Source organism: Chelonia mydas, chromosome 11 (genome assembly GCF_015237465.2).
Source record: "Chelonia mydas isolate rCheMyd1 chromosome 11, rCheMyd1.pri.v2, whole genome shotgun sequence".
Classification (NCBI taxonomy): Eukaryota; Metazoa; Chordata; order Testudines; family Cheloniidae; genus Chelonia; species Chelonia mydas.
In genome coordinates, this window is record NC_051251.2 from 72,567,035 (window position 1) to 73,122,183 (window position 555,149).

The 555,149-nt window shown below is 42.6% G+C and overlaps 1 protein-coding gene and 1 pseudogene across 12 annotated transcripts; both read left to right on the forward strand.

The window, feature by feature from the left end:
* Positions 1-7,566: 7,566 nt before the first annotated feature.
* On the forward strand, positions 7,567-467,555 carry HDAC4 (histone deacetylase 4). Of its 12 annotated transcripts, none has more exons than XM_043525826.1 (29): positions 7,568-7,695; positions 39,151-39,196; positions 61,397-61,647; positions 63,342-63,538; positions 169,362-169,433; positions 243,903-244,147; positions 284,545-284,695; positions 299,794-299,914; positions 314,373-314,494; positions 349,126-349,257; positions 359,348-359,460; positions 365,385-365,501; positions 365,588-365,786; positions 372,629-372,867; positions 378,161-378,418; positions 385,783-385,969; positions 392,246-392,379; positions 397,607-397,727; positions 409,489-409,535; positions 425,131-425,238; positions 425,787-425,842; positions 427,009-427,096; positions 428,588-428,707; positions 431,540-431,637; positions 443,489-443,607; positions 447,438-447,571; positions 458,371-458,455; positions 462,458-462,599; positions 463,259-467,555. In XM_043525826.1, the coding sequence occupies exons 5-29, from the start codon at positions 169,421-169,423 to the stop codon at positions 463,296-463,298; spliced, it is 3,189 nt and encodes a 1,062-aa protein (XP_043381761.1). In that variant the 5' UTR covers positions 7,568-7,695; positions 39,151-39,196; positions 61,397-61,647; positions 63,342-63,538; positions 169,362-169,420; the 3' UTR covers positions 463,299-467,555. The 12 variants fall into 12 exon arrangements, with proteins under 12 accessions (XP_027679020.1, XP_043381761.1, XP_043381760.1 ...); XM_043525825.1 differs by lacking the exon at positions 63,342-63,538 and adding an exon at positions 98,421-98,614; XM_037912732.2 differs by lacking the exon at positions 63,342-63,538.
* Positions 467,083-468,541, forward strand: LOC102947155 (annotated as a pseudogene).
* The last annotated feature ends 86,608 nt before the right edge of the window (positions 468,542-555,149 follow it).

Here is a 555,149-nt window from a genome sequence, read left to right on the forward strand (position 1 = left end):
AAAGGACCTAGGGGTGACAGTGGACGAGAAGCTGGATATGAGTCAGCAGTGTGCCCTTGTTGCCAAGAAGGCCAATGGCATTTTGGGATGTATAAGTAGGGGCATAGCGAGCAGATCAAGGGACGTGATCGTTCCCCTCTATTCGACATTGGTGAGGCCTCATCTGGAGTACTGTGTCCAGTTTTGGGCCCCACACTACAAGAAGGATGTGGATAAATTGGAGAGAGTCCAGCGAAGGGCAACAAAAATGATTAGGGGTCTAGAGCACATGACTTATGAGGAGAGGCTGAGGGAGCTGGGATTGTTTAGTCTGCAGAAGAGAAGAATGAGGGGGGATTTGATAGCTGCTTTCAACTACCTGAAAGGGGGTTCCAAAGAGGATGGCTCTAGACTGTTCTCAATGGTAGCAGATGACAGAACGAGGAGTAATGGTCTCAAGTTGCAATGGGGGAGGTTTAGATTGGATATTAGGAAAAACTTTTTCACTAAGAGGGTGGTGAAACACTGGAATGCGTTACCTAGGGAGGTGGTAGAATCTCCTTCCTTAGAGGTTTTTAAGGTCAGGCTTGACAAAGCCCTGGCTGGGATGATTTAACTGGGAATTGGTCCTGCTTCGAGCAGGGGGTTGGACTAGATGACCTTCTGGGGTCCCTTCCAACCCTGATATTCTATGATTCTATGAATACCTCCTCCCACCCCACTCTCCTGCTGGTAATAGCTTATCTAAAGTGATCATCAAGATGGGCCATTTCCAGCACAAATCCAGGTTTTCTCAACCTCCACCCCCCCACAGACAAACTCACTCTCTTGCTGGTAATAGCCCATCCAAAGTGACCACTCACTCAGGAGAGTGAGTTTGTGTGTGTGGTTTTTGGAGGGGGGTGAGGGGGTGAGAGAACCTGGATTTCTGCAGGAAATGGCCCACCTTGATTATCATACACATTGTGAAAAGAGTGGTCACTTTGGATGGGCTATTACCAGCAAGAGAGTGAGTTTGTCTGTGGGGGGGTGGAGGGTGAGAAAACCTGGATTTGTGCTGGAAATGGCCCATCTTGATGATCACTTTAGATAAGCTATTACCAGCAGGAGAGTGGGGTGGGAGGAGGTATTGTTTCATGGTGTCTGTGTATATAATAATGATATTCTGCAATTTCCACAGTATGCATCCGATGAAGTGAGCTGTAGCTCACGAAAGCTCATGCTCAAATAAATTGGTTAGTCTCTAAGGTGCCACAAGTACTCCTTTTCTTTCTACATACCTTTGAGGATCTGGGCCTTATACCCATGTCTCTTAGCACTTAAAAAAATTGAAAGCATATATGTATACATACATACACACAAACACACAAATGAGCATACAACTTGCCCCAAAAAGTAGATAGCAGAACAACCTCAGAAGCAAACCCCAAACCTCACCAACTAAAGAATAATAGGCAAACAAGGCCCCAAACCAATATAAACTAAAAAGGAGACAAAAAAGGGCTTCAGCCTTATGCAGAAGGATGCCAATGATGTACTTAGGAATATATTAAAGTTTCAAGTCTTCTTCTACAAAGAAGGTTCTGTTTCCTATTTTCTTATAAAAAGAAAAGGAGTACTTGTGGCACCTTAGAGACTAACCAATTTATTTGAGCATAAGCTTTCGTGAACTACAGCTCACTTTGCATCCGATGAAGTGAGCTGTAGCTCACAAAAGCTTATGCTCAAATAAATTGGTTAGTCTCTAAGGTGCCACAAGTACTCCTTTTCTTTTTGCGAATACAGACTAACACGGCTGTTACTCTGAAACCTATTTTCTTATGCTTAGGATGACCAGAAGTCCCATGTTCGGTGATCTTAAGTGTGCGTTTGTGTGGGGTGTAAGGTCAGATAAACTGGATAAACTGACCTTACTGAAGAAATATTTGAATAATAAAAGTAAGACTAGAAACCTGATCCAGAATCCTTTGAACTCAGTGGGAGTCTTTCCATTGACTTCAAAGGAAGCAGAATTAAGCCCTCGCTGAATATGGAAGACACAGCAGTTCCCAGAGCACAGGCATCACTGAAATTTTCAGATTAAGGCTCTTGAGTAGTTGAATTGCCACATTCTGCAATAGTTCCAATCTGCAAGTGGTGTCCACGAGTAACCCCAAGTAAAATTACAGGGATCTATCCTAAAGAAGTGGAGTGCTAGGGAGAAGCCTGAGCCTCGGGGAAAAATGTTACATCTAGATGCTTTGGAGATGAAAAAAAACAATTCTTACAATTGCCAGAATGTGAGATTACATTGTTTGGAGCTTGGTAAAAAAACCACCAAGGGTGACAAGCCAATTCTGCAAGTATTTTATACTGGAAGCTCTTCCTGGCAGCTAAGGAGCTACCCACCACCACAAAAGAGAGATTGAACATAACCAGTATGGAAAACTGTCTCATATCATACATACATAATCATGATTTTTAAAAAATAAAAATACAGTTGCTATTAGTTTCCTTCAGGTCCCAGTTTTTACTTAACCCCAGACAAGTGAATTGTGGGAACTATAAGGCAACAGAATTATTTTTCTTTGGGAAGATCTGGAAGCTTAAAAAAGATTTAACAAAAGGTAATTGATCAGTCCAAACAACCATCACAAGCACTATGCTGGGATGATCACACATAAATAGGAAATTGTGAATCTATTTTATATTGTGTAGATGAGAAAGGCAGGAGGTCATGCTCATGAAGGCTAAGTGACTTGTTGCCTGGGGATGTTGTGAAAGCCAAAAGTATAACTGGATGGAGGATAGGTCCATCAATGGCTATAGCCAAGATGGTCAGTGATTCAACCAAAGCCCTGGTTGTCCCTAAACCTCTGACTGCTAGAAGTTAGGCCTGGATGACAGGGGATGGATCACTTGATAAATTGCCTTGTTGTTCATTCCCTCTGAAGCACATGGCTCGGCTGCTATAGGAAGATGGGATATTGGTCTACATGGACCATTGGTCTAACCCAGTATGGATGTTCTTATGAATATTGCAGGATAAAATGTTTGAAGCATGTTTTATTAGTTTCAGGCATGGTGCTGAATGACTCCAAGCATAATGAGAGTGCTGCCAACCAAATCCTCAGGCCAAGCAAAAAACTACAGATGGTGAAGATCCTACAATATATTAGAATAACTGTTTAAAGTACAAAATCCAATTAAACATTAAATGATTGCCAAGAAAGTATGGAGGTAAACAAAAGGGGCACAGAGGACTACTGATTGCTACTTATGGCAATTCACATAAGGGTCTCTTTTATACCCTCTAGTGGATGTTTGATACCATGAGGTGTGCATGACAGCCCTTTTACAGACTATACTAGCTGCAAAACAGAAGGGTGAGTGCATCTCAAGAGCAGGATCCTATATAGACAATTCCTCAGAAAGGATTAACAGTCTGATTGTCTGCTAATAATTGAACAGGTAGTATATGTCCAAATATTTTGCATTTTCTTTCCCCCATTATTCCAACAATCAAAAATCAGTAATTTCAGATTTGCTGAAATTTACAGTACCTGCACTGGCTAAATATATATGTGTCATATATAGTATGACAATCTTCTATAGCTTGTCTTATTCCTAATTTTTGTTAAAATTGGAATAGAAACAAGAAGTTTTATTTTTTTAAAGAAATTCACTGTGTAAAACACTGTAAAAATTAGCTATAGTAGTCTATCCATTGGTGCTTGGTTCTTTTTTTGGGCTTGTATTTTAATATCCAAATTTGATCCAAATTTAACTTTTCCACACCTTATTTCCACTTCCTTGGGGGAAAAGGGCTGGAGGTGGTGCTTTGATGTTTGTATCAGAACAGAACCTGCAATGTTCCATGTCATCTCCCCAAAGGCAGGTTTGTCTGGGAGGATATGAAAGAAACTTTCCCACAAAAACTCAGGAGTTTGAAGCAGATGGAAACATTGGGAGAAAGTGCAGGTAGTAGAGGGCATGGTGCACCTGTGAAGCAGCCCTGATGAGAGCTGCAGGGTACCAGGCAGCTTCTACTAAAAGCACTACTAGAGAACATGGACAATGTTTTGCCCTGGAGTCTTCTCTTCTCCTTGCTTCTGCAGCTCCTCTCCTTGGCTTCTCGTTCTTATTGTCATCTAGTGAGAGCAGTTTCAGTCAGTGGGGAAAAGGGGAAGTGAATAGGCACAAGCTCCTGGTGCTGAGAAAAGATGCAACATGTGGCAATGGGTCAGAAGACATTCAAAGGGAAAGCACAATCACCATTCCCACACTCAGTCAGAATCAGCATGTGAATGTGTGGAGGGGAGGAGAGACTGCTCCCTGTGCTTTCCAAGCTAAGGGCTAGTCTATACTGGCAATGCTTGGCAGTGCTTTAACACGGCTTGTGTAGTCACGGCAGAGTGCTGGGAGACAGCTCTACCAGCATTCTAAAAAAAACTACCTCCATGAGAGGCGTAGCTCCCAGCACTGGGAGTGCGGCTCCCAGTGCTGGGGCACAATTTACACTGGCGTTTTACAGCGCTGAAACTTGCTGCGCTCAGGGGTGTGTTTTTTCACACCCCTAAGCGAGAAAGTTGCTGCGCTATAAAACGCCAGTGTAGACAAGCCCTAAGGGTCTTCTGGCTCCAGTGCACCAACTTCAACCCCCTTTACTGTCATTTATACCCCCACTTCACACCCACTCACATTCCACATGCGCCTACTCAGCATCATGCCCCAGTCTCCCCTCATCCTTGTCCCCTCTGCAACCTATGTGAAGTCATCCAAAGCCCTTGCTATGTTTATTCCACACACATGCATTTCCTCCCATCCACCAGTGAATGGAAGTACATTGGGAGGTGGAGGAGGGAAAGAGGGAAAGGAGGCCGAAAGACCTCCTGTGTAAGCTTAGGGGAAAAGGAGCTCAGCCCCTGCTTTGAATAGATAGAACAGGAGTGGCCAAACTTACTGACCCTTCGACCTGCATACAATAATTTAAAAACAAAACAAAACGAGGAGTACTTGCGCCACCTTAGAGACTAACAAATTTATTTGGGCATAAGCTTTCGTGGGCTAAAACCCACTTCATCGGATGCATGGAGTGGAAAATACAGTAGGAAGATATATATACAGAGTACATGAAAAGATGGGGTTTGCTTTATCAATTCTAACGAGACAATTCAATTAAAGTGGGCTATTATCAGAAGGAGGAAAAATCACTTTTGTGTGGTAATCAGGGTGGCCCATTTCAAACACTTGACAAGAAGATGTGAGTAACAGTAGGGGAAAAAATTAGCAAGGGGAAATAGTTTTTAGTTTGTGTAACGACCCATCCACTCCCAGTCTTTATTCAGGCCTAATTTGATGGTATCCAGTTTGCAAATTAATTCCAGTTCCGCAGTTTCTTGCTGGAGTCTGTTTTTGAAGATTTGTGGTGAAGAACTGCCACTTTTAGGTGTGTAATTGAGTGTCCAGGGAGGTTGAAGTGTTCTCTGACTGGTTTTTGAATGTTTGAATTTTCAGAAGCTCAAGAGCCACAAGACATGCACAACCTGCCCCACTGGGTAGCGCCTTCCGGGCCTTGGGGTTAAAGCCCTTAGATCTCCCCCCTCACTGCAGGGCAGAATCCCCTAGTCCCACCACTCCACTGTAGGTCAGAAGCCCCAAGCTCCCCCAACCTGCCCAGTCTGGTAGATGGAGAATGGTGGGGAGACGGGGCTGGGGGTGGGCTCCATGAACTGTAAAAGAGCTGTAAGCAGCTCATGAGCCACAGATTGAGATTGAACATGGGGAAGCTCTATTCCAGATAGACTGTCTTTTCATTCCTATGGGGGGACACAATCCTTAGTGGACAGGATTTCCCTGTGCTTCAGGGGGAAGCCCTAATAGCATTAGGTGGGGTTTCCCTTGCCTAGAGAAAACCCCACTCCTAGTGGACAAAGTTTCTTTGGCCCAGATTAATAATTGTATTTAGGTTTCTAACTTTCATTGACTTCCTCCTAAATACATTTGTGGATCTGGCTCTTTGTGCTTAGTGGAAGCCAAACCAAATTAGGCAGGTCTTCCTTTGCACAGGGGAAATCCCACCCAAGTGGGTGGAGTTTATCTGTTTTTAGGGATTCCCTGCTTTTATGAGGAGAATCCTGCCAAAAAATCCTTCCAAGCTCTGCCCGAGCTCCAGCGGGTGGGACAAAAGCAATGACTTTTCCACAGCATTGCCGATTCTTGCAATGATATCAAGAGTCATGATATTTGGTGTTTTTCTTAAAGCCTCAGCTCCTGGAGTCATGTGATGTATGTGACAATCTCAGCTTTCATTTAAAGAAAGAGTATATTTCAAACCCTTGTGGTTGTTGAGACAAGCTTGAAAGTGTAAACTCTGAAGACATGAAATCAGAAGGTACATAAAATGACTAAACATTTTTTTTTTAAAATGTTGATTTTGGGGGGCTTGGCTCATGATCTGTGAACCCTTAGAGTCAGCAATACTCATACACATTCCTTGAAGGACTGAGGAGCTGTGTCCACCTCTGAAAGCCTCCTGCAGGGGGGAGAGGTTGTCCAGCTAGTCACATCCAGGAGACGTGTGAGGGAAAGGGCCACTCTCCCTGACTCCTAAGATAATTTGGGCTGTGATGGTCTGGAACACCCTGTGTGGGGTTTGGGTCAGCCACTAGTTAAAGGGGCCATGGGTTTGAGAAAGGGCTGTGGGGCCTATAGCAAACAGTACTTCAGCTGGGGCCACTGGGTTTGGGGTCAGGGGTGCAGTGCAGAGAATGGGGGTTAGTCAGTTTAGTGCCCCCCATTGCCACCCACACGACTCCATCACCCCTCCAGCACACCGTGGCTCCCTGCTTCCCCTTACCCCACATCTGCATTGCCCCTCACAGCTCCCTACCCCTGCTTGCACTCTACCCTTTGCATCACCCCCCCCAGCTCCCTGCTTCCCCTCACCCCGTCCCTCCACATCGACCCCCACGGCTCCCTGCTCCTGCACCCCCCCCAGCTCCCTGCTCCCACCGCCCCACCTCTCCTGCACCCCCCCCCACACCTCCCATCTCCGGCTGCCACATATCTCTTGCACCCCCCACTCCCCAGGGCTCCCTGCGCCCGCTGCCCCATCCATCCCACACCCCACTATTACCGCCCCTTCCCTCCCACAGCTCCCTGCCCTACATTGCGCCCCATCCCTCCCACAACCCCCTCAGGTCCCTGCTCCACGTTGCACCCCATCGCTCCTGCACCCCCTCCCCACGGCTCCCGCCGCCCTATCCCACTGCTCTCCACCAGGGCTCGCAGGCAGGGCCGGCTCCAGGTTTTTTGCTGCCCCAAGCTCCGAGAGCGCAAGGGCCCAAGCCAAAGGAAAAAGACAGGCGGGCTGGAACGCCGCCCGGGAATTGTGCCGCCCCAAGCATATGCTTTGCTGGTGCCTAGAGCCGGCCCTGCTCGCAGGCCCCCCACCGCCTCACTCCCGCCCCCCCAGCCAGCTCCCTACCCCCGCCCACGGTTCCCCCCCATCGCACCTCGTCCATGGAGGGGGGAATTGTGCTAAAAATAGCTGCCGCTTGCTGATTGGCGGAGGGAAAAAATGGTCGCACCACGTGACTTTCCATCTAAAATTCCAAAATGGCGGATCCCATCACAGGCTGATTCCGTTGGTAGCGCGCGCGCCGCTGTGTTCCCCCAGCGCCTGGCCCTCCCCGTGCCTTGCCGCCGCCCCGAGCGCCTGCTGCCGCCGCACAGGTCAGTACCCAGGCTCCCCCGATCCGCGCAACGCGTGCCCGCATCTATACGGAGGCAGGCGCTGTGCGGTCCCTTTAAGGCTGCGGGTATTTTTGTCCTCCGGCTTTTAATTCTGCTGAGGCCGCTCCCGACCGCTGGGTCTTTAAAGGGATGGGTCGCGCACGGCTATTTTTCTCTGGTCTGAGCGGGGAACGCGGAGGGTTCCGGGCAAGAGGTTGATGGGCAGGTCGAAGCACCAATGGGGGGCGTCTCCGCTGTAGTGGCGGGTGCGTTTGAGCCGCTTGAAGGCTCACGCTGCACTGTGATTAGGCAGCAGCGATGAGAGGGCGGGGCTCCGTCTTTTCACCAATAGGGGAGGACGAAGAGGAGTTGGGGGCGGGTCGTGAGGTGACTGACCTCTGACGGGACCATTCAGCGCGGGGCCTGCGGGCTCCGCTCTCCGGCGGTTCGGCGTGCCTTGGGTTTTTGTGAATGAGCCGGGTGGGGCCGGGGCTGTGATACGTCCCGCCCCCTCCGGGTCTCTGCGGCTCCACCCTCTCCTCCCCCTGCCCTCCCCCCCCCTCAGTGAGCAGCGCTGCTGCCGCCTCGCTGCTGAGCGGGGCTCGGCCGGGAGCGATGCGGCCGGGGTGAGTGGAGCGGCGCCGCCGCCTCTGGTTGCCGAGGCGCCGGGGGCCGTGGCCCGAGAGCCGCCCGCAGGGCAGGGGGCGGGGCGGGGCTGGGTCTCTCTGGCCGGCAGCCTCCTGCCGTTTGTGTATCCGTCCGTGGCCGGCTCCGGCCGTGTGTCTGCGTGTGTCTGGCAGTCACTGGGTGTGGGGGCGTGTGGGACACGGGGCCGGGAAGGGGTTGTGTCTGTCTGGCAGTCACTGGGTGTGGGGCCGTGGGGGCGTGTGGGACACGGCGCCGGGAAGGGGTTGTGTCTGTCTGGCAGTCACTGGGTGTGTGAGAGGGGAGCTGTGTCTGCCTGTCTGTGTCCAGCAGCCCCAATGCGTGTGTGTCTGTCTGTCTGGCGGTCGCTGTGTATGTTGCCCAACAGCTGCGCTGTGTGTGTAGGGTCGCTGGGTGTCTGGCTGTCCGTCCAGCGCTGTGTGTGCGTTGGGGGCTGACAGGCTGTCACAGGCACTGGGGTGCGTGCGGGAATCTGTCCCTGCAGCAGGGTGACCCTTGCAGATGGAGGCAGTGAGGATTTGGGTGTACTCACATCCCCCATCCCTCCTACTGCCCAAATATCTCCCTCCCTTCCCTGTGCAGAGGCGTGTCTGTCTCACCAAGTTAATAGTGAAGACATGTTCTGTGAAGGGGCAGGGGTATGGGTGGGGGGTTCTGGAATTAGAAGGGTTGAGCTCACTTGCAAATTGATTAAGCTGTTTACAATTCTGCTTTTTAAACCAATTTAACCCCCCACCCCCAAATTTGCCCTTTAAATTATGAGTGACAATTCATTAAAAAAATTAGATAAAATGGGAATTTTCATAGCTGAATTATTCCTAGCCCTGAAATAAAACATAAAGGAGACTGCTGGGATAAAGAGGTGCAGATGGCTCTTTAAACTGTAAGTGATTACTGTTTTGAATGCTTAGTTATAATTCCAGTATTTGGGAGATGGCACAAAACAAAGCTTTGCAGTGAGTGGCCTGTGTTCTTGTAAAAGTTTTTTAAAATATGATTATTGTCCCCTATTGCCCTTTCTGCACATGTGTCTGTGTTAATATGATGATAGTCCAGGCTATACATACATGCATGTATTATTCAAAAGTGACTTTATCTGATGCTGATCCATTCAAAGTAGCTGTTTTGATCTTTTTAGTAAATGTATCTTATGTAAAGTGTCTGTGGACTTATGTGGGAGTCTTGTGCATTTCATGCTTATGATAGTTTTTATAACTTGTATTTTATTACCTTGGTTGAGATAGTAGTAAATCAGCATGACAAAATTTTGCTTGTCCACTTACATGAGCCAAATAGATACTTATTGATTGGCAAACAAAAAATAATTCTGTCTTCTTATGGTACGAGTGGATAGTAGATTGTTTTGTGTAACAAATTTTCATGATTACTTTTAGGCTGTTAATATGTAACATACAATGACAGTATCAAATGAAACTCATGGGTAACATTCTGGCCTACCCCCCGCACTGTGCCTTGTTCCCTTTTCCCCCTGACTTGCTGTGTGTTTAAAAGGGAGTTTTACTGTATGAAATGTTGGTTTGTGCAACAATGTTCCTGTCATAGTTTAAAAAAATTAATTATAATGTATTGGGAGCAATGGGAAGAGAGGTGTTACTGAATTGTTTTGTGTGGGTTTATGCTGCAGAAATTTATCAGGAAAAATGCTGTGTGCAATACTTGAGTTTCTTTAATTGTTTGATTTTTGTGTGTGTGTATGGCATTGTAAGTGCAGCATGACCTCTTAAGCAAACTCACTTTTATTACATGATGATTATTTAACATTATACCAAGACACCTCATACCATTTGGAGGGGAGGTAAAACTGATCCATTCGTTTCTTCGAAATACATGTAACGCTATTAAGTGGCTTATGTACGTATTTGCATGACACTGAAGGTTTTTTCAGTTTGTCATTAGATTTGCTGTGACAACTTTCGTATAAAGCTTTGCATACATTAGAGTTGTCACTTTTAAAATGTTGACATTCATTTACTATAGATTTGCCTAATATTTTAGGGGGGAATTTATGGAAGTTTTATTTCACAAGTAACTGAGCTGTCTGTGAGAGAAGCGTGGGTGGACTGGGCAGGTGAAAGTCATCCATCAACCTGGAATCAGGGCACCCAGAACGCAGTAGTTGTGTGTTGGGGTCACTCATCACAGTATGGATCCTCTGGTTTTCACCTCATCCACATCTGTCTATTTGGGCTAGTGTAGAGATGCCTGTATTTTACTTTCTGCATAGCCCCAATGCGAGATTTAAGTCACGTAGAGAGTCTTGTATTTGCACTCTGTACCTAAGGTGAGTTTCACCTTTCTTGAAGGAAGGTGTCAGAGTACATCTGGATTTACTGCTGTTACATAGCATCAATAAAAGTGACTTGTATGGTGTTCACTACTGTTAGTGCTTTCTGTTGCGGCCAAAAGTTACCTGAAGTTATCTATCTTAATAAGATTTCTTAAAAAGGGCAATATTTTTAAAAAGCTAAGGAACACAAAAATTTAAGTAGCCTGATTCTTGGCAGGATTTCTTTTTTGTAATGTGACCGGTCATTGCTTTGAATTCTAATAGTGGCTGAAGGATCAGAAATTGTTTGAGTTTTCACATTAAAAGATGCTGTTGTAGCTCCAGAGTCTGCCTGAAAGATTTGAGGGGGCATTGAATTAAGAAAGCTCAGCTGCTTGTATACAAATATCCAGCAATTACAAGGCACCAAAATTATTGCACAATTCCATTGTTACTATGGCAACATGTTCACTCAATTACAGTTGGAAAAGGAAAATGCCACCCAGTTAGAAGAGACCACATTTTTTTTATAAACCAAAGTATGTAAGAGAGAAACTTCATGGATGTTGTGCTGTTTTTATATTTGCATGTGTATCTTATCAGATATTCTTCATTATTATTATCAGTTGTGTTCACTTTTTTTTGGACCTTTTAGAATGCCATCTTTGAACTTCAGTATTTAATTTTGCTTCAGGGTTTTGATTTAGAAAGGTAAAGTGGATTAAACCAACACACAAATATTCTGGAAATAAAATGAGAATAGAGGGGAAACTTGTCAATTATTTAATAGAGGTAACATAAAAACAAATTTGAGTAAAAGCCATTGTCTCATCTGGTGGAACACACTTGAAGAATTTAGTGGTCATGGGCCAAGATTTTCAACATACTGGTAAGTACAACAAATGTAATCAGACAAGTCTGAACAGAAGATAACTTTAGGGGTCAGTGGTAAGAAAGCAGTGAAAGTAGAATCCCAGGATGCCTTGTTATAAGGAGTAGCTAGGAACCAGAAATTAGGAAACAGCAGGATCTGTGCATAAAGTTTCTGATACGGGATTGACAACATAAATTAGATCTTTGTCTACTGAAGTTAATCAGCAATTTAAAAAAAACTTTTAAACAAGGTCGTGATGGATATTACAAATTTTCAGTAATCTAGTGTATAGATTGTTTAAATTTATAAGAACACAATACAAAATTGTACAGTCAACATGCAAATTTCAGCTTGATTGTGAAGCTTTAAAGTTTCAAGAATGACTTCAGATTCAAATACTTTGATAGAGGATGGTACAAAAGGAAAAATGGAGGTCTCTTCCATACCAATTTCTGAACTATTGGTATCTCAAAATTAATAGACACACTTGAAAAAACAGGTGACTGTGAGCCAGAGGTAGATATGAAAGATGAGGGTGGGGACTTTACAAGTGATGTCCAGGAGCAATGAATTGTCACACACAGCTTTTGAGAGGTTGCTGTCCCTGAGCCACTCTCTCACAGCAGCTTCTGATAAAAGGTGGGTGAAACTTACTGCTCAGCTCCCCTCTAGCTGCTGGGAAGAAGAAACAGTCTCTTCCCTTTCACTTTTCCTTAGAGCTTCTTCAGTGTATGCGGGGGAGGGTTTCTAGTACTTTATCCATCTCTTGGAACCTACTTTCTACTGTGTGGATTTGGGTTGGGAGCAAGTCCTCCATGCAATCTGCAAAATTCTTCGCTACCATGAATTACTCTTTTATGTATGCAATTGCAGGTAGCTTTCTGAAGCAGCAGCAGCTTGAATTGACCTGATTTGAGTTTTATTTCTGCTCACATGTTACACATTAAAACTTCCAGTTTCTTCTTGATATACTGTGATGCTACTATGAACATCAGCAGAGGTTCAGGAGTTGCCTGTCCGCAAGCTTATGAAAACATGGAATCAGTTCTCATTCTTTTAGCATCTGGGCTATCTTTGCAATCATATGCAAAATAAGTGTGAAATAAGAACTTATTAAACAAAAACTTAGTCTTTACAGAAATTGATGACTTTAAGCTCACTATCCCTGGCTAGACAGCTAGAGACAGCTTTCCACTTACCTCTGTGGGGTAGATTTTTAAAGCTGTGTCCAATTGTGTCCTTGCTTTGAAGATGTAGAATGTATGAAATCTCCGCGTTCGGGCCCTGATTGTACCACCTATGCACTATAAATTGCACATCACTCTACCTGGGCTCAGCAGTCTGCCTGCAGGCTTGGGGCCTAGGTTTGTAGTTTAAGGAAGTTACAAGCAGTTATTTTGTTTGAAAATGCATAAAACATATCAAAGAAACTAGTGGGTACATATGTTGGACTTGATAGGTGTAACTCTTCTTCCTTAAGCATTTAGTCATATTGCTAGTGTCCTTCAGAATTTTGAGAAGTGGGGAGTAGTCAAGGATTTTTTTTTTTTTTAAGGTAACTTCAAAGGTAGTCTGTATCTCAAACCTTGTTGCCTGAGAGAGGCATTTTTCCTAATTTTTTTCTTTAAGTTGAATATTTTCTTTATTGTAAGATATGTTCATATTATTGTTTACCCTTCCCTCAAAGACCACTGGCTGATTTGATGTTATATGCACTTAAATCCTGGGTGTATTGAATGCTTGGTTACATGCAACCTAAGGCCAAAGATGAAAACTTGCCTTTCTTAGATTCCTTGAAAATGCTACTGAAATTGCAGTTAGAGCTCATACTACCCTTTTGGAAGGTCTCGACTGTAACTAGACCCCTGCACTCTTTCTGAAGTACAGTATGGTGTCCTATTGGCCAAGTGGAGGAAATAATTATCAAGGTAGTGGTCTATGTAGAAGAAAAGTCAGGGCTTCAAAAATTTGATACTTATAGCCCGAGGCCTAAACTAATATGCCTGGGTGAAAATATTTGCTACTATGCCCCCTGCAATTTAAAGAAAGAAAATCGCTCCAGGCCACTTGATAGTATGTTTCAAATACTGTTAAATATGGTATTTAACAACTTTCAGTGTAATAGATATTTTTAAATGTGACTTATTACTACGGCTGAATGAATAGTAGAAGAAATATTCATTGACTATATTTGATAATACCCCCAGAAGTAGTGTATGTGCAGAATAGTATTTGCCTAGCTACTTTGCTGGTTGAAAACCACAAAAAAGTATTAATGGAGTACAGTATTTGATGAACATTGATACCATTAATTATTTGCCAAGTATTCTTCAATCAATACTACTTACTACATCCTCTGGTATTTTATTTTCCTTCCTGTCTTCACTCAACATTTCGTTTTTCCTGAGCTACCTTTGGTTAATTCTCTCTTACCTCTTTTATTCCTTTCCTTGCCTTATGTTCTCTGCCGTCTCCTATATAATGTCTCCTTTCTGCTTCTCCCCAACCCATAAAGCCACATATTGGAGTTAAAATTTTAACTAGACTCCTTGTGGCTGAAGCACTAAATCGATCATCTGAAGGCTTGTCTACACTAACTGCTGGATCAGCAGGCAGCGATTGATCCAGCGGGGGTCAATTTATCGTGTCTAGTATAGACACAATAAATTGACTGAGCACGCTCTCGTCGACTCTTGTATTCCACCAGAATGAGAAGCGCAAGCGGAGTCGACGGGAGAGCATCCGCTGTCGACTTACCGCAGAGAAGACACCGTGGTAAGTAGATTTAAGTATGTTGACTTCAGCTATGCTATTCATGTAGCTGAGGTTGCGGATCTTAAAGTGACCCCATGTATTAGTGTAGACAAGCTCTCAGACTGATACGAAATAGGTGGCAGGCACTGAACAGGGGTAGCTTTCCTGAATTCATCCCTCTGCTTTGTTGCTGCTGAGAGTCAGTTTCTAATACTTGACCCTTCTCCTAGTTGTCATTTTTTTTTAGCCCATTTCCCCAAATAATAGCTTTGGTGTCTGACTTTGCTGTTGCTCTCAACTTTCTCAAGTGTTGGCACAATGAAATTGACCTGATTCTTTTCAGTTTCATTGCTGCCTAGAGGTCTGAAAAAAGCAGTGAAAACTGGTGAGACTTTGGGTCAGTTTTCACTCTGCTACAGATTGTGGGTGCTGAGAAGCAGCACGGGTATTGGAGCTGTCTGTAGAACCAGGAACGCAGCAGTACATCATCACTTTATTCAGTTCACATTTTGCAGGCCGCCTCAACCATAAGAGCTAGATAATTTTTTTAAAAATGAAAACTTACCTTCTGCAAACTTCCTGCTTGCCATGCTCTGTTCAAGTTCTTGTATGCTTCCTGCTACTGTAGTATCTGAGTGTCTTGGATAAGCAATTTTTCTTGCTATTTGATGGTGTTAACTAGGAAACTGAAGTGGAGGGATGCTTTATCCTACAATGGGCCACGTTGATCAGGCGATGTGTGATATATGTATGGAGTGATTCTTGTCCTCACCAGTGCTGTCTAACCAGTAAGCAGGATATTTGGGTAATGCCTCTTTACCTGGAAAGGATTTGCACGGTTAAACTCAGAAAAGAAAACAAATACTGCCTTGTGTTTCCTTGATGGGATTCTTGTGTTGTCATGACAGTCCTAGAAAAAGTTAGAGAAGGGGAGAAAAATATGAGGGGGAAAATGATGGGGGACACACAAGATTATAGAAAGGCAGTAAAAGAAGAAACAAGAACAGACTATAAAATCCCTTGGAAAGCTTCTATAGTTCTTCCTCTGCAAGGAATTTATGCTTGGCCTGTCTTTTATGTAAATTTAAAAATTCAGCCTCAGTTGTGGTATTTACTGTTGTGCACATCTTGATCCAGTTCATTTTTTTTTTCCCCTCTTGTTTTCCTGGTGGATACATCTGAGAGTAGTTTTGGTGACAAACTGTTTCAGATGGCATTGTAGTAGTACTGAGGAATGTATATGGGGATTTGTGGTCACAGACCTATGACAATCATGTCCCCTATTCTGATAATCGAACCATAGTTTCAAATACAAAAGTATTTTCAAATAACATCATCAGAGAGGAACCTCTCACTTGTCTGACAAACTTTTTGTTTGGCCTTGACTACTACACATACAATTTTTGTTCCCTAGTGTGATAGAGGGGCGTAGAGCTGGAAACCAGTTTGGATGGTCTGAAGACTTCAGGTGCACATTTGCAGTCTCCTCATTTCAACTAGTGAAGCATAGCGCAGGTCCCCGGTGGTGGCAGCTTCACCCTCCTTCCCCCCCAGTCGAAAAGCCCATCTTAGTAGGATTCCATCATGTGTTAACTCAAGATGGTACTGAATATGTTGACCCTATTTTAAGGAATTGGTAATTACTATACTCCTTTAACAATATGTCTCCAGAAGAGAGACAGAAAGGAGGTAATGCCGTGGGGGGGCAGGGAGCCATAGGGGTGTGTCTGTGATGCAGGCAGGTGATCAGATGGGGAATATGTATAGCTGGGTACTTTTCCTCTTCTCTCTGTGTAGTTGAAACTGAATACCCAAGACAATGCCTCAGGTGCAATCCGGTTGTCATGTCTGTGGTTGCTGGTGTGTTGAACCTCTCATTTTGTAAAGTCTGACCTCCTACAGACCTGTCCTATATATATCTGCATAAGGAGGGCTAGGATTTTATAACAAACCTGTAAATTATTGAGCTGAGACAGTAATGAAGCACAATACTTCTTTAAAAATAAATTCCAGGATTGGAGCATCAGTAATTTGGGGATCTGTACAGTGAACAGAACAATAGCAGCACTATATGGTGTTTGAGGTGACCTCTTAAAGATTCGTTTTCATTCTGAGGAAAGCACTAGCATCTGATTAAATTTGTATACATTTACCTTTTGCATATACAGTAGAACCTTGATAATTCATACTCCTTACTTTTTGGAAAGATTTAATAGTGCTGTAGTGAGGTCTCCTATTAAGATTTAATTACTTTTACAAAGTGTGTTAACATTTATTAGTATACGTTGATTTATTATAAATAAAACTAAATTACTCTTGTCAAATGAGCAAAATAGCTTTGGTTTCCTTATTCAGTGTGCATTAACTGAATCCTGAGAAACAGCAAGTAATTCATTATAGGCCAATCATTAGCACAAGTTAGATTCCCCTGTATTCATTCATTTTCCTAACTTGCAAAGGTCTCAGAGGGGTAGCCGTGTTAGTCTGGATCTGTAAAAGCAGCAAAGAAACACTGAACAGCGCACTGATACACAGATACCCTCCCACCAACAGCACAAGAAGAACTCCACATGGACTCCTCCTGAGGGTCGAAACAACAGTCTGGACTTATACATAGAATGCTTCCACCGACGTGCACAGGCAGAAATTGTGAAAAAACAACATCGCTTGCCTCATAACCTAAGTAGTGCAGAACGCAATGCCATCCACAGCCTCAGAAACAACCCTGACATTATAATCAAAGAGACTGATAAAGGAGGTGCTGTTGTCATCATGAACAGGTCTGACTACCAAAAGGAGGCTTCCAGACAACTCTCCAGTTCCAAATTCTACAGGCCTCTTTCCTCAGATCCCACTGAGGAATACACTAAGAAACTGCACCATCTACTCAGGACACTCCCTACACTAATGCAGGAACAAATCAACATACTCTTAGAGCCCCGACTGGGGTTGTTCTATCTACTACCCAAGATCCACAAACCCAGAAATCCTGGACGCCCCATCATCTCAGGCATTGGCACTCACTGAAGGACTGTCCGGATGTGTGGACTCTCTACTCGGGCCCTATGCCGCCAGCACTCCCAGCTATCTCCATGACACCACTGATTTCCTGAGAAAACTACAATGCATTGATGATCTTCCAGAAAACACCATCCGAGCCACCATGGATGTAGAGGCTCTCTACACAAACATCCCACACACAGATGGAATACAAGCTGTCAGGAACAGTATCCGTGATGATGCCACAGCACAACTGGTTGCTGAGCTCTGTGACTTTATCCTCACGTACAACTATTTCAAATTTGGTGACAATATACACCTCCAGACCAGTGGCACCGCTATGGGCACCTGATTGGCCCCACAATATGCCAACATTTTTATGGCTGACATGGAACAACGCTTCCTCAGCTCTCGTCCACTCACGCCCCTTCTCCACCTACGCTACATTGATGTCATCGTCATGATGATGATGATGATGATGACCCATGGGAAGGAAACCCTGAAAGAATTCCACTATGATTTCAACAGCTTCTATCCCACCATCAGCCTCAGCCTGGACCAATCTACATGGAAGGGCCACTTCCTAGGCAACACAGTGCAAATAGGTGACGGTCATGTTAACACCACCCTATACTGAAAACCCACCTACTGCTGTGCCTACCTTCACGCCTCCAGCTTCCATCCTGGACACACCACACGATCCATTGTCTACAGCCGAGTGCTGAGATACAACCGCATTTGCTCCAACCCCTCAGGCAGAGATCAACACCTACAAGATCTTCACCAAGCATTCTCAAAACTATGATACCCACACGAGGAAATAAGGAAACGGATTGACAGAGCCAGACGTGTACCCAGGAGCCTCCTGCTGCGAGACAAACCCAAGAAAGAAACCCCCAGAATTCCACTGGCCATCACATACAGTCCTCAGCTAAAACCTCTCCAGCACATCATCAGTGATCTACAACCCATCCTGGACAATGATCCCTCACTTTCACAGGCCTTGGGAGGCAGACCAGTCCTCGCCCACAGACAACCCGCCAACCTGAAGCATATTCTCACCAGCAACTAGACACTGCACCATAGTAACTCTAACTCAGGAACCAATCCATGCAACAAACCTCGATGCCAACTCTGCCCACATATCTACACCAGCGACACCATCACAGGACCTAACCAGATCAGCCACACCATCACCGGTTCATTCATCTGCATGTCCACCAATGTAATATATGCCATCATGTGCCAGCAGTGCCCCTCTGCTATGTACATCGGCCAAACTGGCCAGTCCCTACGTAAAAAGGATAAACGGACACATCGGATATTAGGAATGGCAATATACAAAAACCTGTCAGAGAACACTTCAGTCTCCCTGGACACACAATAGCAGATTTAAAGGTAGCCATCCTGCAGCAAAAAAACTTCAGGACCAGACTTCAAAGAGAAACTGCTGAGCTTCAGTTCATTTGCAAATTTGACACCATCAGCTCAGGATTAAACACAGACTGTGACTGGCTCGCCAACTACAAAAGCAGTTTCTCCTCCCTTGGTGTTCACACCAACTGCTAGAAGAGGGCCTCATCCTCCCTGATTGAACTAACCTCCTTATCCCTAGCCTGATTCTTGCTTGCATATTTATACCTGCCTCTGGAAATTTCCACTACAGTCATGCGACGAAGTGGGTATTCACCCACGGAAGCTTATGCTCCAGTACGTCTGTTAGTCTATAAGGTGCCCCAGGACTCTTTGCTGCTTTTGCAAAGCTCTGTATTCCATCTTCTCTGCAGTCCTGCAGGGAAAAATGCAGAATTTGTAGCACTGGGGTTACATCCCTACTAATAACTTCCAATATCAAACTACCTGAAGTAAGAGAATCTAGTATACTAGAGAGAGCCCTTTTTAAACCATGAGCCTCTAATGGCAAAAGGGAAAAACAGGAACGCTAGCCAAGGAAACTTTTTCTAATGTTCTGTTTTTTCTGTTTTCTTCAGGGGGATAGTCATCTTGAATGATATTTTACTTCATTTTAACACAGGGTTAATCTTGTAGCTTTTACAAAACTCTGTACTCTGTTAACATAGTTTCAGTGTTAATTACACTGATATGGTTTATAGAAACACTTTAAGTCTGCTCTGTATAAAAATGTGCATGTTAGGGGTTTCTGGTTTAGCGTTGTTTATAAAGCAGTTAGTTTTATGCAGTTCAGATGCTTTTGTTGGATTGATGCTTAAGCCTGAAACAATAAGTTCGTTCTATTGTATGACAGCCTGAACCAGCATTCAAAGTGGAAGTGTTGTTCAAACCATTATGGAATTACTTTTTCCCTAGGGAATTGCGCAGTCATCTGGTTGTGTGTTGGTATTTGTTCTAGATTGTGTTGAACTTCAGAATATAGGTTCTTCTTATCAGTCAAACTGGACTGACTCTTTTGGCATAGTTTCCTATAAAATATGTAATTGCCAGTCTAGTATTATGTCTAAATAGTACAGCATAGCCAAGTAAAAAGCAGATGTTAATTATTTAGTATTGGCTTATTTAACAGTATACATTTTTATTTAAACATTATTCAACCTGTATAATTTTAAAAACCAGAATGAACTGTAAGATTGAGACAATTTAACTTAGGAGGGAAGGTGTGCGCAAAGGAGCGATAGGGAGGGATTAATGCTGAAATTAAGGCTGGTTCTGTTCTGCTTTTAGTGACTATTTAATAATTTGAAAGAGGAAGGGTTAGACATACTCCATCTTTCACTCACACCAGTATCAGCCTTAACTTTGAGCTTCCTTACTGGGGTTTTCAGTTTCACAGTCTAAAGGTTATCTAACTCCCAAGAATGAGGGAGAAGGGTACACCTCACAGTTCAGATTCAGACATGGAAGGTCCCAGTAATCTTCTTGATTATAAATTCTCTAACTTTCCCATATTGTGTATTATGTTTAACTCTTTGAGGTTTATTAAAAAATATTCTCATCTGTTATGTAATGAACTAAGTAGCTTTTATCCACAAGACTGCAGGGAACTCTGTCTTCTTTATCTGTCAGATGCAGTGTAATTGTAGCTGTGTTGGTCCCAGGATATTAGAGAGACAGACAGAGGATGGGTGAGGAAATATCTTTTATTGAGCCAGTTGTCAAACAGAAGAACAGATTTGTGTGGCTCTAAAGTTTCTCTCCTATTCTGTTGCTCTGCTTACCTAGGCAGAGCATGTAATTTCTAAGAATGAATTCAGTTGCTCAGTGTTCTGTGGAACAGTGAAACTGACCATTTCTTCTTTGAGGGGTACTGAATGCACCTTGGTACCGAGATCCATGTGATCACAGGAACTACATCTTTCCCTGGAATTACTAGATTCTCCCTGTTCTCTGGTGGTACTCCCCCACTAGATGATGAGGACATTTCTTCAGTCCCTCAAATCTCAGTGCCGGGCTCTCCTACCTTACTTACCATTACAGGAACCCTCTTACTGACACCTACAGGGAGAGGGGTGATTCTTGGAGGATACACTTTGAAGCTCCTCCTCATTGGTATGAATAGTACCATCCTCTGTTCTGTATGGTCTCCTTCAGTGGTCATATTAGGACCCTTGGGCAGCCTACTGTCAGAAATTTTCTAGTGCCTCTAGCCTTGCTTGCTGGGATTATCTGGACAGACAGTCTCCTCCTCCATCTATTTCACTAGGAGGGTGGTGAAGCACTGGAATGGGTTACCCAGGGTGGTGATGGAATCTCCATCCTTAGCGGTTTTTAAGGCCTGGCTTGACAAAGCCTTGGCAGGGATGATTTAGTTGGTGTCGGTCCTGCTTTGAGCAGGGGATTGGCCGAGATGACCTCCTGAGGTCTCTTCCTACCCTAAGTCTATGATTCTATTCTATGATTCTGCTCGGCTATCTGAGCAGCAGGAGGAAGAGGTTACGGTGGAAAAGGATGCCACCTCACAGCTAATCTCTTCCAGATGAGGCCATGATGTCTCCCCCACTCTCCCTGGCTGATGACTTCAGACGGTTTCAGGGCCTTATGAAAGAAGGTGGCAGATTCTTTGCAAGCATTCCTTGAAGTCATAGTACAAACTGTTGGACATTTTACAAACAGCATCGTCTGCTTGACTGGCCTTGCCCATTTATGAGGCACTTCTGGATCCTGGCAACAGTACCTCCTACTTGCAAGTGTACTGATTAAGTATTCTGCCCAGCCAAGGGTTCTCAATTTTTATTTACCACCCTTCTCCTAATTCCTTGATCACTGAAGCTATAAGGTGTGGTGTGGAAGACAGCACCACACTCAATTGATGCCATACGACAAGATTCAAATATCTTTATTTTTTTTGAACATAAAAGCTATTAATTTGCAACCCTGCAGTTTAGGATTGCCTATACCAAGCTTTTATGGCAAAGCATAATCACGCCAACTATTGCAAGCTTCACTCCTTTATTGAACACCTTCCAGGAGAGCATTGAGAGCAGGTCCAAGCCATCATAGCTGCAGGTTGACTGCTTGCCAACACTTTTACAGGCCTTCCTGGATGTTGCTGACACTGCTACTTGTTCCATCTCCACAACAATTGTTACATGTCGGGCATCTTGGCTCTATCTCTCTGGATTCCATAGGAAGGTCCAAAATACAGTTGAGGATCTTCCTTTTGATGGTTTGAAACTTTTTACTAAGAACACTGAGTCATTTCTATGTGTTGACAGGCTCGAGAGCCACCTTGAGATCTCTTGGAATCTACACACCTGCAAGTAAATGGAGATCCCGGGTAGCTCAGAGATCCCACCCCATCCAGTTGTCTGGATTCCAACCCGAGCCTCTGAGGAGGAAACCAAGGTTTCAGAAGAATAGACAATCCACTAAACCTGGTTGAACTACAGAACCCTTTTCATTATTAAAACATCAATTTTGACAGACAGGTTGAGGATCTGAATCATCCCTGTTTTTTTGCTTCTCCAGTTGCAACAGTTTGCCCACCTCCCTCCCTTCAGGGACACACTCTCCCATTTTCAACTGTCATGAGAATAGATTACATCTGACAAATGGATCTTGGAAGTCCTAACATTGAGATGCTCCATCCATTTTTACCTCCCTTCCCCGACCCTCTTCTGGGACCCCTCTCTTGAGCATTTATTGAGGCAGGAAATCAACTTTAACATGGCCAAGAGAGGCATGACCTTACCTGGATGTCTGCCAAACAATCAGCCTTCTGGCTACTCCTCATCTACTTTCTTAAGGTGCTGGTTGGGTTCTTCAGTTTAGGAGTAAGTTACCTTCAAGGCGTGACTCCTCAGTGGTTCCTGGAAATAGAGACTGCTTGCTCTGTGGAAGTACAACAGGTATTGTTGAACAGCAGGACATAATCCACCCAAAATACTTCCCTTCTGAAGTGGAGATGATTCAACAATTGGTATGAACAGCAACATCTTCCACCTACTTATTCTTCCCTCTCCGCTGTTCAAGGCTTCCTTCTGAAATCAAAAGACAGGATTATCTTTTTCTTTCAGAATCCACTTGTGGCTATAACAGCCTTTCATTCCTCAGTTGAGGGATTCTCAGTGTGGCTAGCCCACTTTGAGATTTATCAAAGGATTGGGGAACCTTTTTTCCCTTAAGTGAAAGAATCACTCCTGTTTGGGATCTGAACTTCATAATCAGGTGTCTTTCATGAGACCTCCCTTTGGATTGATGACTATCTGTTCCCTTCTTAACCTATCCACAAAGATGGTTGAAAAGTTGAGGAAATAGGAGCACTAATGGCAGACCCATTCTTTATAGTATTTTTCAAGAACGTTTTATGTCTGTGATCTAAATTCCTACCTAAGGTATTGTCCAAGTTTCAGATTAACCAGGTCATCCATGTGTGTTTCCCCCCTAAAACCATACCAGATGAGGAAGGATGCTGTTTTATATAAACTGGATGTCAGGAGGGCATTACCTTTCTATCTGGACGTAACCAAGTCCTGTAGGAAGTCTCCTGGACTGTTCATGTCAATTGCTGACATCTAAAGGGTCCACAGTCTCCACACAGAGGCTCTCTAAGTGGATTTCTGGATGTCATTTCCTGTTCTGAATCTATTGTTATACAGCCTCCTTCTAGGGCATTGGCCCAATCCACAAGGGCGCACTCTACGGCACTGTCACTGATCAAGAACGTTTCTGTCGCTGAAGTCTGCAAGCCTGCAGCTTAGACTTCAATACACACCTTTCCCAAATGTGTGGTGATCTATTTTTTCCAGATTGGATACTGCCCTTGGGAATGCAGTCTTGTCTATAGTCCTGGATTCTGATCTGAAACTCCCCCTCCACCTGGGGGTATTGCTTGGTAGTCACCTGAGGTACCAGTAGGGACACTTCAAAGAAGAAAAAGTTACTCACCCTTTGCAGTAACTGGAATTCTTTGAGATGTGTGCCGCATGAGTGCTCCACTACCGGTCCTCCTTCCCCCTCTGCTTTGGAGTTTTCTCTATGAGACTGTGCAGTGGGGAAGGTTTGCCCACATACCCTGTCTAGCCTCTGCGTGGGGTATGAGGATGCATAGGGCACATGCATGAGCCAACGAGCTACTGAAGATCTCCAATCAAAGGTGCATAGTGTGTGTGCACACCTGAAGTGGAGCAGCCATAGGGATGCACATCTTGGAGAACTCCAGTTACTGCACAGGGTGAGTAACCTCTCCATTCTTGTTAATTTCACAGTTCAGCTTCTGAAGATTGTGGCTGTGGTAAGAGAACGCAGGTCTTCCCTTCCCTGCATATGCAGTCGGAGGAGCAAATGGTTTGAGTTCCTGTCTTGGCTGCTTATATTTCCTGAACAGCAACAGTGACTGGATTCTTGTGAACTTCGATTTCACTGATGCTGTCAGCCTGTAATCAGCAGCAGTAGAATGGACCTGAAATCTTGCAAACTTCAATTTTGTTGCTCCTGACACTGACCAGCAAGCCTCAGCCACTCGGGAATTGGCTTAGGACCTGCAGAAATGCATCCTGCAGAGTAGGCTTAATACTAAATCTTTTATTTAACTGTCTTTTAGTGCTTTGATCAGTGGTCTGTGGTGACTGTGAAAAGGGAAAGATTGTGTCTCTGCTTTTCAACTATAGTCAAGTGTTTGGAAGTCCTTTCTCCAGTGTAGGATCTAGAACTCTGCTAGAAAAAAAACCTATGAGTTAGACTTCTTTCTAAATCCAGTGGATTAAAAGCAGAGTTTTTTGGTAGTGAAAGCTCTTCCTCCTGGTTGTTTACTGAATAGACATTTGTCTCAGTGCCTCTGCCTCTTTTGTTTGGAATAAGAGCTTTTTACAGTGGATTCCTTCCTCTAGGAATTTAGTTTCTGTTTTCCTCACCCGCCTTCCCCCAGAGTCTTGTATTTGAAATGAAAAGCAAGGATTGGGGCAGATTCCTTTGTCACCAAAAGATTTTCTCCAACTCTTACCCATAGTCAGAGGTTCTCAGCAGCTCCTTATCTCTTCAGGATCGCTTAGAGACAATGACAGAGCAGTTCTGAACTAATACTACATCTCACCAGAGCCTGCGTAATGTCTCACAGCCTGCAAGCAAGTTCAGGAGAAGGGAGAAAAGTTTTCGATGCTGAAAATGGACAGTATAAACTCAGATGGGCTGATGGCCTTGTTGGAGAAATTGCACGGCAGATTCAGTGGTAGAGATGTGATTTGTATCATTATGTGTACTACCAAGAAGATGTGGGTGAACTCATCAACATTACTGAGAATTGGGCTGGCCTGTTCCAGGAGGAGCAAGACCCAGTTCAGTGCTTCACCGATCAATAAACTGATATTAAACCCCATCTTGATCCCATCATTGAGATACATTGCAGGACTGAACAAATGGCGACACTGGTTAAGAAAACCACAGCACTTTGGTGGTCCCCATCAAATCTTTCTGGCAGCGGAACCTTTGGGCCAAGTTCTGAAGGTACCATGGCTGGCTATACTTCTGTACCAGATGACTGGAGGATAGCTAATGTGAGGCCAGTTTTTTTAAAAAAGGCCCCAGAGGTGATCCTAGCCATTACAGGCTGGTAAGCCTAACTTCACTACCAGGCATATTTGTTGAAACTATAGTAAAGAACAGAATTATCAGACATCTAGATGAACATGATTTGTTGGGGGAAGAGTTAATACGGCTTTTGCAAAGGGAAATCATGCCTCACCAATCTCTTCGAATTCTTTGAGAGGGTCAACAAATGTGGGCAAGGGTGACCCAGTGGATACAGTGTACTCGGACTTCCAGAAGCCTTTGACAAGGTCCCTCACCAAAGGCTTTTAAGCAAAGTAAGCATTCATAGGGTAAGTAGTGGAGCGAGTCTGAGACATAAGTCCTTGTATCAGAGGCCTGGTGTGAGGCCTGAACTAAAGTAATGGTCAAGCCTTGCTAATATAAAGCAAAGTTAGCAAGAGAGGCTGTGAGCAGGCTCACCGAATCTGACAAGAATAGGTCTGGTATTACAAAAAACCACACATTTCTGAGAAGTGCTAGGTACAGGACACAAGCATAAACATATTCCAGAAAGGTGGTACCAGAACACCCTGATACCAAGTGGGTACAAACACATTCCCAAGAGATAACAGGAACACGTTGACCTCTCTTAAAGATAAGGTCAGGACGACAGTGTGATGGATAGAAATGTTTTGATCGAACCAACATGTACAAGGTAGATGGTGGTAGCTAACCATGTCAGCAGGGCAATACAGTAACTTGTTTGAATTGGTGCATAAAATGGAGTCTCAAAGAGTGTCTTTGGCTAGCCTATGACTGAGCTGGTCTATTGTGATAGGCATACATGTGTTAGTGGTCCTGTAGAGTCTATGGGATACTAGGACCATGCTTCATTAACAATAAACCTGACCGAGTTCCTTTGCTATTAATGAGCTTGTGGTTATTGGGCAGTTCCATCAAGGTCTGCTGTGCTAACTCTCTGCACAGAGCTGGGACAGCACACAGAGAGAACACACACACAGCCAACATCTGACAACAGGAGGGAAGGTCCCCTCATGGATTAGTAATTGGTTAAAGACCAGAAACAAAGAGTAGGACTAAATAATCATTTTTCACAATGGAGAGAGGTAAATAGTAGTGTCCCCCAGGGATCTGTACTGGGACCTGTGCTGTTCAACATATTCATAAATGATCTGGAAAAGAGGTAAAAAGTGAGGTGTCAAAGTTTGCAGGTGATACAAAATTACTCAAGATAGTTTAAGTCCAAAGCAGACTGAAGAGTTGCAAAGGGATCTCCCAAAACTGGGTGACTGGGTAACAAAATGTCATATAAACTGCATTGTTGATCAATGCAAAGTAATGCACATTGGAAAACACAATCCCAACTATACATGCAAAATGATGGGGTCTAAATGGGCTGTTACCACTCAAGAAAGATTTGGAATCATTGTGGATTGTTCTCTGAAAATGTGCTCAATGTGACGCAGCAGTCAAAAAAGTGAACAAATGTTAGGAACCATTAGGAAAGGGATAGATAAGAGAAAATGTCAGAATGCCATTATATAAATATATAAATTTATAATTTATATAAAATTATATAAATCTGTGGTACGCCCATGCCTTGAATGCTGCATGCAGTTCTGGTCACTGTATTTCAAAGATACATTAGGATTGGAAAAAGTACAGAGAAGAGCAATAAAAATGATTAAGGGTCTAGAACAGCTTCCATCTGAGGAGAGATTAAAAAGACTGGGATTTTTCATTTTAGAAAAGAGATTAAAGGGGGATATGGTAGAGATCTTTAACATTGTGAATGGTGTGGAAAAAGTGAATAAGGAAGTGTTGTTTACTCCTTCACGTAGCACAAAAACCAGGGGTCACCCAGTGAAATTAATAGGCAGCAGGTTTAAAACAAACAAAAGAAAGTGCGTTCTGTGAAGTAGTCAACCTGTGGAACTCATTGCCAGGGGATGTTGTGAACACCAAAAGTGTAACTGGCTTAAAAAAAGAATTAGATAACTGCATGGAATCTAGGTCCATCGATGACTATTAGCATAAGATGATCATGGATGCAACCCCACGCTCTGCGTGTCCCTAGTCTCTGATTGCCTGAAGCTTGGAGTGGACAACTGGGGATGGATCGCTCAGTAAATTGCTTTGTTCTGTTCATTCCCTCTGAAGCACCTGGTATTGGCCACTGTGAGAAGACAGGATACTGGGCTACATAGATCTTTGGGCTGATCCAGTATGACCATTCCTATACTCTTATGGTTACAGTGGCTGACAGGATCTGAGAGTGGAGGGAAGCATTATCCAGATTCAACTGAGCAGCTTGACTCCAAAGGCTCTGGATCAACTCTGTCATCAGTGATGGTCATTCCAGGGGTCTCCATCTCAGTTGCTGGAGCCAGCGACATAAGTAGGCAGTCTGCTCAAGTAGTCAGAAAGTGAGAAGTGGATGGTCAGGCCTAATAGTTGAAGCAGCAGTGGTCAGGCTGGGGACTGGAGCCAGGGATCAGAGCAGGAATAGGGGCAGGCACACTGGCTGGGGCTGGAGCAGGAGCAGTCTTTCAGAACCACTAAGCAGTAGGAGATACTTCTGGCGAAATTGCAACATTGAACAACCTAGAATGGCTGTTCTCATGGGGATCCTATATCCCTGGCCTTGTGGTCATCTGGTTAAATCTTCACCTGTAGATTGGCCTGGTTGATTATCTGAGGGCTCCAAGTCAGTCAGGCTCAGGTATGGCTCAGTAGCACTTATCAGGCTCAGTGATGATGACTCATTACGTGTGGCCTGGTGGTTGAAAGCTTTCTTTAACATGCATGTGCAGTGTTGCTTGAGATGGGCCAAGGTTTTTCTTTTTACGTATCATTTTAGGGCAACACTAATGGTAGGGACATTTTCCTCCTCACTTAATACCTGTGTAAAGTCATTTATCAGTTTGTGTGTTTACCATAATAACAATTCTCTTTTTATCATCAAACTGTGTAGAGTCACAACCTTTAAATATGTAAATGGTGGTTTGCTGTAGCTGGTGAATCTGATGTTCAGTGGCAGATTCAAGTATATGGATTTTGGTTTGTGCCACAAAACTTGAGCAAAACAAGTCATATGTTTGTGAAACAAAACAAAGTCCAACACTTGATGCAAATGTGAGGGAATGTCCCAAGTAGAGATGTTTCCAGCCACATCAGGCTATTCTCTATGGGCTTGAAGGTGGACTGGGGGAAAAAAAAATCAGGGACGATAACGGTGAATATTCGAGAGCAGGCAGTAATAGTAGAGCACTAGGTAGGTGCTTTTCTGCATGACTGGATCTAGACTTCATCCTACATGGCCATTGTCCAGAATATTGTTGTAGTATTAAAAATGTTATTTAATTTGAAATTACTATGTAGTCTCATTTCTGACTGAATCTCAGACTGGTGGTGGCAGTGGCATATTAGTTTATAATAGGGACTGAACTAAACACATAAGATCAGGTACATTGAAAACAAAGTGGAAAAATCCTGGCACAATAGACCAAAATGGAAGACTTAGAAGTTGCCTAAGAAATCATTATAGTTGAATCTCAGTAATAGTGGTCATAGTGTAATTGAATTCCTAGGGAGGAAAAGTGCAAAAAATATGCAAGAGGATTATGTTTTAGGAGAAAATAAGTCAAAAGTAAGGAAACTAAAGTCCTTACATTAATGATGGAGACTTTTTTTTTTAGGGATGCCATAAAACTCACATGGCATACATACTGCTACATGAACAAGGAAGCAGGAAGGCAAGAAATGGAGCTGGTGGCCGTCAGATACAGAATACAAGACTCCTGACACCAAATCCCCTGGTACAACCACTAGATCAGTAGTTCTCAATCAGGAGTACCTGTGCCCCTGGGGGTACACAGTGGTCTTCCAGGGGGTACATCACGTCATCTAGATATTTGCCTAGTTTTACAACAGGCTGTGTAAAAAGCAATAGTGAAGTCAGTACAAACTAAAATTTCATACAGACAATGACTTGTTTATAGGGCTCTATATAGTATACACTGAAATGTAAGTACGATATTTCTATTCCAATTTTATTATATGATAAAGAGAAAATAAGCAATTTTTCAGTAATAGTGTGCTGTGACACTTTCGTATTTGTCTGATTTTTGTAAGCAAGTAGTTTTTAAGTGAGGTGAAACTTGGGGTTACTCAAGGCAAATCAGACTCCTGAAAGGGCTACAATAGTCTGGAAAGGTTGAGAGCCACTGCACAAGATCATGCTCACTCCATGTGTTCAGTATTTGAAATAAAGTTCCAATCCACTCCATACATAGGTAAGCACAAAGACAATGCTATGCATACATTAAAGATGCATTTAACTAATTATAAAATGGTGGTAGAAGCAAAATTATTTGAGAGATTTATCTGATGTATGTGCCATAGAATCATAGTTTCCTAGGCCAGAAGGGAACAACATTAATCATCTAGTCTGACTTTCTGTATACCATAGGCCATTGAATGTTTTTCTGGAAGGTTCTATCTCGATTTTAAAATTCAGAGATGGAGAATCCACCATGACCCTTGGTAAATTGTTTCAATGATTAATTATTCTCACCATTAAAAATGTACACCTTATTTCCCATCTGAATTTGTCTAGCTTCTACTTCCTGGCATTGGATCAAGGATACTTTTTTGCTGCTAGATTGGAGAGCCTATTATTAAATGTTTGTTCCCCATGTAGGTACTAGTAGACTGGGATCAAGGCACCCCTTAACAAAGAAAGGTTAAGCTAGATAGATTGAGCTCCTTGAGTCTATCACTATAAAACAAGTTCTATAATCCTTTAATCATTCTTGTGGCTCTTTTCTGAACTGTCTCCAATTTATTCAACATCCTTGAATTCTGGACCCAGGATTCCAGGAGCGGTCACACCAATGCCAAATACAGAGTTAAAATAACCTCTGATCCTACTCAAGATTCCCCTGTTAATGCAACCAAAGATCACACTAACACTTTTGGCCACAGCGTTGCACTGAGAGCTCATGTACAGCTGATTGTCCACAATGACCCCCAAATCTTTTTCAGAGTCTCTGCTCCCCAGGTTAGCCTCCCATCCTGCGAGTATGGCTTTGTTCCTAGATGTATACGTTTATATTTAGCCGTATGAAAATGCATATTGTTTGCTTATGCTTAGCTTACCAGTGGATCCAGATTGCTCTGTATCAGTGACCTGTCCTTGTCATTATTTACCACTCCAATTTTTGTCCTCCGCAAACTTTCAGTGACTTTGTTTTCTTCCAGGTAACTGATAAAAATGTTAAATAGCGTAGGACCAGGAAGCGATCCTTGCCCCAAGACCCCCCCCTAGAAACACACCCTCTGGATGATGATTCCAATTGGTTACATTTTGAGACCTATTAGTTAGCAAGCTTTTAATCCATTTAATGTGTGCCATCTTAATTTTATATGTTTCTAGTTTTTTAATCAAAATGTCGTTGGGTACCAAGTCAAATGTCTTACAGAAGGCTAAATATATTACATCAGTACTATTACCTTTTTCAACCAACCTTGTAATTTCATCAAAAGAAGATATCAAGTTTGACAGGATCTGTTTTCCATAAACCTATCTGTGTTGATTTATTGAAGAATTTAAGGAGGGTAATATAGGTTATGAATGCAGAAAAGGAAGAAATGTTAAAATTTGTAGCATTTCCATCTAGTAATGGATCAGTACCATTAGTAGGATTCTTTTTGTTCCTAATATATTTCTTATTGTCCTTAACTCTGCTGGCCCTATGTCCCTCTGCTTCCCATAATTTTCTACAGTTCCTAGCTTTTAGTTTATATTCACTACTATCAACTTTCCTTTTCTATAAAATAGGTTTTTTTTTTTTACAGCTGCCTTCACTTTCCATCTAAAGCCGGATGTTTTTAACTAATATGACCACCTTCCTCAACTGTGGGATTGTGGCTTTTGGGGCATTTAGTATAGTATTCTTGTATATCTCCCAACTATCATTGACATTTTTCTGATTTAAATTCTTCCTCCCAGCTGATTTGGCTCATAATTGTTTTCAGCTTTGTGAAATTGGCCCTTTTATTCCACTAAGTAATATATATCACTGGTCTAGACTTCATTCTGTTTGCATGTAAATGTGATCAAGTCAGTCACTTGTACCTAAGCTAGCATTAACTTTTTAGTTCTGGGATCAGTTCTTCTTTATCTGTCAAGACAAGATCTAATTCCCCCGTGTTGGATGCAGTACTTTCTGAGCGCTTTTGTGTAAGAGTTTGACTGCATGGGGACTGTCATACCATATTAATGAGATAGTGTAGTAGTACAGCTAGACACTACTTTCAATTCTGGGGTCATGTCTAATGCTCTCCACATCCCTTTCTTCATTCTAGGGAAATGAACTGGCTTAGAAAGGCTGCTAAAAGGAACCCCAGGGAGCAGTGGGTCTGAGGAACCATACACTGAATTGCCAAAAAGGATGCACAATCAGATGTGTTTGAAAGGGGTATTGGATTTGGGTGCACTGACCCTGGTCAGGAAGGACACCCTCAAAAGGGCTAATTCAGCATAGCTCTGGAACAGAAAAATCTAGTGCCTGCACTCTTCAGCAAGTTCGCAGATGACACTAAGCTGGGGGGAGAGGTAGATATACTGGAGGGTAGGGATAGGTTCAGAGTGACCTAGACAAATCGGAGGATTGGGCCAAAAGAAATCTGATGAAGTTCAACAAGGACAAGTGCAGAGTCCTGCACTTAGGACGGAAGAATCCCATGCACCGCTACAGGCTGGGGACCAACTGGCTAAGTAGCAGTTCTGGGGGGACCTGGGGATTACAGTGGACGAGAAGCTGGATATGAGTTGCATATTGGGCTGTATTAGTAGGAGCATTGCCAGCAGATTGAGGGAAGTGATTATTCCCCTCTGTTCGGCACTGGTAAGGCCAAACCTGGAGTATTGCGTCCAGTTTTGGTTCCCCCCACTACAGAACGGATGTGGACATATTGGAGAGAGTCCAGCGGAGGGCAACGAAAATAATTAGGGGGCTGGGGCACATGACTTAGGAGAAGAAGCTGAGAGAACTGGGCTTCTTTAGTCTGCAGAAGAGAAGAGTGAGGGGGGATTGGATAGCAGCCTTCAACTACCTGAAGGGGGGTTCCAAAAAGGATGGAGCTAGGCTGTTCTCAGTGGTGGCAGATGACAGAACAAGAAACACTGGTCTCAAGTTGCAGTGGGGGAGGTCTAAGTTGGATATTAGGAAGCACTGTTTCACTAGGAGGGTGGTGAAGCACTGGAATGCGTTACCTAGGGAGGTGGTGGAATCCACATCCTTAGCGGTTTTTAAGCCCAGCTTGACAAAGCTTTGGCTGGGATGATTTAGTTGGTGTTGGTACTGCTTTGAGCAGAGGATTGGATTAGATGACCTCCTGAGGACTCTTCCAATCCCTAATAGTCTACGATTCAGAGCAGTGAATGATTTTAAAATTAAGGGGGAGGTCTAAAGAGGATTGAGTTGAAGCTATAAACAGATAAGACTAACCATTAGAGAGGGGTGTGTGTATATGTATAACATCACTTGAGTGATGAGGTCCCCCCTCATGAAGATCAGTTCTAAGTTTTTAGTGCATATTAGACAAACTCCCTGCATAGTTGTACTGTTTTTTTTCTTTTCTTTTTGGTACTATAAGTACCAAAGTTGCGAGTAATGGGTAATGTATGCATTTCCAAGTACTCTCACTCTTTTTAAAGAGCCTGGGATTTTAAAGTATATTAAAGACTGATGGGGCTTGCATTGCTAGTATTGCAACATAAGGTGTTGTTTCTCTGTTCCAGACTGTAAATATTTATCTCTGCTCAAAGTAGAGCAACCGCTACTGAGAACTGATCTGGCATACTTAGAGGTTTTCCTTAAGGAATTTGTTTCCTTTTATTTAGTGTTATCATATATTTAAATTCCAGTGCCCTCATGTAGAGCACTGAGGCTTGTTCTTAATACTGGCAAAGAAAACTCAGATTCCGAAACAGTCTGTAAATACAGATAACTGTAATTTTCTGAGCATATGCTGTCCTGGAATTTCACACCCACACACTGGTCAAATTGAGGAAATGATACCAATGTTTTAATGTGGATGCAAGAGAACCATTGATGGAGAAGCAGTGATTGCAGGCCATGTCAGTTGGGGAGCTCTCCAGCAGTTATTGCAGGGCAAACCCGGAATGGGGGAGATTGTAAGAGATCATACAGGAACAACTTAAATCCTCCTGAGTCAAGTATCACATACTTTTTTGCCTGAGGTCTCTCCTTTTTGCAGGGTGTGGGGCAGCATTTCAGGATAGCCCACTGTTAAAGCAACTATCTTTTCAGATTTCAGAGTAGCAGCCGTGTTAGTCGGTATTTGCAAAAAGAAAAGGAGTACTTATGGCACCTTAGAGACTAACAAATTTATTTGAGCATAAGCTTTCGTGAGCTACAGCTCACTTCATCGGATGCATTCAGTGGAAAATACAGTGGGGAGATTTATATACATAGAGAATATGAAACAATGGGTGTTACCATTCACACTGTAACCAGAGTGATCACTTAAGGTGAGCTATTACCAGCAGGAGAGCGGGGGGGAGGAGGGGAGAAAACCTTTTGTAGTGATGATCAAGTTGGGCCATTTCCAGCAGTTGACAAGAACGTCTGAGGAACAGTGGTGGCAGGGCAGGGGGGAATAAACATGGGGAAATAGTTTTACTTTGTGTAATGACCCATCCACTCCCAGTCTCTATTCAAGCCTAAGTTAATTGTATCCAGTTTGCAAATTTAATTCCAGTTCAGCAGTCTCTCATTGGAGTATGTTTTTGAAGTCGTAGAGCTTGGCTGTAGACAATGGATCCCACCATCAACCTCAGCCTGGACCAGTCCACACAAGAGATTCACTTCCTGGACACTATGGAGATAATAAGCGATGGTAACATAAACACCACCCTATACGGGAAACCTACTGACCGCTATTCCTACCTACATGCCTCCCAGCTTTCATCCAGACCACACCACATGATCCATTGACTACAACCAGGCTCTACGATACAACCGCATCTGCTCCAACCCCTCAGACAGAGACAAACACCTACAAGATTTCTATCAAGCATTCTTACAACTACAGTACCCACCTGTTGAAGTGAAGAAACAAATTGACAGAGCCAGAAGAGTACCCAGAAGTCACCTACTACAGGACAGGCCCAACGAAGAAAATAACAGAGAGCCAGTAGCCATCACCTTCAGCCCGCAGCTAAAACCTCTCCAGCGCATCATCAAGGATCTACAACCTATCCTGAAGGACGACCATCACTCTCACAGATCGTGGGAGACAGGCCAGTCCTTGCCTACAGACACACCCCCAACCTGAAGCAAATACTCACCAGCAACCATAAACCACACAACAGAACCACTAACCCAGGAACCTATCCTTGCAACAAAGCCCGTTGCCAACTGTGTCCACATATCTATTCAGGGGACACCCTCATAGGGCCTAATCACATCAGCCACACTATCAGAGGCTCATTCACCTGCACATCCACCAATGTGATATATGCCGTCATGTGCCAGCAATGCCCCTCTGCGATGTACATTGGTCAAACCGGACAGTCTCTACGTAAAAGAATAAATGGACACAAATCAGATGTCAAGAATTATAACATTCAAAAACCAGTCGGAGAACACTTCAATCTCTCTGGTCACTCGATTACAGACCTAAAAGTGGCAATACTTCAACAAAAAACCTTCAAAAACAGACTCCAACGAGAGACTGCTGAATTGGAATTAATTTGCAAACTGGATACAATTAACTTAGGCTTGAATAGAGACTGGGAGTGGATGGGTCATTACACAAAGTAAAACTATTTCCCCATGTTTATCCTCCCCCCACCCCCCCACTGTTCCTCAGATGTTCTTTTCAGCTGCTGGAAATGGCCCACCTTGATTATCACTACAAAAGGTTCCCCCCCCCACCACCACACTCTCCTGCTGGCAATAGCTCATCTTAAGTGATCACTCTCCTTACAGTGTGTATGATAACACCCATTGTTTCATGTTCTGTGTGTATATAAATCTCCCCACTGTATCTTCCACTGAATGCATCCGATGAAGTGAGCTGTAGTTCACGAAAGCTTATGCTCAAATATCTTTTCAGAGCTTATCAGTGCTGTTTAACTGAACCAGTAATTGACCAATTATTAAAATGAGTTTTTTGTCATGTTAGTTGAGTCTCTGTGGAGAGGTCTGGAAACATATTTTTCTCTACACAGCACTTTTGGAATCCTCATTCCATGTAAGGCTTATTTCTAAAGAAATACAAATCGCCTTAAATCTTTGTAGCAGTTTACCTTTTGCAGTAACATGAAGGGCATTTTTTTAAAAAAAATCTTGTCTGGGAAATGGGAGACTTCAACCTGGCTACAGTTCTTTTGTCTTTACAATTTTTATATGAATGGTATTGTTTATGAAGCATGCCAGACTGAAGTCCCGTAGATGCAAAACAAGTGCAGAATAGTCAGCTGTGCTGCAAGTTTTGACACTTTCCACTGCTGTAGGGCCTTAGCTACAGTAGCTCACGAAAGCTCAAGCTCAAATAAATTGGTTAGTCTCTAAGGTGCCACAAGTCCTCCTTTTCTTTTTGCGAATACAGACTAACACGGCTATTACTCTGAATTCAATCTTTGGCCTCTCTGCCCATCAAGTGTGCCAGTTGTGCTGGTAGTTTTAGTGATGTGCATGCATGCTCGTCCACTAGGAAATGGACTAATCCAGTTAGTTTAGTGAATAGAAATCAGGTAGCAAGTACGTCAGGTCATATCTGATCAAGTTTCCATTCAAGCCACTGTGTTCAGAGCCATCCTGTATGTGCCAGCACAAGGGGACTCAAATATTGTATCCAAAAGGAATTCTAGATTTTGTCCTTTGGTTCAAAGGTGCTATATAAGTAAAATGAAGTACCATAGCCTCTTTCCTTGGATCTTTAGTATCCTTGTGTACTATTTCTGTATTCTTCATTAGGTGTTTACCCCCTCCGCCCCCCCCCCCCCAAAAAAAAAAAAAAAAAAAACCAAACAAAGAAAAACCAAAGGACAGAAATCCTTTTGGAGGTGGCACACGTTTTGTGTATATGTTGCCTTCTCTGAAAGACTAACTTAAAGTAAATATTAAAATGAGCCATTTAAATTGTAATTCTAATCTTACAAACTTCTTCCATTTGTGGGACACAGAATTTGTTGCCATGGTGTCAGTGTTCTTTAGCAAAAAAGCATTTTCCTCAGTCATTGTGGAAACACTTTTTTTTTTTAAACATTGTATGGTTCATCCTTTGGCACTGTCACTGATGTCTTCAAGTTTGTATAGATCGCTTTATAATTTTAACATCTGCAGAGCAATTAAATTAAGTTATTGCTCTTGCTATTCCTCTATTTTGAAACCAAATCTCTGGGGAAAAACCTCTGTCTGACCTCATCACTTCTTAGTGGCTGAATAGTTGTCAAGGAAGAATAAGACATTACCAGTACTGAACTTTCATTGGTCGCCACTCCTCTGCTGTATTTATACATGACTTCAAGGAATTATTCAGGAGACTTTTTTCTGATCAACATTTCTTGGGAGCATTTTTGTGCTGGTGAGCACAGCATAGTGCAGTCCCCTTCAACTACAGAAAGGAAGGAAAAGTCTGACAGCTTTTAAATAAAAAAAAAAAAAAAAAAAAAAAAAAAGCTTCAAACTCAGGGAATTTTCCTCCCCCCGCCCCCCAGTGGAATTTCCATTTGTTATGGTGGGAGTCACCAGATGGTGCTGTTACATATAATTTTACAAGTTCTCTCTCAATGTGCAAGCGGTGGACAGACTTGGGGGAAAAAGTGTCATGCTGTTAGTTTTGTGATATAGGTTATTTGGGGGAAGCTGTTTGCCATAACTTCTCTAACCAGGCATTGGTGTTTTGGACTGAGATTTTTGCCGTGTGCCCTCGCACCTCATTTATTCAGGGACTGGTGTACATAGTGAAAATAAAGTTTCACTAATAAAATACCCAGACTCCAGGTTGCTGACTTCTCATCCAGTGGGGAACCAACCTATAAGGCCCAAACATCTGCTACTGCTTTGCAGAGGGGGTGATACTACTTCTCTGTATATGGGTCTAGTGATACAGTAATTTAAGCTCTTACTTGGACTTCTGGATTACTATGAAGTATTGCCATATTAAAAATATGTAACTGCTAATGTTATGGGAACTGCACTAATAAGATGGTGAAAAATGGAGAGGGTGCTAATATCTTCCAGTTCTTCCTCTGTAGTGTCCTAATAGTTCTGTTTTGGACGTTGCTTACATCAAAATTGAAAATGTGTGCACGCACATTTCCTGTGCAGGTGAAAGTGATAGTTTCATTTTAATGTTGAAAGCCTAGTATTTAAGGGGATATAATCTTAATTACCTGGGTGCACATTGTACCTTCTTGTGAACTCTCATACTGTTTATGCACTTGAGCACAACAACCAATATTGAGATAGTTTAGCTCATGAGATATAAGAACTGAACACTGAATAGTGCTTCAGTTCTGGCAGGTGTATTTTCATACTATCACATTGTGCTCTTATAATATTTGAATACAGATGGTTTTGTTATACTGTGCTCATCTGTTTTACTGATGTGGAATATTATGTAGCACTAGTAAATGGTAAATTGGAGCAATAAAAACTTCATACCATTTCAAAGTGTGATTCATAAATACTTGACTGTACTTTGAATTGCGGCAATCTTTTGAGAGTAGAGAACTATTTGCTCAAGAGTGAGAAGTAAATATGATGCTTCACTTTGACCAAGATGGATTTAGTTCCACACTGCAGTTTGATAACTTGCTTACGTGCCATAATTTTCAAACCACTAAAATATACTAGCTTCTTGTAGGGTTGAGCGAGATGACCTATGTTTTCACTCGCTGTTATGCATGCAAATACTGCCTCTGCCTCTGCCTCTTTTCTGTCCCTCATCTCCATTTCATAACAGAAGAGTCTTCATTTTTCTAGAATCTACATCTTTTTAGCCTGAGCATGCTTTGAATGCAGATGTGTTTAGAGCTAAAGAAGCATATTTGTGTTGTGGTTACTGCATAATAAGGATATTGCTAAAATGTAAATTTCATTTTAAGAAAATACTGAAATGAAGTCCCAAGGAGTCATTTGTCTTCTGTACTGTAGCATAACTAGCTATACGTTTTCATTGTGGCATTAGAGAAAGGTGTCATAGTGTAAGCAATGGTTGTTAATCTCAATTTCTAGGCTATGTTGCCTTCATCATAATGTTACATATTAATAATAGTGTGTTCATGGTGACAGCAATAAGACTCCAGATTATCATAAAAAAACAAGATTTTGAAAGTACATTGTATCCCTATGCACCCCCTTTTTTCAGAGTAAAACAGAAATTGGTTCATAAAGCAAAGGGTTTTCTGTTTTTCAGCTTCCTGGAAACTCTAATATTAGATTTAGTAACTAATAGCTGTGGAACATGAAATCTAAGCTGTTCTTTCTGTCTTATCACCCGAAAAGATTACCTCCTTTGGGTCTTCATGCTAATCTGGAACATACAAAGGTGTCTGCAAATAATGCAGCAAAAGAATAAACAAACAGAACACGAATGTATGACTTTACTGATATTTTGGTATACTGCAACAGGCAGAAGTGAAAAGGAACAACACAAAGCTTAAACTGCTGTGACGCTCTACTTCTAGTCTCCAGGAAGGAAAGTTGAATTTAAGACGCGTGCGTGTCTGTATGTACACAGTTAACTAGTATGAAAAGCTATAAATGTAGCTGTGTACAACTTAATGTACAACCCCTTAATGGGGGCAGGGTGGATCATGGAAATTTATTTAACTCACATGTCTAAGCTAGAGCTTTAATCCTCCTTGTAGGTGGTGATTGAAGTCTGTCAGATGTTGGGTGATAAGTGAATTAAAGGTAAGCGATGTCTTAAAATCTAGTCAATTAAGAAAAGGTAAAAATACCATCAGATAATCTTTCCTTGAATTTCGCTCCCAGTTTTTATGGTTTTACAATCCAATTTTCTATTTGTTTTTTTAATTTCCTATCCCAGTTCCTGTGTGAAAGACCCACACAAACAGGGGAAACTGATGATATCAAGTGCAGTCAAAAGCACAAAGTAAACAGAAATTATTTTTCTATACTTCGAGTTAAATAGTAATCTTGGTGTTACTTGTAATATCTCCTATGTAAAACTGTCAAGTGTTTGATGGTATCACTTTTAAAAGTGACTTGCAAAGGCCTCTTCAAAAAACAAAAAAAAACTTGTGCACTTTTTTGTTTGATAGGTAAGCAGGCAGGACCTAGTGTTTTGAGGTATGCTCTTTGTTTGTTTGCTTACCATTAGAAGTAACAGCAGTGTGAATGCTGCTCTTCCCAGACTTTTGCTGGGCTATTTGGTGTGTATTGTGAGCTCTTGCACCTTAACTGAAGGAGTGGCAGTGCTGAATCTTTTAACAGCTACTCCTGTCCCAAAATGTTAATTAGGCATTGAAGTAAAATAGGTGGTGGTAACAGTTTAATATTCAGATAAAAATTCCTGGCCTTCCTATTGCTTGGCTTTAGCTCTCTCTATTGTCATGAATAGGGCCCTACCAAATTCACTGTCCATTTTGGTCAATTTCATGGTCATAGGATTTAAAAAAAAGTAAATTTCATGATTTTAGAGATTTACAGTGTTGTAACTCTAAGGGTCCTGATCGAAAAAGGGATGGCGGGGAGGGGGCAAAGTTATTGTAGGGGGGGTTGCGGTATTGCCACCCTTGCTTCTGCACTGCTTTCAGAGCTGGGTGGCTGGAGAGCAGCAGCTGCTGGCCAGGCGACCAGCTCTGAAGGCAGCGCCGCCACCAGCAGCAGTGCAGAAGTAAGAATGACATGGTATGGTATTGCCACCCTCACTTCTGCGCTGCTGCTGGCGGGGTGCTGCCATCAGAGCTGGACGCTTGGCCAGCACCTGCTGCTCTCCAGCTACCCAGCTCTGAAGGCAGCGCAGAAGTAAGGGTGGCAATACCGCAACCCCCTCTAAAATAACCTTGCAACCCTCCATTTCCCCCTTTTGGGTGGGGGCTCCCAATTTGAAAAACGCTGGTCTCCCTCGTGAAATCTTTATAATATAGGGTTAAAGTACACAAAAGACCAGATTTCACGGTCCGTGATGCATTTTTCATGGCCGTGAATTTGGTAGTCAAAAATTCACTAATTCTTAGCCTGGAAGACTCTCTCATAGCTAGGTAGAATTTGAATTTTTTAAGTTGTTTTATATTAGAAATTCAAGCTGTCCCTCTTAAGGAAGCAAAGGACACAAGCCAACTTTGCAGGTCACCTTTTAGTATGCTTGGTTCAGTTTCTAGTGGACACATGGCTTTGTCCACTTGTCTACTTAATTTTTTTCTGTGATGATGGGTATGGTATATTACAATTAGCAGCCTAAGCAGGTAGGCCAGGAATTGAATTGAATTGTATAGACACAAAACTATCCTTCATCCCTGGAGTTGGTCTCTATAGATCCTGCTTGAGGCACATTAGTACTTTGGTATGGGAAGCTTACGTTGTCTTGGTTCAGGTTCAGTAAAGCCATGGATTTGCGAAGATGATGCTCCAGATAATCCCCATGAAAAATCTGCTAGAAAGGGAATAAGTTTATGTAAGAATAAAGCTGAAATAACACTATACATATTGTAGAAAATGCCACTAACCACTATTGAAACTTCAGGCTTAATCAGTGTGAACTGGCTTTTTAAATTCCCATTTCATTGGCTTTAAGTTTACCCATGTGACTTACATACTCAGGGCTGGATTAAGACCTTTAGAGGCCTTAAGTACTGAAAAGATTATGGTGTCCCCATATGTAATTCAAAGTAAAAACAATACTATACCATAAAATAAAATTTTTATTTTTCAAAATGACACAAAACTTACATGTATGCTGAAATTAAAATAGCTTCTCTCTAGATTTTCTGATTGCAAAATTCTGGATAAGTTCATGGAAGCTGACTCGATGAAGCATGTCCGCTTCCATACACAATAGGGAAAGTGAATCAAGTCTGTCCTGATACATTGTTCTCTGAGGGTTTTGTATTCTTTTCAGCTGAGAAAAAGAGCGTTCTGTTAGAAAAATACGTAGTGCGATCTCTACATTTGGAAATACATATTGTATTCCGTCTTTCAATATTGTGTCATGAAGTTCAATGTGACTGAATTTCATTTTTCCTGTTTCATTAAACTTTGAGCACATATAACAGTGGAACTGCCGTACTTCTCCACAGAGATTCATGTTCAAGTCAACAGGGTATGAGTCAACTAGCTTTTGGGAACCTCGTGAATATTGTTTGTCAGATAAGTCCATATCGTTTAGAAAAGAAAATCTACTTGATACTTCTTTGTACACTTCAGTTCTCCTCTTCATATGAGCTTCAAGTGTATCAATTATAGCGTGGTAAGTAGATACACAAAATTTGTCTCTAGGATTCAATGCTGTTTGTTGCACTGCTATCATTTGCTTGTTTTTTCCTGATTCGCTTGCGGGACTGGGCTTCTTTGTAGTTAGTATAAGGCAGATATCTTTCGATATGTCTTCGAATCTTTCGAAATCATTTCTCAAAGTGTGTAAGTGGTCTGCTAATGATTGACAGAGGTCTGCACATGTTTTCAAATCCAGTTCTTTTTCTTGGAGAGCTTGACTTGTGTGGTAAAAGTGTTGTAAAATTTCATTCCACATGGTCAACATGAATACAAACTCTAGTTCTTGCATCTTGTTTGCAGTGTTTTCTGCCTCTCATATAGTTTCTCCCTTTTTGTTGTTGGTCTTCAGTTATACTTTCTAATGCATCCACAATCTTTGAGTAGGACTCCAGAATTGCATTTGTTGCCATGGCATGAGCCTCCCAGCGAGTATTAGAAAGAGATTTCAATACAAGATCATTGCCCAAATATGTTTTAAGAACTACCCATCAATGTGTTGAGGCAGAGAAGAATGTATAAAGTAACTGGATGGTTGAGAAAAAACTTACTGCCACCGGACAACAATCAACAGCACTGCGGCCAACAAGATTGAGAGTGTGTGCAGCACATGGTATGAATATGACCTATTCTGTTCTAAAAGCTTCTTCTGCATTCCTTGATAACGCCCTGACATGTTGGCAGCATTGTCATAAGATTGACCTCTGCACTTTGAGAACTCTGTTTTGCAAACTTGGCACAGATAATGCAGTACTTGATTTGCCATTTCTTCACCCAGTGTGGCTTTTCAAATTGAGGAATGTTATAAATCGTTCAACTGGTCTTCCATCTGTAGGAGACACACATCTTAGTACAATGCTCAATTGCTCAATACGTGAAAGATCAGGTGTAGAGTCGACAGATAAACGAAGTACCCAGCAGTACTTACTTCATCCACAATAGCTGAACGAACTTTGTCACTCATTAGACCAATGAGTTCATTACATATTGTCTTGGATAGGTATGATGGGTTACCTTTGCCAGCATTCCCATATTTTGAGATATGGCCTACTAAAAATGGGTCAGACTGAGGCACAAGCTCCAACAATCCCAAGAAATTTCCATTCTGCAATGATCCAAATGTGTCATTTGATCCCCGGAAAGAAAGACCACATTCAGCTAATGTTTGAATAACAGCTATAACATGCTGCAAAACATGTTGCCAGTATTCACGCTCCCCTTTGATTTGTTTTCCAATTTTTGTGTCAATCCAAAGCCCTGTCTTCGATTTAGATATGTCAACATTGAATCTCCTGTGAGTAGAGCTATTTTCATGTTGTTCAATTAAAACAATATTCCGCCAGTCACTAAATCCATCTGTAGCAAACCGGGATGTTGAAGGTTTATACGCAAAATGTTTGCAAACAAAACAGTACACATCACCTGTTGATGGTGAATACAGTAGCCATTCTTGAGTGTATTTCTCACCATTCTCTTTCATGCCAAAAAATTTTTTTGTGGACAATATCTTGTTTGTTTGCCATTGGTAAAAGTCTGATGTGATTTCTCAAATGGCCCAGTGTGGTGTTTACAATCATTTGGTCCACGATCTATCCAGTAAGCTACACCATCGGTACTGAAATCAACCCACATACCAGGATCTTTTCTCCTATTTACAGCATGAGCAGGTGGGGATAAGTAATAAAAAGAGAACAGAAAAACGGGGAAAGAGTGTGGAGTGTAAGGAAATCTAACAAAGTTCTGATTTTTCCCATGATGACTACTTCGATGCTTTTTTTGAAATATCAAATTTAAAAAAAATAAATCTTTTTTGGTGCCCCTGCTTTGCTGGTGCCCTAAGCACGTGCTTAGTCTGCCTATTGGGTAATCCAGCCCTGTACCTACTGTAGCTTTCCCATTTTGATGTTGACATGCAACTGTGTCAGACATTTTTCATGCACTGGTGTTGAGAGGAGTTGTAGTACTATATTGATTTTTGCTGTGAAAGGAAAGCTGTAGTTTTGTTCAGTGCTGCATTCTGTAAATTGATGTCATGCCTCCTATTGACAATTTAAACAGACTTTAATCAGATTTTTTTTTTTTTTGAGTTTTGTTAGTGGCTCCCTTATTGTAAAACCTGTCTTTACAAAAGGAAGTCCAAACTTACCATAATTATAATGATGGTATCTGCATTTCTCTGTTCTAGAGGCTGTCAGAGAAAATAAAAACAAAATAATCAAAATGGGGATAACTGTTATGGTAATACACAAAAGCTACAATCCTAATTGGAACTCCATTGCGTTAGGCCCTATGTAGACACTGTCCCTATCCCAAAGAGCCTTGTCTAATTATCATTTATCATTGGTGTGTGTTGTTAGCAAAGGTAAGAGGCAGTGCGAGAGTTACAAATGATAGCTAGGAGGGAGGATTAGTGTCCCATTAAGAAGATTATATGGGGAAGTGTGTCCAACTTAATGTTTGCAATAGTTCAGACTTTTTTAAAATTGGAAAGATTCTCTACCAAACCAGTATCCATTTATGCACCTTTAATATTTACCCTCTGCCCCTGCAGAGGGTGATCATGGGCATGCTACCTGCTCTTAGGTAGATATAGGTTTTCCACTTTCTGTATAGATTGTTAATTACTCTTCTATTTAGCATTAAATTATATTTTGTAAAAATACACATTAGCTCCCAGCTCCTTCAAGACAGTGGTGCCGCCCCCTGCGGGATGCCTGCACATTGAGTGATTAGGCCACAGGGTACCAAGTGTGCTCTACCCCCAGTAGGTGTGGGTGCCTGGAGATGCAAGAGGGCCAAAAAAGGAATCAATCTATGGAGCATATGCTTTGTTGTTACACTGGTAAAGTGCTCTGAAGGTGTCAAAAGCCTTTCCCACACCCAAGTCAATTTTCCAATCCATGGAACAACTTGGAGTCCAGAACTGTTGACAAGAGGGTATCTGGGGCTGTCATGGGTCTGCTCTTGGCTGCTGGAAGAATGGGAGGTTCTTAAGGCTGTGTCCCAAAGTCCAGGCTCCTCCAAGAAGTTGAGGCATGGCTAGTCCCAGACCTTGATGTTGCAGGCAGCCATTACTGCTGCCGAGACACTCATTTTCAGGGAAAGTTCATGCTGGGGTCTTCTTAAAGGTCCCTTCTACTGCCTCAGAATTTTTTTGTGGGAGACTGTAGTCTATGTAGTGCTCGGAGCTCTACTTGTAAGGAGATAAAAAAAAACAAACTGGCTAATATAAGTGTAGGTGTTTTCTAATTCTTCCCAGATATTGTAAAATGTATTTGCAGTGCCTCCTGATTTGTTGCTTGGTGAAATCTATGGTGTTGCTAAGCTTGAGGCCTGATGCCGAGCTACCTTTGGTCTGGTCTACACTAGGAATTTATTATATAGCTACGTCTTTCAAGGGTGTGAAAAATCCAACCCTTTGAGAGATGCAGTTATACCACCAACCTAACCCTTGGTGTAGACCAGCTCTAGATTGATGGAAGAATTCTTCTGTTGACCTAGATACCTTCTTGGGGATTCTTGGGAATTCCACTTAGCGAATGAAGAAATGAAAGAAGACTTCCTGGAATCAATGGAAATTAGGATACCTGATGTTAGTAATTGATTCCTCTAGTTAAAATGCTGAATGAAGGATATCATGCACATACAAAGGCCTTTATTAGGCTTAAGCATGCATTAATGTCCCCGCCCCCCCTTTCACAAATAAATATGAGGATCCAAATTCCTGGAAACTTTTTTCTCTTTAGAAACTGTTTTTCAAGCCCAAATCTCTCCCGTTAAGAGACAGAGGAACCGTTAATATTTTGCCATTAGGCATAATTTAAACCTTTCCCATGTTGTATTTACTAGTCTTTTTTGTCTACCCAAGACTTTCAGTATTATCCACTATAGCGACCACTGGTACAGCTCTGCTCATGGTGGGAGTTCTAGCTGCAGACAAGATGCAAGCTAGTGCTGGTGGTTTAGCCACTGTTGTCCAGACCTGCTAAGACCATTAAAATGCTGTCAGCTTGTTTCCACTACTGTTTTTTTTGTTTTTGTTTTTTTTTTGCCTGCCCAATAGCTGCTACTGCTGGTGGAGCTGCATTGGTGAAAGTTTTTCCCCAGCGCCGTTGAGGAGGAGTCTAGGATGTGGAAAAGCCGTGAGTGCTTGTACTTCAATTGAAATGGTGTCTTGAAAGTTTAGAAACCTTCCATGAAAGGTTAAATTGCTTAGTCAGGACTTGAATAACTTACCCAAAGCCTGTTAACCAGGAACTAAGCCTAACATACGTAGGTGCTCCAGATCATGCCCTTTTCTGCCTGGTCTTCTGCTGGTTGTGTCCTTTGCTGCTTGGTCATGAAGACCATGGCTGAACTTTGACCCCCTAGTTAATGTTGCCCCAGCACTAAACACATGGAATCAATGAATGCTGTCTGCTTCCCAAATATAAAAAATGATGTATCGGGTGGATTCCCTGTCCCCTAGCTCAGTGCACACAGGGGTTTACAGGAATCATCCCGCCTTTTATGGGAAAGGAGAAGAGAGGGCAATGTGTTGGAGGGTATTTCTCCTCAGATAGGAGGAGCCTTGTCTGAGTTGAGGGGGAAATCTTGCACTATACCTAACAAATGTTGCCTGGTTTTAGCCACTGCTGTTAGTCTGTCACTTTTAGGAATAATAATTGCCTAAAACTGTAGTCTAAAACCTCAGAAAATGTGCTCCCATGGTGCCTGTGTGACAGATGTCATTTCTCAGCACTATTTGACCACCAGCAGGTGGTTGAAATAGGCATTTAATTAAAATGGGCCACTTCTAAATGATTCCATAAAGCAAATGCAGCTGCTTTTGAGCCCCATAGTTTCTCTCTCAAGGTGAATGACAGAGGCCAAGAATGTAAAAGAACATAAGAACAGCCATACTGGGTCAGACCAAAGGTCCATCTAGCCCAGTGTCCTGTTTTCCAACGGTAGCCAATGCCAGGTGCCCCAGAGGGAAAGAACAGGTAATCATCCCTGCTCATCCTGCCTAATAGCCATTATCCTATCCTCCAGGAATTTTATCTAGTTCTTTTTTGAACCCTGTTATAGTCTTGGCCTTCACAACATCCTCTGGCAAAGAGTTCCACAGGTTGACTGTACATTGTGTGACGAAATACTTCCTTTTGTTTGTTTTAAACCTGCTGTTTATTAATTTAATTTGATGCCCCCTAGTTCTTGTGGTATGAGTAGGAGTAAATAACACTTCCTTTATTTACTTTCACCACAAAAAAGTACGTGGGTTGGAATAGATGTGCAACGAAAATTGTTATATGCATGGAGTGCTTAGCAATATGCATATTGATGTTCCTGTGCTGCCTGAAGCCAGCAGTGCAACATAGTGACCTTAAAAAGAAAACTAGATCCTGCCGGACACCAAGATTATATGTACAGTAGAACCTCAAAGATATCAACACCAGAGCTAGGGACTTACCGGTCAACCAGACACCATGTGGAACAGGAAGTAAGCAATCAGGTAGCAGGGAGACAACACACAAGTAGTGTATTGTCTCAGGAATTTGCCTGGGGCTAAGGGCTTCAGCCAAGTGGGGGAAGCTGGGGTTGCAGCTGCAGGATGGGGGTGGGTCGGGGCTCTGGGGTTGGGTGTGTATGGCTTGGGGTTTCTGACCCACTGGAGCATTGGGACGCAGGCCTTTAGCCTGGGGGGAGCGCTGGGGCTCCTGGCTTTGTTCCCAGCTTCAGCCCCACAGGGGGTGCTGGGACTCGGAGTTTTAGCCCCATAGCTCTGTTCCTGACTTTAGCCCCCCTGGGGGGCGCCAGGGCTTTCTCTACAAGGAGAGCGCTGGTTTCAGCCCTGGCATAACTCCCTCCCCTGGCTGAAACCAGGAGCAGAGCTGTGGGGAGTCCCGGCGCCAGCTGTGGGGCAGAAACCAGGAACGGAGCTGCGGGGCCGAAGACCCGAGCCCAGCAACACAGCAAGGCTGAAACTGAGAGCAGAGCCATAGGGCTGACACCCAGAACCCCAGCGGCCCTGCAGGGCCAAAGTCCTAGCCCCCTGCCGAAGCCCTGGCACCCTGAGGGTCAGAAGTTCAGATTTCACCCCCACCCTCACCTGGAGCCCTAATCCCCCTCACCCTACGGCTGCAGCCGCCAACCCTCCCCCTCCTCACCAAGGCTGGAGTCCGTAATGTCTTGTTCAGAGTTACAGAACTTTTCAGTTACAAGCAACCTCCATTCATAAGGTGTGTCTAACTCTGTTCTGCTGTAGTTACATGCAGATTTTTAGCATAGGGAATAACATGCGTTCGGTATTATAGATACAAAAGAAATGGATTGTGCATTTTAAAAAACTTCTTGGGAGAGTGCTAACCTAAAGTAGTAGTGTGTTCTTAGAAATCAGTACCCTGTGTTGAAGTTGCTGAGGTAGGTAGCAATGATTGATGACACATATATAGTGTACTCAGCTACTTTGTTTTTATGTCAGTGGACCAGGTGGGCCAGGAACAGCTAGTGACCAATAATGTTTGAACAGTTCAACATAAAGAACAAAAAGTTCAGAGGTGTGCTGTAAAAGCTGAAGTGTATAAATAGGAAAGGTAGCTGCTGTGTTCTTGGTGCACACAAGTAATATCTTCTCTCTTATTGCCTTTCTCTGTGTGGCTTTTTTTCCACTTGTAGGCTGCAATATGAATAACGGTTGTGTAAAAAGCATAGCTAGTTTTGGGAAAGCATCAAGGAATATCCATTTCCATTAATTCAGTCTAGAGTATAATCATTAATTGGTGCCTAGGTAGCACAGTACAGTAGTTGAAAGTAAAAAGTTGCTTGGAGACTTGAGTTCTAATGTGACTCATTTCTGGAAAGCATATGAAATGTGTCTCGACATAGTACCTAGTGAATATTCTCCATGCTATGGGCATGAGCAGCTGAGTAATTCTTTATGCAGGTTGGAGGGTATGTGCACATGTGCAAAAAACCCTTTTATGCTCCTGTGATCATGGGCCTTCTGGGTTCTGAACCAGGCCTATGGGGTGCACCAAATTATGCTGTCTTCCAAGGTCTGTTTTGCAGCTGATAATTGTTGTGGTGCTAGTATGGTTCAGCTACATCAAGCTTCTCCAGTTGCCTCTCCTGTGCTGGGAGAGGTGTAGGGAAAATGCTTCTTTAGCTGACTTAGTGTGCTTTAGAGCTCTGAGTATGGCAGAGTAGATTGAAGTCACCCCAGTGCGGCTGAGAACTGGGGCTGCAACACTTAGTACCATGGTATAAGTGCGTGTGCAGTGCTGAATAATCATCCACTGTGTGAATACTGAAGCTTCAGTGACTTGAATGTAACCTGTTTTGGTATGGGTTATTGATGCTCAAAAACTAAGTGGTTCAGGCACTCATACACTATGTAATACTTACACTTTTGAGGTTTGATGCTAATACTCTTGATGGAATTGTCGTAATAGTTTTTATCCTATTGGAATATTCCATCATTCTTACCCACCAATCAACTTTTTTTTTTCTAGCACTGAGAGCATTGCAAACCAAACTTTTAGAAAAATAAAAGGATATCCAAACTTTTTGGAATATATAACCAGGAGTAACAGGACATAAGATGCTCAAATTAAGAGAGAAGTCAGTGGAGTTGGTTACGATGCTATCTTTCCCTCAAATGCTTAGTTTTCACCCCAGCTGACAGTCTTGTCAAATAGAGACCTATCTCCTCAGCAGATGCAGTTAACTTTCAGCCCAGCACGCACTTTTGTTGCCTAGTCTTAACTGACTGACTCTTGAGGTTCCTATTTTTCTTCCCTGCAACACAGCCCTTGCAGCTTCCCCGTAGAGTGGATTGAGTACAGGTCTCTTCCTCCTGTCTGTTCCTCTGTGCTTGCAGGAGTTTTGCTGTAGTTTCCCCTCTCTCTGCTTTGAGACTAATCTGTAAGTAGTACCGTTGCTGCTCAGCAGTCATCTTGCAGGGCTTGCTACCTTCAGCTCTTCAGGCCTGTGTCTGTTCTTTTTCCCCAAGTTGTAAGGGAGTCTTTGCCAACCATTCTCCTCTTGTCGAACTTGGAGTACAACCCTGCCCCTCCCCCCCCCCCCCTTTTTTTTTTTTTTGGTTCAATAGAGATGTCTATTACTTTCTCCTCAGATTTGAGTTTTCCCTGTTTTTGATTGCCTCATTTTTCACGCCACATAGCAGAGAGAACTGTGCCCTCTGACTTGCCTGCACAGCACACTATACTGGTAGTTTCTCACTTCTGACAGCACTGTGGATTCCATGGAGACCTATCAAGGCTCCTTAACTTCTGGTGCCCTTTCAGTAGCTCTGAGGCTGCAGTAGCAGGAAAGCAGGCTGCCCAGTCAGACTTGCATGCTTGCTCCCTCCCACATAGTTTTTTCTGAGAGACTGCTTGTTCCTGCTCTTCTTGGTTCTGAATTTAATCAAACTTTTAAGCTCCCCACTTCTTCAGTCCCCCTGCCTGGGTCTTGCTTGTAGGAGAATTCTTTGGTCCCGCAGAAAGAGCATTGCAGGTAGAGTGTGTAAATTTTCCTAAACTGGAGTTTGTCAGTGAGTCACATATATGGAATACCTGACTTCTCAAATCTCTGGCTGCTGGCCACCCTCAGTTTGAAGGTGATGAATCTGTAGTCTGAGTCCAAGGTGGGTATTTCTGAGAGAGACCTTAAATGCAGCAATGTGGCCTTTAGAATCTTGGGTTATGTATTGTAGGAATGACGGGTGATTGTCAGACGCTTTTCCAAAGCCCTTACCTGTGGCCTGTACATGTTTGAGACTTCTAACATTGTGGTCCATACTGATTCTATGGCCACACCTGTTGCTGTTACTAGGAAAGTGAACGTTCCCTCATTTTGGGTTTTTGACCTCTCGTGGTCCTCTTTTTGGTGTTTGTTATAGGGCTTTACCATTGAGGATTCCCCCCTGGATTCTGTGCTTGTAGAACTAAGATCTGTCTACTGTTTACCGCCACTGTTAAGTATGTGTAAAAGAGCCACTAAACTTTACATGCAACACATTCTGCCCTTCAGAAGGTATAAGACTGCTTCTAAGCCTCAGAGAAAGGGTCTTCAGTTTTCAAAGCCGGTATAGTCACTTGGTTTAAAGGCATGTGCTAATCTAACTTGCAAACAGGTAAGCAAGTCTTCACCTTGCTGTGTGCCCACTGACTGGAACTTGTGGCCTTCTCTTCTGCTTTGATCATCTAACACCAGATGGGTGTCCGTTTCTCTGAAGCGGCTGACTTTGGTTAGCTTTCAAAGCTATTCTTGGTAAGCCCACCCCTTGTATTTTAAGGGTAGTGCTGCCACAGCCACTAGGCCCTTTGTATTCTATTTCAGGATGTTACAGGAAGAGGAGCTGTAAGATTACTTACTGGTACTTGATTTTTTTCTTAAGAGATGTTGGGATTTATTTGAAATAAATCAATATGTACTGTTTGTGATTACAAGGTCACGTGTCAGGAATAATATAGGTCTGAATCATAATCCTAACTTAGCAAACTATTAGTTCATAATCTTTAATTGCTCTTGGCACTTAGCGCAATTGTTTAGGTTTCTTCAGTCAAACTTCAGATGGTGGCTTCAGTACATGTATAATATTGGTATTCGTATTCTGGTTTTATTTGACTAAGCACATTATTTCGTGATACGCAAACTACAGCAAAAGCACTTACTGGATATGTTTTTTTCAGTTATAATTATCTCTGGGGCAATTGCAGTAATATACAGTAAATAAATATAAAGTAGATGTTGTTTTTATCCTTAAGGTGCACACAGCCTTGTTAAGATTGACAGACACCTACAGTTTTAACAGTTGAGACACCTTTGATATTGTATAAAAGGTTTCAGGGGAAAAATTCAAAGTTAACGTCATTGTGAGTGGGCAAATAGGAGCAGAACTCTTCACAGCATATGTTTTGAAACAAAGGATGGTTTAAGGATGGTGAGAAAATAGCACGTTTGCCCTTCTCTAGTCTGACATGAGGATAGTTCTATAATGATTGGCATTAGTTAGTAAAGTGTAGAAATTGCCTTGTTAGAGAAGATAGTATTCATATGGTGTGATATCTTAACCATTGTGTCCTCAAACAAGTCTTAAGATGTTACTGATAACATTTGTCATGACATAGAACATGTCATATTGTATTATGCTGTTGCAAATAGTATCTGCTTTGATATTACTGGTCTTTCACTATCACACTAAAATTATTTAATAGATCCAGCTGTACCGTACTGATATTTTGAAAACTCTCCAATTGCTATTGCTCTGCTGCATTCTTTATGTAGATATTTAAGTTATATGATAAATTTCCTTTGTCTTATCTGACTAGTACATCTGTAATTGCTGTTAGTGGGTGCTGCAATGTAACGCTGAAGATTCTAATTACAAAGGAGAAAAGTCTAATTTGAATAATTTCAATACAGAAGATACAATCATAGAATATCAGGGTTGGAAGGGACCTCAGGAGATCATCTTGTCCAACCCCCTGCTCAAAGCAGGACTAATCCTCAATTTTTGCCCCAGATCGCTAAATGGCCCCCTCAAGGATTGAGCTCACAACCCTGGGTTTAGCAGGCCAGTGCTCAAACCACTGAGCTATTCCTCCACCCACAAGCTAAGAAGCTACCATGTTAGTCTTCAGTGGTAGCCGCGTTAGTCTGTATCAGCAAAAAAAAAAACGAGGAGTCCTAAATAAATTTGTTAGTCTCTAAGGTGCCACAAGGACTCAATTTTTTTTCCCCCATGTTATAGTCTGAGGCAGAGTATGACTGACCATGTGAAATGTGTTTGTGTAGGAAAGCATTGTGTATGGAAAGGGTTGTGTAGGATTAAAACTTTTATCTCAACTGTTCCAGAGGGATTGCCTCTGGGAATGAAGTTTTTTCTTGTTTCCTTAGGGCCTTTTCCAAGGACTAGAGAAATCAAAACAACCATTGGCTTCTGTGGTCTTTGGATCAAGCCCTTAATCCTTTGCACCTTTACTAAAAATTGAGAAAATCTGTTGCTTATGATGACTTCTGTCATGGGGACACCTCTATATTTAGAATTGGAGTAAAACAGTGGTGCCCAAACTTTTACTTTCCCACCCCTCCTTACCAGTAATGGAATCTGTTTGTGGCACCCCCCCCGCCCCCATTACTGCACAGCCAAGGCTTCCTCAGCAGAGGAGGATGGACTGAAGGTGGAACTGGGGATGGAGGTGGAGCTGGCCTGGGGGCAGAAAGGGAATGAGGGCAGAGCGGGGCTGGCACTGTGGCTATGGGCGGGGGAGGGGCCAGAGCTGTGGCCAGGTGGTGCTCCCTCTCCGCCTGTTGTGGGGACTGGTCCGAGCCTCTCCGCGCACCCAACAATGTTCCTCCCGACAGGTGCACACCCCACAGTTTGGGGACCACTTGAGTAAAAGTGTTATGCCTTTTCACAAAGGCCACTGTACAGTGTCAGATGGCAATAACTTAGCCAAAAGTGGCCTAGCAGTGAAAGGTTCCATATCCTGTTATCAGTTGCTGGAGATGTCTAGTCTTTCTTCCTTCTTTAGCAACTGTCTTCCACAAAGCTTGGTGGTTATACAAGGCTGTGACACAAGTTGTCTTTAACTCTTGTATGGTTTAAGGCCTTACGTTGGGCACAGAAGTAAATTTGAAACCGTTGCAGTCTGTAGCAGACAGGTGTAATATGCACCATACATGCTACACTGAATAGTCAGATGGCTGCGTTCTGTACTAATTGAAGTTTGTAAAATGATATTGTTTAACCCTGAGCGTAGAGCATGTTGTAATCATCCCATCTTTTAGCATCAAAGGCATGGACATCAGACAAGGTCCCAATCTGAAATGAGGTCACTACTGCTATATGGGCATCCTGAAGCAACCCAGTTTTCTTTGTTTTAAGTCTGTCTTGGTGCTTTACCCATAAATTAAGTTTTTGTCTGTAGCTATTTAAACTCTCTCTTTAAAAAAAATAGAGGTTTGTAAAGAGAAGTGCTGTCATAATCTTAACTACTGGTTAGTTCAAATGTGTAGCTATAACTAATGCAGTGACACAGCTGTAGTGTGGGTAGAGGGAAGGAAGAGATACGCAGATTGTCAAAACATACTCACATGTTAAAACAGCATAGGATTCTTGGATACTAATTAACTCAGTTCAGTATAGAAAACTTTGTCTGCTTTCCTGGCCACAAAATGTGTACAAGCATATCTGGAAAACTGTCTTACTGCGTACAACCTTCTCCTGTCAATATATGAACCTATACCCATTGTTGGCTAGTTGGCTGACCAGGGAGAAAAGTGGTCTGGGGAAAGTGGGGGGGGGGGGGGGGGGGGGGGGGGGAGGAAATACTCTAGAACTGTAAAAAGTGCGCTGAAAATCTAGTTATAGAAGGAGAACAGTGATGAGGAAAAATACTAGGCTTCTGAAATGAAATTTAGTTATTGGAGAACATCTGATAACAGTCCTATCATAATGCTCCTGGAAACAAGCACTTATTTCCTTTTTCCCTTAGGGACCATAGGTCAGCTGGTGATAGTCTGAGTGCAGTGAACTCGTGCCAGTCTCTCTCCCTGCCTTTGGTACACCTCCTGAACCAGGGGCTAGGGAGGCAGAGTAGATCATCTCTGTGCATTTCAGGGGCTCCCCATGTTGGAGGTATCCACTTGTGGATTGCTTTCTGCTCTTTGTGGCACACAGTGGTTGAAAAGATCAGATACTGCTGCCTTAGAATCTTTGGATACTACAACTTACTTTTTGACTAAAGAAGCCTTTCTTGTGGCAGTCACTTTTTTTCAGACCAATCAGAGATCTGAATACTCTAAATCAATCAAAAAACCTTCTTAAAATTCCATCCTGACAAATTGGCACTATGGACAACTCTAGAGTTTCTTTTCAAAGGTGTTTCTCCTTACTATTGGAATCAGGATATGATTCATAGGATCATTCTCTCCTCATCCTCTGGAAATAAGATTGCATCACTTAGGGCTCGTCTATAAGGCAAACTATTGCATGGCAAGCCAAAGTATGATTTTACAGCACTCTAGCTTGCCATGCACTAACTTACCCTGTGGACCCTACTACAGTGCACTAAAAATTCCCTAGTGCACTTTGACATATTGCTCTTTGAAATGGTAGTATGCCATGGTGCACTAGGGAATTTTTAGTGCACGGTAGCAGGGTCCACACAGTGAGTTATGCACGGCAAACTTGATTGTTGTAGGTTTGCACCCTGGCTTGCTGTGAGTTAACTCAACATGTAGGCAAGTGCTTATATGTCTGTGGAACTATCAAATCCTACCTATACATTACTGTTTTCTTCAAGAAGTCAGATGTCTTGTTCGTGTCTTACGTTGTCAGGAGCAAAGGTTTAGAGACTTTAGATGCAACAATTGGTGGATTCTGTTATTGAGTCCTATGGGAAGGCTGAGGATATTCTCCTCCCGAGTTTGAGAGCACATTGCATAAGATTCCTTTTTAGTGCTTGGACAAAAAGGAATATTGTTCTACTATCCGGACTGCTTTTTAATGCTTAAATTGCCTATTCTAGGCTAATGGATTGACTATGAATGAGAGTAGATAATACTTCCTTACCTATATATGTCTTCTCATGGCAGGAAATCCATTGTTCCTTGCCCTTGTAAATATGTTAGAAAAATTCCAACATTTAGTTTTTATAAGGCGGTCTGTTGGATCTTTGATGCATTTACCAGGCTTTAGATAGGGGGAGCTGTTTGGTGCCGAGACTTCCCATCAGTGAGCTGCCTCAGTGTAGATGACCATGGTCTACCCAACTGTTCATACCAACCTAAAGGATTTCCTATTGTATGAGAGAGTGTTGCATGCTGTGCTATTATAAGGGCCTGCTTTCTAACCCACAGATGCTTCTCATAGACAACCCCCTATTAACAACACACTTTCTAATTTAGGGCAAATAATGTTTCTGTACTTTAGTGGCTTGCTTTTTGGCTTCATATTGTGTTTTGAGAAAGCTGTGGTTCTTAAAGCAAATTGATCCTTTTTAAAAGGCAAATGATACCAAAGAGTGAAGTAATTCAGTAAGAATCTTTTTCATGAACAAAATACCACTTGATAGGTCTGCCATCCCCAGCTAAGGCAAAGCACAACCCCAAGTTCCTGCTGTCTAAAAGGTGAAACTGGAAGAGTTGTAGCACAGTCTACCTCCTAATCTACACAGACACAGGAGAACTCATCTACACTTCAGCTCTGTTTGCTCTGTTACTGAAACAAGTGTTTGCTGTGCTTCCTATTGCTATAACAATGTTGCAGAACAAGAAACTGACATCATTGGGAAGGAATGTTTGTTTCCTTTTAAAACAAATTTAATATTTAATAAGAATCTTAATTTAAACTTCTAGTGCCCTCCAATAAAACCCTACATTGTGTGTGTGTGTATACAACCTTGAGGAGAGAGAGAAAATATATATAAACTACTTCGTCAAATCTGGAAATAACATAGCTAAATTCAAGTTAGAACAGATTGTTAACTACTTACGCTAAACAATCTGTTCCACCTTGTATTTTGCTGTGACACTCTGCGTACATTTCCCAGACCTGAAGAAGAGCTCTATGTAAACTCAAAAGCTTCTCTTACCAATAGAGGTTTGTCAAATAAGAGATACTACCTCACCCACTTTCTCTCTCTAATATCCTGAGACTAACATGGCTACCGGAATACCGCTTACTGGAAGTAGCATGGCCTGTGCCTACCATCACCCTGCTCACTCTGGTTGTAGTTCGTACTACTGTCTAGACTCAACCTACATGTTAGCTCCTGGGGGGGAAGGGAGCTAAGTATAGATGTTTGTATCGGGTATAGCACAATGGAATTCTGATTGGGATCTTGGGTCACTATCACACTTCCAATAAATAGATAGTTATACCAGACTGGCTGTCTGAGCTATCCAAATCACCCAAAACAACTATGTAGTATCTGGTTGGGAAAAATGAAAAAAGTAATGTTGTATGAACAGCCTGTGTGTGACTGGTTCTCCACTCACCAATAAGATGGTGCTTCCTTGTGGCCGTTCTGGGGAATAACTCTCCAGGTCAATGCCTTTTCCCACAATTGCATGCTCTCTCTCTACCTCCTCTTGCTCCATGAGCTGCTACTGCCTCTCCATGACTGGGCCCTTCAGCCAGGTCAACAAATGGTTTCCCCTTCGGGGGTTGGAAAGTCTCTTCCCATAAACAGACTCAGGCAGTCTGCCTAATTACTGACTCGCAGTGCCACTCTCTCAGTGGTCTGCCCTCTACTCTGCGTTCTGGCTCAGGGACCCTCTAGCTAGCAGTCAAGGTCAGTTCCCTTCTACACTGCAGATGAAACTAAACTGGGAGGAGTGGTAGATACGCTGGAGGGTAGGGATAGGATACAGAGGGACCTAGACAAATTAGAGGACTGGGCCAAAAGAAATCTGATGAGGTTCAACAAGGACAAATGCAGAGTCCTGCACTTAGGACGGAAGAATCCCCTATGCACCGCTACAGACTAGGGACCGAATGGCTCGGCAGCAGTTCTGCAGAAAAGGACCGAGGGGTTACAGTGGACAAGAAGCTGGATATGAGTCAACAGTGTGCTCTTGTTGCCAAGAAGGCCAATGGCATTTTGGGATGTAGAAGTAGGAGCATTGCCAGCAGATCGAGGGACGTGATCGTTCCCCTCTATTCAACACTGGTGAGGCCTCATCTGGAGTACTGTGTCCCGTTTTGGACCCCACACTACAAGAAGGATGTGAAAAAATTGGAAAGCGTCCAGGGGAGGGCAACAAAAATGATTAGGGGACTGGAACACATGACTTATGAGGAGAGGCTGAGAGAACTGGGATTGTTTAGTCTGCGGAAGAGAAGAATGAGGGGGGATTTGATAGCTGCTTTCAACTACCTGAAAGGTGGATCCAAAGAGGATGGATCTAGACTGTTCTCAATGGTAGCAGATGACAGAAGGAGTAATGGTCTCAAGTTGCAGTGGGGGAGGTTTAGGTTGGATATTAGGAAAAAACTTTTTCACTAGGAGGGTGGTGAAGCAGTGGAATGCGTTACCTAGGGAGGTGGTGGAATCTCCTTCCTTTGAGGTTTTTAAGGTCAGGCTTGACAAAGCCCTGGCTGGGATGATTTAGTTGGGATTGGTCCTGCTTTGAGCAGGGGTTGGACTAGCTGACCTCCTGAGGTCCCTTCTAACCTGATATGCTGTGATTTTATGATATACCTTACTGTCTTTCCCTAAGCCCTGTCCTATCTCCCTGGCTCTCCCAGTCCAAATGCACCTCCCTTCTCCCTGGGAGTGACTGCAGACTTTCCCAGCAGTCCCCCTTCTGCCCCCAATTTCCTGCCTCTGTAGCCCTAATCCAGCTTGTTCCTTCTCGGCTGGGCCCCTTCACTTAGTCAGGGGCTTACCTGACCACCTGATTTCCCTCAGCTGTGACCTATTGGGTTAATTAGCCCCATCTCAGTCTGCATTGACCCTTTCAGAGTAAGTGTGGGGTGAATATCCCATGACAGTGTCCCAAGAGAAGTTTTTTTTAATCCGTAAAACTTCTGTTGGATGTGAAGATTTCCACAAGAATGTGTAACTGGGTAGGGGCACTCATGAAGAAAACAAAACTATAATGGACCCAAAACAAGATAAAGCTGGTCTTCACCTGAGGTGAAAAAGTAACATCTCAAGATCACAACTAGAGTTCATAAGGAGATGGTCACAATAATGATGCAAAACAATTGTGACTGGGATGGTAATGTTCTATAATTGTGTGGAAAACTGGGTGACTGTATTTTGGTACATGTAGCTAACAATGTCAATGACTGCATGAGTTATTGATAATTTTCTTTGTATAGAGCTCGTAACCTCGATCAACTGACTTCTCCATTTGGAAGCCTGAAGTGACCGTGTCACAGAAAAAATAAATATAATTTAACTAGATTAAAAAATGAATGAATTGATGAATATATCTTAAAGGTCAAATCTTATTTTTCCTACACTCAGTTCCCCATAATTAATGCACTAAACTTCAAGGTTCTAATTAGCAGGATCATGGAAATTGTCACCAGCATTTCTTGTGTTAAATGGATCCCATTCAGCTAATATCTTCAAAATAAAAGATACAAAGACTAGATTGGCAGGTAAAGATGTAATTTATCAAGTAACAAGGCCGTTTGTTAGTGTGACCTGCTGTAGAATTGTGTTGGACGTATCCTCTTAGAAATAGCCTGAAGCAGGTGTTCATCTAGTCCTCTAATATCTTCCTGTTTCAAAGATGTTTGAAAACAAGGGAGGTACCAGAGGAATTGGGGGCAGAATGGGGGTGTGTTCTGACTCAAAGGAGTGTGATCCTAGCAATTGTGGGTCCAGTAAATCAGACTGGGGGCGGGAGTGGGTATTCTGTTAGCACTTGAGTATGCAGCTTGTACATGCACTTAGAATATAGGAAAGGAGTATTTTAGAAATCGAAGTAACTTCTCTTCCTAGGTAAACATAGAATAACTATTTAGACTCTCTAAACATGTAGAGGATGATTAAATTGTGAACAAAACAAGCTGCACTTCTTTACAAAGAAACTTTGTTGGAAAAACTTGATTGCATTTTGATGTGTACAGTATTAGACAGTGAAAGGAACATGGTATATGCAATATCTTCTAAGAAAGCATTTGATATGTTTTGTGAGACACTTGCAAAACATGGACTGGCATATGAGGACTGCTATAGAGGTGCCTTTAACAAATGGGGTGGGTGGAGTAGGAATGTGTTGAAAACTGGATAAAATAATGTTAAACAGTGGCAAATTGAGGGGTGGGATTACTGGGAAGTGTCTACTGGTGTGCTGCAAAAATCTGTTTTGGTGTAGTCTTTTCTATGTCTTTATTACTCTGGAAGAGTGAGTGAACATCATTTTAAAAGGTTTGAGTGGTAGCTGTGTTAGTCTGTATCAGCAAAAACAACAAGGAGTACTTGTGGCACCTTATAGACTAACAAATTTATTTGGGCATAAGCTTTCGTGGGCTAAAACCCAATTCATCAGATGCATGGAGTGAAAATACAGTAGGAAGATTTTATATAAAATCAGTACATGAAGAGATAGGAGTTGCCTTACCCAGTGGGGGGTCGAGACAAATCAATTAAAGTGGGCTATTATCAACCAGATGAAAAATCATTTTTATATTGGTAATCAGTATGGCTCATTTCAAATAGTTAACAAGAAGGTGTGAGTAACAGTAGGGGCAAATTAGCATGGGGAAATTAGGGTTTTTGTGTGGTTTATTTTTTTTTAGTTATTGTAGTGACTCATCCACTCCCAGTCTTTATTCAGGCCTAATTTGATGGTCTCTAGTTTGCAAATTAATTCCAGTTCTGCAGTTTCTCATTGGAGTCTGTTTTTTGAAGTTTTTTTGTTGAAGAATTCCCACTTTTAAGTCTGTTATTGAGTGTCCAGGGAGGTAGAAGTGTTCTCCGACTGGTTTTTGAATGTTCTAAGTCAGCCATGTGAGTAAAAATTAAAACAATGAAGGTTTAGGTTGACCTAAGGGTTTGTCTAAACATAATCTAAACCACTTTAACAGTACAGGTATAGGTAAAATGATAAAACCTCCTTAATGTAGATAGTTATACCTATATAACTGTGTTTATATCTGGACATCTTATTCCTGCGTGGGAAGACGAATAAGCTATACCAGTATAAGGCATCTTTATACTAGTATAACTGCATCAGTATTGAGTCTTGTACTCGTACAAAATAGGCCTGCTCTTTACACAGGTATCACTATCTGATGACAGCTATCTAAAAATGCTTGAAGGGTGTAATACAAAAGAATGTCTTTGAGTGATATAATGGATTATAACTAGGATAAATAGATACATAGGATAGATAGAAATAAAATGTGAAAAGGCAAAACTCAGGCTAAATATCAGGACTAAATTCCGCGCAGCAAGATCTCCCTGTGGAAATCTTTCAAGCTGTGTGATAGAAGCACCGTCTGTGGAGCATTTTAAGATTATACTGGACGTACTTGCTAGACCACATATTTCAGGGGATAAAGTTGCATTTTGAGAGGGTATACCAGATAAGATAGGTAGTCTTCAACTGTATGACCCAGCATAAGATTGAAAACAGCTGATTATTTTTTAGCCAATTTTACTTTTCCCTTTATAGAAAACATGAGCTGTTGTTGCGTTATTCCTATTTTTCACGCCTGATGATTTTCCCCCATAACTTGGCATAGGGGAATATGGTGACCCGCCATTTAGAAATCTTTCTTTAGATTTCTGTTGAGGCAAATGAGAACAGATGGATGAAGAGCAGTTTCTCCTCATACATATGGCTGAATGTGGCTGTTGAAATATGGAAACTATTGGAAATGAAGTGGTTTCCTGCAGTACTGTTGAAATATCAGATTAATTTAAAAATAAACAAATTTTTGTTTAAAATATGTGTATTGAGAGGCTATCTTACTATGGTTCATATTTATTTGCATTTTTCCTGTACAGTACAAAACTTCTAAGTAAAGGCCACATCTACGCATTTTGAAGTCTCTCTTTTTGGGAACATATGTATGTTTACCTTTAAATGATACCTTAATTTAAAAAATTGTCCCAAAGAAACAATGTGGTGTTTATTGTATAACTTCTGCAGTTGTAAGAAACATATTTTTCTAATATAGTCTTTTTTTTATAATTACAGGTTCACATTCTGAAAACCATTTGAAGATATTCTGCCATCCTATTGGATTACTGTGTTTACAGCACAGAAATGTTATTCTGTCCTGGATTTAATATGGTGTTTATGATTTAATTCCCCTTCTCTGTATGTCTATGTATTGGTGAAGCATTGGAGCTCTGCAGGGCTGCTGTTACTTGTGTGGAAACGGATCCATTTTGAATTCCTTCCAAAGGACTAGACATTGCTAGCAATGAGCTCCCAAAGCCATCCAGGTAAGGGGAAATTTTCCTTCAATATAGGAACAAAATAATCAGAAGAGCTGGCAAAAGAAAAACAATGAGCTATATTTTCCTAATTGCAAGTGGATTTTTTTATTGTTGTATTGAAAGTACTTTCACTTTGTGCTGAATGAACAATTTTTGGGGTTACAGTAAGTTTTTATTTTCTAACTTCTCTGCATGAACATATTTTATCTGAAGATGAAACTTACAATAAAACTGGAGATTTTGATTGTATCCATATTAAATCTCACTCAAGAATGCAGAGAATTATTTTTCCCTTTTCCGTTTCTATCTGTTAAATTATGTATCATTAAACCTTTTAGCCGTTTCGCCTAGGAACTCCCTTTTGCTCACATATTTAATTCCTTTTAGAATTAAATACATTATACTGTACTCTCTGTATGTTAATGGGTTTGTAGTCTCCACATGATTGGGGGATTGTGGTTCTGTTGGTGCTTCTCTTATCAATTATTTAACAAGTAAACTAGGTGACTTAACACCCTCTTTCCCCTTTAATGGGCAAAAATACTTCTGTTAGAAGTTGACTGCCAAAATATCTTTGAACTTTGTAACACTGGTGTATTTTTGTCAAGCGCACCATAGTTACATAGTTTTATATGAAAAATATTATTTATTACCATTTTCTGCAGGAAAAAATTGTAGTTATCCTGAGCCTACCCAACAATTTATAGCTTAAATTTTACTGTTGACTTTCTGTATTCAACAAATCCCAGTTAACTCTTGTGTTAGAGAGACAGGTGTTTTTAATAGTTTAAACTGGCTAGTGGCTCTGAAACTTTGTCCTCGGATAGACATAGATGAAACAGACCTACACTTTTGCAACTTCATGCGTAGTCTGTAATAGGTTTAAAATAAATTGGGGAATCTTGACATTCTATTCTGAAGGGATATGGTTCAGCTAACGAAAAAGGATGACTCTTTGCAGTTTATTCAGTTTGGGTAGGGAAACTAGTCTGGTCGGTTCTGCTTTCAGGTTGTCCTGCACTAACACAATGTTTTGTTAATGTTCCATTCTTAAAAAAATGGAAAGAACCCCCAAAATAAGGCATTTCAATTAAAGTTGGATTTTATAATTTTTTTTTTTTTTTTTTGCAAAACCTTTATTCTAGGCCTAAATTACTTGGCATAGTATTCTTTTAAATGTTTCTGATGCTGGGCGTAGAGCCAAGGAAGTCAGTGGGAGATACTAGGTGGGGTAATACTGAGAATCACCTCTACTGATTTAGGAGCCTAAATCAGGATGGAAGGGCCTAAAATTAGGTTCCTGTTTTTGAAAATCTTGGCCCAGAACTGAATAAGAGGTTAGCAGGTGACTAGAAGAAGCAGTTTCTTTATTTTAGCTCTTGAAGTTTGCACTTGGCATTATGCAGCGTGGAGACTAGATATACATCTTGCTTTTTTAAAAACAAAATTTGTGTTGAAATATTTGCATGGCAAAACTGAAATTGCACAAATGACTCCAGTTTGAGTAGTTGCTGTGTGATGAACTGAATTCCAAACTAATGGATAGTTATATTGTCTGTCTCTCTGTCTCTCACTTGAAGCAGGAATAAGAGTTCTGTGGCTGTTGGGCTTTCCCACATCAGTGGGATGCTGTGGAACATTTCTCAGAGAACTTCTGTAAAAAGAACATCTTCTTAGTAAATGCCTTTCTTATTCCCCAGGAGCAACTTACCGGTGATGTTACGGGAGGGGATGAATCTCCTTCAGTCACGCAGCTACCAGAAGTCTTGGTGAGGGTGGGATAGCAACACAGGTGCTTCTTGCTTCTCACTTTTCCATCCCTTGCCACAGCTCATCTGGATTCTGCTGCTGTTAGAGATATTAGCATCCAGAGCCTTGTCTCCATCGGTTTTTATAGGTAATTGCTACTCCTGGCTCCACCCCTTACTGATGACACAGCAAAGAATCCCCTCCTAGGAGGAGGGGCATTTGGAAACTCTAAAAATGAAGTAGTTAAGACCAGGTTTGATTTTGTATTTGCTTGATTATGACCTTCACTCTTTCACAGTCACCAAACAAATAATTCTAGCACAGTTGATCCTGAAATGCTTTTCTTATATACTTAAATGAGTCCCACTCATGCTCCCACTCACCTGCTTGTATGTTACTTTAAACTGTTTTGGCACTTGCCATCTGTACTCTTTAGAGATAAAAGATCTGGTAAAGGTTTTTTAAATCAGCACTTGAAAATTCTATGAATGTTTGGAGTAATGACCAAACTTGGTCATTCCAAACATGGAATATGTATTGCAAATTAAGTATTTGGTACATAAGTGGAGTTGTATGTAGAGTGTAATTACTGATGTGAATGAGAGTGCCTTAGGAAACATGAAACACTCTGATACAATTGAAGCCCTCATCTCTGCTGGCATGATTCTAGTTTCATTCTAGGCTCCTTTTTTCTTTCAGTGTAGGGTATTTAGGGAAATCTGGGGTGAGAGGGAGAAATGACCTTGCCTGTGTGTGGAGTGATGATCAGTACATGCTTTATACAGCTCTTAGAAGGGACCATTTAATCTTGAACATCCTATCATGTTACCTTAATACCTGTGAAGTATGAAATTTTGACTTCAGTCGTGTTAGTTTGCTTCACTTTTAATCCTGACCTTTTATTTTGACGAGAGAGGCAATTATCTTGCCAAGTGTTGAGCTAGACTTTTCTGTGGTGAATCATGACTTATTTTCCACTGGTTTACCCTGGGATATTCTTATTGCCTATTTCTTTTAAAATATGCTCTGTAATGTTAGGTAGAAATTTTATTCTTCTGGGATAATTCTTCTGAACCTTGCCAAAGCCAGCTTCTAGATAGTTGATGGTAGTTTCTGATAGCTGTTTTGGTTATATTGCTCCAAATAATTATTACTAATGATGTACACAGCCTAAAGGAAGGCTCTGGCTCAACTTGAATGGATGCTGAAAACTTGCTTTTTGGTAAACATGAAGTGACAGAAGGCTTTCTCTTCTTCCTCCCTCCCCAAACTTACCACAACTGGGATGTGTAGAAACAGGGCTATAATAAGATTGTGGTATAGATGAATCAAAAACTTCGCTTGAAAAGGCAGTATATATTGGAGAGTGGGAATACGTTGAAAAGCGTTAATCAAACATGCACGGTCTACTAAGGACTGTAGCACCATCCAGAGTGACCACGGTGGATGGCGCCACACCAGGCATTGTGTAGAGAAGTACCCAAATCTGGCTCAGTCCTGCAAATCCATGAATCTCTGGGGCAGCCCTGTGGGTGGTACCAGGTAGGGCCAGGGCTTGCACCTCTTCACGTGTTGGAGAGTTTGGGAGCACAGTGTGCTGTGATGTTTGTCCATCCTGGAGACATGACTGAAGAGCACACAATGCTGCTTTTCAATATAATGAGCAACTAAAGGAATGCCAGATCTGAGATTGATATTCGTACAACGTCTAACCAATACATTCTCAGGATTTGGCACTGACCGCACATATGGAATGCCTCTTGCCAATCCAAGTAAGAGGGTCCAGGTTTCTGACCCATAAAGCAGTACAGGTAATACAGTAGTTTGATATATCCTGAACTTTGTCTCAAACTTTGTCTCATATGGATGCAAAGATGTTTTTGCATCCATATGCAAGACTTGGACTTCATGCAGGAGGTTGCAAGGCCTCTTTATGAAAAAATGTCTGGTTTGTGACCATTTGAACTCTACAGCCTAGGTAGAAGAACTGCTCAATGTTCTCCACAGTACTTGGTTCCACCTGCACTTGGGGTTCTAGTGACATAGCCCTCAGGTTCTAGATCTTGGTCTTCTACCATGAGATATTCAACCCCATAGTGTGGGTGGTGTCTTGGAGACCTTGGAAAGCAGGGCTGAAATTCTGACTTCTCTACAAGCAAGGCAGTGTCATCGGCATAGTCTTGGCCATAAACTTGCCTTGACCAACCTTGATTCCGATATTTGGAGTGGCAAGTCCTGATATCCAGACAATAGCTGGACAGAGTAGTGCCAGGGCAAGACTGCATCCCTGATATATGCCTGAGGTTGTGTAAAAATGTAGTGAAAACCGTGAACCAACTTGCGGTCTCATGCCGGTACTGATGTGAAGATAGAGCATCAGATTTAGCGCATTGGCTGGATGCAAAATAATTGGAATAACTACTCCTTCAATTGCTGGATTATACAACTTCCTTGTTAGAATACAGTAATTAGCTTATGTTTTTTGAGGACTCATAGATATTGTGACCAATTCCTACACTATTCAGTTTTGTTGGAGAAAAATATAGTGCTGCTTTTTCTCACCTTCTGGGAAAGAAAAAGTTGGAGTAGGAAGAATTATTTAATACTGGAATAGATCATATTGAGATTATTGCAAAATGTAACTAAGAAAATTAGGGTAATCAAGATAATATTTAGGGTCATAAAGCTTAAGGTGAGCAAAGGCATATCTAATTTCACATCTAGTGACGTGACATGCCCCGTAGTTTTAAGCTTGTCTTCATGTAATAAACAGCTTCTTTTGGAAACCAACATATTTAGTGATTATTTTGTAACATGTTGCTATGTTAGTGGAAAAGACTATATTTAAATCTTTCTTTCCTTCCTTCCTGTGGGTATTTGACCAGCTGTTTAAGCAAACATGTTAGACTGGACCTCATCATGTATTTACCCCTCAGTGTTACTTCTAGCATTATAAATTGGCATGTAGCACTATTGTCAATATGCTACCCAAGACACTGAAACATAATTTCTGAGCAATGGCTAGTGAGTCTGACTTCCACTCTTGTAGCAAACTGGGCTTTATAACCTATGCTTTCTTAACTTTTTTTTTTTTTAAAGGTTCTACTCATTTTTTTTCATAATGGAAGTGGAATAGTGAGTATTTAGTCATCTTGTATCAAATAAAAAGTCTTAGGTGCTTTGACTTGATCCTTCCTTGGGGCGTCTTAGTTCCAGTAAGACTGGTTGTAGCACGTTGAGAATAGGTTTCAACAGGTTTGGTTGCAAATACTTTGTCACAAGAGAATGTGTTGCTGGTGACCACTTTAGTGAACTTTGTTCCTGTGACAAAAAGGGGCGTGTGGGGGTGTGTGTGTAGATATATAAAGAGAAAGGTTTAGATCCATATTAGTTGCTCATTATTTGCAAACTTAAATTAGAAATGAAAGGATATTTGGAAATCGCACTTTCTTTATTTGCCCTCCAGCAAATCCTTTTATTTGGGATGGTGACATTTCTTCAACACTTTTAGATAGCCATGAAATGCACAATCTTCAAGTCTGGACTTGGAAAGAAAAGAAAGTGGAAGAAACTGTCGTTCAGATATTTTACTTGAAAATAATACATCTATAATTCTACATATCTATCCTGCTAACAATCTATTGACTATTTCTTTTACTAAAGGCTGTTAGCTGGCATTATAAGAGTGGTTGATTGGAACTCTACTTTTTAGGTAAACAAGAATATATAATGTAAGACTTCTCAGATAGCTTTTTTTCCTTATGTGGGGGCTATTTATCTTACTGTCCTCTGTAGTTTTCATCACTGTAGTGCAGCAGTTCTCAAGCTTCATTGCACCGCGACCCCCTTCTTCCAACAAAATTAGTACATGACCCCTGGGAGCGGGGGCAGAGCCTGATCCCAAGCCTGGCTGGCCTGGGTAGGGTAGAGGGGGCCAGAGCCTGAGTCCTGCCGCTCTGTGTGGGGGTGGAGCTTGGTCTTCAGCCCTGGGTCCCAGCAAATCTAATGCTGGCCCTGGTGACCCTGTTAAAATGGGGTCATGACCTACACAGTTAGACACTACAGCAGCAGTTCTCAAAGTCAGGGGTGGGCAAACTTTTTGGCCCAGGGGCCACATCTGGGTTGCAAAACTGTATGGCGGGCCGGGTGGGGAAGGCTGTGCCTCCCCAAACAGCCTGGCCCTTGCCCCCTATCCGCCCCCTATCCGCCCCCTCTCACTTCCTTCCTTCCCTCTGACTGCCCCCCTCAGAACCCCTGACCCATTTAACCCCCCCTGCTCCTTGTCCCCTGATTGCCCCCTCCCAAGACCCCCTGCCCCTAACCACCCCCCCCCCGGGACCCCACCCCCTATCCAAGCCCCCCGCTCTCTGTCCCCTGACTGCCCTGACCCCTATCCACACCCCCATCCCCGACAGGCCCCCTGGGACTCCCACGCCTATCCAACTGCCCCCTACTCCCTGTCTCCTGACTGCCCCCCGGGACCCCCAGCTCCTTATCTTCCCCCCCCCCCCCCCCAGCCCCCCCTGCCTGGCTGGAGCCAGCCACACTGCCGGTGGCGCAGTGAGCTGAGGCTGTGGGGAAGGAGGACAATGGGGGCGGGGCCGGGGGCTAGCCTCCCTGGCCGGGAGCTCCAGGGCCAGGCTGGATGGTCCCGCGGGCCGTAGTTTGCCCACATCTGGTCTAAGTGCTACCTAGATAAATTAAATCTGCATGGCAGTATTCTCAGTGGATTTCAAGGAAGACATACCCATAAAACAAGTAGTCTCCGTATCATTCCTTAATCCCACTTCTGAAACATGTTTTAAAATACACATGTTTAGTATATCAGAGCCCATTGTTTAACTGTCTGGCCCTCCAGATGATTTATCCCCCTCCCCCGCTCCCAAGAAAAAATCCTGGAACCTTAATTTTTAATGTTTGGTACCTTAATCAGCATAGATTGTTTTAGGGGACATATTGTCCATAAAGAGTGTTTTTAAAAGAAACACTTCAAGTTAATCACTCAACTGATTTGTATGTGTCTTAAATTCACTTTATTGTAAAAAATGAATATTTTCATGTTCAATGAAGCGTTTTGTTTATGAAATGTTCTCTTGCTAATTTTTATAACATTTGCATTCATGTTGCTTCTTAAAAGCTACTTTTGCAGAGATGCAAATTTTAAGTTCTGAAATACTCAATGCTTGATTAAGAATATTGAATTTTAAGAATGAGTTCTTAAGAATATACAAAAGTTCTGCAGAAAGATCTTTTTAAAAAAAAATGAGCAGTTTCATATGCAGAGCAGAAAGCTTCATAATTGCAGGGCACTGGCAAAACAAGTTAGTCATATGTTGTGATCCGCTAGATTAATAAAGTACTTTCTTATGACATGTTATCTGACCAGGTGTAAGAAGCCACCCTACTTTTATTCCATAGTTCAATGAGACATGGAAAACCGTTTCATGCAGTTTACATACAAACCTCTTTCTTGTTTAAACAGTTATTTTCTCTGAAGCATTTTGTGCCATAAATTAAATATTTTACATGCTGTTGTTTTTTTTAAAGGCTAAGAAGTTTGTTTAAGATGCATCTCAAAATAAGTTTTAAATGAGTGACCTATTTTCTGGCAATAAAGAACCTTTTGAAAAAGTTGTATTGGGGCGGCAAAAATGTTCTTTCAATAAACAGGAAAAAAAATAGTCTTAAACTCTAAGCACAGTAATAGCTCATCTTAAGTGATCACTCTCCTTACAGTGTGTATGATAACACCCACTGTTTCATGTTCTGTGTGTATATAAATCTCCTCACTGTATGTTCCACTGAATGCATCCGATGAAGTGAGCTGTAGCTCACGAAAGCTTATGCTCAAATAAATTGGTTAGTCTCTAAGGTGCCACTAGTACTCCTTTTCTTTTTGTGAATACAGACTAACACGGCTGCTACTCTGAAACCTGTCTAAGCACAGTGTGTCCAAGTATCGTCATCCTTTTTGAACTGTACTTCAGAAGAGCATGTTTCTTCTCTTCTTATTTTCCTTCCTGGGCACCTGACATTCCATGATCCATTACAACTGGTTTATTCTTCCTCCTCTTCCAACTATGGAAGCTCCTCTGTTTTTAAGTTTGCTCTAGGTTTACAATGTAGTGCTAGCAAGTGGAGCTGTTCAGAGAATTTACTGCCTCTAACTCAGGGCTTGTCTTCACTACCAGGGTAAATTGACCTAAATTACGCTACTGCAGCTACGGGAATAACATAGCTGGAGTTGACATAGGTTAGGTTAACTTGTTGGAGAGGTAGAGGACTGGGGTTGACAAGAGCGCTCTGCCATCGATTTTAGCGGGTCTTTACTAGATCCGCTAAAACAGCCCCTGCTGATTGCAGCAGCATCTATCTCCCCGTAGTGAAGACCAGCCCTCAATGTCTCACCTTCATGGGAAGAAAAAAGAGGTTCCTCTAGGCAAGAGTTTTTGGACTAGATGACCTCCTGAGGTCCTTTCCAACCCTGATATTCTATGAATCCTTGGGTCCGGACCCAAAATTGGTTGCCAGGATGTTTCAGTGGGTCATATGACCGCTCCTTTCCCAAAGGGCTGGCTGGTTTGCCTCCCTGCTCCAGGCACTGCAACCTTTGGGAGCCCATCACCACTTAGTTTTGGCCCAGCTGTCATGATGATGAGAGTCCAGGTAGGCCAAATGTGAGTGAATGGGACTACAATGTCATGAGCCAGATCACAACTCCACTCTCACAAATTTGGCCCATTCAGGGGGGTGAGGAGAAACCTGAGCAGCACTGCAACCCTGGAGGTTGCAGTGCCTGGAGCAGAGAGCTAAGCCCAGCCAGCCTCACAGCACAGGAGCTGCAGGAGCCGCCACTGTGGGGTGAGTGCCAGGCAGGACCCAACCCACGACGGGGCAGGATCCAATCAAAACCACCTCAGGGCTTCCACCCCTAGACAAATTACTGTCACTACAGGCCATAAACATTTACAAATGGGTCCTGAGCCTGATGGGACAGTGTCTTCTGCCTTTCCCAGGACACCTAATAGCCCTGGAAACTGGGGGGAACCACTGTGGGTTCCAAAAGGGCCACTGTGACCTCCTGAGCATGAACTTGATGGTACTCCTGTGCCTGGGTCCATGGACGGTAGAAATGCCTGGAGGAGTAGCAAGAATGACTCCTCGGACGGGAGGAGTAAGAACCAACCTCCAACTCAGAAGATGACAAGTCTGTCCTTGTTGCATGAAGCACAGGGCTTGAAGCCGGCCAAAAGAGGCATGCCTTGGCACCAGCGAACAGACAAAAAAACCTCCACTACAACCCAAAATTATAGATCTCTCATGCTGGTCGGGAGTGTGTGGATCCATCAGGGCTATGAGATCCCTGACTGCCTTGAAGGTCTCTAGGATGGAGGGAAGGTCTAAATTCTCCACTTGACCCTGCTCCACTGGTGCCGGACTCAACAGACTTCTCTGTGGGCCTGGACTCGACTGTGCCGGCTGTGGTACAGGCGAGGAGGAGTGTCCCGGCACAAGTCACACTCCTTTGGCAAACTCACGCTCAAGTGCGGCAGCACCCCATCAGTCTTCCTGTGTTTCTTTTGGCGTGGGACCGGTGACTGAGAGCGGTGCTGAGACTCTGCCCACGAGGCAGTTTTCGGTGCCGGGGAGTGTCAATGCCGAGGGTCTCTGACCCCGGAGTAATAGAAGACAGTGCAGCAAACCAATGCTGAGGAGCCCGGTGCTAGGTCCATGGGGCTTGACTCAGACTGTGGCCGCAGGGCTGCCTCCATCAGCAGCAGCTTCAGCCTGTGGTCCCTCTCCTCCTTGAGGCAGGGGCAGAATCCTCTACAGATTTTATATCTGTCCATCTGGTGGGATTCCCCCAGGCACTTCAGGCAGGATGTGTGCAGATCCGCCCCTTGGCATCTGGCAGACCCCACATGGTTTAAACCTCTGGGATTGAGGCATGTCCCGGCCCTGGGAGAGGAAAGGGAATAGGGGAGAAACCCGTTAGTTTGAATCCTGGTTAACACTTATAACTAGCTTATTTTAACTATTTGCAGGTATTAAAGAAAACTACTAGGGGATCACTCGAAACGATAAAGAAAAAGCACTCCAATGACAGTCACTGCCAGTTAGAAGGAACTGAAGAGGCGGCAGGTTGGCAGGGCACTATATTTAGTGCCATGAAGGCGCGACTCCAAGGGGGCACCTGGGCCTACCTGACGGGTACTGCTAGGGGAAAAATCTTGCAAGGACTGTGCATGTGGCGCACACACACCTAATTGGAATCAACATGAGTAAGCACTTGAAGAAGAACTGGAAAGTACCCAGTGGTAAAGCCAATCTTTACAAACTGGAAGGAAACAAGAAAACTGAACCAAGAGAAAACATAGCTAGAATTTTTTTCCTTCTTCCTTTACCCACTATATGGAGGGTTTTAGTGAAGGAAAGCCAAGAGAGAGACTATGAATCTTTTTGTCCAAAAGCTTCATCCGATAAAGACAAACACATCTATTTTAAAGTGATGGTTAAGAGAACGCATTGAAGACTAGGTTGTCATACAACAAAATTATTTTTTGGGGTTGGGAGGGGAAACACATTGTGCTGTTCTGCACAGGAAACAGCTACAGGCCTGAGGGAGCAAGCCTTGAAAGAAAGGTGATCTTTTATGGACAGATTGTAGGCTTGACAAACTACTGAGTTTATCCATCTGAAAATGGTAGATATGGATGCCTTGCAGCCCTTCTTAGGTCACCAATACAATCCTGAAATTACACCCAGTTTACTTCAAGGATTTGTTTTGCATAAACTGAATATGAATGACTTGACCATATCTAAGGAGTACAACTCCTTCTCCTAGTTGTGGAAGAACTTGGCACAGAAGGAACCTATTTTTCTTCAAAACACTTGTTGGGGATGAAATGTTGATAGCAGGCCTGAGAATCATCTCACCTGGGGGAAAAACTGCACATAAGGATTCCAGATAAATAAGATCCCCAAACTTACTTACTCTCCAGGCCAATGCAACGGCTAACAGGAAAAACATTTAATAGAAAGTTTTGGGAAGGCTTTGCCACATTTTCTAAAGAAAAGGTTCAGGAATTACCTTTATTTCTTCAAAAAGAAAAGTACTTGTGGCGCCTTAGACTAACCAATTTATTTGAGCATAAGCTTTCGTGAGCTACAGCTCACTTCATCGGATCAAGCGATGAAGTGAGCTGTAGCTCACGAAAGCTTATGCTCAAATACATTTTTTAGTCTCTAAGGTGCCACAAGTACTCCTTTTCTTTTTGTGGATACAGACTAACACGGCTGCTACTCTTAAACCTTTATTTCTTCCTATCAGATAAAAATCTGAGGCTGTTCCATGACAACTGCAGCAACCTTCAGAGCAGAAAGAAAAGGAGGACTTGTGGCACCTTAGAGACTAACCAATTTATTTGAGCATGAGCTTTCGTGAGCTACAGCTCACTTCATCGGATGCATGTCTCCTGCTGGCAATAGCTCATAGCCAGCAGGAGACATGCATCCGATGAAGTGAGCTGTAGCTCACGAAAGCTCATGCTCAAATAAATTGGTTAGTCTCTAAGGTGCCACAAGTCCTCCTTTTCTTTTTGCGAATACAGACTAACACGGCTGTTACTCTGAAACCCTTCAGAGCAGAGTGCATCACTTACTTTTTGGCCATGTACTTTGTTGCATTGTTTTTGATTCCAGGTGATACCTTCACTTCAAATGAACTACTTTGTGAAGACTTTGATGCCACTTCCAACTCTTTCATCAATAATGCAGGATAAATGCAACTGCTTTTTCTACACACAGTTGTTTTGGAGAATAAGCTAGTAAGAGGGTGGGTTTTAATTAGAAGAGCGCAAAGTTTTCCTGTTTCTTTTTATGGAAGACCAGAGGGGTAATTCTTACCCCCTGTAACCCTGGTTTCAGCACTTTTGATCCACTCTGGTGAGTCTCCCTAATCAAGTGATCTATCTTCATATAAAACATTTTTTTAGAACTTGCTAGTTTTCAGATATGGCTTTGCTAAGGAGGTGTTAAAAATGAGACTTGCAAAGGATATTTTATAAATTTGCCTACTTTTTTGTTTGTTGCTGATTTATGTTGTATAAAAGATATTGCATTTCATTTCTAGTTACGAAGGAATTGGATTTTGTTTAAACATTGTAAACTTTTAAATAAAACAGGTTGGGTATTAAGAAACAGGAGTTATTTCTTTTGAATCTTTTCAAATCCCAATTTAAGATTTCTGTTAGGGCTATAAGTGTTTATGCAGCTCTTTTGTTGAAAGCAAATGTACACAATTCATTAAAGATTGAAGAGTTCAAAAACTTATTTGACAATCCATCAAATGTTAGATCACTGCCACCTGTTACTCCCAAGATGACATGTCAATCTCCGTGTTGCTGTAGTATCCTAAAACGAGCGAACACATTCTTATCCCCTCTCAGATAAAGGGATATTATCTTCCAGCTGGAAACAAGACCCTAGACATCATTCCCTCTCTGAAGAGAGACAAGCTGGTTGGCATTCAGTTTTTATTCTCTCCAGCAGATGGAAGGTCTGTTTGATGATTCGTAGCTTCTTGGCACGTTTTATTGTGGTGGCTCAACAGCAGGTAGTGTTGGTGCAGTACAGTCAGCGGTATATGGCTTAAAGTTGCCTTCTCTCCTACCAATCAGAAGGAAAGGATTGTTCTAGATAGTTTCCTCAAGTGGGTATTCATTCACCTTGTTCCTCAGTTGTTTCTGCCTCTTTTTGCATTGGATGGTGCAGCTGTTACAAGCTATGGCTGAAAATCCTCATACAAAAAGAGGCAAAAAGTGACCAACTGTTGCAGGCTGCTCTTGAAAGCCGCAATTGCAGGCCCAGTTTGTATTTCCACGCTTCTTATTTTGTCACTTATAACGTGAGACAGGGTGACCAGAACTGAACACCGTATTCGTGATGGGACATAGCACTGATTTATATTGACAGTACAATACTGAGTATTTTCTAATAATTGTTAATACAGCATAGCATTTTATTTCCTTTATGAGAAAATATATACCTAATAGTCAGTCGTAACATTATCATTTCCAGCTGCTCATTGGATATAACTTACCAATGAAATCAGAGCCACTTTCTACTGGCCTCCTTCTTGACTCAACATTACTGTTCATCTGTATGCTTTGTACTTGCTTTTATTGTTAGTTCTCTGTTCCTTCTTCCACATGGCTTTCATCATATAAAAACTCAGCTTATGTTCTCTAGCACTTAAACAATTCAAGAGCCTCCAAGTGGCTGCCTGAAGAGAATTCTTCCTCCTCTGATTAATATCTGGCATGTAGCATGAAATAGCTTGCGTCAATAAATGGTCATAAACCTTTGCTTATTGGTATCAAACATAAACAGCAAAGCCAGACTCCACCATGCCTGAAAGTAGGCCAGAGGTTGCTAGCTCTACAGCTGCAGAATAGCTAAAAGTGAACGAATACTGCTCTGTGTGGTGTGGTTTTAAAGCTGTCATTTTTTAGGTTACAAGTTACTTCTCAGTGGTAATTAAGTTTTGGAATTTGTGGATTAGTTTTTTTATACAGGATACTGTTGCGAATATTTCCAAAATGAGTGGGCATTTTTAAATAGAAATTTGTCTTATTTAATAGGGTAAATTATGTAAATTTTTAGAATTTATCACCATACCAAATGCCTTTAGTAACCATACTTCATTCTATTTGAATTAAGTTGTATGGGTTTTTTGGCTATGAAAGATATATTGAGTGTAATCACCTTCTGGCTGGCTCTCTAGGTTTTGCTTATTTCTCTACAGAGCAGTTTTCACTGCTCTTTAAGTCTTATGCACTGGAATAGCAAGAGTTCAGAAGATATGAGTAGCTCCATGTGTTAATGACTAAGGGGGATTTTATGGTGCAGAAGTACATTAGTGATTGACAAAATCGTTTCACTTGTGAGTCAGCAGAGATCTGATCTCCAGTCTGAAATGGTGCTTCCTTACTGCAGTTCATGTTTTACACTTTTCTGCATCTTTGGTTAGAGCACTGGACTAGCCTCTGGAGACCTGAATTCATTTCCTAGCTCAGAAACAAACCTTCCTGTGTGACTCTGGGCAAGTCACTTTGATATACGCTGTGCCTCAGGTTTACCATCTTTAACATGGGAATAATACTTCTTTGTCATGGATCCTGTGCTGTAAAATCCCATTAATTCCTGTGAGATGTTCAGATGGTCTTGTGCTGTGGGCTATACAAATACCTAGATACATTCTTTATAATATGTCTTCATAACAACCATCTAAAATGAGTGAAATTATCTACTTGACCATTTCCTATAACAATCATAATCATATACTCTAGACACTGCATGTTGCAGGAAATGGAAGGCAGGAAATTTGTCAGGTAGCTTAAACTAGTTACAGCTTTCAAAGATATAATTGAGTTTTATCCCCGCATGGAAAACAGTATCCATATCTACCACAGAAATCAATTAAGAAAACTCTTAACTTGAAAAATGTAAGAAAAAAGGACGGCAGTTTGGATTTGTTGGCAGGATAACAGCACCCTGAGTTCATACCATTGCATTAATACATGGACATCTATTGAAAGACTCAGTTGCAAGTCTAAGTTCAGTCAAACAATAAAAATACAGCATTAATTCTAATTTCAGCTGTGAATAGTCACTGAGGCCTATTTAGAGTGTGAGCACCTGCTATAACTGGGCAGTAAAGTGAAAATATAAGCCACACACAAACTTGAGCTTTAAACTTGTATTCAGGGTTGTTTTTGGAAAGTTGGTGTGTTTAAGTTGTCCAAAGACTTCTGAAGAGGCACTATGTAGTATGTTGATCTTGGTCACTCCCATGTGTATATATGCTACTATATATAATTCAGAAGTCATTTTCAAGGCAGGGTAAAATAGTCACAGTACATAGTATGTGAAGTACAGTGGGGTCCTCCAGGGTGTTTAAATATACATACATTTTTGTTGTTAAACAGTTGTACTTTGTCCAAGGGGCATGCTTGTTAAAGTCACCATATGTGCCTTTAGTGGTAGTTTCATAGAATGACTTGAGAGACTTACAGTAGCTTTAATACAGTTTTGTTCATTTTAATTTGCAGCAGAGGAGAAAAGGTCCCACACAAGTCCAGAAAGTTAGTCAGGCTCTTACTGATTTATAGCATTGATCATTGCAGACATAGCAGTACAGTGAAATGTCCGTAGTGGTTCAATAGGACATACAAGCAGCAGTGAATTTTTGTTTACAGCCTGTGGCCTGTCCATGACTTTTACTAAAAATACCTGTGACTAAAACGTAGCCTTACTTATTAGCAACACTCTCTCCTTTGGAGTGATAGTTAACAGGTTGTGTGATCCTCAACTGCCTCAGTTCCTCTTACTCAATGCCCCAGGCCTTAAGAACTGAACTCTGAAGAAGGGAAAGTGGATAGGTAGTGTAACTACATAAATGGGCAGCCAGACTGGCTGCTAGGGATCAGCATCCCTGGCAAGACTTGCCAGCAATGCTCACAGGAGTAGGCTGGGTTGACTGTTAGGGGTTTTGTTCTTACCTGAGATTCTAATGAGTAGTTCTGAGGAACTGCTTTTCTATCCAGTGGGTGCTCTATGGTGAGCTTCTATAGGATTCTTTTTTGTCTCTTTTCCCCTTCCGTATTTGCTTCCCCAGTTCATGTACACTAGGCAGCTCGGAAGGTTAGTGAGGAAGCCTGGGCTACACTGATAACCCCTTCTATTTGTCTCCCTACTTCCAAGCAATGCTGTCAAATGACTTAAGTAGCTAGCATTTGGTAGAGATTGGGGCATGGGTAAAGGCTAGCTGGTCAAAGCTCAATCTGGATAAGACTGCAATGATAGTAAGCTGGATAAACAACTGAAAGATAAAGATTACAAGATAAAAGGCTGTCTTTTTTTTCTTCCTGGTATTGAATGTTGGTGCACATGTTTTTTAGGGAAAAAAGTAATCATCTTAAACTGAAATCATAATCACCAACAGTCAGGGTGGATCTGAGTTAAATCAAATTGATTTAAATCACTAGTCAGGAAGACTCAATTTAATCATGGATTTCTACATAAAAGTGCATTCTTGTTGGTTGTTATAACCTTAATACATATACTTCACAACCCAGAGATAGATGTAGGTTTCATTTTTAGAAGGTACACACTGTTCATTTTTAAAGTGATTTATTTTGAAAACTTTTCAGATTTGTTTTACAGCTATATCAGAAAATGAATGATTGGTTATTTCAATTACCAAGGGTAATTGAAGCAGATATTTATGAAGTCACTGGGAGGTGAACTGTCTCCAATTCAACAGGCTAATCATTAATATTTGGAGGATTTTCTTGCCATGCTGTATTAAGAGGAGAACATCACCAGACAGACATTAAAATTGTTTTATTTAACTAAAACAAAGTTATGTAGTCTGGATTTTTTTCTTCAACAGCACACGGTATTTTAACAAAACAAGCATGAGTTTTTGAATGTAAACATTCAAGTTTTTTAAAATCAGGTTTGTTTTGTTTGTTTAACTAAAATAGTTAAATGAAATTTTTAAAAACAAAAAACCCCACAAATTAAATAGACTGTCAGCCAGGTCAACATGAGAAACTTAAAATATTGGCTTCTGCAGCTAACTCAGTCGTCTTCACCTTCATTTTCCTGTTCGTTCATAATCTAGAAAAGAAAAACAAGCTTTCCTTCTTTTTCAGGTCCCAAATGATTTTTCAGTTTGGAATGAATTAGTCGAAAGGAAGAAAATATTCTTTCTACACAAGCAGAAGAAGATGCTGCTGTTAAGAGAGATTATCACTTCAATGGTCTCTGAATCCAAGTGCTTAAGTGACTTCCACCAGTTCACTGGTGTGACTTTTTTTTCTTTAAAACAGCATCAGCAAACATATACACCGGACCCTCGCTCAAACGTGCGTCTATATCGCATGAATTTGCATATAACACGGTTGCGGCCATGGATCCCAAATTTAATTACTTTAATTACAGTTCATTTTAACACGGTCCCCGCTATAATGCAGTACTGTGCATGGATCCCAAATCCCACGTTCTAGTGAGGGTCCAGTGTATTTCTTGAATGGTTCACCCTTAGCTCTGAAGTTTATTATAGTTGGCATTATGGAGCGATGATTGCTGGATGTCCATGTCATAGCCAGCTCCTCTTCTTCAGCAGTTAAGGTTTGACCCTGATACCGCGTATTGAGAATATTTGCAAGAAAACGAGCTGGAGATAGTGCTTGTCCCAATTGTGGTTTTTTTTTTAATGCTTGTAATTTAACTCTGTCATTACGTATTTATCTTTTTAAGCTCTCACTCAGTTCCTTCCAAATTTCAACAGCGTCAGAAATAAAACAGCTATTCCCCTGCATTTTGTTCAAGGCTACAGAAGTAGGCTTCAAGGTACTCAGCATGTGTTCAACATTTGTCTTAAGCCTGTTGAGAACTTTGGCTGTGACAGTGCCATCTATTTTTTCACGATTTTGTTCACAAACTGTCATCAGATTAGGCCAGTTCTTGATATAGTACTGAAAACAGTCCACTACTGAGTTCCATCGCACGTCTTGTGGGAGAGTTAGCTTGGTTCCTCCCACTTTTTCCAGAGCAGCTGCTGCAAAGTGGTTGTTACGGAACTATTTTGCAATTTCAACAACATTAGCCTTTATTTCTGGAACACTGAAGTCTTTGGCTAGGGGTTGCATCAAGTGAGCACTGCAACCCTATGTTATTAGCTTAGGACTCTCTTCTAAATAAGTTCTTCTCATCTTGGATACATTTACAGCATTGTCTGTGACCATAGACATTTGAATTTTTTTTCACAGTTTTATAGCTTTTGCTGCTGCTTGTAAGTATTCTGCTATGTGAGCATTTCCTGATGTATCAGTTGTTTCTGTAAAGAAGACATTCCCTTCTTCTGTTGTCACACAAGCACATACAACAGGATCATTGTGGACATTGCTCTACCCATCAAGACTCAGGTTAACAATTTTACCCTCTAGACCTTTTGCACACTGCTCAATTTCTCTTTCATACACTTTATCTAGCAATTTGCCTGCGACATCTGCTCTGTTGGGTGGACTGTATCCTGATGTTAATGACTGAACCATGTTAATCAAGTGTGGGTTCTCAATCATACGGAAAGGAGAGTTTGTTGCATAAACAAACTGGGCAGTTTTTTCATCAATTACCTCTTTTTGTAATCTGCTGGTTCTTATCACAAACTTATCTATGGTTGTTTCTGGACGATGGGGAGTTTTTTTTTTTCTTTTTGCTGCTGATATACTGTGGCTATGTGACATACATGTGACTAAAAACACTATCATTGGCAGATAACTCTGAAACTATAGAAAATGATGGTGATCTTAAAGGTGGATAGTCTTCAGAATCCTGTATGTTGAGGATGGATTCTCCTAAACAAAATAAGTCAATGCAGTTATTTATTTACCATACTGCTCATTTAGTACTGACACTCACTACTACTTTAAAGGTGAAATTGTAAAAGGAAGATTTGCCTATTTCAGCTGTTTGTTTTTTATCACAACTATATCTAAAATGATAGTACCATAGAGTAAAAACTATATTTTTTGCTCAAACATGAGAATTCAAGAATAGTCCAGAAGGAAGACAGGCAGTCCTTAAGAAAGAAGTATGAAATAAAGTTTACCAACCTGAAGATCCTGCATGTTCAGATGTGTTCCTTTCATCATCTTCAGCACAGCTTCCTCCTGAGAAGGGACACTTCTCATGATGTTTCATTCGGGCAACCAGGCTTTGCATTTTTATTTTTTTTCCCCCACTTTTTGCATTTTGCATTCATGCCCGTCTTACTCACAGATAGAAGACCTTCATTAAAATATTCCCAAACTGGGTCTCTTTTGCGGCCTGCTGCCATTATAGGTTTTCCCTTCTAATGAGAGAATGGTATGGTAGATCTCAAATCAATGAAGTCTACACTCAAAGACCTCAAGGCTTCTGGAATATTCTGGTCAAACAGTTTCACTTTTGTTTTTACTGCCTGTCCCTCCCTTCTCACATTTTATCTCCAGACTTCTTCTCCTTGTCCAGATCTATTCCGCCCCCAACAATGTTCTATTTATTGAACTTTTGGGAACTTTGCACTTTCAGAGAGGTAAGGGATTGACTCTATGTACACAAATTTGCAGAAGGACAATAGGGTCGAGGTCTGTTGTTTCTCACCTCTATATACTTATTTAAAAACATTTTTGCTGTTAACAAGCATGTTATTTCTGGAGACACAAATCCACAGTTTGAGAACTGCAAAACTAAGCATGTCTGTTGGTATCTTATAGACTGAGCACTGTGTCCCATTGGGCAGATAGAAAGATTAACCTAAATAACCCCTGGAACCCCATTGATTAGAGACCCAGTCTTATGAACTACTGGAACTCATTGACAAAACTTTTCTTAAACATTACATGAATATATTGTCTCATACTATAGAATTAGAATTTATAATCTCTATTCCATGATGAGATATCCTTGAGCTATAATGTATCTTAATTAAAACTATCTTTAGAGAGGTTTTTTCCTCAAAGAATTTTATCAAAAAAATCCGATTTAAATAAAAATCAGTATTTTATTTTTTTAAAAAAAAAATCGATTTTTATCCACCCTACAGTGTAGTTGGATGAACACTAAGTATTCAGAAAATATTGACCACTTGGACAGGATATCAGTTTTGTTTTGAAATAGAGATATAGGATGTGAAGGTTTCTAACTTTTGTTGCACATTCATTAGCTTCTTAATGTTTTTCTGTTTTACATGTGACTAAAATTATACTTACTGTCATGACTTTTTTTTAACCACATCAGTGAATAGTTTATAAATGACTTGAATATTTCCTTATATTCAGTGTTAAACCAATGGCTAAATTTCAGGTCAGGAAATCTGTTATGAATTCTTCTTCTTTTCCTTGTGCTTTCACTTCTCTTCCCCTCCCCTGTTTCCCTCAGGTTTCAGAGTAGCAGCCGTGTTCGTCTGTATCCGCAAAAAGAACAGGAGTACTTGTGGCACCTTAGAGACTAACAAATTTATTAGAGTATAAGATTTTGTGGGCTACAGTCAATATGTGTAAAGACCCAGCCACTCCAAGTCTCTATTCAAACCCAAGTTAATGGTATCTAGTTTGCATATTAATTCAAGCTCAGCAGTTTCTCGTTGGAGTCTGTTTTTGAAGCTTTTCTGTTGCAAAATTGCCACCCTTAAATCTTTTACTAAGTGGCCAGAGAGGTTGAAGTGTTCTCCTACCAGTTTTTGAATGTTATGATTCCTGATGTCAGATTTGTGTCCATTTATTCTTTTGCGTAGAGACTGTCCGGTTTGGCCAATGTACTTGGCAGAGGGGCATTGCTGGCACATGATGGCATATATCACATTGGTAGATGTGCAGGTGAATGAGCCCCGATGGCATGGCTAATGTGATTAGGTCCTATGATGGTGTCACTTGAATAAATATGTGGACAGAGTTGACACTGGGCTTTGTTGCAAGGATAGGTTCCTGGGTTAGTGTTTTTGTTGTGTGGTGTGTGGTTGCTGGTGAGTGTTTGCTTCAGTTTGGGGGGCTGTCTGTAAGCGATTACTGGCCTGTCTCCCAAGATCTGTGAGAGTGAGGGATATTTTCCAGGATAGGTTGTAAATCTTTGATGCGCAGGAGAGGTTTTAGTTGGGGGCTGAAGGTGACAGCTAGTGGCGTTCTTTTGTTTTCTTTGTTAGGCCTGTCCTGTAGTAGGTGACTTCTGGGTACTTCTCTGACTCTGTCAATCTGTTTTTTCACTTCAGCAGGTGGGTATTGTAGTTTTAAGACTGCTTGATAGAGATCTTGTAGGTGTTTGTCTCTGTCTGAGGGGTTGGAGCAAATGCGGTTGTATCTTAGAGCTTGGCTGTAGACAATGGATCGTGTGGTGTGTCCTGCATGGAAGCTGGAGGCATGTAGATAAGTATAGCGATCAATAGGTTTCCGGTATAGGGTGGTGGTTGTGACCATCGCTTATTAGCACAGTAGTGTCCAGGAAACGGACCGCTTGTGTGGATTGGTCTAGGCTGAGGTTGATGGTGGGATGGAAATTGTTGAAATCATGGTGCAATTCCTCAAGGGCTTCTTTTCCATAGGTCCAGATGATGAAGATGTCATCAATATAGCGCAAGTAGAGTAGGGGCGTTAGGGGACGAGAGCTGAAGAAGCGTTGTTCTAGGTCAGCCATAAAAATATTGGCATACTGTGGGGCCATGCGGGTACCCATAGCAGTGCTGCTGACTTGAAGGTATATATTGTCCCCAAATGTGAAAAAGTTATGGGTGAGGACAAAGTCACAAAGGTCAGCCACCAGGTTTGCTGTGACATTATCGGGGATACTTTTGTGTCCAGGTGCGCCTGTTAACGTGTAGCAAAAGAGGCAGAAAATGTAGTATTTCCTACCAAGAAGGAAAGTAGGATAGAGCTACAGTACAATGTGTGGGCAAGCCGAAGGAATCAAATGGTGATATATATGTAAAAGACAGGCGGTCTGGAATGTAGTCCATCTTTGTGTGGAATGTTGGTGTAGAGGGCTTCTACATCCATAGTGGCCCGGAGGGTGTAACCCTCGAAAGCCCTGTAGCCCACGAAAGCTTATGCTCTAATAAATTTGTTAGTCTCTAAGGTGCCACAAGTACTCCTGTTCCTGTTTTCCTCAGTTATATTGGTTAACCTTTGTGGAGGGAGTATTGCCTTTTTTCTGGAGTATTGGAAGGGTGGGATGATCCGCTATGATGTTTCCCTGCCATTAAAATGAGATGGAGAGGGGAAGGGGCACTGCGGGTCATCTTTCTCATTTTCTATCTTTCGTCTAGATTAAAATGGTGTTGATAGAATCTGGATCTCCAGAAATTCTACAGAGACTAGTACACTTGTTAGATGTTTTCTTGGAGGTGTGTAGGATTAAAAAAGCAATAATGTTGCAGTTTGAGGTGCACTGGCAGAACAGGTAGTACAGCACAAGCTCGGGCAATGTGTACTGCTGTCAGTCCCTCCCTTTTAAGTATCATATTAGACCAATATTTTTTTAGAAGTGAGGAAAATAAATTCTGCTTATTGTATTTGCTTGGGCTCATGAAATACCATGGTGGTGCGCTTTCCAGGATAACAAATACTAAAATAATGAGGGATCAGATTTTCATTCCAGGGTTCACGTATTAATAGGGTATTCTGATATGTTGCACAGATTTTTCAAACCACTGACCTTTCCAGAATGCTCTCAGCAGTGCCAGTAGAGAGAGCATATTGGCAGCTTAAAGATGTTTTGTCTGGCATTCAAGCAGAAGTGAAAAATTATTGCCGGTGGAAATAGACAGTAGGGCTGGGGGGATTCTGTGGCTGTGGCTGTCCAGCATAGTTTGACAGTGAATAATTGTGGCAGTTTATTCTTTTGTGTTTAAAGGTGACATTAATGTTGAAAGTTCTGTGTATCAAACACAAACTGGATACCCATTTCAGCAGCTGTGCAGTCAGCCATGGTTTTTAGCCCACATGTAGCCCTTTATTGGTTGAAATGTGGTCCTGACGCTACACATTTCATAAATACCATTTGAAAAATTGCTAGACCACAGCATAGCAGCCAAACTTGATGACTTGCTACCATGTGCGCCTGTTAATGTGTAGCAAAAGAGGCAGAAAATGTAGTATTTCCTACCAAGAAGGAAAGTAGGATAGAGCTACAGTACAATGTGTGGGCAAGCCGAAGGAATCAAATGGTGATGTATATGTAAAAGACAGGAGGTCTGGAATGCCTGTGGCTCAGAGGCAAAAAAAGATGGGCGATTTTAAAATATTCAGATGAACAGTAGCTTCACTTAAACGTTCTCTGACCATCAATCCATAACTCATGGGGATGTAGTTCTCTTGAAAATAACAAGCACAGGTGACTAAGAGCTCTTGGAATTTTGGAGCTTAGGAAACTGCTTTTTCAAAGTTTGGCTTCGTTTAGAAAGCCAGAGCAATGCAGTTCCTTTTCCCTCACACTGTTCCTAAACTGGGTTTCTTCAGATAAAGGCAACAGAAGCATGAAATAAAAAGAATACCTCTGCACTCTTCTTGTACACTGCTGTTCTGTTCTTCCTTATGGTACTTGCTGCACCATGAATTAATATGACTGTTCAGTCTCTTCTTCCAAGTGGACTAGTCTGCCATCTCCCAGTTTATGGGTCACATGCCAGTAGAGGGAGCTGTTCAAAGAAGTGCTTAACCTAAGGATGCATACCATCTTGGATGCATAAACAGGGGAATCTCAAGTAGGAGTAGAGGTTATTTCATTTCTTTATTTGGTACTGGTGCAACTGTTGCTGAATATTTTCTCCAGTTCTAATGTTTTCAATTCCAGAAGGATAAATTGGAGAGGGTTCAATGAAGAGCCATAACAATGAATAGAGAATTAGAAAGCCTGTCTCATTGTAATAGACTCAAGGACTGATGTTTAGCTTAACAAGGAAGGTTAAGGGGTGCGTGCCAAGTATAGGCTCTCTTTGGCTTGCTTATATGGATATGAACTACTGGAAAATAACTTCTTTCAAGGCCTTCAGATACTGAAGGCTTTTTTGGTAAAGAAGGTGACTTCTGTACTTGCAAATAAAATGGTCAGTCGAAAATAAGTTCCTTTTCCTCAGTTTTGTTGATCTAATACTTGATTTGGTTGGTGTTTTGTTCCATTAGCTAGATTAAAAATCAGTCAAATGAAAGGGTGATTTCAGATGCATATGAATTTGATCACTGTGGGTAAGAAATGCTTAAAGGAGTCTGTCATCTCACCATGATCTCCTTGAACTCTTTATTAGACATACAAGAGAACAAAGTTGTCAACAACTTAGTTTTTTTCAATCCATAAAGCTTCATAAATATCAAAAGAACATTCCATACTTCAAAGTTTGCTATGAGTGGTTATTTAAAAAATATCCTGAAGTGATGTCTGCTTGGTGTATGTTTGGTTGTGCATCATATTCATTATGTATACAGGGCATGCTTTTATTATGTCTTGCCACTCACACTACAGGAAACAAGCTTAGCCATATATATGTAGTTGAATTATAGTAATTGTAACTGTTCTGTAATTAAGTTTTCATAGCAGTTTCCAGTCTTATCTCTGTTAGCAGTCACTCATAACTACAAAATCTTCACCTGCATGGTTGAAATTTCAAAAATCTGTCCAAAGGAGACTTTTGGAGCAAAATATTCAGCTGTTTTTAAGTAGTGGAAAACTTTTCCCCACCGCAAAATACTGCATGTTTGGTCTTGTTTTGTTTTTTAAAATTCTAACACTAAAATAATTAAGGGTAGAAAGCTGAATTTTTTGTATGGAAGTAGGCTTCAGTGAGAAGTGCATTTGAGTTATCCAGTGAAAATTAGTTTCCAATTGACTAAGTTATGAGTCCGATGATTACACTTTGTGCATACGTAACACATTTTGCACAGCTTCTTTTCTCTACATGTGTAAAATGTTCAGCTAAAGTAGCACATGCTATTAACTTAGATATGTAATGAAAAATTGAGCGGTGTGTCTTATGAGGCCATTCAGTGCACCCATTTCTGTGAAGAATCTTCTGTGGGCATAGTTTTCCCCAAAGCAGAGGAAGCATTTGTGTGCAAGGTGCCAAAACTCCTCCACACAAACTTCTGCTCATTCAATAAAGCGCACAGAGCCATAAATCCATAAGAACTCTTGGAAGGTAAATAACTTTTCCATCTCCTGAGGAACTTAGGAGGGAAGGCAAGCTGATTTGTGGACTTCCTGAAGGGTTGGTGTGTCTGTCTGTCTCAGGAGTGGTTGGAGGGAGATATGATATTCCAGTGGTGTTTAGGAAATCCCATTTAAATTAATTAATTATGATGTGCAGTTAAGCACACAAGTGAGAATTCCAGAATTAAGGTTGCACATGTAACCTTAACTCTGCCCCTTGTAAGTATGGATTATGCTAGTCATTAATTTAATGATTCTATGCTATTTCGGACATACAACATAATATATGTTTTTCTACATTTTCCAGTATTGAGAGAGAGTGTGTGTGCGCGCGCGCAAGTTCACTCTGAAAAATACACCGTAATCTGTTCTTACACGACATTTACAGATTAAACATAGAAAAGTAATCATGAAAACTTGTGTGTGTGTGTGTGTGTACACATACATACACATATACACAGACCACCAACTTTTTCACCTGAGCTAGCTTTAAATTTAAGTGCCTCATACTCTGAATTGCAGCAAAAGAAAGCTGTACTGTTAAGTCAAAAGAAAATGTATATAGATGTGGTTAGGGATGACACCATTAAAATAGTTGCCTTTGAGAAAAGAGGATTTATATTAGTCTGTTGCTAAAGACATACTGGGCAATTATTACCATAAAATTGGTGTACGTGTGCCCTAATGAGAACAGTATTACAAAGAGGCTAAGCCATTGGAAGAAATGTTGTGGGAGAGCCCACAGAGTTTTTGCCTTTCAGGCTTTTGGGAACAGTAAATACATCATCTGAAGAGGATCTTGGTACGTAACAAGGAAGAAAATATGGTTAATGAGGGATCAGTTGTTGTGACCTGCACAGGGCGTGCCATGTTTGTCTTTCTCCTGGAGGATAGAAGCGAGTTCATCTGAGTGAAGTGGAAGCTGGTCTCCATACTGGAAGAAAAAGTTAAAGGACTGGAGACCCAAGTATTGACCCTGCGTTGCATCACAGAAAAAAAGACTTCCTGGATAGAAGTCAGGATTAGGTACTGCAGGCACAGCACACCAAAGACTCGGAAAGGGCAGTGTAGGGGGGAGTGAAGAACGGGGGAAAAAAATTGGCAGCGTGTGACCTCCAGAAGACGGAGGAGAACCAATATATCCTCAATGCAGATGGAGATAAGCAACGCCCTCCAGGTAATTGGCATAGGTAGTACTACTGAGAATGCCTTGGAAGAGTCTCCTGAGGGAAGGGATCAGGAGGAGACCCCCATTGACTGGAAGGCATGGAATGCATTGTCCTAGGGATGTGGGTTCCATGACCACTGCTCCTAAGAGGAGAAGGGTGGTGGTGGTTGGGGATTCCCTCCTAAGGGGGACAGTCATCCATCTGCTGTCCAGACGAGGAATCCTGAGAAGTGTGCTGCTTGGCTAGAGCTATAATTCAGGATGTAATGGAGAGTCTGCGGAGACTCAGGTCCTCAGCCCACTACCCCTTCCTATTTATCCACATGGGCACAAACAGTACTGCCAAAAATGACCTTGAGTGTATCACTGCAGACCACGTGGGAAGAAGGATAAAAGAGTTTGGGGTGTAAGTTAGGTTCTTGTCCATCTTCCTTGTTGAAGGAAAAGGCTTGGGCAGGGACTGGCAAACTGTGGAACTAAATGTGTGGCTATGCAGGTGGTGTCGGTGAGAGGACTTTGGCTTGTTCAACAACAAGCTGATGTTCCAAGAAAGAGAGGATTTCTGTGCTGGCGGGGACTCCATCTGTCAAGTACTGGGAAGAGCATCTTTGCACATTGTGATGGGTTGGATCACAGAAACCCCCTTGGGGCTGCCAACTGATGTGCCAAGACTACTTCTGCCCCTGCTTTCCCTGCCAGCTGGAACTCCAGCACCCTGTCTTGTTGAGCCAGACATGCCAGTCTGCTCCAGCGCAGACCCAGGGTCTGAACCACATGCCCCAAAGCTGCAGATTTAACTGAAAGCAACTTAAGAAATGTTCCTGTCTTTAACACTCAGATGCCCAACTCCCAGTGGAGTCCAAACCCCAAATAGATCCGTTTTACCTTTGTATAAAGCTTATACAGGGTAAACTCGTACATTGTTCGCCCTCTATAACACTGATAGAGATGCACAGCTGTTTCTTCTCCTCCCCTCCCCTGGTATTTATTAATACATACTCTGGGTTAATTAATAAGTAAAAAGTAATTTTTATTAAATACAGAAAGTAGGATTTAAGTGGTTCCAAGTAGTAACCGACAGAACAAAGTGAATTACCAAGCAAAATAAAATAGAACACGCAAGTCTATGTGTAAGAAAACTGAATACAGATAAAAATCTCACCCTTAGAGGAATTCCAGTAAGCTTCCTTTTACAAATTAGTCTCCTTCTAGTCTGGGTCCAGCATTGCTCACACCCCCTGTAGTTACTGTCCTTTGTTCCAGTTTCTTTCAGGTATCCTTCGGGGTGGAGAGGCTATCTCTTTAGTCAGCTGAAGACAACAAATGGAGGGGTCTCCTAGGGGTTTAAATAGACTTTCTCCTGTGGGTGGACATACCTACCTCCCCCTGTGTAGAATTCAGCTACAAAATGGAGTTTTGGAGTCACATGGGTGGGCCAGTCACATATTCATGCATGACTCAGAACTTACAGGTAGCCGCCATGGTTCACATGCTTCCTTGAACATCCTCAAGTAGACTACTTATGTGGATTGGAACATTCCAAGATCCATTGTTCGTTAAGTGCTTCTTGATTGGGCACTTAATTTGCACATTCCTTTCTTAAGAAGCTGACCAAATGCTTTACAAAGGCTACTTAAAAATCAAGCCAGTACATAGCCAATATTCCTAACTTTGAATACAAAAATGATACATGCATACAAATAGGGTTAATAAATTCAGTAGATCATAACCTTTAGAGAGATATTTTACATGGCATATGTAGCATAAAACATATTCTAGTTATGTCATATATACATTCATAAGCATATTTCCATAAAGCCTTATGGGAGGCACTGTCACACACATCATCTGGCTAACCTGATGAGAGCTTTAATCCAGGTCCTATGGGGTATGGTGACAAAAATCCAGCCAATGCACATCTAGGCTTAAGTAATGAAGACAAGGGGAAGGGGCTAAATTCTGGAGAAGGGACTAGGAACCACAACTGCATTAAAGAGGCAAGAAGAAAAGCAAGCAAGCAGGCAGTCTACTAAATACCTTTGATGCCAGTATACCAATGCAAGGAGTATGAGGAACAAGCAGGATGAATGGGAAGTCATTGTATATGAAGAAAATTATGACTTAATTGGCATTACAGAGACTTGGTGGGACAGCTCCCATGCCTGGAGTACCAGCATGGGGGGATATAGCTTGTTCCAGAAGGACAGGAATGGAGGGGTGGGGGAAAGGAGGAGGCATTGCGTTGTACATCAAGAATGTATACACTTGCTCCGAGGTCCAAGAGGAAGTGAGCGGCGGACCTACTGAGAGTCTCTGGGTGAGTATAAAAAAGGGAAAAGAATAGTAGCGATGTTACGGCGAGGGTCTATTATAGATGAGGCTAAGATTTTTGTCATGGATATTTTTAGTAAAAGTCACGGACAGGGCATGGGCAATAAAGAAAAAGTCACAGAACCACGTGACCTGTTCCTTCCTTTTACTAAAAATAGCCATGATAAAATGGGAAGGGACTGGGGCAGCTATGGGTGGCTGGGAGCTCTGAGGCCCCCACCACCCATGGGGGCTCAGAGCTCCAGGGTCCCCCCTGCTCCCTCCCCCTGCAGAGCTGTGGAAATCACCCTGCTGCCTCCACGGTGGAGCTGCGGGGTACTGCGTCTGGGAGCTTGGGGGCCCGCTGCCTCAGGCCACCACTCGCTGCTGCTGCGGGAGGCAGCAGTACCCTGCTTCTCCCAGCTGCAGGGGCTGAAGTCACAGATTCCGTGACTTCCACAACCTCTGTGACCGAATCGTAGCCTTAATTATAGACTGCCAAATTAAGAAGAGGAAGTGTATGAGGCATTCTACAAGCAGGTAACAAGATTAGCTAACACATGTGAGGTAATATTAATGGGGGATTTTAACTTTCCTGATTATCTGTTTGAAGACTATTACAGCAAAATGTATGCCCTGCAAATTCTTTGCATGTGTAGGGGACAGCTTTCTGATTCGGAAAGTTGAGGAATCAACTAGGGGGATCATCCATTTTGGATCTGGTCTTGACAAATAGGGATGAATTAGTTGCGAATGTGAAGGTGTTCAGGAACTTGGGCTAAAGTGATCCTGATCTGATAGAATTCAAGATCCTAAGGAAAGGAGGACATGAGAACAGGAAAACAAGGACAATGGACTTCAGAAAGGTGGATTTCAACCAACTCAGAGACATAGTAGGCAAGGTCACATGAAAGACTAATTAGGAAGAAAAAGAGTGGAAGGGGGCTAGCAGTTCCTAAAAGATATAATACTAGAGGCTCAGCATCAGGCTATTCCTATGCAGCGAAAAGATGAGAAGAGCCACAGGAGGCCAATTTGGCTGCAGAGAGAGCTTTTTAGCTTTCTAAAACCCAAAAGGGATACTTACAGGAAATGGAAGAAAGGGCATGTCTCCAAGGAAGTATACATGGGAATAGCGCAAGTGTGTAGGTACAAAATCAGGAAAGACAAGGAATGAGTTACAGCTGGCAAGAAATGTTAGAGGCAATAAGAGATTCTTGAAATATGACAGACAAAAAAGGAAGATCAGGGATGGTATGGATCTGCTGCTCCGTGGAGAAGGTGAGCTGTAACGGAAGATGATAGGATGTCAGAGCTGCACAATGCCTACTTTGCTTCAGTCTTCTCACAAAAAATAACATGACCAGATGACTAGCAAAGTTACCATAGACAATAAAGGGGAGGGGATGCAGATCAGGATTGGTAAAGAGCACGCCAGAGATCTTCTGACTAATTTGAACAAATTCAAGTCAGTGGGGCCTGATGCTGTTCACTCCAGGGTGCTGAAGGAATCATCTGAAGAAATCTGAGTCACTGGAAATATTTACAAGCTCATGGATGACAGGAGAGGTCTCAGAAGACTGGTGAAGGGGTAACATAGTGCCCATCTTTTAAAAAAAAACAAAACAAAACTATGGACCAGTCAACCTGACCTTGATACCTGGGAAGCTACTGGAACAAGTACCTAGAGGATGAAGGGGTAATCACTAGCAGCCAGCATGGATTTAATAAGAACAAATCATGTCAAACCAGCTTGGTTTTCCTTCCTTTACAGGGTAACTGGTTTGGTGGATAGGGGGAATGCAGTGGACATCATATACCTGGACTTCAGCCAGGCTTTTGACGCAGTCTCACATGACATTCTGATGAGTAAGCTGGAGAAATGTGGGCTTGGCAGAACTACCATTAAGTAGATACATAATTGGTTAAACAACCACAAAGAATAACTATGCATGGAATGTCAGATTGGTGGGAGGTCTCAAGTGGGATTCCACAGGGATCTGTTCTGGGTCCAGTGTTTAACTTCTTTACTATTGACCTGGATGTAGGAATAGAGAGCACACTGATCAAATCTGTAGATGAGACAAAGCTGGGAGGGGGTTGCAAGCACTTTGGACGATAGAGCTAAAATTCAGAGGGATCCTAATAAATTGTAGAACTGGGCTATATACCACAAAATGATTAATTCAACAAAGGCAAATATAAGGTGTTACAGTTAGGGAAGAGAAAACAAATGCACAAATTCAGAATGGGGGATAGCTGAGGATCTGGGAGCTGTGGTGTATCACAACCTCAACGTGAATCAACAATGTGATGCTGTTGCAAAAAAAAAAATTAATGCAATTTTAGGTTGCATTAACAGAGGCATAGTATGCAAACCACTCTATTTGGTGCTGGTTAGGCCTTAGCGGGAGTACTGTGTCCAAGTTTCGCCACTGATGTATAGAAAGGATGTCAAGAAATTGGAAAGAATATAGAGGCAAGTGAAAGAGATGGATGGAATGCAAGCTATATGAGCAAAGGTTGAAGGAACTGGATATGTTTAGTTTGGAAAAGAGGAGATTAAGGGGGTACATAACCGTGTTCAAATACTTGAAAGGCTGCCATAAAAAAGATGGAGAAAAGTTCTCTCTTTCCACAAAGGGCAGGCCAGGAGGCAATGGGTTCAAAACTACAGCATAGCAGATTTAGATTAGATCTCAGGAAAAACTTCCTAACTGTGAGAACAGTAGGACAATGTAACAGACTGTGTAGGTAGGTTGTAGAAGCTCCTTCACTGGAGATTTTCAAAAGGAGGCTGGATAGCCACCTATCTTGGATGGTTTAGACACAACAAATTGTGCATCTTGGGAGGGGATTAGACTAGATGACCCTTCCGGTTCCTTCTAACCCGATGGTTCTATGATTCTATAATTAATAACAGTTCATACGTATGAGGGAGTAGATAAGTTTATGCATGCATTATTTTGTCACTTCCTGACAAGTGCTTAACTGTCCAAATTTAAGATTCCACATTGATGGAAGAGATTTATATACATTTATGTGTAGGCAGAAATAATAACATGCATACATTCGGGGTACATACACACTTCCTAGGAGAGCGAGGGATAAGGAAATACCTAGCTAATACAGAAGTGAGGAGGATTAAAAAAAGTAGTTTACAAATACATGTAAAATGATGTTTATCTTTTTCTCTGATGGACTTGGTCATTTGGTCTCAATGCTTTTGTCGGATTGAAACATGTCTGTATGTAGAGCATAGCTTGAGTTTTTTATGAGCAAGAATGTAAACATTAGAGCTGCACAAGACTTGCAGAGAAACTTTGTTGATCCTGCGCATTGTCTACTTCTTACGTAATCTGATATAATAGAAGTGAAATAGAAACCAGATGTCAGGGTGGAGCAATTATAATTCTTCATCCAGGAGTATTAGAGTAAATGGGCTTTTTTCGTCTTCTCTTGTAAGAAGTTTTGTTTGTTTTTTGGGTTGGAAATGTACAGAAGGGCTTTCTGGGCTCTAAACTTAATTCTTTTCTGAAGATGATGTTGTCTTATATTTAAAAGAATGTTCTCTTGATCTTCCAAATCTTCCTTTGTCTTAGCCTTTCTTTTTCATGTAATGAAGCTCTGTATGTTGTTCCAATTAGTCAATTTAACTGCAGTTTAAGATTAATTAGCTAGAATGGTTGTTAATTTGGATAGTGTTACCTGCTCACTGTATTAACTACACAGTCAGGATTTCAGGCTTTCAAGGAATTTACCCATCTGAAGTGAAGCTTTCTTGATTTTTCCATTTTGATTTGGCAAGACGTTGTAAGAAAATCTTGTGGAGAGAAGTTTGAGATGAAATCCTACACCAAGTTCTTCTGCTACAGAGATTTTTAGGATCTACAACTGGCTTGTTTGCTCTTGAATACAGGATTTGGGATTTAAAAGGAAAATGGGCCACCAGTGACTCTCACCCTGATGGGGAAATGGATTTCTCCTTTGATGAACCTCTTCACTAGCTAGTTCTATTTTCTTCTGCTAGATTAGTCTCTCACTGAAGTTTTTGTAGAATTGAAGGTATAGTAACCTTAGTACAGTATTTGATGCCATCTAATAAAGCTTTTGTTTCCTTATTTCAGATTTAAGGTATTTAATTGTGAATGCTTCATAGCAATTCTATAGTTTAAAGCTGTGTTGAGATTCACACTTAAATCTAGGATTAAACCTCTATAAATGAATATATAGTTGTGCCATATACTTGTACAGGTGACCAGGGAGGAACTTGTGTGAGCTCACAAAGTATCAGAGAGCATAAAATTATGGGACACAGATTGAATTTTACCATTCTTTCCCTTCCCCGTTTGTATCTCCTCCTTTCTTAACCTCCTTCATATTTCCCTTTCTGCAGCAAATTCAAACTTCCCCCATTCAATGCCATTCTTTCTAGTTGCCGGCTCAGAAGACACAACTCTGCACTATTTACATTCAGTTCACGTTTGGAAGGGTTTTTTTCTCCACAACCATGAGGTCTAGAAACTTTTATGTTTTTTAATGAAAGCTAAAATTCTGTGGAATCGGATTGTTTCATGGGCCACATAAGTATGTTAAGGAATCCAGATGCATTCTGTAGGCTGGGTGTTTGACAGAACTGATTTCCAGTTCCTCTTGTGCTCTGTTTCATTGACAGCTGTGGAGTATGTCATGGAGGAAGCTTGCAGAATCTACTGAATAAAAAACTTTTTATTTTGCACTGACAGCTTGTTTTTGTGGGGCTGCTGCTGCTTAGGTTTGCTCAGCTGCTAAATAGGTCTTGATTTCATACATTTCTCTTGAGGAGTGATGAGACAGCAGCTTTATGAAAGAACCCTATCTTTATTTTGATAAACATATTGATATTTTTAAGAAAAGACTTCTTTAAAGCATTTAGTTGTGGAACCTATTTACAGCACTTGGCTTAGGCATTTGAATGAAGGGTCTTGCCTGGTTTTAGTGTTGCCTTCCTAGTTCCCATATGCCCTTTGTTCCTTTAAAAACACGTACAAGGATTAGAACAATTAATCAGCTTCCTGAGATTCCATCAGCCCCCACAAATAAAATCCAATCTTCTTCATGTACTCAGGGAAAACCTGGAAATAGACCTTGCGTTATGCACTGAAGATCACATATATGGGCTTTGCTGGTCTACTGTTTGAATAAAATACTTGAAAAGAAAGTTCAGAATTTGTTAGTGGTCAAACTTTTGCTGTATAGTTGTCTTAAAAGCCAGCAGGATGTTTTAAACTCTCCCTTGACAGTTTGCATGTAATGGGATTTTAGTGTTCATGAAATGTGCCAGGCTAACAAAACAGGACACTGAAATCTTACATTTCTGCACAGACCCAGATACGGTATGGTCAGTGCAAGTTTCCTCATATAGCCTTGCCACAGTGTTTCAACATAAGGTAGAAAAGATGTCTCTGAGGATAGTTCAGTTCTTGGCCTCATTTCTGATGGTGCTACAATAAAGTTATCAGTCGTGGTGATGGTTTTGATGTGAACACTTCACTAGGAATGGTACTGAACTTGTTGCAGGCAGCCCATTGAGCTACCTTTTTATGTAATAACTACTTTCAATAACAAATATTACTCCTGAGGGAATTATGCACCAAAAAATTTAAAATTATGCGCACAATATTTTAAAATTCTGCAACATTTGTCAATAAATGTGGCTGGTTGGGGCTCAATGGGGTTGGGGTCTGGGTGTGGGGGGCTTGTCAGAGGGGTCCAAGTGTAGGGGGGTAAGGCTTGTCAGTGTGAGGGTTTGATGGGCCCTCCTTAATGGGGAAGCCCCAGTTGCTTCCAAGGGGATGCCAGATGCCGGGATCCCGCTTTCCCCCGTGATTCCCCTATCCCCTTGTTCGTCTCCATCCCCCTCCCGTCACTCCCACATTCCCTTCCCCCTGCCCTATTCCACCCCCCTTCCCTCATTTCCCCCACCCCTGCTTACCCAATCCCACTCACTGTTCCACAGATAATAGGAAGGCTCCAAGAACACAGAAGGGGAGCACAACTGGCACTGAGACACAGGAGGTTGCATTCAGCTGCAGAGTCAGTAGAGCCCGAGCGGAGAGGCCGCCTCTGAGCTGGGCAGCTCTGTTTGCAGAAATGAGGAGGGAGGGGAGCAGTGGCACGTAATCCCATGTGCCCCCCATGCCTCACCTCTCTTTGGGGGCAATCCGCCCCCCAAAACTGCACACGAGACTTCCCTGCCGTTTTCTGCAGAGGAAAAGCAGGAAGTGTGTGGGGCGTTGGTTTCTATGGGCACGCAGTCCCACAGAATTCCCCCAGGACCAGGAGTACTGGCACGCACATACACTCAGCCCTGTCCCCCCGGTGGTGATCACGCATGCCCAGCCCCCCTCCCCGATCTCTGAGGCTGCTCCTGGCACGCTGGAACAGACGCACTGCCAGGGAAGAGGCACTTGTCTCCTGGTAGATTTTTTTTTGTTTGCATTTTTCTGCACGGGAAGCACAGAAAAATGCAGGCCATATGAATTCTGCACTCCCGCGTCGGCGCTGAATCCCCCCAGGAGTAATATATTTTGGAGTACTTCACTATGAGTTCATAATGAAAATATTTTAATTTGTGGTGGTGTGAAAATCAAGGGGAGAGATGGAATCGAGCTTTGACCCCCATGTGTTCTTGTTAGCCGATCAATCAAAAGGGAGTGGGAAGAAATCAATTCTTAGGCTAGCTCCTTTTCTCCCATGACTCCAATCTGTCCTGAATATTAAGGTGCTGTCTTAGAATACTAATTTGTCAGGTGTGCAGTAGACTATACTTTTCCAACTCTAGCTAGATGAATGCAGTGTACACTAGTAGCTTTTCTTTTCTATCCTCTTTTGGCCCATTGTCTGCTGCCATTGGCTGAAATAGGGAACCACCACTGTGACCTGAAATAGAGGCTTCAACATGGAATAAATTTGCAGTACTTTCGGGGCAAACTCACCTGTATTTGAAAACTAAACCTTCTAACTCACTTACTGGATGTAGAGTCACACCACTGCAGAGGGCCAACAGGAAGCCTGATGCATCACTTTTAAGTTCTGAAGATAGCAATTAAGTGGGACTGAAGTGTTGCATTAGATCTCATTCTGGCCCTCTGTATCTGTGTGAATTTCAGCTGAAGGCCTGGTCTACACCTAAAACTTAGGTCAACTGAACTGCATCACTCAGCGTGTGAAAGATTCACACCTGAGAGATGCAGTTAAGCTGTCCTAAGTCCCAGTGTGGACGTCGGTGGGTTGACAATAAAAATCCTTCTGTCCACCTACTTATCGCTTCTTGGGGGTGAATTTACTACGGTGAAGGAAAAACCTCTTTCTTCACTATAGCGCATATCTACGCTAGAGTGCTACAGCAGTGTAGCTGCAGCTGTGCCAGTGTAGCACTTGTAGTGTAGACTACAAGCATTAGTAGCAGCATTAGGACCTTCTTTTTATTCCTGTTGTTTTAAATCTTGTTAATTACCCTGTAGGAAACAAATTGGAGGCAGAGGGAGTAAATGAAGGATAGTTAATTTTAATTTAACTCTGTGGCTTTGCCTATAGTAGTCTTTAAAAATATATATAATAAGGTGTCGCAGTGTTGCCTAATTCTGCTTTATGCATATCTCATTGATGTCATGGCAAAAACAGCTGCTGCTTCTGGCACCTTGTGTACATTAGCACTCAATCTCTTCTTTCCTTGCCCCCATTATTACAACCACTGGAGTTGAACCTATGGTAACAAGAGTGGGGAACTTGGGAACCTGGGGAAAACCAGTGTGATCAATGCCAAAGGCAACAGGGGCAGAGGGAGAAAGCAACAAAACTGGTTGATGCAATTTAAAAAAAACCAAAAAAAAAAAAACCAATTAAATGATGGTCTGTGTGGGACAATGTTTTAAAAACAGGTTGAGTAGATATTTTACTTAATTCATGTCTTCCTGCTGGAATACTGCTGTTGGTTATTAAAAGATTCGGTGACCTTAAATGTCAGCCAAGGGAAGGTAATAGTTTAGCATGATTTTTAAGGTGTGTATGCGGGTGCCAGTGCTTGCCCACTCTCAATTCAGGCGTAGACTGGAGGCTTCTACTATTTAAAAATTAGTCCTGTGGAAAGTGACCTTCAGTATGGCGGTGAGCATTCTTGGTCTTGTTTTTAACGGATCTCTGTAATTTTCCAGTATAAATGTCAGTGCCAGTCTATTGTGTACAGTGTAAGGTTTCCTCCATCCTTACCTTTTGCTTTCTATTGGGCATGACACATCAGCTGAAAGTGCATGTTTCAAGACTCACTAGTGTACAATGTGGCTTAATTTTTCTCTCTATTGTGTACAAATAAATGGCTTGGTTTAATTTAGTATTCTTGTTTAAGGAACTACTGCAAACATTTGTTTTTCTGTTCGTGAATTTAAAAACACAATAAAATAATAAAAAAAAGAGAAAACCAACTGAGCTGAATACTTATACTCTAACCAGGTTTAAAAATAGATGAAGGCTGGAAAACCTGTACTTTGATTAATTTGCTGTGACATTGGCATCAGCATGTGACATTATCTATGTGCAGATTTGTCACGCTGTTGACTAAGGCTGTATTTACACAATAGGAAGATATTTATGCCCATTGGGAAAGGGGTGAAGAACCTCTTACATGCTAATCCAGCTCCTTGCTTTTGTGTTCTTGGAGAATGTTTGTTTGAAATGCTTTTTGGTCCTGGTGCTCGCTAACATTCTGCTTAGTATTAGGCTGTATGGCAGAAATATTGGTTTTAAAGTAAGGACATCTTTTTTATATTAGGTTTTGACGTCATTATCATGAAGGTCATGGAACTGGAACGTTTCTGCGGTGAGGCATGGTGCTAGTACTGTGATATATTCTGGAGGCAGATGAGTTTCCTGTCACTGGAATCTTTTTTTAACAGAGAAGTTTAACATAACTTATTGTCTAATATCAAGATCACTGTACAGTTTCCAGCACCAGTTAAATAACAGGTAATCTTCCACTGAAAGCTTGACATGAAATGTAAATAAACTAGCAATTGTAGGTTAGCATAACTAATTACATTCCCTGTACTTTCCATATGTACTATATCTACTCATTAATCCTTTTGATTGTAATTCATAACATTTGTTTGTCCAGAATTAGAGCTAATTTTGATGGAGGTGTGACTTGCTCTGAATACTATAAAGTCCAGTCTACAGCAATTGATTTTGTAAATGTGCCATTTCCAGATGTTCAGTGGCTGAAACTTTTCAGATCATCATCTTTTTCAGGACAGAGCAACATTACTGATTTCCCCCATCCCACTTGGTCTTCTTGTGCTATATTACTAGCTGAAATAATATGCACATTCCATAACCACTGTATCCACAACCTGGTTCTTGTAGTATTCAATTTCCAATAGAATTCAGATTTGGGTGCTCTTATTTTTGGGTTGGTTGACTTGGAGAAAAGTAGAAGAATAAGGGGAAAGCATCAGAACAATTGCTCTGGAATTTGTGCTGTTACAACAGACTGATGCCCTTGTAACTTTCATTGTCAGTTAAAGTATGTTTAGAATCCTGCTTCTTCTTTTCTGTACTGCTTCTTAGCTGTACTGTGTAAAGCAACAGAAAAGCTTAATATAGTTGCTCAAATTCAGGTTTTCAGTGGAAAATCTGACCAGCTGTAATACTTTGGTTTTGGTAAAGATTGTGTTGGAAAAGTGGTGCAGTAATATACTAATCTTCTGTATGTAGAAGTTAAACTCAAACGAATAACGCATAGTATTTTCTATATACCAATCTAGCAGGTAGAGACAAAGTTAAATGCATAGGTTATCATTATACAACTGTTCTGCATACTTTTTCCTATTTTTTCCCCTTACTTCCTTAATTCTTTCCCTCTTAGGAGGGTGGTTCTGTACTTTTGTGATCTTTTTGATATATTCAGTTTTTGAAATGAGCGTGGGGGCGGGGGGGGGCGGAGAAGTGCAGAGTCATCTGGAAAGGAGGGAAACGTAAACTCAGATGTACACTTTGACAAAGGAATACCTATCAGAACTCTCATTGTTAACTCACTAAATTGTTCACATTTTAGGTAGCCACAAAACACTTCTAATGACACCATACATAGTTCTTTCCCCTTGATGTACCAAGACTTACTTGAACAGAGATTTATAAACATTAGTAGGGTACATTGTGTGAAACAGAAAATGACGTCTCCATTGAGGAAAAAAACATGTTTTAAGTGCTCTTAAAATGACCGTGCAAAATCTTACGCAAATAATTGAATTTAAACTGCCATGCAAGCTTTTAAAGTGACTATATGGGAATTTTTCAAATAGTCTGATCTAAGCCCATCAAAACAGGAGAAAATTGACTGTTCAAAATAGATCTTCATTTATTCTATTACTCTGTGTGCATGTACATACCCACTTGAGTAAGAGGTGGTTCAGTGAAAGGAAGTATTGAGACTACACAATCCCACTGTGATGGCAGATGCCACTCTTAGGTTTTGACAAATATTCAGGACTCCATCCTACCCCCTAAAACCTTATTAGAAGTTGAGTTACAGTACTCTGCAAAATTTTACCAAACAGTATTCAAAGCAGTGTGAATTATTTACTTGAGTAGCAAAATACCAAAGCAGGAACACATGAGTGTGTTCCCCAGATATGATCTGAAAGAGGCTCAAAATGTTACAATTACAAGAAAGCCATAAAAGGGAAGAATAAGGCAGCTGGTTTAAAAAGTCCACAATGCGACTTGAACATTTAATGTGACTGGTACAGGGAGCTTGCAACCCTGGAAAGACATAACTCAAATCTGAAGAAAAGCAAACATAGTATCAGCATGAGTTAAAATAGTACACCAGAGCAGGGGTTCTTGCAACAAATTTCTTGGTGGCCTCCAAGTGCAGCCCACCAGCTCTTGGTGATGGCTGCTCTCACAAATCCATTTGTCTGTCCCTGCCTCCCCCAGCCCTTCATTGAGATCCTGCCCTGGGGAAGGTGGGTTGGGAACTCTCCGGTTGCCTGTGAAGTTCCAGGCTCCCTGTGCTCTTGGCAGGTGGGAGCGGGTGAGCTGCCCAGGGGAGCGTTGCAGTGACTGAATGCTGCGGCTGACTCCACTGACAAGAGCTGCCTCTAGCGCCATGCACACCAGCCCCACATGTTTCCAGAGGTGCTGCCCAGAGTCCCCCGAGGAGGCTGCGTGGTGCAAAGCGCTGATCCCTGCTGGCAGTGCTAGTGCAAACACTAAGGCAGCACATCTCACTGCTCTTGGTAACAACAATTCAGGACCAACAGTTGGGTGCTGCAGGGAGGGGCTTCCTCCCCCCAAATCTTCGCCCATCCTTTGGAGGCTGTCATGGCCACACGCAAAAATCTGCTGGCGGCCACATTTAAGAAACACTGCACTAGACAGCTCAGTCCAAAGAGATGTTGATCTGCTGGAAGTGCACAAAACCCATATGGAGACTAAGCAATACAGCAGTGTCTCATCCTTTGGCAAAGAGCCATTGTGAGATGAATAACTTCCTTGACCATCAGCTCTTATTTTTGAAACCAGCTGATGTTTCTATCTGGACACACAGTACAAATCTGTTTATATACTTCTAAGTCTTATATTCTTGGATTTTAAGTGAGTGCTAACATGATTCATATCTGGAGCTAACAATCAAAAACACTAACATTCAAGTGGTTGTGAATATCATATTGCTTGTATGCCCCTGGCAACTTCAATTAAAGTTGCAGTATGTTGACTTAGGAATTGCCGATGCTACTGGTATTGGAACACCTGATATCTGTAAAAATACAGCTAAAACCAAAGAATTAAATTGCCAGAATGAAATCAGTTCTGCTTCAATGCAATCATAAACTAACTAATAAGCAGGAAATTTAAACTGGGGGAGATTTTCAAAGACACAGATGGCTGTTAAGTGCCTAACTCCCTGAAAGTCTATTGTAGTTAAGTGGCTCACTGCCATTTGCTTTTGAAAATCTCCCCTTGTTGTTCTTGCAGTTTAGAACATGTGACAGCCAATGGAGGCATGTACCAAATTCTAATTTGTTCAAAAAATTTAGTGTAAGGGGCAGATGGCAGAATGAGTGACTTTCCATTTCCTGTCTTTTTATGCTTAACCAGCCTCTAGGTCTTATGAGCATATAAAATGTAAAATCTACATAAAGATGTATACTGTACAGAGACGAAGTGACACATACAAGCTGAAAGAAACTCAGCTGCAGTATTTGAAGCAGATGAACAAATATTAAAAAGGAAAGGTTTAAAATTGAGAACTTTTCCAGTTAATGGTCATTGTTTTGCCTTGAAATGGTGACAAACATCAAAGGACGAGAAACTGATGTGGAAATCTGCTCAAGCAGTGAGAATTTAGCTCTGTGAAGAAGGGAGATGTGCTTCTGCATCCCTTCAGTCAGGAATAAAAAGTAGTGGGGAAAATGTCTTTCGTGGGGAATACCGAGTAGCTCTGAGTAAGAAAATATCCTTTTTACATAGTCAGTTTTGAGTAGAACTGCACTTAGTTTGAGCTACAGGGGAACTTTTTTGATGGCTTCTGCCAAGCTAGCCACAAAGGAGAGCTCTAATTTATAGGACGCTCTTGGTCTGGTGAGGGCTGTTGTCTTCCTGTGGATAACATCAGAAGGAAGCCCTTGGTGAATGGACAGTTAAAAGTAATTGAGTGTATAGGTAAGAGAGAATCTCCCTGTGTGCATAATTTAAAGGTTATGAAATTTTTTTTTTCTGCTTGTTCAACAACTTTGCATCCTTTTTTGGAATATTTATAAGCTTACTTCTGAAACATACCGATTTTTGTTTTGCAGTTGTAATGAATGTCAGAACATTTCTTCTTGCTTGTCATGATGCATTTTTGTTTGCAGCCAATTTTGATTTGTCCTTGACTTTGAAACTGTAATAAACCTAAAAGCACTAGGAACTGTCTTAGTTAAAGATTGATACAAGTGAAATTGGCTTGTAGACTTTGACAGTTTATCATAATACTGTTAAGGTGCCACTGTAGTCTGTTTCTACTGAAATGTGGGTTTAACTCTGAGCCTTTTAAACTCAGTAGGAAAGGATGCCGCTGATATCTATTTGTTGTAGAAAAAAATGAAATCTTGCTATTTTATGAAGGTGTAATATTAACATAATGTACTAAATATCTCATAATTTGAAGTGCTGACTTACTAGTGGATTTCAAAGAGATTCCACATAGTCTCTGCCATGGGGGCTTTTTCTTTGTCCTTTTGTAAAAGAGATACTAAACAGTGTCTTATCTGATAGTCTTCTATCAATGCACTAAAGGTTTTATTGGCACTAGTTTGAGATTACATGTAACATGCTTGTGAGTAACTCCCTCAAGCTTTATACCAGACTAAGTGTGCTGAACTGATTTGCAAAATACCATGTAGCAGCTCACCCACAAAGCCATGCATATATTTCCCATGGTGGGTGGGTCACACACTCACTCACTCACTCGCTCCCCATCCAGTCAATTGCCACCAGTAAAGATCGTAGTTCCTCTATGCAAACTTTGACGCATGCAACCAGTCAAAAGGCTCTATTTTCACATCTCTCATCCAGGTAGCTATGCCAGCTTCTCTAGTTCCTCCTGACTTTTTGTGGAGAGGCAGATCAAACAAGCTTCCATTCTGAGATCATTTTTGCCTCATATTTTTACCACTTTCCCAGTGTATCTTACTCTAGTAATTTGGGCAGTATGCTTGGAAAAGAGGGACAGAGAAGGATAGGTTAATGGTGCACCATTTTTGGTATCACTAGGCAGACCACCATAGCAGGATAACTTTGTTCTAATTACAAAGGCTTCTAGGCTCACTTAAATGACAGGTGGCTTCCAGTGATAGTTTGAAGAGGTAGAATGGCATGGCTTCAGAGCACGTGTGCATCTTTCACACAGGGATCTCACTGCTCTGTGAATAGTGAGCCTCACAACGTTGCACATGTAGGGTATTGCGGATACAAAGTGGGTTTCAGCCTATGTTTGTTTTGTGCACTTGTGTATGGGCTCCACCTGGTATATATTGATCTGTGGCTTGTGCTTTGGTGGATCATTCATTTGACAGATATTAAGGAAGTGAATGGGGAACAGTTTGGTCTACAACTTATAATGGGGTAGTAGATGGGGATATTCTTGTGTGTCGCTTTTGGAAGAGAACAGGTGTATTGATCTCTGATAAGCCCTGGAAGGGTAGGGGAGGTTTGGGTTTCTGGTGTTAGCTAATATGTAATGTCTTTCCTGAGAGGGGAGAGACTGCTTGTGCGCCCAATCTTTGTATTTATAAATGTATTACTCTGAGCATTCATAGAGTGCAGATGTCCAAAAAAAGATATCCAGGGCTTTGAAAAACTACGAGTCACTGGTGAATGGGATGTTGTCACAGATAAGCTTAAGAACCAGGCTAGTCTGCTTCTGAATAAATTAAGCTTTCATCACTTTAAAAAAAATCAGTCTAGCTTCTATGGATGTGAAGAGAACTTCCCAAACATGAACATAGTATATACTAATGCAGCACCATCTTCTCTGCTCTGCAGACAGAGCTCTAGTGCCTCTGCAACTGCTCATAGCTTTGTCGAGATGTAGGAGAATGAGAATTAAATAGATGTTTGCTAGTTTTCTCATCCATTGGCGGAGATCTAGCTCCAGTTGCATATTCTCTGCTCCCTCAACTGATGAATGCAGAGAATCAGGGTGTTTTTATTGGAAGGGATCTTCTTGATTGAGTTCAGGGAATTGGGTACTAAGAAGAGAGGGCACAGCATCCACCAGCAATGCAGTGATTCCTCTAGGTCTGAGTACTGCTCCTTATATAGATAACAGGTATATTTTGGATGTGACAGTCAACATGTCTGATAGGATTTTCATAATAACCAGGGACGACAAAATCAGCCCTATCCCAGAGAGAGATTCTCCTGTCCTGCATGGAACAAAGATTCCTACCTCTTTGTGCACTGCCAACCAAGGGGAGATAAACACCAAGACTTAATGTGATAGAAGTTGGATTAGCAGAGTGGATCCTATACCCAGAACTATTTTACTCCATTGTAAGACAACTTGTTGGGCTGGTGATGGAACTCTTTGCATCTTGAAACAATAAATAAAGTGCCCTGTGCCCTCTGTGTCAGGACCCAGGATGGATGTTAAGTGGCGAATGACCTCTTCTGAAGCTGGGCAAGGTCCCCACAATGTCTGTCTTGTTGTCCTGGGAGCAGGTGGGAAGGATAGGAACAAGAGAGCAGCAGTGATGATGTTTGTTCTTTTCTGTCTGAAGAGGCTATGGCTCTCAGGCTTGATTAACCTAGTATTGGATCCTTGGATGTGTCTGTCTCAGAGAATGTCTGCAAGGTGAGTCCTCCATCCAGGACCATACCAATTTAAAACCCATACTTGGGTGAAGTCATTGTTTCTCTCATGTGCCTCAGACAACAATTTGCAATACCCAGCAGAACAAGTTCTAAGTTCATAGTTTTAATTACCACGTTAAACCAGTGAAACACAGCATTGCGTTTCTCCAAGGAGGGCTTTATTATGGGGGTATAAGTGTGCTAGCAAAAAGAACCAGTCTCTGTATTATGATGTTCTCGGCATGTTCTAAAAAAGGGAGTTTTATATCAATGCAAATGTTAAATCCTTCCTTGGGGCAGCAACCTTATCCCAAGCCTGGAAGGTTATAGAGCATGATCTTTGGAACCTCATTCTGCTCTTTACAGCACTGCCCAGATTGAACCTCTGCAGGAGGCCTCATTATATTTCCGATCCATTATAGTACGTCTCCCAGTGGCTGCTGTCTCCATCAGACAACTTTTTTTATGTGACGTTATGGTTGTCTTAGAGAAAGCACCGGTTATTTGTATTTTTAATTTAGACAGATAGTCTTACCGTTGTCATAACATTAATTCGCATAGTAAATACTTCTTCAAATAAGTATTATGGCCCAGTCCTTGGGATCATTGACAATCTCAGGACAGAGTAGATGTGTCTCCTGTATTGAGATCTTCTGGACAGCCATTATTTCACCAAATTCTGCGTGTTGGTCGTTCAGTTTTAGCCAGTGCCATTTCTTTTCTTGTGGGAGAAGATGGAAGAGATTTCGATATATAATCTAGCTCCTTTTGAATGTCCATACTGGATGGAACTTCAGGAGGTGGGTCATTCCCCTGCTGTCAGTGACAGGCAGGTCTGGTTCTGCCCCTGAGCTGCAAGCAGGTTGAAGTACCCATTGAAACAGATGGGTAACAGAGCTGTGGATCTTATTGCTTGATGAAAGGCAACTTTCAGGTAAGCAGGGATAGATTTTCCTATTCACACAGCAGGATGAAATCAAGATATATTATGCAAAGCACGGATTGAAAATTATGATTTTCACCAGCTCATAACTGCAAATCTGAAAGGCATTTTATGCCCCTGGACTCCAGCACTTATCCGTCTGCCAAACTTCAGAATCCTGCTGCAAACTGCAGAGGAGTTCCCTTCAAAGAAATTAATGCAAGAATTTTTATGATGCAAAGTGTTAAGCAACCTGTTGCTTCTCTCCTTATACAGTAGGGATACAGTTGAACTCTTGAGTCCTGATCCAGCAAAGCACTTAAAAACGTGGTTAACTTTAAAATACATGGAGTCCCATTGAGGGACAACTCACGTGCTTTAAACTCATGTTTTAATTGCTTTGCTGGATTGAGGGTTTGATTCTGTTTTGTCTTTATATATAAACCCCTACAATAACAAATCTCTCTCCAGTGCATGCATATGTATATAGATCACATTTAGTGCTGACCACCGTACAGTCAGTTGCATTTATCATGTATCTTTGACCACCTCCACATGCTGCTGTCTGCCCAGTAATCCATCTATTTATTATTCCAAATCTCTGTGTAGCAACAGCCACCTCTTAAAAAATACGACAAAAACAATCCTGTCCCCCAAATCCTTACATCTTCTTATCCCAAATGTGAATTTTCCCCACAAAAAATACTCCTGAGATCCAGGATTTGATCTTACACTAGTGATTGGTTTAAGGTTTGATAGTTTGCAATCCTGCAAAGCTATCAATTGGCATCTTACAACATGGAAAAGAGGGAGATTTTTCAGATTGGGAAACATGGCACTTGCTTCCAGAGGTCAGTCTAGTGATATCTTCCATGCTGAAATACAGAAAGAGACATTTTGGAAAGTAAATGAGATTTAAATTCATAACTTTTTAATAATCTAAATTAAGAGCAGAAGTAAAATGCTTCTGTAATATGATTTTTAATGTGACAACGTAACTTTTTAAATGCAAGCTGAACAGCAGGTTTACCCTAAACGTATTCAAAAAAGACTTATAACAGTAATTTTAAATCCCGACTCTAGTCCAGTCAATAAAGCCAGTCCTCCTCATTTCTACAAAAGAAATGCATGGAAACTGATTAGATACTATATTCTTCTTGTGTGGTGCACATCCATATGCAAAACCTTCGAACAGCTGTATTTGCTGAACATCTTTACAAAATTTACCTACAGTTTCAAGTTAAAGGCTTTGCAGCTGCTAGCATTTTTCCTGTTCAATAGCAGCTGTTGTATTGGCAAGCCCATTTTTATCATGGGAGATGCTAGCAGAGTGAGAATGAATCCGAAACAACTGTTTGTAATCCATGCTGTATAGATCAATTACCATGAAAACAAGTCACTCCAAGGTGCATGCCTGCTGCAAACAGTTAACTGTTTCACTCTATAAATAGCACTAACGTTATACAACATTATGTCTTCCAAGAAGTGTAAGCTAAATGTCTTGTACCATGAGAGCATAAGAAGGAAAATATTAAACCATTCCGTGAAGTTGAACCACTTTCCCTAGTATTCTGGGAGTAAATGGCATGAAAGGATAGCCACACGAATTTATCTGCTTATGAGAACACTCTCGGAGTACCGTTCCCAGACCTGAAGAGCTCTGTGTAGCTCAGAAGCTTCTCTTTCACCAGCAGAAGTTGGTCCAATAAAAGATTACTTTCACCCACTTTGTCTCACTTATAAGAACAGTGTTTATCTTGCACAGTAATATACCACTAATAGTAATGTCCTGTATAAAAACATGATGAGTACCTGCTGCTCTTGAGCAGTTTAAGTAAGCTTCCATCCAAAACGCCTGTGACAGTCCTTTCCAACATTTTATTGAAGAGCCCAGATACTTCAATCGATTGATTTGTTTAAACGTTCAGCATCAGGGACTTTTTGGTCCCATTGCTAACTCACTTAAAATAACACTTGAGGATTCACTCTAAACAATTAGAGAATTTCCAATCTGTTACTGTATTCCAGTTAATTTATTTGCTATTAGTTTATTAGAGAGAAAAAAATTTAGTTACCTTATCAGCTATACAAGGTATAGTAGAGTTGAGACACTACAGACAGCTGTATGTGTACATGCTGTTATCAGTTATATGCACTATAAGGTGGGTAGAAAGTTGGCTAGATTGTCGGGCTCAACGGGTAGTGATCAATGGCTCCATGTCTAGCTGGCAGCCGGTGTCAAGTGGAGTGCCCCAGGGGTCGGTCCTGGGGCCGGTTTTGTTCAATATCTTCATAAATGATCTGGAGGATGGTGTGGATTGCACTCTCAGCAAATTTGCGGATGATACTAAACTGGGAGGAGTGGTAGATACGCTGGAGGGGAGGGATAGGATACAGAAGGACCTAGACAAATTGGAGGATTGGGCCAAAAGAAATCTGATGAGGTTCAATAAGGATAAGTGCAGGGTCCTGCACTTAGGACGGAAGAATCCAATGCACCGCTACAGACTAGGGACCGAATGGCTAAGCAGCAGTTCTGCGGAAAAGGACCTAGGGGTGACAGTGGACGACAAGCTGGATATGAGTCAGCAGTGTGCCCTTGTTGCCAAAAAGGCCAATGGCATTTTGGGATGTATAAGTAGGGGCATAGCGAGCAGATGGAGGGACGTGATCGTTCCCCTCTATTCGACATTGGTGAGGCCTCATCTGGAGTACTGTGTCCAGTTTTGGGCCCCACGCTACAAGAAGGATGTGGATAAATTGGAGAGAGTCCAGCGAAGGGCAACAAAAATGATTAGGGGTCTAGAACACATGACTTATGAGGAGAGGCTGAAGGAGCTGGGATTGTTTAGTCTGTGGAAGAGAAGAATGAGGGGGGATTTGATAGCTGCTTTCAACTACCTGAAAGGGGGTTCCAAAGAGGATGGCTCTAGACTGTTCTCAGTGGTAGCAGATGACAGAACGAGGAGTAATGGTCTCAAGTTGCAGTGGGGGAGGTTTAGGTTGGATATTAGGAAAAACTTTTTCACTAAGAGGGTGGTGAAACACTGGAATGCGTTACCTAGGGAGGTGGTAGAATCTCCTTCCTTAGAGGTTTTTAAGGTCAGGCTTGACAAAGCCCTGGCTGGGATGATTTAACTGGGACTTGGTCCTGCTTCGAGCAGGGGGTTGGACTAGATGACCTTCTGGGGTCCCTTCCAACCCTGATATTCTATGATTCTATGATTCAGTTTCTTTTTAATCACGTCATCCCATCTTTCTTCAAATAGTTTAGTTACAGATAGTAAGTCTTTCCATTTCTCAAATCTCTTATTCTTGTGACAGGTTTCAGAGTAGGAGCCATGTTAGTCTGTATCCGCAAAAAGAAAAGGAGTACTTGTGGCACCTTAGAGACTAACAAATTTATTTGAGCATAAGCTTTCGTGAGCTACAGCTCACTTCATCGGATACATGCAGTGGAAAATACAGTGGGGATGTGTGTATTTTCCACTGCATGCATCCGATGAAGTGAGCTGTAGCTCACGAAAGCTTATGCTCAAATAAATTTGTTAGTCTCTAAGGTGCCACAAGTACTCCTTTTATTCTTGTGAATCACACTTTCTTTAGAGTGACTTTTTTGGAACCAGAGTAATGAAATGTAATGTAATGAAATATACATATTGGAGACTGTTGCAAGGACTCTGAGGGGGTACATTTTTCCTGATTTATTGAAAATAAGCACATTTCCTTAACGCTATATGAGGAGTTTCTTAACACTGCTCCACACCTGGAACCTCAATCCCTATTACAAAGTCCCAGAAAAGATCAGATAAATCCAGTCTGAATCTCACCTACTTGCTATATTGCAAGATGTTTCTGATTGATTAAAGCTTTTCCACCATAACCAGAATGATGCTTATAACTGTCCATCCCTTTCTCAACACCCCCCCCCCCCAAAAAAAAAAAAAAAAAAAAACCCCAAATGAAAAAACAAACCTTAGCCCAGGCAGATCTTCCTATCACCAGACAGAAGAGGAGCTGAAGCCCTTATAAAGTTTATTAGGGACTTTGCTTTGCCAGTCTTCTGAGAAAGATGCCCAGGTGTCATGTAATGGGCACTAGTACAAAACCCTAGGACGAATATGTAGTTGCAATAGCTTTAGCCTCAGTTTTCTAACATCAGCCCAAAAAGCTTTTAATTTGGAACATCCCCATAAAATAAGAAGATGGTTCCCTATACCATGTAATTCATCCACCATTTTGTTTGTTGTTGTATATTGTGATGTGCAACAAATTGGACAGAAACCTTCACAATTTAACAAGGTCCCACCAAGTCTTATCATTGAAGGGTAAAAAGCCATCAGTGCTTGACTGCTACACTCATGTTTGTGTTTGATAGACCTGATTATGTGATAAAAATGTTTTATTGACTTTACTTTTAAATGTCTCCATTGAAACACAAGAGTTATCCAGGTAATTCCAAATGAGTGCCAATAAAACCTTCTAGTCACAATGTTTGCTCTGTATATGCCATACTTTTCTGAAAAACAATTTAAAAAATATTTCAGAGTTGAAAAAAAATTCCTGTCAATTTTTCTTACATCTTGGCACCTGTAGTCAGATGCCTTGGTTACCACTGTGGAGGACTCAAAGGACAGTCAATTAAAGATGTAAAACCTTCCTAGAAAAGCTTTTCTGGTTCACATTTAGTGGGACAATGCAGATTCTTTACATTTAAAAAAAATATAAATTAAAAACTTAAACATTTTAATAGATTTCTCTTAGGGTTTGTAAAACACTTTTTTTGTTTATAAATACCCTAATATTGGTACTGAACTACTTGACAATCTCGAAATAAGCTTAAAAATTGAAATACTCTGAAAACTTTCAGATATCACTATGCACGGTGAAGCTTTTATAGTGAATATCTTTTCACACACAATTCACAGTATGTCCATCTAGAATGCAGAAACTTTGCTGGGTAAACTAGGTAGAGTGGCTCAAATTTGCTGTATTTATGGAGAGGACTGTATTAAGTGTTCCTGAATCATGTTAAAGGCTTTCTCAGATTAAGAAAGGAAACCCAATCTCTGATATCCTGGAAAGAGCGAGACTCTGAAAATAATGACTGCATGAACATCGCCAGATTGTGGTTTATGAAAGAAAAGTATACCACTAAGATGTTCTAAAGGCAAAGAAATGTGAGAAATGGGAAAAAAACCCAAAAACTGTTTGAATCCCAGTCCCAAGGTAAGTTTGAAGAATACTGGACTTTAGCTAAACATGTTCTAGCATGCAAGAAACCAGAACTAATAGCTACAATGCTTATCCAGAATGGATTAGAATTGTCTATGCACCTATCTGCTAAAATTATTTTCCAACATTTGCTTACATACTTCTGTAGCACAATATACTGAACACCAGGACCTGTATTTACATATAGCTATGCCAGACCAAAAATATGCCTTCCCACCTGGATTATAGTAGGACAGTAGCAGTGCTGTGGTTAAGCATGAGACTAGGATACTGCTTATCCATTCTTGTCAAAGTCCTCACGTGCTTGCTGGGTTTTTCTTGAAAACTTGTGCTTCATGATGTCCAGAGTAGGATTAGTGGTCCAAATGTTGAGGCTGTTTGAACAAAATCTTTCTGATAGTCTCTTCCTCCCTCAAATAAAATAAAATAAACATTTTATATCGTGTGACATCAAAATCTTACCGTTCTTGTAACAGATTTTTGTGTATGCCTGGGGCTTACTGTGGCTCTGATTCTCTTCAAACTAATGTCACTGGTTTGGGATTGATTTCTGCTAGTGTCCAGCACCCATGGCCCTTTGGGAAGCAATATTTAAAAAGTTAGTCTGGGTAAATCCTGGGGTCCGCAGTTTGGCGTCAGCAGAGATGATGAGCCAGAGTGTTTGCAGGCAGCCTGCCATCAGAGTAGGTGGGTGGCTCAAAGTGACATGTTGTGGCCATTGAACCCAAGGAAAACCCATTTACTGGAGGTTTGATTCCTTTTGTTTGCATATTTGAGAGTGTATGTTGTGCACCTTAGTTGCTCTCTAACTGCATTCTTCTGCAGGGCCTCTCCTTAGAAATGTGCCCTGATAGCAAAGTTTCTGGTTTTCAGAGTGCCTTAAAATCCACATGCATACTCGGATTTTTACTTTGTGAGTATTGTCAAGGGGAAAAAATAATTTATATAAATACAGGGAAGATGAAATACTGTTAAGTAGCAGCATTAGGGTAAGCCCTCATGCTCCTCCCTCATCTTCTGAACAATGAGACTGGTTGTGATTGGGGGAAAAAAGCAAGTATCTGTGACTCTCTTCAGTGTCAGCATGTTCAGAAAGATTGCATAGCACTAGGAATCCCACCTGTAATAGAGGGCCCTATTCTAAGGGTTGGTGTGATGCTGACATTTAATAATGTGGTGCCATGATCCTATTATGTTTATCATGAAAAATGTGCATAGAGAACAAATGTCAGCTTCCTACAGTAATCCATCCAATCTACACAAACCAAGGGCTCACATCTATCAGTTTCATCCTTCAGTACTGTAGTTATTGGAAAAAGGGGTTTGAAGGAAATGTTAGACACTTGGAAAAATGCTAGTCACATGGTCTCTTAAAAACAGTTGTTAAATCTCAAATGATCTCATCCACAAACTGGTATTAAAAAATCAAGCAGTGAACAAACAATTTTTTTAAATGATGTAACCCAAAGGACAATTGCTGTAGCCCCTTTTCACCCCTGTGAAAGTGGAAATCCTGGTGCAGTCTTACTTGTGGTTGTGCTACTGCCAAAAAAAATTGCTATTCCAGGTAAAGTGACTGCTGCAGATGGAATCATTCAGTCAAGGGGTTCCTCAGATACAGACTTCTTCCCTTTTCTCCGTATCAGTAAGGAGCTGATTTGAATCAAAGTGCTTTAAAATCCATATCCATTGGGGGAATGTCTGGAAAATTGGTATTCCACAACATGGATTGGGACAGACTTTGGGAGATGGCGGCCGAGACCAACCGATTCGGATGAATGGGTTAGTTCACACCTCTGAGTGATTGTGCATTTTGGTTGTATTCATCTCCAAGAGATGTTCTCATTCATCTGACCCCATCCCATTGAGGTGCATGAGCCACTTCACAAGGCCTTCTAGAAAGGAACATAGACAGGGTGCCAGAATTCGGTCTCCTGCTTAGCTAACTACCATTTAATATGGGATAGGTGTATTGCCATACTACGGGCTTGTCTACACTGGCAAATTTCTGCGCAGTAAAGCAGATCTTTGCGCTCAAACTGCAGACATGTACACATTGCCAAGCCACTTTGTGCACAGAAACTCCTCAGTTGCAGTGCTGCAAAAAAACCACGTCAATGAGAGTCATAAGGCTATTTGCACAGAGGCTCCAGCGCTCTATTGCCCGTGTAGACACTTGATTGCTTTCTGTGCTGTAATTGGCCTCTGGAGCTGTTCTGTAATGCCTCAAGTGACCACTCTGCTCATTGTTTTGAACTCAGCTGCCCTGGAGACATGGACCCCTTCCCTTTCAAAGCACCCTTTCTGACAGCCCTTGCGTGCTGTGCTGACCTGCTCTGGGACACAAAGCAAACCATTAATGTGGAATGCTTGTGCTGTTGAACAGAGGGAGGGGTGGGAGTGTGTGTGTGTGTGTGTGTGAGAGAGAGAGCGCTGAGGGAGTGAGGTGGGGGCTGATGTCGGGGTTTCCCCCTCCCCCTGCCTCAGGACTGGTTGCTTCCTGCCACTGTCTGAACTTACAAGACAGCATGCTGATGCACTGTCTCTCTTCCCACCCCTCCATATACACACTCCTGTCACACGATCTCCCTCCCCCGCACTTCAGTTGAAAAGCAGCTGGCAATGTAGTCGGATGCCCATGGAATAATGGGATTGGGAAACCTGCATCAGGTGACACTGTGCCTGCCCCATGAGGCATTGCAAACCCTTCCCAAAGCAGCCTGTGGCCAGTTGCACAGTGGGATAGCTACCACAATGCACTGCTCTCTTTGCCGTTGCAAGAGCTGCTAATGTGGATGCGCTCCAGCATCACAAGCAGCAGAGTGTGGACATGCAACAGTGATTTAATTCCAGCTTTTTAATAAAAGTGGTATAACTTGTGGTGCAGAAACTTGCCAGTGTAGACATACCTTATGTAAACCTTTTAAAGCTGTCTCTTCTGTTAAAGGAGAACTTTAATATAGTATCTTACTTTGAGGTAACTCTGCCTGTATTATTATATTTTCTTGATATCTAATTCTCCCGGGGAGGTGTTAGAGATACTTGCAAATAGGCTATAATTTGTATGCTGTGCTTTTAAACTCCTTCCAGTAATATCCAAAATACTTAAAATGAAAATAAGCCTACTTTATTTTCTGCAGTTCACTCAGCCCGGTCAATGACATTCATTTTGATTCTGTGTTTCTTATTCACAGACCTAGTGTTTAAGTTGCAAATGCTGGTGAACATTGAAAGAGAGTCTAACGTTTCTATTACTTTTTAACTGTATCAGTGGTGCATTGTTTCTTTTAAGGCCGCAATTTGAGAGCTAAAGAAATTTACTATATTGACACAATTTTTGATACTTATTTTCTCTTGGAAATCATCTCGTCCATGAACTTCAAATGCTAGCACTCTATTTCCCGCCCCCTTTTAATTTAAGAACATGTTGAGGCTTCCAGCTGTTGAAACGCGCAGACAGTTGCCTGTGGTGTCCTATCTGAAAATCCCTTCCTGTCGTCTCATGGCCAATAAAGAAGAAGTGATCTGTTGTTTGGAGAGCACAGCTGAAGTTTCATCTTGCCAGATTTTTGGGCAGCAGTGTAAATGTTAAGAATGCATGCTCTCTCCCCCCCTACATCCCCCGCCATACTAGATGGAACACTTCTCAACTTGCACAAGCAAACCAGTAACTCAAAGCTACTCACACAATATAGCTAAAGATTTAAACTTAAAAACAAAATATGGAACTTCTTAAATCTAGGACATCCCACAGAACTCTTCCATTTCTGGTTATTGGAAAAACCTTTTGTTTCTATCTTTCACCAACAGAATTTGATCCAATAAAAGATATTGCCTCGCCCACCTTGTGTGTAAATGTTCTGGGGCCAACATGGCTGCAACACTGCAAGCAACTTTAGTTTCTGGGACTGTTTTGTAAAGGACCTTGTTCTAATGTTCCAGTTCCCTTGTAGGCCCTAGCCTTGCTTTCGTTTGTAGTTGCTCTCCCGATGTATGGACTGTAGAAAGAAGGCCTTTATGGACTTTGTGGATACTTTAATGGCTTGAAAAGGTTAAACTGTTTTTTGTACAGCCTGGTATTGTTTAGGTTGTTTGACTATTTCTTGCCATTTCTCAACATGAACATGTAATCAGTCTGATTATTGGCTTCTTGGTCTCCTTTCCAGTTCATAGAATCACAGAATCATAGAATATCAGGGTTGGAAGGGACCTCAGGAGTCCAACCCCCTGCTCAAAGCAGGACCAATCCCCAACTAAATCATCCCAGCCAGGGCTTTGTCAAGCCTGACCTTAAAAATATCTAAGGAAGGAGATTCCACCACCTCCCAAGGTAACGCATTCCAGTGTTTCACCACCCTCCTAGTGAAAAAGTTTTTCCTAATATCCAACCTAAACCTCCCCCACTGCAACTTGAGACCATTACTCCTTGTTCTGTCATCAGCTACCACTGAGAACAGTCTAGATCCATCCTCTTTGGAACCCCCTTTCAGGTAGTTGAAAGCAGCTATCAAATCTCCCCTCATTCTTCTCTTCTGAAGACTAAACATCCCCAGTTCCCTCAGCCTCTCCTCATAAATCATGTGTTCCAGTCCCCTAATCATTTTTGTTGCCCTCCGCTGGACGTTTTCCAATTTTTCCACATCCTTCTTGTAGTGTGGGGCCCAAAACTGGACACAGTACTCCAGATGAGGCCTCACCGATAGAGGGGAACAATCACGTCCCTCGATCTGCTGGCAGTGCCCCTACCTTTACATCCCAAAATGCCATTGGCCTTCTTGGCAACAAGGGCACACTATTGACTCATATCCAGCTTCTCGTCCACTGTAACCCCTAGGTCCTTTTCTGCAGAACTGTTGCCTAGCCATTCGGTCCCTAGTCTGTAGCGGTGCATTGGATTCTTCCGTCCTAAGTGCAGGACTCTGCACTTGTCCTTGTTGAACCTCATCAGATTTCTTTTGGCCCAATCCTCCAATTTGTCTAGGGCCCTCTGTATCCTATCCCTACCCTCCAGTGTATCTACCTCTCCTCCCAGTTTAGTGTCATCTGCAAACTTGCTGAGGGTGCAATCCACACCATCCTCCAGATCATTAATGAAGATATTGAACAAAACCGGCCCGAGGACTGACCCTTGGGGCACTCCACTTGATACCGGCTGGCAACTAGACATGGAGCCATTGATCACTACCCGTTGAGCCCGACAATTTAGCCAACTTTCTATCTACCTTATAGTCCATTCATCCAGCCCATACTTCTTCACAGTTCACAGGCCTCATCAGTTAATTTATACAATTGTGTCCTGTATCTGAATGATGTTTTAAGGTGACTAACCAAGAAAGGGAGGAGATGTGACTGCTCCAATTATGTAATTTAAGATTTGTTTTAATTGTTTTTTTTAATGCCCCTCTAACATATCTATCTGTCTCTTCATTGTCTAGGGGCTGGTGTGCACTCGGCGATTACATCAGCATAGCTTTTTCTCTTGGGAGTGTAAAAAAACTATGCCTCTAAGGGCATGCATATGCTGTTCTGCCTCCCAGTGTAGACAGAAGAATTCTTCTGTCAACCTAGCTACTGTCTCTTGAGAAGGTGGATTACCTGTGCCAATGGGGAAATCCCTCCTGTTGGCATAGGGCAGTGGTAATCAATTATTTTTTGTCAGGGTCCAAATTTCTTGGTCAAGGTATACTGAAGGTCCAGACTCCCGAGAAAATAATACAAAAATAACACTCATGATGATAATAAGTAAATAAAAAGATTTTATGGTCCATTCAAAAGCGTCTGGCAGTCCAGATTTAGCCCGCAATCTGCCTGTTGTCTACCTCTGGCGTAGGTAATGTCTACACTGAAGTGTTACGGTGGTGCAGATAAGGCCATGTCTATACTACTGCTTTTGTCAGCAAAACTTATGTCCCCAAGGGATGTGAAAAAAACACATTCCGGAGCAACGCAGGTTTCGCCGGCGTAAGTGGTAGTATGCACAGTGCTATGTTGGCTGGAGAGTTGTCAGCATGGAGCAGTTACATGAGCGATCTTGGAGCAGTGCAACTGCAGTGGTACATCTGTGCTGCTGGAAGCTCGCTAGTGTAGACATGGCCTTAGTGTAGCCATACCCTAATAGTTGAGTAATATAATCTCATCCTACTGCCCTAAGGGTTTGTCTGAAACCTCTCCACTGGTTGAGGTTTGTCACTTCCTTATACTGGCACAGGTATCTTGAAACTATTAATATCTTTATGCAGTTTTGATGACGTACGAGGAAGGTTTGAACTGCTTCTTTTAAAATGTATTGCTTTAATAACAAATCTGTCAATACCACACTGAATGAGCTGTTAACCAGAAGAATTTACTCCATTGGTTTAAAAAGTAATTTAGAGGTGTCCTAGATCAGTGGTTCTCAAACTTTTGTACTCGTGACCCCTTTCCCATATCAAGCCTTTGAGTGTGACCCCCTGCTTATAAATTAAAAACACTTTTTATATATTTAACACCATTATAAATGCTGGAGGCAAAGTGGGGTTTAGGATGGAGGCTGACAGCTCGCGACCCCCCATGTAATAACCTTGCGACCCCCTGAGGGGTCCCAACCCCCAGTCTGAGAATCCATGTCCTAGATGAAGATGCTCTAAAATGTATCTTAGTAAGTTTGTGATTGCTAAACCAGCTAAAGGGATTTAAAACATCGTAGCTATGTATTGTCTTGATAAGCTTTTCATTGTCGGTTCCTAATTTGAAATTATTTATTAGCTGAACAACATTGATATGCTGCCTCTTTATAGTGCAAGTTTTCATTATACCCTTGTCAGCAATTTGTAATGTAAAAAAGTGACAGTATGAAAGGCACTGTAGCTTGGTTAATATGTGAGACTTTTCATAATGACTCTATCCTTTGAAGAGAGATTGCACTCCTGTGTAGGGTATAATTTAAACAATGATGTCATTATCAGGATGTAACATATCTTATGACCTGTTGTGGTCTTGTTTTCTCAACATGACCTAGAGATGGTTTTTGCTTTTGGAACTGCAGACCAGCAGTGTCTGAGGATTTTTTTATTGTTATTTTTTAATGACTTCTGATACCTAAATTCACAAAAAATTTTGGAGAGACCCTTTCCTAAACAGTTGGGAGGGCCAATCTGGGTAAATTGGAACCCCATTAATAATTATATTGTGGCTGAGCATTGTTGGAATCTGCCTCTGTCTATATAATGAAAACCATGTGCTGAGAGAGATTGGATGTTGAAATGGTTTTGCAGTTCCCTTCTTCCCTTAGTAGAGTTGGATTAGTGCAATATTGCATCTACCTCCTGGTATGAAATATCCAACAATGAAACAAATGGGGTACGATGTATTAGCCTTCACTGTATTGTCCTAGCTTAGAACCTGTGTTTCTAAAATATAATTCAAAGGGATACTGTCACCTCTAAGGTCACATTTGTCTGAACTGTTTTACCTACTGTTGCCAATTATGTCTTAGAATGGATTGTTAAAATGGAGAGAGATCACTGAAAATACTGTTTTCTGTCTAAATTGTGTTTATTTGGCAGCACTTTATGTATAGTCTGTTCCACTTCTAGTCTCTTTCCTAGCATAATGGCTTCACTCTCGTACGCTGCTTTGGATGGAGTTCATATATACGCTCTTCCTTGTGCATAGCAAGAGAGTAATTAACAGTAATATGGCACATTGTTGCTCCTTTTGAGATTGGGTCCTGGGAGGATGCCAGCTGTAAAAGCTGGGAGGGGAGCTGGGATGTGGTCAGGAGGTTGTTCTCTCCCATGCTTTCTAGATGCTTGAAGGGGAGAAATTTGGGGAGTGGGGCTCCTCATAACTCCTTTCATGGAGCCTAGGAAGGAAACAGTTGGGGAGATTCCACCTCCCCTCCCCCTTCCCCCACCATCTCACTTATACGTAGAGGGAGGGGAGGAGCAGCAAGATCAAACTGGCTCTCTTCTCTCCCTAGTCTCCCAACACCGTAGGAGTAAGGATTCTATAGGAGGCAAGTGATGTGCAAGAGGACCAATCTGTTTCATCTTCCTTGCTGTGCCCTATGTGGAGCCATGATAGAGGAGCACTAAAGAGGGACAGGAAGAATATCTCCTCCTTGGAGCTGGTTAGGAGTGTAGGAGATCCACTCATCTAGGCATCTGTAGAGCCAGACAGGAGTAGCTGCACCTTGGAGTTAGGTCTAATGGTTACTTCCAGTTTCTTTTCTGAGCCTCGTCCATGGCATGGGGCTCATTGTTCCTGGGTACACTAGTTGACATGCCCAAGATGCTCTTGGTCCCCTGAAGTTTGTGGGAGAGTGTTTAGAAGTGAAGGGAAAAGGAAGGGTGGTGGTGATTGTTTGTTTTTTAGAGGAGTCAGTGTTGGAGGGAATGAGTTTAAATGGGTTGGGGTCAGAATTGGTAGCCATCAGGTATACTGTCAGATTTTGATAAAATTTGTAGAAATGAAATGGGCAGTGACACTTAACACCATTGGACACACTAATCTGGCCTGCCAAGTGGTAAAGAAATACTTATACCAAAATTTTATTCTGCATGTTTCTGTTGTAACAATCCTTCAGGTTGTGTGGTTCAATCTGACATGTTGTTGGTAGGAAAATCAGAACTCCCTTCTTACAGAGAATGAAAGGAGCCTCATCCTAAAGAGATTGTTTTATAGGTGAGTGTTCAAATCTAATACCTATCCTGGTACATACTAAGTAGTGGAATGAATCAGCAAGTTTGGCCTCATGATGTTTTATACAAGTGTTATGGTCCAACAACTGTGAATCATTTGCTCAGCTCTTGATTTGCATCAGACCACATGTAAGAGAGGCTTTGCTCATAGTCTGGAATGCAGGACCCAGGGAAATATGCTAATGAAAGTTTCAAACAGATTCTCTTGGAACTGGCTTCAGCGCTCTGACAGATACTCTAGAGAAATGCACGAGGTTAAATTATAAACATTTTTAGTTTCTTCTTGTGTATTGGCTGAAATTATAATTACAGTTACGTTACTGATCACTGGACTTTCCCTTTGCAGAAGAATTAATAATTTCCTTTTAGTGTAATCCTCTTGGTAAACAGAATATTTACTAAGGTGGCCTTTTCAGTTAGGGGCAAATAAGTAAGCCTTTTTATCTGCTACAGAAATCTAGGTGCTAGTTAAATATAGGAAACATTTTTCATGTAATCAGAATTGGTTTTGTCAAATTAACTTCCCTGTCATAGTCTTAATTTGGGAGTCCCTACATCCAGTGTTATCTGGACCTAGAATGATTTAAAGTGGCTTTAGCTCTAAGAGGGAGCTTCATGGCATTGCACATACACAGCTTTGTTTGGACACTTTCTTCATAAAAGGTGTTGCCTGCCCTTCTCCTGGAGCTCTTGCTGTTTGCCTGTCCGTTATCTTGGAATTGCTGGTAACTGGCCAGATGTCATTTTTTTCTTCTTTGAAGAAAATTCAAAAACTAGACATTGGACCTCTTCTAGGAAATAAAGGGCAAAATCCTACATTTTCCCTTTGAGAGTACAGATTTAGTTAGCAGTAGGACAGGTAGCATGCTCTGCAGTATAACAGTTGTCAGCACAATACATAAGATCCAGTGACTTTCCTCTTCCCCCTAGTATGCCACTCCCCACTTGTGTTGACAGAGCCTTTCTGCCCTCTCTTGTCCCCCAACTCTTCTTCCCGCCTCTGTCTCCTAACTTACTTGGCCCCTCCTCTCACTTTTAACAGGTTCCATTGCCTAATTTCTTTTCTCTTTTCATCTTCATACTCTTCAGATGCATTGTCTACAACTGCTGGCTTGAGTTAGTTTCTTCCAGATTTGATCTTATCCCTCTCCAATCTGGCTTTTGCCCTCTGCACTACATTGAAACTTATTTCACCGAAGTCTTTTTATGACTTTTTTGATTGGGTGTACCTGGCCCTTTGAGCCCCTGCTGGAGGCCTGGTGGTCCTTCCACACGTTGTCCCAGAAAAAGGAGCAGTGAATATGGGTCCTCCAGACCTGCCTAGAAAGGCTGCAGGGAAGCAGCCAATCAGAATGCAGCAGGCTCACCTAAAAGGAGCTGAGAAGTTCAGTTGCTGGCTAGGACTAGAAGGGTGAGGAACACTGGAAGGCTGTGAAACACTCCAGGCAAGGAGGCCTGGTCTGGGAGAGACCCTGCTCAAGCAGGGAACAGAGAACTTCAGCCCTGAGGTACAGGTGAAGAGGAATGGGCTTACATGGGAAGTAGCCCAGGAAACAGCAACAGAGTTAAAGGAAGCAGCATGTGACTGCTATTCATAGGGTCCCTGGGTTGGGACCCAGATTAGTGGGTGGGCCTGGGTCTCCCCCTGGGCATCTGGGAAAGTGGCGTAAGCCCCAAGAAGGGGATAACAGTTAGTACTAAAAGCCCAAGACAGGGACTAGAATTTAAATGGGCCTAGAGACGGGACTGAAGACCCTGGAGATCACCAACCATTTACTGCTGCTGTAGCTGAAGTACTTCCAGAAGTATGTCCTGCTGTTTTTTTTTTTTCCTTTTCCTTCCCCTTTTCGGGGGGGGTTGGAGGAGAGCTGTGCCTCTTGTTGCCCTTTTGCTAGTACTCGCTGAGTTTCAGCTGAGCTGTGCTGCTGCTAGACTAGAGCTCTTTCCAGCAGCTCCATTGTCCCCTTGTTTTCAGGGGTTGGTCTGAAAATCATAGGATTGTAGGACAGGAAGGGACCTCGAGAGGTCATCTATTCCAGTCCCCTGCACTCATGACAGGACTGAGTATTACCTAGACCAATGGTTCTCAACCCGCAGACCATTTGCGGCCCAATCAGCACACAGCTGCAGCCCATATGATATCCTCAGGGCCATACAGGTGGTATATTTATTGTGTGGATGTGACCCACATGACACAGAGAGAGCTGCATATGCAGCCCACAGTGGTAAATAGGTTAAGAACTGCTGACCTAGACCCATCCCTGAGAAGGTGTTTGTCTAACCTGCTTTAAAAATCTCCAGTGATGGAGATTCCACAGTCTCCCTTGATAATTTATTCCAGTGCTTAGCCACCCTGACAGTGAAGAAGTGTCTCCTAATGTCCAACCTAAATTGTCCTTTTCTGCAATTTTAAACACAGTGCTTCTTGCCCTATCCTCAGAGGTTAAGGAGTACAATTTTTCTTCCTCTTTTTAACAACTTTTTATGTACTTGAAAACAGTTATGTCCCTGCTCAGTCTTCTCTTCTCCAAACTAAACAAACCCATTTTTTTCAATCTTCGCTCATAGGTCATGGTTTTCTAGACCTTTAGTCATTTTTGTTGCTCTTCTCTGGACTTTCTCCAGTTTGTCCACATCCTTCCTGAAATGTGGTGCCCTGAACTGGCCACAATTCTCCATTTGAGGCCTAATCAGCACGGAGTAGAGCGGAAGAATTACTTGTTGTATCTTGCTTACAACACTCCTGCTAATACATCCCAGAATGGTTTTGCTTTTTTTGCAACACTGATTATAGTTACACTACTGACTCATATTTAGCTTGTGATCCAGTATGATCCCCAGATCCCTTTCCAGAGTACTTCTTCCTAGGCAGTCCTTTCCCATTTTGTATGTGTGCAACTCATTGTGCCTTCGTAAGTGGAATACTTTGCATTTGTCCTTATTGAATTTCATTCTATTTACTTCAGACCATTTCTACAGTTTGTCCAGATCATTTTGAATTTTAATCCTACCCTCTAAAGCACTTTCAACCCCTCCCAGTTTGACGATATTGAACAGAACTGGACCCAGAACTGATCCGTGCGGGACCCAACTTGATATGCCCTTCCAGCTTGACTGTGAACCACTGATAACTACTCTTTTGGAATGGTTTTCTAACCAGTTATGCATCCATGTAGTAGCTCCCTCTAGGTTGTATTTCCCTACTTTGTTTATAATACCCCACTTCTGGTATCAAAGTTGTGACAGGAACTCTCACCTCTCATGTGTACCTCCTGGTGGTTGAGTGTGAATCTGCGATCTCTCTCTCTCTCTGGGCCCACCTGTCGGTTGTTAACCTTGTCAGGTGGGTCTTCAGAGGCCTAGCCCTCTGGCCAAGTCACACAGTATAAACACTTGAAGGAATCCCTTCTGAGGTAAAGTCCAACAAATGGTTGGCCCTCTCCCATCCCTTCACTGCCTCTTTTCCTCGGGTGGGGTGTGGCAGGACCACAAGACCTCCAGCAGTGGGCCTCAAAGGGCCTGGTACACCAAATCTAAGGCCTCTATTCCATCCATCTCCTTCTCATCCCCTCGTTCTTCTCTTCTGCAGACATGATAGGAAGGTGGGATTCTGTTGTCTGAGTCCTTGGGGATAGTTTTGTACAAGGTTGATGGGTTGGAAATTCCCCTTCTCCCTGCAACATGTGAAGAACTTAGACAGGAACTTGTTTTGTTTGGTTTTGTTTGAGTGTTGCATCTGAGGGAAACTGGTCCTTAGTAGCGAGTGGTGTTGGGTGTTCAAGACTGTTCAGTGCACTTTGGAAGGCACCTGGCAAGTCCGGCTGCAATTGAGGAGGCCGGGGGGGCCAGGGAGGGAAGGGAGTCAGCTGATATCAGGTCAGACTATACAGCAGAGAGCTCTTCTGAATGCCATGGGATGTCTGGAAATCACCTGTTGCTTTATGAAGTCCATCTGTGGTTTATTAGAATTTTTTTTCTCTTAAACATCTGTTTTTTGCAACATCCGTGTCTTTAATTTATTAAACCAAGACAGAACTTTCTAACTACTTTGGCACCAGCTTTGGAGAGCTGTCTCATAGTAGATCATCTTTAATTGAACATTCAAATCACCCGCTGCTGATTAATATCCAGAAATATAGATGTGTGTAGGCAGTGTAGTCTGAACTCTAGTTACTGCTATGCAACCTAGCTTTTATATACTAACAATTTTGGATCTAATTCCCATGAAGGGTATTCTGTAGTACGGCTAGACTGCTGCATTAGTGCCTTGTGCCGTCATCTGAAGGGTAATCATATACTAAGAAGCTAATATGATTTTAAATGTATAGAGACCAACAATTACTGGCTACTATGTGTAAATTGTTTTCAGATACCATTTGAATGTTGACCTAAAACAGCTGATTTTCAAATGTAGCAAATGGCTAAAATTTAGACTAATGAGCAAGTAACACTTCTATTTTACTGAAGATTTTAAAGCAAATGAGAATGACCTTTACTTTAGAAAAAGAGACTTGCAGTACGGCTTCCTTCTGTTTTTCCTTCTTATTTGTGAGTACGTACATCATAGTTTACTGTATCACATCTCTTTAAAAAGGAAAAAGCAATTTCACATAGGCTTTAGTTTGATAGACTGCATCCTGAGAAAATACAGTTGTACTCTGAAAAGTGATTGGAGAAAAAAGTGATATCATGGGGTTTGGTGATTCGTTATCAAATGCGCTTAGCATGCAGTGTTGAGACAAATTGTCAAAGATGCAGACTCAGCCTTGGATGTGATTCAGGATGAGAATTTTCCCTCTTGCGCATGATCACCCGTAATTAAGGTTCTCCACGCCAAATTAGGTCCTCAGTGACATCTCTGTGATCTCATTAGTGCCAGTGGGTTTGCACAGGTGTAACTGATTGAAACTTTGTAAACAATTCTGTTTGATTCACAAGAAGGCAGAGTGCCACCCTCACCTTGTTAGCTGTGTAGGTTGTGCAGTAAAAACACCGTTTCATCACTAAAATGAGCAGATATGACTGCATACATGAGAGGAGCAGATCTCTTAAGTAAGAAGGTGCCATTTTTACATAGTGACTTTTGCAGATTGGCACTGCACTTTGAGCTGTCCAGGAAAAAATATACGCAAGTGAAATGGGGAGTTGAATATGTATAGGGTTGTGCCCTTCTTAGCCCCTTCTCTCACCTCTTGTACACTTCTGAAATTCCTCTGTGGGTTAATTCTTCAGGGGAGAGTCCCAACCTACAGTCTGAGTCATAGAATATCAGGGTTGGAAGGGACCTCAGGAGGTCATCTAGTCCAACCCCTTGCTCAAAGCAGGACCGATCCCCGACTAAATCATCCCAGCCAGGGCTTTGTGAAGCCTGACCTTAAAAACCTCAAAGGAAAGAGATTCCACCACCTCCCTGGGTAACCCATTCCAATACTTCACCACCCTCCTAGTGAAAAAGTTTTTCCTAATATCTAACCTAAACCTTGCCCACTGCAACTTGAGACCATTACTCCTCATTCTGTCATCTGCTACCACTGAGAACAGTCTAGATCCATCCTCTTTGGAACCCTCTTTCAGGTAGTTGAAAGCAGCTATCAAATCCCCCCTCATTCTTCTCTTCTGAAGACTAAACATCCCCAGTTCCCTCAGCCTTTCCTCATAAGTCATGTGCTCCAGCCCCCTAATCATTTTTGTTGCCCTCCGCTGGACGCTTTCCAATTTTTCCACATCCTTCTTGTAGTGTGGGGCCCAAAACTGGACACAGTACTCCAGATGAGGCCTCACCAATAGAGGGGAAATAGAGGGGAACGATCACGTCCCTCGATCTGCTGGCAATGCCCCTACTTATACATCCCAAAATGCCATTGGCCTTCTTGGCAACAAGGGCACACTGACTCATATCCAGCTTCTCGTCCTCTGTAACCCCTAGGTCCTTCTCTGCAGAACTGCTGCCTAGCCATTCGGTCCCTAGTCTGTGGCGGTGCATGGGATTCTTCTGTTCTAAGTGCAGGACTCTGCACTTTATCCTTGTTGAACCTCATCAGATTTCTTTTGGCCCAATCCTCCAATTTGTCTAGGTCCCTCTGTATCCTATCCCTACCCTCCAGCGTATCTACCTCTCCTCCCAGTTTAATGTCATCTGCAAACTTGCTGAGGGTGCAATCCATGCCATCGTCCAGATCATTAATGAAGATATTGAACAAAACCGGCCCCAGGACCGACCCTTGATACTGGCTGCCAATTAGACGTGGAGCCATTGATCACTACCTGTTGAGCCCAACAATCTAGCCAGCTTTCTATCCACCTTATAGTCCATTCATCCAGCTCATACTTCTTTAACTTGCTGGCAAGAATACTGTGGGAGACCGTGTCAAAAGCTTTGCTAAAGTCAAGGAACAAAACTTGCTCTGTGGATAGGGGGAAAGCAGAGGACGTCATCTCGTCATAGAAGGCAATTAGATTAATCAGGCATGACTTGCCCTTGGTGAATCTATGCTGACTGTTCCTGATCACTTTCCTCTCATCTAAGTGCTTCAGAATTGATTCCTTGAGGACATGCTCCATGATTTTTCCAGGGACTGAGGTGAAGCTGAGAGGCCTGTAGTTCCCAGGATCCTCCTTCTTCCCCTTTTTAAAGATGGGCACTACATTAGCCTTTTTCCAGTCATCCGGGACTTCCCCCGATTGCCACGAGTTTTTAAAGATAATGGCCAATGGCTCTGCAATCACATCCGCCAACTCCTTTAGCACTCTCGGATGCAACGCATTCGGCCCTATGGACTTGTGCTCGTCCAGCTTTTCTAAATAGTCCCGAACCACTTCTTTCTCCACAGAGGGCTGGTCACCTCCTCCCCATGGTGTGCTGCCCAGTGCAGTAGTCTGGGAGCTTACCTTGTTCGTGAAGACAGAGGCAAAAAAAGCATTGAGTACATTCGCTATTTCCACATCCTCTTTCACGAGGTTGCCTCCCTCCTTCAGTAAGGGACCCACACTTTCCTTGACTTTCTTCTTGTTGCTAACATACCTGAAGAAACCCTTCTTGTTACTCTTAACATCTCTTGCTAGCTGCAACTCCAGGTGTGATTTGGCCTTCCTGATTTCACTCCTGCATCCCCGAGCAATATTTTTATACTCTTCCCTGGTCATTTGTCCAATCTTCCACTTCTTGTAAGCTTCTTTTTTGTTTAAGGTCAGCAAGGATTTCACTGTTAAGGCAAGCTGGTGACCTGCTATATTTACTATTCTTTCTACACATCGGGATGGTTTATCCCTGTAACCTCAATAAGGATTCTTTAAAATACAGCCAGCTCTCCTGGACTCCTTTCCCCCTCATGTTATTCTCCCAAGGGATCCTGCCCATGAGTTCCCTGAGGGAGTCAAAGTCTGCTTTTCTGAAGTCCAGGATCCATATTCTGCTGCTCTCCTTTCTTCCCTGTGTCAGGATCCTGAACTCGACCATCTCATGGTTACTGCCTCCCAGGTCCCCATCCACTTTAGCTTCCCCTACTATTTCTTCCCGGTTTGTCAGCAGCAGGTCAAGAAGAGCTCTTCACCTAGTTGGTTCCTCCAGCACTTGCACCAGGAAATTCTCTTACCCTTTCCAAATTCTTCCGGGATTGTCTGTGCACCGCTGTATTTCTCTCCCAGCAGTTCAGCATCAATGTAGAAAGCTGGAAGGAGCGTGCAATCTGGAGGGAATGAGCTGGCACTGGGTGCAGCGCAACACAAAGTGGTTTTGATCCAGAGGATGGAAACAAAGTGGGAGAGAAGAAAGCAGTATGCTGTAATCTTAGACTCCAACTCAGGTAACACATGGATCTGTGAAATTTGTAACAAGCTGTGTCGCTCCCAAATTGGGCTTGTCAGCCATAAACGTATTCATCAAGCACCTGAGTAGAGCTTTTACGTACACCTATGATCCAATGGATATATGGTTGCTTATCAGGCTTTCAGTTTCTTACCCAGTACTGGTTAAATTAATATTTTAAAGAAACTCAGAATGAGATCTTACCCACTAAAACTTACAGTTCTGTCATCTTTAAAATCTTTTTTGGGGTAGGGAGGCAGAGAAAGACCAGAAGATTTCCCCATTGAAACACAAGCCCTATAACTTAATTGTTGCAATTTGGACAATCACTTTTCATCTGTTAATACTTTTTTAACCCATGGGTATGTTTTGTGGTAGTCTTCTATGGAAGGCAGGCACATTGTACTGTATTTGAACTCAGACAAACCTTTTTTTCTGTAAATACAAAAACACTTCTGAATTGAATTACAGTTGGTTTAAATGCAAAAGCCATGCAGTGATTTTTTTCAGATGATATGTTACATGCTCAGAAGTCAGCAAAAAGTTTGTTGTCCCATGAGAAGTATAACTCTTCTTATTTTATATAAACACATATATACATACATGTCTAGTACCCTGTTTTGCTGAGTATTATGCAATTTGAATGAATATATATATGTATGTGTGTGTGTTATGAATATATACCACTATGTTGTTTAATATTACATTAAATAACATAGTGGTAGTTATGGTTACTGTGTGGGAACAACTATTTGAAAATCTCTAGCAGTGCTCATAAAATCTCAGCTATGCAGTTACATTAATTTATTGCTGGCCTGACTTTTAAAAGGAGAACCCACCCAGCTATACATAAACAAAAATCCCACTGATCAGTGTTTTTTGAACATGCAGTCTGGGAAGCCCTCCCTCTTCTTTAATAGTTTTTGTATATTCTACCTATTTTTTCAAGGAGTTGGTGATAGTTGTATATACATTTTTTTCTAAATTTCCACATTGTGATGGTGGTTTCTGGTAGTGTCCACCATATTAAAATTTGATTTTTTTTACGTTGTTTCATTCATTTGCTGAATGCTTAGGGAGTCCTGCAGGAGATTGTCAGTGTAGTAATGACAGATTTACTGCTCCTTCTTATAGCAGATGGTTGCCAAGCTACATAAACCGCCAACAACAACTCATATCATACCAAGCTAAACTTACAGCAAATCCAGAGGAAAAAATCTAAAACCAATAACCAAGGCTGCCTGTCTTTGCATTGAGATAAATCTTTATACTTCATCTCTATTTAGTAAACAAAAACTGAAAGTGAGCCAAAATCTGGTAAGCATGGCATAGGGTAGAGGGAAATTGCATCCCTCTCCAAAGAAGAAGGGGACACAAATAGGAATATACAGCAGGGGAGAGACATTTAGTGTGTGTATGTATAGAACAAGAAATTGACCTTGACCGAATTACATTTAGAAAAGCTTTTGAAATGCACGATTTAGTACTCCAGTGCACTATGCATCATTGTTCTGCTGAGACCCAGGTGATCCACTCCCTTTTTCTTCCAGTTGCTGATTCTTTTGCTTCAGTTTTCAGCTACTGTTTTAATTTAACCTTCCTCTATTGCAAAATAAACAGCATTCTGCACATTTTATTTTGTGTAACTTCATAGTATTATATTCTGACAACTGGTCTGATTGGATTAAGCTGTAAATGTATTTTTCTCTGCTTGTAATGTTTAACATTGCTTAATTGTGAACTCTTTTTAAAAAGGGAGTGACAGCAAATAACATCGCTATTTAACTGAGGCACAGTTTCTAGTCTTACTGTGTACCTTCCAGCTAGATTAAATTTGCATGTTACCCAAGAAACTGACCACACCCATGTCCTATAATTCACTTTATTATTAAAAGATTAATAAAACATGTGGGGTAGTGTCACAGATTAAGTAAATCTGCCGTATTTATTTGTGGAGATGTCATGCAATAGCTTTCAAGAATGAGGCCTAGTGTAAGAGAAAATTAAATAGTGCACATTACATAATATATATCACATGACAACAGAGCTACAGGTTTGAACACCAATTTCAGTTATTGTAGAAGCATTTATAGTGGTGAGCATGTGTGATATGGCAGTATAATTTTCAAAGGCTGACAGTAAATCAAGTATTATATTTGCTGTTGGAAGTTTGATACCGTCATGCATCCAGTTTTTTTTCTGCTTGCAAGACTGCTTGTGGTGGTAATTCCTTGGATTTGAGTATGTCAAGGTGGCTACGTCTTAACTATTTTAAAATTTTAAGTATGTTACTGCTGGTAAAAACTGTTATGTCGATAACCCTGAAAAAGGAAATTGTTCCCACAGGAGAGTATCAGTGCAAATTTTTTCTGCACTAATTTGATGTTCCCCAACTCTTCTTCTGGAGAATCACCAACAAGGTTTTAACTATAGAAGTTTAGTCCCTGGACTTTCTGTAACCTTTGCACTTGTAATGGTGATGTTTTTGGTGATGTGGACTTTTCTGCTAGTAACTAAAGGGCATTTATACATGGGGATACTCTGGAATGGTGAGAGAATTAACTAAAGGTGTAAAGTTAAAGCGCATAAATTCAATCTCATTAAACCTCTATCTGGATGCTCTCATTAAGAAGCAAAAAGTGGCCTTAGTTTGTTCATCTTAATCCAAGATTAAGAGAAGTGAGACAATGAATTTTACACAGAGTTCACTGCCATCAGATGGTAATGTATTTTCATCACTACCGATCAATGTAAAAAGAAAAGGAGTACTTGTGGCACCTTAGAGACTATCACCTATAACTATTTCACATTTGGGGACAATGTATACCTTCAAATCAGTGGCACTGCTATGGGTACCCGCATGGCCCTACAGGATGCCAACATTTTTATGGCTGATTTAGAACAACGCTTCCTCAGCTCTCATCCCCTAATGCCCCTACTCTAATTGTGCTACATTGATGACATCTTCATCATCTAGACCCATGGAAAAGAAGATCTTGAGGAATTCCACCATGATTTCAACAATTTCCATCCCACCATCAGCCTCAGCCTGGACCAGTCCACACAAGAGATCCACTTCCTGGACACTATGGTGCTAATAAGCAATGGTCACATAAACATCACCCTGTACCGGAAACCTACTGATCGCCATGCCTACCTATATGCCTCCAGCTTTCATCCAGCATACACCACACGATCCATTGTCTACAGCCAAACTCTATGATACAACCGCATTTGCTCCAACACCTCAGACAGAGACAAACACCTACAAGATCTCTATCAAGCATTCTTACAACTACAGTACCCACCTGCTGTAGTTGTAGTAGTGAAGAAACAGATGGACAGAGCCAGAAGAGTACCCAGAAGTCACCTACTACAGGACAGGCCCAACAAAGAAAATAACAGAATGCCACTAGCCATCACCTTCAGCCCCAACTAAAACCTCTCCAATGCATCATCAAGGATCTACAGCCTATCCTGAAGGATGACCCATCACTCTCAAAGATCTTGGGAGACAGGCCAGTCCTTGCTTACAGACAGCTCCCCAACCTGATGCAAATACTCACTAGCAATCACACACCACACAACAAAACACTAACCCAGGAACCTATCCTTGTAACAAAGCCCGTTGCCAACTGTGTCCACATATCTATTCAGGGGACACCATCATAGGGCCTAATCACATCAGCCACACTATCAGAGGCTCATTCACCTGCACATCTACCAATGTGATATATGCCATCATGTGCCAGCAATGCCCCTCTGCGATGTACATTGGTCAAACTGGACAGTCTCTACGTAAAAAAATAAATGGACATAAATCAGATGTCAAGAATTATAACATTCAAAAACCAGTCGGAGAACACTTCAGTCTCTCTGGTCACTCGATTACAGACCTAAAAGTGGCAATACTTCAACAAAAAACCTTCAGAAACTGACTCCAACGAGAGACTGCTGAATTGGAATTAATTTGCAAACTGGATATAATTAACTTAGGCTTGAATAAAGACTGGGAGTGGATGTGTCATTACACAAAATAAAACGATTTCCCCACGTTTATTCCCCCCTCACCCCCGCACTGTTCCTGAGAGGTTCTTTTCAACTGCTGGAAATGGCTCACCTTGATTATCACTACAAAAGGTTTTCTTCCCCGCCCCCCCGCTCTCCTGCTGATAATAGCTCACCTTACCTGATCACTCTCCTTACAGTGTGTACGGTAGCACCCATTGTTTCATGTTCTCTGTGTATATAAATCTTCCCACTGTATTTTCCACTGAATGCATCCGATGAAGTGAGCTGTAGCTCACGGAAGCTTATGCTCAAATTTGATAGTCTCTAAGGTGCCACAAGTCCTCTTTTTCTTTTTGCGGATACAGACTAACACGGCTGCTACTCTGAAACCAGTCAGTGTGTGACTCAAACCAATGTTTTAAATTTTGAAAAGCTTTTGTAGATAGATACCAGAGTTCTTATTCCTGTGCATATTTCTATTTATTCTGTCCTACTTTCAGCTTTGCTTATGAATTATTTGACTTGCACCTAGAAATGAAATTTCATGTGCTGTTACTACATAATGGGGTTTAACATTTAAGTGTTCTTGTTTAAATTTAAAACATTTTTTATCCTCGCCTCTTTGTTTGCTAAACTAAAGTATGTCATGTTTGTTAGCAGGTTTTACACATACTTAAACTCTGTGCTTCTGCTCATCCTTATTCGCTTTACCTTGCCTCACTACAAAACCCTAAATCATACTGTCTTGTTTATCTTTTCAAGAGCTGTTCCCCCCCCATCCCCAAAATAAGAAAATTCTAACCATTTGAATGGCTTAATTCTATCTGTGAAAACTGTTCACTTCTAGTCATAAGTCTTAAATGGCTATTGAGGATATCCCTCTATTGTAGTTTGTATATATGGACTGTCCTAAATTCTGACAAAAACTACACATAATTGACTTCACAATTCATGCTTTTGATTCCTTCCAGTTTCCTTTGGTGTGTGGTTTTTTTTTTGTTTGTTTTTTTTTTGGTGGTACGCTGTTGATCTTGATCATAAGTTTTCAGGGAAGCACCGTGCACACTGGTACTGTGTAAATCATTTATTTTTAAATGGTCAGTGTGTACATTCTTAATCCTGAAACCATGACTGTTGAAACCCTTTAAGCCCTGAAAAACTTCCTATTTTTTACTAAACTGCTTATTGGCTTTTTAATAAGCCCTTTGAAATCTATGGACAAAAAGCACATATAAGGCCCTATACAATTATCATTTCATCCCCTTCCTTTATTGTGATATATGCCCTGATGATTGCTATTCCATCTGAGGAAGATAGGAGAGCACTGTTTCTTCAGATACTACTTCACTCCTACTAGAAGGTCCAGAATGACATAGATTGAGTGCTTTTTCTAGATTTCTGCATCCACCCATCCAGAGTATTTTGGATTTCCCTTCACTATTGAGAGTGACGAGTTTTAGTCATTCACCTTCTCTTTGAAATGTAGTAACTTTTGAGCAATGTGAACTACTCCATCTCGCTTAAAGAGCTGAGCATGCTGCTTCTGCAGCATTTGCTAGCATGTTGATACACCAAACAGGTCATATGGTTATACATATGACCGCTAGTAGCTTCATCTACTTTGGTCCTCTTTTGAATAGATTATTCATATATTAATACTTCTGGCAATAGTGGTACAAACAGAATATGAATTTTGTAGTCATTCTTCAGGAAACTTTGGAATTGGACTTTTATTTCAACTTCATCCAAGATGCAAAATGGTGCTAGTCATCCAAGATATTCATTAACCAAGGCCAGAAGGAACTCCTGTGGCCATCTCATCTGGACTCCTATATAACACGGGTCCTAGAACTTCCTCAAAATAATTCTTAGAGCAAGTTTTTCCAAAAACAAACAAAAAAAAAAACATCCAGTCTTGATTTTTTAAAATGGTCAGTGATGCAGAATCCACCACAGCCCTTGGTAAGACATTTGACATGACAGTGATAGGTGTGGAATAAGGACCTCAGTAGAAAAACCTTTAAATGATCAGACTGCCCATCTATTCTCTTCTTGCGCCAATGGAAACAAAATGGCGCACTCTTCCTTATGTTTTTGACTTTTTGCCACCCATCAAGGATGACTGTGGCTGCTTTTTTCATTGTCTATATTGGGTATTTCTCAGATGCCCGTCATTTGGGGGATATGTAAAAGCTGTATGAACCTAGCTGTCATTCACAACTGTCAGGTTTCCATCCAAATTCAGACATTACATGGAAATTGAAAAAGAGATCATAGTATGTAGTTGGTATTTAAACTTCTTAGTAGGTAAGACTACTTTGTCTTCACTACTGTAAAACTTTGTTAATTCATGCTGACTGAGAGTTCACCTGTGGGTTACCAATTTCTGCAAATTTTCAACTGCAGATAAACACAATTTTAAAAGCGTATTGAGGCTAATGCATCTCAATATACTTCATTTTGAAAAATGGATTTGTGGTTTAATTTATGCTGTAGTATAAATATCTATGGAGTATGTTGCCTATAATTAGGGCTGTCAAGCGATTAATTTTTTTTAATCGTGCAATTAATTGCACTGTTTAAATAAATGGTATTTAATACTTTTGGATGTTTTCTACATTTTCAAATATACTGATTTCACTTACAACACAGAATACAAAGTGTACAGTGCTCACTTAGTATTTATTTTTGATTACAAGTATTTGCACTGTAAAAATCAAAAGAAATAGTATTTTTCAGTTCACCTAATAGGAGTACTGTAGTGCAATCTCTTTATCATGAAAGTTGAACTTACAAATGTAGAATTATGTACAAAAAAACTTGCCTTCCAAAATAAACCAATGTAAAATTTTAGAGCCTGCAAGTCCACTCAGTTCTACTTCTTGTTCAGCCAACCGTTCAGACAAACAAGTTTGTTTCCATTTGCAGGAGATAATGCTGCCTGCTTCTTGTTTACAGTGTCACCTGAAAGTGAGAACAGGCATTCTCATAGCACTGTTGTAGCCGGCATCACAAGATATTTACGTGCCAGATGTGCTAAAGATTCACATGTCCCTTCATGCTTCAACTACTATTCCAGAAGATGTGTTCATGCTGATGACGGGTTCTGCTTGATAATAATCCAGACTAGTGCGGACCGACTCATATTAGTTTTCATTATCTGAGTCAGATACCACCAGGAGAAGGTTGGATTTTCCTTTTTGGTGGTTCGGGTTCTGTAGTTTCTGCATCAGAGTGTTGGTTTTTTAAGACTTCTGAAAGCAAGCTCCACACCTTGTCTCTCTCAGATTTTGGAAGGCACTTCAGATTCTTAAACCTTGAGTGAAGTGCTGTAGCTATCTTTAGAAATCTCACATTGGTACCTTCTTTGCATTTGTGAAATCTGCAGTGAAAGTGTTTTTAAAATGAACAACATGTGCTGGGTCATCATCCAAGACTGCTATAACAGGAAATATATGGCAGAGTGCAGGTAAAACAGAGAAGGGGACATACAATTCTACCCCAAAGCGTTCAGTCAGAAATTTAATTAACGCTTTTTTTTTTTAGTGAGCGTCCTCAGCATGGAAGCATGTCCTCTGGAATGGTGGCCGAAGCATGAAGAGCATATGAAAGTTTAGCATATCCGGCACGTAAATACCTTGTAATGCCGGCTACAACAGTGCTATGTGAACGCCCGTTCTCACTTTCACGTGACATGGTAAATAAGAAGAGGGCAGTATTATCTCCTGCAAATGTAAACAAACTTGTTTGTCTTAACGATTGGCTGAACAAGAAGTAGGACTGAGACGTGTAGGCTCTGAAGTTTTACATTGTTTTGTGTTTGAGTGCAGTCATGTAACAGTCTGCATTTGTAAGTTGCACTTTCACTACAAAGAGATTGTAAGCAAAAATATACACTTTGATTTCAAATATTTGCAATTACAACACAATACAATATATATGAAAATGTAGAAAAACATCCAAAATATTTAATAAATTTCAATTGGTATTCTATTTAACAGTGCTATTAAAACTGCGATTAATCGCGATCAATTTTTTGAGTTAATCGCATGAGTTAACTGTGATTGATCGACAGCCCTACCTAAAATATGACTAGAATGTATCGATCAGAAATTTTATTAATTTGCAATTCACTGGCTATTAAATATCAGCTGAGAAATGCGTTGAGCACTGACCATTACAATTAATGGGAGTTATGAGGTTTGCAGGTTAGCAAAATGAGACAGGTAGTGAGGTTGTGCCTGGAAACCTTTCATCAGCTAGTGTCAAGCACATATTCCTGTCAGTGTCCTTGTGAAAGCAGCCAGGCAGACAGTCTGTATTCACTTCAAAAATTGACTCTTCCTTTAATTTTTCCCCTATGCTCCTTCTGTGCTGTCCAACATGTTTGAAAGAAGTGAGATTTTTCTTGGCAGTTAACTATCTTGTGGCTCCTTAGGAGAGGTCAGGGTAACTGGTTCCTTATATTTATTCTATGGTAAGGGAAATAAAGGCAACGCAGCTTAAATCTTTTACATCTGGATGGATTAAGCCATCAAATAATTGTTTGAAAGAATTTGTCCTCACTCAAGTAGGGTGAAGAAGAAACACACTTCATACCTACAAAGCTGAAACTTGGGATCCACATTCAGGTGTTCAGTTACAAGGCCCTAGTAAGTAGTTGTGGCAGGGTCTGACACCATGTGTGGGGAAAAAGTGCCCTGCGGTGCTCTCCTTCCTTAAATTCTCTACTCTTCAGCACTATTTCCTTTAATATCCTCACTGTCGGAAATATCCATTCCTGTGAGTTGATAATTTCCTGTGTGTAAATTTACCAACAATCTGGAGCTCCTTCCTGAAGAAAGTAATATTTCCCTACCAAATCTAGCTTTAGTAATAATGCTGTGTTCTGTAGTTTATGCTTGGAAGTACTTCTGTATATGGGTGCTTTAGAGAAGTGATTGACAGTTAAGTGTGCATCAAAGACACAGGCTTCCTCAGTCATCTGGATGCTGAGTGGATTAACTCCCTCAAACATGCTGTGGACTGGAGCATGTACAAGCATAAAGAAAAGATAATTTATTAAAGACATTGAATCAGGACTTGGGCTGTATGGGTTCTGTACTTCCTGTGTGACCTGACACGTGTTTGTAAAATCATGGGAAAACACTTACTGTGTCAGTAGGGCTGTTGAGAGGTTAAATCCATTAATGTATTTCAGATGCTGATATACTATAGTAATGAACATTATAGCAAAAACCTATACAATTTTTTTTGGTAGAAAAAAAAAACTTGCAGGTGGGAACGTACCTGTTCTGAGTAATTTGGAACATACAGTATTCGAGGAAATACTAATTGCAGTATATATTTTTTCACGCAGTTATTTCAGTATTGCATCTAGTTTTATGCTTCATAAACAACAAATGATACATAGAATCCATAATGCAAAGGAGGATAGTGCATTATAGGGAGTAAAATACCTAAGACTTGATGTGGCAAAACATTTTCCATATGAAGCACTTCTTGTTGTGAAAATGCATTTGCCAGTCTGGATTTGTTGCATTCCTCCAAACTAAGAAAAATACTATTTATATCTCCTTGATGGTTAACTGTTGAAGTTTACATCCACTGACACACAGGAAAGAGAGTCTGTGCTGAATCTGTTTTTTCCAAGATTAAAAATGGATTGAATGCCAAAAGCAACCTATTTTCTCCGTCTCAATTTTGCTAGCATATTACTAAGACTCTGATGCAACAAGTGTTTTCTTTGCTTCATGAAATCTCAGTAGCCTGGTCGTCATTCTAGAGATCCCTCTCAGTTCATCCTTGTGTGTAACAGTATTTACAAGAGCTCTGGGAGGCTCTGAACAGTCCAAATACATACGTGAAAAGGACAAACCTTGTGTATGCTGGAAACTAGAATACATGATGAATCTACAATTTGAAGTTCACCTGTCACTGTGAACTCCTCAATAAAAGGAGCTACAGTGAAGAATGAATTGAACCTGTTGTTCCAGGGATGGAAAGATTTTTTTAAAACTAGAATTTTTGATCATGAAAAGAGGAAAAAGAATAGATATGTAACCCTTCTGCCCATCAGAGTTGGCAGCAACAAGGGCCGGGTTCAATATCTAGGGGATCCATTCCAATAACACAATGCAAACCGGCTCGAGCCCCCACCCAGTGACCTGGGACAAATATATACCACCCCCCTGGGCGCCTCCAAGAGGCAATACTTCCCCTCTCGCAAGCACATAGTCTGAGTGTAGCAAAAAGCCTTTTAATAACAGAGAGAAACAATGTGGCATTATGTTGGGGAAACACCACCAACAGGATTCATAACACAACCCATGAGCAAAAAAAACCACCCCAAGCAAATTGGGGCATGCCCCTTTCCCTTGGGTTCTTGAGTCCCAGCACCCAAACGTCTCTTGAATCCAGCAATCCACAAATCACCCAAAGTCCAAAAAGTCCAGCCCCAGAGTTCAAAAGTTCATCTGCATAGTGTTACTCCCCCAGTCTGGCTAAAATGTTCCTGTGTGTGGGGGAAAGGGGTAAGGGGCACCTTACGTGTCCTGAAGCTGACTGCCCCACAGGGCTCTGCTCTGCTACGCTGTCTCACGAACGGCTCCGCTCCACCACGACTGGCTCCGCTCTGCACAGCTCGCCGTCTCACGAACAGCTCTGCTCAGCTCGCCGTCTCACGAACACACCGCTGTCTCACGGACGGCTCCGCTCCACCACGACTGGCTCTGCTCGGCACAGCTCGCTGTCTCACAAACAGCTCTGCTCAGCTCGCTGTCTCACGAACGGCTCCGCTCTGCACAGCTCACCGTCTCATGAACACACCGCTGTCTCACGGACGGCTCCGCTCCACCACGACCGGCTCTGCTCGGCACAGCTCGCTGTCTCACGAACAGCTCTGCTCAGCTCGCCGTCTCACGAACGGCTCCGCTCTGCACAGCTCACCGTCTCACGAACAGCACCACTGCACTCTAGATCTTCCGGCTCCCCACTACTTGACACAGTGCTCAGTGATTTCAGCTCTCAGTGATTTCAGCTCTCAGTAGTGGGGGCCTTAGTGCTGGTGCACCATAAGGCCAAAGTGAATGCAGCACAGTACCTGTAGCAAGACTCTTAATAGACCCAAAATTAGCTCTGACATTCCACAGTGGAGAGAGACAGAGGTGCAATTGGTGCTTCAGGCCCTCACAAAGGGGCCCACACCACCAGGTACTAATACCTGTCTCAAGTCTCTCTCCATTCACACAGTTTTGGAACCCATGACCCTTGCCTAGCGAGTGCTACTTAGTTGATGGTGAGTCCCTCCATCATAGCAAAAGGCCAAGTACAGTTCCAAGCACAGTTCCCATAATCAGGGTAATAACAATTTATTCTTCCTGCCCCAATAACAGAGACACTGGGGATCCCACAGCAGCCGAAGTGACCATTTGGGCAGCTATGGCCTCAGTCTAGGCAGGGTGGGTGTGCCTATGCAAATGAGATCGGCCCCTGAAGTTTTTTTCCCACAACTTGCCACACCTCACCACCAGATGTCAGGGTGGAGCTCATCCTGACACTGCTTACAGATATAATCATTGAGGATATGCAAAACTGAACAGTGTAGCAAAAGCCAATCAGGGCATTTATCCACCCTATCCTGTAACATAAGAGGATATTAAATAATGTATGTATTTCAATTATAGGTATGTGTTGAAGGCAACGATTTATGCAAAATTGTAAGTTTCTCTTGTATTTCTCAACAGTAGAACATATTAGTATGTTGACTCCTGTAATTCTTGGCCTTTGTGCCAGTGGCTATGCAACATGCTTACTTTTCCCTTGCTCAGGTCACTTTAATGTATCCTTTTTGAAAGTATAGACATTTTTCAAGCTGTTGTCCAATCATGTACAGGTGACAAGTTATAGATTTTAGTTGGCTAGGATGTATGCCTTGTTAATACTATTGCTAACGATTCAGTGTATGAAGTGCTTTAGAGATTGTGTCAATAAACAAATGGCCACCTCTACAGGGACACTGTAGGTGAAGAAAGTAGTTCTGTTGGATGGAAAAGCCAAGGGCAAGGGGGAGCAGTTTTTTTATTTATTTATTTGATGCTTTGGCTGTGTTGTAGGAGTAGTTGTCCAAAGCACTCCCCCTCAGTTCTTCCATCTTACTAAGCCTGTTTGGGCTACTGCTAGGCATAGGGCACTATGCAGACTGGCTTGATGTAGAAAGGGAGATTTTTGGTCTTACCTGGTAAACTTCCTATGGAGGATGCTACTAATGTTGAAGTGCCACTGGGGTTTTAATGTGTATATAACCACGTCGTTGGTTTATCCTATGTCACTTTTATCAACATAAAATGTCTGTCCCAGGCACTGTATACCCTGTGTGTTCAAAAATCAGTCACAACAGACAGTTGGAAAGTCAGTGATTAAATAAAAGGTCAAGCAACCCCTCTGTCATCTGAAGACAGCAAGAGAAAGGTTGCAAGATAAAATATCCCCTCCTTTTTAGCTTCTCAACCATCTCCAACTATCTGAAAAATATAGGTTTGAAATGGAAATTTTTTTGAGCTGGTCTTTTTCACGAGGTGGTGGACGTGACGGCTGCTGTCATGGATGCTGCTGTCATGGATGCTGGTAGGAGTCAAAAGATAAGCTGCTTGCAACAGAGTACCCTAAAGAATGCATTGCTCTTTAATGGAAACCAACAACCCTCCATCTAAGGAAATTGCCAGGGAGTTTACGCTCCATATTACCCATGGAAAAGGCAAAATACAGATTGCGGTTTAGAGCAGTGATGCCCAAACTTTTCCTATTGCACTCCCCCTACCACTAATGGAAATTTGTCCGCGCCCCCCTCCATTACTGCACAGTTGGCTCAGTGCAGGAGCTTGGGCTAAAGGCGGAGCTGGGCTAGAGATGGAGCTGGCCTGAGGGTAGAGAAAGGGCGTGCAGCAGGGCTGGAGTGGGAGTTGGAGCTGGGCTGGGGGCAGAGCAGGAGACGGAGTGGAGCTGCGACTGGAGTGGGAGCTGGGCTGGGGGCTGAACGGAGCTGCAGTGGGGGCCGGGACTGGGCTGGAGATGGAGTGGGCCTGGATGGCATTCCCTTCCTGCCCCCTGTGGGGCCTGGCCCGGGGCCCTGCTGTGCCCCAAATGTTCCTCTGTGCCCCCTTAGTGGGGAGCACCCTCCGGTTTGGGGACCACCGGCTGAAAGAATAATTTGGCATTTATTTGGAGCATCTTTACTGACTTCATGAAAGATGGTACTTCTTTGAACATTCCGTAAACAACCTAACCAAGAAATGATATGACAACCTGCTATAAAATACTTCTTATGCTGAAATCACACTTTCTTTTACTCCTTTTTCTTTGCTGCTTGTAGGTATTTTGAGTTCACTTTATGTGCTGTTGTTTACTACTTGTGCAGACTAGTGGGATATACTTTTATTTTATGAGGACAATACCATCCTATTTACGTTTTGTATTTTTCAATTTACATGGTAGCATTAAGTCTCATTTCTTTTGTGAATTATACGTTAAAATGTAATATTTGATAGGGGAATGGTACATTTTACAAAACAAATGTTAATCAATGGACAGTAGTAGCCAGTTAATTTAGTTTTTGGCTGGCTCATTTTACTTAGTACCGAGCAAATGCAGTATTGGATATTGAAGATGTATCATATGGATTGGTTTCTGTAATCCAAAATGAAAACTTAAGTTAGACTAACACACCTGAATTTTTCTTGGATTTACTTGCATTTTCTTTGGAAAAGAGAATTTTCCATGGAGGCCAACTTCACAATACAGAGAAGCACTCCTGAAAAATCTTCAGGCAGCCAAAGTTTGTTCTTAATAAAGACTATCACTTAGGAAAGCAAAATGACCTATAACCTAGAAAAGCATAACTAGCTTTATTAAAAAGTCTTTATCAGTGGATTTTGTAAGTTTAAAGAACCATTTCATCTGAATGGCCAGTTAGCAAAGACAACAGAGTCGGTAATCCAGAGATAGACACCTACTATTGCAGATTAATTCTGTAATCAGAGGTAGATATGAAAGATGGGGTTCCATCAGCACAATACAGAAACAACTTTTAAGAAGCCCACCTCCAGCACCATGGAATAGAAGTGGGATTTCTACCATGATGCTGTTCCTGGACACTGTTGTATCAGTCTCTAACTAGGGTTTTTCTGATTTCAAACTTCTCCCCATCCAGTGGTTCCCTTTCTTCTTATAGCACTCTGAGTATCTGCGTGCAATTGATGTGATCCTTGGCATTTTTACTGCTGCCTGCAGGGTTTTGAATATTATTAATTATATTGATCAGTCTTGTAAAATTGACTGCTATATTTTAACAGCATTACAGTATGTTCAGCAGCGGGGGCACTGAAGCAGTCTGTCTGCAGACTCGGGAAGTTTAGTGCGTCCATTTAACTTTTTACACGTGAAATGAATGTAGCTTTGCAATGATAGGGCTACAAACATAAATCAGTTTTGAATTCTCAAGAAGCATGTTCTTAGCTTAGCTAAGAAGTTGGTGTCTTAGGCCCCATCATTTGCCCTGGAGTAAACTGTAGTTGGTTTATCTGCTTTCCACTGCCACTTGAGATTTGGTTGAGGAAGGAAAATGCTGCAAAGTCTTATCTTCTTAAAAAAATAAATAGGCCACCTAAAACTGCAAGGAAAGTTAAATACATTAAAAAAAACCTACAAGTGTCTGTCTTTGGAAAGTAGAGTAATGTGTTTAAGAAACAAAGGCAACATCTTAATCCACATTTTCTAGCTATTTGCATTGATTAAAAATAAATGATACTTTGAAAAAGTGCTGTTAATTTTTTCAGATAATCTTTGATTACTAAGAATGATGGTAATTCCTTAGCCTTACTGTTTTTAAAGTTGGTTTATTGCGCTGGTTGTGATTCTCATTCTTTGTGGGCTTTTTTGAAGCTGTGGCTTTTAATTTCCTGTTTGTGGTGAGTTACTTGTTCTTTAAAATAGTGCATAGCTATGGTAGTGTGGATTGCCTTTCCGGTAGAAGTTATCAGATTACTACTGTTTGACTTACCAAACACTTCACTACACAAATTTAAAGTATGTGGTTATTGTATTAAATATAACCTACAGAGGCTTTTGTGTGGACTTGTTGATTTTAAAACTTATATTTTCAGTGGCCATAAATCAGTGTCATATTTGGCAAAGCTCTTAAACAAGAAAAGCAGGTCATTGATAATTCTCTTAGCTTGTTCAATTTTTTGTTCATTTAATTTTTCAAACTGGTTTTTGGCATAAGGATCTGTTACTTTAGTAATGGACTCAGGAGAAAATAAACTTGGTAATGTTTGCACATTGCTTTTATAATGTCAAGAAGATGCTCTATTGTGTCATCTAATATACTTCTCTGGTGATTGCAGCTGTCTACCTCTGGCCCCACCTGAACAACCCACCCTAGGAATAACGCTTTCCCAATGTAAAACTTATAGAATATTGTTGGCTGCTGACAGTATATTTGAAACTAATTCAGCAGAAGTTTTTATTTTTCTGAACTTCAGTAGCAGATAACTGGCAACCATTGTTTTGAAAAGAAATCGTGCAGATAAAAGAATGAGCAGATACTGAGAGACATGAAACAGATATTTCCTTCATTCTGATAAGCATTAAATCTTGTAAACTGTTTTCTTTTTTGTAACACGTGAAAAGTATTTCATCATGCAATCATCTGATGGTAGTTTAAAATTCAGACATAAACAGAAATCCTTAAGGACTTCAGTCCTCACCTAGATGTTAAAAAATCTACTGAGATTTCCTATTGCCATTATGACTAAGCTGGGTCTCTGGATAGGCATCATGTAATGTGTATATCCAGGTGGCTAAAGTATTTATGCAAACATAGCCCGTGGGGTTGTTGGCACCTCTCATTCCCCATTCACTCTTTTAGTCCTACATGGGACAGAGCTTACATTAAACGCAAAATGCTAATTTTGTGCTTTCAAAGGAATGGACAGGTACACTTTCTTAATAGCGGTCAGACAACACTGTTATCTATATTAGATATAGAGGTTTCTGGGGCAGAGCAATAATTTGCTAAACTTCTTTGTAGTCAAATTGTATCAAAGTTGTTGTTGGTGCTGATTTTTAGACCTTTATGCTGAAGTGCTCCCTAGCCTAATGTAGATATTTCCTAGGCCAACATGTTTAGAACAGCACACTGCACATTTTGTTTACATGTTAATGGGGATATTCTATCTGTACCCAGAACCACAATCACTAGATTGTTTATAAGTTAATGTTAGTACATTTACACAGTGCTCTACAAACACACACATTCCCTGCCCCAAAGGTTTTTGGAGCTAACCTCAGTAATGTATTAATCAGTCAATCTGCTTTGCATTAATTTCCTGTGTTCTTTCATATTGGTTTACTTACAAAAGCATTAAACAAGATTCATGTTTTCAGTCAAAAAAGAAAAACAGTTCGTGTGAGGATTTGGGGGACAAAATGTGGGATACACTGGACAGTCTTTGACATGAAATCAGTCTACCTAGGAGGGAGATCCTACTGTGGAACTACATCCTGAAGTGTATCTAGTTTAATTGGAGAAAATTTACAGTTCTTCACTATCTATTGGAAAGAGTGACATCTACTGGAGAAAGGCTTGTGTTAAATGCAGGAACTCTTGAAATATCTTGAGTTTTCCTTACAAAACAAAGTTTAAAATGTTCATCTTGAGTCACTGCTTGATACACCTATTTGTAAAGATAAACTTCTGTTTAATAGGAGCATGTGGGGTAGCTCCTGGATTAGTTTTAAGAATCATTGGACGGGCTATGGATTGCGCACACAGTAATTTTTAACCTTAAACTAAAGCAATTTTTTGAAATTATACTAATTTCTTATTACTAATATAATAGATTTATGTCAATTTCTTATGATTGTCTGGGAGCCTGTTATCTTCCTGGGTGGGTTATTGGCAAGGTTATAGAGAAGGCAGTGGCATCTAAGCTCCAAGATAGCACCTATCCTTTGCCAGCCTTCTGCATCCCTCAGAATTGGGCTTCACATCAGGGCATGGTACGAAAACAGCTTATTGGTCCTCTGGACAGAAAGCAAGCTCTTATTGCTAGGTCTCTGTAGCATTTGACAAAGTTGCTTTTATAGTGTGGATGAAATTCTGCATGAGGCAGCAGTCAGCTGGGTCTGTTCGTTTAGATCAGATCCTAGAGAATGGTGATGGCCACATGCTCTTCAACACTGACTCTATTTTGTTACGTTCCCCTACGCTCAGTTTTTCTCTCCCCTCCTCTTCGACATGTACAAGAGACTGCGTGGGATGATCACGAGGCTTGGTTCCATGGAATCATTCTAGGAATATACAGATGAAACAAAACTCTACATCGCTTCCATCATCATTTAAGATGCTTTAACACCTGGGCAGCTCATGGATGGCAAGTGGCTGTTTAAAACCACCCCCAAAAGACAAATGTGTTAGTAGGAAGGAGAAAACACTTGATACTCTTGCTTCACCAGTTATCAGCAGTGCTGACTGGAGCCGCCAGGGAAAACCAGATGCCTGGCAACCCTATTGCCACTTCATGGGTGAAGAGAAATAGAGCTGCTTAGAGTAAAATCTGCAGATAGGCACATTACTTATCTGCTCAGTTGTCCACTAGACATTACAAAAAGGAACGGCTCTTATGCTGCGTTAGGCAGTCTGGTTCTGCGGTGTGCTGTGAACTCGTAACTGTGTCTTTCTCTTACTATTCAAGTTGTCCCTTGTTTGCTAATTCCCAGTATCTCTTTCTGGAGATTGATGGATTCTTGCATACAAAAATAAGGCAACTTCTTTGTAAGCAGGTTTCAGAGTAGCAGCCATGTTAGTCTGTATCTGCAAAAAGAACAGGAGTACTTGTGGCACCTTAGATACTAACATTTATTTGAACATAAGCTTTTGTGGGCTACAGCCCACTTCATCGGATGCATAGAATGAAACATATATATAGTAAGAAGATATATGTATGCACATACAGAGAACGTGAAAACGTGAAAGTAGCCATACCAACTGTAAGAGGCTAATTAAGATGAGCTGTTATCAGCAGGAGAAAAAAATTTTGTAGTGATAATCAAGATGGCCTATTTAGACATTGACAAGAAGGTGTGAGGCATACTTAACATGGGGAAATAGATTTCAATATGTGTACTGACCCAGCCACTCCTAGTCTCTATTCACACCCAAGTAAATGGTATCTAGTTTGCATATTAATTCAAACTCAGCAATTTCTCGTTGGAGTCTGTTTTTGAAGCTTTTCTGTTGCAAAATTGCCACCTTTAAGTCTGTTATGAGTGACCAGAGTAGTTGAAGTGTTCTCCTACTGGTTTTTGAATGTTATGATTCTTGATGTCAGATTTGTGTCCATTTATTCTTTTGCGTAGAGACTGTCCGGTTTCGCCAATGTACATGACAGAGGGCCCTGATGGCGTGGCTAATGTGATTAGGTCCTATGATGGTGTCATTTGAATAAATATGTGGACACAGTTGGCATCGGGCTTTGTTGCAAGGATAGGTTTCTGGGTTAGTGTTTTTGTTGTGTGGTGTGTGGTAGCTGGTGAGTATTTGCTTCAGGTTGGGGGTGTGTCTGTAGGCAAGGACTGGCCTGTCTCCCACGATCTGTGAGAGTGATGGGTCGTCCTTCAGGATAGGTTGTAGATCCTTGACGATGCGCTGGAGAGGTTTTAGCTGCGGGCTGAAGGTGATGGCTACTGGCTTTCTGTTATTTTCTTTGTTGGGCCTGTCCTGTAGTAGGTGACTTCTGGGTACTCTTCTGGCTCTGTCAATCTGTTTTTTCATTTCAGCATGTGGGTATTGTAGTTTTAAGACTGCTTGATAGAGATCTTGTAGGTGTTTGTCTCTGTCTGAGGGATTGGAGCAAATGCGGCTGTATCTTAGAGCTTGGCTGTAGACAATGGATCGTGTGGTGTGTCCTGGATGGAAGTTGGAGGTGTGTAGGTAAGTATAGCGGTCAGTAGGTTTCCGGTATGGGGTGGTGGTTATGTGACCATTGCTTAATAGCGATGTCCATTTCCTGGACACTACTGATCTTGGGAGACAGACCAGTCTTCGCTTACAGACAGCCCCCCAACCTGAAGCAAATACTCTCCATCAACCACACATCACACAACAAAAACGGTAACCCACTAACTTTTACTTTCTGGGCGTTGTCATCTAGCTGTCAATATTTATTGTTCTTTAGAGAACCCTGGGTTTGATACACAAATTGTGAGCACTCACAAGTCCAACTGATTTCAGTGAGAAGCACAGGTGTTCAGCAGCTCTGTGTGTGTGTGTGTGTGTGTGTGTGTGTGTGTTGGGGGGTGGGAGGGAGTGGAAAGTTTGAACAGAGCTGCCCTTATGTTGGCCAGGTGCCCTTATGTTGGTCTTATTAGTGCCCCCTAGAATAACTTGATGATCTCATATTCCTTACCTGCTATATCCGCCCATTCCTGGTTAAAAGTATAATTGGTAAGATTTTAAATAGCTGAAAGTTAACGTCAACTGGTAAATTCATATTTTGGTGATTGATGTAGTAAGAAACTTCAAGGGCTTCTGGTGGAACAGTTACTCCATGGTGTTAAAGTCCACTTACATTATTAATTCAAAAAAAAAATATTGGCCACCTAGAAAGTGCTCTTGTGACCATGGAGTGATACTTTTTCTGAGGGTCAGGAAGATGCATGTGAAGATGTCTGTGTGACGCACTCTGTGATTTTATAAAAATATGCTAATGAGTGTGAATATAATGTAACTGGAATATGCTTCATGCAAAAGGTCTCTTGTAAGGTATCATTACAAAGCTTATAAGCTACTGAGTGTGGTCATCCTAGTTGTATAAATGTATTGCTCTTGTATCTGAAACTAGAAATATAGAATATAACTCTGAGGGCCTATTGTAATTATGCAAAGTGTGGGCCATTAATGGTGGTTTGGAATCTTGATGGCTCCCATTAACCAGGACAATTGTCTGTAGGTGGCTCCGTTTCACTTGTAAGTCTTCCTGTATACTCGTGTGCTGGCAGGTGGGTAATGAAGTCTTTCAGTGACATGTGATCATGTCACCTGAACTGGAATCCATCTTTAACCTGGTGCTTTTCCATTGAGAAGGAGGGGTGGGAACCCAGAGAGGGACAAAAGGATTCCCGCCTTATGCAAAAGATATATAAGTGGGTGGAACAGAACAAAGGGAGGGGGCCATCATGTGAAATCCACTAGCTACCACCTGAGCTGGAACAAGGGCTGAACCAGGGGAAAGGATTGTGACCAGACTACAAAGGTGTCTGGTCTGTGAATAAACCTATTGAAACATCTCTAAGGGTGAGATTTTATCTGTATTCAGTTATTATTACTGTACTAGACTTAGACTTGCGTGTTTTATTTTATTTTGCTTGGTAATTCACTTTGTTCTGTCTGTTACTACTTGGAACCACTTAAATCCTACTTTCTGTATTTAATAAAATCACTTTTTACTTATTAATTAATCCAGAGTATGTATTAATACTTGAGGGGTGGGGGGCAAACAGCTGTGCATCTCTCTCTATCAGTGTTATAGAGGGCGAACAATTTGAGTTTACCCTGTATAAGCTTTATACAGGGTAAAATGGATTTATTTGGGGTTTGGACCCCATTGGGAGTTGGGCGTCTGAGTGTTAAAGACAGGCACACTTCTGCAAGCTGCTTTCTATTGAGCTTAAAGCTGTTAGGGGACGTGGTTCAGGCCTGGGTCTGGGTTTGCAGCAGGCTAGCGGGTCTGGCTCAAACCAGGCAGGGCACTGAAGTCCTAAGCTGATTGGGCAGGAAAGCAGGGGCAGAAGTAGTCTTGGCACATCAGGTGGCAACCCCTAGGGGGTTTCTGTGATCCAACCCGTCACAGTTTGCTTTATAAACTTCAGCTGGTACAGTGACACTTAATTCTCTTAAACTGCAAGTGCCCATGGTTGAATGAAAGGCCTTTGAGTGGATTTCTGCCACTCTGTAAATAAATGAGCGGCTGTTCATGCTTGCAGTGTCATCAAGACAGCAGATGGCAGTAGTAAAAAGTCCCTTTGCAATCTTCCTCTTACCCCAATAAGGACACATCAGACTGTGCAGTACATGTCTGATCAGTTTTCGTAATATCAGTCACTGCTGTTTTATACATTGTGTGCCCTCTTAACATTTCTAATTTAAATGCAGGATTCCCCACAAAAATAGCTATTGTTGGAAAATGGTGAAACTAGAACAATTTTTTTGACTAATGGTTCCAGTTCGGATATGCCTGCCTTTCATTAAACATAAACATTTGACTAAACTTGTGGTCTAAAATATTATTGCTGCTTTTTTTTGTGTGTGAAGAGTTAACTGTGGAAACTTCAGTGTTTGGTGGCAGCTGTTCTGAACTTACTACCTGTTTAAAAAAAAACAAAACAGATTGCTATTTACTCTTGTTCTTTCTAGGATCTTTTCAGAGTTAAAACTGATTATCTTGTTTAAACAATTGTCCCTCCATGGCCACTGAGTCTGTTTGTTTGTATTGTGAATTCCTTGAACCAGAGGATTTAGAAAATTCCATCTGTACACTTTTTAAAAATCTCTCTTTAGTAGCTGTCTTAAATACAATGCCATTGTAAAATTCAGTACTGATCTTGGCTTTTTTTGCAGGCTATTCTTTACTTTCCAATGCTGGTATGTAATTACTGTATAAGAGGAGTTCTGAGGTTTTCCTCCAGATACTCTGTCCATTTCCAAACTCTCGGGGCAATGGAAAGTATAGGAATGTATCTCCATGTCCTGCCATCAGTTTTCATCTTTAACAGAATTGGAGCCTATTCACTTCATCTTTGGGCCAAACAAAGCTGGGATCGTTACTCTGCTATACTTTCACTTACATTTTTGCGTGATGGGGGTTATGGTGGAGTGTGACACATATATGTATAATGTGCTTTCAGCTTGGTTTTTGGCTGACCATAGTTATCTTTTTTATATATATTTTATTTGTGTACATGTTTCTAAACATTTGTGTAATGGGCACATTTTTTTTTAAAAAAGTATATATAGCTAATTTGCTTCCCTTTTCCTCTGAGTAGAGCACACTTTGAGTATGGTAACTGTCGTTTGTTGCTTACTGCAGATCTTCAGATTACCCAGCCTGATTGATGGATCTGGCCACTAAAAAGCATGGCCAATTTGTCATTGGTTCTTGAAAGCCTGGCCAGAGGGATTTCCTGTAAGGAATGGCAGGTCTCATTCTGTATGATCTCCCTCATATTAGACTTTGTGAGTTATTAGTGTGGTAGCAGTGTTTTCAAGCTGTGTGCCAGAAATTCCCCATAACACTCTAGGAATCCATGCAGATCTCTCATTGAAGGTGCCTGCCCAGCCAGCTATCTCATTTGTAGTAGTGGTTTATATCTTTTGTTTTATGATAGTATCTACAGACACCAACTGAGATCAGGGAGCCATTATACTACATAAGAATGGCCATACTGCGTCAGACCAAAGATTCATCAAGCCCAGTATCCTGTCCTCTGACAGTGGCCAATGGCAGGGGCCCCAAAGGGAATGAACAGACAGGTTATCATCAAGTGATCCGTGCGTTTTCACCCAATCCCAGCTTCTGGCAAACAGAGGCTAGGGACACCATTCCTGCCCATCCTAGCTAATAGCCATTGATGGACCTATCTTCTGTGAATCTATCTAGCTCCCTTTTGAACCCCGTTATAGTATTGGCCTTCACAACACCCTCTGGCAAGGAGTTCCAGAGCTTGACAGTGCATCGCATGAAAAAATACTTTGTGTTTGTTTTAAACCTGCTACCTATTTCATTTCGTGGCGCCTTGTTCTTGTATTATGAGAAGGAGTAAATAACACTTATTTACTTTCTCTATACCACTCATGATTTTATAGACCTCTATCATATCCCCCATTAGTCTCCTCTTTTCCAAGCTGACAAGTCCCGGTCTTATTAATCTCTCCTCATACGGAAGCCTTTCTATACCCCTAATCATTTTTGTTGCCCTTTTCTGAACCTTTTCCAATTCCAATATATCTTTTTTGAGATGGGGCGACCACGTCTGCACGCAGTATTCAAGGTGTGGGCGTACCATGGATTTATATAGAGGCAATATGATATTTTATGTCTTAATATCTGTCCCTTTCTTGATGATTCCCAACATTGTTTGCTTTTTTGACTGCCGCTGCACATTGAGTGGATGATTTCGGAGAACTATCCACAATGACTCCAAGATCTCTTTCTTGAGTGGTAACAGCTAATTTAGACCCCGTCATTGTATATGTATAGTTAGGATTATATTTTCCAGTGTGCATTACTTTGCATTTATCAACATTAAATTTCATCTACCATTTTGTTGCGCAGTCACCCAGTTTTGTGAGACTAGGTGCTGTACAAACATGTACTAAGATACTCATCCTGAAGAATACGTAGTTTAAGGCTATGGCTTCACGCTGCGCCACTAAAAGGCGCGCAGTGTAGCTGCTGTTTGTCGGCTGGAGAGAGCTCTCCTGCCAACAAAGCACTGTTCACGCATCTCCTGCCAACAAAGCACTATTCACACACAGCTCTTTTCGTCGGTAAAACTTTTGTCATTTGGAGTTGTGTGGTTTTTTTAACACCCCTGAATGACAAAAGTTTTGCTGATGAAGTGCCGGTATAGACAAACCGTAAGTAGACAAGACAGACATACTATATATACTAGACCACTGGTCTGACTCAGAATGGTAATGCCTAAACTCTACATCTGACTCTCTTACTTCCAAACTTTGAGAGCAGGGCTGTGCTATTGATTGTGTTATCTCTTTTCTACTTTGTGTACATCTAAATCATCTGCTGGATGACTGCTGCTCAGATAGCAATGTATTCTCTAATTCTAAACTTTGTATGAGGAAACTTGAGAGAAATTGGGTTTCCTCCTTAGCCTCTGAAAACAGTGGGTGCTTTAATGCAGAATGCCAACATCCATTCAAAGGATTGTGTGTCGTCTTGGTTCTTTCTTGTCCTCTCTTTCAATTACTACATCCTAGAATCCTGGAGGAAAGTGAACATTTTCAGTTATGTATAGATATTTTTGCTATTCAGTCTGGAATACACACAAAAAATCAAAATAATTAAATTCAGAATACATGTTTTTTCTGTTTTAAACAAACTTGTGATTCTTAACTAGTTTTGGAACAGGCCTCAGTTGGCTTCTCATTCTCCTTTTTTCTGGGCAATTCTGTCAAGCCCAGGAGATGTTGTGTCTGATTCTCAAAGGTGTTGAGTTATATGCAGATTCTACTGAACTCAATTGGAGCTGTGCTCATTGCTTCTGAAAATTAGACCCTTGTAATATAAGTTTCTAAATAATATTGAGTGGTCCACACTTCTTAGAGACTTAACCGGTCCTTTTGCAAGTATCTCCAAGATACCAAAGGAATGTTGGTAATTGTCTTTTGTAAAAGACCGCAATCAATCCAATATTATGAAACTTTGTGGTTTGCAGTGCTGTTGTAGCCATAGTGGTCCCAGGATATTAGAGAGACAAGATGGGTAAGGTAATATTTTTTTATTGGACTAACTTCGTTGGAGAAAGAAAAAAGTTTTGCGAAGCTTGAAAGCTTGTCTCTTTCAGCAACTTGTAGGTTCTATCTTTGTAGACTCTGAGTATCTTGCTTTTATACTACTGATTTGCTCTGAATGTTTAGATGTGCATATAGAATGTTGGCTTTATTTCAAACATTAATCAAACTATGTAATAGTTTAAAAATCAACTTCCATTATAAATCACTATTAAAACATACAGTATCCTGCTATTGTCAAGAGATAAGAAAATATTTTACAGTTAAAATCAGGAGGACAGTCTTTACATTCCTGACTCAAGATATTTCATTAGGTGCATTTTACTTGATCACATAGGGGTAATGGGTAGTGCTGCCCTGTGGAAGACCTTTTTTTGTTTTGTTTTGTTATTCTTACAGGACCTTAGAGTGCTGTGGAGAGATTAATACAATTTGAGTATCTTATACCTCAGTTACCTGTACGAATGCTTAGTATGGATACTCAGTGTGCACAAGGAGTACAGTTATGAGATGATTAAAATTAGACTGACTTTTGCCAATGTAGAAAGAGTGTTCTAGTTGTTACAGATCTCTGATTTTAACCATAGGTTTCAAATGCAATTTTAGTTGAGCTTGTTTTGGATTTCTTTCTCTAAAGAAAGCTGATTTTGTCTTATGGCAAGTGCCTCTTGTACGAGAACTTGGTATTGGACAAAGAAGATACAGTATAGTGCTTCACCATTAAAGTTTGTATGTGGATATATACTAATATCTGTCTCTTCCAGACATAGTAGAGGAAGAGGTCCTTTTTGGAGGTTGCCAGCACCTCTCCTTTTCCTAGTCAGGTGGACTGGCAGAGTCAGAACAAAAGCTGCAGAGATAATTATCTCTGAAGAGCATTAGGGCTTCCTCTCTTTGTCATGGAAGTACTTCATTGCATGGACCAGGACCATGTCTAACTAGGTATTCGCACCGTGACAACTCCAGTAGAAGCCCATTCCTGTTCCTACAGTATCAAGGGAAACAAGTCTTTAAACTAAATTTATGAAGGGACATAAACACGTAGAATACTATTGAAATGTAGGTCTCAGAGTAACAGCCGTGTTAGTCTGTATTCGCAAAAAGAAAAGGAGTACTTGTGGCACCTTAGAGACTAACCAATTTATTTGAGCATGAGCTTTCGTGAGCTACAGCTCACTCCATCCGATGAAGTAGCTGTAGCTCACGAAAGCTTATGCTCAAATAAATTGGTTAGTCTCTAAGGTACCACTAGTACTCCTTTTCTTTTTATTGAAATGTAGTCATTTTCTTTTTCACTCAGGTTTAGAAATATTTTAAAGCTCAAGTTATGGAATTACATACAGTATGCCAAGAACTTCATATTTTATCACATTTTAAAGTAGTCAGAATTGTGGAAGAGGAAACTAGTTTGTGAGTTTAAAAAGAAAAAAAAAAGCCCTTAATAATCTGAGACTAAACAATCTTTATCTGATTTGCATGGAGTTGTGGATTTTCAGTCCCTTGAATGCTAGCTAATCCTCAAAATAAGATTCAGATTTTGTGATTCTACTTAATATATTTACTCAAATATTGGCTTAGTCCCTAGTTTATAATTCCACAGTTGAACAGCATATCTGTTGCAGTTTGTGAAATCTGTTGAATGATAGGTCAAGCACATCCTCTTTATTTGTTTAGTCATACTGAGACTTCACCACAGTTTGGCCAGTCCTGAAGTCCAACATATGAAATAAGAAAAATCTTTTTTGTGTAGTTAGCATTGTAGAAATGTAGTAAATGTAGAAGCATTTTTATGCCTTTTTTTTTCTAGTTTGAGGTCTATGCTGTCTACAGGACTGGTATGGACATAGTTATCTAGATTATGCAAATATCACCTGAATGAAACAATGGGGAGGTTAGTGAGTCTCATTGCAAATTGTTATATTATTTGAAGTGGTAACATGTCTTTTTAACTTGCCACATATACCCTTAATGAATTAGGAGAGTTACCTGGCTAAGTGCAAATATTGTATTGTATTTATTACTAATAAAATAAGTTTCCTTTGCAGATAACCAGTTAAAGAATTACTCTTGAAAATACTCTGATTATTGTCAAGGTAAAGGAAGAGAGGGCCAGAGGATGTCTTAAATTATGGTGTGTAAAATACTGTAAACAGTATGCAGCCTTTTTAACTCTTTGTTTTTTTATTTAAAATGCATATTTAAATGGAAATGAGTATTTGAATCATTTATTAAATATAGCAACAACATATGCCTTTGTTCTTTCTTTCTTTCACTTTTCTGGACTCAACTATGGCCCAATGTTTTTAAAAAGTTTCAGTTGTAAAATAAAATGATATGACACCTTCCCTTCCCAGGGTTTTAGAGAATTAACAGTGAGTAAAGTCTATTTTATGGTAGAGGAAACGGAGACAGAGGTTAAGTAGCTTGCTCCAGGTCGCACAGAAAGTCTTCTGACACAGTCCTGCCTTTATCATAAGATGATACTTGCTCTAAAATACGATGGTTAAAGATCCCATGTGTGCAAGAATCTGTCTTGTCCTGTGCTCAGTGGCAGTACTCTCCTAGCTCAGATAAAAATGTGTTAATTGTGAATGTACACAGATGAAAATGCTCAGACTTAGTCATTCACTCAGTGGTACATCCAGGGCATGACTGGTTCTGCTAGCAGCTATGCCCTGAGGGATGGAGCTGCTGGAGGTACACGGTCTAGGCCTGCCTAGGAAATGAGAAAGGGAAGATAGTCACACACAAAAAAACCCTGCTCCACAGGCTCAGAAGAAAGGGAGAGTGCAGCACGAATAACTTTCAGCCAGTGAAAATGTGGTAATTAAAGAAGTGGGTCCTAAATTCATCATTCCCTCTGGAGAGGCCTCCAGAAACACCTCAGCTTCAGCGAAAGCACATCTGGAATGAAACTCATGGCAAAATGAATATTGTCACCGTGACTGTGTGCCATCAGAAAGATGCTAAGTAACTAAATAAAATGGGCAAAGAGTCCTGTGGCACATTATAGACTAACAGACGTGTTGGAGCATAAGCTTTCGTGGGTGAACACCCACTTCGTCGGATGATTGTAATGGAAATTTCCAGAGGCAGGTATAAATATGCAAGCAAGAATCAGGCTAGGGTTAAGGAGGTTAGTTCAATCAGGGAGGATGAGGCCCTCTTCTAGCAGTTGAGGTGTGAACACTAAGGGAGGAGAAACTGTTTTTGTAGTTGGCGAGCCATTCACAGTCTGTTTAATCCTGAGCTGATGGTGTCAAATTTGCAAATGAACTGAAGCTCAGCAGTTTCTCTTTGAAATCTGGTCCTGAAGTTTTTTTGCTGCAGGATGGCTACCTGTAAATTTGCTATTGTGTGTCATAGAATATCAGGGTTGGAAGGGACATTAGGATGTCATCTAGTCCAACCCCCTCCTCAGAGCAGGACCAATCGCCAATTTTTGCCCCAGATCTCTAAATGGCCCCCTCAAGGATTGAACTCACAACCCTGGGTTTAGCAGGCCAATGCTCAGACCACTGAGCTATTCCTCCCCCCGATGTCCAGGGAGGTTGAAGTGTTCTCCTCCAGGTTTTTGTATATTGCCATCCCTAATATCTGAGTTGTGTCCATTTATCCTTTTACGTAGGGTCTGTCCAGTTTGGCCGATGTACATAGCAGAGGGGCATTGCTGGCACATGATGGCGTATATTACATTGGTGGGCATTCAGGTGAATGAACCGGTGATGGTGTGGCTGACCTGGTTAGGTCCTGTGATGGTGTCACTGGTGTAGATATGTGGCAGAGCTGGCATCGAGGTTTGTTGCATGGATTGGTTCCTGAGTTAGTTACTATGGTGCGGTGTGTAGTTGCTGGTGAGAATATGCTTCAGGTTGGCGGGTTGTCTGTGAGCGAGGACTGGCCTGCCTCCCAAGGCCTGTGAAAGTGGGGGATCGTTGTCCAGTCCTCGCCCACAGACAACTCGCAGGAGACAGGCCAGTCCTTGCTACAGACAGCCCCCCAACCTGAAGCAAATACTCACCAGCAACCACACAACAAAAACACTAACCCAGGAACCTATCCTTGCAACAAAGCCCGTTGCCAACTCTGTCCACATATCTATTCAGGGGACACCATCATAGGACCTAATCACATCAGCCACACTATCTGAGGCTTTCAGAGTAGCAGCCATGTTAGTCTGTATTTGCAAAAAGAAAGGAGTACTTGTGGCACCTTAGAGACTAACAAATTTATCTGAGCATAAGCTTTCGTGAGCTACAGCTCACTTCATCTGGATGCATCCAATGAAGTGAGCTGTAGCTCACGAAAGCTTATGCTCAGATAAATTTGTTAGTCTCTAAGGTGCCACAAGTACTCCTTTTCTTTTTGCGAATACAGACTAACACGGCTGCTGCTCTGAAACCTGTCACACCTTCTTGTCAGCTGTTGGAAATGGGCCATCCTGATTATCATTACAACATTTTTTTTTCTCCTGCTGATAAAGCTCACCTTAACTGCTCACTCTCGTTATAGTGGGTATGGCAACACCCATTTTTTCATGTTCATTCTGTCTACTGTAGTTTCCACGGCATGCATCCGATAAAGTGGGGGTTAGCCCACGAAAGCTCATGCTCAAATAAATTTGTTAGTCTCTAAGGTGCTACAAGTACTCCTCGTTCTTTTTGCTGATACAGACTAAGATGGCTACCACTCTGAAACATATCTCTTCGGTGTTTTAATTATATTTCTTTTCCATTTCTCTCTCTTCACTTGCCTTCAGTTTCCTAATTCACCTATTTGAAAGCTACCTGATCTGTGTGAAACAGTCCTAACATCCCTTGTTCCCCTAAGGAACGTATACATTACAATTGCTAAATTTCCTTTTATCACGGTTATCCTGGACTGTTTTTAACTGACTTTCAAAGCTTTTAACCTAATTAATAACCTTGCAAAGTGCCATCTTGCTTTGCAAATACTTTTTTAAAAGTACATTGTTTTCCTCATTCATAGCAGAGTTTTGAAATATATATTCAGTTGTGTGCACAGGTCAAATCTGTTGAACTGACTTACGATTGTCCTGTTTAAGATGAGTGGCTTTATTCTCCCCCCCCACAAACAATTACAAAGTAATGGCACAGGAAGCTGAAGACAACATGTTTACATCTGGCATTTAAAAATATTACTTTTGTCATTTGAATATTAATTTTTGCATATTTTTGTGGTCTGTATCAGCAACTTGAGCTCTTACTCCTCTCGTGATTGACAAATGGAATATAATTTAAGGAAAGAAATGATAAAACTTCCTAGTAGTACAGTGAAGGTGATATTAACTGTGGGTAGTCAACATTAGTGTCTCAACTTTAACTGAAATGAGATCTGATTTTGTGTCTCTTGTTTTTGTGCAGAAATGCATATTGCAGCCATTGTAAGTATTTTCATAGAATCATAGAATATCAGGGTTGGAAGGGACCTCAGGAGGTCATCTAGTCCAGCCCCCTGCTCAAAGCAGGACCAATCCCCAGCTAAATCATCCCAGCCAGGGCTTTGTCAAGCCTGACCTTAAAAACTTCAAAGAAAGGAGATTGCACCACCTCGCTAGGTAACGCTTTCCAGTGCTTCACCACCCTCCTAGTGAAAAAGTTTTTCCTAATATCCAACCTAAACCTTCCCCACTGCAACTTGAGATCATTACTCCTCATTCTGTCATCTTCTACCACTGAGAACAGTCTAGATCCATCCTCTTTGGAACCCCCTTTCAGGTAGTTGAAAGCAGCTATCAAATCCCCCCTCATTCTTCTCTTCCGCAGAAGAAACAATCCCAGTTCCCTCAGCCTCTCCTTACAAGTCATGTGTTCCAGTCCCCTAATCATTTTTGTTGCCCTCCGCTGGACGTTTTCCAGTTTTTCCACATCCTTCTTGTAGTGTGGGGCCCAAAACTGGACACAGTACTCCAGATGAGGCTTCACCAATGTCAAATAGAGGGGAACGATCATGTCCCTCGATCTGCTGGCAGTGCCCCTACTTATACATCCCAAAATGCCATTGGCCTTCTTGGCAACAAGGGCCCACTGTTGACTCATATCCAGCTTCTTGTCCACTGTAACCCCTAGGTCCTTTTCTGCAGAACTGCTGCCGAGCCATTCGGTCCCTAGTCTGTAGCGGTGCATTGGATTCTTCCGTCCTAAGTGCAGGACTCTGCACTTGTCCTTGTTGAACCTCATCAGATTTCTTTTGGCCCAATCCTCTAATTTGTCTAGGCCCCTCTGTAGCCTATCCCTACTCTCCAGTGTATCTACCTTTCCTCCCAGTTTAGTGTCATCTGCAAACTTGCTGAGGGTGCAATCCACACTGTCCTCCAGATCATTTATGAAGATATTGAACAAAACTGGCTCGAGGACTGACCCTTGGGGCACTCCACTTGATACCGGCTGCCAACTAGACATGGAGCCATTGATCACTACCTGTTGAGCCCGACAATGTAACTAACTTAGTCTATTCATCCAGCCCATACTTCTTTAACTTGCTGGCAAGAATACTGTGGGAGACCGTGTCAAAAGCTTTGCTAAAGTCAAGAAACAACACGTCCACTGCTTTCCCCTCATCCACAGAGCCACTTATCTCATCATAGAAGGCGATTAGATTAGTCAGGCATGACTTGCCCTTGGTGAATCCATGCTGACTGTTCCTGATCACTTTTCCTCTCATCTAAGTGCTTCAGGATTGATTCCTTGAGGACCTGCTCCATGATTTTTCCAGGGACTGAGGTGAAGCTGAGAGGCCTGTAGTTCCCAGGATCCTCCTCCTTCCCTTTTTTAAAGATGGGCACTACATTAGCCTTTTTCCAGTCGTCCGGGACTTCCCCCGATCGCCATGAGTTTTCAAAGATAATGGCCAATGGCTCTGCAATCACATCCGCCAACTCCTTTAGCACTCTCCGAGGCTGCCCAAGCATCATCTGATCCTGTTTGCCAAACCTTCATGGTTTATATGGCAAAATAGATCTACAGAAAATAACTTATGGTACTCCTCTTGCAAGGTGCTGCTGAGCTATTACTGACTTCACTGGGATACTTGTCGCCATCCATGTGACATTTAGACATAGTAATGTCTCTTGGGTAATCAGTTGTGTCAGGGACATGAAGGAGATTTAAAACTCAAATCTGTGTAAACCTTTTGTATAGTAGAGAGAGAAGACATCATTGTGACTCTATTGCTGTTAATCAAAAGAAAAGAAGTGTTATGGAAGAAAACGAGTTTTTCTGAAAATACTCAGGGCTTTCCTAAGAGATAGCACTGGTAATTTATGCACCATGTCAGTCATAAGCAATGAAAGGTCGCTAATGCTAGATACTACACGTAAAATCAAGAGCAATGTTGGATTAACTTTTTTTTTCCTTTTACACCCTTCCCTTCTTCCCACTCCCAGTTCTTATTGTGGATATCCCCAGTTATCTGTTACCCCACAATTGCTGTAATAATAGTAAATAGAGCTTGTTCAGTAATAGCTGCTTACAGCAAATATTTGTTATGATGATTTCTTCTGAGTTCTGCATGCTGTTAGGATACACTGGATTTTAATAATAGACTAAGCAGTCAATTCAATTGAATGTGCTATTGAATGTGTTTCTTCTTGGTAACTGCTATAAATCACATTGTGAGAAGGAAGTGAAGGATGCTTTCATTCTGTTAGACTTCTTCCCTTTTGGATGTGCAATGCATCTTCCAGCTCTCTGGGCTAATTACAATGCCATTACAGTACATGTGCTATAGTCCAGTCCAGGGAGAGTTCCAAAAATAGATTCTTGAGTGCAGACAGATTAGAAAGGAAACATGCATAGAGCATTTTTTCATAGGTTTATGGACAAATAATGTATTTGCTGCCTTTAATTGCTTTCTCACTCGTAAATGTACAGGTTTTTTTTCCATCTTGTAAACTTCAAGTGAATAGGCAGATAAATAATACATTCATAAAAGTTACTCTTCTCATTACTAATATTTTAACATGTTATATTTATGTTATATTTCTCAATTACCTTGTATGACAGCAATTTGTAATTCAGGAAATAGTAGTGGACCACATTTAATTGGCAGGCACTAACTGAAGATTTATGCTGGTTTTATTCCTCTCACATATCCCAGTTCAGCATTCTTTCATTCCAATAATACTACGGAAGGGCACTGTTTCTCACTACATTTTAGGAAGACAAAAACCTAAATCATCCATGAAGTGAATTGTTTCCTTCAAATAAAAGGTGCGGATGCGTATTGTGGGCATTTTTATTCAAGAATTACCCCTCCCTTTTATGCTCCTTTTGTAAATTCATAAACAGAAGTTATGTGATCACAATTCATGTATACCTATAACAGAAACGCATATCTAGTTGTTGTTTTTAGATTTGGAACATGTCCATTACATAGTCCCTGGGTGCATATACACAATTAAAACACACAATTCAATGGTCAATGCATATGTTATGATGCATACCACGCTATAAACATCTGAAGAAATCCTGATAAAATAGGTGAGCTTTGCTGTGTCCTGTAGGTCAACAGATTTCAGGCTACATTGGACAGTTGGGAGAAATGAATGCAACATTAGAGGACCCTTCTGAGCACACCCTGCTTTCAGTCCCCAAGATTTCAAATGTAAGCACTGAGCAAGACCGTACCCTATGATGTCATTTGCTGTGATAGCTTTTTCTATCCTGGTGTAAGCCATGTTAGAGTTTGCCAGTTACATACTATATAGTTTGAGCTCTATGTAAATACCTTTAATTACACTTTGAAACAGCTGGGAAGACACTGCAGTTTTCAGATCTGACCTACTGCCTAATTTACTTCTCTGGCCCAGAATCTCCCCTTAATAATAAAAAAAAAAAAAAAAAAGGCTTCTAGGCCACATGGTTGTGAAGAAATTCTTCTGAATATAAACTAAGGGTAAACTGATAGCCTCTCCTTCCTATGCCTGCAGATATGGAGAGGCATGAATTCCTGAAATGACATTTTAATGTCACATTAATGACTGCATTATTGATCATTTTTAGCAGATGGAATGAGGAAGGAGGTGGGAATGAAGCCCTGGCATTGGGAATTGCTGTAGGGAATGAAGTGCAGAGGGCAGAAGAGAGAAAATATAAAGACTCAAGGATGTAAAACAAAGTAGAGGTTGGGAAGGAAGAGGGCAGAAATAGTGGTGTCCCAGGGTGGAGGAGGGGACATATTTTCCCACTGAGTGCTTTATACATACTTAGTTACTTAGTAATAACTAAAAGTATAGTAACTATACAAAGACCAGATTCTGTCTTTGATCTTTGTGCAAACATCTCCTTGACATGAGTGGACATTCTGTTGTGGATGGGGAGCAGGGGTATGGAGTACTAAATTTATGACTTGGCCCAAATAACAGCACTAGTGGAATGCAGCCCTTGCTACCAAATAAGTGTGACATGCTTGCTTTAAATGTAACCTAGCTCTACTCCACAGGTGTGCAGCTGCATTTTCCATTAACTATATGTTCTGAAAAAGAAAAGGAGTACTTGTGGCACCTTAGAGACTAACCAATTTATTTGAGCATAAGCTTTCGTGAGCTACAGCTCACTTCATCGGATGCATACTGTGTTCTGAGTGGCCTTCTAAATTAGGCCCTGTCAGAGAACAACGCAATAATCCAGTGCTAGGATCACAAAGGCAGGAATAACTCTGAGAAGGTCTACATCAGAGACAGACAAAGTCACAATCATTTTACTAGAAACCAGTGGGAGAGAGGGGAAGATGCTTCTGCTCACTAGTGCCAAGTGAGGATTTGGGAGCTATCAGACCTAAAAGTGTTCCTACACTGCTCTTTTCAGACAAAGTTTAGTCAGAGTCTTGTCTGCCATGTCCTCTGGATGCTGCCCTCAGGCGCTGAGCAGTGTCTGTTTTGCCTGGGCTGAGCTTCAGCTAGCTTGTCAACTAAAGCTTTTTCTTGGTTAGATACTCAGAAAGCAGAACTTCTCCTCATTTGGGCTTGATGAAAGAGATGCACATTTGTGTATCATATGCATACCTATGGCAAAATAGCCCCAAATGTCTGTCTACCCAAAAGCCTCACCATCTGGGTGATGGAATAGAACAGCATAGAACTCCACGTGAGTGTCATTTGAACTATTGATAGTAGGCTCTACAAGCTCTTTGAGAACAGAACTGTTGAAGAGTGATCCAGTCTACAGGCAAGTAAACAAAACTCTCAGTTTATACCATGGTATTGAAGTCTGCAGACAGATCAACGAGCAGTGTTCTCTTTTTTGTGTTATGCCCAGCCCAAAAGCCAGATTGAAAGGGAACGTCAAATTATGTGGAACTGAGATGACACAGCTGTCTCACTACTACTTACTCAATAACTTGAGTTTTAAAAAAAAAAGATAGAGCTATGGGGTGGAAATTGACATGATCACTAGCCTCATTGGTCTAATGACTTGCCATTTGAAGGAGATTGATACCAGGCCCTCCTATAGAAAGGTATTAACTATCTTAACCAACATCAGGCTGAGTACACTCTGCTCAGGTTATCTAGTCTGTCACATGAGGCATCACTTATTGTATCCCGTCCCCTCCATGTTTTTCTGGGATGTGTAACTCTGGCATGAGATATTACTCTCCTGTGGCTCCCGCTCCTGGAGAACACAAAGGGAAAGAGAGGACAAAGAAACTGGGGTGTACAGGTGACTTGGTAAAACAGCCTGGAGAAATATCTACTCTTTTTTTTTTTTCCCCCCCTCTTCAATTAAATTTGCCTGGATTAATCTGATTGTATTTGTTTGTTTTATTTGGGTGGCTGGGGAGAAAGGGTTAAAATGTCTTTGATGGAATTTTGGTAACGGAAACTATTATTCATTTTTCAATCCAGAATGTCTCCTGTCTCTTCGCTTATTCATGAATGTTGGCATAAAACACTGTGTAAAAGCATTTCTCTTGTATTGTAAAGGTCAGTTACACGTCATCAGAATTATGAACTGAACATCTCAAGTAACCATGGTAAGAAGGGAACGCAGCTCAGCAGGAGCAGAGAAAATGCTTTTTTTATTCAGGATTTGAAGTAAAATTCCATCAAGACTGCCAGGTTATTTTCAGTGTGGTAGCACAACGTATGTTGTATTGGCTGTTGTCACGCATTTTTTCTTTTAAAAAACATTTTACAGTTTTTTCTCTAATATACCTAGAGTGTGTAGTCACAGCTGTAAGGTTGCCTAATCAGTCCTCTTCCAACGGCTCCCTTTTTCAGTTGCTCATAGCTTTCTCAAACTTTCACTAGATTTGCTGTTGGCAGGATGATGATTTTGTTTCAATTTTTTTTTTTAATTTAATGTTTGCTCAGGTATGATTAAATCTTTTTTGAGAGCGAAGACAATCCAGCCAATTTTCTCATCTTCTCTGATTAGCTGCAGCACTCCAGAAGGAGGAGGAAGAATGTTGATATTTTGCAGGGAAGAGAGCTCTTAAACTGGATATGTATGGTCTTTTGTTATCTGGTGAAAATCTGACTTGATTTGGCAGTTATGGTTAAAAAAAATCTCTTCTTTCAAGCACACATGGTAACTTGTTTTTTTAAAATATTTTTAAATAATGGTCTTCAAATATTCTCATAGCAGTAGACATGCATATTTAAAAACATTCTGTGGAATTTTAATCTTCACAGCAAAAATTGTGGAAACCCTAACCAATAGATCAGAGTAGCTTTTGTAGTGCTTGTTAGAAATTTTTTCCTGAGCTGCTTTTTGGAAACTCCTGAGTATCTCTTTAAGGGAATTTAATTGCTTTTGGGAGGTGACACCTGGCTTTTCTATTTTTTATTTAGTTTTGTGATTGTGGTTAATATGCAGCAGCTAACTTGTAGTGATACATGACCAAGCTCCTTCATGTGTATTTTCAATGTAACATTACACATTTTACTGTGTTAATGTTAATTCCTACTGTAGCAAATACATTGACAGTATTAAGTTGTATGATATAATTTTGATCGAAAATGTCCTCTGGCCCCGGTTTTCTATTTGGTCCCAAAACTTAGCTTTCTATTATATCTTTATCTTACTACTAAAATGGATTTCCCCGGGCAGACCAGATTTGTGCTTGTCTGCTGATTTAAAATAGAGATTTTTAGTGTCCTGGCAACAGCTGAATTATTATGTTCAACTGCTCTTTTTCAATTATTGGGTTATGGCTGAAATGGGAAAAGAAGGATTTCTGCTTTGCCTGGCCTGTTCAGGTAATAACAGTGCTAGGCAAAACCAAAACTTCAGGTGAAAAAAACGGATTTTGCTTTTTATGAGGAATTAATTGCCTAGGAGATACCTTACTTCTATAAAGCAGTGAGCAGAAAATTAGTTAATATAAAGGATAACTTACTTTGTTTTGGCTATCATTGACATTGTTTTGATGATCATCCCATTGCATATTATCCATACCCTTGGTTTGATGTTGAAATGGAACATGAGTTAAAACTCATGGAGATGATCCTGATCCATTACTACTGGGTTCTTCCTTTTCATCTTTCAAGCACAGGGGCTCCTCCTCCCTGAGATTCTCAGTTTCATCCTGGCAGGGAGAAGTGTTCAGAGTATTGCTAATTCATCAGTCTCCCTGCCACTCAGAGAAGTAGACACTTCTCTAGGGGTCTCCAGTCAGGAAGCCTGTAAAACGGACATGCTGTCCTCCTCTGGTATGACATTTGTGTGTAAGGTTCTGCAGTCTTCCCTTGGGTTTCCTTCCTTAAAACCCTGCAGATATATTTTAAAAAGTGGGAAGTAAAGAGATTCATACAAGAGGAAAGGGAGAGAGCTCTGTGCTTAGAATCTGGGGAGTAAGTTCCTTGTTGTAGTCATGATCTGTTACAAAACAGCAGGTGCCCATGTCATGGGCGGTTAAGTTACAGGAAAGAAAGTAGATTCTACATTTTCTAAGCATGGTAATTACAAACTTTTCTTTATGCTAATCCTTTTAGCAAGAGTATTAGATCAAATATAAGCATATAAACTGAACGTTTTATTGCTTGTGGCACCTTAGAGACTAACAAGTACTCCTTTTCTTTTTGCGAATACGGACTAACACGGCTGTTACTCTGAAACCTGTCATTTTATTGCTTGAGACCCATACAGAAATATCTATCTATCCGCTCTAGGTGCCTGTGTCATAACTTAATATACAGTCCATAATAATTAAAGTGCATCATTTCCATCCTATGTAATCACCAACCATTAAGCTCGCTAAACTAACCATTGAAACAGCCCTTCCTGTTCCACAAATTTAATCACTGTTACATTTCTCCCAGTTAACAAAAGAATTCTAGAATCCCTTCCAGGTGTTCAGATGAGGGCTGATATGAACAAAGAGGGAGAATGTTACTTCCAGGAACTAAAGTGGGGAGAATCTGGTGTATTTGCCAAGAGTCTATTTCAAGAATTAATGTTAAAGTGGAGGGACATAGAGCATCAACACAATAGGATTATGTATCTATGTAGTATTTATTTCATGTGTGTTGTTGATGGTCTTGTCTCTGGTGCTAGCTTTTTTTCTGCAGTTTTCTTTCTATAGGAGTAGCGAGAAAAGTAAAAGTAGTATAGGTTATTTGTTTTCAGCCAATTCAATTTAAAAAAAATACTGTCATGAGACTCCTATCTAGATACTGTAGGACGAGTGAATTGAAATGCCTCTTTTCCCTCATCATAGCATCACTTCAGTTATTCTTCACATTTGTTAAATATTTGCACTGTCCCCTGTCAAGGCCTTGTTGTCTTTGGTGCATTGGGAGCTATGGGTGGGATAGAGAGGGGGAAGCAGAAGGGTGTCTGTGTTTTTTGGCTTTTTAAGGGGGGGGAAGTAGGATTTTTTGAAATTTCAAATATGTCATTTTTAATTTTTTTAAATTGTTTAAAAGTGTTGGTGAACTCTAGGTTGGTTTCTGAAACTTTGAGTTGGATATCAATAAGGTATGTTTCAGAATCAAACATATGTATTTCTAACTGCTAGCAAACCTACTGTCCTCTCCATGAAAATTTGTCCTAGTAACTCACTTTCTTCCATGCTAAATAGTAATTTCATAACTTATAAAAACAAAAACTTTGGCTTACTCAATATACTTCTGTCTTCTAAGGTTTCAATGTTTTAAGGAAGAGGTTTTTAAAACAAATTTGCTCTTGTACTGAACTGAGCATATTATTGAGGCTGAATAAAAGAGTAACAAAAAGATTTAATTGTTTTGGTATGTGGCTTTTTTGAAAACTCAATTATTTGTGCATTTTTCTTCTTTAGATATATAAAAAGATATTAGAAATATCTATCACAAGATCAGACAGCTCTTCTAAAACTTAACATTCACAATAATAAAAAATCCTAAGTCCTTTAAGTCAGTAGCAGAATCCATACAATTACAATCTGAGCTGGCCCCAGACTGTAACTATCTTATGCCAGTAAATAACTGTGGCTAATTGTAATTCTGTCCACGGTCCAAATACCCTGCGTAAAGATCAGCATGTCTCCAATACTAAAACTCTAGACCAGGGTGGGGAACCTCCAGCCTGCAGGCCAGATCCGGCCACCTGCTTAATTTCATCTGGCCTGTGGCAAGTCTCCGCGCCACGGGCTGGAAACCCTGAGCCTCAGTGCCCCCCTGTGGGACTGGAGCTGCAAGCGCCAGCTTGCCCCACTGCCGGGGGGAAGCTAGGGTGCCAGGCTGGTCGGTCGGTGGCCCCTAAGCGCAGGGGCGATCAAGAAAACTCCAAGTCTGGGTTCACCTACCCCCGCCTACAGGTGCTGCCCCTGCAGCTCCCATTGGCCTGGAACCACCTGTGGGCATGGACACTGCGCAGAGCTGCCTAGCCACATCGTGGCTGCTTCCGGGAGTGGCACGGGGCCAGGGCGGTGGTGGGGGTGCTTGTCTTAGCCCCGCCGCCGACCAGGAGCCACCTGAGGTAAGCATTGCTTGGCCGGAGTCCGCACCCTAACCCCCTGCCCCAGTCCTGAGCCCACTCCTGCACTCCAGACTCCTCATTTCTGGCCCCACCCCGGAGCCTAGGGGAATCCCCGAGCTTCTGCGCCCCCCTCTCCCCCGCCGCGGGGCTGTGTGTGGCCCATGAGTGATATTTTCTGTGGGTCAGTGGCCTGCGATAGGAATAAAGGTTCCCCACCTCTTCAGAGTGAGGGGGTGGGGAGAAGTCCTTCCAGAGACAGGAGGCGCTCTCAGAGAATCCTCTGCCACCAGCGCCCTCCTTCTGTATTGAGATAGCTTCACTTTTAATATCTCTGATGATTAAAGCTTTTGGCAGTGTAGTAGAGGAAGGAGAGGCCTTCACTCTGGTAACCCAGATCCAAATAATGAAGACCAGTTCCCTGAATGCCACCTGGAAACCTACACAAAGCTTGCAGAATACATTTATTCTGAGTGCAAAGCTCTGCTTAATACGTGGGTTCCTGCGTTCTGGAGGGTCTCCTGCTTCTGAATAATTTGAGGGGTAGCCCTAAATAGTATTAGAGTAGTCTAATGGCAAGGTGACAAATGCATAGATAAGCGTACCAAGTGCCACATCCCAAACAAAACGTTGCACTCTCCTTCTTAATCACAGGTAGAACAGCGGGCTCTTTGCTACGGAACCTTCATTCTAATAAAGCCACAAAGCTGTGAGCCTGGTTCACTGATTGCACACCACCTGCTGCTAATGTTGATATAAGTTTAGCCAGTTCTCCCATTTCCCTTCTCCAGTTTAGTATTAGCTGTGTCTTGTCCAGATTAACCCTCAGCAGAACCTAGTCCTCCAAACACCAATCTCATATACACAGATCTCTCATAGTCATTCCACTGCAGCTGTGGGATCATCCATTATTTTACTGGCTATTCTATTTCCTTTAATAAAAAACGAACACGCAAACTGTTTAACTGGCATGTGTTCGAGGGGCAATATTGCTTCCATTTTAAAAGAAAAGCTCATGACACAGCTCATTTTATTGACATGTTGTAGCTGAGATTATACCAAATAGAAAGTGGTACTAAGAGATGACTGATGCAAACAACAGATAGGACTTTTAATTACATTTTCTCTTCAAACTTTTTGGAGTAGAGAAAGTATGCAGAAAAGATGAGCCAGTGTTCTTGATGTAATGAAAAAACATTAACATCTAAATGATAAACTCATTTTATCAAACTGTCTTTTGATTTGACTGTGAGAGACGGTACCTGCTTTGATGTTTCTAGAACTGTATATAGCTTGATTCACATGATATTAGAAGATAGAAGACAGCAGGATGTTGGAGAAGAATGAACAAAAAAAGTGGGGAAGTGGGTGTGGGACATAGTTGGATGGTCAACAAATACTTCAGGTGTTTGCTCTTTCATTTTTGGGCAAAAGTCAAGAAGTCTGGTGTGACATTGTGCTGTAGTTTGTAACAACTTCTGTTTATACCTCAACTTGTTTTGTATGGAAGGCATAATCTTTAAAATAGAAAAATGCTTTGACAAGATGGACTTCTACATATCATAAAAAATAAATTGTGATTTTTTTAAAGTGCTTTTTCTGACATCCAAACCAGTGCAAAACAGGGCGAATGATGCATGTCTGTGCATTTTAATCTCCTGCAACGCGCTCTGTTTTCTTTATTATCTTTTCAGCATACTACAGGTGTTCTTAGAATATGCCTCCCAGGTCTGTTAGCAACTTCACCATACTGTTGTTAAATAGAAAAATAAATAGCCATTTATTTATTGAATGATAGGACTTATTTATTGTACCTTTTTAGTAGCAAGACTGACAAGTACAACTAAGTACTAAATAAAAACCAAAGCAGAACAGATGAAAGTAGATTTCATATAGAGAATGTTATGGTGCTGACTTTAGAGCGTCATTGTTTAAAGTGATTTGTGATATTGGTATTTTTTCTCCCTTTGCATTGATAATTAGTTGGTGACTAGAGGTGGTGCTAGCCTATTGTGGGCCCTAAGCAGGAATATTTTTGCCCCCTTCCAAACACATGCTAATAATTAAAGGCCCCTCGTCCCCCCAACCCTTGAGCTGCTTGGTGCTTAGTCTGCATATCCTTAGTGCTGGCTCTCTTAGTGACTTTGGTTATTTGAACTAATTTAGACATTCCACAAACAGGTGATGATGTCAAATCCTTTTTGTGTTTTCCAGATGGACTTTCTGGCCGAGATCAGCCAGTAGAGCTGCTAAATCCACCTAGAGTGAACCATATGCCCAGTTCTGGTAAGAAGAAAAATACATTTCTGTTGAGTGTTACTCCAGGAAGAAAGGCATACAGAGAGAGTATTGTCTTATTTTCTATTGTAAAAGGGTTAGCAGATTACAGCTGTAAATTTATTGAATGATCATGATTATGGAAAAAGTCACTTTTCCATGGTGAGTGAAAATGCTGACCAAGTGAGTATGATTGGGGATCTGCTGGCTCTTCTCGAGGAGCAGAACAGTCCAGGTGCTCCTGGGTTTTTTTATTAGGGGAGCAGGGAGAAAGCAGAGTGGCTGGAGCTGCGAGGTTATTCACAGAAAGTGAGGGGGGGACAAAGAGCAGAGTAGCCCCCGAATTACTGGTCTTCTCACAGGCTGGAGGAAATTACGAAGTGAAGTGGCCTCTGAGCTGCTGCTCCTTAAGAGTTGGGGAGAAAGAGTGAGGAGCAAGGAGCAGAGTGCCTTCTTATGCCATTGTTTATCAGAGAGGACTGACAGAGAGGTAGAGACTAGCATGATTGATTGGGGATGGCAGAACTAATTAAACAGGATTCTTTCTAAAGATACCATCTGGGAGAATTCTCACTCTTGGGTCTTGATTTTCTAATGTGCAGAATTCCCACAGCTCTTAGAATGTTGACCCCCGGGATCAATGGCATCGGTGGGTACTGGGTAAAAGTGTCTCCAAATCCACAGCTGCTATCTTTAAGCTGGAGTACCGGGCTTTCATGGTCAAGGGTCATGTGGCAATATGGATAGAGATCTCAAACCTGGTTGACTTTTCCCCAGTAGAAACACCAGGAATTTAAAAAGCTTGTCTATGAGGGACAAGACATGATTTTGGCATCAAGCACAAGCAGTCTTCAATGGGAATGGTATTGTTGCGGGTCTGCTGGGCTGCAGGCATCTGGGTTCCACTAAGAAGTGCTGAGAGCCTGAAGATCAGCTATATGCTGCGGAGCAGAGCATTATAGAAAAAAGGCTATCCTGGATTCACTTTGGCCTATTCCTCCCTCCCTCAGGTCCTTTCTTCATGGGAGGGATGGCGAAGTCTCTCTGTAGAGAGCTTTCACAGGCCCTTAATCCATTTTTCACCAGGCACCAAAATCACAAGAGTTTTTAAAATATTCCATAGTATTACGCCTGCCTGCAATTACCAGTAATGTTCAGGTCCTCTCTGTTTGAGGCAGACTGGAGGTTTTATGTCACTGATGACCCCTGGTCACCTGTGATACATGAATCCTGACCATTGTCTGAGGTTACAAGTTCATGTTTTCCTAAAACCCGGCCTGCTCTTAAGCACCCAAGGATGCTCTTGGGTTTCGTAATATCAAGGAAGAGATTTTTGCAGAAAAACTAACCCCTCCTTGTAAAACATGTGGCACTATATGAAAGACAGGAGAGAGCTTTGTTCCATACTTCCCAGGAATCAAAAGACCAGAGGGCTAGGTTGACATGTTTCAGCAAGGAGGGCATAAGAAATAGGTTAGCATGTTTTTATGGACAAGCAAATATAAGTGAAATCATTACATTATTTTGGATGTAGAGGTCATTGGGCACTATCTAGCTATATCTATTTGTTTACCTTTAGGTTTGTGTACTGTCACCCATCACCATAGCTTCTGTGTGCCTTTCACACCAATTACATTGGTGATAGTAAATTCCCTAGTGCACTTAATGGAGTCATCTTTGGTTCTTCCATTTTGGGTTATAAAAAGCTTTGCTTAAAATACCTTTGAGCAGGCAAGACATGTTGGTAGATGCTATCAGGGTCATTCTGGTAATGGTGGAAAAGGTTTATTGAAGGGCAATGTTTTATCATTCCCAAAGACGGCTGGACTCTGGATTTCTGTATTCTCCTCTGAAGATTCATTCCACAGCCAGATCCTCTCAGCTGAGAATGCTTTGTCCCTGTGTCTTGAATGCTTCAGTCTGGCCTTTGTGATCTGCAGTGTCATAAAGGAGTGCAAATGACTTCGAGAGACAAGGTGGGTGAGGATAATTTTTTATGGGACCAAGTTTTGTTGGTGAGAGAGGCAAGCTTTCAAGCCACACAGAGCTCATCAGGTCTGGGAAAAGTATGCTCCCAGCATCACAGCAAAATGAAAGGTGGACAAGATTGCTTAGTATAAATATTTAGTACATATTGTAAGGGACTATTCAAGGTAGAGTGTCATGTTAACATCTCTGTAGTCATCAAACAAAAAGAGGGGGTTAGTGGTACCTTAAAACATGTGAAAAGAGAAAAGGAGTACTTGTGGCACCTTAGAGACTAACCGATTTATTTGAGCATAAGCTTTCGTGAGCTACAGCTCACTTCATCGGATGCTTATGCTCAAATAAATTGGTTAGTCTCTAAGGTGCCACAAGTTCTCCTTTTCTTTTTGCAAATACAGACTAACATGGCTATTACTCTGAAACCTGTTAAAATATGTGGTAACTACTTATTGTGAACAGTCTGTTCCACCTTGCATTTTGCTATGATGCTGGGAGTGTACCTTTCCCAGAAGTGAAGAAGAGCTCTGTGTGGCTTGAAAGCTTGTCTCTCTCACCAACAGAACTTGGTCCAATAAAAGATTATCCTCACCCACTTTGTCTCTCTAATATCCAGGGACTGACAGGGCTATAACTATCCTGAATGCAATTGATGGAGATGCAGGGTGAAATAGTCCAAAGGGCCGAAGTGATTTTGGAACTTCTCTCATTGATTCCCATCGAATTTCAGTGGAATTTAGGTGCCTAAGTAGTGTAGGCACTTTTGAAAATGTTGCCTGCAGTCTCTAATGTAGCTGGAACCTGATCTGTTAGTGGCTTTGAAGAACAGTTTAGGAACATAATTCCATCTACCTTATGTTGTAGATGTAACAAGAAATTGTAATTGTGATCAATATGGGTTTTTTTTAAAGCTACCATTTTGCAGGACCAAGATAACACAGTATGTAAACTCTGTGTCAGCTGTGAAGTAGCAGTTTATTTAATAAACATAATTTCCAAAGTTGCTCATATCCTTGCTGATGTGATTCATGATGTTGCATTACAAGAAAGAAGTATAAATGAAGCAATGGTGACTTCTGCTTCATTAGGAACAGAGAAGAAAACGTTTCGGAAGAGGCTAAAATCTGTCAGGCACAGGTGATTTTCCAGTATCTAAGAGGGCGTTATAAATAATGGAGAAGAGATTATTTTTAACAACTATGTTCAAAGTTGCATGAAAGTGTCCTTCAAGTACATCATTTAAATATATAAAACGAACATTTTCTTTGAGTTTTAGAGGTGGATTAGGTAAACATTTTTCTGTAGTTCCGTCACTGGCATAGCAAAACTAAAATACTTTCATATGTATATGTTCAAATCTAATTTGTGGGATAATTATTTCTTAAAATATAACTTTTTCTTCCTGGTTAATGGAAGACTTAATGTGTAATGATTGTGAAGAAAGGAAACATTTTCTCTTCGAAATGGTATTATTTGTAATTGATCTTGCTGATTTTTAAAAAAGATATATAAATAAGTTTAGATGGAAATTCGTTTAGTCTTCAAACTAATGGAGCACATTAATGCTACAATAGTATTCAGCGGACCTAAAAGACTTTTAAGTGAGTAGCAACTTTAGGGGAGGCAAAAAATGCTATACTTGTAATAGGGAATTTTTTTCATATATATATATTCATATATTTTTATTTGCTGAATTCAGAAAAGTTAATAGGCAGTTCTCAGGTCTTCTGATGAAACCGATTAGGTTTTGAAGCAGCATGAACCAAACGCACATAGCTTGAGAAATAGCTTTACATGTGTCTGTGTTTTAGCTCTCAGATGTTCACTAGATGTCAGTCTGCTTATTCAATGAACTTGGATCAATGGTGAGGATGTGAGGTTCTGCGCACAGGAGTTTAGCCTATATATTAAAATGTGTGAGCTAGTACTAATGATGTCTGTCTATGCCACTTGAATGAAAGCTGCTTTGAGGTTTTCATTGTAAAACTAGAATCTCCAACATTTTAATCAGAATTGATGCATTATGTAAAATATATAGATAAGCCTCTTCAGGATTTAAATCAAATATTATAATGTTTCGTAGAATGCCCTCATTGCATGTTTGATCAAATACAATAATATTTACATCAGGGGTTCTCAGACTCGGGGTCGGGACCCCTCAGGGGGTCACAAGGTTATTACATGGGGGTTGTGAGCTGTCGGCCTCCACCCCAAACCCCACTTTGTCTCCAGCATTTATAATGGTGTTAAATATATAAAAGTGTTTTTAATTTATAAGAGGGGCCACACTCAGAGGCTTGCTATGTGAAAGGGGTCCCCGGTACAAAAGTTGAGAATCACTGGTCTACATTAAGTGTACTTTCATTTTAGCACTAGAATGAGTATGATTTTTTAAAAAAATCACGTTTCATGCCGTTTAAGCTGGAAACACTTATGTGAAGTAGTTTTCTTGTCAGTGTAAACTTTATTGTTGCTCATTTTGCTACAATTGAAAGTAATCTTAAGCAATTTCTCTACTACTGGAAGTATGAAAACAATGTGGTGTATATAATTTTCCCAGGAAAATGCTAGAATGCACCATGGGAACATGTTCTTTTTAAACTCAAAAGTTTTTACTTTGAGTAGCAAAACTGTGCAAATTGGCACTAGTTTTCCCACAGCTGATCTACTATGCAAGTCATGACAGATCTGTAGGGTTTAAGGGTGACTTGGGTGTGTCCTTGTAGCATATTCCAGTACATTGACTGAGTTTGTCTGTTCCAGGAAAGTATTAACGCATTCCTTAACATTTTGGCTGTGTTTTTTATAGATAGCGTTCAAGGAACAAAGCAATTACTTTGACATGTCATACCAACCACTGTAAAAGAGTTGGTTAATGAGGGAGATAATATGCTGCTTATAAAGCAGGTATTTAGAACAGCGTTTAAGCATAGCTAACAGATGCTTTTACTCTGTAATATGGATGTTGTAGTGCAAAAGGTATATCAAGATGATTGTCAGCAATAGCAACTTTAAGCACCACTCCTCAATGGTTTGATGGAGAATCTTGGTGGTTGTAGTGACTGTAGCAGACCAGAGATGGGAGGTTTCAGCATTGTCTCAGTAGGCTGAACAAAGCCTGTTGCTGCCCAAGATACAGAGTAGTCCCCACAAAGTGCTAGGGATTGGTAGTAAGCAAAGAAAAAAATAGATTCTACTACTGTCTTAGTAGCTTACACAGTCAAAATTTGTCAGCATATTACTGTGGAAGTTTTCCTGGACTCTGAGACTGCAGCATAATGCCTTTAAAAGAAGTTCAGCAAAAGAAAAGTTCTGTAGCAGTGATTCTCAAACTTTTGTACTGGTGACCCCTTTCACATACCAAGCCTCTTGAGTGCAACCCCTCTTATAAATTAAAAGCACTTGTTAATATATAAACACCATTATAAATGCTGGAGGCAAAGCGGGGTTTGGGGTGGAGGCTGTCAGCTCTCGACCCCACACATAATAACCTAACGACCCCCTGAGGGGTCCCGACCCCCAGTTTGAGAACCCCTATGGTATAGCAATAGGATGCATGAAATTTCAGCTCCTTGCTTCAGCCTCTTCTTGGACCTAATTAACCAGTCACTTTCACAGATTCTTTTTTAAAAAGCTACAGCTGTTTAGAAATTGGCCATCACAAGGGGATGGACTCTGTAATAGAGCAGTTTGTCAAGCATGGACAGAAGTTTATCATCTCTTTTTGTTGCTTTAGATATCCAAAAGGAATGGGGTGCCTTTTCAGTGCATTGAAACTTTCCAGCTATCAGATCACTGCCTCTAGTTCCTCTACTCCAAAAGCTTTTAAAGAAAATGCAGAGGTTTGCTCAGTTCACTGTGTTTTTCTGAACCTGGTTCAGGTTTCAGAGAGGTCACTTAGAATTCTTGGATACTCAGAGCTACTTAGTCTTGTTCAAGAAAGGAGACGATTAAAATGGATAGCACACAGGATTATTAACACTCCAGAAGATTTCTCAAGCTGAGCAAGCTTAGTGTTTTATTATACTTTGTATAGTACATGGCATATCCTTCATGGAGACTGAACCTACAGTGGTAACAAAGGCTAACTGCCAAGTTACTGTAAAACGACACATTTGTTGGCATCCATGTGGTAACCCAATTAAACAAGTGTACTTGTTAACATTAGTGACTATATTGTTATCTAGTGATACCTGTATCATCGGCCTCTGCCTCTACTGCTGTTTGGTTGTTTGTGTCCCTAGGTTTGGTATGTTTATTAAATCACATAGGGGTGGCATTTTTAGATGATATTGCATAAGATGGAAAAATGGCAGGGTTGGACTGCCAAACTTTCATTACAATTTCCACCTTAAAACAAATTAATTATTTATGTCAGCCTTAAGATAACTCCTTCCTACACTCAAGGGTCTGATGAGATTTGAATACAGAAATTGTCCTATATATTTATTTCCTAGTACACTTTCTGGATTCAAATCTCGTCAGACCCCATTTTGATTGTCATAGTATCTAGTCTTCAGGCAGCCTAGTCTTGTGGAATAAGGACAGAGCTGAGAACTGGGAGCTCCTAAATTCTAATATTTTTTCACACACTGGCTTGCTGTTTGTCCTTGGATGTGTCACGTAACCTTTCTGTGTCCATTTCCTCATATACAAGAATGGAAATGACACTTACCTATTTCACAGGGGTTGTAGGGTTAATTAATTAATAATTGCTCGCCTCTTTGAAAATGTCAAGCAGCATTTAAATGTTAAGTATTATTTTTAAGCCTTAGTACAATTCACATAGGATGAATAATACATATCCTCAGCTACTTCTCTCTCTCTCTCCTCCCATTACAACAAGGCTCCGGTTGCTTATTTACCCCTCCCTATTCAGGTTATTAAAATTCCCTATGTTGATCCACTGCAGATATTTTGGTTTCACCACAGTCTTGAATGGGCACAGAAGTGTGACTTGCACACCTGCCTCTCTATCCCAAAAATCTAAAACGTGAATTTGTATTTATATATCTGCAAAGCAATGTTAGAAGAGGGCCTTTGAATGCAAGACAGTATTTACACCGAGCTTTCAGATTTTGTAGGGGAAGAAGAAAAATTAAAGATATGAACACAAATTTAAAGAATCATTTACATCTTTAATCAGTAATTGGTTCTCATTGCTTCTGGGTTTTCTAAAAATGACGTTAATTTGCCATGAGTGAAAAATAACTGATTAATATTTCATGGGGAATTGGTCCTGAACTTAAGAATTTTTCAGTAAGAAATTCTTCAGGTTTCAGGTGTGACCTATCAGTTACTTTCTATATATATAATTATAACGTCTTTATTTTGCCTGGATCTACAACCCTGCTGGAGAAAATGGAAGTCAGAGGAACCGGGCTCTGATTTCTTTCATGCAAGGACAGTACTGTTTGGATACATATAATTAACATATGTTCCATCAGTATTCTGCTTTTCACTTGAGATGATTCAGAACCCCTGATTCAGACCATGATCAAACTTTAAACTTTCCTAGGTTCTGACTGTCAGTTCTACCATACAGTTAAGGAATTGCTTTAATAATTTCTAAAGAATGAATACAGCAGGAAAGTTCAGTAGTTGTATTCAACATGGGATTTTATGCTGGTAATACTTATCAAAACTCCTTAGCAAAAAATTTTCACAACACATGACAGGAAAGTATCTGCTACTTTTGATAGTCCACAGAGTTAGCCTCAAGTTGGAAAAAAATATTTTATTCACAGCATATTTTTCCACAAAAAGATTTGGCTTGATCCAGAATAGATTTTTGTGATGGTACTTCATACTTCAGGGATTCATAATTAATTGGATCTGTGTAGTCCAGTGACCACATAAGCAAATACAACTGTTACATGCTCAGCAACAGCATTCAGCCTTGGGCGTAGGAAACTGTTTTACTGAGAGAGTACATATTGAACAGGACATCAGAGTTTATCACCTACACAGCTTTTCAGGGTAAGGCGTTTGAACGCAAAATCAGAACAGTGTGTCAGCCACCCCATCTGACACACTGAAGCTACCTCTCATTACTCCTTTCCCCTCTTCGCAGAACTGAGAAATAGAGAAACAAAGCAAGGAAGAGAAGAAAAGCCCCCAGACCAGCAAGAGGGTAGATAGAAGGGTTGAGAAGGGAGGAACAATATCCCCTTATAATAGTTGGGGGGAGGAGGGCGGGAAGGGGGAAAGGATGGAGGCATGAACCCCTCTTCACTCCCAGTACCTAGGTATTAAACTGATGTTATTCTTCCGGTTGCAATATGACATGACTTCTTGATGCAGTCTTTAATAGATTCCGAGGCCAGAAGAGACTACTGTGATCATCTGGTCTGAACTCCTTTATAACACAGACCATAGAACTTCCCCAAAATGATTTCTAGAGTAGATTTGTTAGAAGAATATCCAGAATTGATTTTAAGCATAATCAGTGATGGAGAATCCACCGTGACCCTTTGTAAATAGTTCAAATGGCTAATTGCTCTCACTGACAAAAATTTATACCTTTATTTCCAATCTGAATTTGTCCATCAGCTTCCAGCCATTGGATCCTGTTATACCTTTCTCTGCTAGACTGAAGAGCCCATTATTAAATATTTGTTCCCCGTGTAGAACTTAATAGACTGTAATCAGCCTTCTCTTTGTTAAACCAAGTAGACTGAGCTCTGAGTCTCACTATATAAGGCATGTTTCAGAGTAGCAGCCATGTTAATCTATATTCGCAAAAAGAAAAGGAGTACTTGTGGCACCTTAGAGACTAACCAATTTATTTGAGCATAAGCTTTCATGAGCTACAGCTCACATCCGATGAAGTGAGCTGTAGCTCATGAAAGCTTATGCTCAAATAAATTGGTTAGTCTCTAAGGTGCCACAAGTACTCCTTTTCTTTTTACTATATAAGGCATGTTTTCTAATCCTGTACTAATTCTCGTGGCTCTTCTCTGAACTCTGCTTTATCAACATCCTTCTTGAATTGTGGACACCAGAACTGGACACAGTATTCCAGTGGTAGTTGCACAAATGTCAAATAGAGAGGTAAAATAACCGCTCAACTCCTACTCGAGATTTCCTTGTTTACGGATTCCAAGATTGCACTAGCTCTTTTGGCCACAGCGTCACACTGGGAGATCATGTTCAGCAGATTATCCACTGTGACCCTCAAAACTTTTTCGAAGTCACTACTTCCCAGGGTAGTCTCCCATCCTATAAGTAAAAAGAACAGGAGTACTTGTGGCACCTTAGAGGCTAACAAATTTATTTGAGCACAAGCTTTCGTGAGCTACAGTTCACTTCATCGGACTAACACGGCTGCTACTCTGCATCTTATAAGTGTGGCCTACATTTTTTGTTCCTGGATGTGTACATTTACAGAGCCATATTCAAATGCATATTGTTCACTTACACCTGATATACAAAGTGATCCAGAGTGTTCACAATGAATGATGGATCTGCTTCATATTTACCATTCCCCCAATATTTGTGTCACATGCAAACTTTCAGTGATTTTTTTTTCATTCCAGGTCAGTGATAAAAATGTTTATATAGCGTAGGCCCAAGAATCTATCCTTTTGGGACCCCACTGGAAACACACCTGCTTGATGATGATCCCTGTTCACAATTACATTTTTGAGATCTATTGTATAGCTAGATTTTAATCTATTTAGTATGTGCCATGTTAATTCAATATCTTTGTAATTTTTTAATCAAACTGTTGGGGGGTATCAAGTCAAACACCGTACAGAAGTCTAAGTATATTACATCAACACTATTACCTTTATCAAGAAAACTTGTAATCTCACCAGAAAAAATATCAAGTTAGACAGGTTTTATTATCCATAAACACATGTTGATTTGCATTAATTATATTATCCTCCTTTACTAAGCAAATCCTGTCTCAGGTGTTCCATTATCTTGCCTGGGAGCAATGTCAGGCTGACAGGCCTGTAATTATCTGGGTCATCCTGTTTACCCTTTTTTAAAAATTGGCACATGAGCTTTCTTCCAGTCTTCTGGAAGAAGTGTTCCAACACTTACTGAGAATCAGCATTAATGGTCCAGCGATCTCCTCAGCTACCTCTTTCAAAACTTGGATGCAAGTTATCTGGACCTGCTGATTTTTTTAAAATATCTAACTTTAGTAGCTTCTGTTTAACATCCTCCAGAGATACTAGTGGAATGGAAAGAGAGTTATCAGTATGAGACTATATCATTTGATTTTTTTCCCCTTATCCAGAACAGAAATATTTATTGAATACTTCTGCCTTTAATGCAGTCATACTGATAATTCTACCATTTCTATCTACTAAAGAACTAATAGCATTGTCCAGAATTTTTTTGTTCCTTATATATTTAAAAAATATTCCTTATTATCCTTAACTTGGTTGGCCATAGATTTATACTTGTGTCCGTTGGCTTCTTTTATAAGTTTTCTGTAATTCTTAAATTCTGATTTATATTCATTACTATCAACTTCCCCTTGCCTTCCCCTCTAAACCATGTCGATTTTTAACCAGCGCAGCCTTCTTCCTTAACTGTGGATTGTGGCTTCTGGGGCATCTGGTAATGCATTCTTAAATGATTTCCAATTGCCAGTTACATTTTTCTGATTAAATACTTCTTCCCATCTGATTTGGCTTATAATTGTTTTCCCTTTGTGAAATTGGCCCTGTTAAAGCGCGTGCGCTCTCTTTTTTTTTGTTTACTGGTCTAGATTTTATTTTGCTTGCGTGTTATAAATCAAGTGAGGATCAGTTGTACCTAAGCTACCTTCTGTGATCAGTTCCTCATTATCTGTTACCACAAGGAATGAAGAATTCCCCTGTGTTGGCTGCCACACTTTTTGAGTTAGGCAATTGTCATCTATAATGTTTAGAAATTCCAAGAATATTTTAGCACTGGTAACATGAAACCTCTAGCATATGTCTCTCAAATTTAAGTCCCCCATAGTCAGTTATTTTCCCTACCAATTATAGATAGGAGCAAAAGGAGGAAGTCCTCATGTTCCCTAGTGTGATTTGGTGGTCTGTAGCAGACACCAACTCATCTTGTGCTTTATCTGTTAGGCCATTGATCCATAAGTATTCAAGTTCATTTTCTTCTGAATTATCAGTGACTTGGAAACAGGTAATTCCATTTTTGATATAGAGTACCACTCCCTCTTCCCTTTTGCCAACTGGATCCTTCTTAAGGAGGTCATAACCATTGATTTTAACATTCTGTTTGTGTGAATTATCCTAGCAGGTTTTGGTAATAGCAATTAAATCTAATTTATGCTCATTTAATGAGCAATTCTGCTTTCTCTTGGTTGTTACCCAGGTTCATAGCATTGATGTTATAGGCAATTTAAGAATTTCTTCTCGTCATATCCTTTGGTTCCTTGATTAATTCTGTTCTCAACATCTTGATTTTGTGCTCATTTTGCACAAGGTGGGATGTTCTGTCACAGTTATATTCTGCAAGTTTTGAAGCTTGAGTACCACTGCTTTGTGTTTTTGATATTACTCGGAAAGGGATCCCTAGTTTAATGGCTTACCTGAAATCACCTGTAACACACTGCAGCAGTTCCCATGTATTGCTCTGAAGAGTTACTTGTTTTGAGCTGTGGCCTTGATGCAGGACTTGAATACTCTCCTCCCCTTCCCCTACTCTTGTGCTGGAAGGTGCAAGGTCCAACCCAAACAAGAATGGCAACATAGCTTTTCATTGGATAACCTGATTAAATGTAGGAATTTTTTCAGCTTGAGCCATCAAGTGTTGTTTTGACTTTTACTGTGAAGGGCTTTGGAGATGAGATATGGTATCTTCATCAAATCAGAGGTGCTAAGATCTGAGTGGAAACATGAGCCACTTCCCCTTACAATTTCCTCCTTTCCCCCTCCTTTTCCTGTATTGCTTGCTCTACAGACTTTGGAAGGTCCCTGAGCGAATATCTACCCTCATTCTCCCTACCTGTTGTGACAAACCAGCTGACTCTTCATCATGGAGCAACTGTGGGTTCCCTGCCCAACCCCAGCCCCTGTCTTCCCCTGTTGCTTTCTGTCCTGTTGGGAAGGGAGAAGGATGTGACAGCAGAAGTTGGTAGGAGGTTTGGCCCAGGAAGAGTAATGAGGTGGTAGAGTGAAGTTTTCTGCAACCTACCTCCCAGCAGCCCCAGAAATTTGTCAGCTCCACGCTAAATGCTGTTGGGAACTGGATAATTTTCTGTTTGTTGAGTACACTGTAGTACACTATACTTGAGTAGACTCATGCCACAGCCAACTCCTGAAAGAAGCTTGTGGCTGGTGCTGGGCCCCTGCTTGCCCCTGGGATAGTAATTTGAGGTCAGCCTTAAACCAAAGGCTCCTATGTTCTTTCTTGGAACACTCTCTGTAATTAAATATCCTTTCATTTTGCTTAAGCTTAATACCTTTTGACCTAAGCTACTCTTTTGTTACTCATTTCTCCCTCTATTTGCCATTTGTCAGCTATTTCATATTGGATGAATCATTCATGTTTGATTAGAAGTACTTCATTATAGAATAGTCCTAAGTTTTTATTATCTAATTTACATGTTTGGAATATCACACAGAATATGCTTACAATTTAATGTCCTTTGCTAGAGACGTTTTTTTTAAAACTGGGAAGAAGCTCATGCCCACAGCAGTTCTACCCAGTAAATTTCATAAGCCAATTTTGCATAGAAACGTCTAACAAAATTCTAAGAGAAGGCTAAACTTTATCTGTACTCAGAGTGTTCAGCAGCAACTGTAGCAGCTACTTAACACATTCTTCATGGCAACTCTGAGCCACATGTTTTAGGACAAACCTCATTTTTATCCTGGCCACATCCTCGTCATGTTCACAAAGATCTTCGTTATGATGGTACCGTTAATGGATTTTTTCCAAAGTCCTGAGTTGCCAGCATATATCAAGGATAGACAAGAGGTGCTAGGAGCTAGAGCAGCAACTTCTTTGGGACCTTGGACCTTCAGTGATAATTTTGAGTCTCAGCAGACATTGAGAATATGAAGAGTGTTTGGAACTCAACTCTTTACAGATTGTGTATGTGTGTGTGATGCAAACCTTTCTTTGAATAACTTTATTAGAAAAAGCTAATGAGAGCAACTTCGTTTTCTGTCCAAAATCGTTTTCACGTTTGACCTGTACTGGGAAATTATCATGAAAAACTTTGTGCTGCAGTCCTGTTGTATGTATTCCAGGAAACTGTTACTTTCAGACTATTTGATAGCATATTTATTTTGATTTGGAAATTACAAGTAAGGCGGATCATAAGGACTCAAGAAGGATTGCACACAGATGGTGCCTATATAACTTGATGAAAAAATATATAAAATGTGAGTCAATCAAAACGATACTTGGACTTTTTAAAACAAAGTACAAATGTAATGTTTCAGAAGGAAGAATATTTGCATCCTATTGCTGTGAGAAATAGAATGGTTTCTGTTAACTCTTTTGACCATGTGGAATAAGCTTAGACAATCAGGACAATACCATACAACTTGTCGTGTCACTATACAGCTTGGAAATATTCTATGTGACCTTTCACTCAGGTTTCTGCAAAAGCATTGTGCAAAATTTCTGCAATTCCACAGAAGTTCAACAAATTCAGAACCAGCACATTTTAAAACTTTGAACATTTTTGGTCAGCTGTAAAGTAAAAACATATCTATATCTACACAATACAAGCCACAGTGGTGTGGAATACAGTTCTGTGGGCTTCTATACATGGCAGGCTTAACCTGCAGCTTTTTGATGTCAGGTAGCACACAGTATGCAAGATGCACTAATAGCATGCACAAAGGATGCCTGTGCCCGCTTTTAAAACACGTTGTGTACATGTGGTGCCACCTTGCTGTGTACTAAGTGTGTGGTATTATCTGAATGTATCCCGTGGTCCTTTGCTGATGAACAGTGTTCACCCTGGTATTTTTCTCTGTGCATTGTGGGATGCACAGTGGGAAACAGGCATGTAAAAATTAAAAAAAAAAACCCCATGTTTCCATGGTCTCTACCCCAAGCCTTCCTTTCTGGGTGGGCCAGCACCATTTTTGAATGCTGTCAGCCAGCATAGGACCCAGCAAAGCTGTTTCCGCTATGCTGGTAACCGTGAATACCCAGAGGCTGCTTGAGCTGTATTTCATTGCTCAAAGCTGAATGAATTCTGCTTTGCACTCCACCTGCTGCATCATGGGCCAGGTGATGTGACAGCAGCTTGAAGAGGTTCAGAGTCAGAGAAAGCAGGAAGAGGAAGAAGCGGAGGACATTGAGCAACTGATAATAGATTCATAGATACTAAGGTCAGAAGGGACCATTATGATCATCTAGTCTGATCTCCTGCACAACATAGGCCACAGAATCTCACCCACCCACTCCTGCGATAAGCCTCTCACCTATGTCTGAGCTATTGAAGTCCTCAAATCGTGGTTTAAAGACTTCAAGGAGCAGAGAATGCTCCAGCAAGTGACCCGTGCCCCATGCTACAGAGGAAGGCGAAAAATCTCCAGGGCCTCTTCCAATCTGCCCGGAGTGGTTACTGGAGCAACCTCATACTGTGAAGTGTCATTTCTGGGCTTAGGAAACCAGTGTGGTGTGGCGGGAAAGGATTGTTCTGCAGTGCTTGGATGACCAGCAGTGGTGAGAGAATTTCAGGATGGGGAGAGCAGCCTTTTTCTGAGATGTGCTGAACTAGTTTGGAGCTGCAGTGGTAGCCTACCAACATGTGATGCTCCTTGTCTGTTGAGAAGCGGTTATCATTGCCATCTGGACACTAGTCACCCCTGAATACTACTAGTCTGTAGACAAGCAATTTGACATGGGAAAGTAGACTGAGGGCCATTGTCATGCAGGTGTGTGATGCCATGGAAGAGGTATTGTTGCACAGAGTTATAAAGTTTGGTACTGCTGAGGAAATTACTGATTTGCTTTGCATGCATGGGGTTCCCAGACTATATTGAGTGTAGTGATGGGACGCATGTACCAATTACTTGGTACTCCCCTCCCTCCCTGCTCCTCCCATGTCGGGGCTCAGAATTCATAAACAAAAGGGGTATTTTCTTCATGATGCTTCCAGGGCTGGGTGAAATCCAGGGCTTACCTATGGACAGAAACACTGGATGGCCTAGAAGGGTCCACAGTGCTGGGGTCTTTCAGAACTCAGCTCTGTGTACCTCAGTGGAGAAAGGACTCTTTGTCCCCAGGAACACAATGGACATTAATGGTGTGGAGATTGCTCCAGTTCCTCTGGGAGGACCCAGCTCCCAGGTTAATGAAGCCATTCATAGGGTGTTTGGATGGAGGGAAGGGACTGTTTAACTACCTCCTCAGTAATTGCAAAATGGTAGTGGAGTGTGCATTTGGCCATTTGAAAGGAAGGTGGCACTGTTTGTGAAATGGTTTGGAAGCAGCAGGGGGAAAAAGGTACCAAAAATTATACAAGTATGTTGTATTTTGCCAGTATTTGTGAGTATAAGGGAAGTTTTGCTGTGTCTTGGAGGTGCTATGCGGAGGCAAGCTGTATAGTAATCCCTCTACATCTCCTTTAGGCTGCCCTGACTCTAGATAACATTACGGTGAGGCGGGTGACTGAGAGGAAGAGAGGCCTTATTCAAAAAGACAAAATGGAAAATCACTGAGACACTGTAAACCTATTCACTAAGCTGCAGTAGTAGAAGGGAGTAGCAAGCTATAACAGGGGAACAACTGTGCAGCTAACCCTAAATGTCTGGATAAAAACTGAGCAATTTCTCAATTTTAAATTCTGCTTTATCTCCCCTTCTCACACGATGAAAGTGCAGAGAAAAAGAGATGGAATTCTGCAAGAATTGTGTGAAGCTCACTGTTCCCAGTCTTTCTCTATTTAAGCTTGTGAAAAGCCATGAAAAGCTTTGGTATCCTATGGTAAAGCTCTTTGCCTGTAAAAAAGTACAGTCTGTACTTGCATCCGATGAAATGAGCTGTAGCTCACGAAAGCTTATGCTCAAATAAATTGGTTAGTCTCTAAGGTGCCACAAGTACTCCTTTTCTTTTTGCGAATACAGACTAACACGGCTGTTACTCTGAAACCTGAATTAAGTTGCTATCTGTAAAACTCCTGAAGTAGGAAGGTGTATAGCAAATGAGGCAGGGGGACTGCAGGAAGAGCAAGAATAGTATGGGATTAAGACAACTGAATGTTGTCCAGGAGAAGTGAGTTCTATGTGTGCTAAAGGATTCCCATGTGATGCTGGGCAAGTCACTTAAACCACAGTATTCAGAAGTGGCCACTAGTTGTGTGTTTCTAAAGTTCTGGGTACCCAATTTGAGATGAATCTGGCCTGATCTTCAGAAGTACTGCAGCTGAAGTCAGTGGGAGTTATGGATGTGCAGGACCTTTGGTAGTGGGACTGCATGTTCTGCAGAAATAGTTGAGTCACAGATTCATAGATTTGAAGGTCAGAAAGAGCCATTGTGATCATGTAGTCTGACCTGCAAAACACAGGCTAGAGGAGCTCACCTTGTAATCTCTGCATCGGGCTCATAACTTCATCTTTTAGAAAGATATCCCCAATTATTACTTAGAGCCTTTCCATTTTCAAAGGGTTTGATTGATTTTGTGATACATACACATGTAATCCTCACAGTCCTTATGTGAAGCATTTAGTATCCGCATCACTAGGCTGGCACTAGAAACCAGATCTCTTAGCCTGTTTCCGAATTATCCGTGAGACCACCATGCTTCCCAGTTTTTTGTCCCTTCTTTAAAGTTCTGTTCCTCTTTGAAAAGTAACTATAAAAGTACCAACTACCTTGCTCAATAGATCTGCTTCTTTCATGTATTCAGTCAAAGCTGCTGAATTTAGTGACAAAAGTTTGGGATATTTTCTGTTCTTCACTCCTCTTAGCCCTGCTGAGCCAACACAGCTGAACAGCTGTGAATCATAGAATATCAGGGTTGGAAGGGACCTCAGGAGGTCATCTAGCCCAAACCCCTGCTCAAAGCAGGACCAATCCCCAACTAAATCATCCCAGCCAGTACTTTGTCAAGCCTGACCTTAAAAACCTCCAAGGAAGGAGATTCCACCACCTCCCTAGGTAACGCATTCCAGTACTTCACCACCCTCCTCGTGAAAAAGTTTTACCTACTATCCAACTTAAACCTCCCCCACTCCAACTTGAGACCATTACTCCTCGTTCTGTCAACTGCTACCACTAAGAACAGTCTAGATCCATCCTCTTTGGAACCCCCTTTCAGGTAGTTGAAAGCAACTATCAAATCCCCCCTCATTCTTCTCTTCCGCAGACTAAACAATCCCAGTTCCCTCAGCCTCTCCTCATAAGTCATGTGTTCCAGTCCCCTAATCATTTTTCTTGCCCTTCGCTGGACTTTCTCCAATTTTTCCACATCCTTCTTGTAGTGTGGGGCCCAAAACTGGACACAGTACTCCAGATGAGGCCTCACCAATGTCGAATAGAGGGGAACGATCACGTCCCTCCATCTGCTGGCTATGCCCCTACTTATACATCCCCAAATGCCATTGGCCTTCTTGGCAACAAGGGCACACTGTTGACTCATACCCAGCTTCTCGTCCACTGTAACCCCTAGGTCCTTTTCTGCAGAACTGCTGCCGAGCCATTCGGTCCCTAGTCTGTAGCGGTGCATGGGATTCTTCCGTCCTAAGTGCTGGACTCTGCACTTGTCCTTGTTGAACCTCATCAGATTTCTTTTGGCCCAATCCTCTAATTTGTCTCGGTCCCTCTGTATCCTATCCCTACCCTCCAGCATATCTACCACTCCTTCCAGTTTAGTGTCATTGGAACAGTGAAATGGAATCTATTCCATATTGTACATTATCATTAACTTGATTTTCTAAGCTCTAATCAGTTTTGTCTGTGCAAACCCATTTTAATAATTGTGATGCTTTTCCCACACTCCCATAGGGAAAGTCAGAAAAACAACTTAACCTTTACGTTTGAAATTTGGTATGCTTATAGGCAAATGGATTGTACAGGTGTAATTGAGGGCTTGATTTGGCCTTCAGAATCTTTATTATTAGTGAGGAGTGAGATGGAAAGAATCTAGCTTGCCTTCCAGAGCCCAGGATGAATTTGCAGGGCTGGCATTTAGGAAAAAAGACTTGGAACTCCATGATGCTGTGTTTGTCCCCTTTCAGAACAGAAGTGCTCTTTTAAATGGGGACAATAATAATATTTTGTATTTATGTAGCACTCTTTCATTTGTGTATTTCAATGTACCTTACAAAAATGGAGAAACGCTTATCCCCGATTCACACACTGAATAGATAAGTTGGAGTTGCAGCCATAGGCCCTACTGAATAAAACATAAGTCTAGCAGACCAGCAAACTGAATTCTATTCCTGCATCACTTGCTCTCTGGTGTTCAAAGCTTGCTTTTTCTTTGCCTTTGTGCTTATAAAATGGGAGCGATATTACTGGCTGGGGTGACTTGGGGTCTCCCTCAATAGGGTTTGTGGAAGGTAAAGTGGTAAGGTCAGTTAGGCAGAGCAGGGGCAGCAGGGAAATAGAACTCCTCATTAATATGCCTTTTACCAAATGCTGGAGTTTCTGAAACATTTGTGAAGCTGTCTTGTCTGTGTCAGCACAATGCAGATGACTAGGCGTTTCACTTAACAGTTAACCTAGCAGCATTGTCATGCTCACAATTCTGAGGGATGACAGCATACAGGTACTGTAGCTTAAGGTTTACTTTTCACTGCAGATGGAATGGACTGTATTGGAGTAGAGACTTTCAAATGTATTACCAAATATCCAATCTAAACCCAAAGTCTTTGAGATACCTTGAGGAAACCTGAGGTAATGTACCTGAACTATTTTGTTCTCCTTCTTTTAAAGGCAACATGATTAAAAAAAAGAAAAGCCCAGTAGGTGTGAAAAAGTAAAGCCTCCCCTTTACATTAATTGAGTTATGATGTGTATCTCTATATTGGCTGGAGTGGCGTGAGACACACAGTGCAGCACCAGCACTGAAGGTTCTCTTTATGAACGGGGAGCTCTTTGCTCCTAAATATCCTGAAATTTGATGTAATATTCTATGCAAAAATAAAAAGCTGCTTCAGGAATCACTCTGCGACTTGTGCAGATATGCTGAACATTTTGTGGCTTTTTTTCAAAACAGAGATTATTACTATATTCTTAGTTGAAAGGTATCATTATAAAAATTGAACAGAAGTCACCACACTGTTTGCTCAGTGGTAACCACAGCACATTCCCGAATGGGTAACGAAGGTGTGGAGCTCAACATGGAATGCAAGGCCCCTGGTCACTGAAACTTAAACAGATTGTGGAGGTAAGATTTCCACTCCATTTGAAGTGTGGGGGGCTTAACCTCACTACTTAGTATCTGGATTCTAAAACCAGTTACAACATTCTGCAGAGAGTTGCTCACCATAGCCCTCCCCTGCTTCAGTAGTGTGTAAAGTCTGAAAGCAGCCAGGCTCTGCTGGCAGCATGGATAGAGAACATGGTGTGCTGCAAATTGCAAATGGAGCAATTTCTAGACAATTAAAAAAAAAAAGAAATAATAAACCACATGTTCACTATGAAAACATTGTTGCTTATTATGTATGTATCCCTGTAGTGGGGATGTGCTATGTCTTGAATATGAAATAGGTTAAACCCCCTTCGGTGGACTGCTATGGGAAACCTATCCTTAGGAACTGCCAAATGTGGAGATAGAAGCCGACAGCTGTGGCCTGTAAGGTTGCTGGGAGGTGGAGGCAACATCTTTGTACCTTAACTTGTGACACGAGGAGGAGGAGGAGAAGTGACTTCCAGAAGTGAGTGGGGGGTGTGTGTGTGTGTGTGTGAGAGAGGGAAATGTATCTGAGAAGGAAGAATAAGTGCTCTCACCTTCTCCTAGTCCATGAGGCTCTCGAATCAGGCCCAGACAGAGAAATTCAGGAGTTAATGCTCTTGCTTATACAGGGCAATATTCTAGACCAGAGGTGGGCAAACTATGGCCTGCAGACCACATCCGGCCTGCAGGACCGTCCTGCCCGGCCCCTGAGCTCCCGGCTGGGGAGGGTAGCCCTGGCCACTCCCCCACTGGCTCCCCTGCTACGCTGCTGCACGGGCAGCTCTCTGGGCGACGGGGCTGCGCCCTCCTGCAGGGCAGAGCGGCAGGGTGTCTAGCTCTGGCTGGGCAGCGTGGCTGCAAGACATGCTGCTTTGAGCAGCATGGTAAGGGGGGTGGGATAAGGGGCAGGGGGTCCTGGGGGGCAGTCAGGGAACAGGGAGCAGGGGGCGGTTGTATGGAGCAGAGGTTCTGGGGGGGGGAGGGGTTAGATAGGGGATGCGGTCCCAGGGTTGGTCAGGGGACAAGGAGCAGGGGGGGTTGGATGGGTCAAGAGTTCTGAGGGGGGCAGTCGGGGCAGGAAGTGGGAGGGGGTCGGTAGGGGGTGGGGGCCAGGCTGTTTGGGGAGGCACAGCCTTGCCTACCTAGCCCTCCATACAGTTTCGCACCCTGATGTGGCCCTCGGGCCAAAAAGTTTGCCCACCCCTGTTCTAGACTGTTAATACAAAGGGAAACTTTACTATATTCTCACTTTGACTTGGCTACATGATTGTTTTGTATCTTCTCTGGGTGAGGTTGCAGAAAACGGGGACTAGAACTCTGCTTATTTTGGGACCTGAATTAAAAGGGTGGTGACCATAAACCCCAGTATTGGAGGGCAGGCGAGTTGCAATCTTCCGATAAATGTAGAGTGTGTTGTGCTGTGGTAACATAGGGCCAAATAGTGCAATATCAATGCAGCGATGAATGAAAAACAAACCGTTCTAAGCATGGTCTCCTGGCACAGAGCTGTTCTAAAGGCAGTGGATCAAGCTAGTGAAGGATTTTCCTGTGTATCTGAATCCTCACAAAATGAGTCATCGCCACTATAGCTCCACCACTTCATTAGTTCTTGTTTTAAACACCTAGATATAACTGTATCTAAACTAAGAGTGACTCAGTCTTGCTACTGATAATTAGGAGAAGGCTTAGAACCTATAATTTCTAATCAGTGTGTATTCACCTGGACCAGGAGAGGAGACCTCCAGTAGTGTGAAAGTAGCTTAGTTTCCATGAGTATTCAGTCATTGGGAAACAGGAAAGTAACTGAAATACTTCCTTGATGTATTGTATTTTATAATAGACAACAGGGTGGATTTGATTTAAATCACTAGTCAGGAAGACTCAATTTAATCATGGATTTCTACATAAAAGTGCATTCTGATTGGTTGTTATAACCATAATACATTTTCTTCAGAACTCAGAGATAGATGTAGGTTTCATTTTTAGAAGGTACACACTGTACATTTTTTAAGTAATTTATTTTGAAAACTTTTCAGATTAGTTTTACAGCTATATCAGAAAATGAATGATTGGTTATTTCATTTACCAAGGGTAATTGAAGCAGATATTTATGAAGTCATTGGGAGGTGAACTATCTCCAGTTCAACAGGTTAATCATTAATATTTGGAGGGTTTTCTTGCCATGCTGTATTAGGAGGAGAACATCACCAGACAGACATTTAAATTGTTTTATTTAACTAAAACAACGTTTATGTATTCTGGATTTTTTTCTTCAACAGCAAACATATAATATTTTAACAAAACAAGCATATGAATTTTTGAATGTAGTTAAACACTCAAGCTTTTTTAAAATCAGGTTTTTTTTTAACTAAAATAGTTAAATGAAATATTTAAAAAACCAAAACCAAAAATTTAAATAGTTTTTTTTTTTCAGAGCAGCTGCTGCAAAGTGGTTGTTATGGAACTATTTTGCAATTTCAACAACATTAGCCTTTATTTCTGGAACACTGAAGTCTTTGGCTAGGAGGTGCATCAAATGAGCACTGCAACCTTATGTTATTAGCTTGGGACTCTCTTCAAGATAAGAACAAATTATTTAGGATACATTTGCAGCATTGTCTGTGACCAAGCTGTATACTAGACATTTTTTTCACAGTTTGTTATAGCTTTTACTGCTACTTCTTGTAGGTATTCTGCTGTATGTGCATTTCCTGATGTATTAATTGTTTCTGTAAAGAAGACATTCCCTTCTTCTGTTGTCACACAAGCACATACAACAGGATCATTGTGGACATTGCTCCACCCATCAAGACTCAGGTTAACAATTTTACCCTCTAAACCTTTTGCACATCGCTCAATTTCTCTTTCATACACTTTATCCAGCAATTTGCTTGCGACATCTGCTCTGTGGGCGGGGGGGCTGTATCCTGGTCTTAATGACTGAACCATGTTAATAAAGTGTGGGTTCTCAGTCATACAGAAAGGAGAGTTTGTTGCATAAACAAACGGGGCTACTTTTTCATCAGTTACCTCTTTTTGTAATTTGCTGGTTCTTATCACAAACTTATCTATGGTTGTTTCTTGATGATGGAGATTTTTTTCTTTTTGCTGATATACTGTGGCTATGTGACATACATGTGACTAAAACACATGTATCATTGGCAGATAAGTCTGAAAAGATAGAAAATGATCGTTTTTCCCTCAAAAAGCATTTTATCAAAAAAATCCAATTGAAATTAAAAAAATCCATTTGATTTTTTTTTTTTAAAAAAAGATTTTTATCCACCTTGATGGACCAACCTACCCTCAATTCTCAACTACTGAGGGACAATCTTATATTTTGCTTTCCACAACCAGCTCTCTGTACAACTTTTCATGAGTGATATACCCGAATGCTTGGATGCTAATATCTAACTGTATTTTTAAATGTATTCACCTAAATTTGGATTATTGCTGATTATGCACTCTGTGTATCTTATGACTTTTACAACAAACTTTGTATTTGTGGATAATCTAAGCACTACACGCAGATGTACAGGCACTCTTTTCTTAACCTGTATACTATCATTTTTTTTCACATTAGCTTTAATAAAATATTTTGATGAATTTTGGAGAATGATAGTCTTGGCTTAGTTCATCTGTTTACCTTTTTATTGCACTCATTTTTATGAATATTGACAATGTTGTGAACCAAATAAAATAATTACAATTAAGGAATAAAGGCACCTGAAACCAAACTACTTCAAGTAATGTCCCATTGTGGGTGCTCCACTTCCCAGGCGCACATGCATCCTGTGCATCTCTGAGGAGAGATTTCTTTTGGTAGTAGTGCCTGTGTGGCCCGCTCATGGACTCCTGATCTTCTCCTGCTCCGTACTGAGGTTATATAGAGTTGCATGGGTGAACCACTCCCAGTTCAGTTCCTTCGCAATCACCTGTGGCCTGAGATGGAGCATCTTGCATGCCCACTTCTAGGAATAACTTGCTTCAGTTTTAGCCTTAAACTTAGGTCTAGTTTTAGTTTAGCTAGTTTAGTTTTACTTTTAGAATTCTTCAGTTTATTAAACAGACCTTTCTTCCCTTACCCGTTCTTTTTTGAGGGGCTTTCTCCCCAAGAGTCTTTTTCTCAGGGTATGCTTGGATCCCTGGGATTCAAAGCTGCCTTGCTTGCCAGGAATCTATCACAGGCAGCGATGGGCAATACTGTTGCATTCACTGTTTGGGAGATGCGCACATGCCATCTAAAAGCAAGATCTATTTGGAATTCAAGAACAGAGCCAGAAAAAATAGGGAGGTTAAGCGTAGGCTATTTAAGTTGCAGAGCTTCCTTCAACCTGCCTTGGATCCAGAACCAGATATCCCCCTGCACAATGGCCTCCGAGCGAATATGCGGTCCCGTCGACTTCCATACCCTGCTCACCCACAAGATCTTTGTGGGACAAGAACTTGGAGGAGACAAGCAGGGTTTCCAAGAAGAAGAGTACCTGATGTCCTCAGAGAGAATCTGCTTCCACAATGCCTCTCTCTCCTCAGAGACTGTTTTGGAGACCTGATGTCCCAGAAAGGGTACCACTGAGACTCCAGGTTTCTCTGCTACTGGGATCTCATCATTCAAGACTTAAAAGTATTCTAAGACTCATGGTACCAAGCATGCCTCCGTACCAAAGCTAGCCATGGTACCTACTGTGCATGATCACACTGGCAGGTAGTCAGTACTACCTGCAGGTCTTCTGCCAGAGTTACCTCTGGTATCTATGCAGGCATCACAGACTGCTAGATCGATGCCATCGAAGCAAGCAGTATCCTACTGCTGTCCACTGAGCAGCCTCGTGTGGCTTCAGCACAGATCCACCTGTTACCACAGGAGTTTTGATTCTCTAGAGACTTGTTTGTCTGAAATGGACGAAGGGAAAGCAGTGGATGTATTGTTTCTTGACTTTAGCAAAGCTTTTGACACGGTCTCCCACAGTATTCTTGTCAGCAAGTTAAAGTAGTATGGGCTGGATGAATGCACTATAAGGTGGGTAGAAAGTTGGCTAGATTGTCGGGCTCAACGGGTAGTGATCAATGGCTCAATGTCTAGTTGGTAGCCGGTGTCAAGTGGAGTGCCCCAGGGGTCAGTCCTGGGGCCGGTTTTGTTTAATATCTTCATAAATGATCTGGAGGATGGTGTGGATTGCACTCTCAGCAAATTTGCGGATGATACTAAACTGGGAGGAGTGGTAGATACGCTGGAGGGCAGGGATAGGATACAGAGGGACCTAGACAAATTGGAGGATTGGGCCAAAAGAAACCTGATGCGGTTCAATAAGGATAAGTGCAGGGTCCTGCACTTAGGACGGAAGAACCCAATGCACAGCTACAGACTAGGGACCGAATGGCTAGGCAGCAGTTCTGCGGAAAAGGACCTAGGGGTTACAGTGGACGAGAAGCTGGATATGAGTCAGCAGTGTGCCCTTGTTGCCAAGAAGGCCAATGGCATTTTGGGATGTATAAGTAGGGGCATAGCGAGCAGATCGAGGGACGTGATCGTTCCCCTCTATTCGACATTGGTGAGGCCTCATCTGGAGTACTGTGTCCAGTTTTGGGCCCCACACTACAAGAAGGACGTGGATAAATTGGAGAGAGTCCAGCGAAGGGCAACAAAAATGATTAGGGGTCTGGAACACATGAGTTATGAGGAGAGGCTGAGGGAACTGGGATTGTTTAGTCTGTGGAAGAGAAGAATGAGGGGGGATTTGATAGCTGCTTTCAGCTACCTGAGAGGTGGTTCCAGAGAGGATGGTTCTAGACTATTCTCAGTGGTAGAAGAGGACAGGACAAGGAGTAATGGTCTCAAGTTGCAGTGGGGGAGGTTTAGGTTGGATATTAGGAAAAACTTTTTCACTAAGAGGGTGGTGAAACACTGGAATGCGTTACCTAGGGAGGTGGTAGAATCTCCTTCCTTGGAAGTTTTTAAGGTCAGGCTTGACAAAGCCTTGGCTGGGATGATTTGATTGGGGATTGGTCCTGCTTTCAGCAGGGAGTTGGACTAGAAGACCTCCTGAGGTCCCTTCCAACCCTGATATTCTATGATTCTATGAAATAAGATGGAGTCTCTTGTTAATGGATACCAAAAGACTGTCTGTATAAGAATCTGCTAGGTCACCATGACTATAACTTTCCTTGGTATCTCCTAGATCCCTACTGCTGGAAGAGGAAGTTGTCATGTTCCCTAGTGTGATTTGGTGGTCTCTAGCAGCTGGCTATGTCCCTTTTTCTGGAAGGTGAAATTCCAGCTCAGCCTAGAAAAGTCCACTTTCACTCCAATTCAGCAGATAGTTTATATAGGGGTTTCTCTAGATCACAATCTGCCAACCATGATTCAGATAGGCCTGTAGTCAGAAGTTGGCTTCAACTTCTAGGCCACATAACAGCTTGAATTTTGGCACACTGCATGCCAGGTTGCATCTTCACTGCTTCCTAGGCTAGCTAAGAATGGTCTACATTCCAAACGTTTTTTACAAATTTGTGTCCATTCCTTGCTGAGTTTTTGAATGTGCTCAGTTGGTAGAAGGACCCATCCAAAGTCTGTGTGGGAATTCCCTTTACTCAACCTCGCCCTATTGTCACTATAACTTCAGATGCATCCCTCGTAGGATGGGGAGTCCATCTCAGTACACAGACTATTTAAGGCAAATGATCTGCCTAGGAGTTTCTTCTCCATATCCTCCTGGAACTCAAGACGGTAAGGTGTGCCTGTTTTCACTTCCTTCCTGTAATCAAGAGTCAATCAGTCAACATCATGATAGGCAGTATGTTCTGCATAAATCTATGAGGAGGGGTGAGGTTTCCTTTTTTGTGTGGAAGGAATAAAGCTTTGGAATTGGTGCATAGCCAATCACGTTTTCATTTCAGCCTCTTATCTTCCAGAAATTCGAAACACAATGGCTGACTATATGAGCAGGCACTTCTACCAAGAATGAGTGGGGACTAGATATTTTCATCCTCCAGTGAAGTTTCCTAACCTGGGTTTTCCAGAAGTGCACCTTTTTACCACCACTGTCAACAGGAAGTGCAAAATATCCTGCCTCAGAGGAGGTCTGAGCAATCAGGTCTGAGCAAACCTTCCTTGTGCCTTGGACAAGAGGCCTTATCTACACATATACCAAAAAGCTGTTGATTCTAAAAGTGTTGTGATAAAAATAATAATAATAATAAAAAAAGTAAGGCAAGACAGACACAGTCATTCTAGTTGCTCCAACTTGTCCAAGACAAGTTTGGTTTCCTCACCAGATTCACCTTGCTTTCTGCCTGGTGTTGCAACTTCTGACTGTTTCATCTTGCTATCTCAGACTCAGGTTAGGTTAGGTTATCCATCCCAAGCTGAACATTCCATGGCTCAGGGCTTGGCTCCTTGATGGTTCTGAGGTTTCCTGCTCAAGAGAGGTATGGCAGGTTTTATTAAACACTAGAAGAGTCAAATAGAAATACTTACCTGCAGAAGTGGAAGAAATTTTACCATTGGTATATCCAGCAACAGTTCTCACTTGTCCATTCCTTCCTCTCAGCTCATCTAGATTACCTGTGGGATTTTAAAACGTCAGGACTTTCTCTGAATTCCATCAAAGTCTGTTAATGGTATTACAGCCTTCCACTTCCCTATAAAGGAATTTTCAGTGTTTGCCCATCCCATATAACTTTCAGGTTCATCCAGGGATTAATTAACCTTTTCCAACAGGTTAGAGAATCCACCCCAGCATAAGATTGTTTTGCCCTTTTGAGGGTGAAGAAGGGGGAGTTGCATTGAATAATATGGAAAATAAAATGTTTAACTGCTTTAAAAGACTAAACCAACATATCACTTACTATATCCCAAACCAAACTTTGTTAAAAAAAAAAGTTAAGGTTACTGTTTAGGCTGTAAATGCCTCAATGCAAGGATTGTCTCACTATGTATATGTGCATTTTAAGTCTTAGGGAATTAATTCTGTACTCCATAGTGCTCTGTTTGAGGTGGATACTCTGTATTCTTTATACATAACTGAGGTTGGCTACCTGCTTTAAGTGCAAAACTCAACTCAGCCTTAACTATGGAGTTGTGACAAGCACCTTAATATGTCAAGTGTGTTTGGTTTGGCCTTCTGCTGACTTCCCATCTCTTGCTGGTTTTCTCCATTTCTCTGTCACTCCTGTAGTGGTTTTCCTTTCTGCCATCTTTTTCCTCTCTTCTAGGATCTCTGCAGGTGGTGGTGGTGGTGGCCTTGGGCCATTTATTGCTCTTTGAAAGAGCGAAAAGCTGTAGGTCAGCAACTGTCTGAGCAGTCTCCAACTTGTGCTGCTCCCACAGATGGTAGCTCAACCACAAGATTTTGAGGAGAATTCAGATGGGTGGGTCAGTTGTTAAAAGTGAGCTGCTGACTTCTGTCGCCTGCAGTTTGCATCAGCTATAGCTTCTGGTGCTCTCCTAACCTCTTTCCTTGTGTTACTTGAGAACAAAAGAGCCAGACCTTGAAGGTCAGTTTCCCTTTTTTTGTCACCATCAGTGCTGAGGACTACGTGATACTGGTGATCACATGCATCTGACATTGTAATGTTGCAACCTCTGCAGCTCAGGAAATAGTTCTGTGCCCCCCTAGGGGACAGCTCCCTTTCCCAGCCATCTCACTCCTCCTTTCCTTCCACTCCAGTGTGAGAAGCACTAGTCAAAGTCTGAGTGGGTGAATGGATACCACAATGTCCTCTTAAAACATTTGTCAGCATTCTTTTGCTTTTTAAAATAACACGTGCCCTTCAGAAAAGCAGAATTACTGTGGCTCTGGAGAGATATGGGGCATGTCTACCCTGCAGCTGGGAGCGAACCTCCAAGCCCGGGTCAACAGACTCACGCTATTGGGGATTGAGCTAGCACATTAAAAATAGCACTGTAGATGTCGCAGGTTGGGTTCTCAAGCCCACCCAGCTCCCTAGGCTTGAGATCCCGAACTGCACTCTCCACATGCCTATTTTTAGTGCTAGCACAAGTTAGTCAGCCTGGGTTGGAGCCCAACTGCATTGTAGACATACCCATGCCAGCTGCAGCTTGCTCATTGCTGGTGTGTTTACAAATTTAATGACACCTTTACTATAAGAGCATTTAAAAAATAATTTCAGTTCTGACTTTTGTGAAGGATTTTCCCCAAAATTAACTCTAAGTGTGTGGGTGGAGACACCACATAAAAGGGTAGCGTACTGAAACTTCACTGTTCACTCACTCCATTATGTATAGATGATATCAGGCAGCCTCAGAACAACAAGTAAATATTGCATATGCGTTATGCACTGTATTGCCTAAGCACAACATGGAAAACTGAGAACTAAATTTCAACTCTAGATTTGAGTTTCAGGGCAACCCATGATCTCTTAAAGGAACTGTTTCTCTAAATTAAATAATTTAACTGCAGTCATCACAACTCTATTTCGGGTAGTTAAGCCATCTGTGTGTGTGATTTAAACATTAATTGATGTGTTATTTTTCCTCTCTAAAATTGTTTCCAATTTGTTCTACACCCTAAAGACAAAAAAAGTGATCATTTTTAATATGCTCCTTCTACGTTCATGGAACCTTAATGTTCTTTTTGTGCTGGAGGGTAAATTCCATTGACTGATATTGAGGTCCTGTTGAAAATGATATTCCTTTCCTGCAGGGCACTGTATATTTGATTTGAACAGGCTTGCTGCAGTGCTGAGTCAAGAATAAAAGCTGAGAATGCAGTTACTTGTCAACTTGGCTTTTAAGCAACACTAAAATATACAGTATTTCCTGAAAATTATAGATTCATGCATTATTCTCTGAAATTGTGGAAAACAAATATTTTTAGAAATAGCACAGTTCAAACTGCATAATAATGCATAAATTAGAAAAGTTTTAATTCTTATTAGTGGACAGTTCTGCTTACGTTTATAGAATTTAGACAGTTAATACTCAAATCACTATCAAATGAGTGAGCTGTGAAAACCATACATGCTGGCCAGTGCAGAGTGCTTACAGAATGGCTATTCTATAATTTAACCATAATTGTCGTTTTATTATAGGGAAAAAATGAAATCAAAATGTTTTTTGAATGAAACTTGGGGAGGTGGAGGAAAAGCCAGAAACACAAGAATTATGTACATTCCAAAGCTATCCAGTACAATGTTGGAAAACTCTGTTAAAGCAACTCAAGAAATATTTCTAGTATTTTTAAGACATTAAAACATTTGTAAGTCTTAAATTGGTGTGCAGATTGAGGATCTATTTCTTCTCCAGCCTTGAAGCTAGGATTTCACATAGGACAAGAAAAAATGGGTGGCTACTTATCTGAGGTTTAGGTGCAGCCTACATTGTTATACAAAACCAGGAGAAGTTATTTTGCACCTCAGAACATTTGCCTGCTGTTCGTTGGTATTTGGTATGTAAAGTACAGCAGTTTCCATTTTACAAAGAAATGCAAAAAAATGTTTAGGAGAAAAACCAGCGTAACTGTATGCTGAAGGTGTGGAATTTCATATTCAGCAGATAGTTAACTGCAGCATTCATGGGTGATAGACAGAAATGGGTACTGAGGGCATCTTGTGACGCTCTGTACCTTAAAGTAGCACCCTGGAACCCCCATATTCACCATTGTCATATAATTATATGTTTTGTACAAATTATGCTTTGTGAGGTATCATTTTGAAAGTCTTTATCTGTTGAACATTAGTATCCTGTTTGATTGTATGTGCTAACATTATATATGAACTTATGAAGCATTGCTATTTGTTACCGAACTATGTTGGTAAGATGCCCACAGCCAACCTTTCAGTTGCAACAAAGGACTAGCCAGACACGCTGATGACCCATTAAAGGGAATCCACTCTCCCAAGGGCCATACCAGAGACTTCTCAGAGCACATATGTAATAGAGACCCCTTGACCAATGGGGACTGCCTGATCCCCATAACACAGCAAAGACCTTTCCAGCAAGCTGGAAGAAAACATAAGAGGGGAAGTGGCATAATCACTTTGCCTCCCTCCCCCTCATCCCCCAACTCAACATCTGCAAGGCAAAAGACCTTGAACTGGGGAAGCATGGTGCCAGGCTGGAAAAGGGAGTCCAGTCTGTATATTGAGGATCTGTAACCTGCTTGTACCATATGTCAGGGTGAGACACTGCTTGATTCAAATCCTGTTTAGTTTGTAGTGTGACGTTGCAACCCATAAGGCTTTATGGAAATATGCTTATGAATGTATATATGACATAACTGGAATATGTGTTATGCTACATATGCCATGTACCATATGTCTGTAAAGGTTATGATCTACTGAATATATTCATCCTATTTGTATTCATGTGCCATTTTTGTACTCAAAGTTATGAATATTGGCTGTATACTTGCTTGATTTTAAGTAACCTTAGTAAAGCATTTGGTCAGCTTCTTGAGAAAGGAATGTGCAAATTAAGTGTCCAATCAAGAAACACTTAATGGACAATGGATCTTGGAAGGCTCCAATCCACATAAGAAGTCTGCTTGAGAATGTTCAAGCTAGCATGTGAACCAGGCTGCTACCTGTAAGTTCTGAGTCATGCATGGACATCTGACTTGCCCATGTGACTCCAGAACTCCATCTTGTAACTGGAATTCTACACGGGGGAGGGAGGAGTATCCACCCACAAGAGAGAGCCCCTGATTTTGTCTTCAGCTGGCTCAAGAGAGAGCCTCTCCACCCCGAAGGATACCTGAAAGAAACTGGAACAAAGTACAGTAACCACAGGGGGTGTGAGTGATTGCTGGACCCAGACTAGAAGGAGACTAGTCTGTAAAAGGAAGCTTACTGGAACACCTCTGAGGGTCAGGTTTTATCTGTATTCAGTTTTCTTATTGTATTAGGCACAGACTTGCGTGTTCTATTTTATTTTGCTTGGTAATTCACTTTGCTCTGTCGGTTACTACTTGGAACCACTTAAATCCTACTTTCTGTATTTAATAAAATCACTTTTTACTTATTGTGTAACCCAGAGTATGCATTAGTACCGGGGGGGGGGGGAGGGGGGAGAAACAGCTATGCATATCTCTCTATCAGTGTTATAGAGGGCGAACAATTTATAAGTTTACCCTGTATAAGCTTTATTTATTTGGGGTTTGGACCCCATTGGGATTTGGGCATCGAGTGTTAAAGACAGGAACACTTCTTAAGCTGCTTTCAGTTAAGCTTGCAGTTTGTGTGACATGGTTCAGACCTGGGTATGTGTTTGTGGCCGGCAAGCATATCTGGCACAACCTGGCAGGGTTGTGGAGTCCCAAGCTGGCAGGGAAGGCAGGGGCAGACGTAGTCTTGACACATCAGTTGGCAGCCCCCAAGGGGGTTTCTGTGATCCAACCCGTCACATGTAGAACTTAAACTTCAGATTTATTTGTTTCTTAAATAACCAACTCTGATCTCTCTGCTCGCTACTTATAATCACTGAAAATCTATCTTTCTGTAGTTAATAAACCAGATTTATATTTTATATAAAACAGTGTTTTTGTTGAAGTGCTTGGGAAATCTCAGCTCAGTTTACAAATATGTAATTCATTCCACACTGAGGGAGTGGCAAACTACTTAATGAACTTAGAATCATAGAATAACAGAGTTGGAAGGGACCTCTGGAGGCCATCTAGTCCAACCCCCTGCCCAGAGCAGGACCAATCCCAACTAAATCATCCCAGCCAGGGCTTTGTCAAGCCTGACCTTAAAAACTTCTAAGGAAGGGGATTCCACCACCTCCCTACGTAACGCATTCCAGTGTTTCACCACTCTCCTAATGAAAAAGTTTTTCCTAATATCCAACCTAAACCTCCCCCACTGCAACTTGAGACCATTACTCCTTGTCCTGTCATCTGCTATCACTGAGAATAGTCTAGATCCATCCTCTTTGGATCCACCTTTCAGGTAGTTAAAAGCAGCTATCAAATCCCCCCTCAGTCTTCTCTTCCGGAGACTAAACAATCCCAGTTCTCTCTACCTCTCCTCATAAGTCATGTGTTCCAGTCCCCTAATCATTTTTGTTGCCCTTCGCTGGACTCTCTCCAATTTCTCCACATCCTTCTTGTAGTGTGGGGCCCAAAACTGGACACAGTACTCCAGATGAGGCCTCACCAATGTCGAAAAGAGGGGAACGATCACGTCCCTCGATCTGCTGGCAATGCCCGTACTTATACAGCCCAAAATGCCATTGGCCTTCTTGGCAACAAGGGCACACTGTTGACTCAAAACTTACACTGGCCAGGCTTCTGACTAGTGCAAGACGGTACAGTTCTGGGATGCAAGTCTGGATAGCTGGGGGGATTCGACTGGAGCCTCCCTATTGATAGTTCATGAGTGATTGGGAGATCATTCATATAACACAGTTGGGTGTGTCCCTGCCTATGGATGACTGTGTAAGTGCAGTATCTCCCAGGGTGAGTGGCAGTCCTGGTTGGTGGGTTTGAAGGGTTCAGTGGTCCCACAGTTCGGGTTGCACCCCAGGGTCCCTGTCACACATCTCCATCTACACCATAGATAAAATCTAAAGTCATTCATGCACCTATTACATATTAAATATAAGCAACTTACCTTTAAAGTTGTCACATAATTTTGAATACACTGACTCCTCTAGTTGCTGCCACCACTCCTCTGACAAGGCAGAGCCATATTGGAGGGATGTCAAGTTAGTCAATCATCTCATACAAAGGGACCTTTTGCGTAGTATTGGGCATTTACATCCTACTACAAATATGAGCTGAAATAAATCTGTCATTGCTAATACAAATTAAAAACAGCTGGGAATTTGAGCACTGGAAAGCGTGTCCAGATAGTTGTAAAGCAGTGCTAGACTTCAGTTATTACCCAAACCCTCAGATCAAAATGAATTTAGATTTTCGGTAATTCAGTGCACAGGGGAAAGGGAATTAAATTAAATCAAGGCATATTATTTTACATTTTCTGTATTTTAATATAAATCAGATTTGTTGGTCCAAAGTAATAATTTTAAATTACATCAGTTTTCACAAGTCTTCAAGCAAAACAGTGTATGTCACGACATGATGCCTCAAGTTTGGATATGTATTGAGCTGCTGTCAAGTAGTAGGCTTAAAATCCCAGGTCCTTGGTTGAGAGAGACGTGAATTGCTTGTTTTTTGCCACCTGATCACCTAGTAGCATTGACATTGTCTTAATCATTGGTAAAACTGGAGCTTTAAATGGTTTTTTCGTACTCTTTCCAAGACAGTGATGTCTCATACAGGAAGGAAGAATCGTTCAGCAGTTTGGGCACTGGCTTGGGACATAGGTTCAATTCTCTGCTTCGCCACAGACTTCCTGTGGGATATTGGGTAAGCCCTCTAGGGGTTGCCTACACAGTTTTTATACAGCTATAACTATATTGATTTAGAAACAAATCTAAAACCGTATGTCCTCCTAGTGTGGACACAGTTATTCCATTATAAAGGTGCTCGTATCAGTGTAGGTTATTCTCCAAGGGATTCAGGGGAATAAGATATACTTTTAGAGGTGAAAACTCCAGTTTAAGGAACTTTCTTTAATACCAGTATAACTGCATGCAGGTGAGGGGGTTTTATGTCTTAAACTAGATCTGTCCCTAACTCAGTATAGTTAAAGTGATATAAAAATTGTCTGACCAGGACTGAGGGCTTTTCTTCGCTACCGGCTAAATTGGTGCTGTTGTGATCAATTCAGCGCGTCTATTTAGTGGGTGTGGTGAAGACGTGATAAGTCGATGGGAGAGTGCTCTCTTGTCGACTTCACTACTTCACCTCCCCGAGAGGCGGAAGCTATGTCAATGGGACAGTGTCTCCCCTTGACAAGGCATGGTGTAGACACCACTGTAAGAGCTACATCAACTTAAATTATGTAATTTTAGTAACGTAACTAGCATAACTTAGATCGACTTATCTCATTAGTATAGACCAGGCCTAAGTCTCTGCCTTAGTTCACCTTTTGCAAATTGGTGAGAGTAGCACTGACTGCCTCACAGGAGTGTTGTGAGGATAAATACATGAACGCTCACATGGCATTTAAGTAATATGGCATAGGTGGCCACGTAACTACCTGAGAGAGAGAGGTTTAAGTTCAAGCTTGGTGTGATAGTGTGGGGTCGCAGAGATTATGTGGGCTATGAAAAGCAGAATATGTTGTAGTGTATATCCTGAACTTCTACAGCTAAAAGTGAAGGATGTGCTTCACACTTCAAGCCCTTTCAGATAAAGTATAGCTATAAAAAATAGTATTGAAAGGGTGTATTGGATTTGTCCTTCGGAAGACTGAGTAGATGCAAACTGCCCTGAAATAAAGAGTTAAAGTTGATCCTCCCCTCTGAGGATCATTACTGTGTTCTGGTGGGGGGGTTGGGGAGGAGCGTGTTCCAACGAGCTTCAGGGCTATGTCGTCTGGAGCCTAGTGCTCCTGGTAGGATGACCCTAGGTGAATAGGTCTGGGGGGAGGTTCCAGACTAAAAATGATCCACCTGAAGACCCTCATGAAAGCCCAAAAATGACCACGCGACTCTCACCTGGACTAGAGATACCGCGACCCACCCATGGGGGTGGTGTCAGTAGAGCATCTGGTGGTCGGGCTACCCGTGTAACCCAGCCAGGCCTAGCCCAGAAAGGCAATGTGGACCTGTCTCGTGGGCTCACCACCTGCGAGGCGAAGGGTGAACGTCAGGTGCAATGGCAGCAGGTGAGACGGACCATGACTAAGTGTCCCTCTGCAATGGAAACTGGCTCTAGGGATGTGGAACGTCACTTCGCTGGCAGGAAAGGAGCCAGAATTGGTGGAAAGGTACTGACTAGATAGTCGGTCTCACTTCCACACATAGCACTGGAAACGAACTTGTCGATCGAGGGTGGTCTCTTTCCTACTTAGGAGTGGCCCCACATGGGAGTCCGTGGGCAGGTGTAGGGATACTCACAAGTCCCCGTTCAGGTGCTGTGCAGTTGGAGTTTCTCCCGGTTGACGAGAGGGATGCCTTGATGAGACTTTGAGTATCAGAGAGGAAAAACCTGACTGTTTGTGCTGATGCGCCTAACAGCAGTTGAGAGTACTTGGCCTTTCTGGCATGCAACAGAGTGCCACTGACTGACCCTGTAGTTCTACCGGGGGAATTCAATGCTCATGTGGGGAATTATGGAGATACCTGGAGGGGAATGACTGGATGGAACTGCCTCCCTGGTCTGGATCCGAGAGGTGAGTTGTTGTTGGACTTCTGTGCTAGTTATGGATTGTCCATAATGAATACCGTGTTCGAACACAGGGTTGCTCATAAATGTACTTGGTACCAGAGCACCTTGGTCCGAAGATCAATGATCGACTTCATAGTTGTCTCATCGGACCAAAGGCCATATGTTCTGGCCACTCAGGTGAAGAGAGGGACAGAGCTGGCAACCAATCACCACTTGGTGGTGAGTTGGATCTGATGCACGGGGTGCCTGCTGAATAGACACGGGAGGCCCAAATGATCTTTGTCAGGAGCCTGGCAACATCTGTTGGAGGACCCTGTGTGGAAAGACTTCAGTTCCCACCTCCAGAAAAACTTCTCCTGTATTCTGGGTGAGGTCTTGGACATTGAGTCTGAGTGGACCTTGTTCAGGGCCTCGGTCATTGAGGCAGCCATAAAAAGCTGTGGCATGAAGGTGGTTGGTGCCTGTCATGGTGGCAACCTTAGAACCTATTGGTGGACTCCAGTGGTGAGGGAAGCTGCCAAGTCAAAGAAGGACATCTTCTGAGCAATGCTTGCAAACCGGATTCCTGATATGACTGAGAGGTACCGGCTGGCTAAGAGGGCTGTGGCGGTCATTGAAGCGAAAGCCCAGGCTTGGGAGGAGTTTAGAGAGACTATGGAGAATGACTACCAGACGGACTCAAAGGTGTTCTGGCAAACTGTTTGTCCCCCTAAGAGGGATCAGCAGGACGTTGCCCAGGCTGAACTCAGTAAGGGTGTTGAAATGCTGACCTTGACCGAGGAGATCATCAAGAGGTGGAAGGAACACTTTGAGGAAATTCTCAACTGGATGGACATGCCTCCCCCCCCACCCCCCTCCAGGAGGCAGCACCAGAAACCTGTGGTTAGATTGGATCTATTTCTGATGCTGAGGTCGATACGGTGGTAAAGTGCTTTCGTAGTGGTAAGGCAGCATGGATGGATGAGGTTTGCCCGGAAATGTTGAAAGCACTGGACAATGTTGGGATGTTGTGGTTAATGCGCCTCTTCAATGTTGTGTGGAAGGCAGGTGCAGTACCTCTGGACTGGAAAACTGGGGTGGTGGTACCAATCTTTAAGAAAGGAGACCAGAGGGTGTGTTTCAGCTATAGAGGGATCACACTCCTCAGCCTCGCTGGCAAAGCCTATGCCAGGCTGCTGGAGAGATTACGCGCATTAGTTGAACCTCAGATTCAGGAAGAACAATGCTGATTCCATCCTGGCCATGGAGCAATGGACCAGCTCTTTGCTCTCTTCCAGATACTAGAGGGGTCATGGGAATTCGCTAATCTGGTCCACCTTTGTTTTGTAGACCTGGAGAAGAGATATGCCCGCATTTCCCAAGATGTCTTATGGGAAGTGCTGTGGGAGCATGAGGTGCCGGTGCTGCTATTGTGTGCTATCTGGTCCCTATATTCATGGAGTGAGTGTTGTGTTCAGATTCTTGGCATTGTCAAGTTCGTTCAAGGTGGGCATTGGACTCTGCCAAGGGTGCGTCTTGTCCCCACTCCTGTTCGTGATTTTCATGGACAGGATATCAAGGCGCAGCTGAGATGTGGACTGTATTCGGTACAGGGACTCAGAGGTGGCATCTCTGTTTGCAGATGATGTCCTTCTCACTTCTTCAGACTGCGATCTCCGAGGCGCATTCGAACGTTTCACGGTGGAATGTGAAGCAGCTGGCTGGTATGAGAGTCAGCACTTCTTCTTCGAGAGCTGTCCCTGTGGGTGCTCCACTCTAGGTATTGGTGCGTCCCTGCGCCTTCTCTCGGAGGTTTGTACAGCAGTACTCGTACCGGTTGCGCACGTGCAGAGCTTGCCTCCTGCTCTGAGTGTACTTTAATAGTACGTGTGCGCGGCCGGTCCCCTCAGTTCCTTCTCTACCGTCCCCGGCCTGAGACGGAGCTCAGCAGACTCGTTAGAAAACTTTTTCTCCCTTGTTACTCTTACCCTTTTCGATAGTTTGTTACCAATAGTAAAAAGAAAAGGAGTACTAGTGGCACCTTAGAGACTAACCAATTTATTTAAGCATAAGCTTTCGTGAGCTACAGCTCAGTGAATTGGTTAGTGCTCAAATAAATTGGTTAGTCTCTAAGGTGCCACTAGTACTCCTTTTCTTTTTGCGAATACAGACTGACACGGCTGCTACTCTGAAACCTGTTACCAATAGTGTTAGTTATTAGTGTTACCAGTAGTATTAGTTTTTAAAAAAAAAAAATAAATAAAAAAATTTCTTAGTTCCTGTCAGCGCAGCTGCTTCAGACATGCCTGGCTCCCCAGGCTTTAAGCGCTGCTCTAATTGTAAGGGTGCCATCCCTCTGTCTGATGGCCATTCAAAATGCATAAAATGTTTGGGGGAGTCCCACATTCCTCAAAAATGTGCCCACTGCAGCAAACTTAAGTCTAGGGCACGAAAGGACAGGGAGTTGAGGCTAAAGCTGCTCCTGCTGCAAAAATCCTTAGTCAGCTTCAGACCCAGGCGCAGAATCCGGCTCTGCTCCATACCACAACCACCGCGCCTCTAAGAAGATGAAGAAAACTTCAAAAAAAATCACCTTCTGTCACCTGCAAAGCGAACTTCGCGGCAGAAGGCTTCTCCCTGCAGGTCTACCGTCTCCCTCCCAGCGCTCCCTTGGCTGAGCAGGTTTGACGTGCCGGGCTCCTCCGGTGCTGCGTGAAACCCGCCTGCGGCTGCAGCGCTAGTGCGAAGCTCCAGTGCCAAGGCTTCCAGTTGCCTGCCTCTCAGATGGCACCTTTCGGCGCCACAGTGGAAGCGGTGCCAACACATGCGGACATGCCTGACCCCCCGCAGGCTATCACCGCTCTCCCGGAATCAGCACCGACACCTGCTGAGCTGGCCGGCAGCCAAACAACTTTAAAGACACTGGTGCAGAGGAACTTTTCATCGCAGCAGATTCCTCTCTCACAGCCCTCACCACACAGAGGAGCGTCAGCACTCCAATTTATGCAGTCAAGTGACCTGCTTGTGTCATTCTGCAGTCACCCTTACTGAATGCCTACTTTTCACCAAATGCTCAGCCAGGGTCCAAACAGCCTTCCTCCAGTGAGGAGGAAGCTGGTCTCCAGGAGGATTTTTCACCATATGAAGTCTTTCATCCTCAGACCCCAATTAACAGAGGTCATAGAAACATCACCTCGTCCTACTCTCAGGATCCTGCCCTGTGGTGTGTAAACCCGTAGATGGCACCACCTATGCCCTTCTCACTACAGTGGCAATATTGGTCCCCGTGGGCATCCTATCCTCGAGACCACACTCGCTATGCCACCTCAACCAGGCCCGACACTGGCCCTGCACCACAAGCTCACGAACCTGCCACTGATGCCAGTCACCAGACAGCACCATCAGAAGTGTAGAATCAGGTACAACCTGTCTCTAACCCAGTAGACACAGTTGTTACACCTGACAAAGTCCTACTTCCTTCTCCCCCGTCATCTTCAGCTGACTTTTCAAAATTTCAAGACCTTTTCAAAAGAGTGGCCGGTGAATTAAGAATCAAGCTGGAGGAGGTTCCTGAACAGCAGCATGAGTTAACGGACATCCTGCAGCCGCCGCCGCCTTCCAGGATTGCATTGCTGATCAATCCAGCCCTTCTGGAACCTGCCAAAGCCATCTGGCAGACTTCTGCTGCAAGCTTACCTACCTGCAAATGAGCGGACCTCAAGTACTTCATCCCTTCCAAGGGCTCTGAATTTCTTTTCACTCATCCAGCACCTAATTTGCTAGTAGTTGATGCAGTCAAGCACCAGTATCCCAGCTCCACCCCAGCCAATAAAGACAGTAAGCGTTTAGATCTGCTTGGACGTAAAGTATATGTATCTTCCACCCTACAATTTTGAATTGCTAATTACAAAAATTACAACAAATTCATGGACTTTGAGGACATTCCAGAAGCAAAGAAACAACAATTCACTGCTTTAGTCTCTGAGGGACAAATCATATCATGTACTGCTCTTCAAGCAGCCCTCAATGCAGCCAATACTGCAGCAAGATCCACCACTACAGCAGTAGTCATGCGCCGAGGTTCGTGGCTCTCTTCTTCATTTCCTCCAGAGGTCCAGACTACTATTGAAGGCCTTCCATTCGATGGCAACAAACTCGTTGCCTCTACAACGAACGACGTCCTTCACTCAATGAAGGATTCAAGGGCAACTCTCTGGTCCTTAGGAATACAAACCCCTATGACCAGAAGGCGACAATATAGATACCAACCTTAATACCATCCACGCTACCCCACATATACCCAGCACTTCCAGAGATCACACAACCAACAACAGCAACAACACCAGAGACCCAGATACCAGTGTCGCCGCCCGAATTCCACATCAGTGTCTCAACCCCCTCCGACTAACAAGCAGATTTGAAGCCTTGGTTGAGGATTTAGAAAACAATGTTCCCACTTCAGCGCTTACACCACCTGTCCCTACTTTTGGATACCGCCTACGACTATTCTTCCATCAATTGCACAACATTACCACCAACAAGTGGGTTATAGAAGTGGTCACGCTTTGCTATTCCATCCCCTTCCTATTCATGCCTCCTACTCACCCACCCTTCCTGTCCCTCCTCAGGGACCCCTCTCACGAGCAACTGCTCCTGCAAGAAGTACAGCATCTCCTTCTATTGGGGGCAGTGGAGCTTGTGCCAGAATGATACAGAGGGAAGGGGTTTTACTCCCATTATTTCTTAACAGAAAAGAAAACCGGGGGATGGTGACTGATCCTCGACCTCAGGCGGCTCAACAATTTTATCAAGAAACAAAAGTTCAAAGTGGTGACCCTCGCCACCATAATCCCAGCGCTGGAGCAGGGCGATTGGTTTTCAGCCCTCGACCTGCAGGATGCCTGTTTTCATGTGACAATACATCCAGCCCACCGACCCTTCGTTCGTTTCACCCTTGGCTCGACACATTTTCAATACAGGGTACTACCCTTTGGCCTATCCACTGCCCCCTGTGTTTTTTCCAAGCTCCTGGCCGTAGTTACTGCCCACCTCAGGAAGCAAGGAGTCATAATATTTCCTTACCTAGACTACTGCCTCCTCAAAGCCTCAACGCTTGACGAAGCGCTTTGATTCACCCAACTCACCGTTGATTGTTTCCTATCCCTTGGTCTACAAATAAACAATGAAAAATCCACATTAATTCCTACCCAGCACCTGGAGTTCATTGGAGCACACCTCGATTCCCGGACGGGAATAGCATCTCTCCCGTCCGATTGCTTCAACACCATAAAGCAGCTGGCAACAAAACTTCGCAACAGTCCTCAAGTTACCGCTCGAGACTGTTTACAACTACTAGGTCACATGGTCTCATGCACTTTCGTAGTCCAAAATGCACGACTCTACATGAGGTGCTTCCAAGCTTGGTTGGCCACGGTTTACAGACCCAATGTGCATGCCCTAAACAAACCCCTATCCATACCTTTCCGAGTCAAAGACTGTCTCCTATGGTGAACAGTTCCCTCCAACCTCTGCTCTGGAGTCCCCTTTCTCCAGGAAGCTCCATCCATCATAATGACTACTGATGCATCCCTCACAGGGTGGGGTGCTCACGTGTTACATCACACAACTCGGGCTGTGGTCTCCATCGGAAACCTCCCTGCACATAAACGTCCTGGAACTTCGAGCTATAAGCAATGCCTGCTGTTACTTCCTCCCGTTAATCCGGAACCAACATGTACGGATAATGACAGACAACATCGCCTGCATGTTCTATGTAGACAGGCAGGGAGGATTTGCTCTCATTTGCTTTGCATAGAAGCTGTGAAACTCTGGAACTGATGCCTTGCGAACAATATCCGGATATCAGCCGCCTACCTTCCCGGGGCTGTGAATACCACAGCAGACGAATTAAGCAGATGCTTTCCTTGGGACCATGAATGGGAGATAAACAAGACAATCATCACCAACGTATTCTGCATTTGGGGCTACCCAACCATAGACCTCTTTGCAACTGCGAAAAACACGAAATGCTCCAAATTTTGCTCCAGAGCAGGACTGGGCAAATGCTCCCTGGGAGATGCATTTATGATTCCGTGGCACTGGAACTTACTCTATGCTTTCCCCCCGATCCTGATTCTCCACAGAGTTCTGATAAAAATATGAACAGAGTGATCAAAGTGATCCTGATTGCCCCAGCATGGCCCAGACAATTGTGGTTCCCATTCCTCACCAGGATGTCGACCACCAATCTTGTTGCCTCTCATTCCCAACCTCCTATCACAGCAACACGGCCGATTTCTCTACCCCAACCTGTCCATGCTTCACCTCAAAGCTTGGTTCCTACATGGTTCTCCCAAAACAAACTAGTATGCTCTGACGAAGTCCAGAGGGTGCTCCTACATAGCAGAACACAATCTACTCACACCACCTATCTCCACAAGTGGAAGCGATTTACACAATGGTGCTCAACTAAACAACTGCCTCCTATGTCTGCACCTCTTCCTCTTATACTCGACTACCTGTTGGACCTCAAACAATCTGGCCTTTCTTTTAGCTCCATTAAAGTCCACCTAACTGCTACTACAACTTTCCACCGATAAAATTGGCGGTACCTCTGTGTTTGCTCATCTGATCACTAAACCTTTTCTCAAAGGACTTCAATCCCTATACTCAGACGTTAGACCCCCTACCCCTCCGTGGGACCTTCACTTAGTGTTATCTTGCTTAACTTAACCATTCAAACCCCTAGCCACTTGCTCCCTCTTACACCTTTCTATGAAAACAGCATTCTTAGTGGCAATCACTTCTGCCAGACGGGCAGGAGAAATAGCAGCTCTCATGGCAGACCCACCGTATACCCTATTTTTTAAGGACAAAGTTACCCTTCGATTACACCCCAAATTTCTTCCAAAGGTCCATTTGTCATTCCACATCAATGAACCGATACACCTGCCAACCTTCTTTCCCAAACCACATGCAAACTCGTTTGAATCCACAATGCATACTCTAGACGTATGCAGGGCTTTGCCCTTCTATAGGGATAGAACCAAGCCCTTTAGAAATTCTTCTAGACTCTGTTTCCATTGCAGAGCAATCCAGAGGGACACCTGTTTCCACCCAGAGACTTTCAAAATGGATTTCTGACTGTATCCGATTCTCTTATCAGATATGGAAAGTTACGCCTCCAGCAGAAATCAGAACTAACTCCACTAGATCGATGGCTACCGCCATGGCTTTTCTACGCAAAGTTCCCCTGACTGACCTCTGTAAAGCAGCCACTTGGTCTTCTGATCACACTTTTGTTAAGTACTATGCCCTTACTCAGGGCCCCTTCTTGGATACAGGATTAGGCAGAGCTGTTTTATCTACTGCATTTCTACCCAATCCGAAGTCCCTACCTCCTTGAGATACACTGCTTTTAAGTCACCTAGAGTGGAGCACCCACAGGGACAGCTCTCGAAGAAGAGGAGGTTACTCACCCCGTGCAGTAACTGACGTTCTTCGAGATGAGTGTCCCTGTGGGTGCTCCATTACCCACGCTCCTCCCCTCTACTTCGGAGTTGGGGTAGCCTCCGTTGTAGAGAAGGAACTGAGGGGACCGGTCGCGCACATGTACTATTACACTCAGAGCGGGGGGGCAAGCTCTGCCCGTGCGTGACCGGTACGAGTACTGCTGTAAAAATCTTCGAGCGAAGGCGCAGGGACGCACCAACACCTAGAGTTGAGCACCCACAGGGATACTCATCTCGAGGAACGTCAGTTACTGCACAGGGTGAGTAACTTCCTCCTCCAAATCAGAGGTCATAGTCCTCTCCCAGAAGAAAGGGGACTGCTCTCTCCAGGTGAGGGTGTAGCAGCTGCCCTTAGTGGACGAGTTCAAGTACCTAGGCGTCTCGTTCACGAGTGATGGCAAGTGGGAGTGTGAGATCAACCGGTGGATTGGTGTGATGGTGGCAGTGATCCGGGCACTATACCAATCCATGGTGGTGAAGTGGGAGCTGAGTTCTCAGGTGAAGCTCTCAGTTTACAGGTCACTCTATATCCCCATCCTCACGTATGGTCATGAACTTTGGGTAATGACCGAAAGGAGGAGATCACAGGTACAAGCAGCGGAAGTGAGGTTTCTAAGCAGGGTGGGTTACTCACTGAGATAGCGGGAGGAGCTTGGCTTTTTGGGAGGGCCTCGGAGTAGAGCTGCTGCTTCTCCGGATCGAGAGGAGCCAGATGAGGTGATTTGGGCACCTGGTAAGGATGCCCCCTGGGAGGCTTCCCTTGGAACTCTACCAGGTATGTCCCACTAGGTGTAGGCTCCAAGGCTGACCCAGAACAGGCTGGAGGGATTATATCTCCCGGCTGGTGTGGGAGCACTGGGGAATTCCACACAAGGAGTTGGAACCTGTTGAGGAGCAAAAGGAGGTCTGGTCCTCCCTACTCTCCATGCTGCCGCCGTGAACCTCACCAGGAAAAGTGGCATAAAGGAAAAAAGAAGTAGTAGAAGTTGATCCTCAGAGAAGGAAAACAAGTTACAAGTATGTGATTAATTCAACTACCTGTTAGTCTCATATCATCTGAAGTATGGGCTGGATGAATGGACTATAAGGTGGATAGAAAGCTTGCTAGATCGTTGGGCTCAACAGGTAGTGATCAATGGCTCCGTGTCGGGCTGGCAACCGGTATCAAGCAGAGTGCCCCAAGAGTCGGTCCTGGGGCCAGTTTTGTTCAATATCTTCATTAACGATCTGGAGGATGGCGTGGACTGCACCCTCAGCAAGTTTGCAGATGACACTGAACTGGGAGGAGCAGTAGATACGCTGGAGGGTAGGGATAGGATATAGAGGGCCCTAGACAAATCAGAGGATTGGGCAAAAGAAATCTGATGAGGTTCAACAAGGTCAAGTGTAGAGTCCTGCACTTAGGACAGAAGAATCCCATGCATTGCTACAGACTAGGGACCGAATGGCTCAGCAGCAGTTCTGCAGAAAAGGACCTAGGGGTTACAGTGGACGAGAAGCTGGCTATGAGTCAATAGTGTGCCCTTGTTGCCAAGAAGGCCAATGGCATTTTGGCCTGTATAAGTAGGGGCATTGCCAGCAGATCGAGGGACGTGATCGTTCCCCTCTATTTGACATTGGTGAGGCCTCATCTGGGGTAGTGTGTCCTGTTTTGGGCCCCACACTACAAGAAGAATGTGGAAAAATTGGGAAGAGTCCAGCGGAGGGCAACAAAAATGATTAGGGAGCTGGAGCACATGGCTTATGAAGAGAGGCTGAGGGAACTGGGATTGTTTAGTCTGCAGAAGAGAAGAATGAGGGGGGATTTGATAGCTGCTTTCAACTACCTGAAAGGGGGTTCCAAAGAGGATGGATCTAGACTGTTCTGAGTGATACCAGATGACATAATGAGGAGTAATGGTCTCAAGTTGCAGTGGGAGAGGTTTAGGTTGGATATTAGGAAAAACTTTTTCACGAGGAGGGTGGTGAAGTACTGGAATGCGTTACCTAGGGAGGTGGTGGAATCTCCTTCCTTGGAGGTTTTTAAGGTCAGGCTTGACAAAGCCCTGGCTGGGATGATTTAATTGGAGATTGGTCCTGCTTTGAGCAGGGGATTGGACTAGATGTCCCTTCCAACCCTGATATTCTGTGATTCTATGATCTGGTGTCAGACACTGCTGCTGCCTCCGTTTGTCCAGTCTTGGGGTTCTGAAGGACTGTCCCAGACTCTTTTGCAGATTAAGTAAACATGCTTTCTGGGTATTAGTTTATTAAAATGCAGGTCTTCCCCTGCTCAGTCCAAGGGTGCTCACAGGGCTCAGCAGTCTATTCCATTCAGTTGGCATTGGGCAATAAAAAGGACATAACCCCTAAAACAGTTCGTGTCAAGTCCCTTTAACACCTATGTGTACTGCCTACTCCAAGCTGCTGCTTTCTCAAAATACTGTTCTTCGGGGCCTTCCAGTTCCCTCTTAGAAGGCTTTTTTCCTCCTGACCGTCACTCCAGTTAAGCCTCTCCCTGTGGCTGGTGCTGGGAACCCTGCAGGTGTCTCTCTGAAGGTGTTTGTTGGCTGAGCAGGCTCGCTTTTATAGGAAGTACTGCCTCTTGGTTATCATAACTTGTTTTTGGGTCAGGTGACCAGGCACCCCACACCATAACCTATCAGATAACTAGTACATGTGAGGCTGAGCCAATTTCACCAATGTTGAGATATCAGTCATGTAAAATACTTTGCATAAACACCATATACTTCTTAAACATAAAAATCAAGGCAGCTGGTAAAACAAAGTGTCCTATAAAATGTAACAAGCCTGCTAACCACATATGTTGTGATGCCACATAAAAATTCCTAGATAACATTTCTGGCAACCAGTAATGATTGTGTAAGGAAGAGAAAGTTTGGAGATGGCCAGGATTTTTTGTTCTTTGTTTTTTTGCCTCCAAAGAATCCTATGCAGTAAAAATCCCAAGAAAACACTAAATCTTAATCTTTTTCTCTGACCTTTTATAATTTTTGTTTGCATATTGCACCTGATTTTTCTAGCTCTGTTGTGTTTCTAAATACTGTAAGCTTTTTTTAAAGCCATATCATGACGGATATTAAAGCTGCCTGATGAGCTCTCTTTGGGGAAATATTTGAGAACGCTTTATTATGCAATGAACAAAGAGATTGCTCTGATCTCAAGATGGTAAATACGTAACAATTTATTTCCAAATAAACTAATACTTGTTCATACCCTTATGATAACTCCTTTCTTTCTGTCTCGTCTGCCTTCCCTCTATCTCAGTTGGTCTATCAGAATTTTCACTGTCCTTGTCTCTGATGCACTTCTAAAAAAGATAGTTGTACATAGTTTTTGAGTTTTATAGTAGTTTAACCATTTTATCTTAGTTCTAATAGTCAATAGTTTTAGTACTTTCTTTTAGATAGACTTTGGGTTTTACACCCACGTGCAGGTACTGGACATAGTCCAGGACTTGTGGCTTCAAACTGCGCCTCTTGTCCATGTTCCTTCTCAGTCAGTGATGACCACCAGCGCTGTCTCTGCTGCCTAGGGGAAGCTCACATCATGTCCAGGAGCAGTATTTGCCAGTCCTTCCTCAGCCACACCTAACAAGGCTGTGCTCTTTGCCTCCGGAAGCATCTCATGGAATTCATCATGAGACCTCACTTGGACTCAAGCTGGGGAGCACCCCTCCTCCTCCTCCTCCCCCCCCCCCACCCGTTCCTCAGCCTGATTCAGTAAGGAGCATAATTCCTGCTACCATGTCTGACCCCAGCATCAGCAAAACCATACCCAGAGGCCCCATTGCAAGGCCTAGTCGAGAGGTAAGGAAACACACTCATAAGCACTAAGTCTTCCTCCAAATAAAAAAATAAGGATGCTCTTCCCACTAGTTTGTGCCAAGGGGACTAAGCACGCACCAAGTCCCATAGATACGAGAAAAAGACCCACAAGCAATGGAATCCAGCAGTTCTGGACACTAATATGTCAGTACCGCCATGACTGGCACCCCACAAGATGTGGGACCCTCCTGTACTGGGAAAGACCACAGCAACAGTACCAATACCTAGGAAAGAGAGGGTGCCTCTAATAAATTTGTTAGTCTCTAAGGTGCCACAAGTACTCCTGTTCTTGCAGCAGGGAGATCCAGAGCTCTGGCTGCGCCTTAAGATGTATTTGCCTTGCCAGATCTGGATTCACCCTTCCATCAGGTCCCTCCTCTTCTAGAGAGAACAAATCCATACCACGGGACATGCATCTGAGGAGCTGTGTGATAAAAGTAGGTACCGATACATGGAAGTGCTTGATTGGAGCACTCTGAGCTGGGAAATCAAAACCACCTATCTGTTGCTGAAGAGGAATGCTGGTCAACTGCCAAACCCACGTGGAGCTCATGCAGCCAGCGCCTACTCTGCTTTGGCTGATAGATTCTACAGGCCTGAGAGGGAAGAAGGAAGAAAGTAATAATACTTAGAGGACAGAAAAAAGGCAACACAAAGCTGCTGAATGGATCTAGGTACCTGGGAGAGAATTTGTAATATCTTGCCTCCATGCAGAAGGCAGCGTAACAATCTCTGAATCAGCGGATGGTAATTTAACAAGAACATATGTTTTAGCAACTGTTTCAACAGTCTAAATGAATTAGTTTCTTTAAAAGTCAAGAAACTGCAGCCTATAAGTGCTAATTCTTGAAGAAGATCAAAGAAGCAGTAAAAAAAACCAAGAAGATGTTAGAAGTCACCTATGCTCCTTCTAGGACATACAATATTAAAAGGAGTACTCAAAATATTTTAATAGTAAATGAACGGATTGAGAATGCTGATTACTGACCTGGTCAATCCATTGATATCATGTTTCAGCAGAGGTGTACTGTAGATCCACAGAATAGTTTAAGAGAAATTGTACAATTTACCTTAAAATACAAACTAATCCAGAGATTCCCCTAGTCAGAAGAAAAATAAAAGGTGTTCAACTAATTGCAGTATAACACAGCATGCTATGATAAGAGGGAAATCTGACCGTTCTCAAGGAATGCAAGACTGCCTTGCCTTTCAAGACAGTAGTATTTTCAGTAGATCATGAGAAAACAAGGTCTTGATCCAGGAAAGCACATGCATGACTTCAAGCTGGTCAGTAGTCCGGTTGATTTTTAGCGTTCCTTGACTTCACTGGGACTTCTACTTAAAAGTAGCACACATACTAAAATTCTTTGCTGGATTAGTGCTCAAGACACTATTTTTATTCATTCAAAAACTGAACCCGAGGGGGAACAAATTGTGCAATTTTAACACAATGTTGAAATAAAGTGTAATTCTATCAAAATTTCAGGTAATGCTAATGGGACCCTGATATATTCAAATTCTAGAATACTGCAGACACATTACAATAAATCCATTTTCTAATTTTGCTTACTGAACAAATGTTGCCTTTCAGTTCCCCCAGTGCAAACTCTGTGAACCAGATTTGAAAGTTTAGATTTTAAAAGGAAATGAAAAGCTTCTTTATGAAAACTATCAGGTGAATTAATCTTCACTCAATGCAGATAGATGAAGGAGATCCAAGAATAATTTTTTTAAGTATTTTGTTGATAATGTCCCACAGGGTAGATATTAGGGGGCATTAACATTCAATTTTTTAGTAGTTAGAATCAAAAGACAAAATAATAATGCCCATTTTCTGTACACCAACCCTTGCCCACCTCTTCCTGCCCCCCCAAATTTGCCAGTCTTCACAGTAATAAATTTAAATTAGAGTAAGCTTTTCCTTGGCCCTTGTATATGCTCCAAGAGCTACTGACATCAGCTCATGTCTTCGCATGCACAGAACAGATACATACTGCACTCAGGATTTTCTTGAAAATACTGGCAAATCCTCTGAAGCTAAAGCACTATTCTGTTTTATTCGCACCATATACACATATGATACTGCTTCGAATCCACATGGAGCACAAATACCGTACCTAACCTTTATAACCATACTGACACAATTTATGAACCGGTCATAGTCTGTGAAAACATGAAGAGCAGAATGTAGCCATATAATAATTCCACAAAATCTCTCAAAGAATAATAGGTTCCTTAAACAAAGGCTCTTTTAAGAACCACCATTCTAGTGTAAAAAAATTCTGTGACAAGAAACCTATTTAAAGCTGTAAATGAACATATTGCATACAGGAAAATTAAAGTGGGGATACAGTTAAAAAGCGACAATTTTACCACAATGGTTCAAACTGCTAAAGTTTTGAATGCTTTTAGTGTAGGCACAAAAATGTATCCAACTGAATTTAAAATTGGATCTAAAACACATCACCTATTATGCTAAAAAAACAAGGAAAAACAAAATGTATTCCTCAAAGCACTAATGTGAACATTATACTTTACAGACTAATACAAAAATACCTCTTCCTCCCTTCTGCATCTTATCCTAAGGAGACCTAACTCTCTCATATTGTTTCAACTCTATGGCAATGGCTGACAAATACACCTTCTCCTTTCATGTCTCCTTCTGTTCTGTCATAAATTTCAGCTTTTTTTTAAAAAAAAATCTTTCTAGATGTCTTGCTGACAACTCGTTTAAAATGGCTAAAAAGGAGCTCCTTATATTTTCTTCTAAAACCTTTCTCCCCTTTCTCCATCCTCTGGTTTTGTTAACATCACCTCTGCCCTCTGTTGCTGTTAGTCATTTCGACTTCACTCTCTTCTTCCCGCACAGGCTAAGTTACTTATCTGACACATTGACATTGAAGTATCATCTCTATGCTGTCTCCCTAGAGACCCGCATGGGATGTTTTAAGGTGCCTCTGCGACTTTTATTTCTTTTATATGTCCCCCAGGTCAAATGTTCATATGTATTTGAAGTTTTCCCTTCCAGGGCAAGCTCATATTCCTGTCCCATCCCACCTCCACCTAGAAAGATGAAGTTAATTACGGTTTTCTCCTCTCTACCTGCCTTCTTGTCTTTCCCAAAATAGACAGCTAGAAACACACATTCCAAGAAATTCAGGATGACCAAGAAACACATATCTGAGAACTCGATAGCCTTTCCTGTTCAGAGGTAGGCAAAATCTCCTTCTCCTCTGAATCCAACAGGAAAGCCACTCCCTCCCCCCTTTTTTTTTAAACTGATGAATGGACTGTATTATAGAAAAGGTCCAGTCGACCCTGGATGTGTCAGATGAGGAAGCGGACAAAGTTTCATTTAAAAAAGGAATCCACTAAAAATGAAAATATCCAAAGGAGCTTGATTTAGCCACATATTTTTTTCATTGAATCTAGAATGTATTTCAGAGGGCTGTGCCCAGAGCACGATAAAACCAACAGCTGGACTTGACTTAAACTCTATAAAGTCTAGATGGACAAATATACCAAACCTCAGTCCCCGGAAAAATCATGGAGCAGGTCCTCAACGAATCAATCCTGAAGCACTTACACAAGAGGAAAGTGATCAGGAACAGTCAGCATGGATTCACCAAGGGAAGGTCATGCCTGACTAATCTAATCACCTTCTATGATGAGTTTACTGGTTCTGTGGATGAAGGGAAAGCAGTGGATGTATTGTTTCTTGACTTTAGCAAAGCTTTTGACACGGTCTCCCACAGTATTCTTGTCAGCAAGTTAAAGAAGTATGGGCTGGATGAATGGACTATAAGGTGGGCAGAAAGTTGGCTAGATTGTCGGGCTCAACGGGTAGTGATCAATGGCTCCATGTCTAGATGGCAGCCGGTATCAAGTGGAGTGCCCCAGGGGTCGGTCCTGGGCCCGGTTTTGTTCAATATCTTCATAAATGATCTGGAGGATGGTGTGGATTGCACTCTCAGCAAATTTGCGGATGATACTAAACTAGGAGGAGTGGTAGATATGCTGGAGGGCAGGGATAGGATACAGAGGGACCTAGACAAATTGGAGGATTGGGCCAAAAGAAATCTGATGAGGTTCAACAAGGATAAGTGCAGGGTCCTGCACTTAGGACGGAAGAATCCAATGCACCGCTACAGACTAGGGACTGAATGGCTAGGCAGCAGTTCTGCGGAAAAGGACCTAGGGGTTACAGTGGACGAGAAGCTGGGTATGAGTCAACAGTGTGCTCTTGTTGCCAAGAAGGCCAATGGCATTTGGGGATGTATAAGTAGGGGCATAGCCAGCAGATGGAGGGACGTGATCGTTCCCCTCTATTCGACATTGGTGAGGCCTCATCTGGAGTACTGTGTCCAGTTTTGGGCCCCACACTACAAGAAGGATGTGGAAAAATTGGAGAAAGTCCAGCGAAGGGCAAGAAAAATGATTAGGGGTCTGGAACACATGACTTATGAGGAGAGGCTGAGGGAACTGGAATTGTTTAGTCTGCGGAAGAGAAGAATGAGGGGGGATTTGATAGCTGCTTTCAACTACCTGAGAGGTGGTTCCAAAGAGGATGGTTCTAGACTATTCTCAGTGGTAGAAGATGACAGGACAAGGAGTAATGGTCTCAAGTTGCAGTGGAGGAGGTTTAGGTTGGATATTAGGAAAAACTTTTTCACTAGGAGGGTGGTGAAACACTGGAATGCGTTACCTAGGGAGGTGGTGGAATCTCCTTCCTTAGAAGTTTTTAAGGTCAGGCTTGACAAAGCCCTGGCTGGGATGATTTAACTGGGGATTGGTCCTGCTTTGAGTAGGGGGTTGGACTAGATGACCTCCTGAGGTCCCTTCCACCCCTGATATTCTATGATTCTAAGGATAGATTTCATCGTCTCCAGGCTGAATAAGGTGACAGATACCACTCAAAGGCATTGCGTTTCTTAAAGACTCAATTGATAAAAGCATAGAGCCATGGCTTATAATGGGCCTTATGAAACTTTAGTATCTTCTCGCAGAGCCACTTTGGCCTGTGCAGTTGCATCCAAAGCTGTTATCTCGGGTCAATAAAGCCTGTGCTCTCATCATTTTGAGGGCAATGACATCAAAACTCTTCAAACACTCTTTAAGGGCTTTTTAGTTGTCATGCTTGATCTAAAATATATTGTATTTGTTTCCTGTTCCTCTGTGTTTTACACAGAGGAAAGATATGGAATTGTGGAAAGATATAATATCTAGCTCAACAAATGGGTTGAAGATTCTGTCTCTAAATCCAGTGTTCATCTTCCATTCAACGGCGCATTGTATTATGCCAAAAAGTGACTGTCCTATGTAAGCTTCAGCTAGTCAGCCAAGAAAGATTGAAGTAAAAACACTTCCAGCTTCTGATATTTTTGAAAAATGTGGGCAGAGGCATCCTTACACAACTTTTTATTCTCTCAGAGAGAGGGATTCTTTAACAATTCCTCTGATCAGAGGGCCACACTTGGGACTTTTTCCTGAATCATCCTACAACACCACCACCTCTAAATAACAGTGAGCATAGGGGACAGTCCAGATTTCATAAACTGTGTAAGATGAAGGCTAAATGAATTCTTAAATGTCTAGACAAGTTTAGCTTGTGACCAATGGGCCCTGAAGATAATCTGACTGGGTAATGCAGTTGAGTGTACAGTGTATCACCCTTTGTACACATAATTTCTTTCTTCATACCTCCATCATTTTGCCCAATAAAGAAACAAGCTCTTCTGGATATAATTCACAGATCTGGACTTCGGAGTCTGTGCTCTCACTTTATTCCATCTTGGCAACTTTCTGGTCAGAGGGAAGCAAAACCTTCTCAGAGGAGACTTTTTAAAGTTATTGTTACCTGGGTTTCCACTTCTTTATTATGCATTACAAAGTAGATTTGGTGGCCTCCTCAGGTTTTAGTCAGAGGATCCTGCACTCGCTGTCTTGCTTTTCCTTCAAAATAATCCAAATTAAAACAAATGCTGCTAATCTTGGACACAGTCTTTGTAGTTCATAGAACTGGTTATTCTCTTTCTTGTGTCTCTTACTGCTTACAATTTCTAATTAGTTCATTTCTAGTTTGTAACACTGTTTTTGTCTTGACTGATAATTGGTCTTCCAATAGAAGTACACATCTGCCAGTCAGGAACATCCATCCCTTGGATTTTTCTATGTTGTTGTCCTTGTTTTCCCACTTAGGGGTCTAAGGCACCAAGCAGGCTGTTGGATCCCTAAAGAGAATTTTCATAATTCTGCCTCCATGCATAAATTAGGTGGAATGATGTTTAAGTGTCCAGGTTGGTGCTTGCCCATTCCCTGAGGAGACTGTTTGATAGGTAAGACTGAATTGTCCTAAAAACTATTCACTACTTTTCATTTTTTGTAGAAGACACAAAATCCAACTTTCCATAGTATTTTGAGATTCCAGTACAAAGGAAAGAGTTGGATAAACCATCTAGTCTTTGTTCTTTGATCTTCAATTTTAGTTTCCTGTTTGAATAAAACTTAAGAACTTACTAGCGGGATCTATATTCAAGTGGAAGTAATTTTAATTTAAAGATTTTACAAAAAAGATGTGATTACATATTCCGTAAGCATTTTACAGGAATGCCTTTAGATTGTATTAAATATGAGAAAACGAGATGTTTCTTTGCAATGAGTAAGTAACATTAAAACCCCATCTGTTGTCCAAAGTTCAGCTCCTCATTTTGAAAACTTTCAGTGGGTGTTAGGATCATTAAGTTCAGTTCCAATTCAGGCTGAAATTTTCTCATATCCCAAAAACATTCCATTTCGTGTTCACATTGCAACCTGTGTGTTGGTTGTAGGGAATCCGCGCTGCCATTACTAGAAATGTGTGTGAATTCCGAGGAGGATGACCAAGGCTTTTATTTGAATTCACCCCACACACATCCAAAGCATGCAAGTGTTGAGCTGTGCAGAACTAATAGCAACTGTGGTGAACTGAGATACCTTCTTTTCGAGCATGGACAAATCATCAGAAATGCTGTAGTCTGTGACAGCCAGTATTAATGTGCTGTGGGAGGCAAGCCTTTTTAGCCCAGTGAGTTGTGGGTAACAGAATAGTTTGTTTGAATAAGTATTTCCTCTTTTTCATTTAAACACATGCATTGGTTTGGTCATACTCAACATTGTCTCTAAATTAAAAACCTTTGTTGTGATCATCTGTCTCTTAGCAAACACTGACTTTGAAGGTGGCTAGTAACACTGTAAATATTTGATTGTTTTATGTAACATACAGTCCACAGGTAAGATCATTACCAAGACATCATTGATGGTAGGAAACCTCTCATAATAAAGACTAATAGTTCTAGATTTTGTAGTGTTTTTAATGCATTTTCTGAGAAGACATTATGCAGAAAGAGCAGGTGGATATTTGATATTAAGGGTTCTGTGAGATAAAAAGCAATGCTCTGCAGTTGATATTTCATTCATGTTTTAACTGTTAAATGTCCCAATTCAAAACTCACTAGCTGAAGCACTGGTTATGGGTTATGACATCATGCTAACATAAATCTCAATTTATTTTCTTTCTTTTTGTTCTAACGAACATTTCTAGTCTTGCATTGAAATGGATAGCTGGTTTCTTGACTCCCAGTTTAATGTGAGCTAATTTCATTAGCATATTTTAATAACAAACTCAATGATATGCAGAAAACTAGCATATTGTGGACTAAATACACCTCATGTGATAATCTTTCAAAGATGATTATGATGCAATTCCATGTTTTCGTTTGTCTCATTATGGTTTACAGGAAAATATAATTCTTTTATGTTGGCACTGCAGTCAGATACTGCAGAAGCTTGTTTCTATAAATAGCCCTGATCTCACTGTCGTAGTGTTTCGGCGAGTTTTGACATTTACTGAAGTGTAGACAGTGGAAAGAGTGCTTTGCATGCACAATGAACCCTTCAGAACAGTACCAGGTGTTTTTTAGGGTTTTTGTTATTTTGTTTGACAGGCGTTGTTCTCTTTAGTGCTGACAAACACTGGAACTGGAAGCAGAAAAAGGGTATTTGAAAATTATATGGTGTGTTTAATTTTTTTAAGAGACACCAATAGAATACATAAGGATAGGCAAATATAAAATTTCACCCAGAAGAAAACTATCCTTACCTCATTTACGAGATGATTTGTACCAAATTAATGCTGTTTTTTGGAAACTGCATTCATGCCTTTGAAGTCTCCCAGCTGTTCAGTATACTTGTTCTTTTATGTGACATGTTTTTGACATGTGGAAATTGTTCTGACAATAGTACCCTGCATTTTTAGGCTTTGAATAGTGCAACGGGTCAGCCTTGAGGAAATAAAATGTGAAATTAAACACCTCGACACATACAGTACTATTTCCAGTTCCATCTAGCAATGAAAACCACTGAAAATAATTCTTAGGGGAGATTTGTACACGTGCTTACTCATTCAGCTGCATCAGAAATAGCTGTCATCCTTTATTGTGTGCATCATACTATGCAAATACCTTGTTTTTTCAGAAAGGTAGTGTATTTCATGGTAATAACTGAAAGACTGAGACCAGGCTGCTTCATTTTATTTTTATTTTATACTAAAATACTTGACAAGCTGTATTGGCAGAATTTATCTGAAGGGCAACACTAGCATGGCAGTAATTAGAGGGAAGGCAAACTCATTAGTCAGAAACAAAGCTAAAGAAAGTCTTGAGAGGGTGGGGATGAAGGGAGGGAGGTTGAGCCAATAGTTTCTGGAAACCACTGGACTCCTACATTCAGATACATTGATCCAGAAGGAGTGTGTTCCTCCCTGGTGTGTTGTGGTTTGAAATACACCAGGGACTACAGAGTTACTGTATGTGTTGAAATGCTCTTGTGCTGGGTTTTTGCGCACTCTGTCTCCAAAGCTCGCTGTCTCTCAGGCACGTGGTGGTATGTCTGTACTCTATTTAATCTTGTTTTTCTTCCCCCAGCCTTGAGCAGAAACTTACCTTTGGTGTATTTATAGGAGACTGTGGTGATTAATGTAGCTTCTCCCTTGGATCAGGAGAAAAGTGAGGAGTAAACCAGACTTGGTGGCTAGATAGTTAGTATTCTATAGATTCTGTGGAATTTGAGGTGAATGTCTGTCTGTGCATGTGCGTGTGAGAGTGTCACAAAGCAAAAGACTAGTTTAATACATCTGCATTTGAAGTTGACATTGCACCCAAAGTGTAACAAAGGTATTGTCTTCTATTTTACCTTACATAAACTATTTTGTGAGAAATCTATTTATCAATTTAAAATTAATTCTGGGACATACATTTCCTTTGAGTAAAATGTATCTAAGTAAACATTACACTGAAAATGAGAAGATTTTAATTGAGCTCTTAAATTTTTACATACTGAGGGTATATTTTGTTTAAAATAAGTGTTTTTTAATGCATGTTTTATGCTTTAATGTTCAGTGTTTTAAAGACTGCCAGGAACACTATATCAGAAAAGAGAAAAATTCAAATTCTTTTGAAGAAATGTAATGTAATTTTTTTGTGTATAAATGTGACACTTCCCCCACTCCCTTTCAGAAAAAATATCTATACACACACATAGACAGAGATGCAATATTGCAGAAAGTTATTTGCCAGTGTGCTGGGGCAAGAAGAAAAAAAGAATACTAGTGCATGAAAATCTAGCAACGTGGTACTATATATAGACTTAATATGAAATAATTTAATGTAAAAAGATATCTTTCAGGAAAATATACGAGGAACATACTGTGTGAAAATATTCAATGTTTAGAGCGAACAGTTCATTATAGCAATTCTTAACCAACAAATGACTCCCATTAATCATATTTTGGGCAAACTATGAATTTCCAAATTTATCAGATGTAACATTTTTAACTAAGTGCCAGACTCTTAATGACTTCAACCGGTAAAGAGTGGGATGCTTTAGATCTTAGCTAATTTACAACATACATTTTCCTGGAAACCTCTAAATGTCTTCATTATTTTGGGAGAGAAGAATAGCACAGTGTGTTTTAGCATGTTATGAAAGTAATAGTAAGTGGAGAGACTGAACAAAATCCCTGCATATCTAGTGAAAAATAAATGCAGTGTCCTCCTTTTTACTGATTATTTTCCTACAGTGAAGGAAAAGATGTGGAGAACATAAGATAGTTTATTATTCATAATTGAGATCTTGTCTTTTAATTCATGGGTTTGGTATTTCTCATTAAAATTCTGAATATAGGCTTTGTGCTTTTGCTAACGTCATTAATCTGATTGTATTAATATGTTCTCAAGGCAGAACCTATAAAAGCAATTTTCTAGTCTACCATAAAATATTCATGAATACAGGCTTTTTTGTTTTGATGATGTGTTCATTAAGTAGAAAAGGTTTTATTGTTTTCAGGAGGGCTCTGCAGGTCAGAAGCATTCAGTGCTTCTGTTGGGAACTCATGGCATTTCAAGTAGTTTTTGAGACTGAAATAGTACGAGTCATGTTTGACGCACCACTCATTGAATACAATGAATGAGAATTATGGTTATGATCTCTGCAGCTGGCACACTGTGCTAGGACTTGAGACATTTTTTGTGGATTTGTTGCTCCATTGTATCTCTACTCAATATTAAAAATGTGACATTTGTTGAGTTTTCTCAGGAATATTAAATGGTCTTTTTTTTTAACGTAATGGAACTTAAGCTGTTTTTACAGAGCAAATTAATAGTAATTTAGAGCTGAAAAGCTCTCTGAATTGCTCACTATACTCTTCTAAATACTCCAGTGGTTGAGTAATGCAAAACTTTAGCTACTCCGTTTGGTCTAATGCAGAACAGCTTAAGTATTGATTTCTTTTGCCATTTAATAGCATTTATTTTTTAAATTTAGTAACTCTGGCACTTGGGTCATGAATTAGTGTGTGAAGAAATTTTAGGAGCATATTTAGAACTGAAATTTCACTTAACGTGAATAATTTTGATGTAATGGTTCCTAAGTGAAGGTATGCAGATTAGCTCTGAAGATTAGCCAGACTGAGTAAACAACTTCCACCCGCATTTTAGAAATTCTAATCTTTATTTAGTGTTTCCATAAAGATGTATGCAGTACTGCCACCCCCAAATGTTCAGCTATCTTGTCAGGCCTACAAAACTCATACACTGGACTTAAAAACCATGAAATTTAAGCACACAAACTTGGGAGTTCTTTTGATTTTCCCTCTGGTTTTTGATCCTTTAGCATTCACAATTTCAAGTTCTTCTCTGCAACAATAAGGGCTAGAAACTTACTTAAAAAAAAGAATGGTGGGATTCTCTCATAAGAATTCTAAACTGTGGCTGGAAGAAAAACACCAAACATTGAAAGATTCAATAAAATTGTGAGAGCTAGCAAAATTGTGCATAGTATTGTTCATTTTCATTATTTCCCTCTCAGAAGCTTTCTGAGGAGGGAACCCAAAGACAGCTGACTACTCTAGTATTAACTATTTCTTTAAGGGTTTGGATTGTTTTATGATCATACACTGTATTTGATACAAAATTCCTGTATCTCATAATGGACAGAAGCTAGATTTGGTTGGACAGTCTAATTTGAGGCTAAATTCTGACTCACTGCTATGAAGTCAATACAGATTCTCCAGATTTACCCCAATATAACGAAGATCAGACTTTGCCCTCAGTAATGTATCTTCAGTAGATTCAGAATTACATAACACGAAAAACCAAATTGTGAGAAATGTATTGCCACCTGTTTCAGATATAGTTATCATGCAGATTTCATACTGTTTACCGTGAATATGATGAATCATACCTATAGTCCTCTTGGAGCAGAGGCTTTGTCTATTAAATCTCAGGCCTGGCCTACACTAAGGGGGGGTGGGGGCGAGCTAAGTTGGTCTAAGTTACACAACTTCAGCTATGAAAATAGCGTAGCTGAAGTTGACGTACTTAGAGCTATTTACCGTGATGTCTTCACTGTGGTAGATCGGCTGCTGATGCTCCCCCGTTGACTCTGCCTATGCTTCTCGTGCCGGTGGAGTACCGGAGTCGACGGGAGAGCACTCGGCAGTCAATTTTTCGGTCCAGAGGTAAATGTAGACATGCCCTTAAATGTTGTTTTGATGGAAATGGTAAATTGGCTCCTTCACAACCACAGTACATGTTGTTTCTGAAGACAAGTTGTGCATACTCTCTAGCTGTTAGAATTTTTGTTTTCTGCTGCTTGCTTTTTTGTGTGGATATTTTCATTAGTCTGCATTAAAGCATCCTGAGAGTTCTGGCAGGCTCTCAAAGATATGTACTCTAGGAATCTTACTGTGAAGATAGCCTTGTTCTATCTTGGGGAAAAAAACTTTCAAGTAACCGTGGTGGTGGAAATTCCATATTTAGGAAAATCAATTGTGTGCCTGTTCTTAAAATATTTTATACATTTGTATGTGTTTTCCAGGTTAGTATTTATGTTTAGAGATATTTGATAACACTGGAGGTCTGTCATTACTCTGCTGAATTCTGAAGTCCTAGTCTCCAGTGTAGCTGGCCATCAGAGAATTCTCATAGCGGTGTGAACAGAATCTGTTGAACAGACTTCATAGTTGGAAGAGATCATAAGGGAAACATTAGGCCAAACTTCTTCTCAAATGATTTCTCCCCATCTGCTATAATGCACATTTTATGGCTCTATGTGAGCCAATAGTTTTTGAAGATTGAGTGAACTAGTTGAACATTAGTAAATGTATCTTCAGTCTTTAAAAAAAGAATCTGAATGCTTTTGTTCAGATTTTGGACTCTAGGAAACCGAATATTAATTTCAAACTGTAAAATTTCTTCCCCCTGCTCCCAAACCGTTAATGTTCATATAGCATTAGGTCTAACTTTAGTACCCCCTAAAATTTATACTTAAATGCTGACACAATTCTAAACTCCCCCTTTTATGTCTGGCTATAAAATACCTAAGCTGATGCATTATATCACAAACTCAAATTAAGAGCATCCATGCTAAACAAAATCTATTTTTAAACTGATTTACAGTAAAACTGGTACAACTTTGACTACAGATCAGGCCTTTGGGGGGGAGCTGTTGTATGGTGAGCTGTTTTGAAAATCTGGCCCATATTCATTCATTCTTTCTCTCTCTCTCTCTCTCCATTCTTATATGGCCCATGTCGTAGAGCATCTGAGAACCTCTCATGAGTAAGAACTACATTAGTGGTGTGTCTCTCTCGCTTCCCTTTCTACTGACAAAGGCAGGGTTTTTGTGTTTTTTGTTTTGTGGTATATTCGTTTTTGGAATCTTTCTCTTTTTCATTTATGAATGTGATGGTGCCATTGGAGGAGCAACTGTGATTTTTGACTATTTTAAAGGGTAGTACTTACAGACTGTAGCTGGTCTTGGAACCACAGCAGAGTGAATTGTAAACACAAATATATAAAATAACCATTCCAACCTATCTAACAGAGGAGTTCTCAGACTTTTCCATAGGATGGTCCTTATTTTAATACAGAGACTGGCTCATGGCCATCTCTCCCCCCATTACTGGCCACATTGCATCCTTATGGCAACTATTGCAATTGCTTCCATGGAAAATTAATGTTTAATTTATTTTAGATGTCTTTTAATGGTTACAGTTAATAACAAGGAGGAATGAGCACTATGAACCATCAGTTGTTTCGTAGGCCACTAGGTTGGGAGCGACTGACGTAACCCAATAAACTGTAAAGGTAGCCAGTTGTTTAATTACATATTTCACTCCCACACTTGGAGATAGTGTTACAGTCAGCATAGATTTGTCAGGAACAAATCGTGTCAAACCAACCTGATAGCTTTCTTTGACAGGGTAACAAGCCTTGTGCGTAGGGGGTAAGCGGTAGATGTGGTATATCTTGACTGTAGTAAAGCTTTTGATATAGTCTTGCATGACCTTCTCATAAACAAACTAGGGAAATGCAACCTAGATGGAGCTGCTGTAAGGTGGGTGCATAACTGGTTGGAAAGCCGTTCCTAGAGAGTAGTTATCAGTGTTTCACAGTCATGCTGGAAAGGCATAACGAGTGGGGTCCTGCAGAAATCAATTCTTGGCCTGTTCTGTTGAATATCTTCATCAGTGATTTAAAAAATGGTATAAAGAGTACACTTATAAAGTTTGTGGACGGTACCAAGCTGGGAGGGGTTGCAAGTGCTTTGGAGGTTAGGATTAAAATTCAAAATGATCTGGACAAACTGGAGAAATAGCCTGAAGCAAATAGGATGAAATTCAATAAGGAAAATGCGAAGTACTCCACGTAGGAAGGAACAATCAGTTGCACACATAAACAATGGGAAATGACTGCCTAGGAAGGCGTACTGCAGAAAGGGAGCTGGGGTTCATAGTGGAGCACAAGCTAAATATGAGTCAACAGTGTAAAACCGTTGCAAAAAAAAAAAAAAGTGAACATCATTCTGGGATGTATTAGCAGGAGTGTTGTAAGGAAGACACGGAAAGTAATTCTTCCACTCTACTCCATGCTGATTAGACCTCCACTGGAGTATTGTGTCCAATTCTGGGCGCCACATTTCAGGAAAGATGTGAACAAATTGGAGAAAGTCCAGAGAATAGCAAGAAAAATGATTAAAAGTCTAGAAAACATGACCTATGAGAAAAGATTGAAAAAATTGTGTTTGTTTAGTCTGGAAAAGAGAAGACTGAGGGGGGACATAACAGTTTTCAAGGACACAAAAGTTTGTTACAAGAGGGGGGGGGGGGAATTGTTGTTCTTAACCTCTGAGGATAGGACAAGAAGCAATGGGCTTAAACTGCAGCAAGGGAGGTTTAGGTTGGACATTAGGAAAAACTTCCTAACTGTCAGAGTGGTTAAGCACTGGAATAAATTGCCTAGGGAAGTTGTGGAATCTCCATAATTGGAGATTTTTAATAGCAGGTTAGACAAACACCTGTCAGGGATGGTCTAGACAGTACTTAGTCCTGCCATGAGTGCAGGGGACTGGACTAGATGACCTCTCGAAGTCCCTTCCAGTCCTATGATTCTATGACTACCTGTTTACCTGTTATACACAGTCTTTAAATTAGAATCACCGATACAAAAATCTCCTGTTGTAAGTGGTTCACAAATGGTCAGTGAACTCCAACCGAGATTCTTAGATTCATCTAGCTTTGTGATGATACCTGCATTTGAAACAGGATGCTATCTCTGTGCTGCTGTTAGTGGTAAACAACTGTGTGTGAAACTACAGAGTGTAATGGTCTGTCATTTTCCCAAGCCAGATGTTGTATGGGAAATTTTCTACAGTATGTTCCAGGGCACATACAAGGTTCTAGTGGTGGCTATTTTCCTTTTTTATGCTTCTGGATCTGGAGAGGAATGTGGGAGAGTGGGGGAAAAATGGAGCAGGGAAAAAAGAAAAGAAGGAAAACAATAAGAAAGTGTCAGGAGCAAATTGTAGGATGAAAAATAGCATTTCCAGCCAACTGACCTTTTGTTGACATAGCATCCACTTTAAAAAAAAAAAAAAAAAAAAAAAAAAAAAAAAAGTCTCTCTTCCGAATAGTCTGAATATGTGGGCAGGTGTAAAACGAACAAAAGGAAGTATTTTTTCATATAACCTGTGGAACTCCTTGCCAGACGCTGTTGTGAAGGCCAAGACTATAACAGGGGTCAAAAAAGAACTAGATAAATTCATGGAGGAGAGGTCCATCAATAGCTATTAGCCAGGATGGGCAGGGATGGTGTCCCTAACCTCTGTTTGTCAGAAGCTGGGAATGGGCAATGGGATGGGTCACTTGATGATTACCTGTTCTGTTCATTCCCTCTGGGGCACCTGGCATTGGCCGCTGTGGGAAGACAGGATACTGGGCTAGATAGACCTTTGGTCTGACCCAGTATGGCCATTCTTATGTTCTTATATGGGAAACCTCTAGGAACAACTAGGTGCAGCAGAAAGTGTTGTTGGTGATTCATTAGATAGAACACTCTTCTGAGTCTGTAGTGCTTGGGCTAGATAATTACTTTTTTCTCATGTAAATTCCCTCAATACTTTCATCTGGAGAATCTCTCTCTCTCTCTCTCTCTCTCTCTCTCTCTCTCTCTCTCTCTCTCATACAAGTAACTTCATCTGCTAAACTACATTTTTGTGTGGTAAACAATTGCTACATTCCACCTTGGAAGTGGCTGCATTTCACTGATGGTGTCAGTCATGTCATCTCTGTCCCTGTGTATAGTTTGGATATCAGCTTATGTGAAACACTTTTTTGACCTGCTAGTATCACTGGTAAAATTTAGGCAAATTGAAAACTTTGCTTACAAAAAAAATCCAGCATACCTCTCTTCCCAGATAGACTTACTCACACTATGGACTTGTGCAGTCTGTCTGTCTTCCCTGTCTTAGTTTTCATACTGTAATTTACTTTCCATTTCAATGGTTTCCACTTCTAAACATACAGTAACTCCTTGCTTAACATTGTAGTTATGTTCCTGAAAAATGTGACTTTAAGCGAAACAACGTTAAGCGAATCCAATTTCCCCATAAGAATTACTGTAAATATGGGGGGAATAGGTTCCAGGGAAATTTTTTGCACCAGACAAAAGACTGTGTGTGTGTGTGTGTGTGTGTGTGTACACACAGTATAAGTGTTAAGTAATTTAATACTGGTACACAGAGATGATGATTGGGAAGTTTGGTTGAGGTGGTGAAGTCAGAGGGTGGGATATTTCCCAGGGAATGCCTTACTGCTAAATGATGAACTGGCAATCAACTGAGCCCTCAAGGGTTAACCCATTGTTCTTAATGTAGTCTCATACTCTGCAAGGCAGCACGAATGGAGGGAGGGGAGACAGCATGGCAGACAGAGACATACACAGTGTGTGTGTGTGAGAGAGAGAGAGATGCGCGTTGCCCCTTTAAGTACGCTGACCCCACTCTAAGTACACTGCCTTTTTAAGTAGATCAACAAGTTGAGACAGAAGCTGCTGCAGAAGCTCCCTCCGTCCTGAGCCCTGTTGTGTCCCCACCCTGCTCTATATGGAAATGGGGTAAGTGGGGTGCAGGAGGAGGGGGGGAGAGGGGGACACCCTGACGTTACCCCCCCGTTCCCTTCCCACCCCTGCACAGCAAGCAGGAGACTCCGGGGAGCAGCTCCAAGGCAGAGAGCAGGAGCAGCACATGGCAGTGGGGGGAGGGACAGCTGAACTGCTGGCTTGATAGGCTGCTGGGAGTCTGCGGCACAAGGAACTTAAGGGAACGGGGAGCTGATGAGGGGCTGCCGGCCCACCCTGGTTCCAAACCCCTCCCAGCTAGCTCCAACGGGCTGCTCTTCCTGCAAGCAGTAGACAAAGCAGGCGGCTGCCAAACGACGTTATAAGAGAGAATTGCGCAACTTTAAACTAGCATGTTGATCAGCAACATAACCTAATTGACCAGCAACGTAACAACAAAACAGCATTAACTGAGGAATTTAAGTGAGGAATCACCGTACCCCCAAAATAGTCTCTGCTCCCTTGCAGAGTGTGCTGTTTTTGAAGGGGTGGGTAAGAGTTCGCTTTTCCAGACAAAGCCTTGCTTTTGACAAATATCTAAGCAGTTCTGGCAGTGGAGCACCTCAGCCTAAGCCACAGCTTCCACCCCCTTCATATTCTTCTTTAGTTGTCATCTGTAGACCTTTTTCCATGCAGCTCACCTATACACAGGAATCTCTTCCTAAACCTGTCCACTATTCCTCCATGTCCCACCTTTAAATGCAAGACTAAAAATTCCTAGAAACAATCATCTTCTCTTAAAAAAAAAAAATTGTGTTCCATTCATTCCTTCAAGGGTGCCCCATTGAAAGCAGCACATCATGTGAAAGACAGCACTTTAGCACTGTCTGTGTAGCTATCACAAATCAAGAAATGTCAAAGTTAAGGCTATCCATGCAACATTAATGCTGTCAGCTTGTACATTTGCATTACAGTACAGTTTTTTAAATATATGATCACATTTTTTTTTAACTGGACAGGGAGATGGAAACCTTCTCAGAGCATAAGCACTATTTTTTTCCTCCAATTTACCTGATTATGTGCAAAGTCAGGGTCCATAAAATCATCATATAGGAGAAGGTCCAGAACCAATCTTCAGCGGTAGCTGCAGTTTCCTTTCCCTTATTTATAGGGGGCTGAGAAGTCAGTAACTACCTGGGAACTCAGTCCTAGACGTCTCAATAACTACCTGGGAACTCAGTCCTAGAGGTCTCAGTTTTAGGTGGGCTGACAGAACCAGGCTCCAGAACAGTTCATAGATTTGTTTTGTTTAAGGGTTGAAGGGATCAGTAGATCATATACTCTCTGATGTCCTATATTACACAGGCCATAGAATTTCAACCATTTATCCCTGTAATTAACTCAATCATTTGTGTTTAACTAAAGCATACATTCCAGAAAGGTGTCCAGTTTTGATCTGAAGACACAAAAATTGAAGAGTCCACCACTTCCCTTGGTAGTTTGTTCCAGTGGCTAATCACCCTCACTGTTAAACATTTGTGCCTTATTTCGAATTTGAATTTGTCTGGCTTTGGCTTCCAGCCATTGTTTCCCATGTCTGTCTCTGCTCGATGAAAAAGCCTTTACCCAGTATTTTGTCTCTGTGATGGTTCCTATGCACTGTAATTCAAGTCAGCTCTTGATCATCTTTTTGAGAAGCTGAACAAATTGAGCACTCAAAGGACATTTCTAACAAGTGGGATAATGCACCCCACGGCGTGTGGTATCTAAAGCACACTAGCATGTTGTATGTTAATTGGTCTGTGTAGACCCTGTTGGTGTTCCCTGAAAGTTCCCTACTGTGCGCTGAGTACTGCTCTCTAGGCAGCCTTCACTGTGTTACGAGCAGGTTCTACATGAGCCAATTAATGCACAACTTGTTAGTGCACTTTTGGTATTGCACCCCCACCCCAAAAGCATATTACCCCACCTTGTAGACACGTCCTAAGTTTCTCACTGTAAGACAGCCCTCAAATTGTGTTTGTGGCTTTTTTCTGCACCTGCTCCAATTTTTCAACATCCTTTTTAAATGTGAACACCAGAAGTGTGCACAGCATTTCTAGTATTGGTCTCACCAATGCCATATACAGAGTTAAAAATCACCTCTCTGTTCCTATTCACTGATCCCCTTTTTATACATCCAGGGCTTGTGGTGGCCCTTTTTGCCACAACTTTGCATTGCTTGTCCACTATGACCTCTACATCCTTTTCTGAGTGACTCTTTTCCAGGATACAGTTCCCCATTCTGTAGATGTGGCCTGGATTCTTCGTTCCTAGCTGTTTGACCTTGCACTTGGCTGTATTAAAATATATTTTGTGTGAATGGCCTTAGCTTACCAAGTAATCCAGATCACTGTGAATGACTGTTTTATCCTCCTCATTATTTGCCGTTCCTCCAATATTTTCTTTCAGTAGTGGTTTTATATTTACTTCCAGATAATGGATAAAAATATTGAAGAACATTAAGCCCATGGAAGGCCCAATAAAAACACCCCTATTTGATGATGAAGGACATTTGTGAATGGTATTTTCAGGGTATTTGTTATGTTGATGGCCTAATACAGTTTTGGAGTGAGAGCTGGCAATCCATCATGTCAGATATGACAAGACCAGTGCGGAGAGAGAGAGAGAGAGGAAGAATACCGGGGTGCAAGCAGGCTGGTATGGCGTACCCGTAAGAAGTGGCCGCCAGTACTGGCACATATGTAGCCAATGTTAAAGTGCTGGTGCGGCAGCGCTTTAACGTCGCTGCGCCTTTTGCCCCCTCCCGCTGGCGGCCCTGCCCCAAGCCCTTTTAAATTGCCACCAGAGCCCCGAGCGGCACGGGCCAGGCAGCGTGGATGGGCTGGCTGGGGTAAACCGACCCCCAGCCCTGCCCCTTCCGCCCAGGGCCCCACCCCTTTTGGGGGCCAGGAGTCGGGCCTCTGTACTGGTAAGTCTTCTATGTTACTTTCACCCCTGAAGAGTACATTTTAAAAGATGATTTGTGTACAGAATACTCCCCTTACCATTGCTCGGTGGGGCATTCAGAACAAAACCGTAACTTAGTATTTATATTTTGTAGATATTTGCAGGTGACATTTAAGGACACATCAAAGTCAACTTGTTTTGCAGCCATGTGTCACTTCCATAGGGAAGTGACTGATATAAAACCCATAATTAAGCAACCAGTCTTAAAGTAGAATGAGTTTAATCTTGCATAAAATGAAAGCTTTCGTTTTAGATGTTAGTTGACATTTCCTTATATTGTATGACAATTAGTTGTCTTTCTGGTAGCCAGCATCTCAGTTAGAATGGTTAGCAAGCTGGCCGTTTTATGTACGATGGAACGATTTATATAGTTTTTTTCCCTAGATAAAGTGCTTTATAGACCCGCACCCCAATTTGTTTCTCAGAACAATTTGCCCTTCTATGTAAATCATGATGTTATCCATCTTTTAGTTTGTCCTAATTCTTTGCTGCTTGGGGGAGATTCAGCTTCATGCCTCAGTTCTCATCAGATTCTGTCAAATAGTTTCTGACCCAAACACAGTTATGTGGGCAAAAACAAAGCCCTGCTTATTTTCTATAGAGGACATATAAGCAGTCAGATATTGCAGTCCACATGAGTAAAATTTGCTATCAAAGAATCTGAGTCATTTTGACTGATTTCTCTTATCCCTTCTTGAGCTAGTTCAGTCAGAGAAGTGACTGCTTCTTAGGCAGAGAAAAAAATTCATGTGAAGAAATTTACAAGATGGTGACCTACTATACACATCTCTGTTCCTTTATTGAACATTGTTAAGGCTACGATTTAGTCACGGAAGGCAGATTCTGTGATTCTACCGGACCTACGTGACTTCTTCAGCTTCAGCTGTCAGGGGCTGGAGATGGGGCTGGAGGCGAGATTGTGCCCCCCTGCCTTGCAGCTGGGGCTGGAACCAGGACCCTGCAGCCGCTGCCCTGTGGCTTGTGCCAGGCCAGTGCATGCCCAGGGCCATGTGCCCCACCCCCTGGCTGCGGCTGGGTGTGACAAGGGCTGCAGCAGGGGCTGTGCACCCCGGCCCTGCAGCTTCTGCCGGGGCCACACATCCTGGTCTTGCAGCCAGGGCTAGGCACCCCCCAGCCATGGCTGCAGCCAGGGCCATACACCCCTGTCCCGCAGCTGCAGCTAGCTCCAGAGTGGGAGCTGCGCTCTCCCCATGGCTGTGCGCCACCCATGGCTGCACCCCCAGCTGCAGCATTTCCCCATCACATGTATAGGAAATTTCTCATGTACCACTGAAACCCTATAATAGGTTAAAATGGCTTATATGAGACCACTGTATGTCTCATCAAAAACGATAGCCTGAAACGTTTGTAGTTCTAAGCAGAAACATTATTGAAAATTTACCCAAAGACCACATTTTTATACTTCGATAATTTGACAAACGTTTTGTTAGCACAAGTATTTTCCAAGATGTTGCATGTTCTAATTGTAAATAAACTTAGTAAATCGTTCTGAAGAGGACTAAGGATTTTTTGTAAGGTTAAATTTACATATATTTTAAAGATTTTTTTTTTAACAAATATGGGTTTTCATATAAATATAAACATATCAGAGGAGATACTGAGTTTTCTTATGGAGCAAAACATTAAAAATACAGCAAATATAAACAGCTGTAATATTCGGTACAGAATTAGAATTTTGGTTGCATTTTGAATATTTAGATGATGGTGGATGGTTGTGGTTGTAAAAGGAAAAACAATGGAAATATATTGAGATCAATGTTGCTGCAGTGTTTTCACTAAACACCTGCCCTGTTTGCTTCTTTATGAAAAGTTCCCAGTTCTCAGTGAAATGCTCTGAGTAGCTAAATCACTAATTCTTTAATATGCCAAGTATTCAAGTACATTTTTATACCCTCTTTATTCCTGAATCCTGATTATTCAAAGGCTCATCTCCCAACAGATGCTACGCTGTACAAAGGGGCATGATGTGGCTTTCCTAGGTATCCATCTGCTTTAGAACCCCTGCATTAACTGCTAGTACACTGAGCTGTATTTAGTGCTTCTCTGTTACACTACAGTTTTTCCCTCGTGGAAAGGGAGTGTTCTTGGGACCTCTCTGATCTTCACCTGACATTTGAATTTTTCCCATTTCCCTGTAAATTTTTGGCCACAACTATATCCCATAAAATAGGTTTAATTTAGCGGTTTGCATTAAGTATGTAATAATATTAATACCCTACCGAGCTCTTATCTTTAGATCTTTAAAAAGGTCAGTATCATCTCCTTTTGTGGATGGGGAAACTGAGGCATTGGGAAGAAAGTTACTTAGGCAGCATCACCCATCAGAACAGTGAAAGTCAGGAATTGACCTGAGGTCTTCAGTTAGTACTCTGTGTACTAGGTCTCCCTAGATTAATATGAGTTTCTCACTTAGTGTGCAGCTCCTATGATGTTGTTAAACTGTGGGTCCTCTTTAGGATTACCAGGTATCAGGTTTTCGACTGGAATGCCCAGTCGAAAAGGGACCCTGGTGGCTCCAGATAGCACCGCTGACTGGACCATTAAAAGTCCGGTTGGTGGGGCTGACAGGCTCCCTACCCGGCTCCGCACTTCCCAGAAACGACAACATGTCCCTTGGCTCCTAGGCGTAGGCGTGGCCAGATGGGCTCCACGGGCTGCCCGAACACCAGCTCCGCAGCTTCCATTAGTCGGGAATTGCGGCCAATGGGAGCTGCGGGGGTTGACGACAGTGGGGGGAGGCAGCGTGCACTGCACAGAGCCACCTAGCCGCTGTCCTTGCACCTAGGAGCCGGAGGGACATGTTGATGCTTCTGGGGAGCCGCTAGAGGTAAGTGCTGCACCTCTCATCTCTTCCTGTACCCCAACCCCATACCCCAGCCCTGTGCCCCCTCCTGCACTGAAACGCCCTTCTGGGAGTGTCTCTGTTCAGTTCATGATTTTTAGTGTCTAGCAGAGTAATGCATTTAAGTTCCCGGGCTCCTTTTTTGAAAGTGTTCAGGTTTCCTTTGGGGATGAGGACTGATAGGTCAGCTCTGGAGTGATCATATTACCTTAGGTGGTCCCTTACAACAGTGGTTCTCAACCAGGGGTCAGGGGCCCCCTGGGGGCCGTGAGCAGGTTTCAGAGGGTCCGCCAAGCAGGGCCAGTGATAGACTTGCTGGGGCCCAGGGCAGAAAGCCCAAGTCCCACTGCATGGGGCTGAAGCCTGGGGCCCTGAGCCCTGCCATCTGGGGCTGAAGCAGAAGTCTGAGCAACTTAGCTTCTCAGAAATGCTTCCAGTTCCACGCACAGGGCCAGGTGGGCAGGCAGAGCTTCAGAGTCGCAATGCGTGGATGAGACGATGGTGTAGAGAGGAGGGGTTTAGATTTATTAGGAACCGGGGAAACTTTTGGGATAGGAGGAGCCTATACAGGAAGGATGGGCTCCACCTAAACCAAAGTGGATCCAGACTGCTGGCACTTCACATTAAAAAGGTTGCAGAGCAGTTTTTAAACCAAGGGATGGGGGAAAGCCGATTGCTGCAGAGGCGCAAGTGGATTGGACAGAGACTTCTATTAGAGGAGAGTCTATTGATAGAGATTCTCTAGGTTTTAGTCAGGAGGAGAGGATGGAAGAGGATAAAGTATGGGCCAGATCAGACGAGAAACATTCACAAAAAGAATCTGACACATCAGAAAAGGGCAGACAGATAAACAGTGACAAGTTTTTGAAGTGCTTGTACACAAATGCTAGAAGTCTAAATAATAAGATGCGTGAACGAGAGTGCCTCGTGTTAAAGGAGGATATTGATATAATAGGCATCACAGAAACCTGGTGGAGTGAGGACAATTAATGGGACACAATCATTCTGGGGTATAAAATATATCGGAAGGACAGAACAGGTCGTGCAGGGGGGGTAGAGTGGCACTATATGTGAAAGAAAATGTAGAATCAAATGAAGTAAATTTAAATGAATCCGAATGTTCCATAGAATCTCTATGGGTAGTAATTCCATGCTCTAATAAGACTATAACAGTAGGAATCTATTATCGACCACCTGACCAGGACAGTGATAGTGACGATGAAATGCTAAGGGAGATTAGAGAGGCTATCAAAATAAAGAACTCAATAATAGTGGAGGATTTCAATTATCTCCATATTGACTGGGTACATGTCACCTCAGGACGAAATGCAGAGACAAAATTTCTCGATACTTTAAATGACTACTTCTTGGAGCAGCTGGTACAGGAACCCACAAGGGGAGAGGCACCTCTCGATCTAGCCCTGAGTGGAGTGCAGGATCTGGTCCAAGAGGTAACTATAACAGGACCGCTTGGAAATAGTGACCATAGTATAATAACATTTAACATTCCTGTGGTGGGAAGAACACCTCAACAGCCCAACACTGTGGCATTTAATTTCAGAAAGGAGAACTATGCAAAAATGAGGCGGTTAGTTAAACAGAAATTAAAAAGTACAGTGACTAGAGTGAAATCCCTGCAAGCTGCATGGACACTTTTCAAAGACACTATAATAGAGGCTCACCTTAAATGTATACTCCAAATTAAAAAAACACAGTAAAAGAATTAAAGAGCCACTGTGGCTTAACAACCATTAAAAGAAGCAGTGAGAGATAAAAAGGAACCTTTTAAAAAATGGAAGTCATATCCTAGTGAGGCAAATAGAAAGGAGCATAAACACTGCCAAATTAAATGTAAAAATGTAATAAGAAAAGCTAAAAAGGAGTTTGAAGAACAGCTACCCAAAACCTCAGAAGGTAATAACAAAATGTTTTTTAAGTACATCAAAAGCAGGAAGCCTGCTAAACAACTAGTGGGGCCCCTGGATACAAAAGGAGCACTTAAAAACAATAAAGTCATCGCAGAGAAACTAAATGAATTCTTTGCTTCAGTCTTCAGGTCTGAGGATGTTAGGGAGATTCCCAAACCTGAGCCATGTTTTGTAGGTGACAAATCTGAGGGATTGTCACAGATTGAAGTGTCATTAGAGGAGGTTTTGGAATTAATTGATAAACTTAACAGTAACAAGTCACCGGGACCAGATGGCATTCACCCAAGATTTCTGAAAGAACTCAAATGTGAAATTGCGGAACTATTAGCTGGTTTGTAACCTGTCCTTTAAATCAGCTACTGTACCCAATGACTGGAAGATAGCTAATGTAATGCCAATATTTATGAAGGGCTCTAAGGTGATCCTGGCAATTACAGACCAGTAAGTCTAACATCAGTACCGGGCAAATTAGTTGAAACAATAGTAAAGAATAAAATTGCCAGACACACAGAAGAACATAAGTTGTTGCGCAAAAGTCAACATGGTTTCTGTAAAGGGAAATCATGTCTTACTGATCTATTAGAGTTCTTTGAGGCGGTCAACAAACAAACATGTGGACAAGGGGGATCCAGTGGACATAAGTGTACTTAGATTTCCAGAAAGCCTTTGACAAGGTCCCTCACCAAAGGCTCTTACGTAAATTAAGTGGTCATGGGATAAGAGAGAAGATCCTTTCATGGTTTGAGAACTGGTTAAAAGACAGGGAACAAAGGAATAAATGGTAAATTTTCAGAACGGGGAGGGGTAGGAAACTAGTGGTGTTCCCCAAGGGTCAGTCCTAGGACCAACCCTATTCAACTTATTCATAAATGATCTGGAGAAAGGGGTAAACAGTGAGGTGGCAAAGTTTGCAGATGATACTAAACTGCTCAAGATAGTTAAGACCAAAGGAGACTGTGAAGAACTTCAAAAAGATCTCACAAAACTAAGTGATTGGGCAACAAAATGGCAAATGAAATTTAATGTGGATAAATGTAAAGTAATGCACACTGGAAAAAATAATCCCAATTATACATACAATATGATGGGGGCTAATTTATCTACAACTAATCAGGAGAAAGATGTTGGAGTCATGGTGGACAGTTCTCTGAAGACGTCCACGCAGTGTGCAGCGGCAGTCAAAAAAGCAAACGGAATGTTAGGAATCATTAAAAAAGGGATAGAGAATAAGACGGAGAATATGTTATTGCCCTTATATAAATCCATGGTACGCCCACATCTTGAATACTGCGTACAGATGTGGTCCCCTCATCTCAAAAAGGATATACTGACATTGGAAAAGGTTCAGAAAAGGGCAGCTAAAATGATTAGCGGTTTGGAACGGGTCCCATATGAGGAGAGATTAAAGAGGCTAGGACTTTTCAGCTTGGAAAAGAGGAGAGTAAGGGGGGATATGATAGAGGTATATAAAAACATGAGTGGTGTGGAGAAAGTGAATAAGGAAATGTTATTTACTTGTTCCCATAATATAAGAACTAGGGGCCACCAAATGAAATTAATGGGCAGCAGGTTTAAAACAAATAAAAGGAAGTTGTTCTTCACTCAGTGCTCAATCAACCTGTGGAACTCCTTGCCTGAGGAGGTTGTGAAGGCTAGGACTATAACAGGGTTTAAAAGAGAACTGGATAAATTCATGGAGGTTAATTCCATTAATGGCTATCAGCCAGGATGGATAAGGAATGCGGGGAGGGATAGCTCAGTGGTTTGAGCATTGGCCCTGCTAAAACCAGGGTTGTGAGTTCAATCCTTGAGGGGGGTATTTAGGGATATGGGGCAAAAATCTGTTGGGTGATTTAATTGGGGATTGGCCCTGCTTTGAGCAGGGGGTTGGACTAGATAATATCCTGAGGTCCCTTCCAACCCTGATATTCTATGAATGGTATCCCTAGCCTCTGTCTGTCAGAGGGTGGAGATGGATGGCAGGCGAGAGATCACTTGATCGTTACCCATTAGGTTCACTCCCTCTGGGGCACCTGGCATTGGCCACTGTCGGTAGACAGGATACTGAGCTGGATGGACCTTTGGTCTGACCCAGTATGGTCGTTCTTATGGTGCCCCCTGTGGTATGGGCCCCTGGACAATTGCCCTGCTTGCTACCCCCTAGCGCCGGCCCTCTCTTTTATATTCAGAAAACAAGTTACTGTGGCACAGGTGGGCGGTGGAGTTTTTATAACATGTTTGGGGGGCCTCAGAAAGAGAGAGGTTGAGAACCCCTGCCTTACAATAAATGTGCTAATTACTTATGCTAACAATCTGTTCCACCTTGCAGTTTGCTGTGAGGCTGGGAGTACCTCCTTTCCTAGACCTGAAGAAGAGCTCTGTGTGGCTCAAAATCTTGGCTCTCTCTCCAACAGAAGTTGGTCTAATAAAAGATATTACCTGACCCACCTTGTCTCTCTAATATCCATACTGACATGGCTAGAATTACACTGCATTTGCCAAGTTTTCCTAGGGACCAGTGTCCCACTTACTGGCTTGCTTTTGGCTAAAAGCATTATTAACCCAGTTTATTTGGGAAACTTTCGTTGGTGCAAACTTGCAATGAGATCAAGAGAGCTCATGTGCAATTTGTTGAAAACACCATACATCATATTCCTTGCTATACTTGTTTTTGGATAACACAAGTTTTTTCCAAAAGAGAGAGGGCACGTTTTGCTTTTAAAACAAGCTACCGTCTCAGGGAGTGAATAAATTGTCAAACCTAGATTGTGTCTCCTTTTACAATATGAAATATAAGAGAGATGGTGTTCTTGATTCAGGTATTGTGGTTCCTAGAATGTCTTCTAAAAGCCAAAGCTAAATTCACTATCGAACGGGAAATAGGCTGATCACTTTTTTTTTTTTTTTTTCATTTTGCAGTTGATGTGAACACAGCATTGCCCTTGCAAGTTGCACCAACTTCGGTCCCCATGGATCTCCGCTTGGACCACCAGTTTTCCATGCCAGTGACGGAACCTACACTCCGAGAACAGCAACTCCAGCAGGAACTCCTGGCTCTCAAACAAAAACAACAAATTCAGAGACAAATCCTTATAGCTGAGTTCCAGAGGCAGCATGAGCAACTTTCCCGTCAGCATGAGGCTCAGCTACATGAACATATAAAAGTAAGTGATTGAAACACAGCTGTGAGCAGTGGGTAGAAATACTAATTTAAAAAAAATGCTCTAAATGCAGATGAACTTGTTTGAAAGGTGGAGAAGCAGTGGGACTGGTAACCCCTGTTTAGAGAATCATATCTATAGGTTTAATACAGACAACCAAGTACCAACATTTTAACAATGAGAGATTAAATTTAGGTTCCAGTCTCGTAGGTCCTTATTGAGCACCTAAATAAGTGGCCTGACTTTCATAAGTGCTGAACTGCCCAACTACTCCCATCAACCCACTTATTTAGAGGCCTAAGTGTGAATTTAGGAGCCTGCATTTAGGATTTCATTTTTGAAAAATCTTGGCCTAAATAAAGAAACCGAGCCCCTTTTATTGACAATATGGCTATTGAGAATAGAACTTGTAGGAGACCAATGTTACTGTTCTGCCTAATATCTAAATGTAAAAGTGCACTTAAAAGTTAGTGACCATAAGTTTTAGATTGAGGGAAAATATTTTGTATGTGATATGATTCCAAAATCAATCTCACCCGATGGATGCTTTATATAGCCAATATTTGTAGCATTCGGTAGGAAAGTCAAACGAAGGATTGGGTTTGAATGTAAACATTTGTGATTGGGATATTAGAGTCTATATTCGGGGTAGTCATTGCAGTTTATTTTCCTATGGCTTGTAAACTCTTTGAGGCAGGGCACAAATATGGTGCTTTTATAATGGTCTGTGAACATTTCAGTAATATAAATGTGGAACAATGTTTGGTAGCAGTTAGTATCAAGCCACAGGTTAGGTTAGTAGTGCTCTCATCTAGCGTTTAAAGCTATTCAATGTTAATGACATTAAAATCTATATTATAAATCACATAAGGGGCCTATCTCTGCTGAGAGCCACACATGTGCAGTTCTGTGGACATCAGTGAAAATACACCCAAGTTTCTGATCCAGAATGGGATTGTTGGAATATCAGTTATGATTTCTGAGACTTCCTGACACAGCTTCAGTAGGAATACTGACTTCAATTTCTTTGCAGTATGATGTAATTTAAATATTTTACCAGTATTAACTGTAGTCATACTTTGTCGTTTTAGGTAATGTACCAGATTATAAATTCATCTTGTAAACATTCCTGTTTGTTAACCGAAAGAGCATTTTAGTCAGTACAGTACAGTTCTACTCCTCTAGCAAAGTCAGTCTTCAGTAGGGTTCACAGGATTTTATGGGGCCAGATCTCATATTCCTTTAAAATGCCACAAAAGAGAAGAGGACATGTTGTCAAAAATTGTAAACTGAATTCCAGAGCTACTTTATGTGGATCATATTCTCTATTAACTGCAGAGGAAACTCAGCCTGAGTAAGGAGTGCCAAATAGGGGAGCATTAATTAATTTGATTAATGTGAGAAATTTGGTGTTAGAATCGAGTACACAAGTTGTCCATTGCACATCTGCAAGTTATAAAGCAGTCCCCTGGATGTTATCTTCTCCAGAGCAGCACAAAAGCACATGCAGGGTTTGTGGGAAGGGGGAGTGCGTGTGTGAGAGAGAGAGAGAGGGGTGTGACTTTCAATATTAAGTGCACGTTAACCTCTGCCCTAATGTTTTAAACTGCTCTGTCAAACAGAATGAAAGCTAACATAACAAATGGAGGTAGGAGGTACAGTTTGGAAGATGGCTGTTGCACAGTGAAAATGTTAAACATTATATAAATATTCAGAGTAACAGAGTATTGCTATGGTAACATCAGTTTTCAGAATTGCGAATGTGCTTTACTCTCAAAGGGGGGGGTTAGAATTGCACAGGGTACATAGTGTTGGTGTAACATTAAAAAGTGATTGCACCCTGAATCTTATAACTTTTTCATACATATCCTTTCTTTTTAAAGGTTAAGTACTATATTATATTTACAGACTTTCTAAACAGCAGAATAGACCTATGTTAATTACTGTCCATTGTAACATAATTGACTTAAGTTGTCAGCAGTAATACTTAAACTGAAGATTTAGTGCCAGCTATTGTGTGGATCATCAGCAGTGTGCATGCATGTGTGTGGTGTTAAGAACTTAATCTCTTTAGGGCAGGGTCTGTCATTTACCATGTGTATGTACGGTGTCTGGCACAGTAGGGCCTAATCTGGGTGTTAGTTGCCTTTGGGTGTTACCACAATATACATGTTAAATAATGGTACTGTCAGTACCACAGTACTGACTTTCAACACGGACTTAAATTGCACTTTGGGTTTCTGAGCATGAAAAATGCTGCTGATTCTGAACTGTACGAAAGGTATGGTGGTTGTCAAGTGAGGAGACATTCCTGCTAGTAACCTAATTATAAGGCCGTTAATAATAATCTTAAAAACAACAACATATCACATGGAACCTCCAAAATTAATGTACATGTTGAATGTATCTTGGAAAAGTGCATCATCTAATTTGTATAAAATTTATGTTTATGACTTCAATAAAAGTCTACATGATAAAGAAAAATTGAGCACGGATTGAAAAAGCTAGTTCCTTTAAACCAAACTATACTATTGTCATAATCATTGTTTGCAGTTTTGGCACGTTTTTATTGCATTGTTAATAATTCAACCTACATTTAAAAATAATTGATATTTAATAAAATGACTGGCTGAATTAACCTTGGAAAACTGGCAGCTGTATTTATTCCAACCACCATTAAGGTTATATGAGTTTTCATTCAAGAGCTTGAATGAAACACACAGCCAAAGATAGCAGTGATGGTTGCAATTTATTTTTATTGTTGTTGAGCTGTTTTGGAGCATAGGAAATATGAGGGGGAATGCTCATCCCATTTTTTTTTAAATAAAGCAAACAAATAACCTTGCAGCCGGGACAGGGAAGCAAGCTGTGAGCTGAAAGGTAAAACTTGGCATAGAAATAGCCCTGATTTGAAGGGCTAGTGCCCTTCCTTTTTTCAGAGGAAATAAGTTTTGATTTGAAAATCAGATGCTCAGCGTTTGCAAGAGAGTTCTGTTAAACTTGTAGTGTGTAAGGCAGGGTTTGCTGTGTGTCTGCGTGTGTGTGTGTGTGTGTGTGCTTGTGGGCATGACTATATCTTTAGCTGCATAATGAAAGTTCTAGTCAGGTATATTGCTGCTAATTACATGACATCTGTAGCTGGAGGCAAGATAAGTGCAGACCTTGAAATATGAGCGTGTTGAGGAAATATCAGCAAGTGCTTTGTAAACAGATATAGTTTCAAAGATGTATGGGAGAAGAATGACTTCCCTGCTCACTTTAGAAGTACTGCAATAGTTACTCTGGAGAGAGCTAGCATGGGATTTGCGTGTAGATTATTGCAAGCCAGCAGTCTCTCAAAGTCCTTCAAAATTAAGTGTTTTCTGAAAAACAAAGCCAAACAAAGTACCAACCAATGCCAGGTAGGGATTCCCTTTGACCCCTCCTGTTTGCTCTAGTGATTGAACCTTTTGCACTGTAGACATATCTGATTCATGGCATGACAGATCGGAGTTCTGAGCAGAAGTTAGCGGTGTTGGCTATGAGTATGTCTGCACTGTGAGCTAGAAGTGTAAATTCCAGTTTGAGTGGACATACCCACGCTAGCTCTGATTGAGCTAGTACGCTAAAGAGAGAGAGTGGCTGTGGGGTGGGGGACAGAGGCTAGCCATCCTGAATTCGTACCTGTCCAAGATGCTAAGCATGAATTTGGGTAGCTAGCCCTTCCCACCACTTGCACCACTGTGGCTTCTCTGTGTGTTTAGCACGCTAGCTCAATCTGTGGGTATGTCCACTTGAGATGGAATTTACACCTCCAGCTCAAAATGGAGATAGACCCTGTGTTTTATGGTATCATGTTATTCAAGAGGTTAAGGTATTGTAGAAGTCTCTATTTTCAACATGTTTAACGTTAGAGTAAAACCTCAACAAGCTAGTTCAGAGATCCTTAAATTGTTCCATAGCTTTGGAGGTTAGAGCATTGGCCTTCTAAATTAGGGTCCTCAATTCAAATCTCCATTGGGCCTTGTGGAAACTTTTGTTTAAGTGTGGTGTTGGTATAGCAGAATGTTTCTTCACAGAGGGTATGAAAGATCCCACAATCAAACGCTGACAGGCCACCTTGGTGCGTGTGATGTTTCAAGTCAAAATAAGGTAAAGGTTATTATCAGAAAAGATCATTAACCTTTGGAATAGATTACTAAAGCATGTGTTGATTTCTCCATCACTTGTACTCATTAAACCAAGACGTCTTTCTAAAAGATAGGCAAGTAGTTCAGCCACAAGTCATTGAACTGGATATACGTTATTGCAGGAGATCAGACAAGATGATCATAATAGTGACTTTTGGCCTTAACATCTTCTCCATTTCACTGGAGCAAGCAAAGCATGAGATACCTGCTCATTCGCATCACCTGCCTTGCCCTCCCACTTTTGGTGTTAATTTTATCACTTCTTAATTCATCTTAACAGACACATTTAGCAATTGTCTCTTTCCTGGATTTGCAAGATAATATGAATGCAAATAATGTTTTTGCAGAGGATCTTCATCATTCAGACTAGGATACAGACTAGGATACAGAAGGACCTAGACAAATTGGAGGATTGGGCCAAAAGAAATCTGATGAGGTTCAATAAGGATAAGTGCAGGGTCCTGCACTTAGGATGGAAGAATCCAATGCACCGCTACAGACTAGGGACCGAATGGCTAGGCAGCAGTTCTGCGGAAAAGGACCTAGGGGTGACAGTGGACGAGAAGCTGGATATGAGTCAGCAGTGTGCCCTTGTTGCCAAGAAGGCCAATGGCATTTTGGGACGTATAAGTAGGGGCATAGCGAGCAGATCGAGGGAAGTGATCGTTCCCCTCTATTCGACACTGGTGAGGCCTCATCTGGAGTACTGTGTCCAGTTTTGGGCCCCACACTACAAGAAGGATGTGGATAAATTGGAGAGAGTCCAGCGAAGGGCAACAAAAATGATTAGGGGTCTAGAGCACATGACTTATGAGGAGAGGCTGAGGGAGCTGGGATTGTTTAGTCTGCAGAAGAGAAGAATGAGGGGGGATTTGATAGCTGCTTTCAACTGCCTGAAAGGGGGTTCCAAAGAGGATGGCTCTAGACTATTCTCAATGGTAGCAGATGACAGAACGAGGAGTAATGGTCTCAAGTTGCAATGGGGGAGGTTTAGATTGGATATTAGGAAAAACTTTTTCACTAAGAGGGTGGTGAAACACTGGAATGCGTTACCTAGGGAGGTGGTAGAATCTCCTTCCTTAGAGGTTTTTAAGGTCAGGCTTGACAAAGCCCTGGCTGGGATGATTTAACTGGGACTTGGTCCTGCTTCGAGCAGGGGGTTGGACTAGATGACCTTCTGGGGTCCCTTCCAACCCTGATATTCTATGATTCTATGACTCTTCCTATTCTTATATCCATGAGACAAAAGAAATGTTTCAGTCAATGTAATACAACATGGGCCTTGAAAATGAAAATGCTATATTAGTTTTTGGAAGAAGGAAGGCTGGCCATGCCCAAACTTATTAGGCTCACTCACATAACTTAGAGAGACGAAGACAAACATTGGATCAATACGGAATGGGAAGATTTTGATATCACTCTGGATTGTGTTCTGCTGAGGTAAAAGGTCTCCTCAAATTGGACCACATGCATGTGTTAAATTAATCCTTCTATATGGGACCAAGTAAGAGTTAGCCCTGCCTATTTCCTGTTTATTCCCACAAACAGAACATTTTCTCACCACTCCACTTGGGAATTCAGAATTACGAAGTCGACTCTTGTAGAAGTTGGACTTTGGACTGCGGGGTATCTCTAGTCAATCCTGGAAAAAGTGCTAGATTTGTATGTTTTACAAAATATGTTGAAATTAGATGAAAGGTCTGTTTTTCCAACCTTCAGCTTGGGTGTTATGTTTCTAACTGCACAGAGGTGGAGGGTTTGAAGAGACCAGACACAGGAAGAAAGGGTTGCATGTTCACACTTAAATTTGTTTTTTCCTGACTTTTAGGTTCTATTAGTGCAGGGGTTCTCAACCTTTTTCTTTCTGAGTCCCTCCCCCCCCCCCCCCCCCCGCCCCGGCCAAAAATGCTATAAAAACTCCAGGGCCCACCTGTGTCACAATAACTGGTTTTCTGCATATAAAAGCCACAATAACTGGTTTTCTGCATATAAAAAGGGCTGGAGTTAGGGGTTAGCAAGCAGTAGCATGCCACAGGAGCCCCTGCAAAGCTACGTTGCTCAGGCTTTGGCTTCAGCCCTTGGGTAGCGGGACTCAGGGCCTGGGCTTTAACCCCATGTGGGAGGGCTTCAGCTTTCTACCCTGGGCCCCAGTGGGTCTAATGCTAGCCCTGCTTGGCGGTCCCCCTGAAACCTGCTCACGGTCCCTCCAGGGAGCCTCGGACTCTTGATTGAGAACCACTGTATTAGTGGAAACGAGAGCAGATACCATTCCTAACCTGCCCCATAGACGCACTCTGTGGATTCCAGATTTGCTTCTTCCTTGGGGTTTGGCTTTTGTTGACCGAGAACACAAGCACTGTCACCTATTGCAATTTTATCACCAATCTTGCAATATTTGGTGATTTTCTGAAAGCCCCAGCTCCTGGATTCATATTACATGAGTCTCAGTTTTCAGTTAAATTGGCAACATGAACTGTAGTTTCAAAAACTAGGGGGCAAATAAAAATATCCTAGATCCTTTTCCCCAAAGAGCCACTCCCACCTCCCTTATATCCTAGTGGGGCAACAAGTTGCCTGTCTGGATAGATCAGCAAAGCCCATTTAACCCTTTGCCTGCAGGATCAACAACTACCAATGGGATTCAGTATTTAAAGCAAACACTAGCAGTCTATTGCAGGAAGTTCAGAAATATTACCAGAAAAACTCTGTACATATTAAACATTATGGTGGCACATCCTATGGATTGATAGAGAAAGCACTTATTTGATTGATTATGTAATTATGTAGATAGGAAGTTTTCAGTAAAAATATAATATAATAGACTGAAAATACCTTCTTCTGTTCTAGAAGGCTGGGTAACTAATTAGTTTTGTTTTATTTTTGACTGTTATGCCAGATGCAGGTAAAAAATACACTTTTTAAAAATAACTAAGCATGGATTTACTCAGGCAGTGAAGCCTTTGAAATATCTTAGGGAAAAACACTCATTTTGAATGGACAAAAAAGTTTAAATATTATAAAGCTTGTAATATGGACAGGCAGAAATCCATGAAATTATGTTGTATATCTTTCTGTGCAGGGAGGAGATAATCATGGCTTTGAATCTACTTTTGAGGTTTTCTTTTCAGTTTTCAAGTTAGCTATAGATTCAGAAGTACATTTTAGTATTTCATATAATGTTATTTTCTGTAAGTAATAACTACTGAGCTGTGACAGTCCTGAGAATAACGATGGGCTGGATTAAGTCCTCCCTGCTGGTCATGAATTCCCCAAAAACTATCAGGGTCTCCAGTATTATTCATTCTATTGTATCCTGTGGGTGTGTTATGACACTATCTTGGGGGGGGGTGAAGCACTTCTGCTTTCCTGTACTATATTTGTGACATAAGTATCTAGAATTTATGAATTTAGCTCTCCTGTGCTTTTCCATTAAATTAAATAACAGGCATATTAGTCAGTGAATGCATGTGTGTACTTCCTGCTTATATGTCTTTTTGGGTATATGGGCAATAATATCCACATGCCTCTCTGCTGTATTTCGTCTAGTTATGCATTAGATCGGGGTGGCCAGCCTGTGGCTCCGGAGCCACATGCGGCTCTTCAGAAGTGAATATGCGGCTCCTTGTGTAGGCACTGACTCCGGGGCTGGAGCTACAGGTGCCAACTTTCCATTGTGCCGGGGGGGTGCTCACTGCTCAACCCCTGGCTCTGCCACAGGCCCTGCCCCCTCCCCTGAGCTTGCGGTGACCTTGCTCCTCCCCCCTCCCCCCTAGAGCCTCCTGCACACCGTGAAACAGCTGATCGGGAGGTGTGGAAAGGGAGGGAGAGGCGTTGATCGGTGGGGCTGCTGATGGGTGGGAGGGATGGGGAGCTGATGCGGGGATGCTGATGTATTACTGTGGCTCTTTGGCAATGTACATGGGTACATTCTGGCTCCTTCTCAGGCTCAGGTTGGCCATTCCTGCCTTAGATTATTACAAGCCTTTGTAGGCAAGAACTTTGCTTAGCATATTTTGGATACTGCAAAGCACAGTGTACAGTAGTACATAAATAATAGATATTGCATTACATGTTTGTCTTGGCAAGTAACGTAACTTAAAATAGCTTTGCACTATTGCCCTTGTAGCTGGTGAGTAGTTTCAGTGCCAGTAGGTACTGAATGGCTAAACATTAACCATGGTAAATATTACATAGGTGTATACGGATATACCTAGAGAATTAAATACATTTTGAATAGATTTCTTAAGTAGCTTTTTATAACTTGAAAATTTGGAGGATACCATGTCTTTTAAAAGAAATATATACAGCTCCATTACTATAAATTACAGCAAATAGTTCTGTAAATATTTAAAAGGACATGTTAACTTGAGTTCTACTCATTTCAAAAAGTAGTTAAAATGCTTTCAGACCCTGAGCCCCCTCCTGCCAATTTCTGCAGTTTGGCAATCACATTTTCCATTTTCTGTCAAATGTTTTTCTATCTGCTATTGCTGTGTGAAAGACTTTCACAAAACAGGGAAAAAATGACTGACACTAAAAGAAAACAGTGACATGGACTATACACAATATGCTGTTAAAAATACAGCCTGAACAAAGTGGGAAGGGAAAGAGACCTTTTTGTCTGTAATAAATCACTTTATAGTAATTTTAGGTGTTGTTTTTAACAAGAGTTGGTTTAAAAAAGTATTATAGAAGTGTGATATTTTTTTCTTTTAATTTTAAAATTGACAGTGCCCCTTTAAGTCTCAACACTCAACCTTTTCCAGAACATGACTCCATGTTACAGCCTAAGAGTCTCAGGCCCATCCTCCGATCTAGCCATACAGGAAAAGAGTGTGGTTGTGAAACCTCCTGGATATATTCATGACCCCTTCCTTCCTCCCACCCAAGCTGACAATTGTTGCTTTAATGCAAAACAGTGGCAGCAGTTGATTGCTTTTAAAGTATTTCATCTCAGCTCTCTGGAAGAATTGGTCTCTGCATAAGTCCAATCAATACAAAGGTCATGAAAACTAGATGTAAGGGGACTGTTGCCCCCTTAGTAACATTCAGTGGGGGTGTTTTGGTTGGCTAGCTCCCAGTACTAAAAGGGGAAGGGTCTATGGGAAATCAGGACCCTGAGACTAACAGTCCCCAGGAACAATGGGGAAAGGCCAAAGCTCCAGGTCAGCCTGAATGTCAGGGCGGGCAGGCTAATCAGGGAGTCAGGAGGCCAGGGAGGTCCTGTCCTCTGTGTGAGCTGGATTTGCCTGGGTCAGACAGAGTGGGGCCGAGCTAAGGAGAAAGTAGGGGCCTGAGCTGAGCTGGGGAGCAGAGCTGGGCCAGATCCAGAGGGACCAGAAAAGCAGCCCAGAGAGAGCAGACCCTGTCTTGGGAGCAGAGCTGCAGCCCCAAAGCCAGAGGCACAGCCTAGAGAGAGCAGACTTCCCCTGGGAGGAGAACTGCAGCAACCAGAGCCAGAGGGGCCAGAAAAGCAGCCCAGGAAGCAGGTCAGTGCTGGGAGCAGAGTCACAGAAGCAGCCTGCAGAGCAGACCTGTCCTGGGAGCAGAGCTGTAGCAACCAGAGGCAGAGGGGCCAAAGAAGCAGCCCAGGGAGCTGGAGGCAGAGCAGCAGGAGCAGTGCAGAGACAGAGTGGTGGAGCTGGGGCTGGAGCAGTCCGGAGCCGGGTGTGGTGAGCAGCTGGGGAGAGCGAGGGGGACCCTGGGCAGCGGGCCCAGCACAGGGAGACGCCTCAGCCAAGAGGCTCTGCAGGCCATGCTTGGATTGTAACCCCGACAGGGCGGGGGTGACACTGGGAAGAAGGGTCCTACCACTTGGAGCCTGAGAGCATGTGGCCACCACCAGAGCAAGTGTCCAACCCACAGCATCCCTGCAGCACAGCCAGGGCCTGAGAAGGAGGCCTGGGACTTACAAGGAACAGACTGTGAACGGCCCTGACATTCCAGAGACACTGTTTGATGTTCCATGCCACAGAGCAGGGTGATGTGTTTCCTTTAACCTTTCCCATTTTTCCTTACTCTTTTTAAAATTAATTGTTGATTAAATAACTTGCATTTGCTTTAAATTGTACGTAATGGTCAGTGGGTCAGAGAAGTGCCCAGTGCAGAGAGAGTACCCCGGAGTGGGGACTCCCTAGCCCCTGTCCTAGGTGACCACAGCAGGGTTGGGGGTCGAGCCCCTCAGGAATCCTGGGCCTAGCCTTGTTGGGGTCACAAGGACTCTGCCAGACAGGAGAGTGGAAGGGGAGTCCTCAAGGTCAGGGAGGCCTCTGGGTAAAGGAAGTGGGAGCGAGGATTCAGATCCTTTCACTAGCCCACTTCACTGGGGTAGTGCAGAAGCCAGGAAAGTTCCCCACAATAGCGGGACTATTCCCCCATTACATAGAGGGCTAGAATCTGAAAGAAATAATATTTGTGGTGGGAAAGTAGAATGGGTACAGTTAAGGAGTTCTGCTTATCAAGGAAGCAAGATCACTACATACACAGAGTAATGAGAAAACCCAAACATGTTTAGAGAAAATAAACTCAGCCTTATGAAGGCTTCACACCATATGGAAATATAGAAAACTGTCTTTCACAACTATCGTGAAACTTCACAAATTGCTAAAACTTGACATCTGAAAGCAGTTCAAGAAAGCAAGTTAAAGGCTGTTCTCTACTGATGGCTCCCGTGGCTGCTGAGGACTTGCTGCAGAGAGAAATGTTCGTATCTGTAAAGTGATAGTAAATGGATACATTAAGGAGATGGATTATCCACTTAAACACGCTTTGTGAGCCATGTAACAACATTTGTAGTCCTCACTAATCTACTTCACTAAACACAAACAACCAAACCATAAGAATAACAGGAATTTGAATGGGGACTTGGGGCCCAATCCAGCTGTCCATGAAATCAGAGTCTTTCCACTAACTCCAGTGGAAATTTTGTTGAGACTTTGTCTATGAAGGACTTGGTGCTGAACTTTCCACTTTTCAGTTTCCAGTTCCAATCCAAACTTGGTTGGTAGTGACCCAAAGCTGTTGCCGTTTACATTTTAATCAGTGGCCTAAGTGACATGATTGAGGAGTCTGTCTAGTTTTAGGACACAGGTGTTTATCCTACAAAACCCACCAGAGTTAGCACTAACTGATGTATTTATTGGTGGGCTTACCAGAGGACTGAATGGACATTGCCTCTCTTATCCTTTCTTTCATACAGCTGGGCTCTCCAGGTCAGGATTCAGGCACTTTGGTAGCATAGTATCAGGAAGCTTGCACAGCCACTGTCCATGCTGCACTGTATCTGGTTTTGGATACACTGAGGACTTTGCTTTCAGGTGCTGTCAGACTGGCACTTCCATTAGCACTAAATGAAATGCACAAAACTGTTGTTTTAATGGTGGGACAGAAGATATTATGGCAGAGAGACAGGTAAACATTTACAAGTCAGGAAATTGCACGTGCAACTGTAACTTTTGTGCCTTGTGTGTACACATTGTCATGAAAATTTCAATTGTATAATCTCATATTGTTCCTCAAATAAAGCTATACTTTTTACCTACATTCTTTGGCACACGTGTTTACTTTTTCTACTAGTGTGTACTACTTTGTGCATACAAGAGAGTCCGTAGAATTAATTTATATACAAGGTGACCAGTCAATGGAGACAAGCAGTTGCCATGACCACAAAGACTTAGAATTTTAAGCACAGGAAGAGACCAAGTGTTGATTTGGTACAATGTGTATTCTCAGAGAATAATGATTCCAAAGGAAATTCCTTTCTTTATAGCCATTATTATTTATTTCCTAAATTTACCAGTGCAATATATAATATGATGACATTATCTCCCTAACCCCCTGCCCCAAAACAAAACAGAAAATCAGAGTAAGTGAAGAATCCATCAGGCTTTTAAAACAAGCATTTTCTTCTTTTACACAGTCCTTTCAGCATTATTTACATCATGGTAGCAGTGCCGTGGTTAAGAAAAAGATGGCCCTTGCATTCTAAAATCTCCATTTTTTTTAATTACAATGTTTCTCAAGCAATCTTCTAGGCTGACATTTTCATTTCCTCAGTGTTCTAAATCAAAAAATCAATTGTTCTAGAACATACCATGAGAATCTGACCGTTTTTCTATTTTTCACATCTAAAGGGAAAACACTGGTAGGGAATATTTTAGACATATTTCGATGAATAAAAATATTACTTTCTTTTAAGACTTCTAAACTTGGTGTGTGTAGTTAGTAGACCTTAATTAAAAATGTGCTCTTCCTTGTTTGAAGAGAGTTGACTTTGAAATCGTTGGTTTGCTCAGAGGATTTGTTCATTGGCTAGAGATGATGCCTTCTCTTGGCGTGGTCATTTCAATTACAGCCAGGTTAAGTAAATCCATTTATTCATGTCCAAATATTGGTGAAATCACAGCAGAAGTTTTGGAATCCTTCATAATCCATTACTAACTTTGAGCACTCAACAGTTAACCGTCCAGTGATGTGCCACACACCAGCTGTCTATCTCCTTGCTGGTCCTCTCTTATGATTATGATCTTCCACAATAACTCTCTTAAGGTTATTTCCATCTCTGTGCCTCATGTGACCAAAGTACATAAGTTTGTCCATTGATTTCTGACATCAGAGTCTGCTTCTCTCCAAGAATATTTCTAACATAGGCATTCATCTTTTTACTTTGTCCAGGAGAGTCTTTGCCAGCACCACATTTCAAAAGCTTCAGTTTTCTTCCTGTCAGCAGCATTAACTTCACGTGATTCACATCCATAAATTACTATGGAAACAATTAGGCTTTTCACCAGATGCATCTTCGTACATTTCCAGATGCCATAGTTTTTTTCAATTTCTTAAGGGATGCTGTAGTGAGCGAGCCATCCCTAGTCATCTTCCAATGTCTTTGGAACAGCCTCCTCGGTGGGATATATAATATATGATGCCAGATAAATTCATTTACTGCCTCTACAGTTTGTCTGTTAAGTGCGATGTCTGCATCCATCCTGTTTTTGTTAGTCATGTCAACTTCCATGCCTTGTTTTTGTCACATTCAGGAATAGTCCATATTACTCAGTTTTGTTTAGTTTTTTTTTATAGACTGCAACATTTGTTGCCTTGAATTTGTGGTTGTAGCAAAGAAAGTCATGTCATCAGCATATCTGAGGTTGGTTAAGAGATGTCCACCAATGGAAATCCCAGTTGCTTCCACATTGTCAAAATCTTCTAAGGCTTGTCTCATAATAAATTCTGCATATTTGTTAAAAAGGTTGGGGACAAGATACGATTGTCTCACACCCTGCCCGGTGGAAAACCGCTCACTGTTGCCTGCTGTTGCTCGTCCATGGTCTGTTGGTGTAGAGACTTGCGATAAATACGGTGAGATACTTTGGAATCTCCACGTCTGTCCGTATTTTCCAAGGACAGTTAGGTTGGATGATACCAAAGCTTTTGAGTAATTAATGAAGACATGATCAATGAGTGATTGTACTTGCTGCATTTTTCAGTGATGTGATAGATCTTCATGATCTGGTCATGCGTCCCACTTTGAAAACAGCTTGTGATGGTGGTTGTTGTGCTTCTGTCCTTTGTTTCATGTGATTCTGGGATTACATAGAGCAGAACTTTGCTTGCATGCAATATCAGGGAGATTGCACAATAATTACTACACTCTGTTATGTCTCCCTTCTTTGGGCAGAAAAATCTCCCTTGTCCAGTCCTCTGGCCAATTTCTAGTCACCCATACATCATTATAAATTTTCCACATAAGATCAGTAATGTGTTCACCAATCACTTTTAACAACTGTGCATGCATGTTATCTACCCCTGGTACTTTCCCAGGTTTCATTTTCATAATAGCATGCAGCACTTCCTCTTGCAGGACTGTTGGCTTCAGACTCTCTTTTTTTGATCATCCTGTATTGTGGAGTAGCTTTGGTGAGGCATACAGAATGTCACAGTAATCTCTCCATCTGTGTTTAATATCACCTTCAGTGAGGACTCTGCCATCATGATCTCTTATTATGTTTCATTACAGGGAAAACCGTTCGGTATATGTTCACAGCAGTCAGACATTTTCTTTTGAATTACCACTTTTCATAGTTCTCAGGCTCCATACATTTTGATCTTATATTCGCTCATCTCATTTAGTCTGCCTTTGAATCTTATCTGCTCAGATCCTGTATATTTTTTTCCGACGTTCTTCTGTCTCCAACCCATTCTCATTCACTCTGCATCATTTTGTTTGAGGCTAACAACTGATGGTCTGACCCACAGTCTCCACTCTGGAAAGTCTTTGTCCATTTGGACACTTGATCTCCAGCTTTGCTGTATCATTACATAGTCGATTTGGTTTTTTGTCATACAGTCAGGTGACCTCTGTGTGGGTAAACATCTAGGATGTTTGGTGAAGATGGTGTTTGTAATGAGTAGGTGATCAGAACAGCAGAAATCAACTAAATGCCTTCTTTTCTAATTTTGTGAACACTTTCCATTGCTTCCCATTACTTTTAGAGCTTGCTGCTCCAAGTTTCTCATTCAATTTCCCAATTACAAGGATTTATATTTGGTGTTTTAGTGTCTTTTCAAGTTGTTCATAAAACTCCTCTGTTGTGTTGTCATCCACCATTGTAGGACACAAGCCTGTATTCTTGACATATTGATTGTCTGGCTTCGCTCAAAGGTGAATTGTAATGATTCCATCGCTGACTGAATTATATCCAAGTATAGACTTTGATGTCATGTTGGAAAAGATGCACACAACTCAATTTTCTCGGTTCCATGCATCCATTGTAATGAAATGACCCTACCTTCCAATGCAGCTCTGACATTCCTGTCAGAGGCACATATTTCTGTCTTACAACTTTCCAATTCTTTGATCACAGTGTCAAGCTTCCCTTCATACATATTCCTTGCATTCAGTATTCCTATTCTGCTGATTCGTTTATGAAGGTTTGGGTCCTTCTTTTCCTTGGTGCAAACATCAGGCACTGTACTTCCCAAAGGATTGGTACAGCACCATCATAACTACAGCCTGCACTTTTATAGGCCAGAGCCTCTTCCCCTCTATAATTTGTTGTGCCTTCTGGCCTGGGGGTCTTAACCACTCAGCGTCCCATGTGGATCCCTTTGCCTTTGTTCTGCCATAATAGTTCTCATGGGAGAAAGTACAGAGGGTGGTTTCCTATAGACGTCCCTCCAATTTGTGGCTGTTGGTTAAATCATGATTATGGAGAAGGATCTGTCACAGGTATTTTTAGTAAAAGTCAGAGCCACGTTGCGGGCAATAAACAAAAATTCACAGAAGCCCATGAGCTGTCTTTAACTTTTACTAAAAATACCCTAGGGGGAGGGCTCATTGGGGGTCGCTGCTCCAGTTTCCCCAGGACTGACTGCAGCAGCTGCTCCAGCCCCGCCACAGCTCCTGCAGCAGGGGTTGATCCAGCACCCCCAGGGCTGATGGCTGCTCCAGCCCGGCCATTGCAGAAGTTGCGAAGGTCTGAGACCATCACAGAATCTGTGACCTCTGCGACATGATCATACCCTTAATCATGATTTAACTCTTCTGCCTTTCAATGGCCTTTCCTCCATCTAGGGTCCCACTATACTATTTAGTGCTCAGACTCCTGGGGTTTACCAAGTTATTTAACCTCCACTCGGCATCCATGACCAGTCTCAGGTACTACTGTCTACTGCCATTATGGTAACAGGCTACTCCCCAGTGACTAAAAGTTAGTATACTCTGGTGGCTTTTTAGTGGCCTCTGTGAAATGTGGTGGTGGTCTGTCACTTTTCTAATAGAAAAGTGTCCACATAATAAAACCAGCACCATAACTGACATTATTTGGTATCCTTGTGGACATCCAAATTATTAAGTGGCTAGTGAAACTGAGCTGTTCTCTTTCCAAGAGGTGTTCCTGATAAGTCACATAGAACTGCTAGCACTGCCGCTATTCTTATTTGTACCTATTTCATAAACAGAGGACTTTCATTTTTAAGGCTGTCAGGCTGATCACTTGTATTCTATTTTTGTAAAAAGGAAAAGTCAAAAGAATTGATAAATAGTTTATTAGTCATGTAGAGCAGGTTATTTTCCCTTAATGTCATAAAGGCATATATTTAAAGGCACACATCTGTGAATTTACTGAATATTTGTATATGACCACCTACATATATTTGAAAATGCAATAATGCTAATATCCACTAGTGTAACTGCAAACTTACAATAAGAGGAGATGTGAAGAGAGAGATCTAGATACCTTTTTAGGAATCTCACAAAATAGGTTTATATGTCTCCTACAGCATTCAGAACTGTTAACTTGAGTTGATAACTGCCCAACAGCCATTCTCTTTACATTTTCATTTGGTCACTTACACAGCAAAGTGTTTTAGTTTTAAGGTTAGACCTAACAAAATGTAATAATCTTACAGGTGTGCAAGAGTGGGCAATGCATCCTGTGATGACAATATTATTAGTCTAGAAAGTTGCACTTGAAGGTTTAGTGGTGGGCTATAGCAGACTCCATGTATTGTGCCTTGTTAATATTTAAATAGGTTACCACATGCTCAGGGTTTTTTTTTGTTTGTTTGTTAAGGGTTTGTTTTTTACAGTAATTTAAGCCACCTACTTTTTCTGTTTCAGGGGTCTCCATTGGTTTTTCTGTTAAAAGCAACTGAGTCCAGTATTTTTAAACCATTTTAAAGACTTAAGCCCTGATCACGCAAAAACTTACTCAGGTCCCTTGCTTTATGCATGGTGAGTAACAAAGGTACTATTCACAATAAGTAAAGGCCAAAACCTTTTACTTACAAGCATCAAACAAGACTAATACTGACAGACCAGACTCTATTTTTATCTCCCTAAGATGTGCTCCTGCTTTCAGATAGGAAGGAGGTCAATAAACTATGCATAGTAATAACATGAATGAATGTCTGAATAAAATCCAATATCATAAAACCACCTAATGGTACTCAGTGTAGTTACTGTATCATCATGTCATGATATCTTGACCTATTTTCAGGTACCTGCTGATACAGCTCATGTTACACTGTATAAATTAGAGGTCATTCATCTGTGAAGTTAAGTTTTGGGTCCAGAATTTTTTCCAGAATATGAAATTTGTCAGATTTTGCAGATATGTCTGATTTATAATACAAAGAAGAAATCAGAACTTTCAGTTTGCACATGATATCTCTGATGCCTCAAGTTTTTCCTTGTGAGCCCTCCTTGCCCAAAGTAAATTTCTGTTCAGTGTTGTTTTTCATTTCCTACCCAGTGCTGTTTGAGGTTGGAATGATGTTTCTTTGAAAGTATTCACAAGACTATCTAGCAAATATGCAGAGAAAGGCAGTTCACTAGTCGGTTAATAGGAGATATAAAAGCTTCTTTACCCAAAACATATTTGCATTTTCCTTGTGTTTTGTTTAAGTTATAGCATGATTTATGGAGTGTTTGGTCATTATAGCATCAACTTGTCTCCCATCCAAATCTGAGCGTTATGTATTATGTTTATATTGTATATAATAAGTATATATTGGTATCTCTTCACGTGTACTGGGATTTTAGAATAAGAAACATTAGAAGAAGAGTACATTACAATTCTCATGAATTTTCAACTCAACTCTTTTATCTAATTCTGTATAAAATACATTGTAAATATATTAAGTGAAAAACAATCAAAATGCCACCACTAGAAAATAAGCAAAAAGAAAGCAAAACAAAAAATCCATTAATAAAATGCTATTGTGGAAATTTGACATGCACAAAATACAGTAAATTCAAAATGATGGGTCCCATAGGAATTTTGCAATTTGTTTACAACATTTATGAAAGGGAACAGAGTTAGCATTTGAATGGAAACCATAATTTTGAATAACCTGACTTGTTAAAATGTCAACAGTAATGTTACATGAGAATTTTCTACATTTACTTTTCTTGTTTGAAATGTGATCAGTCTGTGTGAAACAAATGAATGTATTCAGTATGGAATGGTGCAATATGGTACCTTTAAATTAATGCACGTGATACGTGCATCGGTGAACATTCAAATTATATTTAATATTCACATAAAACATTTAAATTCATTTTTGATGCACAACATTTCTTCAAATATGTTGCAAAAGTAGGTCAAATGTCTTCGTCACGGACATCTGCAAAGAACAGCACTACTTAGTCCTCCTTCTGACCACCGCCTTGTACAGTGATGCTGCAGCCAGGTCGAGAGGAAGCAGAAGCAGAGCTGAAACGGTTGCTTGCATCATGCTTCAGCAGTTCATTTGCCAATGCTGGGTATTGGAAGGATAAGGCACAGGAGGACTAATCTGAGATTTGTGGACACAGGAAAGATCCAGTATCTCCTTGGGCTCTTTTCTCATTGGAGCAGGTGTTCTAGTCAGAGGCCATAGCTTATATCAACCAGACATTCACCTTGAGCGTCTTCTCTCTGGGAGACTTCTTTTCCTCTGTGTCCAAGAAACAGCCAAACAAGTGTACTTCTTGCTCTCTCACCACTGGGTCTCTCCGGCCACCTCCTCCATTGTCTTTGGGGACCTTTTCACTTCTCCCAGGGTAATAAATTACATATTTCCTCTCTTTCAGTTCTTTCCTTCTCACTTTTTTGAAAGTCCCAAGAGAATGCTTCTGAGTCGTCTCCCACCTCACAAAACTATTTGATCTTGCTAGAAGCCTATCTAACTTCTCATATGCCATACACAGTCACCATAGTGCTGGAGCACCCAGTAAAAATTGCTGGACTCCCTTCCTCCCCCCCCCCGCCCTTCAGCGGGGCTCATCAAACCAGCAGCATGCTCCCAATTGCATCTTTCCTTCCTCCACCGGGGTCAAGATTTGGTGTTTGGCCCCATCAGCTCTTCCCAAGCACCTCCACAGAATCTGCATGCTAGATCCTGCCTTCCATAATGTTTGGCTGGCCCACTCCACAGTGGATTTACTATTCCAAACCCTCAGACCTGCCTCTGGATGCCAATGTCACTCTCTAGAGACCTATATCAGAAGATGGATGGGCATGATGAGAAAAAACTCATTTAGGTCTCAACGTCTGGGTCTCCTATACCTCTAGGTCTGTTATCCAATGGTGGTTTAATGTCTAAGCAGACAAGTGAGCAGCTCCACTTGGCACTCAATTCACACTTCCTCTGGACACAACCAATTAGATCTGCTGTTCAGTTGACACGGCTTTTGGTAAGGAGTTCTTAAGAGCCATCGTAACCCAGCAGCCCTAGAATTCTCTCCTTGAAAAGGGGGTTCCGAGCAGTCTCCCCTCACTCACATCCTCTATATTCCCTAGTTCATAGAATCATAGAATATCAGGGTTGGAAGGGACCTCAGGAGGTCATCTAGTCCAACCCCCTGCTCAAAGCAGTATCAATCCCCAGCTAAATCATCCCAGCCAGGGCTTTGTCAAGCCTGACCTTAAAAACTTCTAAGGAAGGAGATTCCACCACCTCCCTAGGTAACGCATTCCAGTGTTTCACCACCCTCCTAGTCAAAAAGTTTTTCCTAATATCCAACCTAAATCTCCCCCACTGCAACTTGAGACCATTACTCCTCGTTCTGTCATCCGCTACCACTGAGAACAGTCTAGATCCATCCTCTTTGGAACCCCCTTTCAGGTAGTTGAAAGCAGCTATCAAATCCCCCCTCATTCTTCTCTTCTGCAGACTAAACAATCCCAGTTCCCTCAGCCTCTCCTCATAAGTCATGTGTTCCAGTCCCCTAATCATTTTTGTTGCCCTCCGCTGGACTCTTTCCAATTTTTCCACATCCTTCTTGTAGTGTGGGGCCCAAAACTGGACACAGTACTCCAGATGAGTACTCCTCACCCATGTCGAATAGAGGGGAACGATCACCTCCCTCGATCTACTGGCAGTGCCCCTACTTATACATCCCAAAATGCCATTGGCCTTCTTGGCAACAAGGGCACACTGTTGACTGTGACAGGGTCGGGTCAGATGGCTATAGGAGAGTAATAGAAGGTAGATATATTAGCCCCAGGTTAAGTAGGTCCTTTTTCCCTGGGTAAGGTAACAGGGAAGGTTCCAGAACAATCACGAACCTTCTGGAGACAATTAAGACAGGCTGATTAGAACAACTGTAGCCAATCAAGAAGCTGCAAGAATCAATTAAGGCAGGCTAATCAGGGCACCTGGGTTTTAAAAAGGAGCTCACTTCAGTTGTGGTGTGCGTGCGAGGAGCTAGGAGCAAGAGGCACTAGGAGCTGAGAGTGAGAACGCGGACTCTTGGAGGACTGAGGAGTACAAGCATTATCAGACACCAGGAGGAAGAAGGTCCTATGGTGAGGATAAAGAAGGTGTTGGGAGGAGGCCATGGGGAAGTAGTCCAGGGAGTTGTAGCTGTCGCACAGCTGTTCCAGGAGGCACTCTAGACAGCTGCATTCCACAGGGCCCTGGGCTGGAACCTGAGGAGAGGGCGGGCCCGGGTTTCCCCCAAATCCTCCCAACTCCTGGTCAGACACAGGAGGAGTCGACCTGGACTGTGAGTTCAGAAAAACGGCCAAGCTGAGAACTGCCGTGAAGCTCCAAGGCGAGCAAATCCGCCTATAAGCTCAAGACCCACCAAGGTAGAGTAGGAACTTTGTCACATGACTCATATCCAGCCTCGTCCGCTGTAACCCCTAGGTCCTTTTCTGCAGAACTGCTGCCTAGCCATTCGGTCCCTCGTCTGTAACAGTGCATGGGATTCTTCCGTCCTAAGTGCAGAACTCTGCACTTGTCCTTGTTGAACCTCATCAGATTTCTTCTGGCCCAATCCTCTAATTTGTCTAGGGCCCTCTGTATCCTATCCCTACCTCTCCTCCTAGTTAAGTGTCATCTGCAAACTTGCTGAGGGCGCAATCCACGCCATCCTCCAGATCATTAATGAAGATATTGAACAAAACAGCCCCCAGGACCGACCCTTGGGGCACTCCATTTGATACCGGCTGCCAACTAGACATGGAGCCATTGATCGCTACCCGTTGAGCCCGACAATCTAGCCAGCTTTCTATCCACCTTATCGTCCATTCATCCAGCCCATACTTCTTTAACTTGCTGGCAAGAATACTGTGGGAGACTGTGTCAAAAGCTTTGCTAAAGTCAAGGAATAACATGTCCACTGCTTTCCCTTCATCCACAGAGCCAGTTATCTCGTCATAGAAGGCAATTAGATTAGTCAGGCATGACTTGCCCTTGGTGAATCCATGCTGACTGTTCCTGATCACTTTCCTCTCGTCTAAGTGCTTCAGCCTGGATTCCTTGAGGACCTGCTCCATAATTTTTCCAGGGACTGAGGTGAGGCTGACTAGCCTGTAGTTCCCAGGATCCTCCTTCTTCCCTTTTTAAAAGATGGGCACTACATTAGCCTTTTTCCAGTCGTCCCGGACTTCCCCCAATCACCATGAGTTTTCAAAGATAATGGCCAATGGCTCTGCAATCACATCTGCCAACTCCTTTAGCACTCTCGGATGCAACACATCCGGTCCCATGGACTTGTGCATGTCCAGCTTTTCTAAATAGTCCCGAACCACTTCTTTCTCCACAGAGGGCTGGTCACCTCCTCCCCATACTGTGCAGCCCAGTGCAGTAGTCTGGGAGATGACCTTGTTCGTGAAGAGGCAAAAAAAAAATAAAAGCATTGAGTACATTAGCTTTTTCCACATCCTCTGTCGCGAGGTTGCCTCCCTCCTTCAGTAAGGGGCCCACACTTTCCTTGACTTTCTTCTTGTTGCTAACATACCTGAAGAAACCCTTCTTGTTACTCTTAACATCTCTTGCTAGCTGCAACTCCAGTGTGATTTGGCCTTCCTGATTTCACTTCTGCATGCCCGAGCAATATTTTTATGCTCTTCCCTGGTCATTTGTCCAATCTTCCACTTCTTGTAAGCTTCTTTTTTGTGTTTAAGATCAGCAAGGATTTCACTGTTAAGCCAAGCTGGTCGCCTGCCATATTTACTATTCTTTCTACACATCGGGATGGTTTGTCCCTGTAACCTCAATAAGGATGCTTTAAAATACAGCCAGCTCTCCTGGACTCCTTTCCCCCTCATGTTGTTCTCCCAGGGGATCCTGCCCATCAGTTCCCTGAGGGAATCAAAGTCTGCTTTTCTGAAGTCCAGGGTCCGTATTCCGCTGCTCTCCTTTCTTCCCTGTGTCAGGATCCTGAACTCGACCATCTCATGGTCTCTGCCTCCCAGGTTCCCATCCACTTTTGCTTCCCCTACTAATTCTTCCCAGTTTGTGAGCAGCAGGTCAAGAAGAGGTCTGTCCCTAGTTGGTTCCTCTAGCACTTGCACCAGGAAATTATCCCCTACACTTTCCAAAAACTTCCTGGATTGTCTGTGCACCGCTGTATTGCTCTCCCAGCAGATATCAGGGTGATTGAAGTCTCCCATGAGAACCAGGGCCTGCAATCTAGTAACTTCCGTGAGTTGCCGGAAGAAAGCCTCGTCCACCTCATCCCCCTGATCTGGTGGTCCTACTACGACATCACCCTTGTTTCTCACGCTTCTAAACTTAATCCAGAGACCCTCAGGTTTTTCTGCAGTTTCATACCGGAGCTCTGAGCAGTCATACTGCTCTCTTACATACAATGCAACTCCTCCACCTTTTCTGCCCTGCCTGTCCTTCCTGAACAGTTTATATCCATCCATGACAGTACTCCAGTCATGCGAGTTATCCCACCAAGTCTCTGTTATTCCAATCACATCATAATTCCTTGACTGTGCCAGGACTTCCAGTTCTCCCTGCTTGTTTCCCAGGCTTCTTGCATTTGTGTATAGGCACTTGAGATAACTTGCTGTTTGTCCTGCTTTCTTAGTATGAGGCAGGAGCCCTCCCCTTTCGCGTTCTCCTGCTCGTGCTTCCTCCTGGTATCCCATGTCCCCACTTACCTCAGGGCTTTGGTCTTCTTCCCCCAGTGAACCTAATTTAAAGCCCTCCTCACTAGGTTAGCCAGCCTGCTTGCGAAGTTGCTCTTCCCTCTCTTTGTTAGGTGGAGCCCATCTCTGCCAAGCACTCTTCCTTCTTGGAACACCATCCCATGATCAAAGAATCCAAAGCCTTCTCTCCGACACCACCTGCGTAGCCATTCATTGACTTCCACGATTTGATGGTCTCTACCCAGGCCTTTTCCTTCTACGAGGAGGATGGAATGAAAACACCACTTGCGGCTCAAACTCCTTTATCCTTCTTCCCAGAGCCACGTAGTCTGCAGTGATCCACTCAAGGTCATTCTTGGCAGTATCATTGGTGCCCACGTGGAGAAGCAGGAAGGGGTAGCGATCTGAGGGCTTGATGAGTCTCGGCAGTCTCTCCGTCACATCGTGAATCCTAGCTCCTGGCAAGCAGCAGGCTTCTCGGTTTTTCTGGTCGGGATGGCAGATAGATGACTCAGTCCCCCTGAGGAGAGAGTCCCAGACCATCACCACCCGCCTCCTCCTCTTGGGAGTGGTGGTCGTGGAACCCCCATCCCTAGGACAGTGTATCTCATGCCTTCCAATCGGTGGAATCTCCTTCTGTTCCCTTCCCTCAGATGTATCATCTAGTCTACTCTCCGCATTAGTACCTGTGGAGAGAACATGAAAACGGTTGCTTACCTGTATCTGCACTGCTGGTACATGGACGCTCCCCTTTCTTCTTCTGGAGGTCACATCCTGCCAAATTTCTTCACCATCTTCCTGTCCCCGCTGCATGGCCTGCTCTGAATCTTCAGAAGATTGTGCCCGTAGAAGCATATCCTGACATCTTTCCAGGAAATCTTCAGTTTCTCTTATGCAGCGCGGGGTTGATACTTGTTTCTCCAGACCTTGAACCTTCTCTTCCAATATGGAGACCAGCTTGCACTTTGTACAGACAAAGTTGCTTCTGTCCTGTGGAAGAAAGATAAACATGGCACATCCAGTGCAGGTCACAACAGCTGAACACTCCCCATCCATATTACCTTCCTTCTGTGAGCTTCCTCAGGAGTTGTAGTAACTACTCAGAGAAACCAGCAAGATGAAAGTTCCTCTTCTTTTACCTATGCAGAGCCTCTGAGCTTACACTTCTGGTTCTCCTTTTCCTCCTGAATATTATCACTGCTAGTCAGACCCATTCTATATACTGAGGATTGCCATATTGCAGAAGAAAACAATTTATCTTACTTGCTAATTGGTCTTGGAGATATGGTTACACCAACTTGTACTCTGACTGAAGGATTCTCCACTGGGTGAACGGACTCAGGCACAGTAACTAGCTAGACAATGTGGGGCCGTCTAAGCAAATTTATTCTCCAGCTCTGGAAGCTCTCAACTGGGATAGAGAGGTTTCCTGCTGGAGAGAAGAAGGGCTGGGTGCGGAGAGTCCTGGTATCAGGTTGGCTGCCTACTGACTGTCTGAGATGAGAAGGAGCACAGTGAATGTACATTCTGGTATTACCCCATCACAGAACGTGAGAAAACTGTGTTCTTCTGCACTGTATTTTCAGTCTCTTTCTGGGAACCTTTACTGCTTGGCTCGCTCTCTCTCTGAAAACCTCTCACATTCACAGCACTTTCTCTTTCTACCGGTTCAGCCAGTTATCTCAACCTAGCATCCTGTGCCCTTGAAAGAAATCCACCATAAAATTAAATTAAAACACATCGGAGAAGAGTCATCAAAAAGGTTCCTGAAATCAGAGCTTATAGCCTGACAATTCAGTAAACAAGGAAGTGGAAACTTGAAATAAGAAGTCAAAGCAGCTAATAGGCAATGTTGAAATCCTTAAAAATAAAAAAATAAAAAAAAAATAAAACCTCTACGCAGAAATCATCCTGTGTACAAATAGTTCCCCTTCAATCAGTATATTTTGTTGTTTTGCAAAGTTTTATCTTTGCAATTTTGTTAAGTTTTTTAGGTTCTGAGCTTAAAGTTTTTGAATACATGTGTTCAGCCAAAAATCTGTAGAATTTTCACAGAACATTTTGCATGCAGTTAACACAAGCAGATAAATATCCTGCTAAGGAGTGAGTGCCAAAAAAATAAAAATAAACCTTCAGATGAGAGGACAAGTTATATAACTTCCAAAGCAGCCATTTGCACATGTCTGCTGACTCCTAGCTTGTTTAGACTATAAGTTCCTGGGGGAAGGGACTCTTTCTAAATATATTATTGTTTTGTAAAGTACCAGGCATGTTGGTGGTGCTTAAAGATAATGATTCTTTTTATTTGTTATAACTTCTTTTAAACTATGCACTTGGGTAGAGACCAAACTCTGATTCATCTAGGCTTGTAATATGTACCAGATATTCTGCTGACAAGTGGACTGGCTGAGCGGGTCACAGAGCTTTCCAGGAAAAGGAGCCGAAAAGGAAGAAAAGGATTCTGGCTGATCATCTCAGGGCAGGGCATTCTATCCATGGGCTTCCTTTTTGATGCATACAATGCAATACTCTGTATTATAGCAAGATCTGTAACCCATAAGCAGATGCTAAGGATGCCTTTTCACAAGAATGTATTTTCTCCTTTGCCTTTCACTTCCCTCTCAGTACAGTGATGTGGAAGGCTGTAAAGAAAGTGGGCACTTCTCAGTAATCCGCTGATCTGTGTTGCTCCCAGTGTCCCTAGAGATAATATCTCACTGAGACGATCTGGATGATTCCGAATCTTCCTCCCCCTGAGTTCCATGGCTTTCTGCACCAGGGTCCAGTGTTTCATTCCTCCTCAAGCACCTTAAGTCTTTTGTTCTTGTCTGTTTCCTAAAAGAATTAGAGAGATTGGATAAAGTGGTCTGGACTGCAATTATGCTCCAGAACAGATATCATGTGGTGGTGGTCATGGCATGATGCCGGGCCAGGGGGAGCTCATCAAACATGGCCAAATTTCCAACACACTTTGATTTTCATAAGAAGGGTTTGATACAGCTCCTAGCTTTTTAAGAGTACAAACCACAATTCTTAGCACCCTCGTGTGATCAGTGGGAGGGGCCACAGGAAGTTATTTCCATCTGGACTCCTACTTCCTTCCCTGTTTGGAGTCCCACAACTTGTTGAGGGCTGACCAGTTTTCTCAAGATTAACAGACACCCCTCGCTCCAACCCTCCAAAGACCCATTCATTTTCAAGTTTCAGAGTAGCAGCGGTGTTAGTCTGTATTGTAAGGTTTTCTCTCTCATCTCCCCTCTTCTCCCCCCCCCCCCCCCCCCCGCTCTCCTGCTGGTATTAGCTCATCTTAAGTGATCACTCTCCTTACAGTGTGTATGATAACACCAATTGTTTCATGTTCTCTGTGTATATAAATCTCCCCACTGTATTTTCCACTGAATGCATCCGATGAAGTGAGCTGTAGCTCACGAGAACGTATGCTCAAATAAATTGGTTAGTCTCTAAGGTGCCACAAGTACTCCTATTCATTTTCAAGCCATTACAATTTCAAAGCACAGGGGCTCAGCACTGGCCTAACTCTGCTCCTATTCATGTCAATATTAAAACTCCCATTGACTTCATTGAGAGTAGTTCGATCAACACAGTGCACTTTTGAAAATTCCTCCCTAAGTATTGTTTTTTAATATAGTTAGGCTTGGCAGAATTTGGTTTTTACTGTTTTATAATTTCGACTAATCTTGATTTATTTTTGAGCATTTTTGTCTCTTTTCATCAAATTAAATATTCACAATTGAGCAAAATTATGGAGGGGGTCAGACAGTAGTTATTTAACGATAATACACATTAAGATTCAAAATATTAAAGGTTTATAACTGTTAAAAAAACAAACTCCCAATATCACGTTAAAATAAAGTAAATAGCCTTAAATCAAAATCTAGTAAGTTTTCAAAAGCATTTTTCTTACTTTGCCTATCTTTAAATGGTGATTATTATCGATGGTAATATTTATTTTATTGGTTTGTGTGTGTACTGTGAAATGAACATTTACTGATAAAATTCAAATCCTTCCAAGTCTAAATATAGTTCTATAGTCCTGTTAGTGTCCTCCCCTCAGCTGGGAAAGAAAGCGAGATTGTAGCGCTTTCCTAATTTCTATCCTATTTGGTATTCCAAAACAATATACTCATTCTTCATACTTACGCCAGTTACATGATTGCCTGGTGGGTTAGGAATTGTATCTAGGATTGGTACAGAGCAGCACAAGTGCCTTGTCTGGTCAGGATCAGAGCACATTTCACTCATGCAGCAGCCCTTTGTTCAGCAAATGAATTGTGTATGGTGGTCACAGGGACTAATTTTGACCCAAATCTACAGTGTTGGTTTTGCTATCAAAAACAAAATAGTCAACCAACTGTCGGAATTACCAATTAGCATCATGACCCTCCATGTTAAATTTGCCAAAATCAACATGCAACTCATTAGTGCGTATGCTTCAATTCTTGACGCTGATGATGAAACCATAGAAGGATTTTACGCCAATTTTGTTCAGATTCTCTCCGCCATCCCCAAAGAGGACAAGCTCATACTCCTTGGCAATTTTAACGCAAGAGTTGGACATGACTCAGCATTTTGGAATGCCATAATTAGAAAGGAAGGAGGGGCAAGATCAATTTCAACAGAATTCTCCTGACCAAATGCGCGGAATATGACCTAATTATCACACACCATGTTTCCACCAAAAGAATAAGTAGAAGACATTGTGGGAACACACGTGATGTAAGCGTTCGCATCTGATTGACTATGTCATTGTCCATGCTTGTGATTGTGAAGACGTTTATATCATCAAAGCGATGACTGAGCAACATTGCCTTATCTGCTGTATCACTTACATCAAATTCACACCAAAATGACAAATGCAGAAGAAATCAGCTAAATGGAAGATCAATGTTGAGAGTCTTAGAGACCAACTAAACTTGACCTTTTCCAGCAGTGCCTCCCCAAGAAACTGATGAATATCAAAACTGAGATGGAGAGCCCCAAAGATCACTGGAAAGCCCTCAAATTTTCCACCCATGCTGCATGTGAAGGAACAGTGGGCTTCTCAACCAGGGAGCACCAAGACTGGTTTGATGAAAATTATGAGGAAATCCAAGACCCAATCGACCATAAACATAAGGCCTTCTGTGGTTGGCAGAATGACATCAATTTGAAGCAGAAGCAATATGTCCACCATCAACTCAAAGCTGAAGTTCAAAGGAAAACCTGTGAAATGAAGAACAAGTAGTGGGAGTGCAAAGCGAAGGAGATCCAACACCCATGACATGCGTGGATTCTAGAACACCACCAAAGTCCTTTATGGTACCCAAGGGCTAACCCCACTCCGATCCAGGGATGGAGCCAAACTTTTCAGGGAGAATTTATCTATCAATGCATGTTGGAAGGAATACTTCAAAGACCTTCTGAATCGTGACTTCAGTGTTGATCTTTGACTTAAGCCCTCAACATCCTATCAAGGATGACCTCAGAATCCCACCAATGTTCGTTGAGGTAAAGAAAGCCATCAAATGCATGAAGAACAATAAGGCATCTGGACCTGATGGAATCCCCACTGAAATCTTCAGAGGAGGAGGAGAACAGGCTCACCAGCTTCATGTGTTAATCCTCAAGATTTGGAATTCAGAAGAAATCCATACAGATCTTAAAGATGACATGATTGTGACCATCTTCAAGAAGGGAGACAAATTAGGTTGTGGAAATTATTGAGGAATCACCCTGTTGTCCACCTCTGGAAAGGTTCTTGCGAGAATTCTCCTCAACCGGCTGCTCCCCTTGGCCAAGAAAATCCTCCCAGAATTGTAGTGCGGATTCAGACCATCTCAGAGTACCACTGATGTGATCTTCTCTGCTTGCCAGCTTCAAGAAAAGTGCTGCAAGCAACATCAACCTCTGTAGATGGTTTTCATTGACTTCATGAAAGCATTTGACTCCATCCATCATGAGACTCTCTGGAGAATTGTCATTACATTTGTATGCCCGCCAAAATTTTTGCCGTCCTCTGACTCCTCCTCAGCAACATGTCTGTGACAGTTATCAGCAATGAATCCAAAATGGACCCCTTCCTAGTCAAGACAGGAGTTTAAGCAAGGTTGTGTCATCGCTCCAACTCTTTTCTCTATCTTCCTTGCTGTCATCCTATTCCTCATCTCTGACAAGTTCCCCTCCAGACTTGATGTCCAATACAGAATGGACGGCAAGTTCTTCAACCTCAATAGTCTCCATTCCAAGACAAAGACTATCACTAAATCAGCCATTGAACTCCAATATGTGGATGACTGTGCCCTGTGTGCCCACTCAAAAGAAGATCTTCGAAAAAGAGTCAATGCTTTCTCTGAGTCCTACAACCAGCTCAGCCTCACACTCAACACCAAGAAAACTAAGGTACTCCACCAATAGGATCCAAATCACCAGGATCATGCTCCTGTAATTCAGGTCAGTAAAAGGACCCTGGAGAACATCAAGCACCTCCTTTACCTCAGCAGCTATCTGTCTCAGAAAGCTGACATTGATGAGGAAATTCAACACCGCCTTCAATGCACCAGTGCTGCTTTCGGACACTTGAGAAAACATGTCTTTCAAGATCATGACATCAAGAATCACACCAAGCTTCTCATGTACCAGGCTGTTATCATCTCTGCTCTTGTATGGTGTCAAAACCTGGGTCATGTGCAATAGACACCTCAAGGTTCTTGAACAATACCATCAACAGTGCTTCTGTAAAATCTTCCAAATCAAGTGGGACGGCCGACATGCCAACATTAATGTTCTTCTTCGAGTGATTGCTCATGTGTATTCCACAATAGGTGTGCATGCTCGCCACATGTACCGGTGTCAGAAGTTTTTCCCCTAGAAGTACCCGTAGGGGAGTGACCCCTACGGGGTACTAGCGACCCCTGGAGTGGTGCCTCCATGGTGCGGTATAAGGGGCGCTGCGTGCTCCCCCCTCCCTCAGTTCCTTCTTGCCGCCAGTGAAGGTGCTTCGAAACTGCTCTGCTCCAGCTTTGCTGTAGCTCATCCCCAGAACTGCTTGTTCGTTCAGCGTGTGGTACCTGAAGTTAGTTGATTAGTTTAGTTTAGCTAGAGCGCCCGGGCCGGGGCGTGCCCCTTGCCCTGGGTTTTAAGTTGTGCAACACTTGTAAGTGACCTATGCCAGTGACTGATCTGCACGCGGACTGTTTACACTGTTTGGGTGAAACCCATCTCAGCAATCGCTGCAAGATTTGCAAGTCATTTAAGCCTCAGACCAAAAGAGAAAGGGACATTAGGCTCCGGGCTATTCTGATGTATTCGGCGCTGACCCTGGCGCACCGCTCAGAGTCAGCACTGCTGTGTCAGTGTGCAGCGACCTTTCATCGCCATCGACTAGTCGGCACCGCTTCCTGTCCATGGGGCACGCCAAGAAGGCTAAGAAGTGGCATCAAGCCTCAACCTCCAGGCAGAGGAGGTGGAGGAGCCCTCAGACTCCCTGTTTAATGTACTGTCCACCTCGGCGCCAGTCAGGGTGGCCTTGCCTCTCCACAAAGGGGTGGCTAAAATTTCAAATGCCCTGTGGCAAACCCCGGCCTCATTGGCCCCCATCTCCAAGAGAGCGTGACACAAGTATTTTGGGCCTGCCAAGGGGCATGAATACTTGTACACCCATCCTGCTCCTAACTCCCTGGTGGTTGAGTTGGTCAACCACAGGGAATGGCAGGGCCAACCAGCACCTACCCCAAAAAATAAAGATTCAAGGAAGATGGATTCATTTGGAAGAAAAAATTATTCTTCCCCGAGTTTCCAGTTACGGGTGGCGAACCACCAGCTTCTCCTGGGCCAGTAGGAGTTCAATCTGTGGGGTTCCCTGCCCAAGTTCGAGGACTCCCTCCAGGAGCGCGACAGGAAGAAGTTCAAAGCGCTGGTGGAGGAGGGTACAGTGGCTGCTAGGGCAACCCTGCAGCAGCTTTGGATGCAGCGGAGACGGCTGCACGGTCCATGGCTTCCACTGTGTTCATGAGAAGGGTGTTGTGGCTCCTGCTCTCTGGGCTGTCCAGTGAGGCGCAGACCTCCCTGCAGGACCTCCCATTTGACGGCAAAGCTCTGTTTGCGGAACAATCAGATACAAAACTGCATGGCCTGACCCACACGACGCTCTAGACTCTGGGTCTCTATGTTCCGGCTCCGGCTAACCTAAGTTCAAGCCTCAGCAGACTCCCACCCAGGCCACCCACTCAAAATACGAGACTGCTTATAAAAAGTTGCGGGACTATAAGAAGTGCCCACAGAGGCAGTCTCGACCTGCCTCCCAGCCTGGGTCCTCCAAGGGCAAGCAGGCTGGGAAAAGGCAGTTTTGATGGGATGCCCGGGGGTTCCCTGCCAGTTCTTATTAGGGATCCACCCTCAATAAAGCTTCTTTTCTCCAATCGGTTGTGTGCTTTCCTCCCAGAGTGGTCGCTGCTGACCTCGGACCGATGGGTCCTCAACACCATCTCCCGGGGCTACACCCTCCAGCTTATTTCCACCCTACCCAACCACCCTATGCCCCCGTCCCTCCTGAGGGACCCCTCTCACAACGCTCTGCTTGAGCAGGAGGTGGGACACTCCTGGGCCTAGAAGCAGTTCCAGGGAAGTTCAAATGCAAGGGGTACTGCTCCCGCTATTTCCTTATCCCAAAGGCCAAAGGGGGGCTCAGGCCCATCTTGGAACTGCGAGGCCTGAACCAGTTGATGAAGCTCAAGTTCCACATGTTCTCCCTGGATCCCGGGGACTGGTACGCCGCCCTCGATCTGCAGAACGTGTACTTCTGCATTCATATATTCGAGGAGCACAGATGCTTCCTCCATTTCACGGTGGGGCAGGAACACTACCAGTTTATGGTCCTCCCGTTTGGCCTGTCCACTGGCCCCAGGGTATTCACGAAATGTATGTTGGCAGTAGCGGCCTACCTCAGGCGCCAGGGGGTCCAGATCTTCCTTTATCTGGACAACTGGTTGGTCAAGGGCAGCTCCCGGTCGCAGGCACGTGATCACGTGGCGCTCCTTCTGTCCATGTGCACCACTTTGGGTCTGTTGGTAAACAACGGCAAGTCCCCATTAGTCCTGGTACAACGCATAGAGTTTATCGGGGCGGTCCTGGATGCCTTGTCGGCCAGAGCCTCCCTCCCTCTGGACAGGTTCGAGACCCTGAAGGGGCTCATCGACACGATCACAAGGTTTCCGGTGACAACAGCCAGAGCGTGCCTCCAGGTCTTGGGTAACATGTCGGCGTGCACATATGTGGTCCATCACGCCAGACTGATGACGAGGCCCCTCCAGCTCTGGTTGGCCTCGGAGTTCTCCCTGGCCAGGGACAGGATGGACAAAGTCCTCACGGTACCGGAGCCAGTGATCACCTCCCTACGGTGGTGGTCCTCCCCGGGAAACATGCTCCAAGGGATCCTCTGCCCTCTGTCACGAAGCCCTCAGACTATGGGACTTTTGTATAGCCCACGACGTTTGCCTACAGGCCTACCACCTACTGGGAGTCCGGAACTCGAGCAGGGACTTCTCTCAGCACGAGTGGTCTCTCCACCCAGAGGTGGTGCACAGACTTTTCCAAGTGTGGGGAACTCCCCACGTGGACCTGTTTGTGAGTCGGCAGAACTGCCACTGTTCCCGGTTCTGCTCGGGGGGGGGGGCAGTGGCAGTTCTGCCGAGTCGCGAACAGGCTGGGACGGGGCACTTTCTCCAGTGCCTTCCTCCTGTCCTGGCCAGGCCAGTTTCTCGATGCCTTTCCCCCATTCCCGCTGATTGGCAAGGTTCTGGAAAAGATAAAGACGGACATGGCCCAGGCAGCATTGGTACAGGACCCTCACGAGCCTGGTGGTCGCCCTGCTGTGGCCATTGCCGTCCTGCCCGGACCTACTCTCCCAGGACCAAGTCCGCCTGCTCCACCCCAACCTAGCGGCACTCCACCTCACTGCGTGGCTGCTCAATGGTTAGACCGAGAGGAAAGGGTGTGCTCGGAGGGGGTTCAGGGCGTCCGCTTGGAAAGCAGGCGACTTGGCAAAGTGGTCTCGGTTTTCCAGATGGGCGGATGAGCGGGGCGTTTCCCTGGTGGCTGCCCTAATCCAGCTGATTCTGGACTACCTCCTTCACCTTAGAGCCCACGGCCTGGTGCCCTCGTCAGTCAAGGTGCACCTGGTGGTCATATCAGCCTTCCACCCACGGTGCAGGGCCATACGGTATTCTCCCATGCTATGACTGGCTGATTCCTTAAGGGATTGGATCCCCTCTTCCCATATGTTAGGCCCCCAGTCCTGCAGTGGGACTAAACCTGGTGTTGGCCCACCTCATGGGCCCCCCCCCGTTTGAGCTGCTAGCTACATGCTCCTGGTCACACCTCTTGTGGAAAGTAGCCTTCCTGGTAGCGATCACGTCGGCTAGCCGGGTCTCGGAACTCAGAGCCCCGACCTCCAAGCCCCTGTACATGGTGTTTCATAAAGATAAGATCCAGCTCCGCCCACACTGTTCATTCCTCCCAAAGGTGGTCTCTGCCTATCACATGGGTCAGGACGTTTTTCTGCCGGTCCTCTGCCCCAAGCCCCACATGTCCAGTGAGGAGCGCCGCCTCCACACGCTGGATGTGAGACGGGCTCTGGCTTTTTTACCTGGAGCGGACTAAGCCGTTCAGGAAGGCCTTGCAGCTGTTCATCGCCTCGGCCAAGCACATGAAGGGTTGGCCGATCTCCACTCAGCGGCTCTCCAACCGGATGACCTCGTGTATCCGTACCTGTTATGACCTGGTGGGAATCCCTCCGCCATCAATTGTGAGGGCACACTCAACTAGGGCACAGGCCTTGTCGGCTGCCTTTTTGGCCCATGTCCCCATTCAGGACGTTTGTAGGACTGCCACGTGGTCTTCAGTTCACACGTTCACCTCGCATTATGTGATCGTCTCCCAGACCAGGGAGGACGCCGGGTTTGGCAGGAACGTACTCCGTCCCGAGAGTTTGTGAACTCCTACCCACCTCCAATGGATATAGCTTGGAATCACCTATTGTGGAATACACATGAGCAATCACTCGAAGAAGAAAAGACAGTTACCTTTTCTGTAACTGGTGTTCTTCGAGATGTGTTGCTTATATCTATTCCACATCCCGCCCTCCTTCCCCTCTGTCGGAGTTGTCTGGCAAGAGGGAACTGAGGGTGGGGAGAGCGCGCAGCGCCCCTTGTACCGCGCCATGGAGGCGCCACTCCAGGGGTCGCTAGGGGCACTCCCCTACAGGTACTGCTAGGGGAAAAACTTCTGACACCGGTGCACGTGGCGAGCACGTACACCTATTGTGGAATAGACATGAGTAACACATCTCGAAGAATACCAGTTACGGAAAAGGTAACTGTCTTTTCTGTCCCAAGCCAAAACCTCCAGCACCACCAACTCCATGGGGCTAATCATGTTCTTCGAATGCCTGAAAATTGACTCTCAAAGCAGATCATGTTCTCATAACTGAGCCATGGACAAGGGGAGGGGAAAAAAGGCACTTCTAAGTAATCCTCAGAGCCAATATGAAGAAGTGCAATTAAACTCATGGGAAACCCAAGCCCTTGAATGACTTAAATGGAAAAGGACTTTGTGGCAAAGATCCCAGTATTTGGAGATCCAACAGAGACAACGGGAAAAGAGGAAAGAACGTGCTGCAGCCCAACTCAACAATCCAGATCCACCCATTCCACTGGGAAATGTCTGCACCAATTGTGACAAGAACTGTGTATCCCAGATTTCATGGAAGGCAATCTTCTTCGAACTCCAAGGGATCTCCGATGGACATGCCTAATCCCTACCATGACGAATGGCCTGTTTGTGTCTGTGGCTGGCCCCATCTTATTAGGAAATGTAGTGGCATTTGTTGTGGTAAATTGAGTTTTAGTGACACTTGGTCTCCATGACTATATTGTATTTCTTTGGGAATAATATCAATGAGAGCTTTAATTAGCAGTATCTCTGTTTCCATTTTTATTGTAATGACTGAGGGATTCTATTTTAGCTGCTTTACTTGGTACAGTTGAAAAGAAAATAAGTTTAGAATGTATTTATTTAAAATGCTGTGGTTTGCTTCCCTCTGTTTTCTAAATAAACCTGATTTGATTGAAGAGAATGGAAAAAAAGTCATTTTAGTAAATGTGGTTGATACTTGTTGTACTGTTGTCTTCACATTTAGCTGTAAAATGATAAATGCCATTAAATCCACTACATTTTCCTGAATACATTTATTAGCATTAACATATGCCATTGGAGCCTCAGAAGCTTTAGCTACAGGTACAGTTAAGCATTTGTTCGTTTTTCGTGAATAGTAGAAGCAGTGATATTAAGCATATGCAGGAATCCCTATAGTTATAAATATTTACAAATATTTATTTTGGCAAGAGCCCCTTATTCAGATGTTCCCTGCTGCACTCTTACTAATACAGTATCCATATTTTTCACAGTACACTCTTCAAATTACGATATGTTCTGGAATTAGTCCTAAGGCAGGGGCTTGCCCATGCCATATAATTTTATTTTGTTTTAAATATTTAATTTTTCTTGTGTTGCAAGAAAAAAACATACTTTTAAAAGAACTGTGCAATTAACATATGAGCATTGCAGAATTGCAATTGGTAGACTTGCCTTTAACAGAGTTTGGTGATAGTGTCTCCTACTGTTTTATAAAGGTATGAGAGAGGGTTCTTACTAGGATAACTAATAAGCCTTAATAAACCCATCTAAACATTTCTTTGCTTATATAGAATTGTATTTCAAAAGACACTTATGAATAGTAACTATGGGCAATATATCCCTGCTTTATGTGCTATCACACAAACAGTAGGAAAAAGAAGGAAGTCTCTATTTGCAATGTAGGAAAAATCCCAATATAGACACAGCAGAAAAGTGGGTTCTGCGTTTGTCATTATTGCCAGAGTCTACAGGAGACCTCATTTCACTTTGTCCTAACAACATGATCTAGAATGCTGTCTCATCTCTTCAATAGGGCAGGCTTTTTTTCATTTCTTTTCTCTGAAAAGATTCATAATCTACAGCGAGTATACTTGTTAGATTGTGGATTGGAACTCCAGCAGAAACAATACATCTTTAATGAAATTTTTAGAAGAAATCCGGTACAAATCTGTCTTCACTTCTTTTCTTCTTCATTTACATTTCACTACAGATGTTAATGAAAAAACAATTCCTTCTAAAACATCTGTGTATTTAAGCCATTCCAGGAAGCATAACATGCTAAGCCCAGCAGACTGCAGATGGAGAAAAAAGGCTCCTGATTTCATTTTAAAAAAACCCCAAACCTTTTTAAACATCATGCAAAAATTATTTTTCATTTGCGTACTTTCTAGGTTATAATAGCCACCATGTGGTGGACTTGTTGTAAGTCTGTAATGATATTTTTTTCTTCCAACAGAGAAGTGTTAGTGGAGGCTGCTACTTAGTTAAAAAACAAAAAATTGGACTTCTGGAGGTTTTACTTTTCTATGTGGTTAAATCCTGAATTGCTCTCAGTTGTTTAAGTAGGTTGAACTAGAACATTATGAATAGACCACAGTATTTGCAATTAATGTAATTGTAAGTAGTTCTGCATTATATAGTAGTTAATATGCTTAAAATTTTAGCAAAAAATGATAGAGGAATGTTTAAAACTCTGAATAGTTAGCCAGTTAGATTGCAGCATATACAGGCATTACTCCTTTCTTTCCACATGCTTGTATAGAATTTTATAATAACTTTGTTTATAATGTGCCCCCTACAGAAGCGCACTGTGCTAAAAATCTTAATGGCACCACTTAAAAAAAAACAAAAGACAGCTATCAAAAAGTTTAACAAATAAAAACACAGCATAAAAAAGGGAGGAAAAAAGCAATCAATACAGGGCCACAGTAGCAAAAACATATTTTATAAATAAGCAAAACATCTTTGGATTTTAAAAAGGTGTGTGATACTTTCTAAAACTGGAGAGAGATGGAGTGAGATTCTTTTTCTTGAGGGGGAGGCAAGTTAGAAATCCATACCTTAGTAGCTACCACAGCTCTGGCCCAATCCCCTCCCAGTTAAGACAGGGTGGTGGGAAGTTTTGACAGTGGGTGGTATCTGAGCACAGATACCCATTAAGTCAAGGCTGAAGGAAGAAGTCTCAACTATCGCCAGGGTCTACTAAGGGTTTTAAAAGTCAACAGTGCCAACTTAAAATCAATCTGCTAGTTTATAAGCTGCCAAGGTAAAGAATGCAAGGCGGGAGTAATGTGATTATGGTAACTCAAGCCAGTGAGCAAACGTGTTCCTGTACTCTGAGTAATCTGCGGCGTAGTAATATATGTAATTGAACTACGTGGAACATTCTGTCTTAACACACAGGATGCAAATGAAATCTGGAAGCATTGTAGGAGTGATGATAATCCATATATTTAGGTGGAGCTTCTTTTTTAAAGAGCTCTAATATTTCCGAGATTTGTGGTGGGAACTTGAAATTTGGCAGGAGACTAGTCCTGTTATGAGGAAGGTGCCTTTTTGTGGCCCCATAGAAAACCATTCTCATGTGGCCAAGTTATTTACTACTAAAAATTGTCATTTCTGATCTGTTTTTTTGCTCAGTGCAGCTGGCTCCTGGCTTGCCATTACAACACTGAACATTATGTTAACACTGTGCATTCACCCACCCTAGTGCACTAGGAGATTAAATGGATTCTCATCCTACTGCTGACCTCCCCATGTCCCATGAAAATACCTTTTGGCCTAGGGGATGGTGCACTGGGCTGGGACTTTGTATGTGATGCTGGGCAAATCACTTCAATCAAAACTTTCACACATGGTCACTAACTGTGTGTTCCTCATCTTCTAGATGTCCAAATTTAAAAACCTGATTTTCAGAAATGTTAAGCACTCACAGTGATAAATGAAATCAGTGGGTGCTGTGGATGTCAGACCCTCTGGGAGTAAAGGCTGTGTGGTATGGAATGCTGGGATTCAGGAGGCCCTCAGTGCTAATGCTGGCTTTGCTATTGGATATGTCTACATGGCTAAAAAGCCTCCGCAGCTGGCCAGTACCATCCAGCTCTGACTTGGGCTGCAGGGCTTTCAGTGCTGTATAGACTTCCGGGCTCAGGCTGCTGCCCAGCTCACTGGGCTGCATGGCAAAACCTGGACAGGGCTAAACTGTGCGCTCTGAACATTTCTCTGGAACTGGTGCAAATGCAGGGACTAGGGGAAGGCATGAGAAGCAGTTGTGAGCAGAGAGACAGAGCTCCTTGGGCATAGACCTGACTGGAAGGGCAAACTTGGAAACCGAGAGTAAGAAACTGCTTGCTCTTGTTTTTTTCTACTGTGCAGGGAAAACAGTGTACAGTCTTTGTAACTAAACAGGAGTGCACCGAAAAATACACCTGACTCATCTCATCTCTCTCCTCATTAAAACAGCCTCGAAGGCCCTGGATATTGGCTAACCACTTGAGCCAAAGGGGCAACAGTACTTAACTTCCTCACAGGGGAGTTGTGAGGATTAAGTACGTAATATCTGTACAGTACTTTGAACATGTGAAGTGCTATTTAAAATCATTAAATACTCTGAAAAATCAGGTCTTGGTGTCTCAAGATAGGTACCCAAAATTATTGGAGATTTTTGCAGATTTTGGCCTTCATCTCCCTGTATCTCAGTTCTTCTGTGAAAACTCTACCTACCTCTGAGGGGTGTGGCAAAGATGAGTTCAAATTCATTGGGCTCAGACAACTTTTATTCTGGCACTTTACTAATTTGTGAGGGTCTCATTTTGTAACCTCAGTAACATTTTCTTAATATAGTCATGGTATTTTTGGTTGTAATAATTTTCTTATAAACCATTTCAATTGATCAAGAATACTTACAAATGCAAATGTGTTAGTTAAAAATGCACAATAGCTATACAGTACTCAGGCCCAGTCTAAACTAGGCAATTTTTTCACCAGTGCAATTACATTGATGTTGGTTACACTAGTGCAAGCCTGTAATGTAGATATGCTGCATCAGCACAAAACTGGGTTTTCATCAATGTATCTTACTTCGGTATGCATCGATGTAACTAAACTTTGTACCAGTAGTGGTTTGTTGGTTTGAATTACCTAAACGTACGTAGGGCCTCAGTTAAGAAATGTTTATTCATGTATCAGAGATTCATAGATACTAAGGTCAGAAGGGACCATTATGATCATCTAGTCTGACCTCCTGCACAACGCAGGCCACAGAATCTCACCCACCCATTCCTGCGAAAAACCTCACTTATGTCTGAGCTATTGAAGTCCTCAAATCGTGGTTTAAAGACTTCAAGGAGCAGAGAATCCTCCAGCAAGTGACCCGTGCCCCATGCTACAGAGGAAGGCGAAAAACCTCCAGGGCCTCTTCCAATTTGCCCTGGAGGAAAATTCCTTCCCGACCCCAAGATGGCGATCAGCTAAACTCTGAGCATATGGGCAAGATTCACCAGCCAGATCCTACAGAAAATTCTTTCCTGGGTAACTCAGATCCACCCCATCTAACATCCCATCACAGGCCACCTATTTACCATGAATATTTAAAGATCAATTAATTACCAAAATCATGTTATCCCATCATACCATCTCCTCCATAAACTTATTGAGTTTAATCTTAAAGCCAGATAGATCTTTTGCCCCCACTGCTTCCCTTGGAAGGCTATTCCAAAACTTCCTTAGGGCATGATTCCAAAGAGAATAATTTAAAAATGATCATGACAACCTGACACAAGTGAGAACCTGCTGAAGTGCCTGAAATTGACCAGTCGGTGAGCACAGTTGTTTTAGGGCTCTTCTGCCACAGGCTTGTGTGGATGGTGGTGCAGATGCATGCTACACTATTGGGCGATCCAGGAGCCATTGAAATGGGCTTAGACAAAATGCCTTTCTGGAACTCTGGTGGCTCTGATCATTGTCCTTCCTTCCATGTGGAACCAACTGTGGATTCACGAGTGTAGCCCCACCCCTTTTGGAGAAGCTAATGCTATTTAACCAATTGGTCCATTGCTCACTAAGTACAGGGGCTCTGATTGTAACCAGCTCCTGCACAGGGCCACAAAAGTTAAGCCAGAGTCATCTTGTACCACACCCCCGAAGAGGCTAGCCATAATTTAGCATGTACTCTCTTTTAAATTTGGAATGAGGATGAGTGGAGTGACCTGCCCATCCTAATGCAGGAACCATTTGCACAAGGAGAAATGTTCTTTCATTGTTTTGTTAAATGTATTAAAACACATTAGCGTCAAGGTATAACAGCTCCTGTTTGGCGCATTGTGATATGAAGGCTTTGGGTGGTCAGATTGCGTGCATTCACTTCTTTTTTCCTTTCGCTTCTCAACAGCAGCAACAGGAAATGCTAGCAATGAAACATCAGCAGGAGCTCTTGGAGCACCAGAGAAAGTTGGAGCAACATCGACAGGAACAAGAGCTGGAGAAGCAGCATAGAGAACAGAAACTACAACAGCTAAAAAACAAAGAGAAAGGAAAAGAAAGTAAGTAGCAGCAAGATAGTTTATTTCAGTGATGGAGTTGACAGTAGGTGAATAGACTCGTGCCCATGGCACTCTGTCTTACACTGTGATTGTACGAAGACAGTTTACAAAGCTCATGAAACATCCGTGGCTCTCTGCATACAGAGACTTGTTGCATGAAATTCTCATGTTAACTGTGAGACGGGATTGAGAATAAAGAAAAGATGAAACTGTATCCGAGCCCTCAATTTTGTTTTTTATATACATCAAATAAAGTATCTAAATTCTGAAAGTATTTCTTTATACCTTACAAAGTATAGTTTGCTCTTGTGTATGTGATAGTACCCAAGGAAAAGTGTGCAACAAGATGCAGTAAAATTATTTTCTTCTTCGAGAGGTGTCCCTGTGGGTGCTCCACTGTAGGTGTCGGTGCGCCCCTGCGCCTTTGTTCAGAGCTTTTTACCCGTAGTAGTACCCCCCGTATCAGCTGCACATGCGTGGAGCCTGCCTCACATACCAGTCTTGTCTTAAAAGTGCACATGCACAGCCAAACTCCTGTTCCTTCTCTACTGTCCCCGGCCGAAGTCGGACCTACAGCAGACTCTTTAAAACTTTTTCTCTTACCCATTCTACAGTCTTTTTTCCCCTTAGTATAGCACTCTAGTTACTAGATAAGTTCATCCCTTTAAAAAAAAAAAAAAAAAATTGTTCCTGCTTGTCCCTCCAGCCAACGCTAATATGCCTGGCTCCCCAGGATTTAAGCGGTGCACTACGTGCAGGGATGTCATCCCTATCTCGGATGGTCACTCTCAGTGTATAAAATGCCTGGGGGAGTCCCACATTCCTCAAAAATGTGCCCATTGTTCCAAATTAAAATCCCGGGCATGTAAAGACAGAGAACTCTGCCTGAAAGTGATTCTTGGGCAGAAGTCACTCGGACCTGCTTCTCACCCAGGTACGGGCTCCCCAGTTAACCGCAGCCCTCCCGCCTCCAAAAAGGACGAAACAAGAAAACGGCTGCCTCCCTCACCCAGAAGGGAAACATAAGCAAAAAGATCGCTGAGCATGTCTGTTTCTTCTTTGCAGACCTTCCCCGGGCTCAGCACCTTTGATGCATCGGTTCCCCCAGCATCGCGCTAATCCCGCCTGTGGCTGCGGCCACAGTGCAAGTTCCCAGTGCCGAGGCTTCCAGTTGCCTGCCTCTCTCATGGCACCATCTGGCACCGCAGTGGACACGGTGCCAGCACAGATTACCTTGCCGGAACAGACGCGGGCTGCGCTTACCTCCTCGGTACCACCGACCTCAGTGCATGCATTGAGCGCTACGGTGCAGAGAATGTTGGTGCCGAACAGCCCTCCAGTGCTGCAGGCACTCCTAGCGGAGGGTTTATCTCACACAGGCTCTCCGACACTGCAGTTCATTCATTCACCGGACCTACAGGTGTCACCTAACCTACAGTCACCTCTACTTGACACCTGTTTTTCTCTGGACATTCGCATGCGGTCCGGACACCTGTCTCTAGCTTTATCTCACTTTTCTACTGATGAGGAAACCATAGTGCAGGGAGACTTTTCACCATACCAGTTCTCCCAGTCTCAGACCCAAATCAGCACTGGTCACAGAAAATCTAGGTCTTCGCTCATCAAAGACCTCCCTCCCTGGTATACAAACCCGTGGATGGTATGACCTATGCCTTTCCCTGGTCAGTGGCAATACTGGGGTCCATGGGCACCATATAAGTGATTCCACTATGATCGCCAAGATGCCAAAAATAGGAGCAATGCCACTCACCACGACCAGTGCATATGGCTACGAATGAGACACAACAACAAGCTGTTACTCCATACTTGGATGAACACGCTACACATGCTTCCCCAACCCTTGTGGAGCCTGTATCCACACAGGATGAGGCTATACTACCTCCCCCACCAATACTGTTGGATGATATCTTAAAACTTCAAGACCTCTTCAAAAGAGCTGCCAACGAGTTGAGGATTAACCTGGAGGAAGTTTCTGAAAACCAACATGAGTTGACTGACATCCTGCAACCTTCCTCCACATCCAAGATTATCTTACCTATAAATTCAGCCATTATGGATCCAGCCAAAACCATATGGCAGACACCGGCTACTAGCACACCTACCTGTAAGCAAGCTACCCGGAAATATTTTATTCCTTCCAAAGGGTCTGAGTTCCTTTTTACTCACCCACCGACAAACACATTGGTAGTAGAGGCAGCTAACCAAAAGAACAAACACCAGTTTCCCAGATCTACCCCAACTGATAAAGACAGTAAAAGGGTGGACCTGCTTAGTCGTAAAGTGTATGCTTCGTTCACATTACAATTCTGGATATCTAATTATGCAGCCGTTCTGGCAAAATATGACCACAAAAATTATGAGAAACTCATGGACTTTATTGATGACATTCCAGAGGGCAAAAAAAAACCCCCCAACATCAGTTTAAAGCCATAGTCTCTGAGGGACAAATCGTCTCCTGGACCGCACTACAAGCTGGGCTTGATGTTGCTAATACAGCTGCTAATACAGCTGCGAGGTCCACTTTTACAGCAGTTGTGATGCGTCGAGCTTTCATCATCGTCTTTTCCTCCTGAGGTTCAGAATACCATAGAAGATCTCCCCTTTGATGGTGAAAAATTATTTGCCAGTAACACCAATGATGTGCTTCACTCCATGAATGACTCGAGAGCGACATTACAGTCTCGCGGTATCCAAACCCCTGCAAATAGGAGGAGACAATATAGATACCAACCTTATCAACATCCACGCTACCCAATGTATACTCAACAAAGTCATTGACCATATAAACAACAACATCAGTGACCAAAATATCAATGTCGCCTTACCAATTCATCGGCTCCACGTCAACCCCCTCCCACTAATAAGCAAATCTGAAGATGTGATCGAGGGTATAGAAAACATCATTCCAACTTCAGTGCCCATTCCCTTCCTATCTTTGCCCCCCTCCCCTTTCACCCCCCCCCTCGCCCCGTCCCTTTTCAGGGACCCCTCTCACAAACAGCTTCTCCACTAAGAGGTGCATCACCACCTCCAATTAGGAACAGTAGAACCAGTGCCTGATCAACACAGAGGAAAAGGGCGGTTCTCCCATTACTTTTTAACACAAAAGAAAACAGGATGGCGACCCATTCTCGACCTCAGATGCTTCCAATAAATTTGTTAAATAATTTTTTTTTAAATTACTCTTGTAACCATAATTCCAGCACTGGAACAGGAAGATTGGTTTTCAGTCCTCGACCTGCAGGATGCTTATGTTTCTGTGACCATACATCCTGCCCGGACATTTTATTCGCTTCGTTCTGGGCTCACAACTCTACCAGCACAGGATCCTACCTTTTGGCCTCTCGACTGCGCCTCGTGTCTTTTCCAAACTTCTCACAGTCATAACAGCTCATCTAAGAAGGCAGGGAATCATAATTTTTACTTACCTCAACAACTGCCTTTTCAAAGCCAGGACCTACCAAGAAGCCATTCAGTCCACACAACGGACAGTCCAATGTTTTCATGCTCTTGGTCAAATGAACAAAGAAAATCTACACTTGCTCCCACCCAACAACTGGAGTTCATAGGAGCAACTGTTGACTCAAGCAAAAGAATAGCATCTCTCCCACTCCACCTGTTTAACACCATCAACCTTTTCATTCCCAAGCTGTGCAATAGTCCACAAGTGGCTGCACCAGCTTGCCTACAACTCTGAGGCCACGTGGCCTCTTCCACTTTTGTAGTCAGGAATGCTCACCTCTTCATGAGGTGTTTCCAAAGCTGGATGTCCACTGTCTACAGACCAAATATCCATGGTCTGAACAAACTTTTATACATACCTCCCAGAGTCAAGGACTCCCTTATTACCTCACAATCTTTGCTCTGAGGTCCCCTTTCTACAGGATGTCCTGTCGGTTGTCATAACTACAGACACATCCCTTACGGGATAGGGAGTACACATGCCCCAGTACACTGCCCAAGGGCTTTCTTCTCCTGCTGAGATGTCCTTTCACATCAACATTTAGAACTCTGAGAGATACGCAATGCCTGCCTCCAATTTCTCTCCTTCATACAAAACCAACATGTCAGGATAATGACCAACAACATTGCCTGCATATTCTATGTAAACAGGCAAGGGGGTGGGGGCGTGATCCTACTCCCTTTGTACAGAAGCGATGGAACTGGTGTCTCAGACACAATGTCTGAATATCAGCTGCATATTTCCCTGGCTCTTTCAATACACTGCGACGACCTCAGCAGAAAATTTCCCATAGACCACGAATGGGAACTAAACGAGGATATAGTACTAGACATATTCCACACATGGGGATACCCAACCACAGATCTTTTCACAACTGCAGCAAACAAGAAATGCCCAAGATTTTGTTCCAGAGCAGGACTAGGCAAACACTCCTCAGGGGATGTGTTCATGTTCCCATGGAATACCGACCTAATGTATGCATTTCCCTGATACCGCTCATACACAAATTACTGATAAAAATACAAACAGACCAAGCCAGGGTCATAATGATACGGCCCAGATAGTCATGGTACCCTTTTCTTACCAAGATGTCGCTTTCCTCACCTATCCCACTACCCCTCTGCCTGAATCTCTTGTCCCAACAACACGGTCTACTACTCCACCCCACTTTAACCATGTTACACCTCAAGGTTTGGCTCCTTCATGGTTCTCTCATGCTGAGCGAACTTGCTCGGAGCAGGTTCGAAATGTACTCTATAGCACAACAAATTCTGCATGCACCACTTGCCTTCATAACCAGACAAGATTTGCACACTGGTAGGCTGTCACAGAAACTGCTCCTTTTTTCCGCGCCTCTCCCACTAATCCTCAACTATCTGTTAGAGATTAAACTCTCTGGACTCTCCCATCAAAGTCCACTTGGCCCCAATTACAATGTTCCTTGATGCCATCAACGATAGGACTATCTCTGCTCACCCCATTACTAAGCAATTCCTTAAGGGACTTCAAACCCTATACCCAGACATCAAACCGCCTAATCCACCTTGGGACCTTCACTTAGTCTTAACATGCCTAACCCAAAAATCATTTGAATCATTAGCCACATGTTCCCTCCTACATCTCTCAATGAAAACTGCATTTCTGGTAGCAATTGCCTCTGTGAGACGCGCAGGAGAAATTGCAGTATTTATGGCAGATCCGCCATACACCATATTTTTTAAGGACAAAGTCCCCCTACGCTTACTCCCCGAAATTCTACCAAAGGTGCACTCATCTTTCCACATCAGTGAGCCTATCCATCTTCCTACCTTTTCCAAAACCACATGTGAATTCCTTTGAATCTATGATGCACACTTTGGACGTGCACAGAGCTTTGTCGTCCTACTTCGACAGGACTAAAACCTTTAGGCGTTCCGAAAAGCTGTTCGTCACCATTGTAGAACGCTCTGAGGGCTCATTTATCTCTCACCACAGACTTTCTAACTGGATCTCGAGTTGCATTTGTCTGATCAACTACAGAACGTGGCTCCTACTATTTTTATCAGGACTCACTCCACCAGATCCATGGTGGCCTCAGTGGCCTTTCTGCTTAACGTCCCCCTTTAAGCACGCTTCCAGAGCTGCCATTTGGGCTTTTGAAAATATGTTTGCAAAACATTATCCTCTTACACAAAGGCCCATCACCGATACACATGTGGGCAGAGCTGTTCTATCAACTGCATTCCTTCCAGATCCAAAGTCCCTACCTCCTTGAGAGAAACTGTTTTTCAGGCACCTACACTGGAGCACCCACAGAGACACCTCTCGACGAAGAAGGGGAGGTTACTCACCTGTGAAGTAACTGATGTTCTTCGAGATGAGTGTCCCTGTGGGTGCTCCACTCCCCACCCTCCTCCCCTCTACTTCAGAACTGGGGCAGCCTCTGTTGTAGGGAAGGAACTGAGGAGTTCGGTCGCGCATGCGCACTATTGAGACAAGACTGGTATGTGCGGCAGGCTCTGCGCATGCGAAGCCGATGCGGGTACTGCTGTAAAAATCTCTGAACAACGGCGCAGGGCGCACTGACACCTACAGTGGAGCACCCACAGGGACACTCATCTCGACAAATGTCAGTTACTGCACAGGTGAGTAACCTCCTCATCACATAGTCAGCTCCTAGACCACTGCACTGGGCAGCACAGAATGGGGAGGAGGTGACCAGCCCTCTGTGGAGAAAGAAGTGGTTCGGGACTATTTAGAAAAGCTGGACGTGCACAAGTCCATGGGACCGGATGTGCTGCATCCGAGAGTGCTAAAGGAGTTGGCAGATGTGATTGCAGAGCCATTGGCCATTATCTTTGAAAACTCATGGCGATCCGGGGAGGTCCCGGACGACTGGAAAAAGGCTAATGTAGTGCCCATCTTTAAAAAAGGGAAGAAGGAGGATCCTGGGAAATACAGGCCAGTCAGCCTCACCTCAGTCCCTGGAAAAATCATGGAGCAGGTCCTCAAGGAATCAATTCTGAAGCACTTAGAGGAGAGGAAAGTGATCAGGAACAGTCAGCATGGATTCACCAAGGGCAAGTCATGCCTGACTAATCTAATTGCCTTCTATGACGAGATAACTGGTTCTGTGGATGAAGGTAAAGCAGTGGACATGTTGTTTCTTGACTTTACCAAAGCTTTTGACACTGTCTCCCACAGTATTCTTGCCAGCAAGTTAAAGAAATGTGGGCTGGATGAATGGACTATAAGGTGGATAGAAAGCTGGCTAGATTGTCGGGCTCAACGGGTAGTGATCAATGGGTCCATGTCTAGTTCTCAGCCGGTATCAAGTGGAGTGCCCCAAGGGTCGGTCCTGGGGCCGGTTTTCTTCAATATCTTCATAAATGATCTGGAGGATGGTGTGGATTGCACCCTCAGCAAGTTTGCAGATGACACTAAACTGGGAGGAGAGGTAGATACACTGGAGGGTAGGGATAGGATACAGAGGACCCTAGACAAATTGGAGGATTGGGCCAAAAGAAATCTGATGAGGTTCAACAAGGACAAGTGCAGAGTCCTGCACTTAGGATGGAAGAATCCCATGCACCGCTACAGACTAGGGACCGAATGGCTCGGCAGGAGTTCTGCAGAAAAGGACCTAGGGGTTACAGTGGACGAGAAGCTGGATATGAGTCAACAGTGTGCCCTTGTTGCCAAGAAGGCCAATGGCATTTTGGGCTGTATAAGTAGGGGCATTGCCAGCAGATCGAGGGACATGATCGTTCCCCTCTATTCGACATTGGTGAGGCCTCATCGGGAGTACCGTGTCCAGTTTTGGGCCCCACACTACAAGAAGGATGTGGAAAAATTGGAAAACATCCAGCAGAGGGCAACAAAAATGATTAGGGGACTGGAACACATGACTTATGAGGAGAGGCTGAGGGAACTGGGGATGTTTAGTCTACGGAAGAGAAGAATGAGGGGGGATTTGATAGCTGCTTTCAACTACCTGAAAGGGGGTTCCAAAAAGGATGGCTCTAGACTGTTCTCAGTGGTAGCAGATGACAGAACAAAGAGTAATGGTCTCAAGTTGCAGTGGGGGAGATTTAGGTTGGATATTAGGAAAAACATTTTCACTAGGAGGGTGGTGAAGCACTGGAATGCGTTACCTAGGGAGGTGGTGGAATCTCCTTCCTTAGAAGTTTGACAAAGCCCTGGCTGGGATGATTTAATTGGGGATCGGTCCTGCTTTGAGCAGGGGGTTGGACTAGATGACCACCTGAGGTCCCTTCCAGCCCTGATATTCTATGATAAGAACATAAGAATGGCCATAGTGGGTCAGATCTACGATCCATCTAGGCCAGTATCCTGTCTTCTGACAGTGGCCACTGGAAGATGCTTCAGAGAGAATGAAGAGAACAGGGAAATTCAGTGATCCATCCCCTGTCATCCAGTCCCGGTTTCTGTCAGTCAGATGTTTAGGGACATAGATTCATAGCATGGGGCGTCATTTCTGTCCATGTTTGCTAATAGCCATTGATGGACCTGTTCTCCTTCTGATTCTCTCCTGATTCTTTTTTGAAACCAGTTACACTTTTGGCCTTCACGTCTCCTGGCAGTGAATTCCACAGGTTGACTGAGTGTTGTGTGAAGTACTTCCTTTTGTTTGTTTTAAATCTGCTGCCTATTAATTTCATTGGGTGACTCCTCCTTGTCTTATGTGAAGGAGAAAATACTCACTTTCTCCACACTTTTCATGATTTTATAGACCCCTATCACATCGCCTCTTAGTAGTTGTCTTTTCCAAGCTGAACAGTCCCCATTTTTTTATTCTCTCCTCATATGGAAGCTGTTCCATGCCACTAATAATTTTTGTTGCCCTTCTCTATCCTTTTTCCAATTCTGATACATCTTTTTTGAGACCGGGTGACCAGAACGGCATAAGGTATTTAAGGTATGGGTGTACCTTGGATTTATATAGTGGCATTATGATATTTTCTGTCTTATCTACCCTTTACTAATGGTTCCTACATTCTGTTTGCTTTTTTGACTGCCACCGCAGACTGAGTGGATGGTTTCAGAGAACTATCCACAATGACTCCATGGTCTCTTTCTTGGGTGGTAACAGCTCAGTTAACCCCCTCATTTTGTAGGTGTAGTTGGGATTGTTTTCAAGTGTCCATTACTTTGTATTTTGCTTTAGGACCACAAAAATCCCCCATCAAAGACATTTCAGTTGTTCATTCTGATCCTTTTGCACATGGATTTGAAGCATGTGAGAGGTGCTCAGTTAGCAGCATTGAAGGTTGAAATCAACTAACCCCAGAACATAGATCTCACAAGCAGCAGCACTGCAGGCTCCCTCCCAATGTGTCTCAGTCCTGCCCTGGAGAGACCACCTCTAGTGCTTAAAGGGTACTTGAGGTACTCAGTACCCATTCAGTCAGCAACTTCTCTGAGACAGCCAACAAGGGTGCTGTTTGTAGAGGTAGTTTTCACAATGTGAATGTTTGTCCACTAGAAGCTTCACTGACTCACCAAATCATTCCTTATAGGGTACTGACGAGTTTGCAAGTAACTGTCAGAACAGCCTGTTACAGATTTGAACTAGTAACTAAGCTATGCAAGGGGTCCAATTACCAACCCTCCCGAGGCTGCCATTTCCCACCTCCTTACCTGATTGGAAAAACAATGAACAAAGGAGTATGCTTTCTTGGTGGCCGGAACTAGACACTAATTTGAAGAATCTTCCAGTTGCTGTGAAATGCTGTTTTCTTTGACGGAATTACAAAGGGCATAAAAAAAAATGTTGAACACTTTTATAGCAATACCAATATACTTTTTAAAAAAAAGAATGAAAAATAAGTTTCATGTGATGGTTCAGAAAACCCTTTAGAAAGTTTCCGATTGTCTTCTAACTACTCTAGGGATTTTCCATCAGGAAAGTGAGACAAGGAAAGGAAGTGAGAGGTGGAAGAGGCAGAGTGAGAGGATAGGGGATACTAATGGGGGGCCAGATAAGATATGTGGGGTGGACCTGTAATAAAATAGGATCCAAAAGGTCTTTTCCAGAAACAAAATGCCTTTCAGGATCTACCAGGACTGGGAGATTGTTTTTTCTGCTTTTTTGCTAAAGTCTGATTTCCCCCACCCCAAGCCCCCTCATTACAAGCGTAGGCAGCAAATCTAATCCCCATTCAAAATGAAGGAGGCTGTAGATTTGGTAAATGCCCCAATAAAACACTTTTGTGTAGGGTCAGAGCTATTTTAGATGAGATGGTGTGACTGAAGCAAAAGAGTCAGAATTTAACAGTAAGAAATTGGGTAGTTTGATGCTGAGGAGTGGGTGAAGATGATTTTCCATGTAGGATCGATCCTATGGCTTAACCACAAGGCTGTGTGCAGTTGGCTGCCGTCTGAGATGATACTTCCCCTTTTCTTATTTAGTTGGCTTTTTAGTATAAATCCTAAATAATGACAATCATTTTTTACCATGTGGAAACTAAATATTTCATCTTCGCTCCCCATTGTTGTTAGCTCAGATCAATTGTTGATGATATATATGCTTTGTTCTATCTGCTCTGTAAAATATGTGTTATTTTATTTTTATTTAAAATATTTTTTTAAAAAATCAATAAAACAGTCTGGCTACAAAACACTCAAAGGATCTTAAGAATATTTTTGAAAGAAATTCAGATAAGTGCAGAAGAAAGAGTAGAACCCTGGGATGTTATGTTGTAATCATGGAAACAGTCTTCCTCTTTATTTTTAAATACTTTTATTTAAAAGGTGGTATAGTGTTTGTATAATCAGTGCAGCTAAACTTTTTAGAACACTTAAAATATTTTTCTTACATCCTAACATTGTGCTAAACATAATTAAGCTACAGTGGTCCTGAGCTAGAAAATAAGGAGGAAATACTAGATATAAGAAAAGTTTATCCCTCCTCCCCCCCACCCCCGAATATGAGACCAAATACACTGTGTACTATTTTGTAAAAGACAAAACCAACAGATTTCAGTTAACGTAATAATGACATCTCCCCGCTTTCTCATCTCAGGATACCAAAACTGCCGTATATGACTTGAAATATGCTGTCATGATGCGTTTGAACCAAAAGTATAACTTCCACGACAACAGTACAAAAGGAGAATGTTTAGCAAACAGAGTAGAGCAAGTTCAGTTTTCTTGACTTCTAAGTTCTTACAATACAACAAGCAGTAGCATCAGCAGCAGAGAGCTGGACCTTGCCTGTCGTTGTCCTACCTTCCCACCATTATCAATAGGACCTAGAACTGATTCTAAGCACTACGCCCAGTCAGGCACACATGGCCCCATAATCCTCTGCTAACCCAGGCCTTCCAGGCATGGAATTTCAAAGTCCACTGCTGCTGCAGAGGCCTTCACAATCTTCCACAGCACAAGCTGCCTTTGACACACTTAGCCCTTCTGCTATCACAGCTTGCTGTCCTTCCATTTCTGAACTGTGGCACTGTAGTTGTGGCAACCCTAGTTAGTCTAAGCCAGTAGTCCCAACCTTTCTGTGGGAATAGCACATTCCTATTCCCAGAAGACCGTGGCGGGCGCCAGACACTTCATTGCCAAAATGCTGCCAAGAAGCGGCAGCAGAAAGAAGCGTCACCGCCGAAATGCCGCTGAGAAATGGCAACGCTTCTCGGCGGCATTTCGGCGGGCGGTTCTCCGGTAGCCGAGCTCGGTGGCAGCATTTCAGCAGCGTGGTGTCCTGCGGGCGCACACAGCTGCCCCAGTGGGCACCACGTTGGGGATCCCGGTCTAAGAGATAATTAAGTACCTTAATGTGCTGATTTGGCCTGTTAATTCCCTTTTAGCCTGTCCCTCTATCTGGTTGTGTGCCTTATTTGCACCATATCTGTATGATCTCTCCCATGATGCTGACTGGATTCACTCCGGCTTCAGCAGCTCTGTGCTTTTCCTGTCCTTATTACCTATCTTTTCAGAGCTCTCGCCTCTCCTCTTCACCATTCCATCTCTACTCCTCTGCACCTCTGGTCAGTTTCCCATGTGCAGTTTGTAATAAAACCATATTCCACCTCTGGATTCTCTTTCTGCCTCCATGCATATGCCAACCTTGCTCCAACTCAGGCTCTAGTCCCATTTTTACCCTCTGCAGAACCTTTTCTTACCGCAACTTCTATTCCTCATAGCCTTTATAAACCAGTCTAATTCTTACATCCCCACTCCCTTCTTCCTGTCTCCCATTCCCTCTACAATACCCTGTCCATCTCAAATGAATACACCACCACTCATGGTCTCTTTATCTTTTATCCCTGTATTTCTTTGCATTCACTGAAACCTGGTTCCCCCCCTCACACTACTTCTACACGTATAGAATCATAGACTATCAGGGTTGGAAGGGACCTCAGGAGGTCATCTAGTCCAACCCCCTGCTCAAAGTAGGACCAATCCCCAATTTTTGGCCCAGATCCCTAAATGGCCGCCTCAAGGATGGAACTCTCAACCCTGGGTTTAGCAGCCAATGCTCAAACCACTGAGCTATCCCTCCCCCCACCTAGGGGGGGAGGGATGACTACTCCTCCTCCTCCCACCTAGGAGGTCATGGTGGTATTTGGGCTCCTACTCTCCAGCTCCTACTGTCACCTGGTCTTCCCTTGTCTTGTTGGAGGACCTCCAGGAGGCCTCAGCTGTGGATAGTGAAGCTGTTTCTGCCTTTAATTGAAGGGCTAGAGGCTTTTAGTCTAACCAAGATGGAGTTTCTCCTAAGCATTTCTCAGGCATCTGAGTCAAATAGCTGTTAACAAAAACAGTTTTAGATGCTGTGTGGAAGGGCAAGTGATGTTTATATAGCATCATTTAGGAAAAAATCGGGTAAATAAGACTTGAAGTTTTAACAGAGATCCATTTAAGCAGACAGAGAGGAGGGGAAGAGGACTAAAAAAGTTCAAGCCTTTTTATATCCTAGAAGAACAAAAAAAGGGGGCACCTCCAATTGGTCACCTTTAATTTAAACTAACCATACAACAGAACGTTGCCAGTCCATACATGGCTAATTTTCACACACAATAAGAACGCTTTCTCCCAGCTTCTTAGTACAGATTAATAGCAGAGTTAATGTGTTAGGTGTCATATTCCCAAGGCTACTGCTTTTTACAAAATACACTGGACTTCACCATTTACTGGAACATTCAGAAGTAGTACAAAGCACCTTTTTGGAAGTATTAGCATTGCTTTTGTGTTGTTCACTAACCTGCTAATTTGCAAAGTTCTGCAGACACAATGTTCCTACCATCCCCCATATGTACACGAGTAAGATTTTGCTGTAACTAGCTTATCCTTTTAGTTTCTTGTAGGCATTCTTTGATCTAGTACAATTACATAGCCCCCTATTATTATTTATTACTATTAGGGTAGCATTTAATGGCCTCAGTAAAGGATTGAGGCCTCATTTTGCTAGGCAGTAGACAAAGACAGTCCCTGCCACAAAAAGTTTTCTGTACCAGTGTGGCATTTCATTGACTTCAGTGGAACCACAATGGGTTTTGCCGCGTTGGGACCAATAAAGATAATTTCTATGAGGGATAATTTCTATGTCTTTTTGTTCTGTTTGTATAGCACCTAGCACAGTGGGATCCCGAGCCATGGCTGGGGGTCGTACGTGCTGTGATAATACCAAGAATAAATGTAATAGACAATAAACAAGGGAATGTCGAGGTGATATTTATGGACATGTCCTGTTAGCTATTTGCCTTTTTACTAATGTTAGTTTTAAACCTTGTTTATGTACTAAATTTTAGTTTGTCTCCTGTCTTGACGTGCTGTTATCTGCTGTAACTAGAGAACAGAAAATGTTTTAATTCACATGAAAGTGACACTTAGATGTGTTACATTGATACAGGGAGGATAATTAATCAGTTTTTACATCTGTGTATTCACCCATTTTCTGAAGTGTGGGATAGAAATCTGAATGGAACCGGTGGATGTGCAGATTAATTTTGGATGCTTTCCCAGAGTAACAGAATGGTGGGCATTCCAGTTCAAACCCTCTGGAGTCAGGCTCCAATTCTGCCAGAGATAACACTGGAGAAGGGTGAAGTCAATTGCCAAAGCTAATGAAGCCAGGATCATTTTTGTCTGTCTCCCCAGAACTGGACCAAGAATGGAAGACCTTTAGTTTTTGTTTCTCGTTTGGTATGTATGTGGTGCCTTTCAGCTCACAATAAAAAATTTTTTGCCAGTGGAGATTTTGTAAAAACTGTGAGGTACAAATATTTGGCTTGATGCTCCTAAATACCGTCATCTTTAACCAAAGCCACCAGAACCTAGCCACATTTGATTATTTTGACGATGTTAGTAGATTAAACATGAGAATTGTTTAGTGAGACAGTATTTTTAAAGACGTGTGGTCTTATTAGTCACATTCTAGTCCTTCTCACCTTCTCCATCATTGTACTATGTTTCTTCCTACAAACCTTCCTCATTTTAACTACCTTTTTGGATCCCCACCCAATCTACTTTATCTAGAAGTAACAAGAAATGCTGTTTTCCAAAAAAAAATGAATTTCTAAGATTTATGACTCCCTATAAAACGTTGAGCAATGCTGCACCTTCAAACAGTGCTCAGCAAATAACTTTGAGGACTTTTTCTTCACGGACGAATGAAAAGTTTTCTTCAACCTATCTGGTGGCATCAAAATGTTAAGTATAATAAGCAAAAGCTGGTGCTCATATTGGCTGACTTTTCTACCTATGACTTGGCAGTGTATATTTCTGTCCAGATGACTTTCTTACATTCCAGATGTTATCCCTTTGGAAGATTGGCTTACACTGTGGTTTAGATGAGCTCCCATATACTACTTGCTATGATTACCAAAATGTCTGTGTGTGTGTTACTCCATCAGAAACGCTCTCTGAGAATCAGTTCTGCCAACTGAAGGATAATTTTAATCCATCGTCATTGTAAAATAGACTGGTCTCTATTGTGGAGTAGATAATGATTAGAAATTACACAGTTGACATTTTAACTCTGCGCTTTGAAATTTCAGATATTTTTTAAAATGCTAGATTTTCTATTTGAAGAAATGTATTGCAGACTTGTAAATGAATTGGAATATTGTGTAGGTCTTATTGTACAGAGATACATAGAACAAAGAGATCCTTATTTGAAAGATTTCTCAAGACAAAGTCTACATATGAGATATTCATCGCATTCCCCTTTTGCTTGCAGATGTGACATTTTAAAAACTTGATTATGCACAAGACCCCTTATCCTAAATACCTTTGATTAAAAGAAAGCTGGGATACCTACTACAAGTGCTTTATTCTACATGTATTTTTATGCAAGTACAAAAATCCTCTTCAGAAACCTTTTTTTAGGAAAATGAGAAAACTCTGATTATATCTCCCTTTTCAGACATAGATTGCAATTATGTACAAAGCCAGATAGTAAAGAAGAGTTCTTCATTGGAACCTCTTTGTCTTTTATTCTTTGAAATAAGCCTTTACATTGCTTGGAGAGCCAAAGATTTAGCTCTCAATCTTTTTAAATATTTTTTTTGTTGCTTTGTGAATGAAAGTTTCAACTTTTAATTCGCTGCTGCTTTCATCAAATGAAGTTGCTTAAATAACCTCTCTTTATTTTTGGATGTTTCAGGTGCAGTGGCAAGCACAGAAGTAAAAATGAAATTACAAGAGTTTGTCTTAAATAAAAAGAAAGCTTTGGCACACCGGAATCTCAACCATTGCATTTCCAATGATCCCCGCTTCTGGTATGGGTAAGTGGTACTGGTCTTATCATGATTCAGCCAACATCTCCTTTGTTCACAACTGCTGGGGGAAAGGGGCTAATGCATTTAATGGATGAACAGTATGTTACAAATAAGGGTGTTGCAAAATTAATTAGTTAAATTGTAACGTAACTAGATCAAAATTTGTTGTGGGTGTGACAGGAATGATCTGATAGTCCATTAATGATATTCTTAATTTGCATGTGGATGAAGATCCTTTCCCTATAACAGTTAAATTCAAGCACTGTTGTGTTTAATGATACAAGGATGACGTCTCTAATGTAAGGGTCTATAATGATGTTTCCACTATCAGAGGACTTTGATGTTCTTTTCTTTAATCTATGATCACTCAAAGTGGATTGTTCTGTGTAGTTATACTTACAGAACAATCTCTACTGGGCATCTAAAATTCTTTAATTCAGCATATGATACTAGAAAATCAGGACTCTAGTATAATGGGAAGATTACTGTTGCATTTCACTGGATTGTCACTCAAGTTATTTTAAATGTATTTTAAAATGTTTAAAGTTTACTCCTCAAATTGCACTCTGACACTACCAGTATGTATGCAATCAAAAATTAAAGGATTTGGCCCTTAAAATTAAACTATTAAAAATACCAAATGCACCTTATTTACATCCCCAATCAGACAAAAGCCTGAAGAAACTGTGGCCTGAAAGTCAACTGAGTCTGGTGGTGGTGGACCAAATGTGGAAAAGAATTCTGGAGCTGAAGGCCCTGTCCTGAAAATGCCTAACTGTTGGCCTTTGGGCATTCAAAACAGGCACTGTGAGCAAGGTTGTGCCGGCAGACCTCAACTGCCACAGTGGCACACACAAAAGAAAGAGGTTTCTCAAGGAGATATAACCCAACCTGTATTTAGCAGTGATTGATATTTATTATTTTTATTTTTTTTATAAGGAAACAGACAGTGAAAAGTACAAAATGGTAAATGACTTATAGTTTGTATTGGGAGGGCTGGAGGCATAGCTATTTTCTTCCCAATATCCCATTCTTTGTATATGAAAGTATTATCAGGACACTACTAACGAGAGAAGATGCTTTATTGTGGTGGGTGTGAGCTGCTTAGATACACTCTTAAATATTTCCCATATGCTAGTGACCTGAACATTGTTCTTCCAACAGTTACTCAGCACCGCTTCTCTGAAAAGAGGAGGGGAAACCACTTCCGTGTGCTTTCCAGCCATCTGACCAGAGTTCACAGTAGAATGTTAAAAATAAATCATACAAGTACCTTTCAGTCAGCAGTACCACAGACTGCTGGCATATCTGAAAGAATTAGCTTGGACACCTGAATATTAGCCATTGCTGGGAGAAAATCCTTGATGGAGAAATTTAGAGGGGAAAAGGGGCATTAGTGATACCATAAATGTCAGGAAAAGGTTTCTTAAGCAATCGCCTTATCACCAGTTTTTCAAAAGATGCTGGCATTCTGCCCTCATTTCAGGACGGATGTCGGTGAGTGAAACTAGTTAAAACTCTGAGATGGCTTTGTCCCTCCAGACACAGATGTGTCCCTGTGGATTTGGCTATTCCAGTCTGTTTATTCTTATCCAAAATGAAGATAATAAATTCACCACAGTGAGAAATATTAGACCCAGTTTCCAGGTGATGATAGGCAAACTTCAGTGTTCCTGCACCTACAACATTTCTGCTGACTGAGACTTCCTAGACAATATTGCGAAAGAGGAGAAAACTAAAGATACCATTCTCATTCATCCTCCCAGTTTGCAACAGAATGGAATTGACCTAGCTCAAAGCTTTTTCACCCTGAGGTAGTAGTAACTCAGCTAGAAACACTGCCTGACCCCATTTACTGGTTGCACACCACCAATTTACCATTAGCTCAGTCTCTCAGAATAAACTTGTGTGTACAGAGGACTGTCCGGAGTCAGGGCTGAAGGGGAAGCTTGTGTGTGTGTGTGGAGGGGGACCAGTATCGGTGCAGGTGAGTGTAGACATCAGCGGTTGGGAAAAACTGACCAATATGCTCTGGCTGCTTTGTGCTGCTCCAGAACGGCATACAGCAGCTAGAGTGTACTGCTTAATCTGGCCTTAAAAGTTCATTTATTAAAACTAAGATTGGTATTACATATATTGTGTCTGTGTGTGTGTATATGTGTATACACGTGTGTCTGTGTGTATATATAAAAATAAAAAACAGCACCCTTAATTGATTTAAAGATCAAAGTCTTAAATCTAGTCTAAAGTGTTACATCAAAGGGCCATGGTAATGCAGCATGTTAGTTAACAAGTGTTTTTGTCCTTTGATACAGCAAATGCTGACAACTCAGTGAATTCTTCAAATCGTTCTGAAGTACAGAACACAGATAGTCTGGTTAAATACATTGTGATGTTTTAAATTTCTGAAATTGCAAATCCTCTTTTTGATCCTCTTTGCTAGTCCAGATGTTGGCAGCAGATAGACAGTGCGCGCACACATTTTGGTGATTTCATCCCATTAACGATGTAGGGGCCTTCCCAACTCAGAGTTCAGTTGCTGCTCTCTGCAGCAAGTGGAGAGATCGTACTTTACCCTGCTGACGTAGGGGACTAAAGGGGGTGGGGGTGGAAGGAAAGAGCTGGAGGCCCCAGAAAACCTTATAGGACTGAGATCCCAAATTTTGTGGCCATCCCCATTTGTATCCTCCATAGAGTTACCAACAGTCAGAGGTTGATACTGGGACACCCACACCAGACTATTCAGGCCACTGCCAGGTATCCTGCCCCTCGTGGGGATCGTGAAAAGGAAATGAGGGACAAGGCGACATCAGCCTGAGAGATCTCAACAGCTAGGGCATCTGGGCAAGACAAGGCAGAAGCCCCTCCCATTGGGATCAGAATCCATTTAATTTAGGACAGTTAAATGCTGAGTTATAAAATGTCAGACTGTAAATATACAGTGTATGATTCAATACATTCACAAGAGCCAGTAAACCAAAAATAATAATCCCCCCCCCCCCCAAACACACACATACACTTTTAATTAACCAGTAATTTTAAACCAGCCTTCCAGATCCTGGGATTCCAGAACTCCTCTCAAGTCTAATACCCAATTACGTTCATGTGATAGGAAAATACTTAGTCATTTACAAAATGGCTAAAGTGCACTCCTTTAACTTACTCCATCTGTAAGCTGCAAAAAAATACCTTTATAGCTCTTTGATATGATATTGAATACTAGAGATGAGCACAAGGTCAGTCTTGTTAATCAGAATCAGTTTATAAATTGTGTTATAAATCCATTACAAGATTTAACTAATATGTGGTACAGTGGTTGTTTATCAGTTAGTAAAGGGTGACTGGGACTACCTAGGGGGATGATCATTTAATACAGCTAGTCAGGAAAAGTTAAATATTTTCTGCAATCTTTTTTCAGTTGAAAAACTTCTTTTTTTTTGTCTTTGGAAAAAATGTTTCCAATGAAGAAGCTTGATTAGCACTAGTGCTTAACAAATAGCCAGTGGTTGTGTGATAAATGTTGCTAAGTTGGTTCTTCTAGGTTTTAGTAAAGAAACGAACATTAAATGTATAGTTAAGATTCACAGTGGAAGTTGGGAGCTGTTTGTTATAAGTGGGATAGGAGAGAGCAGCATTACTCACTATCTTTCAAGGACAGGCTAGAAGCCAGTAGCAGCATTGATTATCCCCAGTAGTCCCTCCTCTTAAAGGTAAATAATAGGGCTATCAATCGGTTAAAAAATTAATCATGATATTAAAAAATATTGTGATTAATCACAGAGTTTTAATTGCACTGTTAATAATGGAATACCATTTATTTAAATATTTTTGGATGTTTCTACATTTTCAAATATATTGATTTCAGTTACAACACAGAATACAAGGTGTACAGTGCTCATTTTATATTATTTTTGATTACAAATATTTGCAATGTAAAAAAGATAAACCAAAAAAATAGTATTTTTCAGTTCACCTCATACAAGTACTGTAGTGCTATCTCTTTATTGTGAAAGTGAAACTTACAAATGAGGGTTTTTTGGTTACATAACTGCACTCAAAAACAAAACAATGTAAAACTTTAGAGCCGACAAGTCTACTCAGTCATTTTTCTTGTTCAGCTAATCGCCAAGACAAACACGTTTGTTTACATTTACGGGAGATAGTACTGCCCACTTCTTATTTACAGTGTCACCTGAAAGCGAGAACAGCCGTTCGTATGGCACTCTTGTAGCTGGCGTTGCAAGGTATTTACTTGCCAGATATGCTAGCATTCGTATGCCTCTTCATGCTTTGACCACCATTCCAGAGGAGAGGCATCCATGCTGGTGATGGGTTTGAGCAGATAACGATCCAAAGCAGTGCAGATGGATGCTTGTTCATTTTCATCACCTGAGTCAGATGCCACCAACAGAAGATGGATTTTCTTTTTTTTGTGGTTCAGGTTCTGTAGTTTCCAAATCAGAGTGTTGCTCTTTTAAGACTTGACAGCATATTACACACCTTGTCCCTCTCAGATTTTGGAAGGCAGTTTGGATTCTTAAACCTTGGGTCGAGTGCTGTAACTACCCTAGAAATCTTATACTGGTGCCTTCTTTGTGTTTTGTCAAATCTGCAATGAAAGTGTTCTTAAATTGAATAACACGTGCTGGGTCATCATCCGAGACTGCCATAACACGAAATATATGGCAGAATGGGTGTACAATCACAGAGCAAGAGACAGACAATTCTCCCCGCAGGAGGTCAGTCACAAATTTAATTAATGCATTATTTTTTTTAATGAGCATCATCAGCATGGAAGTATTCTGTGTTGTAATTGAAATCAATATATTTGAAAATGTAAAAAAAAAAATCAAAATATTTATGATAGATTTAAATTGGTATTCTGTTATTGTTTAACATCATGATTAAAATGGTGCTTAATCGCAATTAATTTTTAATAGAGTTAATTTGTTTTGAGTTAATCGCTTGAGTTCACTGCGATTAATTGACAGCCCTAGCAAATAAATGTTCATTCTTACTTGCAGGACTTTTTTTAAAAAGAGAGCCCTTTGCTTGTTGAGGCCTCAATCAGAAGGCTAGCTTTTCAGTTTCCATTCTTTCAGAAGGGAAGAGGAGGACCTTTTAAATTAACAAATTACTGGCACATGTATGTATACAATCACACAGGCTACCAAGTCACTGATTTAGATACTTAGGTATAGGCATACTCTTGACATGAAGTAATCAGCAGTAACTATATGTAATACACAAAATGAATGCAGCAGAAAAGAAGCATGACATCTGTGCTGTGAACAGTCAAGCCAATTAAAGGGTAACAGATTCCAGAACAGACACAAAATTGACATACCTCTAGACAATCGCTTACTTCATTCTCTTTGTTAAGGTTTATTGAGATCCAGAATTTTAATGCAGAAGACATTGCTCTGAAAAGCAAATCTGTACAAATGGAATTATGGGATTTCATGTTTGTGTGTCAGTAACTTCAATATCAACTGTGTGCAGTTTACAAGGGAAATTATTTCCTTTGCTCTAGTTTCAAACTCCATCTAGGATACGAAAAACAAACTGGCTCCTCTTACAATGTGTAATAAAGGTTGAATTCTGCTCCTAGTTGCACGCATACCACCACTTGTTTTCAGATTGTCATGAGTGAACCCTGTGGAACGCTGTTGCCTTCAAAGGGATTTCAAATGTGTTAGAATTTTGTTGATGCACAAGAAGAAATTGACTCCAGCTCTCTCTGTCAGCTTTGTTGGCTCTGCAGGGCTAACGGGAATAAAAAGCTGTCACTATTTATTTTGATCACTGAAGTAAGTAGATGTGATTCTGAATACACACAGGCAGAACATCTGCTGATTGAGAAGGGGGCCAATTTTACACAGTGGCTTTTCAGAGTACAGCTGTACACTAAAGGATCTATTAAATGAAGGACAGAAGCTGTCAGTTCTTCAAAGATGTAACTCAATAATATTATTTAGTCAAGGGTTTGTTATGGAATACATATTTAGACTGTATTTACATGCAACAAATGCTTTCATGCCATTTTGTAAACTGTTTTAGATTCATATTTCACATTCATTCTTAACTATTTAAATGTCCTTTCCATACTATAATTGTCAGTTTGTGGTAATGAGGCGTAACACAACTACTTTCAAAATTTGTCATGATATTGTTGTCCACTGTATAACTTTTAAAACTAATTTGACAGTCATAATTCTGTAGCGGTCTAAACATGCTATAATGTTGGTTCAGCTGTTTCATTGTAATATGGACAGGGTACTGTAGGGTTAGTGGCAGAAGTTAAGTTTTCTGAGGGAGTTCTCAATTACCTATCTTGCTGGAATTGAGTTGTGAGAGTGGCTGCTTCCCAAAAAAAGGAAGAAAACAGGGAAGTTTACTATGAATGCATCTGGAACCCAAACGTAATAAGTGAGTCTCTGGGTAGATGTACTTATGATTGCATTGACTGAGATTAATCAAATATACACGGGTGCATACATTCTATGTATGCATGAGATTCCATCACAGATACATCAACTGAATGCACATTCAGACATAAGTGCCATGTGTGTATAGTTGGAGTATCATACATAGAGTTACTGTGCAAACCTGTGGGAAGGATCACAACAGTTCAAATTATATGTGTTTGTATTTGGAGACATGCATGATCAGAAATGCTCCTGAATTTACTTCACTGTGCAATTTTAGACGTTTCAAGGTGTGATCAGTTACCAGACTTGTGAAATTCTTTTAAGGGTATGGATGCATATGTCCCATAGTGCCATAGAGGTGGCATAGGGGTGTCACATCTTAGAGCCCAGTCCTACAAACAGTTATGATGTATAAATGTTTGGAGTATTCAGGTCTTCCTTTTTTCTGTGATTGAGAAATCACCTCTAAACTCATTTTTGAAGTTAGTGTACATTCTCTAACAAAGTGGTGAAAACAGTTTAACCTGACATGACTGTGTATTTTAAGCAACAATAAGATAAACAATAAGATAAACAAGACCAAAGAGTGGCTTTCTACATAGTGTGCCCTGGTGGATTGACGCTTCTTGGTAGTAAACTTTGCTTTGGGGCATCCGGACTTCTTGTTTATGAAAAATATTTCTGTGAAAATTGTTTGACAGCTGCACTGCTTAACCTATACATTGCTTAAAGGATTAGCAGACTATTAATATGGAAAATCTGGAGATTTCCAAAACTGTATCTTGGTCAGGCTTCAAAATCAGCCTATAAATTTCAAATAAATTGGCAAAAGTGATACACTTCATTAACCAGAACAGATTCATCCAACGTACTTGCAGAAGGCTTGGAAAAATAATGACTTGAATATCTTTAGCAAATTTGGCATAATTTACATCCAGTAGCCTTCTAAAATAAAACCAACAAAATAAAACAACAAAAAACCAAAACTGTAAATTATCGGTTTTCGGGATTGATTCTGAAAGGTATTGAGCAATTTGGCTCCAACCTTGCAAAAGACTTAAGTACTTTTCTCAATTGGGGCCTACATATGTGCTTAAAGCAATCTCCAGGACACCACCTATCCAGCACTGCTGCTGTTAGTAAAGTCTACAGATTGTGGCTAATGTTTTTCTTCTAATTTTACCGTCATATTTATGCTCCAGTTTGGGTTCCAGTTCAACAAAGAACCATCGGTGGGAGAAGCGAAAACTAACTCAGGCTTTGAGCAGAGTGCTTAAGCATGTTCTTAACTTAAAGAATCCGAGTAGTCCCACTAAGTAAGACCCTCAATTCAGCATAGTACTTAAGCATATGCTAAAAGTTGCACACCTGGTTAAAAATCTTGCTGAACTTAGGCTTTATTTTCTGGGACTATTCCCATGCTTAAAGTTTTGCATGTGCTTAGTTGCCTTGCAATATCAGTGCCTGAGTTCTTAAATTTTCTCTTCAGTGTAGTTTCAGGTGGGTGTGTAGGAAAAAGGAAACTGGAACAAAGCAAAAAGACATTGGAATATAAATAAGAAAAAGGACCGAGATTCTTCTTCGACTAGTATCCAAATGGGTGCTTCACTTCAGGTGTGCGTGCACCCTGTGCCTTTGATCAGATATTTTTGATAGCAGTGCCCATTTGGCCCACGGATGCGCCCTACACATCTTTGTGTCCTGTACTGAGGCTATATAGCAGGGTCGGGCAAACTATTTGGCCTGAGGGCCACATCGGGTTTCTGAAACTGTATGAAGGGTCGGTTAGGGGAGGCTATGCCTACCCAAACAGCCTGGCGTGGCCCAACCCCCACCCCTTATCCAACCTCCTCCTCCCCCCGGGACTCCTGCCCCATCCATCCCTCCCTGACCGCCCCTGGACCCTCTGCCCCGACTGCCCCCCCCCTCCACCCCATCCAACCCCATCTCTCATTCCTGACTGCCCCCCCCAGGACCCCTGCCCCCATGCAACCCCCCTGTTCCCTGCCCTTTGACCGCCCCAACCCCATCCACACCCCTGACCACTACCCCAAACTCCCCTGCTCTCTGTCCAACCCTCCCTGCTCCCTTACCGCGCTGCCTGGAGCACCGGGTCAGGCAGCCGTGCCACTGCGCAGCACAGAGCACTGGGTCAGGCTGCGGCTCTGCAGCTGCGCTGCCCTGCAAGAGCTCGCAGCCCCGCTGCCCAGAGCACTGTGTCGGTGGTGCAGTGAGCTGAGACTGCGCGGGAGGGAGAACAGCAGGGGAGGGGCCGGGGGCTAGCCTCCCGGGCAAGGAGCTCGGGGGCTGGGCAGGAGGGTCCCATGGGCCATAGTTTGCCCACCTCTGCTATATAGGGCTGTGAGTGTGAACCACCCTCAGTTCCTTCTCAACTGCCATCGGCCAGTTTAGTGTGTGCTAGTTTTTTCTCTAGAGTTAGAATAGTGTATAGTGTTAATTCTTCAGTAGTCTGTAGGGTATTTAATACTTTATAGTTGTTGGAACTGTTCTCATTTTCTTTTTCCCCCAAAATATATTTTTTGTTGTTTTTTTCCCCTTGTATCTGGGATGCTGGCTTTAAAGGATGCCTCTCCTGTAGAGAAGCCGTGCCCATCAGCGATGGGCATTCTCAGTATATTCATTGCTTGGAAGACTTGCATATCCCCAACAAGTGCAAGATTTCCACTTCTTTTAAGGGAAGATCCTGTAAAAACAGGGAAATTAAGTATAGATTATTAATGATGAGCATGTCTTAAAACCAGCTTTGGACCTAGGTGCAGAGAATCTTTCTGTTACAGGGACTCTCTACCTCTGTAAGTGCTCTGTCTATGTCATGATCACTGTCACCAAGAGTTTCCAAGATGAAGACAGTGTGGAGATCCCAGCCTCCCAACCTTCTCCATGAGCGAGGTATCTATAACCACTACTGCAGTACTGCGGGCTTCCCACTCAAAGACTAAGGAAGGAGATTAGAGGAGCACAATGGAGACTTCCTCTTCAGAGGATTTGGTCACCAGAGACCTCAGGCCCCAGAAGGATTGCTAAGGAGACTCTGAGCACTTTGGATTCAGTGAAGCACTTCAAGACTTCAGTGAAGTCCCATATTTCCGTGGTAAAGGGCATGGTTCCAAAGACTGATATCATCAAAGCCCATGATAATAAGAGTCTGACCTCATAGGAATCTGCGGTACCCTCTGTGCCATAATCAGTGTCTCAGACAACAACATCGAGAACAACCTTTGTGCCCATATCAAAATCTGCTGTGCTCCTGGTACCACATGGTACCTTAAAAGATCTCATGTTACCAAATGAGCCCGAGTGGCCCCTCCTTGCAACATCTGGACATCTCTCAGTATTGAGATCTGCTGGGTCACTGACCACACATGTAGTGAGACCCACGACTTGCCCAACTTCTACTATGCAGGAAGTAGGGTTGTTGCCTCCTGTACAATATGTGGAAGAGCTTTCAGACTCAGAGCTTTTGGCTCAAAGTGCTCCAGTTTACTCAAGGAGATGTTATTCTCCTCTGCAGATGCAAGGAAGGCAGGATACATGACCTCTGCCAGTTGATACTTGAGACAATGACCGATAGCTACCTACCCCCATGCCTTCTAGTCCTCCTCATTCGTCTTATTTGGACCCATGGGCAATGTACCACCAGCAGTTTTGAGGGGCCCCGATTCAGTTTCATAAGAAACATAAAAGAGCTCTTTCTCCAGCACTGTCTACCTCTCCCCTCCACTCTGAATCAGCAGAGGAGACCTGTGAGCAGCAAGAGGTGAGGGCAGAAAAGGTCACTTCCTTACAAATATCTCTTCTTCATCACCCGATGAGGCAGTAATACCACCACCGCCATCATTAGCTGATGACTTTTGGCAGTTCCAGGACTGTTGAAGTGGATGGTGGACATTCTTCAGATTCTCCTGGAAGAGGTCCAGGATTCACATCACAAGCTGTTGGACATATTGCATATTTCTACTTCAGCACGAGTGGCACTGCTGATTAAGTTCTTTTAGAGCCAGCCAAGACCATCTGGCAAACGCCAAACTCCAGCAATGTCACCCCTACAGGCAAATATGCCAATAAAACATACTACATCCTGGTGATGAAATCAAAGATTTTTTTTCACACCGGGCACCAAATTCTCTGGTTGTAGATAAAGTTAATGAGACAGCATGCTCAAATTATCTAATCCATATAACAAGGACTAGAAGTGTCTGGACCTTCTTGGTCATAAAAGCTACTCTTTGCATCCGATGAAGTGAGCTGTAGCTCACGAAAGCTTATGCTCAAATAAATTGGTTAGTCTCTAAGGTGCCACAAGTACTCCTTTTCTCTTTGACAATGTTACAGTTCAGGATAGCAAATCACCAGGCCCTGAGGCTGAAATATGACTACCTGAACTATGAGAAGTTTAATGCTTTTATTGACCATTTACCATAGGAACACTGAGGTCAGTTTAGCTCCAAAATAAAGGTGGGTCTGCTCTTGGTGAAGATGTCTTTTAGGCCTCACTTGATGCAGACAACACTGCAGTCTGGTCTGTTTCCACCACAGCAGGTATGAGACAAGCTTTCTGGCTTAAGTTGTCTAATTTCCTATGGGAAGTACAATCGGCTGCTGAGGACATTTAATGGCCACAAGGTCTTTTCAGGCTCCACAGATGACTCACATCATACCCTTAAGGACTCGTAGTACACTTAGATCTTTGGGCATATACACACCTGCAAATAAAAGAAATTTAGCGGGTCTCAGTCGGCTCAAAGATCTTGTCCTGCTCAGTTTTTCCACCTTCCGTAGACCATCTGAACCCCACCGGCTAAGATTTTTCTAAAAAGAAGCCAATGACTACCTCAGCTGCTTCATCCCAGCTATCAGCATCTTCCAAACACCAGTTCTGATCATTTTGTGCAGAGTCTAAACCACCCGATAGTGAGGGTTTCTTAGCTGTACCATTCCAACCCTTTTCCTTAGTTTGAACACTGCCTCTCTCTATACTAACATGCCTGGGAGACTATAACATTAGACAGGTAAGTACGGGAGGCCATTAAATCTGGTTATATGATTGTTTGTCTCCATCCTGCCATCCCATCCCATTTCCCCATCTCTCTTCAGGGACACCTCTCACGATCAATTGCTGAGACAGGAGATCACATGACTCCCAAGTTTAGAAGCCACAGAACCAGTTCCACTTCAACACAGGAAACGGGTTCTATTCAAGGTATTTTCTAATACTCAAGAAACTGGATCTCAGACAATTGAACAAACATGTCAAACATCTGAAATTCAGGATGGTATCCCTAGCAGCTATAATTCCCTCCATGGAGTCCATGGACTGGTTTGTGACTCTGGTCCTCAAGGATTCCTACTTCCATATAACAATTCATAAAAAATTCATCCTCTCACAAACGATGTTTTGTTTCACATTTGATGACAATCGCTACCAGTACCAGGTCCTACCCTTTGGCCTTCTTCTGCCCCAGGGATTTTCTCAAAAATCATGGTGATTGTAGCCTCCCACCTTTGTTACATAGGAATAACTATCTTTCCCTTCCTTGACGACTGTCTCATTAGAGGCCAGCTTATCAGGAGCTGCTGTTGGCAGCTCAAACAACAACTTGGTTATTCTGCAGTTAAGGCTTACAAATAAATCTTGAGAAATCGGCCTGGACTCCTGCACAATGAATACTTTTTATAGGAGTATTTCTGGATTCAGTGACAGGCAAGGTTTATCTCCCTCCTGACAGGTTCCTTACTCTAAAGAACCTTATGCTAAGAATGCAGCTCAGCCCTCAAGTTCCAGCAAGGACATGTCTGCTGCTTCTGGGCCATGTAGCAGCTTGCCTTTTTGGTAACACAGAACACCAGATTACATTTTTGATGTCTCCAAGGGTGGCTCAGGACAGTTTGTGCCCAGCACAAACAGTCTGAACAAACAGGTGTCTACCCAGTCGTGTCCTGCAGTCGCTTACCTGATGGAAGGATCCTTTCAAGGTTTGTGTAGGAATCCCAAAATCCAGAATCCCCCTATTGTCATGATAATATCAGATACTTCCCTCTTGGGAGGGTGAGCACATATGGGTCCACACGCTGCCCAAAGCAAATGGTCAAAGCAAAAGCAAGACTTGCCTGTCAATCTGCTGGAGTTAAGGGCGGTCAGAAATGCTTGCCTCCACTTTCTTCCCCTAATCAAAAACAAGTCATTCAAGATCAGGACAGACAACATAGCTTGTGTATATATCAGTAGTCAGGGTGGAGCACATTTGCATATCTGCAAAGTGATAAAGCTTTGGAATTGGTGCATAGCTAGTCCGATTGCCATTTCGGTTTTTTATGTCCCATGTAGACAAAACACTATGGCATACTACCACAGCAGACTGTTTTCCCTAAATTACAAATGAGAATTGAACTCTTGAGTCTTTAAGAAAATATTTCTAGCTGGGGGGGTTTCCAGAGGTTGACTTTTTCACCACTGCAGCCAACACAAAGTGCAGAATATTCTGTTCCAAAGGAGAACTCAATCCAGAACCTCTAGGAGACACCTTTCTCATTATATGGACAAGGAATCTTTTTATTTATTTATTTTTTGGTATGTATATCCACCAACTCCATTGCTTTTAAAGATTCTCAGCAAGATCAAGTCAGACCAAGGCGGGATCACTTTGATTGCACCAGCCTGGCCAAGACGAGTTTGGTTTCCTTACCTCATCAGACTCTCCTCTCGTCCTCTGTAGAGACTCCTGATCAGTTCTTTACTGTTGTATCAGAATACAGGGAGAAAACTTCTCCCCAGTCTGAACATTCTGTAACTCCAAGCATGATTCCTCAGTGGTTCTTGGGACTAGACGCATCCTGTTCATCAGAAGTAAAACGTGCTCTTAAATAGCAGCAAGGAATCTACAAGACATACTTTCCTTCAGAAATGGAGAAGGTATCATCTTTGATGTAACCGCTGTCCTCTTTCACCTATTCAGTTGTCTTTCCACAATCTTGGATTACCTGTTGAAATTGAAGACATCAGGTCTATATGAGTTCCATCAAGGTTTGCTTAGCGTCTATTCACCTTCCAGTTTTCTTTCCTAAGCCACGTCAGACTACACAGGAAGCCATCTTCCATATATTGGTTGTTAAAAGGGCATTAGCTTTTTACTTGGACAGAACCAGAGCTTTCAGGAAGTTCCCTAGACTGTTTCTATTGCAGATAGGTCTAGGGGATTCACTGTCTCCATGCAGAGACTGTCTAAGGAGATCTCTGGATGTATTATTACTTGGTATGGCTTGGCTGATGCTCAACCTCCCCTATGAGTGACTGCACGTTCTACTAGATTACAGTCAAGATCCGTAGCCCTACTCAAGAATGTTCCAGTTGCTGAAATCTGCAGCGTAGACCATGGTGCATGCTTTTTCCAGCCATTATGCTTTGATTCACATTGCTAAATTGGATGCTGCAGTTTGGTAACATAGTCCTCTCCTTAGTGCTGGACTCTGTTCTGAACCTCCCGCCTTCTTAAAGCGGTTACTACTCAGAAGTCACCTGAAATGGAGCACCTACAGGGACTCTACTCAAAGAAGGAGAGGTTACTCACCTTTTGCAGTAACTGGAGTTCTTCTAGGTGTGTCCCCCTATAGGTGATCCACTATCTGCCCTCCTTCCCCTCTGCTTTGGAGTTTTTGTGTGGGAAGAAACTCAGGGTGGTTTACCCATGCAGTCCTATATAGCCTCGTTGCAGGGCATGAGGATGTGTAGGGCACATTTGCAAGCCAAATGGGAACTGCTACCAAAAATCTTTGCGCAGAGGCAGAGGTGCACACCTGAAGTTGAGCACCTGCAGGGGGTCACATCTCAAAGAACTCTAGTTACTTCACAAGTTGAGTAACCCTCTTTTTGTCTGACCACATTGTCCAGGGTTAACTCTCACTGCTTTGAATGTCAGTACAGGATCCTTTAATATAAACAGAGAAGATTAATCTATACTATCTCCCCTTACACTTAACTTTTGTAAAGTTTCCACTTTCTCCTCCTTCCTATATAGGAAAACTCAGCACAGTTCTCTTGACCAGAGTTCCCCCCCACAAAGTGGAGTATCAGGCACCTACAATCACCCTGTACTGGGGATGTACGATTCCAAAGATGACTTTCCACTCCGAAAAACAGGTAAATCCAATATGAATTTTCTGTCTTGCACCCTAAATATCTTTACTGTGGCAGTCTGTCCTTTTGTAAAAGGAGTAAATGTTAACTAAAATCATGGGTGATGTTTTTAACATGTAATCCTTTTTTATAAACACCTCTACCCCTGTAGCAGCGTAGAATGAATGAAAAGTGTTTAGTATTTAGTTTGGCCAGGCAGAAATTTATTAAGAATTATAAAAACTTCACATGGAAGCCTAATTTAATGACATTTGTGAGTTTGTCATCCTCACAAGTGCAAAATTAAAATAGATTTGTCTTTGGTCAATAAGTGTTTCATTAAACGAGAAAAATGCATATTTCTTAATACTATTTTAAGGGCTTTTTTGTTGTGTGTATAATATTATGCAAAAAAAAATCATCTCTGCCAGTCAAAGCATGAGGATTTACAGTAAAGTTACTGGCTCATACCTGTGTATGGTTGTTTCTGAGCTGTGCTATTCCCTATGCTTTGATTGAGGGGCCAGTTATTTCTCAGCTATATATTATGCAAATATCTGTTTTGATTGGCTACTCTCATCAACTCCACATCACATGGAACCTTCGCTTCTAACTTCAACAGCCTAAAACTCTCTGAATAAATACACCCTGATGGGCTCCCCTTGATTTCACTTACAGCCATGTTGGGAAGGACTGAGCACACAGTACTGCGTCTATAAAGTACCTTTTAAATAGGGAACTTTAAAATTACCCATTTAATTTTAAACTTCCCTATTTAAAAGTGCTCTTTTTGATTTTTTTGAGGGGAAAGGAAAAGGGGAGAAAGCTCATGCTTTAGGATTTCAGCAGGCCACCTGCAAGGGTCAGGAAGGGATTTTTCTCCCCCCCCGAACCCCCCAATTATATCCTTTTCCAGTGAAGCATCAGAGTTGGCCACAGCCGGAGATGGGACATTAGACAGGGAGGACCAGGACTCTGAGGTGGGACCGAGCATTCTCTCTCTGAGGTGCTTGGCAGGCTGGTTCTTGTTCACATGCTCAGGGTCTTAACTGATCACCAGGTGTATCATCAGGAAGGAATTCTCCCCTACCTCAGATTGGCAGTGATCTTGAGGGTGTTTTGCCTTCCTCTGCAGCATGTGGGCTCAAATCACTTTCCAAAATTATCTGGGTATGTTTCACTTAATCATCTCAAGCACTGTTGCACCTCTATCCCTCGTGTTCTCTGCCTGTTGCACGTAATAGTCTAGTTTCCTGTGGGCTGTAAAACTTCGGTCTCAGTTCAGTAGTGATGGCCTGTGATACAATGGTGGTCAAACTAGATGATCTGGTGGTCCCTTCTGGCTGTAAACTCTGACTCTAAAAGCAGAGGTGCATTTGGACAAAGGATTTGCTTACAGAACTCACTTTGGCTTCTTTTGAAAACTGCCAGCCTACATGGCTATTTCTCTAACTGTATACCGTGCAAATCCTTGCACTCTGATTGGCTAACAGCCACCAGCCAAAAATGTGCAGTGATTTCCATAATCGTGTTATGATTGTTTTACCGTAACCATGTTGCAAATATGTAAATCTCTGTACTCTGATTACTGAACTCTGTGATCTGATTAGCTGCCATACTTCAGTTGCTGTTCACCTGCAACGGACTGCCCTAGGATGACCAGATAGCAAGTGTGAAAAATCGGGTTGTCGTGGGAAGCAATAGACACCTATATAAGAAAAAGCCGTGAATATCGGGACTGTCCCTATAAAATCAGGACATTTGGTCACCCTAGACTGCCCCCCCCCCCACTAGTGAATTGTAGTGCCCTTACTGGGATGCCTTTATTTATATGGTATGATCATGACAAGTTTTAAGTAAAGTGCCATTACAGCAGGGGCGGGCAAACTTTTTGGCCTGAGTGCCCCATCGAGTTTCGGAAATTGTATGGAGGGCCGTTTAGGGGTGACACTGCCTTTCCAAACTGCCAGGTGTGGCTCAGACCCCACCCCGGATCCCCCCCACCCCCACTTCTCGCCTCCTGATGCACCCTCCCCCCGGACTCCTGCTCCATCCAACCCCCGTTCCCTGACATGCGCCCCCTTCCCTCCCCGGACTCCTGCTCCATCCACCCCTGCTCCCTGTCCCCTGACTGCCCAAGGAACCCTCACCCCGACTGCCCACTGCCACCCCATCCAACCCCTCCTCTCATTCCTGATTGGCCCCCCCCCGGGACCCATGCCCCATCCAACCACCCCTTCTCCCTGACCGCCCGAGGAACCCCTGCCCCTGACTGCCCCCCGCCACCCCATCCAACCCCCCCTCTCCTTCCTGACTGCCCCTCCCGCCCCCCCCCCCCGGAACCTCTGCCACATCCAACCACCCGTTCTCCCCGTCCCAGTATAGGTGTTAATTGTGCCTCAGTTAGCTTCCCCGTTTGGAGCCAAAATAGTCTGAAGTTTCAAGATGCGGAATGCTGTCTTAATAGTGTTGAGCTACAGTTCTCTTAGGATGAAATGGTCCTAAAGTTGCACAGGTGTTTGGTATTCAGTTAGCATAAGTGCAGTAAATCAAGCTGGATCTCTGGCTCATCCCTACAATTTTCATGTTTTGTTGAAAAATCTAAGTTTGGTCCTTCTGGACACCACACTCATATCCACAGGGCTTCTGGATTCATTTTTCTGTCACAATTAGGGCAAGAGCAGACCGAAAAGAAGACCTAATTTTACCAGATCTGTTCTGCATTATTTATTCTTGCTGCAGTTAGTACTGCATGAGCCAGCAGAGAGAAGAGAGTGTGAGTGGATTGTATTCTTTGAACTCAGCAGTAGAACTCTTTACTAAGTTCCAATCAGTCACACCCATGCAAACCCACTGAAAGTTAAAGGGGTGACACAGGTGAGACAACTGAGAGCTTCATATAGCCTATTGAACTTTTATTACAGATACTATATGAGAAGGAACATTTTAGCTTGACTTGGAGTCCGGGATGAGTATGCAAGTCTGGGAGAAATTAAAAAGAAAAACTTTATTATGTAAATCAATGAGAGAGAATAAATATTAAACATCTTATGCTGTTTTTTCAGTCATTTCTCAGAGCAGAACCACACTTCAAGGCAATCGTACAATAAATCTGTATCTGCTCTGCTACTGTGGAAGACTTTGACTTAGATGCTATTTGTGTTTCCAAATTCATCCTGTTCCTCTGACATTTATAGTGAGCTTTGGGAAATCCTCTCTGTATGTCCTGTTTTCTCTTCAGTTAGGCTCTATTTAAAGATTGTGTCTGTGAAGATGTATGGGTGTCTGTCCTTTGTGTTTTCAGTGCACCATTTTCGTGACATACGGAAGGTTAACTAAAAGTTTGGGACTAACATACAGATGTTTTTTCTTGCAAAAGTGTTGCCTAAAAAACTAGTTTATAGATGGAGTGTCCAATTATATTCTAACACCTTACTGTATCTAACATAGTCTCTGCCTGCAGTGTTCTTAGTCACTTTTTTCAGTCATTTAAACTGTTGTTTTTGTAAAGCCCTACAGCATTGGAATTTTAATGCAAATCATGTATAATAAATCAGTATGACAGCTTTCACTCTATTTGGCACTTATTGTTCTGTACACCATAGAACTTTAGAACCATATTTTTGTCAGCTAATTACATTATATTTTTTGCACATTACTCTGACATAAATAAACTGCTTTCATCTTGTGTAGCTGGAAAAAAGTTTCTCACTTCGTAGTTTCAAACAAGTTTTATCACAAAAGAAGCAGAAAGAGGGAAAGGCCAAAGAAAATAAATGTTAGGATAAAGAATACCAGTTTTAACATTACTAGTTCTGTGATTATAAAAACGATGCAACACTGACAAACATACAAATTTACAGAGATAAGTATTAGCAATCAACAGGAGGAGTGAGGAGAAACAACCTAATACCCAGCTACAAGTGAAAGAATCAGACCCCAAATGAGAGGAAAGAACTCGACTTGCTTTCATAGATGGAAGTAAGAGGTGGAAAAATGGGACTGCTCAGATTTCTGCCTAAATGTGGAAAAATGTTGGTGATCCACTTGGTCTTAGAGTACTCATGGAATGGAGTCAATACTGTGATATTTTTGTCCGTGCTTATTCAGCTTTACCATTTCCATTGTGTTCTTTGTGCCCTGATATGCCCAGAATAAAGAGAAAAGCTGTAAATTTTCATTTATTTCTAGAAGCCTTGATTAGAGGCCCACAGAGGGGCTGTTATCAAACACAAAGAGGGCGTAGAGAAGCTGGATATTAGGCATAGGTGTGACAAATACATGAACAATTGACCAAAATAACGGAAACTCTCTTTGGGTGTAGCCTGTACATGAGCATCAAGACCCTTTACTAACTGCAGCCCTTCCAGGAAAGAGGAGACAAGCTTAGGTTAATTGCTTAGACCCAACCAAAGAGGATGTAGATCTACATAGGATTTAATCTGGATTTCTCTCATGGAATTAGAAATAGAGCATGTCTTAAGGGCTGTGAGTCTTTGAATAGCAATTTTAGTCTGCCTCCGCAAAATCAGTTGTATGACTTTTTTCTTATGCAGGCAAATAATTAAATATTGGTGTTTTTTCCTGTGCTATGTGATCAGGCAGTGCTATGTTTGCAAGAATAAGTGGGTAGTCATACCATACACAGTAGGCATAATGGCATATGTGAGGAAAGGGGTGAGACGGAACAGGTTTTGTGCATTAATTTCACCATCTTCTCCATGTTCCTGTATTTTTCCTTGTATAAAACTGGGTTAATTTTGTTCTGTTACATTTGGTTCAATCTACTATGAGCGTTTTTGTACAGTTAGATCTTTTGAGATCAGGATTATTAAGGAGTAGGAGCAGAGAAAGGCATTGAGGAGATATTTCAGTTTTTGTCTCATTTTCCATTAAAGATGCCAGTTGTGTTATCATGATCATGATGTGATCCAGGTGGCTCTGGAGTCCATGTAGTTCTATCAACAAGTGTTAAATTTAATTTGATGGTTCCTATTAGAACCTTCTCTATTGGTACCCACAGGACAAGTAGTGGTGTGAAGCATGTCAAAGGTCATTTTTCTAACATAACATCTCTAAAATAAGGTTTAAAATTTGGCAAGGCAATTTTGCCTTTTTCCCTAAAGCTACAAAGAACATTCCATTTGATCTTGAGTCAGATAGTCAGCTGATGTGAACTGGCCCAGCTACATTTAACTCATATTTCCAATTTTACCATAGGAATGTACTGATCTTTTTGAGAAGTTCTAAGAGGAATTTAGGGGCAGATAGTAGAAGCAATTTGACTGAATGGGAAGGGGTTACCAGTTTAGCTCAAATATATGACTCAGCCAGCTGCTAGTAATGTCATTCCATTCAGTGAGGTCATGATGACATCAGTGGCAAGAAATGCTCAAAATTAGTTTTACACACTTGGGAAGGGTCAAGTTTATCTGGAGGCTGAGATACTTAAATCCCTTCAGGGCATTAGGGAAGAGGATCTAGCTACTTCCTATGAAGTCTTCATGTCAGTAGTGAGAATCATGCCTCAAAACTTGGACACCTTCATCTTGAAACCGTATTGAAAATCATAATCCTCTGAGATGTGAAAGAATCGAAATACCCACTGTAGAACTTGTATGGAAGAAGGGCGTTCAAAGCTAATTTGTTCTTTTCTGTCAGTCTTACTCTTATGGCAAAAGATACACTCAGATGAAGCAAGCCAGAGGTTCTGATGTGGAGATGATTTTCCTTCTGTTCAGTACTGGGCAACTGTGCCTACCACCCTATTTGAGCTGAAAAAAGGCAAAGCAGGAGCCATTTGTTAGCAAAGAAATACTAGTGTCTGTGAATAATTCAAAAATCCGTGTTTGAAAAGCTACCCTCCACTCCATGCCTGCACGCAGAGCATAGTTAAAAAAAGATATGACCACAGTCATGACCCAGTCAGATGCCTTTTCTGCATTGAGTAATAGGTTCGAGATACAGTTGCCGGGTACTTAAAAATGTGTCTTCCTTTATGAGAGATTCTAACATTTCTAGTAGTATTCCTCATTTTTCTAATGGACTTTCAGCTAGAATTAGTGGAATATTTCAAAATGGTATGTAGTTTAAAGGTGCCCACTGTAGGATCCACCTTCAGCCAGGTCTGGTGGGGAATATTTAACCATTGACTTACATTGTCAGCTCTGTGACAACCTCATGATTGATCATTTTTGGCATCAGTCCTGCCAGTCAACCTGAGAGTAATTTAGAATTAGATTCATTGGTCCCAACGCAGAAAGACCATTTTGATCATCTAGTCTGACCTTCTGTATAACACAAGCCATAGAACTTCCCCAAAATAATTCTTATAGCAGATCTTTTAAGAAAACCATCCAATCTTGATTTTAAAATTGCCAGTGATGGAGAATCCACCATGACCATTATCTGTGACCAGAGAGTAGGTCAGGTCTAGCGGTTGGGCAGGAGTCAATCTTAGTGGTCAGTGCAGGGGTCAGAGCTGGAGACAGTGTCAAGGGTAAGGCATAGGAGCAGGGAACTGGAGTAAGGCAGGAAAGAAGAATCATACGAGCCAGAGAGCAGAATGGCAGCTGGAGCGCAGCGTCAAATGGTGTAGAGACCAGAGCTATTAATAATCTGTGCCACATGATCTGCACCACCAGAAAACAATGATTTAGACATTGGTTAGAATAAAGATTTTACCTTTAGTCTGGGGTGACAATCCTAGAACTTGTGAAATAAAAAAAATTATGGGGGGAGGGATAGCTCAGTGGTTTGAGCATTGGCCTGCTAAATACAGGGTTGTGAATTCAATTCTTGAGGGGGCCATTTAGGGATCTGGGGCAAAAATTGGGGATTGCTCCTGCTTTGAGCAGGGGGTTAGACTAGATGACCTCCTGAGGTCCCTTCCAACCCTGATATTCTACGATTCTGTGAAAGCAGGAACTGGGAGTAGACCAGAGTTTGAGATAGAGGGGCAGGGACCAGGAGCAGGGAGGAATGTAGGAGTCAGGTAAGCAAGAGGGGTCTGTAGCAGCAGCCAGTCAGGGATTCCTGTCGTTGCTTGAACAACTTCCTGAGTTACTTCCCGGTTTATATAGAGTTCCTCAGCCTATTGGGGGTGCTGGATGTTTCCCCCAATCGGGAGCTTCAGGGGCAGGACTGTCTGTGAGCTACCACTTTGCTGGTTTCCTTCTCTGGTTACTCAGGTGAGCTGCTGGTTCCTGGTCATGGCGTGAACACTGTCTGGGGACCCCCTGGGGCCAGGTTCAAGGCCCACAATCCCTAAGACCCTTAGTAAATTGTTCCAATGATGATTACTCTCTCAATTAAAAAATTCACACTTTTTTTCCCATTTTGAATTTATCTAGTATCAGGGGGTAGTCGTGTTAGTCTATATCCAGAAAAACAACAAGGAGTCCGGTGGCACCTTAAAGACTAACAGATTTATTTGGGCATAAGCTTTTAGACGCATCTGAAGAAGTGGTTTTTTTTGCCCATGAAAGCTTATACCCAAATAAATCTGTTAGTCTTTAAGGTGCCACCGGACTCCTTGTTGTTTTTATGAATTTATCTAGTTTCAACTTCCAACCATTGGATCATGTAATACCATTCTCTGCCAGACTGAAGAGCCATTATTAAATATTTGTTCCCAGTGTAGCTATTTATAGACTGTGATCAAGTCACCCCTTAACCTTCTCTTTGTTAAGCTAAATAGACTGAGCTCTTTGAGTCTATCACTGTACGGCAGGTTTTCTAATCCTTTAGTTGATCTCACAGCTCTTTTCTGAACCCTTTCCAATTTATCAACATCCTTCTTGAATTGTGTGCACCACAGCTGAACTCAGTATTGCAGCAGCAGTTACATCAGTGCCAAATAGAGATGTAAAATAACCTCTCTACTCCTATCTGAGATTCCCCTACTTATACATCCCAGAATCACATTAGGTCTTTTGACCACAGCATCACACTGGGAGTGCATGTTCAGGTGATTTTTAGAGTCACTGCTTCCCAGCCCCCCATCCTGTAAGTATGGACTACATTCTTTGTTCCTAGATATATACATTTATGCTTAGCCATATTAAAATGCATGTTAAAATTGTTGCCTTGCACCCAGTTTATCAAGTAACCCAGATCACTCTGAATAAATGACCTGTAGGCACCTGTTTTGAGTAGTATGATGGGACATAAAGAAAAGGAGTACTTGTGGCTCCTTAGAGACTAACCAATTTATTTGAGCATAAGCTTTCGTGAGCTACAGCTCACATCCGATGAAGTGAGCTGTAGCTCACGAAAGCTTATGCTCAGATAAATTGGTTAGTCTCTAAGGTGCCACAAGTACTCCTTTTTTTTTTGCGAATACAGACTAACACGGCTGTTACTCTGAAACCTATGATGGGACAGTAGCTAGCAAGGAGGAGTCTACAAAACCCTGTTCAGCTGGAAGAAAGAGTTCCTTCTGTTGGAGTAAAGAAAGTCACTCCTTGTAGTGATAAACATCAATCAGGTCTGTTCTTTTGTGAGACTGGATCTGTTCATTGTAGGACTGTTGGGTCTATCCATGGAGAATGTTAAAATCATCCTATAAAATAATTTTCCGTTAGGAAAAAGCTATAATCAAGAGAAACATACAGTTGAAAAAATAGAGTAGTGGACATATTGGATGCATACATTTGTCCTAAAACCCGCAAGCTAACATTCACAGCTAACAGAATTTGTCTGTGTTACTGATTTCAGCTACAAATTGGTCGTTTTCCTTACTGATAGGAAAACTCTCCTTTTATTTGTATATGAAGAGCAATATAGTTCTCCCATCCATCCACTATCTAGTTTGGAGTGTTGCAAGAGGTTTCTAGTTTTTCATTTGGAAAAAAATATTCTGGATTCTCAATTTATCTTGAAAACCAGGGCATCTAATTTTCACTGCGTCTGAAACCCCCAAATACAGTTCTTAGGGTGAGAACTGGCTCCTTCCTGTTTTTTCTAGCTACTCCCCATCTCTCCCACAATTTTTATTTAAAACCTCTCCTCTCCCACCCCACCCTTCTGAGCAATCATCAACAGACCCTTCTCTTCCCCCCTCCCCGACCTTCCTCAGTCTCTCACTGTGACTTTGATGCTTGAATTTATTTTTCTCTCTGTTCCATCCCAGCCATCATCTTGGCTTTAACCCATTAAAATCTAGGATTTTTACCATGAAAATAAATACTTTGTCCTGTTTGGTTTAGAAAATTCTAAAGAACCTGTAGAACATGTGGCATCCCATCAAATATTAGAGCCCTACACCTCACAAAGGTTACTTTAAATATTAAAATTTAATTTCAAAATTGAGCAAATTGTCACCTTGTCTTCTCCCAAACACTGCTGCTTCCTCCATCTCTCCATTTCTTAATTCCCTGTCAATACTGAAAACTCTCCCTTTCTCCTGCCAGTCAGACACCTTGAGTCTCAGTCCTTCCATGATGTGAATCTCAGAGTTTCTTTGACTTGGCTGCCTCTGTCAGACCTCTACTTCCCTCCCTTACCTCCTCCCCCTCCATCAACTCTCTAGTTCTGTTCTCTCTCCTGCATGTGACACCTTTGCTCTCCTTAGACTACCCCCTTTTGCCCATAACAAATTCTGGCTGTTGTCACTGGGTGTCTTGACCCTTTAAATGAAGCAGGTCCAGCTCCCCTGTGCCATTATAAGTGCTCCCAGCTTGGCCAGTTAAGAGGGCAGTGGATTACCTGGGACTGTAAGGGATCAGGGAGTACCAAAGAAGGAAGCTGTGGGAGAAGGCTGAAGGCAGCAGATGGGGTTGCCTGCTGACTTACAAGCCAGAGAGCCAAACCTGAGAGCTGGAGAGGGATGAAAGCAAGGGAGCAATGGAGGGGCTAACCCGCTGATGTCTCCATGCTTGTAGGAGGTTGCTGAAGGAAGGCTTGCGACAGGAGAGCAACAAGTTTGCCAGCTGACATTCCCAAGCCAGAGTGAGTGCCAGAAAGGGCTGAGGCAGAACAACAGAGGGCTGTGAACTGCTGATATGTGTCCATTCGGGAGAGCTGGAGCAAGAGGGCTGAGGGCTATGGAAGCAGTGGAAAGGCATGCCTGCTGGCCTGTCTGAGAGGAGAGGTTAACAGAACAGGGAGAGTGATGGGTGCTCCTCTGGGGAGGAGGAACTCACAGCACAAAGGCTGCAGGGGTTCCCGCTGGGGAAAGCAGAGCTGCACTCTGTCTGGTAGGGCTGGGGTGGTCGTCTTGGCAGAAGAATGGGAGAGGACCAAAGAAGAGCCCAGGTATGATGAAGATGGAGTGTGGCGTATGTTGTCGGTGAACTAGACGTCATGGGATTTTAAGGACTATGTTTTGGGGCTTTTTTTTAACAGATTATTTGATTTTTTTTTATGTAATAAACTATCCCTAAGCAGTAGTATTATAAAGGCGGGAGAAACTGTCATGGACTCCTTAGGTCCCCAAGAGGTGAAGTGGGATAGTAACCCTGGTATTAGGGCACCAGACTCAAGGTGGTGGTTGGGGTCAAGGGCGAATCATCTGCACTGTTCCCTTACCTTCACTTGCTCCATTATGACTCTCACTGGCTAAGTGCCTCTGGAAGGCCCATGACTGTGCTGATGTCCAGTTAACTCTGGTGCTGATTCTTAGTGTCCTCTGCTATCCAGGATTTTACCAATTGCTCTAAGAACTGGCACCATTTGTTGTGCCAGTTTCCCCTCACTTGGCAATTCTTCCAACTCTAGTCCCACACATCTCAGCCTTCGAGAGAATAAGAGACCCTGACTGTGTCTACCCCCTTCTAAATGATGATCCCTCGAATGAATCCTTCTCCACTGCTCCCTATTGTCCTCAGTCTTCCCGTGGCTTCTTGTTCCTTTCCACAGCCTTCAAGTAGTCTTATCTCTGGTCCTAAAGAAGTCCTCCACTTTATCACCCTGTGCCTTGAGAATTCTGTCCCATCCCACTAGCTTGTTTTTCTGCCAACTCTTTGCTTGGTCACTTTCATCTGCCACCTGACCTTTCTGCTCTGACACTGTCCTCGTGTACTAAGAACTCCTGTAGTGGCTCTTTCCGTGCTCATTCTTCTCTACCATGTCACTGTCTTCATCAAGAGGATTCACCCCCTTTTTCTCCTTGGGTTTCTGTGTCTCCAGACCACATTTTAAGGTGTTCTGGATAAGTCTGCTGTTGGATAGAGAAGAACCCTGAAGAGCACAGAATAAACTGCAGATGATTAATTTATTTCACTCAGCTATGGGAGTAGTCCTTAAACAGGGAATAGCAGTTGCCAGGAGTGGGAATTCTTTTGCACCACAAAGCCGATTTTTTTTTTAAACTAACAAAATAAATCTGCAAAAAAATTGTTTCTGATTTACAATAAGAGTTATTTTATATGAGTAATTGATACTACACTAGCACATCATCATCCAAAGTACAGATATTGGTCCTCTTTGTACATCAGTATTGATGTTCCTTTTTGGCAACACAGTACAATGTATACAAGTACCGTTGAATTTTTTCTTTGACTTTCTGGTGCACAGATATTCTATTTAAAAAACAAAAAACCCATTGCCAAGAATGTTAAGTTGCTTGGGGAAAAGAACTCAAAGTATGATGTAAACAAAGGGAAGGGAAAGTTGGAGTGCATCCTAACTAAAGATCTTTATTAATATCTAAAGCCGTGCAAGTGAGCTTTCAGACTTTTGGCACCAATAAAAATGCTTCCTTTAATTGTATTTGTAAGTCAAAACTGCCATATCATGCCTTTCAGCTTTTATTAAATTTGATTAAAATTTCTTAGTTGAAATACAAAGTCCATCACAGTGCAGTTATTATTACAAGAACTGGTATCCAAACATATAATCTTTGATATAGGTGGAGTGACATAAGAGGCTGAGAGAACACAGCTTGACTCTTTTATTCCAGATTAAATGTTCAGTGCTGGCAATTTGACTTGTACACTGACAAATTTTAATATGGTGTCATTCAGAGAATAAATATGTAACCACAGTAGGTTATTTTCAGTGTCACTTTTCTGTCTTTTTCAATAACTTCAGGTGCATCATGACATCTTGGGCAATGGATTCTTTTATATTCTTTTGTGCACTTCACATATTTTAAAATTAAGACATAAGCATAACATTGTTTTCCTTTTTAAACAAACAAGGTCAGATCCCTATATAAACTGGTATCGCCTCAGGAAAAACTCAGATTAAGGGCATGAATAATTTCTAAAGAAGAGTTCCTGCAAAACTCAGTTTGTGAAACAGTAAATACTAATAGCCTGTCATTGGTACATCCTATCTCCCAAAGTCCTGTTCTAATGTATTTTGTAGGGCTAGATCGATCTGTTACTGTTTCTTGGCCATTGGTTTCTGCGTGAAATTGTTCTACTATCAGACTCCTTGGAGATGCAGTTTATCATTACTTGTGCCCTGTTCTCAGTCTTGCTGCTAGGTACATTTTACAGTACTAACTCAAATCCAGTCTCATTTTGTAACTGAAAAGTGAATAGTTTAGTGCTCTCACGACTTTTTTTTCTTTCATTGTGTAATAATCCTTGTCTAAGAATTTAATAGCAACTCCTTTTCCCCATTCGTTGAGGTTCCTTTCTGAGGGTCTGAGTGCACAGGTCCTGCTCACAGCTGTTGAGAAAAGAGTAGTGATGTTTTCCTAAAATGAGGGTGACTCTCATTCAGATTTAGTATAGCTGCTGAGGTGCCATGCACTGAGCTAAAACAATTGCTGCCTATTGTAGTGAAGTCTCAGAATATCCACTGACAGCTAATCTTTGATTGTTTTTGCTAGGCCTGAGGTTTGGTGGTCTCTTGTAACCTCTCCCACATCCATTGCAATATGTCAGAAACTCTCTTGTATTTGTTGAAGTTTTGTTCTTCAGGTTTACATGATTAGGGATATAGGTTCCCACTTACTACTATTCCTATATCCAGATTCTTTTGCTTTTGCCTTTCATGTTGTCCCTTGACTTTTGAGAAGTTTGAATACTATGAAATGTCCTGCTTTGTCCTGAAATGCGCACACAGAGACTTTTCTTAAGAGACTGAGGAAGAGAAATGGTGTTACTGTTCGGTATATGTGAAAAGACCCTATTTTTTTCTTGTGGATTGTCCATCCTGCAAGGTGCCAACCATCCTTTGTCAGGCACTGCGTATCCTGAACTTACATTGACTTCTATGGGAACTGAGAATGGTTAGCATCTCACCAGACTGAGCTCTACAGTAACTACAGTATTGTGGGCCCAATGCTGCAAGATGCTAAATGCATTTAATTTTTGCTGAAATTCAGCAGTTCTGGAGGGACTCAGCACCTCATTAGGAGCAAGTCAGCTGATAAAAAATAAGTCCTTGAAATCTGTTAACAGTAAAAATTGTCTTTGTCTAGGTATCTGTATTTGAGCCTTTCCCAAAAGTGAGCAAATCAATATAATCTCAGGGTTCGTTCCAGTTAATCATCAGAGGTGTCCCCTCCAACATCATTAGTATAAAAATGGTTATAAAAACAAAATAAAGAAATGGGCACTTGTCCACTCTTTCCAGTAAAGACTGACTGGAGAGCCTGACTCCTAACAGGAAAGGTATACCTAGACCAACTTCCCATCAGTCCAAAGCTAGGACTATGAAAATGGCTGCCATTACAAACTATAGTTTATAGCCTGTACAAATTTACTGGGTTGCCAGGTGTCAGGTTTTTGAATGCCCAGTCCAAAGGGGACCTGTGCAATGTCTGACTGGACACCAAAAGTCCAGTTACCTCAGAAACCACAATCGGCCTCTGCCACCCAGAGGGCAGGAAGAGCAGCTGCTGCTGGAGGAGGAAGGATCCTGACAGTGCATGGCACTTGAGGAGTGGTGCCAGCAGCAGATCCTCCCACCCCAGCTCTGCAGACGGCAGGTGAGTCCTGGGGGAGGGAGGAGTAAGCGACAGAGGGGCCTCTAGTGTTCGGCTTTGAAAAAATGGAAAATTGTTAACCCTACATACAACTCTTTTGGATCTCAGAGAGAGGCTGGCTAGGAACTACCAAGAACCATCATTACCCTTGACCACTGAGGGGTGAGAGAGAAGTGCCAGCCCAATCCAGCTCATGGGACTCCAACTTCAGATGCTAAAGCCAGAGTACACAGAATGGGCTTTCTTGTATAAACCCTATACCAGTTCCCTTCCTTCCCCTCAGCATGAGGCGCCTCTTCTCTGTCATACACGCATCACAGCCAAACTGAGAACAGTACTGGCTCAGCAGAGTTATTCTCACAGGTAGGCATAGAGTGTTACAGGACTCTACATATATCAGTTTGTAATTTGGTCTATTGGCTAACCAGGGAGTCTTGGAGTCTGTAGGCCTGGGATCTTTCCCAACAATGCTCATAAATTACTTGTCCATGTTTACAAACCTCAGATTGCCACCGTTTCCCCATCCATCCATAAAGCAAACAAAGAAAGATAGGCTGATCTTTAATGTGCTGGTTACTTACATGCGTAAAAGGTAGAACTTTGGTACTAAATTTCCTAAGTCTCTTTAACACAGACGCACTTTTATAGAACACAATGAAGATGAACCTGAATGGTTTCTTTTCTAAGGTGCTGAGCGCCCATTGAGTTCAGTGGGAGGTATAGGTGCTCAAAGCCTCTGAAAACAAGGCCTCCTTCTCTAAAGATACCATCTGTCTCACTCCTGATTCTCTGCTCCACGGTGTGAGACAACTGAAATCTCCAAATTGTTGACATGTTGATTCCCTAAGGAGGGGTAGCAGGATAGAGTGTGAGCCCAGCCCACTGAGACTGACAGCTGCCCTTGGACTCTTCCAGTCAGATCCTCCTTAAGGTGGGGGGGTGGGAGGGAGGTAGGGGGGGGAGTGCACTTTCCCTATTATTACTCAGGTTCTTTGATCTGAACTGTTTTACTCATCTTTGGGGATTCTTTTCCATAGCCCAGTCTTCCAGTAACGTCCAGATTATTGAAAAATTACTTGTTAGTTTGCCTGCGTGCTTCAGTGCCTTTGCAGTGGTGCTGTGGTGCTTGTCACCAGCACTTGGGCATTTACTCTTCATGGCTTCACTATTTGTCCTGGTGCCTTAGCATCTATTTTTCAGTGCTCTGTGTCTTGATTTGGCTTTTCAGCAGTTCTGTGCTTACCTTGGCTTCTCAGCTAGTGCTGGGTCACTGCCAGTTGGTGGCTTGTGCTCCATCCTGCTGTTACTGCTGCTGCCTTTAGCGATTAAAAACAAAACCAAAAAACTCAAATCCCACAGCTTCAGAAGCTTGTGTAGATCCTCCTATGTTGCTTTAGGTAGCTGAGGCCTGAGAATGAAAATCTTGGCAGATGCCAGCTTCAGAGGAGCAAAACAACAGGTCAGTAATTTTCCTGAATTTGCTGATGTGGAGCCTGTCACAGGAAAGGACTGGCCCATGCACTCCACATGCTGACAATCGTATGGAATGTTTAAACTACTGAGCTGACCAATTTCTAAATAACAATGTAAAAGACATGTCTACTGTATTGACACACTGTTTTCTAAAGGGGAGAAGAATGCGGTCTTATAGATGCTCAGATCGTGTGGTGATGGATGCAGGATAAGAAAATGCATACTTGTAATAGAACAACTATCTCCTACTGAATAGCACTCATTCCCATGTGCCTCCATGCATCAGGCAAGAGTCTGTGAGGGAGAACAGGAGGGGAACATGCCCAATAGCTACAGAGTGAAAAAAACTGTTTTTGTTTGTTTCTTTGATGTTGCAAGAACATGGGTAGGGTGGTATACTGCTAAACTGGTAGAATTGTGCTGAACACCTTGTGTTAAAAAGAAATTATATTTTGTCATTAATTAAAACACAGCATTCATCAAGAAACACATCGTATCTCTCTGAGCTGATTCTGATCCTTTGGATGTGTGAAGTGGCTTGTTTTATGACAAAGATTGTTTAGAGGAAAATAAAGTAGGTAGAAACCCCAACGTCGTGTGGGAGTATAATTTAGAGAAAGTCTTTGAGTTTTGTGCTACATTGAGTGTCACTCAAGTTTCAGAGAATCTTTGTTTTCTCACCCACATTGTATTTCCTGATGCTGACGTGATCCAAGTTCTGGTTCTCCTGCATTACATGCTTTGTACCACATATCCACACATTACTTCAGGGCATACTCTTCTAATGAGGGGTAGTCATCGACCTATTAAGACATCTGTATTTCCTGTACTAAGCGGGGAGGGGAATAGCCTTTGTGTGTGTGTATGTTACTAAAGGTAACTTCTTAAAATGCATAAAAATTGCCTAGTATTTTAGTTCTGTAGAACATCTATTCAGGTCAAACTGTAGAAATTCTAGACCATAGTAAAAGAAACCAAACAGCACGTTGGGGGTGTGGCTTGCTTTTAATATCTTCCCCCATGTCCTTTTAGAAAATCAACTCTAAAATGCATGTTAGGGATTTTCTTTTTTTAAAAAAATGCTACAGGCTTTAGCTGGAAATGCAGTCAAAGCTTGCTAATCACCTGCCATGGAGCCCTTCTCTCCTACCACCTGCTGACTTCTGTCCTAGCCCACCTACACTAGATTAAGAATCTGAATGAGGAGGCTTTAGTACACTCACTAGTTCAGCTTCCTCAGTCAGGAGCCACAGTAAAGCACTCCAGCCAGCTCTCTTGCACTTCTAAGTGCTACAGGGTGAGAGCGGGGGAGCCATAGCTTCCCTTTGATGTCCTGATGGAAAAGGAGCATGAATAGTGATGCACCAAAGGAAAGCTACTGTTTCCCCTCCCAGCCTACCACAGTGCTCCAAGGTGCTCAGGAAGCAGTTGAGTTATTTTGAAATAGCCCCTAGCTAAAGGAAGAACTAAGATCTGCCCTTACTTTCTTGACCTTATTGGATGAACTTTTGTTGGGGGAAGAAGGTAGCAGATGGGGAAAAGAGCAGTAGCTCTGAACTGCCTCTTCTGGCCCCCGTGATGAACCCAGCTGCCCTTTTTGCCCCTGGTGAGCTCCCACTTCGTATTCCAGAAATTAAATTGGGAGTATTGCTTATGTTAACTTAGATTTAATATTCCCCATGTTTTTCTTATAATAGTAGGTGGGAGTTGAAAAAGGGTCTTTTGGCCACCTATTGTAGCAGAAAGAGCAGTCTGGTTTTGTTTCTCAAAAGCACAACTGAAGATGTGGATGTATTCTGGGGAAGGGGAAATGTTATAGCCATTTTTTTCCAGTACTTCTACTTGCTATGACTCGAATCCCGATATGTGTATCCTGAAAACAAGTAAAAGTGTATTTAACAAAGTATCAAAACTGAATGTTAAGCGGAGATGTGATGTAAGCCTTCAGCAGTGGAACTGGTAAGCTTGGGTGTACTATTCCTTTGGAAGCAGCCGATCTGTGAGTACTGTGAGTGGGCAATGAAGCAGGGGCTGGACATTCCACGGAGACACTCAGAGGGCTCAGAGTTGGAATGAGTCAGTCGCTACTCTGTAGAGAGGCAGAAAGGCTTGTGCAGGCCTAGAGGAGAGCACTTGTGTTGCTTGTGGCCAGTGTAGTTGGGGAGCTGAACCCGAGCAGGCCCAGACAAGGCTTCCTTATATTAAGGGCAGGTGGTAGCCAGGTGCCACACAGTCCTGGGTATCCCTGGGAAGAGTCACAGCAAGACTGTGGTGTTTTTCTGTAACTGTAGGGGTGATGTCAGCACAAGAGCAGCAGCATCACTAGTTTAGGGCCTTTCCACATGTGAAGCTGTATGTTCTAGGCGTTCTCATGAAATGTCTGGGCAGTTACAAAGGAACTCCCCGCAGTATACTCCACTCTACTGCTGTTTTGATTTCTTCTACAGTCAGGCAAGCAAACTACAGCAAAGCTATAAAAGAAGAGTGAATAGCCTTTGTTCATCCTAAGATCAAAGCTTCTTTTGACCACTAATAAACATTTTGTCCTAACAAACCCCCAGCACAAGTCATTAATTAGATTTTAATTAGGATGAAGAGCCATACATAAAAATACAGAAGAAGCCCTTCCACACTGCTCTACCAAGCTGCCCATGCCAGCACAGAAAACAAGAGTTCCATTCCATTGTAGGTGTGTGTGTGCTCGCCACATGCACCGGTGCCGGAAGTTTATACCCTTAGTGGTATCCGTAGGGGACCGGCTCTGGTGCCCTCTGGAGTGGTACGCATATGCACCAGTATAAGGGATGCTGCCAATCCCCTCTCTCCCCCTCAGTTCCTTCTTAATGTTGGTGCTGGAACACTCCTCTTGCTCTAGCAAGTGGTTCTTATTCAGTGGTTCTTTGAACTTTTGTAAATAGTTGTAATTAGCGATAGTTAACAGCTCAGCTCATGAGACAGCTCATGGTGTCCGACACCATCAGGTGGTCCAGAAACATCTACACAGAGCACATCATGGGACACTCTGAGTACTAGGACGAGTAAACAAGACCACCGGTAAGGGAAATAACCCACTTCCTTCCCTGATAAACCAAGGGACGCCCCCCACCCATGTACCTATTCGCTATACCAATACTGACTTGGACTCTAAATACATTCTGTGGGTGACGTACCTGAGATCACTTATTCACTGACACGTTAAAACTCCAGCACCCCAATCTGTGTCTAAGCTGGTTATGTACTATGTATGTATCTTGTGAACTTTGTAATCGATACTTGTAATCTCACATAACTCGAGCCTGACCTCAGATGTACAGTACCTTCCTTCTTAAATTTGTGTAATCTTGATTTTAAACATTAGCTTTAATAAAAAAATTTTACTCTAGAGATGGATAGTCCCCTGAGGGACTTAGCCCAGGGATGAGGCATGCCCCGCTCCCCGGACTTCAAGCTGTGCGATCACTGTAAGAAGCCCAAAGAATCGTAGAATATCAGGGTTGGAAGGGACCTCAAGAAGTCATCTAGTCCAACCCCCTGCTCAAAGCAGGACCAATCCCCAACTAAATCACCCCAGCCAGGGCTTTGTCAAGCCTGACCTTAAAAACCTCTAAGGAAAGAGATTCCACCACTTCACTAGGTACCGCATTCCAGTGCTTCACCACCCTCCTAGTGAAAACGTTTTTCCTAATATCCAACCTAAATCTCTCCCACTGCAATTTGAGACCATTACTCCTCGTTCTGTCATCTGGTACCACTGAGAACAATCTAGATCCATCCTCTTTGGGACCCCCTTTCAGGTAGTTGAAAGCAGCTACCCCCTCATTTTTCTCTTCTGCAGTTCCCTCAGCCTCTCCTCATAAGTAATGTGCTCCAGCCCCCTAATCATTTTTGTTGCCCTCCCCTGGACTTTTTCCAATTTTTCCACATCCTTCTTGTAGTGTGGGGCCCAAAACTGGACACAATACTCCAGATGAGGCCTCACCAATGCCGAATAGAGGGGAATGATCACGTTCCTTGATCTGCTGGCAGTGCTCCTACTTATACAGCCCAAAATGCCGTTAGCCTTTTTGGCAACAAGGGCACACTGTTGACTCATATCCAGCTTCTCGTCCATTGTAACCCATAGGTCCTTTTCTGCAGAACTGCTGCCTAGTCGCTTGGTCCCTAGTCTGTAGCGGTGCATGGGATTCTTCCGTCCTAAGTGCAGGACTCTGCACTTGTTGAACCTCCTCAGATTTCTTTTGGCCCAATCCTCCAATTTGTGTAGGTCCCTCTGTATCCTATCTCTACCTTCCAGTGTATCTACCACTCCTCCCAGTTTAGTGTCATCTGCAAACTTGCTGAGGGTGCAGTCCACGCCATCCTCCAGATCATTAATGAAGATATTGAACAAAACCGGCCCCAGGACCGACCCTTGGGGCACTCCACTTGATACCGGCTGCCAACGAGACATGAAGCCATTGATCACTACCCATTGAGCCCGACGATCTAGCCATCTTTCTATCCACCTTATAGTCCATTTATCCAGCCCATACTACTTTAACTTGCTGGCAAGAATACTGTGGGAGACAGTGTCAAAAGCTTTGCTAAAGTCAAGGAATAACACGTCCACTGCTTTCCCCTCATTCACAGACAATTAGGTTCGTCAGGCATGACTTGCCCTTGGTGAATCCATGCTGACTGTTCCTGATCACTTTCCTCTCCTCTAAGTGCTTCAGAATTGATTCCTTGAGGACCTGCTCCATGATTTTTCCAGGGACTGAGGTGAGGCTGACTGGCCTGTAGTTCCCCGGATCTTCCTCCTTTCCTTTTTTAAAGATGGGCACTGCATTAGCCTTTTTCCAGTCATCTGGGACCTCCCCCAATTGCCATGAGTTTTCAAAGATAATGGCCAAAGGCTCTGCAAATCACATCCACCAACTCCTTTAGCACCCTCGGATGCAGTGCATCCAGCCCCATGGACATGTGCTTGTCCAGCTTTTCTAAATAGTCCTGAACCACTCCTTTCTCTACAGAAGGCTGGTCACCTCCTCCCCATACTGTGCTGCCCAGTGCAGTAGTCTGGGAGCTGCCCTCATTCGTGGAGAGGCAAAAATAGCATTGAGAATATTAGCTTTTTCCACATCTCTGTCACTAGGTTGCCTCCCTCATTCAGTAAGGGGCCCACACTTTCCTTGACCACCTTTTTGTTGCTAACATACCTGAAGAAACCCTTCTTGTCACTCTTCACACTTGGAGTTTCAGCTAGCAAGGGATGTTGTTTGGCCTTCCTGATTTCGCTGCATGCCTGAGCAATATTTTTACACTCCTCCCTGGTCATTTGTCCAATCTTCCTCTTCTTGTAAGCTTTTTTGTGTTTAAGATCAGCAAGGATTTCACTGTTAAGCCAAGCTGGTTGCCTGCCATATGTACTATTCTTTCTACACATCAGGATGGTTTGTTCCTACAATCAGGATTCTTTAAAATCAGTCCTCAATCAGGATTCTTTAAAATACAGCCAGCTCTCCTGGACTCCATGTTATTCTCCCAGGGGATCCTGCCCATGCCAATCAACAATCCACATCTTAGCTGTTTGAAGTGTCTGGGTGAGTCCCACATTAGCAAGAAGTGTCGCATTTGCAAGGGATTCAAGCCCTGGACCAAGAAGGAGAGAGACGTTGGACTCCGCATGCTCCTCATGAAATCAGCACTTGCCACAGCCTCGGAGCCGGCACATTTGGACTCAGTACTCAGTACTTTGGCATTGATAAGAAGCACCTCCTGGCACCGATGTCTCGCGGCATCGATCCACGTCACTGGTACCAGCCAAAAGGCACAGAAAGCACGCAGGAAGGGGGCACTCTCAGAGGACCCATGAGGGCAAGGATAAGGGAGAAGTTGAGCCTAGACTGGCTCGGACCATCTCGCCATCACAGGAGGGCAGCCAGGCGGCCACCTCACCTATTGGGTCTAGTCTGCCCCACAATCTGCCTCCTACTCCAGGGAGTGATAGAGGCACGCGGTACCTCATGGAGCCGTCCATCCTGGAAGCCTTTCAAGCAACAAAGGACATCTTCTCCCTCCCGGTGCCGCCTACTCCTCAGGAAGAGAGGCCCAAGGACCCCTCACTCCCAACCGTTTCTAGAGTAAAGCCTTTCATGGCACCCCTACAAAAGTCGGCCTTGCAGCATCGTACTCCTCCATCTCACTCACCAGGGCCATGCCAACAACCTCCGGAGTCACGCCTTAGACCACAGACCTGTGGCCACTCGGTGAGTTCCCGGCACAGAACGCCGGACTCCAGGCACCGATCCCTTGGATCCCGACATCAGTCACCAGACCCGCGGTACCGGAACCCCAGCAGCAGTCACCTGACAGACGCTGCTCCCTGGTTCATAAACGCCGCTCGCCAGAGCCTCCTCGGCGCTTTCCAGAGCTAGTCACCGGAGCGTCAAAGACAATCCCCATGCTCCCAGTCACAGTCGCTGGAGCCTGCACACCATCCTCAAAGCAGGTGGCATCGCTCCCTGGCTTATTACCAGGCCTATGGGCAGCACCACTGGTCGCCGGATATGTTAAATAGATTGAGCTCTTGGAAACTATCACTAGATGACATATTTAATCATTCCTGTTGGTCTTCTCTGAACCCTCTCCAATTTTTTAATACCCTTCTTGAGTTCTGTGTACCAGAACTGGATCTGGTATTGCACTGGTGCCAAATACAGAGGTAAAACAGCCTTTCTACTTCTACTCGAGATTATTTTGATTATACATCCCAGGATAGCATTTGCCCTTTGCCAAATTTATTGTAAAAGTCAGTATTACTTAGAAATACTAAAGAACTACCCTTAATATCTGTAAAGATAGGTATACTCCTGGCACATCTGTCTGATTATTTCTCTCATAAATGCGTTGTATGGGGAATATGAAAAATGCTAAATCTCTTATGCAAACGAGGCAGTATGTAGGGTTACTTCAGAAGCCCACTTTAAAATGAATAGTTTTACGGAGGTAAAACAGTGAGGCTGAAAGAAGCCAGATAGAACGTCTCAAGTCATACTGGGTCCTGTGGAAAAGCACATGATGGGTATCTTGTTTAGGAGACCCTATGGACTGGGGAAGCAGTTGTTCTATGTGTCTTAATTTCTTAAATTGTTAATTTACTCACAATATGTTTTCTCCCTCTCCTTGCCCATGGACTATGCTTTGACATAGCAGGAAGGCTTGTGTGCCCCCATAAAGGCAGTGGTGAAGGCCCTATGTTCCACATGCAATAGAGAGGCCTTAGAGAGAAGAGAGAACATATTACTCTTGGGGAAATTCTGCGTGAAAAAATTAAAAATTCTGCATATTTTATTTGTCAGAATAACACAATATAATCAAGCCACTTTAAATTATTTTGTTAATTTATTTAAACTACAGTACAGAAAAACGTCACTAACTATTCAGGACTTTCGAAACACATGAGTGTTAAGTTACAAATACTTGGTAACCAATATCCTGCATTCCAGTTATAATCCTCACTAGCTACTTTGGAGAGTGCTTGGTTCTGACTGTCCTGACATTTTATTCACCGCTTGATAAACATTTTATTTTCCCTCAAAGTCTTTTTTTTAAATGGGTAGGTAAAATAGATCCTGAATTGTAATCTACCCCATTGTGCCACTCAGGCACGGAAAAAAAGCGAAAGAGCACACAGATCTTCCTGGCTGAGGATTCCCTTACTGTCATTTACAATAAGGCTCCTTTACACCACTCTGGCAATGTAAAGTATCCTTAAACGTTTTACACCTTTTTTATGCTCCTGGGGGAATTCACTATAAATGGGAAACAATTAACTAACAACAATAGGAACAACTATGCAGGCAGGCTGCTACATTTTCTGCTGTGCCTGAGGGGACAGAGCCTGCCTAATACCTACCTCCAAACAACCTGAAGCCCTATCCCTCCACACAAGGCTGAGCGAGAGTCTCTCTTCCTTGCGCACACACCTGCCCAGCCCCGCCTTCCCTCGTGGTGACTGACGTCTCCCCACACATGCAAGCCCAACCCCCATTCCTCCCGCGCTCATTTATGTCTCTGCCAGGTGCTATGGGTGCTCGAACCAACACGCCTGGGCTGCTGGGGAAGGGGTGTTTGTTCCCTGCTGATTTCTTTGCTTCCCCATTTTTCTGAGGGGAAGCAAAGAAAACTGCAAGAGACACGAATTCTGCATGTGCCCCAAGAGTAACATATTTTCTCTAAATAAACTGAGGCACTAAGGCCACAATTCAGTAAGGTAATTGAACATACAAATGGTCCCATTGACTTCAGTAAGACTTATGACATGCTTAAAGTTAGGCGTGTCCTTAATTATCTGGCTTAATAAATACTGTGACAAAGTTCCTCCTCTACCTTGGTGGGTCTTGTGCTTATTGGTGGATTTGCTCGCCTTGGAGCTTCACAGCAGCCCTCAGTTTGGCTGTTTTTGTGAACCCACAGTCCAGGTCAACTCCTCCTGTGTCTGACCAGGAGTTGGGAGATTTGGGGGGAACCCGGGCCCGCCCTCTACTCCGGGTTCCAGCCCAGGGCCCTGTGGAATGCAGCTGTCTAGAGTTCCTCCTGGAACAGCTGTGCGACAGCTACAACTCCCTGGGCTATTTTCCCATGGCCTCCTCCCAACACCTTCTTTATCCTCACCATAGGACCTTCCTCCTGGTGTCTGATAATGCTTGTACTTCTCCGTCCTCCAACAGTATGCATTCTCACTCTCAGCTCTTAGCGCCTCTTGCTCCCAGCTCCTTACACGCGCACCACAAACTGAAGTGAGCTCCTTTTTAAACCCAGATGCCCTGATTAGCCTGCCTTAATTGATTCTCGCAGCTTCTTGATTGGCTGCAGGTGTTCTAATCAGCCTGTCTGTCTTAATTGTCTCCAGAAGGTTCGTGATTGTTCTGGAACCTTCCCTGTTACCTTACCCAGGGAAAAGGGACCTACTTAACCTGGGGCTAATGTATCTGCCTTCTATTACTCTCCTGTAGCCATCTGGCCCGACCCTGTCACATATTCCCCCGCTGCTCAACACTACGGGGTTTGGCAACTTGGGACGTCAGGCAGTGTACTCGTGACAAGCCATCTGCATTGCCATGGTGGCTTCCGGCCCGATGTTGTATGGTGAATTGGAAAGGTAGTAGGGACAGGAACCATCTGGTCACCCTTGCATTCTTCTCTTTATTTCACTGCATCCGCTGGAGGGGTGCATGGTCGGTCACAAGGGTAAACCGTCATCCCAGAAGGTAATAAAGTAGTGTTTCCATGGCCCATTTCACAGCTAGGCACTCTCTTTCAACCACGGCATACTTCTGCTCTCTCAGGAGGAGTTTCCTGCTGAGGTAGAGGATTGGGTGTTCTTCATCTCCGACCATCTGCGATAGGACAGCTCCCAATCCTACTTCAGATGCATCTGTTTGTAAAATGAATTCTTTGTTGAAGTCTGGGGCTATAAGCACGGGGTTACTGCAGAGGGCTGTCTGTAGATCCATGAATGCTTTTTCTACAGCATCTGTCCACTTCACCATGTCTGGACCCCGGGCATTTATCAGGTCTGTCAGGGGACTCACTCTGGTAGCAAAATGGGGAATAAACCATCGGTAGTACCCCACCACACCCAGGAATGCCCAGACTTGCTTTTTCCTATTCAGCTGGGGCCAATTTTGGATAGCCTCTAGTTTGATTAGTTGGGGCTTGACCATGCCTCTTCCTACAATGTAGCCAAGGTATTTAGCCTCGGCTAGCCCTATAGCACACTTGGCTGGATTGGCTGTGAGGCCAGCCCGTCTTAGCATGTCCAGAACCGCTTCCACCTTTCCTAAGTGGGCTTCCCAGTCGGGGGTGTGAATAATCACATCATCCAGGTATGCCGCTGCATAACTGGTATGGGGCCGTAGGAGCTTGTCCATAAGACGCTGGAAGGTGGCAGGTGCCCCATGCAGTCCAAAAGGAAGAAAAGTATATTGAAACAGACTCTCTGGTGTAGAGAATGTCATCTTTTCTTTCGCATCTTTGGCAAGGGGAATCTGCCAGTATCCCTTTGTTAAATCAAGGGTGGTGAAAAATCAGGCACTGCCCAGGCGGTCAACTAACTCATCGATATGGGGTATGCATCGAATTTGGATATCTCATTCAGCCGGCGAAAGTCATTACAAAACCTAATGGTGCCATCAGGTTTGGGCACCAACACAGTCAGGCTTGACCACTGACTGTGGGACTCTTCTATGACTCCCAGCTCCAACATCCTTTTTACCTCTGCCTTGATCTCCTCCCTTTTTGCTGCTAGGACCCAATAGGGCCTTAAAGTTACCTTTGCCCCAGGGTCTGTGATAATGTAGTGATATGCTTCGGTGGTCCGACCTGGTTTGGTTGAAAACATGTCATGGTATCGGTTGATCATCTCAGTTATGTCCTTCTTCTGGTTTGGTGTCAGATCAGTGGATATCCTGATCTGCTCCTGCATGTTATTTCCCTGGATCGGGGTCTCTTGGGCCACTACACATGCCTCTCGTTGGTGCCAAGGCTTTAAGAGGTTAATATGATAAATTTGTTCTTGTTTCCGGCGTCCTGGCTGCCGCACCTTGTATGTTACTTCCCCCACGGGTTCAACCACCTCACAGGGCCCCTGCCATTGGGCCAAAAGCTTGCTTTCTGCCGTGGGTACCAACACCATCACCCGATCCCCTGGTTGGAACTGTCAGTTTTTTGACTGGCAATGGTAATGGGTTCGCTGGGCCTCCTGCGCCTTTTCCAAGTGTTCCCGTACAATAGGGGTGACCCGGGCTATCCGTTCTCGCATCTGCAACACATGGTCAATTATATTTCTCCCCTCATTGGGTTCCTCTTCCCAGATTTCTTTTGCGATATCTAGTATGCCAAGGGGGTGGCGTCCGTATAATAATTCAAAGGGGGAAAACCCAGTTGAGGCCTGAGGTACCTCCCGGATTGCAAACATAAGGTAGGGTGTCCTAATCCTTCCCATCCCGACTTACCACTTTCCTTATCATTGCCTTGAGGGTTCGGTTAAACCTTTCTACCAGCCCATCCGTCTGCGGATGATAGACTGGAGTTCTCAGGGTATGTATATGGAGCAGTGTACAGAGGTCCTTCATTAGCTTTGACATAAATGGGGTTCCTTGGTCTGTTAATATCTCCTTTGGTAGCCCCACTCGGGCAAAGATCCCCACCAACTCTTTAGCTATCGTTTTAGAGGCCGTGTTCCGCAGGGGGACGACTTCTGGGTAGCGAGTAGCATAATCCAGAATGACAAGTATATATTGGTGGCCCCGGGCTGTCTTCTCCAGGGGTCCCACTAGGTCCATGGCTATTCGCTCAAAGAGGACCTCTATGATGGGAAGGGGTACTAAAGGTGCCCTCAAGTGGGGACGGGGACTGTGCAGCTGACACTCCGGGCAGGATGAACAGCACTGCCGCACTTCTTCATGTACTCCAGGCCATAAGAATCATCGCAGGACCCGTGCCAGGGTCTTCTTTACTCCCAAATGCCCCCCAAAAAGATGACTATCGGCCAGACTTAATACAGCATTCTGGTGTTTTTGAGGTACTAGGATCTGCTGTACCTTCTGCTCCTGTACTGGTATAACCCGGTATAAGAGATTCTTCTTCATTATGAAGTAGCGTCCTGGTCCCTGGGTTTTCCCTTCCATGGGAACCCCATCTATTTCAGCCACCTCCTTCCTAATGTAGTCATACCTTGGGTCTTCACCTGGTCCCTTCCAAAATTTCCTCTCCCGGGGCTAATCTGCCCAAGATCTAGGGGGCCAGCCTCTGTTGCCTCTACTGGTTTGGAGGCGTTAGGGTGTGGGTGAGACTCGGGTGCTTCTCCCTCCTGGATGGCCTCCTTTTAAGCTGCTCGGGTCCGCCTACCTACAAGAGCTACCCTCTGGCTTTGGACCAGTATTCAGGTTGCCAAGGCCTTAGCTGCCCTTCTTTCCCTTTTCGTCTTTCTACGCTATCTGGGAGTGGAGAACAAATCTGGGGATATTTCAAAGAAGGTTGCGGGTTGACAGTCTACTGTGGATGCCTCACTACTTTCAGGGCTTCCCCCTTTCTCCAGTTCCCCTACCGGGAGTAAGTCTTCAAACCCTGGGAAGTCCCTCCCTATGAGCACCGGGTGTGGGAGTTTAGGGACTACACCTGCTGCTACCTCAGTAATGTTCCCCTGAATCTCGATTTTTACTGGGATGGTGGGGTAATAACCAACTGTCCCATGGACGCATGTTATCCCCATATGCTTGGCCCACAGCAGCTGACTACGCTTCACGAGCTTCCCTGAGACAAGCGTGATAGCACTCCCCGAATCAACCAGTGCTGTGGTCTCTACCCCATTTAGCTTCACTGGTTTGGTGTACATATGTGGGATAAGTGAGACCCCCGCAAGGTGGATTAGGGAGCATGGGTCTGCCCACTTCCCCAGGTTACACTGCATAGGCTCCTCGGCATTGGGACACTGTGCAGCTATGCGCCCCCATTCCCCGCAGGTGTAACATCTGTATGGAGCCCTAGGCGTTCCCCGGTCTCGGTTTGGGCAGTCTAACATCACGATCCTCTTCCCCCTCAGTGCTCCGACTCTTTGTGGCTTCTGGTGGACCTTCAACCCCTCTCTTTTTCCACTTGGGTTTTCCTGGTGGCCCAGTCACCCGAGCTCGAGGGCTTGGTGCTGCTAGTTTAACCTGGGGTGCTTCTTCCTTAACTGGTCTGGTCAGCTCCCTTGCCGTCCTTCGCCTTTCTACCAGCGCGACAACCTCATCGTAGGTGGAGGGTTTGTTCTGGCTTACCCAGGTGCGAAGGTCTGGCAGTAGTCCTATCATGTATCAGCCGATGACCAGAACCTCTAGTATCTCCTCCGGACTCCGGGACTCAGTTCGTAACCACTTTCGTGTGAGATGGATGAGGGGTTTTGTCTTCCTGGTATCTCCATTCATGATATCGCTGGGCCCGCACTGCGGTCGTTACCCCAGATCTGGCCAGGATCTCTGCTTGCAGCTGGGGGTAGTCTGCCGCAGCCTCTTCAGGCAAATCATAGTAGGCCTTCTGGGCCTCCCCACACAGGAATGGAGCGAGGATGCCAAACCATTGTTTTCGAGGCCAAGCCTCCCGCAGGGCTGTCCTCTCAAAGGCCAGGAGATATGCCTCTACATCATTCCCCCGCGTCATTTTCTGCAGCCAATTGCTGGCCCGCATGATCTGTGTCCCATCATGGCAGCGTTTCAGCTCTGTAAGGGCCTTTACCAGGTTTACCAGTTCCTGCAACATAGCCCGGTCTTGAGCAGCCTGGTCCATCAGCAGGCGATTAGTCTCTTCCTGTAGCTGCACTGCCTCCTGTTGGGCGGCTGCCTGGACACGGGTAGTCTCCTGCTGGGCAGCCGTGGCTTGTATCAGTGCCCGCACTACGTCCTCCATTGTGGTGAAAAAAAAAACAACTTTCCTTTTTTTTTTCTCCCCCCAAACAGCCGCCTCCTTCCGTCGTGCTGTGCACACCAGATCCCAGTGCTGACATCAGTTGTGACAAAGTTCCTCCTCTACCTTGGTGGGTCGTGCACTTATTGGCAGATTTGCTCTCCTGGGAGCTTCACGGCAGCCCTCAGTTTGGCCGTTTTTGTGAACCCACAGTCCAGGTCAACTCCTCCTCTGTCTGACCAGGAGTTGGGAGGTTTGGGGGGAACCCGGGCCCGCTCTCTACTCCGGGTTCCAGCCTAGGGCCCTGTGGAATGCAACTGTCTAGAGTGCCCTCCTGGAACAGCTGTGCGACAGGTACAACTCCGGGCCGGTTTTGTTCAGTATCTTCATAAATGATCTGGAGGATGGTGTGGATTGCACCCTCAGCAAGTTTGCAGATGACATTAAACTGGGAGGAGAGGTAGATACGCTGGAGGGTATGGATAGGATACAGAGGGACCTAGACAAATTAGAGGATTGGGCCAAAAGAAATCTGATGAGGTTCAACAAGGACAAGTGCAGAGTCCTGCACTTAGGACAGAAGAATCCCATGCACTGCTACAGACTAGGGACCGAATGGCTCGGTAGCAGTTCGGTAGAAAAGGACCTAGGGGTTACAGTGGACGAGAAGCTGGATATGAGTCAATAGTGTGCCCTTATTGCCAAGAAGGCCAATAGCATTTTGGGATGTATATGTAGGGGCATTGCCAGCAGATCGAGGGACGTGATCGTTCCCCTCTATTGGACATTGGTGAAGCCTCATCTGGAGTACTGTGTTCAGTTTTGGCCCCACACTACAAGAAGGATGTGGAAAAATTGGAAAGAGTCCAGCGGAGGGCAACAAAAATGATTAGGGGACTGGAACACATGACTTATGAGGAGAGGCTGAGGGAACTGGGATTGTTTAGTCTGCGGAAGAGAAGAATGAGGGGGGATTTGATAGCTGCTTTCAACTACCTGAAAGGGGGTTCCAAAGAGGATGGATCCAGACTGTTCTCAGTGGTAGCTGATGACAGAACGAGGAGTAATGATCTCAAGTTGCAGTGGGGGAGGTTTAGGTTGCATATTAGGAAAAATGTTTTCACTAGGAGGGTGGTGAAATACTAGAATGCGTTACCTAGGGAGGCGGTGGAATCTCCTTCCTTAGAAGTTTTTAAGGTCAGGCTTGACAAAGCCCTGGCTGGGGTGATTTAGTTGGGGATTGGTCCTGCTTTGAGCAGGGGGTTGGACTAGATGATCTCCTGAGGTCCCTTCCAACCCTGATATTCTATCATTCTCTGGGCTACTTCCCCATGGCCTCCTCCCAACACCTTTATCCTCACCATAGGACCTTCCTCCTGGTGTCTGATAATGCTTGTACTCCTCAGTTCTCCAACGGTATGCATCCTCACTCTCAGCTCTTAGCGCCTCTTGCTCCCAGCGCCTTACACACGCACCACAAACTGAAGTGAGCTCCTTTTTAAAGCCAGGTGCCCTGATTAACCTGCCTTAATTGATTCTTGCAGCTTCTTGATTGGCTGCAGGTGTTCTAATCAACCTGTCTGTCTTAATTGTCTCCAGAAGGTTCGTGATTGTTCTGGAACCTTTCCTGTTACCTTACCCAGGGAAAAGGGACCTACTTAACCTGGGGCTAATATATCTGCCTTCTATTACTCTCCTGTAGCCATCTGGCCCGACCCTGTCACAATAGCTAACTGAATTTTTGAATTAATAAGTGTATACCATTTGATAAGAAGACGTTACGTGACCTGAAGAGTACAAAGCTTTTGAGATTGACTTCCAAGCACTGTAGATTGCATTAAGACTCTGAGCAACACTTCATTTGGACACATTGTATGGTGGGATGAATGTCAGCTGATTTTCAGTAGAACTGATGTTTCTTAAAGAAAATTGAACCTGTGCCCTCAAACTCCATAATATCGTTTGAGTTATGTGCTGGCTGGTTCATGTTATTTTCTTATTTATACTTTTGAAGTATAGGTCTCTTAAATTTAGGCAGCATTTTTTTTCGTTAGATGACAGTAAAAAAAACAAATAAGCTTATTGGCCCTGACTGAGCTTTCGATATACATTGTTGAAAATTGAAATTCTTTATAACACTGAGACATTCCGAAATGACATATGTAAATACCTAGAATTTCAGATCATTCTGTGCTGCTGGCAGGGTGTTGTTAATTCACTTAACTCCGAGTTACATAACACCTAGTGAAATGTATACAGATATTTTCATGTACCACGGATATGAATGACAGGTGAAATGGGATACCAATGTTTAAAAATTCCTTGGAGTTTTGATAAAGATTTCTGTATAGGATTAGTATTTAAAAAAAAAAAGAAAAAACAATATTGTAGAACAAAGTCTAAACTTTTAGTTGTAGAATGGTAAGGGTTTAAACAACTTCTAACTATTTTGAAACTTATCTCAAGATGAGGAGGGGATAAAGAACACCGTGTAATACATTTGTCTGGGAAGTTCCATGTGTTTTCTTTGGATGGTCATATCTTCCTTTGGAGATGTTTTGTTTAAGCATGTGGTTCCTTATTTTCATTCACATTGAAATTCTTGTTACAGGAAAGGATTCTTATTAGTATATTCAGACCTGTAGCATCATTTGTAATACAGTAACTCCTCGCTTAACATTGTAGTTATGTTCCTGAAAAATGCAACTTTAAGTGAAACAATGTTAAGCAAATCAAATTTCCCCATAAGAATTCATGTAAATGGGGGAGGGGGATTAGGTTCCAGGGAAATTTTTTTCACCAGACAAAAGACTATATATTATGTAGATATATAGATACACACACACACACACACACACACACAATAAGTTTTAAACAAACAATACTGGTACACAGCGATGATGATTGTGAAGCTTGGTTGAGGTAGTGAAGTCAGAGGGTGGGATATTTCCCAGGGAATGCCTTACTGCTAAATGATGAACTAGCAATTGGCTGAGCCTTCAAGGGTAAATTGTTAATGTAGCTCACATTCTACAAGGCAGCACGAATGGAGGGAGGGGAGACAGAGACACACACCCTGTGTGTGGGAGAGAGAGAGAGCTGCACATTACTCCTTTAAATTCGCTGAGCCCACTCTAAGTTCACTGTCTTTTTAAGTTAATCTGCAAGCTGAGACGGCAGCTGCTGCCAGGAAGCTCCCTCCATCCTGAGCCCTGTCCTGTGTCCTCCCCTCTCCCCCTCCCCCCCTACTCTATGGAAGATTGGGCAAGTGGGGTGCAGGAGCAAGGGGGAGGTGGACACCGTGACATTAGACCCCCCCCACCCCACCCCCTACACAGCAAGCAGGAGGCTCCGGGGAGCAGCTCCAAGGCAGAGGGCAGGAGCAGCACATGGCAGTGGGGGGAGGGACAGCTGAACTGCTGGCAATTGATAGCCTGCTGGGCAGCTGCGGCACAGGGAACTTAGGGGAACAACGGGGAGCTGATGGGGCGGCTGCCGGTCCAACCCCCACTAGCTAACTCCAACGGGCGGCTCTTCCTGCAAGCAGTGGACAAAGCAGGCGGCTGCCAAACGACATTGTAAGGGAGCATTGCGCAACTTTAAACGAGCATTTTCCCTAATTGATCAGCAACGTAACAACGAAACAGCGTTAATTGGGATGACTTTAAGTGAGGAGTTCCTGTATTAGCTAATCTATGATACCCTGATTTTTTTTCTCCATTTTAAGGTGTTTCATACTTAGACACTTTCTTCATTGTATACCTTTAAAATACACTGATTTCTCTATTCCCAACACAAAACGTAATTCAGACAAATACCATACAAGAATAAATAATATGAATGAAATCCTCATTTTAATGTAATTTATATTGTCATATTTTTCTTTGTCAGAAGTCAGATGCTTTAACCAACTGTAGAATATGGTTCAGAGTAGCAGCCGTGTTAGTCTGTATCCGCAAAAAGAAAAGGAGTACTTGTGACACCTTCAAGACTAACAAATTTATTTGAGCATAAGCTTTCATGAGCTACAGCTCACTTCATACATTGCATGCATATATAGATACTCCATATATATGCACAATATACATAACCACATTTATATGAAATATTGCTTTAATTTATTTTTAAAGTATAGACCCAAACATCTAATCAATTAGTTTATTTAAAATGTAAATTGGCTGCAACTGTAAATTATCCACCTTAAAGAATAAAGACTATATCATGAGGCTCTGAGTGTTCTCATGTCTATTGTCTACTTTTAAACTAATATTAGGTCCTTCCCTTTAAAGCAGAGCTCTTTTTTTTCTGAACTAACGTGGAAGAAAGTGCAATTGATATTTAAATAGCCCCCTCTTTAATTTTGTCCTTCTGGCAAACAACAGATTTATATTCATTCCATTTGCTGTCTTTATGTAAATGGCCTATAACGTGATTTTGCCCTTCACTAATGGATTTCAAATTGAATTTTAAACATCATCTTGATGAGCCTGACACTTTTTAAAAGTATCTCCTTTATCTTTTTTTAAAGCAAATTTAGGTAGACAATTTTTTCTGTCCATGGTATATTCATGAAAAGCTCCTTCTCTAAAGTTTCATCAGAGAACAGTTGTGATGAGAACTTTTAAGCATTTGATCATGAAGTCGTCAACTTCCAATTTGTGTGCTGTCCACAATTAAAACATTCTATGTTGGCATTCTACACACTCTAGAGGGCAATAAATCTGTAGCCAGACTTTGTTAAACAAAATCAGTTTGTAAATCCGACTTCAAGTCTGCTGAAGAAGTTTTACATTGTCAACCGTTGGGCACAAAGAATCAAGTGTATCAGTATTTAGTGGTGAGAGCATAGAACTTGCCAGTAAAAGGAATTAGACAGCAGAATTGCTGGAGAGTGGAGGAAGAGAAAGTTTGGGTAAGTTCACAAATCCAGTAAATGTCAGGAGCCCTGAAGCACTCAAGGAAATATTTCAAACATACTCAAGAGAGCACAAAGTTTACAAAAAAAGATGTCCTCCACTGGGAATCTTTTCCCTTTCTCATGGCTTCCTTACCTATTGAAAAATATTTATATGAGACACGTAGTGCTGGCAGTTCAGTTTCTTCTCTGATTCCTACTTAGGAGGATGTGGTGAGGGTTCTGTGCACATCTCCTGACTCTTCCATTTGATGAATATAGCGTCTTGGAACATTCCCATGCCTGAAACTTTCATTTAAGGGGATAGTTAAAATGTGTATCATCTGATGTAAAGGGGTTCCAATTTTACAAATTTCCTGTGGCCACAAACCTCTTGGCAGTCCTGATGACCTTAAGGTAGTTATACATTTTAAGATAAACTTTTGAAGTACTGCGTGTGTGTTAGTCATACAACAATCCTTGAACTATGCTTGGAAAATTAAGATAATTATTCTTTTGTTATCCGCTATAGAGGCCCATTGATATATTAATTTATAGAATATCCATTCCAAGGCTCTACCTTTGTGATAAGCTTAGTAGTCAGCAGTGGAGTGATTATAAATATATTATAGGTGAATATCTTACTTTGTATTAGATCTCATGAACTTTACAACAAATCATACTGCAAACCATTATCTCCAGTCCATAGGTAAAACATTGTAACATGCTTTTTTATAAAAAGCACTATTAATTCTGATCATTAGTGTTTTAACAGAACTAGTGCAGAAGCATCTGTCGGTATTTTTTCATTATACGATAATGCTTCATTCCAATTATTATGTCATATGATTAATTTCCCTTACATTTCTGTGGAATACTTCACTGAAGATTAGCCAATATAGTTAGCAGAAAACAATGAATAAGATGATATTAAATGGAACTCTGCATTCAGTGATGACTTTTCCTTTCTTTGTACAGCATCTGAACCCAACCTGAAGTTACGATCCAGATTAAAGCAGAAAGTTGCTGAAAGACGGAGCAGTCCCCTGTTACGCAGGAAAGATGGCCCAGTGGTTACTGCTCTGAAGAAGCGTCCCCTGGATGTCACAGGTATGTTAACATAAGAACGGCCATACTGGGTCAGACCAAAGGTCCATCCAGCCCAGTATCCTGTTTGTCAACAGTGGCCAATGCCAGGTGCCTGTGAACCTAACAGGTAATCTCTTTCATGCCATCCATCTCCACACTCTGACAAACAGAGGCTAGGGACACCATTCCTTACCCATCCTGGCTAATAGCCATTAATGGACTTAACCTCCATGAATTTATCCAGTTCTCTCTTAAACCCTGTTATAGTCCTAGCCTTCACAACCTCCTCAGGCAAGGACTTCCACAGGTTAACTGTGCGCTGAGTGAAGAAGAACTTCCTTTTATTTTTTTAAACATGCTACCCATTAATTTCATTTGGTGACCCCTAGTTCTTATATTTTGGGAACAAGTAAATAACTTTCACTTTCTCCACACTACTCATGATTTTCTATACCTCTATCATATCCCCCCTTAGTCTCCTCTTTTCCAAGATGAAACGTCCTAGCCTCTTTAATCTCTCCTCATATGGGACCTGTTCCAAACCTCTAATCATTTTAGCTGCCCTTTTCTAATGCCAGTATATCTTTTTTTGAGATGAGGGAACCTCATCTGTACGCAGTATTCAAGATGTGGGCATACCATGGATTTATATAAGGGCAATAAGATATTCTCCGTCTTATTCTCTGTCCCTTTTTTAATGATTCCTAACATTCCGTTTGCTTTTTTGACTGCCTCTGCACACTGCGTAGACGTCTTCAGAGAACTGTCCACCATGACTCCAAGATCTTTCTCCTGATTAGTTGTAGATAAATTAGCCCCCATCATATTGTGAGTATAGTTGGGGTTATTTTTTCCAATGTGCATTACTTTACATTTATCCACATTAAATTTCATTTGCCATTTTGTTGCCCAATCACTTAGTTTTGTGAGATCTTTTTGAAGATCTTCACAGTCTGCTTTGGTCTTAACTATCTTGAGCAGTTTAGTATCATCTGCAAACTTTGCCACCTCACTGTTTACCCCTTTCTCCAGATCATTTATGAATAAGTTGAATAGGATTGGTCCAAGGACCGACCCTTGGGGAACACCACTACTTACCCCTCTCCATTCTGAAAATTTACCATTTATTTCTACCCTTTGTTCCCTGTCTTTTAACCAGTTCTCAATCCATGAAAGGATCTTCCCTCTTATCCCATGACAACTTAATTTACGTAAGAGCTTTTGGTGAGGGACCTTGTCAAAGGCTTTCTGGAAATCTAGGTACACTATGTCCACTGGATCCCCCTTGTCCACATGTTTGTTGACCCCCTCAAAGAACTCTAATAGATTAGTAAGACATGATCTCCCTTTACAGAAACCATGTTGACTTTTGCGTAACAATTTATGTTCTTCTATGTGTCTGACAATTTTATTCTTTACTATTGTTTCAACTAATTTGCCCGGTACAGACGTTCGACTTACCGGTCTGTAATTGCCAGGATCACCTCTAGAGCCCTTCTTAAATATTGGCGTTACATTAGCTATCTTCCAGTCATTGGGTACAGTAGGTGATTTAAAGGACAGGTTACAAACCATAGTTAATAGTTCCGCAATTTCACATTTGAGTTCTTTCAGAACTCTTGGGTGAATGCCATCTGGTCCCAGTGACTTGTTACTGTTAAGTTTCTCACTTAATTCCAATGTTGGGTAATTGTTGGATAAGCAACTGAAAGCCATGCCTCTTGTCGCATTCTATACAAGGCTCCGAGCTTTAAAACCTGTTTATATATCTGATTAATTCTTCAGTCAGGATCTCTGTACTCCCTTTGGCACCCTTAACCCTTTAGTCCTTGGACATTCATCAATGAAGGCATTGTTTCCAAGTCCACAGGCTCTGTTTCACAACTCTAGTTTTTAATCTTGTGTTAATCAGATATAGATATGGAGCCAGTGTAGTATTTCAAGATGGTAGAAATTACGGGTTGTTGGGAAATACAGCATGAAATGTCTCAAAGGCATCTCCATGGATCCAGGTGCTAAGCATAATTCATAACTGGACCACTCCAATGATAAATGCTTTTGACGCCATATTATTTTGGGCCTTGTGCAGACCTCCATTGTTCTTCATCAAAGAATTAATTTAAATTAGGACCATCAAGCGATTAAAAAAATTAATTGTGATCGTGAGATTAAACAACAATAGAATACCATTTATTGTTAATATTTTTGGATGTTTATTACATTTTCAAATATATTAATTTAAATTACAACACAGAATACAAAGTGTACAGTGCTCGCTTTATATTTATTTTTTATTACAAATATTTGCACTGTAAAAAACAAAAAACATTCACCTCATACAAGTACTGTAGTGCAATTTCTTTATCATGAAAGTTGAACTTACATATGTAGAATTATGTACAAAAAATTGCATTCAAAAATAAAATAATATAAAACTTTAGAGTCTACAAGTCCGCTCAGTCCTACTTCTTGGTCAGCCAATCACTCAGACGAACAAGGTTGGTTACAGTTTGCAGGAGATAATGCTGCCTGCTTCCTGTTTACAATGTCACCTGAAAGTGAGAACAGGTATTCGCATGGCACTGTTGTAGCTGATGTTGCAAGATATTTACATGCCAGATGCATATGTCCCTTCATGCTTCAGCCACCATTCCAGAGGACATGCTTCCACACTGATGATGGGTTCTGCTTGATAATGATCCAAAGCAGTGTGGACTGATGCATGTTCATTTTCATCATCTGAGTCACATGCCACCAGCAGAAGGTTGATTTTTCTTTTTTGGTGGTTTGGGTTCTGTAGTTTCCGCATCAGAGTGTTGCTCTTTTAAGACTTCTAAAAGCATGTTCCACACCTCGTCCCTCACAGATTTTGGACAGCACTTCAGATTCTTAAAGCTTAGGTCGAGTGCTGTAGCTATTTTTTAGAAATCTCACATTGGTACCTTTTTTGTGTTTTGTCAAATCTGCTGTGAAAGTGTTCTTAAAACGATTATGTGCTCGGTCATCATCTGAGACTGCTATTATAACATGAAATATGTGGCAGAAGGCAGGTAAAACGGAGCAGGAGACATACAATTCTTCCCCCAAGGAGTACAGTCACAAATGTAATTGACGCATTTTTTTTTTTAACTAGCATCATCAGCATGGAAGCATGTGCTCTGGAATGGTGGCCGAAACATGAAGGGGCATACGAATGTTTAGCATATCTGGCATGTAATACCTTGCAACGCCAGCTACAAAAGTTCCATGTGAACGCCTGTTCTCACTTTCAGGTGACATAAATAAGAAGCAGGCAGCAGTATCTCCTGTCAAAGTAAACAAACATGTTTGTCTTAGCGATTGGCAGAATGAGAAATAGGACTGTGTGGACTTGTAGGCTCTAAAGTTTCACACTGTTTTATTTTTGAATGCAGTCATGTAACCAAAAAAAATCTGGATTTGTAAATTACACTTTCTTGATAAAGAGATCGCACTTCAGTCCTTTCATGAGGTGAATTGAAAAATACTATTTCTTTTGTTTATCGTTTTTACAGTGCAAATATATGTAATAAAAATAATATAAAGTGAGCACTGTAAACGTTGTATTCTGTGTTGTAATTGAAATAGGTATTGAAAATGTAGAAAAATATCCAAAAATATTTAATAAATTTCAATGGTATTCTACTGTTATAAGTGTGATTAATCGCAATTATTTTTTTAATTGCGATTAATTTTTTTGAGTTAATCACTTGCGTTAACTGCGATTTTTGACAGTCCTACTTTAAATATAAAAACACGTTATGTGTTGTTTTACCATAGATGATGATATACTCAGAAGTTACTTATTTTACAACCTCTTGCAAGAAGTAATCAACATTTCTTTTTTGGAGAAATTTCATATTAGGAGGTAGACTAGGTAAGATTCTAGATTATCATAAAGTTTAATTTTTAGCACCATCTAGAGAGAGCTGTGTGTAAGTATATTTAGACAACCACTTTTTGCTTTTCTCAGACCTTCCTGGCACTTCAGAGCACAGTGTCACAATTCATGCAGCTTAAAATTCAGCTCTGCTCTGAAAAGTGGCTCTGTAGAAATGGCATCATTGGTTCCATGAGTGAATGTGTGGGTGTGTTATCTCCTTACCAAATGTTCTTGGTTTACAAGCAGGAGATGCTTTTTCTAACCAGCAGCCCTGCAAACTCCACAACAGAGCTGAGAAGCATGCTTATTTCTTTCTTCTTATGCTACTGCCTGTTACAAAGGTTCTGCAGGCCAAATTAGGGCCTTTGTAACACTTGTGCAACCTCATTGTTTTCAGATGGTGCCCTCTGTGACACCTATGCACACCCGTCTTTGCTGGGTGTCTACAGATGTAACTGACTGGAACTAAGTTTTGAAAAAAAATGAAAAAAAGAGGCGGCTGATCAACAGCCAGGAATAGATTCCTGCTTACGCTCTTAGCTGCCTGGGCTCCTGCTGCACTAATAGGAATGAAAAGCATGAACGTTTTATTTTGGTCATTACAGTCAGCGGGTCAGACTCTAGGTAAATACGGAGTTCATGTGTTGAGTTGAAAATGCCATTTTTACAGCCACTTTTCAGGGGAAAATTGTACTTTTAATCCACAGAGAATATCCCTGGATGAAATTAAGGCTTGAATGTATCACAAAGATAAATTGAGTGCCACATGTTTTTCTTTTGTTTAGGTAATAAACGTGGAATCCAATAAATCATAGCTTATGACCTGTTACTTACAGAAGTGCATGTGTTTTCTATCCAACCAAAATATTCTTTCTACAAAGTCCAGGTTTTCATTAAGCGCCCCAGGTGCCCATTGTGGAGAAAGTTGAAGGGCAGTAGTGAAACTTCAGGTTAATTGGATTTTCTTCACTCAAAATGCTGGTGCTTAGTGCTCACTTAATTGGACAGAGGAAGACCAACACTGGCAGCAGGAGGCAAGGCACAGGAAAGAGTAATGAGGCTGTTTTTACACAGAATCACCTTTTATTTCCAAAATTATGTTCTAAAGGTATGAAGGCCTGCTTTACATTCATGAATAAAGCAGTATGTTATGGAGTGCTACAGAGGTCTCACAACCTCAGAAAGTAATTTTATTTCAAAGCACAGTGATGTTGGGGAAAAAAAAGGAGGATTTTCTGCCTCAGTGCTCTGATTGCTGAGTGTCTGCGCTCCTGTCAGCTGGGGTGATGGTCACATGTCTAATTAAGGAGGAACCACATCCTTGATCAGCATTTTAAAAAGAAGTCTTTGGTTAATTTCTTCTCCAACTCTCCAATAGTCACTTTGAAAGAGCCTTTCTCCACTTCCAGTGTCATCACTGAACTAAATGAGCATCTTGGTAATGTCATAGCTCTCATATCTTTGCAATAGAATAGAAAATACATTGCTATTTTGGGCAAGTCCATGGATGAAAAGAATTTCCTTTTGTTTGTAGGTTAACTTCATATAGGAAGGAATAGTGCTGAGTACTAACTTTTGCTTACAATGTCAGGAATAAGGCTTTGGGCAGCGGAAAAAAGTTCTCCTATTTGTTCAGTAAGCATGCTCATACATGTATGTGTTACCCACACACCTTCTGGGTGTGGTGTTCTGTCCCATCTAGTGGCACGGAGACCACTTAGAGAGAGAGAGAGAGAGAGAGATTAGTGCGTTTGCTCTACAGCCTTATCTGCCAGCCAGTTGACTTTTAGCTCATGTGGTAGAGGCTCATGCACTAAGCTCCAGAGGTCCCCGGTTCAATCCCACCCACCGACGACCAGGGTCTGTCGTTGTTACATATAGATACTCAAATAAGTCATGTTGTTGGCTTCTCATTCTTCACAAGTGTATTGGGAAGCATGACTTGAGAAGTCATAGTATTGTTTGAAGGGTGTGGAGAAGATAGTTGCGGAAGCTCAGAGACGGTTCCATAGTTTCGTGGCTGGGACATGTGGTAGCAATGGATGTCGATCCACTAGAGCCTGTAGAGTCACATAGTAAAATGCATAGTGCTTGGAATAATCAGATTAGTAGCAGATTTATAGAAAGAAAATACCTTTGAGTATGTGACGTCTAATGATTACTAGGTGGGCAGTCAGTTTTAGATTGTTACTTAATCCTTAAATTTCTCTTGATTATAGAGGACAGTAAAATCTACTTATTTACTCTACTCCTACCATAATATGTGCCGAATTACTCCACTAACCAGGTTAAGGGGGTTTCAGCAATTAAATAACTAAAACAAAATTTGTTTCATGTCCCCAAAGTCATACCAGTTGGCTCCATTTCCACTGAGACATTCCAGTGAAATGTCCCAGATTGCATCAGGCTGTTATGTCACAGCTACCTGAAAATTATACTGGGGTCAGCCAAATCCTATTTTCTCATAGTTGGAATGGCTGTCAAAAGGTCGCAGTGATTTCTGCTTTCTAAGTAGTCTTGGAAGGCTTAGATTGCTATTGGTAAATGTTGGTAAACATTGATTTCACTGTGCAACCACAAACTGACAAAAAAAGTATTTCGAGTGATGACCGTCAAAATTTACAGATAGGCAAAATAAGAAAAATGCTGCTGGAGAACTTATTAGTTTGATTTTAAGGATATTTAATTTATATAGTTTGACATGTGATGCTGACAATTTGTGTTTTAACAGTTATAAAGCTTTAACTTTTTGAATCTCAATGGCTGCTCTCATTTAATTATAGTCTACTTCCTTTCCCCCCGCTCATACAATTTCCTTCAACAGTGAAAATTTACATGGATAAAAACGTTTAAAAATGAACATATATATTATGTGTCAAAATTATAAAAAAAAACAAAAAAAAACAGCGGAATTCTGCCAAGCATACTTCTTAGATAATAAAAAGAGAAACACTGAAAACTGTGCTATATGCAAAATAAGAGGCTCCTATGGGCCTGCTCTGTGCTCCAGAAGAATTTTCTGATAGCCGCGAAATCAGCTAATCTGCAGTGCTGCACTGGAGCTGGGAAATGCAGCTTTATAGGCTGTTAAAAAAAAGTTTTGGGTTCAGGTCGGATGTCCCACTTGCCCTGGTTAGAGGGGATGTTAAGAACATAGCGGTAACATACGTGAAGTTGTGGGCATTTTGTTGTTCATATAATAAGGGTTTACAGCAATAGAATTATAAAGTGAAGTTTAATTTTAACTACAAAATCCTCGTGGTTGTGTTGTGATGGGTTGTGTACACTCCACACTGGATGAGTGCAGGAAGGGGTCATAGAACATCAGGGTTGGAAGGGACCTTAGGAGGTCATCTAGTCCAACCCCCTGCTCAAAGCAGGACCAATCCCCAATTAAATCATCCCAGCCAGGGCTTTGTCAAGCCTGACCTTAAAAACCTCAAAGGAAGGAGATTCCACCACCTCCCTAGGTAACCCATTCCAGTACTTCACCACCCTCCTAGTGAAAAGTTTTTCATAATGTCCATCCTAAACCTCCCCCACTGCAACTTGAGACCATTACTCCTCGTTCTATCATCCGCTACCACTGAGAACAGTCTAGATCCATCCTTTTTGGAACCCCCTTTCAGGTAGTTGAAAGCAGCTATCAAATCCCCCCTCATTCTTCTCTTCCGCGGACTAAACAATCCCAGTTCCCTCAGCCTCTCCTCATAAGTCATGTGTTCCAGTCCCCTAATCATTTTTGTTGCCCTCCGCTGGACACTTTCCAGTTTTTCCACATCCTTCTTGTAGTGTGGGGCCCAAAACTGGACACAGTACTCCAGATGAGGCCTCACCAATGTCGAATAGAGGGGAACGATCACGTCCCTCGATCTGCTGGCAATGCCCCTGCTTATACAGCCCAAAATGCCATTGGTCTTCTTGGCAACAAGGACACACTGTTGACTCATATCCAGTTTCTCATCCACTGTAAACACTAGGTCCTTTTCTGCAGAACTGCTGCCTAGCCATTCGGTCCCTAGTCTGTAGCGGTACATGGGATTCTTCTGTCCTAAGTGCAGGACTCTGCACTTGTCTTTGTTGAACCTCATCAGATTTCTTTTGGCCCAATCCTCTAATTTGTCTAGGTCCCTCTTTATCCTAGTCCTACCCTCCAGCGTATCTACCACTCCTCCCAGTTTAGTGTCATCTGCAAACTTGCTGAGGGTGCAGTCCACGCCATCCTCCAGATCATTAATGAAGATATTGAACAAAACCGGCCCCAGGACTGACCCTTGGGGCACTCTGCTTGATACCGACTACCAACTAGACATGGAACCATTGATCACTACCCATTGAGTCCGACAATCTAGCCATCTTTCTATGCACCTTATAGTCCATTTATCCAGCCCATACTTCTTTAACTTGCTGGCAAGAATACTGTGGGAGACCGTATCAAAAACTTTGGTAAAGTCAAGAAATAACACGGCCACTTTCCCCTCATCCACAGAGCCAGTTATCTCGTCATAGAAGGCAATTAGATTAGTCAGGCATGACTTGCCCTTGGTGAATCCATGCTGACTGTTCCTGATCACTTTCCTCTCCTCTAAGTGCTTCAGAATTGATTCCTTGAGGACCTGCTCCATGATTTTTCCAGGGACTGAGGTGAGGCTGGCTGGCCTGTAGTTCCCCGGATCCTCCTCCTTCCCTTTTTTAAAGATGGGCACTACATTAGCCTTTTTCCAGTCATCGAGGACCTCCCCCGATCGCCATGAGTTTTCAAAGATAAAAACTGTCCTAGAGACAGGGACTTATCTGTCCTATCCTGCCATCCCTGTCAGAAGTAAGAAGCTATAGGTAATTAGGAAGGAATAATAATATAAAGTGGGTGTGGAAGCCCTCAAAGGCAGTTTCCCTGAACAAGAGAACACCCATCTCTAGAGGCTTAGAGCTCTAGATGTGTAGGCCTGGGACAAGCGCTGCAAGTGAGACAGCGGGAAGGGAAAGCTCAATCAGTAATTAGTGAGTGGCCAAAACAGACTAGGATTCCCGAGGGACAAACTCTGTGTGGGTTTTTGTTACCTCTGAGAGTCTTTGACCACTGTCTACATGGAGGACTTTTAGTGTAATATCTGGGAACTTTGCACGTTTTCATGAAGATAAAGAGTTGTCCAGCTAGTGCTGCAGGACAATAAGTGTAAAGAGACTGATGTCTGGAGACACTCAAAACAACTCTTATGAGGTTGCCTTTTATTTTCTCAATTATCCTCCCATTTTTCTGTCCTGAGATGAATGCAGCATATGGAGGCGTCTACCAGTAATCCAGGGGCAAAAAAATGTATACTTGAAAGTCAGACTTCACCCTCTGTGTTCATTATTTCCTCACTTGGAACCCTGGAGACCTGCTCACACTCTTCTGATTCCAGCCCTTTCCTAGTGCTTCTCTGTTGGGAATGGAAAGAAACTAGTACTTGGATGGGAGACTTCTAAGGAAAACCCAGGTGCTGTGGGAAGTGGTATTAATTATCTAATTAGTACTGTTCCCTTTAACTCAGTACTGGACCAGAGCTCCAGATTGGTGTTAAGGTCCTGTGTGCTGCTGAAGCTACAATTCTGTAGATGACAGCACCTCAGGAAAATAACTGTTTCTCATAGAATGCTGAGCACACTGTCAGCTCTTAACAAATAACCACTAAGGGCATGACCACTTACATTCATTGGGGCACTTTTTGTAAAAGTGAATGTTGGTGCTGGTGTGAAAAAGCTGTCAAGGGTCAGTAATGAAAGTATCTTTCCATTTAAAACATGAATAAATTCAAATATACAAGAAGAGTGCATGGGAAAATGTCAAAGCTCAGAAAGTTACTTACTTGTGCAAGACTGAGAGCATGATTAAGATAAAATGCTAAAGTGGATTGGAGGAGGCACTTCATAAAACTGTAGTAGAACAGTTTGACATAGACTGACTTGGCTTGTTCCTGCTTTCTAAATTGTTTATTGTGTGCTTAATCATATTTAAAGTTCTTGACACACTATGCAAAAAAAGGTTGCAGAGAAAAGATATAAGTATTTGGACACTCTGTTTGAAAGTACATCTTTGTTGATATATTCTCAATATAGAAATGTTTTATTACATCTTCAGGGTTTTTGTTTTCCCTGATAGATCTCTCCAAATAGCATTGCAGAGATAGTTTATACTGTTTCTAAGCGTTGTTTTTGAATGTGTTTTAGACTCTGCATGCAACAGTGCTCCTGGATCTGGTCCCAGTTCTCCAAACAACAGCTCTAATAATATAAGTGCTGAGAATGGAATTACAGGATCAGTCACAAGTATTCAAGCAGAGGTACAGAACTGCTCTTTACCTTGGGTTTAACACTTGTGCTTCCAATGAACTTGTGGGAGCTATAAAATATACAGGGAAAGCTGAACCTTGAGTTGGATGGCTACTCTCCTAACCAGTGAAGATTTGAATGTTTTGGAAACGTAACATGCTTAGTCTGCATTTGCTCATAAATATCTGTGCTTGGGGTAACTGGCAGTAGCCATAATATGGATTGATAGATTTAAAAAAGGAAAGGAACGTTGGGGGGAAATCTTGAAGAGGGTTCCTTTCTCAAATATAGGTTGCCAACTCTCTTGAGTATTTTCAAATGTTGGATATTTATTTTCATGCTTTATAATGTTGAATAACTTCATTTTATACAGGGGATTAATACAAACATTGTTCAATTTCAGGGATGGAGGAATATAATATTACCTGGTTTAAGTTCCTTCTCCCCCGCTCAGTACTCAAAGGCTTCCTGTAGTGTGTTGACGTTTGCCACCAAATTTTAGCATCCTCCCACCTTTATGCAGTTTAAATCTTAGCTTTTGTTAACCTTTGTTTTTAAATTGCATCTTTCCATAACTGATTATTATTAATAAATAATCCCATAAACTGCAGGGCGTTTGCACCATCCTCCTAAACATCTGGTGTTGGCCACTGTCAGGGACAGGATGCTAGACTAGAGTTGGGTCTGATCTAGTCTGGCAATTCGTACGTTCCTGTTATTGAATCTGAAAATATGTGACGCTCTCTGTCATTTTGTAACCTTCATGTTTGGAAAGGTGGTGTGTAATTATCCAGACCCTGCTGCTGTATTTCGCATTGCAGGCTTCACATTTGCTGTTTCCCTTGAATATTATTCATGCATTTACATTTATAAACTTTCCTGACAAAGCAGAATTTTGGTTTAGTCACACTGTCCTCCAACTTGTAATTTTGGAGAATGGAAAGGTGTTTTCTGAAGCATAAATCTAGGCTATTTGAGCTTTCTAGGTTTGTACAGACTTTGGCTCAATTAGCATTTCTAATACTGCATAACACACAATTTTAAAAACCTTCAATCAAAATATATCATGGACCTCATAACACAGTCACTCATGCAGTACAGCATTGGTCACTTCACCTGACACAATAGAGCACGGCTGTTCTAAAGAGGTTGGCTGAAATTCTGGTTTGGGCTTTATAAAAGGAGCAATAGTTCTATTTCATGTGTTTCGTAGAACTCTGGCAGCATGGGGAAGGGTAATTATAGCATCCACAGTAACAACAGCTTTACTTAAGGCTACATACTGTATGCGTTTCCATGACAAAACCCTCATTTCAGTTGCTCCTGACTTTGTTCAGTGAGACTGTTCTAGTATAGCTGCTGGAGGATTTGGTATCCTCCCAAACGGAATTGAGCTACCAATTCTGTTGATATGTGAACCAGAAGAGAATCCAGCTGCCCTTCTCTCTGAAGTTTCACTTCTGATAGCAAAAGTCAGACTCACAAGTATCAGTGGTTGAATCACTGCTGGATTCTGGGCTCATGTGTCTTCGTAGCCCTTTGGCTAGTAGAGGCATACTCTTCACTTGTTCACTCTACACTGCTCCCAGGAGTGAAAGTTATAACAATGACTTGTCACTACAGTCAGTCCTTCCTCCCCTCAGCGTCCTGCTCTTATTGCATCTTTAGCAGAAGGAGCGTAGGCAGATGGGGACTGCTGAGAGACTCATAAACTCAGCTACAAATATTCAGTCCTGCACAGGAAAGCTTGCACTGTTCCAAAGGGCACAGCTTCCCCAAAATCAGTGTTCTGGGAGGGCTCATCCCACGAGTGTGGATATGCAGAGGCAACACTCTCTCCAAATAACTTTGCTTTTTACAAATGAATGTATTACTTCACCAAGGCTATAATTCCAGTCGTTAGTAAGGTCTGCAGAAAAAATCTTTTAGATACACATGCTGTTGCAAGCATTTGATGTCCAGTTTCAGTGACTACCTATTGCCTCTTGTAAAGCAGTGAAGTCATAATTTTAAGACTGAGGCATGAGTGATGCCAGACATGTAAAGTCTGTGTATTGCCAAAACAGTTCTCCAGACATGTGAAAGATACCTGTCTCTTTCCCTACCCGTTTCACAGTTTTACTACAGTGTCTCATTCATAAAAGCATAAGAGCTGCCATACTGGGTCAGACCACGGTCCTTCTTGCCCAGTATCCTGTCTCTGACAGTGGCCTGTACCAGAGCTTCAGGAGGAGTGTAAAGAACAGGGTAATTATGAAGTGATCCACCCTGTCTTACACTCCTGCAGTGGATAAATAGTCAATCACAAGTTTAGGGTCGCGCTGAGCATAGGATTGCATCCCTGACCATTTTGGCTAATAGCCATTGATGGCCCTATCCTCTATGAAAGTATCTAGTTCTTTTTTGAACCCCATTATATTTTTGTCCTTCACAACATCCCATGGCAATGAGTTCCACAGGTTAATTTTGTGTTGTGTGAAAAAGTACTTTCTCTTGTTTGTATTAAACCTTCTGACTATTTAATTTCATCAAATGATCCCTGGTTTTTGTATTGTGTAAAAGGTAAATAACACTTTTCTATTCATTTTTTCTACACCTTAGTCCTGGTACATGTGAGAAGAATTCCATTGTGATCTATGAATTAATTTAAACTGAAACACTTTAATGTAGCCTCCCAAAGCAACCTATGTGAAAAGTAAAAAATGTTCTTCTGCTGTTTCTCTAAAAATTGCACCCATAATTTTCTCACCTGTTTTATGATTTTATGGAAGAGAGCAAGAATATAGTCTGTAAGCTATGGTGCTGTAGTGATTTTAGAAGTAGGTGTGATATGAACAATTAGTCCACTAGATCTTTGAGGCCACAGTCCACAGGAAACCTCACAACCCACTAATGGATGACACATAATTTTTGATAACCTATTGCACTAACTCTCTTGCTGTCTACAGATCTTAAAGTTTATTCTGTTAATTAAATCTTCCCTATCCTCAGCATTCACATCTGCCAAAAACTGGTCATGCCCTTCGTTACCAATTATTTTCTGTAAGCACTGGATATTTCATGATGGTAACTGAGCCATTCCTCTAAACTTTTCTGCATGCATTTGTCAGGGGCTATCCAAATGCAGTTAATTAAGACAGCATTTTAAATGCAGATACTTCCTTTCAAACGAAGCTTGTATACATCAGGAAGTAACATTACCCGATTACTGCTTGCTTCCATGTATCTTGTAAAAGGCCAATGTAATGCACACACCAGACTCCAATTTCTGTATTACCCCAAATAACAGACTGTCTGCTATAAATCAGACCCATTTCCACTTTGTATATTGTAAATAGTCAACAATTTCTGAGCAATTAGTCTTCTAATGTGATAGTTTCACATTTACCTGAGTGTTTGGTTTTAAATGAGAAATGTGTATATTTGCACATCAGTTGATCAGAGATTCATCTCTGGACCCACACCAAATGGGAAAACTGATCATTTTTATATTATTTAAATTAAAATACTTGCCTCAAGTGTAGAAAGCATACAGCCCCATTCTGTTCACAGTGGATAAATAGCATTTATTTTTTAAATACTGTGTTAAATTTAACAATGTTTTTTCCACCTATGCAAGGCTATTTGACAGTCACTGACCTTTTATTTCACATAAAGCTTTAAAAAGTGCTGCCTGAGTAGACAAAAGCTGTAGCTGCTGGGTGTGTGCTCTGCTCTGTATTTCCACCGCATTTATGTACAATTCATAGACAGATTCAGTATATTTAAGATGATGATAATGGAACTGAAATTTTGTGTGTGCAATTAGTTTCAAGCTGTTGTGTTTTTCATTCAGTTGTGCTTAATACAAATAAGCCCCCCGAGACTATTTGAGGCACAACTAAATGGGGATTTGACTGTTTAAAGTGTAAATTGATGTAATTTTGTTACTTTTATGAGATCAGTACCCCGTAAAAGTCAGGAAAAGATGTCAGTATCTCACCCACAGTACATGCCCAATTTTCAGCATGTGGTGCAGTAACGTTATGTTTACGCTTTAAGCAAAATTTCTAAGAAGTGTTCAAAATCACCCTGGCAAATAAGTGAGTGGAAACACAAACAAGTTTTTTACGATTTTGCCTTGGTGTTCATGTGTGTGCCAGTGGAAATATTTAACAACTACAGAGAAATTAGCGCTGACAAGACCTTTGTGATAGATCTGATCTTCAACATGTTTTTAATAATTATGATTGACAAGATTGCAATTACACAGGAGAAGACTTTAGAAATGGAAAGAACCTCACTTGGCAAATTGAACTTAGCTTGAGCATATGTGAGAACTAGATAACTTTACTACTAAGGGAATGAATAACTGACTAATGTCAAATTAAACCATTTATTTGGAAATGCAGAGTTTCTGGCTGTAAAGATGGCAAATGCAATCTTGTAAAGATATCATTGCTACACTTGTCTATGATCCTCTCTCACAGGAATAGCTTTAATGTTACCGTTTTCAGCAATTCCAGTTTCACTCGTCAGTACATCAGATTTTTCTTTTAGAGAATATTTCTATATAGAAGACTTGCTTTTCAATAGTAAATGTTAAGCATGTACTCTTCCCTTTGTGGATTGCAACAGCATTACTTTATCTTGCAAAGTTCAGTGCGAGTTTCTTCAATGGAGTTCAAAGATAACTAGCTTTCTCTTCATCATCCAAAATTGGCCTAATCCGGCACACTTTGAAGTCAATTGCAAGTTCCTATTGACTTCGGTGCTACAGAATAAGTCATAATACGAGGCAACAACCTCTAAAACTCCAGAAGATTAAAATCCCTTCATGGCCATGCTGACATGTATCAATCTATAGAATGATGAAATACTATTGTACCCATCATATACCTGTTTTTCTAAGCATCAGAGTTAAAAACTGTCACTGCATGAGAAATATTATAGAAAATGTCTTTTTTTATATATTTGTTTAAACTCCTAGGATTGAAAACAATATCCACTCCATAATTCATTGCCATCAAAATAACTATTTTCTAATCAGGGCTTCAGACACTTTTCAATAACTACAGTTAATATTTGCAATAAATATTTTAGTCTGTATTTGTAAGCAATCACTGCTGTGAAATTAAAAATGACTGTTACACTTCCGTGGTGCCTCATTAGCTGGCTATAACGTAATCCTCCCAGTTAATTGCACATTCCTTCCCTGAAAATCAAGAAATATCCACCTAAGACGAACATCCTGGCTCTTTAATGGAGCTTTACCTTGTGTTTAAACCAACTTGATGGTGAATGATGCATTTCATACTGTCCTTGGCCTGGTTGACGAGAACATCCATCCTGTGTAACGTAAAATTTGTTTTTTTAAAAACACCTTTTTTAGCCATGTAGTTCAAGGGACAAATGAGCCATGGAGGCCCCCTTGATAGACAAACCGATGTTTCCTGCACAAAGGGTTAAAGAAAACAGGATTCTGGCAGGGATGCACAGATGATCCCCACTCCTTCTCCAGGGTCATGTAGAGCAGTTTCTGGGGGTGGGAAAGGTGTTCCAGGGTGTGGGAGGAAACCATTGCTGCATGGATCTTCCAGTTCTCAGCTCATGTTGGGGCTATGAATGGGTCAGAGGCCACTGTAGCCATTCAGTTGGATTAGCCCTATCAGAGCATCTCTGCTACCTTTGTGGGAGGATTACACATCCATAAGTGAATCCACCCCATGCCTATCCCATCTACTTGGACTGGGTACTGGGCATAGATTAGCCCCTACATTCGGAATCTTTTGGTATCAGAAGTGAAGTTATCTGCCTTCTATTTTTCTTTCTCGTTCCCTTTTCTGATGTGCTTTATACTTAAGGTGATTCACGAATTAGGCAGACTATAAATGTGGCTCCTGTCTATCCTCTTTACATTATCTGATTGTTCCAGTTTTCTTAATTCAATTTCCAGACCAGCCTGGCTCACAGACTAGTGAATCGTGAAGGCTCAGTAACACAGCTTCCTCTGTACACATCTCCTTCCTTGCCCAACATAACGTTAGGCTTGCCTGCAACTGGACCTGCAAGTGTAAGTGATGTTTAATGTTGTCTTTGGGATTGTGGTTGCACTGACTCATTCATAAGCTGAATACTTTACCGGTTGTACATTTGCAGGGGGGATCAGGACAGCAGGATGCCGAGAGACTTGCTATTCCAACCCTACAACAGCGGCTTTCCTTATTTCCTGGCACTCACCTCACTCCTTACTTGAGCACTACGACGTTGGAAAGGGATGGGGGAACTTCACATAACTCTCTTCTGCAACACATGGTCTTACTGGAACAACCAACTGCACAAACTCCCTTAGTCACAGGTGAGCATACCAAAGCTCGTGTGCAAAGGCTAAGATATGCAGCTCCTAACTGGGGGAGTGGTACAATCCATTTCAATTTATTGCAGTCTTCTTCATGAAAGGAATAAGGGAATACCAGTTATCTCTGAAATCATATATGTTTATGACATGGATCATGTATTGTTGATGTCATGGGCACCTACAACATTGGAAAAGGTCTGTGATTGGCCAAATTACACGTCTTTAAGAGATAGGAGGAGGCTAACGTTATTTATCATTTTGGCAGGATTAAGATAAACTAGTTTATAAATATAAATCTGTTAGTATTTTAATAGTAGAACCCTACCCAGTTTGATCAAAGTAACAGTGAGAAGGTATTTTCTTAGCAAAAATTACAATTTTTTTTACAATTTACTGTGTTTAGTACTTACAATTACTGCATAACTGCTATCCTTTTTACAAAACCAAAAGCGTGTGTTTTCATTTTAAAATGTAATATTAAAAGTACAGTCTGTCTAATAATAATAAGTCTTTCAATTGTAACTAAATCTGTTAAATTTCAAAAGATAATAAATTAGTGGTGTTTCATATTCATTATTAAGATTTCAAAAACTGTCAATAATCCCTTTGAATCTGGGCCCTGTGTTGTACTCTCAAACTTATCCAGATTGAAGTGTCACTAGAGGAGGTTTTGGAATTAATTGAGAAACTTAACAGTAACAAGTCACTCGGACCAGATGGCATTCACCCAAGAGTTCTGAAAGAGCTCAAATGTGAAATTGCGGAACTATTAACTATGGTTTGTAACCTGTCCTTTAAATCACCTACTGTACCCAGTGACTGAAAGATAGCTAATGTAACACCAATATTTAAGAAGGGCTCTAGAGGTGATCCTAGCAATTACAGACGGGTAAGTCGAACGTCAGTACCTGGCAAATCAGTTGAAACAATAATAAAGAATAAAATTGCCAGACACATAGAAGAACATAAATTGTTACGCAAAAGTCAACATGGTTTCTGTAAAGGGAGATCATGTCTTACTGATTTATTAGAGTTCTTTGAGGGGGTCAACAAACATGTGGACAAGGGGGATCCAGTGGACATAGTGTACTTAGATTTCCAGAAAGCCTTTGACAAGGTCCCTCACCAAAAGCTCTTATGTAAATTAAGTTGTCATGGGATAAGAGGGAAGATCCTTTCATGGATTGAGAACTGATTAAAAGACAGGGAACAAAGGGTAGAAATAAATGGTAAATTTTCAGAATGGAGAGGGGTAAGTAGTAGTGTTCCCCAAGGGTCAGTCCTTGGACCAATCCTATTCAACTTATTCATAAATGATCTGGAGAAAGGGGTAAACAGTGAGGTGGCAAAGTTTGCAGATGATACTAAACTGCTCAAGATAGTTAAGACCAAAGCAGACTGTGAAGATCTTCAAAAAGATCTCACAAAACTAAGTGATTGGGCAACAAAATGGCAAATGAAATTTAATGTGGATAAATGTAAAGTAGTGCACATTGGAAAAAATAACCCCAACTATACTCACAATATGATGGGGGCTAATTTATCTACAACTAATCAGGAGAAAGATCTTGGAGTCATGGTGGACAGTTCTCTGAAGACGTCCACGCAGTGTGCAGCGGCAGTCAAAAAAGCAAACGGAATGTTAGGAATCATTAAAAAAGGGATAGAGAATAAGACGGAGAATATCTTATTGCCCTTATATAAATCCATGGTACACCCACATCCTGAATACTACGTATAGATGTGGTCCCCTCATCTGAAAAAGGATATACTGACATTGGAAAAGGTTCAGAAAAGGGCAACTAAAATGATTAGGGGTTTGGAACAGGTCCCATATGAGGAGAGATTAAAGACGCTAGGACTTTTCATCTTGGAAAAGAGGAGACTAAGGGGGGATATGATAGAGGTATAGAAAATCATGAGTGGTGTGGAGAAAGTGAATAAGGAAACATTATTTACTTGTTCCCATTATATAAGAACTAGGGGTCCCCAAATGAAATTAATGGGCAGCAGGTTTAAAACAAATAAAAGGAAGTTCTTCACTCAGTGCACAGTCAACCTGTGGAACTCCTTGCCTGAGGAGGTTGTGAAGGCTAGGACTATAACAGGGTTTCAAAGAGAACTGGATAAATTCATGGAGATTAAGTCCATTAATGGCTATTAGCCAGGATGGGTAAGGAATGGTGTCCCTAGCCTCTGTTTGTCAGAGGGTGGAGATGAGTGGCAGGAGAGAGATCACTTGATCATTACCTGTTAGGTTCACTCCCTCTGGGGCACCTGGCATTAGCCACTGTTGACAAACAGGATACTGGGCTGGATGGACCTTTGGTCTGACCCAGTATGGCCATTCTTATGTTCTTATGTGAGTGGTTGACTGGAGACACATATTTGCTCTAAGAAGAGTAAATAGAAAGCAGTGGCCACCTTTGAATCATGTTTCTGGTCTATGCTTTCCAATATCGGGCTAAGGTGGAAGATGCAAGAAAGCATGCAGTGGTACTTAAATTGCTGAGAAACTTTGGTTTTTATATCTTGGATGATGTTTAAATTTGAAAAGCAAAATCCTTAACGGTGCTGGTTATCAAAACCTCACATTGAAGTCTCAGGATTTTGCCCCTTATAGACAGTGTTCTACGTTCTAATCCCCACAACTCCCAATGTGTCAGGATAATAAACCTTTATGTGTGGGGAAGCTGAGGCAGAGATAGTGATTTTCCATAGTGCTTCAGAGGGAATCAATTTCATGAGATTTAGTAGTATGTACACGTTTTATGAAGCGTAATGTACTTTTCTATGCTTGTCAACATAGGAACACAGAATTCTAAATTAGTATGTACTGTTGTTATATTGGTACATCCTTGATATTCTACGCATCTAGAACAAACAAGTGATTTCCTATTTTAGCATTAATGCCATTTTCTCCTTATCCACATATCCTTTCCCTAGCCCCTTCTCTGCCTTGAGCAGCTCAGCAGAAGGTTTTGTTTCTAAGTACTTGGCAATTCTTTTTTCTCAGGCAGGTGTGTAGATTGTAACAATGGGCCTTCAATAGACCTTGCTACTCTGGAGGCAGGCAGAGCCCTTTCCACTGACCAGCTGTCCAATCTGTTCAGTTTCCAGAATTTTGCAGGAGATAGGACACCCTCTGCTACAGAGCAGGAGGACAGGGAACCCTCTAATTTTTCCCTCCAGAGTTCCTTAACTTTGCTGCAGTTTGGATTCAAGGCATTTTTAATCAAATTGGCTCCAATTTTTGCTGGATTTTAGTTTTGATCAATTTTTCTGAAGTGCTGCTGTGGCTCTTCCTTGCTGGTGTCCTGACCACCATTCAAAAATGACACATCTTCTCGGCGAGGAGAAGAAAAGTCTGTCCTGTGCTCTTCCAGAGCATAGCAAAAGAAATTGTTCCCCTTTGGAACTGGAGGAAAACCTCCAATATTGTGTACAGGGTTTTCTTTGAAGCTGCTAGATCTCCCCCCTTAACCCCAACCACATCCTTTCTCTCCCCTCCCGGCAACAAAGAGGTCACCAAAGGTCACAGCATTCCATTGTCCAGGAGCAGCACCACAATACCCAGCAAGCCAAAACTGAGTTTGCAAAAGCTTCCAAAGCCCCTTTCAGACTGGCTGCCAGGTCTGCTGTGTCTGCAGTCCCTTCCAGGTGGCAGAAGGAGCAGCATCCCTCTGAGTCATTAGGCGGGAATCACATTCTCCTCTCTGCACTGGCAAGTGGACCCAAGAAGCATCAGTTGGAGGCAAAAGGCAGCAGCCTGTTCTGAGTTGGTCACTGGGAGTGCAGGACAGATTTCGGGTGGGATTTACAGTGTAGCGTTTTCCTTATAAAGTTCTACATAGCCTGCGACTTACCCAACTTGAGCACCTCTGTCCCCGTGCCATACTGCTGCAGCTCTCATCGGCATGACTTCTTGATTTAAAACATTGGTTTTCAACCTTTTTCCATTTGCGGACCCCTAAAAATTTTCAAATGGAGGTTTGGGTCCTCCTGAAAATCTTTGAGGGGGGACCACACATTGAAACCACTGATTTAAAAGACAAAGGGAGTTAGCAGTAGAGTGTTCTCCAGTGAGGCCCTCTGCTGAGTCTGGGAGTGAAAGATCTGTGAGGGAGACGAACGGAAAAGAGGCTAGAGCAGTAAGCACAGGGGAAGTGTGAAGGATGGGCTGATGGTGTCCAGGCACTGTGATGGTGCACTGTGTTAAGGGCATTCTTTGTCCCCCTAGGAGCTGTCTACATTTTTCTACTGCCGATGCTCAGTGTTCAGTTTTCAGATGGTTATATTGGTGTTACATCAAAAGCAGCAGCATTTAAAATAAAACAAAAGAAAGGCAACTGTTCATTTATGCTTAGACTGTTTTTGATATAGTTTTTTAACAAGTGTCCTTAGATATTTTACAGTATATATGTGTGTATATTTTCCCCTTCTCATAAGAAAATAACTAAAAGAATTTTGCTAATATCTTCCAAAAACATCCCCTGTTGGGCAAAAACCAAGTGTGAACATTTCCACACGAAAAGGTGACTATTTCATGAAGGTGTGTATGAATACATGGGATTACAATGGAAATCCGTTTACATAGAATCATAGAATCATAGAATCATAGAATATCAGGGTTGGAAGGGACCCCAGAAGGTCATCTAGTCCAACCCCCTGCTCAAAGCAGGACCAAGTCCCAGTTAAATCATCCCAGCCAGGGCTTTGTCAAGCCTGACCTTAAAAACCTGTAAGGAAGGAGATTCTACCACCTCCCTAGGTAACGCATTCCAGTGTTTCACCACCCTCTTAGTGAAAAAGTTTTTCCTAATATCCAATCTAAACCTCCCCCATTGCAACTTGAGACCATTACTCCTCGTTCTGTCATCTGCTACCATTGAGAACAGTCTAGAGCCATCCTCTTTGGAACCCCCTTTCAGGTAGTTGAAAGCAGCTATCAAATCCCCCCTCATTCTTCTCTTCTGCAGACTAAACAATCCCAGCTCCCTCAGCCTCTCCTCATAAGTCATGTGCTCTAGACCCCTAATCATTTTTGTTGCCCTTCGCTGGACTCTTTCCAATTTATCCACATCCTTCTTGTAGTGTGGGGCCCAAAACTGGACACAGTACTCCAGATGAGGCCTCACCAATGTCGAATAGAGGGGAACGATCACGTCCCTCGATCTGCTCGCTATGCCCCTACTTATACATCCCAAAATGCCATTGGCCTTCTTGGCAACAAGGGCACACTGCTGACTCATATCCAGCTTCTCGTCCACTGTCACCCCTAGGTCCTTTTCCGCAGAACTGCTGCCTAGCCATTCGGTCCCTAGTCTGTAGCGGTGCATTGGGTTCTTCCGTCCTAAGTGCAGGACCCTGCACTTATCCTTATTGAACCTCATCAGATTTCTTTTGGCCCAATCCTCCAATTTGTCTAGGTCCTTCTGTATCCTATCCCTCCCCTCCAGCATATCTACCACTCCTCCCAGTTTAGTATCATCCGCAAATTTGCTGAGAGTGCAATCCACACCATCCTCCAGATCATTTATGAAGATATTGAACAAAACCGGCCCCAGGACCGACCCCTGGGGCACTCCACTTGACACCGGCTGCCAACTAGACATGGAGCCATTGATCACTACCCGTTGAGCCCGACAATCTAGCCAGCTTTCTACCCACCTTATAGTGCATTCATCCAGCCCATACTTCCTTAACTTGCTGACAAGAATGCTGTGGGAGACCGTGTCAAAAGCTTTGCTAAAGTCATGTTTAGCCATGACAGTCTGCCCCATAGTAATTCATTTTTTTTTCCTAACTGCAGTAACAGTACTAGGTTTGTGTAGTTCTGATATTCTTGAAGTGCTTCAGGGGAATGATTTAGCAACTGTAAGTCCATAAGTAATGCAGACTAGGATAAACTGTCCAAAATGCTAATGAATTCCAAGATTTTTATATAACCTTAAATAATATTTATCAGGAAATCCTGTCATTAATTTCATCAGCACTATTACTGCTAAATAGTAGTTTAAACTAAAAACTGTAAACATATTTTAAACATCTTCCCCACCTCCTAAAATATACAGTGGTCAATCTTTAAATTTTTGCCTTAGTTAACTATATAATGTTAACTCAGTATTCACTGCATTCCATGTTCCAAGTATGCATCATACTGAGGTGACCATAATTATTTATCGGAGGCAGAATTGACTAGATTGACAGTGCAACCACTGTATTTAATGCTCATGGAAAGTGCTGGGTTTACCATACTGGAAGTTGTCATCTCCAGTTTATTCTCTAGAGAGGTACAGCACAGCAGCGGCAATGCAACCTTCCCCAGTGTGCGTAACCCTGATCTGGGGTGAGAAGGTAGTTCCATCTCCATGTCCCTTCTATCCCTAGTGTTTCTACTGAGACTGCCCAACAGAGTGAGCAGATACCAGTTGTGATGTATTGTGATGACACTTTTTCATGTGGAACTAGGCTTAAAACCTTGTCATTTCACATAGTTCAGCTGTCACATTTTAACTCCTTGGTCTTAACTTAAACAGCGGTCTAGAGATGAAAGGCTTCATATCTCACTGTTAATTCCCAGAGCTGGTATAAATTCCCTGGAAGCACTAAAATATATACATATATCTCAGGAGTATTTCAGACATTCTTTTTTCTAATGGTAACTGATTACTTTCTGTTCTTGTTTACTTTTTAAGGGATGATACTTCAGCTGCAAATGACAAGGTGGTTGGTTTTAACAATATGTATATTATTGTCACCATCAGAGTTACTCAATAGCCATTTTCTCCCTTCCTTTCTTCCTTTCTTCTCTGCTGTTTTTTCCTCCATATTATCTTCAGACTGGTATCTTTCAGGCTTGGGGCCACTGCCCCTCCATGCACAGTCTCTGGTTGGTGCAGATCGGGTCTCCCCCTCAATACACAAACTCCGGCAACACCGCCCCTTGGGGCGCACGCAGTCTGCTCCCCTTCCCCAGAATGCCCAGGCCCTCCAGCAGTTAGTGATCCAGCAACAGCATCAACAGTTCCTGGAGAAACACAAACAGCAATTCCAGCAACAGCAACTTCACATTAACAAGGTAGGCACGCTGATTGTAAATGCTTTCTTGCTCATGCAATTTTAATGTAGCCTTTAGCTAACGTTCTTATATAATGGTTTCTCTCACTATAATATGTATGGCCTCTAACAATATAATCAATTGCTCTTCATCCTTAGATCTCTTTTTCATAATTTTGTGAAATATATTAGGCTACATATAGTGGTTTATTCATATTATCATCTAGGTAAGAAATGATACCTCTGATGCAGCTGCTGGGAAAGGAAGTACAATTTAAGCTACTGGTTTTCCAATCATATTTTCAAAACTCTTTATGCTGCCATTCATCCACATCAGCATCATATCCAGCTCTAGAGAGGAGAGCATACAAATGCTGTCAAGGAATATAGGGGAAAATGGATATATTGTTCTTATATTTTGCTTGAAGAAGGAGGAGAAAGAATGTAGTATAAAGCGGTGTACTATAATAAAAGTAAAGTAAAAGATTCCATTGATGATAAACTAAAAATTTATTGGGGAAAGGGTGTTTCTACTCGAGGCTGTTCAGATTTATTTAAAGTTTGCTCACCAGGATAATCTTCTGAGAGAGAGTAATGGGACTGAGCACCTGAGTGGGAGCCAGAAACTCCTGACTTCCATTCCCAGCTCCAGTGCCAACCCCCCCCCACCTATGGCCTTGGGCACATCATTTACCTTCTCTGCCTCCATTTCCCCATCTGAAAATGGGGACTTCTCCTAGCCCAAAGGGGTTTTGTGAGTATTAATTAGTTAATATTTATAAAGTGCTTTGAAGATGGAAAGTGCTATCTGTGTTTAAGTATTATCTCACTTTCCATGAAGCACCTGGAGAACAGCAGAAAAGTATACGTATGTTGCACTAAGCTGTTCATCAGTACACAAATATTGCATTCACTTTGCAGGTCAGATAGATTATGGTGTACAGATAGATTATCTGTAGCAAAGAAGAGGTTATTTCAACTTGTTGTGCAGGTATGTTTCTTCAAAGACAAAATGGTTCGCATAGAATCTGAATTTAAAACTTGTCCTTTAAACACATGTTGGAAGATCTCAGCTGGTGTAAGTGGAGCTATGGCAATTTACCCCATCTGCTAATCTGTCCCACTTCTTTGGAAGGTAAAGTCAGCAGCTAGTCGTTACAATAAAAAGAAAGCTGCTCTGAGTGTGGGATAGATCATAAATGTTTATAATTATTTTTAGTTCTGTTCTGACCATCATAGTTGTACTAGTATTAAAAAAAAAAAAAAATCTCAAGGAGCTCCAGTTGCGGTTTCTTAAAAAATCCCCCCACACTGACAGATTCTGAAAGAAAACTCAGACTGCCAGTTTGATTTTCAGAGTGCTGTGGTTAGATTTCAGGTGGACATTTCTCCAAATATTTTCACTGTTCCAGTTATATGAGAAAATATAACTACTAGAAGCTGGATTAGCCTCATTGAGTGGTGGCCCATATAAAATCTTTCCAGTAAAAGAGAGAGTCACAATTTAACCCCCAAATACTTTGTTTATAGAATAAAGCTAAGTTGGGATGATTACACAAGCTACTGACGTCAATCTTGTACTTCTGGATATTTGCCACTACGCTATGCATGTGCCAGCCCTGGACTTCATTCAGGCTAGCATACTGATGTGGTGTGGAGCTGCTGTTGCTATGGAGATTTCCCTTACCTCACTCTAAACATGCTTTGTGTAGTGAAGTTCAAAATCGGGATTGCTGGAAGCAGGCAGTAGGTTCAGTTTCTTTGTTAGTAAGTAAATTGCACTTCAGTGGCTTGTTTGTTGAGTTTTTAAAGACTTCCCTTGCCAACACTTGTAAGTGTCCAAAGACTTCACTGTGACGTACCTACTGAACTCATTGAGGCTTTCATTTAGACCTCCCAGGAGTTTGACGTGTGTGTGTGATATTGTGCAGACTGATGCCTCTTTCAGTAGCCTGAACTCAGACCTAGATAAAATTGTGATGTGTCATGTCCATGGAAAAAGGAAAAAAAACATAGCTGAACGAAGACAATTTCCATTTGTTTTACTTGTTAAAGTAATGAGTTAAAATGCTTTAACATACTGTGTGTGTGGCAGTTTTATCACATCGGATAACATCCAAATGCTGACATGGAAAAATGTATTCTCAGAACACTCAGATATGTTAGGGCCCTTCTATGTAGCATAGCAGCGTAACTAAAAATCACGTAATGGATTATTGTCTTTTAATTATAGGCAGGGCTCATGGCACTCTGTTTTCAGTTGCTTATGGTTTTGCCAAACGTTTACCATTTGCTTTTAAATTTTCCATGTCAGATGTCTGCCTCAGGCTGAATTTTGAGGAAACTTTTCTGCCAAAATAGTTCAAACTTTTCTGAGAACAAGGGTGGGGGGAAAAAACATGCATTGCCGATGTTAAAAAATTCTGGCAATGTTTTCTTTAAAATTTCTAGTCCCCCATCCTTTGGAGCAGGGACTTGACATTTGAATGCAAGGTGGCCTTTGTGTCACGGATGTGCCTTTTGCCATCCCCATGAAAATCCACCCAAATTGACCAAGTTGAACTTTCAAAAATTGCCATTTGTACAGGCTCAGTGGAGACTTCGTAGAGTTTAGTTGCTCAAATCTCCAAAGATTCAGTCCTCATGGAGTGAGTTCTCACAGCTCCTAGTGATGACCAGACTATGCATGTGCCATCCCAGCTGAAGACACGCCATCCCCCCACAGCTCCTAGCACTGACTGAACATGTGCCATCCTCACAGAGCAGCTGAGCATGCACCATCTCCTCACAGCTCCTGTGTATGGGAAGCAATGCTTGTGCCTGCCCCACAGAGTGACTGTGCATGCTCCATTCCAGGGATACGGAGCAAAGCCATGCTCTCCCTGTAATGACTGCTCAGAATCAGGGTGATGCTGAGCACTGGAACTGAGAGCAGTGAGCCTGTCTCTGCTGTGATACTTGGAAATTACGCACAAAAATGTAAATTAAAAGAACATTAAGGTTGCAAAGTCAAGCATTCAGAAGGTAGGAAATGCCAGAAATAAAGTTGACTGCAATTTTAATTCACCCACTTTATGCATATGATACTCCTGAGGGAATTCTGTGCAAATAAAAATAAAATTCTGCACACAGTATTTTAAAATTCTACATATTTTATTTGTCAAAATAAGACAATATAATCACACCATTTTCAATCATTTGCTGACAACTATTTTGAAATAAATTACCAAAATAATTGAAAAAGGTGTGATTATATTTTTATGGTGTTACTGTGCTATTTTGAACAAATAAAATATGCAGAATTTTAAAATGTTTAATTTTTTGGCGCAGAATTCCCTCGAGTACCAGGGTTCTGTTTGGCGCAATCTGGGTGCGGGCAGCTCAGTGGGGGGTCTGGGTATGGGGAGGAGAGAATCTGGATGCACGGGGGCTCGGTGGGGGGGTTTGGGTGCAGGGGGAATTGGACTCTGCAGGGGAGTTCAGGTGAAAGTGATTAGGGCTCAGTGTGGGAGGCTGGGGGAGCGGGGCTTGGTGGGTCAGGGTGCAACTGGTTGGGGCTCAGTGGGGTGGGGGTCAGTGTATGGGGGGCTCCCAATGCAGTGGGTGAGGCTCAGTGGGGTGGGGGTTCAGAGGGCTTGGTGGAGGGGGTTCTGGGTGCAGGGGGTTCCTGATACGGGGGGCAGAGTTAGTTGGGAGGTTCCAGGTGCGGGGAGGGGTCACTGTACGGGGAGCTGCTTCCCCTGTTCACCCAATCCCCGTGCATCCCGGACAACCCCTCCCTCCGTCCCCCCTGCCCGCTCCCAGCCTCCCCCCGGCTAAGCCTCACCTCCCACACTCGGAACACCCATCCCACCAAGCCTCACCTCCTGCACCCAGACCCCCCAGTTCCCATCTGCATAATAGGCTTAACTACGCCACTATGAGGTGTGGATTTTTTACATTTCTGAGAGACGTAGCTCTGTCAATGTAAGTTTCCAGTGTAGACCAGCACTAAGACTTGACTTAATAGGCTACAACCCTTGTCTAAAGCAGTTTCTCACCCTTGAAGTCTTTCTGCAGAGTTTGTTGGTTTTCAGTCAATCCAGGATCCGCTCCTCATGAATCACCCCCCCCCCCCCCCCCCCCGCCAATAGCATCCTCAGTGAAATGGTTTTCTCCTTGAACCCTGTTATAGTCCAGTAGCCCTTTGAAATGCATTCCTGTGGTTGTTCCCCGGTGTACTGCTGCCATATTGTGCTCACATTTCTCCCCCCCTCCCATCAGTTTGTTTTCCCTATTGATTTTGCATGCCAGTATAGCTCCCATTGTTTTTGGCTCACAATGCTTAATCTGCCTAACACAGAGAGATAACTACTTTGCCTCTGAACTGGAAGAAACTTGTTTCTCCCTTTATTTGGTTACAGACTTTAAAGCCTAATATTAGTTTGTATATTTAATTTCTCATGTAGTGTTAGTACATAAACTTCATAGTGATATTAGTGACCCGTGTGTCACCAACTTCCATTTGACACCTCACATGATATTCTTTATAGCTAGATTCTGTGACAGCAATGTGTTAGGTGTAATGAATTTGTCAGGCATGGTAGGAGTTGCTGACAGAACAGGAAACCGTTTGCCAGTTGGTATGGAGGGGCTCTTCGGGTCACAGTCACATGGACTCCCAAACATTTGGGAACAGAGGTTGCAAAGCGAGTGTGACAGCTGGAGGAAACAAGCTTACTAGCAGCACTTGACTAAGTGCAGGGCAGCACGAATCTTGGTGTTTATTTTTGTAGTTGTGGTACAAATCACCAAACACAACTTTTCTCTCCTATAGCAACTAAAATACTCGACTTCAGCTTCATTGGGAATCATGATGAAGGCATCTGATTTTGTAAGATGCAATTTATGAGTATTTCAGAAAGAGGCTTGGCAAACAGGGAAGCAGGAAACCCAGACAAGAACAAATCTGTCACTCGTTTGCTTCTGGGTTTTTACTGCCAAATGGTTGTTTCCTTGCGGACGTTGAATGAAGTGGAGCAGCCTGCAAAGCATACAGGCTTTAGGGGATTCCAATTTCTTGAGAGAAAAATCAAACAACAAAAAAAGAGAATCATTGTTACTTAGGACATTGTTTCCCTGATAAGAGATTAATAAGCTAACCCAGTCTTTTTCTTTACTATAATTATCCTTTTGTTTTGGAGCTAGTTTGTAAGAAATACTAAGTCACTTTTTATTTTGCTTTCATTAAGCTGATTCTTTAGTTGAGAACATAGTCAGCTTTAACTCTGATGTGTTACACTTTATTTATCAGTTAACCTCTGGGATGTTTTCAGATGATACCAAAACCGAACGAGCCAGCCCGCCAGCATGAAAGCCACCCTGAGGAGACGGAAGAGGAGTTACGAGAACACCAAGCGCTTTTGGAGGAGCCATACAGTGACCGAGTCTCAAGCCAAAAAGAGATGCAAGGGTTGGCCAATATGGTGCAGGTGAAGCAAGAGCCCATTGAGAGTGATGAAGAGGAAACAGAGCCACCACCGGAACTAGAGCCAGGGCAGAGGCAAGCTGAACAGGAGCTGCTCTTCCGTCAGGTAAGATACAACAGAGTGAGAATGTGTCTACAAAGTGGTCTCTTAGAATATGATGGAAGCAGACTGGCATTGTACTGTTGGTAAGCTTCTGCTGCCACCGTCTGCTCTGTACCTGTTTTGTGGCTATGTAAAGATGGGGTATTTGAGATAACTTTGCAGAGGTAGTAATATGGATTAATATCAGTAATAATGAAATAGCTAGAAGGGCAGTGTATGCTAGCATAGCTCAGCAGGGTGTTTCAATGAGAGAGATATAGACTATCTTCCTTTTGGTGGAGGCAGAAGTAGTGCTGAGCTGCTGCTTTTTTTTAATATTTGCCAGCATGCCAAAACATCCCCAGCAGTGTGAAGGGCACAGCTGCCTGGAAAAACCCCACAGCACAGCGAGCTGCATGCTGGATAGGTCCCCTTCGAAGTAGGACAGAGCAGTAGTGGGCAGAGGACTGAAGCCCTGGCGGTACCATACGATGGTCTGATCCATTTTGAGGACTGAGCCAACTGCTTGCTGGGTAGCAGTGTTATCATCATTTTGCTGTACACACTATAACTTGGTGCTGTATTCAGTGATATGCCTCAAATCATATACAGTAAAAGCTGTGTTATCCGTCACTTTATCAACCAGAAAGCTCTTTTAACTGGCATTTCTGATATCTCCCAATGCAAATTTTCAATCTAGTAACCGGGACTAGTTTACTGCCCAGCACGTTATGCAATTACACATTCTGCACTCTACTTTTATGCAAAAGAGGCAGAAGACAAGTCAGCAAGCTGATATCAGGGATTGATTCAAAAAAGCCGCTTCCAGGTGTGTCATAGGGTCATTACAGACAGATTCAGCCCAATCTCCTACACCATCTATATCTACAATGATAATTGATGTTGATAATGACGACTCTGAGCACTGCAAGATCCTGAAGTGCCTTCTGAATCATCAAAGGAAGATTCAGTTATGTTCAATATAGTTTTAGTATTAAGTGTATTTTTAGTGATCTGGGTATATGCCAGGCGCGGCCCATAGTGATATGTAGTGTCATAAGATACCCTACTGTATAGAAAACTTTACCTGTATATACCTAAGTGCTTCAAGAAACCAACCACTCTGCAGGGCAGTACAACTACTGGATTGGTGAGTACCTGTCTACTCTTTTATACATTATTCATTTTATTGTATTCTCATTCTTTGAAAATTGTTGTTCCATTGGTAAGGATAACTCTTAGTTAACTGGAATTTTTGACTGACTGGTACCCCTATTCTCCCAACATGCTGGATAACAAAACTTTTACTGTACAATTATAATTGATTTTAAAGGGACAAGTATGTGTGAATCATAGAGTATTTATAAAAAGAAAAGGAGTACCTGTGGCACCTTAGAGACTAACAAGAATGCATCCGATGAAGTGAGCTGTAGCTCACGAAAGCTTATGCTCAAATAAATTGGTTAGTCTCTAAGGTGCCACAAGTCCTCCTTTTCTTTTTGCGAATACAGACTAACACAGCTGCTACTCTGAAACCTGTCAGAGTATTTATAATTGGTATACATTTGAAGTACATGTCGATTAACTACATGAACTACATTAACTTTGCCGACTGGCTAAGCAGCAGTTCTGCAGAGTGGGACCTGGGGATTACAGTGGACGAGAAGCTGGTTATGAGTCAGCAGTGTGCCCTTGTTGCTAATGGCATATTGGGCTGCATTAGTAGGAGCATTGCCAGCAGATCGAGGGAAGTGATTGTTCCCCTCTATTTGGCACTGGTGAGGCCACATCTGGAGTATTGTGTCCAGTTTTGCAGCCCCCACTACAGAAGGGATGTGGACATGTTGGAGAGAGGGCAACAAAAGTGATCAGGGGGCTGGGGCACATGACTTAAGAGGAGAAGCTGAGAGAACTGGGCTTCTTTAGTCTGCAGAAGAGAAGAGTGAGGGGGGATTTGATAGCAGCCTTCAACTACCTGAAGAGGGGTTCCAATGAGGATGGAGCTCGGCTGTTCTCAGTGGTGGCACATGACAGAACAAGAAGCAATAGTCTCAACTTGCAGTGGGGGAGGTCTAGGTTGGATATTATGAAAAGCTTATTCACTAGGAAGGTGGTGAAGCACTGGTATGGGTTGCCTGGGGGCGGGGGAAGGGGATAGAATCTCCATCATTAGAGGCTTTTAAGGCCCAGCTTGACAAAGTCCTGGCTGGGATGATTTAGTTGGTGTTGGTCCTGCTTTGAGCAGGGGGTTGGACTAGATGACCTCCCGAGGTCCCTTCCAACCCTAATCTTCTATGATTCTATGAAAGCACTTCTAAAATTAACCCAATCATCTAATAAGTTTAATAAGCAAAGAATAATGAAGTACTTATCCTTAGAATTATAGAAATTAAATAATATATCAATAATCATCATCACATTGCCATGTTTAAATATGGTTAGAAGATAGACGGGCTAGAGGTATCATTACATGGCTGTATATTGAACCCCATTAGAAGAGGAGTAAGGACAGCAGCGCACCAATGTATGGTCCACAGAGATGATAGCACTTGAATTTTATGAATATAGTATTATGTGCTTCAGTACAAGCGGGGAGTGAGGGGAGGCACTGTCGCAAGACAATGCAATGAGGACCTGATCCAAAGTCCATTTAAGTCAATAAGAGTTTTTTCATTGACTTCCATGGGCTTTACCTAAAGCAAATGAGAGGTATGTTACAAATTGGTGAATCCCCATTGCCTGTGGAAAATAATGTTAGCTGTAATTGCAGCATGATGCAACCTTTGGAAACATTTCCATGTCCTTTGGGATCTAGCTGGAACACAACACTCTTCACCAAGAGATGTTTGCTGGCCAGCATACCAAGTCATCTGCAGACATTGCATACAGGAAGTGTGGCTGGATTGACGGGGGGAAGCGAAGCACCAGGGCAAAACTGTATATTCCTTGTAACGACTTATAGACAGTACACATCGTTCCAGGTTTATTAGCTTGATTGAAAGTATGCAAATTGGACCTGCATTTAGGCAGAAAGAAAACAGTGATTATTTCTAATGTCCATGCCCCTGCTTTTGTCAGATTCAGACACTGTAGGGCAGCCTTCTCCGCCGTACCATCAACACATGACTTGTCCACTAAAGAACAATGTGCCAACCCTAGGAAACAAATGTCATTTCTTTAGAAAATAAAGTGGAATTTCTGCGTGACTGGTTTGCGCCACTCTGACAGCACAAAACAATCTTAAAGCTAGGGCATCTGGCTGCTCGAGGATTCCTCCTAACTGAAGGAATCTTCAGGTGATATTTGTGCTAAAACTGCTCCTATGCTACCTCCCCTCCATGCAGCCCACACAGGCGGCATCACAGATGTATTCCTTTGGTTAACTGATCCCCAGCTACAGGAGCAGTCCTGAGCGTTAAGGAGAGCAGCCTCTAGACCACAGGATGCTCATTGCATGCAATACAATTAGGATATATAAATTAACATAGAGTATTTTGCACTGGGATCTGTATACCTTGTAGGCCAGGTCTGTGGATTAAGGAAACAAGTGCCTGATTGTATCTAATCTGTACCTAGAAAGTCAAGAAAACAGAAAAATACTTAATACTGTTAGAAAAAAAAATCCTGAGATGCCTTCATTATATAGATCAGCCTTGTAAACTGTGAATAATACAGGCAAATAAATTCTGACTTCTGCACAGGAATACCTAGAATTCCAAAGGTGACTGTTAAACAGTGTTCATTTACTTGTTTGGTATCATGTTAGGCCTTGAACGTAAACAGAGTAGGTGTTACATAAGCCCGTGCTCGAGACCTGGACATCTCTGCCAGTGGTCACTTGTCATAATTCTGCTTCTCTGTTCCCTTTGCTAATATAACTGGCCAGATTCTCAATTGGTGAGAATTGATATAGCTCCATTGAAGTCAGTGATTCTGGTCCGCTTTACGCCAGTTGAGGCTCTGGTCCTTTCTTTTCTGCTGTAGTATGATAACATTTGTTGTAAATCACTGATTTTTATCAGGAGGCTGTGTGTGTTTCTGGCATTGTACAGTTCTAGTTTGGTTTTTAAAGATAAAATATATGCTCTTTTGCCTCCTAACTCCAGAAATCTGTGTCTTATGGTCCAGCCCACAGAAAAAGCCATGATCTGTGAAAATAGTAGTAACTTCTCAGTGTGTCACCATACTTGGGCAGAAAAAAAACCATATTCATATATTAATAAACATTGCATAAAGTGGCTAGGAGTGGGAAAACTTGTGCAAGGTGCATGCAGGACTGTCCTCCTGACCTGCATTGCTGTTTAAGTATGGTGGATGCTGTTTAAAGTATGTTTGTGTATGTAGATAGATGGCCACATCCAGCAATAGAATACCCACTAACAGAAGGTGTGGTGTGGGAAGCAGTCACTAAAATGGAGCTAAATGCTGTGAAAGCTCAGTTGAAAGTGTTGTTAAAGTTCACCTCACCTTGGTTTTGAATCTGTATTAGCTATTCAAAATATAGTGCACATGTTTGTAGTTGTGGGCCTCTTTTATTCCTCCTATATAAGAGAAAAAGTGAGTCTCTTAAAATAAACAAATACATCTTTGATTAGTAGATGTTAGCAGGCTGAGGATTTTGTTTAAGTCGAGCTGTCAGCCCCAGATTGAAGGGGGAAGAGGAAGGGTATTTTTTGTACAGAATCCTCGGCCCTGGAACCAGCCTCCTCTGGAGGACTAGCACAGCAGAAGTTTGTTGACCTTGTGGAAATGCTGCGAGACCTGTGCATTACAAATAGCAGGGAGCCAAATGTGGATCAAGTGGCTGCAACATCATTACCTTCAAATATCTCCCAAAGGCATCATGTCCTGGCAGCAGTAAAAAGGGGGAAAGTGTCAGCTGACCCAAGTTGTGTTACTGGCCCCACTCCCTTTTCAGTACTTAAATCCCAAGCAACCTAATGTTTCCAGAGCCTACCTAGCCCATGTTCATCTATGTCCTGCAGACCAGGAAAGGGTTTGAGGGCAAGTGGCGGGGCCCCTCTGCCCTTTGTGAGTCAAATGCAAATCAATTGCTCCATGCAACTAATTGAGTCCAGCTGCCCCCTAACTTCTCCCCAGTGTGCTGGGCTTGATTCAAACACTTCAGCATAAAAATCAGAGAGCATATTTTCAATTCATCATCCCATCCATGCTATCTTCTCAAACCCTTGCAGGTCACAGTCTAGAGCCTTGAAGGCCACAGATTGGACAGTCCTGACTCAGAGGTACAGAGTGTGTCTGCCCTTCCAAGCATGAGGGCCACATTGAGTGCATAGTACTTGTGCTCAAAGCTCTGCACTGGTTTCCTTTTAATTTGCAACTGTGAGATGTTTGAGAGTCTTTAGTGTGCGAGTGCTGGTACCTGGCTACTTGGAAGATTCCCTCTCATGGCAGTTCATATTGACGGGGATGTTCTTGCTGTCTGCCCTCTAGACGAGGGTTCTGTGCTTTTGAACTTCTTCCCCTTGGCAGTCTGCCAGTACCTAGGTTTGGTGAGCTGCAGAGACCAGTGTAAGAGCTTTCTGTTTTTTCTAGCATCTGAGTTCTTTAGTTACGTTCTAGATTTCAGCTTGCAGCCATGCTTCTATTGCCCATTATTTATTTGATTTACACAAACATGAGCCTATTGCCTGAGCATTTGGGCACATTTGCATTAATAAAACATACTTAAGCAGCGTTTACCATCATGCTGCTAACAACTGGCTGCTGCAAGAATCCTTCCCAAATGTACAGCTTCCCCCTGCCATAATAAAAATATAGACATAAGGTATTAATCTCAGACAATTACCTGAGCAACCCTAAAAAGAAAACATCATTCACAGTTCAGACAAAGACTGAGCGTTTTTCTATATGGGGATACTCCGAAAAGCTAAGTGGAATTAACTAAAGATATGAAGTTAAAGTGCATTAGTTTAAAACTTATTAACCTCCCATGTGGACACTCTCATTCAGAAGTAAAATGGTCTTAGTTCATTTTAGTTTAATCCACTTTGGGAACTAAGGTCAGTGCTCTGAGGTTGCACTGGGCATTCTCTCCCTCAGGTGCTTGCTGGCTGGTTCTTGCCACATGCACAGGGTTGGTCTAACAGTGGTCTAATTGGCAGCCAGTGGGCCAGATCTGGCCTGCAGTACGGTTCCATATGGCCATCAGAAGCGTCCACACACACCCAACGTCCCACCCCACAGCACACCTGCTCTGCAAAATGGCATCATCCGCGCAGCATAATCTCATATGCTGTACGTGAACAATTATACTGCATGGAGGACACCATGTTCTACACCATGTATTTCTGTATGTGGACTGCAGAGGTGCCCCACAACTGGCATCCAGCCCACAGCACTGAAAAGGTTGTCCCACCCAGTGCCCTGTGTGGTAGCGAAGGAATATTTCCCCTAGGTCAGCTTGGCAGGGGTCCTGGGGTAAATTTTGCCTTCCTCTGCAGGTTTCTTGCTGAGATCATCTGGATGTATCTTGTGTAATTGCCTGCCATTGCAAAGACCTCAGGCACTGGTACACCTCAGTACCCCCTATTCTCCACATGTGACACATAATAGTTTGGTCTCCTGATGTCTATAATACTTTGGTTTAATTTCAGTTATTGGGTTTACTGTGTGGGTGTCGGGTGGTCCTGGTGGCCTGTGATATACAGAAGGTGACACTCATCTTAAATTCTTTGACTATTTCTAAAGTAGTTTATGCAGTTTATGCAGTTTATGCAGGGTTTTAATGTGATTTAACTTAACACCTTCAGTTAATTTGTCTTAATTGTTTCTGAGTGTCCGCACAAGTATATGAGCTTGGCACTGCCTTGGTCCTGACACTTGTCTGATAGATCAATATGGGAAAGCCATTTAGTGAAGGGTCATCCGTTGGGAACATTCTGCCATCAGCCCTGATCCATTCACAGGTAGGGCCTCTGGGTAATAACTCATGTGCAGCTCTCTACTATTACACACATTCAGAAGGAGAGTGGTGGTCTTGAGTAGCAAAAATGTAAATCATGTAAGGCTGCAAAGTCAGCATGTGGGTTTGTATCCAAAAGCAAATTCGAGCTTTTTAAAAGCTGCACTTGAATAGCTGTGTAAGGGTGCGTAGACTCTGTAGTGTGAGTGAGTGTGTACTATGTCCCTGATTCAGAGCTCATGGAATTTAATGGGACCTTTTCCACTGTTTCCTTGGGCTTTGGATCAGGCCTTTATTTTAGCACACCTCCATATATTTGTTTAATGTATGTGTGTGTTCACTGTATCCAGGAAACAAACCAAAACTCCAAACAAAATTGTTTTTAAAATTCTATGCCAACATTTTTTTATTGTGATATTTGCATGAACCGTCCCCTTATATTCCTTTCCATCCTCCCCAACAGCAAGCCCTTCTCCTGGAGCAGCAACGCATTCACCAGCTGAGAAACTACCAGGCATCAATGGAGGCAGCTGGCATCCCAGTGTCTTTTGGAGGACATCGGCCTCTGTCTCGTGCGCAGTCCTCACCTGCATCTGCCACCTTCCCCATGTCCGTACAGGAGCCACCCACTAAGCCAAGGTTCACAACAGGTAATGTTTCAGGGCACTGGAGGGTGATTGGATGTGGCTGTGACCGTGTAGAAGTGGAATGGGTGACGCTAACACATCATTGGAGGAGGCAAGGATTGCCCTCCCGTGAAAAAGCCACCCCCAAACCTGGTGTATTCCCAACTATCAGTTGGAGGCCAGGACATTATTCTGGCTGTGGATAACCCCAGGCTCTGTGGCTAAGTAGGGGATGGAACAATCTGGGTCAGTCATTGTACACCATATTCCTTCTTCCCCTTCCTTCTCCCCTCCCCCAGTCCACACCCTCCATCACCAAAGGGAGAGATCCTAGAAAGGGAGAATACTATATATGTATTTTAAATAAGCTTTAAAAAAAAAAGTGAAAGCGATGCAGTGTTATGACTGTACACTCCCAGAAACAAGGCCAATTCAGACTAAACCATGCGGTTGATGTCAACATGAGGAAGGAAGAAGCACAGCATGATTGATAAAGGACAATATACCAAGCAACGCTTCTAGCCTGAACTCTGAATTTACTTCCAAGCAGATTTTGGACCATGTTCTCTGACCCAGTTCAAGCCCTTTTGCGCCTCCTGAGTGTCACAAAGAGGCTATGGTCTGGCTGCAGCAGCCTAGTTGTGAATTTCTCCCAGGGACGGGGGAAACTTTCAGTTGTTGTATCATTGGCATAGGAGCTAGCTCTGCCAATCAGCTCCTGCTCTTCCCTGGTGTAAGGAGCAGGAAGGGGGTATGTCAGAGGCAGATCACTTTACAGATGCCATATGGTAGCCAGTTGTCTTAAGGTAGGATAGCTGTCTGGTTACCTGATGGCCTGACCCTCCTGCACTGAATGGATTTTTGTGTAGGAGAGAGACATTGGTTTTAAATAGATTTTTTACAGTTTGATTTCACTGTTGCATTGCGAGAGAGAGGGCGAGAGAGAAAGAAAAGAAAATTATTCAGTCCATACTGTAAGTGGTCTGGCAGCTGAGCTTAAATTGTAAATATGCAATAATGGGCTTTTTTATAACATGGATATTGTTTTCTTGTTATAGTCCAAACTAGCCCCATCATGGAAGATAGGTAGGCACAATTCCTCATTCCTGGATCAGCTACCAAAGTGTGTAAATATTTGTAGGATGCTGTTCTCCCCCAGAGACCAAAAGAAAGAAAAGTTTGCTCCTTCCTAAGCCATTAAGGACCATCATCAAAATCCTTTCAAATGCATTCTATTTTCTTTGAAAAAAGAAAAGGAGTACTTGTGGCACCTTAGAGACTAACCAATTTATTTGAGCATAAGCTTTCGTGAGCTACACCTCACTGTAGCTCACGAAAGCTTATGCTCAAATAAATTGGTTAGTCTCTAAGGTGCCACAAGTACTCCTTTTGTTTTTGCGAATACAGACTAACACGGCTGTTACTCTGAAACCATTCTATTTTCTTTGGTAAATTCTGTTTTGGGTAATCACTCATTATATGGAGTTTTTCAATTCCTATGTTAGGTAGTTACAAAGAGTTTTGTAACTGATTTCTTCCCAACGTACCAAAGGCCGTTTTGTGAATGAATGTCTTACCAAATAATGAATGTGACTGTGTGCAAAAAAGTCTCAGGCCAAATCACAATTCCTGTTTTTCTTTTCTTTGTGCTAAATAACTTTAAGTGGATAAACCAGTATTTTTCCACACCAGGAAAGACAATCAGCTTGGTCTGTAAGTTTGTTGGCCTACATTAATAATAACAGTTAGAGGTAAAGTATGAGCCTTTGGTGCCTGTGCATGCCGGCTGGGAATTTGGACATGCATGTCTAGCAGTGCACATACTCAAGCAGTTGCCTGCTTATTGAAAATCAGGCCTTATAATGTCAAGTTTTTATAATGTCTGCATACCTGGATTTCTAATGGAAACAACAATAAGCAGTCAGTAGTGGCACCAGAAAGGGCAAGGATACAATAGTGTGTGTTGGGATTTTCAAAGGATCCTAAGGGAATTAGGCACCCAAACCCCATTGAAGGTCAGCGGACAGTGAGCACCTAGTTTTCTTAGGCCACTTTGAAAATCCCAGTCTTCAAGATTATGGATCCTACATACATTTTTAGAAGTTGAGTCATGACTTGCCCTTGTCTGTTTCCAGCTTCACCATTTAAGTTGCAGTATCAGTCGTGTGAATCTCTATAAAATTTGACTGTACAGTAACATATACTATCATGGGATTTACATTGTACCTAAATATGTGCCTCGTAATTTCAGTTGTAATTATATATTAGAGTGGAACAATAAAAGTAGTGATTTTGAAAACTGTAAATAAATCTGCTCAAAGTTCTACAATTGTAGACGTCAAATTAAAGAAAATAAGTGTTCAGGTAGGATTAAAAAATTGTTTAAAACGAGAAGAAACCCACATTACCTTTACATTGTATGAGACACACAATACTGTGACAAGACAATAATGTGCAGAGTACTTAGTGTATTTTATCTGGTTAATATCCTTTTCACAACATTTAATTTGTGAAATGTTTTTAACTCTAGGGGCCCGATTCTCCGCTACCTTGAACATTGTGCAATCATTTATACTCATGCAATGAGTGGAAAGTGGGGTGTAAAACCCTTTAAAATTGGAATGGCAGCATTTTGGACTTGCACAAGTACAGATGACAACCAACATAAGGTGCAAGGAGAGTCACAACCCAGCTGTCTGTACCATTGAAATTGGGTAATAGAAAATGTTGAGGAAAAGGAATATTTTTATGTTCTTTCCTTATACCATTATAAATGGTGCATTTAAATCCTCCTCTGCCCTTATTCGAATTGTGACTCTTTCTTTCTTTTTCTTTCTTGAGCGGGGGTGAGGGAGAATCTTTTAGACAAGTGGTTTTGGTACATATCTTATTACCTTGGCTGGAAAGGAATGTTCCATTTTATTACTGCAGCTCAGAGTAACAGAAGAGCTTTCAGATTTTAAAACATTAATATTTCAGTGAGCTAGGCACAGAATGTAAAAGCAAAATGTTTCAGGCATACTCCATTCACATTCTAGAAGAGATTTACCTGATTAGATTTGGTACAGAGAGTTACTTTCTTGAATTGAAGTTCTGCCCACTTGATACTGAAAATACTGATTTGGAGGGTGGGGAATGAAAATTTTTTACGATATTTGTAAAGACAAACAGAGAAAAGCTCTAGGGCATTCTGTCACAACGTGGTCTCACACACACAGCCATAGTTATACTGGAAAAGATTCAGTTGTAATGGTGACTATTTTTGAAGTCTAATATTGTAATTAAGTGCCTTGAATTTTACAGTAAATTAGGATTTGAAATTAATTTTTAAATAATCCACTTTTTAAGAAGTGGCTTGAAAAGAGAATCTGGGTTTGGGGTCCTAACCAAACTGACCAAAGAGGTCAACAGACTCCAATAGTGCATCTTTAAAAGATCAGCCTCGTGTAAAATAAGCAAATGAATTAAAAATTGCCTCTAATTTTTTATCACTTTTATTTCTAAAGTGTATAGTAAATCCTTCTAATGCATTTTCTTGGGAGAGTTAGGAACATCGATATGCCGTACAGAATCAAATCACTGGGTCTTTCTATTTCATTATCCTATCTCTAGCAGTAACCAGTTCCTAATGCTTGAAGGGTATATTGCAGGGGAAATATGCGGGGGGGAGAGGTGCGGTGCATACTGCATATTTGAGGAGTGTGTTGCATTAGTACATATGAAATTGAAAACAACCCTTCCTACTTATTGCAGGCAATCAGTTTCATGTCCCGAAGCATGACATTGTACTTGTGCTATGTGAGAGGAAAGTAGATGTAAACCCTGCAAACTCGGAATGGCAGTAGTTTGCACTTGCACAAGGGTAAATGACAACCAGCATAAGGTTGGTTACATTAGAGGTCTAACCCTGTGTTCTTGCTAACACAAGTAGATCCATTGACGTTAATTGGAATTCTGGTGCATGTACAATTTTACTCGAATAAGGATTCCCGAGTTGGGCCATTGGTTTGCAGTTATCCAGCTTCTGATCTCCTGTGAAGATGAATTCCATAAATTATTCTAATATTCTGTGTTAAAGCATTTTTTTATTTCTGATGAAGGGCATTTATTCTCTTCTCTGCAGAAGCAATATAATGATCTGAACCTCAAATCATATGTTTATCCTGCCAAGAAAAGCCGGTTGGCTTTAGTACTGACCTTTAAAAATGACTGTTCCCACACCTTGGGGAATATTTTTCCAGCAATGAACCTGTAATGGCCAAAGTAGTTTTGTATTTTAAATTTAAATGGTCAAGCATTTACTTTTTCTCTGTGCAACACAGTGTCCTCAATTAGAGGAAGTTCAGTCCTACTCTTTCCAGTAGCTATAGATGTTAAAAACAGGGAATAATGCATAAATACTATACAAGATAAACTTCAGTGAATTACTGCTGTTGTCACTGTTTAACCGGGGGTGGGAAGAGTTTTAGAATTTAATTAGATTGGACTTTTTCTGAATTATGGTTCCTCTCCAAACTTACCTAAGGAGAATATGTAGCCCATCCCACCATCACCTCCTCTGTAAATGTATGAATTTATCTATATAAAATACTGTACCATCTGTTTTTTATCTATATGCACACACCCCTGTGATATGTACATGCATGTCCCCTATATATAATAGGTATATATTTGAGATAGAGACAGAGCAAAATCCAGTGTTCTTTCCCGGTGCTGAAGTCAAAAACAATAGCTAACCATTCTACTAGCCCACATCCTCTCTTCAACTTCAGTTTGTGTTGCTTGGTATTGCCCAAACAGCTCCTAATGGAGCAGAATAATTCAGAAAGAAGCAGACAGGTGGGCACTCTTATAAATATTTGTTGTAAAGCCCTGATTAATTGAACTTTGGTTAACTTAATCATTTAGTTAACGAGAGCTCCATTCTGTCCTCTGGAGCGATAGTGTGTGTTTTCCTGCACTCAGAGGTTCCAAAACCTGGAGCAGAGTGAGGAATTGCCAGACAACTTCCCCTAATGGCTGAAAGGGCCAGCACTGGCCCAGTGCACAGTGGAAAGGCAGCTTTGGCAAACTGGTTGGCTTTCAAAGGAGCAACACTAATAGCAAATCTATCCTGCATCCTCTGGACCCCCTGATATTTCAAAGATTTTTGGGTGCTCCCCAACACAAACTTATCTCTGACTTAAGGGAAGGCTAGAACTAAACTTTTCACTATGTCCGTTTTGTTTAAGCAAAAAATGTCATCCTTTATTCCCCAGAGTACACAATTGTGGAAAAACTGGTAGTTTTGTTCAGTGGTGTATTTGACCTAAACTCTCAAATCCTGGTCCAGAAGTGTAACTGGGTGGAAGTGTAACATGTATCAGAGTCACCTACATTGTTGAGATTGGATAAATCTTGTTTCACAGGGATTCAGCCTCTTGACTCCCATGTTTAAAGTAAATAACACTGCTAAATTCCCATGTAACACATTGAATAGTTATCCCTAAGTGTGTGCTAATGAACTGCTTTCCATGTACCTTGAATCTTGTGTTGCCAAGTGACCTTGATGTGAAGACTTTAAAGCAAACTATTTTATGGAGCAAAGACCCTCCCAGGGGTGTATCCGCTTGTTCCTTAATCCAAAAACCTGGAAGCATTTTATCAGCAGTTGTAATATCACTTAATGTGAGAGTCATAGAAATGTAGCATCCTTTTATAATGCTTTCTTGTACTCATGTCTGCCTAAATCTGTGCTTTCACCTGCTTTCATTTGTACATCTGCTTTTATAAACCGTACAGATTCGTCCTCTAGTAGTATTAATGATTCATTTCTTTTCCAAATACACTGAGAATTTCCAACAGGGAGAAGTCAGTGCATGAGTGATAATACAATACCACCTTAGAAGTTAAGAACACAGGACTGAGGGAGGGAGGGATAGCTCAGTGGTTTGAGCATTGGCCTGCTAAACCCAGGGTTGTGAGTTCAATTCTTGAGGGGGCCATTTAGGGACTGTGGCAAAAATTGGGGATTGGTCCTGATTTGAGCAAGGGGTTGGACTAGATGACCTCCTGAGGCCCCTTCCAACCCTGATATATATACTATGACTGGAAGGAATCCTGGATCACTGACTCCAGTCCCCACAATTTTACTACAATTTTGTTTTCCTAATGCTCTTCATCCGCTTGTGGAATGAATATTTCCATTGTGTAGGGTTTCTGTTCAATACAGTGTGCTCTAGTCCACAGAGGAGGGTTTTTTTTCCATGTCTCATGAGATAGTTTCTTTATTGCAAGCAATTTTTGTAACTTCTGCTGCAGGCCTTGTCTATGACACCTTGATGCTGAAACACCAGTGTACCTGTGGAAACACAAACAGCCACCCAGAGCATGCAGGGAGAATCCAGAGCATCTGGTCCCGGCTTCAAGAGACAGGCCTCCGTGGCAAGTGTGAGGTAATAAGTACTGCCACAGGAACAGCAGACATGTAGTTTGTCGTGTGTTTGGGAGGGAGAGAACAGACTTGGCACTTTGGTTCTACTGCAGGTTTTCATGTGTGCGTTTTAAGGGACTCCAACATTCTGCTTTTAAAGACCAGCATCCTGAATTTGCAACTTGGATCTCTGATTGCCACATGGGCACACAAACTTGTACCAGATTCTGTTCTTAGATTTTCATGGATCTGACTGCAGGCTGGGTTCTTCCAAATGTGTCTTATGTTTAACCCATTCATACATGACTGTTTCTATTTGTCTGTTTGTACCTGCCATGAATACTTTTCTGGTTGTCCACTTTCATTGCATTACTGTGACTTTTACAATCACAGAATTCATAGAACTCCATAGTGTATGTCTGGCCAACAGTTATTGCAATATTTGCAGTAGGAGTCAGTCATGTAATTTTCTGGTATTACTCTCACTAAAGTGAAATACTTATATAGCATTGACTCTTGCAGGAGTTCAATATCTATTGCTATTGTAAATTAAGTTTTGTATTTTAACCCCAGGCCATAATAACAGGAGTTATTGGTTAAACTCTATCCTTAATTTGCTATTTCCAGTGCTTCTGTGGCATTTTTTTTTCCTTTTAATATCGTGGTGAACTTGATGGTCTAGCTAAGATTGATGTCCTGCAAAAGAAGAAGGGGTTTTAATGGGATTTATGGTCCTGCAGATCAGAGAATCAGTATGGTTTGTATTAATTTAGTTGTCCATCTCTGCTGTGGAGACCAGGAGGAGACTAACAAAGGCACACAGATGTAACTAAATTCTTATAATATTGGTTTATCTTGAGGAAACTGCATATTGCACAGCTTCCTCTGATTAAGCTAGTCTGATTAGAAATAATTTCTGAGCAGTAAGGAAGGTTAACCACTTGGGGGCAGCATTGTCATTAGCTAAACTTCTAGTGCTTGCATCTTTATATAGAGAACAAGAAAGAGTTGAGACTGGTTTGTGTCTGAAAAGTCAAATTGAATTGAACTTTGAGATTATTCTCTCTCTCTCTCTTTTTTGAAAAATATACACAAGACAAACAAACTATTGTCATTTAGGTCAGTTTTTTACAAGCAGTGCTTAAACCATGCAGTATTAATTGCCTCATCTCCTACCTCTGTATCGCAGTCAGTCTCCACGTGGCAATAAAGTGCTTTGATCTGTAAAGTTTAAACAACTGTTACCCACTTTAATTTGGCCCTTCACACTGCTCCCAAGAGCGGAAATATGGGAGTTATGTTTGACACTCAACATTTTTCCTCCCACATTTCCCTGGTCTGTAATTATCTTCTGAACATTGGTAGCCTACAACCTCATCTTGACCCTGCTCTCCTGAAAGCCTTAACCGTGTATTAATCACATCCTATCTTTTCTTTTACAATATCCTTTCTTATGATCTTCCTCAATCTCTAGTCTGTAAACTTCAGGGTGCCCAGAATGCTGTGGCTCCACTGCAGCATCCAGATTCTAATTGTCTTCCTGCTCCTTCTTCTCCACTGCTTTCCTACTGATCTCCAAACCCATCTCACAGCCCCTTCTTGTCTTCAAAATGGTGCCTGGACTTGCTGCTCTACTCCCCCTTTTCCATCCCCTGGCTCATCTGCCTCCTTGCCACCCACTCAATTCATTCGTAATCTTGGAGTTCCTCTTTTCCTCCCCTCTGAGCCACTTTAATTGGGATCACTCATTAAGTTGTACTGACCCACTGAGTCATCTCTCTGGAACTTCCAAGCCCCTGAGTCACATCCTTCCTCTTCATCTCTTCTTAAAACTCTCCTGTAGGTTCTAGCTCTGTAAAGGGTTACACACTGGTGTGCAGTTAAGACTATGTATACAATATATTGTTTTGTATTTAGGCAATATCAGAATGCAGGATGCAAAATATCTATAACAGGTGACTGGGGAGGAAGAATTTTCAGGTTTGAGTGACTTGTGCTGGCATGTTGGAGTCTGCCTGTCCCTTGTTTGCACTGACTCTAAATAACCCTTTTCTCTTCCCCATAAGGCTGGGGTACACTGCAAACTGTTGCAGATATCAAGCTTCATCTATAGGTCTTATGTCAGGGAACTTGAATGGCCCAGAGGAATTGGTAGGAGTGTCCTAGAGTTTGGCTTGATTTTTCATCCCTGACATTGGAAATAGAAAGCTCCTCCTAGGCACGTTATATACTTATTAAATACAAAAACTCTACATTAAAAGGATGTTTTGGTTGTAAAGTGAAGCTCTGAGGTGTGCTTGTCTCCCCAAAGTATATGTACAACTATGTGTTTCCTGAGAAAAATAAAATACGTTTTACTAGAAATACAGAAAAAAGGTTTGAACAACATGAAATCTACAGTATCTAAGAAGACTATGATATTATTTAGAAAAGAGAGTGGTGTTTCTAGCCTCCCATTGGGCACAGACTTTGGGGAGACAAACACAGTCAGAGCTTCACTTTACTTTTTTATTACACATGTAGGGTCAAGTCCTCCACTGGTGTTAATGGTAGTTCTCCTTTGAAATCAGCAGAGATGCAGCTGTTTTCCAGATGAAGTTTTGGAGAACTGCTACCATTCTCCTCTATTTGTGCATAGTCAGATAATACAACTAACACAATGTATTATTCCAGAAAATCTTTAAAAAAAAAAAAAAAAAAAAGGGGGGGGGGGGGGGCCAGCAGTTGAGGACAAGTCAGTTCATCTGTCCAGAGAACAAGAATGGCATCTAGGCAGGGGGAAAACACGAAAGAGAGAAAGGATAAAGGAATAATTGAAACAGATTGATCATGAGCAGGAAGGGAAGGCAGAAAAGAGGGGAAAGAATTTTTTCTTGGAGGTTATTTTCAAACTCGTTGGGGCTAGTGTTTTTGCAGCTGCTTCGTCTGTAACATGACTGTGTATTTTGCATCAGCATTTATCCTCAGAAAAACTTAGCAGTAGAGTTTAAAGAAAATAAAAACAAAAGACGAACTTAACTGGACAGGTGACTCAAATCATGAGAGTGGAAGAAGCTTCCTGCTATGCTTTGTTTTCTTGGTTTAAGGCTTAAGGACTTTATAAAACTACTTCCTGTGCAAATACATTTTTAAACACCTGAATACGGCTTGCACCACGGGTTTGAGGCAAAATCCCTTCTGATTAGCTTGATTTGTGTATCAGCATTATGCCCTACAATGTTGTCTGAAAGAAGATGCTGCCTGTGTACAGTTTAACAGGTGTCAGTGTGGCTCCCTAGGTAGTGCACTCCTCTCTGGAATATCAGATGTAGTTGCCCAAGATTTTGAGCCCACAGCCAGTGGTGAGACTTCTGCACTAGCACAGGTGCTGAATTGTTGGAAGTATTGCTGTGCTCTGAATGAGATGTGAACCACATCCTTCCAGTTTCTGTAGTCCTGATGACTGCCCTCGTGTAAAATTAAAGATATTTCATGGCAGTCCTTTCAAAACAGTAGGGATGATCCTTGGCTTGTGCTCCCATATACATCTCTTCAGGACTGCGAGGAACAGTTTGGCCCTATCTTTAGAGGAAGTTATGCCTTTCTCTTTTAGGAAGTTTTTAAATTGTACATTTTGGACATATAACATAATGCTAAAAGGCAGGAATATGGGAGTTTTAATAAGTTGTCCCTTCTTGGTCTAGGCTGCAGTGGGTCTGTAGAAGAGGTGTGTAACCTGCTGAGCACTTTGTAAAGTGTGCACAACGGCCTTGTGAATGTCTCCAGTGTGCCAATCCTTAGGCAGAGTCTTCCGTAGTTTCTGGTGCTCCTGGGACCTCCACATGCTGTGGACAGAACATACTGATACAGGAATTCTCATATTAGTATATTGAAAATACAAATCATGCTGTCAGGAAAATGCCAAAGTTCATTCTATTCTAAAGGAAAGCCACACAAAAAAAATAACTCATTTTAGAGACACCGTGACCAAAAATACCCCAAGCACATTAGGATAAATTCTAAACCACCTAAAACACCTGTGTTTTTACACTCATATGTTTCATAAACAAAGCAACTTTTGCAGCACACTTAGCCCCCAAAAATTCTCATTTCCACATCACCAAACATAACGCTTTCTTGTCCAAGCTGTGTATTTCCTTTGTGACGTTTTAGAGAAGGTTACAAACCCCTACTTAAAATGGAAAGTCTGTCACTTCCTTAGCTCTGGAAAGTTACTGCCTTTTCCCTAGAATGAGAGAGAATCCAAATGCCATTTTCATGTTTGGTAAAGTTCATTCTTATATCGGGGATCAGGCCAAAGTCTCTGCACTGCTTAAGTCCCACTCAACACCTCAAAATAGCACTTAATTGTTGCACAGGCCTTCTGCTGGCCCACTGCACAGAGGTGAATTTCAGTCGTAGCAATTAGACCTGAGTGAAAATGAGTTAAACATTAAGCCTTGCCCGGAATGCAGACTGAACTTTTTTTGAAATTTGGGAAAAGGTCCAAGTTGTAAAACCTTCTGGGTGAAATCCTGGCCCCATTGAAGTCAATGGGAGTTTTGCCATTGATTACATTGAAGCCAGGATTTCATTCTCTGTGTTCATCTACACTTGCTGGTTCCAGCTGTAAATAAGAGCATGGAGGAGAAACATGGTTCTGTTTTTTTTTCTGGCATACCCTAAATCAGGTCGGAATCTCAAGTCTGACCTTGCATGATCTCCAGCCCAGTTTTTAGAGCAAAAAGATTTTGATTAATCCTTAGTTGCTCCTCTGAAGAGAAGCCCCAAAGTCTTTGCCATTCAGCTATTAGTTGTGGTGGGATTTCTTTGTGCAGGTTTGGAACACTGTTCTTCCATCAGGGAGCAGCTTATGTGGCTGCCTCTTATTCATGGAAATGATTTATACTACTAAATCCTGACACATCAATATGAGAATAGCTGCTGTGCAATTCAGCAAAGGTTTTGGCGCATGTATTTTTTAAGAAGTCCAAAAGGTTATTTTACATGTAAATTAATGGGATTAAGCAGAAATCCTTCTCATGACTAAAAATGTATCTTTGTGAGTAAACAAAATAAGAATTTTTGCATAAGTTTAATAAAAATATTTGTCAGCAGAAAATTGTTTTTAACCTGTAATTTAAATAAAACAAACCCTTAGTGCAATATAACTTCCAACAGTATTTCCTTTTTGCCAAAGGGAAATAAAGAGACAAGCTAGGCAATTGTAGTAAATATAATTGTATCACTTCTTTCCTTTCCCCCTGCAGTGTATTCGTGGAAGAAAAGCAACTCTAGAAGAGCTACAGACAGTTCACTCGGAGGCGCATACGCTGCTGTATGGCACAAACCCTTTGAACAGACAGAAACTGGACAGCAAGAAACTTCTAGGTACAGCAGGGGATCATGCTTCACTATCTCTTTGGTCCTACATTCATAAAGTAACGTAGTTAGCTATAACACTGACCCCGGTAGTTACTGAGTGTACACCACTCTGAATGCCACAGGTCATCTCTGCTGCACTTCAGTGGGACGGGTGATAGAGCGTTTGGTTTCCTCTTCCTCCCAGGGTACATCTATGCTGGGGAAAAAACATGGCAGTGAGTCTCTGAGCCTGGGTCAGGTGACTTCGGCCAGTGCTTCAGGGCTGCAAGTAGCAATGTAGATGTTCCTATTCGGATGGGAGCCCAAGATCCTTCTCCCTCACTGAGTTTCAGAGCTCAGACTCCAGACCGAGTGGGGATGTCTACTCTGCTACTTTTAGCCCTGTAGAGTGAGCCCCAGTCAGTTGACCCAGACTCCTGAGACTCACTGCCGTGGTTTGTTTTTTTTTGCAATATAGAAATACCTTTATTTCCTCTATTTAAAGTGCCAAAGATCTAGAGGGACTGCCACCAAGGAGGAGAAGGTAGTTTAGTCTCCATACCCATTTTACCCTTGGACTCTCTGCTATGCTTGTCACAGGATACCAGCTGGTGTGTAGAATTTGTGATGCTGGTCCTGTCCCTCTAAGAACCGGATTCACACCATCAAACAGTTGTCAGATGGTGACCACTTTCTGCCATTACCTACCGCAGGCAGATTTGAAATGGTGATCTAAAACAGGGCTCTTAGCTTTTCCAGACTACTGTCCCCCTCTCAGGAGTCTGATTTGTCTTGTGTACCCACAAGTTTCACCTCACTTCAGAAACTACTTGCTTACAAAATCAGACATAAAAATGCAAAAGTGTCACAGCACACTATTACTGAAAAATTACTTGCTCTTTCATTTTTACCATATAATTACAAAATAAATCAATTGGAATATAAATATTGTGCTTACATATAGTGTATAGTAGAGAGAACCGTATAAACAAGTCATTGTATGAAATTTTAGTTTGTACTGATTTCACTAGTGATTTTTCTGTAGCCTGTTGTAAAACTAGACAAATATATAGATGAGTTGATGTACCCCCGGAAGACCTCTGCATACCCCTAGGGGCACAAGTACCTCAGTTGAGAACCACTGATCTAAAAGAGAAAGGTTCTGTATCCCCTTACCAGTCCCCTAACCGATCTAGTCCCATGTTCATCTTTTTCTGATGGTCCCATGCTTCATTGTTGTCAAGTGGATGAATTTTGTGTGTGTTATATGTGATATGTATCATATTAAAATTACGCAGCCCTGTTAGAGTGCTCATTTCACCAAGCTAGTTCCTGGGAGCTGGGTGGGAAAAGGAAGATCTGCAGAGTAACTGCTTGTTGCTAGGTTGTTTTCCAAGTATTACTTGCTGAGTGGCAAAGCATTCATTGTAATTATATAGTGGATCCTCTGAGGTTATTTTTTCCCTTTGAAGACTGGAGCCTTCCTGAGTAGGGAAGTATATATTAGTCATAGACTGTAGACTTTCCCTCTTTCCTACTGTACAAACTAGGGATTGCTGTTCAGAAAAAGACTGTACCAGTATCACCCAAGTCACATTTAAATGAACGTCTTACCTGAGTATACTCATGCAGACACCTTCTCTTGTTTTGTAATTTTCAAGTGCCTGTTACCAGCATCAGGTGATAGGTTTGAATAATAGTTTTGGAAGTTCTCATCTGGGAGTCCAGAGTAAGAGACATGGTCCTGGAATCTGCAGTTTGAGAAAACCATAGCTGGGATTGATGGTGTGAAAAGGGGATTAACCTGATGGTCTTCAGTGGAGCTAATACTCACAGTAAGAGAGCTGGCAAGGCTTTGCTCCAAGTTCAGTAGCTACGTAAAAACCCAAAAGAGGAAAACTATACAGCAGGTGTTTAAAAATCTAACCAGCACTGTGGTTATTGCTAAGTTTGAGACAGTTACCACCTCTTCAAAATCCAGAGAAATCTGAGCTGCGAACTTCTGGCTGTGTGAGTGGCACATGCACTCTGTAAAGAAAGTCAAACATCATGTCTTTGACAGTATAAAACTCTTGCTCTGTGTTAGACAAATAAGCCACATATACATCTTCTCCCCCACCAGATCATGACTGCCACCTTTTTTAAATGAAACCGAGCATGCCATCAAAAACGTGTGCAGCTGTGGGTGGTGTTAATTAGGTAGAACAGTGATATTCCAAAGGTGTATCTGATACTTGGAGTAGTACAGAAGCTAAGGACTGCTGCCTATGCCCCACCCATATGCCTTGAGGTCTGGATTGCCTTGAGGTCTGTGATATAATCCAAGCATTTTCCAAGCACTTACGATTCATAGGAATATAAGAATTGCCAGAATGGATCAGAAACACGGTCCATTTAGTCCAGTATCCTGTCTATGACAGTGGCCAGCACCAGGGGCTTCAGAGGAAAATGGAAAAAACTGCACAGTAGGTAGATGTGGGTTAATCTGCTCCCATAAAGGTCTCACTCTAATCCCTAATAATTAGAGATTGTCTTAAATTTTGAGGCATGAGTTTTAATATCCTTTCCAATCTACTTTTTTCATACAGGTTATTATAACTGGATATTCTTGTTATGCATGTAAATACCAAATCGTCTTTAGGTATTCTATTATAAATATCACATTTATACATTGTCAATTTACTATTATAAATATTATAAAATTCCCTCTTTGAATCTTGCTAAATTCTTGGCCTCGATGATCTCCTGTAGCAATGAGTTCCATGGTCAAATTATGCACTATCTGAAAAAGTATCTCCTTTGAACAGTTTTGTATTTGGCACCTTTTGGTTTCATTAAATGTCCTCTTGTTCTTCTGGTACAAGACAGGGAGAACAAAAGCTCCCAATCTACTTTTCACCATTTTCTATACTTTCATTACTTCCCTGCTGGAAAATTGTCCTGCAAGTCACGCAGTGTAAAATCCATCTACGGATGCTGTTCGCTTTTTCTCTAAGTTCGTTGCTGTTGTGAAAAGAAATAGTTTTAAATGTTTTACTTAGATGTCTGTTTTCATGATGGGCACACTTACACATTTTGACTGTTCAGAAACATGATGCCGTCTTAAGATTCCTGACAGATATAAAGTATTTTATCCACACAAAGGGTACATAAAAATCAGCCTTTTTTAAAAAAAGAAACCAAATTTTTATTTCAATCAGATAATCATTATCTAGTAAATAAGAAATGTCATTCACCTTTCTCTAACAAAAAGTGTAAAAAAAAAATCAAGACCCTGAATAAATGTATATTAAGTTTTATATAATTGTTTAAATAAATGTGTATAGATATACTATATTTTTCTGGTTAGCAAATTAGTACCAAATTATATCAACAAGTGAGAATCTATCTTTCTTTAGGAAAGTAACTAAAAAAGTACAAAAGTAGAACAAGAATTAAAATTGATGATTTAAATCAGAGTTTCCTGCTTGCTGATTTTAAACACTGATTAAATTTGATTATGTAAATAGTTTTGATTTGAATCAAAAATCTTTGACACTGATATTAGAAGGGCCCCAAAGTAGGCCACTATAAATATTTTATTAATATTTAGCAATCCATGTGTTGTCTTCCAAAAAACTATCATTATTTCTATTCTTCATTGTGTATATATATATATATACTTGCTTATATCCCTTTACCTGCACTTAGGTTTATAGCTTCCCCTGCCAGCTGCAATCCATAGAAAAATAGTGGTCAGGAATATTAGACCTTTAGATTTTGCCACATTGCCAAGGAGAGACTAATCTACCACCCCACCGTGACCTGCAGCAGTAGCACTTCTTATTACTGAAAACCCTGACACCTGCCGTTCACACAGGGACACATACTACCCTTTATCTTTATATAGAAATCCTGGTTGTGGCCACAGGATTTCCACATAATGAAAAAGAGGAAAAAGTGGCTCTGATTTGGCAAAAGTAGTGATATATCCTGCAATCATACCACAAAAATAATTAACCCTATAAAACCAAACATATAATACTGTGTATTTTACTTCGCATTCAGAAGAAAGTTTCTGAATCAAAATTTCCAAACACTTCAGAGTAATTTTAAGGCAAAGAAAAAAATAAATACACAAATATAAGTTAAAAGCAAACACCAATTAGACAGGACATTGAAACAGTCTCTCTTTGCCCACATGTATAAACTAATCAGAAAAGGGAAAACTTGTTTTCAAAAAAATCCTTGCTTTTTCAGTTCAGAAACACATAATTCTAAACACAGAGCATGTCACATCTCTAAAATTGTACCCTATTTAGAGGATAGTTGACAATTACTGACTTCCATTCTGTTCTCTCAGTCCCTTCTGGCCTGAAACTCTCCTACTCTGACAATTTGGACAATTTTGCCAACTTGTACATGTTTGTTGATTGAAATTTTAAAACTACCAGAGAGATCTTGACGGGGAGGGATAGCTCAGTGGTTTGAGCATTGGTCTGCTAAACCCAGGGTTGTGAGTTCAACCCTGGAGGGGGCCATTTAGGGATCTGGGGCAAAAATTGGGGATTGGTCCTGCTTTGAGCAGGGGGTTGGACTAGATGACCTCCTGAGGTCCCTTCCAACCCTGATATTCTAGGATTCTATGATCTTAGATTTAACCATTTACAATGACAGTTTTTAAATGTAAACCATGAAAGACATCCCTCCTCAACATTCACAATTTAGAAGTGTGTGATCAGTCACATTCACAGCATTTAACTGAAAAGACTCATAAGTAGCTGTTGGAAAAGAATAGAGATTCCACAGACATACATGCTTGGAAGGAGGTTGTGGTAGGGGTGGGGAGGACATCCGTGAGACAATAGTGTCTCTCTGGTGGAGACAGGGAAAAGCAGAGAAATAGAAGAGATGGGATTAAAATATTGCGAATACTTATAAGTAAATTACGAAAATTAGAGGAAGGCAAAAGGTCACAGGTAAAGTAGGATAGAGAGAAAGAAAAGAGATGGGGAAAGGAAGTAATAGGAGAGAAGATGGCGTGAAAGTAAATGAATAGCAGAAGGAATGGCTGAAGAGACTATCCTTCAGCAATATGTTATCAAAGTGGTATGTTTTATAGTCCAAACCAACCAACCAAAAAAATGTTTACATATTCTCTAGCAGATATTGTTTTCCTTTGACAAAGCTAGTTCTCCTTTAAGTGCTTGCTCATGTCAATTCCATTCTAGGTGTGTGCACCCCCACGTGCACAGTCGTTGGAGACTTTTGCCTTAGTGGTATCCGTAGGATCAGCTGCGGTGCCCCCTTGAGTTCTGCACTCATGAGTTGGTATATCAGGCGCTGCCGACCCTACACCCTCTCAGTTCCTTCTTACTGCCCCTGACGGTTGGTCGGAGCACCTTGTCTTGCACTGCAAGAGTGTTAGCGGTTCTTTCAGCCCATTGTTCTGTCTCCTTTATAGTTAGTTGTTAGGTGCTTCGTTTGATCATTAAGTGTTAGGTAATAGTTTTAATAGTTAGAGTCCTGGCTGGGACTTTGGAGAGGGGCATGTCCCGTTCCCCAGGCTTTAAGCCATGGTCATCGTGTACCTGGCCAATGCCCATTAGTGACCCCCACGAGAGCTGTTTGAAGTGTCTGGGGGAATCACACAGAAAAGACAAGCGCAGGATCTGCAAAAGCTTTCGCCCTCAAGCTCAGAAGGAGCAGGATCTCCACATGAGGGTCCTTCTCATGGAGGCTGCACTTCGTCCTGCCTCGGAGCCCTCCCAATCGGACTCCACATCTAGTACTTGGGGTCAGCACCAGAACCCACCTGGCACCGTTCCCCCTCGTCGGTGCCCGAGAAGCAGCTGAAGCCCAAGGGCCCGTCGGCACCGCAAGACAAGGGGGCTTCAGGCAAAGGACCTGTGTTAGGCCCCATGCCCACCCCGGAGCTACACACGAGTACCACTGTGGTTGGACCCTCTAGCCCAGCCAGGGATCTGACTCCCGGGAGCGGCAGGGGGCCCCTGTGCCCCTGTGCCCAAGGCAGCCCTGGCAGGCAAGGACCAAGTAGGCTGGCTGGCACCGCAGACGCCAAGCCAGGCAATGGACCCAGTTAAGGCCCAGATCCTAAGGGTAAGCCAGTTATGGGACCTCCCTCTAAAGCAATGGAGAGTCCCCGGACTTCAGGCGTCGATCCCCCTCACCACAGCCTTGGCTTCTGGTTAGAAGACCCAGGGCATGGATCACCCAAGTCATGATGCCATTCCCTGTACCCGCGGTACCACAAGGCCTCCTGCCAGAGATCGCTGCGGCACAGATCCCCATTTCCTAGGCAGTCCCCCCAGCATCAATCCCCCTCAGTGCGGGATCGTTCCCGGTCACGGCACCAGTCTCTGACTGCCCGGTACCACTCTTTGGGCTGGTACCATTCCTCACCCCTTCCTTACCGGTCACCGACAAGGGTCAGCCGACAGACTCAGGTATCTACGCTCCTCCCTGCTTGCCGGAAGGGCACTGGTCTGAGTCGGAGGGAGAGTTCAGCCCCTCACCGATGGCCTGTGAGACCAGCATAGTCCCAGCGGTGGTGGTGGCATGGCAGGAGGGGCAGTGGCCCACTCAGTGGCAGTATTGAAGCCCATGGGGTGTACCTGTCATGCCAGTCCCGTATTCCCACCATTCCTCTCAGGCCGCATCAGACAAACTGCCTCCAGCCCAGTCGGCTCCAGCATAGGAGCATGGTGCTGAGTCCGATGCAGGTACGGCACAGCGGGCCCCAACACCCAAGGAGCCATCCCTGGACAGGCAAGGGAAAGCCACCCCTCTCCCGTGGTACAGTCTTCTTCATCATCTCCAGACGAGGCAGTAGCGGGCCCCTCGCAAGCGAGCAGCCCTCCCCGACGACTTCATAGAGCACCAGGTACTGCTCAAAAGGGTGTCTGCTAACCTGAGCTTGGAGGTCAAGGAGCTAGTGAAGGAGTCTGATGACCTCTTCAATGTCATGCCTCCACTCCAGTTTGGATCACGTTGCCTGTCCAACCAGGGGTCCTGAAAAGTGCCAAGTCTGTGTGGCAGACCCCCTCTTCCATTCCGCCTACCTCCAAGAAAGCTGAAAAGAAATATTATGTCCTGGCAAAGGGAGTTGACTATCAGTACACCCCCCCGCCAGCAGGGTCTCTGGTAGTGTCTGCCATGAACAAAAGGGACAGGCCAGTGGCACACCCAAAAATAAAGACGCCAAGAGACTGGACTTATTTGGCAGAAAAATTTATTCAACCACCAGCCTGCAATTTCAGGTGTCTCACCATCAGACCCTGCTGGCAGGTACAACTTCAACTTGTGGGACTCCATCAGCAAATTCAATGAGGCCTTCTACAGAACTGAGCCCAGGAGTTTGCCACCTTGGTGGAAGAGGGTAAAGCGGTGGCGAGAGGTGCCCTCCAGATGGCCTCAGATGCTACAGACTTGGTGGCCAGAGTGGTCACCTCTGTATTGGTCATGAGGCGTAGCTCCTGGTTACAGTCCTCCGGGCTGTCCCAGGAGATGCAGACTACCCCCACGATCTCCCGTTCGAGAGGGCAGGGCTCTTCTTGGAGCAGACTGATGCACGGCTCCACGGCCTTAAAGACTCCCGTGCTACCCTCCAGTCCTTGGGCCTGCACACTTTGGCCCACAGGGTCTCTGAGATTCAGGTACTTACCTATATGGTCTTTTACAAGGACCACGTCCAACTGCGTCCACACCCAGCATTCCTGCCCAAGGTGGTCTCCCAGTTTCATATGGGCAAGGACATTTGTATGCCCGTCTTTTTTCCAAGGCCGCATAAGTCAGAGGAGGAGCGTCTGCTGCATTCCCTAGATGTCAGAAGGGCGCTGGCCTTCGATATTGAATGGACCAAGCCATTCCCCAAATCTACGCAGGTGTTCGTGGCCAACACAATGAAAGGTCGTCTGGTGTCCGCTCAAAGACTTTCTTCTTGGATCACCGCCTCAATTCGCTACTACTCTGACCAGGTGACAGTGCCACCTCCGGTGATTGTCACCGCCCACTCAACAAGGGCGCAAGCCTCATGGGCAGCTTTCCTACTCCAAGTGCCTATCCAAGACATCTGTAGGGCGGAAACTTGGTCATCTGTCCACATGTTCACATCCCATTACGCACTTACCCAGCAGGCCCAGGACGATGCTGGCTTCAGTAGAGCAGTACTGCAAGCTGCTAGACTGTGAACTCTGAGCCCACCTCTGAGGATACTGCTTGTGAGTCACCTAGAATGGAATCGACATGAGCAAGCACTCGAAGAAAAAACAGTTACCTCCTTTTGTAACTGTTGTTCTTGGAGATGTGTTGCTCATGTCCATTCCATTACCTGCCCCTCTGTCAGAGGTGCCGTCAAGACAGAACTGAGAAGGCAAAGGGTCGGTGGCACCTGATATACTGACATGAGCGCAGTGCTCGAGGGGACGCCGCAGCCGACTGTACGGATACCACTAACGTAAAAGTCTCCAACTGTGCAGATGGGCGCGCGCACACCTAGAATGGAATGGACATGAGCAATACATCTCGAAAAACTACAGTTACAAAAGGTAGGTAACCGGTTTTTTTCATCACTTTGTTCAGAGTTACGGAAATTTTAAATCTAATATTAACACAATCGAGCCCCCATAAAACAAAGAACCCCAAGCTGAAGAGTGCAGTGACATGGGATTTCTACCCAGGGGACCATTTTAGGCTCCAATGACATTAGGCGTCTCTTGGCTTACAGCAAGAAAAAATACAACTCTTAAATCTTTCATTAAAGCAAATCAGTAATCCCCTGTTGAGCAAACAGAAAAAGAGTGAATGAGAGATGAGCTTGATGGGGGTAATGTTTCTGATGGAATGAGAATTGATTGTAAGAATAATATTCATGGATAACGTGTTGGAGCCCATGTGGTGCTGTACTGTGTACTCTAGCTATGTACCACAACTCTCTAAGGAGCCATTTTAAATGCCCTGCTGGAGCATGCAGCACCCATGAGAGGGCCCCGGGACCTCCATTGGGAGGGGCTCACCAGTAGTTTAGAGGCTTAACTGAGCTTACAAGAGAATTCCCACCTTGCCAGGTAGCTTATTTTCCCTGCTCACTTAGCCCAGAGTTATGCGGTGCCATGGGTGTGCGGCTCATTCCCAAGCCATGTGACTATCCTTGCCCTTTACTGCATATGTTACCACCACCTGCCCACGCTACCTGGTTGGCCTCTCCTAGTGTGGAGCTCCTGCTGTTGTCATGGTTCTGTCATGCACTGCACGTGTAGCTGCCAGCGTTTACTATTCTGTGTAGCAATAACCACAGAGACAAAGGAAAAGGGCACAGCACAGCACAATGTGGCTGCCAGTCATCCTGCAGAGAGAAATTAAATTGAGGACCTGGCAGCCACAGATGCACAGGGTTGGGTTGTAGGGGGGAGAAAACTGCAGGTTTCATAAGCCTAGCTGGGACATAACTTTGGAACAGGGACATTTCCAGAAGCCCTGTGTAGATAGCCACTTTTTGGAGCAGGGATGGGGAGGATGAGAATGTCTTTAACAACCCAGCATTGGTTTAGAGTTTACTTTTGCGATGGATCTAGTTCACAATGAGAACAGCTGTCTTTGATGTGTTTGAAAAAAACAGTTTGAGAAGTTATAAGCAGATGAATATTCCTGAAAGCAAGCCCATTTCTGCTTATTGTGCTTTCTTAATTTATGACCCAAGTTTTTTAAAATATATCAAAGGACTAAACTCACAGCAAGTTTGAAGCTTAAAAACAAACCTGTGTTTGAATTACTGGGATGCAGAGAATCTTTACTTTTGTTAATAGAGATGTGTATACTACCATTCGCGCCATTAAAATGGATCAACTGATTTTGTTTGAACTTTCCTCCTGAAATAGGTCTGAGAGTTGGGAATTTCAGCCCAAAGGGAGCCATTTAGAAAGCTGAGAGAAGGAAAACAAGGGGCTTGCATGGAATGACTTTTCATTTATGTTCTTGATGGCTATGATGTCATTTATTCTAGCAGCATTTATTCAGAGAAACCAGGAAGTCTGCGTCTCAAATTTCTCAGCATTATAAGCAGGTTCTTTCAAATGTTGTAGAAGTCTAGTACTAATTAATTGTACTTTTAAACTGCTTTATTCTTGAATCATCTTTGAATCTTTCAAACAAATTTTAAAAGACTTTGCAATCCTCTGTTAACATGGAAGAAACCTATTTAAATCCATTACTGACATTTGAATTGGTAAAATTTGAATATTTTTATTATGTTAGAAATACAATTTATCCGATGGTGTCTGAAGTTCATGGTTAGCTGTGACAAGTTGGTGGCTTTCCTGGCAGGATGTGTAAACTTCCTTAGGTGTTTCTACCACCCTTGAAAGTTTTGGATGAAATGTATCGGCACCTCTATTATCTGAGAGCTTAACGCTATGGAACTTGCAGAACAGCTTTTAAGCGTAGGCGAATAAGGCTACTTTAAATCTATGCACTGAAAACATAAAATGTTGTCAGAACAATTAATATTAAATAATAGGTGGATTACCAGTTGAAGATGTGGCCGGAGATCTCAGGCAAGGCTATGTGAGCACTTCCATATGGATCTCCTCAAACAATGAATCTTGTGGAAGTATTAACCTCACTTTCAGCTGAAGGGGAAAACTTATGTAGCTGTGTCTGAGATACATTTCACTCCAGCATGGTTCTCAGTCTCTAAAGTGTGCTTTCCATCACTGTTATTGCATGATCTACAAAGGAGTTTGTTTGCATTTTAAGGAAACTTCCTCCATTTTATTATTTCAGTATAGACCAACTAGAATAACAAGAACCCAATCTGGTGAAAACATTTCCATCAAACTTATTTCACTGTTGGCTGAGATGTACCTAAATGTAGTCAGAGCTAACTAATATCAGGCAAATCGCTCCAAGGGTTTTAATGTGTGTGGGTGTATCTATTTATATACGTTTTCTTCCTGCCATGTGTTTGTATATGCGTGTGTATATAGATATAACTATACACACTGTATATGTAATAGTAATGAATTGTAATACAGATGTTCTCTGTTCAGAATTTTTTGTCCAAGATTTGTGCATATTACAGCTATCGAGATTACATTCCGTCATGATGTAGTATTCTGAGGCATAAAGAATATTATCGCTGATGTATGGGCAGAGAAAATAATATTGCCATTCTCATCAGTTCACAGTGTCTTCCCAGCATCTTTTTTCTGTTTTTCTGGAACTCTTAAAGTGGTTTCCCTCTTTCTGTCTTAAGCAACTCATGTTCTCTGCTGGCTAATTATTTATTTTATGGTATTTGTCTCTTTTAATAGCACTGTCTGAAAGTGTCTAATACAGTCCATATTTCATATTATGGAGTTCTGAATAAACAAGTGCAGTCAGCTAATAATTAGGTTTTTCATGCTTTGATGTTCCCCTTTAGTTTAAAGTAGCAGGTCCCCACTGCAGCCTTAGTCTCAGCAGACGTGTTCAGGAGTCACTGTTAGCAGTCACTACTATTGCCACCAGTTCTATTTCTGTGAACAAGACTTCAGCAGATTCATTATTTATATTCACTGTGATTGGTTGAAATCTAGGAACTGTCCATGCAGGTATGTATAGTTCATACTCTTGTATATTCTATATATGCACATGTTGAAATATCATCTTTTTTGTGTCCCTTTCAACACAGAGTCATAAAACTGAAGCATGTCACTGTGTTAGAAAAGGTTTCAGCATTACCATAAAAATCATCCACCAAACCTGTGAACTCTGCCTTTTTGATAACTTACTGCTCTAATTTTTTCCACAGGTTCTATAACATCAATGTTTGTCAGGCTCCCTTGTGGTGGTGTTGGAGTAAGTATTTTCTTTAATGAGTAAATAATGCCCTGTTTGTTCTCTGAGTCCCAATGGTAACAAAAATTGTTGCCTTGTTTTCTGCCAAGCAGATAATTACTACCAGATGTTATCCATAAACAGGGTCCTTCTGGGGTGTGGGATTGCAGTGACAGCCTCACATGTGTTGCTTCAAAAGCAGTGTGAGAGTTTTAACTATTTTGAGCACTGAAATCTATTATGCATGCTTTGTCTCTGGCTGTTTAGCAGAGAAACCTCATTTTCCAAGCAGTGATGTTTAAGGTTTAGATTACTACATTTTAAAATAACTATCAACAATGTGTTGCAGATATAGAGAAAGAAAGATGTACTTTCAGTGTCACTCAGACTGTGTAGGTGGCTTCATGTGTCTTCTTTGTGCTTCAGAGCTGCCTACATAGTGCTACAGGTGGAAAATATTTTATTAAAACAGTGGTGGTTGAAGGATAATATCTTAGATGTTGCTGTAAGCAGTAGTTTGTTTTTGTTTCTGGGCTACCTGACTGTTCTGGAGTGAAATGTCTTGCAAGTTGCACTGCAGAAGAGAATTGTAGTTTTCAGCATCTGGCATCCTTCAGTGTGGAGTCTAGGACAATCGTGTCTGAATTATGAAAGAGGTGACTAGAATTTCCATCCCTCATGAACAGTTGAACATCAGTTTTCAGCAGTCAAAACTGCATATGAATAAAGGGATTTTTTCCTGCTCCCATAATGTTAACATATAGATACAGTGAGATGAAACTCTAAAGCCTAGAGTTGTTTCAAGCTAATATTTTTGCTATAAAGATTTTGCATAGAGTGACAATACAGAAAATAATCTGGAAGAAAAGAAAAGGCATTGTGTTTGAAACCTCACATTGGTGGTTCTTATACATAATTATAGCTCGTGAGCTTGAATCTGGAGGTCTGGATTCTGTTATGGAAATGAAACAAAATTGTTTTCTTCCTGAGTCTTTGCAAAATTGCTCCTTTGAAAATTATCCTGTCCAAAAAAAAAAAAATCTGCATTTATTCATACCATCGTCACCACCATCAAGCACTCCTAAAGATATTTTATTTTGTATTGTAAATATACTGCAGTCTCCTAATTCATGGCAAATTTTTGGCTGCACTTGAAAAGGTTTGGATTTACTCTGCCCTGCAGCCAGGCATGCCATTGAAAGCAAAAATTATCATTTGCAAATGGAAAATGAATGGTAACTAGCAGAGACAGCAACTGGGCTGAACACAGAAGGAATTAAGTTCTGAAACAAAAACCAAAAACAAAAACCCATGATGTTGGTGCTACTGAAACTATTCCATGGATAATGTGTGCAGTATTTGTACTCACGTAGTTAACATCCGGATGCCAGTTTTCTCAGAGTATCTTTATATATCTGTTTACTATTTCAGACATACTGATGGTACAATAGCGTGTATAGATTGCCCAAGATGAATATATTTGCTTTAATAGCTATCTATCAACATCAAGCTGACATCTAAGTTTTTCCTAAAAATATGCCTTAAACAAATCCCTTTCTGGGATAATTAGCCTGTTGTTTGGGTAGCTTTGCCACTTCCTTTCTTAATACAGAAAAATAGGTTCTCCTTTTCTCCGGTATGAATTCCCTTTAGATCAGTGGTTCTCAAACTTTTATATTGGTGACCCCTTTCACACAGCAAACCTCTGAGTGCGACCCCCCTTATAAGTTAAAAACACTTTTTAAATATTTAACACTATTATAAATGCTGGAGGCGAAATGGGGCTTGGGGGTGAAGGCTGACTTTCCGCGACCCCTGACATAATAACCTTGTGACCCCCGAAGGGGTCACGACCCACAGTTTGAGAACCCCTGATTACATAGAAGTGTGGGATTTGCCCCTCCACCCAGCATTGTCATGTAGGTTTTTTTGTTTTTGATTTTTTTAAAAAATAAAATATCTCGGATCCAGACTATATTGTCTGCCACTAAAGTTGTAGAACAGAGTCTCACCACAACAATGCTAAAGCTTCTGTGCTTCAGTATTGGCTCGTATGGCTCAGTGAGGCAGCACTCCTAAGGCCTCTGTTCAGAAATCATCAGTTGACATGTACAGACATGAATAATCTAGTGAAATATCAACTGATGTCATTTCTGCTGTTTGTGAGAAAAGATAATTGGGGAGGTTGTGATGAAGCAAGACTGTTATAGGCCTCAGGTTCTCTGTACCCAAGTCAGTCTGATTTCAGGCTTGGGTCTGAAACTGCTCTGGTTAGTGTCTTTCTGGTGATGGATGAAGATCAAGTGCACAGTACTAGACAATTGCTTGACTGCCCTGAGGTTTCTGTCATTCTTCCTTTCCTAAGGCTGTTAGGAAGGTTTGTAAGGAGGAATGCATTATACAGCCTTCAGTGTGGTGATGGCACCAAGCTCTGTCTCCATCTTTTCTGACCTTACCAGGACAATTGAGTAACTGGCTCAGATCAGGGTTTGAATGAGAACTAGTCTGAGATTCAACCCACGCAAGCCTCTGATAATGGTGGAAGAAAATTTGGGAGAAGAAATGGCAGTAGCCTTGATTAAGGAAGTGCGCCCAGTACTTGTAATGTAGGTTCACAATTTGGGGGTTGTGTTATATTCCTTGTTGCTCCGGAATGCCCAGGTAATGGCGAAGCATACTTGAATAAATCTTCCCTTTCGGTGTGGATTTGTGCCTTTGTCACCTTGAGGTTAGGCTACTGCAGTGACCATACATGGGGTTACACAATGAGCCCACCAAGGAACTTAACCTATTGCAGAAAATGCATCCGCCTTCTTATTAAGAGGTGTTTTCCACAAAGAGAGAGCACATTGCACTGGTGATCTGTACTGGGCAGGGGCTGTTGATTTGTTTCCAAGTGGGGTTTAAGGAGTTAGTTTGGAGCATACGACCCCAAATGAGTGGGCCTTGACTTGACTGCCTCTTTCATTATGTGTTGCTACTGCAGTTGTGATCTTCAGAGGTGCATAAGGTAATAGCCCCCTAGTTCAAAAAGAAAGATGTGGTGGCATAGAGTTTTCATTAAAGATGCAGTTCTGGAATCTTCTTCCTCCATTGGTCCATTAGTCTGAGGATGAAAGGTTTAATTCTTCTTCAAGTGATGGTCCCAATTGTAGTCTACTGTGACTTTGACATCCCCTCTTCCTCCCCCCCCCCCCCCCCAATGACTTCAAGCAGTGCCAAGAACTTCTGCACAGAGTCACCAGGGAACTTCAGATCCCACTAGAGGAAATCCAGGACTCCCAACACAAGCTCTTGGACATCCTCCACACCTCAGGTCTACAAGAATAGCCCTGCCTCTCAACAAGGCCATACTGGAGCCAGTTAAGAATATGTGGCACCCCTCCATACACACATCTATGCTCCCACCCCCACAGGGGTGGAGATGCACTATTATGTGCCAGCTAAGGGCTCAGAATTTTTATTCTTGCAGCCAGCTCCCAACTGTGGTTCAGGCTGCTTCGGAAAGGTTCAAGCAGCAACATCGTAGATCTACACCTGCAGATAAACAAAGGACACTTAGATCTACAGGAGAGGAAGTTTTCTCATCCTCCACGGTACAGTTGAGGATAGCCAATTATCGCTGTTGGCTAAATATGATTTCCTGAACTACACTAAATTCGAGAAATTCACCAACAACCTCTCACAAAATAATCATACCCATTTTCAAACTCTCATTGAGGAAGGTAAATTAATAGCGAGAACTGCCCTCCAATTTCCAGTCAATGTGGCCTATACTTCCTTTAGAGCCATGACTACCGCCATTGTTATGTAAAGTGACTGTCTTGGCTTTATGCCTTAGCATTACCCAGGGAGGTCCAGAACACCAAGGACCTCCCCTTCGATGAATCTCATCCCTTCAAACAAAAGACAGATGTGTCACTAGACACCCTAAAGGCTAGGGCTACCCTTCGACTGTGGGGCATCTACACACTTGCACCTAAGATGAAGTTTCATCGCCTGCCAACCACACTGCTGTACAGGTCTCAACACTTACACTGCCAGAGACCCTACAAACCACCATGCAAAAAGCAGAAGGTTCAAAGGTCCCACTTCCTTGTACCCCCATTGACCTCTATCTCAATCTGAACCCCTCATCAGAAGATATTTTTGACATGAGCCCAACAGCCACAAACCTCTGAGCCTAGCACCTCACAACCCACTACTCCATCAGGGGTCAGCTAGCACTCTTTTTTTGGACACTTGGACTGCGATGCTAATGGACAAGCAGGTGCCAAAAGTCATCCACTGTGCTATAGAATCAAGTTTGTAACGCTACCTCCTCCAAAAAAAACCTCCGTCCCACTTCAGGGACCACTCTAACAATAATATCATCACCCAAGAGTTGAGCTCCATACTGCCACGAAGAACAATAGAACGCATTCGTCCACTATATCACGGAACAGGTTTTTACTTGACCTACATCCTAATACACAAGAAGAGGGGTGGGTGGAGACCAGTCATCAACCGCCATCACCCCGACCACTTCATTTGAAAACTCAAATTTCTCATTGTCACATTGGCAGCGATAATTCCATCGTTAGAAAAAGGCATGTGGTTCATGGCTCTCGATATGAAAGATGTTTACTTTCATGTCGATATTCATCCACCCACAGATGTAGTCTCAGATTTATGGTGGAATCCGACCACTTCCAATACAGAATATTATCCTTTGGGATAGCTACCACCCTCAGAGTCTTTAACCAGGTATTTTCAGGGGTGGAGTTCATGTCAGACATTATGGCCTCCTTGTTTTTCAGTACCTCGATGAGTTGCTCTTCACCACCAGGTTCCCACCAAGAGGCCTCTGCACTGACCTCTGTAATGCTCCACCTCCTCTCCTCACAGTGTAAATATCGAAAAGTCCATCCTCACCCTCATGCAGTCTTTGGATTTCATCTGGGCAACTTTGAACTCTATCACCACAAGGGTGTATCACCACAAGGGTCCACAGACAGATTCTGGACTATGAACTTTATCATAGCTCCTATCATCCTCCTCAGGTAATGGCCAAGACATGTCTGTCCCTACTCAGCCACATGGCCTCCTGCACTTGCATCACTCCGTTCACACGACTCCATCTTTGTTGTCTTCAGGTATGGCTACAGTCGGCATGCTCACCAAGCTGTCATTCTATGAACCTTCCGCTCGCAGTTCCCACTAAGGGTACTGTCTTTCCTCCTATGGTGGACAAATCCTCTGGTGGGAGTCCCCGTTGTTCCCTCTTCTCCAGACAAAGCCCATTATTGCCGCCAAGTCCCTAATAGGCTGGTGAGCCCATACAGACAACCTCATGACAAGGGACTTGGCCATCTCGAGAGTTCAGAATGCACATCAATGTCTTCGAGCAGTAAGAAGGCATGTGAGTTCTTTCTTCCATTCATCCACTCTTGCTCTGTCCTGATAATGTCAGACAGCACTACTACCATATTCTGCATCAACAAGCAAGAGGGAGCGAAGTCTGCCTCCCTGTGCACAGAAGCAGTCAATCTCTGGAACTGGTGCCCCACCAATCAGATCACTCTATCTGCAGCCTACCTACTAGGGAAGCAGAATGTGCTTGCAGACTCCCAAAGCAGACACTTTGCAATCGACCATGAGTGGGAACTCCACAACAGCGTGCTACACAACATTTCCATGCAATGAGGAACCCTGACCAGAGATCTATTTGCTTCTCAGACTAACAGAAAGTGTGCCTTCTATTGCTCCAGAGGAGCCCTAAATTATCACCCACAGCGCAATGCTCTCCTTTGCTCCTGGTCAGACGAGCTCAAATATGCTTTCCCTCCACTACCACTCCTACCATGGATGTGCCGCACAAGATCCAACAAGACAGGGCGACGGTCATCCTGATCAGCCCCTTCTGTCCCATACATTTCTTTCCTGAACCTGTTGTTCACGTTGTCTCGTCCACCGATTACCATCCTGCATTTCCCGACCTCCTGATCCAGTGCAAACACCCTAATCCACACCCCTCCACCTCAGGGCACAGTATTTGGATTTAGAATGGGCATTGTCTTTTGAATGGGCATGCTCCTCGGCAACGTGGGACATTCTTTCTCATAGCAGAAAAGACTCTACTAGAGAATGTTACCTGGCTAAATGGAAATTCTTCTCCTCCTGGACACACTAAGAGGCATTATACCAGAAGCCACAGACATTTCCCTCATTTTAGACTATATCCTGTCTTTAAAGACATGTCTCTCCCTCAGCTCTCTGAGAGGCCATCTAGTGGTGATTAGCACATCCCATCATCCTATTGAGGGCTACTCCATTTTCGCAAGCCCACTAATCAACCGAGTCTGGAAAGGCCTCATAAGAACCTTTCCACCTTCTCAAAAGATCATGCCCCAGTGGGACCTGAATATTTGTTCTCGCAGCACTAACAAGGCCCCCCTTTGAGCCTCTAGCTACTTGCTCCATGTCCTTTCTCTCCATGAAGGTCGCCTTCCTTGTAGCCATCAGTGGAAGAACATAGACCGCACTCCTTCTATGTGCAGTGGATTTTGGCCCTTTACCTCCAGAGAACAAGACCAATCAGAAAGTCCCAGGGACTGTTTATTATGATAGCAGAGTGAGTCAGGGGTCATGACATCTCCACCCAGAGAATTTCTAACTGCATATCTGACTCTCTGAAGACATTTCAATTTCTGATTGACAAAAGAAGCCTAGAAAAATTAAAACTTAAAAAAAAAAAAAGCCCTTAATTAAAAAACAGAATGAAATTATATAGGAATATTTGATAATATCAAGCATCGGTTGCCCTAGTGAGACCTGTTTTCTCTTGATTCGCCTGGGGCCAGTAGTCACCCTGTGATATATCCTGATTTTTAAAAAACAGATTACATAAGGGATAAACAACGCTACATTCAACGCAAGTATCACTTCTTAGGAAAAGTAGTATCAGACTTCTGACCCTCACACTGCCCATACTTCTCTGCCAACAAAAAGATTCATAGGAGCTGCAAAAGTTCAAACGTGTGATTGAGGGTCAAGGAGCATTGAGTTTCCCTACTCTTATAAAGTCCTTCAGATCTTCCAAGAGTTTGTGGAACAGCAGTGGCAGCAACTTTATGGGAAAGGCGGGACCAAATGCCAATAGTGCAAATATTGTTCTCAAGAAAACGAGTGTGATGAACAGAGGAACTTCTCCTAAGCCAACAACAGCAGATTCAAAGAAGCAAGGCAGTCCAACTGCTCTTAGTACAATAACATCATCCAACCCAAGAAAAAAGAGAGAAACCCAACAATGTATTATCAAAGAGCAAGAAATATACTTCTCTTCTCCTTAAAATCCTTCCAGAGGATAGGGCTGATGTGCAGTCCCAGCAACAACTCCTCTCATGGCCACCAGAGAATTCATGGGAAGGAGAGGTAGGGAGACCAAATATTATCTGCTCAATAATGAACTTCATAAATCCAGAATGATGAATGGGTCAACAGTAGCCCATACACCAACAGCAGCAACTTCAGAATAGAAGAGGAGTCCAGATCATGGCCACCCTAGTAACGTTTGCCATCCCAGTAGAGTATAAACCCTTGATACAGCAAAGTAATCCAGACCACATCAATGGAATTGTTCATGCGCTTACAGTTAGGTGCTTGAGCACTTTGCTGCATCAGGGCCTAATAGTTTGCAGCCGGCCACCCTGCAAGCAGGTGGCTGGCTGTGTTAAATCCTTGTTTCAGAGATGCAGAAGGTAGCAGACAGCAGCAGACTCCTTGTGGTTAAATCCTTCTCTTGCTTGGAGAATGTGGCAACATCCTGGAAATTGGCTTCCAAATTGCACAAAGATTTTTTTTTAAGTATTTAATTTCTCTCTGCAGGAATATTGAATATTTAGAAAAACTTCTAAAACCTCTCTGTCCTCCCCACCTAATTCTTCCTGAAACACTGCCACCGTGAGCCTAGCTTGTGGTGGCATTAAAGCGCCTGCAATTAGCAGCATTCAGCTCAGGCATTTTGTGAGAATTTTCAGGCATTTGGGGGAAGAGAGCCAAAACTGGCAACTTAGGGAGTCCGACTGTGTTGCACAGGTTCTACCTGATCTACAGTAGAAAAAGAAGTGGGCTTGCATCAAATATCCCATTGTGACCTCTGAAGATCCAGTGTCTTTTTTTGTAAAACTTTCAATAATATCGCTCACAACTAGGTTCTTCAGTCACGGATATTAAAACACAAATTAGCTAAAAAGCCATCCAATATTAAAACTAATGAGCCTTAATTTGTGTCCTGAGAGTTACTTGACTCTGGTTGTGATGGGCTTCCTTGGGGGACAGACTGTGAGAACTGCCACCAGCTGTGAAGTCAGGTCAACAGTAAAAGCCATGTAATAGAGGGGAAGATGGCAGTCACTCATCAACTGGGGTCCCAGTGCATTCAGGTCCTTAAGGATCACTACAAATACCGTAAATTATATTATACTTAAAAGCAAATAAGGGGCTGTTGACAAGAATTGAGCGCAGCTGCAGTTGCATCCTGCATTGATGAAGTCTGGAGGTAGCAAAAACATGAGTGACCATTGTGTGGTGCGCACTAAAGAGTTATGGCAGTAGCCTCATGGCCTTAAGTAGATGGTTGTTGCTAACATGGACTCCATCAGTTATCTGAGAATCCAAGGTAGTGCTGAATCGTGGCAGATGCTGAGGCTGCTAAACATTTGAGCAGAAGGACTGGTAGACATTCTCCATAGGTGGAGAGCCACCACCTCCCTCATTGTTTTAAATATTTACTATCACCACCCCTTTCAGACACTGGGAGAATGAGGCCGTAAAGACTCTGTGTTCAATGAAAAGGCATGGTAGCACTGAGCATTAGCATAGTGACAACACTGCAGCCCCAGAACAACTTGGTTTTCTCTAATGGCTTCACATAAACACTGAGAAGGAAAAGCAAAAAGATGGAACCTTGCAGAGCCCAAAATGGACAGATTGACAGGGAGGACAGCCAGTTTGCTCATTACCCTCTGGGATCTCTTGGAGATGAAGGGCCACATCCCCATGGTGAGTCCACCGTATCTTGTGGTGAGTGATATATTAATAGCTGGTGATAGGCCCAATGCAAGCAACATAACTTCTGATACCACTGCGTATGACTAAAAGGAGCTCTACTTTCAATATACTTTCAGTCCCAGTAGCTGACTGAGACAATGTTGTTATTGGTATCATTATCTAAAAGGGACTTCTTCAGCTAGGATCTCACATAATCACTGCTTGTTTCAATGTGGCTGGCAACTCACCCTTATGACAGGAGGCATTAACAATCCTCGTTGATTGTGAGTCCACTGGCTTTAGTCAGCCATAAAAGAAATGGATCCATCATTAGAGGTTTTAAATAACATGTTAGACAAGCACATGTCAAGGACTGTCTAGGGATAGCCCTATCTTAGTGTAGGGGTATGGGCTATATAACCTCTTGAGATACATTACAGCCCTACAGTTCTATGATTCTGTGATCTCACATTGGTTTATATCTATCAAAAACGCTGCAAGTGAAATTTGATGAAAACCAAGCAATACAGATGTTCCTTTTCTTCAGTCCCCTTTTGATATTGTTCCCACAACAGTGGTCAGTTCAGGTCCAGTCAGTCTTACCTTAGAAATTGTCATAAATATAAAGGGAAGGGTAAACTCCTTTAAAATCCCTCCTGGCCAGAGGAAAAATCCTCTCACCTGTAAAGGGTTAAGAAGCTAAAGGTAACCTCGCTGGCACCTGACCAAAATGACCAATGAGGAGACAAGGTACTTTCAAAATTTGGGAGGAGGGAGAGAAACAAAGGGTCTGTGTCTGTCGGTGTGCTGCTTTTGCCGGGGATAGACCAGGAATGAATGGAGTCTTAGAACTTTAGTAAGTAATCTAGCTAGGTATGTGTTAGATTATGATTTCTTTAAATGGCTGAGAAAAGAATTGTGCTGAATAGAATGACTATTTCTGTCTGTGTGTCTTTTTTGTAACTTAAGGTTTTGCCTAGAGGGATTCTCTGTGTTTTGAATCTAATTACCCTGTAAGGTATCTACCATCCTGATTTTACAGAGGTGATTCCTTTACCTCTATTTACTTCTATTTCTATTAAAAGTCTTTTTGTAAGAAAACTGAATGCTTTTTCATTGTTCTCAGATCCAAGGGTTTGGGTCTGTGGTCACCTATGCAAATTGGTGAGGATTTTTACCAAACCTTTCCCAGGAAGTGAGGTGCAAGGGTTGGGAGGATTTTGGGGGGAAAGACGTGTCCAAACTACGTTTCCCAGTAAACCCAGTTAGAGTTTGGTGGTGGCAGTGGATATTCCAAGGACAAAGGATAAAATTAATTTGTATCTTGGGGAAGTTTTAACCTAAGCTGGTAAAAGTAAGCGTAGGAGGTTTTCATGCAGGTCCCCACATCTGTACCCTAGAGTTCAGAGTCGGGGAGGAACCTTGACAGAAATAAAATCTGACAGTTCTTCACATCAACAAATACTCTATGCTTACTCTGAGCCTGTCCCGGCTAGCTAGACTACCCGCAACTTGGAACAGTTCCATTAAGTCTTTTGGTAGCATTGTTTGTAATTTTAAATTTACTGAAAAAGTCGCGTGCAGCAGGCATATAAATATACAGTAAACGTTTTTGCATAAATTAGGAGTGATTTTTGTGATGTATCCAGAGTGATTGGAAAATGTCCAACACAACTTTGGGGATGAATCCTTAGGTCGTTTTAAAGAAAAAACGTTCCTGTGAACACGTGTCCTAAAATTCTTCCTAAAGGGAGCTACAGTCCCTTCAAGGAGGTGATGAAAAGTTAATTTCTGATTAATATCTCAAAAACGCTTTAATATAAAGTAATGACATTATGTCTGTGTCTTAGCGTTAGTATTTGCTACTGGAAACATTGTACAGGATAGAACCTGTTATTTGCTCTATCTTGTATAATCTATTCAGGCTGATGAAGCAAAAACATATTTCCAAAAATTTGCTCTCTTTACTGAAAGGACTGTGCTTGCAATTTGAATCCGCTTTCCCATTAAAATTTATTTTCAACCTTGTAACGTGTAGCCTCGTTACTTCCCAACAATTAATGTTGTAGAACAGCGATAGCATGTACTAACACTACGGCACATACCAAATTTCACTGATATATCTATATTAAAGCATTTTTGAGATATTAATTAAAAACTTGGAAAATGTTTTGAATATTTTGCCGCAAAATTTCATAAGAAAAACTAACTTGCAATTTATAAATAAAAATTTATATTAATTATGTATATTAAAATACTTCTTACGTCATTAAAACTGCAAGAAACATGTTAAAATATTAAAATATACTTTAATAATAATTCTGTGTAAAAAGAAAATGTGATCATTTTTGTCCAGAAAATCCAAAATAAATTCGAAGTACCTTAAGTAGTTTAGATATCACAAGCAGGTACATTATAAAAAAATGCAATGCTTTTCTTCATTGCTTTTCGAAGATCATAGCAAGAAACATTTGGATGTGGTAGCAACACAAGAAGATTTGGTCACGGCTTCAACAAAAAAATCAAATCTGTCCCCCTCTGTGTCCCCCCCCCCCCCCCATGATTGATAGTCGATTTACGAAAAAGGATCTCAACGACGTCTTTACTTTTGAATTTGAAAAACCCAAATTTGGGTTTTGGGGAAAAGCAAAGAAGAAATCGGCAATGTGCAAGGTGGAAAAGGAAGTGAATGGCGAGCTCAAACCATGTAGCTTCAAGACAAGTGAAGCAAGTGCTGTGAAAAGTTTCAACCTTTGGCGGCATGTAAAACATAACCATCCTGAAAACCATGCAGCTCTGGTTACAAAAAAGGTTCCAGGAAGATGAGGCAAAACAGAAAGCTGATGTGGCTAAACAACATTCATCTGGCTCTTTGAAAACTCCTGGAGAAAAGATTTTTTGCAGAAATTCATCTGAAAAGAAACCCAAAATTGAGCAAACAAAACTTGACTCAGATTTGAAGTCCTCAAAGGTTACTGTCACCATGGATGCCAATACTTTCCATGAAGGGCTGATGGAAATGGTTTGCTTGAGTTCAACACCGATCACTACCTTCAGGCTAAAGAACTGAGTCAACAGTGTGCTGTTGTTGCCAAGAAGGCCAATGGCATTTTGGGATGTATAAATAGGGGCATTGCCAGCAGATCGAGGGACGTGATCATTCCCCTCTATTCAACATTGGTGAGGCCTCATCTGGAGTACTGTGTCCAGTTTTGGACCCCACACTACAAGAAGGATGTGGAAAAATTGGAAAGAGTCCAGCGGAGGGCAACAAAAATGATTAGGGGACTGGAACACATGATTTATGAGGAGAGGCTGAGGGAACTGGGATTGTTTAGTCTGCGGAAGAGAAGAATGAGGGGGGATTTAATAGCTGCTTTCAACTGCCTTAAAGGGGGTTCCAGAGAGGATGGATCTAGACTGTTCTCAGTGGTAGCGGATGACAGAATGAGGAGTAATGGTCTCAAGTTGCAGTGGGGGAGGTTTAGCTTGGATATTAGGAAAACCTTTTTCACTAGGAGGGTGGTGAAACACTGGAATGCATTACCTAGGGAGGTGGTGGAATCTCCTTCCTTAGAAGTTTTTAAGGTCAGGCTTGACAAAGCCCTGGCTGGGATGATTTAATTGGGGATTGGTCCTGCTTTGAGCAGGGGTTTGGACTAGATGACCTCCTGAGGTCCCTTCCAACCCTGATATTCTATGAGTCTATGGAAACAGAAATTTCCTTGCAATCAATGCTCAGTACTACGAAGAAGGAAAAGATAAAGCTGTGGTAAAAACCTTGGACATAATCGACACTGAAGGGCATCACAATTCTTTGTATGTGAAAAGTCAAATAAAAGCTATTTTAGAAAAAAATGGGATCAGTGAAATGCAAGTGCTGAGCATCTGCTTTGACAATGCAGCAAACATGACGTGCCATCAAAAATTTCAGCGAGGACAATGAAACCATTTCTACCTCTGAGAACAGGGATGTGGACAGAACTGAAGCTATTTTACCTGATGAAGGGAACTAAAGGAATGGATGAAATCGAACTCAACATGGATGCTGCTGTGCGATGAGTTAATGAGCCTAGCCTCATACTTCCAAAATGGCTTCATGAGGATGACTCAAAAGTCCAACTGATGAGGTATGGTATTCACACTCTTCAGTTGGCAATCTGGGATGGACTGAACAAAGAACATGTGAAGAAATTTCTGGAAAAATTCGACAAGTTGTTGTCAAACTATGAACCCCAAGTATTCAAAGTGTTCTGCTTGATCTACATGGGGTAACTCAATCATTGGATATTGTGACTCGCTGCGGTTCAACATTTGCGATGATTGATCGGCTTTTCGTTTTTCAATCTTACTGTGAACAATGGGCTGCTGCTGAAACAAGAGAACTCAAGTTAACAAAAGCTGAATGGGACGAAGTGAAGAACCTGCGAGACCTCTTGGCAAAGCCAAACCAACAACCATGAATCTTCAAGCTGTTGATGTAACCCCAGGAGTTTTAATGAAGGAATGGCGAAAACTGTGAAAATTCTTGCAAGAAAATGGTGGACAAATTGTAGAAGGAACTCTGTCCTTCATGCAGAAACACGATGAGAAGCTTTTTGACAATATTCCTTTCCTTGCTGGAGTTTGTTGACCCACCGTATTGGATTCTTCTTACCTCAAGGGAAATACCAAAGACAAAGGAAGGGCTCCTTAATAGTGCTCAATGACTTGAAAAACAAAATCTATTGCTACATTTGAACTCGGTGACAGAGGTTGAAGAAAACGAAACACAACAAAAGGACAGGTCTCAGAGTAGCAGCCATGTTAGTCTGTATTCGCAGATAGAAAAGGAGTACTTGTGGCACCTTCGAGACTAACAAATTTATTTGAGCATAAGCTTTCATGAGCTACAGCTGATCCGCTGAAGTGAGCTGTAGCTCACGAAAGCTTATGCTCAAATAAATTTGTTCTCTAAGGTGGCACAAGTACTCCTTTACAACCAAAGGAGTCATCAACAATTGAATTTGCGGTTTCGGAAAGTTCACATCCTTCAGAAATAGCAGGCTGTTCTCAAACTTCCGTCTCCACTCTGAACTTGTTCGAGCGTCCATCCCTGAGACCTCTTCAACCATCACAGGGAAATGGAGATAATTCAAGCACCAATTCTTCAGAAGATGATGCCTTCGAAAAGGAATTGGATAAACAAGAAAGACACCAGCGAGTTTCTGCGATTCATAATTGTAATGAAGCATTATTCAAGAGAAACTTTCAGGAAGATCGTATGGTAATGGAGCCTATTGGTAGGCTAAAAGTTAAGTCTGTTTTTGAGGCCATTCACAGCTACTCACACCGCATTCAGGCTGCTTCGAGAATTGCTTCGAGCATGCCAACAACTCAAGCTAGTGTAGAATGACTGTTTTCGGCTTTAAAGTTAATTTTAAATGATTTGCGGCAGGCTATGAAAGACGACTTGATTGCTGCAATAATTTTTTACAGAATGAATTATGACTGATTCTAGTTTGTATCTTTGTTGATGACATTTAAATTGTTTTAAAAGTCTGAATAAAAATAAAAAATAATAAAATAATAATAATAAAAAAAATTCTCAAAATTACAGGATGCACTTTTTTATTTAGTTAAAAATTAATTTGAGTCGGAGCGGAGTCGGAGCAGAGCTGGAGCGGAGCAATTGAAAAATTTGATTGCTCCAAATCCCTGCTTTGTGCCGTTGTTGGGCTTGTTGTGGTAAAAGCCAACGTTCCACACTTTCTGTTTAAATGAGAACATGATCTTGTACAATAACGAGCAGCCAGAGAATTTCAAAAGAAAGAAAGAAATTTTCTCCCTTTGTCTGGTCTACATTTTTGTCAAAGGGATTTGTTCCTAATTCTGTCAAATATTTGGCATTTAAACTAAATGTCCACAGTTAGCACCTAGATGTTGAAGGGCCATTCTGAGCCTAAGCTTGCTAAAATTTATTTTCTCATTCTCTAGCAGAGTAATTTCAGTGTAAATCTAGCCAAAATAGATTTGACAAGGATTTAGAGAATTGTCTGTTCTTAAACATCATTCTTCACTGATTTATTCCCTCTTTAGTAGTTTTTTTATTTTACATTTTCTTAAAGCTTTTCGTTTGATCTTGGGTCAGTTTTTACCCCGATGGTAAAAAGAAATACGGAGAAAACACTCAAATAAGAATATTAGAAGGAAGCCCATGATAGTTTACACTGCATGGGATCAAACTCTCCTCCTTCCTATTGCTAATCCCTCAGCACCACAGAGCAACTGGAAATCCTTCAGTGGTGTTAATATGGATAGATATGAACTTACTGTGACATTAGCTCCAACACCGGTGTCATAGTTTCTCTCTCTTCACATGGGGAGACAGGTGTGCCACCACCAGAGCATTGTGATACTAGCAGCCAGCACTAGTTCATATGTGTATGTAAGGCCCCAGCGGTTCCGGCTCTTAACATGGTCATTGGGGTGATCACTGTGGATACAGGAATTTTATACATTTCACTGGTTTGTAAATCTAGGGAGTCCAACTGCAGGCTCTTCTCATTGTTTCTGAAAACTGAATTTGTTCATATGTTTTCATTAGGTTGACAGTGACACAATTTGGAATGAAGTTCATTCATCTGGTGCTGCTCGCCTGGCTGTGGGCTGTCTCATTGAACTTGTTTTTAAAGTGGCCACAGGAGAATTGAAGGTTGGTATAGCAGTAACACTTAGCTCTGATATAGGGCTCTGTGCAGAAATGACAGGGTAAGATTTATGGCCTGTGTTATACAGGAGGCCAGACTAGAAGATTGTAACGGTCCCTTCTTGCCTTAGTTGACAAGGCCCTTATGGACATCAGCAAGTGAACACAAAATTTACTAACCTTAAGGATGAGTTTTAAAAAAAATCAACCTCAGATAAGATCCTGATGCCACTCAAGTCAGTTTGCTATTGACTTCAACAGGGCCAGAGTTCAATACAGTTGTTCAAAGTATGCTCTACCAGAAACTCTCAGTTAAAAATATTAGTTTCCAAAAAATGCAGGCTGCCTTTGCCCCTTAAAAATGAAAGGAAAGTTGACACATTGCTGAGGGCTTGCGTGGAAGCCAAGACTGCTCATCTGAGTGATCAAGAACTAACGAATAATTACAAAACTGAATTAGCAACTCTGACTGCAGCTTTTGAGCACACTCTGTGAGCTACCAATGTTCTTTTGTCTGATCTCCCGTCTGTATTCTTGTTGGTTTTTATGTGTAGAATGGATTTGCTGTTGTTCGACCTCCAGGTCATCATGCTGAAGAGAGTACACCCATGTAAGTATGTGTGTGCTTTAATTGGTTTGCTTCAGTGTTTATAGCCTTAATTAAGAGAACTCTGTATGTGATATGGAGCTGGAAGCTAGAAAATTAATTATTTGATTTATTATAGACTTCCTTGCTGAGTGATGTACAATAGAGCATCAGATTCAAAGCTCTTGGTAATACTTTAGAAGCAGGAAAGTTTCCAGTCCTCTTTTTGTTTAATACAGTCTGTGTTAGAATCATGCTTAGAGATTGCGTCTATTTATAAAGCTACATTGGTTCTATTAATTCCATCATCCACATCTATTGTTTATGTGGATAAAGAGTGGTTTGTAAGTTAGGTACACCGTGGGGGGGTTTTAATATGGAGGAACAGTGATATGCCACTTATAAAAGTTATGCCTGATACAGTATTGTATTTTGGGAATAGAACACCAATTTATAAAAAGCATTTTTTTTTTTCATAAAACAGAAACTGAAGTCAAATCTTCCACTCATTTAGCTTTGCTGGGATTTTATTCCCCTAGAGTTGAAAGTGTTTTGGCCACATTGGGTTGGGCTGATTTCAACTCTGGTTCCCAAAAGGTAAGAGGGTAATAAACCATATTAATGACTGCATCTCCCTCAACGCTGGATATAATTTGTTTCTTGAACTAGTACGTGCCTGGCTTCATGACCAATGCTCAGATCCTTTGGTCCCTTGATACTTGGTTGGTGTGAGATCAGAGAGTATTTACTACCAGATTTGAATAAGCAGAGCTCTTTGAAGCTTCTCTGAACTGGTCCCCTGTGCTTCAGATGATTTCATCTGTATTGCTAAAATCCCTTTCTTTCTCTCTGACTGCACCCCCATTCCCCTCACTTGTGAGAGCCCTGAAACTTTAAAAATCACTGACTGGCAGATTGTATACTTCAGCAGCATCTCACAGTAAAGAGTGTTGGAACATATAATAGTGTTCACGATTTCCCATGAGATCACTGAGTCACCTGTTGGCGTGTGGTTATTTTTTGTGTGTAATCGAGCACACATGTATCTGTTAGGGAGGAAGAAATAGTGAAAGCAATAGATATTTCTTCCTACTTACTGTATTATGTTTCAAATTATATATATATTAGGACCGAGGTGAACCTATAATTAACACCCTTTTTTTCCTCTCTCTCTTGCTCATTACCTCCAGGGGGTTCTGCTATTTTAATTCGGTGGCAATTGCAGCCAAGCTTCTCCAACAGAGACTCAACGTTAGCAAAATCCTTATAGTGGACTGGGTGAGTAAACATTTATTTTCACTGAAGTAACAATGGAAGCTCTGTCAGTTCCTCACAAAGGAGAGCCATTATTTATAACTCAGTGAATACAATCTGACTATAGAAGCTCAGAACTGAAATTCACTTTAAAGTGGTTTATATACAATAAACATTTCTTTAAGGGCAACATCAAGATTTAAAGTCACAGCACTAAACTTACCATATTTTTTCCATTTCCCCCCGTCCTCCCCTCCCCCCAATCCTGAAGAAGCTATCAACCCTTCAAAACAAAACCTGTAACACAGATCAGATCCAAACTTCAAGATGGGTGGCTGCACCAGGCGCTGGTTGAGATTACTGGGCATGAGCATTATGTCCATCCCAACTCTGTTCTCATGAGCTGACAGAGTATTGAAACTGACAGGGTCCCTGACTGGCTTGGCTTGAGCAGCGTTCTGGATAATTTCAGTAACCTGCTTGAGGGATGGTGCAACATTATTCACATTTGGGCAACCCAGCAGCACCAGTGGGTCACTCAACAGAGAAGCTAAGATTTTAACAAACTTGCAATACTCCTTTTGGAAGTCTGATTGCTTTCTCAGGATCAGGATGTGACTCATTCATCTATCTAAGTTAAAAAAAAAAAATGTTCAGGAAAGTTTTCCACTTTGGGTCCATCACTTTTCTCAGAGTTCATTTTACTCTTCTTCCCTTCTCAATGACTTGGTTTTTGTAGCAGAAATTAAAGGACAATTTGGAGAAATGTCCCCTTTTGTAAGCTGTATTAGTCCCTCAGTACCTGGGTGATAGGGGAATTGGCCTGTTTGGTTGAGATCATTGAGTTTTATTTTCTTTGCACTGCTGTTAAATTGCATTCATAGGGCTCATTCCTGCACAGAGCTTAAAGGGTGTTTGACCTGCAGACAGACTGCCTGGTCAGACTTATGGTGATTAACATAGCTCCTCCCAGTTTTGTCCAAGAGAACATCCTGTTTTCATTCAGGTGTATAATTGAGGTTAATTAATTACCCAGTTATATTGAACTGAAAGGACAGTAGAACCTCAGTTTTACAAACAGCCAGTTGTATTCAAACCCTATTGCATGATGTGGGGGGAGAATCACATAACAAAAGTGGTGCAGATGAAAAACAAGTCGACATCCCTTCATATTCCGATACGGTCAGTACATTGGAGATTTCTTCTTGTCCTTCAAACCACTGTAAAGTAAGCAATGCAGTGCACCATCCTGCTGCCACTTACGCACCATACCAACTGTGGTTTTGTGATGTTAATTGTATGAACTCTTCAATTTCATTAACTCCTCAGTCCCCAGCTAGCTAGTAAAATAAGGGTTCTACTGTATAACAAAGCTAATTTTAGTATTGTGTGAATCCATTCTAGTTTTCAACAAACTGCTTCACTTGGGTTAGAAAGAACCATCCTGATGTTTTTCATCTGGACTGTTACTAGTGTACTAATCCTCCTTATCTAATACAATCTCTGTCCCTGAAGGACGTGCACCATGGGAATGGTACTCAGCAGGCTTTCTACAGTGATCCTAATGTTCTTTATATTTCACTACATCGCTATGATGATGGAAACTTCTTCCCAGGCAGTGGAGCTCCTGATGAGGTAAGAACATAAATAAGCAGGATACCTGCCCTCCATATAATTACTGTGATTGGCACCCCAGGATTTTATTGGTAGAATCTGCTGCTGTTCAGGAGTGAGATGCATTGACAAAACTGGGGGGGACTTCCATAGGTCAAGAAGTGAAATGACAGGGCACTATAGGAAAGCTTGTACTGCCCTTCCTCACATGAATGCCTATTAATGCTTCTCTAAGAACCCATTTTTGTGTGTTTCTAAAGTTCTAGCAATACCATAAAATTTACATTTTGTCCTGGCAAGGAAAAGAGACACCTTGGTAGAGCATCTTATTCAAAGAATCAGGATCAACATGATTAGTCTCTCATAAGTCATTATTGGACAGTTGTTCAAACAGACCCCTTTGCTTAACAGACTAAAGTCTTCTCTTCATTGGAGAACACAACTTCATGTGCATTTCCTCCCGTCTAACAATGCAAACTTTTTGTGATACAAAACAAGAAGAGGGTGCCCATGGTTTTACAATTACTGCATGGGTTCACCAATCCTCTGATCTTCTGGCACAGGCTTGGGATCCATCTCTTTCTGCTGGCCGTGCCCTGTCATTGCTCAGAGGAGCAAGTGCTGCATTTAGACCTGCTTTTCCTGCATTCAAAAGCTTGGATATTGGATTTTTAGCTACATGTTCATTAGAATTGTTGGACAATGTCCAAAACATACTCTTAGAATCCCATAAGCCTTCTACAGACAAGGCATATGAATTAGAATGGAAGCATTTTTCTATTTGGACACACACATTCTATTTGGACACACAGATGGACACAGACATTCATCAAGTACTATTTTTTTCATTCTACATTCAGCCTTATCCTTCAAGAAGCTGATCATAGACCTCTCCTTTGAAAGCATACCTGTCATCTATTTCTCCTTTCCATTGTTTATTCTGTTACAAAGGGCCTGTGGCCTTTGGCTTATGGACCCTTTACTGGTTTTCACAAGAAAACATAGCTGTCAGGAAAAAGTCAATTTTGTTTTAAAATACCTGTGACATTAGTTTGCCCATCTTATCTTAAGCAAGCCAGAAGTCATTCTTTGCACAGAATCCTATAGCACAGTGGTTCCCAACCTCACTGTTAGCTGACTTCATTACACAAGACCGGATGTTTGATTTACCAGAGTGGGCTAACAGAAAATGTTTGCTGTTAACTCAGACGATTATTTCAATTTGCTTGTAGGTTATTTATCCCTATTGATAAATTATACACAGAACTGCAAATGAGTTCTGTTTTGGCAGATGTAAATGGAAAGGGGAAAAAAACGGTCATGAATGAACCAAACTTTGCTGTGTTTAATTTAGGTAATTAGTAAAGTCCTCAAAGACTCCATAGTTTTGACTCATATTGATTTAAACAAAGTAGTTCATTTCTAATGGAGATGCAGTTATAAAAATCTGTATACATGATTCAAAGGGCAATTAAAATATTTTAATTAACTATATTTATTTTGAAATGTTGATAATTTTGAAAATCCATAGAATTTCTTGCCCTGTCAGTTCTACCCTTTCTGTTCTGCAAATTTTGATGTTCCTTCCAGTGTCTAAAGAATATAAAGCACAGCCTTGTTCTAGTACCTTGTTTGTGTATTATAATCATAGCCAATGACCAAACATTTACAGCATTTAACTGATGCTGCAGGATGGACAAGGAGTACAAACTGATAGACTTCTGCTGTACTTATATTCATGCTGAGTCTTTAAAATAATTTAATAATGTAGTGATTGATTTGTCTAAAAATAAATATATGGGATTGGAAGGACATTCACTCTTCAGTAGAATATAAATCGTAAAATATGGAGCATAAAGTGGTGCGGTTTCCTGATGTTCTCGCAGGAATATTTACAAAGTACAGTTCTGCCAAACAGAAATTTTAATACAGGAAATAATAGTAGAATATGTATTAAAATTAAACGGATGGATGGACAGACTGTTTTCTAGTAGCTAGTATTTATGGTAAGGTAGCCAAAGAAAAGTTTGAATCCCAAATTCTGCAATTTATTTAAACTGATATAGCAATTTATGAGGTTGTATAGTACATCTAAATTGAATCTCCAGATTGGTTGTATTTAGGTAGCAACAGTATACCAGCACTTCACTTTAGATATGATATAGAAAGGAGATTCACATTTTTCTTCAGAGTAATTACCGTAAATGTCATGTGTTTATTTTTCAGCTGTCACCTCTAATAAAGGTACGTGCACACTGTGATAATGTTCACAAATGTGCACATAATGATTCCTATATTACCAATACCCAGTTAGCTCAATGTAACTATTTGTTGCAAGTCATATTTTCCACCAGCAGAGGGGGCCCTCACTCTGAGTAAACTGCCCTTGTAGCTGAGTGAAGAAAATTCACATAATAAAGCAGGACTACAAAGTACTCTTCTGTGTTTGGTGATAAAGCTGAAGATGAATTATACAAAACTATTCCTTCAGTAGGGCAGTCTGTCCATTTGAAAATGGAAAAGGTGCTGGTATATTAATGATGAGACTACATGCTTAGATAACACGCAGTTGTTGGGCCACCAGTGGTCAGATATTTGTGGGTGCTCACATAGAATTGAGCACTTGTGAGAATATGAAAGCTTTCATAACTGCCTCCATTTGGGGACCCGAAAAGCTCTAGAAAAAAAGAAAGCGTCCCAACAATGCATTCTAAATAGATCAATCAGTCAGGAGCAGAGCAAATCGATGGGATTTAAAGAAATGGCAGGCTACAAAGATATATTACCAGCATCAACAGAATGTCCATGAATTTAACACATTATATTTGTCCACTCCTTCATCCCTTTTCTCAGGTCGGCACAGGACCAGGTGTTGGTTTCAATGTTAATATGGCGTTTACTGGTGGCCTCGAACCACCGATGGGAGACACAGAATATTTGACTGCTTTCAGGTAACATTCAAGCCTTCCTTTCACAAAACCCATCTTGGCTGAAATCAGATCTTTCTGCAGTGAAATCGCTTTTCTTTTTAGTAAACTAAAAATAGGGTTGCAGTTACTTGAGTGTTCTGTGACTGAAAGCCAATGCAAAGAAAGGAGAGGGGTGTGCCTGGACATAGCAATGGATCTGTGTGAGCAAGGTGCCGAATGACTGGCACTTACTGCTCAGCAAAAGCTGTGCTGGTCTGGTGTACAAAATTACAGTAAGCTTTAATGAATAAGCTCTTCTCTGGTCACTCTCTCTCTCTCTCTGTCTCATCATGAACAAGCCACTCTAGAGGGAGATGGACCCAGAAAGGCTTTTTGCCAAGTCATTCCAAGTAGAAGTTTTGAGATGCAGTTAGAGTTACCATTGCTGAGACCAGTCAAATTTTGGGAGTTTATTCCAGTCCAGTCTGTTCAACTGCCGTTCCTTCTCCTGGTGTGGGAGAATTGCTCATGCAGCTCCCACAACACTGGCACTGCAGCACTCCCGCCCCACCCTGCCCATCTCATACAGCTGGAGTTAGCAAGGGGTAGGAGCTGTGTTAGAAGTGCTTTGAGGGATAGGGCATGGGGGCAGCGAGAATGAAGAGTGGGACAGGAAGCACAGGAATGGGAGAATGGAGCAGAGGGGTGCCCTGTGTGGTCACTATTTCAGGGGTGAGTATCCCATTCTGTAACACTGAGAATTATTCTGCAGTTCTCTTGCTGTTAATATTTGCTTGGCCTTATGCTGATGACATGTTGTTCTCATCTAATATATGCTTTTGGTACTCAGGGTCATGTTAGCACATTCTGAGTTTTCACCTCAGAGTGGATAAGAGCAAAAAATCTGCTCCTTTGACCCTAATCTGTCAGAGGGAGCTGAGTCAATATGGCATCAGTCGTTTTTCATCCCCTTCCATTCAGATAAAGCTAATGCATTCTGACTTCCCTCTGGATTGTGGAGAGAGTTGTTCTCCATAGCCTCACCCCTTGCCAGGTCTGTGGGGAATTTCTTAACTAGTTTAATGCTCTGGGCCTTTATTATGGGTAGTCCCTGGGGACCAACCAAAATTGAGCTACCATTGTCCTAAACGTTGTATAAACACAGAGTACACTCCCTGCCCCAGAGAGCCAACAGTCTTCAAACCCCTTTGAATTGACCAGGTGCAGTCACTGCTCTCCACACAGTGGGTGACACAGGCACACACAACCTTATAATATATTATAAAAATTGCTGAGTTTTCCAACTGCCTTTTGTTCTTGGGTGGGAGTTTGTGAGCAGATTCTTCTTTTCCATTCCCATTAGTCCCATCTTCACCCATCACAACAACGCAAGAAACCAGAGAGACATGTGATTCCACATGAATCAGCTGTACTTGTAGGTCAATACCTGGGCCACCCATGAAATGTCTTTTGTAGCTCTGTTCCATTGTCACCATAGGAGTACTGTAAGGCTGCATTTTGGTCAGTCTTGCTGCTCTAGTAGCATCAGACAGGCAGGCAGGATGATTGTATCAACACAAGTCCTTATGATACTGCAGGAAGCCACAGTTGCAGAATATTGTCACTAGCTCAGGGTTGTCTGACTTTGAAAATAAGTCTCTCACCACTGCCTTAGGTGTTTATGTAACTATGGGAAGCAGCTCTTTTGTAGAAATATTGTCTTCCATTCATGTTCTCTCTTTAACACAGGTGACTTTCTGGGTCATTCATTTTGCTCTGCTCTTACCGTTTATAAAAGGATTAAGACAGAACAAGGCTGTGCAGTATGGTAGAAAATGACTTTTCAGAGCCTTGACTTTATCGTATTGTGTGAAGGGATGCACAGAATACTGGAGCTTTTTCACTTGAGAGAATTTTTGTCCAGTAGCACCTTTCTGGGACTGTATTGAAGGTTTACAATAGTGCTTTGTTGAGCTGCAAGGGGAAAGCTCAGGGTAGGCTGATGCTACATCACTGATGCTTAGTTTAGAGCTTGGGAGAAGTCTGTAGTAATGCACTTTCCCCTTGTGAATGTGGGCAGCATAGAAGGAAAGCATAACAGGTACTGTCAAAACTATGGAATAACAGGGTGAAATGAGGACAACCAACTTTGACTAAAGTGTTACATAATATACAGGTACGTAGACGACCGTGTGTGAGACAACACAGTCCTTTCTTAATATTTTTACTAGTTTCTTTCCATGTGAAAATATGTAAAGGTCAGTGATCTGATGTATTTGTAGGTTTCATCTTTCCCAAAGATCATTCTGTCTTCCCCTATTTGCATCTTGTTGATGTGGTTTTCTGACTTCAAGTCAGGTTAATGGACTTCTGGCAAATGTCTGCATAATTTAGGGCGATGTAAACATGCAAAGTATGAGATGCAAATATCTGAACATTTTTGAAAATACACAGATGGAATATCAGCTTCATGAGGTTCCATTGCATCTTTTCAGTCGAGCGGAACCAGGAGCATTATTTCCTTTATTCAGTGTGTGCACATTTTTATCTCCTAAAAATATTAATGTGTTTTACTAACAAATAGAGATTTAACTCAACAGATTTTTAAAAGATTATAAATAATTTATATAATTTACAATAATATATAATTAAGTAACTGTCATTTATCTTCCCATTTTCATTCACTTACAAGAAAACAATGGTGTTATACTATTGTGCAAAGTGGAGGTCTTTTTATCCTAGCACTCAACAAGACTGATCTTTTCATTCTAGGAAAAACCTGTAGCCCAGAGCTGAATGGCAAATTGCTATTACATTTTAATTGAATTTCAAGGCTACTGGAAAATTGTTCAGAAATCTTCAAAAAAAGAACATACCCAACCATTGCCTAATTGATGCCGACACTTATTGACCAGAAAATACAACTATTCAGGGTACATACACCAAACATGGTCTTGGCCATCATTTTGCGAGTACTGTTGGAAGAAAAGTTACTTGCCCGACCAATCTTATACATAGTAACGCCAGCCATATACACACATGCACACACCTTCAGCGTATAAGTTAAGGTGGAAACCTTTTTAATCTTATGCCAAGTTTGTTCATGATAATACATTATCAAGTGACCTTTTTAAATCTTATCCAGCTTCTTTGAAAAACATTTTCCTGAATCTTTTTTTATTGATTTTAATGTAAAATAATGCTTTGAAGTTTAAAATTTATAGTCCCCTGAAAGTTAGACAAGAGAAGGGAATGGGTCATATATCCTTGTGTGTGTGTGTGTGTGAGCCCCATGAGACAATACATGCCTTGAAGGCAGCACCTTGTTATTCCGACCCATCGAATGCCACGTTGCATTTGCAGGGGATCAAACCTAAGATGAAAAAAAGATAAGAAAATTGGCCCTAATGAAATCCAGAAGCAGCAGGCACTTTCACCATGAACTTGGAAACTCACAGCGGAGAACTGAACTTTAATTCAAACCAGTCCAAATGCCAAACTGTGAGGCTTTGAAGTCTGTAGAGGAATCAGTGGAAATCCTTTGAGCTAGGCTGAGATATTGGTACACTATTTTTTCTACATTAACTCCTACGATTCTTGACTACACCGTGTTTAGAATAGAAATGTATTTCTATGTAAAAACACGAGGAAGAAAAATGTGCCCAGGTTTGATAAAAGCGTGCGTTCGAATGAGGAAGTAATTGGGATAGTTGGCATCATAAAGGAATCTCCTTATGATAAACCCGATAGCTGCACATTAAATCCCTAGTTTTCTTGAGGTTCAAAAAGCATTTCAAATAGTACCATTTTCCTAGTTCCAAAGGGAGATTAATAATTTAGGGTTACGGTTTTCTATTGATTATTATACAAATAACCTTAAAATAAACCAACATGTTTGAGCTAGAAGTTTGTGTTAGAAGAAGAGCCAAGACATCTTAATACCTTGGGAAGTGGAAATAATTGTGTTTGAGTTGTTTCAAAAGCAAGAGTTAAAAATGGCAGAACTGTTTTATCCATTTGTACTATCCATAACTGAAGGCTGAAATCACAGACTGTTTAGAACATGAGTAGCTTCCACTTTGTTCTGAAGTTGGTGTGACATCGTTATTGACAAATTTTGAAAGAGATCACTTCAACCACCAATGGACATTCCATATGACAAAACTGATTTGGTATTTCTCTGAGTGCTTGGCACTGTTCCATGGTATTGTAACAATGGGTATGCTTGCTTAAAACAGTATAACATTATAATTTAGCTAACCATGTACTGCACTAACATTCCACAGCTGAATTCACCACCAAAGTATTTGTCCAATACAGATTTCATAGATTATGAGGAAGTGTATTAAACTCTAATGTATAAAATGTATGGCATATAATTAAAAGAATTCCTTAAATTATCAAAATGTTATTGGAATCCATTGTTGTTGTTACACAGTTATAGAAACAAACTTTTGTAAAGTTCAGTCGGTAATTTTACCAGTGTCTGTTGTTTCCTAACTTGTTTTATAAGAGGAAATAATGTTCCTGTTCCTTAAACTCTCATAACATTTTAAAAGGTTATGTTTAATTACAGGACACAAACCTGGCAAGGAAAACCTTAGTAAAAATGTGAAGATTGTGTTCAGGTCCTTATTACAAGGATAAAACAATTACCATTAATACATGAAATAAGGTTTTTCTAGCACATGTTGTTGTAATTCACTGTAAGCATGTATCCCCAATGGAGCGCTAGCAGTTGTGTTGTCTTGTCTTTGGTTTACCTTGGCTACGTGACAGTGATCTCCTGAAGCATTAATATTCTACATATAATTTTGTTTTAATGTTATTCACCTTTTAATTTAAATTATAAGTCAAATGAGTATTGTTTGTTGGAAGATTCTCCTTGTTCTAGATTTCTTAAAGACTCATGTACATATAGAAAACTAGGTTTTTTTAAATAATCTATTTATGCAAAAAATGTATACGAGAGGTATGCAGAACTGTACTTCTTGCGTTTGGTTTGGTTTTGTTCTAAGACTTTTTCCATAGAAATGTCATCTTTACATTTTAAATTTTATGTGCTCTGTCTACTTACTTCTTAGCTAAATTCCGAAGCCTATTTGGCATAATAAATTACTGTAGAGATGATTACTGCTATAAATGGAGGGCATGATTTCCGGGGAGAGTTTAGCAGCAGGTATAGATGATGTTTTGTTATAGGATGCCAACAGTAGGGGAAATGTTTCTAAATAAAATAAAATGATATGCATCATTTTGCAGCAGGCATCAATAGCCCTAAAGATTTTAGCATTGTTCACCATTTAGAAAATGTAAGTGTTCTTTTCAGTGAATTGTACAATATTATACATTGTGCTTTAATTTATGAGGTGAGTGTTAATAGGTTAAAAAAGTTGCAGAAGTAGATAGATTAAATCAATTAAAGAAATTATCAAAATTTCAAATTAAACAATAGTGAAATCATTAATTGAAGATTTACTACAGTGAATTTTAACTGCTGCATAACTGTTCAGCTTATTTGTGATTTGTTTTAAGATTAACTGAAAAGCTTCAAGAAAGAAAAGTGTTGCTTAAAAAGTGTAATTAGTGCTTGTAATTTATATAATCCACAACATTTGAAAAAAAATACTTAAGGTTCTAAGCAATCTGGGTTGCAACCCTCTTGGTTCTTCTGACAATCCCAGCAACCACCACACACACAGAGCCCATTCCATATAAAACTGCTGGTTTTATTCCCCTACCTTTCTGTCTATGGCCTTTGCAAAATGCACCTGTCATCACAGTATCAAGGAATCACTTCTGATTTCTCCAGCATTTTCTTTTGGGGTTCATGCTCAATCTTAGTCAAAAGAGTATTTTCCCCCATGTACTTAAGCTCCTGAAAAGAGCAAGTATGTTGGGTGCATCTGACAAAATGTTGTCAACAAGTAAAGCATTAGAAATGCAGCTCAGTTGCTCTGTTGCTTTTGTTCAAACCTTAAAAAAGGTTGACAGACAAAACTTTAGCCTAAGGAATTTTTCTGAGAGCATTATTGGGGAGTTAAAATAAGAGGTTAGAATGCAATGGGTGTTTAAACAGAGGGTAGCTGGGACCAAGCCTCACAGGAGGAGTAGACAGACTCACAATTTCTAAAAACAGCAGTGTGGCCATTGCAGCTTGGGCAGTGGCTCAGGTTCCCCCTGCGTTCGAGCTCACCTGGCTAACCAAGTCCCACCAGAGCTACAACATCCACACTGCTATTCTTTCCCACTCCAGCTCGATTCCTGTTAGCGTGAGTCTGTCTACCTGGGCTGAGAGGCTCTCTCCCAGCTGCAGTGTAGATATACGCATAGAGTACACGTAGTACAGTCCAAAATCATGTGGATGGTGCCACAGGCCCCTATCCTGCAGTCAGATCAATGTGGATGGAGCCCTGTGCCCTTGCTGGGACATGCTGGCATATGCTTGCTTAGATCCAGTTGTAGCACCAGAGCAATATTTTAGACCTCTTGTTTGTCACGCCAGTCACGTCTGGTTTGTGAACTTTTGGAGCAGAGATTCTGTCTTCCTAATGTGTTTATCCAGCAGGTGGCGCAATGGGGCTCAATCCTGTTGGAGTCTTGGGGCACTACTGTAATGAAGGGAATAATGCATTTAAAAACAGCTGACCTAAGGCTTGGGCTAGAGTTTTGGACCTGAGACACGAAGCAAGGAAAGGATTCAAGTCTGGATTCCAGTGCACTAAAATCTCATGCGCTGGATTCATGGAATTTTGCACAGGTTTGAGCAAGCATTGTTAGCTTAGGGTTCTCTGTTTATTTCATAGATTCATAGATACTAAGGTCAGAAGGGACCATTATGATCATCTAGTCTGACCTCCTGCACAAGGCAGGCCACAGAATTTCACCCACCCACTCCTGCGAAAAACCTCTCACCTATGTCTGAGCTATTGAAGTCCTCAAATCGTGGTTTAAAGACTTCAAGGAGCAGAGAATCCTCCAGCAAGTGACCCATGCCCCATGCTACAGAGGAAGGTGAAAAACCTCCACGGCCTCTTCCAATCTGCCCTGGAGGAAAATTCCTTCCCGACCGGAAATATGGTGATCAGCTAAACCCTGAGCATATGGGCAAGATTCATCAGCCAGATACTACAGAAAATTCTTTCCTGGGTAACTCAGATCCCACCCCATCTAATATCCCATCACAGGCCATTTGGCCTATTTACCATGAATATTTAATTACCAAAACCATGTTATCCCATCATACCATCTCCTCCATAAACTTATCGAGTTTAATCTTAAAGCCAGATAGATCTTTTGCCCCCACTGCTTCCCTTGGAAGGCTATTCCAAAACTTCACTCCTTTGATGGTTAGAAACCTTCGTCTAATTTCAAGTCTAAACTTCCTGGTGGCCAGTTTATATCCATTTGTTCTTGTGTCCACATTAGTACTGAGTTTATATAATTCCTCTCCCTCTCCGGTATTTATCCCTCTGACATATTTATAGAGAGCAATCATTATCTCCCCTCAACCTTCTTTTGGTTAGGCTAAACAAACCAAGCTCCTTGAGCCTCCTTTCCTAAGACAAGTTTTCCATTCCTTGGATCATCCTATTTAAATCATCTTGGGCTTTTTGCATGAGATTTCAGCTGCATCTGAGTGGGAAATCTACCCACTCTAAATTTTGGATCAGCCTAGAACCAAAATTGGAGTGGGAGGGAGGCTTAGATCCCAGGATTTGCATCCGAACCCTGCCTTCAGATTTGACAGGTAGTTCAAACTCATAGTTGTGTTTCTGGCCCAATTCTAATTACACTGATTGCCCTGGCCAGGTCATCTGCAGCTCAAATTTCTCAGGCTTTTGAGGGCTTAATCATCATCTGAAATGTTATTTCAAATATTGAGCAGCGCTAATTACATTTTAAAACACTTACATATATGCAGTAGTAGCATTAAAAATCTTACATTTGCCAACCATTACAATACTGTTACAAGAAATCTCCCTTTTTAAATAAAGGGAGAAACTGGGGATCTCAGATACCTGTGTGTGATTGGCAAATACTGACTTTTTAAGGGTAACCACGGTGCTTCCTCTTTTCGATGTGTTCGAATAAGTTTCACGTTCTTAATTTTCAACAAACTCTTAGCAGTTCATATGGGTGTATGTATTTTTCATGCCACTAGAGGGTATCTTTTAACTTCTGTCCGGTCTGCATGTGATTGCTGAATGCCACTGTTGATGTGAGTAAGTTGTGTGTATTGCTCACCTGATATTTGCTGCTATTTCATATTACTCCAGTATGCTAATATTTGGAAATCAACAGGATGGAGTATTCAATGATGCATAAAAAAGAAGAGAATTGTCAATCATTGGTCATATCAACTGTTTGTATTGGCATGTTCAAAACTATAATATTACACAATTCAAAGTTGATTTTGGTTTTCACTTTAATTGGAGTTGGGGTGACACCACACAGCAGGAACAGATACTAGCAACTCTCAAAATATAATAACCTAGTTCTGAAAAAATCTGATGAGTTTAGCAGTTTTCCTTTGGCTAGAAACTAAATAGCTCAGCAGTACTTCAAAGCATAGAAAAAAAACTTAGCCACATGCACTTGCTTCGAAACTGCTGCTTAAGTTCTTTGTGAATGAGGTGGTTTTTACTTAGAATGTCTGTGGGTTTCAGTAAAAAGATTTTCTTGGCTTTAAAGTCATAAGCAAAAAGTCCTACTAAGGCTTTATTAAATAATAATGTGTGTGGAGGAAAAGTTTACACGGCAATAAATTCATTGGGGAAAAAAATAAAATCTTGTCTTTCTGGAGTTATGACCGCAGTTAAAAGCCCTCTGCAGTACAGCAAACTGCAACATCGCTCAAATTAGAACTGTGACCCACAACCACTGCAAAAAAAAATTTTTTTTCTGACAGAGTAAGGAGAGTGAAGTAGTTTCTTCTGTATGTCTTTATAACAGTGCTGATGGACCACCAGTAATAAATGTAGGAGCTCCTTAGATTACCGTGGCAGTCTTATGTGAGGAAATGAAACCAAAAGACTTTTGTCAGACCACACACTACTCAGTTTTTTTCTTTCACCATTCTGAAACTTTTTGTCTTTCCCTATGCAAGAATGTCACATGTTGTTCACCTTTAGTGACCAAACCAGGGAGAGGAGGTTGGCCGATGGAGACTCCTGTGACTGTGGGGCCTATTTCCGATCCTCCGTCCCTTCACGCATCTGGGTAGAGTTCCTCTGGGCGATATCCACTGACTCCTCGCCTTCGAGGAGCAGTGGGTGCTGACCAGGGTTCTCTGCTCGGTGTCCCCGTCAGGCTCCCTTTGTTTGATCCTTTGACCGCACTCCTGTTCCTGTTGTTCTATTAGGTGTCCCCCGAAATCACTTGGCTTCCAGGTCCTGTGGATCCCCCCATTAGGCTGGGGCAGACGGGACCCTTTAGCAGTGGGCGGGCTTCCGCCCGCCCACTTCCTGGATCCCAATAGGACCATCCCCAGTTTTAGCTGGTATACACTGGGATTCCCTTTGACATGGCAGACATTATTTAAAGACCTATGAAAATTAGCACTTGACATCAGTTCATTGTGCTAGCTTGCAGTATATACTGCTAATACAGTAATATCTTAAAAAGCTTTAAGGAAACCAATATAAGTGCATATATATGATCACCGGTCCCTTTGTGTGCATATTTTGAAGAGAGGGTTAACATTTATTTTACACAAAATGTAAAATCACATGCTTGGCTATTAAGGGTTTTCCTAATTAGGAGAGAGAGTTAGAAACTGGAAATAGAGTACTGCCATCTCCAGTTTAATTGACATAAGACTTCAGAAAGGTGGAATTTCATTACCCAGTTTCCCCTGGTCATTCCAGGAGTGTCCTGGATTCTTTAATAATCATAATAATCGTTACATCTCATCAGAAAACAGGAGCAGGCACTGGAAAATCCTATTGTATAGGGAATGTAGGTTTTATGTATCCTTCCTCGTCTACCATTCATGTCACTTACCAGTGACGCTGTGGATGAGTGCAGTCACTCGAGACAGTTTTGTGAGTGTGTGTGTGTGTGTGTGTCTGCTCATTTGCTGTACACCGAATACAAAGTGAGTGTACTATCGAACTGTACCATTTACGAAGGCATTCATCCAAGAATACTTTCTGGAAGCTTTCCTAGTCACAGGATTTTGTAGGTCTGTAACATTTTTATTGAGGCAGCTTTGGTTCTCTGTTTTAAAACTTTAAATGGCATATTTTCAGTTCTGCAATGCCTTTAATAGTGAGCTTGGCATAAATTGCAATTTTTTATTCCCTATTCAGAGGCTCATTTTGCCTAGTTCGCATCATGACATCTGAATTTTTTTTTCAATCTAGAGTATATTTTGAGTAGGAACTAAGGTTGGGTAGATTTTTAGGGGGCAGGAAAAAAGATAAACCAATATGATGATACCTTTCTACGGAATACAACACTGAGATTAGTGTGTGTCAACACCTACTTGCACATAAAATATTTTCCATATTCCATTTTAGTTTTATTTCTTGTTCCTCTCTGACATTATACCACCTTAAAATGGATTGAGTTGCTTTGCGTCTGTATATAAAAGTAGGTAAATGACATATATTTTTTTAATTTCAGCAATATTAAAGCTTCCTTTTGGTCTATCCATGTATTAGCCACATTACTCTATTACTAGTTGAGTGGCGAGTTCCATAAAGGGAAAAATTGACATTGTGGTTTTCCTCCATCCCAGCCACACACAGCTCTGCACTCGATAGTCCTTGTTGCATGCCAGCCTTTAATTATGGTTAATGAAGACTGTAGGATGGAAAAAATAAGTGCCTTTGCAAATACTGGTTTCAGAGTAACAGCCGTGTTAGTCTGTATTCGTAAAAAGAAAAGGAGTACTTGTGGCACCTTAGAGACTAACCAGTTTATTTGAGCATGAGCTTTCGTGAGCTACAGCTCACTTCATCGGATGCATAGCATATCGTGGAAAACCTGGATTAGTGCTGGAAATGACCCACCTTGATTATCATGCGCATTATAAAGAGAGGTTTCAAAGAGGGATGGGCTATTACCAGCAGGAGAGTGAGTTTGTATGTGTGTGTGGGGGGGCGGGGGGGAAGGGTGAGAAAACCTGGATTTGTGCTGGAAATGGCTCTACTTGATGATCACTTTAGATAAGCTGTTACCAGCAGGAAAGTGGGGTGGGAGGAAGTTTTGTTTCATGGTCTCTGGGTGTATATAATGTCTTCTGCAGTTTCCACGATATGCTATGCATCCGATGAAGTGAGCTGTAGCTCACGAAAGCTCATGCTCAAATAAACTGGTTAGTCTCTAAGGTGCCACAAGTACTCCTTTTCTTTTTGCAAATACTGGAGAAGCATCATTGCTGTATCTAGGGAGACAAATGCCACGCAGTGAGGTTATTAAATTATGGCTTTTTCAGTTAGTTTCTGCCAGCTTACCCTATCCTTTCCCCTTTTGTCCCTCTCCACATCTCTAACTTGACCTCCAGTACACAAAGAACAAAAGATCTGAGATGACCAAACAAAGAGTCAGTCACGCCTGGAAATCTAAACTTTATTGCATGGTGGGCTATTTCCCTATTTGGATTGTTATACTATTAGTGGTTGAAATAATCAACCCCACTGAATAAGCAACATTACAAACAGGCTTTGACTTTAAAATAGAACTGCATGATATAACATACCAGTGTGCTCTGTTAAACAGTTCCTAGTGTTCTCATCGTGTGAGAAGAGAAAAGGGGAAGTGACCTTGGCCAACTTCAAAAATAGTGCAATTTATAATCGTTTGCTCAAGGTGATCTCAATGTTCCTCAGTTCATTCAAGAGCCAGACAAAGTAATCAGTCTGCCATTGTTACATTTTTGTTGCAGAACGGTAGTAATGCCAATTGCCAATGAATTTGCCCCAGATGTTGTGCTGGTGTCATCTGGTTTTGATGCAGTGGAAGGCCATCCTACGCCTCTTGGAGGATATAATCTATCAGCAAAATGTAAGTTGCAGCTTTTCAACGGGGCAGATCCTAAACTGGTGTAAACTGTCATTGTCCCATTAACTTCAGTGGAGCTATTATAGTTTACACCGGGGTTCTGTCCCTTGGTCTTTAAATGTAAACATTTTCAGAAATCTGTTTGTACCTTTGTTATTTAATTGTGTAGTATTTGTTTCAGACCACCTAAAAAAATAACATGAAAAATTCTTCTTCTGTTTGGTCTATTGATGCATCTTATTCTTATAAAACACCATTCATACTCTATTCTAAATATAGAAAAAGATACTTGCTAAATAACAATATGTGTTACGTTTCGTTCATGCAGAAATAAAGAAAAGCAAAATGTCAAAAGTAAGCAGAGAGTGTTTAGCTGTCCATTCTTTTCTCCCAGACTTGTAAACAATTTAGATTGATGATTTTACTCTGCCTTGTCAAAAGGTTATATAATTCAGATATCGTTCTTTTTCCTTTGAATCCACAACGTGCATTGCACAGACGCATTCCCCAGTTATGCTGGTGTAAATCTGGACTCTTTCCATGTAATTCAGCAGAAAACAGGATTTGACCCACAGTCTCTAAAAATCAGAAGGAATTTTTAGGGTTTTGATGTCTCTCTGTTAGAAAGGTGATTATCTAAGATACATCCTTAAAAGTCCTTTAAAAACTTTTAAAAGGAAGTAGAAATCATGACTTTAATAAAAAGATTTAAATGAAATAGGAGAGCTGTAAAAGACAAGTTATTTAAAGGTATCCACAAACACTTTGTAAATGGTGATATCTTGTTTGCCTTTTTGTGGAATTTCTCTAATTTTATACTGCTCTCGTAATATGTAAAATTGAACTAAGGGGGATTATTATATAATTGGTTCAGTCAGTGGGTTTTGTCCCAAGGCTGTTAATTAATACATTACAGTACAAATACGTACAATACATACAATATTGTTGCTGCAGAGGTGCTTGTGATACTTAGTAAAACAGAAAATAGAGAAGTCTGAAGGAGGAGGTAATGCGCTGGGTTTTTTTCAGATTCTGAATCTGTCATTTAATCCTTGCGGGGTTTTTTTTTAAAGTAGAATTAAATATACTGTGTGTCAAATGATCAAAGCCCAGGTGCCCCAGAGATTTTTATAGCGTGTTGTATATGTGAAGAACTTGATATTGAGCATTAGATGTCAGATGGAATCATAGAATATCAGGGTTGGAAGGGACCTCAGGAGATCATAAAGTCCAACCCCCTGCTCAAAGCAGGACCAATCCCCAACTAAATCATCCCAGCCAGGGCTTTGTCAAGCCTGACCTTGAAAACCTCTAAGGAAGGAGATTCCACCACCTCCCTAGGTAACACATTCTAGTGCTTCACCACCCTCTTGGTGAAAAAGTTTTTCCTAACATCCAACCTAAACCTCCCCCACTGCAACTTGAGACCGTTACTCCTTGTTCTGTCATCTGCTACCACTGAGAACAGTCTAGATCCATCCTCTTTGGAACCCCCCTTCAGGTAGCTGAAAGCAGCTATCAAATCCCTCCTCATTCTTCTCTTCTGCAGACTAAACAATCCCAGTTCCCTCAGCCTCTCCTCATAAGTAATGTTCTCCAGCCCCCTAATTATTTTTGTTGCCCTCTGCTGGATTCTTTCCAATTTTTCCACATCCTTCTTGTAGTGTGAGGCCCAAAACTGGACACAGTACTTCAGATGAGGCCTCACCAATGTCAAATAGAGGACAATGATCACGTCCCTCGATCTGCTGGCAGTGCCCCTACTTATACAGGCCAAAATGCCGTTAGCCTTCGTGGCAACAAGGGCACGCTGTTGACTCATATCCAGCTTCTCGTCCACTGTAACCCCTAGGTCCTTGTCTGCAGAACTGCTGCCTAGCCATTCAGTCCCTAGTCTGTAGCAGTGCATGGGATTCTTCTGTCCTAAGTGCAGGACTCTGCACTTGTCCTTGTTGAACCTCATCAGATTTCTTTTGGCCCAGTCCTCTAATTTGTCTAGGTCCCTCTGTATCCTATCCCTACCCTCCAGCGTATTTACCACTCCTTCCAGTTTAGTGTCATCTGCAAACTTGCTGAGGGTGTAGTCCACGCCATCCTCCAGATCGGTAATGAAGATATTGAACAAAACCGGCCCCACTCCACTTATACCGGCTGAGAACTAGACATGGAGCCATTGATCACTACCCGTTGAGCCCGATGCTCTCGCCAGCTTTCTATCCATCTTATAGTCCATTCATCCAGCCCATACTTTTTAACTTGCTGGCAAGGATACTGTGGGAGACCATGTCAAAAGCTTTGCTAAAGTCAAGGAATAACACATCCACTGCTTTCTCCTCATCCACAGAGCCAGTTATCTCGTCATAGAAGACAATTAGGTTAGTCAGGCATGACTTGCCCTTGGTGAATCCATGTTGACTGTTCCTGATCACTTTCTTCTCCTCTAAGTGCTTCAGAATTGATTCCTTGAGGACCTGCTCCATGATTTTTCCAGGGACTGAGGTGAGGCCTGTAGTTCCCCGGATCTTCCTCCTTCCCATTTTTAAAGATGGGCACTACATTAGCCTTTTTCCAGTCATCTGGGACCTCCCCTGATCGCCATGAGTTTTCAAACATAATGGCCAATGGCTTTGCAATCATATCCACCAACTCCTTTAGCACCCTCGGATGCAGCGCATCCAGTCCCATGGAGTTGTGCTCGTCCAGCTTTTCTAAACAGTCCTGAACCACTTCTTTCTCCACAGAGGGCTGGTCGCCTCCTCCCCACGCTGTGCTGCCCAGTGCAGTAGTCTGGGAGCTGACCTTGTTCATGAAGACAGACACAAAAAAAGCATTGAGTACATTCGCTTTTTCCACATCCTCTGTCACTAACTTGCATCCCTCATTCAGTAAGGGGCCCACACTTTCCTTGACTTTCTTCTTGTTACTAACGTACCTGAAGAAACCCTTCTCGTTACTCTTAACATCTCTTGCTAGCTGCAACTCCAGGTGTGATATGGCCTTCCTGATTTCACTCCTGCACGCCTGAGCAATATTTTTATATTCCTCGGTCATTTGTCCAATCTTCCCCTTCTTGTAAGCTTCTTTTTTGTGTTTAAGATCAGCAAGTGTTTCACTGGTAAGCGAAGCTGGTCGCCTGCCATATTTACTATTCTTTCTACACATCAGGATGGTTTGTTCCTGCACCCTCAAAAAGGATTCTTTTAAACATAGCCAGTTCTCCTGGACTTCTTTCCCCCTCATGTTGTTCTCCCAGGGGATCCTGCCCATCAGTTCCTGTGGAACGTTATAATCCATTTTTTTCCCACAAATAGAAGCACAAGCCACAGATAGTTGTTTGTTTTTTTTTCCTCTGTCTCCTGTACGGCATTGATTCTGGAGAGCATATCATATATAATATAACATAAAGCTCAGATAAGGTACAAGTGACCTCCTTCTAGTCTCTTTCCTTCCTTCCCAGTGTGATTATTTGCTACTATAATAATTCAAAGCATTAAAACACAATGGGGCAAATTCAGACCTCAGTTACGTAGGTGTAAATCTGAAGTAGCTCCAGTGAAGTTTATGGAGGTACTCCAGATTTTCACCCGTGTGAGATCAGAATCTGTCCCATAATGCATACATGTAATCGGATCCAAAGGGGAGCCGTAGCTGAAATTCTGAAACAAATGTATTAAAATAAAACCTGGCTTATATTATGTGTTTAGTCCTCCCAGATCCCTGTGGTTTTTTTAATATGATGTAATTCCTTTTATAATTCTTTGATCCTTTGCCAGGAGTCTGATTCCTCTGTCAACCTTTGCCCTTTTATTGCATTTCCTGTTTCCCTGTTACAGGCTTTGGGTACCTGACGAAGCAGCTGATGGGATTGGCCGGAGGTCGAATTGTTCTGGCCCTTGAAGGAGGTCATGACCTGACAGCTATTTGTGATGCGTCTGAGGCATGTGTTTCTGCTTTGCTGGGAAACGAGGTATACAAAAAACGAAAGGCACTGTGAATGGCTGCATGTTGACAAATTTAAGATGCTACAAGTTCAACAACTATATTGCAAAACTGAAAATTATCCAAGTGCATTTTGCCAGCATTGATTAGTGGGTTCCTAAACTTCTGAAACTTTGATTCATCTTTGTTTTTAGTCCTTCCTTTAAAGAAACAGTATTAGTGTAGAGAACAGTTACGTTTTTCAAAAAGCATACCTTGCCACTCTTATAACAAATTACGCAATACGAATTGAATGAATTTTAAAAGCAAAATTTGTTTTTGCCACTTGTTTGTATTTTGCATTTTCCTCATCTTGGACAAGGACAACAAATTTGTCATCCAAATAAATGTGTGTCTGTGGCCATCCTCCAACCCCTTTCCTCCTCATTGCTGTCCTTACCCAGTGCAGTCAGTATAGTGTCCTTTGTGCTGTTTGTTTCAGTATTTCGTTCAGTTTTATTTTTTGCTGCCCTCAGTTTTTCCAGTGTGCTGCAGATTTCTCTATCGAAAGTGCCTACCTGTACTGTGAAAGTTGTCAGCGGAAGGCTGGAGGGTTTGATAGCTGGATTAGGGACCATTTAAGCTGTTGGGCCCCATGGAAGTGTGAAAAGCAGGTCTAGTTCTTGACATCCAGGAAACAGTTGAACCTTTTGATATGGGGAAGCCACTTTCCTTTCTGTTGTGGGCAGGGGTGGTAAGCATATGGAAGGAAGGAATTGAATTCCTCATTCCCCACCCCTGCAACCTTTGATGGCAATCTTATTGCCCCCTGCCACTGTATCCAGCAACAAGAAATAGGTACATTATAGTGGGCTGGTTCTACCAAAATTATCAGCAATGAACTAGTTAACATTAGAATTATCATTAGGCTTCATAGTCAACACCTGATAAAGCTTAGATTCAAATGCACAATTATGCAGCAAATCTAAACAAGAACTAATTGTGCAGCCACATAATCCCATACTGCACAGGCAAGTCATCTACTCTGTTACCTGACAGGTTTGTACCTGTGGCATATACTAAAGCTGCCCAGGGTCAGTTTTAAGTTGTATTTTGGGAATTAGCTATAGGCTTTATGAACAACTTGATTTCACCCAGCTTTTCTGGTGTATTCATCCCCTTTTGAACGCCCACATGCCTCATGGTATACTAAATGCCTTTCCAATGTGTGGCCAGACTCCAAATGGCACTCACAGGACAGTACTACACCACTTTTCCATTTAAGAAAATTGGGCTTAATGCTGCAAAGCACAAGTCAGGTCAGACTGGAGCCCTAGGAAGTATCCACTATTAGCTCAGAAGATGTCATTGTAGCAAAAACTCTCAAGAGCCTTTCAAAACATAAATGTTGAAGATGAGTGAAGAAAAGCAATGTCACTTCTATTCGTTGCCTGTATCATACACAGCCGAAACTTGCAGCAGCATGTGAAAGTGATTAGATGTATTTTCAAACTGGAGCTATGCTATTAAAGTGGGATATCATCACAGATTGAGTCCAGTGTGCTGTGTGAATTATTTTGGGCTGTCTTTTCGATTAAAGGATCACCATGCATACTTTGCAGTGTATTTAAACACAAAGATCTATTTGTCATTCTGCATGGGATATGCATGGATAACTCCCATGCAGGGCTTGGCAGATCTACTCACCCATGCTCAATACAACTGCAAACTGATGACATGAAGGCCCCTAGTTCAGTGAGTCCTGAGACATCCAGACAAATACGTAATGAATTCAAGCAAATCTTGAAAGGCCCGGACATTCCTTAGAGGAGAAAAGGAAGCAATCAAGACAGTCTCGTGGGATAATATAGAGAGGAGCACCTCTGAAGGCCATTTCCTCGCCTTCCCCAGAGAGCGAGTCTGACTGCCCATCAGATGAAGGAGGATGAGGAGTTCTTCAGGAGTCTTTGCGTTCCTTGGAGGAAGAGAGTTTGTTCTCTTGTCACCCCTCCTTGCTGAAGAGACTATGGAGGCAACAGGTGGAGGACTATAGGGTTAAAAGCCTCCAGGTGCACAGCCATACAGAGGAAAACCAGAGTAATCTTTCAGTTCTAGAGCTGTCTAAGTTGAGAACCATGACTTCAAAGCTGACATTGAACCATAAACAAGTCATAAAGCTCCTTGATGTGGAGCTGCAATATAATGACAAGGAACCTGCTTTTTTCTCGTCCAAGAAGTCACCAGTGCTGGGTTTGATTCTGCATAGAAGTGTGGGCAACCTATAGCTGATAAATGACTGCTCCAGCCAACTCCATAGCTGTGGATTCCAAAACATTAAGGACATTTCTGCCGGGAGAAAGATGATTCTGGAGAAGATCTTACTAATAAATCCAGCGGACGCTGGTGAGAATAGTCAGGATATCATAATGCCTGTTCCGAATTCTCTGACTTCCCCTCTACCAGAGCCTTCAAAGGCTGTTGATTCCTTGAGCTTTGGCTTGGCAGATTTGTCACATGCCCCAATGGGGATGACTGAGCCAACCAGTCTCTATCCAAGGAGCTCTATCCTTCTTTTGGCCCCCAGTAACTTGGGAACCAGCGACACTGGCATACCACCCAATTCAGTGGTATGATGCTTGTCAGAGCCCCTCGTTTTCTTGTACTACAGACTCTCAGACCCCTCATCATCAGAGGCAATTTCCTTGGCTTCATCCAAACCTTGGATCAAAACTGCTCTTCTGCAGCCTCCACACAGTTTAAAGCTCTGAACAAGCATTATTCCCCAGTGATAAACTTGGTTGGAATCATCTTTCATAACACACACCTTTTTGAGTTTAAGTGCTCCAAAGATTTTATTTACCTATATTATGTCTTGCCAATAATCACTTTGCTAAGTTGAAACGGTTCATATATTTAGACAGTTTAAAGAGGAACATTCGATTTGTTGTTTTGTTTTTTTGGGTGGGTTTTTTTTTCTTTTTGTAATTACATCAGAATATCAGTAAAGAACTTAAAAGCTTTTAAGGATGGACCTGTTCTTGGTTTTGTTAAGCTGATTATAAGACTGTGCAGATACCATGACGATGTTCTTTTACTTACACACATCAAAAAGCAGGAAACACTGGTCTTATCAAGGTCTTTTATAAAATCTTTTTAATGCAAGGAAGTTGGAGTGAGCCACCGTTGCTGTATCCTGCGGGCCCTTTGATGAAGTTTGATATACAGTGTGTTAGACAATTTTGCATGCACGCACATGGACAGCCAGCTGTGGATAGCAACAGGCTGCAGGGGAAATTTGCTAACTTAAGATATGACTAAATTATATAGCGAAACAGAAGGAAATGAGGGGGAAATGCAGGCCCCACAAGCTGAAATTAAATTCATCAGCTGAAATAAAAATTTAAATTTTAAGAAAATGTCTGTGTGGGGCTGCAAACCCTAGCGCCCAGGGTGATTCCCAAGTATCAGGGATATTCAAACATAATTGCAAGCTTTATGCACCTCAGAATATTTTAATGTAAAATGATTTAGCAGCATCAGAAGTTTTTTAATATTTTTTTAGTTATCGTTTTTGATTTGTTCAAAGCCACTACAAATAATTTGACTTTTTTTGGAAAAAATAAAGGTTGTGGAGGGCAGGATCCACTGAGGACTTCTTAAATTTATGTAACTTATGGCCAACAAGCTGCAGCTTTTATTAAATAGCATAATGGGATGACGCCTAAAGGCAGCATCTGCTAACAGCTCTGAAAAGCAGGGGAGGCAACAGCAGCACAGAACAGACACCTGGCCTCCTCCTACCTTCAGTATTTAGGTACCAAACATACTAACTATCCAAGCTCTACCAGGCCACCTTATTTCAAAGCCTTTGTTTTTACATGATTTAGATACTAGGCAAGTTACTGCACCTGGGAAACATCAAATGTTGCAATGAGATCTGAGGGTTTGAAGTACCAGCCTTTCCCAACCACTCCAGTGAAATCAAACCACCATTATCCCCGCTGAATATAACTTTCACCTGGGAAGCCACCTTTGATGCACTGGACTCTAGTGTAGCTGGTATATTCCACCTGCAAATCAACCAGCCAATTTTCAGTACACTACCTATTTCAGTGTTATAGGTCACATCTGAGGCTGGATTGTCATAAGTAATGCACTCATGCTCCAGCATCTTTCCATAAAAGAAAGCACAAAAACACTCCATTTCCAGTTGATGCCTTTCCTTGCATGGTCCACCAATCTGTTGGCACATCTCCAGGAGAAACTCAAGGCTGTGTTTCAGTACAGTCCAATATCACTTAACCCAAATTCGTAATTTGAGCTTTACCCTCAATCAAATGGGGCGGGATGGCGTCATAGCCAGAGCTTGCACATGATGGTAATCCTCCGATTCCATTGCATGCACCACCAGACGCTCTGCTTAAAACTGGATTCTGTCCAAAAGGGAAGCCAAGCTGTGATTGCTGGTACTGAACAGCTGCTTGTTAATGTACCTGGTGAATGATGCTTTTGCTTAAAATCCAAACTGTATCTGAAGACCACTGAAACAGTCCTTCCAAGGTTAGGAGAAAATGGAAGCACAGAGTCCCAGCCAGGATGCAGAATGATAGTGCCAAGACAGATAAGTATGAAGGGTTGATTGACCCATCTGGAAGAGGGGACGCTGTGTCCTGTCAGGTGTAATCTTGAACCTAGCAGAACACTTCCCATCCAGTTCCTGGGCATCTTGATTAGGGAGCCTGGCCCCAGCAATAGGGGCAGTGTTACCTGTAAGGAATAAAAGAGACCTCAGTGCTCTGTGGTCTGAGTTCATCAAGGCCAGTTCTACCCTAAGAGTAGCAAAGTGTTAGTACTCCACAGGGAAGGGAGGGGGGAAGAGCAGACTTATCAAGCAGAGACAAGAGGATATCGTCTACGCGATGCTATGGCCTGAGATGGCTGGAGTAGGGCAAGCAAGGTCACTAAGCACCTGCCACAGGGGAACCAACAATCCAACACCCGCTTGGTTCATTTTGAAATAACATTGTTGCAGGCCAAAACTTCAGGGCTAAGAGAGATCATCCATGAGGAGACTGCCAGGCTGAGGCCTGCTTCAAGCCCTAGTCACCAGCTCACCATCCACAGTGCACCATGAAAGACTGCAGAGAAGATTGCCTGAGAGAGGAGAGCCTGTGTCCCCAAGACAGTTGTCTGGCCAGAGCTATATAATACTTTGTAACAAGGGGTTTGGCACCCAACCTACACCCCTGCATCCTCCACACCATGAATCTGCAGCAGGTGTCTGAACAGCAAGCCAGCCACACAACATGGCTTCCCGTAACCAGCCACCTCAGCACATCCGGGTATGGCATGAGGGAATGAGTGAGGTAGTCTTTCTCAGGCTCAGCAGTGAACTGCTCTACTTGGTGAGGGGGACTGGCTGAAAACTCCAAGAACCTTGGTCACCCTACATTGAATGAAATGCTCAGAGCTGGCCTGAGCTGGCTTGATATGGCCATGAATACCTTTGGTCATTCCTCAGTGCCACTCCTGTCAAACACCTCCAGGTCATGGTTGTCCTGGCTTCGCTGTGGGCTCTGGCCACCCCTCTCAACCACCTGCTAAAACCTCCTCCTGAAAATAACAGTCAGCAATGCTATTAATACATACGTCTGTGCCAGTCTCTGAAAAGACAGTGTAAATGTTACACTTTAGATCATGAAGGCGAAAGGTCCTGACCAGCTTTGGGAACCTTGGTTGAGGTCCTGCACATAGGATAATAAACCGTGTGAACGTCAGCCTTTTTTGTCCCACAGCTCATTATCTGACATGGAACCGTCATTGGTATTGTAGAAGAAAATTCCGGTGAAGAAGGAGTAATGTCAATCCTCCTAGAAAACAGGGCTGCCGGTAACAGAGTGAAAGTGCCTAGGCCGGTCCTCAGACCACACGCACACAGTCTAGTGCCAGCTTTGGTAGTCATGCCCCTTAAAATAAAAGGTTTTAAACATTACAAACAAGCTGTCAATAAGCAGTTCCACTGCTCACAGCAGTTACATCATAAAGAATACCACACAGACCGAGCAGCCGCTAGTCTACAGCTCAGAGTCAAGCACTGCCTCTGATAATGCTAAGAGCACTGCTACACCAGGAGAAGTTGAAGGGTATTCACAAAGAGCTCAGTACGGTTTTGTACAAATGAGGTGAAAAGGAATAGTTTCTCCCGGAGTAAAAAATAAGCACTTGACATAAGACAGGAATCAAATATAAATTGTTTAAGCCTGTATCATTTCTAGTAGGCAGATTTTTAAATTATATAATTTTTCTTCCCTGAAGAAGAATTCTGAGAAACTCAAAAGTCTGTCTCACCAACAGAAATTGGTCCAATAAAATATATTACCTCCCCCACTTTGTCTCATTCATTTTTTTTTTAATTTGGGACAAAATGGATTCCAGTGCTCATGGAAGTACCATACAAATGGCAACCAAATAGTCACAAGCCAGGGCTTTGGTTGGCTAAGCTGTGGTACTATGATTTAGTGGCTGATAAGTTGTTGTTTTTACGTTGCTGGGCGGTGGCCGAGGTCTTCAGACATGGCTAGTGAGTGTGGGTGCCCCCATTTGTGGGTGCCCAGCCTGAGGCATGTTAAAGGACCCTACTTTTCAGTGGTTGGGCTTTCTGAAAATCCAGCCCCGACTGGGTGTTCCAAGTTGGGCACCTGAAACGGCAGGCATTGTTTGAAACCCTCGGCCCGGGAGTTTAACTAGTTGTCAGGGCATTTAGAGCTGATGTGAAGGAAAGCCAAATAATATATATAGCGCACTGCAAGCTACCCAGGTGCGGTTCTGCCTGTACAGCCTGACCCTAGCAAGTAGCCCCCTGTTGTTCCAGTTCTCGTTTGAGTAGTGTTGTGAATTGAGCTAGATGGCATTGTAGTCTTGTGCGACCACAAAATTAATATTAAATAATAATAAAGGGAACTAATACCTACAAAGGGACTATAGTTAAAAAGAACAGCGACAAACCAAACTCTTATTTTCCCCTGTAATATACTCCAGATCTGATCTCTATTCCAGAGGGGACATACTGTTCTGCTCGCCTGATGTAGCATGAACACTTAACATACCCCTTTCAGAATCATGGATATGCTGTATTAAAATATTTGTAACGTTCCTGCTTGTGGGCCAAAGAGGCTCGGGGTGACACTCCCAGAATTGGCAGATCCCCTGTGATCACTGTGCACCTTGGGGTATCCTCTGAAGATAAAAGTGAAGATTACTCACTTGGCAGCATGGCTCCCTAGAAAAAGCCTTTCTAATCACAATGTATTGGGGGTTTTTTTGAAGCAGGATTTTTCAGTCTTAATGAAAACTGAAGCAAGTGCTATAGGTATAACAATAGTAACTGAAATGCCTTGATTGACTTTATTAAAGGGGAAAGGATGCCATAGCTTTTGAGGAGCAGTTTTCTGATCCTGAACAGACTAACTCAGCATAAAATGTTATCCAAAAAGAAGTTTTTGCCCCTCTGTATACAAAAAAAACCCCTTGTACTGTTGTCCCTGGCAATGTCTGGGGCTGTTTGAACAAAATGAGATTTGTTAGTGCTGCATCTCTCACTTCCTGCCCAGACTCTTTGGCTAAACAAACCGTTTGACAGAAGTCCATTTGTTCTTGATTTGTGCACACGGGAGAAGGAGGGGTTTTGACATTCTGTTGCTCAAATCGCCGCAGCCTCATTCTCTGTGTCTTCCAACGCCCAAACAAATAATATGAAAACCTCAGGAAAAAGAGTATCGCTTTAAACGGTTTAATGTGGGTTTTTTAAAATTTCTTTTATTGGTTGAAGGCTGCAGGATCAGAACGGGATATGGGCAGAGTTTTTGATCATGCTAGTTCTCATGCCACAATTGGATTACAGAGCTCTTCGCTACAGAATGCAGTGTATTGTGGTGCTAGCTGGGTCGTCCCCCCCCCCCCCATGTAATTAATTGAAATGCCGCTTCTAAGTCCTGCTAATGGGCATATTGCTGTCTTTGGTCTGCTGACTCCCCTTCCCCACACATTGGAGTGAAATAGTGTGGTTTTCTCAGTGTCAGCATATTCATGGCATGCTTCTCATTTGAAAGTTTGGAATTCCTTTACAGTGAACAGTTTTGGCCTTCTTTTTGTCTGACATGAGGAAAATCTATTCCAGAAAAACAGAAGGAAATGTAATCAAGGGAGAGTTTAGAGGGGAGGTTTCCATGTTCTCTTTCCAGTCTTTCCTTCCCCTACCCCCAAGTGCCACAAAGGTTCTGTGCATGCCGAGTGAAATGGCCTGTACACGGTGTGCCATTTACTTCTAAAGGGCGTGCTCAGGAACTTTTTCACAGCAAATGCATTGTTAATGGAAATTCACTATTCACTAACGCACCAAATTAAATCTGGCCCCTTGTAACATCCGCAATATACTTACCCACAGTTTGGGAGATGGCTACGGGCCCTATGCAGTAGGACAGCCTGCATATGTTTAAACTTGAATTATGTTATGTTTGAGTTTGTTGGCACTGTATTGTGTTAGATTCTAAACATTGCTGTTCTTTGTGAGGCCTGAGCTAAGAATTATTGCCCAGTTAGGGGGTGATTATTTGTTTTAACCAACACAGCTATGCTGCTAAAATCCCTAGCATAGATGCAATCGTACCAGTATAACTGTGCTTAAACAGACCAGGTCTACACTACAGATTTTTGCCAGCCAGATCGATGCTGGTCACAGGTGTGAAGAAGTGTGATTTGTGACCAGCATAGCTGTGCCACCAAAAGCCTCTCGTTATATACGGAATCATAATGGCAAAACTGAGCTTTTGTTGATATCGCTTATTTTGCTCAGGTTGGTGAGGGGAGGAGACTGGAATAAGCTAAGCCAGCAAAAGCTCACCTTTGCCAATATGAGCTGTGCCGACGCTAGGAGCACTTTGCCAGTATAGTATACTGGTGTAGCTATATCAAAAAGCACTCATAGTATGGACCTAGCCAAAAGTATAGCTTATGCTCTCTGCGGGACCTGTCATAAGCTACGCCTGCATCAGTACAGTTACACTGATTCAGTTGCATCCACCCCAGATGGTTTTGCCAGTATAACTATAGCCTCCTAGTAGAGACAAGGTGTCAGAAAAGCTTCTTTGAGTTACTCTCGTTGCTAAACATACACACATCTCTTTTTAGGGAAACAGAGATGTTCCCTTTCCTCAGGAACTTATTAACGAACTTTTTTTTTATCACCAGGGTTGAGAGGTGTGACTTTGGATAAGAACAGAGACAAGCAGTTCATGTCCTGTGTGCATTTAGAATGCAAAGACACTTGAGCCCCAAAAGACATTCTTATGTGGACATAGTATAAATTAAAATCTAGGAACTTTTTTAAAGCTCTGTATCACCTTTCAACTTGCAATTTCAGTTCTGTCACATTATTCTCATTGTTTCTTGCTATTTAAGGAGGACGGGAAAGAAACCAACATCACAGAGAATAAGGTTGATAACACAATTCTCTACACACAGTAACTTCAGCACAAATTTCATAGGCATTAAATCCATATGTTAATCTTTATCTGCCCTGGTAAGATTGACCCAGCAGATAGTAAGAGCTACAAAAAACTCCTTATTATGGAGGCGCTCCTGGTGGCTTTGTACTTAAGGTTTTGTGCAGTTTAGAGTTTAAGCGAGGTTTCAGTTCCTTTCTAATGGACGAAAAGTCATGTTTATCCTAACCAAAATTATGACATTTACTCGGAGGGCACAAATTTTATTTTGGGGAAAGTTACAAGTAAATACATTCATTGGATTAGGAGTTCAAAGCCGTTTAAAAGTTTCTCTTTTGGCTGGTATCTAACTTTTTTTTGAGGCCCCTTTAACCTATATACGGCTTTGTTTTTCCACTTCAAACGTTACATAGAAATAGATCTATATCTTATATACAGGCTATTTAAAAAAAAAACAGTAAAGGTATCCACTTTCTCCCTTATTAATATTTCTCTCTGCGCCACAATGACTGACAAATGAAATGTGTTTGTTGACAAATGAAAGGTGGGGAAGACTGTAGAACAGGGCTCTGCCTAGCTCACCAAAGCAGAGTAGCTATTCTAAGAGTGCTTATGACTGTCAAAGCTCAGGCATCCTTTCCAGTTGCACATGTTCTAAGATCCTTAAAAACGGCTTCTGTCCTGCACTATTTCTGAGCTGGACACTAGTGGAGCTCTCATCCTGTGGACCTTAGGAGGCACGTTGGTATTCACATTCTGTGGCCGGCAGCATCCTTGGGCCACACGGTGGCTCATGGCAATGGGGGAGTAGTGGGCAGGTATTCTGGAAGAAGTAGGAGGAGATGTGGTATAAGACTTGGTCGTGTGAGAAGGAGGTTAGAGAATAGGCTGGGAGGAAGGAGTCACTCAGATTTAAACTGGATTGGAGCTCGTAACTTTTTTTAATATTCTGCACATACAGTTTTCTGTGGGAGCTGATAGAAGGCTCATGACTTTGGAAACTCTCATCCAGAGCCTAAACTTTTCAACCGTACTGCTACATGTTCATGGCAGTGAACAAATTAATTCCCCAAGTTTTCTGTTCAGCTTCCATTCATTAAATGTCGCACATCTGTAAGGCTCTGGGTGTGTGTGCACGCAAAACTGAAGTGTACAATAATGAGAAGACCGTTTAGAAAGTTTTCATATCCAGAATTTTAAGTAGGGTCAGATCATGGAAATCAAAGGAGGGACTGGGCACTCAGTACAGATTACAGTATATACAGTGTCTTGAAGACCACTTGGATACAGAGTATATACAGTAATGTGAATTTAAAATTCTCTGCTATTTCTATTCTATTTTTTTCAGCTTGATCCCCTTTCAGAAAACGTCTTGCAGCAGAGGGCAAATGCCAATGCAGTGCATTCCATGGAAAAAGTAATTGAGATACACAGTGAGTATATATAAGCTTGACTCAGATAATTCTCCTCTGAGCTGTCTCAGGCAACACTGTTTTGACACCTCCATCATCTTAATGATTATAGTAAATAAATTCTCCCAAGGTCTGCTAGATTTACTTCAGCTGGTTTGCTGATGGTCAGTGTACAGTAAACACACCCTGTGCAGCCATGAGCTGAACACGCAAGATGCAGAATTGCGCGACTGTGAAGAGTACGGCTACACAGCTCACAGCAGCAAGCCTCCCAGCACAGCTTGATAGACGTGGGCTCGCACCAGTGCTCTAAAAAGGGCTGTGTAGACATTGTGCTTCAGGCTGGAGCCCAGGCTCTGAAATCCATCACCCATCCACCGGGAGGCTTAAGGCGCAACTTCAAAGCGTTGTCTACTCAGCTTTTGAAACATACCCATAGTGTTCAGACATGAGGTCAGACTGGAGGAGGATGGGTTTATCTTTTGGTTTCCTTTCTCTCACCCTAACCCAAAACCAACTGTAAACCCAAGTAATCGTACACATACAGCAAATTGTCCTGCTGTTGGTGAAGAAATTGAGGTTGAGGCCATTTGTTAAAGGAACTAAACACAGGTTAACGTCAAGTTTCCTCCTTGTGCTGCGTGTGGTGGGATGTATTCGTAGTGCTTATGTACAGCCTATCATGGCTATTAAAGAAGTGGAATTGGGAATTGTTACAGCTTCTAATTAAGAACGAACATTAATAGAACTTAAACCCAGCATTGGGTAGAAGTACTGGAATCGTAGGCTTGCCTACGCTTTTAACAGTAAAATGCTGCCGTGTCAGCATGGAACATTTTGAACTCTTCTGCTAATGATGTTGTTTATTTGTAGCTCCAAGAGACCCCAAGCAAGACTGGGGGCCCCAATATGCCAAACACATACACACAGAAGAACCTATTCCTAGATTATTTTATAATCTAAATAGAAAAGACAAATTGGAGAAGGAAAGTGTTGTCCCCATTTTACAGGTAGGGAAGCAAGGACCTGAGAAATTAAGGGCAAAATTTTCAAAAGTGAGTAAGATACTTAGGAGTTTTAAGTCACATTGGAAGTTACTTGGATTTTGGCTCCTAAGTACCTAAGTGACTTTTGAAAATGGACTTTAGGCTCCTAAATCATTTGAGTGTTTTTGAAAAGTTTGCCAAAGTGTCTTGCCCAAGGTCCCCCAGGCAGTCTGTGGCAAAGTCAGCAGTTGAACCCATTTCTCCAGTCCAGTGCCTTAACCACAAAACAACCCTTCCTTTTTCTGTATTTTTGTTCCTTAGCTCTAAATTTCTGAGGATTTTTAAGAGTCCAACTGTCGCTGCTGCTTCCTCACCTAAACCTAGCTCAGGTGTTGGTGACGTTAAACTTTTTCACAACCAGGCATTATAAGGTTTCCAAACTGCCACAGGGCTTCAGGTGAGGAATAAGCAGCAAAAGCAGGTGAACTCTCCATTTAATATCTTCCACCTGTCTTCAGCCGTTCAAAGCAGAAGAGCAGTTCCATTCACAACCAGTGGATCCAAAACCAGAGCTGAATCAGAGTTTGCTTGGAAGGATGCTGGGAAAGCATATTCAACAAAGTCTTCGGCAATGCGGGGCAGAAGTTTGTTTTCACATGTTTCTTCCAGTGCTGAACGGCCACAGAATCCAGGGTTCTTGGCGGACAGTAATTCCGACTTCGGACTGTGTTGACATATCAGCCTCTTCATTCCACTTTAATTTTAAATGCACCTTATTGTCTGAAGGAGACAAACTGGGGTGAAACCCTGACCCTCTCTTCTCCCCCAGGCCAATGGCAAAATTCCCACTGATTTCAGTGGCACCAAGATTTTACCCCTGATTTCCAAGAAACTGCTTCGTTAAAAGGATGTTCCATTGTGCTGTGCCCAGGTGTAAAGTTCAGACATAGTGAAAAATTGTTGCCTCTAAATACTTTAAATGTCTTAGCAAACAAACTGTTTGTGCTAATTATATGCTGGTTTCCATAGCTACAGTAAACACTTATTTAAAAACAGATCTTTATTTTGACAGCACCGCTGTGATAACATATGTTAACAAAGCAGCATGGTACTAATGCCAGATATTCAGCTAATAACTGTACTGTTGCTGTAGAATTAGCCAGACTGTTTATCATTGTGAATCATCATAGTTACCATGTAGAAGTCCACTGGCTTTTCCATATGGAGAACTCCTCAGCTTCTCGCTTTGGGAGGCCATCGTTACCTCAGGTTGGCCAGCATATTTATCAGATAACCAGATCTTCAGACTGAGCACTCATGTACCAGATTCCTTTCTGCAGCTCTTGATACTAAATTGGTCACGGTGATGATTTTACAACCATGTCTGTATTCCAGTCTTCATGTATCCAGGGCTGCAAAATTACTATGGTATTTTCCCCCTCACTGTGTTGTGAGCCATAAAAGCAAATGAAGAAATACATTAAAAGCGCTGATGAACTGTTCTGTTTTTTGAACCATGACCTCTCCCTCTGTCTGAGACGTTTGGGCTGTACCGCTCTGCTGGCAAATGCTAGAGGCAGCTCAGACTTGTCCATGGGTCTCTGGATGTTTTGCCATCTTGCCAAAGGTTTCTCTGGCTCTGGCCATGGAGACAGAGCAGTGGTTCAGCACTCCTGCCTTTATCTGTTGCTAACTTGGATTTGGAAGCCAAACTTAGGGGCAGCAGGGAGTAGTATCCTCCACTTCATCCCATCCCCAGTCTGTGGGGAAGGTACTCTTTCATGGATAATCCTCTGAACTGAACAACACTAAGCCTCTTCCTTCTGTGTCCCTTTTCCCCCCTCCTCCCCCGCACTCAGCATGATCAACTCGGCTAAATGGAGCAGGCAAAGGCCAAGAGATGCTCCATATGTGAGGGGAGCCGTGGAAGGGGAGCTTGGTTGCAGTTGCTCCCAGCCCACAGCTAGGGGAAGGAGCACAGAGTGTGGATGGCTTGCTGGGTCTCTGCATCCTCCCACATCAGCCAAGACTAGGGTTACCATATTTCAGGTTCTCAAAAAGAGAGCATTGGGGGGGGGCGGGTACATTGGGGGAGCTGGAGGGAGTGCCTGCAGCAGGGGTACTCACTGGAGGTGGGGCGGAGGGACAGTGTCAATCCCTGTCAACCAGCTGGCACAAGCCCAGGATGCAGTGACAGCTGTCAGTCAGTGCCTCCTTGTGGGACCCTCGCCCCAGGGCTGCGAGCTGGGGGCCTGAGTGGGTGGGATCTGGCAACTGTGGCTACAGGAAAATGGACCAATCAGCTGTCGATGCGGGGGAGGGACCAATCAGGAAGCGAACCAATCCAAGCTCTTTCTAAATTGCAATGTCTGCTCAGAAAACCCCCTGGACATTGCCTGTTGTTTGAAAAATCCACCCGGACAGAGGACAAAGGCTCAAAAAACAGGCAGTGTCCAGGAAAACCCGGGCGTATGGTAACCCTAGCCAAGACTGCTTCAGTGCCACCTCCTCAAGAACCCCCCCACCAGGCTGCAGCTCCCAGCTGCAACCCTGAGAGTGGGGGGAGGGGGGAGCCCCTGATAAATTAATACAGATTCAGGCTGTATTTACTTTTCCTTGTAAGCTGCATAGGACTTAAGGAGGAAGGATGGATGTGTCTTCCCCACACAAACCCCAGCCCTCCATAGGCTCTGGAGAGGAGGGATGAGACATCTTCAGATGTGGTTGCATTTAATTGGTAGGTGATATGATTCCTACGTGTGTAGAGAGAGCTTTTCAAAAGTGCCCAGTGTTGGCTTTGAAAAACCAGTGGGAGTTTTAGCAAAGGCTTCAATGGGATCTCAGATAGGCCAATGCTGAGTGCTTTGAAAATGTCACCCATAACGTTTCAAGTATCAGGCTCAATCTGAGTGCAAGACTGTGGTGACACTAAAAGCACCAAGCCCCAAGTCTGCTCACTTTTCATAATAACTCATAACATCATAACTGTGTGGTGCAACAGCTGGCCTAACAGTCTGTTTTCGTATGTCTCATTTAGGCAAGTATTGGCATTCTCTCCAGCGTTACTCCTCCACGGTGGGGTACTCCTTGATCGAGGCACAGAAGTGTGAGACTGAAGAAGCAGAAACAGTAACAGCCATGGCATCTCTGTCAGTGGGCGTGAAGCCAGCTGACAAGAGGTGAGTTCCCTTCACTTCCATCCATCTAACAAATCTCAGAGATAGGAGCCGTTAGTAGGGTGGACAATGATGTGTGTAACCATCTGGTGATGCAGTGCAGAGTCTGACTTCATCTTTTTGTCATTTCCTTTTAACTGGACACATTCCCAGTATCGTCAGGGTAATTATTTCAACAGTAAGTGGCTCCTGCCCCTCTGTTTTATTACACCCTCTCAGACTAACCCGGACAATGGTGACAGTGCCAACCATGTCTTGAATCTTAATATGCTATACACACACTGTCTCCTCCGGTCCAAAGCAGCCGAGCACACGCGTTCATCAAGACTGGAGGGGTGTCAGCTCTTTAGTGTGATGATCTTGAACTTTAGAAAACCTGGAGAAATGCTTCTCTTTCCCCTGTAGCAGACTCTCCAAAAAGTTTGAAAGACAGTTTAATTCTTAACAGACTGGGTGAGTAAAACTTACATGGGTTGGTAGGGGAGGGTTTGCAAACTGGGTGTTAGTGAGCGTTTTGGGGAAAACACACATTAGTGCGGAAGAGAAAGTGTAACACTTTTGTACACAGCACACTGTGAATTTCTCATCCTTGTCATGCCCCTCCCCTTTTTTCTTTTTCTCCCTCCACTCATCCTGCCTCCTTTGGGTGAAATTGTTTACAGACCAGATGATGAACCCATGGAAGAGGAGCCTCCCCTGTAGCATTCACCTTTGAACTGGAGTTCTCCTGTTTGTTCGTCTTTGTCTTGAAGCTCTGCCAAGAAGCTTTCTCTTGTTACTCCTGCGTCCTGTCATGGTTTTCTTACAGAATACAGAAGGGACAACCAGGTGTAAAACACAGCAACAGAAAAATCTCTCCATATATATATACACACGTATACAGTATATACAGAAAAGGAAAAATGCTGTGAAGAGCAGCAGTGTTGAAGACAAGCACGTATGCTGGGCACTCTTCTTCTGCTCCTCAGTGGAAGCCATGAGGGGAACAAAGCCCATGAAAGTCTTTAGCAAAGTTGTCAATTTTTTTCTAAAAATAATAATTAAAGATTCAACAACACAAAAACAAACAAACTTCATTTAAAACTGGTGCTTAAAGTTTGATTACCCACAATTCAGCAATCTCCGTTTGAACCACTCAACCCATCTTGTAGTTTTGTTTCTTGGATTTTTTTTTTTAAATGGCTCTCACCTACCTGTGAGTCAGACATTCTCTTCAAAACCAGAACAAATGCGAGATGGTGTATTTTTAATGGGGAGGGTGGGGGAAAGAGGACTAGTCATACATATATATATATATATATATATATATATACACACACACACATACGCATATATATATTTAAAAAAAATACAAAAAAAAAAAAGAGGAAATGGAGCTCAGAAGGAGTCGGCTTTAGTAACTCCAAAGCCATCTGAAGATGAGTTTGTGCCTTTTTTTTTAATTGAGCTGATGGATTTGGTGCAGCTGGATTTTCTGAAGTTTGAGGAACAATGCCTTAAGAAAAAGAACAGCAGCAGTTTGTCAACATATTTCCTCTGGGAAAGCCAAGAACTGCCATCGGGAAGGAAGACTGGTTTGTGCTGGCATGATTACTGGAAGCAGGCATCAGCTGGATAGAGCATCTCCAAAACTGTCTGAAGTTTGGATTTTTTGTTTTGTTTTATTGCTGTGGGGAAAAAAATTAAGGTAGTTGCCAAGGAAGTGGCAAATACTGTTGGATCTTTGAAATTCAACCAATATTGAAAACACATTTTCAAACATTTCTCTCTCAGACATTATGTAGAAATTGAATTTACCAATCTGGTTGTTGAAGCATGCAATAGACACAACTGCAGTTTTAAGATTGGAATGCTTTTCATTAAAAGCAACTAGCATGAGATATTGCTTAAATTGTTGGGTGGGTGTGTGTGTGTGTGTGTGTGTGTATATATATATATATATATATATATATATGTGTGTGTATATATATATATATATATATATATATATGTGTGTATATATATATATATATATAAAACAAATGTATTCCAAGCTTAGAAATCTGATTCTTATGAATTATTGATAAATATTTATAATGCATTTATATAAAATAAATATATATAATAAATGCAGACTATAAAAGTAGCCATTGAAAGGTCTCTAATGAAAGATTTATTTGTTAATTGGAATGTAAAGGTGCTTTTGGAGAGGGATCTAGTTTGAAACTTGAGCATTTTCAAACTACAGTTTGGAAAGTTTTCAGAACACCAACACATTAGCCACTGGGCAACTACCCTAAACATTTGTATTTTAATTTAAGGTTTTCTAACAAAAAAATGAGTTTTTAAGCAAAGATTATGAATTTCCTGTTAATTTTTATATTGATATTTCACAAAAACCCTAAAGAAGCCTTGTTTGTGTGAATCTTACATTTATTTTACATTGGGCAGTTGTTTTTCTGAATGGTAACAATGTCATCATTTTTCTTCCCTAATCTCATGCATGTACGTTACTTTCTGTGGGGATTTTTTTAAGTCTCTTGTACAGTGAGCAGCTTTCCGCAGATGTAAGGAACTGTTGCAGATTGTCAGAGTTTATTTTCAGAAAGCGTGCATTTAACTAAAAGAGGGGAATCCAATGGTCTCTTTTGTATGATACCAATGATTGTATATTTCCTCAGTTCTGTGATAGAAGCTGTGTAAAGAAAATAAGGAGTTTTACCTTAAGCATAGTAGTATTACAGTGGGTGATGTATCATATCCTCCATGTGGATTGTGGTGAGGATTATATATGGCATTAGTAGCTACCATATTGAAGGCTTGCCAGACACTATTGAGGCAACTAGCATTCACTCACGCACACTAAGCATCTTTCTGAACCACCATTGCTAGAATTGTAATTTTAGTCCTCCAAAGAACTTTTTTTTCAAATTTATTTTTAAGATGAAGTCATTGTTGGGTGAGAGAGTTTTAATCTTCAGCTCCATTGATTTTTTCCCTATTGCCTTTCGGAGCTGGCCCTCAGTATAAGCAGATAATCCTTGAGTTGTGGAGTTAGGTGACTAAAGGAGACCAAATTGACACATGTACCTTTTCAAAGCAGAGTAGGATAGCACAGATCCTTTATCTGAACAACCAAGGGTATTTTTAATTTTTTTTTATTATTATGACAACTGACAGGGTCATTTTGTATTAACTTATTTTCCAGTTCTTGACGTAGGTTTTTCATTCCATTCAGAACATACTGAATTCAGGCTTGTGGAAAGAATTTGAAACATACCATACAAGTGAGCAAGCGCAAGAGGGTTCTTTGCTTTGTTTTACAATGCAATTTAAAAAACAGACACTACTGTATTTGAGTTTTTGCTAACCCAAGTACTTTAAAATTATGAAATGTTTTGGTTATTAGAACTGTCTTCAGCATATTCTAACAGTAAGGTTCAAATATAAAAATGCAAAATATGTGTATGCATTGGTTTTTTAAATGACCACTTTGCTGCTGTGATCTAAAGCATAATTTGGCTGTGGAATCCTGTGATTTCGTATTTTAAATCATTTACCCATTCATAAATGTTGGCAATATCAACATATACACGATCCTGTTTGTATCCAGACTGTCCTAACCCTTTTTTTTATTAACAATCTTGGTATCACTTGTGGAAAATATTTGTGTTCCTCTTTCCTTGTGAACAATTGCTGACAGATTGAGTTGATTTCTTTAAAATTAGATGATTGGCAATAGTCTGAAATATTCAGTACCCTTCCATCTTGTCCCTTTCAAGATGCATTGTTCATTTATTTTAAATCATTTCATTAAGTTATTGCCATCAATGGAAAGACTTACCAAGACTTCACAACTCATCAGTCTACTCCAAAGTCTAGATCACTTGGATTGGCTAAAACCTTACTTGGCTACACTCACTCGACAGGCCACGTCTGGGTGGCCTGTCTGACCTTGACTGGTGCAGATAGAAGGGAAAGGAGGTCCTTGTTTTGGAGATCCTCGTTTTGGAGACCACCATTTTTTCACCTCTTGAGCTTTTGGCCTCTTCATTTCAGTAGCCTTCTAAGAAAATGTTGCTCAGCCCTGGGTCAGTGAGCATCCAGTCCTGAGAGGAATGCTAGCAAACTCTCTGGAGTAGCCACCAAAGAAGTGCATTGCAGGTAGATTGAATGAGCACTCCTTCCCTTTCCTTACTACTTCCCCTCCTGAACCCAAGCATGATGCACTTCAGCTCCACCAGCAAGAGACCAGAAGTTGTGCCAGCAACACAGTGCATCACTTTGTAGCCAAGCCTTTGGGGTGGCCCAGTACAATAATAATTTTTTTCTTTTGCCTGTTTGGAAACTAAGCAACATTTTCAAATAGTCTTGCAGAGGAGCGAGTCCCAGTTTGCAGTACACAGTTGATCATTTTGTTTTTTACTTTCGATACGAAACATTCCTTTTTTATTAGTCGCAGTCATGTATTCATTCCATTCTTCCTTTTTGTAAACTTTTTGGGCCCATGTGTTTTATGGGCATTGATATATATAAATATATATATATAAATATATATGAATATATTTTTTTAAGTTTCCTACACCTTGAGGTTGCATGGTCTGTAAGGTTGGCATGTCTTTATATTGTCTACAGATTTTGCACGCCAAACTTGGCAGCTTTGAGAAACAAAATTTCCCCTCTCATGGGATTTGCAGAAACAAAGGTTGAGGCAATTTTCTGTCAAACACACACAAAAAAGGAAGGAGAGTGGGGGTGGGGGGAATTGCATCTTACTGAACTTAAGAAATTGTGCTTTTTATTGTAAAAAGATAAATAAAAAGGACTACTTAAACATTTCTCATTTTAAGAAGAAAAATTTTATCTAGCACTTGTGACATACCAATAATAGAGTTTATTGTATTTATGTGGAAAACAGTGTTTTAGGGAAACTACACAGAACACACACAGTAAACTGCCTGTGTCATTTTAAAACAAAAATTTGGTTGGGTTTTTTCTTTTTGTTGACTTTTTTGTTTTGTTTTTCTCTTCGCTGGGAGGGCGGGGAGTTGGGCTCATCCCTTTAACACATCTAATCATTCATTCTGAGGGGGAAAAAGGATTTTAAAGGATTAAGTCTTCAGCACAGCTGTGTTAACTTTTTTAATTACTTTGAAATGTCTCACTAGATTTCACTTTAAACAGTCGTGTACTGTGCAAGCACTGTGGTTTAAAATAAGACTTTACATCAAATGGAATAAAAACGTTTCTTCATTGTGACGAAGCTGGGCTTGTTCTCAGCTCTGCTTCATGCACTTTGATATTGATGAAAAAGTATCCTATTGAAAGAAAATAAATTAACACTTTTCTGTGCTCCATAGTGGAGGCGCTATTTTCCAATTTATGAGAATGACAAACTTATATATATAATATATATATATATATATAAAAGGGGGGGGGAATGGGTTTGAACATTATTCACCCAAGAGCTTATTACAGATATGTAGTATCAAAGTTGTAACTATATTATATTCTACTTTATACCTATACATGCTCAGTATGATGTCACCATTGGTAGCAGCTACCGGTTTACTCTGTAATTTAGACACAATTTCACTCTTATTGTATGGACCCTACTTTAAGTGATGGTAGCATTCTTTGTGCTAAAATTTTCTGATGGTCCTTTCTTTTACTTGGTGGAGTTGGAATTTTTTTTTCTCATTCTTGTTTTATTTGTTTTTTTGGTTTTGTTTTTTTTACTGGCCAATGGTGTCTTTCTCCGACAGTACCAACTTCAATTTCAACTTTATTAGGAGTCCAGTATTTTGTACCACATTATGACAACTTGTTATTCTTGTGGTGTAAATAAAAAGAAAAAGTTAATTATAATACCATCTTTGTTTCTGCTAGTGATCTTCTTCATAGCTGATGTCTCCTATTTAATTGCTTGGATCAGTCTTGTTGCCCGACCATCAGAGGCCTCATAACTGTTCACCTGGTTAAATGTTTTCCAAATATTTCTTGGTCTAACAAAAGAAGTTCTGATATTCTGCTAGCAGCAATAGGTTGATCATTTCAATCTGTAGACATTTAAGCACATTTCTTATTACTAGTGAACTGAATGTAAAATTTCTCTGAGGTCAAACCCACAATTGTCTGCTGTATATCTTAAGAGGTATATACCCCCCAAAAGATATTAATGAAAATATCTGTATGCGCATCAGTAAGAGACTATACCACTTATATACACTTATATTGTGTAAGGACTTCGGAACAATGGATGCCATGGAACGGCACTTGCTGGGTTAGTCTCAAAATGTTAGCCCTGATCCTGCAAGCACTCATACACATGCTTAACTATCCACACATGAGTAGCTCCATTGAGTTCCCAGTGCATGAAGTTAAATATGTATGGGTGTTTGCAGGATCAGGGCCTTAATTTTCTCCCAAAACATTTTCAGCTAGAAAGTCTGTCTTTCCAGATCTCTTGTGCAAATCTAAAAGAAGAGGAAAATGAATACAACCAGCATACATGCTACTCAGAAAACTAACTTCCCCCTGCTTTAACAAATCATGTGTGTACTGTATGCAAACATACAAACAAGTTGTGTAAACAACTTATATAGACTTATAATAATTTTAAAATTGTTCTTAAAGAAGCCTGCTGCAGCGTTAAAACGTTACAAAAACATTAACTTCCAATAAGGAATGGATGTGCTCTCAAAACCCAAAAAATCTTGCTGAAATTAATGGGCAAAGAAGCAAAAGTGTTTTCCTTTTCCTGGGTATAATGGGGCCATAAGCTATAGTTCTGGGGTTACAGAAGAGATCTGAAACAGAGCAGAAACACAACAAATGGTGTTAAAGGTGGCATTTCTCTAAGACAAAATTCTGGGAGATGGAGGGCTTCGTTGAAGATAGTGGGGGGGGGGAGTAGATATAGGGTGTCTGAGGTTTTCACAGTTTATGACCCAAAGGTTTATTTTCATACACGAGTGGGTGCTTAACATGTGAGAAGACTTCATTCTGCATCTTTACCACAAACCTAGTGAAGTTGCTGGTCTGTTCAGAGGTCAGTCAGCTCATCAATGCACTGGACACATTGTTCCCATTGAAGTCAATTTCTTATCCCCCATTAACTACAATGGGAGCATAGTTAGACCAACATTAGGTGCTTTTGAAAATCCCAACCATAATTTGTAACCTCATATCCTAGAGGCCATGCTCCAACGTTAACCTCCTACCTAGATACTTTCCCAAACAGGAAGATAGTTAACCCGATTAGGTCATCTTCTGTTCATGGCCACATATAGAAACCTAGGAGAAGGAAGATTCTCCTGTCAACGTTCCAAAAAACTATCATGAGATACCATCATCATGCAGCCTTCTGAGGTTATTCTGCATCAGCTACAATAAAACAGTCAGAACACATCATTTCACCACATAAGTGTGAAACATGCCAGAATGAGGCATGAAGCAGGTGATAATGGTGATTATAGATAATGAAAAGCTTCAAAGAGAGCATAATCTATCTCAGAGTTCTCTAGAGTGCCCATCACTGCACTACATAAGTGCTCCCCAGGTAAATTAGGTCTGCATGGCAAAGTCCCTAGCAGGCCTCTTGTGGATTCTGCTCTTCCATGGTAGATTGAGGCTCTGCTTGGGGTATTCCATGTGCTCGTTCCCTCCCCCAGTAAATTTGGCTCTGGTGGGAGGGTCTTGCAGCATGGCCCATAAGTGGTCAGGCTCTAGATTAATCTAATCTTCTTGAGAAAATTGTTCCATAGCCCAATCCCATCAACCAAGAATGTCCTCTCTGGTTCTCATGTTTCACCTTGAGCTCTGAAAGATGCATTATCCCAGTGGAGCTGGCTTTAGTGGTGGGTTGTGCATGTAGATGTAGTCATTGGTGGAGCTGGGTGGTAACCTGTTGATGGCCTGGAAGATGAAGACTAAGAGCTAGCCATAGGAGCCAGTGAAGGGTTGAGAGCATAGGACTGTTGCATTCACAGTGGCCAATCCCACTGAGGACAGGGACTGCTGCTGGGGCCTCTGCATTGCAGTCACCTTCATACCCAGATACGGAGAGTTACAGCAGTCCAGTCTGGAGATTTCTAATGCCTGGATCACTGGGCCCAGGTCTCTGCTGAACAGTAGGGGTGAAGATTCCTGGGGAATTGGAGCCAGGAGAAGAAACTCATCACCACTGAAGCTACCTGCTCTTGTAAGCTTGGTATGAAGTCAAACAGGACCTGGAAGTTTCACAGATGCCCCCAGTGGAAGGTGGAGTGTGGGCATGGAGATTGTAAAATGGCCATTTCTCCGGATAATTTCACTCTCACCTTCTGACCAGCTTCACTTTGGACTTGTCTGGGTTGTTTTTCTGTCAGCTGTTCTTCAGCCAGATGCTGATCTCATCTAGGCATCGTGGTGGCGCTGATTAATCTTTGGAACAGGTGTCATCAAGGTGGGGTTGACAGCAAAGTCCATGGACTCCCACCAGCTTTCTACACAGTTTAATGTAGAATGAAGGGCAAGGGCCGGGGGGGAGTCTAGATCCTTCTGGGATTAAGCAGGTGCAGCTTTTGGAAAGGAAGACTGGCTCATGCTGCAGAGAATGGCTGGTGCTGTTGTCATGCTGCCCTGTGAAAGCAACTTTAAGATTGCTACCCAAGTCACCAACTTTCATGATTTTATCAAAAGGCTTGCAATATTATTTGGTGTATTTTCTTAAAGCCCCAGTTCCTGGAATCATGTGACTCTGAGAATAGCATTTTTTTAAAGTAAGTTTCTGGCCCTCATGATAGTAGGAAAGAGCTTGAAAATGCAACTTCTAAAAGGCTAAACCTGGAAGGCAAATAAAAAAAAACAACCCTCAAGTTTATTTAAATTTCATGATTTCTTTTAAAAAGAATCTCTCAATTTCTTGGGGCTCAACTCATTATTTTTGAGGACTTGGGGACAGGCTAGACTTCCACCCCTTGCTGAATTGGAAGTTCACAACCATAACTCAAGTCAGAAAGCCAGAGAAATGCTCAGCTAAGGTAAGGCTTTTGTATATCCAGTTCCCCGCCTGGAACCTCAAATGTCAGAACATTCGAAATTTCACAGGTGAGGGCGTCCATCATGCAAGACAACCACACAACTTTAACTTTATGCTTGAGGGTTCCAGTAGGACTGGAAACATTGCCCTATTTTCTGTCCACTTAGAGACCCTGATCTCCATACCATATGAGCAACATAGACTCTTTAATAAAGGTATCCTTACATCATCCACAAGTGTAAAAGGAAACTCCATTCTGAGATGTTCAGACCCTATGGAAATAAGGGTCCTCTAAATCCCTGTCCTTTGTGAATAACAGGGCACCTGGTTTCACTTACTCCTCTGCTGGCTCACTTGTCTCTCTGTCTGTCTAACATCGGGAGGAAGGAATGAAGCCTCCTTCATGCTCTTCACCCTCTGTCTCCCCTTGCTGACTGAACACCCACCCAATAGCTGTTAGGCAGCTCTCAGCAAGGAGAGCAAGGGACCAACCTTTTAAATGCTAATACTTTTCTGGTTTTTCAGTTTTCACCTAAATCAGTAGGATTCTGCCCACTGATGCCTAGAACTTTCCCTGACATTTTGGAATTGATTGGAAGCTACATTTGGAAGTTACCGAATCATAGAACTGGAAGGGACCCCAAGAGGTCATCTAGTCCAGTCCCCTGCATTCAGGCAGGACTAAGTATTATCTAGACCATCCCTGATAGGTGTTTGTCCAACCTGCTCTTAAAAATCCCCAATGATCGAGATTCCACAACCTCTCTAAGCAATTTATTCCAGTGCTTAACCACCCTGACAATCAGGAAGTTTTTCCTAATGCCCAACCTAAACCGCCCTCACTGCAATTTAAGCCCATTGTTTCTTGTCCTGTCCTCAGAGGTTATCATGTTACATCGAAACAGACAGAGAAACGAAAACATAAGAACAGCCAGACTGGGTCAAATCAAGGGTCCATCTAGCCCAGTATCCTGAATTCCCACAGTGGCCAGGGCCAGGTGCTTCAGAGGGGATGAACAGAACAGGGAATCATCAAGTGATCCATCCAGTCACCCATTCCCAGCTTCTGGCAAAGGGGGGTGAGGAACACTTCAGAGCATGGTTTTGCATCACTGCCCATCCTGCCTAATATTGATGGGCCTATCCTCCATGAATTTATCTAGGTTTTTTTTTAACCGTGTTATATATAGTCTTGGTCTTCACAACCTCCTCTGGCAAAGAGTTCCATAGGTTGACTGTGCGTTGTGTGTAGAAATTCTTTGTTTTGTTTTAAACTTGCTGCCCATTGATTTCATTTGGTGACCCCTAGTTCTTGTGTTATGAGAAGGAGTAAATAACGTTTATTTACTTTCTCCACACCAGTCATGATTTTATAGACCTCTACCATATCCCCCCTTAGTCATCTCTTTTCCAATCTGAGAAGTCCCAGTCTTATTAACCTCTCATCGTCATACCATTGAGTTGCATGTAGGGCCTGGCGTTGTTTGGCCAATAATGTATTTAAATGTAAAGTGTTATGGGAGTATGCTTCATCTGCATACAGGTCAAAATTAGTTAATCTGAGTTGCCAGGAGATGGTGCTCAAGAAGAGGTAGCGTCATCCTTCGGCATCAAAAAAGCAATTCTTCTTGTGCTGCACATGTGGCTTCCTTTGGGCAGCCGTTTACATCAGCTCCTAACAGAAAGCAGCCCTCCAAAGAAGTGAAAACACACATTTATTTAGTTTTATTTTAGCAAGTGCATGCAGGCAAGAATAGCATCAGACTCGGGGTTCACTATCACATAGACAATCGGTGAAAAGGCGGGAGTCAGCAATGAAAGGAGCACGAAAAGCCAGCACTCTCTCAAAATCCAACAGCAAGGAAACCAAACCCAGGTCTTAGAGTCACTAAAAAGCATTTTTCAAATATAATTTTAGTTTTTCAGGGTTGGTAAACATTATTCATCCTTTAAAAAAGTCACCTATCTTGCTCTAATTGCAAAGCGGTGTGTAAAGATTAATAGTCATACATTATATGAACATTGTTATGAGTTCTGATAAAACCCCATTGAGACTGATGAGTGCAAACTCACCTTTCAATTAACATAATGGTAAACATAAGTCCCATCTAAGACAAAAGACATATATGAACCTGCCCAAGGGCTTTTGCTGAGTATTGTTTTGGGTAGATGGGGGAAAGGAAAGCAGAACAGACAGAAAAGACTGGGGGTTATACAGGCTAAAGGAGCAGCTGAAAGCAAAGTGGCTGATGCTGGAAGAAGCCTGGGGCTGATGCTGGAAGAAGGTTTTTGGGTCAGGATGCAGGCTGAAAAGAGTGTTCTTGGTGAGGTGAGCAAAAGAAACCATTTCCTGATATTTGTACATTTTTTGCAAACAAACCTGCATCAAAAAATACTGATCACCAATTTCTCCTCCTAAAAGGAACAACCTACTAGATCCTGAATTTTTGGCTAGTCGCTTGGGTCAAAAGAGTTAACACCTGCCAAGTGCAGCAGAGATGCTGTTAACAATGTGCGGGCACAGATGCTATTTAGAGTGGCATGGTGTGACAAATCGTGCCCTCGCTTGGGATCCTTAACGAGAATTATCATCTTTGGGTATACATATTTGCAGCAACATGTTTGCGAATACAAAACTGTGTATTCAAAAGGGGAGTTCCCTTGCAATTTTGCAAAGTGTTTGTAAACTCCAGGGCATACACCCTGCTGGGGAATGCACTAATTTCATTGTATATGTACTGTTGAGTGTCTACAAACACACGTGCATCTCCAATCCATACCTGCCAAACCTTGACTAAAAGACCTTGTACCTGATGCTCCTCTGTTCCAGTTTGACAGCATGGATGTGAAACTGGCCTGTCTGTCCTTTTGACTCCTGCTTTCAGGAAGAATGAACTAAACACCACTGGCACCAGAGCTGGGATTTCAGCGTGAAATAAAATATTTCAATAATTGCTTGTTTAACCATGGAATTTTTATTGCCAGAAATCTATTAGTCGCAAACAAAATAGTGTTGTGCCATAATTAATGTACCACAAAATATTTACAGTTCCCAGCATGCCTGTTATCGCCATTGACTTGTGTTTCAACAATACTGAGTTAAGGGAAACTATTTAGATTGAAGAAAAGTCCTAGCTATTTTAGCTTGATGCTGCTTGAAAATGAATAGGAGCTCTGAAAAAGATTTAGGGGCAGTGGTGGATAATCAGCTGAACATTGTGGTCAAAAGGGCTAATGCGATGCTTGGATGCGTAAACAGAGGAATCTTGAGTAGGAGGAGAGAAATTATTTTCTCTCTTTATTTGGCACTGGTGCAACTGCTGCTGGAAATCTGTCTCCGCAATTCAAGGAGGATATTGATAAATTGGAGAGGGTTCCAAGAAGAGCCACAAGAATGATTAAAGGATTAGAAACCATGTCTTATAGTGATAGACTCAATGAGCCCAATCTATTTAGCTTAAGAAAGAGAAGTTTAAGGGATGACTTGATTATAGTCTAAAAGTACTCCCATGGGAACAAATATTTAATAATGGGCTTGTCAATCTAGTAGAGAAAGGTATAATGTGAGCCAGTGGTGGGAAGCTGAAGCTAGACAAATCGAGACTGGAAATTAGGTGTACATTTTTAACAGTGAGCATAATTAGTCACTGGAATAATTTACAAAGGGTTGTGGTGGATTCTCAATCCCTGACCATTTTTAAATCAAGATTGGATGTTTCTATAAAAGATCTGCTCTAGTTTGGGGCAGTGCTGTGCAGGAGCTGAGGCGAGATGTTCACAATGGTCCCTTCTGGCCTTGAAATCTATGAATCTAGTCCTGCAGGGAGGAGGTTTACTTCCTTGCTGGCTTTATGTAGCAGTTTTTACGGGGGGCGGGAGGGGAGGGTTGGTTCCGATCTGGTTAACAAATCAAGACCCAAGGGTTGGTCCTGGGGCCGGTTTTGTTCAATATCTTCATTAATGATCTGGAGGATGGTGTGGATTGCACCCTCAGCAAGTTTGCGGATGACACTAAACTGGGATGAGTGGTAGATACACTGGAGGGTAGGGATAGGATACAGAGGGCCCTAGACAAATTGGAGGATTGGGCCAAAAGAAATCTGATGAGGTTCAACAAGGACAAGTGCAGAGTTCTGCACTTAGGACAGAAGAATCCAATGCACCACTACAGACTAGGGACCAAATGGCTAGGCAGCAGTTCTGCAGAGAAGGACCTAGGGGTGACAGTGGACGAGAAGCTGGATATGAGTCAACAGTGTGCCCTTGTTGCCAAGAAGGCCAATGGCATTTTTTGGTGTGTATAAGTAGGGGCATTGCCAGCAGATCGAGGGACCTGATCGTTCCCCTCTATTCGACATTCGTGAGGCCTCATCTGGACTACTGTGTCCAGTGTTGGGCTCCACACATGTGGAGAAATTGGAGAGAGTCCAGCGAAGGGCAACAAAAATGATTAGGGGTCTGGAACACATGACTTATGATGAGAGGCTGAGGGAACTGGGATTGTTTAGTCTACAGAAGAGAAGAATGAGGGGGGATTTGATAGCTGCTTTTAACTACCTGAAAGGTAGATCCAAAGAGGATGGATCTAGACTATTCTCAGTGATAGCAGACGACAGGACAAGGAGTAATGGTCTCAAATTGTAGTGGGGGAGATTTAGGTTGGATATTAGGAAAAACTTTTTCACTAGGAGGGTGGTGAAACACTGGAATGCATTACCTAGGGAGGTGGTGGAATCCCCTTCCTTAGAAGTTTTTAAGGTCAGGCTTGACAAAGCCCTGGCTGGGATGATTTAGTTGGGATTGGCCCTGCTCTGGGCAGGGGGTTGGACTAGATGACCTCCAGAAGTCCCTTCCAACTCTGATATTCTATGATTCTATGAATTTGCTTTAAATGAGTGTTTTTGTAGCAACATTACAAGGAGAGAACAATAGCCAGGTCCAATGCTAAGTCCAGTAGAGAATATGTATGAAGGGGGCCTTTGTTAAGGCGGTGCCAACGATGTGTCCTGTTTTCAGGCTGGGATGTGGGCCTCTGTTGAGTGGAAGGTTTCCGTCAGCAACAGTGCCTGTCTGACCCCCTTGTGGTATGCTCTAAAGTGCACTCAGACAGCTAGAGATTTGTGGTGGGGTGTTCACCCCACACCAGCCTTGAAAGGGTTCATGAGGCTGCAAAGGGGGCCAATTAGCTCAATAGGCCACCCCTGAGGGGAATTAAGATGAATAAGCAACCCCTGAGTGGGACTAGAGCCCAGTGGAGAAGGCCCAGGTGGGGCTATGATAAAGCCAGGAAGTTGACAGCAGAAGGGGAAGTGACTGCAGGCTTCATAGAATAACAGGGTTGGAAGGGACGTCAGGAGGTCATCTAGTCCAACCCCCTGCTCAAAGCAGGACCAATCCCAGACTAAATCATCCCAGCCAGGGCTTTATCAAGCCTGACCTTAAAAACCTCAAAGGAAGGAGATTCCACCACCTCCCTGGGTAACACATTCCAGAGCTTCACCACCCTCCTAGTGAAAATTTTTTTCCTAATATCCAACCTAAATCTCCCCCACTGCAACTTGAGACCATTACTCCTTGTTCAGCAGTCCCTCTTGGGGCATTAGGGAGTGAGATGAAGCTCTAAGATCCTGGCCTTGAGGGAAGGGCATACCTAGAGGAGAAAAACAGGAAGGTACACAGGGAAATAGCAACAGGGTCTGGGAGTGGGCAGACCATGACTGCCGGACTGAGGCCTTTCTGCTGAAAGCTGGAGTAGTGGGCAGACCCGAGTTCCCCTACCAGCCACTGGAGAAGTGGCACAGTGGAATTGGAGACTGCCTGGGATGGTTCATCTTGTGGGACTTTGATACCCCAGAAGGGGAGGACTATAGTGACCTGGCTGGAGGGCCAAGTTACGAAGAGAGAGCACCCCGAGTTGCACGATGGGGTGTGGCAAGGTGCACGAACAAGCAGCGGAAGTGGGTATCAGATACGAGTGGAGCTAAGCCCCAGGGCAGCCAGGGGGAGATGCCCTAGTAGTGAGTGGACCCCTGACAGGAATGTATGCATCCCCCATGCCTGGCTGCTATGGTTAGAATGTAAGCAAGAGCTGCAAAACTGCCCCACATTGCAGCTTGTTTTCCAACCTAGGATCAGGGAATGTTTGCTGACTGGCTGCAGGCAGACAGTGAAGGAAGGGATCGTCTATTGTGCCAAGCAGAAGGCTGTCCAGAGGTCCTTTGGGTGTGTTAATACAAGTCTGTGCTGTAGTCCAGACCCTTTAACAGAGGGTGGGGGTGCAGGTCTGGGAGGGAGTTAGGGTCGGGGAGGGGGTTCCGACCTGGGGCAGGGAGTTTGGGTTGCAGGTGTGGGTGCGGGGTCTGGGAGGGAGTTAGGGTGGGGGAAGGGGTTCTGACCTGGAGCAGAGGGCTGGGGTGCAGGTGTGGGTGTGGGGTCTGGGAGGGAGTTAGGGTGGGGGAGGGGGTTCCGACCTGGGGCAGGGAGTTTGGGTTGCAGGTGTGGGTGCGGGGTCTGGGAGGGAGTTAGGGTGGGGGAAGGGGTTCTGACCTGGAGCAGAGGGCTGGGGTGCAGGTGTGGGTGTGGGGTCTGGGAGGGAGTTAGGGTGGGGGAGGGGGTTCCGACCTGGGGCAGGGAGTTTGGGTTGCAGGTGTGGGTGCGGGGTCTGGGAGGGAGTGAGGGTGGGGGAGGGGGTTCCGACCTGGGGCAGGGGGTTTGGGTTGCAGGTGTGGGTGCGGGGTCTGGGAGGGAGTTAGGGTGGGGGAGGGGGTTCCGACCTGGGGCACAGGGCTGGGGTGCAGGTGTGGGTGTGGGGTCTGGGAGGGAGTTAGGGTGGGGGAGGGGGTTCCGACCTGGGGCAGGGGGTTTGGGTTGCAGGTGTGGGTGCGGGGTCTGGGAGGGAGTGAGGGTGGGGGAGGGGTTCCGACCTGGGGCAGGGGGTTTGGGTTGCGGGCTCCCACTGGGCGGCTCTTACCTCAGGTGGCTCCCAGTCGGTGGCACAGCGGGACTAAGGAAGGCTCCCTGCCTGCCCTGGCTCCATGCTGCTCCCAGAAGTGGCCAGCATGTCCGGTCCCTAGGTGGAGGCGTGGCCAGGCAGCTCTGTGCACTGTCTGCAGGCACTATCCCTGCAGCTCCCATTGGCCATGGTTTCCGGCCAATGGGCGCAGGGGGCAGGGGCAGCTTGCAAAGCTTCCCTGACCGCCCTGCGCCTAGGGGGCCGGACTTTCTAGCCGCTTCCGCAGAGCTGCACAAAGCCAGGGCGGGCAGGGGGCCTGACTTAGCCCCGCTGAGCTATCGACGTTACTTTTAACGGCCTGGGGAGCTGTTTGTCAAAAACCGGACGCCTGGCAACCCTAGAAGAGAGACAAATTCCAGCCTATACGCACAAGGTGTGGGAAGAAAATCATATCCAATTGGCCTATTATGCATGTCCAGCCAGAGGCACCCAGTGTAATAGATACCCAAAATATGGACATTTTGCAGCTGTTTACCAGATGAAAGCAGTCAGTGAGTTGACTCATATGACAATCAATAGCCATTGTTCCTAGGATGCATCATTTGTGATGACATAGAGCCTGCCTGGAGAGTGAAACTGAATATTCAAGGAAAGACTATTGACTTTAAAATTGACTCAGGGGCTGATGTCACAGTCATCTCAGAAGGGACATATGGTAACCTTCAACCCCTTCCTGGAGCTAAAGTCACCTGAGACAGTTCTGATTTGCCCTGGAGGTATTCTGAATTGTATGGGCCAGTTCACCACAGAAACAACTTACAAAGATGAAAGCTATGTATTCAGACTGCATGGGATCAAAAGACCACAGACCAACAACCTTCTCAACTGCAGTGAGGCAGCCATCATGGGCCTAGCTAGAAAGGTGGAAGAACTCAATGGAATATTTGGTGATATTGGACTTTTGAAAGGAGATCCAGTACAAATAACCTTAAAAGACAATGCTGACCCAGGCAGTGTACATACACATTGCAGGATTCCTATCCCATTTCTTCATAAAGTGGGAATTGTGTTAAAGTGAATGGAATGGATTGGCATATTTACAAAAATCTGAGCCAACAGCATGGTGTGCCCCAGTGGTACCACTTATAAAGAAAAACGTAAAAATATGTTATCTGTGTGGATTGAAGACATTGTGAGAGAAAAAATATATCCTCCCAACACTGGATGAAATCCTCCGCAGCGTGAAAGGAGCTACAGTATTCTCCAAGCTGGATGCTTTGAGTAGATTCTGGCAAATTCCTATAGCTAAGGTCCTACCAAATTCACAGTCCATTTTGGTCAATTTCATGGTGCTAGGATATTAAAAATCATAAAGTTCATGATTTCAGCTATTTCAATCTGAAATTTCATGATGTTGTAATTGTCAGGGTCCTGACCCAAAAAGGAGTTGGGGGGATTTGCAGTTATTGTGTGGGGGGGTGCGGTGCTGCTACCCTTCCTTCCTTGCCGCTGCTGGCGGCAGCGCTGCCTTCAAAGCTGGGCGGCTCGGGAGCGGCAGCTGCTGGCCGGGAGCCCCGCTCTGAAGGCAGCGCCGCCGCCAGCAGCAGCGCAGAAGGAAAGATGGCCTGGTGTGGAATTGCTACTCTTACTTCTGTGGTGCTGCTTCAGGGCTGGGTGCCCGGCCAACCGACGCCTCTCTCTGGCAGCCCAACTCTGAAGGCAGCAATGCAGAAGTAAGGGTGACAATACTGCGACCTCCTTAAAATAACCTTGTGACCCCCTTGCAACTCTCTTTTGGGTCAGGATCCCCAATTTGAGAAACTCTGGTCTCCCCTGTGAAATCAGTATAGTATAGGGTAAAAGCAAACAAAAGACCAGATTTCACAGGGGGAGATCAGATTTCATGATCCATGACGTGTTTTTCATGGCTGTGAATTTGATAGGGCCCAACCTATAGCCAAAGAAAGTGCTAAACTGACTACATTTAGCACATCCTTTGGGAAATCTTGCTTTCGAAGGTCACCTTTTGGGATTAGTAGTACACCAGTAACTTTCCAGGGAAAGATGGTAGAACTGTTAATGAACAGAAATGGAATTGTAATTTGCATGGACGATATTCTGATACATGTATTTTCAATACTAGAACACAACAAAACCCTCAACAAAGTCCTAAGCCTAATCAGTCAGTCTGGACTGAAGCTAAACAAGGAAAAATGTGTTTTCTGCCTAACCCAGATCAAGCTGGAATAAAGATGGAATCAGTCCTAGCCCTGAGAAAGTCATAGCAATTCAAGAATTCAATGCACCAACTAATGTACTAGAACTGAGACGTGTACTGGGAATGGTAAATTACCTTGGTGGATACCTACAAGTAACAAATCCACTGAATGAACTGTTAAAGTCCAACATATCTGGCTATGGAGAAGGGGGGGGCAAATCAAGAAATTGCCTTCAGAAAGGTAAAAGAAATTATCTCAACAACTCCAGTTCTCAAATCCTATGATGTACACAAAGCCACAATGGTCAGTGTGGATGCCAGCAACTCTGGCGTAGGTGGTGTATTGTCACACAGTGTGGCTCTGAGTGGAAGCCAGTGGCATTTTGCTCTTGCACACTCACAGAATCAGAAAAATATGTAGAGTGTGATATTCTGTATCTCGTGGGATATTTATATTTATATATAATAGTGATATTGCATATAAAGTAGGCCATGTGAGGTATCGGAAGAAGGATTATAGAATCATAGAACTGGAAGGGACCTCGAGAGGTCATCTAGTCCAGTCCCCTGCACTCAAGGCAGGACTAAGTATTATCTAGAATCATAGAATATCAGGGTTGGAAGGGACCTCAGGAGGTCATCTAGTCCAACCCCCTGCTCAAAGCAGGACCAATCCCCAATTAAATCATCCCAGCCAGGGCTTTGTCAAGCCTGACCTTAAAAACTTCTAAGGAAGGAGATTCCACCACCTCCCTAGGTAACGCATTCCAGTACTTCACCACCCTCCTAGTGAAAAAGTTTTTCCTAATATCCAACCTAAATCTCCCCCACTGCAACTTGAGACCATTACTCCTTGTTCTGTCATCTGCTGCCACTGAGAACAGTCTAGAGCCATCCTCTTTGGAATCCCCTTTCAGGTAGTTGAAAGCAGCTATCAAATCACCCCTCAATCTTCTCTTCCGTAGACTAAACATCCCCAGTTCCCTCAGCCTCTCCTCATAAGTCATGTGTTCCAGTCCCCAATCATTTTTGTTGCCCTCCGCTGGACTCTTTCCAATTTTTCCACATCCTTCTTGTAGTGTGGGGCCCAAAACTGGACACAGTACTCCAGATGAGGCCTCACCAATGTCGAATAGAGGGGAACGATCATGTCCCTCGATCGGCTGGCAAAGCCCCTACATATACATCCCAAAATGCCATTGGCCTTCTTGGCAACAAGGGTACACTGTTGACTCATATCCAGCTTCTCGTCCACTGTAACCCCTAGGTCCTTCTCTGCAGAACTGCTGCCAAGCCATTCGGTCCCTAGTCTGTAGCGGTGCATTGGATTCTTCCGTCCTAAGTGCAGGACTCTGCACTTGTCCTTGTTGAATCTCATCAGATTTCTTTTGGCCCAATCCTCCAATTTGTCTAGGGCCCTCTGTATCCTATCCCTACCCTCCAGCGTATCTACCTCTCCTCCCAGTTTAGTGTCATCTGCAAACTTGCTGAGGGTGCAATCCACACCATCCTCCAGATCATTTATGAAGATATTGAACAAAACCGGCCCCAGGACCGACCCCTGGGGCACTCCACTTGATACCGGCTGCCAACTAGACATGGACCCATTGATCACTACCTGTTGAGCCCGACAATCTAGCCAGCTTTCTATCCACCTTATAGTCCATTCATCCAGCCCATACTTCTTTAACTTGCTGGCAAGAATACTGTGGGAGACAGTGTCAAAAGCTTTGCTAAAGTCAAGGAACAACATGTCCACTGCTTTCCCTTCATCCACAGAGCCAGTTATCTCATCATAAAAGGCAATTAGATTAGTCAGGCATGACTTGCTCTTGGTGAATCCATGCTGACTGTTCCTGATCACTTTCCTCTCCTCTCAGTGCTTCAGAATTGATTCCTTGAGGACCTGCTCCATGATTTTTCCAGGGACTGAGGTGAGGCTGACTGGCCTGTAGTTCCCAGGATCCTCCTCCTTCCCTTTTTTAAAGATGGGCACTACATTAGCCTTTTTCCAGTTGTCCGGGACTTCCCCCAATCGGGATGAGTTTTCAAAGTTTTCAAAGATAATGGCCAATGGCTCTGCAATCACATCCGCCAACTCCTTTAGCACTCTCAGATGCAACGCATCCGGCCCCATGGACTTGTGCTCTTCCAGCTTTTCTGAATAGTCCCAAACCACTTCTTTCTCCACAGAGGACTGGTCACCTCCTCCCTATGCTGTGCTGCCCAGTGCAGCAGTCTGGGAGCTGACCTTGTTCGTGAAGACAGAGGCAAAAAAAGCATTGAGTACATTAGCTTTTTCCACATCCTCTATCACTAGGTTGCCTCCCTCATTCAGTAAGGGGCCCACACTTTCCTTGACTTTCTTCTGGTTGCTAACATACCTGAAGAAACCCTTCTTGTTACTCTTAACATCTCGTGCTTGCTGCAACTCCAGGTGTGATTTGGCCTTTCTGATTTCACTCCTGCATCCCTGAGCAATATTTTTATACTCTTCCCTGGTCATTTGTCCAATCTTCCACTTCTTGTAAGCTTCTTTTTTGTGTTTAAGATCAGCGAGGATTTATTTCACTGTTAAGGCAAGCTGGTCGCCTGCCATTTTTACTATTCTTTCTACACATCGGGATACTTTGTCCCTGTAACCTCAATAAGGATTCTTTAAAATACAGCCAGCTCTCCTGGACTCCTTTCCCCCTCATGTTATTCTCCCAGGGGATCCTACCCATCAGTTCCCTGAGGGAGTCAAAGTCTGCTTTTCTGAAGTCCAGGGTTGGTATTCTGCTGGTCTCCTTTCTTCCTTGTGTCAGGATCCTGAACACGACCATCTCATGGTCGCTGCCTCCCAGGTTCCCATCCACTTTTGCTTCCCCTACTAATTCTTCCCGGTTTGTGAGCAGCAGGTCAAGAAGAGTTCTGCCCCTAGTTGGGTCCTCCAGCACTTGCACAAGGAAATTGTCCCCTACATTTTCCAAAAACTTCCCGGATTGTCTGTGCACCGCTGTATTGCTCTCCCAGCAGATATCAGGGTGATTGAAGTCTCCCATGAGAACCAGGGCCTGCGATCTAGTAACTTCCGTTAGTTGCCGAAAGAAAGCCTCGTCCACCTCATCCCCCTGGTCCGGTGATCTATAGCAGACTCCCACCAAGACATCACCCGTGTTGTTCACGCTTCTAAACTTAATCCAGAGACTCTCAGGTTTTTCTGCAGTTTCATACCGGAGCTCTGAGCAGTCATACTGCTCCCTTATATACAATGCAACTCCCCCAGCTTTTCTGCCCTTCCTGTCCTTCCTGAACAGTTTATATCCATTCATGACAGTACTCCAGTCATGTGAGTTATCCCACCAAGTCTCTGTTATTCCAATCACATCATAATTCCTTGACTGTGCCAGGACTTCCAGTTCTCCCTGCTTGTTTCCCAGACTTCGTGCATTCGTGTATAGGCACTTGAGATAATTTGCTTATCCTTTAAAGGTCAGGGACAAGCCAGGAAGGGGCCAGGACGAGCACATAGGAAAAGGTCCTAGGAGAGAAAGACAGGGAAGTTTAGGTACACAGCAGGGTACAGAACAGCCAAGCTGCTCGGGATGGGAGCCGGGCTTCTGGGCACACTCCAGGAATCAAAGCACAGCATGAGGAAAGAAAGGATTGCCCATGGAGTCTTGGCTTTCACAACATCCTCTGGCAAAGAGTTCCACAGATTGACTGTGCGTCAATCTGTTGATTTTACTTTAAATCAATACCAAAAAAAAAAAAAAAATAGGAAGCTGGATCTGGGTGATGCAGGGTAGGCTGAAGTCGTGTTTTGGGGATATTTACTAATACTGGCTCTGACTTTGTTTGTGGCAGGGGAAGCCCTTCATTTTTTAGAAAAATTGGAAAACCTAGTAATTTTCTAGGCAAGTGGTGGGATCCCATCAAAGTATGCAGAGGAGCTATTCAGGGAAATGGTGCATGAACAGCACATCAATGAGTGCAATGGTTTAGCAAGCTACCAGGGACAAGGGGAGAGTGGTCTACAAAAGTTATCTCTACCCAGAAATCTGAAAAATTCATCTGGAATTCATGCTCCATGAAAAACTTTTCACCTTCCAGGAGAGGAAGGAAATCAGGACCAAAATTAACAAACTTTTGGATTAGAATGCAGCCTTCTTCAGGCAGCAAAGTGGATTCTCCCCAAGCCTCCTCCTGACTCCGCAACAGAAAAGCCAGGATGATGCAGGGCAAAAGAATGCCTGCTGCAAGAAGCATCATCTAAAGTTGCCTTCCAAGGACTTAAGGACAAGCCAGGCTAAAAAGGATTCAAAATTCACATTGTTACCACTAGGTGGGGTAATAATTTGCTACCCAAAATATCAGGGGGTAGCCATGTTAGTCTGTGTCCACAAAAACAACGAGGAGTCTGGTGGCACCTTAAAGACTATCAGATTTACCCAAAATATGCATTTGTGGCATTAGATCAATGTACCCAATACAACAAAATGCTCTCCTTGCAAAAATAGGCCCTCAGGCCTTCTAGGCTCGTTAGCCGTTAACAGTGTGGAAAGCTATAACTTCAAGGTTTCTCCCGGCTGTTTGGCCTTGTGATGCGGAATACAAACCTCACACTGGGCAAGAATGGGTTAAGGAGCTACTCTGGCCTCAGCCAGCCCCACCCCAACACACCTGCAAGGGATGCACAGACTGGGGGAGGATTTAAAAGGGAGCAGAACAGCTCACTTGTGGGCAGACCAGGCAAAAGGATGACCTCTACCTTGCAGGCCCTGAGGGAAGGCAGGATCTCTCCCTCAGCAACTGCCAGAAGGTCCCTCCCTGAGGGAAGAGAGGACCTGCTTCTGTTATACCCATGCCCCTCCTCCTATGCGCTCCTTGTTCTGTTTGTTGTGCAAAGCCTTTCCTATATGTATTCCCCTCTCCCCCTTGGTTTTTACCTTTGCTTTTACACATCATGCCAGCACTTTTAAATATTGGTTTGAATCTGATTCCCTTTCCCCCTGGAATCCCCATAAAGTGCATCTTGGGAAAGATAAAACTGGAATGAAACTCTGGCGCCAGAGGTGTTTTGTGGCTGTCATTTGATGCATTCTGTGAATCTGTCTTAATTTTTGTGCTCTCCCTGCCCTTATGAATTAAACTCACCGGAAATGGATTGGGATGACATTTAGATAGCTTTTCCTCATCCTGCAGCCCTACCACAGCTCAGCCTTCCTTCCTGTCTTCTTGATGTGTATCAAATCAGCCGCTTCTGGACCGCACAGATGTTTGCCTCCAAGCTGCTCTTATTCACACTCAGTAGCACTGTGGACCAGGAGTGATCGTGATGGGCTGATGCCTGGTGCAAGGTACTATGCGGCATGAGTTAGGGTATCACACCAGGCCCTTGGTAAAGGTGGTCAGGCCTGTGCGTAGGTGATGGCAAACACACTGCCTTACAAGTGGAGGATCACCATTAGAGATTTGGGGCAACTCCATTGGCTCCAATGCATCGTGCCAAGTCACTCCTGATATACACCAGCATAAGAGAGAGCAGAACCATGCCCTCAAACATAGCCCTTCCTGTGGTGTACTGGGGACTGTGTTGGAACTGCAAGCTAACACTTCAAGAGTTGGGGGAGGTCCCTAGTCCTACTTGCAGGCTAGAGGTCTCTATAGCAAAACATGCAAGCGCAGTCAGTCTGCAAAGAGCCAGTTTAAAGCAAAGTGGGGTAAGCTCTGTGCCTCAGGGAGCAGTCTGTTTTGTCTCTCTGTTTTTGAGCTCATCTGTTGTTCTGAATTCTAAGAAATAAAGCCGTGTTACTGTGGAGTCTCACTGATGAGCAGAGACTGGTGTCAAGAAGATAAACCCTCTGTTATGAATAGAAACTGTGTTCCCATGAGACAACAGACTTCCTGCTGTTCTTTGTAGCAGTAGCCGGGAACTGCCCTGTGCTAGGCTTCTTGTTTCTGCCCCTGCAGGAAGTGTGTCATTGGAAACCAAAGACTGGATCTGGAGTGTACAGGAAATGTGTCATCTCTGCATTTCCTGGAGGACTTACTCTATAGCACATCCTCCACTTTTTAGGTCCCTTCTAAATTTGTTTACTGAACTAAAATGCCGTTAAATGAAACTAAAACTATTACAAATATAATAGCTGATTTAACACCTCTTTAAATTGCTCCAACAGAACATGAACATGTCTCAGCAATCCTCCTGATCTGCTGTATTGCAAAACCCTGTTTAGGCTTGTCTGTAACAGACTATTTCATCTCATGGTCAATGTGATTAAATACTCTACTCACCACAGGCCTACTCCTGGCCATTAGCTCTGCCAGGCCAATGCTCCTTCCAGTGGTTATACTCCATAACTCTGTTTCTTTTCCTCTCTGCGGCCCATCTCTTGTTCTAGGATCTGCAGCCTACTCTTTGTGACTTAGCCATCCGGTCAGGTCACCACGTGGCTTCCCCTTCCAGGGGTGTGTACCAAAATCCTTTCTCTCCAGCAGTCTCAGGCAGTCTTCCCATTCACTGTCCTAAGTGCCCCTCCCTCAGTGACTGGCAGGGGAACCTGGGCCTGCCCTCTACTTCAGGTTCCAGCTCAGGAACCTCTAATCAGTCTGTTCGTTACTGAACCCAGCTGCCTTTCCCAGAGCCTTCTCCTACCTTCTTCTGGATCTGCCAGCCCAGACTCCTTCCTCCCAGGGAGTGTGACTGTAGGCTACCTTGGCTCTGTAGCCCCCAGACCCATCTCCCTTCTCCAAGGAAGTGACTGCAGACTACGTTGTTGCAGCCCCTCACACTGTTGCCAGCCTCCTGGCTTTGTAGAATCCCCACCTGTCCCTCAGAGCTGAGCTTCCCTCAGCCTAAATGTTACCAGTTTACAATCTAATTGGCTGATTAGGCCCACTTGGCCTAATTTAGCTCTTTCAGAGCCAGAGTGGGGAGTACACCCTATCACAGTCAATAACATGGTCAGTCTGTGAATTGCCTTCAACGTGTACATCTGTTCTCACTTCACTGTCTTTGGCCAAGTTGTCAGGTATCTGAAGCAGATGCTCATCATTCCTTTGTAAGATTTTACCTTTGTGTGTGATAATTGAGTATGAGAGAGGTAAGTCCTCTTTGAGCACGGTAGCTTTGACTGGCCAGTACCAATCTAGCCAAATTCTCAAGCTAAATATGGGTGAACAGTGTAACACTATTGCAAAAAAAAAAAAGCAAACATTGTTCTTGGATGTATTAGCAAGAGTGTTGTAAGCACGCACAAGAAATAATTCTTCCACTCTACTCCACGCTGATTAGGCCTCATATTCTATGCATATGAGCCTGCTAACAAATCAGTTCCTTGACTCTATAAGAGTACTGCTCTCAACCCAACTTTTGAGGCATCTGTGGAGAGTTTCTATGAGTCAAAAAGTGGCAGCACTGGAGCTGATGTTAGAATGTGCTTTAACTCACCAAACTGTCTTCCATGCTCAGGCAGCCATGGCCATTTGGTAATCTTGTAGAGGAGAGATTTACGGTGGCTTGTGCAAGTGTTATAGTTAGGTATGAAGTTGCTCACAGAATTCAACATGCCTAGCAGTCTTTGAATGCCCTTTTTATCTTCAGGTCTCAGCATGTTCAGTATTGCCTGAATCTTTGATTCACTGGACAAGATGTCCTTTGAGACCCGTCTCTCTCCTGAGCATGTTATTTCCATTGTTACTTGGCTTCATTCAGTTTAAGGTTATTAGTGCTTACAATTTTAGGTACTCTCGTCATTCATTCCTAATGTTCAAGGGCAGTGCTGTCTCAAGTTATCATGTCATCTATGTACACTTTCGTGCCTGCTAGACCCTCCAGCATCTGGCTCATTACATGGTGAGCTACTTCTGGAGCCAAATGTAATTGGAAAGGCAGTCTTCGGAAGCGGTATCTGCCAAATAGTGTGTTCCAAGTGCCGATCTAGGAGCTCTCCGTGTCCAAGGGGATCTGCTAAAATCCTGCCGATGCATCTAATTTGCTGAAGAATTTGGCTGCTGCAATTTCTGACAACTTTTCACTTCTTGTGGGCGAGTGGAGGTATTCTCTTTTTAGGTTTTTGTTCAACTCCTTAGGGTCTCAGAGTAACAGCCGTGTTAGTCTGTATTCGCAAAAAGAAAAGGAGGACTTGTGGCACCTTAGAGACTAACCAATTTATTTGAGCATAAGCTTTCGTGAGCTACAGCTCACTTCATCGGATGCATAAAGTGGGAAATACAGTCCTTAGGGTCTGTATGCAGCCATAGACTCCCTCCTTTTTTCCCTCTACAATTACTATGGACTGAATCCAATATGTTGATTCTTCTGTTCCCTGTATGATACCATTTGCTGTCACGTTTTCCAGTTCTAGGCTCTTTCTGAAAGCTTGTAGAACATTTTCAGTAGCGCGTACTACAGGTTCTGCATCTTCTCTTACCTGTACCTTGCATGTTATTGGGAGGCACCCATTTCTTGTGAAAACGTCTTCACATGATGCTATTAATATTTTCATATCTGGTTCAATATCATCTTTTTGTCTCTCTGCGGCATATATTCACTTAAGACTAAGCACCTCGTGCGTGTTGGCCCAAGACTGGTTGCTTGCCCCTGTCTACCACCACAAGTTCTTTTATCATTTCCCCTTTGTATTTAAGTGTCATTGTGAACTCTCCCAATTTCCCATGGAATTGTTCCGTCAGTATAGTCTTTCACAGATACTTTTGACTCATCCACTTTTATATGCTCCTTACATCTCTCTCTCTCTCTCTTTCAGTTTCTGTTACTACATTTACATGTGCCCCAGCATCTACCTTGTGCCATACAAGTGTCACTTGTGCACATTTTAATGAGCCAAGCTTTTGAGTTTTCAACCTCCTCCATTATTGTGTGTAAGAACAGGTCTGCCTCTTCACTTGAGGAACCCTCTTTTGCACATAGTACATGCACTTTCCCTCTTTCTTTCTATTACAGTTTCTATACTTGGATGCTGGGCATTTCCAGTAATCATTCTGGTTGCCACATTGGGGCGGTGTTTCTTGTTTTCATGCATCTGTCCCTGGCCAACTTAATTTCTGTGAACATTTCACTTGGTGGTTTAACTCTGCTACTCACAGTCTTATGCTCTGTGCCCTTTGCTAGGCTTTTAATTTGTATTTCTGTTTGTTTTGCAGGTTGCATATACATATTGCCCTTTCTAGTGTCAGAGCCATCTCTATCAGTACTCATTCATAGACTCTGTTATTGTTACATCCCAGGACAATCTGGTCTTTAATGAGAGAGGCTTTTAATAGTCCATATTCACAGGACTGACTCTTTAGTTTTGAGTGTGTAACAAACTCCTCTATTGTTTCCCCTTCATTCTGTGCTCTCATTTCATGTCATCTCGACATATATCTTTTGCAAGTAACATTTTTTCTGGGGACACAATGATCCTCAAACGTTTTTGTTATTTCTGCGGAGCATTCCTCTCTCCCCTCCAGCATCTGTATGACATGCACATTACTTATCTAGGACTTCTGTGCCTGCCAGTGTTAAGAGCAGAGCAATCTTTTGCTCATATCTAGTTTATTTGCCCCTGTGGCTGTCATATATAGGGCTGCCCAGAAGGGGTGTAAGGCAAAAGGGGCATTTTGCCCCTTGTTCCCTGTTTGAGAGGGCTCCAAAAATGATAGGGGGTGGTTGGGACAAATTTGATTGTGGGGTTTTGTGACCACATTCCCTTTTAAGTTGTGCGCATGCTACCACACATGTCATGTGGCTGGGAGTGTGGTCAGCACCCAGGTCCTACTCCACCTTGGAAGCTCCTCTTGGCGTGGTGGGGGAGCCTTAAGGGGTATGGAGCATGGGGGATGGGACCTCCTGCTTGGAAGGAACTCTTTGACCTGTTCTGCCTCTCAGAAGCTGTGGCAGCTGCTCTGGGTGCCGAACGCTGGGCGGGAGCACCAAGCATGCAGGGGGAGGCATATGGGTTTAGGGATGTGTGTGTGAGAGAGAAAACAAGGCTGTTCTCCTTGTCTGGCGGGAAGTACACTGCAGGGGGAGGGATGGAATGGGTGGAAGGAGAGCCTGGGCCACAGCTGGTGGGGCGGAAGTGCCTGGCCAGCTCCATGCTGTGATGGCAACTCATTGCAGAGGAGCAGGGCTGGATGTGGGGCACAGAGGGCGGGGAGGGAAGCAGTGGACATTGAAAAATGGCTGCAGAGTCTGGCATAATTATTCTTCTGTATAGTAAATTATAACCAGGATAATTAGGAGTGTGTTTATGAACTTGGAGGAACTTGAGGGTCAGTAGCAGCTAATTATTTCTCAAAGGGCTAGGTCAAATTTTGTGCTAAGTTCTTTCCTTGTGTTTGCTGAAAGCACTGTCTTGTTATTAAACTCTTCCATGAGACTCTGCAGAGCTCATGCTTACCTTACCGACAGAAGGAGCCTTTGAATACAGCTTGAAAATACACATATCTGTCTTTCTCTTTTCTGGCAGGTTTACCTTTGTGTTGCCTGACTTGTAGTCATTTCCACACGTCACATATTGGGCTAGTTGAAAGGAGGAGTCTATTTGGAAGTATTTTTAACTGTGTTTAAGCAAGTGGAGACTTGGTGCATGGTATAAGGAAAATCGATCTGTGTGACACACAACACTTCTGAATAGGACTCTTCCTCTCTTTGTAAAACATGAGGTAACTGTAATAGCCCCAAATGTGGTATATTGTGTCTCTGGCCAAGTCACTTGTGGAAAGCCATAGCTTGCCTTATGGCTTATAGAGATTTTGCCTCATCTTCTTTGAGAAGAAGTTGAGCATTTTCTTTCCAAACTTGGATCGGCCACTTGGTGAATTGTTCTTGTTGTATATTGTAGATCAGCAAGCCACTTCATCTCCTTTGTCTTGTCCTTTAAATGCAGAGCGCTACACTGAGGTATAATGCAAAAGTGGTGGTCTTGATTTGTATTGTGGCTGCTCCTAGATCAGGGCTTCATTGTGCTAGGTACTCTATACATGTCTTATTCTCCCCAAACTCTTTCATCTCCATGGCAATTATTTTGGAACTGGGGGCCTCAGTTTCAGATTTTGCCCTGGACTCCGCCAAAGACTTCTAGGAGGCCTTATTTACATACAGCTCACATTGCTGTTTGAGCCGTTTCCAGGCATGTTCAGCATTTCCCCAGAATCACAGGTGGGGGAGCTACTCTCAGTTCACGGGCTCTGTAGCAGGCACTGCATGTGATCTTCTCACTGGGCCTTCCAGCGCTCAGTGCCTTCCACTCTAGAGTCTCGCTGATGAGCGAATCCAGTGTCAAGATAAACCCTTTATTATGAACAGGAACTAGCTACACAAACGAGGCAACAAAACTTCCTACTGCTCCCATGTAGCTGCAGCCTCTGACTGCCCGGCCCGGGGCTCTAAGTGCGTCTAAGTGCAAACCAAAGGCAGTGGATCTACAGTGGACTGGAAGTCTGGCATCTCTGCACATCCTGGGGGACTTCCAGTACGACAAGTGCTTAATTTGTAGTGAAAGAGGTGCTGGGCCTCAAGCAACATTTTTTACATTCATAAATGATGCAGCAAGCCCAGAGGTGCTGGGGCTCTGAGCTGCCAAGCCCAGAGGTGCCAGGGCTCAGCCCTGGCACAAAATAAGCACTGTGTACAACACAAGTACGGTGCCACCTTCCAGCAAGAGTGTTTTTTGTGTGTATCCAATTTCTCTGTGTGTACGTTGTAAACACAATACTTCCCTTCCAGGCTGGTTGGGGGTAAGTGCTTCATGTGCTGTAGTGGTCCCATCTGCTCTTTTCAGGAGCAGTAACAACAGGGGTCCAGAGGAAACTGCATCCAGCTGTACCTACTTGATGCCATGAAGGTCTGGGGGAGGGGTGACCCTGGAGGATCTTCCAGGAAGTGTGGGTTGGGGAAGAAGCTGGCATAACACCAGTCTCCCATAGCTCTCCTCCCAAAATAGCCTCCAGGGCTTTTGTGTTTGAAGTGCCTCTGCTAACAAGAGTTCCACAAGGCTGCAGCCCTGCTGTCATTCAAACTTGAGTTCCTCCAGGTTCCTAATGGATTTGAGCTTTACGTTAGCCCTTCAGGAGCCCAGACTGACACACAGCTGAGTACACTGTTCCACCCTCTGTTTGGGATGCTCCTGCCAGAGAAGCGTGGCTTGCGGAGGGGTGCAGAGTGTAATGCTTCACAGCCAGTCCGGTGCCGCTATCCGTATCCGGAATGGAGCTGTTACAACTGACCGTTTGCGAGGGAGAAGGAAGCAGGGTGTGGTGCCAAGTTTGGTAGGTTTTAGCAGGGACCCCCTGGTGAGAGCTCTGCTGGCTGACTAATGCCAAATAATAACACAGCACAGTCCCTTGATTTGTGTGCTAAGCTCAGGCAAAACACACTGCACAGCAAGATGGAGCCTTTAATTTATACCCAAGAGAGTATATTGCTGAGGGGGGGAGCAATGTCTGTTCCCTGTCACTGCTGCCAGTCTAGTAAAGGGGAGCAGAGCACCCCCCCCCTTTCCTAAGCACTTCTATCAGCCACCCCTGCACAGATGCAGACTAAGCCGAGCAAAAGAAACTGCAGCTGCAGCCACCCACAGTCACAAGTCTCTTCCCACTCCTGGAGGAGTGGATTGTGGGCGGTGCAGAGCACATACTTTCAGCTCAAAATAGATTTTATCTGCGAAAGGAAAACAGATGGCGATGGAGATGAAATGGGCTTGGGGGACGACAGGGCACAGGAAGAAATGTCACACTGCGATATTACTCCTCCTGCTTCGGAGCTACCCTAGGTCCCACTTCAATGGCTGAACCGACTCTAGAGGAGCAGGGGCTGTTTATTGTCAACTATGGGAAGAACTGGTGGAACATTGCTACATGAGACTCATAATGAATGGCTGCTCTGGGAAGTCTCCTCTTGAAGGAACAAACCCATCACGTCAGGAAGCAGAGCGGCTAAAGCAAACAAAGGGGAGTAAGATTTTAAAAGGCCTTCAGAAGCCTACTTGTGTAGATAGGTGCCAAGTGGGGTTTTCAAAAATTCCTGGGTGCCTAACTGTCATTGAAAATCCCATTGGATGTCCATCTTTAGGTGCCTAACGGCATTTAAAAATCTGGTCCTGGGTGCCAGGTTCTGATTTAGCTCAGCTCCTGCCTGCCATTGCTGTTGGACAGCTGGTGACAGACAAGCAAACATTTGGCCCCATGCTGCGGCGAAACTCCTACTGCATGTGCGTCTTGCATTTTATCACAGCTGAGACTCGTTCCATTGTGCAGTGGGTTAGTGGTGGGGCCTCCCCCTCTGAGTCAGTGGGAGGCCACTCTGCCTCACTAGGTTGGTGGGCCTTGCCCACTGTCAGGGAATTAGCAGAGTAGTAAACAATCATAAGCTCTGGCCCTCAGGCAGGGCAGAGCCATAAAGGTGCATGGCTCATGCCTTTGGCTGGGCAGAGCACCAAACCCTCTCGAAACTTCCAGCCCTCAGGCAGGGCAGGACAACGAGCACTCAGTGAGCTCTGGCCTGCAGGCAGGGGCAGAGCAAACGAGCAATCTGTGAGCTCCGACCCTCAGGCAGAGACAGAGCAAACGAGCAATTTGTTACCTTGGGTCTCTAAGGCGGGGCAGAGCAGTAGCCAGTCTATTGCCTGACATCGTGACTCAGGTAGACGGCAAGCAAATGCGGGCCTTGTGGCCTAAGGTGGGGAGGCTGCCACCTCACGGGTGCGGTGGCAGAAGGTAGAGGGACCTTGGCCCGCCTGACTCCACCCGGTCCCAGGCCAGGGCCCTAACAGTGGCGGAGTGTTCCACCGCTGGGTCAGCGGGGAATCCAGCCGCAACATGCTGACCAGCTTTCTAGCAACAACACAGCCAGACTAGAGTCTTCTGTCCCTGGGCCATTTCCTCCCCTCCCCTCGGTGTGTACTTGGGTCCCTGGGGGTCCTCCGTTTCCCCTGGGTAGATAGCCAGCGGCAGTTCCGTCGGCTCACTCTGCCACACTACACATTGGCATCCTGTTTCCCAAGGCAGAAGCTCAAGTACAGGCAAGCCACACGGGAGACCCTTGTTAGTAAGTTCTGCGCTTGTGCTGAGCTTGTCTCAGCTGGAAGCTGCTCTTTACAGGTTTTTGCAGCTATGTTGTCCTTAACTCACTACATTGTATGTATGTAGTGAAGCAACTTTTTCTTCTTCTTCCCCACTTATCCCATCAACTGGGGTTGGATCGTTGCGCAAGCATCTAACATCTTCGTCTGTCTAAGGCAGCACTAAGATCCACCTGCTGACTGAAGCAATCATAATAAATAATAAAACATATATAAGGACTAGGCCTGAGGGGCATCAGCAGCCAGGGACTCAAAACCACAACATCCTTCTCTGTACTGGTTTGGATCTGACCTTCATGTTATTTTAACATATGTATTTTGTATTTTCCTTTCCCTCCATCTTGGGCCAGATCAGCAGTGAGAGTGAATCAGGTCAAAGTCAATGGAGCTACACTTTTTTACACCAGCTAAGGATCTGGCTTCTTATGTAAAAACAGCTTGAGAAAAAGCCCAAGAAGTAAGTAGTTCATTGTACATTTTTTAGAGCCAAGACTGTGTCTCCCTATAGCGTGGCACACCAGCTATGCTATGGCGGCCTGAACCTGAATGGCTACTTAGAATCATAGAATAATAGAATATCAGGGTTGGAAGGGAACTCAGGAGGTCAGCTAGTCCAACCCCCTGCTCAAAGCAGGACCAATCCCCAACTAAATCATCCCAGCCAGGGCTTTGTCAAGCCTGACCTTAAAAACTTCTAAGGAAGGAGATTCCACCACTTCCCTAGGTAACGCATTCCAGTGTTTCACCACCCTCCTAGTGAAAAAGTTTTTCCTAATATCCAACCTAAACCTCCCCCACTGCAACTTGAGACCATTACTCCTTTTTCTGTCATCTGCTACCACTGAGAACAGTCTAGAGCCATCCTCTTTGGAACCCCCTTTCAGGTAGTTGAAAGCAGCTATCAAATCGCCCCTCAATCTTCTCTTCCGTAGACTAAACATCCCCAGTTCCCTCAGCCTCTCCTCATAAGTCATGTGTTCCAGTCCCCAATCATCTTTGTTGCCCTCCGCTGGACTCTTTCCAATTTTTCCACATCCTTCTTGTAGTGTGGGGCCCAAAACTGGACACAGTACTCCAGATGAGGCCTCACCAATGTCAAATAGAGGGGAACGATCACGTCCCTCGATCTGCTCGCAATGCCCCTACTTATACATCCCAAAATGCCATTGGCCTTCTTGGCAACAAGGGTACACTGTTGACTCATATCCAGCTTCTCATCCACTGTAATCCCTCGGTCCTTTTCCACAGAACTGCTGCCTAGCCATTTGGTCCCTAGTCTGTAGCAGTGCATGGGATTCTTCCGTCCTAAGTGCAGGACTCTGCACTTGTCCTTGTTGAACCTCATCAGATTTCTTTTGGCCCAATCCTCTAATTTGTCTAGGTCCCTCTGTATCCTATCCCTACCCTCCAGCGTATCTACCTCTCCTCCCAGTTTAGTGTCATCTGCAAACTTGCTGAGGGTGCAATCCACACCATCCTCCAGATCATTTACTTGGATTCTATCACAATAGAAATCAATAATAACCAGAGCGAGCTCAAAAAAGTTTGATTAAAAATTAGCTCTCTGACAAAATGAATACTTCTGAGAGAAATGTTCCATTTTTGTCAACATTTTTTTAGGTTTTTGTCAAACACCAACACTCCCCACCCCCCCTCCAATCCCAAGCAAACAACAAAAAACAACCCACTCCGCTGGGCTGCAATTTCAGAAAACTGAGCAAGTTTGTTCTGGGGTGTGTGTGTGTAGCAGTTTTTTTAAAATGAAAACCTGAAAAAAATTCAGTGAAAACAAACACAAAGTTTTTTATTTTCTACAGGGGAAAAAATACATCTCCCGACCACCTCTAATAATCCTCAAAGTATATGTGCTAATCAGATCTCTGGCTGTGTAAGAGTTGGCCATATTGCAATTTGTCACTGCTGTCTTAGAAACCTGCCAGGAACTTTAACAGAGTATATGGATTTTTTAAAATAACTATGTTGAAAGGAACATTCTTCTCACAGCAGGAGTTCTGAATGCATCAGCAGAGCAGAATCTCACTTAGCATCTGCCACGTGGATGCGAGAGGAAAACTTTACCCTCAATATCTTGGACAGGTTTTTTTTTTAAGCCACAAGAGAATAGGAGGAAGGATTTGGTGCCTGCCAACTTCGGACACATTTTTGTGGCATGGCTCTTGGAATATTTTACAATCCAAGTGCCAGCTGTATTTGTGCTGAAGCTTTATCACTAATAACAGATTGAGGGTGAGATTTTCAAAGTGGCACATGGGCGTTAGTCACCCAATTCCCATTCATTTTAATGGGCAATTCCAAAAAATCTGATCCTTAAATTATATAGATTTATGTTTTTAAAATCCCCTCTTCACTATATATAACAATTTCTGAAATTCATCCCAACCCCCATGCATAATAGAAAAGTCAACTCAAACTTAACATATGTGTTACTGGGCTCAATGACATTCACTTAAGTGTTAAGGAAGAAGAATTCTCAGCACTGTAGGAATCACTGCGTGAAGCTGTAGGACCTGCCTGAGGCCGGGGGTCAGGTTAGATGCTTAGAGTGGTCAGTTTGGCCTTCAAATCTATTAACTATTGTCCAACTTTGATATCCCAGGATATCTCAGTTAAGAAATTGATTTCTGTTGACTATTTGGAGAACTAGCATTATAACAAACTGATTACTAAGTTTTTGGTAAAGCTGCAGCTTCTATGAAGTTGTGGTTTGGGTGGTACAGAAGGTTTGTCCCTGGTTCATCAGAAGGTTTGACAAGATTCTGTGGCGTTGGGTAAGTTTTGAAGAACCCAACGAGTGCAAGAAGGAGGAGAGGATTGTTTGCTCCCACGTGGAAACCATGCAGAACCAGACTGTCTTTACCCAACTTCACTTGGAATTTTGTTTGCTTATACTCCAAACTCACAGCCAGACTCAGGAACTGGAGACCTGGTGGGGCCTGTGGAAAAGCAAAGGTCATTGACACCCCTGCAAGTCCAAATCACAATGCTAAATAGGTCTGGTCGGAACCCAATCAGTATTTTTTAGTTTCTTCTTTGCTATATTTTATTTAGCGTGTGCATAGTCATCTAGCCAAGAGATGACATCTTCATTGGCGTGATGCAGTTCTTCTAGGCCACTTCTACTGAACCTAGATGGCAGGCATTCATCGACCATGTGCATCACCATCTGTGTTGCGCGGCAGTTGCACAAAGGGCTGTCACAAAGGCCCCGGCAATACTGGTTGGCTGCACAGAGACCTTGCCTGGTCCGGAACCTGTTCAAAGGGGACCATTGGTGACAGGGCAGGTCAAAACCAGGAGGGCAAATTGTGGGGTCAGCGATGAGGGACTGGTTGGGGATTATAACAGATATCCATCCCTCTCTCCAGAGTGTTTCCGCCCTAACACCCTGGTGTGGCGAATGAAAGCATAATGGGTGATGTGAAGGCAAATGTGCACCTGGTGGTTTAAAAAGGTCATTGTGCAGCGGCAGGCTTGGGTCGGCGAGTACTTTCTCCAGTAACTTGCCAGTGGCAACCTCCCGTCTGATATGAGGAGGAGCAATATTGCTCAGAACTGGAAGCCATGGGAGTGGAGTCAGACACAGGGTGCCGGAGATGATACACACGGTGGCATGTAACTGCGTATCCACCAGTTTGGTGTGTGACAATCGACTCCAAACTGGTGCGCAGTACTCCGCTACCGAATACGAGGTGGCAAGAGCTGACATCCACAAAGTTGGAGCACGGGCACCCCATGACTAACCTGCCAGTTTGCTAAGAAGATTGTTGTGCATATTAACTTTAGCTGCTGTCTTCTTCAGGTGGGCATGGTAACTCTGTGTGCATGAATGGATCAGTGTCCTCGTCACACCACCTGCCAGTACCTGATAGCAGTCAGGGAAGCTAATGATCCAACCAGCGAGCCAAATTCCACAAGCATCAGCTCAACGAATCCCGGCACTGTCATCACCGACAACCCCAACTTGCAGCCTGGTGACTTCTATGTCATCTTTGATGATTGATAGTAGATTCTAACCTGTTAATACACTTTTACCATTGTATGGGCTTGTTGATGCTTAGCACATGGTTGGTGAAATGGTTCTGCATCTGCAGTATAACATATGATCTTGGCCAAGTTTATCTTTTGGCTTCATTAGGGACCTTCATTGCGCCAGATTCTAGGGGTGCTGAAAACCAGACTTGAATTGAATTATTCCTTGTGGGTTGCAGGCTAATTCTTCTTTCATCTAAAGCCTTTTCATATTTGACCTTTGTCCCCCTTATCTATAATGGGTAATTTGATTTGAACTGTTATTTCAAAACAATTTATTTTGGTTCCCTTTATGAGTTGAGAAAGGCAGGACTTAAGTCTTTAAGTATCACAGGCTGTTTCCAAGATCTGCATTGAAGTGGGGGAGGGGGTGCAAAACAACCAAAGCAGTAAAGTATCTGCAGATTTCATTAGAATTCCATCTCACATTCACTTAAAGGAAGCTGGCACGGTGATGCAATCGATCATGGTCCAGTCTGTCAGAGCCCTTGTTTCTTAGAATCCGTGTTCAAAGTCCCGATGCTGCTAGTCTGTTTAGCAATTTATTCCGAGTGTTGTGCCATAAAACTCCTCTAGTTAAACTTTGCAGGCATTTGGTTCTGGAGAGAGGAAAATAACACACAAACACGCAACCTCATGTCTCCCAGTCTCCCACTAGTCTAAAAATATGGAGTCTTTACTCTTGTCTTGGGTCTGGAGTAGCTTGTTTCCTGAGTTCACTAACAGGTCAGCCAGCAGGTAGCTGGTTCGGCCCTCCCTAAATAGGTGTTTGCCCTGCCAGCTGAAATTACAGAGCACGAAGAGATGTCAACATGCGCTGAGCAGCCAAGGGAGGGATAGAAAATCGGGGGTGGAGATGCCTGTAAAGAATTAGCTGAGAGCAAATGAATGATCTCATGATGACAAATGACCACACGTACAAAACCTCCTCTGATTTACACTGATTGGGGGGAAACACACACACACACACTCTCTCTCTCTCACACACACACAGCTGGGATTAACTGGAAAGAGAGAGCTAGAGACTAGAGTTTATTTCTGCAGCACAGAACATAATCCTTGCTAGCAGAGATGAACCAGCTCTAGCCAAGGGGAAATCTCAGAAGTTTCAGACAGTGCCAGCATTACAGTATTAGAGGAAGTGTGAAATCACTGAGGATAAAGAGAAAAGAACCAGTATTTCCAATCCCCCACAAGAAAAACCTGGCTGCTCACCTGTCCTCCTCAAGAGGCTTTCACCAGTCTTATTTAAAAGAGAAATATCATTTACAAGGTGAGTGAGGTAATATCTTTTATTGGGATCAACTTCTGTTGGTGAAAGAGACAAGCTTTCACGCTTATACAGAGCTCCGTGTGATCTTGAAATCTTGCCTCTCTCATCCACCTTCTCTCTGTAATACCCTGGGACTGACAGGGCTACAGCAACACTGATACAAATACAGTCCACATCACTTACTTCAAACATGAGTAGTGGCGTTTTTTGCTCAATGGGGTGTCATGTTAGAGCTGTTCAAAAACGGCCAATTATTTTTGGGGGGAAACTAAAATAATTCTTAATTTCCCATGGGAATTTTCTGTTGTTCCTCTGAAAAAAATATGTTTGGTTACAATTTTCAGGTTTTGGTTTGGTAACATGAAACACTTTACTGAAAACTGAGAATTTTCCGCACCAAAGTTTTTGGTTTTTGTTTTATTCTCTAAAAGAGAGCAAGAATTTAAGCCAAAATGAAATTTTTCTGCAAAAGAATACATAATTTTGTTTGAAAAGCCACTTTTCATCTAAAAAAAATTTCAAATGAAAACATTTCAGCCAGGTTCAAGCTACTTGCAGTTGCCCCGTTTGGAATTTTCTTAGGACCAGCTCTGAGTTCACATGCTTCCATAATCTTTGCTAAAGACTTCCGGACAAGAAATTCTTGGATTCACTTGGAACCTGTCTGGTGGGACTTGGCTGTCGTTTGCCTGGAACCAGAGACTGTAGAGATTAATGGCATGGAAAATGAAGTACATTGAAAATAAACAGTCTCTGACGTTGTGGTAAAGACTGCTTAGAGTACAGGCCCTGACTGGGTGGCTTGAGCCTTGTTCTCTAACACATTTGTCAGAGAATTATGGGCTCTTCCAGACTAAGCACCCCAGGCCAGCACACATTCAGAAGTAGAGCTGTATATTTCACTAAAGATTCTTTCTCTCTTTCAGGTAATGGGGAGCCGGAATTTCTTGGATACAATAAACATTTTCTCCCTCTTTCTAAATGATTCAGTTCAGGTTTCCAGTTTAGAGGTGGCTTGGATTCGTTTCACCTTCAAATCCAGATTGTTCCCATGAACAGAAGCTACTGCAGCTACAGAGGGGAACTAGGAACCTGGCTTCTGGTCCCAGCTGTGCTTTATTGACATGTGACCTTGGGTATGTCATGTCCCTTCTCTGTGTCCATGTTCTGCAGCTGAAAGACTATCGCAGACTCATAGACCCCTATATGTGGATTAAGCACTAGGGGAGAACAGAGAGCCACAGTCTATATGCATGGGGTACACAAGTATTAAGATCATTTGCACAGCTCAGGGCTGTTTGAACATGTCTGTCTGCATATGGCCTCAATGGCCCATTCTCGTAGCTAGAAGCAGCAGGAAGTACAGACAAGCCCGGGCCATGTCCGTTAAACTAGAAGCCCAGGAGTGCAGGTAGCATGAGCTTGGACGTTCCTCCTACACCGGGGAAATTCCCAGCTGGTCGGATCCATCTGATTTGCAGCCCCTTTGGGCTGGCAGAGCCATGCAAAGCTGGCGAATTGGGCCAATTTTTCTCCTTCAACCCTTTTTTTCTGTTACCAAGTTCCTGGAGGTTCACAGAGACAGTAAATCTAAACAAAGCACGGCCCACCTCCCCTCCCCTGCACCAAGAAACAGTGCCTTGCTCATATCCAAGGAGTTTAAACTGATGGAAATGTGCAATGCCATAACTATCCCAGAAAATGTCTTTTATAACGCCCCTCCTCTCCCCCCCACACATAGGTCATATCAATCCTAGCCAATCAGGGAGTGACATTTCCTATTCTCCTCTGTTTTTCTGCACATCTTGAGCCTGAAGCTCCACCCCATTGCTGACAGGGCCCACAGCCCTGCTCTCAGTAAGGAGACATGGGAGAATTAGGGCCATGGAAAGTCGATAGCACTGGGCACCAACTCCCTTAGTCTTGGACCTTTGCTTAATGTTTCCGATTCAGAGCAGGTCAGAGGGGTGGATGTCTTTCATTTGGGGGAGAGGGCCATGTGATGATTAGCCATGTATTTTCCTTTACTGTCTTCTCCTTGTTGCTCTGATCTATGTCACTCCATCAGCCAGCTCTAATCAAACACCCTTTTGAGAATGTTTCCCTGCATTGCTCCTGTGTCAAAATCTTCATTACCCACATTCAATCCTCTATCACTCAATGCTATCAAATCTATTGGCTAATTATTATCCTGTCTCACACAAAGGGAGATCTAATGGATTTGAAATAAATATGGAGAAAGGGAAGGTCATTTCTGCAGAGACACTAAACAACCCAATCCTCCATTGGTCTGTTGGCATGCTACAGGAAATAATCTGCAGGATGCTGAAAATCCCTGTAGGGCAAAGAAGCAGTGAGGCCAGACTGGGGAGGCAGGTGACTGGTTAAAGTTGGAGGAGTTATCAGCCTTTCTCATGACTCCAGGACCATATCTTTGTGCATGTTTTTACAGCACCTAGCACAACTGAGCACTAGCAATGATGGGGGGATCTCTGGGTGCTAATGTAACACAAATAATTAGCAGTAATTATAATAATACTGTCTAAATTGTTTAACAATGATTTCCTATCTCAGGACTGTGTAAAGTCATTGGCTTAAAATATTACAAGTGACTCATATTGGTTGCTTGGGCCACTTCTAGACCATTGTCTTTTCTAATATTGTACTTCATAGCAATCAGTTTGCCTGTCCTTTAGGAGTCTCTAAGCCACCCTGATTAAGGTGACCATATGTAACTGTTCAAATGGGACTGTCGTAGTCCTTCATGTCTGTATCTTGGGAACATCATTTGGGACCTTGGAAATGTTCCAGTTTTGAATTGAATCAGTCAGAACTTTGGGGAATTTATTTTATAACTAAGAAACGATTGTACAAAATGTATAGCTAGAGGGAGTAGAATTTGCTCTGGGCTGATCAGGAGCCACAGTTCAGTGTAATGACCAGTGTTTGGAGTGCAGAGAGAAGCTGAATGACAGTAGATCCTATTCTGTTGCTCAAAATGAATGTTAAGACTCTGTCAGTGTTTCATGATAAATACATACATACGGTAAGGCACAGAACCTCCAGGGTATTTAAATGCCTAACTTTAAATGCCACAGTATTCTTGCCAGCAAGTTAAAGAAGAATGGGCTGGATGAATGGACTGTAAGGTGGATAGAAAGCTGGCTAGATTGTCGAGCTCAACGGGTAGTGATCAATGGCTCCATGTCTAGTTGGCAGCAGAGTGCCCCAAGGGTCGGTCCTAAGGCCGGTTTTGTTTAATATCTTCATTAATGCTCTGGAGGATGGCATGGATTACACCCTCACCCTCACCATTGCAGATGACACTAAACTTGGAGGAGTGGTAGATATGCTGGAGGGTAGGGATAGGATACAGAGGGACCTAGACAAATTAGAGGATTGGGACAAAAGAAATCTGATGAGGTTCAATAAGGACAAGTGCAGAGACCTGCACTTAGGACGGAGGAATCCCATGCACTGCTACAGACTAGGGACCGAAAGGCTAGGCAGCAGTTCTGCAGAAAAGGACCGAGGGGTTACAGTGGACGAGAAGCTGAATATGAGTCAACAGTGTGTCTTTGTTGCCAAGAAGGCTAATGGCATTTTGGGCTGTATAAGTAGGAGCATTGCCAGCAGATGGAGGGACGTGATCATTCCCCTCTATTCAGCGTTGGTGAGGCCTCATCTGGAGTACTGTGTCCAGTTTTGGGCCTCACACTACAAGAAGGATGTGGAAAAATTGGAAAGAGTCCAGTGGAGGGCAACAAAAATGATTAGGGGGCTGGAGCACATGACTTATGAGGAGAGGCTGAGGGAACTGGGATTATTTAGTCTGCAGAAGAGAAGAATGAGGGGCGATTTGATAGCTGCTTTCAACTACCTGAAAGGGGGTTCCAAAGAGGATGACTCTAGACTGTTCTCAGTGGTAGCAGATGACAGAACAAGGAGGAATGGTCTCAAGTTGCAGTGGGGTTTGGATATTAGGAAAAACTTTTTCACTAGGAAGGTAGTGAAGCACTGGAATGGGTTACCTAGGGAGGTGGTGGAATCTCCTTCCTTGGAAGTTTTTAAGGTCAGGCTTGACAAAGCCTTCGCTGTGATGATTTAGTCGGGGATTGGTCCTGCTTTGAGCAGGGGGTTGGACTAGATGAACTCCTGAGGTCCCTTCCAACCCTGATATTCTATGATTCAAACTCCCATGGATTTCAATGGCAGTTCAGTGCCTAAATGCTTTTGAGAGTAAGGGCCCTGATTACTGGGAGAGAAATATACTCGTGCTGTTGTGGAGTCAGAAGTTGGCAGTGGTGACACCAGCATGCATTTTTTTTTTAAATAAAAGCATACTTTGATCTTGAGATGAGTAAGTCATGACCGTAAATGATGTTCCTATTTTTTATTTCAGACATACTGTCACCTTAACCATAGCATCTCAATGTGATGTGGTAAGTGATGTGGTGTGGTCTAGCAGGCAGAGAGTTGAGAGATCTGGGGGGAAATCTTGGTCCTACTGATGTCAATGGTGGCTTTGCCATTAACTTTTATGGAGCCAGGATTTCACCCTATATTCTGTCTCTGTCTCTGTCCCAGATCTGCTGTGTGATCTTGAACAACCCACTTCACCTCTTGCACCTGTTTCCTTGCCCGCTTTCGATTTGGCTTGTCTCTGTTTGTTCGTAAGCTCTTTGGAACAGGGACTCTATCTTACTGTGTGTCTGTTCAGCACTTGGCTCAGTGGGGCCCTGAGTTCAGCTGGAGCCTCTGAGCATTATCCTAACACGTATTAGTAAGTAAACTCAGCAGCAAGGGATTTTGCCTTCTCCCAAGAAACTGGAGTAAGATGCACAAACCTTTGTCTCCTAAAACTGTTTGAGCCGTGCCCATTATTTAAAAAAGCAGAAAAAAAAACAAAAAGCCCCACATAGACATCACACAGAGAGACAAACTTGGAAAATATTAACCATTAAGATTGCCAGTACATTTAATGTTTGTAATGGGGAAACTCTTGGAAACGTCCTTTATAAGTGGGCAGCATAGTTTAGGCAGGCTTATTTGATCTGCCTTGGGAGCAGATAAGGGAAAGAATATTGATGTTTGTGAATAATAGAACCCCCGAACAAGAATATGCCTGGGTAGCAGTATCCTTTCACCCATCTCAAACAGACACGACAATCCATGTCACACAGTTAAGAGCTGTGTAACATGGAAGCCATTTGCAGGGCACATCAACAATAGCTTTATTGATCCTACAAATGAACAATCTTAGAGAGTTTTATGTACCAGTAGATGGCGTACTTTATATTAACTGTCTGCATATACTCACATACATACAGCTACATCTCTGTTACATAGGATTCCTGTAAAATCAGCCAAACGCTTCTCTTTCTCGAATTAAACACATAAAACCAGTGGGGATAGCTCAGCCATTATGAACAACTGTACTCTAACAAAGCTCATGTTTACATTTGTGATGGGGTGGGGGAATTGGAAAGGAAACCTATGTCAGCTTCTAGCTTCTTTGTTTATTGTTCTAAAGCATGGGGAGGAGGAAATATAGTTGATTTTTTTGGATGGGGGGGGAAGCTATGAGAACTGATGATGACTTATTGTTTCCCAAGAGGGACACAATCCCCTGGCTGAGCATGGCATGTCGGGATGCATGTGTGCAAACCTAGCTTGCAGATGTGCATTGGGAGTCTGCATACCTCAGTCCCACACTATACATGCACTTAGATATAGGAAATCTAAGCATCAATGTATATAGCTCAGCCCACTGTGTGAGCTGTGTCTCTGCTATAACTGGGCTGGTTTGAACTGAGACTCACGCATGGTCTTTTTCCCTTTTGTCCTGCGGCTGTGTGTTGTCCAAACCCCTTTTAGTGGGTGAGGGTTTCTGCTAGTTTAATTGCTCCCTCCACACAACCTAGCCCTCAGTCCTATTGCTCTTCTGGTCATAGTGATGGAGATCTGGCTCTGGCTCCCCCATTACAAAGATGACTGAAGGAGTCACAGTAGAGAGATGGGAGTTGTTCCTTCCTGCCCAGAGGTGGGACACAGTGCTCCCGGCCTGTAGCGATGGCCAGACCTAGCATCTGGCTTCCTGATCTCCTCCAGAATGGGACTTTTGGCTTTTTTGCTGGGCTGATTTTGTTGAGGCTGTGTTTTTAAATGTGAATGTGTCACCTGGATGAGGGCAAAGTTTTCAAAACTGGAAGCTTAAAGTCACGCCCCTAAACTTCCAGTAGCAGTCAACGAACCCAACAGGAGTGGTGGATAGAGATCTGACAGTCAGGCTCCAGCTCAGCCCTTTCAGGCTGCCTGGGAGAGCTGCAGAAGGTGGATGTAGTTAGTCTACTGGCTGCGTGACTCTACACCTGTCCAGTCCACCCCTGTAGCTACACACCTTCTAGTGCAAATCTATGGGCCTGATGGTGTTAAAGAAGGATTTTCATAGGAACAGGCCATACCAGATTAGACTATTGACCCTCCAAGTCCAGAGCCTGGCTTCTGGCTTCTGAATGACTGATATTCCAAAGGTGAAAATCTCCCATAACATGGCCACCTACAAGGGAGGCTGGGACCTTGTAACAAGATTGATTTGACCTCTCACTACATCCGGTGTAACCATTGTAATCAATTAAACTTGTGATCCTGCAGGATGCTACAGAGCAGCAGACAGTGATGCCCATGCAGCGTGCCAGGTGTGAAGAGTGTTCTGCTCGTGGGTCTAGCCCTTCTCCTTTTCATGACTAAATAACACTAGATTTTGCCATATCTCAACAGACGTGAATTTTTCCCATTCTAGGGGAAATGTCTCAAGTTTTGAGTCATTCCGTTTACCTGGGACATGGGGCTTTCTTAAAAAGCTTTGCCTCGTTTTCAGGGAAGTCACGATGCTGAGTGCTTGATGCTGAATGCTTGCAGTGCGAGAACCCCTGGTAATTGCAACATCCCATCAAGATCAAACGGGAGGTGGGCTTTGTTTGCAGGGGAAGGGACATTTGAATCAGACACAAAAAGCTGCAGTGACGGGAAAGGGAACACGGGGCACGGGGGTGGGGCAAGGAGGCTGCCGATTGAAGTATTGAAGTAAACCACTGGGCAGCAACTCAGGAAATTTGAGCTGAAGTCCTGCCTCTGGCTCAGACTTCCAGTGTGGCTTTGGGCAAATCACTTAGGTCCAGATCCTCAAAGGTTTTTAGGCTCCTAACTTCCAGTAGGAGTTAGGCACCTAAATTCCTTTGAGGATTTGGGCCTTAGTCCCTCTATGCTTTAGTTCCCAATCTTTAACGAGAGGATAACAATGCCATTTCTCTGCCTTGTCTGTTTAGATTGTAAGTTCTTTAAAGCAGGGGCCAGCTCTAACTATATGTTTGTACAGTGCCTAGTGCAAAGTGGTCCCGATCCTGACTGTGCTACTGTAATACAAATAATAATACTAACCCTAGTCACTGTCATTTTGTATCATTTCTGTTCCCCCGGGGAATAGCTCCACTGGGAAAAGCATGTCTCCCTGTAAAGATACTTCAGAGCTTGGTTTTGTTGTTCCCTCAACCCTCCCCCTCGATATTATGACAAAATCTTCTCTCGCTGAGACACGATCACGTGATGACAAGGCATGGCCTGTAAATCTCCCGTGGATAGCTTTCAGTAGCCTGCCATTAGCCGCCCATAGTGGAGTTTAGGGTTAGATAAATCAGCATGACAGCGGTGCAGAATGCAGGGATTTAAGCCAATGCAATGCATGTCCTATCCAATGCATGTCCCTTTCTGATCCTGCCCCGTGAAAGCGGGCCATGTATGGAAGCAGGAGAAAGAATGTGAAGTCCAAAGCTGCTGTATCTCCTTTTGAAGTCATTAAGCAGGAGCTCTACTTGATTGAATTAGCATTCCCTGCTTTAAATGGAGGTGAACGTGGGTCGCAGAGTGGCTGAGAGCACGCAGTCTGGCTGTGCAGACTTCAGTGTGCAACACTTATAGTTCTGTTGTGCTGTGTGCAAAGTGGTATGTGCTGGCAGCACTGTCCACACAAAGTGGTGAGTGCTAGCATGACCCAGGAGACTCAGAAAAGAACCCAAAGGGAGCTGCCTCCTCCTGCTTGCAATCAAGGTATCCTCAGCTCCTTTGATTCTTGAGCTATGAATTACACTCAGTTGGGACGAAGCAGAACCCCAGCTCCGAGAAAGGGGGTGGGAAATCAGCTGAAGGGGCGGGGGGGGGGGGGGGGGGAAATCTGACCCAGCCCTGAACTTCTCTGGCAGGGATGTGAAATGCATGAGGAAATACGGTGCAGCCTGCGATTTCTCATTATATTAGTGGGAGCGACATTATTGGGTCCAGTAAATCAGCCAGATGGCAACACCAGGGATTAGACAAGAAGGTGGGACCAGCAACAGGGTGTTGTGTTCTCCCCCCCTTCCTTAAAGAATTTTAATCACTACAAATTCCAATGTGCTGTGGTGGGTTTGTTTATAATAAAATCTTTACAATGCGAAGAGTATTTCTCTCTCCCTCCCTCCCTGCAGGACAATCCCATGCAGCTTGACACACAGGCCGGAGGGAGGGTGTGGAGGTAGTCACGTGTTCTGTAGGCTTGCTTCAATTATTTCTCTCTTGAAAGGATGGTCTTGCAGGAAGGGTACCAGATGGGGAGACGGGGCCTGGATTCAATTCCCAGCTCTGCCACAGACTTTAATCTGTGCCTCAGTTTCCCATCTGTAAATGCAAATGCTAACATGTCCTGTCTTGGTGGGCTTGTCTGTGTGAGGTTTAATCCCATGTATTCCCACCACCCCTTTTAACCATGACTCTGGTTGGGGTTGTCTGCAGGAAATGAGCCTGGCAGCTCTGGTTGCAAAAACTTGAGCCTCTCCTATTTGAGATAAAGACCACGGTCCATTCATAAGGATGTAAATTGCAGAGACACATGTGATCCACTACAGCAGGGATATAGATTCACCCTGGTATTCATGTGGGTCACACATTGGCCTCACCTGGGTTGGAGCATTAGGAGTGCCCAGCAATTCACGTCCCCAGCAGACACTCACTTGTAACAACTCCCTGGCCTGGGTTGTCTGTGGGGATTGAATTTGGAAAGCATATGTTGCTACTGCTGAAGCTGAAGAATTGATGTAGCGTCTAAGGGACTGCCTCTTACAGCTCCCTAGCACAACGGAGCCCAGATCTCAGTGGGGCCGCTAGGCATTACTGTATACAAACAATACTGGTGGGCCCCAGCCAGGCATTGTCTGTCTTGTGCTTTGTAAGGCTTCTGAAACAGCAGGGAAAAGAATGTTCAAAAAAATAAAATGAACCAATAACAAACCCTGTGAAAATCAACTGACTGGGAAAGAAAATAGCTCACTCCCTTATTCTTGGGTTTGTTTAATCTCCATAGATATTAAAGCTGTCTCTTTGGTCCGTCACTCTAGGAACAAATCCCTGACTGGCTTCATCTTTCATTGTCATTTAGAGATTGCTGCATTAAGAGGGTAATACCCCTCTGCTCTTGCCTGTGTCCAGTTCCTTTCAGCCCCTTATTTTCCTCTTCTCCTTTTCTGGCAGGCTTTTGCCATATGAGTTGTGAAGCATGGGCAGAATCTGCTGGAGCGGGATGGGTGGGGGGGTGGGGTGAGGTGGAAGTGCTTCCCCAAGGATTCTCTGTGATTTCTTGCAAATGTTTACAGGATTAATACTGGCAAAAATCAAACATGCAAACTACGGGCCAAGATATGACATCAGAGGGCTAACAGACTCCAGAGCTACTTGGCTAGATCTTGAAGAGATAAAAGGGTAACTGTGTGATTAGACTGGAATCCTAACTGATTGCCTGAAGAAGACTTAAGGCACTTTTGGGGAGGTAATAAATACTACAGCCTGGAAAGATGCAGCTTCGAATAACAACAAACAAGCAGATGAGCCAGCAACCCTTAAGAGCCCTGCTGAAAGTCCAACAATGGCCAGAAGTTACAATGACCCAGAAGGAGTGTGCAGACTCACACACAAATGATAACTGTCTAGCTGCAGAGATCCAAACTCTAGCACCCCACATTGGGGCTTGCAGAACTCCCTGGCTGGTTTCTGGTGTGGTGGCTGAAAAGCAAGAGTCAAAGGGGGAGAGCCAGCTTTCCTCCTTACGGGGGGACAGGAATGAAACGGGGGCGGGGCATGAAAGCCTTTGTCAGTCTGAGCTAGTACATGATGTGCTTCTGGCTTGTGGACTGTTATTGTCAGGGTAGCTGTAACATGGGATTTAGCCAGCAGTTCCTGGACTCCTTCACTAGTAAGAGGTGCAAGGGGCGTGAGTGGGCAGGCCAAAAACAGGTGGGACTGGGACAGGCAATGAAGGCAGCATGAGTATATGTCTGCATGGGCATGTTGTCTTGGTGCAAGTGTAGATAGCAGTGCAAAAGTGTGTGTGTGTAAGAGTTGAACAAGACATGCCAGGCTACACAAGTGCTGCCAAAGGGTAAAAAAGAGACATCTCTCAGGGGTAAGTGAGCTTTGCCCAGGACTGAGCTCCCATTGTTTGGGACGTGGTCCTCATTGTCCACTGGTGCTGTCCAGCCCTGACCCGGTGGGCCGCTGCTGTGCAGCACCATGCCATCTCTGGCATCTCTCTTATGGCTCTCAGGATTAGGCAGTTTCTCCTTTTCACTTTTTGGAAAAATGGTGCCTACCCATGTAGCAGAGAATACACATACGCATACACAGATCCCGTAAAGGCTGCTGACCTGCTGCCTGAGAGTAATCGTATTGAAGTCAATGGAATTACTTGATTGTGCAAGGGGAGCATAAGTCCTTGCATAATCAGGACTGAAGACAAGTCAAGAAACACACTCGTGTTATCTTACAGAGTGGCACTAGCAGCTTCATTTGGAAAGAAAACAGGTAAGCTAGATATAGTGTTAACTGGACTACTTCACCTCTGTCTACTATATAAGCTCCCATTGAAGGTCTCATTTCCTCACTCATAACCCTAAACCTGTCAACATGTAAAAAAATAGATCCTTATGATATATTTAATTTTCCTTATTCCAGATGATTACAGTTTAAAACAGATGCACTTAGTCCAACGCAACCAGCAGGATACCAAAGTCTGTGTACACTAGTAACTTCAGCTTTGAGAGTACGGCACTTGAAATTGATTTAGGAGCTTGTGTGAAAGGAAATGGAGATTTTTTGGAGCAACAGATGATTTTTAAAGTGATTAAAGCTGCCAGATTCAGAGCCTGAATTCTTTCATCCACTTGGCAGCTGTAGCATGGGCTGTCTCAGTTTTGAGAGTCAAACTAGTTACCTCCAAACCATATACACGTTGTGGGGCATTGTGATTTTATAAATTGAAGGAATTAACTATGGTATGTATGTATATGTGAAATACTATCATTGCATTAGGTTCAGAACTGGTTTAAAAATTTGCATACAGGCAGTCGGATGCAGTAAAAACACATTCTGTAGACACCTATTATAATTAAATGAAACCTGTGCACTCCTGCTGACATAATGTTCGTTTTAAACTGTGACCTTTTGGAATAGAATGAAAGAACCTGTATTTCCCTGGGAGATATTTACTGATTCATTTTCCTTTGAGGAAGCTAATGCTCAAAGACATATGTATTTAAACTTTCACCCAAGGGTACAAGCCCTTGGGAAATCCTGGGCCTCTGTCTCTTTCCCTGTCCTGCAGCATGGCAGAGAAGAGAGCCTTCTTCATGTCTTGGGTGATGTATTCTTCTAATAGGGGATATCAGGTGACCCAGGTCCCTTGCAGGATCTCGCTTTTCATCTGCAGAAATTCATCATAGGCAAGCCTGATTTTCAGAAAGTGCTGGGAACTCACCGCTTCTTTTCATCCAACCCCCTAAAGGTGCTCAGGCTGAGAATCCAGAATCATGTCACTTTTGAAAATCTTTGCTTCAGTGACTTGCCTAAGGTCACACAGGAAGCCTGTGGCAGAGCAGGGATTTGAACCCATGGATCTGGTAGCATCCTAACCACTGAGCCATCCTTCTTCTCGCTCACCTTCCCACAGTGTTCTAGGGCTTATCTACATTTAAAATGCTGCAGCCGTGCCACAGCAGTGCATCAGTGAAGACACTACCTATGCCGATGGGAGGGATTCCCCCATAGGTACACCACCTCCCGGAGAGGCGATAGCTAGGTAATGGGAGAATTCGGCCATCAACCTAATGCTGTCTATGCTGGGGGTTAGGTTAACAATCTAACTTCCTAGTGTACACCAGGCCTTAGTTCCAACCGTTTCTGTGCTGGTGCTGTTGCTAACAGGTTGCTCCTGTAGTAGGAAGAGAGCCTGAAACATAAGCCCTTGTATCAGAAGCCTGGTACGAGGCCTGAGACCTGAACTAAAGTAGTGGTCAAAACTTTGCTGATATGAAGCAAAGTCAGTTTGTGAGCAAGAGGCAGGCCCTGCTCAGAGAATCTGGCAAGCACAGGGCTGATACTGCAGAAACACACATTCCTAAGAGGTGCTGGGCACAGAGCACTCACGCAATCACATTCCAGTCGGGTGGTACCAAAACACCTCACTACCAGCCCATTCCCCAAAGAGAACAGGAACACACTGACCCACCCGTAAGGATAAGGTCACGATGACAGCATGATGGATAAAGATGTTTTAATCAAACCAACATATACAAGGCAATGGGTGGCACCCTGATACATCAGAGGGTGGCACCCTGGTACATCAGGGGAAATACATCTCTTATTCTTACTGGTGTATAAAGATGTATCTCAGAGGGAGTGTCTTTGTCCAGCCGAGGGGGGAATGGAAAGTCCCGCCACTGACTGAGCTGCGTCCATTGTCACGGGCATACGTGTCCTACTCTCCTCGGAGTGCCTGCCAGGTACTATTACCCTGCTTCACCGACAATAAACCTGGCTGGGTGCCTTTGCTGAAAACCGAGTCTGCTATCTCTGCTATCTGCACAGAGCTGGGACAGCACGCTGAATGAATACACATGCAGCCAACATCTGACCACAGCTACGAGTGAAAGAAAAAAACCTCTTGTCTACACTTGAAATGCTACAGTGTAGACATTACCTACATCAATGGGAGAGCCCCTCCCATTGGTGTAGGTAATCCACCTCCCTGGGAGGTGGTAGCTAGGTCAACAGAAGACCTAGTGCTCTCTATATGGGAACTTAAGTTGGCTTAAGTACGTTGCTCAGGGATGTGGATTTAAGGTGATCTGATTTTCTAGCCCAGTGTCAGATAAATATTTCAGTTTCATGTCATTCTTTCCTACTCTGCTCTTATCTAAGACGTAGTGAAAAATTATCCTGTTAGCATCACAAACGTTTTTTGTTTGCAGGATTGTTGGGAGGGCCATATCAACCTACCTGAGGCATATCAGTGGTAATTAAACATTACTTCCCTTTGTGTTTGGTGATGATATAAGTATCCATTTCACAAAAGACCTAGTGCTGTGACGTTTTTTCAGACATTTCAAAGCCATTTCTGTTTTGTCTTCAACACTTTTCAAAAAAAGAAATCTTTGGGGGCAGCTTAGATACATTAAAATGTTTCAAAACCCATCTTTGAACATCTTATATTGGAAATGGAAAATGACAAAGCAACGAAGAAATTGAAAACAAAAAAAATTCATAAAACGTGCAAAAAATGCATGGAAAACTTAAGAAATAATCTTTATGGGAGATTTCAGTGTTAGCAAAAGGCCATTTTGAAACAAAAGCATTTTCCAGTTTAAAAAATCCACCCAGTTCTAATAAGAACTTTTGGCAATTTGTCTGGGCTGAACCTTGGGCCCGTTTTGGGTTTCCCTAATGACTGACACAAATGCCATTCCTCTGGAATACAAAACTAGTCACTGGTGCCATGAGTGAAGGAGCAGCTCTGCTCCGCTTTCTGTACCATTACTAACAGGGAACATACCAGCCTATACCACTTCCTCAGATAGGCTCAGACTGGGAAAACATTTTTTAAATTATGGTAACTGTGATATTGGCAGGGCTGCGCTTGCCAGGCTGGAACTGGACACACAGAGAACAAAGCAGAGCTCTTGCAAGTGCCTTAAGCACTGAGCGAATACGGTTCACCACAGTAGCACCAAGATGCCCTGATCAAGATTGGGCCCCATAGTGCTAGTGTATTTAGTTTGAAAATTCTTTGGGGCTGTCAGGGTTCCCTCCGCACTCTGAACTCTAGGGGACAGATGTGGGGACCCACATGAAAGTCCCCCTAAGCTTATTTCTACCAGCTTAGGTTAAAAACTTCCCCAAGGCACAAATCCTTCCTTGTCCTTGGATGGGTACAGCTGCCACCACCAAGTGAGTTAGACAAAGATTCAGGGAAAGGACCACCTGGAGTTCCTGTTCCCTAAAATATCCCCCCAAGTCCCTTCACCCCCTTTCCTGGGGAGGCTTGAGAATAATATACCAACCAAATAGGTAAACCAGATTCTTAAAAAACAGAACTTTATTATAAAGAAAAAAAATAAAAGAAGCACCTCTGTAAAATCAGGATGGAAGGTAAACAGATTCAAAACACAGAGGATTCCCCTCTAAGCAAAACTTTAAAGTTACAAAAACCAGGGATAAACCTCCCTCAAAGCATAGGGAAAATTCACAAGCTAAAAACAAAAGATAATCTAACACGTCTTACCTTACTCTTACTTACTCTTTTTGCAATATTGAGACTCATTTTAGGATGATTTTAGGAGAAGGAGTTTTCTGACCTGATGCTTCTCTGCTTCCTCAGAGAACACACAAAAACAAAGAGCACACACAAAGCCTTAAACCCCCCCACAGATTTGAAAGTATCTTCTTTCCCCATTGGTCCTTTTGGTCAGGTGCCAACAAGGTTATTTGAGCTTCTTAACCCCTTACAGGTAAGGGGGAATTCTAGGCTACCTTTAGCTGTATGGTTATGACAGGGACAGAAACTGTCTTGTGTTTGGTAGAGCACCTAGGACAGTACAAATTCATTTCTCATCAGAGCAGTATACTCTAGTGGACAGACAACACTGGCCTTGGACACAGGAGAATGGAGTTCTGTTTCCAGCTCTGACACTAGTCTGTTTGGGTGACCTGGGACAAGTCACTTTGCCTCCATGTGCCTCAGTTTCCCCATCTGTAAAATGGGGATAATGACATGGACATCCTGTGTAACGCACTTTGAGATCCACTGATGAAAAATGCTTTATAAGAGCTAGATGTTATTAAATAGCAATAATGCATGCATACAGTGAGAGACAGTCACTGCCCCAACCAGTTTAAAATCCAATCGAACAAAGCGGAGTAGGGAATTAAAAATAAAGTCAGCTGTCTAAGGTCACACAGTAGGTCAGTGACAGAGTTAAGTCTAGCCCTCCAGTCATGGGAGTTGCAGTTCAGTGCTCTATCGACTAAACATGCTACTTTCCAAGTGCTTAAAGATAAGCACTCACTTACATGCTTCTCTAGAACCAGGCCTTACTTTACAGACCTTTCGAACCTACACAGAGCTCTGAAGTGACCAAAGATGAGATCTGTGTAAGCTTAAAAGCTTGTCTCTCTCACCAATAGAAGTTGGTCCCATAAAAGACATTAACTCCCCCGCCTTGTCTCTTTGCGGACCTTGCCGATCAATAGTGGGCCACATGCCCAGCCAGTGAAGCTGAGCCCTGAGGAGCATGCTCTTGATGCCACAGATCTGATGCCACTCAAGGACTTCAATGGTGGGGATCCTGCCCTGCCACTTGATGTTGCAGATGGATCTTATGCAGCGAAGCTGGAAGCTATCCAGCTGTTTGATGTGGCTTTGGTAAAGTATCCCTGTCTCGCCGCCGTAGAGGAGAGGGCTGAGTCAGGACCAGCTCAAAGTCTCTAAAAGTGTGTGTGTGAGGGAGGGGGGCACCGGCGTCTGAACCATGGCCCCGCCTCTCCCAGCACTGCCCCTTCCCCCTGAGGCCCGGCTCCCATGCTGCTCCTTCTCCCTGAGCCCCTGCCCTCGTGCCACATATTCCCCCGAGGTCCCGCCCCCACGCTGCCCCTTTCCCCCGAGGCCACGTTCCCGTGCCGCCTTTTCCCCCAAGACCCCTCCCCCTCTGCCCCCATTGCTTGCCCTTAAGACTGGTAAAAAGTGGGGAGACTATGGCCCCCTGTGGCCCCCCCGTTCCAGCGTTCCTGGGGTGAGTACAACATTATGGTAAGTTTTTATCAGACTCCACGCTCCCTCCAGAATCTGTGGGTCAGCCTGACCAATGCCAAGCTGGCCTTTGCCAAGTGCTGAATGGTCTTGTTCCACGTGGCATAGCTGTAAAGTGCGTTAGCCAGAGAACAGAATTTCCTGACCAAGTTGAGGGAGATTTTGTCAGTTGTGACATTGTGATCATGGTGCTTGGAGTGCTGGTGGGCCGATGCTGACCGGTACAAGACTCAATTTTTGTAGGCTGACTGTAAAACTGAAGCATTTTTAGGCATAGGCAAAGCAGCCCACAATAAACTGAATGTCCTCGAGTGTGGGGGCAATCAGAGCAGAGTCGTCAACAAATGGGAGCTCTCTTCATAGCTGTTCAATTACTTTGGTGTGGGCCCTGAGTCGCTGTAGATTGAATAGACCCCCATCAGCGGAGGTTTCCTGTATGCTGAAAGCAGTGCTCTGCAGACAACTAAAAGTGGGAACCTGCTCTAAGAGTCAACCCATCCTCAGATATAAAGACACCTTGAAGGCCAACCTCAAAGCATGCAAGACAGACATTAAAATCTGTGGACTCGTTACACTGGACAGCCCTACATGAAGAGGTCTGTGCCCTGAGACTATGTCCGTTTGTGAGGATTGGTGTCTGAGGTTTCTGCAGAAGAAGAGACCACGTCGTATGGGTAGTTACTCAAACCCTTCCCCTAGTAACAACTACATGAGGAAACTGGGATTGTTTAGTCTGCAGAAGAGAAGAATGAGGGGAGATTTGATAGCTGCTTTCAACTTCCTGAAAGGGGGTTCCAAAGAGGATGGATCTAGACTGTTCTCAGTGGTAGCGGATGACAGAACAAGGAGTAATGGTCTCAAGTTGCAGTGGGGGAGGTTTAGGTTGGATATTAGGAAAAACTTTTTCACTAGGAGGGTGGTGAAGCACTGGAATGCGTTACCTGGGGAGGTGGTGGAATCTTCTTCCTTTGAGGTTTTTAAGGTCAGGCTTGACAAAGCCCTGGCTGGGATGATTTAGTTGGGTATTGGTCCTGCTTTGAGCAGGGGGTTGGACTAGATGACCTCCTGAGGTCCCTTCCAACCTGATATTCTATGATTCTGTGATTTGCAAGACATGCAACCACATTTGCAAATCCAGGATCAGACTTGCTTCCCATGTGAGAAGCCATAGAAACAAAGCCAGAACTTAAGTCAACATCAGTCAACTCATCTGTCAAGTGACGGGAGATGCCAACAACAGCAACAACAAGGTCAACAGGGAAGGGTTTTTCCCAGTTTAAATTCTGATTTCAGTTTTATAGTTTGAAAGTTGCTCTTATCAGGCATACATCTAATCTTGGTTTTGGTTGGTTTTAAGAAATGTTGTAATGGTAATGATGAAAACAAAAGCAGGAATCTTTTACATGACGGGAGCGTGGGGGCAAAAGGAAAACTGCTGAAACTAGGAAACCTTTTTTGTAGCTACATGTTGACATCTCTCTGAGTGCTTTTGTTTCAGATCAGCTTAGACAAAATGGCCCCGAGTCTTCTTGGCAGTGTAAATCAGGAGTAGCAACTTTAAAGTCAACAGATTTTTATCCCAGTATGTGAGAGAGAAGAATCAGACCCCAAATTCCAAGCTGCATTTGTAGTGATACAAGCTATATCGCTGCCTGTTACATCCCTCAAGCAGAAAAGTGTTTATCCAGCCACCACAGTGACTTACTGCTTTCATACTGTGTCTTATGAGAGACCCCAGAAACCTGACATATTTACAGAAATTAGACTGTACCATGTGATCTCTGGGGCAGCATGATCAACAGTGGCATACTTCATATTTTAACAATGAGTAGAATGTATTGCTTTTTTGTTTTTTTTTAAGTTTTCAAATATTTAAAAAAAACTGCGAGGTAAGTGCAGATGAGCTTAGCAGTGTTATTGAGCCAGGAAGTCTGAAATGTGAACGTCATACTGCATGATGAGCCATGCCCTTATAGATATCAAATGAATTCCAAAGGGAGCGGGAGATTCGAATTCACAGGGCCCAGTTCTCATTTATGCTGAGACCCCTTTTATCCTACTGTGGCATTAAGGGGCCTTGGTGTCATGGAAAATCAGGGCCAGATTGTGAATCCTGTGCACTGATGAGCAGTAGGGGTAATCCTACTGACTTCAGCGAGGCTACGTATATGAGTAACTGATCCCCAGCAGGATTGATGTGGGGAGGAAAGGCAGGGGTGGGGGGGACAACTATGCTGGGGGCCTTAGCTCAGGCCCACCCCAAAAAACCTCAGTAACAGGAGTGAAATGGAAGGGGGTAGGCCACAGCAAGTATGGAGTATGGTGGCCCCAAATTTCTCTTGACAGGCCTGATCCCCAGTGTTAGTAAGGGGTTCACAATCTGGCCCATGGACATTTATAACATCAATGGGATGAACTAGCATTTCTTGCAGCAGATGCTGGAGAGCTGCTATATTAAGCAGCATACCGTATTCCAGCACAGGGCAGCAGTTTCTCCAATCTCCACACAAGTCGATACCTCAGACATACCACAGTCACACTCCTCCTCTAAAATATTTGTGGCTGATGGGATAACCTTACTCAACAATAACCCAAGCAAACATTGGTGTCAGTTCTCTGTCAACCTGAACCAATTACTGGGAAATGGCTGTCTGGGTTTGGACCTAATACTGTCTCATCAGCATTCAGTCACCCAGCTGCAATAGCAAGAAGAAAAAACAGGAGAGAAGATTAAAAAGGAAGGCAGTGAAGGAGAAAATCATGTTTCTTAAAAGAGCAGAGGGCTTCTCCTTTAATGGCTGGCCCCCTGCACTCAGAGGTTCCCAGCTGAAAGGAAAACATCTGACAAGGCTAGATGTGTTGTTACTGGCCTTATCTACAAGCTCCACTGTGCTAGGTGCTGTACAAATACATTGCAAGAGTCCCTGTTCTGAAGACTTCACAACCTAAATAGACAAGAGAGACACCTGGTGAGAGAGAAACAAAGAAGTGACTTTCCTGTGGTCAGTGGCAAAGTTGGGACTAGAACTCAGGTCTCCTCCTGAGTTCTAGGTCATTGGCCTCTCACCTGGATCACCTGGGTGAAGAAAATGGAGACTTACACATAACTGCGTCCATCTAGCCCACAAGTATTTGCAACTATGACAAGCATGAGCACAATATTGTTACCCCTTTTGACCTGAGAAGTTGGCCAAAATTCAGGATCTGGCAGATTGTTTCAGTTAGGAGATGAAATCGGTCATAAAAGTCAGACGTTTCTTTGATGCAATCCTGTTTAGTTACAATGAATGTACAATGTCCTGTTTTCTCGAGCATGGCAGGAATTGAACAATAGGAAACAATTTCCTTCATCACAGTTCCACGCCACTTTCCAGCCAACACTTAGCCCAAAATCCCTCTCTTTCTCTCTCTCTCTCTCTCGGTTTTTCTCAGGTCATGTTCCCAATGCTTCTCTTAACTGCATCATTGGCTTTCTGATGTTTCTTTCTCAGCATCTCTGGGGTTTCTTCTGCTTCTCTCCCCCCCGCACCCCCTGAAATCCACCTGTCTATGCCCTTGCCCCTGCATTTACGATCTCAATCCCCAGGAAAACCCTGTGAGTCACACAGGTTGGCTTCTGCTCCAGTTTTGCACAAGTCTGTGTTGTAGATGGAGACTCCTATTGTTTTGGCCATCTGGTTCCATAAAGGAGTGTCATTGTTTCTTATATTTATCCCGAATGAAGAGTGGTTTAACCCAGCCAGTAACAATAACTTGCATATATCCTGGGTGGGAAATCTCTCACCAGTGTATGTATTCCACTGGTGCAATAGTGGAGACTGGCTGCTGGCATTTTGCTGTACGAGCATTTTGGTACCCAGGTAGCAGTTTTAGGAAGTCTAACTTCTATTTGTGCCTTTGAAAATCTCCACCTCAGTCCCCAGGTTGCCGGGACTACTGCAGAAAGTTCCACCCCAGGCCCAACCTGCACAGAACACCAAACCTCGTTCCTCCGGGCCTCCTACACGTGCCCTTTCCACTCCAAAGCCTGGCTCTGTAATAACCGCCACTAGAGTCAGTGGATACTGACCCCTGTCGTGTGACAGGGCACTAACCATTTGTAACCCTCACCCATGGCTGGGGCCAGGAAACAAAGTTTGGTTCCTTATCGGCACTGCCACATATCAGTCTCTTGTTAACATTCTGGCACTCACTGCCTCTGCACATCCCTGGTCACCTGTGGCCTGTCCAGATCCCCACCTTGCCCCCAGCGTCTCTCTTCACTCACACTAACTCTGGATCCCTGAGGAGGCAGCCTGGAAACTACAAGATGGAGCCTAGTACATCCACTGGTTATTCTTGGAGCCGTTCTTTACAGTACACTGAATAATATTGGACCAGATTGTGATACCTGCACATTGAGGCCCAGATCCTCAAGGTATTTCGGTACTGAACGCCTGCTGAAATCATCCTGATTTGTTGAAACTGAAACTGTTTGCAGCCAAGAGCTGGCTTTGGCAAAATCTCCTGCTTCATAACAGGTTTAAATGTAGTTTTTAAAGTATCAGAACAGGAGTGTCGACATTTGGTTGGAAACACCTTTTCGTTTCAAAGTTTTAGTTAATGTAGGCTAACAAATGGTGAATTTATTTAAAAGGTCAAAACCCAAACAAATCATTCCAAAATGATTGAAATGAAACATTTCAACTGGCCCAATCTGAAACTTCTTTTCAGATTATCGATTTATCGATATACGAAAACTTCGGAGATTTCACATTTTTGTCCCAATTTCGGATGGGAAATTTTTTCAAAATTTCTAACATTCTCCTGGGATGGGAAAACCATTTCCCATTCATCTTTCCTGCTAATACCATAGACAACTCAATGGTTCTCAAACTGTGGGTCGGGACCCCATTTTAACGGGGTCACCAGGGTTGGCGCTAGACTTGCTTGGGCTTGGGGCTGAAGCCAATGCCCGAGCCCCACCTCTGGGGGCTGAAGCTGATGCCCAAGCCCCACAACCCAGGGCTGAAGCCGATGCTAGAGTGCTTCAACCCTGTGCAGCGGGACTCATGTTACAGGCCCCCTGCCTGGGGCTGAAGCCCTTGGGCTTTGGCTTTGCCCCCCTCCACCTGGGGCTGTGGGGCTTAGGCTTTGGTCCCCCATCCTGGGGTCATGTAGTAATTTTTGTTGTCAGAAAGGGATCACAGAGCAATGAAGTTTGAGAACCAGTGTTAGGGTAAAGGCCTGGCCCCATTGAATCAATGGCATAAATCCTGATGACTTCACTGGGGCCAGGATTTCACACTTAGTGAACAATATGTGCAGTGATGGATATACCAAAGAATTTTCATATAAAACCTTATCTATTTACATATTCTTTATAACAGTGCCCCCTTATACACTGTACAGTGTAAACGGTCCCTGCACAGAGTTCATTTTCGATGTAACATGACAACTGGGTGTAACAAACTGTTCAGGGTGATGGGGTGAAAAAGACAATTTTTACAAAAACAAGATAACGCAGAGACTGAGCCTTTCTACCGTTACAAGGTTGGGATTTTATATTTTGTCCTTTGCTTGTTCTTTTTAAAATAGCATAATAACTGCAATGATATGAGTATATCGGTTATATAGTTAACGTTTGGTATCGTTGAAATGTTTCATTTTTGGTCAGGTTGACATTAATTTCTGCGTCTGCCTACTGCCCTCATGCCTCATGGGAGCTGAATTTCCAGATTCTTCATATCCCATTCTTCCCTATGGCCCTTCTCTACAGTCAGACTCCCATGTACTCCCACTCCAATGTACTCCCATGAGGCAAGGCAACAGCTCAATCACAGTGAGAGACTGCAGTGCATCATGGGATATGCAGTCTGGCCAGGCAGCATTGCCAACTCTGGTTGGATGTATTCTGGGAGGTTTCACCATATGCCATAACGGCTTTAGGGACTGAGCTACTCCAAAACTCATTTACTGTGGGGTGAGCAGTTTGCCCCCAGTGGGTGTCTATCAGATTTTTAAGCACACTACACAACTAAACAATACCGAAAAATTACCAGATGTAATAATGTGAACCTTATTTTTACAAGAGTGATTGGGTCTAGACTCCCAGCATAAGCACACTGATAAGATGGTTGAGGGGAGGACAAGCTCAAGTTGCCTTGACATTTCAAACACTGGCAGGACTATGGCATCTTCTAAAATTTTTGGCCAGCCCTAGAAAATACCCTTCATGTGTAATGTGTAAGCCCTGTATGGGCTATGTGGGACTTCCAGCAGAATCAGCCAGCTACAGAGTGGCCAAGCAGGAGTCGAGGTTTCATCATAGTCCAGTGTTCTGGCTGATTTCTCTTGCCTGGAGGGAGCATCCACATCTCTCCAGAAATTGTTCTGCCTCTCTGACCTCCCCAAAACACAAGTCTTGCTTGAGTAGCTTGATACTTATCTTCACAGGAGCCAAGATGGCTGCCACAAGCCTTCTGCCCAGGAATGCCTGCTTGAGTGGTACTGAAATACCCCTTGTTGTCTCTGAGCAGCAGAATCCAGTCAGGGGAAAAAACACATGTTTTGAATTAGCAGAGGCCAACTCTTTCTTGTGCCACCCTTGCTATCCTCTCTTTGACTTTCAAGCCTGTTTCAACAGCCCCTCCAGCTTGTAGTTTATTTTGTTGTTCTGACTTCTTCAGAAGAACGCAGCCCAAATCAGATCATTGTTGTCTCCTTCAACATGGAAAACTACCACCCTTTTCCCGCCACCCACCCCTGAAACTAGTTAGATCTTCGCCACTCACATTAGAATTGGACACTTCAACTTGTGAGAAGTGAATGCCAGTTCCACCAGGTTGAATGCTGATCTGATGAGATTCCTGCGGAGTCTATATACAGTGGTCATTGGTATGGAGAAGCCTTCATGTCCACATATTATAAGCTCCCTGGCTTGCTATGTGTTTGTGTCACAGACTACAACTAAATAATAATATTAGTGTAATTTCCAAGTAAGCTTATTTTATATAGAAATGTATGCTGAAAATGTCCAGGTATTGAACTGAGAGCACCTTACTTATGCCTCTAGAGCCTTTTACATAGGTTTGGCAGAATTTAATCACTTCAATAGTTAATCTCAGTGTTTATTTTTAAGCATTTTTAAAGAATGTTATCAATGTACATTTTCACAGTTACACAAAGTTATGGGTTTTAAGCATTTGTATTTATATTTATCAATGTAAATGTTCAGAGCTGCGGGAAGTCATGGGTGGGGGGAGACAATAATGCTTTAATGACAGTAGATGATGAGATTCCAAAAGTTAAAGCTTTACAACTGTTAAAACACTAATTGTCACCATCACGTCAAACGATACAAAGTGAATATCCTTAAATCAAACTCTATTAAGTTCCCCAGCAGCATTTTTTTACTTTGCCTATCTGAAAAATTTGATTTTATCAATGGAAATATTTGTGTTGGTTTGTGTGTGCACCATGAAATCCATGTTTACCAATTAAAAAAATTAATCCTTCCAAGCATATGTCAGCGTGGCAACAAGTTACCCTCTAACTCCCCCTAGTGGGTATGTAGCAGTAGCTGATACTCATACTTGTGTCAATGACCACAGAGGGGGAAGTGAAAATAATATCCCGTTGTATAATGGGTTGTTACTTGTTAATGGTGTATGAATGCTGCGAGATTGGAGTCTATTTAGTTTTGAGGTGGACACACACAGAGCATTTTCACTGCTGCCAAGTTTGAATTTGACCTGTGACATGGTGTGGGGGAGAAGGGAAGTCACACCCTGCAGCTTCCTTTCTTACATGGTAACGCAAAAGTGCCAAGAATTAGATTTGTTTAAAGAGGGAACCCAAAGAAATTAAATTGGAATTGGCAACAGGGTCCACCCCCCCCCCGATACAAGTTAGCTGAATCCGAATGTTTGTTATTCTAAAAGTGGTGCAATAGTTCTGACACGTAGAAGAAAGAATGGAGGAGAATGATGTTGTTAATCTGATGCTGTGGCTAAGGTTTCTAATACTCTCAGTTCCCCCGGGAGTTAAAATGACTATGAGAGAATACAGCCTTCTGCACTGGTGACTGAATAATAAGTATCATGCAAGTAGCTTCCTTTGTTTTCCTCCTGTAGCCCCAAGAGAAGTTTCAGAAGTGGCTGTACTCTGTGTTTCACAAACAAACCAACCATTTTTGTGCATGTCCTTCTCACTGAACATTGGGGAGAACTGTATAGGCTCCTGATGGTGAGGGAACTGAGAATGTTGGCTGGCTCCAGGCTTAACATGGGTCTGTGAGTGTCTACAGACAACATTGCCAGACCATTTCAGGTGGGACCCTCATGTACTAGTCCAGTCTGAGGCAAGAGTCCTGCAGCAACCGCTACTGTGGTTTAATGTTTAAATCCCCACTTGGGCTTACATTAGGACCTACCACGCTCATTTCACTTTTGAATTGAAGAGAAGAAAGTGAGGCATGGGACTGAAAAACTCCCAGTTCCCCACTCCCACCCAAACCATCAGCACCTCCTTGTTCCTGGGAACTGAATGCCTTCCTTGGGAATCTGCTGTGCTGCATAAAGTAGCTGTAGGATCAAATCTAGGCAGTTCCATTTGTATGCAGTGCAGATGTGTGTGCATTCCAGACTCAGACGCAGATTTTCAAAGCCTCAATATTTTTTACTTTATGCACAGAGTCTGTTTAACAGGAGGTCTGAGGCAAGCAATTGACAGTGACACCACTTACGAGCTGTTGAACTCTCCATGGCTTTCAGGCGAGTCTTTTTCAATTTGTTGTTCAGAGACCCCCCTCCTAAGGGCCGCAACACTTCAGTCAGTGTTGGCTTCTAAAGCTAAGCAGACCCTGTCCCATTGATAGGGCAGTGGTATGAACTGAAAATTAATCTGGTGCTGAATTACTGAGCTGTTGAGAAGGGGCCACTCCAGAGAATTCTGTACCGATGACTTAGAGCTGGGTGAATAAGAATTTTTTTCAGTTTGCTGGCAATGCCAAAAAAAAGAGGAAAAGTATCATTTGGGTCAAAACAAAAAGGAAGCTTTTCAAAACTGTCAGTGAACCAAAAAGCTGAAAAAAAAATTAATTTTGGGTTGAATGGAACACTTCGTTTCACCTAAAACAAAATGTTTCATTTTGATTTTGATCATTTTTAAACGGTTTTTCAGGATATTTTGAAATGAAAAATCATTTAAAAAATCAAAACATTTCATTTGCAAAACACTGAAACAAAATGGTTTGACTGTTTTCAGATTTTTGTTTTGTTTTAAACAAAATGATTCAGTGAAATTGACACAAATTCATGAAAACTTTTAGTCTTGCCTAAGCTGCACGTTTTGCAAAAAAAAAAAAAAGTTTGGTTGGAAAAATGTTGCCCATCTCTATCGATGCAGGCTCAGTTAGCACAATTTTTGAAATTTTAAATTTAGGGCTGTCAAGTGATTAAAAAAATGGATTGCAATTAATCGCACAGTTAAACAATAATAGAATACCATTTATTTAAATATTTTTGGATGTTTTCTACATTTTCAAGTATATTGATTTCAATTACAACACAGAATACAAAGTGCACAGTGCTCAGTTTATATTTATTTTTATTACAAATATTTGCACTGTAAAATACAAAAGAAATAGTATTTTTCAATTCCTCCATTGCAAGTTCTGTAGTGCAATCTCTTTATCATGAAAGTTGAATTTTCAAAAGTAGAATTATGTAAAAAAAAACCCCTGCATTCAAAAATAAAACAACGTAAAGCCTACATGTCCACTCAGTCCTACTTCTTATTCAGCCAATCGCTCAGACAAACAAGTTTGTTTACATTTGCAGGAGATAATTCTGCCTGCTTCTTGTTTACAATGTCACCGGAAAGTGAGAACAGGCGTTCACATGGCACTGTTGTGGCCAGCATCACAAGATATTTACATGCCAAATGCCCTGAAGATTCATATGTCCTTTCATGCTTCAACCACTATTCCAGAGGACATATGTCCATGCTAATGACGGGTTCTGCTCAATAATGATCATAGAATCATAGAATATCAGGGTTGGAAGTCACCTAAGGAGGTCATCTAGTCCAACCCCCTGCTCAAAGCAGGACCAATCCCCAAACAGATCTCAAGCAGTACAGACCGAAACATGTTCATTTTCATCAAGTGAGTCTGATGCCACCAACAGAAGGTTGATTTTCCTTTTTGCTGGTTTGGGTTCTGTAGTTTCTGTGTCAGTGTTGCTCTTTTAAGACTTCTGAAAGCATGTTCCTTGACCCTCTCAGATTTTGGAAGACACTTCAGATTCTTAAACCTTGGGTTGAATGCCATAGCTATCTTTAGAAATCTCACATTGGTACCTTCTTTGAGTTTTATCAAATCTGCAGTGAAAGTATTCTTAGAATCATAGACTTTAAGGTCAGAAGGGACCATTATGATTGTCTAATCTGACCTCCTGCTTGTCTAGTCTGACCTCCTGCAAAACGAACAACGTGTGCTGGGTCATCATCCGAGACTCCTATAACATGAAATAGATAACAGAATGCAGGTAAAACAGAGCAGGGGACATACAATTCTCCCCCAAGGAGTTCAGTCTCAAATTTAATTAACATATTATTTTCTTAACAAGCAACATCAGCATGGAAGCACGTCCTCTGGAATGGTGGCCGAAGCATGAAGGGGCACATGAATGTTTAGCATATCCAGCACGTAAATATCTTGCAATGCCGAATACAAATGTGCCATGTGAATGTCTGTTCTCACTTTCAGGTGACATTATAAACAATAAGCAGGCAGCATTATGTCCTGCAAATGTAAATGAGCTTGTTTGTCTTTGTGATTGGCTGAACAAGAAGTAGGACTGAGTGGACTTGTAGGCTCTAAAGTTTTACATTGTTTTGTTTTTGAGTGTAGTTATGTAACAAAAAAAATCTACATTTAGATTCATAGATACTAAAGTCAGAAGGGACCATTATGATCATCTAGCCCGACCTCCTGCACAACGCAGGCCACAGAACCACAGAATCTCACCCACCCACTCCTGCACTTTCACGATAAAGAGATTTCACTACAGTACTTGTATGAGGTGAATTGAAAAATACTATTTCTTCTGTTTATCATTTTAGAGTGAAAATATTAGTAATAATAATAAAAAGTCAGCAGTGTACACTTTGTATTCTGTGTTGTAATTGAAATCAATATACTTGAATATGTAGAAAAACATCCAAAATATTTAATAAATTTCACTTGGTATTCTATTGCTTAACAGTGCCATTAATCGTGATTAATTTTTTTGAGTTAATCGTGTGAGTTAACTACGATTAATCAACAGCCCTATTAAAATTAAACCCTTATTGGGTGGCCAGAAACCAGTCTCCACTGCAGCATGAGTTTTCCATTGATCCTTTATCTCCTTGCCTTACAAAGCAGTAGTGGGCTTCAATGACATATGGTAAGAGTGCCTTCCTCTTAGGGTATGTCTACACTGCAAAAAACCCAACAACTTGTGTCATTGAGTCTCAGTCAATTGAATGAGCACCTGGGTCAGTTGATTCGGGCTGGCGGTGTTCGGGCTGGGGGATTAAAATGAGCAGTGCAGACATCCCTGCTCAGGCTGGACCCTGGGCTCTGAGACCCCCCACCCTGGACAGGTTTCAGCGCCTGAACCCCATGAGCCCAAGTCAACAGTCCCAGGCTCTGAGACACAGCGCTGAGGGTTTTTCTTCGCAGTGCTGATGTGACTAGGAGGCTATTTCTACGCTGCGTGCTTCTCAGCCCAGGTACACAGAGCCATGCTGGCTCAGCTACACATAGCTGCCTCGCTGGGGCTAGTGCAGGCAGCAGCTCGGGCTTGCCACCCAAGAACGTACATCTGAGCTGCCCTTCGTGCTACCCCCAGCTACACTGCTAATGGTAGTGCACCAGCTTGAGCAGAGCTCGCACGTGTCTGCCTCCCTGCTCTAGGAAGCATGCTCCCAGCTGCAGTGTAGACGTACGCTTAACTGCAGGAGGTCCGTTTGTAGTTCCCAGCCCCATTTCACCCCTCCCCTTGAAGTGTAACAAAGCAGCCGCCCCTGCAGTCTGTTCTCCCCTGCACTTCTTTTATATGTCATAGATCCCTACTTCCTCCGGTGAGGACAGGGAAGAAGACTCCTGCTGTTAGTCCTGAGCCCATATCCTCACTATGGCATGTGGGAAGAGAAATTTCCTACTGTGCTATCTACACACGCTCCAATCCAAACTCTCCATTGCCTTCTCTGGGCTCCCCCCAAAAGGGTAAATCTCCCATCAGGCTCCAAGGGGGGATGAGCAAAAGAAGAACTTACTTCTCCCAGGCAGGGAGGCAAAGAGGAGGGGGTCAGAAGGAACCAAGCCACCAGAACATCTCCAAGGCAGGTATGGCTGGCTGTATGCCAGATACGGTTGGCTGCTGAAAGCCAGGGTCCCATCCACATCCCCAATCTTTGTGTATAATCAGCTCAATTAGTTGTTCGTAGGACAAAGAAACCCACAAAGAATAAATAAGACAACTCAGCTGAGTCAAACAAAATTCTGGCCATCTAGCCAAACCTGTGCCCCGTTTTGTCCCTGTGTGGGCCATGCCGAGCTCCTGCGCCAGCCTTCCTTGGGAACATTTCATTATCAAAGAGCCTCCATTATCAGTCTGACCTTTCTCCCAACTGTGCTGATCTGGGGATGTTCTCAGTTGTATGAGTACTGAGATTCCTCTTTTTATTACTGGGCTTCTTCCAGCATGAGTCACTGTCCGCCTCTTCTCCTTAATTAGTGCACTGGGAGTTGTAAGGATGGCTGGTGTAGTCTAGTAGAATTAATCAAAATATATCTTACACATTTAAATGCAGTAAAAACCATCTTCCGGCCAAGTCACTCTCCACTGGCACACAGACAATTCTAGCCTCTGTCCTCTCTTTCTCCCTCTGCTCTTTTTTCCCCTTTAGCTCCATTTCCCACATATGTTAATAACTTCTTTTCCTCTGGTGTGTGTGTGTGCATGCTACATTAACTAGTATATTAACTGCTCAATATTGCTGGGTAGGAACTGGATTTTTCACTTCGTAGGAAATCTGTGATTTTGAAAACTCCTATTCCAAAAGGGAACAAAACAAACCTTTAAATTTCCTCCAAAATACAAATTTGTTGCTATGGGTCGATCGAAATGGTTCATTATGATAACAAGGAATTGTTCTGACTTTGACTTTTCTTCAGTGTAGATAATATTTAATGCAATTTTAAAAAAATTGAAATGAAAAGTTGTTTCAAAACAGAAAATCAAAACATTCAATGTCAAAATGTTGGGTTTTTTTCAATTTTTCTTTCAAAATGTACTTTTTGTCTAAGTCAATGTATTTTCATGTAACAGTCTGAGAAATCAGCATTTTCAGAGAGAAAAACGTTCTGTTGGAAAAGTGCCAGTCATCTCTGCCTCTCAGTGCCCCAAATTGTCACCAGGCCTTGATATTTGGTTAGTAAACTGGTGCTGGGAGCTGAGGTGGCTGGGAAATTTACACTGATCAGGGATAATCAAATGTCACAAGCTCAGGAGGCAGAAAGCTGTGAAGAGTCGTGCTAAGAACAAATCATGCCAAACCAGCTTGATTTCCTTCTTTGACAGGGTAATTGGTTTGGTGGATAGGGGGAATGTGGTAGACATAACACACCTGGACTTCAGTAAGACTTTTGTCACACTCCCACATGACATTCTGATACTAAGATGGAGAAATGTGGGCTTGGTGGATGTACCATTAAGTAGATACATAATTGGTTAAACAGTCACAAAGAGTAACTATGAACTGTTCCTCACACGTTCTTGCCAACTGCTGGAAATGGCCCACCTTGATTACCACTACAAAAGGTTCCCCCCCTTTCCCCCCTCCCAGCTCTCCTGCTGGTAATAGCTCACCTTACCTGGTCACTCTTGTTACAGTGTGTATGGCAACACCCATTGTTTCATGTTCTCTGTGTATATAAAATCTCCCCACTGTATTTTCCACTGCATGCATCCGATGAAGTGGGCTGTAGCTCACGAAAGCTTATTCTCCAATAAATTTGTTAGTCTCTAAGGTGCCACAAGTCCTCCTTATTTTTTTTATGACTGGAATGATGTCAGATTGGAGGGAGGTCTCAAATGGGGTTCCACAGGGATCTGTTCTGGGTCCAGTGTTTAACATCTCTATTAACGATCTGGATGTAGGAATAGAGGGCGGACTGATCAAACTTGCAGATGACACAAGGCTGAGGGGGCTTGCCAACACTTTGGAGGACAGAGCTTAAATTCAGAGTGATCTTGATAAATTGGACAACTGGGCTACAGACAACACAATGAAATTCAGCAAAGACAATGTAAGGTGCTACAGTTAGGGAAGAAAAAATAAACGCACAAATACAGAGTGGGGGATAACTGGCTTGGCAGCAGCACTGTTGCAAAAAAAAAAAAAGCAAATGCAATTTTCGGTTGCATTAACAGAGGCATAGCATGCAAGTCATCGGAGGTGATAGTACCACTCTACTCAGAGTTGGTTTGGCTTCAGCTGCAGTACTGTGTCAAATTTTGGTCACCACTATATAGAAAGGATTCAGAGGCGAGTGAGAAAGATGATCAAAAGGATGGAACACAAGCCATATGAGCAAAGGCTGAAGGAACTGGGTATGTTTAGTTTGGAAAAGAGGAGATTAAGGGGGGACATGACAGCGGTCTTCAAATACTTGAAAGGCTGCCATAAAAAAGATGGAGAAAAATTGTTCTCTTTTGCCATAAAGGACAGGCCAAGAGGCAATGGGTTCAAACTACAGCACGGCAGATTTAGATTAAATCTCAGGAAAATTTCCTACCTGTAAGAACAGTAGGACAGTGGAACAGATGCCTAGGGAGGTTGTGGAAGCTCCTTCACTGGAGGTTTTCAAGAGGCGGCTGGATAGCCATCGGGCTTGGATGGTTTAAACACAACAAATCCTGCATCTTGGCATGGAGTTAGACTAGATGACCCTTGCAGTCCCTTCTAACCCTATGATTCCATGACCCCATGATGGGAGTCTGGGAGCTGGGAAGGAACCAGCAGAGAAGGAGAGGAGGTTAAGTATCTAGAGAAAGATACACAAGAAAGTGCATGACGTTATATTTCTTTCCACTGTTTCTGGCTGCTCTCCATTGGTGCTGGTTAACTTGGATATGGTATTCAAACTGCAGACATTACCTTCAGTGGCAGGATAAGTCCGCGTTCTTACTAGCTACCCTAGATACTGTGACTTGGGAGTCAATAGGAGTCAGGGCCTAGGTTTGCTGTTGCTTTATGTTATGTAGACAATGTAAGATCTGATAATACTTCTAATTTCTAGCTAGCCCAAACTCTGCTTCAGCACTTCTTTACTCTGGGCACTCATGGTGTGATGATGAATTCTTGTACAATCACATGGAATTGGCTTGATATGCGTATTGATATTTTCCCTTGTGTTACACCCCTTGGAGCCTGTTGCTGGGTACTCTCCTAGAGTAGGATAACTGATGGGGCTGGGGGTGTATGGCGTCACCTTCACAGCACTGTGCTAGTATTGTTATTATGTACATGTATTAGAGTAGTGCTTAGAGAGTCCAACTGAAATAAGGGCCCCGTTGCGCTAGGCACTGTACAAATGCCTATGGATGGATTGGCATATTACAGTCAGGAAGTTGCGCTGCCCCAGGAACAGAGCAGGGGCTGAATAATGACTGTAATTCACAGTCTGGGCCATGCTTCCCCTTGCTCCAGAGGGAAACAATAAGTGGCCATCCCTTTGCCTGGGCAATTTACTTCCCACTCTGCCCCTGCTCAGCTAGCTACCCGGGTCCTTCTGGGTGGGGAGGAACAGGTTAGCTCTGTTCAGTTCTGAGTTGTGAATGACAGTCCCTTCCCTGCCTTTGATGTAACAGACAGACACAAGAGGAACAAAGAGTTAGGGTTGTAATGGAGGGGAAAGTACGGCTTTTGCTGATGTGCTCAGGATACTGGCCAACAGGTCAGGCACAGATGGGTGCTCTGGGCTGGGAGGTTGGCCACAGCAGCTGTTGCGCTAGACTCAGTTTGGGACACCAACTGCCTGGTCTGATCAGGCAGGAGAGGCAGAAGCTTGCTGTGAATGGGGAGTGAAGGGACAGGATGGGGAGCAAAGAAAACTTGGCTCTAGGAGAGGCAGCATTACTTGCTCGCTGGCTTGATCCTGGGTGCTGCAGCGGCACCTCCAGGTGAGTTTATGCAGCGGCAGAGCCGCAAGAGTATTTCCATTGCAGGGGCACTAGCTCCCACTGCCCCGTGATCAGGTCCCTCGCCTTCACTGATCTTTCTCAGGCTGGGCAGAGCTGGACGGGCCATTTCATCTCATTGTGCTGATGCCATGCGGTGCATCGGGTGAAAAGCCAGGAGAGAGGGAGGACCAGGAGGAGGATAGTGGGGGATGAAAGGAACACCCGAGAGAGGGGAAGACTGAGAAGGATCCCACATAGAATCACAGAATATCAGGGTTGGAAGGCACCTCAGGAGGTCATCTAGTCCAACCCCCTGCTCAAAGCAGGACCAATCCCCAACTAAATCATCCCAGCCAGGGCTTTGTCAAGCCTGACCTTAAAAACCTCAAAGGAAGGAGATTCCACCACCTCCCTAGGTAACGCATTCCAGTGCTTCACCACCCTCCTAGTGAAAAAGTTTTTCCTAATATCCAACCTAAACCTCCCCCACTGCAACTTGAGACCATTACTCCTTGTCCTGTCATCCACTACCACTGAGAACAGTCTAGATCCATCCTCTTTGGAACCCCCCTTCAGGTAGTTGAAAGCAGTTATCAAATCTCCCCTCATTCTTCTCTTCCGCAGACTAAACAATCCCAGTTCCCTCAGTCTCTCCTCATAAGTCATGTGTTCCAGTCCCCTAATCATTTTTGTTGCCCTCTGCTGGATGTTTTCCAATTTTTCCACGTCCTTCTTATAGTGTGGGGCCCAAAACTGGACACAGTACTCCAGATGAGGCCTCACCAATAGAGGGGAAATAGAGGGGAACGATCACGTCCCTCGATCTGCTGGCAATGCCCCTACTTATACAGCCCCAAATGCCATTGGCCTTCCTGGCAGCAAGGGCACACTGTTGACTCATATCCAGCTTCTCGTCCACTGTCACCCCTAGGTCCTTTTCCACAGAACTGCTGCCAAGCCATTCGGTCCCTAGTCTGTAGCGGTGCATGGGATTCTTCTGTCCTAAGTGCAGGGCTCTGCACTTGTCCTTGTTGAACCTCATCAGATTTCTTTTGGCCCAATCCTCTAATTTGTCTAGGGCCCTCTGCATCCTATCCCTACCCTCCAGCATATCTACCACTCCTCCCAGTTTAGTGTCATCTGCAAACTTGCTGAGGGTACAATCCATACCATCCTCCAGATCATTAATGATGATATTGAACAAAACCGGCCCCAGGACTGACCCTTGGGGCACTCCACTTGATACTGGCTACCAACTAGACATAGAGCCATTGAAAACTACCCATTGAGCCTGACTATCTAGCCAGCTTTCTATCCACCTTATAGTCCATTCATCCAGCCCATACTTCTTTAAGTTGCTGGCAACAATACTGTGGGAGACCGTGTCAAAAGCTTTGCTAAAGTCAAGGAATAACACGTTCACATGTATTGGGCTGGGGTCCTTGTGGGTGCAGCAGTGATGGTTAGGTGTCCCCATGGGCATGCTGGAGGTCTGTGTGTCACAATGACACAGTTGCCCGCGAGACTCGTGGCCAAAGGACAGAGTCTTTGTAGTGAAGCGGAGGCCTGGCAGCCAGTCCCTTGGGACTCTGCCAGGAATCCATTCCCCGTTTGATGCCCACAAAGGCTCTCTTTTCAGGACCCCAAGGTGAGGTGGTGGGCAGAACTGTCCATCCTTTCATTATTTTGTCCACCAGTTAGGCCTAGTTTCCAACACACCAATTTTGGCTCATCCATTGCCGGTTCCGTTCTCCTCTTGTTCACCAGACGTGTCTGTGCATTGTGTCCATTGTTTGGACTCATTCAGTTTTTCTGTCTCCCTTTTGGAATTTATCCCATCGACATTGATTGTAATAGGTGACGGGAACATTTTATAAACGTTCACCCACTTTCCAACAGCTGAGTTCACATTTCGGATAGGTCTTTTAGGCCCCAATTATTACAACAGTTCCTTGGCCTACGTTCTGCAGGAGGTCGGAAGTGATGATCATTACTGTCACTTCTGGCTTTAAAATCGATTAAATGCTGGCTGCTTTCCCACTGCTGGTATTTTCCCTTTAACAAAATACCTTCTGATTTCAGTGAGAATTTAGTGATTTGTTTCTTCTGAGCATTTACTAAGCTGTCCAAACAGCTCAGCATTACAAAGCATCCAATAAACAATAGGTAAGTATATAAAATTAAACTCCTGCCCTCATTATCCTCAGTGGAAGGATAAACATGGTGGTGTTCCTCCAACTAATGACAGCCCTTCCCTGCAGACTTCTACAGCTTCACCAAACATAGCATTCTCTTTGGCTGGGAAAGCGGTGGCTGTGCGGAGCTGCCAGGCACTCCTTCCCGGGGTCAGCAGTCATTAAACACCTTCAGGAGCGAACAGTGTTTCTCTTGCCCGTGGCTCCTGAACTTCGTCAGTGGCCCCCTGGGCCAGGGCAGAGCAGAAATCGAGCCTTCTTGCTGTGCTTATGTGGAAGGTGAGACAGGGTGGTGATATCAGCATGACTCAGTGAGAGTATCTGCTCACCAAGGCCTTGGGTATCCACAGACGGAGGAGGGCTTTGATGGGCTGGCTGATACGCCCCAGCATGTGGCTTTTAAATAAAAACATGCTTCTCTTGCTTGGTCCTGGCAGGGCTCTGCTTACAGTCATTCCAGCCAGGCACTGCATTCCAGAGGCTGCACTCAGCTCTGACTAGCTCTCTTGCTCTGTGGCCTGGCTGCGGAGGGGGGACTCCTGGTCAGTGTGCTGTGCTTTCACTGTAGTCCATCTTCAAACTGTGGAGGTGGTTTTCAGGCAGCAGGAACATGAGCAAAGGGGAGATGAAGGCAGGGTGTCTTGGCTCTACATGAAAAGCCAGAACATGCACTTGCCCTCTTCTTAGGACAAGTGCACAACTGGGGTGCTCAATCCAGCTGCAGCCACTGTCTTGTGCTGAGCACATGCCCTAGGTTGTGTCTTCCTGAGTGCCTGGGAGCTACAAACACTTGCTATTTACACCTGACTCTCCATATGGCCTAAAGGCCTGATCCAGGACCTAGCTACAGGATAGCCTGGGTACAGGTCAGAGAGTCCTGTTTTTACCTCCCTACTCTCCATAATTGTATAGGGCAGCTGGAATCCAGTCCTCATCGGTGTACAGGGCAGCTGGAGTCTACCTTCCATTGCCGCATATGCTCCGCTGCCCAGGTGTCCTTGGAACGGGTGGCACCGACGGGGCATTACTGTGACAGAGGGAGGTGTGCTTGCGAAAGGGGTGTTCTCACAGTGTTACCCATGCAGGCTCCTCAGCTGCCCCTCCAGCGGTTGGGTTCTAGGCTGTCGTGAAAAAATGTGAGCAAGCCTAAGCGCCGACTCCGTGGGTGCTCCGGGGCTAGAGCACCCACGGAAACAAGTAGTGGGTGCTCAGCTCTCACCAGCAGCCCCGCAGATGAGTGCTCCCCTCTCCCCCAGTGCCCCCTGCCTGCCGGCCAGCTCCTCCCTCTCCTGTCAGGCAGGGGGGGGAGCTGGTTTAAAAAATGGTGAAGAACTTTCATCCTCAAATTAGAGATGTTCACATAGATTGCTGGGTGGAAGTTTTTGAAAAACTGCGACCAGTTCTAGTGCTGGGTGCTGCATAGCTGACACACTCCATCTACGGTGTTCCTGAAATCTAGGGCTTCACACCCGTACGGGGTCTCATTTCCTTTTTATAGCTGTAGCTGCCACTGCTCTAGTCACTTCCAAACTGCTAGGGGATTTTCAGACATGCGAGGAACGGTCTCTACCCTCCCTGCTAAGTGCAGTGATATATTGCACTCCTTGTCCATCTATATATGCCTCTGCTCAGCTCTGAAGCATGTGGGGAGTGAAAAATAAACATTTTACAAAGAGATAAGAGCCATATGTTCATCCCATCCTTAAGGAGGCATCTGTTTCTCAAGGCACAACTTTGGTTCAGTTGGGATGTGATCCAAAGCCCACTGAGGTCAATGAAAGACTTGTATGGATAATAACAATTAATAATACCTAGCTCTTCTTATCAGTAGACCTCAAAGTGCTTTACAAAGGAGGTCAGTATCATTATCCACATTTTACAGATGGGGAAACTGAGGCATGGAGAGGGGAAGTGACTTGCCCAAGAGGCCAGTGGCAGAGCCAGAAATAGAATCCGTCTTCTGAGTCCCAGTCCAGTGTTCCTGTCCACCTACCTAGCTCTTATCTAGTGATCAGACCCTCAGTTATTGAAGTACCTCATTCTTGGCTGCAATCAGGTAGCTCAACATCATCATGAGAAATTTCACCTGCAAATAATTGTTAGTGCAAAAACGGAGGGTGGCATTGGAAAATTTAGGAACTAATGAAGAGGAAAAAAAATTTTGGTCTCAATTCAGGAAAACATCTCAATTCAGATCAGCACTTTAGTAGGTGCTTAATTGTAAGCATCTGCTTAGAGATCAGCATGTGCTTACATGTTACCCTGAACAGGGACAGAGTTAAGCACGTGGTGAAATGCTTTCCCGAATCAGGGCCTTTATCTTCAAGCTTCTAAAGGGGTTTGGGAAACATTGAAGAAATAGAAATGAAGCCATAGAGTAGCTGGCAGTAACTTTTTAATTGTGGGGGCTGTTCACTGTATAGGTCAAAGACATATGGGAAAAATGCAATACATTCATATTCAGTGTGCAGCATTTGGAAATATTTACTTTGAAACAGCAAAGACCGGTCATCAATGAGGCTGAGTAATTCTCTGGGGTAATGGGATGTATATTGTGAAAAAACTGTTTCTACACCATTCCAGCTCACTAATGGGCTACAACTTTCTGATTGTGGGCGGTAATGCAGGGTGCAATAATAACACCATTAGTTAACAAACTCATTCCCAAATCATCTAATCCCTTGCGGCCTGACTCAGCACCCCTTGTGTTGTCAGTCTTCCCTCATGTGAATACTCCCATCGGTTGCCACGGGACTACCCCCCCGAGTGAGCATTTGCACGATTGGGCCTCCAGACTGGAGGTCTCACTCTACTTCCTACTGGATGTTTGCCCATGTGACACCTACTTCTGGTGAGGAGGCACCTTGTTGGCAAACTCTCCCCGCCGCTCACGTACAGGCGGTGGCTGTAGTACTGCCGTGTGTTCCCTCTGCGCCATCTCTCAGCTAATTCAAACCAGGGCCCACGTGGCCAGCTCTCCTAGAGCTAAGAAGCTGCCTCCCCTGGCCCAGCCAGAGCTGTGTTAGGCTCCTCTCAGCTGGAAGTCACTCTCTTCATATCCTGCGGGCTCTGTTACAAAGCCAGAATAAAAAAGCCTTGGCAAAATAGCTTGGGAGAAGGAAAACCGGGGGTGGGCAGGTGGTGTGTGTGGGAAGTGCCGGAGGTCAGAATTAAGGCAGAGCTGACTGAGCTGGACGCCGTGAGCTTGAACAGTGCCTGGCTTTAGTCATCCCTCCACTCTTCTGAGAACCAAAACAATCACCCTCTTCAGAGAGAAATGATGAGTCAGGGTGGATTCGTCTTGAAGGCTGGTATATTCAAAGGAGTTGGTGCCTAACTGCCACCGTCAGTGGGTGGCACCTAATTCCCTCAGGCACCACTGAGTATGGCTTGGAATGGGATTTTGAATGCACAAAGAAAGCCCTAGCCTCGTTACCGACTATTCCCCTGTTCATCATTTGGCTCAGTTTCCGATTTGGACTGGAATAGGAGAGGGGGAAGCATGTGATCTTTCATAGTAAATATGAGAAGGGGCTGACCCCATGTCCTCCACGCCAGCTGACCCTGGAGTGACTGGGCCCTGCAGACTATTTATTTTTAGAACGATGGGCTGTAAATCGTTGGTGTTAGCTGCTTTTTGGTGTTGAGACGACACTGGAGGATGGTGTTGGCATGTGCTTCCAGAGGAGGAACAAGGCTCTGGCAGCTGAGAACTGGCCTGAACCACTGACCAAAACTTATAATTGAGCCTAGCCTAAGGTTAAAAAAAGGTTGGTTAACATTTAAAATAATATTTTCCTGCTCAGAAACCAGGAAACATTGCCAACCCTGGGAGAGGTAGTATGTTCCTGTGAGGTTTCCAGCCCAAAAAACCTTGGATAGTTATACAAGGGTGAGCTCCTTAACCTTTTGAGCTTAGTTTAGCATGACACCAAGATCTGAGTTTGAGCCTGTGTCACTGCATAGGCCTTGTGTATCTGTAGGGGAGAAGTCCCACAAGTGATCTGATGGGAGGTGCCTTAGTGTAGACAAGGCTCTGGTGGCTCCTGGCATTTCTATCACTTTTATTAATGAAATTGCTTGGAGGAGGGAGGGAGTCTCAGCATCATAATGAATGAAACTGGTTACAGAGAATGACTCACACAACCCCTAACTGTTAGAGAGCTTATTCCTTCACTCTTCCACTTCCCTGGTCCTTCTCGCATGAACAGAGAGCAACAATACCCGAAGTCTGAAGGTGCAAACAATTTGATGTTTATTGGGGCGAACTTCAAGCAAGCTTAAATCCAAGTTTCTTCTTCCTTATTTTCGAATCCCAACTTACTTCCTGTTTGCCCCTAATTTATATAGTAATACTCTTAGCTATACCTTAACCAGTCATGCTACTGAAATTTACCTAACCAATCCGAACATATTGTAACATGATTAGCTAACCAATTATATCCCACCACCTTAATTAGTTTACACCCAGCAAAATTAATTATACAGTAGACAGAAACAATCACAGAACCAGACAAATAGACAATAGCAAAGTGGGAACTATAATGACAAAACAATACAGAAGTGAGGATTTCACAACTACCTCTATAAAGACATAAGGGTTTCCCAGCTGTGTCTATTGATAAGTGAGTTCGTACCAGACAGAAAACTATCAACCTAAATTTCCTTTTACATCTTCTAGGCTCTTCCCTTTCTCTGGAGGTGATAGATCGGATCACCTTCCTAACAGCCCCATATTGACTAGTTTGGAATGGGAGGATGTGACCGGTCGCTTCCCAGCTTATGGCTGCCTCTGCTGCTTAGCCAAAGGCATTGGCCTAAGAACAGGGCCTCAGACTGTCACAGTGAGAGAAGGCCCTTACACAGATTCTTTCTTTTATACCTCTATAACTAGCTAAATGATAAACATATACCTACATTCTTAGAGTATAGGCCTTTACAGACAGGCCTGAATATCTATATCCCAACACCAACCACTGTCTGTCTCCATGTCACTTTCTAGCTTGCTTCCTCTTGTCTCTGCTGTTCCTGTTAGATATGTGCAGTTAAACTGGTGGTAGCGTTGGCGGGGAATTTTCCATGCAATTCCCTAGTGGAGACCAGAAAAGAAGGGAACAGAATATGATTGTATAGTGCGTACTACACAATGCTCTTGTGATTGTCCCTGGCATGAAGTGATTCAAACTGTGTAACAGAGAATAAAAGTAAAGTCCCAGCATTGCTAATATGAGTGTGACATTGCATCAGGTAATTTTTAATACATTTATTCCTGTGTGGAGTTTATATTTAGATACAAGTTGACGTTGACGTGTTGGTTCTTACACACAGAGGATTTCGATTCACACTGCAATATCTTTTTTACTAAGAGTAAAAAAGTAAAGGTCAGTAAAAGAAGATGAGCAACATAAGGTACAATTTGTAGGCCGCCATCAAAGGTAAGTCTTGTCCTAAACAGTGCCACTTCCTAAGACTGATTAATTGGTAATGTGATGTGCCAGGCATTCACTGTCCTGGCCAGATCCTGTTACCACAGCACACTCTGTCTTCAGAAGCATCCCTTTAAGAAAAAGAAGGGCAGTGAGTTTGGACCTCCAGGGGTTGCCCAGAAAGGCCTCCCAAGGTCAGGAAGACTTAGCCCTCCAGAGGCTAGAAGGGGTGGGAGCAAGCAGAGGCCAATTAGGGTTCAGTAGGCCAGATGATAAGGGCTGTCTGCTTCTATCAGGGGGGCAGTTCTGAGTGAAGCCAACGGTTGGGTGGAAGGATCCTCGCTCTGCCTTTGGCCAAGAAGCCAAGCCTGGTGAGAGCTTCATTCTGACTGCACTTCATCTTTAGGTCAGTGAGAGACCTTTGGATTTTTTGTGTGGAGTCTGAGGCCCAGGCAGGCCATCCCGAGTTGGACGTTAATTGGACTACTGAAATTAGGCAAGATCGCTTGGCCAGTGACACAATGGGTATATTTCTATTTCCTTCCTCATTAGAGTTATTATTATTAGAATTATTTGAATGTTATAGATTTAGCCTGGGATTTTCAGAAGAGCCCAAAGGACTTTGTTAAAAAGTAATTTGGATTAGAAATGCTCTCTCTGGAGTACTTTTTAAAGGTAATGTTTGGGTTGCTTGCTTTTGAAGACGGAGGGCTAATAAAAACAGCTAAAATTGGGCCTACCGTGAGCAGGCATGGGGAAGTGGTATGCTCCCAACTTTATACCTGGGCCTCATTCTTCACCTGCATTACTATACTAGTGGTTACAAAACTACAAATGTCAAGCAGAAGATGCATGCCCTGTTCCAGTGCTCTTGAGTGGAACTTGGTGGTGTGGTTAGATGTTGATAGATGTCTGGCTGTGTGTGTGTTCTCTTTGTGTGCTACCCCATCCCTGCATGGACAGCTGGCACTGCAGACCTCGAGTGAACTGCCCAATGACCACAAGATTCATTAAGGGATGAAGGCACCCAGCCAGACTAATTGTCGACGAAGCATAGTACTAGTATCCTGCAGACTCTACTGGACCACTAATGCATGTATGCCCATAACAATGTACCAACTCAGTGAACGGTGGGACTTTCCGTTCCTCCCTAGGCCAGACTCCCTCTGAGATACATCTTTATATTCCAATACAAACAAGTTAGTTCTACCCCTCTGACATAGTTAGTTACTGCCCCCTGACATGGCTAGTTATTACCTCTCACCTTGTACGTGTTGGTTTGATCAAAACATCTCTATTACGTACTGTCATTCTGACCTTATCTTTTACGAGGGGTCAGTGTGTTCCTGTTATCCTTGGGGAATGTTTTTGTACCATCCTTGATATCTGGATGTTTGTGTGAGTACTCTGTGACTAGAACTTCTTAGGAATGTATATTTCTGCAATATCAGCCCTGATCTTGCCAGATTCTGTGAGGAGGTCCTGCCTCATACCAGGCCCCTGGTACAAGGGCTTATGTCTCAGGCTCTCTTCCTACTACAGAGGGCTGTGCCATGGCACTTGTGTTCACGAGGGACTAAGTTGGAACCACAGAATTCATTTCCATTTGTGACCTAAGGCAGGGTTTGAACTCAGACCTCCAGTGCACTAAGCACCTTGAAGAATCAGGTTTTTCAAGGAAGACCAAGGGAATTTTACTTTGAGTAGGATTTGAGCACCTAACTCCCTTAAACTCCTTTGGCAATTGCAACCTAAATTGCCTAACCCAACATATGGTGAAGGCTAATTTCTGTTCCCAGGTCAAACGGCCTTTGAAATTTCCTTTTAAACAGCAGGGGGCACTGCTAGCAAAGTGCCCGCTGTGAATTGCTTGCCTGGAATGTTTGAAAAGGTGGAATGCGAGAGTCCAGAAAAAGGAATAATGCTGTGGAAATGCAACATTACAGCAACCTTGTGTCCTGCTTCTCAGAGAGAATGTTTAGCAGTAGGTTTCTTTCCTCTCCTGCAATCACTCTTTCCCAGGGAGAATCACAGAGGCATTCAGAAGCTGCACAAAATCTTAGTGGGTTTAGTTTTCAGGGACTTCTACCTAAGTTTTAGCTCAAACTCTTGGATTCAGATGAGTGAAACTAGTGAAAATGAAACGAGTCTGTTGCATTTTACCTTGTTTCTCACCGAAACATACCAATTCTAATAGCACCAGTTTTGCTACTCCCTGCAATTATGTTATAGAAACAGCTGAGGGAGAGAATAAAATTGGACAGCCAGGAATCTCTGGGTTGCTGAGTTCCAGCTGGTTCAGTTTAAAATTGTTGCAGTATGTGAGGATGGGAGATCATATTGTATTTGTATTTAAAACCTTTGCCACTGTTATTTTTACAGAGTTCCTCATTGACACTTTGTAAATTAAGTGCAGGAGCCGGGCACTGACAAGAGCTACACAAATACTCTAGGATTAATAAAGAAGGAATGACCTGATGGTTTTAGTGAATTAAATATCCCCTTTGTTAACGCAAAGGAAAAACTAGTGGTACAAAATGAAAATTTATGTGACAGCTTCTTTGAGGGGAAGGACAGGGGGAGGTGTTGGATTTGTTTAAAAGTGAAATCATCAAGCTTGGGCCTGACCTCTGATCTCTCCCGACCTTGGTACTAATGAAGGGGAAAAGGCCTGGTCATATAAACATGTCCCAGCATGAGGCTTGGTAAGGTGTGAGCTGATTACAGCACAGCAAAGGAATACCAGGGCGGAGTTGAGAACAGTAACAGCTCCCAGGGAGGGCTGAGTGACTGCTTGGTGATCAGAGTCCCAAAATTGTTCTTGGCTTGCTTTGTCCCTAGCAGGACCTGAGGAGCCCAGTGGAGGGAATGCAATCAATAGCCTACTTTCTCCTGTCAGTCATGTCAGCCTTGGCTAATGGAGGTTTTGCTTTTAAAATTCTGCATCTCTGCCCAGCTCCCCCTACCCACCTGGAGATGCAGTGGTGACAGGCAAGCACAAAACGCCCCAAACTGTAACATAGCTGAAATGTAAATGTTGTGTGGCCCATTCAGTCATTTCCCCTTGTCCCCCAACAGATGGCAGCAGAGAGCTCCCTCCGCCAACAAAGCCCCCGGCCATCTGGAGTTCTCAAGCAGCTCTGGGCCACTCTTCTCCCTATTCACCAACAGGTGTCAACAGTGAGTTCCCAACTCTCTCGGGGTTCAGGCAACAGGGCTTACATAGTCACACAACCCTCCAACCCAAAAGACAAATATACAGAACATATAGTATTCATAAATAAAGATAGAGCAAGCCCACGTCCAACACAGAGCCCCTGTACAAATACCTTCCTAGATGTGCAAACCTGACTGGCATGTGCCACTTTGAAAATCTGGGCCACGTAAGGACCAGAGTGAAATCCCGGCCCCATGGAAGTCAATGGCCAAACTCCATGTTGGGAACAGAGCACGTCTGAAAATCTGGCCCCACGTTTGTGAAACCTGTTGTCATTTTTTACAGTATCAAAGACCCATCTGTTGGGAAACAAGGGGAAAGGACTGAATGGGCCAGGCCCCATTTGCATTTCAGCTATTTGACAGTTTGGGGCATTTTGGCGGAAGATACAGAGGGTTACAGATACAGAGGGTTCCTTCAAGGAGAGGCTGACTGGCAGGAAAGAGTACAACACCTTCAGATAGCGGCCAATCTACCAAATTGTGGAGGGGTGCTACAAGAGAATGGGAGAGCAACTAGCCTCAGTGAGGATGGCTCAACCCCCCATAGTGTTCACCAAACTGGTGTTAGGCAACAGGCCCCAAACTCAGAGTCTGAGGGACTTCTGGCAGGTTAAAAGGACTCTCTATGGCCAGGGGTCAGTGAGCTGTTGGGGGAAACAGGCTGACACCCACAGACACCCACCATGGTGTCAGAAGGAGCTAGGCTTTCATAGGATCCCTTCACAGGTGGGGTAACTCTCCTGTATGATAGACATGCATTTAGACTGTTTATTGGGTTAAAATTATTTTTCTCTTAGGTTTTGCCTTGTTCCTATTGTTAAGATTAAACAATCCTTGGGTTTAAGAAGGCTGTCTGGTCTCTGTATCCATCACTGGTCACAAGCTCCCAGTGGTAAGAACCGCAAATACCCAGGGAGACCTGCCGGGTAAGTACAGTTGACCACAGGGTGCTGTAGCCCAGGGTCCAGTGTAAGGGTGGGAGAATCATGGGAGTCCACCTTGGTAGAGGGGAGGACATAGGACACAAGGGAAGGACATGTGAGGGGGACACTTAGAGAGACCAGAGGGGGTCAGAGCTGCAGCCAGGCTGCAACTGTGACAGGGCCCCTGAAAGTATGAGCCAATATTAATACATGTTCTCAAGACTCTTTTAAAAATGTATTACGCCCTCAGCTGAACCATTTCTCTGCAGCATTTGCAACAAAACCTAGAGTCTTGGCAATATTTTTGTTGGGATAATCCGAGGTTATTGTTATTACCCACAGGTAAGGGCCATTAAAAAAAATATGAGTGCATATACTCCATTGGCGTAAATCAGTGTTGCTCTGGTGAAGTCAATGGAACAATGCTAATTTACCCCAGCAGAGAATTTGGCCCATGATTTTTTAACCTGACAGTGACTCTTTAGTAAAATGGCTCTGACGATATAACTTGTCTGTCTAGTTTCTTTGTTTACCCTCCCTCTTTCTTGGATGTTACTTTTTTTCTTCCTCCACACCCCTTATTTTGCTTTATGCATGAAAGACACATGTTTCCATTTGATGGCAAAAACAGTTAGCACTCAGCCACCACCTAATTAGTGGTACTTCATATTAGAGTAGGCAGTGGAAGAGTTATGCGAGAGTAGTGAATACCATCTAGTCATATTGCTAATGGGTAGGATCATTGCTCAGTTTGCCAAGGGGCCCCCCATGCCTCTATGGCACCATTCCCTCCAGCCTGGGAGCCAACGCAGAATGTATTGCCACATTGCCAGAAGCCCTGGGAGGGACAGAGACTGAGTAGGTCTATTCCTCCAAAGGGACAACCCTCCCATCCCCATAGGATGATGAGGGTGTAACTCTATCAGGAGAATCTTATGTAGGGTCTATCAGGAGAGCCTTTCACGGGAAAGGCAATATTGGGGGGCGGGGGGGTTCCATTTCTGAGCCTACTTGTGCAATATTTATTGCCCAGATGCAGTAACAACAAAGACCTCTGATGTGGAATCTATTGATTTTTTGGCTTTGCCGGGGTGCTCATCTCTGTAGTATCTGAACAGCTTGCCACACACCAATCAGACAGGGAGTATTACCCCCATTGTGCAAATGGGCAAGTGAGGCCTACATTTCAGGGGGAGTTAGGCACTTAAATACCTTTGAGGATATGGAGCAGAGAAATTGAGACTGAAAGTCAATGGGACTTGGACAACTAAGTCTCTGAGGCTCCTATGGAAACATCAGTCTAGGTAACTGGCCAAAGGTCACACGGGAAGTAGAATCTGAGGTGGAATTTCTGAGTCTGGCTGAGCTGGGCCTGAGGGAGTTGGGCTTATGGTCAATATCAATGAGAGCTCCTCACAGAATGAGGTTATAACATGGCCCTTACAAAAGGCAGCTTCCTTGCTGTTCTTACGGTGGAGAAACAGGAAGGTGAGGCCTGTCTGAGTGAGCCAAACCTGGATAGTCAAATGGGAGCATTAGCTGAAAGTTCATGAAAAATGGTTCCCCAGCCACTTCCTCCCACATAATTTATCATCCCCTATACAAAACAAGCAGATTGGAATGAAATTAATATTCCTTTATGGCTGAGATGATCAAGATTCAGGTCAGGCACCCAAGGTTCTAGAAAAGCAGACTGACCCGTTATTATAAAAAGGGGAGGAAAAGACCTTCTCAGAGAGTACATGAGAGAGAGGCCTTGCAGGAGAAATCCCTGAAATGTTCCTGGATCGGGAGGATGCAGAAATTCTTCAGTCTTAAATTCATTTGAAGCTTCCTGGTTATTTATTATCTTTTGTGGCAGAAGGGGAGATGAAAGCCAATTTCTCTCCCCTCCCTTGCTGCCAAGACACAGCATTCCAGCTCTGGTTCCCAAATCCTTTAAGCATGTTTTTGTGGCATCCAACTCAGTGGTCTTGGATCACGCAGAAAACAGCCCACCAGGCAGACTTCCTGGTTGCCTGCGTATTGGGAACCTGTTGGAGCATGCCATCCATCTCCAGCAGATGATGATAAGCCTGAAGGAGCCTCTCAGCTCAAAATGCCTCCATTCTCCACAGGAGCACTGTCACTGGGGCTGTGCGACTTCATTACTGCAGTCGGATTTCAACAGTGCCCCTGTCTATGTGCAGGGCAAAAGCAGAAGCTGGGCTCGCTCGTTCAGTGACTGAGTTGGAAGTGCTGCAGGTATGCATGCGATGGGAGCATACAGAAACCGTGAGGAGTTTGATCTAGGAGAGGGAATGAATGAATGGGAAGGAGAAAAACTATGAACAGAAACAAATGGGGAGATTGGAAGCCCCACTTTCAGTACATGCTATTGCAAAAGGATGACTCTAGGCTAGCGCTGAGTAAGGGGTGGGGTCTAAGCCTCCTCATCCTAGGAATAGGCCAAGGTGAGGCTGCAACTAGACACACCACTGAATCTCAATTCTCTCCGTGATTCCTCCTTGCGTTGGGGTGGGTGAGGGGTTATTTGCTGCTGGCATATGCCAACAGCACATCAGAGTATGTGCCCGTGCTAGCTTGGCTGCACTGGCCAGTGAGTATGGGAATGTGGAGCCCAGGCTTTGCCTGTTTGCCAACCCTGTCCGCACACTCCCTGCCCACCTCTTCCTTGTGTGGGAGTGTCGTTCAAGTCACAACCTAGCCCTGTGTCCTGCCACTGGCTGGATCTGAAAGGATGCATGGCAAGAGAAGGCTGTTAGAGACAGTAAGTGGCACCAGGGAATTTCATCTATATCTGGTGGCCACATATTACATTGGACAGGTTCTTCAAATAACTAAGCAAACAAATGAAAGATATGAACTGCAAGTTACCAATGAACCCATTGCTTCTGTTATTGAGAGAGCCAATGCAAGATCCACAGCCTCTGAAACATAAAGATTTAGTACCTCACTTATTGAGTGAGCCTTTTGAGTATCAGGGCCTAAATATAGATTTAAAAGTCTAACATTTTTTAGAATGTTGGCCGTGTTACTGTCTTAGAGAAATAAATCATTTTCCAGCAAACGCTTCATGCAGAAAGATATTTATTTTGTTTTGAGTCTTGGCAAATTCAGAGCCTTTGGCGTTAGCAGGCTTTTCCCATTCGTGACAACTGGCACTTGAGTAGGAAAAGACAAAAATGAAAGTATTCAATATATTTAAGGATATACCTTTCACCTGAGTCAGTCTATGAGATTTCTACTGGAACAGGATTCACACTTTAAAGGTGAACAGGAAAGGAAACCCCAAAATTGAGCCAAGCAAGGATGTATGGAAGAATGCTCCTGCTAACCTGCCTGCGATGAGTATTCAACACAGGAATGCATCTATATATCCTTTTAGAAAATTTACAAATCCCGTGAAGACCTTTGTCCAGTTCCTCGTTCACTTTTGTCACCCCTTACTACATAAATCTGAGACATCTCAGATACCACACGTTGTACTGTCTAGCTAGGGAATTATGTGACCATCGCCTCCACCAAATCTGAGCACCTCATGACCATGAATGGATTTTAGCCTCACAACCGCCTTTGAGAGAGAGAAGTATTCTCCCCATGTTACAGACAGAACAGTGTGGAACAAGGTAGGTTAAGTGACTTTCCCACCATCACAGGTGGAATCTGTGGCTTAGCCAGGAGCAGAACAGAGATCTCTTAAATCCTGAGTTAATGCCCCAACCACAGGATCATCTTTCCACTCTAATGACCCCAGAGACCCCATGGCTCAGTGGCTGAAATTTTCAAGACCTAAGACCTTTGAGTTTTCAGTGGGAGTTGGGCTCCTAAATCCAGGTAGTCTCTGGAAATCACAGCTTTTATTCTTAAATGGCACAATTTTCAAAGACAAAACAGCCCAAATCCCATTTATGCACTAAAATATTTAGCCAGGTTTTCAATAGAGCTCAGCATGTTGGGTGCATGGCAGGAGCTCTTGGGTACTGAATTTTTTTGAGAGTCTGACCCCAACTGTGGGTGCTGATCAGTTGAAATCTGGTCTCACCTGGAGTTAGAACATTAAAAAGCTCATCTCTGCTCTGGATCTTTTGCCACAGAAACCAAAGCTGAACGGATAGATCTGTATTTAAATATGAATCAAGCACCTATCTTACTCTTAACTGCATCATTTTCGTTCAAGGTTTACCTTGAAAATGGCAACATACTTGCAAATATTTAAAGTGACAGGAGAGTCCTGGAAAAAGATTTAGAAGGCACTTTCGCTCCAAGGCTCTGAAATACTACAGGAAATCATAAAAAGGCTTAGTGCACTTTACTATATTCAAAACAAATTCTGAGACTACGAGACTGAGGCTGAAAGGGCATTAAAATCACAGTGTAAAGACATGGCTGAAACCCTGACTAAGCTGGAATGATTGCATTCAAATTCTGAACAAATCGTTGGTGCAACATGCGATTTTCTCCTTTCACTTGGCTTACAAAACAGCTGTCTCCTGCTATGCTATAAAGTGGGGGAATTAGTACTGATGAGAGATTACATGGCAGCTTTTACCACCTTGTGAGGACTGCATATGTAAATAATAAAGTGTACTGGTCTGGAATAGGGTCTTCTGATAGTTTCACAGCTCACTGCACTGCACTCTGGCTTATTGTACCTCCTGGCATTTCTCATTTCAGGCACTCCCTGAAAGACTCGGAACGGTTTTAAACTAGGTTTATCTGAACATTGTGCAGCAGGAGGTCAGTTAGCATTGTAGGGGTTGATTCTCCATTGAGATGCATGGGTGTGCATCACTGCTTACGTTGGCCAATCCCGTGGCGCCCAATCTGGAGTCCCTGAAGTCAATGGCAACACTTCATTGGGGTGTGCCACTCTGTATAATTCATGACCAAAAACGTAAATTGTTGCTCTTGTTTGACATTTTGAAGAGCAGTCGCCAACGTTCAAGGAAACCTAGGCCCAAATTTTCAAAACTGGACACTACGTTTGGGGGCCCTGATTTGGGAGACACCCATAGGACAGAATGTAGGTAGGCCCCGGTGAGCAGAAAAACCTCTGGCACAGATTACGTGCTACTGTGTGGTGGCTCACTTTTGCTGTAGGCCAGTGCATTGCAGGGAAAGTGGGGGGAGGGGAGGGTGAGCCTTGGCTCCCCCTCTCCCCAGGATGACCTGTTAAGCATCACATATCTCGCTTGACACTCATGCAGTTGGCAGGTCTGTCATATTGGCCTGCTTCTAGGGTGACCAGACAGCAAGTGTGAAAAATTGGACAGAGTGTGGGGGATAATAGGAGCCTACATAAGAAAAAGACCCCAGAATTGGGACTGTCCCTATAAAATCAGGGCATCTGGTCACCCTACCTGCTTCTCACGGAAAATGTCAGATATTTTTAAGACACTGGGAGAGCTCCTCCATTATACAATGGCCTGTAGCCTAGGGGAGTATTCAGTGAGCTTCAAGCCAGAAGGCTAAGCACTCTAGTCCCAGCTTCTATGTTGATTGCTGTTAATGCATCTGTCCACAACGCTTATTAAGTAAGGCCTTCTCTCTTATTTTAGAGTAGGCATTCCCCTGCAGAGATAACAACTGAGAAGTTGCAGGTCATGTTAAGCAGCACTATGACTAGAACCCCAGCCTCTAACATGGCAGAGCCAAGCCTTGGCCTTGCTTTGTCACGTTGTTCTGAAGAAGCTCTGTGCCAAAGTACGTGCTTGGCTGAGTTATCTGTAACCACTTGACCACACTCTGCTCCCAGAGCCAGGAATTCTGAAACACAACATTCCAGTGTTGGCTCACCAGTTGCTGTGTAACCCACTGGCAAGTTGTATATCATTGTAATCCCTCTGGGGGTTTTCTGAATCCCAGCTCCTGGAGCTCTGGTCTGAGAAGTAGGGGGCCTTACCTAAAGGACTCCAGTTAAAATGGCTGCCAAAGTGTCTGACTCCATTCCCAGCATGCTTGGAATCAGGGTTGGTGACAGAAGGAACTAGAAACCCCTGCTGGGGCTGATAAGGAGTCTTCTTCATGGTGTGATCTGGATGAACTGTCCACTGGACCAATGATAAGTCAGGGCTGTGCAGACCCCCTTCCTACTAGGGGACAGCCTGACTACACAAAGGAGAGAGAGTTTTGCTTTGGTTTTGGTTTGGAAGCTGGGAGAGAGACCACATGGCACGTGACATCCCAGCTATGCGCCTACTGCCCACAAAGGGAGTTCTCACACTGCTCTGAGACTGTGATCACTGCAATGCTGGAGCTAGTATCCAGAGAAGGAGAGAGCCCACCTAGCTCTGGCTACCAAGAGCCAGCCAACACCCCAGGAAGATTCCAGACCAGGAAACCCAGGAGCCTAGCTGGAGTCAGAAGAGGACTCTGGCCTGAAGAGAAAATAAGGTAGCTTTTGGTTAAGCCAGTTGATGCCACACTGCTGTAACGCTGTCTCAGGACATGCCACCTCAACAGTGCCATCCACCTCAGGAAGGCAGCTGGGGTAGGAGGAGTTTGAGTGTGTTAAGAGGTGGGAATTAACTCATTTATAGATATTGGTTAAATATTAATTAACTGTAGCCCTTTACTTCCCCAGACCCTATGTTCTTGTTCTCAGTAAAGTCACTCCCTCTGTGGTCCTGTTATTTTATTCCTTTTCTGGGGTTTGTTTTGTTTAATGTATTGTCCCCAGTGTACTGGGCTTTACACTCCTTGACAGCTTGTAGTATTCTCATTGATTTTTCAAGGCCACAACCCCTGGGTATCTGGCACAGTGGGAAGATGCTTTGTGTGGAGGGACCAGGTGCCAAGTAAAAAGAACCCAGGACCTGCCATGTGCAAGGAGAGAGGAGAGGCACTCCAAAGACTGGTGATCACAGGCACCTGGGAGAGAAAAGAGAAAAGGCTGAACCAGCACCCTGGGGGAAGGGCTGCATTATTTCCCTCTCTGGGCTGTCTCACAGAATGGAGAACATCCCATTTGTGCCGCTGGTTGCTACTGTACTGTTAGTAGCACTGGGGTCAGGTGGGTGCCTGGTTGCTGCTTTAGCTGAGCTGGAAGAGGCCTCTCGTGGACTCTGGAGGCAGTAGGTTCAGAGCCTGCTGATAAGTTCCATGGGGCGACAGAGTGTATGCCTGTGATTCCCTCTAAAGTACGCATGTGGTTACAATGCCTACCTGCAAGAACGGTAGTTCAAGCTTTCTATGTTTTTTTAATTAAAACTGCAATGTGATTTAAAGAATGAGCTGAGATTTCAAGTCAACTGCCAGGCTTCTTACCTGAGATCTGGGTGCAATGTTTCTGCTCGGCAGTGAGTGATACCACACCTATGTTCCCCCACTCTGCTTGCTGATTTAAGACTAGATTAAGCCTTTATGTCCAGCCCTGAGCAAGGGCCAGTATGTAGCTGTACTGCGGAATACACCTTAATTTTCTTCTTTTTGTTAGGTTTTAATTTCAATGAGCTTTCAATTCATCCAAGGCTTGAAGTTAATGAGAATTTTACCCTTAGGACCCGACCATGCAACTGGCTGCCTGCAGGGATGCCTCTTCACCTGCATGCAGTCCTATTGAAATCAGTGCAGCTCAACCTGTCCTCAGTTTCAGGATGAGGGCCTTAGATTGTAAGTTGTTCACACCAGACGCTTCATCTTCCCCTGTGCCTTTGGAGTGCTTAGCAGGGCTGGCTCCAGGCACCAGCTTTCCAAGCAGGTACTTGGGGCGGCATTCCGAACAGGGCGGCAGTCCGAATGGGGCGGCAGTCCGTGTCCCGCGGCGGCAATTCGGCAGCAGCTCCACCACTGTTGCGGTGGCGGCAATTGGGCAGCGACTGCTTGGGGCGGCAAAATTGGTAGAGCCGCCCCGGTGCTTAGTACATTGTTAGTGCTATATAAATAATGCTAACCATTTGTTATAAACAGCAAGTTGACTATTTCTATTCGTGGTCAAATATTAATGGGGATTGATTTTGTTTTCCAGAAATGTCACTTGAGTGGTCCCAGCAGAGCAAGAGCTAGATATTTATAAGTATCTCTGAGCAATTCTGAGCATGCCCTTCCTAGTATCTTCACACTGTCAAAATTCAGGGCGGGAGGGGGTTAGAAGATTTTGCTTTTGAGGGAAAGTCTGTTGGGTTATTTTTTTTTGGTTTGGAGCTGGGAACTTGAGTCTGAAAACTCTTTTCTCTTTGGAAAATCAGGCTCTTGTGGGCCTTTGCCTGAGTAAGGTTTGAGTAAAAACTCAGTAAATCTTTGTGGAAAGGCGGCTTTTGAATAAAGATTACTTTGCTGTTTTGTAGACTCGCAGTCCATTACTGTGCATGTTGAATGTTTTCTGTAGTCTTGCATTTGTGTGTGACCGGTTTGGCGATAATATTTAGACAGTCCCTGGATGTGTGTGTATGGTGGCTTGAAGGACTTACTATTGTGAAAAAGGATGGTCTTGTGGCTTAGTGCTAATGTAGTGCATTATGAGATGCGGATTTGATTCCATGTTCTGCTATAGATTTGTCTTGAGAAAGTCACTTAGGCTGAGATCCTCAAAGGTATTCAGGCTTCTAGCTTGCACTGATTTCAGTAGGAGTTAAGTGCCTAAATATAGGGTGACCAGATAGGAACTGTGAAAAAACGGGACGGGGGTGAGGGGTAACAGGCGCCTGTATAAGAAAAAGTCCCAAAAAACAGAACTGTCCCTATAAAAACGGGACATCTGGTCACCCTACCTAAATACTTTCAAGGATCTCGGTCTCAATCTCTCTCTCTGCCTTGTTTTACACCTCACAGGGGTGTTTGTGATGATAAATGCATTCATGTTTGTGAATGGAGCAGGGACTGTGGCAGTGAGCACCACAAACTATAAATAAAAATGAACACAAAATATATGAGTGGTTAGTTATAGCACATTAGGACAAAGCTGTATTGTTGGTTCATTATTTCACCTTGACTGTTGCTTCTGCTTATTTGTTTTAATTGATACATGGTGCTGACTGAATAGTTACAATTCATAATGAACAATTTCTTAGACAAATGTAGCCCTTTTTCTCTGTTAATTAAAATAGCTGTCATTTGACAGTTAATCTTCAAATATATTTGCTATTCAGAATTGTTTTACATGAACAAATTTCAGTTCCCAAACTGGCAGTATTTCTTGGGGTGTTTGATATTCACAACTCAATATCAAGGAATGGGTATTTAAATCACATGACATTCTTTCTGTTTTCTCATTGGATGACCAAACCATTCGTTTCAGGCAGAAAAAGGTCTTTATAATTTTGTTTAATCATTATATTGATTTAGTTTCATGATTAAATAAATATTGGCTACAGGCCCCACATTTGCTTTGCATGAATATTCATGTGAATAAACCTTCACTTGACCAAAAATTCATGAAAAGTCCATACCAATGGGTGTTTGTGAGTATTTATTGTCACTATTTGCCTAGCTTTATGTACAATAGATTTTTAAAAGTGGTATGTCCTACAAACAGAGAGAGCTTTAATCCGTCATTCGGTGTACTTGAGCACATCACTGTGAAACGAGGAGTCCAAAGCATCAGAAAAAAACTGCAAAACATGGATGATTTGATTTTAAAAGTCTTTTCCCACTGCAGAATACAGAACTTTCCATTCCACTGGGTTCCATGAGCTATGGATTGGGCACTTGTGCCCCTTGGTAACATTAGCTAAGATAACATTAGATGGCAGTCTTAGCAGAGAGGGTAGGTTTGGGGCCATGATTCAGTGAAGCATTTAAGCACGTGGTTAATAACTACAGTATGTGCTTAAGTCTCACTGAAGTCAAGCGTGTGCTTGGGTGTTTGGCTGACTCCTGGCCTGGATGTGCACAGAGAATGAATTACCCTTTTACTCCGAGCTGTGTTCCCTGTAGCTCAGGGTTGAGGCACTTGTGAAAATCCGTCTGCTTAGCTGTGTTTTCCACAGATAAGGCTCACAGCTTTATCCAGCCATGCCCAGCTCATCAAAACCCCCAGGCTAATATTTTGCTTCATTGAGATTTGGACTCAACTTATCTTTGAGCATCATGAAAAGAGCAGTTGCGAAAGGAAGGGCACAGATGAAGATGAGTGTTGCATGGGTTGTGAGAAATCTAAGACCAGACACCCACTGTGAAAATCCACTCACTGCACTGTTGCATGACCTATGTTAAATACACCTTATTGAATGATACCAGAACGCAGACGGAGATGTCAATTACCTTTTGAGGCAATAAAGACTTTTAATTGTTTGGTTTGTTTTATTCCATGCAACTGAAAACATTTGGGATTACGGTTTTAAAACCTACCAAGCAAATAATGCATTTGATGCACATATGTATGTTCTCTGTCCAGTGTGTAGAAACATTTCTCTCTGAAGGAAGTTTAGATGGACTCTGCTTTAAATAACTTTAAACATCACAGAATTATTTTTACCATAGTAAAGCATCCTTTTCTATCTTTTTTGGACATGTTATAGGTGTCTGTTTCCAACACAGTCTTTCGTAGGAGGCTATCTTTTCGCTCTTTGCAAAGATGAATTGATACTGCCATCACTGAGCACTGAGCCTCAGACATTGCCTTTATTAGAGACCCTCCATTTCATCAATCTAAAATAATTTCTCTCAGGCACCTGTGTTGTCTCTGAATACTTCAATCCAGATGCTCTCAAATAGGCACAATCAACTGGGGGTGTTGTTAGTTAGGGCATAAGAACAAACAGTCAATTTTGATGATTAATCCCTGTTTTCAAATCCAAGGTGAATGTTTCTTAAAGGAATTCGCATTCAGAATGATTTCTTCTTAAGCACATTATTTATGGCCTGGAATTTGGAACCTCTGCTTCAGAGTCTGTAGCACCA

Excerpts from the sequence above, each read along its gene's own strand:
- HDAC4 (XM_027823219.2), top strand. The coding sequence starts at position 61,626 with ATGAGCTCCCAAAGCCATCCAG. Across the intron at positions 372,868-378,160 it reads AGCAACTTCACATTAACAAG|ATGATACCAAAACCGAACGA; the intron begins GTAGGCACGCTG and ends GGATGTTTTCAG. Across the intron at positions 431,638-443,488 it reads GAATATTTGACTGCTTTCAG|AACGGTAGTAATGCCAATTG; the intron begins GTAACATTCAAG and ends TTTTTGTTGCAG.